This window comes from Bos mutus, chromosome 15 (assembly GCF_027580195.1).
Source record: "Bos mutus isolate GX-2022 chromosome 15, NWIPB_WYAK_1.1, whole genome shotgun sequence".
NCBI lineage: Eukaryota > Metazoa > Chordata > Mammalia > Artiodactyla > Bovidae > Bos > Bos mutus.
In genome coordinates, this window is record NC_091631.1 from 53,754,147 (window position 1) to 54,330,862 (window position 576,716).

The 576,716-nt window shown below is 42.5% G+C and overlaps 1 protein-coding gene across 4 annotated transcripts; it reads left to right on the forward strand.

Moving 5' to 3' along the window:
* The first annotated feature begins 40,927 nt into the window (after positions 1 to 40,927).
* On the forward strand, positions 40,928 to 394,371 carry CADM1 (cell adhesion molecule 1). Of its 4 annotated transcripts, XM_070384170.1 has the most exons (12): positions 40,928 to 41,091; positions 325,461 to 325,607; positions 327,197 to 327,349; positions 334,993 to 335,130; positions 337,577 to 337,735; positions 350,567 to 350,666; positions 353,823 to 353,995; positions 358,485 to 358,565; positions 369,179 to 369,211; positions 376,758 to 376,811; positions 389,182 to 389,313; positions 391,343 to 394,371. In XM_070384170.1, the coding sequence occupies exons 1-12, from the start codon at positions 40,959 to 40,961 to the stop codon at positions 391,459 to 391,461; spliced, it is 1,422 nt and encodes a 473-aa protein (XP_070240271.1). In that variant the 5' UTR covers positions 40,928 to 40,958; the 3' UTR covers positions 391,462 to 394,371. The 4 variants fall into 4 exon arrangements, with proteins under 4 accessions (XP_070240271.1, XP_070240272.1, XP_070240275.1 ...); XM_070384171.1 differs by lacking the exon at positions 376,758 to 376,811 and having other exon boundaries at positions 40,929 to 41,091; XM_070384172.1 differs by lacking the exons at positions 369,179 to 369,211; positions 376,758 to 376,811 and having other exon boundaries at positions 40,930 to 41,091.
* Positions 394,372 to 576,716: the final 182,345 nt, after the last annotated feature.

Genomic DNA, 576,716 nt, shown 5'->3' on the forward strand with positions numbered 1-576,716 from the left:
TGATCCATGACAACATTTTCCAAAGTCTTCTGGAATATTCCATGTTACATGGAAGTTTGATGGTTACATGGGAGTTTGATGGTTACATATTTTGAGAATCACTTTTTCTGGGTTCCCCTTTAGGAGATGCACAGAGTTTATTAGCATCTTAAAGGTGGTGACAAGTGCTGTAATAAAGGCCTTCCTAAATTATTTTGCCAGGAAATGGCTATTTGGTTTTTGTTTTGTTTTTTGTGTTGTTGTTCAGTCTCTAAGTCCTGTCTAACTCTTTGCCACTCCATGGACTGCAGCACACCAGGCTTCCCTGTCCTTCACCATCTCCTGGAGTTTGCTGGAACTCATGTCGATTGAGTTGGTGATGCCATCCAACCATCTCACCCTCTGTCTCCCCCTTCTCCTCCTGCCCTCAATCTTTCCCAGCATCAGGGTCTTTTCCAATGAGTTGATTCTTCACATCAAGTAGCCAAAGTATTAGAGTTTCAGCTTCAGCATCAGTCCTTCCAATGAATATTCAGGATTGATTTCCTTTAAGATTGACTGGCTTGATTTCCTTGCAGTACAAGGGACTTTCAAGAGTCTTCTCCAAGACCACAATTCAAAAGCATCACTTCTTCAGTGCTCAGCCATCTTTATGGTTCAGTTCTCACATCTGTACATGACTACTGGAAAAACCATAGTTTTTTGTGTGACATCTATTAACAACCAGAGTAGGCTTTGGGAAAGACAGATCTACCCTAAACTACACTAGGCATGAACTGTATCCTATATATCTTTGTCCTCCTCATCAAATAGCACAGGGCAGGGTGTAAAGCAAGTCCTCAGTGCATACTTATTGAATGAATGAAAAAGAACATACCAGAGAGCAACAGGATCACACACTCTCCAGATCACATTGTGGAGGAGGCATACAGACACCTGGTGCATTTCCAAAGGAGAGCTAACAGGGTGTTAATTTGGAACCTTGCTTATCCAACGGAGGCTTTGCCTGGAGAAGAAAAGATTGGTCAGAGCAAAGCCCTGGTAGTAGGAGGATGGGCTAGACTGAGCCTGGCTGGGATCTGCAAGTGAGAGAGACCCACCAGGAAACAGTGGAGCATCACAAGTGATGAGGAAAGTCCCAAGGTGAAACATGGGTTGGGAAGGGCACTTTAGATCTCCACGGTGCTGGTACTTCTGGGGAAGAGACCCCAGAGAGGTCATTTGGTCCAGTGATTCTCAACTCTGGTTGCACATATTAACCCCCTGCATCATATTTTTAAAAATACTGGTATCTGGGCATCTTCCTGAACCAAATTCATTAGAATCTCTGGGTGTTGGCCTTGCTCCTGGCAGAATTGGGACGAGGATGAGGCAAGCCAGACTCCTGTGGCACAAAATGTAAGGAAATATCATTCTTGGGGTCATACAAGTGAGAGGTGGGCCCCAAGAGTGATGCCCTATTATCCTAAGGGCCTGATTCACCTCATCCTAGTCCTTGTCATGGGAACTGGTACTCTGTAAAGTTTCCCTCAGCTGTTTCTAAGTCTTGGCTTCCCTGGTGGCTCAGATAGTAAAGAGTCCGCCTGCAATGCTGGAGACCTGGGTTCAATGTCTGGGTCAGGAAGATCCCCTGGAGAAGGGAATGGCTACCCACTCCAGTATTCTTGCCTGGAGAATCCCATGGACAGAGGAGCTTAGAGGGCTACAGTCCATGCTGCTGCTAAGTCGCTTCAGTCGTGTCCAACTCTGTGCGACCCCATAGACAGCAGCCCACCAGGCTCCCCCGTCCCTGGGATTCTCCAGGCAAGAATACTGGAGTGGGTTGCCATTTCCTTCTCCAATGCATGAAAGTGAAAAGTGAAAGTGAAGTCGCTCAGTCGTGTTCGAATCTTAGCGACCCCATGGACTGCAGCCTACCAGGCTCCTCCGTCCATGGGGGTTTTCCAGGCAAGAGTACTGGAGTGGGGTGCCATTGCCTTCTCCAGCTACAGTCCACAGGGTCGCAAATAGTTGGACATGACTGAGCAACTAACACATACATGCATAAAGTTTCCCTCAGCTGTTTCTAAGTCATGGCTAGTTTTTATAACACTGATATACTCAAATGCATTCTATGTATGGGCTAGAAATAGGGAATCAGAGGTCAAGTAGGAAGCTGATGTCAACAGCTGGCCCAGAAAGGATCAGCGGAGTCTGGCAGCAGGTAAGGGACAAAGGAGAAAAACTTGGCATCAAACACTGGGACTCAGCCACAGGGATGGGGTTTGATTCCGGTTCTAGGAAGGCTTTGTGAGGGAAGATCCAATCCAAGGTGGGGAGTCCCAGGCAGGGAGCTGAAGCAGGCATCTAGGCACGAGAGAATGAACATGGCTTTAGGCACAGGAGCTGGACCTCATCATGAGCAGACATGACCTAGTGATGGGGCTGCAAGGACAGTGCAGGAATTGGGACCTGCAGTTCAGGGACCCTCCGAGCTCCTTCCTGCAGTCCAGCCCCTGAACAGAGCTGAACTGGCAGGACAGGGCTCCCCAACAGAGTGGGAAATACAAATATTTGGATGGAAATCATATGGAAAAAGAATCAGATTTATTCCAGGGGGGTTTGAAAGGCCAGACTCAGACCAACAAGAGAAATGACGACTTTACCCCATGATGAGGCATTTCTACCAATTAGAGATTTCCAAAAATGGAGTCAAGCAGCGTGTGTGATTCAAGTGAAGGATTAGGGGTGTTTGAAGAAGGCGACTCCACTGTTTTGGCGGGGGTGGGGGTGGGGGTGGCGCTGCTTCATATTAAATGCTGCTGCTACCTTTCAATTCAAAGATTCCAAATCCCTGTTTTTAATTTTTTCTTACCCCAAGGAGCTCCACTTGGATTCTCGAAAATTCTCTATCCAGGTACACAAGCTTGTAAGGAAGACCACATGAGGTATTTGCATGCAATTAGATTATGAAAGACTGAAGTTTGAATACACTGTGCAGTCTATTCACAGATAATTTTCAGGTTAAAATTACATCACTGCTCCCCTTATAGTCATCATCCTTTGATTCTCGCTTCTGTTTCTCCTCCTGTACCTATTTACATGGACTCAGATCAAAGCTAATCAAATCAGCCAGCATTCCTGGAGTGTTTGCTGTGAGCCAGGCGATGCACTAGACGCAGAGAGAAGAGGGAGCCCCTGCAATCAGGTTGTTGTTGCTATTCAGTCGCTAAGTCTTGTCCAACTCTTTGGGACCCCATGGACTGCAGCACACCAGGCTTCCCTGTCCTTCACCATCTCCTGGAGTTTGCTCAAACTCATGTCCATTGAGTCAGTGATGCCATCCAACTATCTCATACTCTGTCATCCCCTTCTCCTCCTGCCTTCAATCTTTCCCAGCATCAGGGTCTTTTCCAATGAGTCAGTTCTTTGCATCAGGTGGTCAAAGTACTGAAGCTTCAGCTTCAGCATCAGTCCTTCCAATGAATATTCAGGGTTGATTTCCTTCAGGATTGACCAGTTCGATCTCCTTGCTGTCCAAGGGACTCTCAAGAGTCTTCTCCATCACCACAATTTGAAAGCATCATTTCTTCGGTGCTCAGTCTTCTTTATGGTCCAACTCTCACATCTGTACATGACTACTGCAGTCAGATTGAGGGGGAGGAAAGAAAGTCAGAATCTTAGGTGAACTTCCTGAGGCCATAAACCTTCACTTCAACCCCTAAGAGCCAAAGTCAAGACCATGACGCACCCTGGGAAAACCAGAGTGTACCCACGGAGCTTCTGCGACAGAATGCAAAAAGGAAGGTTCTTGGGCCAAAGAATCTGAGTGGTCAGCTACCGGGCAGAGAGTGTGAGTAATGCCGAGTCTGGAGGAAAGATGTGGCTGAGGACTGACCTGCCCCAGGACAATTGCCCATGCTGTTCCACTGAGCCTAAAACACTGTCATGCCCTCCTGTCTCCCACACCAGCACCCAGAGTCCCTTCACCTTGCTTCCTAAATCCCTTCCTCCTCAAAGCATTCTTGATCCGCCAGATAAAGTTGATCATCTCTCCATAATAGCTTCAAATTTCCCCATGTAATGTTTATCACAATCATACCCAGTAACCAGTTGTATCATTTTCTTCTCTCTAGATTATAAGCTCCTGGAGAGGAGAAATCTTGATTGAATAAATGAATGAATACCATGAATCAGGGGTGTGGGGAGGAGGAAGCAGAATCTGGAAGCAAGAGAAGCAGGCAAACTGAGGCACCAAAGCTGGAGTCTTGGCTGGAGCTAACAGGAAACCAGAAGGGCAAAGCCTGGGGTCAGACGCACATCACATAAAGAAGGAACAAGGGCTATCAGGCTAGGGCTGTTAGGACAAAGCCTGCAAATACCGGATTGCAATAGTATCCCTTGGAGGGAAAGTTTGGTGCTCCCTTCTTGGCATGGGGCAAGCTTTAGAGAGGAGGGCTCCCACTGGACACCCTTGCTTCCAGCCCAGGCCAGATAACCTTCCCATGGAAGAACTAACCATCCAATATAAATTAGGCTGCATGCGGGTTTATGGGACATCTGTCTTCACACCACAGGGATTTGAGATCCCTACTTAGCAAGGCTGCCATGTCTCGCTTACAGCTGCCCTAGCCTTCTGTTGACTTTTTTTTCCAACTAGAGCTAAAGGAACTGTGTCAGCTCCTCTCTCTGTATCTCGGATATCTGATGCCCTAAGTACCTCTTGATTACCCAACTGAGACCTCTGTGGGAACTTAAAAGATAGAAGAAGGATGGTGAGTCCCAAGGGAGAGGCAGAGTCATATCTGAGGACACAGCTGGGCATGGACTGATTAACTGCATTAGGACAGGGAAGACAGCAAGCGTGCTGAGATCTGGAATTAGGTGCATCTACTCAGGTGGGGCAAACACTGATGTGAGAGCAGAATGACCAGCCCAGTGCGGGGGACACAGAATGCACAGTTTGACAGATGCAGTAACAGGCCACATGCCAGTGGGAATAGGAAGCTAGCTGTGGGGCTTCCTTGGAAAATATTGGGGGCCACCTCCTGGGTGGATGGGCACAGCGATGCACCTGAGGAATAAATCAAATAAGGACAGCACTCAGGAGTCCCAAGAGGCGGGAAGCCATCTCCAGGGATGTCTGTTTGCAGGCACAAGGGCAAAAGGGCAAGATGCTGACCCCAAGAGGACTGGAGACCACAGCAGGACACTCAAGCAAGGAACGAATGTCCTCAGCCTCTGAGGCCCTGAGAACCAAGAAAATAACCAAGGCAGTGACTTGGGGACAGAGGTATATGTCAGACTATCCACTTGTCAGAATGAGTCACAAGATGTGGGAAAACAAGATAGTAGCCAGGGTGACAAGAGCAAATTGACATTGTTGAATGACAGCAGCTTGAATTCTCCCAGCCTGAAGTCAGAATTGCTCCTGGAACCTGGGCAGAGCTGAGGCTGCAGAAGTGGCAGCCAAGCGGATTCAACATTGGGAGAAGAGGGGCACCAAGTCTGGGTACCAGGTAAGGCCTGATGGGACACAAAGAATGCCAGTTCTGCCCCAACTCTTTCTGATAGCCTGACTTCTTGCTCATGGGTTCAGGAAAGATGAGGAGTGAGCTGATTTGGGCTTTGGAAGGTAGCTGCTTCCGGCCAGGAAGTAGGAGAGGGGGAAGTGAATGTGGGTTTGTCAGAGTGCCTAGATGTCCTGAGGGGCTGAGAGGGCCCTATCATCTGAGACATCTGTGATTCAGACCCAGAAGAGGATAAGTCCTCCATCTGTGGGAAGAATGTGACTTCCCCATCAAGACTGAGAAAGGACTTCTCATTTGCTGAAATCTTTTTATATGTGGTTTCTTATTTTTCTTTTCTGTGCATTTGCTCAGCTTCTCTTTTTCCCACTAGAAGATGGCAAGGGTTTGGACCTCCTTGATTTCTGTAACCTTGATGTCTATAATGCTGCTGCTGCTAAGTCGCTTCAGTAGTGTCTGACTCTGTGCAACCCAGTGGACGGCAGCCCACCAGGCTCCCCCATCCCTGGGATTCTCTAGGCAAGAACACTGGAGTGGGTTGCCATTGCCTTCTCCAGTGCATGAAAGTGAAAAGTCAAAGTGAAGTCGCTTAGTCGTGTCCGACTCTTCGTGACCCCATGGACTGCAGCCCACCAGGCTCCTCCGTCCATGGGATTTTCCAGGCAAGAATACTGGAGTGGGGTGTCATTGCCTTCTCCGGATGTCTATAATAGTTAGGCATAATAAGGATTTGCTGAAGGAAGGAAGGAAGGAAAGAAAGAAGAAACTTATAGTTCTGCAGTCATTATGTAGACTGCTTCTCAGGATTCATGAAGAAAACCTTCTGCCATGTTCATGTTTTCTGGAGTGCCTGGATGTACCTGGACCAGCCTAGCAGGTCTAGGAGTGCTGATCTCTGTAATGGAGCCACCTTCCTCCTCATATGAAGTGAGGGCAGCAAAGCCCAGATCCAGAATCAGGCTCCACATGCACGTGTCCAAGGCTGCCTCCTCCCTCTCAGGTATAAGCCATCTGGATGTGTTTGTGAGAATGTGGAGCAGCTGCAGAGAGAGACGTGCTGACCAGCTGGGAAGGACTGGCTTTTCATTACCCTCCATGGCCAGTCAGTGCGTGGCACGTGCCAGCGTGCAGAATTCTGAGTGACAGGTCCAAGAGCAGTTCATCGTTCATCCTGCCAGGTAACTCTGGGCTGGAGGGAAGGAGGGGCACCACTTGAAGTGAAATGCTTCAAGGAAAACAAAAACAAAAAAGCAAAACAATGACAAAACAGACGATCGGGGTTAGTGATGGCAATTCATTGATTTCCTTTGTATGCGTAAATTATAAATGGGGTGGGAAAGCCTGTCTATTCTCACAAATCTTGTTTCCTTTTCCTCCTAGGCAGATTTTCCCCAGTTCCTTAGAGAGAGGTACTACCATACGACTGAATTCCCAGCACTGAAATGTGGACAGAGAAGATGTTTTCCACTTACAGGTCTGACCCATAGACCTCTTCTCCTGTAATCCACTGTTTCCAATTCCTTTTTCCAGTTTCATGAAGAGGATTTTGAAGTTCTCCTTCCATAAGAGGGAAGGAGCCTTAGTCCCTTCATGATCACCTAGACTAGAAGCTTCACTGACATATAGTGTGAGTGAGGAATGAACTTCCATGGTTAAACTACTGAGATATGGGGGGTTATCTGTTACAGCAGCCAGCCCTACTTATCCCAACTAATACATAGATTGCCTTCACCAAATTCACTCCAAAAAGCCCCAAGAAGAGTCTTACTCTATGCCAGGCTGTCTAATTTCAGATAAGAAGAAGCACCACAGTGCATAAAATGCCCATTTCTCTCCCTGAAAAACATTCTCCCATTGGAAGTTTCCACAGATTCCACCACTCCCTCTCAAACTTAGAAGAGCCTCAATATCTCTTCTGGAATATTTTGGATTTCCTGTTCTGATGCCCAGTTGATGGGATTACAAATAAAATCTCTAAACAGAAATAAGCAACTAAAACAAGTCATTTAATTCTATGTTTTTGCTGCACATAAATGTTCACATGAATGTGACCGTGAAATTGTTCAGGAAAAACCATCTAGCGATGAAGTAACTAATGAGAGAAGACTCTTGAGAGTCCCTTGGACTGTTAAGGAGATCAAATCAGTCAATCTTAAAGGAGATCAAAGTTGAATATTCATTGGAAGGACTGATGCTGAAGCTAAAGCTCCAATATTTTGGCCACATGATTCATAGAGTTGACTCATGGGAAAAGACCCTGACACTGGAAAAGAGTAAAGGCAAAAGGTGAAGGGGGCAGCAGAATATGGCATCACCAACTTAACGCACATGAATTTGAGCAAACTCCAGGAGATGGTAAAGGATCAGGAACCTGGCATGCTACAGCCCATGGACTTAGCGACTAAGAGTTGGATTTAGCGACTGAACAACAGCAGACTAACAGGAGACATAATATAGAGTCAGTGAGTTCTAGATGTCAGCGGAAACTTGTCTAGCTACAGCTAAACTGAGCAGAGATTCGCTTCTGACCAACTCCCCTGCCCCTAAATAAGTCAGAGGCCATCATCTCTCCCCAGTGCTCCTCACATTAGCTCACAGAGCACACAAAGCACAGCGTTCAGCTGTGGTCTGTAAAAAGGTAATATTCTTGGGGTTTTAGGTAATTTCATAGAAAACTCATAGAATGATTATAGAAATGGCTCTGTACTGCATGGATCAACACAGTGGCTATTATAAACAGCAGTAGCTAGACCTACAGAAATACAGTGAATGCAGATTCTGTACTTGCAGAGAAAACTAAGAAGTTGCTGCCAGAGAGACTGAGAATTTTTTACAATTAGTATAAAAGGGAACAACCATTCAAAATTAGGTGGACTCTCTATAATAGCACAGAATATAGTCAAAGATCCAGAACAAAAGAAGACAAAAAAAAAAAAAAAAAATCAAACCAAAACAGGATTTGCTTGGCTAAAGATTTTTTTAAATTTCCTCCTGAAAAGGGAACTGGAGTTAGAACCACATTAAACATGACATCCTGCTTGAGGTATGTTTACAGTTAATTTGATCAGGTATCATTCAAGATGCATGCCTGAACCCGTAGACCCGGCTGAAAATTGCAATCAGGTTTCCTGTGTCCCACAGTGGGGTGTACAACCCCATAGCACTCTAAAAGAATGAGAATACTACCAGGTTTTATTCTGTTAGTATGCTGCACATATTATATAATTTCTTAAAAAAAATCTCTAGATTATCAAAGCTCTTACCCCACAAATAGCCTTTGTAGAATGCCCAGTTAAATGTCCCAGCCATAAATGTGACTTGGGCAGTAAGATTAGGAAGTGTTACCTAGATTCCAACAAAGCCATCTATCAATTCTCATTTTTCTTACCTTGTTCTCCTTTCTCTCCCCAAATAATCCCCATCTTTCAGACTCCCTCTCACTTTCCCATCTTCTTCTCCAGCCCAAGTCCTTGACTTTCCTTGTCTAGAGATTCTAGAAAGGATGACCCTGGACTCCTAGTCTATTTCACATTGAATGTCCCAGTGTACTTGACTAAATGGGAACATCTTTCTGCCACAAAGGACCGTGACCTTCTGCTGTAATTGACAACTATCCATGATGGCCCCTCCTGCCCGTTAAGGCCTCAGCAACTGCTGTGAGAACAACTCTGCATCAAAGGACCCAGGATGAATACCAGCGGCTCAGCTGGGCCCTCAGCAGACCTAAGGGAATTTGGCTGCTATCCTAAGAGACAGAAAGAGCTGGAGGGGCAGGAGAAAGCAGCAGGCAGAAGGTTGGGAGGTAGACTCGAGGGAAGGGGTCCTTGTGATAGAACCTTCCAGAAGAAGCAGGCTGTGATGAGCTGAGAGTAACTCTCCCTCTGGGTTGATAATGCAGAGGAAGCCCTATCCCTTCCTTCAGAAAGAGAACGATTTCAACAGGACTTCAAAGGATTCCTTCAACTAATTATTATGGAGATGTGTATTAATTGGGAGGCTGCAGCAGCTTCTTAATACTTCCTCTATTACTGGCTTGAAAAGGAACTCTGAGGAGAAAATCCAGTCCAAGGTGATTGGGGTGGTGGGTAGGGGAGGTTGGAAGGGACTGATGCTAACCCTCAGAGCATTAGTAGAACAAAACAAGATCTTAGCAGATTCAGCAATAAGATCAAAACTACAGCCAGTATGAAAAAATGGACTTGTCAACTTCAAAGTCCTACCATACCGCCAGCCTTCCGGACACCTCACAACTATGTATTCTAAGCAAAATAAGCCAGACACAAAAGGACAAATAGTGTGTGATTTCACTTACATAAAATATCTAAAATAGGCACATTCATAGAGACAGACATAGTTTAGAGGTTCCTGGGGGGCCTGTGGGTGATTGCTTAACGTTACAGAGCTTCTGTTTGGGTTGATGACTTTTTGGAAATGCACATGATGATTCTACATTGTGAGCATAATTAGTGTCACTGAATTGTATCCATGAAAATGGTTAAAATGACACGTCTTATGCTATCTCTATCTTACAATTAAAAAAATTAATAAGGTAATAGACTGAAGCATACCCATTGGATCCTATACTTTAAATAGATGAGTTCTATGGTATAGTGAATTACATATCAATAAAGCTATTTTTAAGAAAAGAAATCTACTAATGACCCTCAGCTGCAGGCAGATTCAAGCCTCTTCCAGCTTCTTCCTTCCTCATTCAATGAGAACTTTTTATCTGCCAGGTACTCTGCTACACATGGATGAACAGAACAGACACAGCGAGAATTGTTTAAGTAGCTTACATCTCCTTCTTCTAACTATCTGATGGTTTTAGTATTGAGTATCCTTTTACATTAATACTCAGGTTTAAATGGCACCCCACTCCAGTACTCTTGCCTGGAAAATCCCATGGACTGAGGAGCATGGCGGGCTACAGTCCATGGGGTCACAAAGAATCGGACACGATTGAGTGACTTCACTTTCACTTTACTTTCCTAATGTGAAAGTCGCTCAGTCACGTCTGACTCTTTGCGACCCCATGGACTACACAGTCCATGGAATTCTCCAGGTCAGAATACCGGAGTGGGTAGCCTTTCCCTTCTCCAGGGGATCTTTGCAACCCATGGATCGAACCCAGGTCTCCCGCATTGCAGGTAGATTATTTACCAGCTGAGCTACCCAACAGCATAATTATATACTCCCAGCTTTATTTCTGAGTTTCAGCTCACTGGCAGCCCCTTATTCTGGTACAGAGGTCTCTTCACCTCCACCCTGAGTTCCTATTCCACAACCTGACCAATCTCCAGTTGCCCTCAGTTCAGTTCAGTTCAGTCCCTCAGTCGTGTCCGACTCTTTGCGACCCCATGAATTGCAGCATGCCAGGCCTCCCTGTCCATCACCAACTCCTGGAGTCCACTCAAATTCATGGCCATCAAGTCAGTGATGCCATCCAGCCATCTCTTCCTCTGTCGTCCCTTTCTCCTCCTGCCCCCAATCCCTCCCAGCATCAGAGTCTTTTCCAATGAGTCAACTCTTCGCATGAGATGGCCAAAATTTTGGAGTTTCAGCTTTAGCATCATTCCTTCCAAAGAACACCCAGGACTGATCTCCTTTAGAATGGACTGGTTGGATCTCCTTGCAGTCCAAGGCACTCTTAAGAGTCTTCTCCAGCACCACAGTTCAAAAGGATCAATTCTTCGGTGCTCAGCTTTCTTCACAGTCCAACTCTCACATCCATACATGACCACTGGTAAAACCATAGCCTTGACTAGACAGACCTTTGTTGGCAAAGTATTATCTCTGTTTTTCAATATGCTATCTAGGTTGGTCATAACTTTCCTTTCAAGGAGTAAGCGTCTTTTAATTTCATGGCTGCAATCACATTCTGCAGTGATTTTGGAGCCCAAAAAAATAAAGTCTGACACTGTTTCCGCTGTTTCCCCATCTATCTGCCATGAAGTGATGGGACCAGATGCCATGATCTTTGTTTTCTGAATGTTGAGCTTTAAGCCAACTTTTTCACTCTCCTCTTTCACTTTCATCAAGAGGCTTTTTAGTTCCTCTTCACTTTCTGCCATAAGGGTGGTGTCATCTGCATATCTGAGGTTATTGAGATTTCTTCTGGCAATCTTGATTCCAGCTTGTGCTTCTTCCAGTCCAGCGTTTCTCATGATGTACTCTGCATAGAAGTTAAATAAGCAGGGTGACAATATACAGCCTTGACGTACTCCTTTTCCTATTTGGAACCAGTCTGTTGTTTCATGTCCAGTTCTAACTGTTGCTTCCTGACCTGCATATAGGTTTCTCAAGAGGCAGGTCAGGTGGTCTGGTGTTCCCATCTCTTTCAGAATTTTCCACAGTTTATTGTGATCCACACAGTCAAAGGCTTTGGCATAGTCAATAAAGCAGAAGTAGATGTTTTTCTGGAACTCTCTTGCTTTTTTGATGATCCAGTAATGGCACCCCACTCCAGTACTCTTGCCTGGAAAATCCCATGGATGGAGGAGCCTGGTGGGCTGCAGTCCTTGGGGTCGCTAGGAGTCGGACAGGACTGAGCAACTTCACTTTCAATTTTCACTTTCATGCATTGGAGAAGGCAATGGCAACCCACTCCAGTGTTCTTGCCTGGAGAATCCCAGGGACGGGGGAGCCTGGTGGGCTGCTGTCTATGGGGTCATACAGAGTTGGCCACTACTGAAGTGACTTAGCAGCAGCAGCAGCAGCAGTGGAGTTGCCCTAGAAGGCTATTAATAAGTCCCTTTCTAACCACCCAATTACAGTAGTTCTATCTTAAACTTCATCCGCTGTCTGGGTCCCCAGATCCTGTAGAGAAACCTTACTGATGCCCATCTGTCTGATTTTTAACACTCAACTCCAGTTCACCATCTTGTTTTTACCATATTCTTTTCCTTTGACAGGTAACTTTGCACCTTTCCCATGGACCCTCTGTTATTGACTCAGCATCTGCCATGCTATTAGAAGGTCTGTTTTTCAGTCTTTCTTGTAAACAAGTTATTCCCCCATCACATGTCCCAAAGAGTAGGTCTTGGTAGAATCTCATCCCTCTTGACCCACTCTGTGTACTGAACCATGGCCACAGAATCTCAAGATATGGCAATTGTGTCCAGTGCTATATCTGAAGCTTAGAGATTCCTTACAAACACACTGATGCATCTAGAGTGGTAGCTCCCAATCCTTGCTCAGATTAGAATCACCTGAGACTGTTCAAAAATGCTGATTCCAGGGAGCAGACAGTCTTCAAGACTTCATTTGCACTTTGTACTCTCCTGGGTCTCTCGCCTTCTAGCCTTCACAGAAGATTTTGGATTTGCCAGATTCCATAATCATATGAGCCAATCATATATATATATATATATATATATATATATATACACACACACACACACATACTGACTATACTGATTCAATCCTAAAGGGAATCAACTCTGAATACTCATTGGAAGGACCAATGCTGAAGCTGAAACTCCAACACTTTGGCCTGTTGATGTGAAGAGCTGACTTATTAGAAAAAACCCTGATGATGGGAAAGATTAAAGGCAGGAGGAGAAGGGGACAACAGTTGGATGAGATGGTTGGATGGCATCACCGATTCAATGGACATGAGTTTGAGCAAACTCTGGGAGATGGTAAAAGACAGGCAAGTCTGGTGTGCTGCAGTCCACAACAACAGCTAGACCTTATCCTCAGAAATGCTGACTTAAATGGTCTTGGATGGGGTCCGGGTATGGGAATGTTTTATAAGTGCCTCAGGGGACTTTAGGGTATCTCGGGTTAAAAGCTACAAATCTCAAAGGACCAGATGATATACAAATATATTTATTCACTTAACAAGTGCTTATTGAACATCTACTATGTACCAGGCCTAGAGTCTAAAGATACAGTGAACTAATCAGTAAAGTTTCCTATTCTTCTGGAATTTTCAGTGTTTGGTGGGGAATGAGGGGGGGAAAGTATAATTAAAAAATTTAAAATTAGAAAAAAGTATAGATAGAAATAAGGCTTCCCAGGTGACTCAGTGGTAAAGAATGCAGGAGACTTGGGTTTGATCCCTGGGTCAGGGAGATCCCCTGGAGAAGGAAATGGCAACCCACTCCAATATTTTCTTGCCTAGAAAATCCCATGGACAAAGGAGCCTGGCCAGCTATAGTCCATGGGGTCGCTAAAGAGTCAGACTTAGCGACTAATAACAACAATAGATAGAGATAGAGTAACTATACACTATATAAAGTGGATTTGAAAAATACATACACAAGTCTCAGGTACCCTAGATTTAGGTTATCAGAACATACTGGTGGATGACTGGCATTGGGGATGGAGGTATCTCAGTGGAGACCAACCAGGATCCCACTGACTTTGGATTTAAGTGTGAAGTAGGAACATCTTCCTTTAGAGAGTCAGAAACTCTTTCCCTGTGTCTTATTGTTGTTGGTCAGTCGCAAAGCTGTGTCTGATTCTTTGTGACCCCATGGACTGCAGCATGCCAGACTCCTCTGTCTTCTACTCTTCCTGAGTTTGCTCAAATTCGTGTTCCTGTGTCTTCCTGAGCTTTAAGCCATTCATAAAACAAGGGTGGTAGTTGGAAGACACAGCAGCTGTGTTTTCAAGGGAGAAAGAGCCAATGACAGAGCTCTCCTTGGTATAGGGCTTAAAAAAAAAAAAAATCAACGAAACAGGATAAACAGGTTTGATGGCAGCCTGTGGAAGGCAGAGGGGGACTGAGCCTTCCGCTTCCTTCATTCCACAACTGACACTTTCTTTTTCTTCCATTTCAAGCTGTTAAGAAGGAAACAATAAGGAAGGGGCAGGTTTCTTCAGCTGATTCTCCCTCCCCTGAACTCAGCAGGGCTTTGATTGGAGATCCCAGGAGAACCAGACTGGCTCAGACCATGCCAGCCCATCCAGACACCAGATCCTGTCAGTTTGAACTGGGATCCATGAGGTAAAATTACCCAAACAAGATAGCAGTTAGCTGGTGCGCAGACAACCATTGGAGCCAGTGTCTGATACGGCCGTTGTTGCTTTGAGGAAACCCCTGCTCTCGGGGAGCTTATAGTCTGGTGGGAAATTGAATAATAAAGTGCTAAACCAATAGAACATTGGATATTTGCAGCAAAATGGACAGAGGACAAAGTAGAGTTCCATTTTAGATGGTGTTTTCAAGGAAGCTTTCTCTAAGGAAGTGATATTTAAGAAAAGACCTGATTGAAATAATAGATCCAAATTCCCAATACATAGAAAGCCTCTCACCAACATATGATGCTTCCTTTTACCCATGCAAATAAGAAAATCTGCCCTCCTCCAACCAGCCCCAACCCCAAGTCTTCTCCCCACAAAGTGCATTCCAATGGTTTGGGGATATAAGCCTCCTAAGTCTGGGATCAGCTCCATGCATCCTTTAGTGAATATCTCCATCTGCCCATCATCTACAGTCTCTAATTCCTGCTCTGAGTTCAAATTTTCTTAGAGAGTTGTGACCTTCCAAACTGATGCTCTTAAGGCTTCAAGCCAGCTCTAACTCTTCTTCATAGATGGAGCTGGAAACCCCTTTCCAAGTGCTCAGACTCCTTACATGTCGTATGTTATCAGGGAAGGATGGTTCCCCCAGATTAACAGAGCTGATCACAGTCCTCAAGCCGTCAGCCTTGATGCTCATTGTCAGCCCTGTTGGCTAGAAACGAGGGAATGAGGGCACAGCGATACCTCCTCTGACAGCCTCCTTCTCCCAGAGTCCAGGCTGATGAGGCCACAGTCTCTTCTGTTCCCAAGGAATGACCTTGGGAAGTTTTCTATGTACTTAACTCCAGTCTCTTTTCTTCAGACATCCCGTCTTCTATTGCCTTTACCTGTCTCAGCAATGAGCTAGACAGGGAAGGGGCAGGTCTTGCCCAGCCCAGTGTGTGTGTGTACTCAGTTGCTCAGTCATGTCTGACTCTCTGTGACCCCATGGACTGCCGCCCGCCAGACTCCTCTGTCCATGGGATTTCCCAGGCAAGAATGCTAGAGTGGGTTGCCATGCCCTCCTCCAGGGCATCTTTCTGATCCAGGGATCAACCCCGCATCTCTTGCATCTCCTGCATTAGCAGGAGGTTTCTTTACCACTGGGAAGCCCTACCCAGCCCATATTCACCCCCAAACTTCTCACGATTCTTCTGTTGGTGAAGAATAGACCTGAGAAGAGGCTGGAGGAGAAGAGAAGTGTGGACTGAGGCCTTCCCAGCCTCTCTTCCTAAAGCGATGGAGTTCAGGGCTGGTGGGCATGTCACAGCCAGAAGGATGATGTAGACAAATTAGATAAAACTCAGGAAAGAGCAACACACACAAAAAAAAAAAAAAAAGATGATAAAGAGGCTGGAGGGATTGAATGATGAGGAGAGATTAAAGGAACTAAATATGGACAGACTGGCTAAACGCCGATTAAAAGCAGCGATCAGAACTGTCTGCGGGTATCTGAACACCAGCAGGGAAGAGGGGCCGTGCTGGCAGGTGTGGGGTCAGGCAGGGGGGAGGTGAGGTGGACTGAGAATAAATGAAGGGAAAGTGTAGCAGCAAACTGCTGGGTGGTGAGAGCCTCTATTAAGGGCAAAGGAGGGGGTGGGGAGCATAGCAGGGCACTGGACCTAGAAGAGGGGACCCTTAACACCTGGATGTCCCTTGGAGACTTCTAAATATACCCAATGATGTTAAGCCAACCCTAAGGGGATAGAGTGCATGCCCCAGGAGACCCTAGATGTGTCACGTGGACTGTGTCCTTATGCAACATCTAAAGCCATAAAGGTGAATTCCTGCCAGCCAGGGTTCAGGATGGTCAGCAACCAGGAAGGACAGGATCACTAGTTGGAGCACTGGGGCAGCATAAAGATCAGACTGTGTGACTGTCCAGTGGATACTGACCTCTTGTGCCCCCTTTTTGTTTTAAAAGTAAAATCCTGAACCAGAAATATTCCCCCTTCTGCAGAGAAAGAGGCAGCTGGTCAGCTTGACAGGCGGAAACTGCAGCTTTCTCATTAATGTGCAATCCTGAAACAGTGATGTATGGCTGGTGATAGATCATGTTGGGTTTCCGGAGAGCAGGGAAGGCTAAAGCCGGAGCCTAATTCATGATGCATGAACGCATTGATCTTCCTGGCTCTGAAAATACAGTGTAATGAACCCCCGCTAACACATCATTTTTATTCCACTGCACCTCGCTAATATCTAATGATTTCACCTTCTACTGTGATCAAACATAATTGTATGGGAGTTTCAACTTTGTTCTTTGATACGGGAACACCGCTGCCCAGCTCTGTTTTGCTCTTTACTAGTGGAGAGCCAGTCTGAAACTTACATGTGCGATGATTAAGATCCTACCATTGAGCTGCCCTGTGGGCTTTTCAGGGGCCCTGTGTGTATGTATGGTCATGTGCATGTGTAGGTAAGCACAAAAATGTGTTATATGTATGTTGAACCAAGAGCTAATTGAAGGGGGGAAAAATATTCGGAAGCAGGTGTATCTTCCTTGGAATGGCTATACTCTTTCCCACCATCCGGCTCTTGGGAAATAGCAATTACTTAGAATGGAGATTATCTTGTAAATGTTATTGTTTGTGGAATCCCATCTGCTGATTGAAATCACTATAATAATTTGGTTTGAAGTCCATGAAGCTTCCTGAGGGCCTGGTGCCAGCCTGTCCTTGACAGCAGCCCATCCTGCGTGCCTCTCATGTTTCTCGGATAGAGCTTTCAATTGCACGGCTCCATTCTTCATTCTAAAAAGCACTTTTTGGAAAAAATTAATAATAGTTTTATCACTCTAGCCATCTGGCCTGAAGGTAGTTGGTTTCTACCGGAGGAATAGACATTTATAGCCCTTCTGTGGATGAGTTGAGCTCTCCTTTGCCAGCGCTGTAGTTGGAGGCAGTGGCAGGAGGCCACTTCTGACCTTGGATAAATCACTTGACTAGTCACCTCTTCTGGATCCCAGTTTCTCCCAGAGAAAAGGTAATTCTGATGGTCTTTCCTTGTCTGAATGCAGGTGGCTGAACCAGATGATTTTTTTTTAATGTATCTTACAGCTCAAGGATTCATGGTTCTATGACATAGCACCTGTCCATCCTGAAACTCCTCTCTCCCTTGTGTCTGTAAAGTCAACATTCCTTGGGGATCCTGACGCTTCCCACAATCAGAGTTGGATGTGAATAAACTGTAACCTCATAATTTGAAGAGAGAGAGAGAGATCTGTGCTTCTGTTGTCTTTTTTTTTCTTAGTCTTGTTTTCAAAAAGAAGAATGACAAAACAAGAGTGAATTAAGCAGACTGGTTGCCCAATTATTTAGACTCTTTAAAGAATCTGTAGCAATATTAAGTTAATGCAAAACTCAGTTCTCAAGGTCAAATTCCAGCACAGCTTAATAGGTAAAACTTTGACCCCTGTCCAGGCCTTTAATTTTGGCCTCTGCTCTGTTCCATGAGGAGCTGCTAGAAGGTTAATACATAAAAAGCTGGTATTCCAGAGAAATACAGTCCAGAGCTTGAGACGTAGGTCAGGGTACAGTATCCGACTGCAATCAATATGCATTTAAATGTTTGGATCATCTAAACCTCCACTTGGCACAAAGGATCTCCAGAGAGACCTTTCTTAGGAGCAGAGAAATTACTATTCCAGAGGTGACTGTGGGTCTTCTCAGCCCATTTGTGTTTCAAGGGAGATGCTGGTGAAAGGGGCAAGGGAGGGCCATTTGGAATGAATTGGCTGGAAAGTAAATAGACCAGGGAGTAGGCAGCCTTGACTCTAATTCTGATCACCACTGCTGAGAACAGTTTGGCCCAACTCCTAATTACCATCTTTCACTCTCTGCCTCTGCAATGGGGTAATTATTGAGACGTGTTAACTAGGTATGTTGAAACCATTAGATAGAAGACAGACAGTATTGTTTATAAAAACTCACAGACCTTGACAGAGCTTGAAGAGAAAACACTTTGAACTTCCAGCCATCCGTTGTTCTAACTGTAGGAGAATGGAAAATGTCATCTATTCATTTTCATCCTTGCACTCCCGAATCCAGCTAACCCCTGACCAGAATTGGATTAGAATTCTTTATTTTAGTTTTCAATGGATCACAGACCAGGGCTGGATTAGAACTAGAATCTTTTTCTTATTACTTTGCAATTTCTTGAGAGACATAAGGAATCAAAAGTGGAAAAGAAGTAGATAGACCCCTTAGAAGCTTGGGATCATGACCAAGAATAGGGGACAGGGGTGCAGAATTAGCCTTGGGGTTGAAGGAGAGAGACCCTACGGGCTCCTGGTTTGGTGAGAAACAGAAAGAACAGACCTATAGCAAGATGAATATGTATTGCATTTATCATATATGGATGTCAATTTATATATTTCCTTAAAAGTTCAATGATATTATGAGGAAGATCTTTGGATGGGAGTGAAGCTTAATTACAGGCAATATCCTAGATCAGAACAATGTGGCTGGTGGGTGTTTTGGAGGAAGTTGAGAGAAATGAAAAGGAAAGATTGGCGGCAAAATCTTAAATTGTAAGGCAAGAGTTCAAATAGACAGAATCTCCTGGTGTTACTTACAGACCAAATCAGAACAAGCAACTGCAAAAGCTAGAAAATCTCCTTCCATGATCATTTGGAAATGTGACACCCTTTCCTGAGTGGCTTGGGTTTGCTCCTACTTAGACACTTGGTACTTGACCAGACAATCTTGTGAGGTGACTTTCAGGTGTAGAAGCAATTAGGTAAGCCTTGGTTCACCCCATGGATCAGCGCTTCACCTTTTCCCTTCCATTCATTATCTGGCCTTTTTATTTCACTCCATAAATATGTTTAAAAAAAAAAAACTCAAATGTGAACACAAAACTTGGAGAAGAGGGAAGGATGTCAAATATACGAGCATCAATCAGAAGACATGATGTCTTTGCTGAAGGATTTGACCCCAGTAATCTAATTTGCTTTAAATGTGAAATGATCCTTCATTCTCTTATTATAAGGCGCCATGTCGTTGGCTTTTAAAGATTACAATTTCTTTTCTTCCAATTGTAATAAATCCAATTGGCGCACCCTCTTGACTTGGAAGCCTGCACAACAGCATGCAAAGGGCCGAGTATCCCTGAGGTGGCTCTCAGGGGGGCGTGCTTGTCTCTTCTGCTGGAGAAAGATGATGCCAGACTACAAAGTGAAACTCTCTCCCTTCCCCTCTCTCTCCCCACCCCACAAACCTCAATATAATCTGTGAAAAGAATACTATGTCTAAATTATAGCTGATTCCTCATTATCCAGCAGTAAAAAGGTTAGGAGAGCCAGAAAGCCAGACTGACTGTAGCTTCACATTTTATCTTTCCGCCTGGGAACAGTTCAGTTTCTCAAATCCATTTGAAAACACTTCAGCTCATTCTATCCAATCTAGGGATTTTAACCTTTTTCTTCCTTTCTTTTCCTTAAAAAAAATTTTTTTTTTAAACTGGCAGTTTAGAATTATAACTGACCAGCCTATAGCCTGCATATCTGTCTATCTGTCTATTGATCAGTCCTGGGTCTAGTGTCTTATAACAGAACTTGACTTTTGGATAACATTTGGTATTGATTCAGAGGTAAATTGGATGGATGTTTGAAGGACTTGGTTGTACGATCAAGGGTTTTTTGAGTGATAAATCATCACAATAATTACAACACTTGGTATGAACTTAGTAACCATAAGGCCTCTGGCACTCAGATCTCATTTGCCATGCCATGCTAAGTCGCTTCAGTCGTGTCTGACTCGGTGGGACCCCATAGACGGCAGCCCCCCAGGCTCCCCTGTCCCTGGGATTCTCCAGGCAAGAACACTGGAGTGGGTTGCCATTTCCTTCTCCAATGCATGAACGTGAAAAGTGAAAGTGAAGTCGCTCAGTCGTGTCCGACCCTCAGTGACCCCATGGACTGCAGCCTTCCAGGCTCCTCCGTCCATGGGATTTTCCAGGCAAGAGTACTGGAGTGGGGTGCTATCACCTTCTCCGCAGATCTCGTTTACCAACCAGTAACTCTCCTTATACAGATGAGAAACTTGACCTCCAAACTACCACAATTTGTTACAGTATTTAATATGAAACAAAGGAAGCCAGGTGTTCTGATCAGACCTGAAGCTGGAGGGCAGAGGGCCGGGAAGGAATCCTGGTGCTCTCAGAAAACAGTAGCTCTAACCCAGACAACATGGTTCAGTCTACAGGTAGAACTGTTATTAACAATAAAGACGCAGCTCAATGACAGAGCTGTCTGTCATAAACATTGTTACCTGACATAGAAATATATAGACAGGAGAAGTGTGGGTGCCAAGATACTAGACCACAAAGATTATGACCAAAACAATATTAAATACTAACTAAAATCTAAAATGGTAACTAAAATAACAAAGGATGGATCAGAATACCTAAACTGTGCTGTCTCCCTGGATAGAGGGAAGGATGGGGGAGAGCACATTTAATGTTGTGGGGGGAGCAGGAGAAAGGAAGAGGAGAGACTGAACCCCCAGGATGATTCTGTGTTGGCTGCTCACCAGAATCATCAGAGGAGCTTTTGATAAATCAGTTTCCTTCCCGAAGACTCCAAGTCAGGAGGTTTGGGGTGGGGTTCAGGAGAAGCCCCTTCCACAGAGGCTCTGATGTGTTTAGAGCCACCTTGAAACCACTGCACTAGACCATACATGCTGTGGGGAGAACAAGTATCTGCTCACCGTTGGCCAAAACGTTTGTTTGGTTTCTGAATGCACTTTTTGGCCAGCCCAGTAATTTGTTCACGTTCACATCCTAAACTGGAAAAAGGAGTCAAATCTAAGGGATCGGGGAAGAGGGGCAGAGAGAGGGTCTGTAACATTGACCGTTTCAGAATTTCTATAAACAAAGGATGTACAATGACAATCTGAGTGGGGTTTGCAGACTAGCCCCAAAACTCTGTTGGCCATGCAAAGCACTGACTTTTACCTCTCTGTTTACTTGGGGAACTTGACAGGGGAATGAGTTATGGAAATTTTGGGAAAAAAATTCTCCCACTTCATCTTATCCAACTCCCCAGCAAGTCATTGGTTTGGAGGAAAGAACTTGACAGTTCCTAGCGCCTTCTCTTAATGTCTCAGGGAGACAGAAAAGATAGCTCAGGGTTCTCTTAACTTCCCTCATTTCTCTCTGTCTGCCAGCTAATGCCTGAAATTTATGTTAATGAAGAAAAAGTTTTGGTTCTCCTAATTAAATATGAAAGCCTTAAAATACAAATGTGATTATATATTGCAACTCATTCACACTAAAGTCAATCTACCGATAAGAGTAAATGACGGATAGCAGACACTTTCTTATTTTGAAAGGCAGAGGGAGGAAAGAGCAAGCCTGGCATTTGCTACCAAGGTGGAATAAAGGAATCTTCCACGTCGTCAACAGATTTGCCTAGGATGAGCCCTATTTACATTCACCTGGGAAGGGACAAATAGAAGCTGTGCTCAAAGGTATTTTTGTCATGGGCAGCTGTGAATATATGCAGCTTTTCTTCACATGATTTATGAAGGGTTTTTTGTTTGCTTTTAAAATGTGAAATAAAAGAGCTCCATTCCCCAAGGCTTCATTAACCGAGGTACCACCATCCCCAAAGCTGCCTATAGAATCTGCCACGTGCTGAAATCACCCAGACGGGAATCGGGGCTTGGAATTCAAGAAGCTCAGCTCTGCCCCCATCAGGTTAGGGTCCTTGAGCAATTGAGCATGTCCCTTATTCTTTTAGGATGAGAAAGATGGGACCTGTGTTCATGGAATAGTTATCAAACATCAATGTGGGAAGTATTTTCCCTGCTTTATCTCAATTAATCCCCATAACAATGTGACAAAGTACACACTCACATTTTTCAATTTTAGAAATGAGGAAATAAGTCTAACTGAGTTGTTCAAAGGAACTAGAAATGGGAAGACTGGGTTTGAGAACGTAAGTCTGTCTGACCCTAGAGTCCATTGCCTTAGATACACAATGTTATGATACTACTTCACAGGGAAGTTATGAGGATAAAAAGAAGTGATCTGAGCTAACATGTTTGGGCAGTCATATTAATACATACATGCTCACATATTGTGATACACATACATATATACATATACATGCTATACATTATTTACATATGTGTGTGTGCATGGGCTTCCTGGGTGGAACTGTGGTAAAGAACCTGCCTACCAATCAGGAGACATAAGAGACACAGGTTTGATCCCTGGGTCGGGAAGATCCCCTGAAAGAGGGCATAGCATTCTTCAGTATTCTTGCCTAGAGAATCTAGGAACAGAGGAACTTGGTGGGTTACAGTTCATAGGGTAACAGAGAGAAAGTGTGTGTGTGTGTATACATACATATTCATTTAACACTGTCCCATGCAGCCCAGGTTGGTTATGTTATTTTGTTCTAAGATAGGCATATAAATCCATTTCTTGACACCAGTGCTTTTCAAAATGTGGGATCCAGCTCAGCAGCATCTGGGAATCTGTCCGAGATGCAAATCCTAGAGCCCCCACCCCAGGCTACACAATCAGAAACTCTGGAGGTGGCACCCAGCAATCTGTGTTTAACAAGCCATCCGGGTGAATCGGATGTCTATTTCAGTCTTAGAGCCACTGAGTACCATTAAGTGAACATGGCGAGGGTCTGTTCTCAGCCAATGACTATAAAGACACCAGACTGCGATGTGCTTATCCACTGAGCTCTCTGCTGTCCTATAGAGGAAACAAAGGCTTGTCTTCTTGCCATTTATTTGTATTCTTGTTTTGAACCTAAATGACCAAGAAAAAATTGTGCATGTAATAGTACTGAATTTACCTTGGAAAAAAAGAGAATGACTATTTTGCTGAGTGTTAAAAACTTCATGGAGGATCGAGTTGTGTTAAAATAAATGATCCATGAAACAGAATTACAGATGGGTACATTTTTTTATATTACGGAGACCATGGTAATACATTACTGTATCCTGGGACAATTGACCAACATTTCTAGAAAGAGTGGCAGGAAGAAACTGGTTGAAGGCTTGTCATGACATCCGCAGATCTGGTGAGAAGCAAAGAGCTATTGTAGAGAACCATCTCCATAAAGATGATGGTGAAGAGAGTACATATGTGTCTGGGTGTGTATGTGTGCTGTTCAGGTCAGGTCAGTTCAGTCGCTCAGTCGTGTCCGACTCTCTGCGACCCCATGAACTGCAGCACACCAGTCCTCCCTGTCCATCACCAACTCCTGGAGTCCACCCAAACCCATGTCCATCGAGTCGGTGATGCCATCCAGCCATCTCATCCTCTGTGGTCCCCTTCTCCTCCTGCCCCCAATCCCTCCCAGCATCAGGGTCTTTTCAAATGAGTCAGCTCATCGCATCAGGTGGCCAAAGTATTGGAGTTTCAGCTTTAACATCAGTCCCTCCAACGAACACTCAGGACTGATTCCCTTTAGGATGGACTGGTTGGATCTCCTTGCAGTCCAGGGGACTCTTAAGAGTCTTCTCCAACACCACAGTTCAAAAGCATCAATTCTTTGGTGCTCAGCCTTCTTTATAGTCCAACTCTCACATCCATACATGACCACTGGAAAAACCATAGCCTTGACTAGACAGACCTTTGTTGGCAAAGTAATGTCTCTGCTTTTTAATATGCTGTCTAGGTTGGTCATAACTTTCCTTCCAAGGAGTAAGCGTCTTTTAATTTCATGGCTGTAATCACCATCTGTAGTGATTTTGGAGCCCAGAAAAATAAAGTCAGCCACTGTGTCCACTGTTTCCCCATCTATCTGCCATGAAGTGATGGGACCAGATGCCATGATCTTTGTTTTCTGAATGTTGAGCTTTAAGCCAACTTTTTCACTCTCCTCTTTCACTTTCATCAAGAGGCTCTTTAGTTCTTCTTCACTTTCTGCCATAAGGGTGGTGTCATCTGCATATCTGAGGTTATTGATACTTCTCCCAGCAATCTTGATTCCAGCTTGTGCTTCCTCCAGCCCAGCATTTCTTATGATGTACTCTGCATAGAAGTTAAATAAGCAGGGTGACAATATACAGCCTTGATGTACTCTTTTTTCCTATTTGGAACCAGTCTGTTGTTCCATGTCCAGTTCTAACTGTTGCTTCCTGACCTGCATATAGGTTTCTCAAGAGGCAGGTCAGGTGATCTGATATTGCCATCTCTTTCAGAATTTTCCACAGTTTATTGTGATCCACACAGTCAAAAGCTCTGGCATAGTCAATAAAGCAGAAATAGATGTTTTTCTGGAACTCTCTTATGTGGGCTGTACATCCATACTATTTACCATATATCTGACAATAAAGAATGAATTTCAGAATTCGACACACTAAAGTTCAAATTCCTAACTGGTTCCACCACTTACTAATGGTTATCTTAAGTAAACTACTTAGTATTATCAACCCACAGTTTCTTTATCTGTGGTTAGGGAAATGTGGATAAGAATAGTGTTTCACAATAAAACATAATATTAGATATGATAGATAAACCCTGGTGTGTATGTGGCAAGTGTTCAACACATTTTCATCATTCTTCTTAATAGATATAGTGAAAGTGAAAGTCACTCAGTCGTGCCCAACTCTTTGCAACCCCATGGGCTATCCAGTCCATGGAATTCTCCAGGCCAGAATACTGGACTGGGTAGCCTTTTCCTTCTCCAGGGGATCTTCCCAACCCAGGGATCGAACCCAGGCCTCTCTCATTGCAGGCGGATTCTATACTAGCTGAGCTAGTAGCAACATTAATATTGTTCCTAAAATTAGAAAGGTTTCTTGGAAAAGATGAAGTTTGAGTTGAATCTCCAAGGAAAAAGGGTGGTACTGAAGAGAAGCCAGTGACAGGGCCCCAGAAGTTTCTACCTGAGCTTGTTCATGGCTGATGCCGGTCTCCTTTGTGAGAACACTGGCTTTTCAATCATCATTTTCTCCTAATCTGTGGATTGCTAAGCATGGGCCGTTCTCCTCAGCCTTTCACAGAGTCTTTACTAGATTCACTGCAGGCTGTATCTCTCTTCCTTTCAAAAGTTTCCCCTCTTGCATTTGATTTTGCTCTTCTTCCACTCTTTGATCCCCTGCTTTGGTTGTTTCCAATTATCTTGTCAGTATGGTCCAACTGTCTCTTGTGGACTTTTTTTTTTTTTTTCAATTGCAATCTTTGGTATCTAGGTGTGTCTCCTTTAGTAGGAAGCTGTCCTCTGAAAGGTTTTTTTCTTTTTCCTACAAGAAAAGCTAGGTTGGATCCTATTCACAGCCCTTTACTCCTTCTTATAGCCCCTTCCACTCACAGCCACTGTGGCTCTCTTCTTTGGCACCAAGCTAAGCCTTCGGACAGTACAAACCTTAACACATGGTATTCTATACTGTAGGAGCTTGATGAATGCTTGTGGCTTGAATAGGCCATGTAGCAGTTTACAGTTTAATAGAAAAGAAAGAAGGAGACCTAGGGAGCTCAGCCCCCGAAACTGCAAAAGGATTGGGAAGGAGGGTGGTGGGGAGAAGTGGGGGTAAAGGCACAAAAGGAAAGAGATGAGGGGCTTTTCCTCTTTTTCCTGCCACCACGGGTAATGACTTCAAGAGTGGAATATCATCTGAGAAGACATGCTGGAGTCAGAAAACCCTCATCCAAAGCCGATCCCTGTTTAGGGCCTCACAGGCAGCGTACCAGTTGGGACTTGTTATCTGACAGCTCCCCGTGTGAATTACCCCAGGGAAGACGTGTTGCCACAGGGCACACCTCCCAGGCTGGGGAGGGAAGGCAACAGCCCTTCTATATTCTGCCAGTGGTTTCTGGGCAGCTGGCATCCCCTCCCACCATGCTGTGTATTTACCCAACTTCAAAGGCCAGGGCAGCCATCAAAGGGAGGAAGAAAACAGAGATGAAATTAACTCTCTCCCCCCATCTCAGCCTCCCTGCTCTATTAGAAATCCTCCTTTGCCAAAATGTTAACTAGCAACGCACACTGTCACCATCAGATACGTGAGATTTGCAGCAGCAGTGCAGGAGGAAATTTGGAGTTTGGGGCCAAGATACAACTCCTGCAGCCAGGTAAGGGTTAAGCCACAGCGCTTGTCCCAAAGGGGACTTTCAGCCCCAAATCATTGTCAGTTTCCACAGCAAGAAGACAAGGGTGTTTTGTTTTGTCAGGATCTGAGTGTATGTGTTGGGCTAGAATAGAACCTGTGAAGCAGACAAAGGGAAAGAAATCTACACATGTACGTGTTGAAGCTGGTTACGCTCCACCTCGGGCTGGGTTATCCTCCCCTGACACAAGCATGACTGCCAATCAACAGGAACGAAAAGCACCGAGAAAATATGAACTTATATGAAGAGCATGGGCTTGTGAACTCAGATAGATCTGTGCAAGTTGTTTAACCTTTCTGAGCTGCAATTTTCTCATCCACATAATAATACTACAACTCAGTTGTTGCAAGAATTAAATGAGATGTTTTATAGAGAGTAACAGACTCGTAGCGAACATTCAATAAACATTAGTGTCTGTATTAGTTTCTTGAGGCTGCTGCATCAAATCACCACAAACTTGGCAGCTTAGAAAAAGAGAAATGTATTTTTCTCACAGTTCTAGGGGCCAAAAGTCTGAAGTGTGTTGTTGTTGCTGTTAAGTCACTAAGTCGTGTCCAACTTTTTGCAACCCCATGGGCTGTGGCATACCAGGCTTCCCTGTCGTTCACTATCTCCCAAAGCTTGCTCAAATTCATGTCTGTTGAGCTGGTGATGCTATCCAACTGTCTAATCCTCTACTGCCTTCTTCTCCTTTTGCCCTTAATCTTTTCCAGCATCAGGGTCTTTTCCAGTGAGTCAGCCCTTTGCATCAGGTGGCCAAAGTATTGGAGCTCTAGCTTCAGCATCAGTTAGATACTGAAGTGAGTACCACTGCCAAAAGCAAGGTGCTGGCCAGGCTGCACAGTCTCCAGAAACTCCAGGGAAGAATCTGTTCCTTGCCTCTTCCAGCCTCTGGGTGCTACTATTATTTTTTTGCAGTGGTCTTCAACATTTTTGGCACTAGGGTCCAGTTTTGTGGAAGATAATTTTTTCACAGATCATGGCAAAAAAGATGTTTTCTGGATGATTCTCATAAGGAGTGTATAATCTAGATCCCTTGCATACACAGTACACAGTAAGCTTCCTGCTCCTACAAAAATCTAATGCCACTGCTGATCTGATAGAGGTGGAGCTCAGATGGTAATGAGAGCTGTGGGTAAAGTGAGCAGCTGTAAACACAAATGAAGCTTCATTGGCTCGCTGCTCACCTCCTGCTTGGCGGCCCGCTTCCTAACAATTGGGGACCCCTGATTTCTTGGTTTGAGACAGCATCACTCCAGTCTGCAAGATCAGCATCTTTCAATCTCCCTTCGCTCCTTCTATATACAGTGAGCTTCCCTGGTGGCTCAGACGGTAAAAGCATCTGCTTTCAATGTGAGAGACCCGGGTTCCGACCCTGGGTCGGGAAGATCCCCTGGGGAGGGAAATGGCAACCCACTCTAGTACTCTTGCCTGGAAAATTCCATGGATGGAGAAGTCTCGTAGGCTACAGTCCATGGGGCCACAGAGAGTTGGACAAGACTGAGTGACTTCAGTTTTCAGTTTCTGCTTCTTTTTGCATCTCCTCCTCTGTGTGGATGTTTCATCTCTTTCTGCCTCCCTTTTATAAAGATAACTGTAATTGCATTTAGGGCGTATGTGGATAATCTCCCCATCTCATGATCCTTACCTTAATCACATCTGCAAAGATCACTTTTCCATATGATATGAAAGTTGCTTGTGAAGGAACGTTCACAATTTCCAAGAATTAGGAGCTGGAAATTCTAGGGGGGCATTCATCAGCCTCCTACAATGTCGTTCAGGCTTTTGAATGGCAGGAAAGGAGTGAGAAAAGAGTAGAAAAGGAGAGGATGTCTTTTCCTGTGAAATGAAACTATATGTAAACTTAGCATCCTGTTCTGATTTTTTTTTTCTCAAGTTGGCCATTCAGAATAATAAGGTATCAATATGAGTAGATACGGGCTTCCCAGGTGGCGCTAGTGGTAAAGAACTTGCCTGACAAAGTGGGACATAAGAGACGCAGGTTCGATTCCTCAGCCGGGAAGATCCCCTGTAGGAGGGCATGGCAACCCACTCCAGTATTCTTGCTGGGAGAATCCCATGGACAGAGGAGACTGGAGGGCCACAGTCCATGGGGTTGCAAAGAGTCAAACACTTAGCATGCATGCATGCTCATGAGTAGATATATGATTTGAATGTACAATTATAGTAATGTTTTTTGAAATTTGATTGTATTTATGGTCAATTACATTATATAAAACTTTTCATTTTATTTATATAAGAGACATAAGCAGTTTCTTGAAGTAACTATATCTGTATGATAAGAAATCATTTAACTGGATTCTAATATATTTGCCTAGCTTTTCCCCTTTTACATATCAGATGTTTTTCATATACTGCCTGAAGCAGTTACTTAACTTTCCACAGATCTTGCCTCTTTAATTCAATTATAAATTCTTCAAGATAAGATATCATGTCTTGTACACTTCATATCGTTCTTAGTGCCAGAACTGGTATATTCATCAATAAATATTTGCTTGATTGATTAATTTTAAAATACCCAGGAAAGCAATTGTAAAGGAAGATGAAGGCAGAACCATTTAACTTTTGAGCTTCATGGAAAGAGATATTAGGAAAAAGTACCTTAACCCTTAAGGGAAATATTGATGCTTCTCTCTCTTAGTCCATGTGTCTCAGCTTTGATTAAAACGTGTACACCTCTGTCAAAATGAATTTCAAGCTAACCAAAGAAAAATACTTCTAAAGCATTTGAATACAGATTTTCTCTTATATCCGTATATCCAGTGATAAATCCAGTGAAGCAGTTTGACAATCTGAATCCCCTCAACAAAATTTCAAATAACATTCCATTCACCATTTTTTTTTTTTAGGATCAGAATGAGCCTATTTCAAATTTTTCTGCCAGAAGGGACCTTTGTGTGTTACGCTTATCAGTGGAGAGCTTTCAAAAGAGAGTGCATGACTCACGTAAGGCAAACAAGCACGTAGTCTGGCACATTGTATTCTAAAATATCGGTTTCTTCCTGTTGTCCTGCATTTTCACCCTAATAAACAAATTTAAAAGTCAACGTAATGAGCAACTAACCTTCAGAAAAATCATAACTCCTTCTAGAGTCAAAGGTTTAACTGAAATGCAAAGTGTCGAAAATGATGCGTTTTATCGCAACTGGGAGACCTAAAAAGACATCCTGTAAATACTCTGAAACAAAAAAGACTATTTAGTAATGACGAGGGTACTACGGTGGGATTCCCAGGTGGCGCAGTGGTAAAGAATCCACCTGCCAATGCAGGAGATGGAAGAGACGGGATTTTGATCCCTGGGTTGGGAAGATTCCCTGGGGTAGGAAATGGCAACCCATTCCAGTACTCTTGCCTGGAAATTCCATGGACAGAAGAGCCTGGTGCAGTACAGTCCATGGGGCCACAAAGAGCCAGACACCACTGAGCAACTGAACACACAGACACACACACACAGGGGCTATGGTGACCATCCTTCTAAGGTGACTTCTGGGTTGTTCTCCTGGTGTCCTTTCAGTGATTTTGAACTGGGGAGCTTTGTGGGAATACCAGGATCAAGAGTGCAAGCTCTCTTAGATAAAGAAGACGTGTACATATACAGTGGAATATTAGCCATAAAAAGAACAAAACTGTTATTTGCAGAGATGTGGATGGACCTACAGACTGTCATACAGAATGAAATAGTGAAGTAATTCAGAAAGAGAAAAAGCAAAACAAACGTGGCATCATATCACTTATATGTGGAATCTAGAAAAATGGTACGGATGAGATTATTTGCAAATCAGAAATAGAGACACAGATGTAGAGAACAAACGTATGGATACCAAGGCAAGAAGTGGGGAGTGGGATGAATTGGGTGATTGAGATTGACATACACACACTGCTATGTATAGAACAGATAACTGGTAAGAACCTACTATATGGCACAAGGAACTCTAATCAATGCTCTGTGGTGACCTAAATGGAAAGGAAATAAAAATAAAAGAGGGGATAAATGTATACATATGGCTGATTCAGTCTGCTATATAGGAGAAAATAACACAACATTGTAAAGCAACTATACTCCAATAAAAATTAATAAAAAAAGAATACTAAGCTCTCTTTAGTTGGGTCTTTCAAGGGAGAAAATAGGTTTTTCCTTTTCTTCATCTTATTTATTTGCAGTGCCTTTCAAAAGTAGAGGAGCAATCTTTTGAAAATGATGAGAATATAGAATTGACCATTGTAACCTGATTCAGCAAACCAGTTCCATATGGGGTGGTTTTTAGCCTGCCTCGGTTAGACAGAAATGGGCAGGTTGGAGTCTCCCCAGACCCCAGATAATTGAGTAGAGCTACAGCTGTGTACTAGATATTTATGCTTTAGCTGCAGCCCTCTTGCCCTCTGCAAAAACAGATCTCTTTTCTCAATTATTCAAGCCAAATAAATCAATGATACTGTTTTTTTTTTTTTAAAGAAGAAACACTAGAAATACTGTCCCCTCTGTTTCCATATGGAAAGCGAAGTCTAAACTTCAGTGATTTTAAAGACGATTGTGGCGAGGGGAGAGAACCCATCTGTATGGCTTGGCAAATTAATTTTGAACATTAGAAGATAAAAAGACTGAGTTCCTAGGAACTGGCATTAAAAGTCACCATCCCTAACAGTCTGAGGGATTCATGACAGGGGCTCTTTTATTTATTCCAAATACCTCTTTATCACTGGTTTCAAAAGAATATGGCTTTTTGCAAAGCACTTCCAATTGGGAAAAGTATCAGATAATGAAGAAGTGATGCTCCCATGATGACACGCCTTTAGGTCCTCAATAGGATTTCTTTTAAATCAAAAGACTTGTTTTATTAGCACTTACGATGCAGGAGGGGGGAAAGGAAGGAGAGGGCTTTTTCTTTTTTCTTTTTCATTTTCATAACAAAACACATATTGAGTAAAAGCCCCTGGATGAGCCACAATGCAAACCCAGAGGGTGGAAGACATAATTTTGTAAATTGTAAATCAGAAATTCTATTTGCAGTAGACACTGAACATATGTAATTTACCAGCATAACATTGTGATGCTGAATACAAGTGTGGTGGATGCTTTGTAAGTTTGAGAAGAGGGAACAGAACAATTTAAACATCAAGTATGAGACTCCTAGGTTCTCTGTGATTTCAGCCTCCGTGGAAGATCCTTTAGGAGAAGGAAAAATCCCACAGGCATTGCTTGGAGATGGAAGGCTGGACAAGTGACTGACTGAGAACCTCCTCTTTGGGCTTGTTTCACTCTCAAAACAGGAATGGAGTCAGATGGAGGGAGTTGGTGGTATCTGATATTAAGATGACCTTGCTTTACAAAGTGCATCTTTAGGAGACTAATATGCCAGAGACCTTATCAACTTGGAATTGCTAACCTTTCCTAAGTTTGAATTAACTTCATGAGATTTTTTTCATCCTTTGCATTAGCAAGCAAAACATAGTCCTCAGGCTGGCAGTATGAACTGAGAAGCCTGGTAATTGACTTTCCCTTGGAGTAGCTCTCTAAGAGAAGTATAGTCATCCCTCGGGATCCATGGGGGACTGGTTCCAGGACCCAGTTAGGTACCAAGATCCTTTGCATGAAACAGCGTAGTATTTGCATATAATCTCCTGCCTACTTTAAATCACTTCTGTGTATGTGTGTATGCTTAGTCGTGTCTGATTCTTTGACACCCTATGGACTGTGGCCTGCCAGGCTCCTCTGTCCATGGGATTCTGCCAGAAAAATCACTCTTAGATTCCTTATGATACCTAATAAAATGTGAATACTATGTAAATTGTTACTGGCACATGGCAAATTCAGGTTTTGTTTTTTGGAGCTTTGTGGAATTTTTTTTTCCTGAATATTTTTTATCCAAATTTGGTTGAATCTGCAACCCTCCGAATCTGTGAATACCAAGGGCAGACTGTAGGAGTTTCTAGGGGCCTGATCCTCAATTTCTCTTCTTTATCCTAGTGTGGTAAGCGGCAGCTCTATGCTTTCCCCAGCGGCAATGCTATTTTTGGGCCAAAGCTGACACAGACAAGAGGAACACTTTAGATGAAAGATAAATAACAATTATTAGAAATCATGAAGACTTTTTTTTTTTGGTAATTGAAGTCATGAACTGTACTAATTGCCTCTGAAACTATACGCTTTTCACTGCATTTTATTAACTGCAGCATATGAGAGCATGTCTATTCTGTCTATTGATATCTTGTAGATATATTGAGAGTTTTGCATAAATGTGTTATTCATCACAGACCAAGCCACATAAACAAAATATATAGAGAGATATTAGTACTGTAACGAAAGTTTTAGAGAAATAGCTTAGGAAGCGACAATGCTGTCAATGAACATGAAAGGTTGAAATTAAGCCTTACTTTTCTTCAAAACATGGTCTTTAAACAAACCGAACTTTAGTTCTTCACTTGGGGGACAGGTAAAAGGCAATATTCAAAGCACCACGTGGGGTTCCTGCTAGCTGATAGAAAGATATCTTTGGAGAGCTGAAATAACTTATAAAAAAGGGGGAAAAGTGCTACTTAAATCTGCAAAAGAGTAAGATGAGTATTCTCCTTCTGGAACCCTTTGGACAAGCCCCTACAGTTTCAAAAAGTTACATGGGACTTAGGCAGGCACCGGCTTTAATGTACGCTACATGGCTACATTACGTGTCGTCCTTTGGAAATTGTGGGTTTAGTTGTTTGATATAAGTCCGATGATGCTTTGGTTTAACTCGACAGTTTGAAGAATGAATAAACATGGGCACTTCGGTGCAAAACTCAAAATCTCAAAGTAACCCACTAGTCAGGCAGGGATAACCAGGAAGAAGAAGAATGTAATATAATATCGATTAAAAATGCAGTTGAAGGATTTACATGTCATTTGAGATTAGAAGGTCAAACATGAAAACCTGGACAGGGCCATCATAAGACCCCCAAGGATGGGTTTGTGAGATCATTTTCCTAAAAGCTTTTCCTGTTTGGGACTGCAAGATAAATGATCAAGACAATTTCTATTCAGAACTTGTCCTGTTTACAACTCACATTACAAAAGTTATATTACCATTGTCATCTTTTAGCAGCATGAGTGATACAATCTCATATTCATAATATGGCTATTTTATATTTGCAGCTTTATGAAAATCTATAGATATCAATATCTGTCTTTAATGGATCTTGCTGAAATCCTGCTGCCGGGGAAGTTACGCTGTACTGCTATGAAATTATCACAAAGCTAGATCTGACAATTATGATATCATATCAGGGTAATGTGACTTTTAAAAGTGTTGGGAAAAACTTTTACAGCCTCATGACCAATCATATTTTAGTTTGAAAATAAAAACTAAAGTTACATGTGATAATTAGTTGAGTTACCTCAGTTGCAAGGCTCCCTCTATCCCACCCAAGGCTGTCTGTCAGTGTCAATGAAATTGAATGTCAAATTGAGAAAACTCTAAAGCTGTTTCCTCCATATTAGAAAATCACTAGCAAATCACATCTTCCTCCTCTACTGGCAAGATAAGTAAAGTTAGCACATATCTCTCCCTTTGTTCTGTCAAACTTGAATCAAACTGTTTAGATGGAAGGTGAGATTGGTCACATACTGGACCTTAGCATTTCATCTCTGTTGTCAGCTCTTGATCATTCTTGTGAATGTACTTTTTACTTGTTTGTAGCAACAAATTAACATGGTTAATCACTGCCTCTTCCTTATTTAGCTCTCTTTTTATTTTTACTCCATTCCCACGTTTCTCTTTCTCAAGCTCCATCCACTCCTTAAATAACTGGTTTTCATCAGAGTGTACATCTAACTCATTTTTCAAATGTCCTTTGATATATTCTCCCTAGGTGACTTCCTCTTCCCCTTCTCCCCACCCCCTACTCAAGTCCATGGCTCAGCCTCTGCCTACATATCCTTGACTCCCAGCTCAGTCAATTTTCTGAGTTCTAGACCAGTGTTTCAGACTTATTGCCTGGCTAAATACTTCAAAGACACCTTGAAGCCAATTTGTCCCAAAGTGAAATAATCATCTTCTTTCTGCTGTCCTTCCCCTAAACAAAGAAGACGCGATCAAACGGACTCGTTCCATATCCTTGTACTTGTCTTGAGTACCAATATTTACTAAAATGCTGAAAATACAAATCAAGCTTCATTTTAAGGATTAAAACAAACAGACAAACAAAAAGCATGATACCACTAGCATGGGCTTCCCTGGTGGCTCAGTCGGTAAAGAATTTGCCTTCAGTGCAGGAGACTCGGGTTTGATCCTGGGTCAGGAGGATACCCTGGAGAAGGGAATGGCTATCCACTCCAGTATTCTTGCCTGGAGAATTCCTCGGGCAGAGGAGCCTGGTGGGCTATAGCCCATGGGGTCGCAAATAGTCGGATACAACTGAGTGAATAATACTAGCACTAGCATAATTTTTCCAGAATATAAATCTGACCATGAAATTCTCTTTATTCAGTGGTTTCCCATTACCTATCATCAACAATTAAAACTTCTTAGCATATCAGTCAAGGCATTCCCTGGTGCCTGTATATTTTCCTTGGCTTCTTCTCTTGGCATCTATCCTCTGGTAACCTATGATCCTAAACTTTCCTAAGAGATCCATATTTTCCCAAGATCTGGGGCCTTGTAAATGACCTCCTTAGTCACATCTTCTCCCTCTGTCCTTGTCCACTCTGTGGTGTCTTTTTCAATGTCCAGCACTCAGCTTATGAATATTCTGTGTGAATTTTCCCCTGATACACAGACATTCACACTTGCCTCTTGGGTATAGTTATGGTTCACATAGTTCTGTGCACATATGATAAAAACACTTATCATATATAAAAACTGTGCTATTCATCTGTCTCCCCAACTATCCTCTTAAGTTCCTTGACAGTAGTTTCTTATTCATCTTTGTATTTCCATAACTTAACTGTGACTGTTCCACTGAGGTGTGCTATATGTTTTTTCCCTTTTACTGAATATAAATTGGATCAGCCATGTTTACATATTCCTAGATATGATGGAACAAACTATGACATGAGTCTCTATGACAAATTACCCTTCCATGGCCATCGGGGCTGCTTCTTGACTTGGTGTTTGTGTAGTAGTTTCTGCAACCTACTCTGGAACCTCCTTTTCCTTCACACTGATATTCAACTCTTGATATTCAAGGGTTTATTGTTAACTTTATGATTCTAGAAGAATAAACTTGTGGGTAAAGTGTTTAACTTAAAGATTTGGTTCTAGGGGACTAATCTGCGGATTTAGTGGTTAAGAATCTGCTTTCCAACACAGGGGATGTGGGTTCCATCCCTGATTAGGAAACTAAGATCCCACATGCTGTGGGGCACCTAAGCCCATGATACTCCAATGAAGAGCCCATATGCCACAACAAAGATCCAGCACAGACAAAATAATAATAGTAGTAATGATAATAATATGTATTTACCTGGCTTTATTTTTCACAAAGATTCACAGACTCATGCTCCCAAAGATGAATTGCTTGGTCTTAATAATCTAAGTATAGGTGAGATGTCTACTAGGTAGACCAGGAGTCTCTCCAGTCCAATATCTAACATACAGCTAATTTAATTTATGGAAGACTTTCCACAAAAATCTGACATTTGTTATAATTTTAATACACCTTTTGACAATGGAAGCTGAGGCCTAGGGATTATTTTAGGCTGCTTGGGCTGCTATAACAAAATGCCATAAGCTGAGAGGCTTCAATAACAGACATTTCTTTCCTCACAGTTCTGGAGATTGGAAGTCTGAGATCAGGGTGCCAGTGTGGTTGGATTCTGGTGAGAGCCCTCTTCCTGGCTTGGGATGGCTGCCTTCCAGCTGTACTCAAATGACTTTTCCTCAGGCCTGCATGTTGGAGAGAGAACACCTTGATGTCTCTTCCTGGGGCATTAACCTCATCAGGGGTGCTCCACCATCATGACCTCATCTAAACCTAAATAACTCCCAAAGGTCCTGCCTCCAAATATCACCACATTAGGGGGTGGGGTTAGAGCTTCAACATATGAATTTGGGGGTGGGGGTACAAAAGCATTTAGTCTGTAAACTGATTAAACCACTTTAATGGGTACTCAAATAATCCTGGAGCAAGGCCAAAGCTGATGCCAAATATTGTTTTCTTTTCCCTAATAATTTGTGTTGTTTCAATACATGATTTCCAGTAGTCATGTATGGATGTAAGAGTTGGACCATGAAGAAGGCTGAGTATCAAAGAACTGATGCTTTTGAATTATGGTGCTGGAGAAGACTCTTGAGAGTCCCCTGGACAGCAAGATCAAACTAGTCAATCCTAAAGGAAATCAATCCTGAATACTCATTGGAAGGACTGATGCTGAAGGTAAAGCTCTAACACTTTGGCCACCTGATGTGAAGAGCCGATGACTCATTGGAAAAACCCCTGATGCTGGGAAAGACTGAAGGCAGGAAGAGAAGGTGGTGACAGAGGATAAGATGGTTGGATGGCATCACCAACTCAATGCACATAAGTTTGAGCAAAGTCCAGGAGATAGTGAAGGACAGGGAAGCCTGGTGTGCTGTAGTCCATGGGGTTGCAAAAAGTTGGACTCGACTCAGCGACTCAACAACAATACATAGACACTCAAATAATTAGCATTAAAAAAAAATGTCACTAGTTCTTATTGATTGTCTCTGATGTGTTCCCCAAACACGAATCTTGCTTTCATGTTTATTTTTCATTTATGTTTACCCTTGTTTCTCCACTGTTTTAGAGAAGGCAAATAATGGAGGGTCTCTCTCTCTTGCTCTGCCACGTTTTCTTATGTAAATAAGAAAAGAGCCAGGCTTTTGGTGCTTCTGGTAATTTTATTCTAATACAAGCAGCACCCAGATTGTAATTCTGATAACTATTTCAGCTCTTTCTTAAAAAATTAAATTCACAAAACAATTGATTATCAGTTATAAATAGCAAAAACACCATCTGGTTTTCAAAACTGGTTAAATTCACGTAGCTGGGGGAAAAATGTTGGAACTCGTTGCTGGCGAGGAGTTCTAGTCCACGAAGCAGAAAATGACGAGCTTTACTATGAGAAATCCAGAGTAGTCATAACTTGTATTTAGCGGCTGCAGGAATTTTGATACGTTCTTCACATGTTCCATATGTTAAATCGTTTGGCGAGATCTTCAGTGTGAAAGAGCTGAGGGTGGCAGAGGAGTGTGGCTAGTGGATAGGGTTGCAACAGCTTCATCCTAAATTTTCAGTTCTGGTTCTTTCCATGAAGACCTAGCACTCAAGATGTCCCATGACCTGGGAAATCTGATGTGCAAGTTCCTCAAACTTATGGCAAGGGTGTCATTTTCTGGTGGAAGTTTCTAAAGCTATTTGTACTCTTCTGGGGAGGTAAGTCATACAGCATTAGCATTTCCTACAGAAACGTCCCGTGTTGTTCATTGCCAACTGGAAATCTGCGTAGGTGTTCATTTGATGTGCCAAGAGAATGAAGGGATATGAAAACACTCCGCATCTTCCAATGTCCCCATTCTGTGTTCCTCGTGTGGGAGGGCTGGGGCCTGACTGGATTTTCTTGGAGTTACAGCCTCATGAGGAATGCTTTTCCTTAGGAGTATAATGCACTCCTGTTATTTATTTATTTATTTATTTTAAAAACCACGTTTCTGAGTTGCTGGCACATTTTCACCTTATGTTAAAAATGTAGCTTATTATTCATGCCTTGTAATGTGAAATTTATTCATTCATTTAACAAATATTTATTGATGCCCAGTATAATACAGTGGTTAATTGCATAAGCTTTGCCTGCACCTTACAAACTTTGACCTTGGGGCAATCACTTAATCTTTCTTCATTTAAAAAATACAAGATGGGGGAGAATACTATGCCATGAGGATTGTTCTAAGGATTAAATGAGACTACACATCCAAAATACTTAGAACTCTATAAGTGCAAAGTAGTAATAATAATAATAGTAAATATACATTTATACTGACTGATGCTGAAGCTGAAACTCCAATACTTTGGCTGACTGATACTGAAGCTGAAACTCCAACACTTTGGCCACTTCATGCGAAGAGTTGACTCATTGGAAAATACTCTGATGCTGGGAGGGATTGGGGGCAGGAGGAGAAGGGGACGACAGAGGATGAGATGGCTGGATGGCATCACCGACTCGATGGACATGAGTTTGACTGAACTCCGGGAGTTGGTGATGGACAGGGAGGCCTGGCATGCTGCGATTCATGGGGTCGCAAAGAGTCTGACACGACTGAGCGACTGAACTGAACTGAACTGAGGGGTCTAGGTTTACTGGGATATAGGACCTTGAAAACCTGAAACTAAGTTGCTCAGTTGTATCCGACTCTTTGCAACGCCATGGACTATAGCCTGCCAGGCTCCTCTGTCCATGGAATTCTCCAGGCAAGAATTCTGGAGTGGGTTGCCATTCTCTTCTCCAGGTCATCTTCCCCACCCAGGGATCAAACCCTGGTCTCCTGCATTGCAGGCAGATTCTTAACCATCTGAGCCAAGTCTTTCAGCATACATATGGTGTCAGTGTTTTTCTCCTGATCATGGTGGGACACTGCTTTGCATTTAATCTGATCCAGGTAGCTTTCCTTCCGGGGGTGATAAGAATAGGTCGGACTTTGCCGACTGGACATTATCCCAGTGACCATGTGGTGATGGTTTCCAGCCTCCTGTAGTGCTATCTGCCTGCTGGAGCTTTTTGACTTCTGGAGGACTGCCTGCAGTTCATGTATTAGGGCCTGTAATTACAGAGCAGAATATCCAGGGCTGTGAAGACAGGGCAGTCTTGAAATTAGTTTATGCATAATGGATAATAGGAGGCTGTTTTTAAGTGTAACTCATCTGGTGGGTTGGCAGATCTTGATTTCCTTTTTGATATGTAACATTTATTTATTTATTTATTATGTTTTTTTTAGCAAGATGAGGACAGAGGGCTCCTCTAGACTATAGCTCAAGACAGCAATTTACATTCAGTAATCTCTTGGTCATTTAGCCACAGATAATTTGTCATGGTTTGTTTTAGCTGTTGTGATATTGATATTTATTATGCAAATTGTATTTCCTACATCTTATTGTTCTGCATTCTATGAATACTTAAATTATTATAAACCTTTACACTTAATATGGCTCGTCCTTCAATTTGATGCTTGAGCAACAGAGGGTCAGAGCGCACACGATCTTCTAGAGAGGAAGAAAATAAGTAATTAAAAAGCAGACAAACAAGAGAGCCGGCTGCCTGGTTGAGAAGAAAGCAAAGGCAATTTCTGGGAGGGAGAGCGAGTCCGGAGAAGCGAGTCGCTTCAGCCTAGGGCTTCTTTCTCCCAGAGAAGTGGGAAGCTCAGAACACCTGTTGGTCCCCAGCCATCTGAGGCGCGAGTAGCGGCAAAGGGGCGGCAAGGGGAGTGGGTTCGAGTCCTGAAGGAAGACGATGGCAGACCCTCTCTTCACATCCCATGCCTCCGCCCTCCACCCCGAAATCTTCACAGAAAAGATTTTCTGTTGAGTGTGTGTAATCGTAAATATCTAATAACACATGTGCATCATGTAAATACACATCTGTGACATATATATTAAAGCCAGGTAGGAGGCCTTCAGCATGCTGGGGGGATCCTGAGTCAACCCTCCTCGATCTACCTTTCCCGAGAATCTACCGCAAAGACACCGACTCGAAAATCCGAGAGCCGGATTCCGGCTCCTTTCTCCCAACTATGCCCAAGTCTACCGCTAGGTTGTTGAGCGGGCTCTCCCGCTCCGCCGGACGTGCAAAGCACGCATGCACTTCTCCCAGATTGTTTTGTCAATCCGGGGACCTGCCTTCTCACTCTCAACTCTCGAACAGCCCCCGATTCCCAAAGATCTATTCCTTCGGTGCAAGGTGAGTGACGGAAATTTGCAACGTTTGGTTTCCTGGCCGGTTGCACCCGGTGTACCGGGCACGGGAGCCTCCAGGGAGATTCTCGTCGTCGGTCTCCTGGAGCGATGGCTGTAAACATTCCTAATAAAGGTGTACAGGAAGCTAGACCACGCCCCCGGAGCTGAAGCCCCTTACACGCCTGGGGCCCAGGAGAACACTTTTTCCTGGATCTGAGGGAAGCGAAAACGAGTTTTAACATAAACATATTTGCATACGCCCCTCCCCCTGGCCCCGCCCCTAGGTGGCGCGGGCGCGCCGCCGAACGCCAGCACCAGGGGGAGGGGTGGGGGAGGGGGCGAATCCTCCGAGAGCCGGGTTCGGCTCTCGGCGACGTGATTGGTCGGTCGGGACTCCGCCTCCAGAGCATGTCATTAGCATCTCATTAGCGGTTCGCTCGGGCTCCGGAGGAAGCCACCGCCGCCAGTCTGAGGCAGGTGCCCGACATGGCGAGTGCTGTGCTGCCGAGCGGACCCCAGTGTGCGGCGGCGGCGGCGGCGGCGGCGGCGGCGGCGCCTCCCGGGCTCCGGCTCCGGCTTCTGCTGTTGCTCCTTTCTGCCGCGGCACTGATCCCCACAGGTAGGTGTGGGCACCGGCCCGTTGGCCCCCTAAATCTCTTAAGGCGCTCCAGTGGCCGTAGCCATGGAGGGGGGAAACGTTTCCATGACAACCTTCCCCCACTTCCTAAATCCAAATCGGAGGGAATGTGAAGAGAAAACTCAAGGGCTGAGATGGAAAGGGTTGAGGGGGTCGGTAAATCCCTTCTTCCTTGCCCAGCTCTGTGCGAATTAGAGCCCTTGGGGATGGCTGCACCCACACCTTTTCTCCCCTGCTTGGTGCGGAGTGCAGTGAGAATGAGGGGCCCCGGGGGCTAGAGAATATAGGGGAAGGGGATGGATCGAAGGTACCCCCCCGCAAACCTTCCAGACCCTCCCAAACTCGCTGCCGTCCGCGTAACTTGCAGGTCTTTCCGCCTCCCAGGGCTGCCCATTCGCCCCCACCTTTCCAACGGGCCCCCCATTCCCCATCCCCGTAACCTCCCCATGGCTGACTAGCGGCCGCCTCCTGCGCGATTCCTCACTGGTCCACAGGACATCCCGACTCGTCTGGTCTGATCGCTCCCGCTTTCCCCGCGCTTTGCCTTTCCTCCCCTGTCCCCAACCGCTCGCCCCTCGTGTCTCCCTCCAGCCGGATCGCGGCCCCCCCGCCCCCTCTGCCCGGCTGCGGGCTTCCTTGGCCGGGCTCCAGGCAGGGAAAGTTCCCCCGGCCCGGCCCCATGGGCGGGGGGGGGGGCGGGGGGCGGTTGCTGTCGCCGCCTCTGCGGGCAGAAGCGGGAGTCCGCAACCCGCCTGCCCCACGGCGTCCTCCGCCGCTAGCAGGGACACCGGATTTCCAGCCCGCCTGTCATTTTCGGCAGCTCGGGGGTGGTGGAGGGAGCGTTCTCGGCCTCTGCGGCCAGTCGGGCACCCTGCGGGCCTCCCGGCGCCCTCTGTGTGCCGAGCCGTCTTGGGAATTTGCCCAGGGCGGCTCTGCACGCCCGGCTCCTTCCCTAAAGACGCCGAGCACTCGGCAAGGAGCACGCTGTGTGGCTGCCCGTGTGCGCGGCGCGTTGGCGCGGTCGGGAAAGAAGAGGGCAGTGTTTGCTTTTGCTAACAAAAGGGAGCCGGAGCTCTTCCCCAGCGGAGAGCCGAGCCGTGCTGCACCCTACCTCCCCTTCCCGCCACCGCCGCGCTCCGCGGCCGCGCGGCGTCCCCGCGCCCCTGGCCGCCCGCCGCGGGCCGGGAGCTAGAAGCCAGGACTCCCAGGCTCAGGGCCGTGGGGGCGGGGAGATGCTGGAGGGGCTGCAGCAGGGCTCGGCGCCTGCAAAGCCCCTCCTCAAAGCTCGGAAGCCGCAGGACCCGCGAGCAACAAGTGGCGGAGGACACCGAGAGCTCAGCCCCCACCTGCGGAACCCCCGACCCGGGCGGGCGCAGCTCTTGGGGCCACGGTGCGGCTCCCGGGGCGCTTCTCCACTTGGGCTGTGCCTTTTGTTTACACGCTAGAGGACACACAGTTACGTAAACACCGCAGGAGACACGCCGTAGGAAATGGGGAGATCTGCGGAGCGCCAGCTCTGGATTTGGGGGAATGCTGGGGTGCTTGCTCACCCCACTCCCCGGACAGGTCTGCAAGGGAACTCGGCTTGGGAAACCTATCGGGGATCCATTGGGGTGGAAATCTGGCGGCAGCTTCAGTTCCAGAGCTGAGGATTTTTTCGTCCCTGTCACTGTCTCCGGATGTTGTTTATGTGTTTTTCCACTGTGAATTCTTAATTTATGAGTTACGAGATAATTGGGTTCAGCCAATGCCGTTGTGGTTACAACTTCATTTCGGGTGATGTCTCTGACTGGATGGGTTCAATAAAATGTTTCTGAACGAGATCCCTCTGCTGCTGCATTGTAAAAAGCGCCAGTGCTGTTTAAACGTGAGCGTGAGTACAGGCTCAGTAACTGGCGCATAATAAAGGCAACAATAGACTTGTATTGGCTGCAAAAAAAAAAAAGGGCTGGGTGGGGGGAGCGCTGGCCAGGGATATTGCTTTTGGAGTAAAAATGGGAGCCGTGCAATGCCGCTTGGCAGCAGAACAGGATCAGATTATACCTCCTCTGTCCAGCCTGCTCATTGAAGGCTCGGAGTAGTAGCGGCAGTACTCTATTTGTAAGTATCTCGCGGTAAGAAGTTGCCTTCCCCAGCGAGGGCTGTATGCTGACTTGGAAAGGAGCGGTCTGGAGCTCAACCGTGCATGTCAAAGCTACAAGAAAATTCTGTTGCCAGTTACCATGGAAGCAGCTTCTTGCTCTTGTGTACATCCCTGTTTGTACGCTGGTTATCAGATTGTGTTCAAATTAGAAAGTAATTGGGTTTGATTTGTAGTGAGGGGACGAGACAACTTTCTTTAAATCTTTTTTCTTTGCTTTTAATGTGTATTTTGGTGCTCCATTTGAGAAGGGATTTTGGCCTAACCCCAGGTCCTAGACCCGGAAAGTAGATTTCAGGTGGGGACCCAGGGACTTCTCTTCCTTACTCTTCTTATTTTAAGCTTTCTCTGAAGTCTCCAGTTCCTACTCCAGGGTTAGAGAAACCTGTTGGCATTGCCTTTGAACTTCATTAGGCTTGTTTCATTCACAGCCTCACTAGGGTAGCCATCTAGGGCTATTGTGCAGTGGGGTCCAGGTTCTCTCTTCCCCTGTAACTGAACCCATCTATCCCCTGAGAAAATCTCCCATCCTTCTTGTGGTGTTTGGAAGAAATGGATGTTAATGGAATGCAGCTAAAATGGGATCATCAAAGCTCATTCAGTGTAAATCATGACCGTTAGGTTTGGGATGCTGGCATGCTGTTGTTTTTGACCCTCAGTGAACCCCTGGTTGGTCACCCTCCTTTTCCCTTTTTCAGCAGTAGAAAGGATGGCCAGTGGGTGGGGGTGGGTAGCCTGCTGGGGAGCCCAGGGGCTGAGTTTCTGCTTGTCGCAGCCTGTTGGGGCTTGTGTACGGGGGAAGGTTAGAGACTTTACAAAAGTGCCGCCCTGCAATTGTCGCCTTTCCCTGCATCAGATCCAGTAGCCACGGGAGGGACTCACACTTGTCTGTGATAGCTTTGATAAAATATCCCTCATTAATGCCACTTTATATTTACAGTGTGTCACTGGAGACGCACAAGGCTTCATTTAGTGACTTGTGTGACGAGACAAGCTTGCATTATTTGCCTGGGACATTTTGGTGGAACAAGAGACCCATTGAGCAATCTTTTGAAATGAACAAATACGGAAAAAGGGGGGAAGAAAAGAGCAGGCAGTGCTCCGGAACAAAGAGCTTTATTCATATGGATGTTGTACATGCTTTATCCAGTTTTCCCCAATGGCCCTCCTGGGAAAGGGGAGTGGGACAGGGAAGAGCCAAGGCAGGACACTGGCGCTTCCTCTCTGGTTTCCTGACTTCATATTCTTATCCGACTTGGGACTCGGCTCCCTGGACTCCCTGCCTGCTCTGCTCAGCTCGCTTGGTTCCCTCTAAAACCCCCAAAGGTAATGGTTTCCTGGGTCTAAAAGGGAGATTTTGAAATACTTTCTCCCAGCTCTGAATTTAAGCGGAAGAAAGTGGAAGCTACCTGTTGAGATGGATGGTTGTTGCTGGATATATTGGTTGAATGGAAAGAGATATCACTTTTCTATGACATGTGTCAGAAAGTGGTTGATAGTGACTGTCAAACGGGTAAGAGGTCTTGCAATTATAGTATTAGCCTTATTATTTATTTTTAAAAAAATGCTTTGAAAACTAAAATCCAAAATTTTCATGATCATGAAAGGTGCTTTTGGAGTTTTCAGTGCCTTTTGCCCACACCTGGTACGTTTTGGCCTTAAACATAAGTGAGGTTTTTTTTTTTTTTTTAATTATTCCTTGGCCTATATTGCTAAGTGATTTTCCGGCTTTAAAAACTTTATAATATTGCTGTGAATATAAACGCAATCTCTCAGTTTCTGTATGTGATATTTTGATGCTTAACTGGCCACTTAGAATTTACATTTTAAAAATGGTTTTGTGCCTGCGTGTTAACAAAAGGCCCATTTTTATTCAGGGGAATCTCTTAAATTGGGCCAAACGAATCAATGCTATGATTTGAATGGAAATTTACCAGCATATGAAGAAATTTTATGAGAAATAAATCCAAAGGATTCAAATATTGTATCTCTTTCTTGGGAAGAATAGTACTGACCATCACGCTGGGCATTTTTAACAGAAAATCCAGGACAGAAAGGAGAAATCACACAGCGACATCTGTTGCAGTATTGAAAATTTGCTGCTTTGAGTTGTAAGCAATTAGTCCCATATAAGGACCTGATGATATCAGTTAGCCTGTGTGTGCATGTGTTTGTGTGTACTCACACAAATATGTATACAGCCACATGCATATGTGTGTATATATGCACTTATACAGAAGTTCACCCAGTATTCATAGTCAGTCATATTTAAAATTATTTAATAGAAACTTGTAACATTTTATTGCAAGGTTCTTTTTCTTCATATCACCTGTTGAGGAATCACAGTGTCTTACAGTCATGGAATTTTGGAAAGGAATTAGAAATCATCGGTAAAATCTCATTATTTTGCAGTGTGGGAGCCAAAGCCCAAAGAAGGAAGGACGACTGAACTGAGGCTCAGTTAGCTATGCTTCCTGGACGAGGAGCTGGTCTCCTGATGTCCAGCCTGTGAACTGTCTCTCCCATCTCCCAGCGAGGATGTCCAGTAAGGGATTTGCATCGTGGGTTAGCCATCATCGTTGGTAGGAAGAGTTCGTATTCTGAAGGCCACAGGAATAATTGTTGTTCTCGGTAATAAACTAATGGATCAGAGGTGTAATCTCTGGGCAGAAAGGACCAGTTTTTGGTAAGGTTGTCTGTGGTGTTGACAAGTGAATTTGAAGCCTGTGGACTTTATCTAGCAGCCACCACGTGAATGTTGTTCAAAGCACCTGCAGAGGGGAGAGCTCTGGATTTGTATTGCGGTCCTAAGTCAGATGCGTGAAAACTAGGCTTCACAGAAGCTTCAGCTTTAGACTTTTAAGCCTCTGTTTTGTCATTTCAAGGAGTAATGTTAACAGTTGAACTGGTTCCGTGTAACTAAAGAATAAAGAAATGGCCCTTAAGAACAAAAAAGGCATCTTTGATTTTCTTACCAGGTACTTGTCCTTTGCATTAAGCCTGGGACAAAGCTGAGAATTTCTTAAAGACAAAAATTATGTTATTGTTGCAAGATGACCTTTTTTATGTTGATTGTATTTTCTTTTATTTTTTCAGTTTATTATGGAAAATTTCAATGATGCACAAAAGGAGAAAGAATGCCATATTAACCTTCTGTGCAAATCATATGGTTTGATAATTATTTATCCATGGTCCATCAACCTTCTGTATACCCCCTCCTTGTCCCAGGTAATTTTTAACAAATCCTGCGTATCCTACCAGTTCTTCCATAAATTACTTTAGAACGAATCTCTTTAAGATACGGCTCTTCTTGTACACCTGAAAGCACAGTATCATTAGCTGAATGTACATTTTCTCCACTGGTAGAATTGTCGCCCTAGTCTTGCTGCACCCCGGAAAGTGGAGTGAAGGTTTGATACAGTGGGTAGGAGCTGAGGCAGGCAGTAGAGAAGCCAGAGGGTGATTACGTGATTACCGCCTGCACTGAAGAGACCTTTTCGTGTGGTTTGGTTTATTTTGAGCAAGGTTTTGTTTGGATTGGATAAGATGAGTTTTATTGTTGTGTAAATATGGTTGTGTAAATATGCAGTAATTGTAGCTAATCCCTCAACTGTGGCAAGCTATGGAAATCACCCTTGGCTAGATTGGCCATTTCTAGACTTTCTCATAATGAATACTTTGCATTGGAAGACTTCTGTAGGAAAGGCTATTTTAGTTCGATGGCTGTGAGATACCCTCATTCAGTATATTTTTCTTTAAATGTCTCCGTGGTATAAATGCCTTGGTGTTTTGTGAATATATGGCTTAAAAGAAAAAAAAAATTTTTTTTTTGGATTAGCTAAGTGGTAATTTCAGCTTGTATTCTGTAACTGAAATGATCACAAAATGCCTTCTTTGGTGTGGGAAACCCATTTGGAGCTGTAAGTATTTGGGCTTTGTTTTTGTAGGAAGAGGGTACTGGGTGGTAGGAAGAGAAAATGTTAACTGTTTTTACTTCTCAGTATTTGTCCATTAATTTAAAATGTAAATTAAAAATTTCAGCTAGAAATGTTTGAATATTTCGGGGTTAATTTCAGAACTTTCTTGGTTTCTCGGAAAACAGGTTGGTTCCATTTTCCAAAGTTCTTGAAATGTGAGGGTGTGTGTGTGTGTCTTTTATTTAATTTAGTTTTAAAAATTATTTTTTATTGGAGTATTGTTGCTTTATAATGTGTTATTTTCTGCTTTACAGCAAAGCGAATCAGCTATACGTATATCTGCTCTTTTTTTTTGGATTTCCTTCCCATTTAAATCACCACAGAGCATTAAAGTAGAGTTCCCTGTGCTAACTAATGAGTAGATTTTCACTAGTTATCATACGCAGTGTGTGTGTGTCTTTTAAGAGCTTCTTACTTAAATGTTTTTAATGTAGACTATAAATCTGAAGCATTTGGGTTTTTGGTTTCCAGCCAAACAAGAATTACACATGAGATAGTTGGCGGGGGCGTGAGGGGGCGGCGGTTGGAGCAGTCTTGGCCAGGTAAAACCCACCTCCTGTACCCTTTTCTGAGTTGGCCTGGGCACCAGAAAAGCACAAAGGAATGCCTACATTCAGGGTTTGGGGAGCGCCACCAAAATCGAATAAAAAGCCTTTGTTTGGAAACCATCAATGAACGAAGGAACCCACTGGAATGTTTGTAATTACAAGTGGCACCTCCTTGTTTAAATTTCAGAAGCCACAGTTTCTTTTTCAGAGATTTAAATTGCAGGTTCTAGCCAGCAGCTGCTGTTGTGGTTAATGGGCACTTTCTCTTTGAAGATCTTCCAGTGCTGGTTCTCAAAAGCTTTGGAGCAGTTGGCCTTGAACTAGGGTTAGAAGAAAGGGAGATGGAGGTATTTATATCCATGCACAGCACAAGTGACATGTGGCCTTTATTATTACTCAAAAGAGGAACTTGACGGTAAGGTTTCAGGAAAGACAAGCAGGAAGGAAAATCTATTATGACTGACAGGTGTCTTGAATGGGGTGATTATCTTACGAGAGATGTGGGATGGTGAAAATTTTTCTTTTAGTAGATGTTTTACTGGAATACAGTCATTTGACCCAACATTTTGATCTAGATATTTCAGAAATGTTAAATAGGCTTGAAATGAAAGTGCTCTGATATATATTTAAATGCTACTCAGTGTTTGAAGTTGATATTCTAGTGACATGGACTTTTAAAAATGCTTAAAGTAAGTAGCTTGCTCTTGGCAGTCTTCCGTGGTAAGGTAGGCAGGCACTCTAAATCCTCTTGAGCCATCCCGCACTAGACGGTGACATCAAGTTAGAATTAAGTTATGAGGTCCCCCAAGGGGGCAGGGAGGAATCTGCCTAAAAACAAAAGGTTCCCAGGCCCCATCTTTTGTCTGTACCACATCTCCACTTGGCTAGCAATAGTCTAGAAGTTAACATGTCAGAAATTGAACCTTTCATCCTAGGTCTCAACTTTCCTCAGAGTCTCTATTACTGCCAATGAATGACACCATTGTCATCCTGGTCTCCAAGGCCCTGAAATTTGGAGTCTTTTTTTTCTCTTCCTTAGCTTTCACCCTTGGACAGAAACAATATGGGATAAAATGGGGCTGATTATTCCTCTACTATATTTTCGGGACGCCTCAACGTCCTCTCCAAACCATGTTTTACTAGCAGAAGCTCCCTACTGATTTCCCTACTCCCAGCCTCTGTGAGTCAGAATTTAAGTCCACCTTCCACAGCTGTGGGGTTCCCTGGTGGCTCAGTGGTTAAGAATCAGCCTGCCAATGCAGGAGGCTTGGGTTCAACCCCTGGGTCGGGAAGATCCCTGGAGAAGGAAATGGCAGTCTACTCCAGTATTCTTGCCTGGGAAATCGCATGGACAGAGGAGCCTGGCGGGCTACAGTCCACAGGATTGCAAAAGGGTTGTACACAACTTAGCGACTGAACAACAACAACCGCAGCTGTAATTTTTTCCTGGACGGGATCATGACACTGCTCTAGCAGAAAACCTAATCTCAAATTCTTGCTCCTCGCACCAGATTCAGAATCCACAGTTTTGTCTTTAGGTTGTTCCTTCCTCAATTGCTCTTTCACTCCTTCTCTAACTGCCCTCGTTTCTTATTACTTTTCAGCCCAACCCTGATGAGACTGGAAGACTGGTGATTCTCCAGTGAAACTGAGGAAGAAAGTGGTTCCACTGATCAGCCTTCAGCTGGTTGCCTTTGCATAAATCTGCGCTCTGTTCAGTTTTTCTCTTAACTCTTTTGGATTATAATTGTAGGACGGCTGAATCCCCTTGCCCACCTTGAGAATAAATCTCTTTTCTTTGCATCTTCCAGTTTAACTAATACATGCTTATCTAAAATGTATGCCGACACAGACGTTTCTTTTTCTGCTTTACAGGTATAGACATGACTCTTATTTCGTTCCAGTAAGCCACAGTGTGTAGATATTATCACCAATATTTTAATGAAAAATTTAAACCTTAGAATGCTGAAAATGTATTATGCCTGTTTGGCAGTGCGTGTTGGAATACTGACATTTACTATAGCTTGAAAACAGCATAATTGAATTAAAAAATTACAAGCTGGCTAAGTTAAGATTTTTGGGCAAAATGTTAAGCCTTGAGGAGTTGAAGACTTTGGAAGAGTCAGAGTTAGGGGGCTTCATCTGGAACTGCTGACTTGGCCCACATGAGATTAGCCTCTCTGAAGATTCCAAAAGACGCAGCCTTAGAGGAGCAACTAATGCTCATGCTGTTGGTGCTGTGTCAGTTATTAAGAAGTTCCTACCCCGGGGAGCCAGGAGGAAGTGCACTAAAACCCAGGTCTTTGCAGTCCCATGGACTATACAGTCCATGGAATTCTCCAGGCCAGATTACTGGAGTGGGTAGCAGTTCCTTTCTCCAGGGGATCTTCCCAAGCCAGGGATTGAGCCCAGGTCCCCCTCATTACAGGCAGATTCTTTACCAGCTGAGTCACCAGGGAAGCCCAAGAATACTGGAGTGGGTAGCCTACCCCTTCTCCAGGGGATCTTCCGGACTCAGAAATTGAACCAGGGTTTCCTGTATCGCAGGCGGATTCTTTACCAGCTGAGCTACCAGGGAAGCCCGGGTCTTTATTAGCTAACATTAGCGTTGACTTTGGGAGCAGCACTGCGTTTCTAAACACAGGCTTCTCCCTCTATCATGGCTGATCGCATTTTAGTTGATTACATCTGGGGTGAATTGTTACTGGCTTAAGAAAAAAAAGAAAGAAGATTTCCTGGAGAAGGAAATGGGAACCTACTCCAGTACTTTTTCCTGGAGAATCCCATGGATGGAGGAGCCTGGTGGGCTACAGTCCATGGGGTCGCAAAGAGTCGGACACGACTGAGCGACTTGCCTTTAAAAAAATGAAATCTTTGTTTCTCAGTCTAACTGCTAAACTTGTTATCTGAAGGATCTTTTCAAAGCTTTTATCTGATACGAATATCTGCCACGGTTCTTCTCTTATTTTTTTTTTTCCCTCGGCTGGTGTCCTGCCTCTGCAGAGTTCAGTTTTTGCTACTGGAAGGCTTTGTAGCACGAGAATTCAGTGATACGAACACTTGATTATCATGGAGTATTTGGGGACAGTCTTGGGGGAAAAGGTTGTATGTCAGATGTGGTATGTATTTGGCTGTTTGTTGATTATCAGCCTGGGATAAGCCGAGCCGTGCAGAGGTTACTACACACCATCAGCTTCTGAATAGAAGGGAACCTTGCTTCTTGCAGAAACACTTAAATAACGAAAGCTTCAAAGATAGGGAGGGAAAAAACAAGTTAATTCAGTCCTAAATTACTGCTCAAATGGTTTTATCTCTGAGGTTTGAATAGAGATTAGCTTAAATGACACTGAACTTCACTTTTCCTTGTGCATATCTTGTGCGCATCATTGTGAAGAGACCTTTCAGTTTTGTTAGTAATCACATGAATGTTAGTTGCTGTTTGTTTCCTTTTCCTGAAGCAAATCTCTCTATCTCTGGGCCAGGTTGGCAAGAAGAATACCCGGTTTAGGTTACAGAACAGTATAAACCTGGTGCTTTGCTTATGGGCTAAAAACAGCCTGTCTTACAGGGTGTTACAAATAAAATAAGATCGCAGATGTAAATGTTCTTGACAAGGAAGTATTTTATGTATATGGCTTTTATTAAAACAGCCATGGTTTACTGATGGGCATTATGTTTCTGGCTACTATTACTACTAATCACATTTGTAAATCCCTCACATATTTGAGACTATTGAAAAATTCTGTGCTGAAAGGATTAATTCAGGATGTAGTCAACTGTCTCTAAGGTGAAACTGAAGAATAAGGTGGCAGTAAGATTAAGATCCCACCCAGAGTTGAATGCTGTTTGGAAATAAATAGAATTATCCAGTCACCTTGGAGAAATAGACAGTGATTGTAATCTCAAGTTTTGGGGACTTTTAACACAGACGAGACTGTGATTTTACTTACTCCCTGTATTTTATATATTATATTTGAATCAAGAACTTGTATTTCTGTAGCTAACCCACAAGTCACTTGGTAGAAAAGTGAGAATTTAAAAATTATTGTGAAATCAAGTTTTTATACCAGGCATTGTCTTTGATGCAGTCATCGTGGGGTACGCTGACTCCCGACGGATATGGTTGCATTTTATTCTCAATTTTTATTTTGAAAACTGTCAAAACCACAGGAAAGTAGAAAGTATAAGGAATGCTTGTACACTCCTTGCTTAGTTCATCAACTGTCAACATTTTGCTCATTTGTTTTATCTCTAGCTCTCTAAATAATGTATCCACATATCTTTTTTTGTTTGTTTTTTTTTCTGAACCATGTGAAAGCAAGTTGCAGGCATAGTAACATGTCATCTTGAATACTTCAGCATGAGATTCCTGAGAATAGGAACATTTTCCTTCTCAACCTCATTACATTCAAGACATTTAATATTCACCGTTGTTATTTGTGCTTCCCTGATGGCTCAGACGGTAAAGAGTCAGCCTGCATTGCAGGAGACCCAGGTTCAATCCCTAGGTCAGGAAGATTTCCTAGAGAAGGAAATGACAACCCACTCCAGTATTCTGGCCCATGGACAGAGGAGCCTGACGGGCTACAGCCCATGTGGTCACAAAGAGTCAGACATAACTAAGCAACAAAGCACAGCACAAGCTAGCATTATTATTTAATGTCTAGTCCATGTTCAATCTTCCCCAGTTGTCCCATTAATATTCTTTATGTTTCTTTGTCCTTCATGATCCAGACTCCATCAGAGATCACATATTGGATATGGTATTCATGTCTCTTTTTCTTTTAATCTAGAACCATTTCTTGCCTTGCAATTTTTTTTTTTGGTTAAGATTCTTTGAAGGAGTGTGTGTGGGGGATGTCTTTCATGGCCTTGACATTTTGTTAAGTCCAGATCTGCTGTTTTGTAGAATGTCCCATGTTTCTATGGATTGTTTTCTTGTTTCCTCATAGTTTGGTTCAGACTGTAACCATAAGCAAGAACACTGCATGGCTGGTGTTGCCACTTTTTAACATCACATCAAAAGGGACATAATTGCAGTTTGTCCTGATTTTCGTGCTGACAGGTTTGATCCCTTGGCTAACTGTATGTTTAATCACTTGGTAGAAGTGGATTTACAGAATTTTCCACTTTTGTCCCTTTGTCATTAATAAGTAATTTGTGGGATAGTTTGAGATTGAAGATCCTGTTCTCAAACAGTTCGTCTGGTGGTTTTAGCAGCATTGATAAGCCTTGTCTTAATCAAGTATTGCACCAGTGTTTACAAAATTGTACTTTTTCTAATTGTCGTTCCCCTGCATTGGGTAGAGGCCTTCTTGAGTAAAGAAGAGCTTGCCTTACCCCCACTCTCTCTCTTTTTTTTTTTAAATCGGAACAGACTCATAAATAAAAAAATTAATGTGATAATATTTCTTTACCATCAAATTCGGCCAGAGAGAACCCCTTCATTCTGACTCTTGTATCCTTATGACTTATGTCTGTTGATTTTTAAGTTCTTTCTTATTTTAGGTCACAAGAAGATGTCCAAGCTCACCTTGTCTTTTCCCTGTTCCGGATCTGGAATCAGCTATTTACCCAAGAAGTCATGGGTCCTTTTAGTGAGTGTGTGAAAAAGTGAAACTGTAGCCAACCAAGCTCCTTTGTCCATGGAATTCTCCAGGCAAGAATACTGGATTGGGCAGCTGTTCCCTTCTCCAAGGGCTCTCCCCCATCCAGGGATTGAACCCGGGTCTCCTTCATTGCAAGCGAATGAGCCATGAGGGAAGCCCCTCCTTTTAGTGGAGAAATGGTATTTAGATACCAAAGAGTTGTTTTCATTGCAGTTGACTTGTTTCAGTGGACATTACATGTATATTTATTAGGAGATTACATGTATATTTATTATTATATGAATAAATTTACGTATCTATATGAAAACATTTTTAATTTATACTTATTAATTAAATGATGAGTTCATACTGATGTCTTCAATTCTAGTGTAAGACTAAGATTTTTTCTTCCTTTCTCTCATTCCTTATTTGTATTTTTCCCCGTGGCGTGAACCTTGGTTCCTAGTCGTATCAGTGTCTTAAAATTAATGCAAAAATAGTTTTGGAATTACTCCACAGAGAACAAGGTAAACAACAAAACTACCAAATGAAGCTGAAGATTTCTGCCATTCTTTTTCCTTTAAAATAGATTCTTTCCATCTTTGAAGGCTGGTGATCAGAGTAGTATGTTCACAAGTTCACAAATTAGTTCCTTCTACGTGTGTGTGCGTGTGCACGTGTATCACGCATGTGCGTGAGATCAATGAAATATGTACTTAGGAGCATTAGTTTCTGTTTCTGTTCAATTTTAGTGTTTTACCTATCCTTTTGATTTCGTTTTTTATGTTGAATATATAAATTATTACCGTGGCTTGAAAATCAAAACTGTATAAAGAAGTGTTGCTCCTTCCCCTGTACTTCCTGGCCCATTCCCACTCATCTTCCAATAGTAGCCAATTTCATTCTTTTCTCATGTATTTTTCCTTTTGAAAAAATAATAAGTAGTGCTGTTCTTTGTTTTCATACTTTTTCATGAACCATGTTAATGTCTGCCTATAATATCTTCTTATTTGACACATCCTGGCTTCTGTTATTAATTTGATGATTTACTCCCATTTGGCTTTATTTTACTTTGGAAACCATTTTTTTTTTTTTTTACTATATTTATATCTTTTCATTTCTTCCTTCTAGAGTATTAGTTCTTTTCGAGTAGTCAGAAGAATTCTGTATCTGTTTTTTTTTCAATTAATTCACCAAATTGCTTGTAAGAAAATAGGGACTGCCCCTTTTTATATAATACAATATGTGTCTTATGTTTGATAACTGTGTCTGCTTTGCTTCTCAGCAGTCATCATTTACCCTTCTCATCCAATAAACTGGCAAATCTATGCCTCAAGTCCCAGTACCCCTCTGTCCATGGGATTTCCCAGTAATTCTTCCTGCTGCTGCTGCTAAGTCGCTTCAGTGGTGTCCGACTCTTGTGTGACCCCGTAGACGGCAGCCCACCAGGCTCCCCTGTCCCTGAGATTCTCCAGGCAAGAACACTGGAGTGGGTTGCCATTTCCTTCTCCAATGCATGAAAGTGAAAAGTGAAAGTGAAGTCGTTCAGTCGTGTTCGACTCTTCGCGACCCCATGGACTGCAGCCTACCAGGCTCCTCCGTCAATGGAAGTTTCCAGGCAAGAGTACTGGAGTGGGGTGCCATTGCCTTCTCCAGTAATTCTTCCTACCTCATAGGAAACACTAAACACTAAACACTTTACTTCCTATGAAGTGTATAACCTGTTGCATCTAAACCTTTAGATCATGATCCAAAGCTGCCCACTGAACATCTCAATCTGATATTCCACATTTATCTCAAGTAATATTAATGACAAAAGAGCAACTACTATTTAGTAACTTTATTCATGAAATTTAATCCCTACTGTCACCCTGGAAGTAGTTAATCTCTCTTGCTTCATTTTACAGATGAGGAAGCTGAGAGGATAATAATAGGTTTCTTGTCCAAGAGGCACAGATAATAAGGGATAGAACCAGGTCTGTCTTCAAAACCCATCATTTTAAACATTCAACTACATTTTCCTAAAGCTCAAGATGTCTAAAACTGAACTTAGCGTTTTTACTCCCCAAACCTCCCGCTGTCCTATATTTTCTATCCTGATGGAGATTATCACTGTCTACCCAATGAGTTAAATGAAGCTGTGAGACATCTTAGAGTACTTCCTCCTTCGCTGCCCTTTCCCTCTCTGTTCGTAACTAAGTCTGGCTTATCTCTTGCATTCACTCTTGTCAGTTTCACCACCACTGTCTTAACTACCCATATCCTCATTCCACAGATGAGGAAAGTAGATTTAAATTGATCTAACAGTCCCTTAGGGGCTCCCAGATGGCTAGTGAGAAAGAATCTACCTGCCAGTGAAGGAGACACCGGTACGATCCCTGGGTTGGGAAGATCTCCTAGAGAAGGAAATGGCAACCCACTCCAGTATTCTTGCCTGGGAAATCCCGTGGACAGAAGAGCCTGGCGGGCTACAGTCCATAGAGTCTCAAAAAGAATCATGTATGAATTAGTGGCTAAACGACAACAATCCCTTAATTGTTCCGTTTACCTGCAGTCTAATCCTCTCTAATGCATCCTTTTCACTGCTTCTGGGAAGATCTTTCTAAAACACACATTAGATGGTCACTTTCTTGCATACAATCCTGAATGTTTTCTTGGCATGTTGCAGAGGGCCTTCTGCTCTCCTGCCTGGCCCTCGACGCCCTTCATCTCTTGTGTCTTCCTCTCAGGCACACCTCTTGCCAGCTGTGCACATGATGTTCTCCCTTTAGGATTTGCTTTAGGAGCTACACACTGTGCTCTTTACTTAACCAAAGCAAATGTGTCCTAGATACGCCATGCTCGCTCAGGCTTTTTATATGTCACCTCCTCCTCCTCAAGCACCCTTATCCAGACGGCTGATTCCTACATAACTTTCAAGATCAAGCTTCCAGTTTCTCAAGGAAACTTACAGGACCTCTCAGGTGGGTTAGGTGCCTTTTCTCTGTGGCCCTCTTCTCTACTTCCTTAAGGGCTTTCCCAGTCTTACCTTCTTTCTTCCTGTCAAGCATTCCTTTCCAAATCACCCCAGGTTCCATCTCTATACCAGTGTGTTTCATGCTTGTCCAACTTGTTTTCACCAGCACGCCCCTCCCTCTGGTCTTCCAGGTCACCAGGTTTCAATCCTGTGTATACATAAGACCCAGGTGCAGTGCTGCTTTTTCAAATCTTAATGTGCTTTCCAGCCTAAAAGCAATATTTTCATTCAACTTCTGTTACAATTTCTCTAGCCATCTGATGATATTAAACATCTTTTATATTATTATGCTTCCTAGGTAGTGCTAGTGGTAAAGAACATGCCTGCCAATTCAGGAGACTTAAGAGACGTGGGTTCCATCCCTGGGTTGGGAAGATCCCCTGGAGGAGGGTGTGGCAACCTGCTCCAGTATTCTTGCCTGGAGAATCCCATGGACAGAGGAGCCTGGCGGGTTACCGTCCAGTGGTTTGCAAAGATTTGGACGGTACTGAAGTGACTTAGCACACACGCACATTATTATATGTTGACATGTGTCCATAGATATGTGTTTCCTAGCCTTTCTATAGGAGGGACTATTTCTTATTCATAACAGCATAGAGTGAATGCCCTAGAAACAGTATGTGCTCAATAAACATTTGTTAAAGCTATGAATGAATAGAGGGCTCAAGACGGTAAAGAATCTGCCTGCCATGCTGGAGACTTGGGTTCAATCCCTGGGTCGGGAAGATCCCCTGGAGAAGTGAATGGCAACCTAATCCAGTATTAGGATTTGCCAGTATTTGCCTGGCAAATCTCACGGACAGAGGAGCCTGGCAGGCTATAGTCCATGGGGTCACAAAGAGTCAGACATGACTGAACAACTAACACTTTGAAAGCTATGAATGAATTGGAAATTAGGTATCCGTTAGCCATGAAGTCATATCTAGCCCTGCAGTATAAATGTGAACAGAGAATGTGGTGATAATAATTCAGTCTTAAAGACCAATGTAAAGATGCATCACTTCAAAGGTGGTTTATTTACCCACTGTTTTCCTCTTGTTGTTCAGTTGCTTAGTCTTGTCAGAGTCTTTGCAATGCCATAGATTGCAGCATGCCAGGCTTCCCTGTGGCTTCACTATCTCCTGGAGTTTGTGGTTTTCCTGTTATACAATCTGATTTCCAGTATGTATGCAGCCTGTCTTTTCTCATTTGTCATGAATACTGGTAGTTGGGGTTTAGAATCTGCACTAGGCCTTTGTGTATGAATTTAATGTAGTGTATGTCTAATGATCAGTTTTTAGAACTATAATTCTTGGTAGAAGTTGTTCTCTCATAATGGATGAAAGGCTGTCACAGTCTGATGTTTTCATAGCCTGAAGGACTGACTTCTGGTGTGTTTGTTCATCCTTAGTTGTTGGGTGGTCATTGGAGACAGTCAGATAGCCGCTCAAGTAAGAGAGCCTCTTTCCATTTATGAATCACTGTATAGTCCTGGTGTGGCTGGACTTCATGTCATAATGGCACATTAGAGTTGAAGCAACAAACCAGGAAACTGCTCTCTGAGGCCATCTACCTACCCCTCTGCCCCTCAGTTTTCGTGAGAGTCTTGTCTTAACAGGCACATTCTCAGGAGAGGCATGGTGCACATAGGGAAATTTAAACCTCAGGGTAACAGTTTTTCTTGTACCATAATAAAGATATATGTGGAGTCCATGACTTCAGGATCAAAAGATGGATCACAGTCATTGGATCAAACATGAGAAATGGCTTGTTGCTGTGTTTTTTAAAAAAATGAGATGGGTAAGGCAGTCTGTTTTGTAGCGATATTTCCATTATTTGTGTTACTGTATAGTTGATGCTAAATAAGACTGGCAAAATTAAATTTATAATAAAGTTAATTGCCTTCAACTGCTCTAGTTTTAGACAGAAAGATTTCATGTTGTTCTTCCATGGAAGATGGGAGAGATTTCACATACAGGCAGAGGGGGAGAGAGTTTCCTAACATAACCTTTTAATTTAGGAGAAGTTTGGAGTTTGTTCTTTACTGTGAATATAGAGGTGGAACCCACTCTAACCAGAGTTTATTGCTGTAATATTTTTTAAATGCATTTGTGACACTGATATATCTGTGACCTTGTCGAGGCGTTTTTGAAGGGGAGGGGGTGGCTAGCCTTTTTCTCACTGTCATAAGTGATGTCTGCTCAATAACTCTAACTTCCTGACAGTATTGGGAGGGGAGGAGGACCTATCGTAACTTGTTTTTATGGCCTATTTCTAAAGTGTTTCCTTCATATTCACATCCATCCATTTAGACTTGTCTTCTCCCTGCCTAGGGCTTGCATCGAGCCTCGTCTGTGTTTGGTGCTTTAAATGCTTTGAATTATGGAGAATCGTAGCATTTTATTGATACTTCCCTTGTAGCTGTCTAGCTCTGTATTGTCTTAGGTTACACAGCTTGCATTTCTTAGGCATTGTGCATGGATTATTGCAATTAGTTGAGGTTTTGAATGGAATGACACATCTTCCTTGATTTTGTGCCATTTGCCATTTTTCTTTTCGTAGTAGACATTTTTTCAGGGATTGCCTTCTTAAGAAATCCTTCAAGGTAGAGGCATTAAACCCTTCCTTCCCACTCTAAATCTTGGTAAATATATCTTTATCACTGTGACCTACTGTCAAGTTAATAATGATGTGATAGCGGTGTTCATGAAAAATTGTATCTTTGAAATACACATTTGTCAGTGTGTTAATGTATAGTGTATGATTGGTATTACCCAAGAAAAAGAAAAGATTAGTAAATCAGTTTCTTCTAGCTAATGTTTCAAGCACCCTATTTAAAAACAATTGCTTCTAGGTCCTGTTGGCAGGATTGCTTTTTTCGTTATTCTGGTCATTTGCATGAAAACCAGTTGATGATTCTTTAAATAACCACCACCTTCAGTCTTCTTTTCCTCTTGAAATGTTATTCCTCCAGGATTGTATTCCATTCATGCAATAGCATGAATATGGTCTGGAAAGTTAGAAGTTTAGGCTAACATAGTAACAGAACTTTTCTTCACCTTTATTTTTTTTAAACCAAAAATGATGTCTCATTTTCATATTAATTTAGCCATGATTACATCCCTTTATCCCTGTTTCATAAGATGAGTACTACAGTTATGCTTTAATAGAATATTTTTCAAGGTCTTAGTATTTTTTTTTTAAATGAGGTCATCACCTTGAAGATTTTGACCTGAACTTTTCATGAACTAAAGGAGCAAGAAAAGGATCGACTGAAAAAAAAGATGAGTATATAATCTACTTATAATGGAATAACTGATGAGAGTTAAATTCATTTTATAACATTTATCTGGTGCTAGTTCGCAGAGCACTCTACCGTTTCAGTAAGAGAAGCCCCACGTTTATATGTTGGATCTCTATAGGAGTCCCTTTGAGAAAGTGCTTCACTCTTTTAAAAAAGGTATGAAAACATCAAGATCTAAACAAAATGAGTCCTTCAGATTCAAAACAACAAGGCTGGAGAGAATGACACCCCAGATCCTGAGATTACAAGCAGGCCATAGACAGAAACAAGGACTGCTCATCCACCTCATTTTTCCTTTCCTCATATTCTCTTTGGGGGCCCCTGAAGGTATGACTGTGGCCACAGGAGAAGACTGGATAAGAAGCTGAGATTGCAGGTCACTCATCTCTGTCATAACTTCAGAGCGCTATAAGGAAGGGAGCTAACATGGAGTTGGGGTGTTTTTGTCTTTTCATTTAAATAAAGTCTTGGAAGCACAGGGAGGACTTCCACCCAGAAAGAGGTAAGGAGAGTACATTCCAGGTTGAGGGAGAACCCTGTGAATATAGGCTTACAGTTAGGAGAGCTAAAATGGCATGTGAGAGGTGGAATTAGCAAAAGATAGCTGGGGGCCAGATTGTGGAAAACCTTTGAATGCCAAATTTAGATTTAATTCTGGAGGTCACTGGGAACTATTGAAGGGATTTTGAACAGGGAAGTAATGTCAGATTGGTGCTTTAGGACTATGAATCTGGCAATGGTTTGTGATTAGATTAGAAATGAGAGATTGGTTAGGGGTATAATAGTTCAAGTATGACTTTATGAAAACTTGCATTAGGGCACTGGAGGAAAAATGGAGGTGGAATTGACTGGAGAATGGGACTTGAGGGGAAATGAAGACTAGAAATGAAGAGGCATGTTTTGATTTTGAACTTGATTGGCTTAGAAGAATGGCTCTTCCAATGAACAGAAATAAGAGTCTTATGGCAGGGTTTTGTAAGGGAAGACAATGAACTTGGTTGTGGACATGTTAAACTTGAGCTAGCATTAGAACATAGTAAAGATTCTAGAAAGTCATTTCAAATATGGTACTTGAGTTTAGGAGAGAAGTTGAGAGTGGAACGAAGAGGTAACAGATTTGAAAGTCACCTGTAAAGAGTCCATAGCTGAATTCTATATGATTTCTTTGAGAGACGTGTACCCAAATGCCCGATGTGTGCCTTTGCGTTAGGGGCTGGAGAGGAGTGTATGCGTGATCCTGAAGAGGATCATGGAGGTGAAACCTTGAGGAGGGCCTGTTTTTAGGCGAAAGGAAGAGGATAAGGAACTGTAATGAGCTAGTCAGGTTAATGCTGTGAAAGGAGAAGGGAGCTGTAGGCAGTGTTGATGAAAGTTTGTTAACGAAGTTGCTGAAGAGACTTGAAGGAGGCAGGATCTTCTTGGAAGTGAAGGAACTCTGGGGAGAGGGTGGCGTAAGAAGGAGAGTAGCTGAGATGTGGGAACACTGATTCCTGATCCAGATTTTTGGACTGGCGTGTACTCCAGTGAGGGCGGGGCTCAGTGTCGTGCAGCAGCCCACCACTCTGCCTTTACCATGGTATGGGGGGCTGTGAGAGCCTGCCCAGTCTGTCCATAGAACTCGAAGGGCTTAATTATGATTCTGGAGGTTGTGATGTTGAATAAAAAGCACGTTAATGAACCTCATGTTTGTCGTTGTATTTCACGTAACGAATGACAACTTTGGCAGGTTTAAGCAAGGAGGCAGAATAGACGGAAGCTGTTTTCCTGGTAGTGTGCTTCTTTAACAACCATCACCAGAGAACAAAACAAATCCTAGTGTAGCGCAGGGAGCACTTTCAGGATGGCAGGAAGAATCTAGGTCAGCAACTAGAATAGGCAACTCCTATTCTTTAGGTAGATGGATGTTTGCTACCCTGGCTTTCAACATGCTGCGTAAAGTCCAGAAAGACTGGACATGGTTCCTTAGCGCTTATTAGTCAGTAGGGGGTCACGAATTAAATTGATGTGTGGAAGCATTTTGATTTACAGTTGACTAGTGAGAGTGTAGCTCAGGCCTAATATGGCAGCCTGCTGAGTTGTCCTCTGCATTTCCTTAACTTTTCCGTAAAAGAGAAATCCTTGTGGAATTTTTGCATATTACCTTTAGGGCATGATAGGTCTCCTTCTATAGGAAGAAGGATCAGAAAGGATCTCTGCTGTAGCAACTTTAGCTTCTTTTTTCCAGCCATGTGTCTCCAGCGCTTTTCAGTAGAACTTTCTATGATGATGGAAGGATTCTTTAATCTGTGCTGCCCAGTGGCGTAGCCACTAGCCATCTGTGACCACTGAGCACTTGAAATGTAGTTCGTGTAACTGAGGAGCTGCATTTTTATAATTCTTTTTAATTTTAAGTAATTTACATTTAAATAGCCCCATATGGCTAGTGGCTCCCATATTGGACAGCATAGCTCTAGACCAAAAGTAAGAAGCCAAATTCTCATGCTTACTGTTACTGTACAGAGGTTGGGTGAGGGTATTAACATTCACGCCAAATTCAGTAGATTCATATTGAATCATGGATTTGGCTGCTGTGGGTCTCCAAATTGTGCATTTCCTCTACTCTTCTCTTGCTTTTCATACCTAAGAGCTTCTGGAATATCTCAATTGTCCTTTTTTCATCTGAAGAATTATCCCTTTTGGCCTTAGAGAGGTATAGCTTATCTGGTTCCCAGATTAATAGCTCTAGCTTTTTGTCCTTAGAAAGCAAAATCTTGAAGGTTACTGTTACACGACTGCACTGCCATATGCCAATTCACATTGTTATCTTTTCTTCTTTTTTTTGGATGATGCCAAAAGTGAGTGAAATGTGAAAAAAACATTATTCATTTTAAATAGTTTTGACTGCCAGGTTAATGTGGCTCTTAAGCAGAGCTTCATGAGATCTGGCCATAGTAACTGCTTTTAACTTGATTTAAAGTTCTTAAACATTCTGAATTGCTTCACCTAATCTTTTTATACTGAACGTACAATTTTCAGGCTCTTTTTATTTTCAAATCCATAACTGACAGCTGCTCAACACCTCATTCAAATAGTTTTAAGAGTTTTAGAGAAAAGTTGCGACAGCCTGGATTTACGGACATCAGTTGGATTGAGATATTGTGGATTTAAAGATGATAGAGAGGGAGAAAGAAAAATATGAAATAATTATTCCATGTTCACTGCTTGCCCAGTGACAGTGATTTGAAGTCTAATAACGAACCAAACTGAGAGATTAGCAGAAGGACATTGGAGTTAACTTTCAAAACTTAACATTAAAAATGAATATTCCATTTGGAAACAGAATTTTCACGTGTGGTCCCATTCATTTTATGACATTTTAAAGAATACTGATGCACAGAAATGCATATATACCAAAAACTCACCACAAATTTTTTCTTGAAATACATTCTACAGATTCTGAGACTCTAAACTCCTGAAAGGAGTGAACTCTTTAGGAGAATCTGTGATGTCTAGTGCACAGCTATATTTCTCAAGTGAAATTGACCATTTTATAGGAGAAACAGAATCATAAGTTTCCCACCTTTACTTCCCATGACAAATGGAACCTACTCCACGACTCAACTCAAGAAGGCTGTGTGCTATAGTGAGTATAGAGAAGCTTCAGAGTGTGATGTTTTTCTAAGAGTTAAAATTAATGTGACTTTAAATTTTGTCCTTAGCCTTTTAAGTAAATACTGCATGCATATCTGTGTGGGTTGTGGGTGTGGGTGTGGGTATGTGTATCCCCTACTATGTGCTGGACTCTGATATAACTACTAGATTTAGAAGGATAAATTATATAGGGCTTCTTTCTTTCAGAGACTTATATTTCAGATTCTCGCACAGGAGATAGTAAAACTAACAATGCTGTGTGCTTAGAACCGTAACAGACATAGTTTGGGAGTACTGCGTAAGTATGAAAGAGGAATTCTTAAACTCAGTTTGGAGACTTAGAGTCAGGAAGGAGTTTGAGAGGCCCTTGAGTTGGATCTTGAAGGAACAGTAAGAGAGAGCCATGTGGGTGGTATTAGGAATTTTTCCAGGTAGAGAGATGACATGTGGACAGATGTGGTGGCATAAAGATACGGGGTATTCTGGGAACTGCAGATGGTTTGGCGTGGTCTGGGTAAAAAGCCTTCGAGGGTACAGCAAAAAGTGAAGCTGGAGAAGGCACAGGGGAATCAGATCCTAAAGGGTCAACTTGGTGATAATGAGGAGTCAAGGCTTCATCCCAGGGAGGGTGTCAGTGGCGGTGCAGAGAATCTGATTGGCTACGCATGGAATGGATTGGGGTTTAGAAACCAGAGGTGGTAGAGCAGTTAGGGAAGAGGGCAGCTGGGATTATGAGGGCTTTAGCTAAGGTGTCTGCTGGGTAGTTTGGGAGGAATTGGTTTGAGGATATTTTGAAGAGCGTAGAATTTCACGACTGAACGAGGAGTGAGAAGAGGGGGAGTCTAGACGAATGATCAAGTGCTGGGGTGGCCACTTAGATGGGTGATAGATACACTACCCAAGATAGGAAGTTTAGAAGGTGGACAGGGTTGGGAGTTGAAGATGCTGTGCTTAGCTTTGGAGGCAGCTGTGGTGTGTCCAGGTGGAGACTTCTCCTGCACTTGTTTGGAGCCGTGGCTGTGATGAGCTCTCCTAAGATTGGATAAGGAGAGAAGAGGCCAGAACCTGAGGGAACATCAACAGTTAAAGGTGACAGAAGATGATGTACCAGGGGCAGGAAGGAAGAAGGAACTGTCAAGTTTTGAGGAAAACCAGCTAAGACTTTGAGGATCCAAGGGGGAAGGGAGTTCTAAGAAAGAAAGAGAAGCACTCTCAAATGCTACAAGGGGGTCAGATTGCGTAAAGGAGGCTGTTCATGGACACAGCACGTAAGTTTGTACAGGGAAGCTCAGTCTAACAATTTCAGCGCTGAGTGAGTGTGGAAACCAGGTGGCAGTAGGTGAGGCAAATGAGGAGTGCGGAACAGGAGTACAGAATAGGAGAATAGATATGTGTTTCAAGAGATGCAGCTGGTGAGGCTAGGGCGAGAGAGGAGGAAGGGGAAATAAGGAGATGTGGGGTTGAGGGAAACTTAAGTATATGTATATTATATGTATATATATTTTTTTAATTGGGAAGACTTGAGAAGGTTTATATAAAAACCAGAGGGTTAGAGAAGATGAAGTGGTAGTGATTACTGAAGGAAGGAGGGCCATGATGAAGGCCAGGATGGGATGGGGTGGGGCTTGATTTGGAGAGGAGGATGGAGAGAGAGCATTTGTCTTGGGATGGAGGTAATGAGAAAGCCTTGAGAAGAAGTGTGGGTATAGGCTGGATTGTATGTGAAGGAGCTGAGGACCCAAGAGTCGGAGGTTGTTCTCTTTGGGAAAGTTGGAGTCCATGTTGTGTAAGCCTGCTGACGTTGGATGTGACACTGACCAGGGTTCTTGGCCTTCCCCGAAACAATAGAAATTGGACTAGAGGCCGGGCAAGAAATTCAGGCAAGGCTTTACTGGGGCTCCTGAGGCTGCAGGAGGGAGCAAAATGGGTTCCCTTTGTTGCTCCTCAAAGTGGGGTGAGCTTGTTCCTAATATGGGGTGCCGGTAGGGGTATGTCCAGTGGTTAGGCCAGAGGGGCCCACTCCTTTGGTGATGTGGATGCGGGTGGCATGTGTAGTATCCTGTTTTTGCTCCAGTTCTTCAGTAGGAGTGGTTGGGTTTTTGGCCTTTTTGTTTCTCTTTGCCCAGAATTTGCCCTACCTGCACAGGTGTGCAGTCATTTTTAGACCCTTACAGTTTCATTGTATTCTGTTGCTCAAGGAGATGTTTGTCCAGGTGCAAGCACAGCAGCAAAGGGTTCCAGGTCCTAGGTTCTAGCCTGCCTCAGATGGAGCTGGAGGGAGACATGGGAAGGTTTGAAAGCCCCTCCCGGGGTGAGGTGGGGGCTGCTCAGAAGCTTATGGGGAACATCCAACTGTGGGTGGCAACCTCACATTGCAGTGACCTGGCCACAGTCCACCTGGCCTCTCCTAGGCAGCAGACTGAACACTCCTCTTTCCCAGATGGATACTTTGCTCCCAAGGAGTCCTTGATCCTACTTCTCTTTAGAGGGGTGGTGAATATCATGATCATTTAGAGCCAAAGGGACTTCAGAGGCCATACAGACTAGCCTTCCCATCTTATAAGTCAGGAAACTAAGGCTCAGAAAAATGAAGTAATTTGCTCAAGTCTAAGGCCAGGACTGAGCCCCAGGCTCTGACCTGCAGCATGGGGCTCTTTTCTGTACCCTTGCTGCCTCCTTGATAAGGATTATGAATAAATTCCATGCATTGTAAATGCCCTTAATATCGTGTTATGAGGGCTTCCTTGGTAGCTCAGTTGGTAAAGAATCCACCTGCAATGCAGGAGCCCCTAGTTTGATTCCTGGATTGGGAAGATCTTCTGGAGAAGGGATAGGTTACCCACTTGAGTATTCTTGGGCTTCCCTGGTGGCTCAGTTGGTAAAGAATCCGCCTGCAATGCGGGAGACCTGGGTTCGATCCTTGGGTCAGAAAGACCCCCTGGAGGAGGGTGTGGCAACCCACTCCAGTATTCTTGCCTGGAGGATCCCATGGACAGAGGAGTCTGGTGGGTTGCAGTCCATGGGATCGCAAAGAGTCGGACACAACTGAGCGACTGAGCACACATCACACACACATCCTATTATGAACACTGAATCCATTTTCTTTTTCTTCCAACTTTTTTCCCCCTCCTCTCTGCCAGGTTCAAGCAGTTATAACCATACTCTCAGCTGCTGAAAATAAGTAGGCTTATCTATTTTTTCCTAAGTGGAGCTGATGTTTGATTAGATGAGAATATTATTTGGGACTTGTAAAAAGGTAGAGCTTAAATGGTGAAATGTTTGAAATTTCTAGTCTTAGAAACTATCTAATTTGAAAGATAGATGGATTTATTCATTCATGCATATATTCATTCTAAGTTTCAATTATTCCATATTTCCAGAGTAAGTGCCTGCTAGATGCCAGGCATTGTGAGGATGTAGTAGCGTGAGTTCCCATATCTGTCCGAATGTCTGTTGAGAGTTCGCTCTCCTATTATACCCTCTCCATCTAGGATATCAAGTTTAATATCAGTAACTTGTGAATGCCTCCTTGGGATCTGCCACCTCCAGCCTTGGCCTAGGCAAGAACTAAGAAGCAGATAAGTAGCATGTCTTTTAGTTAAACACAGATTTGGCAGGAGTTATTTAGTGTGGAGCAGGGGACCTTTAATTAATTACCATTGTTTATAATACATTTTCTTCCTTTGTTTCCAAGAATAAGAATTATTCAGCAATATGATTGATAAATAAAACATAAAAAGGTCAGCTATGGTTGCCCTGGTAACTGTATTTCTCAGCAAGTATTTTGTTTGCCGTGAAATATGTCCTGGGTGATTTACTGGAAATCAGACTCTGAATGTCATGACTTTTTGCATTTGAGTTTCTTACGCGCTCATTTAGGAGTGACAGTTTTGTAGGATTTTTTGGGGGTTGGATTTTAAAGCTGTGTGTGTGCTGGGATCCTTGTGTATGTATATTTTTCTTTTTTTGGTAAACGAACAGGAAACTGATTACAGTGAATCTACTTGAGTCAAAAAGAACTACCAAGTCTATGTGGGACTTAGGAGGACTTGAATAATTTGGGGAGGGTACATGAAATTTCTTAAAACTGGAATATTTTTCTGTAAAATTATACAAAGTGTATTTTCTAATAAATGATCAGAAAAGTGTTAAAACATACCTTTTGATTTAATTCCTATGCAATTAATTTTGAGTAGAATAAATTATTCTTAAAAAAGTATTAAAGATGAAAATCAAAATCATTAAGCAATTAAAGCAATTGCTACCTTGAAGATTTTTGGTAGTATGAATTAAAGTTAAGTGGATAATTAAAAAAAAAAAGAACTTTAGCATATTCTGTGACCCCAAACAAAAACCTACTTCAAGGAATTCAGCTTACAGAAATAGTTTAAATACAAACACAGTAGGATGTAACTGCTACGTTGTTTTTAATGGCAAAAAAATTGGAAATAAAACCACAAATGTCCATCAGTAAGAGACTGGTTAAGTAAATTATGGTCTGTCCATATAATAGAATACTGTGCAGCCACTAAAAGGAGTGATGTTGATCTATGTCTACTGATAAGAAAAGATTTTCAAGATGTATATCAGTAGGTTGCAAAAAAGCACCTTGCAGAACACTACATATGTAGAATGATCCTATTTTTCTTAAAAACTTACATTTTGTGTATAATCTATAATGCATACTAGCTAATTAGTATATTCATTTAAAATTTGAAGAACAAACATAAAGCTGTTAAAAAAAGGTATGTCTGGAGAGTGGGATTATGAAGGACTTTTACTTTCTAAGTTATATTTGCATGTTGTTTGAAATTTCTATAATGAATATGGCATACCTTTGTAATTAAAAGATGCAAAGCCTGCTGTTTAAAAGGTCTAAAAAAAATCTGTTGAAATGGACACTGCATGTAAATATAGTAGGCTTTATATTTATGGTTTGTTTTTGTCTAGATACCTTGGACTTTGAAGAAGCATTATGTTTATGTCTCTCTACCCTTTACACTTGGACATGAAGTTGGCAAACTTTGGGAGATGGTGAGGGAAAGAGAGGCCTGGCATGCTGCAGTCCAGAGGTTGCAAAAAGTTGGACATGACTGGGCAACTGAACAACAACCCTTTATACTGACTGATATTTAACTCCTTCCTAGATATCTACCAGCTGTTATTTTCTCATGTTTCATTTACATTCCAGTGTACCTTTCTCCGTAGATTATCACTTTACAAGGCAGCCTTTTTTATTTCTATTATTTCGTTGCTATCATTTATGCTTTGATGTCTTGCTTTTTTTGTTAAAAGAATTTTTTTCATGGCCCAAATACTGGCATTCTTTTATTTTAAAGTTATATAAACTCTGTAAACCATGGAATTCAGGAATAGAATTTGTGGTCTTCAGGATTTCATCTGCTTGTGATTTGCTAGCTCCTGACTCTGCTGCACCAAATGTCTAGGTTTCTTTGTGTGTGTGTGTGTGTGTGTGTGTGTCTGTTTGTTTGATTCTAGTCTCTGCCTGGACCCCAACTGCATCAGCAGTCTGGAGAAGAGGTTGTGTAGTACAATCAGTTTGTGTTTTTTGGAGAGGAGTCATCAATGCAAATAGGATTAGGAAGAAACTATGCATGGGCCAGCCCTTTATTGCCATTTTCAACACATAAGCTCAGTGTGTTAGCACACAGAGTGGAGCAGAAAAGACCCTTGCTGTGAGTGAGGCTGTTGCAGTACAGTGATGATGTCTGTGAGGATAAAGCTGCACTCTGAGGAAGATCTTAGGTCACATTGCTGACACCGTGGGTATGTTTTACGGATCCGGTGACATAATACAAATTCAGCTTTACATTTTTTATTTTCTCCCCTTCTGCCTTGGGTACATAAAGCTAGATAGGTAATTCCTTAAAAAAAAAAAAAAATCCATTGGATTCTTGTCCTTGGGAAGAGTGTGAAAACATGCTTTTGAAAAAGTTTTAAAACAAGCGATTATTTTACCAAGGGTTAAGATTTAAGGCAGTGCTTTTTTAAAAAAAATTTAGACCACAACCCATGCAGTCACATGCACAATAAATTACTATGTTTAGTGTGTCTTGCTTTTTAAGTGTACTTTCGTGTTTTTCTTTTCCCTTTTCTGTCAGTCCTAACCTATCTCTGTATCTTGTCCACTGTAATCTCCCCATTCATTTTTTGTATCCTGTCTTACCCTGCTGTACCCTTCTCTCTTCTCCCCATCCATTTCTAGTCTATTTCATTTAAACAAATGCTGGGTGGGACCCATTCAATTTAAGGCCCACCATTTGAAAATCATTGATGGGAAGGATGATAAATTGCAGTAAATGAAATTGCCAAAGGGCTTGGATGTTGTATTTATTTCTTGAGTGTTGTCTGCCATTTCCTGTGGAAGTCAGTTATGGTTTGCTCATATGGCTTGATTGAGAGTGTAGTGGGATGCAAACATTAAGCCACCTCATTTTGAGATATGTAATTGTTGCTCTAAGCCATCTTTCTTCTGGGAAAGTTTTTAACCAGGACATCTTTATCATCCGGAGGCTCTTATCATGTAAATGTTGAGCAGTCCAAGTAGGTAATGATGCTAATAAAGTCTGCATTTTCTCAGTGTGGGTGATGCACTACAGAGTGTTTAACTCTAGGATCGGTTTCCCCTACCACCCAGCATGTTTCTGGTCTCCTCTTGCTGCCATCTACTAATCTGCATAGAGAATAGAAATCCATTGTCATGTTGGACTAAGCCTCTGGGCCTAAGCCTCAAAAGTGAGGTAAATATGCTTCTGAGGGGGGAGAAAAAAAAAGCAAACAAGCAAATCCCCAGTCCCCCCCCAGTATACTTGAAAGCCACATGGAGATGACCTTGGATTATCTGGCCTCAGTCTTCTTTTATTAGTGATAATTTAGTGTTGACTTTGCTCCTGAACAAGTCTATAGCTGAATTTTTAGTTTTTAGGTTATAGAATCAGAACGTATATTCTTGAGACACTGGATAGAGTACAGACACTCTGTATATCTTTTATTTACTGTAGAAGCCAGCTCTGTGTCAGAACATAATCGATCCTTGATAGTGTATTGATTTGATTTGAATGTGATTGCATATTAAATCCTGAGACTTGCTAATACTATAAGAATTTTAAAGTTTATGGAGTGCTTACTCTTAGTACATATTCATCTTGTTGTGTTCTCACAACTGCTCAAGGAGGTTCTTTTTCTAGTGATAACTTTGTTTAATTGATACTTGTGGGAATTTAAAAAATATTTACATAAACTAATTTTTTTTCTTTTTTTTTTTTTGAGAGTGCCAGGCCGGAATACTGGAGTGGGTAGCTGTTCCCTTCTCCAGAGGATCTTCCTAACCCAGGGATCGAACCCAGGTCTCCCACATTGCAGGTGGATTCTTTACCAGCTGAGCCACCAGGGAAGCCTGCTGTTCTGTAAATGTTGGCAAATGCACAGAATCGTTTCACTATGACTACCACAGTCAGGACTCTGCTCCCTCACTTACCCACACCCCCTTGTGCTGTCCCTTGGCAGTCAAGCCTTTCCCCCACCCTTTTAAAAGAATTTGTGGTTTAATTTGATTTTAAAAAGACATGTATAGTATTTTAATGAAATAATTTGTAAAATAAACCTTTCATTTTGAATGTAAGTCAATAAAATTTTGCAGTGGTGCAAAGTGAAAATATAAAGGAATCAGTAAAAATTCACATTTTTAAATTCAGAAGACATATCCGAAAAGACATTAAAAAATATTCATATACTTTACCTTTATTTTGTTCTTTATGCAGAGGGTTTACTAAATTTGCCAAGACTACCATGAAGAAAAAAATTTAAAAAAAACCCATTCTTTGACATCTTTTGAATTGATACTTGGAGTACTGTGATTAATCATGATGTATGCATATCTGCATCTCTTCTCAAGAGGGTAGAAAGTCTGCTTCCTTTAATGTTAAAGTTACTAATCTCAGCCCTTTAGTATACATTTAAAGAATGCACTTTAGTCCACCTAACTTTAATTCATTAAGCTCTGAAATAAGTAGCCACCGACCTGTTCTCCATTCCTATAGTTTTGTGTGTTTTCTAGCATGCCATCCAAGTGGAGGGCTTCCAAAGGGGCTCTGTGGTAAAGAACCACCTGCCAAGCAGGTGACGCCTGTTCTATCTCTGGGTCAGGAAGATCCCCTGCAGAAGGAAATGGCAACCCACTCCAGTATTCTTGCCTGGAGAATCTCATGGACAAGAGGAGCCTGGTGGGCTATAGTCCTTGGGGTCGCAGAGTTGGACGCAACTTAGTAATTAAACAGCAGCAGCAGCAACAGCATCTAAGTGGAATCATACTGGATGCAACCATTTGATTCAGTCTTCTTTCACTTAACCTTTTGCATCTGAAAGTCATCAGTGCTGTTTGTTATCAATCAGCAGTTCATTCCTTTATATTGCTGTTATATTCCATTGTATGGATGTACTGTGGGTTATCCATTCATCTATCGACAGACATTTAGGCTGTTTCCAGTTTTGGCAATCTCAGTAATGCAACTATAAATATTTGTGTACAGCTTTTTTTGTGGATATAAGTTTTCATTTCTCTTGGTTATATGCCTACAGGAGAGATGACCAGGCCGTATAGTAAGTATAACTTCTAATAGATTTAACTTTAATAAGAACTGCCCAAACTGATTTCCAGAGTGACTGTACCATTTTTCATTCCTACCAGAGTGCATAAAGATTTCATTTGCTGTGCATCCTCATCAGCACTTAACAATATCAGTGTGTGTGTGCGTGTGTGCGTGTGTGCATGCGTGTGCGTGTGCGTGTGTGTGTGTTAATTTTAGTCACTGTGATAGATATACAGTGGCATCCCATTATGGTTTTATTTTATCTTTCTCTAATGACTGCTGTTGTTGAGCATCTTTTCATGTGCTTATTTGCCATCTGTATTTCTTCTTTGGTGAAATGTTGTCTATTCAGATATTTTGTCCATTTTTAAAAAATTGTTTTGTTTTTTTTTTTTTTACTGTTGAATATTGAGAGTACTGGATATAAGCCCTTTGTCAGATGTGCGATTTGCATTTATTTTGTCACAGTTTGTAGCTTGTCTTTTTATTCTCTTAATAGTGTCTTTTTACTGAGTTTTTAGTTTTTATGAAGTCTAGTTTATCAGTTTTGTCTTTTATGGATTGTGCCTTTGATGAAGTAACTAAGAACTTACTGCTTAATCCAAGGTCATGAGGATTCTGTCCAGTTTACTTGTAAAAGTTTTATAGTTTTACATTTTATGTTTAGGTCTGTGATTCATTTTAAGTTTTTTTTGTATAATATAGTAAGTATGGATTGAAATTTATCTTTTTGCATATGAATGTTCACTTGTTTCTGAACCATTTGTTGAAAAGAGAATCCTTTCCTTTGAATTGTCTTTGTACGTTTGTCAAAAATCACTTGGCCATATTTGTGTGGTTCTATTTTTGGACCTTCTTTTGGTTTAATTGAGTAATATGAGTATCTTTTTGCCAGTTGTGGTAAATACTTTTTAAACTTCAGATTACTAATGAGGAAACTGAATTTCAGTAAAATTAAATGCCTTGCCAATGGTTGAACCAGTGCTCAGATTGGTTTGTCTGGCATCAAAACCCATGTTATATTGAGAAGTTGTTTTGCCATCTTAGTTATTTTGCTCCTGGTTTAAATTTTTGCTTCTAAGGAACTGTTTGTGCAGTATGCTTCTGAAAGGCTCAATGTGAGAAGTAGATTACACTGAATTATCTAAAATGTGAAATCAAAAGTTTTTTTCTGCTTACGAGGCTATTAATTACCAGACTATAATTAGTTATCAATACCTTTGACAAGGTATAACCTTCTTTCCTAAATCCAGGGTAACAGTATGTCATTTTCCTTTATTTTAAAGAGAGCAATAGAAATACATGTTTCTTGTATGGCAAGAAAAGAATGTTTAGGATTTGTGAATGTGAGAACACAGATGGGTGAGAGTGACTTAATCCAGATGGTTTATGCAAGGAACTTAGTAAGAGGTGAGAGTGATGCTAATGTGGCAGTGAATAATAAATTGGCATTTCAATATTGGCAAACTGGGGAATTTTGAAGAATGTCATATTTAGTTAACTTCTGATTTTTAAAAACCAAGCTGTACATTGATAGGTTAATACCTGGGAGTGTGTGCATATGTGCATGTGCATGCGTGCACACACACACACACACCTATAAATGTGTAGTTTTTGAGAATTATCTTTAATGACTTCAGTCTAGGCACTCTGTGATTTTTCTTGTTTTTAAAAACTGAGATGTAATTGTTACATAATGTATTAATTTCAGGTGTACAACATGATTTGATATTCATACACATTGCAAAATGGTCACCATAGTAAGTCTAGTTAATATCCATCACCAACATAGTTAGAGCAATTTTTCTCTTTTTTTTCTTGTGTTCAGTACTTTTTTAACATGGCACTCTGTTCTTAAATGGCTTCCCTTGTAGCTGAGCTGGTAAAGAATCCGCGTGCATTGTAGGAGACCTGAGTTAGATTCCTGGGTCAGGAAGATTCCCTGAAGAAAGAAATGGCAACTCACTCCAATATTCTTGCCTGGGAAAGCCCATGGACAGAGGAGCCCCGCGGGCTACAGTCCATGAAATCACAGAGGATTGGACACGACTGAGCTACTGACACTTTCGCTTCACTGTTCTTAAATATGCTCCTCCTTGTGAGAACCCATTTATTCACTTGCTTCCTAAGACTAATGACTCCAAAACCGGTATCTACATCCCTTTTTTAATCTTGCTTTTGCTCTCCAGCCTCTGATAGCTAATTGAGGAGAGGATACAACTGTTCGGATGACCTTTTGACACTGGAAACTTACACACAAAACTGAGTTTTATTCCCCCCCCCACCCCGGGCACAAATTAGCAACCATTCTCAGTTTTCCCTTTATTTTTTGTAAGATGGTCTTACTCTTTGAAACCTCAGAATCAGTTGGACCTCTCTCTTTCCAGCCCTGGTATGGTTAAGTCTGTAGCCATTTCCTGTTCATTGTTTCTGCACAGGTTGGTTTGGACCCGGCTCCTCTTACTTCTAACCGTTCCTTCTGGGGCCCCTTGCCTCTGTCTCCTCCCTTGATTCATGGCCGTCAGCTTACTTCAGTGCTTTACTAGCACCCCATGCAAGCACCCCATGCGTTCCAAGCCAGATGTCTCTCTCTCTCTCTCTTTTTTAGCCAATTTTCATGCTACTCATTCCACCCAGAACGCTTCCCTTCTGCAGATCGAAAACGAGGGCATAACTCAGCTACCCATTCATCTTTGAAACCCTCCGGTCCTCTCCAGTGGGCATGCTCCCTTCCTCCTCTGATCCTGGAAGCTCTGTCAGCGAGGTGCTTCAGCTAGCAGCAGCAGCAGCAGTGGCAGCACTGCCTGGAAACTTGTAAGAAATGCAAAACTCCAGCCTGAGAGGAACTTGATGCCGGGATGGGAAGGGCCTCGGCTAGCAATCTCCATTTCAAAAGCCACTCCTTGATGCTCACTCAATTGATAACTACAGCCCTCTCTATGCTCAGTCCAAAATGCTGCATCGTATCACCCTACTTGTTAGGTCACCTCCATTTCTTACCATCTGTCAGCTTTTTCATTTTGAATACCCTCTTCTCTCTTTTGCAACCACTTGTAGTTCCTCATGTAAAATATCAGGCTGAAAATTCTCTTCCATGAGGAAGGCTCGGCTTACCCTCTGAGTAATAGGTGTTCGGTTGTGCTGTTCTCATTTCTCCTTGAGCCTGCTCTTTTGCAATGGCTTTGGTTGATTGCTATAGGTGTGCTCCATTTTTTCAACAGGGAGGATGATGTGAGATGTTTCCTTAAACTGGCATAGAATATATTTGGCACATATTTGTGATACATCAATTTCTCTGGAATATTTGAGAAAATAATATGTTAAATATAAAATCAGTGAATACATATTATCATAAAAAAATGAAGGTGAAAAGTGTGTTGCTCAGTTGTGTCTGAATGTTTGTGACCCCATGGACTGTGGTCCGTCAGGCTTCTCTGTTCGTGGAATTCTCCAGGCAAGAATACTGGAGTGGGTTGCCATTTCCTTCTCCAGGGGATCTTCCTGACCCAGGGATCGAAACTGGGTCTTCTGCATTATAGGTGGATTCTTAACCGTCGTAGCCCCCAGGGAAGCCCTGTGTATTACCATATAGAATGCAAAACATAACGTGATTTTTCAAGGTAAGTGATATCTGTATTCAGGTAACATTTGGCTATGTCTTAAGCTGCTTAGAGTCATTAATTCCCTCTCCTATGATGCTTGAGGTATCCTGAATAAAAAGGCCAGGGCACTTTGGATGACGTGAGGTAAGGGGAAAGGCACTGCAGACAGTGGGCCTAGTCTTGGCTTCTGGGTCCTGCACTACTTACGGTAATTGACGTACATGTTTGGCTTTAGTTTCCTCATTTGAAAGATCAGGATAATGCAGCCCACTAAATGTGATTGTTGTATTGTGGGGATTAAGTGCGATTTCATAGGTAATGTCCCGTACAATCCCTGTCCTACATTAGGGGGTTTATAAATGGTACCTTTTATTACTAACTCCATTAGAACGGGGTATTTTTAAAGAAAACGTCAATCCACAGAAGCAGTTCTGTTCTCTGCATAGTAGGCACTTAGTAAATGTATTGGCTGGTATATATGGCACTTTGTGGTCCTGCTGTACGCAGGAATCCTGAGTGCACAGAGCTTTGAATTTTTAGTGCTTTATAATTGTTAATGAATAGTAAGAAATATTACTTCTTGACAAATCTATTGCATTTCTTAAAAATTTTCCATTCAACTTTAGTTTTAATGAATGATAGCTTACTTTCTAATAGTATCTGAAAGGCTTTTATGTTTTTTTCTAGTAGAATAAATTAAGCTAGCTAAATGGTTTTTTTTTTTTTTGACACAGTGCCCTACCACGAATGTTGTTTCATAGTCAATGGCTAGTTTAATCAGTGTTATTTGAAGACAGTTTCAAACTACGCTGGGTACTTGGTTCTTTATTTAGTTCTAATTCTTTTTCCTACCACATCTAATTAATGGAACTGTCCAGTGGTCTAACATGAAGAAGAAGAGAAGGTGGCATTATAAGAAGTTTGGCTGGCATCACTGACTCAGTGGACATGAATTTGAGCAAACTCGGTAGGATAGTGAAGGACAGGGAAGCCTGGCGTGCTGTAGTCCATGGGGTTGCAAAGAGTTGGACACGACTTAGCGACTGAAAAACAACAAATAAAATGACAACTAACATTTCAGACAAATGTTGTAGTTTACAAAGTACTTTAACATTCATTGTGTCATATCTCACCATCATTTGAAGTGGGCATGGTTGTTTTCTTATTTTGCTGGTTACAGAGATGATGTTCAGATTAATGACTCATCTAAGATCTCAGAACCAGAAATTAAAAGTCATATGGTTATGATTAGCAGTACCACTTCCTCATGAGGTTAGACATAGAGATGAAGTACAGTTTCATGCCATCCAAAAAGCACTGTCCCTCACAATTTATTTATGTGACACAGGAGTCAGACCACATGGGGTTCAAATCCTAGTGCTGCTGCCTCCTTTCTGTGTGACCTTAGGCAAGTCATTGAACCTCCCTGCACCTCAGTTTCCTCATTTGTCAAATAGGGAGGATACTTGTATCTACTGCATAGAACTGTTGTGTTAAAATTAATAAGTATAAAACTATTAGAACTATCCCTGGGACATAGTACATACTATATGAGTGTTAACTATTATTTTTAATATTATAGTGGAGAGGCTGAAGTGCCTTGCTTGAAAGGTAAGTGATTGTCCTTAGACATAACTAAAATTATAGAAGTGGAAATCAAGACTTCCTTCTGTAAGAGTTTATTTTGACAGAATTGTGTAATTTGTAAGCCAGCCCCTGTTATTGTAGAATATATACATTTTAGGCAGGTGTCATTTCCCATCTGAATTTTCATATAGAATTAGTTCATTTACTGCTGTGGGATAAATGAAAATTTGGAGTACCTGATTTTTGTTTCTAAAAACTCAACCCATATAAGAAATACAATAAGGTGCACCCCTGCCCCCATACCAGCAGACTCTTTTACCTTCTGAAAGAAACACACTCACACCACCCACATGGATGCCGTATACACACACACACACACACACACAGAGACACAGCCTAAGATAGAAATAAGGTACATTAGCCATTTCCATGATAACTAAGTTGTTAATTGGTTTCTTTAGAAATTGTAGTCTTTCTTTTAGGATTTTTGCAAGTGAAACAAATATCCTATTCATGGAGTTTTGTCTGTTCTTTTCTCCTGGATTTGGCAAATCACTTGTTCCAGGAGAGCCTTCATTATTGTAGAGACGCTCCAGATCTGGCTGTCTTCAAGCTTTTTTCTTCCCAGTCCTCCTGTCTCATCTCGTATAATGTAGTGCCAAGGAGTACAAGACTGACATTACAGTACTTACAGCCTTTCTTGTTGGCAATTTTCTATGTGGCTGGAATCTTTTTTCAGTGAACATGTATTTGTTTTATACAAGGTGGAAAACTCATTTAAATGTGAAAATTCTGGTAAATGTTGAAAGTAGAGAATTAACATTTGCAAAATTGCAAATTATTCTTAAAGTTTATACTTACCTTTCTTATAGATATTATATACAGGATGCTTTTGCATTAAATTAAGTCTCTTTGTATATAAAAGTCACAGGCTGAGTGTCGCACCTGGTTATGAAATGAAATACTTATAGAAATGTATTCACTTTTGATTTATTAATGGCTATAATCAAGATGAAAAGCTTTTCTTAATAATTAATGTCAAGAAGACAAGTGTAAACTTAAGGCAAGTTTATGACTTCTCTCCAGAGGATGTGACTGAGTTGACTGAGTTGATTAAAACAATTTTTTTTTTCAGTTCATTTGATTTTTTTTTCCCCTTTGGTTTGGAGGTCCTTACGCTTCAGCATTGACTTGCTGTAGAATTAGGAGCCAACCCTAGTGTGCCTATAAACTCGTTCACCTAAAGGATGAGAATGCTTTAGATTTCTTTCCTTCTTTAAAGAAATTGTATGCTTGCAATGGTGTTGGTCTGTGGTCCCTGCTCTGTATGGGTCCTCTCTTTTCCATGCTCAGCTCAGCATGTATATTTCTTAATGTCTTGAAATACCTAGCAAAACTCAAAATGGAAATGTCCTAGAAATCAAGCTGCTTGGGTGGCCCCACCAGCATTTCGGAAACCCTATGTGAAGCTGTTTGTGGGCACCTTTGGTGCTGGTTCTGGTGCTTCTGTCCATCACTGGGGGGATCATGGGTCTTCTAAGGAAAGAGTGAGCTTGCCCCACCCGCTCAAGACTTTCTACCTTCAATCGGTTGGGTGTGCATATTGGAGCATATTCCATCTTGTGACTGGCAGCCTTTGTGTTAGGCACCCACTCTGAAGTGTTCCATATCGTTTAGAAGGTCGAAGTAGTCATCAGTGACTGAAGCCTAATTTAGATTCTTAAATCGAAATCATTGTTGAAGAATACTACTCCTCCACTACAGACGTCTTCTGCATATCATGAGTGTGTTCATCAGAGAACAAGCTCTCACCCGGTCTCTCATAATATAAAAGCATTTTTTAATCCCTCTTAACAGGTGCTGCTGCAGTTTATTTATAACCAATGCATTAAAATGAAAAATAGTGAAAGGGTCCTAAGTGGAAGGCGGCTATTGAAATATTGCCGTATTTAAATTATAGAATTTTGTCAGGCTGATTTGTGGAAAGGACGAGTCAATGTTGGCTGGTAAGTGATGTACTCACTGGCTTCCTGTAAGTTTGGAAGGTGCTTTCTGCAGTGTATAAGAGAGTCGTGCAAAATCTGGGTCTTGCAATTGAATTGATTGCTCCCTTGCATATTTATAATCAGATTCCTATTTGGCCAGCTTTCATGCTCCTTGACATTTCTGATCTTTCCAAAGTATGACATGTGTTAGAACTCTCTTGGTCTTCTAGACTCACTGCAGCACAAAGACTGGAGATCCATCACTGAAAGAATTGTCAAGAGGGTCTCATTTAACCCCTGTCGTCCCAGTCCCAGTTTGGGCTCACACACGGGGAAGGTAAATGGATGCTTTAATGTTGTGCAGCACATTGAAGTTCTTGTTGATTTGTATTTCTACTGCATTTTCTCCTTCCTGAAACATCTCGCCGGAGACTGAAGTAGTTGGGCTGTATTAATGGATGTTTATGTTGTCCTGTGACAGCTGGTTTTGCTAATTTGTTTTTACAGGGCAGTTTATAGTAAATGAATGGCATGCTGAATATTTTACTGAGATTTCAGATTATCTAAAGAATATTTTCCGGTTTACTAATTGGTAGATAATGCTGAGTACATTGATGTTGACATGAGCAAATGGATTTAAAATGATTTGAAGTGAGCTTCATTAAAAGATGTTCTAATCACAGTCAGCAGGAAATGTCAAACCAGTTCTGCCTTCGTTCACTCTGGTGGGCCAGGACCCTTGTAAACTCAAGGTGCTACACGCCCTCACGGTCCTGGTTTTAGGGTGATCCAGGTTGAGAGAAGTGATAGAGGCTTTCTCATAGCATTTTGACTCTTAAAGTAAATAACATATCAATTATTAATTACCTGTATGGTTAAATGAACATTCTTTGAAAATCATGGTTTTACTGCTGGAGTCCCATAATGCATTATGGATTGGATACATGGAAATCATATTTGTTGCCCACTCTGACCTGCAAGGCAGTAAATTACTTGGTACCCATTCCAGCAGAAATGTATTCTAGAATTAATGCTAATGTGCTCATCAAAACATCAAGAAAAACCTAGGCAAATGCATTCTAAATTCCCAGGTTAAAACTTACAGCAGTGGTTCTACTTGTCATTCTTAGAAAGAGCAGCAGAGGCTTTTTGATCAAAACTGACCATTTGGGGAGAAAAGAATCGAAGGATATCAAATACAAGGAGTAAGTATATCAATGAAGAAGGCAGACTCTGGAATAAGACTTTTCAGAATTCAGATCTCACTTTCCCCATTCCAGTTGTGTGTATTTGTGCAAGTAACTTAAACTGTCTGTGACCTAGTTTTCTGATCTGTAGAATGGGGATAATATCTCCTTTGTGAGGTTATGGGAATATCTGTGTATCTGTGTCAGTATTTATATTTCTGTCTATAATATGCTTATCAAAGTACAAGGCACTTGGTAAGGGCTCCATCAATGTCAGTTACTGTAACCAAAGTAAATTTATTTCCTCTTTCAGATACCTATGGAAAGGCACTGGGCTTCAAATGCCAAGGCATTAACCAGTCATCTTATTTTTATTGACTAAGTTTTATGAAAACCTCTTCTGTCATTTGGAACGCAGCTGTCTAAAACAACTGAGAAGTTCCTGATGAGGATACGGTATTGGCTGTGATGAGACTATCCCCAGATTCATGGAGCAGGTTGTGGGGGAAGCTTGCTGCAGTCATCTTATTTTTCTTTTTGAATCCCATCGAAATGCCTCTTTTCCTTCCGTCACTGACACAGTGTGCTGAGGGAGTAGTGCTCCCAGGCGGAGATCAAGGGCTCTAATTATTTCCCAGTAAAAATAGTATGACGCAGGAATTTGCCTGATGCTAATGAAATCTAGCTATGTGGCAAGCACCTTGTTCTTTTCAGTTTCTTCATTAACATCAGATTTGCACTGCTAAACAGCTGTACAGTTGGGGTATCTTCTGAAGAGCAGTCGTGGGGTCAGCCTAGTTGCAACTTGGGAAGCTCTGTGCTCGGCAGTCAGGAGAGCCTCCTCGTAATCTCTTTACAGTATCAGACCAGATTAGGAGATTGATAAAGTTTGCTGATTTGTTGTTTAGTCACTCTCGCTCAGTTGTGTCCCACTCTGTTGAGATCCCTTGGATTGTAGCTCACCAGGCTCCTCTATCCATTGGATTTCCCAGGCAAGAACACTGGAGTGGGTGGCCATTTCCTTTTCCAGAGAATCTTCTTGACCCAGGGATTGAACCTAGGTCTCCTGCATTAGCAGGTGGGTGCTTTACCATTGAGCCTGTTCTGGACCATGCAAACAATATCCCTAAGTGGGCTATGGTTGTTGATTCTGAGCTTCTGACTGTGTTACATGTGAATTTGGGTTGTGTGCTTGAGTAAAAATTGTTCAGCTCATCCATCCAGGGTTCTGCAGGGTGGGGAGATGGTTTTTCCCTCCTCCTTGATGCCACTGTAAGTTTTAAAGCGGAGAGAGGGAAAAACAAAACAAAAATTCTCCCTTGAATGACCTCTCAGCTTTTCACTATTTCCTATAAACTATGCTGGAAATGTAATAATCCTGCTTTTGAGTGCAGGACACAGCCCCTGTTGACAACACCAAGTGTGAAAAATGGCCCACCAGACTGTAGATGTGGTTTGTGGGTTAGTACAGACTTCCCTCATCAATGGGGAAATGGGGCCTAAGTCAGGCTTAGAAAATGAGAAAAATGCTTAAGGGACGTGACTAATGTCTGCCTTGTGCACTCTGCTACATAAACCCATTATGTGCTTTAATTTAACGTTCTCTATAAAGATTCAGGACCTGTCAGGAGAAGGAAAGAAACAAGCAATCCATCTTCAGTGAATTGTGAATAGGTTTTTATAAAAATACACATTCACCTAAAACCTGCTTTTCCCTTCATTCAATTTTCTCCACGTCTGGTCCATTCCCTATCTCCCACGGCCACTCCCCAGGCTGCTTGTGAATTGTTTTGTTCAGTGAAATAAGACTAATGTGTTAAATATTTAATATTGCTAATTGATTCAATGTAAAGGGAAAGGGAAGAGAGGCAGAATGCCCCACGTCCCTGTCAGCGGACTTGAGCAAACAAGGCTGCGGAAAGTCTGAACTGAAGATGATTCATCTCCTAGGCTGTCGGCCTCTGGATAATATAGCATTTCTTGCAGGTGGTGATGGGGCTGAAATGGGGAAAAGATTAACTTCCACCTGGGAGCTGGAAAACCAAGTAACTGTTTTCTACAGAGAATTTGACTCTAATTCCGCTTTTTTTTTTTCCTCCCTCAGAGCCTTTTGTTTTCAGGCTTCAGATATAGATTGGGAGATGGCAGGTGATGTAGACTTCCAGCAGTGTCATCTTTTTTGCATGTTGGGAGCATTAAAACACTTACCTCTACTTCACTAAAGCAAGCTGAAATTTGCTGATGATTTTAATTGATGAGTGAGGAAGCAGAAACCCCAGTGGGTCAGAGAGAATTTTTCCATTATAAAAACATAACCTTTCAGAGAGTACCCAATGGCAGTGAAATGTCAGGTACCGGGATTTTACAAAGGCAAGGGAGGTAGGCCTGCATTAAGTTTCCTATAATATGATTCTGAAATATGAATGTACATATAGGCTTCATTCTTTCTTGAAGGTGTTTTGTTGGTTGCTGTGTATAGGTGGAAAGCAGTTGTGACAGTGATATCAGTTTTGGCTTTGAATTGATTTTTTTTTTTTTAAATCCAAGAAGTCTAATGGCACGGTAAGAAATTACTTAGAACCAGGAAATGCAAATGTTGACGCAAATGTTGGTCTTAGGAGTTAGTCCGAACTCTTCTATTTTTCTGGATGAGTGATGTTAGAAACTGAGGCAGGGATACACTTGTTTCTGTGGTTGTGGTCAGAAGTGTAGGTGCTGGAAAGAATCAGTTTGGTGGCATCAAGCATTGGGCTCCCGTATGGGGTCCATGAAATCCCTCAGGAGGTACATGCATGGCCTTCAGCAGGTCTCTTGAGTTGCCTAAATTACACGCCATGTTTGGTGTGCGTTTTTCTGAAAGGATCTATGTTTCAATAAATAAATATACTGAGGTTAAGCCACTCCTGCCAGCTGTCTTAAGTGCCTATTTTACAGGTTGACATGAGGTTTGTGTGTTGCGTTCTTTCCCTTACCAGTCACTGTCCTCCGGCCGAGCACACCTATGTCCGCCCCCGCCCCCTGCTATCCCCTTCCCTTCTTTCTCCTCCTTTATCCTTTACACCGCTGTTTCCCTTATTTGTGCACACTTTTAAAAAAGGATGATCTGGGTGCTTGCCAGATTGACTGACACACAAACTTCAGGGGTCTTTCTTAAACTATCCTTGCCTTCAAATCAAGGAAATTGACTTGTTTGATTACACCCCTTAGCTCACGGCTACTCAGATACTTTCCAGTGTAATGATGGTTTTCTGACTTCCCTTTCTCTCCTCCGTCCAACTCCTCCACATCAAAAAGAAATTACGTGTAGCATATTTAATGGGTTCATGGGGCTCTGCACCAGCGTTAGCTGTTTTCATTCTGTATGAGATGAGATGAGGCACTTGTCAGCAGGGGCCACTGATGATGTCGGACCCCCTAATGGAGCACAGGTCACCGTGGCCAGCAGACCTAAATTGGGTGGATCCGCAGAGGAGCTTCATGCTGCGGAGTGGGAGGACTTCTGGTAACCTGAGGTGCCTCGGGCTGTTCTGCAGGTGAGATGCCAGACTCCCTCTTTCCAATTTAACTGTTGCCTTCTCTGCTCTTCTCCCGCCATCCTTGTGTCCAGCCGAAGCACTCAGCCTTCTGAGCTGGGTCTCGGAGTTTAACTTCTGCCCCCTCCACGGTCCTGAAATGATACTTTAGAAGGTCAGCAAGCACCAGAGGTCCTTAGTTAGGCCTCATCTTCTTTGCCTGCCTGAAGTACTTGGCAGTGTTAACTTCCATTTCCTTTGAAAAATGCCACCGTCTCTGCTGCAGCACCGCCTTTTAGGTTGGCGCTTTTGGTGACACTTGTGTGGATCCTTTTTCTTCTCCCAGCTGCGTTTTTTTACCCAGTGTTTTGTCCTCAGTGGTTTTGTTTTCCAGAGGCCCTCTTTGGTGTTTTGGATCTCATTCTATATTCATTCACTCCCATACATTCAAGTGTGGCTTTTCTCCCCAGCCTGATTTTGTTATTTTAATCCCTGCACTGCATTTAATCCCTGCACTGACAATGCACTGCATTGTCAACTTCCTGCTGTTCTTGTCACCCTGGAACCCTGGGAGTCCCATTGCCCCTCAAACTCTGATTTCTAACAGTTTATCCACACCTGTTCCTTGTCTTGGATCACACAAAAATATACAAATACATCCACCAAAGACAAAACCCCCAGTTGGAAAGACTGTCCCTGCAACTCCCTCCAGAAGCAGGCACCTGCTACCCAGGTCATTGTGTGTTTCCCTTTTCCTTTCATCACTCACCACCCTTTGTCCAGGCAGCCCCAGGCCTAAGTCTGCAGACATCTTTGTCTTCCTTCTGCACTTAGTGTATGTTCAGGAACCAGGTTCTCTGGACCTTTCTAATAAAACCTTTCTCACCTCGCACTTCGCATTGCGATGGCTCACTGTCAGCTATTTATTCCCTTGTGGCTTTTGTCCTTACAGACCCCGTCCATCCCGTGGACTGTGGATGGGTTCATTTACCTGAAATCCTCTTCTGATCACTCCCTGGTTCCAAAGCTTCCTTGTTTTAAAAGCAGAATTCTTTAACCTGCTGGACTCACCAGATTCTTCCCTGTGCCAGTCCGTTTGAGACAGGCTGGGAGCTGGGACATGGGACCCTGTGCTGCACCGGGACACACCTCTCCTCGAGCTACAAGATACAAAGAAATTATATGGGACTAGAAATAACTGTGTGCACGTGCAGTTGGGGCAAATTCTGGACCAAAAAATATAAAGGAAAAAAAAAAACCCCAGCCAACTGCCATTTCTGAAGAGCCTGGAGCAAAAATACTGGGTGTGTGACCCCAAAGCAGGGTACTGTATATGCCCTTCTGCACTTAGCACCACAAAGGGACGGACAAACCACCTAAGCCACCCCTCCAGCTCCACCCCTGGGCTCACCCCTGCCCTCACCCATATTTTGGGGAACGAGCTTACCCCGCCTTGGGGAATGAGCAAGGGAACCTGTTGTTTGTTCTGCTTCCTGCTAAAGCAGGGTCCCCGGTAAAGCATTGCCTGAATTTCTTGTCTGGCCTCCAGTCAGTTTCTGTTGATTGGAGAAACCCAAGAACTGGTGGTTATCATGTTGGCCCAACTTGCCATCATCCATAGTTTGTAACTTCTCACCTTACAAAATTTTTTTTATCTTCTTTCATGTGCTTGCATTGAGATACTATTCATCTTTTTTCATCTTTTATATTTCTGTATGAAGATGGAGCCTTCCCTGATTGCCTTGGCTTTATCAGAACTACTATCCTCACTCTTTTATGAGATCTGTACTATTCAAGTTTGTTTAGAGTTATATGTGTTTTCATTTTATCATCCTCTTCTGTGCTAAGTCGCTTCAGTCGTGTCAGACTCTTGTGCGATTCTATGGACCGTAGCCCACCAGGCAAGAATACTGAAGTGGGTTGACATGCCCTCCTCTAGGGGAATCTTCTTGACCCAGGGATTAAACCCTGATCTGTTACGTCTCCTGCACTGGCGGGCAGGTTCTTTTCTATAAATTCTGACAGACTAGGAGATTTATCTATTTTATACACACACACACACACATGCTGCCTAATACAGTACTGTCTACATGTTAGGGAGTCCAATAAATATTTATTGAAAGAGTTAATGAACTCCCACACTGAAATTCTGCTTTATGTTGGCAGTCTAACCCAAAGTTACTGAAGACCTCTTCCTACTAAAGATTTCTTGACTCATTGTTTTTGGAGTCTTTCTACTTGGCCATACAAATTAGCATGGGTTCATAGACTCAGAAACTGAAGTAAATTAATCTATACTTGAAAGAAACCAGGCTATGACTGCAAAAGGATTTTAGTAAAAGAAAAATGGGGAACAGAGAACCAGTGACCAGTAGTTGATATAAGTGATATGATCTTTTTCTGTTTTCTGGCGCGTGGGTAGAATAAGGTGGCTTTTACATCCAGTGACCCAGACCAGAACCACATATGGTTAAAAGAGCTGAGACATGGGAGAATGAGATCCATGTAAGAAGGAAAATACAGAGGCCCTGACCATGTTAATCACTCAATAAATAACTTCATTATTATTACTATTGTTGCCACTGTATTTCACCATGTATTGTCATTTAAAAAAAATACTGCGTACAGTGCATTTAAAGATCTTCAGAGGGAATAATGAAAACCGAGTCATAAAAGGTTAATGCATGCTTCTTAGGCCCTTAGACATTTTTCTACAACATTTTGTTACTGGTGAGGGAGAATTTTTGTCAGATTTACCAGTAACACTATGTGTAACTAAGGTGTATTGTTTCGGGCTATTTGTAAATAGTATTTTGTGTGACACACTTCCAGCACCTGGAAAAGCCTGACCTTTGGGACTGATCCGAAGAGCTGTTTACAACTGTGGCAAGCCAGTACCCATGGCCAAAGGGAAAGGTTTGCACTGGGAGTCAACTTAAATGACAAGGGAGGGTGTGTGGCTTCCTTAACCCCCTGTGGACTGCTGTACTGCTGCATTTGTTGCCAGAAGATAAGATTGGGAAGCCTAGGAGAGCCTCAGCATTGATGAGAGCTCCTCTAGAAACAGAAATCTCTCGTGAGCCTACCTGCCAACTGGAGAGAAAAGGTGCCAGGTGTTCAGGGGCTGCTTTGCAGCTACCAAAGCCCCTCAGTACATGTCCAGCTCCAAAATTTAAATCCTATTTGTGGGAAATCAGTAGAGGGTTTAATAGAAGTTTAAACAAATTATACATATACACACAGAAATAGTCTGGCCTAAGTGTGGAGAGGCCGGGAAGTCCAAATGTTCTGGTGAAGTACTAGGAGGTAATTTATTTTTAAAATTTATTAAACCCACTGAAGCATAAGTGTTGAGGATAAGAGAAGCCATATGCACATATGGCCCAGAATAAAATTTTTCAGATTTCTAAGATGGTTGCAATCAATGACTAAGCCATTTTGAATGAACTTGGTGTGTGAAAGTCCTTCTGATTTGGCCTCTTCAGGTTCTCTAGTGGTGGAGAGACAACTAATGAGGCATTGATCTGGTTAGGGGGACTTGCAGGAGGGAAATGGGACCCTTCTCGTCATGACTCTGGGCTGCTCTGCTCTCTCTTTTAGGAATGGAAATGGGGTGGCATGGGGGAGGAGATCTCTGCATTTCTTTTCTGGAGAGCAAGGCAGGTCTGAATGAAATTTTATTCAAAGCTTTTGGTCTCTCGGAGGAAAATTGTGACATTGGATTTAGAAATTTTATGTTTTAAAAACATAAAACACTGTCAAGAGACTAGACATGGTTTTGGTCAAGTTTTAGAGTTAGGCCTTTGGTTGGATGCGGGAAGTAGGTGCAGTTAGTATATTTGTGATAGAGTGGAGTCTGCAGGAAGATCTAATCAGAGGAAGAATCTAGAGGATGCAGACCTGGGAGACGAATCACTGAGCGGGATACAGAAGGGCATTGTGTGGCAATAACACTTCTTTCCATTCATTATTGCAGTTATAATTATGGAACCCAACATATTTAATTGGCACGGTGTACTCTTCTCTACTGAATAGATTGCATTGTTCCTGTTGAAAAAACCCTTCTGCATCGGCGATCCGTGCACATGCTGCTCGTCTGCTCTGGAGAGGTTTCTTTGTTTCCATGATGTGTGATTAACTGAATTGTGGAGCCTTGCTAGGCATCATCCACGAAAATGAAGAGAAAAGGGGGTATCTGCCATGCTCTAACTTTGCTGATTAATTTGATTTGATTAATTTAAAAAAAAGTCTATTAGATCTTTGTAAGTATGTACGCCTTAACTTAGAAATATGTAAATGGAAGTATTGGTTGAGTTTGATATCGGGACTAGACTTTTATGGGGCTTTCCATGTGGCTAAGATGGTAAAGAATCTGCCTGCAGTGAAGGAGACCTGGGTTCGATTCCTGGGTTGGGAAGGTCCCTGGAGAAAGTAATGGCTACCCACTCCAGTAATCTTGCCTAGAGAATTCCATAGACAGAGGAGCCTGACAGGCTATAGTCCATGGGGTCACAAAGAGTCAGACATGACAGAGTGACTAACACTTTCTAGTCTTTTATCTGATTCCAGAGGCCCTGTTCAAGGAAATTCTGCCTGCTAACTTGTTATTGGTGTGTGCAGTGGGATTTCAAGTTGCAGAAGTAATGTGTAAATTCAAGAATCCTTCAAGAGATGTGTGGTGACTGAACCCCTATAAATGAGATGGTGCTAAATGTGAATGGAGAGAAAAGGGACCTTATATAGGACTTGTTGGTAAAGACTGGAGACTTTTCCCCCTAACTTGCGAGATGAAATGCAGGTACAGACTGGGGCAGGGCGTAACATAATTGTTATTGTTAGAGTTATTACAACTAATATTTACAAGCACACACTGTATCCCACCAGGCTCCTCTGTCCATGGAGTTTTCCAGTCATGAATACCGGAGTACCGGGTTGCCTGTTCCTACTCCAGAGGATCTTCCCTACTCAGGGATTGAACCCACCTCTCTTGTGTTTACTGCTTTGGCAGGTGGATTCTTTACCATTGTGACACCTGGGAGCCCTGCTGCCTGCAAAGCACCGTCCTAAAGCATTCTACCTTCATTGTTTCACTGAATTATCACAGCTATTCTGGTGTCTACTGTTGTCCCCATTTTACTGATGAGGAAACTGAGCCTTGGATAGATTATTTCATTTTCCTGTCTGAAGATCACAGAGTTAATGAAGAGAGGGGTTCTTGATTCCACTTGCTCTGCTATAGCACAGGCTGGCAAGGCATAGCTCATTGTTTTAAAGCCTTTATTGTTTTAGTCATGTTGTTCCTCACTACTTTTAAGTATTTCTACATCTGAGAGCGAATCAGAGCTTGATGTGGTTGAAGCGTCTCTGTGGAGATTTGGGAGGCATCTTAGCACCCCTGGAACATGAGGTCGTTGCTTCACCCAGAACTGTTTTTTGTGGGTGTGCCACAGGTAGTCCCGCTGCTCTGGATGCAAAAGGCCTCTAGTTCAATTTCTTGCTGGAATGGATTCTTCACAAATAAGGATAATCTTTCATTTGATGTTTACTCACATGAGTTCCTTCTGTATTCTGTACTGTCCACATCAGGCTTTGCAGTTTTTATATATTCTTGCCAGAATGCACTTATTCATTAGCTGTTTTTATTAGTGTTACGGTTGAGATGACATTTTCCATTCGAAACTCCAATTTTCTGTGGCTTTTAATTTTACAAAACAATTACCTATCAGACTGAAACTCCTTAGGCTGGTTTTCCTCTCAGAAAAGAGGTTTGGGGGGAGGTGTTAAAGTCTGTTCTACTTTTCTTGGCAGCCTAAGCATTTAGATTCATGTAAGTGCTCTTTAAATAAAGTTGCAATTGCTCAATTATTTAAATAAACGGGAGCTGAATTATTTAACGGTTTTCTGGCAAGACAGAAGACCCCTTTCTCTCCTACCCCTCACTCAGTATTTGCCGTCCCATTTTGTGTTGGCCAACGAAGAATGAAGTTTTCACTCGTGTTTTGCTTTTGCTTTATCTGTGAATCTAGGTGCATTTGGGGGAAATCTTACCCAGGCTTAAGCCCATGGATTTTAAAATTTCAGTTTGCAATTTTAGTTTATTGTCAAAATGCTTGCTTTTAAGTTATGTCTTATTATGTAACATGGTTAAAACGAATCAAATACAACTTGAATCAAATACAACTCCTTGGGCATCTGCAGTGTGAAAGGGGGAGTAGCAGAGTGGGAAGGATACAGTTTTGGAGTGTGAAAGACCTGGGTTTGGGGCCTAACCTTGGCGCTAGTGGAGCTTTATCACCTTTGCAGAGTTATTTAAACTGTCTGAGCGTCAGCTTCCTCTTCTGTTACCCATCTAATAGGGTTGAGGCGTGGGGGTTAAGGAACCGTATAGCAAAGTCTGATGGTATCTAGTGTTTAGTAGACACTCAATATGCAGTACCTATGAATTCTGTGCCAGGCACTCTGCCAACTTTTAGGAATTCTGAGGTGGTTAAGACAGAGAGATTCCTATCTTTACTGAGCTGGTGGTAGTCTGGCAGTGGCGAAGCAGAGGAAATTTCAAGCAGGACTAGTCTGAGCAGAGGTAGGTTTGGAACCATGAAAGTTGGTTATTCGGTGAACTGTTAATGTTCCAGTGTGTTTAATCTTAACATCAATATAATTGGAAATATTAAATTGATGTGGTGTTTTTGAGGTGTATAATACACACGACATATATTATTTCATTTGATCCTTGCAAAACCCCTGTTTGGCAGAAAGGGATTCAGTTCAGTTCAGTTCAGTCGCTCAGTTGTGTCCGACTCTTTGCGACCCCATGAATCGCAGCACGCCAGGCCTCCCTGTCCATCACCAACTCCCGGAGAAAGGGATTACCATCTCTATTTTATAAGGGATTTGAGTGATTTACCCACATTCATATAGGTAATGGAAGAGCCAGGATCAAAGTCTGGGTTTTTGCATTTCCTGTCCAGTGCTCTTTCCACTGTATCATTCGACTAGTGGTGTAGATCATCTATATACACAGATGCTAAGCCTTTAATGATAATTTAATGAGATTTTAAGGATGTTCTTTTTTTTTTTTTTTCTAAACTCAAATTTGTTTTTACTCAAGTTCATCTGACTTAAGATAAAATTATACAAAATCAAATTGAGGTTTTACGTTAGTCTCTGTATGTAGGTCACTTGCGACCTTGTAATTAAAAAGAAAATAAATAAATAAAGTTTAGTTTGGACTTCCCTGGTGGCTCAGATGGTAAAGCGTCTGCCTACAGTTCCGGAGACCTGGGTTCGATCCCTGAGTCAGGAAGATCCCCTGGAGAAGAAGTGGTAACCCTTTCCAGTACTCTTGCCTGGAAAATCCCATGGAGGAGGAGCCTGGTAGGCTACAGTCCATGGGGTCACAGAGAGTCAGACAACGACTGAGCGACTTCGCTTTCACTTTCCCTCTCACCAGAGTAATGCAGAGTCAAAATCTCACCCTTAAATTTTACTTAGAGTGTAGGTTCCTTTTTGTATTAATATGTTTTATGTTTTCTTACTGAATGGACATATCACTAGTTAGACATTCAGATTTGCTGAGTATACAATTAATAGCCTGTTCTGACTGTTCTTCTCCATTAACGACAAGAGTACATATTTTAGGGGAGATACTCCCTTTAAAGGCCCACTTTTGTTTCACTATACTTGATGCAAACCCATTGGATTTTTGTTGAAATTTTTAAGATTATAGCTCTTGTGCCATCATTGATTTTTTTTTTTTTTTTATTCTTCCAATTTTATTTTATTTTTAAACTTTACATAATTGTATTAGTTTTGCCAAATATCAAAATGAATCCGCCACAGGTATACATGTGTTCCCCATCCCGAACCCTCCTCCCTCCTCCCTCCCCATACCATCCCTCTGGGCCGTCCCAGTGCACCAGCCCCAAGCATCCAGCATCATGCATCGAACCTGGACTGGCAACTCGTTTCCTACATGATATTTTACATGTTTCATTGCCATTCTCCCAAATCTTCCCACCCTCTCCCTCTCCCACAGAGTCCATAAGACTGTTCTATACATCAGTGTCTCTTTTGCTGTCTCGTACACCGGGTTATTGTTACCATCTTTCTAAATTCCATATATATGCGTCATTGATTTTTAAAAGTAAATGCATGGACAAGAAACTAACCACCTCCACAACCCATCCCACCCCCAACCACTTGCATTCTCTTTGCTCTCCAGGAACTGTGCCACCACGCCAATTATAGGATGCTCAGTACGCAAGGGAGAAGTATGGCCCCACTTCTTAGAGAGTACTTACTTGAACCTGGGGTTGCTTTTGGATCCTGCCAGTTATTGGCATTCCCCAATGAGAATGCAGAACATGCCAGTGCTGTCAACTTGATCTTTGAATACGAAGTTGCTGTGAATGGATGGCAATGCTAATGTGCCAGCAATCTGTGAAATACTTTACCTTGTTGCGCACACAGCAAATTAACAGGTTCTTTCCTTTGCTGAGGAAGAGTTTGCAAGAACTGGCTGCTTCAGGGTTTGCAGGGAAGATAATTTACAGTTGTTCCTTTCAGTTAGCAAAGAGGTGGCTCAGGTATGTGGGTTGGCTGTGCTGGTCACAGAACTTGTGTGGCCTTCTTGGAATACTGAAAGATTTTCTTCAGGGACTTGACTTTGTTGGAACCTTTTCCACAGTTGAGAGAGTCATTGAATATTCCAGAGGCTTTGTTCACATTTTGAATTTTTTTTTTTTTTAGAAGAGGGAAATATTTAACATTCACGGGTATTAAACACTTGTCTTAGTACTTCGTTAGATTTGATCATCGTAATATGATTCCCATTTTATAGATAAGTAAAGTATAACTTAGAAAATTTATAACTTAAAGTTGCATAACTATTAAATGATAAAAGTGAGAGTTAAAAATTTTATTGAACTATATAGAAAAGGTACATATTATTCATGCATGTCTCAAAGTATTACAAAGTGAATTACTAGTGAAACTTGTAGTTCAGTCACTAAGTTCTGTCTGACTCTTTGCAACCCCACGAACTGCAGCATGCCAGGCTTCTCTGTCCATCACTATCTCCCTGAGTTTGCCCATACTCGTGTCCACTGAGTCAGTGATGCCATCCAGCCATCTCATCCTCTGTCGCCTCCTTCTCCTCTTGCCCTCAATCTTTCTCAGCATCAGGGTCTTTTCCAGTGAGTCGGCTCTTTGCATGAGGTGGCCAAAGTATTGGAGCTTCAGCTTCAGCATCAGTCCTTCCAATGAATTTTCAGGACTGATTTCCTTTAGGATTGACTTGTTTGATCTCCTTGTCTCAAGAGTCTTCTCCAGCACCACAGTTTGAAAGCGTCAGTTCTTCAGTGCTCGGCCTTCTTTATGGTCCAACTCTCACATCCATACATGGCTCCTGGGAAAACCATAGCTTTGACTATATGGACCTTTGTCAGCAAAGTGATGTCTCTGCTTTTTAAAACACTGTCTAGGTTTAGTATAGCTATTCTTTCAAGGAGCAAGTGTCTTTTAATTTCGTGGCTACAGTCACCATCCACATTGATTTTGGAGCCCCCCAAAATGAAATCTGACACTGTTTCCACATTTTCCCCATCTATTTGCCATGAAGTGATGGGATCGGATGTCACGATCTTAGTTTTTTGACTTTTGTTTTAAACTAGCTTTTTCACTCGCCTCTTTCACCTTCATCAAGAGGTTCTTTAGTTCCTCTTCACTTTCTGCCATTTAAGTGGTTTTCATCTGTATATTTAAGGTAGTTGATATTTCTCCTGGCAATCTTGCTTCTAGTGAACCTAGATTCTAGTGAAACCAGGAATTCTAAGACCATGATTTAGTTGTCTACTTTTGAAATTTATTTAGTTTTTTAAATTGAAGTATAGTTGATTTACAATATTGTATTTGTTTCAGATGTACATCAAAGTGAGTCAGTTAACATATATGTATTTACATATGTATTTATTCAGGTTATTTCCCACTGTGGATTATTATAAGATATTGAATGTAGTTCCTGACACATTTGGAACTCTTAGCACATTTTTATTTAGAGTACATATGGCGATTTTTCACCAGACACGTCCTCAGTGTCTTTTATCTGTATTTTTTACCTTTTTTTTTTTTTTTTTTCCTTTAATGTACTTCTGTTCTTAGAGGTACTCCTGCTCCCTTGCCATATAGGCCTTTTTTTCCCCCTCTAAATGCATTGAGGATTTGCAAAGAAATGATTATTGAACTTTTCAGTGGGGGTTTCTCATGAGTTTTTTTGGGTTTCATGTATGAGGCTTTTTGAGTTTATTTTGACTTTGCAATTATGAAAAAATGGAAGGGCCTAAAGCTAGGAGCTGGTGCAATCCAAGAAGGAGTTGCCATATTGATAAAAAGAACCTGGAAAAGAGAGCCCAGAAAGAATGACTGCCACTCCTTTGAGGCCTTTTCCTGTTTCTCTTGTTAGGGAAGTCCCTCTGCCATCTCTGGATGGAAGGAAGGTCTGAAACTTCTTCTCCAGTCCTTCCAAGGGATCAAGAGTTTTTATTTTATAAGCCTTCTGATTGTATATACTGACAAGAAAACTGGTAAAGGGGCAAGGAAATGGTTTCTTTCTAAAATATCAGAAGATGGGGTGCAAGACTTGTCCCTTAAGATAGAAGATAGACAGAAAAGCAACAGTAAACGACACACCCTTTAGGATGAAATTTGCCCAAAGAAATGGTCTGTGATCCTCTCTCATGGTATCCTGAAATGAGCTCTTGAAAAGACTCAGAGTCTTGGTTTCACAGAGAGGAGGTGGGGTCTTGACAGCAGGTGGGTGGATCCTGGCCTCCATTGGAAGGGCAGGCATGTACCTTACGTCCCATCTCCTGCTGGAATTTAATGGGCTTTTTGATTTGTCATTTTGCCAGGAGCTTTCAAGGAATTTGAAACGTGATATGATCCAGTGTCATTGCATTTTATGAGGTTACATTGAAACTCTTTTCCTTGACCCCCTGGCAAAACCAGCTTCTTAGGGTTTGAAGATATTTTTAAAACATAGCACAAAAGTGAATATGAAACCCTGAAAGAGAAATGTCTGCCTGGCAGATGGTGATTCTGCTCCAAGAGGAGCAGTTTACTTCCTCCTTGATTTACCTGGCAGGAGAGTATCTTTTGCAGGCTCTACTGAAGTTTTTCTTAAATTCCTGTACTTTGAATTGTGTCTCTGGGAGCCATTCATCTTTGTCACCTGCTTTACTTCTGCTATTTTTAGCCGGGTGCCAAAGACCTTACAGCTCTCTCAAGTGAAGGATAAAGAATTAAGATCTGTTGTAAACAAAGGCTCATCACAGTATTGTTTTTCTGCTGTTAGAGCTTCCTTCAGGTTTTCCTTTGAGTCAACTTTAATTGCCTAGAACCTAGAGGAGTTAGACTTTCTAGAAGAGAGGCCTTTGTCAATTTTGCTTCCAAATCCTTGGAGAAGTAAGGGCTTTTTTTTTTTTTTTTTTTTTTAAAGAATATTCTAGCAGCAGTGACTGCTACTGTTCCATCCCTGTTCTCATGTTACGTGTGCTTAGTCGCTCAATCGTTTCCAGCTCTTTGTGACCCCGTCAACTGTAGCCCGCCAGGCTCCTCTATTCATGGAATTCTCCAGGCAAGAATACTGGAGTGGGTTGCCATTCCCTTCTCCAAAGGATCTTCCCGACACAGGGATCAAACTTGGGTCTTTTGAATTGCAGGTGGATTCTTTCCCATCTGAGCCACCTAACGATAGATTATACACAGTCATTAAAAAAAAAAAAAGTGAGTGAAAGTGCCTTCCAGATCTAAGTGGCTATTTCTTATATGTTGATTGATTTTGGAATTCACCAGTATTTTTTTAGCTCAAGGCTAATCTTGGGACTAAGGAATTAATAGTGTTTCAACTTTTTTAGGCTGCTGTGTGTTGGGGGAAAACATTCATGAAGCCTTGCCTCTTTGATTTGGAATTGTGATCAGAATGTATGTTTTCGGTGTAATAATACTTTGCAACCACCTCTGGGATGAAAGTTAAAGACACTTGCCCTGTGATGAGTCTTTCATTTCATGTGACCAGTGTATTTACGTGACAACTAGACTAACTAGACAACTAACGTAATTTTTTCTAGGAAATTAGATTAGATAAAATTAATCTAACTAAACTAATATAATTTTCCTTGCAAATGTTAGGTGTTTACAGGTTTGGTTTTTCCCCTCTAAGGAAGTGAGTCTACCTCTGAATCATTTCTTTCATCTAAATGTTAATCACTCCCAACTTCCCCCCTTAAAAATTATTTTGGAGACTAAATTATAATAGGTAATTCCCAGTAGTGATATTTCTTTCCCATGTATTTCATACTTATATTTTTTCTTTTTTAAAAGACAAAGAACAAATATACAGTGAAATATTACATATACACGGAACCCCAAAATTGTATTTTACTCTATTATTCTTCCAAGTTGAGTTTTGTTCTGGTCTTATTTTTATCTCTCCATCTATGTTTGCAGGGCTGTCTGCTTCCCCCAAGTGTTAATGTAAATACATTTTATTTTGAGACAGATCAGTTCACTTCCCTCTGGAAATCCATTCCTATAATGTGGTAAACCTCAATATAACTCTCTGGTCCGAATGACATTTCATAACTGTTTACAAATCAAACACACTGTTGATATTAAATGACAACATTTAATGCCAGTGTCAACAATTCACTTAAGTCTCATTTCATTAAAATACTCCTGATCTGGAAAGGAGCCGCTTGTCTGAGCAGATAAAGCACTTGACTTTCACCTCTAGTTTCCAGGTGAAAGTGCAGTTGGTGAGCTGTAGTTCAGGTGGATTTCATAGCTTTTGGCCAAGGGGATTGATACCGAAATCTAGTTCACATAATCAGAGTAAACCTTGGGTCATTTGGACGAGAGAGAGCATCCAAAACAGAGATTTTGGCTTTATTCTGTGCGTAAATCAGTTTGTCTCTGCAGGTGATCCTCCCCAAATCTCTGATGTTAAGCAAGTTAAATAAGAAATTAACATAGTGAAGAAAGTTAACACATTTCCCTCCTTATTCTCCCTCCATTGCTTATCCTTCACAGTCAGCTTCAAGCCGTTCACACTTGCCTTAAAACTATTCTGAGAACCTTTCTGGTCTCTCCTGGCACTGGATACACTGCTGTCTCTACCCAGGACCCTCTTAGGAGACTGGCTTTTAGTGTTTTCCAGAGCATAATCCTAATTTGTGTACTGGTCTTTTATCCACATTTACCCCTCTGATAGTTTCCCTGTAGTTAGGAAAGAGGCCCAACTCAATTAGGAACTCCATCTAATGCCTACATTATCAAGGACAAGTGTTTCCCACACTTCCAAGGTCATGGTATCTCCACTTCAAGAGAAGCCTCTTTGTTGGGATGATGCGGGCCTTATGCCGAAGTCTATGAATAGTCTATAACTTGAAGTGGTCTATGAAGGACATTTGCATAAATAATAATAGTTGCTGCTGTTCTGTGAATAATCCTGTTTTTGTTTCATATAACTCATTGAAGTGTAGGGCTGGGCTGCAGATCACCATCTAATCCCTTTTTGTGTTGCATCTCCTGAGAGCCCTCAGCCAGTACAGGGTAATGGGGAGGGGAGGTGGCACACGCCTCGTGGCTGGGGGTAACTGACATCCTCCAAAGGCTGCAAGTAAAACTCTGAGATTGTGCTGAGTGTACACATACGGATGTAAACGCAGAAAGACCTTGAGATAAATTACAGCACTTTCCATAGTGGAACCACGGCCATGTGAAATAAGTGGGCTTCTCTCAGGTCTTGATAACTTAGGGAAGGCAGATAATTAATACAGTCACGATGACAGTGGGCCATAATTGGCTGCGTGTTACGAAGTTTAGACATATCCCTCCCTTCTCTCTCCGGGAGAAAGAAATTGCTCTAGCATATGTGTGTAGAAGACATAAAACTTGCTACAGTGGTATTTTTATTTCCAAATTATTCTTAAAGCGATTTAAAAGTCACCACAGAATGTGCTTTACAGAAGCAGTTTCATGGCTCCTTTAGGTTTTTGTGCAAATCCAGATAACTGAAATGTTAGCCCTGATTCATTATTGAAAAGGAAGGAGGAACACCAAAGCAGATGGTGAAGTCCAAGTACAGTATAAAGGACCTAGGGGTTGGGGCTTGGATCTCATCAGAGACTCTTCAGTTCTTTCAAAGAATCTCTGTTGTGATTGCTAATGTAAGGGGCATTTGAAAGATGATCCTTCTTTGAGAAATGTTTCTGAACTTTTAACTTGCCTGCTTAGAGTCCTGTTAATACTCACTGGCAATGATATCCATTTTCCATTCCATGAGATCAATTTGGAACTTGAGCATAATTTTATTTCTGCTTCACAGTTCTTAAAATCCTGTTTGGAAATGTCATTAGGAGGATAAGGGCTGTAATGAAAAATACGTTTTCTCATGTACCAAATCAAAGTGTATAGTTATGGAGCTGGCTATCTATACTGAACAACAGTTAACAAAATGAATCGGCGGCTTTCTACATTTGAAGTTGTATAGTGTAAAATTCAATGAAACATTCAATAACTGGAAAGATCACATCAGCATCAAGGATGCATTTAGCAGGTTTCCTCCTCCCTTATTACCAGAGTAGAGGCATAATTTAGGACCAAGAATAAAAGCTGTGAATGAAGTTGAGAATCGTGGGACGCCTGGAGGTAAAAAGTAAGTAGCAGTGACTGTGCCTGGAAAGCCAAACTTGGATGCAGGTGGAAAGAAATGGACCGAAAGATGGGCCTTTGGGGACTAGTATTTTATAAGAATGGTGCTCTTGTCACATCTTCTATTGAAGCCTTGAAGTCATATTTTGAAACTGGCATCGGTTAGACCCCTCCTTAGGGGAAAGGATCTTGTTTTCAGCAGTTTAGCTTGCCAGGTCAAACAGAGTGACTGTATCCGATTCTCACGTAGTATGGAAAAGCATAGGGTGGATGAAAGGAGCTTTCTTTCTATCCAAAAAAATTCTAACAGATTTTTAGTGTGAGAAGTTATTCCATAGATAAATGAATTGAATGACTGAATGAACAAATAAAAAAAAAATAAATGGCAAGGTTTGTTTTTTCCTAAACAGGTTTTGTTTGCTGTCAAGAGATCTGGCATGATCTTGTTTTCTCTGGTATAAAATGAAAAATCCAACAAGAATGCATACTTTTAAGGGGTGTGTTTGTGTTTGTATGTGTTTGTTTCACTATATTGTATAAGAGACTGTTGAACTCACTAGAATGCTTGGAACTATAAAGTTAGGCCGTTTTGAAATCTTACCCTGTTACACACTGGTGTAGAGAAATACATGTGTTCATATAAAACACCGTGAGCGTTAAGGGATGCCGCTGCTGGGAAGCTCACCTTGCATCTCAAGCAGTAGATGCAACTTTTAAGAATGCAGACGTGCAGCACTGACAGTCGAAAATTACAGGAAGCTCACATACTCTCACATTTTCTCCATCTGAGTTTTCAGTAGGGGCTGCTTCTGCTTCTGGCTCTTCTTGGGGATAACACAGTTTTACAGGACTGACCTCAGTGCAGAATGGACAGTAATTCAAAGCCCTGAGGGGGCTTAAGAAATGAAGGTAGCTTATTGGTTTTGGCAGGGGAAGGGTTGGCTGGTAAGACTGTTGAGCCCCTTAACTGGAAACACTGACAAGCTGAACAGAAAGCATGTGCACTATACCAGCGTGATCATTATTTTCATTGGCAAAATGTGTTGCTCACAGTTTTGGGTAGTCTGTCCGTTTTGTCAGTAATTTAATCTAGGTCGGAAAAGGCATGGGGTGGAATTGCTATTGTTGAGCACCCCTGCAGGCATCGCTGGCAGGGTCCATTCCAACTTTTAATGAGGAGCCTTGCTTTATGTTGGGGTCCTGCGGTGGCTCACAATATCTATTTTGGGGTGTTTTAATGTGGGGGTTAGCTCTTGAAATCGGACAAGGTGCCTGCCTAAAAGATGAGGTTCCCCCCACCCCCATCCAGTCTCTGCTCCTGTTAAATAGATAATTAAGTGAGACTTTTAGACACAAGTAAAAATACAGATGACATGGGATTGTGTCAAAGGTGAGATAGCTTTTCTTTCAGAGGAAGAATAATTCTGAGGATTAGAAATAAAGAATTTGAAGACAGAAACTTAATACATTTGAGATTTTCTATTTTTATAGTAATTTCATTTCAAAATATGTGCCAACAATATATGACACCTTGAATAATGTATTTTTACACTCCTTTACCCAAGAATTAAGCTGGTACATTTGCAAGATGAGGAAATACATGTTGGCTTTGTAATATTGCTGCTAAACCCACTGTTTCTTGCCCTGGATGTGGTGCTCTCAACCCCATCCTCTAACACAAATTCATCAGTTATTCTAGGACAGGTAATGTTCTATATTTTCTATGGTTTTTCAAAATATTGTAGTTTATTATTACCATGAATTGAGGCAAGAGGAAATAAAATGATTCCTGTTTAAATTTTTTAACATACTAATGAATTTGGTTCTTTAGGTCATTTTGGAAATATCCTTGGCATGAAAAACAAGGCATTTTCACACTTTGTCACATTGTCTTAGGTCAACCAAGGTAGTTGCAAAAAGCATTTTCTAAGCTGCATGCTGAATAAGGGTCAGTTAGTTGGAAGGCAGTGTTCTTTTTTATTCTGTTCATGTATTGGACAGAAACTTATGGGGCATTCTTTTTCTACTTATTCATTACTCCACTGACACCATGTAGGGATTTTTGTAGTAGAAATAAGTTCATGTTCTGGTCAGTAGAATGAAAAAGGGAAAGGAGTGTGTGCGTTTTAGGAATAGGGATGAGAGAAACTCCAACATATATGGTTGTTACAGGTCTAGTCACTGAGTCATGTCCAACTCTTGCAGCCCCATGGACTCTACTGCTAGGCTCCTCTGTTCATTGGATTCTCCAAGGCAAAAATACCGGAGTGGTTTGCCGTTCCCTTCTCCAGGGGATCTTCCTGACCCAGGGATCAAACCTGGGTCTCCTGCATTGCATGCAGACTCTTTACCAACTTGAGCCACCAGGGATGTGCTGTTTATTGAACATAAACTGTAAACATCAGGCACTAGTCTGTGAAACTGTATTAATCTGGGTCCAATTAAGAGAGAGAAAGCACACAGTTATTTCAAGAGGTAAAGACTCGTTCACTTGAACAGGGCATTGTATAATGAGGGATTTGCTAGTACGATTTAAAGAGAATTCTAGAGTATAGGAATAGCAGATAAGAGAGCAGCCACTGTGCTGAGGTTGGGATAGAGAACCCTAGGAAGAGCTCCAGCCTCCTACAGGCGGTACTGCAGTGGGCACAGCTGTGGCACGCTGTGGCAGGGAGGTTGCTGTGCTGCTATGGAACTTGCTGGAAATTTGTTCTCTAGGATGCTGGGGGAAACTGTTCAGTAGACCGTGTCTCTTAGGAGGCACTTTGATACAGGATTTGCCTAAAGAGCATGCTGGGGAAGCTGCAAGCCTCACCTAAAGAGCATGCTGGGGAAGCTGCAAGCCTCTCCTAAAGAGCCTGCTGGGGAAGCTGCAAGGCTCTGGATATGCTTGGTCAGTTAGCTCTGTTGGACCTGAGGAATCCGTGAGCACCTCATGAGCTGGATACCGAAACCTAGTTCCTTCCACAGTGTCCCTCCAGCGTCCTCTACTGACAAACCTAACAGTGTGTCAGTGGGTAAAGGAAGAACATTTAAAAGGCTCAGATCCGTCTTCTCAGAGCAGGCAAAAAAGGGTGAATTTGAAGTTGAGAGGCAATAAACCAATAAAGACTCTTGAGAGTCCTTTGGACCACAGGGTGATCTAACCAGTCAATCCTAAGGAAATAAACTATGAATATTCATTGGAAGGACTGATGCTGAAGCTGCAATACTTTGGCCACCTAAGGTGGAGAGCCAACTCATTGGAAGGGACCCTGATGCTGCGAAAGATTGAGGGCAAGAGAAGGGGGCAACAGAGGATGAGATGCTTAGGTAGAATCACTGACTCAATGGACTTGAATTTAAGCAAATCCAGGAGCTAGTGAAGGACAGGGAAGCCTGGTATGCTGCAGTCCATGGGGTTACAAAGAGTCAAACACAACTTAGCAACTGAACAACCACAAGCCAATAACCAGCAAGGACATCTATGCTTCTTCTCATTTAATCCTAAAGAGACTAGAACTAGCTATTGTTTATTCCTCTTCAACAGGAGAAGAAATTGATTTAAGCTCAAAGAGATTAAATGATGTATTTAGGGCCATATAGCTAATAAATGGCAGAACCACAACTTCAAACTCAGATTTATAACTTTTAAGGCCTATGTTCTTTCTACTGGCCTCTTTGAAGTGCAGATGTTTACAGTGGAAGCTGATAGTTGTACCAAATACCCTTATCTAGGTTAATATATCAGAGATTATATACTTAGTTCATCATATAGTTCAGGTCCCACTGGACCTACGGACAAGACGGATGATGTGGAGAATCATTAGAAGGAAATGGCAACCCACTCCGGTGTTCTTGCCTGGAGAATCCCAGGGACGGGGGAGCCTGGTGGGCTGCTGTCTATGGGGTCGCACAGAGTCGGACACGACTGAAGTGACTTAGCAGTAGCAGTGGCAGTAGCAGCAGATCATATTTTAGGTTTTAAAGTGATAGGTTGTACATATTTCAGTGGCGTCTGGAAGCCTCTTATTAAGCGTATTGTAGTCGAGTTCAGGCTCCATACCTGTTTGGCCAGTTGATAGCTCCCAGGGTCTCAACCTGGGCTCTCTGGAGGGTAGGGGAAGATGGTGGCAAATCTTGGTTTTTTATTTAAAATGTTACTTTTTATCACCCCAGCCTCTCTCCCCAAGACTGCCTTTCCAGGATACTCTGCTCTTGTTTGTTTGCTGGTTGAGGTTGAATTTGTAACCCTGTTCTTCTGGAACCTCTCTGGTCCTGTTAAGCTTCTTTCTTTCACCTCATTTGGGATAACAGATTTATACCTAAGATTTTTGTAAAAGAAGTGTTATTTTCATACTGTTACACTGTAATTTTTACAGCTGCTTTATCTTTTGACTTTAGGTGAATTACTTAACCTCTCTGGGGCTTAGTTCTTTTCTTTCATCCATTCTTAAGTCTGTAAAGAGGGTGGCCTTTCTAACGCTCCTCTCATCTTAAAAACACTCAGTGGCTATCTCTAGTTTAACATCTTTTGGCAGCAGTTCCAAACACGTGAGCTTTTGGTTGCCTGATCCTGTCCCTGGCAAGTAGTTAATGAATTACAAATAAATAGAAAACAGTGTGATGTACTGGTGAGAACGTGGCTTTGAAGTCAGATCCACCGGGGTAGAAATCTTAGTACTAAAACTTCACTGTTACAAGGCCTTGGCCAGTACTTTATTTTTCTGTATCCTAGACTATTACTTTGTCTCATAGCCACAGCAATGCCTTGCTCATTTTATTCATGTGAAGTAAGAGAAATGATATAATTAAAGCTCTTCATATAGCTACTGGCACATGGGAGGTATAAATTCCTTAAGGCCAGGGTCCCATATTGTTATCACAGTTCAGTCGCCCAGTCGTGGCCAACTCTTTGCAACCCCCAAACTGCAGCACGCTGCCAGGCTTCCCTGTCGTTCACCATCTCCCGGAGTTTGCTCACACTCATGTCCATTGAATCAATGATGTTATCCAACCATCTCATCCTCTGTCATCCCCTTCTCCTTCTGCCCTCAATCTTTCCCAGCATCAGGGTCTTTTCCAGTGAGTCAGCTCTTTGCATCAGGCGGCCAAAGTATTGGAGCTTCAACTTCAGTCAGCATTAGCCCTTCCCGTTGAGTGTTCAGGGTTGATTTCCTTTAGAATTGATTGGTTAGATCTCCTTGCAGTCCAAGGGACTCCTGGTCATCCTTGAATTGCTTATGTGCACTCAGTACCATCCTTACTTTGAACTAAGATGCTTAGATCCACTAGGAGAGTCCTTTCCAAGCTGAGTATCTTTGTCAGGTAAACACTTTTTGTAGGAATAATCTCCTTGGATTATTATTATTATATATAATATATATATTATATCTGTTTTATAAGCTTGATTGTACATATTATTGTATCTTTAAACAGTACATCTGTATAATTTTATTAAATTTCTTGTCAGTAGTTTTCAGTCTGATGACATGATTTTTTTAAAAAACCACTCTTATATGGCATAATAGTAACAATAATAACATTATTAAGGATTCACTATATGTTAGTCATTAGTCCAGGCAATTTACATGCACTAATCCTTTAATACTTACACCCTTCTTTTAATCTTCACCTTCTAGACAGGAAACTGAGGTACCCACAGGTTGAACAGCTTGCCTCAGATCATGCAGCTAGCATCAGGGGGAGCAGCCATCTGACTTCCGAGTCTCTGTTCTTCACTCTGATATTGAATTACCTAGTTCAGCTTGAGTTTTGAAACACTTCATCAGAGGTCACTGATGAAAATCCAATCAAATTCAAATCAGCCCAGTCTAGAAAGGGAAGGTGTATACTTCAAAGCAGCTTGACAAAATCTGTTTTTAAGCCTTTAAATATATTTCTGGGGGATTGCCTTCCTCTTTCCAAATACCTTCTGGGATCAGGATGAGCAAAAGCCCACGTGTACCTGTTATGTTTTAATATTAGAACTGTCTGACGCCAGAGTCTCTTGCAGTAGTTTTTGGTCTTTTTGCATCCCTCACACTTAGCCGCCCCTCTCCTCTCCACATCCCCGTCCCTGAAAACAGAACAGCAGTAACAGCCTCAAGCTCTGCGCACTTCCGTCTTCCCTGTGTGGGGTCTAGGGTTAGTTTCTCCCTGTAGCGTCCTAAATCTGTTTACTGACATTCTCTTTGCTGTGTGAGTAGTCTTTTAAATATGACGATGATAAAGAGGATTTGATTTCCTACTGATAATGTGAAATATTAGTAATTTAATTTCACAATATTGATGAAAAAAAAAAAAAAGGGACCAGTGGCTTATTCTCATATTACATTAATGAAGCCCCAAAAGTTGTCTTCTGGCTCCCGCCTCTAGACAGTTTGGAGATGGAGACCCAGGAACTCAGGAACCTGAATGAAGTATGTGTTCCGATGCCAACAAGCTTATTCTGTTTCTCCCTTTACTTTAGTACCAGCATGATTTGCACTGTTAGGGAAAAGATTGGCTTGGTAGACTTCAGGAACCACTGTAGTCAGTGTGGATAAATGAAAAAACACAAGTGATCAGCTTTCATCATGACAAATGGAAACTGTCATTTAATTTTTATCCCCAATTATACAGCTCCGGGACCAATTTTTCAGGTGGAATGTTGGAGCCATTAAAAAGAAATAAGTAAACTATGCCATATTCCATCATTTTTCTGGCAGCTAACCAATGATCTGTAGCCTTATTACATGTACGTTTTTATAGAGATATTTTTCTCTTAAGTTTGTAGAAAGCTTTATTAACTCTTTACTGATTTCTTCTGGAATGTGTTTTTCCAAATGAATTTTCTCTTTATCACTGAGTGTTGGTTGGGATTTACTTTTGATTTTGACTGGCAGCTATTTTCATCTTTTATGTTCTTCAATTGCTAGAATTGCATGGAGCAGTGTTTTTCTTAATTTCAGCTAGAGTTAGGCTAATTGTCCTAATGCTGGCTACAGACTGTGTTCATCTGGAGTTCAGAATTGATTAGAAATATAGTACATATATAAAACTCACCCACTCACCTCTCATCTTTTACTTTGACTTGAAAAAACGTGGGTACTCCCTTCTGTGCTCCTGTAGCATTTTGTCTTTTCTTCTATTGTAGCACTTCACATGTCATGTTATACTATTATATCTGATTTTCTGTTCCCAAGTATTCTGAAATTTCAGGGCTATGGGCAGCCTTACAATTTGGCTGTTTTATCCTTGCATCCACAAACACAGCAGAATGCCAGGTACATGTTAGACAGACAAAAAATATTTTTCTGGAAGCCTGATTCAATGCTTTCTATTTCTTCTTTGGGAGATATTTATAATTAAAAGTTCTTCAACAATATTGAGATCCAGCATCTTCTGAGGACATTAAAATCCTTTATAACCATGTATTTAATCATTTTTATTCCATCTAGAAAAATTTTGCACATTACAAGTAGTCTTTGAATTTTAAAGGTGAAAGAAATTGAGATTACAGGTTACTAATGATTAGCCAGCTATTAAAAACTCCAGCGATAGCACTATGTGTGAAATCTAAAATATGACACAAAGGAACCTATCTATGAGACAGAAACATGGACATAGAAATTAGACTGGTTGAGGGATGGGTGAGGGAAGGATTGGAAGTTTGGGATTAGCAGATGCATACTGGTATAAATGGTTAAAAGAAAAAGATCGTATTGTATAGCACGGGGAACGATGTTCAATATCCTGTGATAAACCATAATGGAAAAGAATATGAAGAAGAATGCATATATACGTATAACTGAGTCATTTTCTTATGTATCAGTAATTAACATGACATTGTAATTCCAACTATACTTAAAACTCTGGAGAGAGGCATCGCTGGGATTAGAACCATTGATTTCTGGCTTCCATAACAAAAGAATTTTGGAAAAAACTCCAAGTTACACTGCTTTGGGACTTTGTGCTCAGATTGTACACTCTACCATTACTTGTATTATCAAAAATACCAGTGATCTATTTTGATGCATAATTAATGTATAAAGTGGTGGTCACAGTGATGGTTTGAAAACCAGGTTGTTTGGCTTTTATAGAAGCTGGTTAATGGATGGGGCCTATTAACTATGTTTATCTACATGTGGATTTTTTTTTTTTTCTTGGTTCAAATCTTTTTCCCTTCATTCACCTAATTAGTAAATCCTGGGATTTACTAATCTTTGGCTCAGAGCTGGAGAATGTTTGTCTGCTTGATGTTAGCATCAAAACAGTTAAATTTAGTTTTCAATAGAAGAGGTCCTGGAATGTATTGTGAACAATACGCAGCATTTTCTTCAGCTCTGTGCCTTGGCATATGCTTGGAGGAGAAATGATACCCTCTTGTACCTACGTACAGATCTGTCATCTGGTACTCTTACCATTAGAATATGCGAGTAAGCTTATAAACATGCTGATGAGAGGACTCATGGCTTGGAAACTTGTTAAGTAAAAGGTGTTAGATCATGTATCTTGTCCTCAGGGGTTCTGGGCTAAATAGCTGCACTTATCCTTATTAATGCCTGCAGACTTCTGCTTCTGAAGATGCAAATGGCCTGTTGTAAGAGTTGCTATAGTACAAAGTTTCTTTTAGACAAGCTGTTTATTGGGAATATTAACAGCCTGATATTAGCTTGGCAAAGAGCAAAAAACTTAGCAGTTTGGGAAATAAATGTGCATGATTGCTGATCTGTCATAAATCATTGCTTGTGTTAGGTATCTATTTTTAAGGCTACATTAGGTCTTCTGATGGGAGGAAGAACTTTTGGATTTGGCTAATGTACCTGCACTGATGGAGAGAACGTAATATCCTGTCTGTTCTCTTGTGTTACAAATGAGAACTTTTCTTGCAGAGCTGGAGAAGACCTTAGAGACTGTACTCAGCATAAAGCTTAGAAGTGGCCTTTTCATAGAGTCACAGATGTAGAAAACAAGCTATGGTTACCTGGGGGAAGGAGGTGAGGGATAAATTGGGAGATTGGGATTGACATATACACACTATATATAAAATAACTAACAAGGACCTACTTACTGTATAGCATAGGGAGGTCTACTCAATGCATAGGCTGTAATGGCCTATCTGGGAAAAGAATCTAAAAGAGAATGGACATGTATATGTACAACTGATTCCCTTGTTGTTGTACAGCAGAAACTAACACAACATTGTGAATCAACTATACACCAATACAGTTTTTTTTTTTTTTTTAAAGTAGGCCTTTTCATGTTTGGATAGCCATATTAGAATGGTCTTACATATATTATGAAAGTGAAAGTGAAGTCGTTCAGTTGTGTCCGACTCTTTGCGACCCCATGGACTGTAGCCTACCACACTCCTCTGTCCATGGGATTTTCCAGGCAAGAGTACTGGTGTGGGTTGCCATTTTATCCCCTGTAACATCCACTCCTCTGTCCCTTTCCCTTTCCTAGAGTCTAATCCTTTCTTGTCAATTGTCCATTTAGTGTGACATCCTTGACTGTGCACAGTCTTAAATTCCCTTATATATCAGATTATTTTTTAGATTTTATTGTTTTTAAATTGAAGAATAGTTGATTTACAATGTTTTGTCCGTTTCTGATTTCGGAGAAGGCAATGGCACCCCACTCCAGTACTCTTGCCTGGAAAATCCCATGGATGGAGGAGCCTGGTAGGCTGCAGTCCATGGGGTCGCTAAGAGTCAGATACAACTGAGCAACTTCACTTTCACTTTTCAGGTTCATGCATTGGAGAAGGAAATGGCAACCCACCCCAGTGTTCTTGCCTGGAGAATCCCAGGGACGGGGGAGCCTGGTGGGCTGCCGTCTATGGGGTCGCACAGAGTCGGACACGACTGAAGTGACTTAGCATAGCATACTAAGTTTCTCTGTAAGTTCCATTTTTTATTTGAATGCTCAGACCTTCAAGGCGTTCTCTTCATTGTTGAGTTCCACCCTTCCTGGTGCATATCGCCGTCTATTCACGTAAGGGGAGAGACCCTCAACCAACACCTCCAGGGACAGGCCTGAGAAGGCAGGGACTTCACTGTTTTACAGTATTTTTTTTCCCCCAGGAAAAAGACACATTTCTATTCCCTATTTCTAAGAGTCGTGATTGCTAAAATTTTGAACTAAACTTAGATTGAAAGTGAAATGGCTCAGTTGTGTCTGACTTGCTGTGACCCCATGGACTAGCCAGCATACTGGAGTGGGTAGCCGTTACCTTCTTCAGGGAATCTTCCCAACCCAGGGATCGAACCCAGGTCTCCCACATTGCAGGTGGGTTCTTTACCAGCTGAGCCACAAGGGAAACCCATGAATGTTGGAGTGGGTAGCCTATACCTTCTTCAGGGGATCTTCTTGACCCAGAAATCAAACTGGGATTTCCTGCATTGCAGGTGGATTCTTTACCAACTGAGCCACCAGGGAAGCCCAAACTTAGATTATTGTCCTTGAAAAATGAAAGCCAAAGGGCCACTGAGTATCCAGTTTTCTCAGAAGCTCCGAAGGAAAACTTCAGGAAGCAGAGTTCATTGGCTCATTATTCAAACGGTGGTCTTATGGTCCCATTTGACCTAGCAGCTCACTCCATGGAGTAGTAGTCTTTGCCCCAAATTCACCTTTGCTGCCTTTATGGAGTTCATACACACATACTTGCCTATGAGGAGGAACAGTTCACGTCTCTCTGAAGTAGTAAAGCACCCTATTGCATTTAGTTGATTCCTTAGAGATTTTCCTGGGTGGAGTGTGTCATTTCTGTCTTTGTATTTGCTTTATGTTTCACTCCAGAATTCAGCACGTATTTGCTGAGCACCCATCGTGTGCCAGGCACCATGCTGGATATTGGGATACTGGTTAACAAGCAGATAGGATGCCTTTCCTCCAAGAGCTCAGAGTCTAGTAAGAATAAGGCCCTGAAATAGTTACCGCATATTATGTGTGATAAGTATAGGGAAAATCTCTGTCAGGGGATGAAATGTGTGCTGTTTGCAATATTGATGCAGTGATGATATATTCTGAACCAAAACCCCACAAAAGATTATGAGAAATGAAGAAGATTATGCCAAATAATTTTTTTTTCCTGCCAAAATCACATGTGGATGGAGATACTGAAAATATAGTTTGGACATTAAATTAAATGCATTTCTGGGACATTTCAATCACCCTGGTGGGCTCAGACGGTAAAAAATCTGCCTGCAATGCAGGAGACCTGGGTTCTATCCCTGGGTCAGTAAGATCCCCTGGAGAAGGGAATGGCTACCCACTCTGGTGTTCTTGCCTGGAGAATTCCATGGACAGACGAGTCTGGCGGGCTACAGTTCATTGGGCTGCAAAGAGTCAAACATGACTGAGCAACTAACACACAAACAAGTACTAAGGGGGTAGAATATTTGAAATCAGTGCTGCCTTGGCAAATTCAGGATAAATGTTTGCTGTTCTGATTTCTGCCACTTGTAGAGCTGTTAATACAGGGAACAGATTTAAAAAAATTTACAAGTGTATAATAAAAACATAACAGAGTTTATTAAAAATATGATTTACTTTAGAAATTCTGAACCGTATTCCAATGTTTTGATGGGAAAAAATAAACTAGAAAAAAGCGAGCAATTGTTCATGTTCTTCGTGCAGATATTATGAAAAGACCTTCTGTGCTACTGCAGTGTAATGGATTCCCTCTCTCAGAGCACCACTTGGCTGTGCTTTGTCATTAGAGTTGATCTGACAATTTCTCATAGATAACTTTGAAATGAGTTTGCATTCGTGACTTTGCATAAGAATTGTATGCCTTTAATATTGCTGAGGTCAGCATGTGGACATCTCTGCAAAACATTAATTAAAGAATTGGTTCTCCTAAGCTGCAGTCTGTCAGCAGAACACATCCTTTGAGGCCATGAAGAGAAACGTGCAGTGCTTCAGTGTTTGTTGTTGTTATTCAGTTGCTCAGTTGTGTCTGACTGTGACTCCATGGACTGCAGCATGCCAGGCTTTCCTGTCCTTCTCCATCTCCTGGATCTTGCTCAAACTCATGTCCATTGAGTCGGTGATGCCATCCAACCATCTCATCCTCTGTTGTCCCCTCCTCCTTCTGCTCTCAATCTTTCCCAGCATCAGGGTCTTTTCTAATGAATCGACTCTTCACATCAGGTGGCCAAAGTATTGGCGCTTCAGCTTCAGCATCACTCCTTCTAGTGAATATTCAGGATTGATCTCCTTTAGGATTGGCTGGTTTGATCTCCTTGCAGTTCAAGGGACTCAGTGTATTAATCCACAGCAATCAGTGAACCACAGACCACCAGGAGTGGTCTCTTGTCTCTAGTCTCTGGTGAAAGAACTAGAAGGGAAACATGTTTAAAGTCATGAATGGGTTCTAGACAATAGCATCTATCTGGTCTACTCTTACCTGCAGTCAAGTGAAAGTTAAAGTGAAGTCTTTCAGTCGTGTTCGACTCTTTGCGACCCCATGGACTGTAGCCTACCAGGCTCCTTCCTCCATGGGATTCTGCAGGCAAGAGTACTGGAGTGGGTTGCCATTTCCTTCTCTAGGGGATCTTCCCGATCCAGGGATTGAACCCAGGTCTCCCACATTCTAGGCAGACGCTTTAACCTCTGAGCCACCAGGGAAGCCCCTGCAGTCAAGGTTACACCTAAATCATCTAAGATGGATGGACTTGCTGGGTGGTGCTGGAGGTAAAGAACCCACCTGCCAATGCAGGAGACATAGGAGATACAGGTTTGATCCTTAGGTTGAGAAGATCCTCTGGAGGAAGGCATGGTAACCCACTACAGTATTCTTGCCTGGAGAATCCCATGGACAGGGGAGCCTGGCAGGCTACAATCCATAGGGTCACAAAGAGTCAGACATGATTGAAGCAACTTAGCACACACTAGGCTCCTTTTAAGATGCCATGGCACCAAATCTTTGAGTATATGGTCTTCCTTGTGCCCCTCATATCATCTCTCCCTCCACTCCAAGGTGGTAGTGGTTAACCTTTCATTATAAAATCGTTGCACTCAGAGCTCCTTGCTGAAGTACTGCTGGAGGGTTATAGGTTGCATGTTTGAAAAGTCCTTTGAGTTGGAGTAAGTTTTGTAACTGCTTTGCATGGCAGGAAGAAGCCTCTCTGATGACTCACTGAGCCTCTCTCGGAGTGGGTGCTCTGATGATAATGTGTCACCTTTAATACTGCTTGACAGGATTTAACCACACATGCAACAAATCAATGGAGTGGAGCGCAGATGCACTTGATCTATATTGTTTGTCTTCTTTTGACTGATGCAGACCAAAAAAAAAAAAAAACTTGATAGCTTCTTGGTTAATACAGCTTTGGTCTGAAAAGCAGGCTGTGATGTATTTGGGGGTGCATATGCCAAGGCCTGAAACAAAGAAGATATTTACTAGTCTGGACAATAAATAGGCAATATCCAGCTAAACAATGCTACAGGAGGAACCTGGTTCTTTGGCACACACAATGTTATGTCAGAGTTCTCTAATACATTATTACTGTCATTGACAAATATATAGCTCACTAAAAATCATAAATGATCATTTTAATGAAAGTTGCATCATTTGTGAGTGGTACTTGCCTATACTTATTTTTAGAGCTGTGAAAACAAATTAGAAACAAGGCTGATGGTTCTACTTTCTTCTTTTATTTATTTTTGCCTCTTCCAAACCTTCATGAACAGTTTTGACTGTCGGATTTGTTTCATTGTTTCCTTCCACTGCCTCTAGAACATCTGTTGGAAAATAATGCTTGTCCTGTCAGTTTCCAGAATCAGCAGCAAACCAAAGTGTGTGTTCAAGGTGGGTGCCAGCATTGCACTACCGCTGCCACCAGGCTACCGGAAGGATGGGCTTGATCCTATTGTGGTAAAAATCACTTTTAAAAACCATCTGGACACCTCGATTCAGGAATAGGACGTTCATCCCAAAATGGACCAAGCAGAACACCAGCAGAGATGTGATTTTGGGGCCGAAGGCACAAATACAGGATGATTATTGCCTGTTATTTAGTGTTTGATTCTTTGTTCTAAGACTAGGTGATACTGTTTTTGCTGGAAGCTCACAACAGATCAATAGTAATTTTGTTATGGGCCAGATGTCAAAACAGAAATGTGCTCTCAAATCCCACTGACTTGCTCTGACAACTAGTATGCTAAAATACGCTCGCTCAGCAATCAGGCATTTCACAATACTCCCCTAGTTCTGCTTTGTTTTTTGTTAAATTTTTTTATTCATGTGGAGCCTTAAAGCTAGGCATTGTTAGCAAAGATTCTCCTGTATTTGTTTTCCTTTCTCTAGTACACACTTCTTTTGATTGAGAGGAGAGAAACCTCCTCAAACTCTCCCTTTTTATCCACCCTGATAATGAGTTAGGTGCTGTCTATACTGTAACTTCTGGTGACAGGTATCATTTTCATGGCAATAAATAAAAAAATCTGCAGTAGGAAAGTGGTTCCGAAGGAAAGCCAGCCAGCAAGAAGCATGTGCTCTGTGTAGTTCCTCTCTCATCCGATTTTGAAGTTGTCATTTCAGTCTGATTTGGACTGGGGAGTTCAACATTTTGGGATGAGAGGAACTTCAGGGATATTACTAGCCTCTTGCTTTGGGGGCATTCCTCTTTTTTCCTCTCCTCTCTTTAGTGAAGTTGCTGACTCTCCACCAGCTTTTGGGTAGGATTAGGACAGCATTCTGTAGTCATGAACACTTCTTCTTGTGCTTATTTGTTATTATACTCAAGATGAATCAGGTGGCAACAACTGGCAAATTTGGGTACATGTTTTGTCAATGTAATTTAAAATGGTGTTAGTTTCTTAAGTCCGTTTGGTCTTGTCCTTATGTCTTATAAATCTGGGCCTAGCTTTTTTCTTCCCTTTCCCTCAAATCAGGAAAAGAAAAAGGGAAAGGCTTTCTTTTTCAGATCATGAAAGAACTGAACAAGCTGAGAATTATTTGTTCAATAATGTGATGGAGGGACTTCCCTGGTGGTCCAGTGGTTGAGATTATTCTCTGTGCTTCCGATGTGGAGGGTGTGGGTTTGATCCCTGGCTGGGGAACTGGATCCCACATGCTGCATGATGAGGCAAACAAATAAAGTGATAGAACTTTCCATTCTACCTTTGGGCGATTCTTGCATTTCTTACATTTTCTTGCATTTTCTGGGAGTAGAAATATCTCTAAGTGGGAAGAAATATTCCATCCAAGGATGTAAGTACTCTGAGAGCTGAATACTCCAGATTTTGTTGTCTGTTGTTGTTCAGTCACAGTCGTGTCCAACTCTTTGGGACCCCATGGACTGCAGCACACCAGGCTTCCTTGTCCTTCACTATCTCCCGGAGTTTGCTCAAACTCATGTCCATTGTTGTCTGTGAGTACATGTAATTCTTGGTGCTGCCCCACAGACTTCTCCAGCAGACATTTTACTCACAAGAAGGATTACTTGGATTCTATTGTTCTTTCATATTTATTGCCAGTGCTATCTAGAGCTCTGAAGCTGCTAGGAGTTAGGAGAACAAAGTTCAATTCAGACTCAGGCACCTTTTATAAGCTCTTTGGTTTATTGACTGACCACTGAAAGAGGACCTTTTAAAGCAAAAATTAAGTGTGCTGTTACTGCATTCCAGACTCTGTTAGAAGTAGAGGGGATGGCATGATCAGTAAGTCAGTCCCTCTCGTTTCAGAAACAAGCACGTCATACTTGGGACACTGCTGTCCTGCTGGGGTGTTGGGGACGGTGGGTTTGCTTTCATTTATCCTCATTCTCTTAGTTGTTTCTCCTGAAAACTAAGTGCATGAATTACTGAATTACAGGACAGAGCAGCTAAATGGTCCACTGAGAATTAAGTTCAAGACTTGGACTCATGGGCCAGAGCTTACCAATTACACTTATTGTCATTGTTATGACCTCAGATGTATATAAATCCAAAAGAGTCAAAGTATATGACAAAGGAACTTGAGACATAGAAGAGTCGAGAAGAGAATGCCAGGTGGGCTCCCCGCCCCAACAAAATTCAGTAAATAGGTGGGAGTTGTATTTGAGAAGCACACTTATTAACTGAGAGCAAAGCAGCAAAGACACTCAGTAGCTGACTCATGTTTCCAGGAATACGTTTGGAAAAAGCTGTAACAATATTTATTCACATTAAAGGATATAAAAGATTTCAGAATTGGAAAAAAAAGAAGATATGTGACCATCTTGACCCTTTGTGTCATATGATAGACATAAAATAAGCATTTTTTAAAAAATTGAAGTCTAGTTGATTTACAGTATTGTGTTAGTTCCAAGTGTATGGCAAAGTGATTCACTTATATGCATGCTAAGTCACTTCAGCCGTGTCCGTCTCCTTGCGACCCCATGGATGTAGCCCACCAGGCTCCTCTGTCCATGGGATTCTCTAGGCAAGAATACTGGAGTGCATTGCCATGCCCTCCTCCAGGGGATATTCCCTACCCAGGGATCGAACCCATGTCTTTCATGTCTCCTGCATTGAGAAGTGGATTCTTTACCACTAACGCCACCTGGGAAGCCTGAATCTATCTATCTATACACATAATCTATAGATAATGTATACATACATATACGTATATATACTTTTTCAAATTCTTTTCCATTATAAGGTATTACAAGATACCTTGTAATATAGAACAGGTATCGTTCCCTGTACTCTACAGTAGGTCCTTGTTTGTTGGTTTTGTATGAGATGTATGTGTGTGTATATGGTACTTTTTTCCTAATTTATTCTATTGAGTGAAGTGGGTTAGTGCATAAAACGAACAGCAGAAGATAGTTAACTTTTTCATATTCAGAGCCCCCATCACCGTGATATCTATTTTTAGCCCAAACCCTGTTGCCTAGTGTCTTTGTAGAGACACTGAAAGTGAAAGTGAAGTCGCTTAGTCGTGTCCGACTCTTTGCGACCAAGAAACACTGAAGCAGTACCATTTGTGGTTTCTCAGAGGGGTTTGTAGATTTCTTAAATGTTCACCATCGTGTACTAAGCTTTTTCTAAACCAGAAAATACTGGTTTATACCAGGAATTGGAAAATGCTTTCTGTAAATATATGAGGCCTTTTGGACCACAGATTTCTGTCACTGAGTTCACTCTGCTGTTGTAATATGAAAACAGCCATAGGAAATGCATATGAGTGTGGCTGTGTGCCAATAAAACTTTATTATGGATACTGGCAATCTGGATTTCATGCAATTTTCATGTGTCATGAGATGTTATTCCTCTTTTGATCTTGTCAACCGTTAAACAGCATAAAAATCACTCTTAGCTTTGTGTGGGTTTGGCCCGCAAATGGTAGTTTGCCAACCCCTACCCCAGACCGTCTACTGTTTATTTTTCCCAACCCATGCTATTAGGTAATCTGAAGCTTTATCATATTATAATGGAATGTGGTAGCAACTATGCGAGAAAGCGAAACAGTCATCACAGTCCTCAGAGAACTGATCCTCTAATCGGAACTCAGCTTTTCAGAAAATCTCATGCAAAGAGTGTTGTTTGTTCCATTTGATTTCAGGCCAGTGGCTTGAAGAGTAGGGAGGAGAGGTGAAAGCCAGCCAGTGACAGGGTCCTTGCCTCCCGCCCACACTGTGCTTTTGCTGTGCGCAGATGACCTCATTTAATCCTCATGAGATTTGCCTGAGGGAAGAACTATTTTCAACCCATTGTACAGATAAGGAAACAAGACATATAGAGCTAGGAAACTTGAAGATAGTAAATGGCAGAGCCTGGTTTCTAACCCAGGATCTCTGACGCAAGGGGGGTAGTTGGAGCAGGAAACAAAAATCACTTGGCTTATTTAGAGCACTTAGCTGGGGCCTGGCATATGGTCGGTCCTGGGTATGTATTAATATTATTGATTTGTCTGTTGCAAAGGAGAAGGGACGGGTGATGAAGGAAGGAATAATGAGGCTTTAGAGACTAAAGAATACGATACCTTTGTCAGAGATTCAGTTGAACCTTGCAGTCAGCCTGTATCTTGTCAAGCCAAAATATGCTTTTGGAAACCAAAGAGGAGTCATAAAAAATAAAAGTTCAGAGAAACTCATGTATTTAAAAATGTGGCAAATCATAGACGCAGAGAACCCAGTGTGAAGGTCCTTACTCCTGAGTTCATGAACTCCCATTTGATGGCTGGAGTGTCGTGTTTTAGAAAGCTAGAGGGAATTTTTTGACTCATTGCCAGTCATTTACTTAAACTTAAAAGATCTTTGCATTAAAATTACTTACTTGAAGTGCTGGCAGGCTGATAAATTCAGGGGGCTATTTTAAACATTGTCAATCTAAAATGTAATCCTATTAAAATAATGGAGTATTTTCTGAGTGGAGAATTCCCTCGTCTTCCTGTCCAAGGCTCGCAAGAGAACAACATAAAAGGCATCCCAGAATGTCCTTTGAACATCATTGAACCCACTGATGTGTTTGCACAGCTTGCTTCTCATCAGCAGAGAATTTCCTTGCTGTACCCCTTTAAAAGGCAAAGCCCCACCGTAGTGACAGGTTTATTCTAATCCTGGGATAGGGGGATTCTATTGCTATTTGGAATGATCCCTTGTAGGTTCTGGAAACCTTCTTGGTTTCTTCATTTATGCTCATTTCTCTGTGTGATCGAAGATCCTGTGGAACTTGAAACGTTAGCATTTTCTTCCTTCTGTTCGTTTCTGGGGCTCCTTTTCATCCAGCAGTGTGGGTTACCTTGAGATAAATTGGTTTATGGCATGCCATTTTCGGTAAAACTCTGCAAAAGAAATGGTCACATAACTCAGAAAGGTTTGCCCTTGGAGTGATTTAGTCATGCTGGATGATAGCTGAGGAGGCTTATTGACTCTGAGCTCCCTTTGGAACCAGATTCAGAAAGCTGTGCACTTCTGTGGCACCTGGGAGACACTCAGTTGAATAGAGCTACGGAGAAAAGCATTTCAGTTATTGGCATCTTTCCTAATGCATTTTGTATGTGTCTATACCGCAGGGAGAAATGTGTGGTTATTGTTGAAATATTATCTACATGGCTCTGCAGAAGAAGAAAAGGCCCCGTACAACAGTCAACACATTAAGTCTCGTGATGTTGTAATGCTTTGGGGGCTGTGCATCTCTCCCCACCAAACGCCGGTGCAGATATATGGCTTCATCGTTTGGATTCCCTCATTAGACATACAGAAGCCCTTAAAGGGACCTTGAACTTGACAAGTTGAACCTTGAACATGCCATAATTTGGAATGTCGTTTAAACATTAGTGTTTTTGTTGTCGTTCACCTGATTTTAACCAGGAAGCTAGGCTTTGATCATCTGAGTGTGCTGTACGAATCTAGGTAGGATGTCAAACTCTCAGAAGTGCACAGAAATTAATTTCTTTCTCCTTCTGCACAGATAGACTCCTGTTCAAATGAAAATGTGTGTGGACAGATTTTTGTTTGTCCTGTGTGAACTGGGCATGTTGGTCTAAAGGGAGCAGTTTTAAGTGGGTGGATGTGTCAGACCCTCCGGCTATCATAGCCACCTTATTTCCACAAATCTCTTCTCATATAACAACATTGCAGGAAGTTTGGATAATTGATTCTCCTGAGCAATACAAATATTGGGATGCTTAATCATTCCAAGAGATGGTCAGAGCTACTGCCTTTATATTTTTAAAAAAACATTTGTTTACTCTGCTCAGGCATTCATTAAGCACTTATTGATCAACAGTCTACCATGGGCCAGGCTCTAGGCTGGATGATGAGGAGGCCAAGGGGGAGAAAGGCATAATCTCTGACCTCATAGCTCACCAAGGAAGGCAGATCCCAGATGGATAATTGCAACGCATGAAACAATTAATTTAGGATGTTTTTATTTAATGAGTATGTGCTAGGTGCTGAGTGGAAGAAGCCAGTGGTAAGCAAAAGCAGATTTGGCCTCTGCCCTCATGCGCCTTGCAGTCAAGGAGCAATTATTAAATATACTTAATATAATTATTTATTAAGCGAACGTCACACAAATGTACAGTTATTAAGTGGTCCAAGTGTCATGGAGGAGAAACCTATAGCTCAATGAAATCATAAACTAAGAGAACTTGGTGTGGTCTGGATGGCCAGAGTGGGAACCACAGAAAAGTGATGATTGACCTGTGACTGAAGGGCTGGTGTGAGTTAACCAGGCCATAAATTGTCGGAAGTGCTTTCCAGAAGGAACCAAGTGCGTTAAAGGGATTGAAAGAAGGCCATTGTGGCTGGAGTCAGAGGGCAAGTGGAGAGATGGGCAGTGGTCAGGCCGCTCAGGGCCCTGTAGGCTCTGGGAAAAATTGGGGGCTTTATTCTAAGAAACATGGAAAGGCTTTGAGAGGGTTTAAGAAATTAGGAAGGGGTAACATGATCCTAGTCATTTCCTGAGAAAGAGCACTTGGGCTCCAGTGTGAAGGGGTATGAGTGGATGCTGATGGGGCCCCACAGCTTAGGAGGCTACTGTCTGGACAAGAGGTGGCAGTGGCTTGTGTTAGGGTGGTGGTGTAGGGGCAAGGAGAGAAGTGGGTGAAGCTGAGCAGTATTTAGGGGCCGTATCTGCAAGCTTGGTGATGGACTGAATATGGTCTTATGAGGGAGGTGGATGGTCCCAGGATGATAGAGTCAGGGTCGTTTAGTGACACTTTATTCTGACACTTAAATAATCTGGAATAATTCATATTTTACTGCTCCGAGATTATACTGGGAGTATTTCTAATAGAAGTTGTCAATCTGTTTTCCAGTTTTCTGGGACTTTTTTTGTATCTTTAAGAAAGGAAATCACAGTCCTTACCCCTCCTGTTCCTTTTAGTATAATTAAGGCTGTAGAAGTGCTCAGTTATGACTCCAGAAAGAAGTGCAAAAAGATGCAGACCCAAGCCAGAAGATAATATCAAAGTGAAATATTTCCACTAATGTCAGCAAAATGTAAAAATATCATCAGAAACAAACATGTGCTCCCTCCCACCTGTCCTGCCGATTTTAATTCAGAAAATTGAAATGATTTTTCTCATATCAAAAATGAGTGAAAATGCTAGGGAGTCTTTTTATTCTTTATAAACTGAAGTCAGAGTAATTTATTTTATCTGGACGAGAGTATTAAATTAGCTGTCAACTGTGCTACACAGGTGGATGGTAACTTTGGAATTGAAATGACCAAATCTCCAGTCTTGAGGCATTCATTTTAATCTCCGCTTTCCATTGAAATAGGCAAAACATGAAATGTTGAGATAATGGCACTAAAATTCCAAGTAATTGCTTTTGTTAGCTCAACTCATGTTTACTCATATTAATTACTGAAATTTGATAACCTCTTTGTTTTCTACTTAGCATGACTCTGAATGCAGGGACAGAGCCATCAATCAGGTAGGCGGTTCTCACTGAAGGCCGGACTCCTTTGCTTTGATGTTGGCAGCTTAAGGCTAATTCCTTCCGCTTGATAGGTTTATAATTCAAGAAGATGTGATTTAATGTTGATGGAATTTATTTTTGAAACACATTATAGGACGAAAGCCTTTCAAAGTAAAAAATGAACTTTTGAGGTAAATCTTAAGTAAACAAAGGCTGTCAGGTTCTCTCCACACCCAATTTTAGAGATCTCTATAGAACTGTGGACCTGTGCCATGCATGTCCACCCTTCAGCTGGAGGGGATGAGGTGGTGAAAAGAGAAAATGCAAGAGCTCTTGAGTCTTAGAAACAAGGTAGGCAATTAAAGACATCAACTTTTTCCTTCCTCTCCTCTTTGTAAATGTGTTTCACGTTGCCTTCTCTTCCTCATACCTTTTCATTTATGGTATTCCTTACAAGTTGTTTTTCCAAAGGTGAACCTGAAATATTAAAGTTTTTAATATTTCATTCAAATTCTAGGTTTGTAGAGTTTGGAGGGATCCTGAGTCCATTTGTTTTCAATCTGCTGATTCATACATTTCTTCAGCCTCTCATTTATTTCATTTATACATTCATGCCCTCTAGAAGCGTTGAGTTCCAGTCACTGCTCTACGCATGGAAACTAAGCAGGTAACAAGCTACACTAAGTCTTTGCCCTCATGGACACCTTTCTTTTGGACACTATTGTTATTAGACCCCGCCTGCCAATGCAGGAGACATAGAGACTCACTTTCAATCCCTGGGTCAGGAAGATCCCCTGGAGGAGGGCATGGCAACCCACTCCAGTATTCTTGCTGGAGAATCCCATGGGCAGAGGAGCCTGATGGGTTACAGTCCTTAGGGTCACAAAGAGTTGGACATGACCGAAGCAACTTAGCACACACACACACATTATTAGTACCACCTAAAATCACCTCGGACATGACTGAGCGACTGAACTGAACTGAACTGAAAATCACCTTATCCATTTTTTTCTTTTTTCTTTGGTAATGTCATGGCGTTGACAACTCAGTAGAGCTCACCAGAGAAACTTAATGCCTGCTGTTTGATGAAAATTGTCCCAAAATGGCATACACAATTCTATGCCTTTTAAAAAACATAGGAGATTGAATTTTGTTTTGTGTGAATAACCCAGGATCTTGTAGAATGCTAATCAACTTATTCGAGTCCATTCATATGGATTGGTTGTTTTGTCCATTCTGCACTCAGAGAGATGGCTAGGCTTTTCTTAGTTCTCAGTAATTTTTAAAAATGGTTTTTCTTATCTCTTCTTTTGCCCTCAGCTTTTTCTTTTTTTTTTAATTTGTTTTTATTTTGTTATAAGTTGGAAAACTGGATAACTAAGACTACCAGATGTATATGAAAAGTATGTTAATAGAGTAAATGGTGATGGCCCATCATCTTCCATTGAGTAAAATCTTGTCCATGACTTGCTTAGGGCTTAAGTAGGCCTGTGGCGTTGGTGTGACTTAGTGCCCGCCATGGAGCTCTGACACTCCCCTCTGATGCTCTGGGAAGCTGGACTTGGTGGATACCTGGCCTCATAGATGAGACACTGCTAAAAGTATCTTGCCTGAGACACATTCCAGTCCTTTGAGGTGATAACCTCTTAACCATAATGAAGTATAATGTTTTATAATTTTATCCTCTCTTGAGTTTCCATGTGTGGGTGGAGACAAACAGACAGACACACACACACAGAAGTAGCCTTTTCTCCACAGCCAAGCTTTCTTGAGTGAAGTCTTTAAAATGATATTTCTATATTTTGTCAGTTGGATGTCAAGAATTATAACAAAGCACAGGGTTGTGAAAATAAGAATCGAGGAGCTCATAGACAATTGCAGAGCTTCTAGACTGGATGCTAGATGACACGAATGCACAGCATATTGATTTGGGGACTAAGAGCTATCCATAGTTCAGATACGAGCTATGACAGATGGGGGTTCACTAACAACAAATCTGATGACTTCTAGGCACATTTCCAAACACAAGAAATTCACCACATGCAAGGACTCTTGCCATTCTTAATGGATTCACTTTTATATAAATGAGTCCCATTTATATATTTTCTTCCATGGCCAGTTATCCTGAAGGTGTTATAAGAATTAATATTTTATTATTTTTTTCCATTTAATGGATGTATTGCCATGCTGTAGTAAGGTAGTTATATTGATAAAGTTGGCTCTTTTCTAAAGGAGCCCATAAATATTTAGATGTTTAAAATAAATGTCTAGATATTTTAAACTTACATAAATTCACAATCCACCAAAACTAGATACAAATATTCTAGATATTTGTATCCTTGTCTTGAAATGCTTTTCAAAAGTAACACTTTTAGAGGAGGTAGAATCAGTTCATCTGCTAGTCCTTTGATAGAACTTGAAAGACTCAGATGTATTTCCTTTAGTTCTTGATGTTGTCCCCTTCAGTTACCTCCCAGTTTATTATAAATATATTTTTTCTTTAACTTCTAATTAGTCAAGAAATATATGAATATATTTCCCTTTAAAAGTATTTTAGAAAAGGCTGAAGTCCTCATTGATGGATGCCTAGTGGGGTCCGCTAACTTGTTTTCCTCTGTATTTGCTCATGTCTCTGTCTACCTACCTGTCTGTCTGTGTGTATCTGTGTCTGTCCGTCCAGATGGAGATGTAAATATATAGTTCGTGGGAATGCTGTGGGATGGCGTATGTGCTAGCATACCGCACACATCATTCTGCAGCTTAGTCCCTTCCGCGGCGGTGCCCAGAAGCCCGGCCGTGTTGTTGCATGCAGGTTTTGCTTGTTCCACTTAGCCGCTACCTTGTATCCCAAAGCACACATACACCTGTTATTCAGCCGTCCCCCTGTTGATAGGCACATGGGCTGTCTGCAGACTTTTCTTACGTCAGTGATGGTTCGTGTACGTGTCTCCTTGTGCACGTGCGCCGAGGATACCCGCCAACAGAGAGCGTTGCTGGACCGCAGAGTCTGCACATGGAGAACTTCATCTTCTTCGTCTGACTGTTGGTCATTTTAAGCTTTCTGTCAGTAACTAGGTGGGTTTGTTTTGAGTTAACAGAATAGACCAAGTGATGTTCTCATATGGAGCAGAAAGAAAGATGAATTTATTAATCCGTCCCAAGTTCCCCCACCCTCTGGATCTGTAGCATTCTTGGAATTTTGAAAAATTAAGTGGAGTTTGTTAATATACATGCCTTGGGAGACATGGCAGTGTTTTCCTGGCTCTTGCCTTATCCGTCCACTCTCTCTGTTTCATCTTAGTCTGTCCTCGTGAATAGTAGAGATCCAGCCCTGCCTTTCCACCTAAAATTATCCAGGTTTTAAAAAGAACTAAAATAGGTCAAACCGTCTAAGCTGTGGAAAGACCCAGAGGAAGCAAAGGAAGGGATGGTGAATGGAAGAAGAGCTTCCTGGGTGACACCCAGTGCGCTGCAGCAGACCCCCAGAGACCTTCCCCCCGAGGGAGTGGAGGCGCTTCTCCAGCCTGGTGCCCCTACTCCAGGTGTATCCAGGGGCGCCTGGAGGCAAAACCCTTTGAACTGCTTCTCTGACCACAGGGGTGCACCTAAGAGGGGGAAGGATTGCTCAGCAAGCCAAGACGTCAGGTAGGGACTGAAGCTGGCCTGGGACTCCCACTCCTCTCTGCCTCTGAAGAGAGCAGGCAGCTGTGCCTTCAGGGGCACTGAAAGGACAGGAAACAGGCTCTGGGTTCACAAGAGGCTGAGGCTCGGAATCTGGTGCCCTGTCTGCATCCTACTCTGGAGTGTGATTAATATCCTTCAATTTCATATCCTATGTGAGAGAGATCATTCAGCCCCATTGATTAGTTCCCTTCAATTCTATATCATCTGTGAGAGAGACATTTAGCCCCATTGACAATCTGAGGTGATAAAACATTTTTTGGCATCCCCTAATCATGTAGGATAAAATATTCCTGAAGCTCAAAAGAAAATTCATGTTTGGGAGATGCCTCGTGCCTCTTGCTAAGATTTATTTTCTTTTTAAAATGTCAGTGTCTGTTGCCTTTCCTGCAGGTACCCCTCCTGCCTCCCCGTTGCCCGAGTCCTTCAGTATCTCAGGTCGGGCTGCATCTGTTCCCGCAGAGCTTTTCCTTTCTCCAGCAGAAAGCTGGTTTGTTTGGCTGACAGATGGGGTTCCCGCTTTGGCCTGGATGCTCCTAGTTAAAGGGTTTCTGTTTGAAGCCCGCAGGTGAAGCCCAACTCCACACAGACCCCTGCTTACACAGTTCCCTTCATGGTCACGTAAAGCAGTAAGGAAGTTTTTAATTGACATTGTCTACTGTTAAGAGGGCAGAGTGTGGACATCTTTCGAGAGGGTTTACTTTCTCTGTGAAGTGTCAGGCTATCAATTCATTGGATGACGCAGTGGGTTTGCTCTGGGGAAGAGAGAAAGATGTTATTGTAGTGTATCTTTTAGAATCTCTGCACATAAAAAAATCCCCTCAGAAGCAACCATCCTCAAAACCTATGTCGCAATCAAAACCAAAGCTTTAAACTGTTTTGAGAGATAGATATGGTTAAAATAACAGTATTTAATGCCCAAAGCACATCAAATTTGGGCGAAGAGGATGCATAATGCTGGGAGATGTCTCGTTACGGTGTGGTTACCTAGCAACAAGTGGAAACTGTATGAAAATGCACTGCTTATCTGTTGTTGGAGTGGGTGCAATGAAACTTATTACGCTAGCCTGTTTTGCTTGGCGTATTATTAAAATCATAGCTAATGTGGAAAGAGCTGGAGCCTGTTCCCATTTGATATAGAAGCAGTGTTAAATGCAGCTACTGTAAAATGCCAAGACTTTGGTCAGGAGAGTAGACATGTGCAGCCTCCTTAAACACCCAATATTGAGATGTTAGGATTTGATTTATATTATCAAAGGTTTATTAATAATAAAAGCAGACAGAACCCTTAGGGTACTGAGGAAGTGGCTGGTGTTTAGATTTCTAAAGAAAAAAAAAATCCTGAGAGCCATTTATAGTTTCGTCTGTATCTGTAATAATAGCTTGGTACAGCTCTGCTTCTCCTCGCCAAATTGTATTTAACTGTCTGCTGAGCTTATCGATGCATCCTAACCACACAGCCTTCCTAAGTTTGTTTAAGTTACAAAACCAGGATGCACTGTCACCATTTTTAAAGCTTCTATTTTTATTTGATCACTTTAAAACAAGCTGCAAATCTTTCACAGTATATACCAGTATCTATTTCGGGCAATGGAAAAGCTTCTCGTCTTTGGGTTATCCTGGAGCTTTGCTGTCATTTGGGTTTCAGAGAAGTGTGTTTTGCCCCAGGCCTGTCCGACCGCTTTTTTGTGTATACTTCAGATGGCTTCGTACTGAAGTTTTATCTCACATTTATTTTTTAGTGTATGTGCTGCCGAAGCGAGCACGTCTCACGTTTATTAAAAAGAAAAAAAAAATCGAACTGGGAACACCTACTGAAATATCTTCTTCTGTGGGGAGCCTGTGATCCGAAGATGATATAGCACCAGTTACCCCACAGAGGAAGAAAAGTTCAAGTGCTTTCTGTGCTCGTCAGACACCTGTGATGACACAAGAAATCTGGCATCCAGGACTCAGCTCTGTTAGTCGTATTCTGACATGACTTCTGGGGGCTCTGGAAGGTGTTTATGTGTAGCAGATGGAGCTATTAGTTAGCTGTGCTATCTTGAAGAATTGCTTTCCCAGGTAATCAGCTCCGCTCATTTAGGAAGTCATTTCCCCACCTCAGCTTGTCAGCTCAAGAAATAGGAATGATGAATCGCGGTGACCGGACAGTGCGCTGGAGTAACTCTGTAAGGGATCCATCCCCTGATGTTTTGCAGTGCTCTGAGGCCCAGCAAACAAGATAGGAAGGGTGACCAGGATGCTTCCCGGAAGCATACCTGTCAGTGTATAGAGTTGCTGTGGCAACCTGAAGATTTGCAATTCATAGGAAGTGTAGAGCGAGGCAAAACCTTAAGTCATGGCTGTCATTACAGTGGAATGGGTGCCACCAACACCTGGCAACCTCTATTACTTCAACTTGTTTCTTTTCACGCTTGGAGGAGTAAAATGCGTAAAAGATTAATATGCATAGTAAACCTTTTGGTAAAATATGTATGTGTTCTGCATTTCAGATGAGTGAAAAACTTCAAGAGTTCCCTCTCCACTTAAATCAATATTAGTTAATAATGTTCAAAGTGAGCTTGTCGTCATACTCTTGGAGAGGAGAGGGGCCATGGTGCAAGGCTAGAGAACATACCACATTCTCTTTCTAATTAAAAAGAAGGGATCAATTGCTATGTGTGTAAAACTTTGTTGTCCCTCCTGGAAATGCTCATAATGTATTAATCTAAATTTTGTGTCTTCTCTGCCCCATGTCCCCTGCCTCATAGTGATGGGTATTTTAAGTTTATCCTGGTGCTAGTACAATCCATAAAGATGAGTGAAAAAGCATACCATTGAAGATTTTCTTTTGAGGAAAAAAAAAAACCAACCACTGATATTTCTAAGTATGGTCACATCATTTATGCATATTCTGCCATTTCATCACCTAATGGAATTTATAGAACTTCCAGCATCAAACTAATGTTAACAGTTGTCCTACATAGGGGTCCCTTGGATGTTGGAGGTGGGTTGCTACATAAATTAGAACATATTTAAGCTTTACCTTGTTGTCACTAAGGCTCAGCTTTTGTCTTTGCCATCTTAAAAATGCAGTGTTTAGAAAAAGCAATGCCTGCAGCATTTTCTAGGTCTATATTTTACTGTACTTAGTAACATGCTATCTTTTTTTTTTTTTTAAGGGTGGAGAAAAAATGTTTTCTGTAGAGAAAATGTTTCTTTTTTCCAAGTGTGTTTTAAAAACAGTTAAATTGAACTTTACTTGGAATTTTCTGGGATGCAAATCTTTTGAAAATCTTTTTCTGAATGCCGGAAAAATATATGGTTGCAATAATACCATCACAGTCAGTATCATGACAGGTGCATTAAGCCTGGAATTAAATCTAAAGGGCTGATGTGTTAAAAACACATTAAATATTTAATATTAGAGATCAGCTTATAGTTCTTCTCTCATCTTCTCCAAGGGCAAAGTTAACCATCGATGCCCTTCTAGGGAGCTGCACTTGTGAAAGTGCCTATCCAGTTTCAACCGGGATCCAGAAGTCTAGGTTTATGGTTAGGAGGGTGAGAAAACAAATAAGAGCTCTTCAGGCTCTGCACTAGGGGCTTGACCGCTCAGCCGCCATGCTGCCCCTGTTGAGATGGGGAAGCCTTTTGCCTGGTACGTTTCCACCCAGCAGTACACTGGGCGTTTCTTCAGACTAGCACTGTGCTGTAATTGGAGATCATCTTCTCGAAGATGGAGGCTTTTATTTTTGTGGCTTTCTGGGGAGTTGTAATGCCTGTCTGCTTTTCCTTTTAATCATATGTTTGAGAGCTGCAGCTTCAGGTCAAACGAGCATATCACACCTGATTTTTACAGAATTTTCAGTAACTTGAGTATTATGTTTAAATGGGAAACTATTCTGGATAGTCCCCTTTTAGGAAATGGTCTGCCGGAAGAGCAGCATTTTCCAGCATTTGGTGGATTTGAGAGAAGGCACCGACACCTATAATTTGTAACCCAGTTAAAATTGTTTAGCTTGTCTGGACACACTTGTGGACAAGGGGAGAGCTGCTTATTTAAAGTTTAGCTGTGTAATTTTTACTTGTATGCCCAGATGGCCTTTAATTTATTTTCAGGGGAATTGATAACAGTAGCAAGATGTTAAAGTTAATTGCCAGGTTCCAGTAAGGATTCCCATGAATGGACTGGAAGAATACCCTTAGGGCATACGTCTGTGTGCAGATATGTGACAAAGTGCTAGTTCTGAGTTCACATAATCTTCGTACAGAAATATTTAAGATGAGGATCTATCAAGTCTTATCTGTTGAGACGTGATCTCTTTAGTATCTGGCAGGACTTGTGCAACAAATTTTCTTTCTTTTAAGTGATCTCTGAAGCTGTCAAGTTCATTTGAGTGAACTGTGCTTGAGGGAAACATGTACCATTTTCTCTGGCAATGGCATGCTGCTGATGACATATTTTTAGAATTAGCTTTTTCTCTTCCCCCACCCTTCTAGAAACTGAACTTTTATTTAAGCTCCCTGCTGTTAACATTGGAAAGAAAGTTTCCCGTGCCAATGTTTGCCCAAATGGAAGGAAATGTTTGCATTTTGTATGCAGTGTTCATAAACTTGATGAGTCTAACAATTTGGCTCCGCTGATGAGCACGTCTGCTTTGAGTTCTGAAGGGCAGGCAGAAAGAGCGTGGAAAAGCAGTGTAGCTATGGGAAAAAGGTATGGCTGACGGTGGCTGAGAGCCTCCTCTCAGAGGCTGGAGGCCAGGAATTCAGGATTCACTTTTCCTAGTGCTTTGGAGGTCAGTACTTAGAAAAGAGATCTCTGGTTTTATCAGGTAGATGTGAGCAGTAGAATCCTTTCTTCCCTCATTCATTTGATCAAGGTTAGCTGAAACTCCAGATTTATTTGATTTCTCTGGGCAGGGTGCAGGGTGTTCTAGGAAAGCCTTTGACCCCGTCTTTCTAGGCATTTGGTTTTTGTTATGAAGATCTTATCAAACTTTGCCAGGGTGCATTATGATTTTTAAACTTTTGTTCTGGAAACTGGTGCCAACATATTAAGTATCTGTAACACGTTATAGGAACACTAAAAAAAAATGTTGTGGTTTGATTTCTCATAAAGTCAGATTTTTTTGTGTGTGGGATGCAGAATTCAAAGAACAAGAAATTTGAAAATTCAGAACCCTACGCAAATGAGTCATTTGCATAGAGATGTACCACTGGATGTTAAGGAGGGTGACTGGGTCAGGGAATTACCTGGTAAGTGTGTGGCGAATGACCCAGCCAAGGATTCAAGCAAGAATGATTTGCTCCAAGGACCTGTGTAAGACAATTTAGGAAGATACACTTTTCTTTGGCCCCCATCCTACAGTAGCGTTGAATCAGGTAAATGAAACTGTTTGGCTTTGCTTACCATCAGTAAGCCAAGAAGAACATGGCATGGGTCATTAAGATTTACAGCTGAAATGTAAATAATTCAGGGCCCACAAACAATAATTAAAAAAACCAACTGTGGTGCTGCTTAGAGTCAGGTCCTCTGGGCCTCCTTTGAGGGGGAACCTCTCTTATTTTGGCTGGAGACCTGTCCATCTGGGTACAGATGGCTGTAAGAGCTTTTTAATGACCTTTGCTAATGCCGGTGAATGTGTCTTTGGACACCATCATAACCAATGGATGAGGAGGGCGGAAACAGCAGGATGGTGGCAGCTGAGGAATTAAATGTCCTGAATTTGTTAGACATCTGCAGAAACATGCAATTTGTTGGGCAGGAAATTGTAAACAAAACAGACTGAGTCAATTATCAATACACCTGTGACACTCCAGGATGCCAGCTCTAGTGGTATAATGGCGACTTTCAAAGTCCATACCCCCTGGAGCAACCTGTTGGATATTTCAGACGAGTGCCAAGGCTACTGGATGCTTCCTTTGCCCAGGGGGCAGATCCTGGCTGACACTTCAACCAGCAGAGGAGGAGAGGATGCTCACCATCAGGAGGAGGTCAGCCTGAAATTCTCTGCTCCTGACTGTCTCCTTCCTATGGGGTGATCCTGTGGGCCTTTGCTTGCTACATTGTACCCATTGTCTCCATCCTAAGTTAGTGGTGCTCAAGCAGTGCTGTGTTTCAGAGATGTTTAAGGAGCTTAAAAACTATATATACCCATCTCGGGGCTTCTTTCTGGAGCATCTGATTCAGTAGTTCTGGTAGGGGACCCTGGGCGTGTGCATTTCTTCTTTAAGAGACCCCTAGGTAATTCTGACATTTGCACCAGTTGAGAAATATTCTCCTGAGTGTCTCCAAGGAAGCATGGAGAGTATAAGAGGCTTTGGACCAGGTCTTGGGAAGCCTCACACTGAATCCATTGATCAAGAAATCAACTCATTATGCAGAGAAATATCATCTGGGTCTTGGGCACAATTGATATGAAAGAAGCTAAGGACAGAAATGTGTTCCCGTGACTCATCTCTGTAGAAGAGCCACGGGACTGACTTTGGGCTTGGATGGAAGCCACTTCCTGATTCTAGCATCTGTTCCCAGCTCTGGATCTCCCCCATGTAAGGTCCATTCTGTTGTTGTGTTCACCCAGTTTAACTAATCAGATTACTGACTCTCAGGGGCTCATTTTCAGGTTCATGGTCAGAGATTTCTTAGTTCTCTAGAGGATTCAGTTAATTTCCTACTTTAAAAGACCAGATGGGGTATTGGCTTTATGAACCTGAAAACATAGCTTTCATTAACTGGGAGATTTTTGCAAACTGGGAATCCCTGGTGATAGTAATTTTTAATGATTATTAGGAGTAGTTGGGAGTTACAGAAAATTTTTAAAGTAATGTATGTATCTATTTATAGGGTTTTTTTTCTAAGTTTTTTTTTTTTTTTTTTTAATGTGGACCATTTTTGAAGTCTCTATTGAATTTGTTACAATATTGCTTCTGGTTTATTTTTTGTTTTTTTGGCCACAAGGCATGTGGGATCCCCAACCTGGGATGGAAGCCACACCCCCTGCATTGGAAGGTAAAGTCTTTACCACTGGGAGCTTCCCTTGTGGCTCAGCTGGTAAAGAATCCGCCTGCAATGCAGGAGACCTGGGTTCGATCCTTGAGTTGGGAAGATCCCTCTGGAGAAGGGAAGGGCTACCCACTCCAGTATTCTGGCCTGGAGAATTCCATGGACTATGTAGTCCATGGGGTCACAAAGAGTCGGACACAACTGAGTGACTTTTTTTTAACCACTAGACCACCAGAGAAGTCCCTATGGTGTGTTTCTTAAAGGCAGGGGATGGGCATCAGAGGGAGCAACCAGCCTTTTTTTTTTTTTTTTTTTAACCTTGGGATTGGGAAAAGAGGGCAAAGGGTAGAAATGTTTCAAATTTCTGGAGTGTTTAAGAGTGTTTCTAGGGGATTGTGAGAAAAGAGTGGTTAGGAGATCAGAGCAAAGGGGTAGCCTATGTTGGAAGAGGCAAATGATGGGAAATTCTTGAACTGGAGAAAAGATAAAGGTATGTGATCATGACATATAAGGGTGGAATGAAATGGGAAGGGGATTCTTAAGGATAAAAAACTTCAAAGGTGTCTGTCTAGAAAGTACAATACGCTGTCAGTAGCAGACCATAGCAAAATAAGAATCGCATTTTGCTTTGTGTTAATACATTTATATTTTCACCCCTGATTAATCTTGTCTCTTGCCTTCAAAAGAACCTTCACTGCACATTCATTTATAGGACCCAGTTAGTGGTGCGGTCTCCTTTTCTTCCTTCCGGTAATATTTGTATTCTAAATTATGATTTAATAGGTTCCTGAATTTTTTATCTTTAGTAGATTATGATGTTGTATAGTTTATGTGAAAGTGTATAGTTTATAGAAAGTGAAGAGGAACTAAAAAGCCTCTTGATGAAAGTGAAAGTGGAGAGTGAAAAAATTGGCTTAAAGCTCAACATTCAGAAAACTAAGATCATGGCATCCGGTCCTATCACTTCATGGGAAATAGATGGGGAAACAGTGGAAACAGTGTCAGACTTTATTTTTCTGGGCTCCAAAATCACTGCAGATGGTGACTGCAGGCATGAAATTAAAAGACGCTTACTCCTTGGAAGGAAAGTTACGACCAACCTAGATAGCATATTCAAAAGCAGAGACATTACTTTGCCAACAAAGGTCTGTCTAGTCAAGGCTATGGTTTTTCCAGTGGTCATGTATGGATGTGAGAGTTGGACTGTGAGGAAGGCTGAGCGTCGAAGAATTGATGCTTTTAAACTGTGGTGTTGGAGAAGACTCTTGAGAGTCCCTTGGACTGCAAGGAGATCCAACCAGTCCATTGTGAAGGAGATCAGCCCTGGGTGCTCTTTGGAAGGAATGATGCTAAAGCTGAAACTCCAGTACTTTGGCCACCTCATGTGAAGAGTTGACTCATTGGAAAAGACTCTGATGCTGGGAGGGATTGGGGGCAGGAGGAGAAGGGGACGACAGAGGATGAGATGGCTGGATGGCATCACAGACTCGATGAACGTGAGTCTGAGTGAACTCCGGGAGTTGGTGATGGACAGGGAGGCCTGGCGTGCTGTGATTCATGGGATCGCGAAGAGTTGGACATGACTGAGTGACTGATCTGATCTGATCTGATAGTTTACGTAAATATTTGTCTTCAGGTGCTTTAAGTACTTGCTCCTATAAAATCTCACACATTTGAATTGTTTTATTGCAGTCACTTTGTTTAAATTAAGCCCTAATCTCTTCAATCCTATTGTCAAGGCCTCACTCTTGGCTTGGGTTTAATGGAGATCAAATTTGGTTGGTTGCTTAATGTGGTATGTTTAATTTAATTTTTCAGGTAGTGATAAACAGTAGAGTTTGGGCTATAGGCTCTTTCACATTAATATGTATAAACTCTGATCTCAAATATGGAGCGATTTAAAGTGTTGCGCTGAATACAGTTTGCAGCAGCGCTTTTTTTTTTAAAGTATAATATAGAGTAATAGTTCTGGTTCAGATTCTGCTGAAGCAAACCCCCAATGGCTCATGCTTTCCTGAGGCTAATAGAAATTTTAGGGCAGCCTGGAAGGGTAGTAGTTTGATATTTATCTCTCAGTTCTCATGTACTCTAGGAATTTTCTAAATATAGCCATCTTGACTGTAAATAGATCACATGAAGCAGTAGAAGAGTGGATGTCCCTTCTTGTTAAGCTAATCGTATAAACCGCTTGAGTGGTCCACTTCCTTACACCCTTGGGCTGTGTTATTAAAGAATTTTCCTTTTTGTGTGTGCATTTTCAAAATATACAGAGCATCACCATAGAGCCACAAGTAACCTTTGTGTTCCAGAATGAGTCAGGCAAAGGTTTCTCTCTTAGTGTCTTTGTTAAATCTTTGTTGAAGAAAGACTTGTTTTTATGTGTGAAGGCTGAGAGAGGGGTGGAGGAGCAGGTTTTTTTCTTGTCAAGTTAAAGCCCTTTCCTACTCACCAATATTGCTTCTTTTGTTTTTATTGTGTTTAAAACTTGTTTGAGGTCTGTACTGAATTTGATGCAGTATAGTTTCTGTTTTCTGTTTTGTGTTTTTTGGATGCAAGTCATGTAGGATCCCCTGACCAGCCCCTGCATTGGAAGGCAAAGTCTTAACCACTGGACCACCAGGGAAGCCCCACTGGTATTGCTTCTTATCCACTGCTGAATAAGGTGTCAGAGAGTCAGCACTATAGACCTTGAGGTAGATAAGTAGAAACAGCATCTTTTCACTGCAGGTCTCCTTGGCTTTTAGTTGATATGTTAAAATCTGAGTTATTTCTGTCTGGGGTGATATAGTAATGAATTACTTCACAAATTTCCTCTAAACAGTGAACTGCCTTAGTCATGTATTGCATGATTCAATTAAAAATGTTTCGATTTACATTTAACTTTGCAGGAATTGACTGTCAAGGTGATATAACAGTTTAATGAGCTACAGGGGGAAATTGTGTAGTCTCCAGCCAGCCAGTTTTCAAGTGAGTTGAAATCTATTTTTCCCTGAATGGTGAAAGAAAGACATGTATTGGACCACATTTTCACCTAAACATTTCCCCTCTAATGTGTTTCTGTAACCGCACCTACACTTATATATTAAAATTACTTAAACGTCTGTTTATAGTTAATAAATGTCCATCTCAGACAACACTCAATTCATTGAAACTGCTTTTGCTATATTGTTTTACAGATTTTTCCCCCTTTCTCATCTCTATGTTAAATCGAATGCCCTGTGGCTGGTAAGATTGAGTCCAAACAGTAATTATTTGAATAGTTTAAAAGAGCCAGAAGAGCGTATAGAACATTTTCTAATTTTATTTCTTGACTAGCTGATCACATCTTGTTGCTTGCCTGAGTTTTTAGACTGAGTACAAAATCGGCCAGTTTGTGCTTGTGCGTCTGTAATCCTTGCAATTAACCAGCATGAAGGGGGTCAGTGGCTACAGTCTCAGATAGTAGACCCAGCAACTTAGCATGGTGATTGTGTGTTGAATCCGAGAATAAGCCATCTCGGTTTGTACAGGACAGACGACTAGGACACCAGAACAGTAGATGAATTTAAATAGTGTGGTGTGCTTTATCTGTGGTTGTTGGTTCTAACTGTCTCTGCTGCTTAAATACTGATAAGGAGAGTCTACAAGAATACTCGATGTGATTTGTGCTACTTGAGTTTACTGTTACCCAGCAGATTTATTCCTTCTTTCCATGTTTACAATCTGAGCAGTTCGCTTCATATCAGGGTTTAGTGATTCTGATGGGCCAAAATAGAAATATATTGTTTTGTATTTTTTCCACTCTGGAGAGATAATACAGGAAAGCAGGGAACGATTGGCCAAAGATGCACAGCTTTTGAATATGATTCCTGCTTTTCACAGAAATATGCCTTTGATTATCTCTTCATAAATGCATGATGTGAAGCTAAAATTTTCTGTCACTGTCTTCAGTGGAGTTGTATATTAATGACTTGACTTGGCATTATCAGTAGATGAGCTATGCCACTACAGTATTTACACTGTGTGCCAGATATGGCAGGTGGCATGGTAGATAATAATGAATTGGATGTCTTCACAAGCCCCTTATTGCTTTGTCACCATTTGCGTTTTGGGGACTCCTTTTACAGGGCCAGAAAGGGGGCAGGATGAACAAACATATAGTGAAGTGGATGTAAGGTCTTTCGATTTAAACCACTCTGATTTAATCTTTCTTTCGTGCAGCTTCTTTCAGGAAGTCTACCTTGATTATCCTAGTTGGAATCAAACTATTTCTTAGGCGTTCCACTATTTCCTGTTTTTACAGCTTTAATATCATATTACTTATTTGCCTCATGTGCTAAATTTTTAAAGCAAAACCTTTTTTTATGCGCTTTGAAAACTCACAACTCAAGCAGACTTTTAAGAACAGACATTTTGTTTTAGTTTTTGGTTACTTCCCTCAGCCTCTAAGGTATACAACTAAAAGCCAATCAATATGTAATATATGAATGATGAATGCTTGGTGAAATTGACTGTCAACTCATGGAGATGGCAGTTGAGTGTTTCAGAATAACCAGCATTTCACTAGCCATTCACAGATATGTGTGCTGTCTCATTGTCTCCCCAAATGAGCACCGTGAAGTAGGGAATATTCCATTTCTAAGTATGCAAACTGAGACAGGTTAAGAGATTGTCCCAAACTCACGGTGGCTATTGTGCAGTTCAGCAGGGATTAGAAACCAGTTTTTCAGACTCCAGACTCTTCCCATATTAGACTGCTTTGCTAGGAGGTATCCTAGTTCTCCGTCAAACCACTCTGAAGTTGTGAATCCCTTTTAAAATGCAGGTTGGGTACAGGAGATCCTCCTTACTTGAGGATAATTGATGCCTGGAAAAGGTCACTGAAGTGAAGTCACTTAAAGCAGGTACCAGAATTTCATAGTAAACAGAGTTAAAGAGATTTGATTGAACTTTATCGTGGACAGTGAAGGTAAAGTGAGGAATGTTATTTTATCTTATGTTTAACAACATTTAAAATATAATTGCAAGTCTGTAATTCTTAGAATGAGCAAAGGATCAAGTGTTAACTGTTTTTGCCTTGCAATTTTCCTGATAGATTGGATGACTGAATATCCTTCCTATCTCCAAGTGTTTAGCCTGTTTTTATCCTTTCCAACTTTCCAAAACCTCCTGGTTTTATTTGGTTTAACTTTGCCAGATGCTCTTTGACTGGTTAGAATCTTGCTTGTGATCCAAACAGTCTTTATCATCATTTTCATTGATTTCATGAAATTCTGGGTCTTTGATAAGAGCTACAGTTTTCTGTGGATCTTCCCGAACCAGGGAACATAATTGTAGCTCCTGGGCGCTGAATCCTGGAGCCAGTCCTGCCTCTGCCGTTTATTAACTGTGTGCTCGCGTTCAAGTCGTGCGGTCTCGTTGTGCCAGTCTCCCTGCTGACTGTGGAAATACTTAAACAGTCATCCTCCCAGACCTGTTTTGAGAACTAAGTAATATCTGCCAAGCATCTAGAATGGGGCCTGATGTGTAGTAAGCACTCGATAAATGTTAGCAGTTGTGATTCATTATTTTAGATTATTATGAATAATTTCGAGGTTTTTGCCCAAAGAGGATCCCTGAAGAAAACTGGTTTAAATTGGCCTGAGAATATTGGCCTACCTTTTGTTTTTGTTGTCCATAAAATAATATTGTTGAAAGAAAAAAGTATAATTTATAAATCATTATTGATTTGCTATATATTGAATGACATATGAGAGCTCATCGCACTTTTGAGCACATATTTTGAGATCTTCTAAATATTTAAATGTATAAATGTACCTTCTGTCAATTCCCCTCCATGGGTAAATAAAACCAAGCATTTCTTTAAGTTTTTACCAAGAAACCTTAACGTGACTAACTTAATGGCTGAAGGAAATAGTAGTTTTAAAATTTGTGTGTAAACACGGTGGGAGTTCAGTGAGAATTTATCTTTCAGTTGATTACTTTGGGTTTTAGGAGTGATGATGACAGATGAATAGTAATTGAGGTGTGAATAAAATTTTGGAAAAGATAAATGATATCATTTCTTGTGGAAAATATTACATTCTTCCATCAGGGTGTGTGGCCATTTATTAGCTATTTTTAACGGGTAAGAGCTCTTGCTGCTTGTAAAACATCTGTAGTTTTGAACTGGCTTGGAATATGTTAATGGTAAGTGATGTTGTGGAAGTAGATGCTGGTGGTCCTAAAGGACAGACTGAGTGCAAAACAAATTTCAGCAACAAGACTTTGCTTGTCTTTTTGCCGGAAGGATAATGACTCACAGGAGGGCTGCGTTACTGAAGTGCTCGCTGCCTCCCTGGTCCCCTACTTTAGTGTCAATTGGGAGACTCTATCTTTCTCCCTCATATAGACATGAAATTGTGAATCATTTTTGAAACGCAGATTCAATAGATCTTTTAAAAATACTGAACTTTGCTTCATAAAGCTGTTTATAAGAGCAGATTTAGAATTCATTTTGTAAATCGCTTCTGTTTCATATGCCTGTTTTATACTTTGTCACCTCAACTTGATTCGTCATAAACAAACAAACAAAAGGCATATATTACTAAAAGTGAAACTAGAATATTTCCAGACGTTACATGAAGAAAAAAATCTTGAAGTCTATCATGTTGGGTTTTGTAAACATTTTTGTTTTTAGTCTGGTAAGGAAGTGCTTCATAAAAATCAGACAACAATTAGAATGAAGAGACTTAATTATAGTCTTAAGTTATTATTTGCTTTCAAAGCATTTGTAGTGTTTTAATTGACTGTTCTGTTATTAAATTCTGGTTTTGTTTGGAGAAATGAAACTTCAGAAACACAAGAAGTACCACTTTGCCAGTGTTGTTGTTCAGTCGCTCGGTCGTGTCTGACTCTTTGCGACCCCATGGACTGCAGCACATCAGGCTTCCCTGTCCTTCACTGTCTCCCAGAAATGCCAACTTGCCCAAGAGGGTGTATGAAACGCCATGGGTGCACATACATATGATGGCTGAGTCCCTTCGTTGTTCACCTGAAACTATCACAGCGTTGTTAATTGGATATAACCTAATACAAAATAAGTTTTTTTTTTAAAATGCATTGACATGCAACAAATGACTGATGATTGCCTTTGGTTTTGTGAAAGTCTTCTAAACAGGATTTCCATCGTCTTCCACTTCCTTTGACCACACTTTTTAAACTGTTTAAGGGTGGAATTAAGTCAGAGGCTGTAAGAGGTCACCAGTGGGTAGACTTGTTTTGTTGTTTAAATATCAATTGCAGATTGGAGTCAGGCTCTCCTAATTCTTAGCCTATCTCACTTTTTATTAAAGCTTAAAAATGTAAGCACTTCCTATCATTCTATAACTATAGTAATGAAATTTTATCTGAAGTCAGGAACATTATCCAAATCTGATTTGATGTGTGTAGGACACTGCACATTCATTGAGTGATACAGATTGTGTTAAATGGGCCTGAAATAATGTTCAGGAAAGAGAATCACTTTCTATTCTTCTTGACACAAACAGTTTGTCACAGATATGCGTTCCTATCCCTATCTTGTTAGTATAGTCGTTATAGTTTTCATTGTAAATTTTATGCAAATAATTCTAGTTTTCCTTGATTAGGTTTACATGAATACATTGCAGTTGTGGGCTAGGTGTTATTAATATATGTGATTAAACTTGTAATTAATATGTGTAATTACATAGTGAGAGGTATACTGTGCTGGGCTCTATGCTGATTTACTGTATAAATGCTGCATGCACAAAGACATGGTTAGAACGTTATGCTCAGTGTTTACTCCCACAGTAAATCGGCAGTGGTTTGTCGTTGGGGCACATGCTCTTTCATTTGAATGCAGGAGAAGCACTTTTATGGGCTTGGGAGTGACTGGGTCATGATTGTCTTTTACTGTGGCTCTGTCAAATATTCTACCCAGGGAGCCCACGAAGAAAGGTTTGGCATGATGTTATGGTCCTTCCTGAGTGTGTGAACCCTGTGCTAGGCTTAGCCCAACTTGAGAATATACAGATTTTTTATTTTCGCAAATTTTATTTTACTCAAGTATAGTTGATTTGCAGTGTTGTGTTAATTCCTGCTGTGGAGCAACATGATTCAGTCTTATATACATATTTATATATATATGTATACATATATATAAACACATTCCTTTTCATATTCTTTTCCATTATGGTTTATCACAGGATGTTTATATAGTTCCCTATGCTGTACAGTAAGATCTTGTTGTTCACCCATTCTGTATATAATCGTTTGCATCTGCTAACCCCAAACTCCCAGTCCATCCCCCTCCACCCACCATCGCACTTGGCAGCCCCAGTTCTCTCTGTCTCTGAGTCTGTTTCTGTTGCATAGATGAAGTTCACTTGTGTCATATTTTAGGTTTCACATGTAAGTGATATCATATGGTATTTGTCTTTTTGTGACTTACTTTACTTAGTATGTTTATCTCTAGGTCCATCCATCCATACTTCTACGAGTGGCATTATTTTGCTCATTTTTTATATCTGAATAATATTCCACTGTATGTGTGTGCCACGTCTTCTTCGTCCATTCCTCTGTCGGTGGACATTTGGGTCGTTTCCATCTCTTGGCTATTGTAATAGTGCTGCTGTGAACAGAGGGGGCGTTATGGTTTCCATATTAGTTTGTCCTCCAGGAGTGGGATTGTTGGATCATATGTCAAGTCTATTTTTTAGTTTTTTGAGGAACCTCTGTGCTGTTTTCTGTAGTGGCTGCACCAATTTACATTCCCATCAGAAGTATAAGAGGGTTCCTTTTTCTCCATACCTACTCTATAATCTTTAATTTTAATTAATTGATGAAAAATTTTAACTCCATATTAAATTTCTTTTTTTTTTTTTGCAATCAGATGTGTTAGCAGAAAATCTTTTCATCAGTTATTTACTAAACCACTGAGGAACAGAAACTTTTATAGATCAGGATTACAGAGGGCTTTCTTAAAGAAGGATAAGAATCTGGCAGAGTCCGTATAGTAAGTAGGCCTGATTTATGATGTTTTGCCTCACAGGAATAAAAATATCAAGTTGCAGTGGGTAGAAACTATGGCCCACTGTCTGGGAGATCGGATGGATAGACAGATAGCATGAATTTTAAACCCTGTGAATTCAAATATTCATTGTCATCCAAGTACACGTAACTGTCTTTTAAATATGTTTGGTTACTTTGAGTAAGGGAGCTGAACTACCCCCTTTTTAAGCATCTTGAGAGTGCCTTTCTGTTTTAATTATACCCATCTGTGCCCATCATACTCTCACTCATGTCAGCATCATTGCACATTTTTTTGAAGCTCTGTAAACAGGCAGAAGGTACTCTGTTTCCTTTTCAGCATTTATTCTATTGCTCTTTCCCCATCCATCCCCTTCCCTCCCTTGACTGTGTATTTCATTTGTTTTTAAGAGAGGAATTCTGACTTAAACTATGCCAAGAGTAGAAGAATGGCAGAGACAGGATTAGAAAGGACTAACAGGGAATAGAATCTAGTGAGATTATTGAAATCTACTGGATGTGAGAAAGTAGCAAGGGGAGCCGGAGTTGTTTCTGGGACATCATATGTAATTATGCTGGCCAGAGGCATGGTCAGCTGGAAGCTAGCAATGTAGTTGATAAGAGGCAGAAAATAGCAATTGAAGGCATCCTTACAGTTGGTGTTCTTACTGAGCAAAGCAGTTCAGGTCATAGTTGATTGCAGTCTGCTCAAAACCTCGTGCGGAATGTTCTCAGTTTTGGTTAGAATGTGGGAGATGACCCAAGGGCCCAATAACTACCAGCATATAATTTTGATTTCAGTGCTTATGTAGATATGCTCTCCTGAAAAAACATGAGCATTAAAGGTTGACTTGGATCTGTAGTCGGCATGTCTCCAAGGGGGACCTGGGAACAGATGTGTTGTCTGCTCTGAATGCATCGGGATCCATCCGTGTTTTGCTTACAGACCCCCTTCTGTCTGGTGCACTCTGCCCTCTAAAAGCTTCCTCAATTGCTTTGTAAACAAGGCAGCTACTACAGCTGCAACTGTTGGATTTGGACTATTGCCAGCTTGAAATTTATCCCTGCCCTAATGCTATATATCTGGGAGCAGGCAAAGTGGATTTTTTTTAAGCATGTGGAAGCATTCCCTGAATAAGACTGTATTGAGGGTAAAGAGCCCAGATTCCTTAAACTGCACGCTTTCTCCATGGGCTTATGTTGACTTTACCTCTTGGCCACTAGGTCAGATTTCAGCACCAACCCCCTCCCTATTACTTACTCAGTTCTTGCTTCATTAAAAACTTATCATTCCAGTGCCCTTTATCTTGGTGGGCCCCATGGGTTGAAGAGGACTTTATTTAGCCCCTTGAGTGAGTGAAGATTCTTTTTTCAAGATTCCTTTCTTTAATATGCTAATATTTAACAATGAAAGAAGAGAAAGAGAAAACAAAACAAAATGAAAAGCCAAAAAACAAAAAAGGGATAAAGTAGAGAGTGCGATTTCTTAAGAAATCTTGTTTGGGGATTAGCTCTACCTGGCAGTTGCTTCAGTGACTACATGCTACAGGGATTTCAGGATTTCACATTTCCTTTGTATACGGAGAGGTGTAGCGACAGCGTCTCGTTTGAGTGCTGAAACGCCTGTATTCTTGCAAAAATTGAAGTTTAGTTTTGCTTTATTATATTCTTGGCTTGTTGATGAGTTTTCCATTTAAGCCTCTTTCTTTGTCCTCCCTTATCTAGCTTTTGAAGTCTTCTGCTCAGGTGGACTCCTTTATACCTTCTCACTAGATCAGGATTAAAAAAAAAGTGCACTGTTCATTTCTTCATATATTTCTTTATAACTGCCTGGGCTTCTTTTCTGACCTCTTTGAACTGATGTGTGACATTGGGCAGCTAGAGTTAGTATTTGCCAGTCTGTCTGCTTTTGGTTTGTCTCATATTACTGGATTAGAATTCAAATCTATTTCATTTTAGTAGCAGCAAAAAGCACAAAATCTTGAAGTTCCTGCCAATATCCTCTTCTTGGAACAATTTCAAAACGTAACTTTTCTGTTTGGAGTGAAGTATTTTCTGGCCAACATCTCCCCCTGCCCCCAGCTTCTGTGCAGTGAAATAATGCTGACTTCCTTTATTGCAGGACTTTGATTACTTAGAAAGCCCTTCCACATAAGAGTGATGTCTTCACTAATTTTCTTAGAGTAGATTTGGTTCTGCAAAAGTGCTAGGAGGAGGAGCTACATAGAACCTTTGCGATGCAATATAGCGTAGTAAAGGGAAGATTAAAGGAGATTTCCCGGGATTTTGATGGGCACGTACCTTTCCCATGTCATGTAATTTTAGATCACTGACCAGCACAGTTGTGAACTCCCCTGCTGCTTTTGGCTGCTCCTCATCTTAGGAGAGTCTGGCCTGCTTGGTGGGATAGAAATTCAGGCCTTCACTGATTTATTCCTTTTGGTTTCAGTCCCAGATCTTGAGCTGTGCAGTGATTTCAGCTGATCGGGGATGGCCAACTAGCTGTAGTATAAGGAAATGAGCTATTGTGTTGGGGAAAATATGTTGTTTGAGAAACTAAGATTGACACATTTTCTTTAGGCAGAGGGAAGTTAATACATTTGGATTGCTATTTTTTTTTAAGGGGAACATCATTGCTTCCTTCTTATTCCCAGTGTTCACATGAAAAAAAAAAAAGTGTGGCTTTTGTTTAAGCTGTTGCCAATACCAACATTTACCACCTCCTCCTTCTAGTTTTTTAAAGGACTCTCTTGACTGAAAATTTGCTTAGGACCAAAACTTGTCATTCAGTTTCTGGGCCCATGGGCAAATTATTCCCCCTCCTACCTTTAGAGCAAGGAGAACACTTTTTAGAAATTTGGTAGCTAAGGGGCTTATTTGCTATTTAAAATTGCTTATCCTTATTCAATATACAAGAACAAACTCCAGCTTTAGAAAACAGCTTGTTATTTCAAAGTGAATGTTGAAATAAAAGCCGTCCTCTTGGCGTGGGTTTTGGAAACATTCTTGACATCGACTATCAGATTTTTGGTGCATATCTAGCTGTTTGAGCAGCGTTTCAAATGCATGCTCTATCCTTTCTCCACTGAGATGCCGCTGGTCCAGCCTCCATACCAGTGCTTCACTTCTTTTCCGTTATGGTGGTGGTGGACTTGCAGTGAACTGTCTAGTGGTTCAACTTGAAAGACAGTAAGCCAGGGGTAGGAAACCATAGCCCTGAATTTTTTTTCCTGTGTGAAATTAATATGTGGGAGAAATGGACCTAGGTTCCCTGTCTCAAATTTAGTTAACGTTATTAACCCATAGAGCTCATAGTCTTAGAAAAGTGTAGTGAAAAGCTAAAGGGGATCTTATTAGCCTTCACCTAAAACTTTGTAGCACTTCTAAGGCTAGAATGTGTTGACCTTCTAGGTGTTGAATCAGTATAGTGAAAGTCAGCAACAATAGTGTATAACAGTGTGATATGGAAAACTACTTCTTTTGTATATATACTCTATGCTAGATTATTAAATTTTTATCATGCTTCCTCAACCATTGGGTATTTCACAATTATATATTACTTTTCAACATTCAAATTGTACAGTAGTGTATAACCTGACATTCATTATGGAAAATGCAATTTTATTTGGTTATTTAATCTCTACTAAAGGCATTGTAAATGAGCTGATTTTTTTAAAATCAAATTTCTTTAAAACATCTTAACATTCTGATTATATTCTGGGGTCTAACATACTCCAGAGGGATTTGGTTAAATTTTTTCTGAAGCAACTGAATAATATGAATAATGAGGGAGGAATTATTTGAGTACTTTTAAGGAAACAAAAAGCAGCTTTATTTTTAGAATATGGAGTCTAAAGATGCCCTGTATGTTTTTATTCCAATATAACCAATATAAAAATCAAGAAAAAGGAAATAACCTTAAAAAACTGCAAAACCCCATCATAGGTAAGCAAAATCCAATTGAAGAGTCATTGAATAATAAAGGCCCATAGACTCTTGAGAGTCCCTTGGACTGCAAGGAGATCCAACCAGTCCATTCTAAAAGAGATCAGCCCTGGGTGCTCTTTGGAAGGAATGATGCTAAAGCTGAAACTCCAGTACTTTGGCCACCTCATGCGAAGAGCTGACTCATTGGAAAAGACTCTGATGCTGGGAAGGACTGGGGGCAGGAGGAAAAGGGGACAACAGAGGATGAGATGGCTGGATGGCATCACTGACTTGATGGATGTGAGTTTGAGTGAACTCCAGGAGTTGGTGATGTACAGGGAGGCCTGGCGTGCTGTGATTCATGGGGTCACAAAGAATCGGACACGACTGAGTGACTGAACTAACTGATACGTTATTATGCATATTCTTTTTGAAATGATATATTTTGCATTTATTTAAAAAGCTTGTGGAAAGTAATATAGGAAATACTTATAGTACTTATATTAATACTTACAGTACTTATAGTAATATACTCACAGATGTACATCTAGCTTTGTCACATCTTAACACTTTCCCACGTGTGCAAAAAAAATCTCTTTTGCATTTGCCTTTCCCTCACCTCTTTCCAAGGGTTAAACTATAATGCTGAATTTAGTGTTTTTTACTCCGATATCTTTTTAAGTCATTTTCCTGAAAACATGTGTCCATGTATGCTGCTGCTGCTGCTAAGTCGCTTCAGTTGTGTCCGACTCTGTGCGACCCCATAGACGGCAGCCCACCGGGCTCCACCGTCCCTGGGATTCTCCAGGCAAGAATACTGGAGTGGGTTGCCATTTCCTTCTCCAACGCATGAAAGTGAAAAGTGAAAGTGAAGTCGCTCAGTCGTGTCTGACTCTTTACCACCCCATGGACTGCAGCCCACCAGGCTCCTCCGTCCATGGGGTTTTCCAGGCAAGAGTACTGGAGTGAGGTGCCATTGCCTTCTCCGGTGTCCATATATAGTATGCAGTAATTTTTGCATGTTTTTAATAAAGTGTTAAAAATAATATAAACATCATGCTGTCAGATTCTGAAAATTGTTTGTTACCTTTACCCTTTATATGTAAAATTTTTTCATTTTGATGCATGCGAAAGTGAAATTGTTAGTCCCTCAGTGTTCTTGCCTGGAGAATCCCAGGGACAGCGGAGCCTGGTGGGCTGCCGTCTATGGGGTTGCAGAATCAAGTCAGACACGACTAAAGCGACTTAGCAGCAGCAGCAGCAGCAGTTGTGTCTGACTCTTTACAGCCCCATGGACTGTAGTCCCCAGGCTCCTCTGTCCATGTACTTCTGCAGGCAGGAATACTGGAGTGGGTGCCACTTCCTTCTCCAGGGGATCTTCCTGACCCAGGGATCAAACCTGGGTCTCCTGCATTGCAGGCGAATTCTTTACCGCCTGAATCACCAGGGAAGCCTTCTGATGCATGTGGCCTAGTTTATTCATTCTCACTGCTGTATGATACGTCATTTTGTGAATATACCACTATTTATTTACCTTTTGATGACCTTCTAGCTTGTTTCCAGTTTTTGACTCTTATCCCCAGAAATAGGATGAACGTTCTTATATGGAGCACCCTGTACAAGTCTTCTACTTTTGAACACGTGTGGGAATTTCTCTAGGCTACTACCCAGAGTGGAGTTTCTTGGGACACCCCTCACTTTTCTAGATAAATCAATCAATATCTTTCCAATGTAATTGTGCTCACTGGTCCTCTCACAGGCACTGTGTGAGAGCTGCTGTTGCTCCCCTTCTTCTCCATCCCGGTAGTGCCAGATAACATTTTTTTTGACAATTTGATGGCAGTGAAAAGATATCTTCTCGGTTTAATTTGCATTTTTCTGCCTCGTGAGGTTGAGTATCATTTCATATTTATTGGTCGTTTGGGTTTTCTCTCCTGTCAGTTGCCTGATCAGATCTTTTCTGTTTTTCTATTGGATTGTTTTGTCTTTCTGTTTGATATGTAGAAATTCTTTATGTTCTGAATACTAATCCATTGTCGGTTATATGCATTTCAAGTGTGGCTTGCCTTTTTACTTTCTTCATGCTATTTTTTATTGTACAAAGTTTAATTTTAATGTAGGCAAACTCAAGGTCATGAGAATATCCTCTCTCTTTTTTCTAAGAATTTCAGCGTTGTTTTTTACTTTCAGTTTACTGATGAGAAATTTTTGTGTATGGCATGAAGTAAGGATCTAATTTTAATTTTTCCATGTGAATGTCTGATTGTCTCAGTGCCTTTTTTTGAGTTACTTTTTTTTTTTAAGAAGCTGTTTTTATTTTTTAAGTAAAAACATTAACATAAAAACAACTTCAGACTTGCAAAAAGTTTCAAAAATCATGCAACAAATACCATAGACCTTCATCCAGCTTCCCCAGTTATTAACATCTTATATAACCAAAGTGGGCTTAGGGGCATCAGCCACACTTTCCCACAAGTTATAGTTTTTATCATTGCCATTTTAGTATCTATTCTTGCTTGCAGTGGTTGCCAAATGTTTCTTTATTTCCATAATTCTTCATTTGTTTATTGGAATTATATTGGCACCATTTATTGAAGAGTCTGTTTTTTCTTTGCTGTCTTTCCTTTTACCTCCATACCGACTTAGAAATCTACATTTCTGCTGTAATCTGTCAAGTCCCGTACTTCAGGAGTTTGTTCCATTTTGCCTTCTCACCAGCAGTATACAAAGGTGCTGTTTCCCCTTTGTCTCACAAACAAAGTATGTTGTCAAACTTTTGGATTTTTGCCAATCTAACAGTGAAAAATGAATACATGTCTCTTATTATGAGTAACATTGAGCATCTGTTCATACGTTTTGGACCATTTTCACTTACTCTTCTGTATACTCCCTGTTTATATTGCTTATTTATTTTGGGGGCAGGGAGGATGTTGGTATTTTTCTTTTAGATTTTTTAAGGAGTCTTATATGTGACAGATATTATCCCTTTGTAAGTTGCCAATATTCTTTTCAAGTATATGATTTCTCTTGTGGCTAGTGGCATTTTTTTGCTATGCAAAATATTTTAATTTTAAATACATTTTTATGTAGACATATTTATATATTCAATTCAGTTGCTCAGTCATGTCCTACTCTTTGTGACCCCATAGACTGCAGCACACCAGGTTTCCCTGTCCATCACCGACTCCCAGAGCTCAAACTCATGTCTGTCCAGTTGGTGATGCCATCTAACCATCACATCCTCTGCTGTCCCCTTCTCCTGCCTTCAGTCTTTCCTAGCATCAGGGTCTTTTCTAATGATATCTTTTATTATATTTGTTTTATTTTTAGTTATATTTCATTGAGGTATAGTTGATTTATAGTATTAGTGCAGGTGTACAACATAGTGAGTCAATACTTTTTATAATCTTTTGTTATCTATGGAGCTTCCTTTTCTGACTCAGTTTATAATGGAGTTCATTCAAGTTTTCTTTCAATAATTGTGTGATTTTACTTTTAAGTTTAGATATGTGATTCATTTGGAATGTTCTCTGATATATGATGTGAGATACAGATGTAATTAATTTTATTCCAGTGACTATGCAGTTGTCCAAACACTATTAAAAAGTCCATTTTTTCCTCCATTGATTTGAGTTGGTATCTTATCATATACTAATTTTCCGTGTATACTTGAGTCAGTTTCTGAGCTTTTTGTTTTGTTCTATTGGTCTATTTTCTTATGGAACAAAACCACACTATTTTACTTATAGAAGCTTTCTCATATGTTGTTCCTTCTCCACCTCAACATACAGGACACACACACACACACACACACACACACAGCTTTTCTTTCTCAGATTTTCTTGATACTTCTTTGTTGGGTTTCTTTGCTTTTAACTTATTTAAATTTTGGACTTAATTGCCAACAGCTCTAGTTGATATCCAAGTAGTTTTTTTGCTATTACCAGAGACTTTCTTTGCCATCTTAGTACTGACCAATTTTTCAAATGTCGTTTATCTATTTGCTGGGTACAAGCTTTTGCACATATATTGCTAACATTTTTAAGAATTTAAAATTTATGTGGGTTCTGAAGCAATTGAAAGCATGTTTAAGCTTCAGAGGTATCCTGCATCCCAGTCTCACATCAGATATTAATAATAGGGTCAGTGGGTGCAGGAGGGCTGTGAATCCACTGAAGCTATATGAAGGAGATGTCTCTGTGTAATTTTATGGAGAGAGGATTCATCAGTCTTCTGACATCTCAAAAAATTAAGACTGTGACGGTAAATGGGATTATTTCTTTAATTTCTCTTATCTTTTGTTGATGGTGTATAGAAATGCAACAGATTTCTGTGTGTGTATTAATTTTGTATCCTGCAACTTTCCCAAACTCACTGATGAGCTCTAGTACCTTTCCGGTAGCATCTTTAGCATATGGTAGCATACTGTATGGATAGTATCATATCACTGTAATGACAGTTTTACTTCTCTTCCAGTTTGGATTCTATTTTTTCTCTGCTATGGCTGGGACTTCCAAAATGAGTCTGACATTAACAAATACACTGTATTAAATATAAAATATCTAACAAAGGCCTCCTGTATAACACAGAGAACTATGCTGTATATTTTGTAATAACCTATAAGGGGGGAAAATCTGAAAAAGGAAAAAAAAAAACATAAAACTGAATCATTTTGTTATATACATCTGAAACTAACACAGCATTATAAATCAACTCTACTTCAAAACTATTCGAAGTTAAGGTGAATGAATTTAAATACACAGTAATGAAGAATGAGAGCTGGCTTTTGAAGAACTGAGAGATATGAAGAACTAGCTCTTCTTTATGCTTACTGTGCTCAGGATCCATTAACTGTAAAATGAAAGTAAATTTTTACATTTCTGTCGATCTAGGTTCTAGGAGGTCAGTGTTCCCTATTAACAATAATGGTGTTTTCTCTCATCTTTCTTTTAGGTAAGTGGCTGTCTTCTGCTCGGATGCATCAACTTCAGAGTGGGTGGAGGTTTGAGGGCTCCGTCTGCTGTCTCAGTGCCGTGGTAGTAAGTTTTGGTTGACATGCTCCCATCTGCTGTGGGCAATGGGGTTGCCTTGACAAAAGAAACTACACAGTTTCCTTTAAATCCTTTTGCCTCTTACTTGTTGTACATGTTTGTTAAGAACTGTTTGTACATGTAGTCTCTCAAGATGACATAGAAAAATTAAAAGCCAGGGTTCCTGCTTTCAAGAAGCCTGGACTTCAGTCAGGATATAGCCGAAAGGATTTGAGTTTTGGAATGGTGTTGAGTTTGAACTTCACCCTTCCATTACTAGTTATTGGGTATCTTCGTCCTCGAGATCTTCATTTATGAACAACATAGAAAAATACCTGCTTCCTTAGACTGCTGGGAAGATTAGATCAGGGGATAGTTGTGTTTATCACACTATTCCAATATGTACACTTGTCCCTCATTTCTTCTTCTCAACTTTAGCTCTTTATCCAGAGTCTCAGAAAGAAACTGAAAGGTCTAGAATGCAAGAAAATAGAGATCAGCTGTCTTCCTCTTATCTGAAGTGTCTTTGGCTGAGAGTTAGGGAATCTTGCACACCGAGCACCAAAGGGTTTTGTGAAGGAGTTGCAAAGCAGCAAACATCTCCTTGAACTTTGTGTCACACTAGAAAAGCCTAGTTAAGAGCGGCTTAGGTGTTGATTCACAGTGGGCCTTAGTGGAGTCTCTGAGAATATGCTGGAACATTATGTTGGGAAAACATTCCTTTGTTTAATCCAAGATGGAATTCAAACAAATGACTACAGAATGTAAGCTGAGGTCTTTTGATCTCATGTGATTCTTTAAATTGTCACATTGTTGTGTTCAGAATTATCTAGCTATCTGCCTTTAGTAAACAGAAGACTGATATTCATCGAGAAGGGGAAGTATCTCTAAGTTTGGAAAGTAGAAGGGAACTGTGCCAGTTGGAAAGACACAAATCATAAAAGGTGGAGGGAACTGCACAGGTGAAGTGCATCTGAGTTGGTATGACTGATGCCTCTTACCAATGGCAAAAGGCCTAACTAGAAACGTCCCTCTCTAAGGAGAGGCTGGGGCCAAGGGAGACTACAGTTCATTGCACATTCAGAGATTAAAATATCTCCAAATTAGTTCCAGTGAATCATTTTAAATTATTTTAAAAGCTCTTTATATTTTAATCAGAGCCTATTCACGACCAGATAATTTGGATGGCACTTTCTAAAATTACTTTCCTCCGATGTGTTGTGCCGTTGCCTTAGAATGCAGAAAACCTCATGGAAGAGGAAGTAGGGACGTTCGAAAGTCCTAAGGAGCTGTCAATCTTCATTAACTGTTTACCTGTTTGAGAGATTAAAATTTGATTCTTGCCCTGTTTTAGAATGGATCATGTTAACATTGCTGCTTTTGTAGAGTAAGGCAATGAATCCACAGGATGCCAGAGATCTGGCAATGTGCCTGCTTCCCCACGTACTTGGGAAAGACTGGATACTATGACTTTGCCCTTTCATACTTGGGGGTGGACTTTGGTTTAGTGAAGTACTTACTTCTTTAGCAGTCTTTGGTCATCTCAAAATGTTTGTCCACCATTTTGGTTATCTTTGCTGCAATTAGTGCAACTGCAGGCCTTGCACTAAATGCATGGAACTCTTCCTTAGTCATCAAGGTGAATGTCCTGGAGTACAATTTTCTTTATTGTAACTTCAGAAGCAACAGAGGCGTATATGGATTTTACATTATCCTAGTTGGACTTTTATGTCTCATGCCTAGCAGTCCATTTCTGTACCTACCATCCCATATTTAATAATAGAGTTTTCATTGTGGGGAGAAGGCAGCATCATTTTTCTGGAAGCTGTTCATTTTGTGATGAAGGTAGAGGAGCCAGTTCTATTCAATATTTCCTTACTTTTAAGCCCAAAGTGTTGGTTTGAATGATCAGAATCCATCTTGAATGTTGTATCCATTAGTTCCCTTTTGCAAGGGAAGAATTAAAACAGGAGGAAAGAGCTGGACAGGATGAGTTTTCAGATCATAGCACTGAGTAGCAACTGCTAGTCAAGTGTTTTTTTTTTTTTTGGCAGTTTGCTAGAGTCTCATTTTAAAGCAATAACATACTCAGAGTTGTATTCAAACACTGAGATAAATGCATCAACCTAAATTCATGGTTTTGTTTTTTTCCATGTAGTTGCTAATTATTGAACATAACGAGACTTATTCATAATTTCTTTTCTCTTGCTTGATAGCCGTAATCCTGTATTTGTGCTGCTGTCATTCCCATGGTAACAGACTAATGTCTAAAGCATAAAATTATTAAATACAGAACAGTACATTAAAATAATGCTAGGGTTCTGACTTAACAGAGAAACTTTTACTCTGGGGCAAACTTCAAAAAAGAGAACACTTATACAAAAAGCAATTTACTTGGCCAGTAATGTTTAGTATTCCCACAGCTATTATGGAAGAGATTTGTTTGAATTATAGCCTCTTCCTTCCCAGCCCATCATCTCCTTTGGCTTTGCAGCCAAGTCTTAATCTGGTGTTTATGATGTCAGTCTGCTGCCATGGGACTTATTCTGTCACAGATGTATCGTGACTTCACTGCAGGATTGAGGCAGAAGAAAATTTAGGACAAAAGAGAACAACTCTAAATTTCTAGCATATCTGTTCTGCCAAGAAGTATTCCCTTCACCTTCATCTGCTGTTAAAAAAGAAAGTTAAACGGTGCTTTGTCGAAGGTTGGCCTGGCATAAATGGCGTTGAAATCACCAGAATGCCAAAAGCCAGCACGGAGGAAAATGTTTTGCAGCTTGACCTTAGGTCTTTGAAGAGTGGTCCAGATTTATGTGTTTAATTCTATGCTACAGTAATGAAGCAAACCATGTTTGTAGCACATAAATTGATGCAGCGATTCTCCTGGTTTTCTCTAAGAGAATTCCTTGTGTCTTAAATGGAGTGTGATTGCACGCACAAGGGCATGCTTCTTGCCTCCTGCCCTTTGCTTCCACCACCAATAACAACTATGTCTTTACTATTCACGGAGATCTGTGGAAGCACTGCCAAACTCAGAGTGTCTTTGAAGCCAAATTTTATAGTGCTCATAAGCATGTTAGCATTATGGTCCCTCTGGGGCCCCTTCATCATCTGGTATCTGGGACATTCTCCCATTTGGATAGCATAAAAATAATCTATACTCTTTCCTAGGGATGAAAGATTTCTGCAGATTGAAGCTAAGTACACAGGTGGTGCTCTGTACATGATGAACTCTTTGAATGTCATGAACCAGTAGTACAAACAGAACACATGTACCTTACTCATTTTTTTTATAGAGACGCAGGGGATAGAAGGAACAAGAGGTAAAGACAATGATATTTAATGAATAAGATCTTTCTGGACATCTTTAAGTATTATGAACATTCAGAAAATTAGCTGCAATGAATCCTTTTTTTAAATGGAATTAAGGCTTTGGGATTTTCTTCCCTCTCTCCTTCTGCATATTTATACTTAACAGAAGGTTTTAATGTCCTTTCCCTTATTAGAATAAAAACTAAGGTAGGAGGCTAAGCAAGTTGACGTGCTTCAAACATCTCTAATTGCTGCCAGTTTGTCTCTGGAAAGCTATGATAGTCACCTTGGAATCTACATCACCTCATTTTGAGTTTATAATAGGACACTCTCCCTTCTGCTCCTTCACCCAAATCAGCATCCTTCTCAAAGGAATGATGCTGTGCAGTATAAACTCATGTCAGCATAATATGCCGTGTACTCTGATAATGATTTTTTCCAGCATTTTGTTGAGCCAGCTTCAGTAACAGCAGTGAGTGTATGTGTAAATGATTTTCTTTAAAAGCAGGTATAGATTAATGCATTGGTTGAGTGATTTTTCTTTCTTTTCTTTTTAAATTCCCTGGAATAACAGCTATGGTAAATCTCAAAGGAGAGATAATTTATTTGGTTTCTGTACTCTGTGTCAGTGGTTCCTAAACCTGGGGAGCTTCAGAAACTCTGATGCCTAATTTCATTCTTCAAAGACTGTGGTCTACCTTACTATATATATAGTAATGTAGACAATCATGTAGACAAGTATATATATATACATAGAGACAAATATGTATCTATATGTAATAGACAACTACCAAGGACCCAGATAACCACCAGGGACCTATGGTAGTTGCACAAGCAACTATACTCAATATCTTGTAATCATATAAAAAGGAAAATAATCTGAAAAGGTATATCTCTATTCTTGTGAACAAGTGAAACAGTATCACTGTGTTGTACACCTGAAACTAATACAACATCATTTGTAAATAAACTATACTTCAATTAAAAAAAAAGAGGGGAGAAAAGAGCTAAAAGTAAGAGGAACAAAATGTTACAATTAATTCTGGATGTGTTGACGCATGTTTTTTTTAAAAAGGATTGTAGTTTATTTGGAAGTCAGACCTGGGCTTTGGAATTTTTAAGAGCTCTCTAGATGATTCTAACATCCAAATTTGGCAATCCTCAGTTTTATATGTAGTAATGGCCAGAAATTGAAATATCAAGGACAAGTTTTGAAGTATCACAGATGTATTACGATTTCTATAAATCTGCTTTGTCACTCCTTACTTTAGCTGAATGAATTTCCCTGATACTCTCTCACTTTCTCTTTCGTAAACACACACCATTAAAATAATCCAAAAGTTCTGACCCTTCTATTTTTGTCTTTTCTTCTGGAATGAGAACAGTGGGTGAGAAGTAATTACCTCTGATGTTTTCTTTGACATGCTACATTTGTCTGTTAAAAAAATTGACTCCAAAATTTTAGAACATTTTGAATTAAGACTGCAAAAGAAAATCAAAGCACGCAGCTAGAAGGGAAAAGAACAGAGTTCCTGTTTTAGAAACTTGATTAGCACTGGAAATTGAACTTGAGTTTTTGACATTGGGTTCCACACGATGCACCATCGTGCTCAGCCTGCATGCAAATTGTTTTCTTTAAGCTCTTTATAAATGATGAGATGGCATTAAAAGAATAGTTTAATCATGTTTTCGTTTTTCAATATGTAACGCTAGAGGAGAAGAGGAAAAGTAGATTTCTTCATTTCATAAAACAAAGTATTTTTGCAATAAAGTTCTAACTAAAACTTAACCTGGCACTTTTTTCATTTACCTTGGTTATTGCTTTTCACACGTCTCATGGTTCTTGTAAACATGCTTTTCTCCCTGTGGAGCTAGATTCAAAGCAAAGGTTATGAAGGAAAGTCTTGGTATTTGAGCATCTTGCTTCTGATGTTTAGCCTTAAGAAATAGATTTGAGCTTAAAAGAAAAGTAATACGTTTGCTTGAATTTTCTTACCTTTCTTCACATTCGCTTTTACTGCCTCTATGGATAGCTCTAAAACTTGGTTTAGATAGAGATCTGATGTAATTTCATGAAGCAGTGCTGTCAGATGACAGCAAAGCATGTTTATATTTGTTGACACAGTTCTGTAGATTTCCTTTCCAAAGAGCATGTGCAGATATTACGTTGGTAGGTCTCTATCTGTAGGCACAAACGTTTTGTGTTGAATGTTTAAATTTGTTTTAGAATTGTTTAAATGATTATTCTGCCTGTACAGATATTTAGGGGGAAAAAAGGCTTTCTTAAGAGTTTAGATAGTTTTTCTTCTGACCATCTGATAAAGATAGAGCTTTTTTTGTTTTGTTTTTATAAATTCAGCCTTTTTCTAGCAGATGATTTATAGCTGTGATCAGTGACTCTATATTTGGCTGATGTATCGAAAAGTCCATTTATTGTCAATAATTTGTTTATGGCAAAGGACACATGCCATAAATGTTTTGTATTTTTTCTTCTTTTTTTTTATTTTTTAAAGATTTGTTCCTCTTTCATAGCTACGTGAGTTAGGAAATAAAACGATTCCCTGTCAAATTTCACATTGAACTTTAAAAGAAAAATTCTAAGAATATGCTCTTGGAATGAAAGGACTTATAGAGGTTATTCAGGGCTGTGGTTTCTTAATTGCTGCTTTTTATTTAAAGGAGATTAAGGGTGTTCTCTTTCTTAAGAATGCTACTCCTGTGTTTTTGCAGATGCTCTTCTAACATTTACTTTTTTTTTTTTCCAAGACTTTTCAAGATTTTATTCTCCTTGCTAATATGGACAACTCATAAAAGCATATTTTGTCTCAACTCTTCTATGAAATCTTTCTTTCATTTAAATTTTCTTTCTATTATAAAGGTAGAACATGTTTAAAATAAATAAGAAAACCCATGAGCATATAGAGAATAAAATTCATCTATAGGCCTACCACTCAGATAAATACTCTAGATATTTCTGCCTTCCTTGCATTTCACCCTACATGGTTCAGAACAGATTGACTTGCTTTCATTTACAGTAAGTCCCTTACATATGAATCTTCCAAGTTGTGAACTTTCAAAGGTGTGAACGTGTGTTTGTATGTGCAGTTGTGTAAGTTAGTTCACGTGCCTGGTATACACCGTCACGTGCGTGCATCCTCCACAGGTTGTGCCTTTGTGTGCTGTACACACAAAGTACAGTGTCTTTATTTCAAGCCAAGGATATCCAGAAGCAAGCGTAAAAGCCCCTGTGATGCAACTGGTACTGCTAAGATGCACCAAGCAGTAATGATAGAAACAAAGGTGAAAATAATTCAGTGGAACTACAGGAGGAAGAAGTAACTGAAGAACTGAAGAGATTCATGACGCAGGAAGCTGGCAGGGGGATTTTTGTTATTTGAGGAGGCACTGTTAGCTTTCGAGGCACAGGACCTGCGTGTAGAATGGTACCTGAAGGTTGCAGCGGCTGCTCAGAATGCAGTCCAATGCTCCCGTGTCATTTATGATGAGAGAAAAAGAGCTACTACCCAGACATCACTGGATCGTTTTTTCAAGAGGGTAGATAGAGTTGAATACAGCAGAGAACCAGAACCTGGGCCATCAGTGTCAGGTGTGAGTGAAATTGCGGCTTCCCCTCCATCTCCGTTGCTGACTATCCATCTCTATCTCCCACCTCGTCTCCCTCCTCCAGTCAGGAGCTCTGTTCACTTGATGCTAGACCCTGTACATCAGCTGTTAGACTGTACTACTGTACTTTCCAAGGTATTGTACTGTAAGATTAAAAACGTTTTATTTTTGTGTTTGTTTTTTATGCATTATTTGTGTGTTAAGTATTAGAAACCTATTACAGTGCAGTAGTGCATAGCTGATTGTGTTAGTTGGGTACGTAACTTAGTCTAACTTTGTTGGACTTACAAATATGCTCTTGGAACAGAACTTGTTCATATGTAGGAAACTTACTGTATTTGACATTGTATTATTCACATTCTTGTCCTTTTGAAAGTTCTTTAAGCAGGGATTGAACTGGGGTCTCCTGCATTGCAGGCAGATTCTTTACCAGCTGAGCTACCAGGGAAGCCCTTTTTAAAGACTATATAATATTGAATTTAGTGGCTAGACCATAATTGACTGAGCCATTTCTCTATTGTTAATTACCTAGATTGTTTACAGAATTTTGCTATTGTAAATAATACGTTGATGAGCATCTTTGTATTTGATCTTTGTCTATATTTCAAAGTATTTCTTTACAATAAGTGTTCACAAAATGAAATTCCTGGGTTAGAGATATGGACCTATTTAGCTCTAAATTCTTATTTCCAAATTATTCTCTAGAATGGTTGTTTTAATTTTATGTCCACTGTCTAAGAAGGATCATCTTACTTCACTGTCATTGTGATAGGAATGTTTAGTTTTAAAAATCTTTGCTAATTACTCAGAGGAGAAAAAAAAATGTTTTGTTTTAGTGTTTGATATTAGTGAGTTTATTTTTCTTCAAATATTTTTAACTACTTGGTTAAAAATGGTTAAACCATTTTTTTTTTAAACAGCTGTTGTTTAGGGTCTTTACTCATTTCTGGATCAGTGTTTTAGAGAGAGGTCTTTAATCAATGTAAATAGGCTTTTTATAGTAAAGATAATAACCCTTTCCTGCTGCTAAGTTGCTTCAGTCATGTCTGACTCTTTGCAACCCAATGGATTTTAGCCTGCCAGGCTCCTCTGTCCTCTGGGGTTCTCCAGGCAAGAATACTGGAGTGGGTTGCCATTCTCTTCTCCAAGGGATCTTCCCAACCCAGGGATTGAATCCTTTATCTGTCCTATTATAACTCTATAAGGTTCCTTGCCTAATTCTTGCCTTTTCTACTTGAATAGGAAGAGCTTTAAGAAATCATTTAATTTGATGAATGATTCATTCATTTGTATGATATTTACTGAGTGTCTGTTATGTGCTGAGATAGATTAGTGGACTGAACAAATATTCCACCCTCTAGAACTCACAATCCAGGAGGGCAGAGGATGGGGGGAGTGAGAAATAAGCAATTAATGTAATAAATGAACAAATCTTACAGTGTTTTGAGTGTGGGAACAACTATGGAAAAAAGAGAGCGCGGAATGGGAGGGGAGTGGTTACAGTTTTAGATGGGTTGATCTGCATTGGGCATAATGAGAATATATGACAGCTGAGCAAGATGTGAATTTATTGTTTTTACTTCTATAGAACTGTATCCTTCCTGGTGTGATTGTACCTGTAGGCCAGGAACAATCCAGGTTTAATTGGGTTTAAGTCTCGGCTATGCAGGTTATCTCTTTTTTAGGATGGCTGACAGAAATCCGTCACCTTGGTCTAGAACCTTACACATTGCTGGAGGGTTTTTGAAGTAGGTCTTTTTGTCTGAATGCCTTCATCCTTGGACACTATGCTTTTGGGGCCCTACTAGCTGCAGCATCAGAGTGATGGCTTTGTGGCCTCTCTATGTATGGCTTCAAAGAAGTTTCATAAATGTGGAGCGTGGGGAGGCAAGTGGAAGTGGTAAAACTAGAGATTTATTCACCACTTGGAAAGAAAAAAATCTAATCTATCCCACAGTAAGTCCTAGTGTTAATGTTCTGTTTCAGAGGAAAACAGGAAGAACAGTGATGGCAGTGAGTTTTCCCTTCATGTGTTGAAATTGCAGGGGTTCCCCCCTCTTTTTTTTTTTTTTTTGGCCTTTTCTTCCTCCTTTTATTTCTACCCTCTTTTTGTGCTTAATTTTAGAATGTGATAATGTTGCTCCGTGTTATTTATTCTCTGGCTTAACCATTGCGGTTGCCTCTTGGAGCTGTGTTCCCAGGCTATTCATATTTGAGAATGGAACTGTGTTGTTCTGTCATGCATCACTCAAGTCTGAAAGGCCATTGTAACCATTTTGCTGATAAAGAACAGGAAATGCGAAGAAGAAACAGTGGTAAACCAGACAGCCCTGTAAGTTGTGCTGCCTTGAAAGGGAATATGGGATTGTAAAGGCGCTCTTTATTTCTGTTCATTCAAATCGATGAGTTCTTTAAATTGTATGTCTAATTGTCTTCATTTTTTATAGTTAAGTGCAGATAGGTTATAAGATTCTAGAAATTAATGCACATTGATTTCTTTCACAAGTTTGGAGACAATTGTTGATTCATAAAACATGACGGGAACTTTGGGTAATTGTCAATTGTCTGACTATTTTTCTTCTTTGCATTCCTATTGCTTTGCTATCGGCAGTCATTAAATTGATTCAATTGAAATCTGAATGAGAAATTAGTGTATTCTTATGAATGTACCTCACATAAATTTTAAATGAAGTGTTTGACTTTTTCATCCAAATCAGGTTGGCAAAAGAATGTTAATTATTTCATTGGCTGAGTTATGAGATTCAAAGTTCAAGATTGCTCATACCAGAGTATATTAAGAAATAAATATAATTAAATGCTTCCAAATATGTGTATCTTAAACAGGAACTGAGCTCTAATAATTGTTTAATCTAGAAGCTTCCTCTTTTGTTTACTGTAATTCTCTTAAAAAAAAAAAAAGCAACCCTTTTAATAACCTGACTTTTTGGCAATGACTGTGGGAGACTCTTGGGCTGTTAGAAAATGAATGGTGATGTGTTTCAGTTTTCCTTTCAGCCTTTCAGTTAACCAAACATTTACATCTCATCATCTTCATCTACTTTTTTCACTTTTTGGCCATGCTGTGTGGCTTGTGGGATATTAGATCCCTGACCAGGGATCTAACCCATACCCTCTGAAGTGGAAGCCCAGAATCTTAATGGCTGGACCTCCAGGAAGTCCCACCTGCTTCTGAAAAGCTCTGATGTTTTCTACCCACTCCTGTTCCTTCTTCCCTTACTATCCACCCCTTTTCCCTCCCTTCCCCCCGCAACATACACACATGGACACATCCCTCCTTTCTCTACCTTCCGCCACCCCCGATGACTACCTCAGAGAACCCTATATGCAGAGGCAAGTCCTCTGCACAGAATCATTGGGCTGGACCATTTCCCTGCGGAGCACCAAAGCTGTTGACTACGACTGAATTGAAGGATTTCAGCCACAGTGTATGCTCTCCAGCATCTGAGCAGGAGTGATGAGAAGTGTACTGTTGAGCTTAGCCAGGTACAGTGTAGTGGATGGAGGCCCCCATCACGTGCCAGCCCCTGTTGGTGCTCTGCTTCTCTTTTCCCCTTCTTTACGGGCAGGCGTGTGTGTGGGGGTTGCAGTGGTGTAAAGTGATCTCACCATCTTCCCATGGCTCAGAATAAGGAGAAAGGAGGCATCTGTGGCTCATGAATGTACAGATTCACCACCTTAAATAAATTCTACTAGAGACTGTCTCCTAGCATGACTCTATTCTATTTCCCATCTTTGAGACCAGAAGTAGGTCAAATTAAATTTGGATGGTTGAACATCCACCTTAAGTATACAGTAGGTATATGAGGAACTTAAACTTATTTCTGTTTACTTCTACTGTGTTATTTATTCTAAGAATAAACCTTATTTTTATCATAGCATTATGACACAAGCATTACATATTTGAAATATAAAGAAAGCAGAAGGGAAAAAAGTCATCCATAAACCATCTCTGGGAGAGAGAACCAGTGTTGGCATGTTCTTTTTTTTTTTTAATCTTTTCTCTAATTTTTTTTTTCTCTTTGCTTTACCTACATGAGATTATACTATATATCATCCTTAATCCTCCTGTTTTTCATTATATATTTCCAATTGTTATTATATACTTTTGTATGCAGATTTAAAGGCTGCATTGTGTTGAGTTTATGTAGCATAATTTTATTATCCCATTTTTTGTAAATACATTATGTCAGTTTTTTGCAGTTATAAATACTGTGACCAGCATCTTTGTGTGTAACACTTTCTTCACATTTAAGTGACCTTAACAGAAATAAAGTATGAGATTAGGAACACTACATTAGTCATTTTAAATTCTCTGGGTCATTTGGGGGAGGAGTTGGTTTTTTTTTAACTTTTTGGGGAAATAGTTTGAAACTTACTGAAAAGTTGCAGGAATAGTACCAAAAGACACCCATATTCCCTTTACACATATTTGTCTCTTGCTGTCCTTGAACTCTGTATACTTTATGGATTGTGTGTTTAAACACTTTTCTCTGTTTTCTTTCCCCATCTTTCTCTATTCAGTTTTTTCCTAAACCTTTTGAGAGTATGCTGCATAATCATGTCCCTTGGCTTCCAAATACTTAGGAGTGTATTTCCAAAGAAGGAGAATATTTTTGGTCTAGCAGCAGTATACTTACTAACTCCAGGAAACTTAATATTGATACGCTATAATCTTGTGTTCATATTTCAGATTGGTCAGTTGAGCTAATGATGTCCTTTCTGGCATTTTTCCTCCTATAGTACTAGGTCCATTCCAGGATCACACATTGCATTTAGTTGTTATATCTCATTTAATGGGGCTTTCTTTGTTATGACATTGACATGAAAAAATATATAGGACTCTTTTTTTAATAAAAATGTGCTCATTTGGGTTTGTCTAATGTTTCCTCATGGTAAAATTAAGACCATACATTCCCAGCTGAAATAATTAAGTGACATGTCCTTATTCGAGCATTACATCAAGAGGAACCCAGTGTTCTTCCCTTCATTGATATTAAATTTGATTATCTGCTCAAAGGATTATATGTTTTTTCCACTGTATAGATACTATACTTTCCCTTGATACTAATAAGCAATCTGTGGCAACATGCAAATATCTTATTCCTCTTCCAAAATTTCCCTTTAGATGTAACTTCTCTTGATGAGTCTTGCATGAACTAGTCTTTCCTATGATGATTTGGAATTAGAGCATCAGCATTTACCAGTTAGCAGTCTGCATTCTCTTTCAAAGAGAAATCCTTCCACCCACCCACCTACCCATCCATCATCCATCCATCCATTCTCTCTTCTGTTATTGCTGTTGACTCTTAGACTCTCTATTTTAATGGTTTATTACTTATTACTTTTCTTAAATATATTTATGCTCGAATTCTAGATTTAATCAATGAGAGTAATCAGATTGCATCACCTGTGTTCTGTGTTCTTTTGACATGCCTCCTTTTTTTTTTTTTTTTTTTTTTTTTGAGCACTAACTTTCTGATATAAGATGCTGTAGGCTCATCTTGTACCTTCTCTACCATAGCCCTATAGTCAGCCATGTCTGTGCAGGTTTCTGGGTCCGTTTTGAGGAAAGTGGTCTTAGAAACTGATGTTTCAGTGCTGGGTGTGCTCCTTACTAATGGAGCCTTTTTTTCTAGGCCATCTTTAGGAGTCAGTGAGGAGAAATACGTACATGCATGCTTGCACACATGTACATAGTTTAGAAATCATGCGTTTGAACTAGTATTGTTACTGAGCCCAAGCTTATCCTGCTTGCCCCACAACAGGCCAATAAATTGGGAGACGAGTTGTTATAACAAGGAATAACAATTTTAATTGGAAAGCTAGTGGATAGAGAGATGGCAGACTATCATCTCAAAAACCATCTCCCCATAGTCCCAATTCAGGCTTCTTTTATACAGAAAAGGGGGAGGGGCCCACTGTGGCACCAACCAATCACTGAGCAGGACCACTAACGGTCACTGGTTGACAGTTGCTCCCTCACAGTCTCTTGCTTGGGGGAGAGGCCCACTGAGTGCCAACCAAAGGCTGAGCAGGGCTGCTATAGCTCTTGCCTGCCCCACGCTTTACAGTACTTCTAAGTCCAGACCGTTTCCAAGGAGGATGCCTACCTCCATTCTATCAATATATTTGATTCTCCTTCTTCCACAATGAAAATCCTGGCTCCTAACACAGATACTCATTTACTCAGTTTTATAGTATGTCTAAAAATATTTTCAAAACTGCTTCACTCTTGCCACTACAGAAAACTACTAAAGACAAGCATTCAGGATGTGTCTGCTGTTTTCCCTCCATGCCTCCTCAGCATGGAGAATATAGTAAAATACTGAGGTCATACTTGTATCTTTTCTACTCTCCCTTCCTAGTGGTTATGTCATTAATTTGAGGGACATTTGTGTCGTTTGGTTCACTGTGCTTTCAGTTTTAGGTTTTTTTTAATTTATTTTTTGTTTATTTTAACATCAATTCAAGATTCCATTTATTTTTAAATGTATTTATTTTTAATTGGAGGATAATTGCTTTACAATGTTGTGTTGGTTTCTGCCATGTATCAACCTGAATCATCCACAGGTATACATATGTTCCTGCCCTCCTGAGCCTCCATCCCACCTCCCACCCCTTCCCTCCCCCTTGGTTATCACAGAGTGCCAGGTTGAGCTCTCTGTGTTATGCAGCAATTGCCCATTAGTTATCTGTTCTACATACGGTAATTATGTATTTCAATGCTACTTTCTCAATTTGTCCCACCCTCTTCTGCCCCTGCTCTGTCTGTAAGTCTGTTCTCTATGTCTGCATCTTTGTTCCTGCCTTGCAAATAGGTTCATCAGTAGCATTTTTCTAGATTCTAAATATATGCATTAATGCATGTTATTTTTCTCTTTCTGATTTACTTCACTCTGTATAACAGGCCATAGGTTTATCCACCTCACTAGAACTGACTCATTCATTCCTTTTTGTGGCTGAGTAATATCCTTTTGTGTATATGTACCACAACTTCTTTATCTATTCATCTGTTAACGGACATCTAGACATCTAGATTGCTTCCACGTCCTGGCTGTTGTAAATAGTGCTGCAATATGTAAAATATTATTAACATGTTTCCCAAATTCCACACTCTAATGGCAACCCACTCCAGTACTCTTGCCTGGAAAATCCCATGGACGGAGGAGCCTGGTAGGCTGCAGTCCATGGGGTTGCTAAGAGTCGGACATGACTGAGTGACTTCACTTTCAGTTTTCACTTTCATGCATTGGAGGAGGAAATGGCAAGTCACTCCAGTGTTCTTGCCTGGAGAATCCCAGGGACGGCAGGGCCTGGTGAGCTGCCGTCTATGGGGTCTCACAGAGTCGGACACAACTGAAGCGACTTAGCAGCAGCAGCAGCAGCAGCATACTGAGACATGTGTCACTGTAGGAAGTTGGTCATTTATTTTAAGGAAGTGCGGCTCATTCTCTTGAAGTTTAAAATCATCCTCTTATTTTATTATTCTAATTTTTTTTTCATAATCAAGGCTATTTCTTGGGAATTAAAGGGAACAAGAACCTATCGATTCTTGCACCACTCTTAAGTTTTTGGTAGAGAAGATAATCAGAAGCATTTGGTTAACAGTGGGGCCAGTACCTGGGCATTTGTGACATGCCCTTTCTTAGCCCATTTGTCTGTGTGTCTTGGGGACCAAGTTCCCTGATTCTATATACTATTGTTACCTGTTTGACTTTTTTCTTTGTCTGACTCCTTTATAAGCTTACCAATGATGCATTTTACTAATTTCCACCCTTCTAGTTTCAAAAAATACAACTTTTAGAGGTGGGCATATCAAATGTGTGCATTTTTTAGGCGTTAAGCTCCTTATTTAAATATCTTTTTTTTTCCAACAGCAAAGTTTAGAGTATGTTTAATGTGAAAAGACTGACATATACTCTAGTTCCACATGGAATATGAATATGTTCTCCCATTTTGGGTCAAGGTGAAAAGTATAGTTTTTCTTTATTAAATATTTGGAGTTTGTGAACTTAGCCACAAGATATTCTTTTATCTTCTTTTTGTTCAAAATTACAATTGGGGTTTGTGGATTGATAGACTCACAACAGTTAATCCTAAATGCCTAAATGAACTGCCAGATAGCTTCAGGTGAAGTAGTGTTCCAGGACAGGCTTGATTTGTAGAAATGAATTTCACAGTTGCTCCTTTAGGTCCGGCAGGTAATTTTGTTAGAGGTAACCTATGTAATCTTAATATTAGAATGTGTCCAATTTTGTCCTTTTCTTATATAGGAAAAATCCCAGTGCACAGAAAGCAATAAAGCAGCTTGTACAGCAAAGACACTTCAGAATTAGTGTCTGAGGGGCTGTCAGCCAGCTTTATTTGTATTTTTGATACAGTTGTGACGCTTGTAAGTCAAATAATTAGAAATGGATATGAAAGGAGGCTGTGTTTGTGCAGCCCATTAGCTATTCTGAGGAGCCTATTTGAATGTTGAAGTTATGGCTTTATATGTGAGGGTTTTCTGACAGATTGTGAAATTTTCTTAAGTTAGCCACCAGACTAAAATGTACCTAACTGAGGTGGGTGGCTTGTTTGTTTTTTTTTTTTTTCCTGCAATCTTTCAAATTTTCCTAGCTATAGCAGTTAAAAATTTGTCTTCATATTGATAGCCCTCATATATATTCCAAGACAAATTTAAAATAAAACCCATTATTTTGAATGCATGTCTAATAGAATAACTGAAGTGATCATCAAAAGTCTGTCCCCTGGTAATGGTGTGTTAATAACACTGGGCAACCAGAAGGAAGCATTTCTTTATAGCCTGTTTCAACTATGAGAAATGAGTAGATGGAAACCTGGACTGAAAAGTACTCACATATAGGAAAAGTGTTGACGTTTCTTTAGCATTTTACTCAGGAGCAGCAAATCTTGTTTCTACATTTCTATATTTTTTTAACATGTCATGTTGCTGAGCCTTTTTTTTTTTCACCTACATTTAATGTGTTTGTTTTTATCTTGTTCTTTTGAATATTTTAATTGCAGACTTATCTGTTTCTTTAAAAAATCCATTAAAAATAAATATATATTGTTAAGCTGTATGGTAAAAACTAAAATGAATATGAATATATGTTTTCTGTAAAGGTTTTCTGAAAGCAATAATGGGATCTCTTTAAGCTCTACTGTATAGGAAGGCGAGCGATCCATCAAAAGCACAGTCTTGGATTTGGGTCTTCTATTTAGATTAGGAATGTTAAGAAAGATGGATGGTAAATGTCTTTTAGCTGTATTGTCCCCCAAACATGAAATGAAATCTAAAGACTCTCAAAGAAGGTTTCAATTACACTAGCAAATGACTTGAACAAGGATTGGGTATGGGGAGGTCACGGGCCAGTGGGATGCCAGTTGTGGATTTATATTGTTTAAAATGAAAACATTATTTCCATTAACCCCTTTCCACTCACATCTCCACCGGAGTTATTTTCAGATGGTACTTTTGTAGGTGTTAGTCATACTTGATAGAAATACCTTATCGCTAGTGTGAATTGCACAGCCTGTCCATGGGTATATTTTTTTCCCCTGGCCAATTCACAATCCAAGGTTTCATTTGGCTAATCCTCTAGAGAGATACTGGCATCCTTATGTTCTCCAGACTTGATTTCAGAATGTAGCAGTAAGCCATCCAGTTGCAAAGAAGCATTTATAAATATTTTAATTAAAAACAAAAAATGGATTCACTATTGTGGTTTTCCAAGATAACAGCTAATCAACTGCCAAATTCACACCATGTATGTGAGTTGAGGGAGGGAAAATTCTCGTTTTCAGGGTGACTCACAATAGATTTGCCCTTAACTGTACTTGTGGGTTTTTAGTGTGGTTTTTGGCCTCTTATTACAAATGGAGAAAAGAGTTGGTAAGCAGAAGAGGAAGCATCCTTTTAATGAGTCGGCTATAGTGTGTGCTCAGGGCAGACACTTTAAAAGAGCACCATTAATTTGAATAAAACAGGAGAAGGTAGGTACTTTGTACATCCGTAAAGCACTGAAGGGGATAAATCCAATTATCTGTTCAATATTTAATGGCCATAAAGTTAAAAATTTTAAAGGCAGTACCTCGGAGACTGCTTAGTCAATTCCGTCCATATTATTTTTGACATTCAAAAGTCAAGGTAGACTGGCCACGTTGACAGCAGCACTCATCATGTTGGTCTGCCGATTTAGTGGCAATGACCCTGGGGTTTGTATTTCTCTACACAGTTGAAAATCAGTGGCTATTTTTTTTTTTTTTAGGCACTCATAGGGAATTTTTGTGGTCTCCTGAGTTGACATCTTTTTTTTTCCCCAGTTCCTTTCTGTTGGTTCTTGATACAAAAGATAATTAAAAATGATTGATGAAGAAAGCCAGAAAACAGAGGAACCAAAATAAAGATCAGCTGTTTGGACTAAAATATTGCTTTTAAAGAAAACTGGATTTTTAAAAATATATTTCAAAAATTCCTGTCTAAGAAATTCTTTTAGAAACTCTGTTCAATCCAAAGCCTATTTTTACAGATTTTTCTCACTGTGCGTATTTCCTAGCAAGTTGTGAAGAAAAATGATAATTTATTAATTCTGCCACCTCCATCCATTTCTCTTCTAAAGCTGTATTTAGCCAGCGATGCAGGTGGGCACTGCTCTGACTGTGGCTCAGAGGCAGCTGAATCATGAAGCTTCTAAGAAAATCAATGTGCTAGCGACATTTGGAATGAATGTCAATATGACAGTGATTTTGTGGTATGCTGAAGCTTTATTCTTCTTTCCTATTAGCTAATACAGGATTCTAATTAGCCATTAACTTGCTTTCACCTTGTATGGTCCAAACTATAGAGGCATAGCTTGTGTTTCAGAGAATGTCACTGCTAGCTATCTTTTTTACTGATTCTGTTTTATATATTACCTTTTGCACAGAATGTTCCCCTTTTGTATGTTTTGGCTATAGAACTCTGTGCTCCCTGGGCATTAAATCTCTTTCAGCATGGTTTCAGTTGTCTGTATGTAGCTTTTTATTTATTTTTTTATCAAAGAATATTTTAAACTAATACTGTGTATAGATGAATTTTGACGTGATGGAGGGTTACTATGAAAATGTTGTAGAGGAACCATGCAGGAAGACAACTTCAAGAGAGATTAAAGAGCAAAAGTTAATATATTGCATGAATTATATAAGAGGACATTTGTTTTGTTTTTAAGATAGGTACAAGTTTCAAGAAGGTGCTGTCTGTTTTGAGTGCTTTTAAGGAGTCTGTGACTTTCCTTGGGAATACATATGAAGTGCTTTTCTCTTATTTTGCTATTCATTTCCCTTGAAAAAGGACACTTAGTTTGTTTTACTAGATTTTCAAATGCAAATTCAGCTTATTCTTATAGCATGTAGAGTCTCTAAGGATGAGACTTGCTGAAATCTAAAACCATTTCACATTCTTGGATCTTACAGTTTTAAGTAGATTGCTCCTTGTTTTGTTCCAAGTGTCTTGAGTGATTTGGGTGTTAAACCAGCAGAAACTTTGTTTTTTTGGTTTCCCATAAAGAAAATAAAGGTGAGAAAGGAATGATTTCCTGGATAATTCAAAGAGAAGATTTAACATACAAATCCCTAACATGCTATACTATACAGGAACTTCCAAATCAGCTTATGTTACAACTCAGCATGACAATTGTTAAACTCATTTATTTTAAAAGAGCTTTTATATGTGATACATGTTAAAAGAGCCAAGAAGAGGGGGACTTTAACACCATTCTTCTGAATATGACTCTGAACTTGAAATATATGGCGCATTTCATTTGTTTGCTCATTTGTGATCCGCACAGTCCTTAGACTAAACTTTTCAATGACAGAAACCCTCTTGTGTGTGTGTATTCATATATATGTATATATATGTGTGTGTATTATGTATATATTTATATATTTAACATAGTATTCCTTTCCTGTATTTTTTGCCTTAACTTTATATTGCCAATATTATTATTTATGTACTATTTCCCTTTAAGTTGATTTATCTTTTTACTCACCCTTATCCAAATAAATATTTGCCATGAAATTACAGGGTTTTGGGGGGAGCTGTATTTTCGTACATGTTTAAATTAAAATCTCAAATACTAAAACTTTAGAAGTTTTAGATTCCATTTAAAATTATTTCATGATTCCCATTTGAGAAACTGTGTCCTAGCCTTAACACATTGAGCAAATATTTTTTTAGTGTAGGTGGGGAATCCAACCAGTCAATCCTAAAGGAAGTCAGTCCTGAATATTCATTGGAAGGACTGATGCTGAAGCTGAAGCTCCAATACTTTGGTCACCTGATACAAAGAACTGACTCATTGGAAAAGACCCAGATGCTGGGAAAGATTGAAGGCGGGAGGAGAAGGGGATGACAGAGGATGAGATGGTTCGATGGCATCACCGATGTGATTGACTTCAGTTTGAGTAAGCTCCAGGAGTTGGTGATGGACAGGGAAGCCTGTCGTGCTGCAGGCCATGGGGTCGCAAAGAGTTGGACATGACTGAGCGACTGAACTGAACTGAGGCGGGGAATTGATTTATGGTGTACTTACTGTGTCAAATACTGTTTTCAATAGTTTGATGTTTTCTCATTTAATCCTTTTAATAACCCCAATAAAGAAGATATTACCATTTTACAAATAAGAAACCCAAGGCTCCGAAAGTTTAAGTGACATTCCTAAGGTTAAGTAGCTGAATACAAATTAGAACTGAGATATGAACCCAAGGCCACTGGATTCCAAATTCTATGCTATTTTTGCTACATGTTGCTGACTCCCTGTTGGCTAATAAGATTAATGAGTTAACCTTATGCATGCATTAATATAATGGTTGGTTTTACCCATTGTTACTCCTTTGTGATTGAAATAGTTTCCTCTGAGTGGTATTTATAGTTTGTGATTTTCCTCTGGAATTGCATTTTACATGATCTTGAAAGTTGTTGTTATCACCTTCCTTTTAGGTCTTGTGTGAAAGGGAGCCTCTCAGCACTTCTGAGGAAATCTGCTCATTTTTTATTTTTTAAAAGTATCACTAATTAAGACTTGAAAACAAATATTAAGCTCCTTATTTAAGTGAATGTCATCTCTGTAGTTTTCATTTTATGTGGCTTCAATCATGTTATACTTTGAAGATGAAGCTTGGAGATGATCTGATCCAATTCACCAGCCATATTTAAAATGAGTGTTGAATCCCTCTTCAGCACACATGCATGATCCTTTGCTTGATTACCTCCAGTTATGGAGTCTCACTGTCTACTCTGTTAGTGAAAACTGATAGAGGGTTTAGGCGACCCTAAACCCAGTACTTTGGCCACCTCATGCGAAGAGTTGACTCATTGGAAAAGACTCTGATGCTGGGAGGGATTGGGGGCAGGAGGAGAAGGGGACGACAGAGGATGAGATGGCTGGATGGCATCACTGACTCGATGGACGTGAGTCTGGGTGAACTCTGCGAGTTGGTGATGGACAGGGAGGCCTGGCATGCTGTGATTCATGGGGTCGCAGAGAGTCGGACACGACTGAGCAACTGAACTGAACTGAAACTTAGTACTTAGCAAGACAAATTTCCTAATATTTAAGAGTTGTTAGCCTAATGCTTGCTTACTCAACTTATTTATTTTGGTGGTAGAAAATAGAAAAAGGTTTTAAAATTACTATTTGTCTTTTGATAAATTAAAAAAAAAACACTTTCTATTTCCCTTTAAATTATTTGGTTCCCATTTCAGATCATTATTAGAGTTTCCTTTACATTCAGCTGGATGGCATATCCAGAGATTGTTTAATGGGATCACTTACATTGATGATGGTTTAGTATTTTGAATATAGCACACAATAGCATTTCTAAGAGAATGATCAGGACTGGTATGTGAGGGATGTGAATTGCTTGAGTTGGACATCTCAGCTCGTGTAAGTGCACTTTTGTGGAACTTCTCTTCAGCTTCTGACCCAGAGGACTTTATATTTCTTTATTTTTTTTCCCAGATTGTATCCTTCTTGATTTTCCTGCGTGGCTTCCTTACTGTATTCATTTTATATTTTCTAAATTATGGGAAATGGGGAAATAGAGGAACTGCATATCTTGCTTTTTGATTATAGATTTTAGCTGCTCTGGTTTTGAGTGGGATGGAGGTACTGGGTCCTAGGAGTCAGTGTCTCATGAGAGTTGGAATTAGTGCATCTTCATAGCCAATGTCAAATAGGTTGTTTTCACGCCATTGATTTGGCCTACATCTGTTGATATTATTATATGGTTTATACTGTAGAGGGAGGAAGAAGCTGCTGTTTTATTATTCCCTCATAAAATTAATTGGTTCCTAAAACAAATATTATTAAAGATACTTTATTTTATAACATACCAAGATGACTGATACAGTTTCAGTATGGAGTTTTATGTTCTGTGTGTTTATGTCAATAAATACATAAAATCTAGAAAATGAAACGAGCCAGAATTTCGTTTTTAGTCTGAAAAGGTAAAGTGAATCAGAGGTGGTGACTACCTAGTTCCCCCAATGACTCAAACAAGCAGATGATTCAACATGCCCACCTAGAACACTGCTCATTTCAAGAAACTGGTTCACGGCTCCTTCCCTATTCCACGTAGAGAATTTTAGCTTTATTGAAGCCAAAAATCTAGTGCAGCTTTTTGTCAGAGGAATATTTTGAGCTTCCGTGTTTTGCCTGTTGTTTTTCCCCCCCCCCTACAAATGTGTGAAATGTTGGTATCACAAGAAAACCAAGCTATTTTTGGTCTTCTAAAATGTGATTCCATGGTCCCCATGCTGGACTGAATTCTTTTTAATGTGCTGTTTTCCTCAACCTAACCTTTCTATAGGGAGGAGTAATAAGTTTATTGTCAGTATTGTGGATATTTTAATTGAAGATAAACGAGTTTTCTTTTTAAATGTCTTCCATATTTTATATCTTCAGTTTTATTATCCTAATTTCAGTAGATTGGCAAAGCCAGATAAGCTTAACAACCCTGACCTGATTCAGCATTCATTACTACTGCTAAATCAAATAAGACCTGGTTAATAGAAACAGGGCTTGTGCAGCCATTTTTCAATTTAATTAGAATATTGTACATTGTATTGTACTTATATGTGTATACCAGAGACAGAATTTGATCATCAATTTGGAAACATTCATGCTGTACCCTGCAGCTAGAGAATTTTATCATTTATTGTAAACTCTCCTCTTTAAGGTTGGGGGAGTCTTTAAATTATTAAATAATCAAGATTGCTTGAAGGTATGAAGATGAGACTGTCTCACTTGATATGCCATCCAAGGCACGGAGTTCAGGTACCACTACATTATAGCCGAGGTTGGCAAACTTTTTCTGTCAAGGGCAAGCCAGTAAATGTGTTACACTCCTAGAGCCAATGAGCATGGATATGTCCCTGCAAAACTTTTATTTATGGACACTGAAATGTGGACTTCATGTAATTTTCTTGTTGTGATTTTAGCTTTATTCCTAAAAAAATTTTTTTAACAATTAAAACTGTAACAACTATTCTTAATGCACGGGCTCTACAAAAACAAGCCAGCAGGCCGGATTTGGTTCCTGAGCCTTAGTTATTGATGCCTGAGCTGTCGGGTCCTGTTTCTTATTCTATCTATCTACCTACCTATCTAGCTATTTATTAAACATGCAGATATATCCATCCTTTTTAAGATTATTTTCCCATTTAGGTTATTATAGAGTATTGAGCAGAGTCCCTTGTACTATACAATAGGTTCTTGTTTACAATACTTGTATTATACAATAGGTTCTATTTTAAATATAGGAGTGTGTACATATCAATCCCAAACTCCCAAGCTATCCTTCATACCACTCCTCCTCTCTGGTTCATTCACTAAGCCTATAAAGTCTGTTTCTGTTGTATCAACTTTTTTTTTTTAGATTCTGAATATGTGATAACGTTTGTCTTTCTCTGTCTGACTTCATTTAGTATGATAATCTCCAGGTCCGTCCTTGCAGCTGCAGATAACATTAGTGTGTTAGTTGCTCAGTCAAATCTGACTCTTTGCGACCCCATGGACATGTAGCCCGCCAGGCTCCTCTGTCCATGGGATTCTCCAGGCAAGAGTACTGGAGTGGGTTGCCATTCCCTTCTCCAGGGGATCTTTCCGACCCAGGCATTATTTTTATTTTATGTATTTGTATATTTACTGACTGATTTCGGTGATTTGCTCTGTATCTCTGCTCGTACACTTTCCACAATGCAGGAAATGGGGGCCGACTGACTTTTTCCTGTCATCCCATTATCTGCCAGTCTCCGCTTGATGGGGGAAAGGAGAATCCGGTGTTGAGCCATCAGAGTAATTTCTGTTATCAGTTGGTAGTTGCTGTTTAATTCTCGAGGTGCAGACAATGCAGCAGAATTGACTTATCTCATTTTCACATTCTGAGAGATGATATGTTAGTCCTGAGAATGCCGTCATTTTTCCAGGGTTCCTCACCCTGTGTGGTCATTAACAACAGCGGAGACCATAAATTGGTCCCAGATTTGAGTTGTAAGTTGTTGGCCCTGTAAGCTTGGTGGGCAGACTCTGCTGTCAGTATTTGTGTTGATGGATACTCTGAGCGCGGCTTCCCGACTGCAGCCTAACTGTTTAGTGCCCATGACAGTGGATTTTTAGGTTGTGTTGTAATAGGGTTCTTGTTCCGGAAATTTGCTATCAGACATATTCACCTCAAATTTTTACGAGGCAATGAATCATTGAAACTTAAGGTTGGCGTTGTCTTTTTAAAATGGTTTTCAAGAAGGACTGGATTAATTTATAAGATCCAGATTTTGAGAAATTATTTTCTCTTATAGTGAAAGTTCAATTTGCCAGTAAATCAGTGAAAACTCTGTCGTTTGACATTATGGATGCTTGTCTCTTTATAAATATAGAATTAGTCATTTAAGCTTGCCACTGGCATCTTTTGCAGAGTGGACATGCTCTTGTCTTTCTAAAAGATACCTCTGAAAAAAAAACAGAAGTGTTAGTCTCTCAGTTATGTCTGACTCTTTGCAACCCCATGAACTATTGACCGCTAGGCTCCTCTGTTCATGTAATTCTCCAGGCAAGAATACTGGAGTGGGTTGCTATTCCCTTCTCAGGGGATCTTCCTGACACAGGGATTGAACTCATCTCCTGCGTTTGCAGGCGAATTCTTTACCATCTGAGCCACCAGGGAAACTCCAAGATACCTTCTGCCGCTGCTGCTGCTAAGTCGCTTCAGTCGTGTCTGACTCTCTGCGACCCCATAGACAGCAGCCCACCAGGCTCCCCCGTTCCTGGGATTCTCCAGGCAAGAACACTGGAGTGGGTTGCCATTTCCTTCTCCAATGCATGAAAGTGAAAAGTGAAAGTGAAGTCGCTCAGTCATGTCCAACTCTTTGCGACCCCATGGACTGCAGCCTACCAGGCTCCTCCGTCCATGGAATTTTCCAGGCAAGAGTACTGGAGTGGGGTGCCATTGCCTTCTCGAAGATACCTTCTAGATTTACTCAAAAAAAAAGCAAGTCTACTAGTTTTTCTCTTGGTTGGTGGAACTTAAATATACCTTTCATTCCAGTTCAGTCGCTCAGTTGTGTCTGACTCTTTGCGACTCTGTGGACCACAGCATGCCAGGCTTCCCTGTCCATCACCAACTCCCAGAACTTGCTCAAACTCATGTCCATCAAATCAGTGATGCTATCCAACCATCTCATCCTCTGTTGTCTTTAAGTGTATGAATTATTACTACTGACATTTTTGAATGATGACTATTCAACTTTGGTAATTGCAACTAGCCTATTTCTAGAATTGTTTATTAAAACATTTATCTAGCTCTCTCTTTTGTAAGTTTAGCTAAGTCCTTCCTGATCAGAAGGACTGCAAAACTTGTATTTTTCCTGCAAAAACTTTTATTCCTTGTTTCACATCATCATGGAAGAAAAATCAACAAAAAGACGAGTGCTTGCTCTAACTCCTGGCATTTTATTTTGGTTCACTTTTCTTTTTCTGTGGTCTCTGTAAGGTGATTAAACATAGCTGACTTCTTCAGAAAAGTTCTACCATTTCCTTCCCCCATCCATAAGCAAATTATTTGCAAATGACTTGAAAGTAACTCCCAAGTATTGGAGAGCGTTCTTGGTAACCAGTGCTGGTAGTTTTTAGGTGGTACACAAAGTTCTCTAGGTCAGCTTGAAATCATAATGCTTGCAAGGAAAAAAAAAATTAAAATTGACTTCAAAGGACAACTCTGACACGGTCAATTAATAATTAAAACAGTTTTTTAATGAGCTATGCAATTACCTGTATGTCCCTGGAGATGATGGTTTATGGTATTATTGCAGTGCCCTTTCTTTAGTCATGGTGCATGACATTTGTAATTTAAAGCCGGCTAGACATTAAAGTGACAGAACTTTCATTAACCTTGTCTAAAGTTTGCTGATGACAAATGACTTATAAAACATGCTGTTGTCAAAATATACCACATATTTAAAAGTACCTTAAAAGTCCTGTGGGCTCTGAGAGGCTGTGGAGCCTCAGAGAGAGACCAGGGCCACCACTGTCCTCCGGAATTATCTGATGGATTCCCAGTGACTGGCATTATGTCTTCATACTCAGGTAAGTGGTACCTGCTTCAGTCAAGAGCTAATATACTTTTCATGGCTCTCTGGTTCAGGGGGTTTCCCAAGGGTTTTGCACCGCATAACCTGATTCTGTTGACTAGTGGTTTATGACTATGGAATAATTTCTTCTAAATCTGCCTTGCAGTTTTGTTTTTTCAGCCTAAAACCAGTGATTATGTTTTGATCCTAGCTTTTCTGATATCTTGCTTTTACATTTTTGGCCATCTACTTGTGCTGTGTCCTAGCCCCCCTTATTTTTGTGTATGTTTTTCCCCCCTCTGATTTGAAGTAAAGCATTCTCTCCTTTTTGCAGAGCCCATGATGTATAAACATATTTGTAATTTTCTTCATCAAATTTCTTTGAGAGGAATATTTTGAAACTACCAAGGGAGATATTGCAGAGGGGTATCCTTTTATAATTGCAACAGTAATAAATACAGGGTAATTAGCATTTAATGAGCAGGTGCTGTACGCCAGGCACTGAGCTAAGACTTCTGTCTCATTTAATTCTCATAGTAACTAGACGGGACGATATCACTCCATTTACAAATGTGGAAACAAAGGCACAAATAGATTAAGTACTTGGTTGATGTCTCAGAACTTGTAGATGAGTGAGGATTCCTGTCTAAGACTGAGTAACACCAAGAATCTTGCTTGTAGCCATTTAGCAACATGACTTTCAACTCACTTTGGCTTTTTCAAAATAGGTTATGTGTTTGTTGTGCTTTCATCTTTGTGCAGTACAATAGTTTTATTAGTTTTACCTTTGTATAATATACAGTAAATAAATGTAGACTGGTTAGTATACCAGCAAAAAAAAATTATAAGTCAAAGTTGAGTATTTATACTTTATCTACAAGAATAGTTAAAAAATATATAACCATCTTTTAACTCAATTCATGATAGGTATTTTTAGTGTATTCCTTGTATTTAATATGTCCTGATTCTATCTTATGGTTAGTTCCTATGAGATTAAAGGCTGCAATATAGCATTCACAACACACTGTCTTTTTTCCTTTTGATGAACATCCATAAATTTCTTAAACACTATGGAAATATTATGCATTATGGAATACTAAGTATCCCCATCTTATTGATTAATTATATTGATGGATAGTAACCTAGATTCTGCATGCTAGTCTTAACTAATTTTGGTTGATGTACAACAACAGAAAGTTGCACAAAGTATAAATGCTCAGTAATACCACAAAATAAGCACTGAGTAACTGTTAGTCAGCTCAAGAATTAGACTTTAGCCTATACTCCAGAAGTCTCCCTTCATGCCCTCTCAAAATTACTACTCTTTTCTTCTCCTCAAAGATAACTTTAATGCCATAGTTCGTAGTTTTCTTAGTTTTTTATTTTGACATTTTTAAACTTCTTACTATTGAAAAATGTCAAACATACAGAAGTAGAGGTAATAGTGTATTGAACCCCCTTATGTTCCCATCACTTAACTTCATCAGTTATTAACTCAAGGCCAACATTATTTCATTAATAATCTCACCCATTTCTATGCTTTCACACTGCCGAATCATTTTAATGTTGTCTCTTTTAACCTATAGCTTCTCCCTCATCCTTTTTTCCCCCTTGAAGTGTATTTGTTGAAGAAACTAGACTGTTTGATCTATAGCATTTCCTACAATCAGATTTTGGTTTTTATGTCCTCATGATGTTGTTTAGTGTATCTGTCTCTTGTTGTTTGGTTGCTGAGTTGTGTCTGACTCTTTGCAACCCCATGAACTACAGCACTGCAGCACAGCAGCCTTCCCTGTCCTTCAGCGTCTGCCAGAGTTTGCTCAAGCTCATGTCCATTCAGTCAGTGGTGCCATCCAACCACCTCTTCCTCTGTTGCCCACTTCTCCTCCCGCCCTCAGTCTTTCCTAGCATCAGGGTCTTTTCCAGTGAGTTGGCTCTTCACATCAAATGGCCAAAGTATTAGAGTTTCAACTTCAGCATATTTGTTCTTTCTTAATTTCCCATAAATCATTGTTGAAGTATATCTGATTTGGGTTTGGCTTTCTTTCTCTTTTGGTGGTGGGTGGGGTATATGAAGGGCAAGAATACTCCATAAATAGGCACATCATAAATGTACCTTTTGTGGATTGTATGATGTTGGTAACTATTTGAAGATCAGTGTTTAGATTCTTTCAATAGAACCTACAAGATAGTGGTAATCTTACTTTGTTATCCCTACTTCATAAGGAGAAACTTCCTTTTATTACCCTAAGGTGCTGCGTATGGGAAGGACAAATAAATCATTGATCATTTAATTTTCCAAATAATTAGTTGGTTCTCTGGTGTCCTTTAAAGATAATCATGGGGAGTTTGTTTTGTTTTAGTATTTTGAACTCATAGCTTGAAACATACTTTCATCTATTGCAATTATTATTCTGTTGATGCTCACATTATCCTGTTTTTGCCTCTTCATGTTGGTTCCTGAGACCTTTTAACACGACTCTAGATTCTTTGTTAATGTCACTTTTCCTGATATGATGATATACTCCAGGTTTGTTTTATAAGGTTTATTTTTGTTTTTCTTTCCCCCTCACACCTGGAATCAATTATTTCTTCTAGGGACTTGTTCCTTTTGGTGGGAAATATTATTTAGAAACTATAATCTGGTCACTAGGGGATGCTTATTGCTTCCAAGTAGATCATTGTGTTTAGATCTTTTTAGTGTACAGAGCTGGGGGAGGCATTGTTGTTATTGTCGTAAGGATAAAATGCATGATGACTTCATCTTGTCTCTTCTAGTTCAGGACTACACAGATTTTACTTAAAAATCACACATTTACTTAAATCACATATTTTTCCCCATCTACCAGCTCTGTGGCCATTTCTGATTTCTCCTTGAACAGTGCTGCAAGGCTGGAAGTGGCTTATGCATGCTGCCCTGTAAAGCGTGCATTTGTGTTTTTATTTATTTGTTTATACCTCAAATCCTGGTTCCTAATGAGATTAACATTAGGGGTTCTCAGTATCAGACACACACTGATGTAACCTCTGGTGGATAAAGTTTGGCATCTGCATTTTAAATTTCCATAGGTGATTCTAATACCAACATGTAAGAACTGCAGAACTATTTTATAAAATCCTTTTACGGTATAGATATTTAACTATGCCTCCAATTATCTTCTGAGACGTTCCCTTTTCTTGCCCCGCCCTTTTTCTTTTTTGATTGGCTGTATTTTTGATGAGTCACCTGTGTACCATCTGAAGTCTCTTTTCTTGTTTAACTCATTGCTCTATACATCTACTAGAAAAGACTACAGTTATTAGTATTGCACTCCCATAAAAGCTAGGCTGCTGTTATATTTGACCACTCGGAATGCTAAAATACAGGTGAACCTCACAACTAAGACTGTGCCTGAGGCCAGAGGGAGAATTCTCACTGCTTAGAGCAGAGTGCCTGGTACTGGAGTAGATTTGCTTAAGGGCAGTTCTTCATTTGATAAAATATCAGAGCAATTTATGTCCTTGTACCCTTGTTCCCTTCCTTTCCTCTTATGCAGAAATGTTAATTGACAATCAAAGGAGTAACAAGTGCATACCTGAATTCACAAGTCTTTGGGGGCCTATCTTTAATACTTCTGCAGATCCAGTCCTAGTTTGGGTTAAGCTTTCTTTCATCCATGCTCACCCGAGAGTGCTGGTGTTTTCCTTGTTCTTTTTTCTGCATTCAGAGTTCTGAAACTGACTGTCTGGTCATTTTATTACTCCTGTCTTAGAACATGCTCTAGTTTTCCAGGGGTCCCTCCAGTTTTGAATTAATATTAAAAACGGGGGAAAAAGAGTTAATCTGGAAATGACTGCTTCTTAAGATCAGATTTCAGTTTAAAAATCTAACCGCAATGTTGATCATCCTTTAGCTTCATTTAATATTAGTTTAGCTTTGTTTTGCATTTGTAAACATTCACATTTTATTAATGTTCTTGAGGGAGAGACAAAGTGGCCACTGTTACTCTCACTTTATGGTGCAGAATGAAACTTCAGAGCTTTGGGTGGAACAAATTTACTCATATCTTATATCCTGATATTCTTTCTATTGTAAAATGTGACTTGTAAAGAATCCAAAGTAGTTTCCAGTGTTATAGTGCAAGCAAGATGATTTTAGGAGACTTCAACAACCAATTAGAAGGAGAGAGTGAAAATAAGCCTAAGTGCGGGGGAGTGAATTTAATTTTAGGCTTTGGCACTAAATTGAGCTTTGGCTGTCTGATTGTTAGCCAAGACATAAAAGGAAGACTTTGGCTCCTATAGTACTTACGATTAAAGAAAGCAGATGAATTCACATGGAATCCAGACATTTTTCAGGCACTGAATTATGTAAGGAGAATATAAATTGAATATATGTTTCTCTATATATATTTTGTTTGTTACAATGAATTATACCTCCCCAGATGATTTTGTAAATGATATAAAAATAAATTCAAAAGAGCTACTTTCATACTTCTCTTAACCACTATTATGTGAATTCTTTGATAGAGTTTTATGTGTGAGGTATATTACACACTAGAAATACAGTGCTTATGGAAAGCATTTATGCTAGCTTTTAGTGTTGACATGAGAAGCCTTTTTCCATCTTTTTTATTTTTAACCTATTTGTGTCTTTATATGTAAAGTATTTTTCATGTAGTAAGTATATAGCTGAGGCTTGCTTTTTGAGAAGCATGCAGTCTGACAATCTCTGCCTTTTATTTTTCAATCTCTGCCTTTTAATTGAAGTATTTAGATCATTTACTGTTAATGTGATTATTGATATAGTTAGATTAATTCATTTTGCTATTTGTTTTTATTTGTCTCATCTGTACTTTCTTCTCCTTTTCTTCTTTTTCTGCCTTTTATGTTAAGTGAGTACTTATTATGATGCCAGTTATCTCCTCTGTTGGCTTATAGCTATAATTGCTTTTAGAAATATTTGTGGCTATTTCAGGGTTTATAGTATACATCTTTAACTTATTAAATCCATCTGCAAGTGATATAATAACCCTTCATGTACAAGAACCTTAAATCCTTCATGTACAAGGACCTTAAATCCTAGACTTCTAATTTTCTTTCCCAGCTTATATGCTATTTTGACCATACATTTTACTTTTATAACATATGCTAGAAACTTCACAGCACATTATTATTTTGTGTAAATAGTCTACTAGTTTGCTTTAAAATAAATATTTTAAAGTATCTTTTAAATAGTAATAGAACATTCCTATTCATTTATCCATTTATTATTTTTGGTATACTTTATTCCTCTTTGTAGAGTTATATCCAGGTGATAATAATCTTCCTTTTGCCTTATCAACTTTCCTTTACATTTCTTGTAATTCAGATCTACTGATGATTACTTGTTTCAACTTTTGTATTTCTAAAAACCTCTTGTTTTGTTTTCAGAAGAGCAATTGACTGGATATTTAATTCTAGGTTGACAGATTTCCTTTCTTTATATGCTTTAAGGATATTGTTCTACTGTCTTTTTGATTACATGATCCTAATGATAAATTTGATGTTATCTTTATCTTCCTTTTTATATAAATAGCATGTCGTTTTCTTTATCACTGATTTTGAGCAATTTTAGAGTGACATGATTGGGTGTAATTTTCATCTTGTTTCTGTGCTTGAAGCTCATTGAACTTATTATGTCTGTGGTTGTCCCACAGCTTAATGATTATTTTTGTTTTGTTTTATTTTGTTCTGATTTCTTCCTTTGTTTTTTCTTTATTTGTCTCTATTTCATTTTGGAAAGTTTCTATTGCTTTATTTTCAAAACTTTTTTTTTCTTCTGAATGTCTAATGAGCTGTTAATTCCAGTGTATTTTTCATTTCACCTCTTGAAGTCTATTTCTAGATGTTTTATTTGAGCTTGTATTTTATTTATTTATTGTGGCTACACTGTGTGCCTTGCAGGATCTTATTTTCCTGACCAGGGATTGAACCTGGGCCCCAGCATTGGAAGTGTAGAGTCCTAACCACTGGACAGCCAGGAAATTCCCTATTTGAGGTTTTTTTTTTTTTTTTAAATCTTTGTCTCTATTTTGAACTCACCTAGTGCAGTTATATTGTGTCTTTTGATATCTTTGCTAATTCTATTGTTTGTGTCAATCTGTGTCAGTTTTGGTTGATTTTTTTTTTTCTCTACATGGGTTTATTTTCCTGCTTCTTTGCATGCCTGCTAATCTTTGATTAGTTGCTAGACATTGTGATATTCCTGTTTGGTGCTGGATATTTTTGTGTGTACTCTTGAGCTTGGTTTTGGTATGGAGTTATGTTACTTGGAAATAGTTTGATCCTTTTGGTTCTGCTTTTAAGGTTTGTTAGGTGGAACTGGAGCAGTGTTTAGTCTATGACCAATTATTACCACTACTGAGGCAATACCTTTCTAGGGTTTTTATTCTGTCAGATGGGAAAGAGCACTATTCCCAGCTTGCTGTGTGTTGCCCACCATTCCCTCTAACATCTCAGATAGTTTTTTTTCTCCAGCTCCAGGTAGTTAATCACACTTATGCCCTGATTAGTGTTCTGCTGAGTACTTGAGAGGGACCCTCTACAGAGCTCTGGGGTTCCCTCGCTAGGCTGTTCTTTTCTCCTCAGTACTTGGTCCTGCACAGTCTAGCTGCCTTTGTCTCTCTGAACTTCACCTCAGTTTGCCTTCCCTAGGCTGTGTCCAGGAAACTCTTCTAGGAAGTAAGATTGGGACAGCAGTAAAGCTCACATCATTTGATTCCTGTCTCTCAGGAACCAGTGTCCTTTGTTTTCTCGTGTCCAGTGTCTTGAAAACCATTGTTTTTTCACTCACTTTGTTGTTGTTGTTTCAGGTAGGAGGGTCAGCCTGGTTCCTGTGACTCCATATTGGCAGGAAGCAGAAGTCTTAGTTAGTTTTAAATGTAGGTTAAGTAGCCAATACTTAATGCTGACTTCTTTAATAGCGGAGTTGTGATGGTACTGGGTATTTTACCGTGGGATTCTTCTAACTCTTCCTTCAGAGGTGGGTACGTAGGAATCAGGGAGACCAACTTTAAATCCAAATTAAGGGTGCAGCTGCGATAGTCAGCTTGAATTCTGAGACCTTTTCCTTTGGCTGTCTGGTGGGAATAGGCACTACTTCCAGCCTGTTGCTCACCGTTCCCTCTAACATTTCAGGTAGCTTCCCTGTAGCCCCAGATAGTTTGTTACACACGTGTGATAGTCAGCTTGAATTCTGAGACCCTTTCCTTTGGCTGCCTGGTGGGAATAGGCACATGCACAACCAGTGCTGTGGCTAGGTGCTTTCTTGCTGTGTGCTCACATGACCTCTTTATGCACAAAGAGGGAGAGGAAGCCCTTTGGTGTCTCTTCTTATAAAGGCAGGAATTCCACTGTGGGAACTCCACACTGATGACCCCCATCAAACCCTTGTTACCTCCTACAGATCCCATCTCTAAACATCATCATTTGGGGGTTGTGGTTAGGACTTCAGCATATGAATTTTATGGGAATACAAGCATTCAGTTCACAACAGCAGCCGTAAGGGAAGTATGAGTGTGAAAGTTGCTCAGTCATGGTCTGACTCTTTGCGACCCCATGGACTATCGAGTCCGTGGATTTCTCCAGGCCAGAATACTGGAGTGGGTAGCCTTTCCCTTCTCCAGGGGATCTTCCCAACCCAGAGATCGAACCCAGGTCTCCCACATTGCAGGTGGATTCTTTCCCAGCTGATCCACAAGGGAATCCAAGGGAAGTGTAGTGTTGTCCTATGAACCTGAATCTTTCTCTGTGTAACTTGAATATCATTAAGGCCCCCTGAACCACACATCTGCTCTGATCTCTCTTACTGCTCTAGCAGGCTCTGTGGCAAAATAAAGAACACTTACCCATCAAGGGACTAGAGCCTTACCTGTGCTTTTCTGGCAAGAGATTTTTTTGTTCTCATAATTCTCTTTAAAGTGTCAAGAACTCACTTCCACTGGATTAAAGAGAGCAAAATTATCTGCTTGAATCAGGAGCAACTTGTGGGAAGAGATCAGGGCTATGAAGCCTGTTGGGAGATCTGCATTTATAAGAAGATGGCTTCTGCAAGGATAAGTCATATCTTAACATCTTAGTCTTAAGTGACAGATTTGTTGCAAAGAAAATGGAAGTGGATGGAATCAGTGCTGTGTCTTTTTTCCTGTGGCAGCATTTCAGAATAATGTATTGTAGCTCGATTTTTGCTTGTGCTTCTCCCTTCAGTTAATATTAGAGTCAGAAGCCTGATCAGACATGGTGCTGTTTTTTTCTTTCTAATCAATGCTTGTGGACAGGTGAAATCTGTGAGGATATTAATAAAATAAAAAATCATCTGTGAGTGAGGTGGCTGAATTTTATTTCAGTTGTTAATGTTGTGAATGCAAATATACTTGTTTTGTTACAGAGATTCTGGGAAGCCAGTATGCCCTTAGCTTTGTTTGGAATTTTTTGTGGCATCAGAATTTTATATTTTAATTTACTCTTTAGCTTGTTAGCTGTCTTTCCTTTGCAAGTCTGAGAAGTCTGAGAGTTTTCTTTGCAGTTCTAACAATTAATTGAAAAATAAAATGATGACTATGTTTTGTTAGCTAATGCATCTTCTGCCAGCTTCTTCTAGCAAATGGGATTATAAAATCTTGCATGTCCAGTTTATATTTCTTTCTCTGAACAAATGATTAACCATGCCCATAGAATCCTAGATAGTTTAAAAATAACTGTCTCTCCAATGTTTTGAAGGTTTGCCGACGGGTTGCAAAGAAGGTACCATAAGAAATAATTTTGGATTGTGGAATTTGTTTTTCTTTCAGGGGCTGCTCTGCAATGAGACTGGGTTGTTCTGCTCCTTTCAGTGATTCCACATGCCCTTATTAAGAAAAAGAGGCCTCTCTTCTTAGGATTCATCTAAAAAATTATTATTGCAAGATAAAGCAAGAACAAGATCCCTCTCGCTCTGCTGAACAGTGAGGGGAGGAAGCTGTCGGAAGGACTGACACATTTCTTTGCCCTAGAGCTGCACTATCAAGCTGGATAGCCAGTAGCCACCTGTGGCTATTGAAATTTAAAACTAAAGTTCATTTCCTCAGTCGCATTAGCTCCTTGACAAGTGCTTGATAGCTACGTGTGGTTATTGGCCACCATGTTGGACAGTGTAGATAAGAACCTTTCTCTCGTGGCAGAAAGTCCTCTTGGATAGCACTGCACAAGAGGTTATTATACTAATTCATTTATCCCCAAATGTGGTTGTTGTAGTGCTGTTTTCAGTCTTAGAATCACAGTAACCAGAAGAGAGACAGGAAAACAAAACCCAAAAACATGCTACAAGGAAAATTACCATGGGCTATTGATGTGTTCTTGTCACTATATGTGCTGCTAACATTAGGATTCTTCCCCCCAAATATTATTCCTCCAAGAGAGAAGTCATTATATATATTCAAGTTTATTAAAAGTCTCTCATATTGTAGATCAGTCTCTCAATTACTTTGAACATCAAATCAGCCTTCATGAATGCTTGCTGAATATGCAGAGTCAGATTCAAAAAGAGAGATAGAAATTTAGTACAAGCTTAATGATTTAGGTATGACCTCTAGATGACATGTTGGATATTATTGTAAACAAGCCTTTTTCAATCCCTTAAAATTTTTTTATTGAAGAAAACTTGATTTACAATGTTGTGTTTATTTCTGCTGTACAGCACAGTGACTCAGTTATACACATATACATTCTTTTTTACGTTCTTTTCCATTATGGTTTATCACAGGATACTGAATATCATTTGCTGTGCTATACAGTAGGTCCTTGTTGTTTATCCGTTCTGTATGCACTAGTTTGCATTTGCTAGTCAAGCTCCATCTCCATCTTTCCTCCACTCCTCCTCCCCCTTGGCAACCACAAGTCTATTCTCTCTCTCTGTGAGTCTGTTTCATAGTTAAGTTCATTTGTATCACAGTTTAGATTTCACATATAAGTGACATGACATGGTATTTGTCTTTTTGACTTACTTCCTTAGCATGATAAACTATATGTCTATCCATGTTGCTGCAAAATGGCATTATTTCATTCTTTTTATGGCTGAGTAGTATTCCACCGGGCTTCCCTGGTGACTCCGATAGTAAAGAATCTGCCTGCAATGCAGGAGACCCAGGTTCAGTCCCTGGGTCAGAAAGATCGCCTGGAGAAGGGAATGGCTACCCACTCCAGTATTCTTGCCTAGAGAATTCCATAGACAGAGGAGCCTGCCGGGCTGTGCGGTTGCACTGAGTCAGACGTGACCGAGTAACTGACACTTTCACCGTGTGTCACCACGTCCTCTTTATCCACTCATTTGTCAATGGATATATAGGTTGTTTCCATGTCTTGGCTGTTGTGAGCAGTGCTGCTATGAACATAGGAGTATATGTATCTTTTTGAATTATAGTTTTGTCCAGATATATGACCAGGAGTGGGATGATGAGATCATATGGCAACTCTATTAAACAAGTCGTTTAAAGAACAGATAAAAGTATTGCAAATGTCTTTGCAGGAAGATCTCAATTGTGTGCCTGAAAGATGTGTGAGCAACTGTGCCACTGTTGAGTGACTTGGTGCTTGTGGCAGCTGTGTCATACGTGCGTTTTACAAGTGCTGTGTCTAAAACACCCTCTAAGGAGAAATGATTTGCTCAGGATGGTGTCCCTAAAAAAAAGTAGCTCTAGGGATGGTAAGACAATTTTGTTCCTGAGGAGTTCTTCATGAAATGTGAAAGGATAAAACAGCAAAGCACTTTCCTAAATATACTCTGCAATATTCCATGTGATTTTGAACATGTACATAAAACTAAAGGAGGAAATATACCTAGACATTTAGCCATCTCAATCTCAGACCTAAAAGGTATGCTATAGTCAAGTTAAAAACAAAATGAAACAAAACTTCATGTTTTGAGGGGATCATCTCATATGAAAAAAAAGGGAAATTTTCTTACCTTTAAGATTCACTTAAATTTGGACCTATTTAATGTCTACTTCTAGAGATCTCACTGAATTTTTTTTCTAAGAAACTCTTTTGTTCACAGAGGAGAATCGTCTCAAATTTATTAAACCAATGAAAATAAAATCAGAAGACAACTGAATAATCCTCTTAAAATGCTGTTAAAATTTATAAAATTGATGCATATATTAATGTGCTAAAAATGCACAAAATGTTAAAAACCTAGAGTAAAACAAAATGCTAACAGAGGTTGACTCTGAGTGGTGAGATTCCTGTGATCTCACTTTGCTCCTTTATTTTTTTGTCTCATTTTCTATGATGAATATGAATTCATCTTATAATAAAAAGAAAACTTAAATTATCACTTAAAAAAGAACATATTAAAGTGAGCTATTGATTTATGAGTCCATACTTTGTACGTTAGTTCAAGTAAGTGGGAAGGAGCTTCTTTGAATAAAGACTGGTTCCAGGTGGGCACTGCACACTTTTCTAAAAGAAAACATACTGTCCAGCCAGTTCCTATTGTTTGTTTTCATCTTTAACAGTACTCAGAATGTCATGCGAAAAGTAATTCTTGACAATTTTTATGTAAATCATTGAGACTTTTGGTTTCCTCAATATATATGAGGGCATGACCCATCCAAGGTCCAAAATATTCTACATTCCCACTGCCATGATGCTAGGATACTAGGGGGAAGGACTGACTGCATGTAGTTTCAAAGTGTTCAGCTCTTTTCAGACCATTTCACATTAATTCTTGGTGAAATAATGTAGAAAGATTACTTCTGAGGTGAAGGTAATTTAGAACTACTACTTTTTTTTTTGGCATGGACTTACACTATGACCTTGAGTAAGTCAAATTATATATTTCTCTTTTCCTCTGTATTATATTCTTCATTTGATTTCTTAAGGAAGCTTTTTTTTCTTTTTTGGTAAAATTATTTGACCTACTTGGAAGAAATGCATGTTCTAAGAAATTTGAACACATCTCTTCTTGGTATGCAATTTCTCTTCTTTTCTTCTCTAGTGCCACTTGTTACATCACACAAACTCAGTAACAAAAAGACTTACTGCTCTGCATGTTGTGAGGAGTAAAAGAAAAAGATTAGAAACTTGCCTCATTTCGAAGGAGACTTTTTTAAGGTATCCCAGGGGATGTGGACTCAAGGTCCTACAAGACTAACTGTCTTTACAGCCTTACAAGAATGCAGTACAGATGACCTGCATGTAAAATATGCTGCCTGTTGCTTTGGACATCACTTGACACTAAAAAGCTATGCATTTTGGATTTTTTGCATGTCAGAATCTTAGCCAGAGGAATTAAAAATAAATATTTAAGTAGGTTCCTGACTTTTCCTATCAAGGAGGCACGGAGACAGGCAATTTGCTTAGCAAGTCTTTTTGTTCGCCTGTTTTTGTGCCGCAGAGAAGTGTGATGTTTGCTTCTGATGATTCCAAATGCGCATGCATTATATGATCAGAGCAGAGTCTAGAGCATGCCAGCGCTATCTGTGGAAGGCTGTATGATAACATGTGACCCTAGTGACAGAAATCACTGGGCGCTGGCAAAAAAGGAGCCATTAATCTAGATGAAAATATTACCACACAGGTGTCGATTAATCCTGGCCCTTTCATGGCTGCAGCCCTTATGCAGAAAACCTATTCCATGCTCACACAAGTTGCCAGGTCACTAGATGGCTAAACCATGTTAACTGTGATGGTTGGGGGGGGTGGGGGAGGGGTGGAGGGCAGAGGCACTTGGGTAAAATCCCCCCATATTATCAAGATTGAATTTCTAAATGTTCTGATCCTGAAAATTGCTTCCTGGTTTAATCAAGATTAGCAGAGTGATCATTTTAGCATTTTGAGTTTGATACTTTGAAAATACAAATTTGTGTCCCCCCTCCAATTTTTTTTGCTGCATTAGGGACACCTGAGCTATCTATCATATGAAGTCATTAAGAAGTTACAGTAGAAGTTTTCTTGTCCAGTTTGGTTGATTCCAGTAGTTGACCAATCAAAAAAATTCTAACATATTTTTTAGATTCTGACCAATCTAAAAATTATCAATACATAACTTTCAGCTTTTTAACATTCATAGTTATATTTATGACGCACATAAATATTTTCATTTTGTATTTGCCAGTGTTTGATGTTAAGTCAAGAGTCAGACACAACTCAGCCACTAAACATCTACAGCAACTAAACAAAGCACTTTCTTTGCTGGGTGGACTTCCCTATGTCTTTCTTGTGTAAACCACACCCACAGTGCAGTCCCTCTGTTTTCCAATCCATATTTATCTGAATCAAGCACGTTGCTTAAAAATGCTGTGAAATACCTACATGCAGAATCCTTCTAGACTTTATTAAATTTCCCCTGAAACTTTTATCTAACCTCCATGTAGTCAGTGATAATTGTTAAATGACTCATCTGTATGAAATTCTTTCAAATATTCTGCTTAATTTTGGTAGAAACAGCAAATCACTCTCTTTTTACACTCATATTTCATTGATTTATATGGTATCATCTGTTCACATATGATTTAATTAGACTTTGAAATTACATTAACAAAGAGAACTAGAATAAAAAGGTTTGGGAGCAGACCCAGTGAATGCATGGTAACTGTGCAACTCAGCTGGTAGAGAATCCCACACGTATGACTCTGCAGAATACCCTGGCTTCGGTTAGGATGTTCTACAGGGAGATAGGGAGCATTGTTTAATCAATTATTAAGGTTTTCTATAAACACCTACAAAGAGCTACAGCTGAAAACCGATAAAAAAATTTAATTTTTACCCTTGTTTTCCTTTCTGTTTTTCAAATTAAAAGCCAGATATAGTGATGTAGAAATTAAGGAAACCATTATTAAATGAGATACATGTCAACATTGATATTATAAGTTCTGAATTGGTAATTTTACTACTTTGAGCATTTATTATATATAGTATATTAATTACCAGATTTGTGATGCTATTTTAAAAAATTTAAGAGTACAGAGTGATAGCTTGCCAAATGCATAATAGAGTATGAGAGGTGAAATAGCCAATGACTTAAGTAAAGGACTGATTGTGACATTCTGGAAGTGTCATGGATATTTATATACTCTGTCAGAAATATGATGTTGCCAGAGTGGATCTGATCCCTACCAAACAAGTTAAATAAATAACCTCCTCCTCCCCGTCCTCGTTTCCTCCTTCTTCTTCTCCTCTTGCCTTATAACTTACTCTGCTAGAGAAAATGCATGGGGCACTTTTAAAATGGTGGTATTTCTGGTCATAATACATGTGTGCTTCTACCAGGCCAAGTCCAGGTGTTTTCATTAGAAATGGAAGGAAGGAATTGATTTAAACAAATACCTCCTTAAAAAGGAGGAATGAAAGAAAGATATAAGAGAGTGTTGATTGGGAGGGTTTCATGTATAAAAGAGACTTAATGGTGGGTCTAAATGTAAATGTTAGGAACACTTTTGAAAGGAAAACTTGGCCTTAGAGTTTATAGAAGCACGTATTTCAGGAACTGAAATAGGTTTTGAAAATGAGAGACACTCGATGCCAGAATAAGAATGAACATAGCTTAGATTTCACTGAGAGGGATCACACGTGTATTGAAAATTACCAGAAGAAACAGTCCCAAGATCATTTGATTCAGGCCCCAGTGAAAGCCCTGGAATAATCCAAGAATCTTAGCCTTTCCTATTAAAGAGCAAAGTACATTCTTCAGCTTTTCCTAGTTGAACTGATGAACTGATCAGTGGACCTTGAATCTAAGGAAACAAATTTCTGTTTATCTTAAACCTCCCCTATTGTGTTTTTGCATGCATTCATCTTATTCTTTCCATTATTCTTAACTTAGTCATCCAGATTGCTGTTTAAAAAGGGAAATTACCTTAAAATGGACTTGGCAAATAAACAGATCTATCACTGTCTGGGGTTTCTGAATCTTTTTTAACATATTTCTTACAAGAAGAGAAGGAACTGTTTTCTTTAATACTGAAAAGCCATTACCTGGAGCACCCCTCATCAACCTTGGTCCACAAGTTCAGTGATTCGGTAGAATTTAGAGGGTTCTGACATTCAGAGAACAGCGGCCAACTGTCAAAAAGCGGTAGGAGATGGTAATAATGACCGCCATTTAAGGTCACTGGTGCTTGAATGCATGCGGTACTTTGGCACCAGTTATGCCATGTCCCGCTGATTGTGAAACTGGTGCCAGGTGTAGTGTTGCGGCCAAAGGAACTTTGTAGCGACAAGAGGCAAAGGAAGCTGAGCTCTCAGCTTGTACCATTGATCCTTATGGGAAGATTTATCTGGATTGGGCATGTCTGTATGATTTCTCTGTTGGCAGAGACTTGAAGAGATGATTGAATGAGATAAACATTAAATTCAGATCCTTTAGCAGATAATGGCAGCTTTCTCTGTGTTCCTTTCCCCTGGCACATAGTAGGTGCTTGATTATTGAATGAAAGATCAGTGGCACTGCACTTTCTGGATAAGACCCCTTGTGTCGATGTCTAATAAAATGAATTCCTGTATGGGATTTGCAAGAGTGATGATGGAACTATGGATAAGCAATAAGGTGTACTTCTTTTGAGGTTATAAGCATAAAAATACTCAATGACCTCATAGCTTTATTGATGCTTATTTGTGAAGAAGGATTAAATAGTATCTAGCCTCTTTTACTTTGCTTTTAATCATTCATTGTTAAATACAGGCTTAGGCCATCTGTCTCTGACAAGATCTGCCTAGATATGGAAGACTGTATTATAGAGATACTTTAAAAAAAAAAAAAAAAAAAAAAAGACAAACTCTAATAATCGGTTTATACTGTTATTCTCCAAGCATTTCCCTAGAACAATTTTCAGTAAATTTCCTACCAGCTAAACCACAAATTTATCTGTAATTAAAACTATTTTTGTTGACTAGGTCTCAGTACTCTTGAGGCCTGTGGGAATTGCCTTTTGCTCTTTTTTCTCTTGAAGTTAAGATAGTAAGAAAACCTTGTCAGGTTTAAAAGGTAAAACACAAAACTGTCAGTTTTCTGGTATTGAGGTATATTATTTTGAGAATCAACATTCCAAATGGCTAATCTAGTTAATTCTCAGTGGTACAAGATGGGGGCAAAGGGGGCTGACCATGTTTTGGCATCTGATTTCATTTTATTTTATACCAAGTGCTTCTTAGGCATTTCTGCCTCATCAGTATTCCATAGGGGTAGGCATCATTAACCTCAGTGAAGAGTTTATTACAAGCTATTGTTAGAACTTGTTTTTGAATAATATTACTCCGTCATGTAAATGAGACATACTGCACCAAGCTATACCCATACTGAACCAACAGAGTTTAAGCCTGTTTTGGACGTGGAAGGATCAGGTTTGAGTATGTGATTTGGGACAGTGTTGCTTGCTTGTGTGTGTGTGTGTGTGTGTGTGTGTGCAGGTGCGTGTGGGCATGGGTGCACATGTGCCCCAAGGCATGCACAATCTGAAGATACGGTATGGATTTTTCTTGGCATAAATTCAGTTCTTAGAATTGCTTTCTTCTCACTCAGATGCAAAATATGGTGAACTATAAGCAGTCATAAATAATGGCTGTATACACGATTCAGGGTCACCTTCAACAAGACACAGGTCACTCAAGACATTCAGAGACTCCAGTGCTGAATCTACTCTGGGACTCTTAAAATGTTTCCAATGAGTCCTGGCTAGTCATAGGTAGAATCTGAGTTATACAGTCTGATTTCCTTTATGAGCTGGAGGTTAACTACATCACTGACTGCTACTTCATTATAATCCTACTGATTTCTCTCTGGTAAGAGAATTACCAGCATACCCAGCTTTGCATGTGTGGAAGACTGTCGTAGCACCTGTTTAATGATATTTCAGAGACAAATAGTAGATATGGAGGGGGATTCAGTGTCTTATGCTATATGAATGGTGTTTTACTTGCTTGGGTGCTGTTTTATTTTTCATTTTTTAGTGAAGTCCCCCCAACCCCACCCCATGCCCCTCAGCCTTTTGTCATTTTAGCAGAATTTGAAATCCAAGAAGCAGAGCATTCCCAATTACATTTGGACACAGTCTTTTAGAGATTCTTAGTCAAAATGTAAATTATAGGTTAAAATATACCTTGAGTACTTTGAAGGCCAAGTCCATTTCTACTTGGTAAATATTAGTGATCGCCAGGAGGACCACAAATGTACCCAGGCAGCTTCATCTTACTGTCAAATGAAAATCTCAAAAAAATAAATTCTTGTTGAATCTTACGAGTAGGCTGCAGGGGCCCAGTAAGACTTTAAAGAAAGAATACCTTTTAGAAGGGGCTCAAGGTCACAGTCATCAGTCTTTCTTTGAAAACCTGTGAAGTGCCTCCCAGACACTTGTTTTCGCTTTCAGCGGTGTTTGGTCTAGGGGCTCTGCTGACAGCTCGACCACACACTTAGAGTTCCCTTTCTGTGCATCAGCACAACCCGAGACTGCCAGGCTGCTCTAGGCCTTTAGGATTCTGTCATGGAATGTAAGGAATTTGCAACAGGAAATGTATCTAGCTTTGAAATATTTTCGTCTGCTGCAGTCACTGAACCTGCACGGCTTTTGGGTGTCAGCATTTCATTCTAGGATTTCATCTGGAATGTGTGTGTGTGTGTGTGTGTGGTTTTCTCTCTCCAGTTACTCATTGGATGGAGTTCATGTGCAGTCCCCGTTACCATTCATAATCACGTAAGCAGTGTTAGCAGGTTTTGGCAAATGCTCCTGAATTTCATCTATGCCTAAGAATGGAAAAGTTTGATCAGCAAGATAATTTAATTTCACCGTATATTTTTGGTTAGGATGCAGCCACAAAGTCAGCAAAAAGCTCGTTGTTTTCAAGTAGCTCATTTGTATTGTAGTTGTGTTTATACAGTTTGGCTGCTTTGTGAGTCTTCAATTTCAAGTGCAACATCACTGTCAGCTTTTTCTATGGGCTTTAAGCAAAAAGTCAAAATAACAGGTGTATTATTTTGTTGCCAAAGAAAGGCTTATGTATGCCCTTCTCTGTGTGATTAATCTTCTTAGCCAGCTGACATAGCAGTGCTGGGCATGTAGTAGGTACCCAACGAACAACAATAGATCCAGCCGTTAATGTGATTGTAGTTCAAGCCTCTCAAAATAAGTTTGAGTGAAAGAGACCAAGGAACTGAAAGATCCCGGTACACTTTTTAGTGTATGACTTATTTTCGAGAGTTTCAAACTTAACCCTACTAGAAGAATTGTGTTTGGAACAGTACAAAGCCTGTGTGTGTGTGTGTGTGTGTGTGTGTGTGTGTATTTAAACTAAAGAAATTTGGAGCATTCAACAAAGTTTGAGTCAGGATCATTTTGTCTTGTGTGTATGTGTGCTCAGATGTGTTCAACTCTTTGCAACCCCATCAGACTCCTCTGTCCTTGGAATTTTCCTGGTGAGAATACTGGAGCCATTTCCTTCTCTGGGGGATTTTCTCACCCAGGGATTGAACCCAAATCTCTTCCATCTCTTGCACAGCATGTGGATTCTTTACCACTTCACCACCTGGAGTCCATGGGGTCACTAGGAGTCAGACAAGACTGAGCGACTTCACTTTCACTTTCCACTTTCATGCATTGGAGAAGGAAATGGCAACCACTCCAGTGTTCTTGCCTGGAGAATCCCAGGGACGGGGGAGCCTGGTGGGCTGCCGTCTATGGGGTCGCACAGAGTCGGACACGACTGAAGTGACTTGGCAGCAGCAGCAGTGTGTAAAAGAGCCTTATTCAGTGCTAGGCACAGGAAGCACTCAGTAAATTATTTATTGGCCATCTAGCTCAGGACTGAATACATGGGGGACGTGCAATTTTTTAGAATGACTGCAATGTAGGATCCACAGACTTCCCTGGTGGTCCAGTGGTTAAGACTCCACGCTTCAGCTGTAGGACATAGATTCAATCCCTGGTTGGGAAAGGTCTGCATCCCACCACAGTGGGGGCAGAAAAAAGACAGTCAATGAAAATGTAGGATTCATTGTAATCAAGAAAAGGACCCATATCTCTAAGGAGGCTTGCAGTATGACTATGTCTTACCTTTACTTTGGGCTGATCTTCTATGGAGGTACTTATCATGTACCAACCATTGTACTTAGTTCTTAAAATGTATCGTCTCACCTTGGTATATGACACTAGTTAGAACTATAAGAAATTTCATGTTGAAAGATAATTTTTAATCCAGATTTTATATCCTGACATTACCTAGTTGTCTATTGGAAGCCCATGCCTTTGAGCAGTGTACTTGAGCACTCAGCTAGAAAATAGTCAGTCTTCATAGGAATAACATTTTAGATCCTAGAACACTGATGGAATAGTTTCTCAAAAATCCCCACCATTTTATGATAAACCATACAGATTGTCTCTTATTTTGTAATATTTTTTTAAATGGTAATGCATCTATGTATACAGAGCTATTCTGAGAGTCTGCTTTGATGATTGATTCAAGATTACTCATCTTAGTTTTGCCTACTTGATGTGAGAAACAAAAAACATTTCTCCTTCTGCTCTGACAGTAAAAAGAGTGGTCCGTGTGAAATTCTCAAAGGGGATGTGAAACACTGAATAATGGGGAGAAAGTATTCAGCATGTTGTATTTGGGAGGCAACCCTTTTGAAAAGTGGTTAATTCTAGATTGATTTGTACTCTTCGGGGTTTAAAGGGGTGAATTTAGTGGGAGAGATGAGATTTGAAGCAAAAGGTACAGTTTTGTGTGTGGTGGAGTAGATGAAATGACCCTCTTGTCTAGTGTGTTTTAAAATTACTGATGAAATATGAATGAGAATTTCCCAGGTGGCTCAGTGGGTAAGGAATCCAAGCAGAAGATGTGGGTTTGATCTCTGGGAGGGGAAGATCCCCTGCAGAAGGAAATGCAACCCACTCCAGTATTCTTGCCTAGGAAATCCCATGGACAGAAGAGCCTGGTGGGCTACAGTCCATGGGGTAGCGAAAGAGACACGGCTTAGCGAATAAACAACGTCATGAATGAATCTCAATGTAATTGCTCTGAGTGAAATAAGCCAGGTAAAAAGAGTACGTATTCTATGATTCTTGTTATGTAGAATTCTAGAAAAATGCAAAAGAAACTACAGTGAGAAAAAAAAAATGGATTAATGACTGAGAGGTGATGGGGAGGTGGCGGTCCCAGAAGGAGGGATTCCGAGTGTGTACAAGGACATTCAGGGGCCGGCGTCAATTCATTATCTGGATAGTGGTGATGGTTTCACAGCTGTGCTGTGTATGTTACTCCATGTACATTACATATATGGAGTCAACTGTGTGTCAGTTACACCTTAATAAAGTTGCTAGGGAAAATGCATTCTTATGGCTATTACTTATAATCCACTAATTTCTTCAGTATCTTTCTCTTATACCAGACTGTAAGCTCCAGGAAGGTAGGCTTTTGCTATTTTGTTTCTGTGTCCTCAGTGTTTCCTGTGAGTGGAACCTACTAAGGACTCATCTCAGTGTGGTGAGTGCCTGAAGGGACATGGCACTCATGTCCCGTGACACACAGCCAGCCCTCATGCACAGATCACTGGCTATGTGCCAGGTACTTCGCTAAGATATTTTATTAAGCTTCTCAACGTACTTTTTGAGATAGACAATCTTTTGGGCCCCATTTAACAGAAAGGATAACAGTGCTCGGAATAGTTAGGTAACATGCTGGATGGACATCACTGGCTTGAGGGTGGAGGGGCAGCTAAGGGCAAGCTGTCTGAGTTAGTCTGTGATAACCTTTGCCCTTGAACTCTGTGGCATTTCTTTATGGCTTATGTGGATTTTTATGAAGCTATGACAGGGAAATTTGCAAGAATGTAAGACTCAGTTCCTGGCACTTCACCTTCCACACAATAGGCACTCAGTAAACATTTAAAAATGAATGAATGAACCTGGTGCTGAAAGGTCTTCTTCCAGGAAAACCCTTTTCCTTTTGTTTATTTTCCCAGTATTAACAGAGCAAAGTTGACATGTTACATGTCGCTCTGTTTGTACTACGTGAAACCTGAATGAGGTGCGGGGCCAGGCAAGCAGAGGAAAGCCCTTCCAGGTGGGCTTTTGCCCACACCTCCAGTGGGGGGCTCCTGAGCAGGTCCTCTCTCCCTTGTTGTGTTGTGAGTTTGTGCCAGGAGGGGAGAAGAAAGCGTACATTAAATTTCCTTCACAGTTGTGTTATTTGTAAGGGTCTTCTAAAAGCCAGTGGATTTTTGTAAGCTAACATTAGAATTCCAAAAAGGGATTACAAAAATGTTTGCATTGTACTATTATAACATGGTTGGAATACATTCTTTTCCCCTTTTGGTTATAATACCCATCCTGTTTGAATTGTAGAATACAAAGAATGGATACATTGCTGAAAATACATACTTTTTTTTCTTTTTTAGGTAATTATGTTTTTTTTTTTTAAGCCTGTTATAACATCCATTTATCTCCGGTTTGTGTGTATGTGTCTTTAATGGTAGTACATTAAAGTTACAAAAGCTGCCTACATTTTTTGAGTTTGAAAGGAGTAGTTCCTGAACAGTGGTGTCATTTCTTATATACTACTAGGTAGGTGGTCACTTTGGGATTTTATGTGGACTGCTATTTTTTCTTTAAGTGCTACTTAAAAAAAAAAACAAAAAAACTATGCTTTATAGCTCCATTTTTTAAAAAAAGTATAATGTACCATTCATTAGATGCATCATTCATTGACATTTTCTTATTTGTCCATCTATTCATTCAGAAATTATTTATCAAGGCCACATTCCTTGCCAGGGTCTGTGTTAAGTATGGCTAATATATGGTACATTCATAAATGCCTTCTGCTTTCATGGAGGGAATTTGTCCTTTCTGCCTGTAGTTTTGCTTTTGGAGATATTAGAAGCATCAGAATTGTTAATCCTTTTATATTGACTTGTCAGCTCTGCCAAAATCACAGGTTATTTAGGTCAAGTTGCTTGGCCTTACTGCCCTCATTTCTTATTTTATAAAATGGGCATAGTAACTGCTTCTCCCATGTGAGTTATATAACGAATAACGTACTTCAGGAAGAGAGTTGTAAAAATTCACAAGGTATAAGAGAATAATTTAGTGATTAACCCAATTTCTGAGTTTGTGCATGTGACTGTATGTGTGTGTGTGTGTGCAAGCATGAGATCTGAAGCTGAATTAAGTCGGTTTAGTTTTTGATTTCTAGGTAGTTTGCCTAGAAATGGTTTCTCTTGAGATGACCTTTGAATTAATTATTTCCTTATCTTTCTGTTCTGGATGGAAAATGCTGAAAGTTTGGGGGTTTGATAATTTCAATTAGTGTCATTTCTCCAAATTATACTTCTCCAAGATGCATAGAAGTGTTTTTGTTCAAGTAGAAGGGAAATTAGCACGGACACGATTCCTTTTAACTGACATAGGTGGATACATTAGAGATGTTTAGGGAATCCTTTCTGCAGTGTATCGGCGGTGAATAAAATGAATGCATAATATGTTATAATTAAGTTAATGATCACTAATTTGTAGAGAGTCCTTCGTTTTAATGATATCGAGAAACACTCTGGAGACTCTGAGGTGTTTATCCTTAATTTCAGTATTTTTGAAAAATTCTAGTTACCATAGTGCTATAGTTTCCAGGGAAATTTTTTATGCACATAAACTTGCTTTTTCTCATGACCTCCCTGTTGCTATTTAGGGTTTAGTTTATCTTAAATTGTAATTATCTGGCCACTTGCAAATCCCTTAAAGGCCGAGATTATGTCACATTAAAGTTTGTGTCTCCAGGACTTTGATCAAGGCCCTTTATACAGTCAGCTTTAGAAACTGTTGGCTCACTTAACTGAAAGGTCCATCAGAAAATGCTCAGAAACCTCAGTAGTATTTCTTGTTCCTCCCCCTTGTCCTGCTTTGAGCAGTTGATTCCCAAGACTTGAGAATCAGGATTGCGTAGGTACTTAAGAGTCCTTGGTTCGAGACTGCAGACAGATCTAAGCTTGCTTATCTCCTATCAGCTGTGAGACCTTGGGTAAGTTACACATTCTCAGGGCCTTCATTTTTTTAATTTGAAAGCATGAATCATCATGCTTAGTTTGTAGACTTGTGAAGGCTAAGAAAAATAATGATCAGCATAATGGTTGCACATAGTGGGTCCTCAGCAAATGATAGTTTCCTTTTATATAACAGTTAACCCTCTTCAATAATTTAAAAAATCTTTCTTCACACCAGAGTATAATAGCCTCGTAAGTGTTTTCCTTGATGTTTTCAGTCTCTTCTGCTTTCAGGTCAGGTTAGGTGTAGCTGCCAGATTAAATATTTATTAATTATTGACTATATGATATGCACTAGGCTTTTTCTGTCCAGTTCATGATTCTAAATAAACAAAGCTTCACTGCTTTGACCTAGAGACTAAAATTTACTTAGGTTGGTAGTCAGTCTGAACCAAATCTAGTTATCCAGCCTCATCTTCTTTTTGCCTTCACTCTACAATCCTTACAAATTGAACCCTCAGTTCTTTCTAGTTGTTAGGGATTGGGATGAGATATCCAGGGACCCAGGTAGGTTCAGACCCTGTCCTGTCAATCAGCTCATCCACTTACTACCCTCTCTTTCCAGAGCAAGAAGGTACAGGATGGGAATCTTAAGTACTAGTATCCGAGACTGCAGTGCAGAGCTCTGATAGAAGCTAGATAGGATCGGTGGTTTAGGCTTGAACGCAAGGGATGCCTTCAACCCCTCTGTCTGTTCCAAGTCTTAATCTTGGAATCTTACTGCTTTTTGGCAACCACACTAAAGACAAACTGAGACTGAGAAGAGAGAAGGAACAGCTAGAGCTCTGAAGTCAAAGTGAGTACAAATAGGACAGCCAGTCTGCCTCAAGAGATGGAGCCTTTTCTACCTCTGCTTACTACATGAAGCCACGAAGCAAGAGGTTAAAGGGAGTATTCAAAACAGGTGCCGAACCTTTAACACCCAGTGCCTATCCACTTGGAACCTCAGTGCTGTAGACTCTGTGCTCTCATTATAGGTGGAAAAAATCCTGCTTTCTTGGAGATGAGCTGGATGGTATCTAGAAAGGCAGTGGGTAAAAATGGATGGTATGGAAAAAAATGGGATACATGTTTTATTCTCTTGACTCCTGTTATATGACATGAGCTGATAATTGATAATGTTTGTGATATTCCCTTTGCTTAAAATTTACTGTAGCTCACGTGCCCCTTAGAATGTCTTTCCGATTTATTCTTTATTCCTTTTCCTGTCAGCCCAGAGCAGTCTACAAGTTCTTTGTATCCATTATGGCAAATATAACTTCCATCTGTCCTTATCATTTTTCTTATATTTTATTTAGTTCAATAAGTGTCTCTTCATGCCTACTGCCTGAGAACTATTGTGCTCAATTCTGGAGATATACAATGTAGGGTTCCTTGAAAAAATTAAGGTCTACAAACATATAAACAGAATTTTGCAAGATGTTTATTAATTCCCCAAAAGATTCAAGTGAGTGATGAGGCTAGAAAGATCATCCCTGGCTAAGTTACTATGTCCAGGAGGTACCATACTAAGGAGCTTGGATTTTATAAGAGTGAGAACTCACTGAAGGATTTTAACCGGAAGTGTACCCAGGTCAGATCTACATTTTAGGAAATTCATTCTAAGAGTTTTGTGAAAGATGGATTTTAAAGGGGCAATACTAGAGGAAGGAAGCCCAGGACAGAGACCATCACAAAGATCCAAATGAAATGAGGCATTTACTGGATATATACTGTGTCAAATTTTGGACCAAAAAAAAAATGTGTATGTAGTATGTGAGTATAGCTTCTGTACATCTTTGCTTCTGATAAGAAGAGCCAACTCATTGAAAAAGACCCTGACACTGGGAAAGATTGAAGGCAAAAGGTGAAGAGGGCGGCAGAGGATGAGATGTTTGGATGGTATCACCGACCCAATGGACATGAATCTGAGCAAACCCTGGGAGATAATGAAGGAAGCCTGGTATGCTACAGTCCATAGGGTCACAAAGAGTCGGACACGACTTAGTGACTGAACAGCAATAACAATGTGCTTTTGTAATATTTTGTGTTTATCCTTGTCATAGCCTATAGTAGTTGCCCGGTAATATTTTTGAATGAATTAGATGAAAGATTCCTGGAAGATTGTTTGAGAAATACTACTTAGAATGAAAATAATTTCTGTTGACTCCATCACCCCCCACCAACAAACAGATATGCTTGTAGGAAATATAGATAATATGACACAAATTATCAAAGACTCTATGTATGTCAGAATACTTTTATCACTTCTATGGCAAAATGAGTAGTTATTGAACTTTGACTTGTGAACTCAGAGGCAGAAAATTGCTAAGAGATGATTTCACAAAGGGTGACATCTACAGCATCTTATATTTCATTAGCTGAACATTGTCTATGTCATAGAATGAAACTGAAGTGTAAGTAGCAGCATGTGGCTATTTACACTTAGACTTAAGTAAAAATGAAAACTTCAGTTCCCCAGTTGCTCTTGTGACACCCAAAGGCTCAGTAGCTACACATGGCTAGTGGTTTTTGTATTGGACAGTGCAGATGTCGACATTCCCATCATCACAGAAAGTTCTATTGAACCAGTGCTGTTACAAATAGTGTAACACGCTCTGGCGCTAACCGTCTGGCCTTGCAGTCTGGCTGTGCCAGGCACTAGTTGAACGAAACTTAGTTCTGTCTCAACTCAGCCGAAAGATGGGCATACTAATTCCAATTTCACAGGCAGTTGTTGTTGGTCAGTCGCTAAGTCGTGTCCTACTCAATGCGACCCCGTGGACTGCACCACACCAGGCTTCCCTGTCCTTCAACGTCTATCTCAGTTTGCTCAAAGTCATGTCCATTGAGTCAGTGACGCCATCCTACCATCTCATCCTCTGTTGCCCCCTTTTCCTCCTGCTTTCAATCTTTCCTTCCAATGAATATTCAGAGTTGATTGAGTGGTTTGATCTCCTTGCTGTCGACAGGCAACTGAGTGGGTGAAACTAGTTAATTCGTATAAGATACTTCAAACAGTGCCCAGCACCAAACAAATGCTATGTGTTTCCCGTCACCACCACCACCACCACCACCACCACCACCACCACCACCACCATCATCATCATTTTCTCTCTTCTTATTAAGAAAAACATGCTCCTTGAATATGGAAGAGAAATGAGTTTACTTTGCTCACTGTCTAGTTTTTTGTTTTTTGCTTTTTTTTCTTTTTCTCTCCTGGAGATGTGCTCTTATCTGGCTTCTGGGGGGAAAAAAAGTAATCCATCTATTTCAGCCAGCACTCTACATAGCCTGTGTCAATTTAGAGGTGCTAGAGGCTGTTTTGGAAGACTATTCCGTATAAATTGTTCGTGCATTCGTTCATTCAACAAGTGTGCAAGGATTGCTTCTTGCACGCAGGGCGCTACATTTGCATGAGCTTGGACGCAGTGGCATCATTCAATGCTGAAAAGCCCTGTGCCGAAGGGATATCTACCCTTTGTACGAAGCTGAGATAGACTTTCCTTTAAGGTCTGTTGTGAGACTCTCGGCTGAGATGCTGCACTGAATTCCCTTCTGTAGACTTATACTATTTGGGAATTTTTGTTATGGTAACTTGGGGCCCTGTAAATTTTTTTTTTTATGAGTTTTTTTTTCCCCCCTGGATTCTTTAGGCAGAATCCTTTTCACCACTGCACATGTACAATTTGTTACGGGTGTTATTGGGAATTTCCGTTGTTAAACATTCTGTGACTTTGGGGAATATTAATAAGCCTCTTAAAGCACTTGTTCAATTAGATTCACTGACCTGCTGTCCAGAGGCTGAGGCATCATTAACTGAGGCAGCTTTCTATGGTTTAAGTGCTGGTGGGGAAACCGTTGCTTTTCTCCTCACCTTTGTCTTGCCTGTTTTACTGACTGTCTCCCGGGAGCGGTGGAAGAGCAGGGCACCCTATTCTGGAGCTCCAGAGGGGCGTTCATGCCCTGGAGAGGGAGAGCCAGGCAGGTGTTATATTACTGATGTGCCTATTTTTGATTTAAAAAATGTTTGCTAAATCCAGAGGTTTGAGAGATTAATAATTTGTTTTACTTATGTGGAGACTTGTGTCTTTCTGCCTCAGGCATCAGAATCAGAGTACTACATTCTATTTGCATACAATTTAAAGTACTTTCTTTTAGGTCTTAGAGGAGTGAGTTTGGAGACTTAAATTGTTCACTGGCTTCAGTCTTACTGATGCTGGGCCTTCAGATCAACTTGCCTAGAATAGAAAAGCTATTTTTTCTTTAAGGACATTAAATACTGTCCTTCGGGACTCCCAAGTGGCCATGAAATACTTGGGCTTATGTTGGTACCTCATGCTTCAGCCACCTATCTGTTGTGAAATTCTTTTGTTGTCAGATTTGTAGTTTCCTTTTCAGATAATAGAGCATCTGATTTAGAGCATGAAGATACACCTTCCTATGACAGAAAGATATTGAGGATGAGGGAGAAAAGCCAAATACCAGACCTCAGACAAGCTGGCAGGAAATTGCAAACATGGTGGAATTTCCAGTGCTTTCCATTTTTTGAAGTCATGGATATTTTAAAAAGTACTCGCTTTTACTTTTGTTTGTTTCTTTGCTTGGAACCACGTCTGCCAACCTTTCTAAAATGTCATGATGTAATTATTTTAACAGGCACTGTATGCTCCTTTATTTGGGGGATATTAACCTTTCTAAACAAAAGGAATGTTAATATACACTGGAGACACAACTAATGGGATTTCATTTTTCTTGTTAGGCAAGAAGCTTGATTTTTTTTTTTTTAAACTTCTCGTAAAAGAATGCAGCAAGTGAAATAATTGCCTTAAGCTAATCCATGATAGCGATTTTAAACGTGACTTTCCAGATCACTTTTATATGGCTTAGAAAGAATAATGTGATTTTCTTGTTTTTGTTTGCTTTAGCTAAACAGTGTGGAAGGGTGATATAAATTCAATGAATTCAAAACAAAGAAAATGCTAATTGCTAATGTGCTGAGTTCTTTTAAGGCATGAAATATAGTGTTTAATTCATAAGCATTGTTTAATTTTGTATAGATTTAGTTAATTTTTTGAAAGTTAGTATAGGGCAAACTCAGAATAAATTAGCTAGCTAGCCATTTTTGTTATCACTGTGTATCCCTGTTTGATGTTTAAATACATATGGCCTGAATATGTTGTCCTTTTAAATAGAAAGATAGTGGTCATAGGCTCTGAGACAGGAAGGCAGAGTGCTTTTAAGATTTTGCAGGGTCCTTCTCTCTGTGGTTCTTCCGTTCCTCCCTTCCATCTTCCTTCTTCCCTCCCTTTGGTGACTGGGATCCACTGAACCATTTTCATGCACTTCCTGAATCACCTTTTGACCAACAGCATGCGACTGTGATTGGATGGCTAGCACTAAAGATGGTAAGGCAGTGAAACAGATGAAAACAAATTGGTCCACGTGGGTGTCACGCCCATGATGTTGACCTTGTAATTAAGGACTCTGTCACCGAACTGCCCAACCTCACAGTTCTGTGGACATGTACCGTCTGAGTGAGAAATGCATCATTAATCCCTCTGCTGATGGGAGGACCTAGACCAGTGGGATGGGGACGAGAGGGAGGAGAATGTTGTTGGACTGAACTATGATCTTCTCTGCCAAGCCCTGGAACAGCTTTCCCTTTAAGCCACAAAGATGACAAGTTTTTGCTATTTTGGATTAGTGAGAAGGTCTGAAATGGTTTCCCTTTCCTTCCAGGCAAAAATACCAACAGAATCCGCCTTTGGAACCAAAGTGCTAATTTCATTTGGTGACTTTCAGACTTGAAATATGGGCTTGAGCAGGGATTGTGCATTAGTCAGCTGAGGCAGTGGAGGTTATTTTTACAATGCTAATTATTATTTCATGACAGTGATTTACTTTATGTTGTCTGCCATTTATACCCGCAAACTAGCCATTGTTTTGAGAACAGAATTGGTTGGGCTGTCAGGCTCTTTTTCCAAGACAAATCTTACTGTTTTATGGGTGTAGATACTTTCTTGCCATAAAAAGGAGAGCTTTCTTGCATATGAAATGCAATCTGGATAAATATTCAAAACTAATAGGTTTATATTTTAGTCTTGATTTGGAAAGTATATTTTTGTGACACCATAATCGTCCACCTTTGTCTGCATTAAACTTCATCTTTCCTGGGATGTTTTACGAGAATGTAGCTAAATTTTTGTTCCTCACATTGAACTTAGGAAGGAGTGCCACACATAGTTAATAAATAAATACAAAATGAAATTTAATATAACTTCTTGATGCATAGAAGAAAATGAGTGGAAGACAGAGTTGATTGCATGTCTGGAAGCATATCTGCCTGATTTATGCTCTAATTTTAGTACTGAGTTTCCTTTGTAATAGTAAAATGTCACATTAGCATGTCCCTTTTAATAATCTAAGATGCTACCAGTGATAGCGAATCCACGCGCTGAGGCTCGCTGAGAGTTTCTCAAACTTCGTAGCCCTGTGACCCTTCCCGATGTAGTTAAATTGCCCAGACAACCCTCCTGTCATATATTTTTAATTGTAAAGCCCTTGAAATTAATCATGTTTTATTTCTTTTTAAGTAAGCACCTCAAGTGCAGTGGTGAGCCGTTTTGCTCAGGACGCTTATCCACTCTTAAAGAAAATTAAAGGTTGGAAAGGGCCCGGAGCCTCAGTGGCAGCCAAGCCATCCATCCAGGCTGGGGCACAAACAGCACAGAGGAGAACTGCGGTGAACACTTGTCTCCCCAGTCCCTTGCCTGCACACTTAGTGAAAATTGGCCTCAGCGAAGAGAACAAAGTAAAAGCGTTTTGAATTATTACTGCAAACCTTCAAGTGGTCATAATCCAAGATTCAAGTACCTCAGTTGAAGGCTCAGGTTTTCTACAATGTGTATGGTAACTGAGTGCCTTTCATTTAAACTACACTGAGCTAATCTTTTAGAGAATTGGAATCTGCCTCTGAACTAATTATGATTTACAGAAATTGATAATTTGTCTTCTCCGTGTGTCTGCAGGAAGGAATTACTATTCAATTTGATTAACAAATGACAGATTTCAGCCTGGTAATTTGCCATCTTTATTAGCAAACTTAGAAAACTTCTAATAGTGATCTTTTTACTCACAGCAACTTTGTTCTGGTAAAGTTTATCTAGAAATTTCAGAGGTGTTATGAACCCACCTCACCTTTAACAAATAATTCTGGGTGTGATTTCTCTTTTCAGTCCTCAAGCACAGCCTAACCACTCAAACTGAATTCCCGTGAAACTTGAAACTTAATAAAATGTAATTAACTTCCAGAAATGAATGCTCCCTTCTTTTGAATACGTTTCTGAAGAACTCCCTCAAAATACATAATGTTGTATAAAAGGAAGCAGAGCATTATATTAATTTTATTTTTCATGCCCCACTTTGTCGGATGTCTTTCTTTCTTTTAAAACGGGTTGTAGTTGTGTGTGATGGACAAAACTGTTGTTGAAAGCTCAGCCATAATATGCAGTTGACATTGTGAATGATTCTGAAACCTACTTTGGAGGTACATAACTGAGATGTGAAACTATTGTAGCATGGCAAAGAAAGGGAGTTCAGCTTGCTTCACGTGGGTAATACGGTACAGTGTCTAAAAGTATATTAGTGTACATATGCTGTTACAGTTGAAGAAAATAATACACTGCCCTGAGCGGCCTAGTAAAACTGTCAGTGTGCTTACAAATGCCCTTTCCTATTTTCATGTCAGAAGAATCTTATCTTCCTGCATGTCAAAAAGGGAAGTTGAACTGTTAGCCTTTTCAAGACCCAAAGGTAAAGTTTAATTTTATAATGACATGAAATAACTGTTCTATTATCTGAGTAATAGTTCACCAGAAAAGTCTGAAACGGCCTCCTTTCTCAAGGATGCAGCTTGTGTGTGATGCTAATATTAAAATGGACCTGCCAAATTGAGTGATGGGAGGTGCTAATAACTCCAAGTGGGGAGACGCAAACAACATATTGCACACACCTGCTCTCTGCTTTATGTCAGTCTCGTTAGGTTATTGAATGGGTGAGTGTAATGGTGAAGGAGGGGAGTGAGACATATGCTGGGAAGAAGCTCTGAGAGGGGCTGATGCGCTGCAACATTACGAGTAAGCTAGGTGTCTTTTGCTTAGAAGTTTGGATTGTTAATAGCAGTCTATCATGGATAGATGTATTGGCAGTGAGTATAGTTTTACTTATTCATACCCCTGGCTCAGGTTGGTGTTGCATTGAAAATGTATACTTCTATGACTTCCCTGGTGGCTCAGACGATAAAGTATCTGCCTACAATGCGGGAAACCCAGGTTCGATCCGTGGGTCGGGAAGATCCTCTGGAGAAGGAAATGGCAACCCACTCCAGTACTCTTGCCTGGAAAATCCCATGGACAGAGGAGCGAGGTAGGCTACAGTCCATGGGGTCTCTAAGAGTCAGACACGACTGAGCGACTTCACTTTCACTTTTCACTTTCGTGCATTGGAGAAGGAAATGGCAACCCACTCCAGTGTTCTTGCCTGGAGAATCCCAGGGACGGGGGAGCCTGGTGGGCTGCTGTCTATGGGGTCGCACAGAGTCAGACATGACTGAAGTGACTTAGCATAGCATAGCATAGCATAGCATAGGTATTTTCCCCTGACGAGGTAGGGGATATATAGGGCTGTACATAATCTAATCAGATAGAAGGAATTACTTTGAAGAGTTTGCTAGCAGTTGTTTCTAGTAATGGTCATTAACCCAAACCTGAACAATTTTTTTAGAATTCGTTACAATATTGCTTCTGTTTTATGTTTTGGTTTTTTAGCTGCAAGACAAGAAGGATCTTAGTTCCCCGACCAGGGATCACACCCACATTCCCTGCATTGGAAGGCAAACTCTTAACCACTAGATGCCAGGAACACCCCAAACCAGAGCAATTTAATGACAAACAAAATATAAAAGTCCTCATGAAACATGATGGATTCTGGAGGACTCCAGAGGGGAGTCCATCTCCCCATCTGGCCCAATCTAGGCCTCTCCCTGGCAGCTTCTATTCATCCCAAAGAAGCCAGGGAAAAGTGGAGTTCCGAAAAGAATGCTGGTCAGCTCATTATTCACCCCAACAGAAATGAATCTTTGTGGAATGTCTTTTGACAGTGGGTTCCTAAAATTATTTAGAGTTGATTTTTGTGGTGTATTGTAAAATTTACCCATCTTGCTTATTCTCACATTGGCATTCATGTACAGTCCCCAAACCCAAAACTTCTGAAGACAAGTCCTGCCACATGCACGCTCATGCTCAGTCGTGTCTGACTCTTTGCAACCCCGTGGACTGTAGCCCACCAGGTTTCTCTGTCCATGGGATTTCCCCGGCAAGAATACTGGAGTAAGTTGCTGTCTCCTTCTGCGAGGGATCTTCCTGACTCGGGGGTCAAACCTGAGTCTCCCAAGTCACCTGCATTGCAGAAGGACTCTTTACCACCTGGGAAACCCAGTGCATCAGTGTGGGGCTAATAAGGCTATCTGGGATAATGCTAAACTGCACGTGGATACTGGAGAGGGGACTGTGTTTTCTGTGTCCCTGTCTAGCTTGCAAACTGAGGATTTCTAGGAAGAGGAACTTTTTAGAATAATACGATTCATATGAGCAAAAGGATTCATCAGAGGTGATGTCTGCTTTCAGTGGTGATAACCAACAGATACTGTACTGAATGTGGGATAAAAAGAAAGGACATCCACAAAATCTAATGAAGAAAATTTCAGATTATATTTTCAGAGAAATCAGTTAGACGCATATACATTTTCTTTGTAAATTTAGAATTCCAAATATAAATAAATAAAATGGAAGTGCAACCAAAAATAACTGAGTAAAGAAATACTTGAGCATCTGGGAGATAAAGCAAGAGGGTCCCTTGTTCTTAGCTTCTGGTAGGGTGAGGAGCACCGTGGTGAAAGAAACTCTGACAAATGGCATCCCTGCCCCTGGCCCTGTCAACAAGAAGCGCTTCTTGGAAAGAATATTAAAAAAACAGGATGTAAATAAACATCAGCAACTTAAGTGCTCGCCAGCTCAGTTGTTAGGAATGGAGGTAAAGCTAAAGATTGAAGACAGCTTGACAAAATCCTACACACCATCCAGCTGGGCTTTACACATTATGAGATGTGGTAGGACAGAATGAGGGTGTTTAAAAAAATTATTGCTCTTATGTTGCTGCGGGGCGTTGGGCTGAGTTGGGAATATGCCAGGGGAACTTGTGCTGCTTGTGTAGATAAACTTGCAGGACTTCAGCTTTCAACTCCATCCAATCCTTCCTGTCAGATTCTCTTAACCTTGTCCTGTCCCTTGCTGAGCACTGACATTTTCAGAGCAGAAGAAAATCATGTTAAATTTATGTATGGGGAGGGGGGGTGTCTGTGTGTTTTGCTAGACTCTGGTCTTAAGTGTTTGGGCTCTTTTGATTAGTTCCGTCCTGGGTTTGTTTTGTCGTCTGAGAAGAGCTTATAAATAAGTGCTGGTTAGGAATTTAATTTGGATTCTCATGTTCTCTGGCCAGCATGGCTGCGGTTGGTTCTTTGTGGTGGGTTACAGAAGAGCCTCAGCCCCTTCTGAGCAGCCAGAGGGCCCCCCGAGTAGCATGCTGCTGCTGGACCATTACGTCTGTTTCAGCCCAGGCAGTGATGTTTTTGTCATTTGAACTTACTGGTTTTTTTGCCCAAGATTTCATTTGATGGAAGAGTTTAGAAACTGAGAAATATTTGAAAAGGCCTGATATTGGGGACTTATGAGAGACAGGCCTAGAAAGGAAGATTGGGCCAAATTGTAGAGGCTCCTGAACATCTGACAGAGGTGAACACGTTTTTATTTTCCCTGCAGACAGATAATGGGGAGCCACTGAGGACGACTGGGCTGGAGAGAGATGATGCAAGGATCAACTGGAGAGTCTGGTTAGAGGACTATTGCGGTAGTGCAGTCGTGCCATGATAAATGGCTCGTAGAAAAGAGACAGGACTCGTCATGGTTAACAGTATGGAGACCAGGGATGAGAACTGGGTTTCATCTTATATCCCAGCTCCAGCCAATGGCTATGGCTCCTTGGAGTGCTACGATAGTATGGATCGTAGAGCCGTGTCTGGGCTCAGTCGAGGGAGTTCTGTGATCTGTTAGTGATGTCTGTCATGGGTGAAAGATTAGGGGATGGTACACGTATTGTGTGCATATGTTGCCCATGCTAAATATAACCCACAATCCAATAGAAGAAAGATTAGGAATTAGTGACAGCCTGAAGTAGAGAATCAGGATGTTGGAGTAATAAACTGTGCCTGGACCTGACTTAGAAAAATGCCAATTAAAGGAGAAACATCCAGTAAATAGAGCTACAATATTAAAGTTTGGGACAGAAATCAGTGCCAGAGACTTAGACTGGAGATAGTTTGTAGAGATGTGAAATTTATTTTGCTCTTACAGTTTGATTGGGGGTGGGGAGCAGAAGGCTAGGGATAAATTAGTAGAGACAACTCAAGTTGTTATGTCCATATTGGTGCTGAACTCTGCATGTGGATACTTTTACATCTCCAGTCATATTGCAAGCATATCAAGAATAATCTTATAATTAATGCTGGTGTAGTAAACATTTGGAAGTAGATGTTTAGGGTACTTTATCTGGACAACATATAAATTTTGTTAAAACTCCATTGAAGTTTTTTTTTTTTTTAAGCTGTTACCTAACTGTATATTAATTGGGCAATTTAAGTGTTGACTTGAACAAAAGTTATCTTCTCTACTATCATGAGATTATATAGAATATTGATGCCAAGAAGAAACTCTATCTGAACTCTTACTATAGAAGAAAAAACAAGGGCTCAGAGAGGTTAAGATTTTGACTAATGCCACCAAGATAATAGGCGGTAGCTTGGATCTGAAACCCGGGTCTTCTGATTCTCCTTCCATGTGCTTTTTCTCTTATTCCATGCTAGCTTTTCTAGAATGTATATGATACAGAAATAAACCTTACGTGTGAAAATAAAGGATAAATGATGTGTATATTCTGATGGAATAATTTGGAGAAATGGAGATACTGGCAGTCCCTGCCTTTTTGCCCTTTACATTTTGCTTCTTCATTCATACATTCATAAATATTTATATTTAAGCCAGTCTTTGAGTAGGTAGGTTCTAGTCATTTGCTCTTTTAAATAGGAAAAGAGAGCTAGACTGTCTGGGATTAAACACAGGGCTCACCGTTTCTTGTCTACGTGATCTCTGATCCGTTTCTTAACCTTCGTGTCCCAGTTCCCTTATCTGTAGGATGGGGACAGTAATGCTGCTGACCTTAGAGGGTTCTTATGAGCGTTAAATGAGGATGGATGTGTGAAGTATTTAGGACAATCTTTGGTGCTTGGCAAGCTCTATATAATTCCCAGGTGGTGGTAGTGGTATAGAACCCTTCTGCCAGTGCAGGAGATACGGGAGACATGGTTCTGTTCCTGGGTCGGGCAGATCCCCTGGGAGAGAGCATGGCAACCCACTGTAGTAATCTTGCCTGGAGAATCCCGTGGACAGAGAAGCCTGGGGCTACAGTGCTTGGGGTCACAAAGAGTTGGACATGACTGAAACTACTTGACATGCACCCACACATGTAGTAAGAATATAGACTTTGGAGTCAGACCTTTTGGGTTCAAATTCTAGCTCCATCTTATACCAGTTGTTTGACCTTGGACAGTTACCTTAAACTTCTCTGAGCTTATATAATAATATTTTTCTTATAGGGCAGCTATGAGAATTAAGTGAGGTAATATAGATAAAGTGCTTTCACAGTGCTTGACTTAAAATAAGGACACAATACATGGTAACTGTTTTTATTATTGCCATGATAATCATTATAGTTATGAATAATGTTGTAATGAACCTCTGCACACATAAGCCTTTGTATTCTTTGTGAATGTTTCCTTAGGGTAAATTCTTAGAAGTAGAATTGCTGTGCTCCTCTTGACTTTTTAAAATGTCCTTAACAAACCTTCATGTGTTTTCACAAATGGTAAATTTCTATTGAGCATGTAGTGTGTGCAATTTACTGATCTAGGCATAGTAAGTTATTAAAGAATAAACATTTACTTATTATAATGACCTTATAATCTAACGTGGGCTTCGCAGATGGTGCTCGGGATAAAGAATCTGCCTGCCAATGCAGGAGATGCAAGAGACATGGATTTGATCCCTGGGTTGGGACGATCCCCTGGATGAGGGCATGGCAACTCACTCCAGTATTCTTCCCTGGCAAAATAGCACAGACAGAGGAGCCTGGTGGGCTACAGTCCATAGGGTTGCAAAGAGTTGGACACGACTGAGCATGCACGCGCACACACACACACACACGTGCACACACTCGTACACACACTCGTGACAGTTAAGAGATTAAACTAGCTGTGATAAAATGTGCAACATAACACTTGTCATTGAACAGGAAGAAGTTTCTATGGAGGAACATCAATTGGAGAGACTACTTTTTGCCTGGAGAAAATTAAGAAAGGCTTCATGAAAGAGATGACAGAATTGAATATTGGTGGCACTTAGTCTTTTGATAGATGGAGAGCAGAAAGGTTACTCTTGACAGAGCAAGACTTGCCATATGGCTGTTTCTGTCATTGAGGCCCTGGGGTTTAAACACATATACTAGCCATTGCCTTGGAGACTTGAAAACTGGTAAGAAGCATATCTTCTCCACTCACTCACTGTTCCTCCACTTAGATTCTCTTTATCTTCTCTGCATCTCCTTCAGAACACAGGCAGTTATTGGGTTTCCTAGTTTCTCTTAGAAACGTGATACTACATCATATGTTGCAAGTGTGCTAAGTCACTTCAGCCCTGTCTGGCTCTTGGCGACCCTATGGACTGTAGCCCACCAGGCTGCTCTGTCCATGGGATTCTCCAGGCAAGAATACTGGAGTGGGTTGCCATGCCCTCCTGCAGGCGATCTTCCCAATCTAGGGATTGAACCCATGTCTCTTATGTCTCCTGCTTTGACAGGCAGGTTCTTCCCCACCAGCATCATCTGGGAAGCCCATGCCATGTGTCACTCAAGTCTTATTCAGGCTGGACTACACATGTGACTCTTGAGTTCCTCAAACTGAAATTCATTTCTAGGTTCTCTATGATTTTTGCCTCTGATTTCTCTGAAGAAAAGTGAATCTCTTGTTATAGTGTTATGCTGAGACTTTGCAAGTGGAAGTATTTTAATGTAGTCAAAATTCTTAAGTTAAAGCTTTGCAGTTGTTATTTTTTTCAGTGACAGTTGTGAAAAATGGCTGGCATAATTTATTTTTGCTTTGTAGATGGGTCTAACTGGGGATCTTCTATATCAGGTGTGCGTTTTTTTATGAATTCATAAAATTTCAGATTAGATGCTAAAGCTTTTGTGTTGACAAGCAAGAAGTAAATTGTTTTCTGATCCAGTGTGTATAATCATGTGCAGCCCATTGCACCATATTTGTATGGGTAATTTTGCATTGCTGTGAGACTTGAGCTACATGTATAAGAGCTGACAGTCATTTCAGCATGCGTTAGACTTAAATTCCAGAAGGTAAAGGAGAAGTTCTGCTACTTAATTTCTGTTCAAAACAGTGAAAAAAGGATCCTCATAAAATTCTCTGCCACATACTGGTAAATCCACAGTCTAACCGAATCCACCAATAACCAATGTTGTGAGCTGCTTGTTTCCTTAAAGCTTTCATGTGACAAATTTATAGTTTTATATGTTATTTCTAGGCCAACAGTTAGATTAATGTTTTATCTACTGAGCAAAACACACTGCTTCTTTGTAAACTTTCTTATCTTACTTAAACTGAAACTGCAAAACAAAGAATTTTCTAGTTCTCACATTCCTCCATGGAGAGCTTTGTTTATACAGAGGTTATCTAGTGGCTTATTTTCTGTTCTACTTAAGTCTAAATTTTCAGCAGGTGGAATAAATATCCTATTTAAGGGTTTCAAATCTTGTTAATTGAACTAGTTAGTAGTCATTACTGATTGTTTACTCACTTTTATTTATTTTTGCTTTGTTATAGCCCAGCAGGAGGCTATTTAAATTGATCAGAATATAAGCCCGTTCAGCTCACTAAAATATACCCAGTGCCTGGCCACAGAAAATACTCAAGAAATGTTGAATGAGTAAACAGATTACATTTCTGACTTAGGAGGATGTAAACCTAGAAAAGTAGTTTAGAATATGCAGACCTGTCCATCAGTCTGAGAGCTAGTAACTTTGGGCATTTCCTTTTTCTATTTGAGTGAGTATGAATTTAATTTTTTTTCAGGTAGGATATGTCACCAGTTCTTAACTACGTACGGGAGCTCCTCTTCATGTTATTTTCGAAATATATTTCCTTTTAGGACTTCATACCAGTATTTTCTTCCATCTGCATGGATTGAAAGTTTATTTTGTTTTGTAACTCTTAGACTATGGGAAATCTGATTTTAAATACATCTCATTATCTCACATGGATTATGCTCTGACTTTTTTTTTTCTTTCTGCAGCTCCACCCTAAAATTCTAGTACATTTTGGCTACTGCATAAGCCTCATTATTTAAAACTCTTTTCAGTATAGCCAATTCTAGCTGTTTGTCAGAGAGTTCCTAGAAAGACACATCATAAAAGAAATTGTCCTAAAGGGTTTTGTATCTCCTCACAGGAACAATAGAGCTTGCATTTGCAGCCAAAGATACAACTAAGATAATTGTAGTTGTGACCCAAATGCCATAAAAGCAAAAATGCAGCCATAAAGCTACATGTTACTTTCGCTTTCTTTTTATTTAATAAACCACTTAGGTATGTTAGATAGGAATCTCTTTAAGTAGTCACTATTCTCAAAACTTGCCTAGAAAATCCCATGGACGGAGGAGGCTGGTAGGCTGCAGTCCATGGGGTCGCGAAGAGTCGGACACGACTGAGAGACTTCACTTTCACCTTTCACTTTCATGCATTGGAGAAAGAAATGGCAACCCACTCCAGTGTTCTTGCCTGGAGAATCCCAGGGACGGGGGAGCGTGGTGGGCTGCCATCTCTGGGGTCCCACAGAGTCAGACTGAAGCGACTTAGCAGCATTCTCAAAACAACCTTTCAGTCATTGAGGGAGAAAGACATGATCAGAGTGGACTCGGAAATAACCATGTATGAAGTCAGCCAGGGTTCAGTATGCACGCTGGGCAATTTGGAATCCTATCCTTATAATTCAGATGCTGTCATTAGGGTAGTGAAGCTCACATGTCAAATAAATTTATTTTGTAAAATAAACTTACTTTAAATTTGATCCCAGGTAATTTGGTGATCTTATTGGCAAAACAGACAAAATTTAGAATACCTAGAGAGATCAATACGTTTTTCCTCTACCTCTTTTCAGCTAAAACATTATGAATCTCAGCTGGGCTTATGAAATGGAGATTGAAGAGGGTTCATGCCTAAACTCTCTGGTAAAAGCTTTGATGCTCTTATTCTATGTTGTAGATTGAAAGGAAATTTGTTCTCTTATTTGATGGTTAAGAGATTTGGCAAAACTAAAGTTCCCCAACTGGTAATTAATTTTGGAGCTAATACTCTCTTCGGCATTCCCTATATTCTGATATTAGGTATCTATTTGTATGGTCATTAATCATTGAATGGAGAACTTAAAAATGAAAACTAAATTCTGAACTAAGTAAAATGAGTGAAGAGGCAAAAGATAAGGGCAGCTTCTATACAGCAGATGTGACCAAAGCTCCATGAAACTTAGATGTGTTTGCTTTTTAAATTACATCATTAAATGGTAAAAAAGATGGAACAAACCTCTTTAATACCAAGGTATCGGATCTCATAAAATGTAGAGGACTTGCAGTCTTCTTCCCCTTCCTTAACAGCTCTATGCCAGGAAGGACTGAGGAATCTGGATATTTGGAGAGAACACAGAGTGAGATGTAATTGCCCAGTATTTAAGGAGAGTTGAGCCGTGGCAGAGACCAGAGTAGGGATGCTGTGACCAATTATGGCAGCAGGCAGAGACAGTGCTTCCTGCACAGTGTGGCTTCTGTGTGTGGGCATCTGCCATGGGTCACCAGGAGCCTTCAGAGGGCTTAAGTGATTATCATACTTGAAAGCCATGTTGGGTTCACGGATTTCTAATATTCTTCAAAAGACAGCAACGTCAAGGTTATGGGGAGAGTGCACTGGTGTGTGCTCTAGATATTAGTAGTCCTTTAAATCTTTCTCCAAATGATAATTTCTCTAAAATTTGAGACAAAAACCCTAGGTAATTTAGTACTGGACAAATATTTTGACCATTTAAGAGAATTTATTGCATCCCAGCTCTACTACTTAATAGCTGTGTAACCTTAGGCACTTGTATATTTTTTTGAGTGTGACTTAGTTTTCTCATCTATAAAATCCAATTACAAATTCTCAGAGTTTTGTGAGTATTAAGTGAGTGAACATGTCAGGTGCTTAGAATAGTGTCCGGCTAAGAGTAGTACTAGAATATGTTAGCCGTGATGGTGGTGACGATAAGAATGAGGATGATGGTATTCTCTTCCTCCTTCTTCCTCTAGTATATATAGAAGTGTGGAAGTGTTAGTTGCTCAGTCATATCCAACTCTTTGTGACCCCATGGACTGTAGCCCCCCAGGCTCCTCTGTCCATGGAATTCACCAGGCAAGAATACTGGAGTGGGTAGCCATTCTCTTCTCCAGGGGATCTCCTGACCCAGGGATCAAACCCAGGTCTCCTGCCTTGCAGACAGATTCTTTACCATCTGAGCCACCAGGGAAACTCATAGAGCTGTGAGCTTTCTCCTAATTCAGTCATTCCCTGCTTTAGGAGAACCAAGCTTCCAGACTAGTATTTTATATCCCAAAATAATTATAGTCCACTTAGGACCAGTCAGTATGTCACCAGCTTTGTGCTTATTCCCAACTAATCTCTTGGAGGCAAGTCTTACAAATTCAGTCTTAGTTCGGTAATGGTAGTTGCTTTTCTCTGGTTATCTTGGAAGTGATTTATTACTAGAAGTACCAGTGTGACCCTCTTAAAACATGTTTATCTAATACAAGTTCCTTAAGAAATGGATTTTTAATAAATCTTTATCACAACTCCATAGAGTATTAATTCAACAACATTTGCAGGCCTCTAGTTTATATATACTGTTGTGATAGAAGTTGTAGGAAATACAAAGAGGGCAAAAACAATTACAGCTTCACTGCAGAGATACAGCAAGTGCATATGGAAGGTTAAGTAGCATTAAGAAAGATAAAGACAGACTTCCCTGGTGGTCTGGCGGTTAAGAATCCACCTTGCAAGGCAGGGGATGCGAGTTTGATCCCTGGTCCGGCAACTATGATCCCACATGCCATGAAGTTGCTACTAAGCCCGTGTGCCACAGCTAGAGAGTCTGTGTGCCTCAGCAAAAGTTTCTGCACGATGCAACGAGGATCCTGCATGCCAAGACTAAGACCCGATGCAGCCAAATAAATAAAAAAAAAGAAAAGATACAGAGTGAGGGGGTAGATAGTAAGGAGACAGAATACCTACATCCTGTCTTGGGGAAGACTTCACAGAGGTATAAAAGGCAGGATTTCAACAGGCAAAATCAAGGGGTGCAGACTGAATGGTAGAGGAAGACTGTGGTGTGACTGAAGACATCACGAGCCACCTAGTTTTAACTGGAAAAGAGAGTTTATATCGAGGAATAATTGAATAGCAAGTTGGTAAGCTGTGTAAATATACAGTATGTGGAATGAAATTTGTGTTGATTATGAGACAATGTCTATAGAACATCAAATTAACACATGTATTTAGCACTGATTCCACCAACTACATCTCCATAGGAAGCTAGCTCACTGGAGAGCATCAGGGATCTATTCACAGGTACCCATGAGAGCTGCTGGCCCAGGAACCCCTGAACAGAGGCAGGAACTAATAGGTTCATCTTTGGAGTCAGTCACGCTTAGATAGGCTGGGTTTATTTATTTATTTTTGTTAATTATTTATTTTTAATTGGAAGATAATTGCTTTACAGTATTGTGCTGGCTTCTGCCATATATCAACGTGAATCAGCCATAGCTATACATATGTCCCCTCCCTCTTGAACCTCCTTCCCGCCTCCTACCCCACCCCACCCCTCTAGGTTGTCAGCGAGCATCACAGAGCATCGGATTTGAGCTCCTGGCATCATACAGCAGACTTCCGCTAGCTATCTGTTTTTGCATGATGTACATGTTTCAGTGCTCCTGTCTCAACTGCTCCCACCCTCCCCGGCTCCTCCGTCCACCCTCCACAAGTCTCTTCTCTGTGTCTGCATCTCCACTGCTACCCTGCAGATAGGCTCATGGGCACCGTCTTTATAGATTCCATATATATGCGTTGATACGCAATACTTGTTTTTCTCTTTCTGACTTATTTCACTCTGTATAATAGCTCTAGGTTCATCCACCTCATTAGAATTGACACAAATGTGTTCCTTTTTATGGCTGAGTAATATTCCATTGTGTATATAAACCACAGCTGCTTCATCTATTCATCTGTCAGAAGACATCTAGGTTGCTTCCATGTTCTTAGACTGGTTTTAAATTCAGCCTGGCTACTAGCCACTTGCATTAGAAAACAGTTAATTCTCTGAACCTCAATTGCCTCATCTGTAAAATGGTGGTAATATTAAAGGAAAGTGGCAACTCTGAAATGTAAAGATTAAATGAGGTGGATAATATATGTAAACCTCTTACAAATTCAAACATATATGGTGAGTACTTAATTAAGGGTACCTTCTAATAACAGCAACACAGTATGTTTCCACCAGAGAGAATAACTGTGATTCATTTTTCCCCCCCATATTGAGATGCCATGTAAAGTGTTAACTATTTAGTGTTCCACTTCTTAAGAAAAAGTTGGAACGACACTCCTGGTATACACTTACTTTTTAGCCTTACTGCTGTGAAATGATAAATGCTTCCAGTTACGGCTATGAGATACAGTAATGCTTTTAAAAGAACTAAGTTGTGAACAAACACTTCAGGAAAGGACTTAAATTTGATATTTTACTAAGTTCATGTTTTGGTCCCAATTAAAATATTTTAACTTTTTAAGAAGAGTAGGCATCAAAAGAGCAGGTGTGATGGAAGAGTTAAGGATAAAATTAAATACGAGTTTCCCTTTACCAAGTGTTTTTGTAATAGAGAGATTTTTCTGTACTGTGAATTCTTCCTTCTTATTTCTCCCTAGATTTGTCACTCAGTTTGTTTTTAAATATCATCATAAGTCCACTTTAATTTTCTATGCAGTGTAATAAAATGAAAAGAATACAGACTGAACAAAACCCTAAGTTAAATTTCCTCTGAGCCGTTTTTAAGCTTTTTTAAAGATTTCATAAACTTGAGTCTCACCTTCTATAAAATGAGGATGGTCAAGATACTTAACCTACGTATTTCACAAAGTATTTAGGATGGACTAGAATAATATATTTGAATATATATATATTATATATGTAATAGGAGGCTTCCCAGGTGGCACTAGTGGTAAAGAATGCACCTGCCAATGCAGGAGATGCAGATTCGATCCCTGGGTTTGGAACATCCCCTGGAGGAGGGCATGGCAACTCACTCCAGTGTTCTTGCCTGGAGAATCCCATGGATAGAGGAGCCTGGCGGGCTACAGTCCACGGGGTCACACACAGTCAGACACGACTAAATGGACTTAGCACATGACATAGCACATATTGAATCTATGTTTTATATCTTTTATAAACTCAAGTGTGGTTTTCAAAATGTGACCCATGGATACCTGGGAATCTCTGAGATCCTTTTGGGGATCCATAAGATAGAAACTATTCTTACAGTGCAAAGATATCATTTGTCCTTTTTGACTTGTTGATATTTACACTGATGGCACAAAAGCTGTGGTGGGTAAAATTACTGGCACCTTAACCAGAATGAAGTCAGTGGCAACCAAAGTACCCTAGAAGTCATTATATTCTTCACCTCTATACATTCCACTCTGAGTAAAAAAGAATGTCCTGGTGAAGCAATAGAACTTCTTATCAAATCCTGACCTTGAGTATACATCTTTTTAATAGTCCATGTGATGAAAGGGCAGGTACAGATGAAGTACTTCTGCCTCTGTCAGTATGATGCTCGTCTAAGGAAGAATATTCCTGAGATTGAGTTACAAGCTGAACTAGCTGAATGTTTCACGGAGCGCCGTTTTACTCAAAGGAACAATTAACAAACCACGGGTATTCAAAATTGGGTGTCACACATGGTATTTCCTTGAAAGTCAAGTGAACCTGTCATTTTAAGGGAAACAACGGCCAGTGTTTGTTGTCTGTAGTAAAATTCAAGCTTTCGAATGAAAACAAGAATTTTAGAAAACTTGAATCTGACTGTGAATTTGACAGCTTTCCAGTACTTAAAGACTTTTCTGATAAGCTTGGTGGTGATAAATGTATGTAATTTTTTAAAATAATAATGAAATATGTCAACGTTTGGAAGATCCATGTAACTTAGTGAACTAGTATTTCTCAAAGGGCCAATGCATGATGCCAAGAAAACCTAAGCATGGGTAGAAGATCCATTCAAAATGCGAGATAGACCAATGGATTTTAATGTAGCAGCACAGGAAAGTTCTTACGATAGGGTTTCTGATTCTACATTCTAACTGAGCGTTAAGCAACTACCCCTTGTTGAGTTTTGGCATAGTATCAAAGAAGAATATTCAGAATTATCTGAAAAGACTATTAAAATATTTTCCCTTTTCATCTACATATCTGCATGAGGTTGAGTTTTCTTCATTTACTTCAATCAAAACAGATTGAATTCAATCACAACAGATTGAATAAAGAGGCAGATGTAAGAATCCAGGTCTCTTATGCTAGGCATACATTAAAGAGATTTGCAAAAATCTCTCCATATTCTTTTTGCTTTGGACAATATAGTTATTTTCACACACAAAAAATATATTATTTATGTTAGCATGTAATGGATTTATTGGTATTTAAGGCAATGGCTACCCACTCCAGTACTCTTGCCTGGAAAATCCCATGGACGGAGGAGCCTGGTAGGCTGCAGTCCATGGGGTCGAGAAGAGTTGGACACGACTGAGTGACTTCACTTTCACTTTTCACTCTCATGCATTGGAGAAGGAAATGGCAACCCACTCCAGTGTTCTTGCCTGGAGAATCTCAGGGACGGGGGAGCCTGGTGGGCTGCCGTCTATGGGGTCATATAGAGTCGGACACGACTGAAGTGACTTAGCAGTAGCAGTAGCAGTAATTTCATTAATAGAAATAGGTAAACTTTTGGTTTTAAATAATGTGGTAAAATTGATAGATATAACCCACATAAGGGCTTCCCAGGTGGCTCAGCAGTAATTCTCCTGCGATGCAGAAGACGCAGGAGACATCATGGGTTCGATCCCTGGGTTGAGAAGATCCCCTGGAGAAGGGCATGGCAGCCCACTCCAGTATTCTTGCCTTGGAGAATTCCATGGACAGAGGAGCCTGGCAGGCTGCAGTCCATAGGGTCGCACCAAGTCAGCCACGACTGAAACAGCTGAGCACACACCTACATAAACAGGACTCTTTGGGGTCCTCAATGATTTTGAAGAGTTTTGAAGGGCCCTGACATCCTGAAGTTTGAGAACCCCATTTCTAAAGAGAAATTAAGACTTAATGATTTTTACCATTTACTAATGCATGATATCGCCATCTCGTGACAAAATAGGGAAATGCAGGCTTTTAAAAGCACTCGGCAGTAAGGCTCTTTTAACGTTTTTGAATGACTGCTTCTTGGAAATTAATCAAGAGAAAAATAAAAAAAAAACCAAGAGTTCATATTTTGCTGGGACATGTCTGGAGATATATGTGCCCAAAATATTAATTTTCAGAAGTCAAGCAAAGAACAGGTAATTAAATGGTTATCCAGTGTTCTTGCCTGGAGAATCCCAGGGATGGGGAGCCTGGTGGGCTGCCGTCCATGGGGTCACACAGAGTCGGACACGACTGAAGTGACTTAGCAGCAGCAGCAGCAGCAACATTGGTTTTAGGCCAGTCTTAAATAAGAACATACTTAGTTTCTGTATTCAGTAGGTATATTTCATAGTGTATAGGAGCTGCCTCATATATGGTGTTATAGGCTATGAAACATGTTATCTACTGTTTGAAATTTACTGATTGGGCGGTATTTCATTTTGGTGGCATCGTCATCTGTGATTGATTTAAGATTAAGTCCTTGGTCAATAACACAACTTTGATGACCACAGTCTTCTGAAGGAGGATGTGACCAATTTTTTGTGATGAGGAATTTAGGCCCACACTTGTGAAATTTGGAGTTGCTGCCGTTGGATACGTCCTGGCAGCTCCAGGTGATGAGTCCTGGACAGACATGCAGTGTAGGCATTGTTCCTTGCCTTCTGGTTTCTGAGGACTAAAATATACCGTGGAAATATGCACAGACATGCTGCAGGACATACAGACAGATAGAGTCAAAACCACATTGCGGAAGATGCAGCTGCAAGAAACCGGCTCATGAATAATGAACATTTATGCTATGGAATAGCTTCAGTGTGCCTGTTTTTGCATCGATGAGCTATGTGAAATGGAAGGAACCTCGCTTCATTTTCATTTAGTTAGAGGAAGGCCCACTGGCCACTTTTTTTTTGGACTCAATTCAGCTGATTGTTTTCAAAATAACCTGTTCTTTTCAAACAGTTGTGTGTTTAGGGACAGCTGCACTCCGATGAAATGACTGTGAGCCCTACCCTCTAACTACTGTACTAATTTTCTGCCTCTATTCACTATGTACGCACTGACCCTGCTGATGAATATTTTAGACATCTGCGTGAATAATCAGACTGCCCACAGGAGAGCCACTTGCTTGTTTATGAGGCTGGAAATGCCATCGAGATGCTGCTGACTCTAATTCTGGGTACCAACGTGAAGATAATAAATACCTAAGTAAATTCTTAATCGGGATTGTCTTTGAACATCCACAGATGCCCTGAAACTGGATGCCAAGTTGTACATGCAGGTAGATGGTGATATTTATGTTTTGGAGAAAACCCCAGAGCTTCTATCAGACTCATCCAAGGGATTGTGACCCCATAGAAGGCTAAGAACCACTGGATAATGTTTTATAGCCTTGAAAGTGCTTCTACATACATTTTTATTTGATTCTCCCAACGGTTCTGAGGGAGACGTGGCAGGAATTCTCTCTCTTTTTCTCTCTCTCCCCTTAAAGGAGAACATGACTGGGAGCTTCGGTAGATTTGAGTTTCCTCCTGTAGGCGTGGGGAGCCATTGGAAGTTTTAAGTGTGAAAATGATCTGATCAGATCATTGTTTAGAGAGAATGCCCTGTTGAGGGTGTAGAGGATGTTTCTGAAGAGTGAAAAGCTGGCTAGAAGGTCATTTAGAAGATCAGGTGAGAAAAGATGATTGACCCTAAGTTTGTGGTAGTCAGATTTGAAAACATGATAAATTTTCAAAGTCATTGAAATCCTTGGGATTTATTTACCCATTGGTTTTGTAGGGAGACCTGAGTTCGATCCCTGAATTGGGAAGATCCCCTGGAGAAGGAAATGGCTACATGTCAGTATTCTGGCCTGGAGAATCCAAACATGACTGAGTGACTTTCGCTTACTGGTTTTGTAGGGATGGGGAGTGTAAGGGGGAGGCAAAAGTTTTTGAGGATGACTTTCTGTCTTGATGAAGTAAACACAAGCAGGGTTGATAAGGGGAGAGCAGGAGGGTTATAAACTTAGTTTTAATCATGCTGATTTGAAGAACTGATGGACAGCCAGAGAGAAAGATGAGCGATCAATTTCGAGTGCTGGGCTGGGACTGGTGAGGTGAGGTTGACACTGCTTTGAGTGTGTAGGCGAAGCAGGGAAAGGTGCCAGGGACAGAACTGTGAGAAGATACCGGCCAGTGACATTCCAGGGAAGCCCCCGGGAAATCCAAGAGGACCATAATTTCATTTTTTCCCTCTAGTCCCGAGTAGAGACATAGGAATTAAAGATTCTTCTTGACTCTCTTTATTTACTACCAGATTACTTTTAAAAAAATTAATTAATTTATTTTAATTGGAGGCTAATTACTTTACAATATTGTAGTGGTTTTTGCCATACATCAACTTGAATCAGCCATGGGTGTACACATGTTCCCCTTCCTGAACCCCCCTCCCACCTCCCTCCCCATCCCATCCCTCTGGGTCATCCCAGTGCACCAGACCTGAGCACCCTGTCTTATGCATCAAACCTGGACCAGTGACCCGCTTCACATATAGTAATATACACGTTTCAACGATACCCTCTCAAATCATCCCACCCTCGCCTTCTCCCACAGAGTCCAAAAGAGTGTTCTTTACATCTGTGTCTCTTTTGCTATCTTGCATATAGGGTCATCGTTACCATCTTTATTAATTCCATATATATGCGTTAGTAAAATTTCCATAAATCTGATATCCCTGTAATCTGCCTTCACGTCAGTGGAGACATCAAGCCAAGGCTGTGTTGACAGGACTCCCAGGTGGCTCAGTGGGTAAAGTACCTGCCTGCAATGCAGGAGATGCCAAAGATACGGGTTTGATCCCTGGGTTGGGAAGATCCTCTGGAGGAGGAAATGGCAGCCCGCTCCAGTATTCTTGCCTGGAGAACCCCATGGACAGAGGAGCCTGGTGGGCTACAGTCCATAGGTCTCAAAGAGTCGGACACGACGGAAGCGACTGAGCACACATGCATATTCTTAGATGTGGATATTGACACTGCATCGACTATATGTAATATCATACCAATCCAATTTTAAACACCTCCCCACTCTCCATCAGCCCCTCACCTTCCCAGTAGCAGTTCCAGAACCACAATCGCTTCAAGAGAGTCTCAGTTTCTTCAGTGATTTTTAAGGCAGGCTCCTCACTAAGTGTGTATAGCATTCCTTTTGATGATTCTGCTGATACCCAGATCTCATAGTTCTCCTGCCTCCGCTGAAGTGACCTTCATCTGCAGTCCACTTCAGGTGTGCACACACACGCCACACCTAATAGACCAGCTCCACTTTCAATATTTCAAACTCCATTAGGCTCCTCTTGGAAAAAGCCTCCTTACTTCCATCTGCCCACACCCCGCCCCCACTTTTGCTCCTGAGTTTGCAGTTTTCTCTCCTCCTCCCTGTCCCTGCCCTCATCCTTTCTTCTTTGTTTTTAGGTGGTGGGGTGGACGTGGGGCAAGAGAAGGCGGGTTACTCCCTTCAGCTGTGTCCAGCTCAGAAATAATCAGATGGTTGGCACGATTGTGCTGTGTATCCTCTCACACAGTGTGCTTTGAGAATTTCCAGCTCAGATTCCTTCCTATCACCTGCTTTTTTTTGGTTTGTTTTTCCCCTCCTACTCTCTGGCAATGGGGCATTGTTAGAAAACCTCACGAAAACTGGGGCAATTGGATCAATAAATGTATGGTGAATAAAGGAATCTATCAACATCCCCCCCTTGCTTGCAACACATGCACACACACTCAGGGAGAAGGGAACGATAGAGCTGTGCTGAAGAAAATAGATCTGTATTTCATTTTAGTTCATTTGATCATTGTGTGTGTGTGCGTAAATATATTGTATGTGTCAACTGATATCTCAAAAATTTAGGGTCTTTGTTTTTGTTAGAAAATCAGCCTTTGTATCCTCATGTTTTTCCTCAACAGGTATAGATGGGATAAAAATCTAGGTGAAAATCTCCCCCAGATACTTACCCTTTTCCAGTTAGGAATGGGACTTTGCAGATGCTTTTTCTTATTTCTGAAGTCTGAGCGATACTTATTTATTTTATTTTTGTCAGTCGGCTCCATGGTTCATGAATTCTTTATTATAGCAGGAGTCATCAATTGGATGGAGAATCACTGAAATTGTAAGTTTAGGACATTAGTTGGAATAACCCGAACTATGTGCTTACCTACTGGGCCCTTAATTTAATTTAAAATTAAGTGAGTCTTATGATGGCGAGCTTCACAGATACGCCCGCAGGGCTGTAGGCAGGAATTGTGTGTCTGAGTGTGGGGCATGCTCTTCTGTTTGGTTGGGTGGGCCAGGAAATCTTTGCTCCACAGCACTCATTGTTTCAGTGCAGAAATAAGGACCATGTTGTTAGTAAGTTTCTTTTGAGATTGAACCACTGACTTCCAAGAATATGGCAGAGTGAGTGGAAGTGCTGTGAATAACGTCTTCCTTATTTCCTTTCAAATTCCCATGAAATTGTCTGAAAACGAAACAAAAAAACGTCCCCCAAAGTGACCACAGTGAGAATCAAGCATGGAGCCCATTCTAGTTTCCGGGAGGAATTTTGCTTCTTCCTTGTGGTTGAAAACAGAGGAAGAGATGCCCCTTCTTCAGTGACCCCCATCCTGGCCTGACCCCCACTGCCCCCGCAACCCGCACTCCCGTCCTTTTCTGCCTCTCTACCTGTACCGGCCTGTTTTCCCTTTTGCTCATCTCCAGCGCCGCTCATTGCTTTAGCTGAGCTGGTGAACATCAGCTACCTGCTCCTTCTACTTAGCTTTTCCGTGGGGTTTAGGGAAGGGAATGCAGATTGACTTCACTGCAGGTGGCCTCTGGGCCCATCCAGTTTCTGGCTTGTCTGTGACCTTCGGTCCTCCGGCATTGGCACCCGCCACACCTTCCACCCGTCACCCTTTGTCTCCCTTCGTGGAGTGTGCATTTTGTTCATCTCCCGGGTTGGTAAGCTCCATAAGGGCTGGGAGGGAAGCTGGAGAGGCGGTGGATCCTTTCTTGTTGAACCCCCTGCAGCTTGCTCAGCTCTTAGTACGAGGTGATCATTGAAGAGATTGTCAGATGCGTTAACGAAACTCAGTCATTGGTAAGGGCTTTAAAGCAGTCCTCACATAGGGTAAGCATTGAAGACCAAGGTCAACAAACCAAGCTTAATGATGTAAAAACAGAAGCAGTGCACATATTATAGATGACTAATTAAAACAAAAAGCAATAAAGCTCTAAAGCAAAGAGGTTGTAGGAATCTGCAGCAAAATCTTTCAGAAACAGATTTGCTTTATGAAACAAGAATCTGTCAGAAAAGCTCTTCTGTGTAAATTCAATGAGATTCATAAAGAGGTTGCATCTAGTAAATTAGAATTTTTAGAAAGGGTATAATGAAACGAAAACTATAATAGGTAGAATAAATCTTCGTTTTAAATATTAGAAGGAGACTTCATTTGGAAAACGCAGCCAGCACAGGGAGCTCAGCTTGGTGCTCTGCGATGACCTGGAGGGGTGGGTTGGAGAGGGGGGAGGAATGCTTAAGAGGGAGGGGATATGTGTATACTTACAGCCGATTCTTGTTGTTGTACAGCAGAAACTAACACAACATTGTAAAGCACTATCCTCCAATTAAAAAAAGAAAAACACAGTCAGTGATGGAGAATAAAGTTCATGAAACCACCCAGAATGCAACAGAGAAGCCAGAAAGATACAGCTCCATCCTAGAAATGGCAGGGGTATTGAGAAAGTGCAATGCCAATGTATCAACTATGATAATTATTGGAGGGACATTTTTCAGATCTACCTTGATCTTAGGTATTGATCCTACATTCCAGGTGGAGTTTCTAATTTCAGATCAACACAAGAATATTCTGATGACTTTTTCTTTTTTAAGTGGAAAGCTAGTAGACAGTAAGGGAAATAACAGTGCTAAATTATGAGTCTTCCATTAAAAGATTAGTGTGATCTTTTGAGGTTATGTTGAGAGTAGAGACATAACGTTTTCAGTTCAGTTCAGTCGCTAAGTCGTGTCTGACTCTTTGCGATCTCATGGACTGCAGCATGGCAGGTCTCCCTGTCCATCACCAGCTCCCAGAGCTTGCTCAAACTCATGTCCATTGAGTCGGTGATGCCATCCAACCATCTCATCCTCTGTTGTCCCTTTCTCCTCCTGCCTTCAGTCTTTCCCAGCATTAGGATCTTTTCAAATGAGTCAGTTCTTCGCATCAGGTGGCCAAAGTATTGGAGTTTCAGATTCAACATCAGTCCTTCCAATGAATATTCAGGACTGATTTCCTTTAGGATTAACTGGTTTGATCTTCTTGTAGTCCAAGGAACTCTCAAGAGTCTTCTCCAACACCACAGTTCAAAAGCATCAATTCTTCGGTGCTCAACTTTCTTTATGGCCCAACTCTGACATCCATACATGACCACTGGAAAAACCATAGCTTTGACTAGACGGAAGTTTGTCGGCAAAGTAATGTCTCTGCTTTTTAATATGCTGTCTAGGTTGGTCATAACTTTTCTTCCAGGGAGCAAGCATCTTTTAATTTCATGGCTTCAGTCACCATCTGGAGTGATTTTGGAGCCCAAGAAAATAAAGTCTCACTGTTTCCATTGTTTCCCCATCTATTTGCCATGAAGTGATGGGACCGTATGCCATGATCTTAGTTTTTTGAATGTGAAGACCACATAATGTTTTAAGACTTATTAAAAGTTTTTATAATTAAGTAAAAAAACAGGATGCCTATAAAACTCAGTACAGAAAATAGAATCAAATGAACACGATAATCCCATCTAGGGATAGAAAAACAGAATAGTTATAGAAAACCAGAATAGTTTTATATTTCTTTCTTTTATTTATTAGCAGACTCACTTTTATATCTCATTTTCAAAGAGAGATCGAATTTTGAAATATAAATATAATATGCATATATACTTTTAGATAATACATGAATAATTAATTTGACACTTAAAAGTTTTAAATATTCTTTTCATACAACTTGTGTGATCAAGGCAGACAACAGAATTTAGTGCCTAAACCTTCATCTTTTCATTTCAAAAGTATGTGATCCAACTACTATGGTATTAGTTAAAGAAATGCACAAAGACGTATATAAACTAACTAACTATATTCTTGGAAAATGTAATTTCATCTACAAACAACAACTTTATAAGTAATTGCTCTGTTACTCTTGCATTGTAAGAGAGAGAAAAATTTTTTTTTACTCTGAAATCTGGACGAAACATCTGTCCTGAGGTAAGACATGGAGGAGATATGGAGATTAGCATGCAGTGATGAACATGTTGGTAAGTGCTGGGGAAGGCAGAAATCAGAATTTAAATAAGTCTTAATTTTTAGGCTCTCAAAAGGTTAATTGAGATTGTTCTGGATGTCATCATATCAGAAAGATTTGGCCAATCTGGTAGGAAATCAGAGGTCAACAGAAATGATTAAGCAACTAGAAAAATCAGGCTCAAAAAGAAGATCTTAGTCTGTAATTTGGAAAAAGAATTTGAATCTCTCTAAGCCTAGAGAAACAGAAGGATAATTTAGAATGATTTGGAGAGCTGTAGAGCTGATAGCATAAAATTGATTTAGAAAAAATACTTATTGAGTGTAAGACAGTTCTTAATAGACAAATTAAAGAACCATATAGCATCCAAGGAAAGTAGTAAAGATGATTTGATAAAATCTGGTATCCCAAAGGAAGACAACAGCTAACATTTATTGAGCCCTTGCTGTGTGTCTGGTATCCTATATGCATGACTTCATTTAACCTTCTCAGTAATCTATAAACTAGATATTAATTGCCTCCTTTGTTAAATGTTCATGTTGGGGCTTGGTCACATGGCTGGTAGGAAATAGCACCTATTTTTCAGCTCCTGTCACATAGCCAAATCCCAATTACCATACACTTCTTCCTTCCAAGCTAGGCAGTTGGGTATATTGTTGATATATGGAACAGATACAATTTGCAGAAACTTGACAGAGTTGGGTATATTTTAAAAAATGGATTGAAGTATAGCTGATTTACAATGTTGTATTTATGCTGACTGCAAAATGACTAAGTTATATACATATATATATTCTTTTTCATATTCTTTTCCATTACGGTTTATCATGGGGTGTTGACTCTAGTTCCCTGTGCTATAGCGTAGGGCCTCGCTGTGTATCCATCCTGTATGTAATACTTTGCCTCTGCTAATCCCAGACTCCTGATCTTGCTCTCCCCCTTGGCAGCTGCAGGTCTGTTCACTATGTCTGTGAGTCTGTCTGTTTCATAAATATGTTCATTTGTGCCATACTTTAGATTCGTGTATCAGTGATATCATATGATACTTGTCTTTCTCTGTCTGACTTACTTCTCTTAGTATTGGGTTGACCAAAAAGTTCATTTGGAGCTTTTTGGAACTTCTAGGAAAACTCAAATGAACTTTTTGGCCAACCCAGTGTGATAATCTCTGGGTCCACCCACGTTGCCACAAATGGCATTATTTCATTCTTTTTGATGACTGAGTGGTATTCCCCCGGATACTTGGAACATCCTCTTTATCCGTTCATCTGTCGATGGGCATTTAGGTTGTTTGCAGGTCTTGGCTATTGTAAACGGTGCTGCTGTCAGTATGTATCTTTTCAAATTATAGTTTTATCTGGGTATATGCTCAGCAGTGGGAGTGCTGGATCATATGGCACAGAGTTGGGTATATGGAAGAGGTATATTGTGCAGAGATTTGAGAGAGTAAACCAGCTGCTCTTCCATATGCTAAATAGGTGATCTCAGCAATCCACTTATAATTGAGTAAAAAATAATAGTAATAATAATATCTTCTGTGGTCCCATCAAAGTTGCATTTTTGTTCAGTCTTCTGGATGAATGAATCCTTACAGAAAAAAAAGATCTGTATACTAGAAGACTTACTTAATGCAAATGTAAAAGAAATAGACATTAAACTTTAGGACTCAACAGAGTAAGCGTATCCAGCATGTGTCAGCCCTTCAGGAGGTTTTATATGACAGAAAATTGGCTGCATAGTAACATATAGGGGATTGGAGAGCTAGACCCGGGTGGGGAATTCTGCTCTACCTTTCATTTGCTCATGACCTCAAATAAGTCATCTGACCTCTCCAAGGAAAGCAGTAGCTTAGCTTATGGCATAGGAAATTTCATATTGTGATGTATATGTAAAGATAGCATGAATATATGCTGCTGCTGCTAAGTTGCTTCAGTCGTGTCCGACTCTGTGCGACCCCATAGACGGCAGCCCACCAGGCTTCCCGTCCCTGGGATTCTCCAGGCAGGAACACTGGAGTGGGCTGCCATTTCCTTCTCCAATGCATGAAAGTGTAAAGTGAAAGTGAAGTCGCTCAGTCGTGTCCGACTGTAGTGACCCCATGGACTGCAGCCTACCAGGCTCCTCTGTCCATGGGATTTTCTAGGCAAAAGTACTGGAGTGGGGTGCCATTGCCTTCTCCAATGACTATATGCAAATAAGGTAATTTATAGGGCTTCTGTGGTGGCTTAGTGGTAAAGAATCCACCAGCAATGCAGGAGATGCAGAGTTCCATCCCTGGGTCAGGAAGATCCCCTGGAGGAGGGTGTGGCAACCCACTCCAGTATTCTTGCCTGGAGAATCCTATGGACAGAGGAGTCTGGCGGGCTACAGTCCATAGGGTTGCAAAGAGTTGGGCGTGACTGAAGCGACTGAACACAGCCCAGCACAGGGTAGTTTACATGTGAAGACGGCATGTAGATAAGGTACCATGTATACCTCAAAACCATGCACATATACATGTAGGTAAAATGCTCAGTGTCCAGCACATAACAGCTGTTCAGTTCTTAGCAGTTGGTGGTGTTAGTGTGCATTGTTCAAATGTAGTCCTCAGGGAAATACTTTAGAAAATACAGCCAAGCGGTGCTGTAAGGTGGTAAGTTTTCAAAGATTAAAAATTAAAAAGATTTTGGTTTCCTGCAATGCTCTCACCTGATGTAAAATTTCACCCTCGGTGTAGCTTCTTCACAATTTGGCAATTAACAGAACACTGTGGTGCTTTCAAGGCAGTAGTTTGTTCACCGAAAACGTAGCTTATGACAAATTCACTGGTTGCTAGGCTCTAATATGCTAGCAGGCAGAAGCATGCTTTTAATATTCATCATCTTTAAGTGCTACCAACTGACATTCAGCACTAAATGTGCAGATATGGGTGCCGAGCAAAACAGAGCGAGGAAGAGGACGTACTGATTTGTATTCTAGATGGAAATCTTAAATTAGTTTCCAAGATTTTTAAATGGATTTTTAAATGCTGGGCACATAGGAGATTGAGTTCATATTAATATTTATAAGGTTGAGAAGATATTTAGTGAAATATTTGTATAATTTAATTTTGGTCATAATCAAGTAGGAAACAGTAACCAGGACAAGTCTGGGGACTATTTTGTGCCTCAGTATTTGGAATAGCCTGAAAAACCTCGGACAACAGAAACACACTTCAAAAGCCCTTCTTTCTTAGAATCCAGAAGTCGGAGGTTATTTGTGTATAAATTCCTTAGCTTGGACTGTTTTATGTTAATTTCATTTACGTTAATTAATTTAGAAATCAGTCTTGGTAATGATTTTTTAAAAGTATTTATTGACAATTCTGCAGAAGTCTGTAATCTCGCTGCTTTTATATTCTTCATTATACAGAACAGCTCCTACGTTGGTTCACAGAAAACCTGCTTCCTGTAGTTTTGCTTAGGGCTAATTGAGTTTAATGTAGTTTTGTGTGCAGAAGGTATTGACTTGTGCATAGTATTTAATTTGTGTAAATATGTGTGTATGTAATGTTTTGCCCCTCTGAGTTTTATTTTAAATGTAACCCTTGAAACCGGGATAATAGAAATTCTTAGCTTAGGCCTGCTAGCAACTGCAGGTGCCAACGGTTTAAACTGCTGTAGAAATACAATTATGAGCAGCCAAGAGCAAATCTTGTTTTAAGGTCCATGTGTAATGAATGCCTGTTAGTATCATAGAATACAATTAAAAAGAGGTTTACCTCTCCTGAGCTGTGATTGGTTCTTTCTGATGGAAGTGTAGAGTCCCATGAGTAGCATGTGTATTCAGCTCCCGGTGATTTAGACACCAGTGAGCCTGGCATGCTGCAGGCTTGGATAAATTCAGGGCAGTTATAGTCAAGCAGAGATGGCAAAAGACTGAAAGATTAATGAGGGAGCTTAAAACAAAGCTCCAAAAATGAGAGCAGTGCACTGCTTGGTCTTATGTAATTGTGCCGAATAGAAGTCAGCCTTGGCTGCTGTTTAAAATTTTTAGGAGGTTGGCAGGAAATGTTTGTTTGTTATAAAAATTGGATCTAGAGGAAGGGTAGTGAAAACCTGGGACAAAATATCTAACTCTAGCAGCAAGAACTTGCTAGCTTCGGTCCTCAGAGACACGCCCTTCTCTTCATCCTCCTTTTATCCCAACTTGACCAAACCTCCTATCCCATCCCCACTCAACCCCCAGCTCATCACTACTGCTTGTTTGAGGTGCCATTGAGATCTGACCCGTGGCTGCCTCCCAGAATAGGGCCACCAGGAGATGCATGTCTGAAGTGTATTTTTGGAAGTTGACGCTCTTTCACCTCAAGGCATGAAAGACTTGGAGCTTCTAAGGGCATGAGAACCCTCGGAGAAGGTAATCCAGAGGGTTGATTTACCTTATTGTTGATTACCTGCGGCTATGGTGGGGACCAGAAACAGTTTTTTGTTGTTCTTCTTTCCCGTTGGTGGTTGTAAGTAGCAGTTTTGTAACATTTCTTCCTGTAGATTTTAACTTCCGGGATCCAAATTGCTTTAAAATGCTATTTTCCCTTTGAAAACCCTTTTAATAGATGCTGTAAGGAACCTTCCATTTATCTGATGGACACAGCTGAGCTGTGTGCAGTGAAGATGGTCACACTGTTAATGTGAAGCTAGGCACTTCACATTAGAGGGGAAAAAAGAAGTGCATAAATAACGTGATGTGGGTGAATCACTTCTGAAATTTAAAGCTTGCCGATACAAGTGAAGAAAAGCTGCCCTGAAAGAGAAATTGTCAACTAACAAGCAAATCCTTCAGCGCTTCCCTCTAGACACACACCCGCCCTTTAACTTGGCTCTCTGCGTTTCCTCTTCAAGGAGTTTGGCGCCACCTACCGGCAGCAGGAAGCACAGAAATCAGTGCAGCCACTCTCCGTAGCACCTGGGGTTCTCCCATTGGTCATTCCTCATCTTTAGTTTTTATAAATTTGATCACTTGCTCATCATATAGTATTTATCAAGCTGCTTCTTGACCATGGAATGAAGCTAAGCTCAGTGGAAAAAAAGGTTACATCTGTGCTAGCAGTTTAGCAGGAGATTGCTCACCCTTAATTGCTTTTTAAGGTCTCTGTTTCTGCTGTCATGCACCATATCCACTGACACTCCAACAGGAGAGAACAGAGATGGATTAGGAGCCTGGAGTATATCGTCTGACTGCTGACTCCTTTACAATTTTGCTTTTTTTTTTTCCCCATTTCTTATAGAGAACGTGGCATCCAAATCATCATGCTTATTGTTGATGCCGTTCATTTGTTTTTTTTTTTTTTAATTTGTCTTATTTGGAGAGAAATGTTACGAAGCTTAAAAAACCTACACAGAGAAGAAGTTGAAGGTGCATGAGTCAGTTCAGAGATGTCTAAAGGGAGACACGTGATCAATTTTACAGGCACAATGCGGAGCATAGTTTCATTCATCAGTATCTCATAACTATATCACTGAATCAACTACTCCATTGTTTTCAACGAGAATGATTTGGTTTGAAAGGAGTTAAGAACAATGTTGGGCTTTTCTCTGTTGTGTGAAGAGACTGCGGTTCTTTCTTTTCCCACACCTTCTCCTGAGCACTGTCTTGCAGGGCTTTTTACATGGCTCTCCCCTCTCCTACCCTGGGACAGCACTTCACAAATAACAGACCAAATCCACTGTGGCCCAAATTGGATTAATCCCATTTATTTTCCTTTTTCATATCCCTTTCTTTAAAAGAGCAACAAAATCCATTACCATATAACTGGTCCTTCTTGAGTGGATCTGCTTTTTGGTTTGCTCCTCTCCTCCCGCTCCTGATCCTTCCTCTTCTGGGCTAGTGACACCATAATTCATCCACTTTCCTAGGAAATGACTCTCTGTTGTTGCTGTCATCCTTGTTTAGTCATTAAGTCATGTCTGACTCTTTTGTGACCCCATAGACTGTAACCCTTCAGGCTCTTCTGTCCATGGGATCTTCAAGGCAAGAATAATGGAGTGGGTTGTGATTTCCTTCTCCAGGGGATCATCCTGACCCAGGGATCGAGCCCAGGTCTCCTGCATTGACAGGTAGATTCTTTACCCATGAGCCACCCGGGAAACCCCAGGAAATAACTCTTAGTTATCTACAAAATCTCTCCACACTACTGTCCAGAGCTGTTGTTTTACCTCTCTAACATTTCTTGGATTTCTTTGTTCTGAAGCTGAATTTGTCCTTCATTTTCTTCACCATCATTTCCTCTTGCCTAGTCACTCAGTTGTGTCCGACTGTTTACAACCCCATAGACTGCAGCCTGCGAGGCTCCTCAGTCCATGGGATTCTCCAGGCAAGAATACTAGAGTGGGCTGCCATTTCCTTCTTCTCATTTCCTCTTACTGAATTTTAATTCAGCCACTTCCAAGGCACTTATCTTCTTTAGAAATTCTTATTAGTTGACTTATACTAGATTTGGAAAATGAGCCATTGGCTAGAAAGAACATACTAGTCAAGTGAAATTTCACTCACCCATTCTTACTCCCCAACCCACATTAAATTATGCTACAGAATTTTAAGACATTTTTTTTTAATTTGGACGTATATGTTAGTGTTTTCATTTAAACATCAAAAGGAACTTTAGGGTAAGAAGATATATTCGTGCTTTGATGGAAAATGTCACACATTGGTGCTGGAATATCACAAATATAATGCTTCATATATTTCTACCGAATGGTTGATTAAAAGTTGCACAAAATATATAACACATCTCTCGAAAGAAGATATATAGTTGGCCAATAAACACAGAAGCTCAACATTATTAGTCACTAGAGAAATGCAAATCAAAACCAAAATGAGATACTATTTCACATCCACAAGGATGACTAAACTAAAAAAAGACAGCCAATAATAAGTGTTGGCAAGGATGTGGGGAAATTGGAATTTTCATGCTTTGCTAGTGATAATGTAAAATAGCTAATTTGGGAAACAGCTTGGCAGTTCCTCAAAAAGTTAAACATAGAGTTACCATATGACCCAGCAATTACACTCCTAACTGCATACCCTAGAGAACTAAAACATATGTCCACACAAAAACAAGTACATGAATGTTTATAGCAGTATTATTTATAATAACCAAAAAGGTGGGAAGCACCCAAATGTCCAGCAGCCAATGAATGAATAAACAGAATGTATGCACACACAAACACACTGGAATATTATTGAGCAGCAAGAGGGAACACGGTTCTGACACATGCTGTAACATGGCTGAACCTTGGAAACATCATGCAGAGTGAAAAAAGCCCAAAGGTCACTTATTAAGTGATTCCATTTATATAAAATGTATAGAATAAAAAGTCTATAGAGACAGAACATAGATCAGTGGTCTGCTACGGGCTGGAGGAAAAGAACAGAAGTCACTGCTACTGAGAGTAAAATTAGTTTTGAAATGAAGATAATCTTCTGAAATTAAGAGGGATAGTTGCACAATTCTGTGAATATACGAACAACAATTGAATTGTATACTTTGAATAAATTGTATGCTTATGAATTGTATTTAATTAAAGCTTATATAATACACACATAAAGACGTGTGTACATACTTATGAGCATATATGTATACACACATATATCTCATTAATAGCTGTGCATGCTTAGAGTCTGCATCTGATTCATCCTTGTATCTTCTAAAGTACTAAACAATGCCTTGCAAAAGGAAGCCTTAGATAAATGGTTGAAAAATGAATGAATGAATGAGTTAATGAAATAACAAAATTATGAGTAGTCTTATAATGTGCACTAGCAAACTCCAGGAGACAGTGAAGGACAGAGGAGCCTGGCATGCTGCAGTCAATAGGATTGCAGAGAGCCGGACATGACTGAGTGACTGAACAGCAACAACAACTTATAATATGTGGAAGAATTTTTTTGGCAAGTACTACAGGAAAGAGGTAAAGACAACGGCCAAGAATGGAACCTTCTGGTCACTCAGGCTGACAGTCCAGCTGTCCTGTCATTGATCTGCGACCAGGACTGATAGAATCATGTGATACCTTGATGTCAGCTAGTTGGTGTCTTCCTTTTTTCCTTTGAGTGATAGCTTGACAAAATATACTGTAGCAACTGTATGTTATGCGGATGATGCACGATGCTCAGACTCTGTTGTGACCTTTATTTTTATGAGCTGTGAGAATTAAGAACCTACCAGTTTTAGTTTAATTAAGCAGTAAGACGGAGCAGATGGTGTGTTTGTGGGTGATGACTGCATTCCTCTGGTTCCCTCAAGCAGGGCTCTAACCCCATGGGATGCGTTGCCTAGAGTGTCACACCACTGATGCAAAATGACTTGGAAGACAAACAAGTGGCATTAACATAGTTAGAAAATCTTAGGGAACATTTTGCAACAAGATCTGACCACCGCAGAAAGTTCTGCTAGTTAGCAGCGACTGGAACTAGAGTGTTCCGAAGAGGAATCCGTGACGTGACATGGTTGTAGTAGTTTACTGCCTATCTTTATTCTCCAATATTTGCAAGTGGAGCATTGGAAGACTTTTATTACCCTGCTATTCTTTTATGTAATCTGGGTCAAACGTTAAGAATGCATTGGAATACGATGTACATGTTTTAAAGTGCTCAGAGAAGAATAGGTAAATGGGGAAGCGTTGAATTTATGGCAGGTTGTTTTATTATGTTTGCTTTTAGTCACTAGGAGAGCCCAGAGAGTGTCCCACAATATGCATTTTTTTCTCCCCAAATACTGTGTGCTTACTGCTAGCATATTCACTCCAGAGGATGTTTAAAAACATACATAAGCAGGGAGAATATGGGATTAATCCAGTTCTTCTCACTGATCATGCAGCTCTTTGGGGAGAAAACTGAAATGTTAAGTTGAATTACTTTCTCTTTATTGTTAAGAGAGAATATCTTTCTGGTTCAGATTCGTTTCCCTTTACTGTCTTTGAAAAATGGAATTACTTGAAAGCTGGTATAAAACTTGTAATTACACAATGTTTTAGATCCTAAGATAATATACCTCGATTTTCCTCATTAATAAAATATATGAAATCATCAAAATGAAATACAATCACTTACTGGCTATAATGTTGTTAAAAGTATGAATATGTGGATATTCTAAAATATAGCTATCATTGCTTTAGGTAGAAGAAAGCATTTGTCTTGTTTCTTAGCTACAAAGACTGGGATTCTAGTTAAATCATGAACTTCAAAAGTAATATTTTAACAAAGAGGATATAATTTCTCTTTGGGAAAACCCATGTTTATACTGATTTTTCTTTTTAATTATAAAGAAAGGATTTCTTTTGCTTTTTAAGGTTGTTGTCACCACAAAAGCCAAAACTACATCATCCTTCCAGATAATCTTCTAGAAGCCCTTTTAAAATTAATAAAATGAAGCATTTCTTTTCTGGATTCCCACCAACTCCAGCATATTCTGGCATTGAAGTTATGAAATTGAAGGTGTACACACTAATCTTGCAATTTTTCTTGTAGGAATACAAGATTTTTAACCTTTTAGTTAAAATTCACCAGTGTGTAATACAGGGAAATATCTATAAACACCTAACTGCATAGGAAATCCAATGTAATAACTTATTTTAGCCTGTAAATTATTAATGATTTTGATATGAGAAATTACAAATTATTTTGTTATGGAAACATACTTCATTGCAAAATCAGTAGTATTTCATTTCTTTACAGAACTGGATTTTTATTTATCCAACTAAAATTTAGAAAAGAGACTAGATCATTTCCCGTTTACTTGGTATGTAAGTATCTTGCCAGTTCTTTTGTAGTTCTGCTTAGTATATATATTCTTGTTGTTCAGTTGCTCAGTCATGTCCAACTCTTTGCAACCCAAAGGACTGCAGCATGCCAGGCTTCCCTGTTCTTCACTATCTCCTGGAGTTTGCCCAAACTCATATCCATTGAATCAGTGATGCCATCCAACCATCTCATCCTCTGTTGTCTTCTTCTCCTCTTGACTCCTCTTCCCAGCATCAGGGTCTTTTCCAGTGAGTCAACTCTTTGCATCAAGTGGAGCTTCAGCTTTAACATCAGTCCTTCCAATGAATATTCAGGGTTGATTTTCTATAGGATTGACTGGTTTGATCTCCTTGTTACCCAAGGGACTCTCAAGAAATGCTTCATTTAATTAATTTTAAAAGGTTTCCTCGAAGATTATCTGGAAGGATATAGTTTTTTGGCTTTTGTGGTGACAACACCCTTTAAATGCAAAGGAAATCCTTTCATTTTTTTTTTGTAATATTCTACAGGACTCCAAAAGAAGACCTTACCAGGAAGATAAAATCATGCCTGATAATTTTAGGAACGTTAGAATTATTTATTTTCATTCTCTAAAATCAGTAATATGTTAATTCTCTAGCATCCAGATTGTTTATCTAACGATAATACTTCCCTTTTATGATGATGCTGAATAGTTTGCATTATTTTTGTATTAGAGGAAGTAATGAAGTCTATCAAGATGTGCATATACCAGTAATTGACAATCTGCACATATCGCTTGATTCTCTCCTGAGTGGTCTGACTGTTTTGTTGAGAGCATTGGACTTAGAATTAGACTTGCCTTCAGATCCTGGCTGTGCTACTATATCGTTTAGGAATTCCTTTTGGCTCTGCAGTAGACCCCCCCAAATGATGGCTTAAATACTAGGTTATTTTGTCACCTAACGATAGTCTGGAAGTGGGCAGTTCAGGGCCCCCACTCAGTCTGCAGGAACTCAGCCTCCTCCTTTCTACTTCATAGTCCCCAGGTGGTACCTTCTAGTCCAGGATGACTGCGGGGACTGCAGGTAGAGCTGCTGCCCCTTAGGCAGAAGGAAAGACAATGAAGAATACTCCAGGCAGAACCGACTTCTTTTCCCATCCCACACAACCCTTTGCACTGACAGTCCCTGACCGACCCCTGAGGGAGGTAGGAAATGCTATCTTCACCGCAGCCAGCCAAAGAAGAAGGCTTCTGTTAACCGAGCACTTAAGGGAAGAATCAGAGAAGGCAATGGCACCCCACTGCAGTACTCTTGCCTGGAAAATCCCATGGACAGAGGAGCCTGGTAGGCTGCAGTCCATGGGGTCGCTAAGAGCTGGACACGACTGAGCGACTTCACTTTCGCTTTTCATTTTCATTCATTGGAGAAGGAAATGGCAACCCATTCCAGTGTTCTTGCCTGGAGAATCCCGGGGACGGGGGAGCCTGGTGGGCTGCCGTCTATGGGGTCGCAGAGAGTCGGACACTACTGAACCGACTTAGCAGCAGCAGCAGCAGCGGCAGCAGGGAAGAATAGATATTTGCTAAGCAACTAACATCCTCTGCCATAGTGACCTTGAGTAATTGAGCCCCAGCTTCCTTGTCCTTAAAAATGGTTGTGAAAATAGAATCTAATTCATAGACCCTAATATTTCAAGTATCAAGTGAGTTCATACATCTAATGCCTTTAACACAATGCCTGACATATAATAAATAAGCCATAAGTGTTATTATTCTTTCTAGCTATTTCCTTAATATCTCTAGGTTAATATCACATAGATATTGCAAACTTGAAATGTTCAAATGTATTGCAGATGCTTATTGCCTTCCCTTGCTCACCATCTATCTAGTCTTACAAGCTAGAAACCACAGAACAGTCTCTGAATAGCTCTCTGTTCCCATTTGTACTCAGCAGTCACCAAGTATAATTCTGCCTGCAAAATTGTTCATGGATTTCTCCACCCTGTCCCTCCGTGTCCATTACCACTATCGGAATTCAAGCTGTCTTCATCCCTCGCTTTCCACAGGTCTTCACTATCTACCAGGTAACATCCAAACTCCTGAGGACAGTAGTCGAAGTCTTCGTATAATCCCTGTAATCTGACTGCAATACTGGCATTGCCTTGATTCAACCGCTCCCTCTGAGTTTTTCCAGATCACACCTTTCTTGTTCTCTGGCTCCACTGAAAACTCCCTCTTATCCAGATGGGGCATTGTGACTCTCATTTCATCTCCAGGATAGCTGTTGAAGAATTCTCAAGTTGAAACATGAAGAAACTAAGCACAGATGCATTTCAGTCAGTAATTTTGAATATCTAGATTTGCTTTCTGGCAACTACTTTGGGATTTTGTTTATGAGGCCAGCAGATAGATAGGTACACCGGCATGGCACTCCTTATCATAACAAGGTACCTAAGTGTGTAAGGATAAAAGAACAAAGGGCTCTTGAGTGAAAGGAGTGCATTTGGGGGGAGGGGAGTTGATGTCTCTCAAATGGATAGGTTAGCATGTTCAGCAATTTTCAAAGTATTGGTTTAGATCTTGAAACTCATTATTTTTACTTTGCTAGACAATAGCATTAGTTTAGGTACTTAATGTGAATGCTATGGATGCATTTTGCTTTCAAATTGAAATGAAGTAGAGAAGGTTAGCTCTATTGAGGTTGTGTGTGTCTCTGTGTGTGGAGTGCCTAAAGGGATGTATAATGTAATTTCAAAGCCCTCTGATGCAATATTTGGAAAACTAAGTTTGTAGTACAATTAAAACATATCTTTGGTCATAGATTACTTGGCCTTTTGCCATTCTCGTAGGCAATGTCCTACTTAAATAGCCTGGATTGGCTGAGAAAAATAATTGCTGCTATGAAATAATTTTGCAATTACCGCTGTAATTAAGGGCAGTTTGTTAATGAAAGTGCTTGGTGAATAATGACTGCAGGGCACTCCATCTTGCAGCTTCATGCCAGATGATTGGTTCATGTGGTGGAGGCAGTTAGGGAATTAGTGACACAGCTGTCATGGTTACGGGATGGATGTAAATATCCTTTGCAGTTGATGATGAAGAACCGTCATTAGCCTCCTGCCCCTTGGGAACTGGTCAGATGAACAAAAATAAACTTAACACATGATGGTAAAAGCCATTCCTTCTGTCTCCTTTTCTTCAGTTTGAACAATTAACATTCTAATAGAAGCTGCAGAGAGAGTGTAGATGAACCCTCTCCACTTTTCCAGGCATGTTAGTGTGATAAATGTTCCTCCTGGTAGGGCATTGGTTGTTCACAGTTTATAACCGCTCTTATTAGCTTATGGGCCAGTTAAAAACTGCTCTTTAGAGACCCACAGGCCCCATTTAAATTTTTCTTGTTCATCTCCAGGTGTTGTAGATTCAGTTCGGCACTTTGAAGAGTGCCCGTGGATGGATTTTTGCACGTTGTTTGTGTGGCTGCAGGGCCAATGAAAGATCAATTTTCTGTAGTTGGGTTTATTTGCTTGTGTAAAATTTATGTTGTTATGAAGATGACCTGGATGCTTGTCTGATCTTGCTTTGTAGTTTAAAAAGTCCTTGTTGAAGGTTGAGGATCCTTTTTTTTTTTTTTTTCCTCCTTAAAATAAGACACCCTAGGTGTCTAAGTGTGCTTCCTATTTATATTCATTCCACTTCCTTGGTGTTTTGATGTTGTTTTTCATTGTAAATTTGCTTAAGCAATCTTTTGTAGAGTAATTTCATAACATGCACACACGGTGGTTTTACATTGAGATGCTCGTGATCTGCAACTCATTAACTTTTGCTGACTGGAAAGTCAGTATTACGCTGTGCATTTTCTCTTGCTTTATCTTGCTATCTAGTCAGTTTTATTCCTTGTAAGAGATGTTCATTGAACACTTCCAAGTAACTTAAGCACAACTCCTCTTGATGCCCAGGGTACTAAATCTTCTTTTTGGGGCCCTAAGGAGGGATCCCTGGAGTTTGTGTCATTACATCAGAGTCAATCACCTACCCTTAAACAGGGGACATCAACAGGTTTCTGGGTTTGAGTTCACAATGACTGTTCATGGTGACACTGTGCGTAAGAAGGATGGGTTTCTTGCTCCTTGTGTTGGGGGGTTTCTTGCACTTGCCGAATGCTCTCTTTGACGCCTGGGTCTCCTCTTGGCTTTAGCAAGAGGTGTTGGATGGAAGGGATGAGAATTCTCTCTCTCTCTCTCTCTCTCTCTCACACACACACACACACACACATACTGTGGCTCAAACCTCTGCCTCTTCATTTTGCCTTCATTGGCTGTCACAGAGAATGAAAAATGTCAGCAAGTTCAGGTATGAACAGAGCCCTGTTCTGATGTTGAAATGCTGGCTACTGAGTCATCTGACTCTCTACTTCAGATGAACTCCTTACTCCTTTTCTCATCATTTGTCGATAAGTGACTCTAGAGATTCTTGTAGCCAACTTCATTGTGATCAGATATTCTCAGATACAGGTTAGCTTGCTGGTCCCAAATGGTGAGTGCCTAAAAGTCAAATAACTTGAAAAACCTCACATTTTGAACATTTAAAAACAGATTTGTGTGTTTATATATATATATATATATATATATATACATATACATATATGTGTGTGTGCATGCACACACACACACACATGTATATCTCAGTCCAATAAATGACAACTCCTGAAGGGTATTCTGAGGCATGGTCACAGCTGGCAAAGTGATTTGGGTTCTGGTGGAATGTGACTTTGCAGGCACTATCTTCACAGTGCAGGGGGAGCTGGCAGCAGGCTTTGCCTTAAATCAACAGCGGAAAGCAGGCAGAGAGGACATGTGCTAGAAAACACCTTCCAGGCCTCAGGAAAACTGCGCTTCTGCTTTTAGCTAGAGTATGGGCTTTTGTGGTAGGTCAGTTCAGTTCAGTTCACTTCAGTAGCTCAGTCCTGTCTGACTCTTTGCAACCCCGTTGACTGCAGCATGCCAGGCTTCCCTGTCCATCACCAACTCCCGGAGCTTACTCAAAACTCATGTCCATTGAGTCGGTGATGCCATCTAACCATCTCATCCTCTGTTGTCCCCTTCTCCTCCTGCCCTCAATCTTTCCCAGCATCAGGGTCTTTTCTAGTAAGTCAGTTCTTCGCATCAGGTGGCCAAAGTATTGGTGTTTCAGCTTCAGTATCAGTCCTTCCAGTGAACACCCAGGACTGATCTCCTTTAGGATGGACTGGTTGGATCTCCTTGCAGTCCAAGGGACTCTCAAGAATCTTCTCCAGCACCACAGTTCAAAAGCATGAATCTTCAGCACTCAGCTTTCTTTATAGTCCAACTCTCACATCCATATAGGACAAGATAACTGCAATAGAAAAGGAAAAAACGATTGTGTCTTTAATTGGTGTGGCTTGAGGTGGGGGTACTGGGGAACGTCCTCCTCCTCCAGGAGAGATGTGACACGCTGCAGTGTTTAGATACTCAGTGTGTGTTCCCATTTTTGTTTGGTTTGATGACGTTTTGATTTTTTTTTTCTGGCTAAACATATGAGACATGAGTTTAATTGAATTTCCAAGCCAACTCTGCAGGCGCCCTCATAAAGTATATTTAAAGATGCTTTACAGAGTTTTAAGAGAGGCAGCCATGCGAATTTAAGAATCTGTAGGGGGCAGGAGGACAGGTTCTGAGTTTGGATCAGTAGTTGAAATTCCCAAGCAAAACCAAGTCTGTTCTCCTGCAGTTTTCTGGGCTAGTTTGGACAAGAATCGGAGTCTGCCTTTTTCACATATCAGCTCTGTCAAATTTACCTCATTTCTCCAGGACAAGTCAAAAATTTCCATTGGTCACCACGGTGATAACGGATCGTGTCCCATTCTGTCCTATCACCATCCTTTCTATGAAAGCAACACTAATTATAAAAATTGAACATAAATTTGTACTGTTTAATAGGTTTGGGTTTAATTTTGCTTCAGTGGGAAGGCTTTCGATTAAAAGAATCTTTTTTTCCTCTCCTCCTCCCCCCTTTTTCTTTTGGTAGAACAGTTAGTTAAAGGCGTAGGAAATTGATTTTAGTGTCACAGAGGACATTTCTGACAGGAATGTACGTTGAAATGATTCAAAGCATCTGTTTCTCTTGCATGTGCCCAGCGCAGCTGAGAGCTGTACCTAAATTAAACTGTTGAACGTGTCAGCTCTGAATCGGATCACAATTTACATCCAGTGGCTTGGTTGGAATTTCTAGCATTTCATGAACTTCCTCCCCTAATTTACGAAACGAGTTCTCACTCAAAGTGACCATTTGTTCTAGATGCCAATATGTCATGGTCAGAATCGATTGAGCTTTAGAGTTATTTGTTTTCGTACGGTCACTTTGCCTATGAAACGAAATGCTGTCTTCAGTCTGTATTTCTCCTGGCAGGGTTGGTGGATGATGGTTTGGTGGGTGTTTTTGTTACTATTCATCTTCCCCCTGGTGCTGTGTCTATCATGCAATCTGGCACCAGGAATTCTGCTGGTTGGTGATAGTTCCTGAGCACAGGAATTGCATGTACTCTGTTGGCAGCTGTATCCAGGGCACCCAGCGTAATATCTGGGAGGCACTAAATGAATGAAGAATGAGCGTTTTGTACATGATCACATGGTCGTCTTAGACTCTTGACTCCGAGGGCCCGCTTGTCTACCCTTGTGTTTCTTAGGAATTAGGAAGGCTCACTTGTATCAATTATAGTGAGGTATGTCCTTTGAAGTTGAAGGACAGGGGCAATTATTGTGTGTATGTGAACTTTTTACATTCACAGAAGAAATAATTTACTGGGAATGAGAAGGAAAAGTGACTCTGTTGATGCATAATAGGGACCGGAGCTCGTTAATTTAATTACTTAGTGGTCCCTGACAATGCTTTTCTCCCCTGTGATCACCCTCTTACCCTTATGCAGTATTTACCCGTGGACTTGGATTAGAGAATGCCGAGCAGAGTGGCTTCCACCCCTGCCCTTCCCTGTGCTCTTGGGTCCACACCCAACTGAGGCTCACAGTGCTGTTTGTACAGGGGTGTCCTGAGGCGCTAGTGCTGCATGGACTCACTCTGTTGACCTTGACGATTAGCAGGTTGCTCCTGACAAGTCGGTTGAGAGCATTATTCATAATTTTGTCATGGATACTCTTGCATCTCCAATAGCAATTCTCTGAGAACCTATTAGTGAAGTTAGAAAGCTGCAAATTTTGCAGTGAGTTGGATATTTAGAAATTAAGTTTCCTTTGCTTAATAGTTTGGGGTGGATGCTCTGGTTCTATGGATAGTCTAGCTCTACCCAGCCATTCAGTGACCAAGGCTAACAGTGGCTCTGCCGCCTTCTACAAGGAGATTCTGGAGTCATTCCAGTCACACCCTTTTAGCCTCTTGTAAGAGAGAAAGGGAAACGGGAGGGGAGCAGTCTGTTCTTTGGACACACATCCTTTCTGCTCACTCCGGCAGGACATAGTCACCCGACCAGCCTAGCTGCGGGGACGGCTGGGAAATGCAGAGTAACAGCCACTCTTGTGCCAGGCTGCCTGGATGAAGGTGAGAGTGGGTGAGTGACAGACAGCAGGCTCTGGGCCACAGGCTTGCTTGGTCTTGCAAAATTCCATCGTTTACCATAGACTTTACATTGTCTGATTACTCCCCCCTTTCGTTTCTTGGGGTCAGGCTGTTTATGAAGATGATGATGTACATCCTGGTCGAGCAGCTATCTTATGTCCTTCTGGTTAATATCAGTGCACGTATGTATTTTTTTTAACACTTTGAAAGCAACGTCAATCCTCTGACCAGCTTGTCTGCCCCTTGTATCACATTGGAATGCTTGTGTGATTTCCCTCCACTTTTTTGTCTTTGGGAAGCATGGTAGTATAGAGACGTTTTGGTAGATTTGTAATCCGTTTTTCTTCATCTGGGAAGATATTGTACATACCGTCGGTATGTTCATCGTTATTCAGGAAAACTTGGACAGCATCAATACTGTTGTCTGCAAATATTATTGTCTAGTATATACAGATGGTCACTGCCTAATGTAAAATTAGGTTTCTATTCAGGATCTTTGTTCAGAAACAGTTCTTGAGTTGACATGAGAAATTGTTGCCAGTATTATCAGTTTTGACTTTTCTAGTATATTTTCTCCAAGGATCGACAACAGACTTTCGCCTACTTTGATTAGATTTTAGAGACAATGTCTGATTCTCTGCTCACACCGTTCAGAGAAATTATACTCCAAGCCATCTCCTGATGCTTTAGGATGGAATATGTCAAGATCTTTAAGGCATTTAAACCTGTGTTGAGATTGGCTTAGTATCCTTTGCTACTTTACCACAAACGAGGGGTTGTCAGTTCTTGCTGTGCAAGAAATGTTATTTTTAAAGAGAGGATTTAAATGATAGTCATCTGACTTTTTAAGTCTTAGCTCAACTAGACAGTTTTGGTTTTATGCAGACACAAATCACCTTGAGTTTTGTTTTATTTTTGGTGAGAGAAGACCAAGAAATAAGTTAGGTATATTCTAAGCCATGGTCTGTAGATGTTCTTTATTTGATGTAGGGGATAGTTTCATTTTAAATACACAATATTTTGATACATCTTGTTGTTCCACTATAGATAGTGCATAAAGTAGGAGTTGCTGTTTGTGAAGTGCTTTCTGAGTATGATTCATTATAAGGTCACAGTTCTGTGATTTCAGCTATATTGAAGCTACTATTAATGAATGAGTACATATCTGCAGTGTATTCATATAGCCTCCTACCCTCCAGTGATCAAACCATGAGATGCTTCAGTGTAGAAGAGCTTGCTAAAGGTGATGGGCAGAAAGTACACTCTTCCAGTGCTGATATTAATCTATCTTCGGTGTCTTGTGAATGGGCTTAATGTCTAGGATATGGACATTATTAAAATAGGACTTATCCAAAAATAAAGTTCTTGAAATGTAAATAAAGTAGCATTGGAGCAAGAAACAGATCATTTTTCCCCCCTGATATTTAACCAGTTGCCACCTTGCCTTGCTCACTTATTGCAGCATCTCGTGTGACTGTCACTGCTCTGTCACATCATTCTGTAACTCTGTGTTTATATTTCCGTCTTCCGTACCAGACTGTGAGCTTCTTGGAAGGAGGCAACATGTTCATTTCAAGTTTGCATGGCACATCTACTCAATAAATGGGTGACGAATGAACTAAAGGAGGGATAAGTATCTTCAAGCAGGAAAATCTTGTCCTTATGTCAGTTGTTGGAAACTAATCTAAAGACCCTCAGAGTTTGGGGAAAAAAATGTTATATACGTTTTCTGGACACTGAGAATCTTTCGTTGTCCATCTCTGCTCATCTGCCCATCTGATTACTTAATCTTTTCTTTAAAAATTAAGAAAAAATACACACCAGGTAGATTGGTCTAAAATGATGGATCTGATGTTTTTAGTCTCCTCGTTGTAAAAGCAGAAGCTTTTGGGGAGGGGGGATTTTCTCCTGTGACAAGTGTCTGACCCACCCCCTGCCCTGCAAGCTTGATGCCCACCCTGAGCCTATTTACTCCCCTGTGAAACTGACAACCTCACCAGGCTCTGTGTGAACCGAAGGAGACACTTTAGTCCAGGGGCTCACAGGTACTAAGCTTCCAGCATGCATTAGTTATAAAGATAACGAGGATAATTATGATTTGTTCTTTTCCTCAGAAGTCTTCCTTGTTTAAATATTTACAAGGTCTATGACTTATTTGTGGTTGTTTTCCTTTATTATGCTCTTAAACAGAACTGTTTCCCTAGAAATCAAGTGGCATCCTGCATACCTAGGAGCAGGGCTTAGGGAAAGTTAGGTGAAGCTGGTTCTCTTCGTTCACGAAAAGCAGGATGTAATAAGATCACCTTTCTCCCCGCTTTATAGAGGTGTCAGATCATGCGTCGGATGAACTATGTAAAGTGGCAGTTGTTTGTTTTTTCAACATATACTGCCTGAATGGAATAGAATCTCTTCCTGTCAGATGGTTCTGTAAGCTTGCTCAAAGCCCAGTGAAAAGATAAGGTGCCACAGACTTTTGTGTTACCGACAAATATTACTCTGTTTTTCCTTCGTTTTAAAGAACAGATTTCTAGGTCGACAGTTGTGTTAAGGAATTTTCTATTCTGTTAAGGCTCTAGTGCTGCGGTGCAGTGCCTCCTCGCTTATCTGGAGGTCTTGATATCAGATGACCTCGGCTATCTGGAACACAGCGGCTGGGCCCTGAGTAAACCAGAAAAGCCTCTTGAACTGCCTGCCATAAAAAATGTCACAAAGTCTTTTGTATTAAAATGTATGCAAATCACTCAAAGAAAGCACCCCAGGGTTTCACCAACACCAAATTATTTCTGAATTTTACAATCCTATAGAACTTGTACAAAATCTTATCTATCTTGTTATTTTTTTTCCTCCAGTGTCCATACATTGGAGTCAGAAGATGGGAGATTTGAGAGGTACAGGATAGGGGGATGTTGCTAGATTCTAGTAGCCTCAAGTAGAAGGAGAAGTTCACTGATAATGCTGGGCCAGATGCCTATGTGACCTAAACCAGCTGTGAGAGTGAAATTCTTTTTATTTTGCTCATTTAAAATGATAGGTATTATATAAACTTGTAGAACATTGTCCTCAATATAGTTTAAATAAGAAAGAAACTGATTTTATGGAACACTTCATGACGATTCCAGATGAATCAAGAATTCTCCTTTCTCTGTGGCATTTTCTGCTATTAATAGCATGGCATTCCTGAGGCATAAATCTTGGTTTTTTATTTTCGAGTTAAGTTTCCTCTTTTGCTTTTCCCCATTGTTCATATATGATTCTCCTCAACCTTAGTTTTCCCCTTAAAGGATTTAAAACAGGTATTTTTAAAACAGGTAAGATAGCTATAGAGAAACTTAAGGTGTCTCGAATATTTGAATTTGTCAAAGTTTGATTTTTTTAGTGTTAAGCATCCCATCCTGCATTAACACTCTCACCCCAAATACAGAACAATAACCAAAACCCACAAAAAAGCACTGTATTAATGTCTACTTCCCCTCCGTAACTACAATTAGAAACTTGAGGCAAGGGATTATTCTACAGAGCATCACCAGAATCTAGCACCATGCCACACACAGAGACAGTGCTCAGTAATCCTTGCAGCAACAATTGTTTGAGATAGAAACTGTTTTTATCCCCATTTACAGATGAAGATTTGGAAGTTCAGAGAGACAGAGTGGTTTGCCTCGCGTCACACAGCCAGAGGGTACAGCCACAGCAAGCATGGGCAGTAGTCCCTGTTGCCAAGGCTGTATTATATTAGCTGCTATGCTCACTGCTCAACTTCAAGAGAAGCTTAGTGTTCCTGGACTTGCCATTTCAATTCTTCATAACTTAGAAGAACTGAGTTCCTGTTTCTTAATTGACAAAAAGAAAAAAAAAAGACTGATTGAAATCCATTATTAAACTTCTCTGGTTGATTGAATTGGCATAGCTGCCTAGCTCAGAAAATGAACTATTTTGAGACCTCTGAGATTTCATGCTTAAACCAACCCCCCACCCCTGCCCCACTCAACTACTCTTTTCTTTTCTTTTCTTTACTTTGGCAGAATTCTTGGGTTATACACTGAAAAGCCCATGAGTTAAAGCTAATCTGTGTGTTTAAAATTATACATTGACACTCCTTTTGGCTTTCCTTTTTGAAACTTTTTTTTAGAGGGTTGACAACTTGAAAAGAAATGGCATGTTCCTTCAACCTCAAGAACATTTTATTTAAATTTAGTCACTGGTTTGGGGAAAGAATAAACAGAACCTTCACTTAAATGTTCCCATGTCTTAGAAGAATGAATGGGTAGTGATATGATTCATAGCTGGAATAAGAATAAAGAAGATAAAAAGAAAAATGAAACCCCAAATTATTGGTTTCAGCAGAGCATTTCTGATTTAATTCAAAACTGTGAATACCGTTTATGCCCTGCTTAAAGGTTTCCTGCCAGGTTGTGGAAGCAAATCCCTACCTTTTGTGTAAAATGTAGCATAATTCAGTGCTCATTGTCTATATAGATAATTTAAAGTGAAAAGAGGTAAATCACCATCCATAAATATATTCAGCACAGTGCCTCAATAAATATTTGTTGATTGACTAAATAGAAGAATGAATGAACAAATTTCATTCAAAAAGTAAAAATTGATATATTAGCATTTAGGCTATGTGTAACAGTTATAATTTACAAAAGTTAGTGATAAAAACTAGAAAAAAGTCTTTTGTGTCATTGATACCTATACCTTGCTACAAGAAAACCCAAGTATGAAAAATGGAATATGTTGCTTTTTTTTTTTTAAATATGTTGCTTTGTTAAAGAATTCACTCTTAAGATTCTAATATTTTCCAAAGAGACCTCAAAGGTCAGCTTTGTACTAAGTGGAAGTTCTCTCTCCTGGACTTTTAAACGCTTTCTAATATATTTAGTGATTGAAAACTCAGATTTAGAATAAATAATGGTTACAGGTTCTATATATCTAAATACATTTACTGCTGTCTATGACTTACTCTTCTTAAGTCTGAACTTCAACCATGGGTTGCCCCAAAATTACTTCTAGAAAACAGAGTTGGATTTATTTATTTAGCTGATGGTAGAATGTTTTGCTCCAGAGTGTGGAAGTTTTCTGTTGTGATGTTTAAAACTTTCTCCAGTTAAGGACAAAAATCTTGTTGTAGGTTAAAAAAAATACATAATATACTTTGTGTTTTTTACAGTTGTCATTTTAGAAAGTCACATAGTGATATTTCATTGAGGCTGTCATTGAGCAAAACCTTTTTTTTTACTTCCCTTTATGCTTTTTATTTTAGATTATTCGAATAGTCTCAGCAGTAGCAGATCTTTATCCTTTGGGGAAAATTAATATATTTGGAAGCAGCCCAAAGTCACTTGAAATCATGCCTTGAGGTGGGCATTGTAGCTGTGGCTTTTTTCAGAATAAATGGCCAGGGGTAGCCCTGAGACGCTAGGATACAAGTGTGTCATGTTGACTCTCGTGGACGAGAAGATAAAAGAGTAGTTCAGCTTTGTGGGGGTCATGGCAGCATAAACTGGGTACGCAGATGGCCTTTCCAGGCATAAAATAAAGCCAATAACACTGAGGAAACCAGAAGGGAAAGAGACACGTGTACCCCAATGTTCATCGCAGCACTGTTTATAATAGCCAAGACATGGAAGCAACCTAGATGTCCATCAGCAGATGAATGGATAAGAAAGCTGTGGTACATATACACAATGGAGTATTACTCAGCCATTAAAAAGAATACATTTGAATCAGTTCTAATGAGGTGGATGAAACTGGAGCCTATTATACAGAGTGAAGTAAGCCAGAAGGAAAAACATAAATACAGTATTCTAACGCATATATATGGAATTTAGAAAGATGGTAACAATAACCCTGTGTACGAGACAGCAAAAGAGACACTGATGTATAGAACAGTCTTATGGACTCTGTGGGAGAGGGAGAGGGTGGGAAGATTTGGGAGAATGACATTGTAACATGTAAAATATCATGTAAGAAACAAGTTGCCAGTCCAGGTTCCCGATACTGGATGCTTGGGGCTAGTGCACTGGGAACCCAGAGGGATGGTATGGGGGAGGAGGAGGAGGAGGGTTCAGGATGGGGGAACACATGTATACCTGTGGTGGGTTCATTTTGATGTTTGCAAAACTAATACAATTATGTAAAGTTTAAAAATAAAATAAAATTAAAAAAAAAAAATAAAGCCAATAATAGTAATACAATTTTAAGGACAATATGCATTTAAATTTTTAAATCTATAAAGTCCAGTGATTTTTCTTGAATGTTTTAACCTCATTAATTAAAGCCTCACCCTATAAAGCCTTGAACAGTGGTGTGCAGCACTAGGGCGAGAAGAACCTAGGTCCTTAGGACCTGTCGTTTCATCGCTCAGTCATGTCTGACTGTTTGTGACCCCATGGACTATAGCCTGCTAGGTTCCTCTGTCCATGGGATTTTCCAGGCAAGAATGTTGCAGTGGGTTCCCATTTCTTTCTCCAGGGGATCTCCCGGCCCGGGGATCAGACCCATGTCTCCTGCATTGGCAGGCAGATTCTTTACCACCGAACCACCTGGGAAGCCCACTTAGGACCTGGTTGGTCTGAAAGACGTGAAGGTGAACGTAAGGTTCAATATCAGCCTTGGCATTAGATGACACTAGTAATTGGGCCACAGCATATATTGTTTTTCTGGCTTAAGTAGTTGAAAATCCATTTTAAAATCTCCTTCTGACCTTGTTTTTTGGTGTTTATATTTTTTGCCTTCTCATCTCATTGGAAACAGTAAGTGCTCTTTGGTCCTCTTCCTACTGATGGAAGGTAAGGCTTTTTTCAGAACATATTTCTGAATTTCACATTTGCAGAATATGGCCACCAAGGGCATTTTACCTTTCCAAGTTGCTTCTTGAAAAGGAAAACTATGTCGTCAAAAAATTATTTAGGCTCTCGTGATCATACATGCTTACATCTGCTTGAAGTTTTTATCAAGAAAGCAAGACCAACAAATACTTTCAATGGGTTGGGGAGAATCCATAACAAATATCTCTACAATGTGGGAAATTAAATCTGCCCTTAAGTATGGAAATCCAGATCAACAGATATGAAAACATTTAAAATATATGTTATATATATCTTGTAACAAGCAAGTGACAGGTCTGAAATACTTTCTTTGTTTTACTGCAACGGCATGATGCTAACTCTGACATTCTGACTCTGCACCCCTTGCTTGCTCACCCGATCGATTATTCATGGGCAAGTTAAATCTTTCTCATTTTGAAAAGTGAAGCATGAGTAATTAAATGATGCATCCATAAGTTGGAAATCAGGTTTTTACTGAAGCCCAATAATGAATAAAAAGTGCATTAGCCAAATTAAAACTCTTGCCTGTCTATATATTGGCTATTGATGTGACTGTGAATTTCATTACTGTAGAGTGGAATCATGTTCATCAAAGAGCTTCCCAGAACTTTCCCTTGTATTAAAGTTCTGGTTTACTTCGAAATTGGTTAGGGGGCGCTAATTCTGTGACAGTTCATCTTGCTCACCAATTTATGTAAGACAGTTCTAAGTATCAGTGACTCGGAATTGTAAAAAAAAAAAGGTTACAGGCATTTTCTCTTGAGCTGTATTCCGTACACAAATAAACGTTTCCTCAGATTTTGGTCTATATTGATGGTCTATATGTGGGAATCTTTTAAACGGTGCATTGCTAAAGTGAATGGATGACTAGTAGTCTTAGTAGGTGACGTGTGTGTGTCTGTGTGTGTGCTGTGTGTGCATATCTGTGTATTTCTCCCACAAATATACCTTAAATAAAATTTTGAAGTTACATAATACTTATTATTTAAAGTGATTTGATGCTTAGAAAAATGTGTTGAAACTGAATATACTAGAAATAGGATATTACACCACCTGAAAGTTTGCATTGCATATTCTTCAGTTTCATTTGAAACAGAATTGTTTCAGAACTAAACATCCTAAAATGAATAATGAATAGTGTTTCTCTCTTTAACACGAGTCACAGATAAAACATTGAGTGCACTCTTGGCGCTTCACCCCTTTGAATGCTTTAGCCCATCCCCCCAAATTTGAAATCAAGATGCCAGTTACCTGTTGGCTCCAAAAATACAGCAGTGAGGGAGATAGTGATGGTGGAAGGAACTAGGTTTTAATAGAACTTTAAAGAATCCCTCTTTCACTGTGGCCAGCCAATGCTCTATTTATCCTTTATCTCATTGTGCTGTGACTCTCCAAGCTAGAGGGGAGAGAAAAGCTTGTGAATCAAAGTGTGGATAAGAAGCAGAGACCAAAAGGACAAAAAAGCAAAAACTGACTAGAGGAAGCAGAGGACTGCCAACACAGAAAGGGAGGGGCATTTCAAAGACAGGATTGGGTGGACGCATGTTGAAACCAGAAAGAGAAGAAAGTTCTTTTGGATAATGCAAACTGGGTTGAGCTCTGTGTACACAATCAGCGACTTGTCTGAGCTGGAAGAAGCCCATGAATGGGAGACTAGATAAATCTTGCGGCCTTCTGGGAGTTGGATGGCAGGTGAGGCGAGAATCTAATTTTTTTCTGTCTTTGACATCATCTCCATTAAGCACCTGTCACACAGTGACTTGAGGGCTCCAAGTGACTTGGATTCTAGCGTAACCCTCAGAAGTTGGTTTCACACTTGGTTGAGTGAGTCTTCATTTCACTGTCTGAGCTTCTGCGCCTGCCCCCTAAGGTTCTGTTTCTTCCCTGGTGAGACGATCTTCGCCATCTTGGACTGCTGTACCCATGATCAAGAGTAGTCATTCCTTCACTCTCCATCTATCATCAGAGATGGCAGGTTGATAGGTTTTCCCCCTGTCTGCATAATTATTGTGCAAAACTTTGGACACAAGGCAGTAATTGCATATTACCAGGTAACTTAACTAGTCCAAAAACAAGGACAAAAATTGGCTCTATATACGTGAGGACTTAATAAAGTGAAGCTTGTCATTTGTTTTGTTTTCCTTATGTGAGTTGTGAATTGAAATATATTTGTTTGTTACCCATTTTATCAATATTTATGTGTGTGTGTAATAGGGCTTTATTGTAGGCAGTTTTTAATTCTTTGTATGTCTGTATACCTGTTTGAAGTATGCTATCCAATAAGATTATTTGTTTGATAATTCCAAGATGAAATGCATAGGCAGTGGATGTGTCATTTTTAGCACAATGTCTCTATTTAAGTTTCCTTTGAAGCTAGGAAGTTTGGGCATAAGCTGTTTATTATGCCATAGTTGTATCTCTTCCTAAAGAAAACCACCATTGAATTAACTTTTGCATAGTGTATTTCTATCAAAGCATTTGATCCTTGTTTCTGCAAGATAATCCTAAGAACTTTTTATTTTGAGAATAGAAAACCATGATGGATTTAATTCATAAAGGGAAGCTGCTGCAAGGAATGTAAATGTAAGCGCTTGATAAGGTAGGATTTCCTAGTTGCTATGGCAACCTTTGGGTCATGAGCCTGAGAAAATATAAAGTAAGTCCTGAAGCTGTGAAGATGATTATAAAATTTAACTGTCATTCTTCATTTAGAGTTGATGGCAAACATTATTTACTTAAGTTTATCTCAAGGCAAGTAAGGATCCGTTTTTAAAAATCTGAGACTCAGATCACAAAGGAATCCATGTTGCACATGTCTAACATTATAAAGCACATGCAGCATTTTATTATTCTAACCAGACTATTTGTACTTAATATCCCTGTAGATTTGGTCACCTTCCTATGGAAGCCAACAGTTTTCGTCTCTTGAATTCTTAATGAAGACTGTAGAAGGCAGCTGTATACATTGAGTAATTTTGCAGAAATGTGTGTGTGTTCCATGCCAAAAAGAAGGCCTAGGGGATTGTGTGGAAAGAAGGCCTTTGTGCCTTCTTTTCAGGTTCAAATATAAATAAACTGTTTAGGGTGGACCAATGCCAGGAAGGGATGTTAATACAGTTGTATATTTTCAAAATATATCACAACCTGGAGAGTAAAGAGGTGGGTTACAATCTCTTTCATTAATGCTTCCCTGCTCCCTTCCAGGACATGGTGGTGGTGAAATGCATTTTTTTCTACTATGGAAGAATGACTACAAGGCATCAGATCTCTAAATTGAAATATGATGCTTAACCATGTAGTATGACAAAGTATCTGCTTTTCTTTCTTTATCTTTTACAGAATGCTGTTAATTTGTACTAATGACCTATGAGACCCATTGCAAATTACCCAGTCTTGCAAATTAGTGAGTATGTGAACAAATACTATAAAACTATCAGATACAGCATCAAACAAATGTAGTTTATTGCAGGAAGAAAAATAGACTTGCATATTGAGAGGGAACATATTTTTACAACCAGATAAGTGCTTTCCTGTCATCTGCTTGCCCTTCGGGGAGCGTCAACACATTATATGGTCTGTGGCAGCCAATGGCTTACTGGCTCTTGAGCAAGAAACATCATTTTTTTTTTTTTTTTAAATGCAGGCATTAGAAAATCTCAGTGATTACATGTATACTGGAATCTGGTGTTGAAATTTTTTCCCATATCCTTTGCCTCCTTAAAAAAAAAAGGTTCCTCTTTCCAACTTTGTATGCTGAACCTTTACACCAAAAAGAGCAGAATTTAATGTTATTAAGAACAGAGTGTATACTTGGCTGGCTTTTCTGTACCGCACCCATCTGAGTCTGAACCTGCAGGATGATTCGTCCCCTCCCTTTTGGAGGATGAGGGAGAACCCAGCCCACACACCCAGCAGCATATACTCCGCTCATCAAAGCACTTTTCTCAGCTGGTTTGTTTTCATGTCTAGCAGCAGAAATAGCTGCTCTTTTTCTTCCCTTTTTTTCCCTTTTCTTCTGGCATCTTGTAATTGCGACTGGTAATGTGTCTTCTTCCTAACCTGGGAGCAGCACAGAGACAACTGCACTCTCCCACTCACACACAGCCCGGCTTCCAGCTGGAGCCCAGTGGCAGTTGGTTCAGCTCCGTTTCCCTTTCCATTCCATCCCCTTTCATCGGTGAGCCTTACCTGGGTCTACCAGTTGCCTCCTTTATTTTTCTCCCCCTTGTTATTCATATTCTTCTGACTTGCTAATAACAATCACAGCAACACCCTCAGCAGCAAAGGCCCCATTGGTAATGGGCACTTTTAAGTGCCAAGTGTATGCCAGGAACTGTGAACAGTTCTGTGCTGTTTATTTGTGTTTATTGAATGCTTTACCCAAGGTTGTGTATGTGTGTGTATATACATACATACAGACACACACACATATTATATGTTTAAATTTTCATTTTAAATTATCATACGATAAGATTTCCATTTTTTTCCTTTTTTGTGTCCAGTTCTGTAAGTTTTAATAAATGTTCATGCATTCAAGCTTCAGAACATTTCTGTCACCCCAAAGTTTATCATGTTACATGATAAACATTTTGAATGTGTTTTATCCTCATGATGTTATGGGGTAGTACCATTATATCTCTTCTTAATTTTTTTTTTTATGAGGAAAACAAGCATCAGAGAAATGAAGCAACTGAGTCAAGGTTGTACACCTAATAAAGAATAAAGCCAGGATTGGAACCCAAACCTGGAACTTGAGACCCAGGTTGTCTAAAGTCTAGAACTGCAGCTCTCAGGCACTGTTTCCTATTACCAATTACAAAAAGCAGCTTGGGGTCATATTCTAAGGTCTTCATATGAGTTTTAAATGATGTTGCATCTTGTAAAGGATCATGGATATTTTTATGTGACGCACTCTCCAAAGACCCTAGTAGACTAGGGCTTCATGTGTTTATTTTTTATCTTTATTTTTTTATTGGCGTATAATTGCTTTACAATGTTGTGCTAGTTGCTGCTATACAACTAAGTGAATCAGCCACATGTGTACATATATCCCCTCCCTCTGGGACCTCCTTCCTTTGTTTTGACTTCAGGTAAGACTGGTAAGAGGCTTCCCTGGTGGCTCAGAGGTTAAAGCGTCTGCCTCCAACGTGGGAGACCCAGGTTCGATCCCTTGGGAAGATCCCCTGGAGAAGGAAATGGCAACCCACTCCAGTGTTCTTGCCTGGAGAATCCCATGGATGGAGGAGCCTGGTAGGCCACAATCCACGGGGTCACGTAAGAGGACTGAATTGAACATCTTCTTGGTTCACCTAGAAACCATGAATGCTTTCTAGACCAGACCAAACTGCCCAACACCCGTGTCTCATTCCTGTCATGCTGCCCTTCCCCCAAGGCTGCGTCACCCAAGCTACACAGAAACCAGAGCTGGGCTTTTCCATTAGCCACGGTCAGCTCACACTGTCCTATCTCTCTTTTCAAAAATAAAACCTTTTTCTGTAGCTGTGGGCTCTTCTGTGAGGGTGAGTCAGCTTTAGGAATAATAACTAGAATCTTTCATCCACGCTTTCACTCTGATGTGCTGATGCCCGAATCATCCTAAATATCAATACAGAATTTTGCTTCAGATTAGGGATTCTTCTGTCATCATTCAGTATAAATCCCCTGAAGTGCAAAAGAAACTATGAGCAATAAAGGAAGTAGTAAAGTTGTATTTGGAGAAAAATTAGGGGGCAAAATGCTTTGTTCAGGGATAGGCGAGTGCTTCGTAGATGGTCAGAGAAGCTCCCTTTTCAAAACTTTCCTAGTGTAGAGTGCCATCTTAAATTGAGCTTGAGGAGGATAAACGTGATTATGACCAGAGCATACGTGCACACTAAACAGTATTTACCTCTTTAGGGTGGCCACAATTGCTGGTAATCATGGAGAAACCACATATTCTCATTTTCTTGTTTCCTTCTAGTTTTAGTTTTAATACAATCATAATAGATCTAGGCTAAGATACATTGCAAATAAAAAATATGAGCATCCCCTTTACAAGTTCAGGAATATTCCTCCCGAAATTTTGTTTCGAGTTCTTCTTCAGGACAGAACTTGGTTAGTACTTCCTTTGTGTGATATACATATATGTGATTAAGAAATAAGATCCACCTCATATTAGTAAGAAAAAAAGGAAAGATGCCTGATATTAACATGAAATCTTTTTTTTAGATTCCTTGATCCCTTAATGTGATCCTTCTCAAAGCAGCATCGTAGACCTTCCCTCCTGTTGGAATAGACAGATGACAAGGTCTGTTTTTAAAGTGAGGATGTGAGTATTAAAAGTCTAAAACCAGAAAAAGAGTTTCTTCTGTTTGTAAAACTATTCATGATGAAGAGGGTAGGAATTATTGCCATAATTTAGCTGAAGGAGCCCCCTGAAAATTCTTATCTTGCACTAACTTGTCCCTAGTAATGTTATTCACGATTATCATTGAGCAGCTAATAGTACTGTGCGTTTTATGGGTCTATTTAGGCAAGTATGGGTTATTTTTCATTATTTTACTATTTTACTTCCCTATTTGTAGCCTCATTTAGGCTGGATCAGCTGAAAAGTCTGTTGCATTTGCTTTTTATAATGCATTTAGACTAGCTAATCTGAAATCACACTTTTCAATCAGAAAGGAATATTGAATGTCTTTATGGAAAGATTACTACAAACTAAGTTTGCTTTCCTTTTTTTCTGATTTAGATTCCTTGAGTGCTCTTAGCTAATGTTTGAACATTGAATCCAACAGTATGTTTCTCCCATTTTTAAACATTGCAAATTCAGGATAGGGGCCTCTGCTTCTGTCTTCAAATGAATGAGAATACCATTTTAAGGGAAAATGGCTGCTAAAGTGTCAGTGCTCTATATCACCTCTATCAAAGAGACTGATTACAATGTTGATGGTGATTTTCAAGGCCATCTCCAACTTGCTCCTGCTTCTTAAGAATGTATAATGCCGTCCAACCTTAAGACAAATAGGTCAGACTGCAAAACTCTGCAGGAATGGAAGAATGAATTTCAAAATAATAAAGCAGTCCAACTTTGAGATTCTATATGCTGTATAAATATCTCTTAACTGAGAGGAAATACCTGTTAAACGGCTTTTGCACGATGATGCATATTGGTGTCTAGGCTGCCGTCTCACTCATTTTTAGCTCTTGTTTCTAAAAAGTTACTGATGTTTAATCTTTAATGATGGTTGAAGGGGGGAAAAAGTCCATATTCAGTGTTCGCCAATTTTTTCTGCTAATGAACTCTGGAAAAAATAAATTATTCTCCTGTAGGGCAAGAAAACATATTTTTGAGACTATCCCAGCTGCAGATAAAGTAAGTGGCCATTTCTGGACCTGTCAAAGATAAAAATAAATGCAGTGTTCAACTGTATTAAATACCGTACTTGAGCATAAGCGAGAGTGCATTTGTCTTATTTCATTTGTCTTCCCAGCCTGTGCCCACTTAGCACTGCAATAGCAGTGAACTTCATGGGCATTCAGGCCTACTCTTTCATGTTTCCCTCCAGTTCTAAATTGAAAATATTCTTTTTTGAAAAGAACTATGACAAAAGCAATTTGAGTTACTGATATCTTGAAAGAGAACCTAATTTAAGATTACCTTTGTGGTTGGTCATTGTTGCCTACAGTAGGCAGATGTCATGGTGATCTTCTTAGCATTAGTATTCCGAGAGAGTCTGACCTGACAGCGTTCAGGTAACATCACAGATTGGGCCATCATATTGAGATTTCAAGTGGTTGTGCAAAGGGCTGCTCGTGGAAATCTACTCAGTACAGTGACTGAAGAAGAGAGTCATGCTTTTCTGTTGGCTCGTGCTCTGTGACATACTTTTATATTTAGCAAAAGCTGTGTGATATTGAGTGGCTGATTAAAGTGTGTTGGGAATGGGCTTGGAAACCGTAAAGTGGAGAGAAGGAAAGGGGAAAACATCGAGGTGCCTTAGCTGATTTTCCATCCTGTACATGAAGATGTTGTTTCTCTCCATTTTCTCATCAAAGAGCCCCACTCCCACCCCACCCCGTGCTGGTATAATGAAATCAGACCTCTCAGAGCCGTGCCCTTACAGTTGTCACAGGATCAGTGATTCATGAACATATGGAGCTAAAGTCTTTTACAAGATAAAGTGATGACTCTAGAAGGAGAGATTGTTGTTAAAGAGGCCATCTGTCTTTGAAAGTATGATTTACTGGGGCATTCACCTCTGCCCCAAGCCATAAAAATAGTCCTAGTGACTGGATCTCTCTCTCTGTCTCTGCCTTCTTCCCTTTCTCCTTGCCCTCCTCAACCTAACCTTACAGCCAGAAGTCAACAGATTCTGTGAGAAATGATGCTGTCGTGAGTCATATAGCTTCTTCTAAAGAGTGGGATGCAATATACCGGCACCTTACTTACATCCCTAAAATCCCTCCCAGAGAGATAGCAAGTGTTACAGTTGTCTCTGTGTGTCAGAGGAGGAGCCCAAGACAAGGAGATGAATTGGGACGCCTAACACAGAAGGGTGTCGGTAACAGCGCTGAAGTGCTGAGAGTCATGCTCAAGTCTCTTCCGTGTGGATTACTCACAGCCACTATGATTCCCCAAAGAATCCCTAATTACCACCTACATCCCTGTCAGTTGGTGTGTGATCAGGGAGTCTGCTCTCATTTTAAACTATGCAGAAATGAAATGAGAAGCCAGCATTACTTCTAAGGGACCATGCAGTGCATGAAAAGTGAAAGTGAAATTGCTCAGTCGTATTTGACTCTTTGCGACCCCATGAACAGTAGCTTGCACCAGGCTCCTCTGTCCATGGGATTTTCTAGGCAAGAGTACTGGAGTGGGTTGCTATTTCCTTCCCCAGGGAATCTTCCCTGACCCAGGGATCGAACCCAGGTCTCCCGCATTGTACACAGACGCTTTACCGTCTGAGCCACAAGGGACGTGCATACCAGAGCCAAATAGGAATGATATTAAGCGCTGCCATTTTGACTGGCCCCCATTAGCGCAGCTCTCCTTTCTTCTAAATAATCAAGAAGTAGTCCTTCTTAAGCCTCCATATCCTGCCTACTGGCTCACAGTTTACCTTCATTTTCCAAATTTGCCATCCTGTAGTTTGCTTGGCTTTTAAATCCACTTTGGCACTTACAGTTTGTGTCGTGTTCTTGGCCCTTGGGAATGTTTCAGATCACATAGGATACACTATTGAATATATATTAGTTTCTTGATCTCAGCAGAGTAATGGATGCTGAAATATTTCAGAAAGATGTATTTTGTAAAGATTCACGAACTGCATACTCTGCCTGTGTCAGAAGCACAACATGTATGATTTTATTTGTGGCTTAATCAACAGGAAAAAATGCCAAGCGGCTTTGACTAGCTGGCGGTGGATCTGTTTGTGTTTGCCTTATTTTCTCTATAAGACGCCTGGTGGAGATGAGAGCCGGCAGAAACACCGAGTAGGTATCCAGGGCTTCATTACCGCAGTATCGCTAATGATCAAAGAAGCCTTTTTACACTGTCTTGTTCCTGATGATGCAGCTGAGCATCTGTCTACCTGTCTGTCCACCTTTTAATTGCATCATCCCCGTCTCTCTGATCCTCAACGGCTCTGTCAATGCAGCTCAGCTTTCTACCATTTCTGATCATAGTTAACACAAAATTTTCTGCAAAGCAAACCAGTAAAACCGAAAACTTTCTAATAAATGTGAACCAAACCATCTTAGGAGAAGTTAATTTTCTATTGCAGATCCAGTGAGGCCCTTGTGCTAATTTATCCTTCAAAGCCAAATAGTGTATAGCAAGGAGGGGAGTGTGGTTTAGGAGTACTTGAAGCATTATGTTTATTGGATACAAAAGGAGCTCATTCTCAGATGCAGCAATCTACTAGATACTGATTCGTTTAAAATAATGACAGTAGAAAGGCAGGAATTTAATTCACTCGATTTGTTCATTTGTTAAACACTTATTAAGACAAGCCCATTATGTGTAGGACTGTGTGCCTCATTCATAAGTGAGATACTGCACCCATTCTAAAAAGAGATGAGCTATGTATAGATTAATTATAAGAGAAATGTTATATGTTGATTTTGATAGAAAAGTACTCATAAAGTGGTCTGAAATTCAGTGGAGAAAGAACTCACTTCTAGTTGAGTGGGTCAAAAACAGCTTCATAAAAGAAGAAACCCTGAAGTTTGACATTGACAAATGGGGAAGATTGTAACATGTAAGATTACAATTAGTTGAAGATACTCTAAGTAGAGGGACCAGCATGAGATAAAGCATGGAAGCAGAAAATCCCAGCTCATGTTGGGAGGATGGTGTGTTACAGGCTAGTTTATCTGAAACCTGGGGTAACTAATCAGGGGAAATAATGCAGGAAAGGGGGATTACAGAGGATCCTTTAAAGATTTCAGTATTATGTTAGCAGCTCTGGATTTTCCTCAGTAGAAACCAAGAAGTTGTTGAAGACATTTAAGAAGGGGAAATAGTGGAAGTACCTGTGACTTGCAGAAGGGACCAACTGAAGGCTGAAGGATCATGGTGGTCCGGCCAGGGAGTAGTGAGAGCTTTAACCAGGGCCAACGCAGTGAAGGACAGATATGACCTCCAGGGTGTAGAATGCGCAAATTCAGGGCAATGTGAGGGGTCAGTTGACTTGAGAGGATGCCCTTAATGGGGGCCAGGAAGAGGGCCAGCTCTATGGATGGATGTGATGGTCTTTGTTGTTGAATTACTGAGCACTCATTGACCCAGGTGGAAATGTCCCAGACCCTGTTGTCATTATGGACATGGGAGTGGATGAAGTTCGTTAGGCTGATGGGGAGGGATTTGAGAGTCTTCTATATGCAATTAATAATTGAATTGATAGGAAATTTTTGATAAAATTTGCCTATGGAAACTATTTATTAAGTAATAAACATTGTGTCTCATTGAGCTGATAAATGCTATGCAAGAGTTAGGAGCTTTATCACAAATACGTTTTGAAAATTGGACAATTATCTGAGATTCCTCTCTTTATATTGCTTATCAGGATCCTTGGGAATAAATGTTGGTACATTTAGTAGACAGGAAGAGGAGGTGAGTTGAGGAGGAAGGAACAAAAACCAGAAAAGTTGGCAGGAAGGGGACTCCCGAATTTGAGGGGAGGGGGAGTCTTGAGATGGGAGTGGGTCAGTGCAGGGTTAAATACTGGACGATATTAAGGTGGATGAGAACAGTCTGTTGGATGTAGTATTCTGGAAGGATGTTGTTTCAAGAGGGTAGGTTCTGTGTTTTGTTTGCAGTTGTAAGAACTGGCAGCAACTATGGAGAACAGAATGGAGGTTCCTTCAAAAACTCAAAATAGAGTTACTATATGATCCAGCAATCCCACTCCTGGGCATATATCAGGAAAAGGTGAAAACCCTTCATTTGAAAAGATACGTGTACTCCAGTGTTCATATCAACACTATTTACTATCGCCAAGACATGAAAGCAACCTAGGTGTCCACCAACAGATGAAGGGATAAAGATGTGGTACATATGTATGATGGAATACTACTTAACCATGAAAAAGGATGAAATAATGTCATTTGCAGCACCATGGATGAACGCAGAGATTATCATACTAAGTGAAGTAAGTTAGAGAAAGAAATAATCATATGATATCACTTACATGTGGAATCTAAAAAATGAGACAAATGAACTTGTTTGTGAACCATAAACAGACTCACAGACATAGAAAGCAAACATACAGTTACCAAAGGGGGAAGGGAGGAGGGATAAATTAGCAGTTTGGGATTAACATATACACACTGCTGTATATAAAATAGATAACAAGGACTTACTGTATAGCATGGGAAACTATACTTGGTACCTTATAATAACCTAAAATGGAAAGGAATATGAAAAAGAATACATGTGTATCTATATATATATATATTTAAGTATATACATATATATGTGTGTGTGTATATTTGTATGCAAATATATGCATGTGTGCTCAGTGACTTCAGTTGTGTCCAATTCTTTATGACCTATGAACTGTTGCCTGCCAGGCTCCTCTGTCCATGGGATTCTCCAGGCAAGAACACTGGAGTGGGTTGCCATGCCCTCCTCCAGGGGATCTTCCCAACCCAGGAATCAAACCCATATCTCCTGCATCTCCTGCATTGCAGGCGGGTTCTTTACCCACTAGGCCACCTGGGAAGCCCATATACATATAAATGTGTATTTTGTGTGTGTGTGTGTGTGTAAAAAACGGAGTCACTTTGCTGTATTCCCTGAAACTAAGGCAATGTCGTAAATCAACTGTACATCAATTTTAAAGAAAAATGTAGAAACTGAGGAAGGAGTGTTTGGTGAGGAAGTAGAAGCCATGAGTATAGACACTAATGGAGAGCAGGCTAGATTTTTGTGGGGTACAAGCCTCAGCCTCCTCTCCTTGCGGATGTCTATGACTCGAGATTCTCCATGAGGAGTCTTCAGGGGCCCATGGTAGGGGCCTGCTAGAGGCAGCATCTGAAGAGGCAGACTGGCTCTGATTACGTTTCCTTGCCAGTAACCATATGAGCCCTGTCCTGGTTGGTACCTGTTCTGCCAAGATGCATCTCTCCACCTGGTGCTCTAAACTGTACCACGGCAGCCCGTGGGAAGCCACATCTCAGAACTTGGCTCTCTTCTTTGTGCTTGTGAAATAACTTAAGATGTGTTGTCTTGATTTTCTTATTTACTTCTCTTAATTATAGAGCCCGATCCAAAAGGTTGTTTATGGGGTATAACCAGCCTAATGGTTTAGAAGAAAAAAGATTTGCTTTCTGTTCTGTTCGTAGGCCTGAAATGAGGATTTAAATTAGATAATGTTGATTACTAATCGAAATTAGAAAAAAATCCAGGGCTGTTTTTAAACTTAAGCAGCATAATAATATCAGAACTAATTACAGCCGATAATAATAAATAGTATTAAATGATGATCAGACAAAAAGTACTGTTTATTTCATCAGCAATATTAACTGCAGAGCAGTACAGTATAGCATTTATTTGTTTGCTTCAAAGTAATGCTTTTGAGTTAGAGGAGACTGTCATGTAGAAACTTTAGGTACAAGTTAGCTTTTGTTGTTCATGTAGTAGAATAAAGGATAAGAACCCCTGAGATCTTTAATGGGTTTTGTGGGATCTCTGTAGAACAGAAGAGTTATACTTAATCTTTTAGCTATTAAAAAAAAGCATTGAAAATTTTGATTTTTCTGCTTATTTCCCTTTTTTCATGTGTTTTCTTCACAGTAGTTTAAATGACAGCTAACCGTGCTGCAGCATTTGGTAAATGTCATGTACCCTACTTTTCTAAAAGCAGTGAAGTAGTGTAAACATGTGGCTTCCTTTTTCAGAAGATCTATCCAGTAATTATCCTGAAGGCTATTACAATATGCAAATAGCAAGGGGCGTCCTTGTCTCCTAAATTAGAATATCAATATTGATTCAACATGTGCAAAAAGAAAACAATATTTTTGACCAAATGTTAATCCCGTCTCAGGATAGTGAAATCTGGATGTCCAGATTTGATCAGGGTTTGAGTTCTAACTGCCCCAGCGAGTGATCGTCTGGAAAGTATTAGCCGAGCTGCCACCTCTCGTGTCATTTTCCTCATCCACGAAACAGTTGTTTGCTGTCTGTCCTGCCCAATACAGGTTCCTGGAAGGATCAAATGTGATGACATTCCTAGTACTCCGTAATATACCAGACAAGTGTAGATTGTTACTATTTCAGAAGAAACTTTGTCATCTATGAATTCTTAATTATCACTCATTTAAAATGTATAAAGCATCTGATTTGTTCTGGCTTCCACAAAGAATTTACATTGGCCTTGGATAAGGCTGTGATGGATTTCCACTCTCTCATGTTAGAGAAACTGAGGCACATAGAAATAAAATCGACTGCTTTTTTCTGTTTCGTTTGAATAGTTTTCTTTTGCCTATTGTTAATGAACTTAATACACTTAGTAGAAATCAAATTCAGCTTGCCTGAAATTGCTGCATGAAGCTACAACAAAGAACTTCTTCTGAAAGTTAAACGATAGTCTTACAAATGCCTGCCATTTTAACGTAAACAGGACAGCTTGCATTCTGTTCAGTTCTCCCATCTGGCTGTGCATATATGTATTTGGAATCCCTGAACTTCAGACTTGAACAAGGTTGGCAGTGACTGTTCAGAAATGAGTGTTTTTGCCATCACACGAGGTCACTGACCCCTCCAGCTGTCGTTTCAGTGGGCGGTAAGAAACCAAGACAAGCCCCCAGTCATCATGACTCTCAGGCTTGAAATTCTCCCAGTGTGTTTTCCATAGGTTCCCAACATACAGATTACTTGCTAATGTCACTCAGACACCCATATTCTCAGAAGTGCCAAAGAAAGACTCTTCTGTAATCTCTCAGAATTATTTTCCTGGCTGAATTTGTTGGGCCAAATTTAAAAGAGCAACATGTAGTTAGATACCCATTTTTATTTATTTTTTTAAATTCACTTAACTGCTCCAGATCACAGATTTTATAAGATTTCTCTGACTCTGTAGCAGTCAACTCTGTTTATTATTATTACTGTTCCTTAATGTTGCTTTTCAGGGTCAAATGATTGTGAGATTTGGCTGGCCATTTTGGCAAAGTAATGCTAATTCGTAGGTCCTTTCAGTGGAATATTCTGGAAGGGTGTAATGATAATATCAAAACCGCATTTAATTCGTGAAGAGGAAGGAAGGGTAGCACATGAGAGACAGAAATCTGCTGTTCTCTTTGTAAGTGAAAGGTCATGCTACTGAGCGCTGCAGGGTGGATTGGTGAGAAATGAGCTCCCGTTTGCTAGGAATTAGAATGAGTCTATCTGATTTTCCTTCACTTGTGACCTTTAAAGATGCAGCTTTTAGATTGATAAGCAGGTGGATGCTTTTAGTAACCCAATGCAGAATTTGTTTCATATAAAAAGACTATCTTTCAGACACTGAAGATACTGCTTCCACAAAGGGTTTTTTTTTTTTTTTTTTCCTTTTTTTTTTCCCTCCAAAGCCTCTGGAGAAAGAAATTCAATGATTATATCTTATCTGTCACACAAAAAGAAAATTCAGAATTACTGTATGTTCAATTAGAACATTTTTTCCCCCTCAAAGCATTAATCATTTTCTGGAACACACATCCTCATGCTAAGCATCTCCAGGAAGGTTTGACAGTGGGCAGTCGTCAGGGCTCTCCCCTCCAGATCTTCCATCCGGCTCCACTCTGCACAACCTCCTCCAGGCCGATAAAAGAGCTTCCCGGGTTGCTATAGTAATCCTTTCATGTTGGGCCCTGCGCTATCTTGAAGGCAATCAGAGGAGAACAAGGAGTGGGGAGCAATGCAGAGTTAATGTCAGGCGGCCGGAGGGGAGCTGCAGTATTATATCTGGAGATGTTTTGGTTTGCTGAAGACCAGATGGTGGTCAGTACAAACCTTCAATCCACCCTGGGCCCAATTTGATGTTTGGATATTTAAAGCAGATTTTTTTATGATGTAGGTAGACTCTAAACCTGCCCCCCTTTGTATTTAAAAAGGTTGAAATAGCTTACTTCCTATGGCCAACCAGCTCAAATTTCTCATCCTCTCTACTTGTTTTCAGTTCTTAATTACATCATTCATCTTATTTGTTCTAATTTCCTCTTTTTCCTTCCCTTATCCCCTCAGCCATCAACAGTTCCAGCCCATCAGCATCTGTTTTATTTTGTCAAATGCTGGTGGTTTATTGGGCTTCTGTGCTGTTTCTGCTCGTCGTTTGATATTCCTCCCTGATAATAAATTCTTCATAAAGCACCCCTGATCAGATACATTGGATCTTCTTTCTTTTCCTGTGTACAGGTTTTAATTTCCTACTCAAAATCACAAATGAGGTTAAAAAAATGCATGCCCTCCTGCTCTGTGTATCCAACTTTTGAAATGTTTAGAGAGCAGGGAACCTAGTGACTTGTGTCCTGCCAGCCTCCTTGCAGCAGCCAATAATAGCGAGGTTGGTCAGCAGTTAGAGTCAGCTTTCATATAAGAAAATTTTCTTTCATTTAAAGATATTGTTTAAAAAGACAAACACAGTTGTGTGTTGTAGAGTCCGTGTAGAAAAATGGCCCCATTGGAGTAGAAAACGTCACTGTGTCCGCAGTCAGCACAGCAGGGCCTCTGCAGACGCAGTCCTCACCTCATCCTTCTGCTCGTTCACGGTGCACGGGTGCACACGTGATTCCTTAGACACCCGCTGAGAACCTCCCCGACATGGGCTGTGAGCACAAAGAACAAGGCTCTGGTCCTCGTGGAACTTGCATCCCAATCAATCTGGACCTGTCTGAAGGAGAGGACATCATGATAGAAAGTTCTAGAACTGTGCTGTGCCTCACAGAAGCCACTCAGTCCCATATGGGTATTTGAATTTAAGTCGAGCAAAACGAATACAATTAAAATTCAGTTCGTAATGCACTCTAGCCACACTCCAAGTACCTCAGGCGTCCGGGGGCTACACTGTTGGACGGTACAGGTGGAGAACAGGATAACTTCCAGTTATCACGGGAAGTTCTACCATCCGGGCTGCTCTGGAACATCCCCATTTCTTATAGCTACGTGATGATCAAAGAGGCAAATATGTAAATAAATAACACTCGTAATCTTTGACCTCCAGAAATGTTTAAGCTTCTTTGGGTTTCTCAATTCTTCTTGAAGAGTCATCCTGAAACACCATTTGTAAGCAAAATCAACATGGGGCTCATCGTAATCTGGGGGCAGGGTGAGGTGGACCGCCCGGGACCAGGAGGGGAGGAGGCCCAAGAGAGCTGAAGCTGCCTGTGAGCTGTCTGAATCACCCCTCCTGGTGGAGTGAGCAAGGTTAAAATGGGAAGGCTGAGCCCTATCCAACTTTTCATCCGTCTCTTCCACAAACTTTTCTTAAGCATTGAGAGGCCATTGCAGTGAAGGAAGTAAAACCCTTGTATCTAGTGGAAGGAGGCAGGTGTTAAACAGTGACAGGACACAATGGTGGCTGCCATGGTGCAGGAGCGCATGAAAGTCTCTTAGGGCCTTGACCCCGCCTTCCGGGCACGTGGGAAGAGGGCGAGAAGCCGGGGGAGGCCCCTCGGGGAGGGTGTTGGTCTGTGCGTCCCTGGGGTTTGTGTTCAGTGTGCCCTTCTTCAGCATAAGCTAGTTTAAAACTCTAGGCTCTGTAGAGACAGGGCTTGGTGATTGTGAATTATAATAAAATAAGCCATCATAAAATTCTTCAAGTAGCAAAGTTCAGTAGTTCATTTGAAATATTTGCTGTAAAATGTAACTTTGCTGCTGGTGTTCTGGACAGGGAGTATTATTTTATTTTGTTCTAGGTGTGAGTTCCTAGCAGATGAGCCATTTTTCTCTCTGTTGCCATCTCTTACTCTTGGCCATGCTGGCCTCCTTGCTGTTTCTGGAACACACGAAGGCCATTCTCCCCGTAGGGCCCTTGCTTTATTGCTCCGTTTGCCTGGAACTAAAACACGCTTCCTCTCAGATATCCATTTTACTATCTCCCACCCGTCCTCCAGATTCTGCGCAAGTGTTCCTTCATCTCACAGGCCTTGCCTATATAACGGCCTCTCTATTAATAATATACGAGGAGGGATATGAGGCCTACGTAAATATTAGCCTCCCACCCATGGTACTGCCCACCGCCCCTTAACCTGATCGTCACCTGGAGTATTATGTGTTACTATCTCTTCATGGTCTGACTCCCATCTTGAGAACATGAGCATCACGAAGACAGCGCTCAGATTTGTTCAGTATCATATGCTCAGCACTCACTAGAGCACCTGGCATAGAGTAGGTCTCAATAAATACATGGTGAGTGAATAAATTCTATCTTGATATTTATTATCAATTCCAACTTTCTTAAACTATCCTTTCGATTGTTGTTTATAGCTTCTGAAAAGATAGCTGATATTTCCCTTTTATGATTCAGTGATTCCTTATAACCAGATCAGAGTCTGCTCCCATTTTTTCCCTTTTATAATTCCGTGATTCCCTATAACCAGATCAGAGTCTGCTCCCATTTTCACTGCACCAAGTAACCATTTGGCAAAGCTGATGGCCTGTACTGCCCCGTCAGACACCAAGGTGGACTCTAGGATGGCGCCTTCAAGTACAGTTTGCTGCGTTTGAACAATGGCACGTGACTGGAGTGCTGGCAATGTGTGGCCAGATCATGGAACTGTCACAGGACCACCCTGTGGCTCTGATTTTAAGCCAGACGGTCCGGGCTTGCCTCTTTCCCCTCCCCCCCTTTCTTCCTCCCATCATACTTTTCAACAGAATAATGACGCTAATAGTAAAACAATCCCTATCGAGTCTCGTGTTCAAGTCACATCCCGGAGAACCTTGTTATTGGTGTTGTAGATTATCGATGTAGAAACATTAGAAGAAAAACTTTGGTGCAAGACATACATGGCCGTTTTCTTTCATGGTGTCTTCCTTAAGTGAGAGACCACAGTTTGCTCTTGCCTCTCTTTAGATACTTGGGCCTAAATCTAAACAGAGAAAAGGAGAGGCTATATCTCAGACCGGCAACTGTTAGGATGAGGAGTCGGGAGAGCACTACTTCTCTTTTATTGATTTTGTGAAATTGTTTGAAGAATAATTCCGCATTTTGAGGTACAAAAATAACAGCTTCGAGCCGCTTTTCAATTAGGTGAATGTACTTTCACTGAAAGTTCTGTTGTTCTTGAGATGCACTTTCCTTCTGTTCTTTCAGAGCCTCTTTAATCAGTCGCATTGTGTCAGGAGGTGCAGCCACCTTCCTGACACCCCCTGCTTCTCCCCTTCCCTCTCTCTTTTGTGAGGCTGAGTTGCCAGGAAAACTGATTGGCAAAATTGTTCCTTAATTGGAGGGAAAGGTAGTTCTTTAAAGACAGGCGCTATCCAGAGCATAACAAATCGAACTACCAGAGTGTATGTTTTACCCGAGTCAGGTTTTGTTTCAACTAGAAATCACGAGCATCCATGGACTGGGTTTAAAGCAGGCATTTATCTGAACGTTAAAATATTACCGAGGTTTAATTTTTTTAGATTATTATTTAGAGCATGGTAATGAGAATCTTGTTTCATTATTGTGTCCATGGTCAGGTCACTGCATTTAAATTTCCCTTAAAATGCAGACAGTAATGAGTTTTGTATATAAGCTGAATGCCCTGAGCCTTAACAAAATGACTAATAGGTGTTTCCATGGCCTGAGAAAAAGAAAACCCCCTTTGATGTCCTTTTTTGTTTATTTGTTTGTGTGTCTATGTGTATGGAAAAAGATATTATAATGTAGTATTATATTACCCCTCGCTGAATATTTCAGTGAGTGATGCGTGTTTGCTCAGCATACAAAATGAACCTCAATGGGCATAGGCCTAGTAACAATTTTAAGTTCTCTGATTTTTAGAATAAAAAGAATTAGTTATACACCTCTAAAATATCACTCCCTTCAGAAGAAAAACAGAAAAGCTAAAAACTCATTATGCTTATTATTCTTTATACTTTTACAGTTTACCCATGTCTTTGACTTTAGAGGGTCCATGATGCTTTCTGAGAAATTACTGCAGGATCTAAGAGAGGTGATGGATGTGTTACTCACCTTGATTGTAGTATGTGTACATGTGTCTCAGTGCTTCTTGAGGATTGCTCATTTATATGTATACAATGACAATGGCTAATTTATATGGATATAATGCTAATTTATACGTCTACAGTGGCAATGTATACTGCATTAAACTATCGTGTTGTACACCTTTAAAGAAAATTATGTTGTATAACCTAAATATATGGGGGTTCCCCGATGGCTCAGCCATAAAGAATCCACCTGCAATGCAGGAGATAGAAGAGTCGCAGGTTTGATCCCTGGCCTGGGAAGATCCTGTTGGAGGAAATGTCAACCCACTCTAGTATTATTACCTGGAAAATCCCATGGACAGAGGAGCCTGGCAGGCTACAGTCCATAGGGTCCCAAAGAGTTGGACATGACCAAGTGACCAAGCATACATACAGCCTAAATATATGCAATATATATCCATCAGTTATGCTCCAATAAAGGAAATCAAACCTGAATTTTCACTGGAAGGACTGATGCTGAAGCTGAAGCTCCAATACTTCCAAGCCACCTGATGCGAAGATCTGACTCTTGGGAAAAGACCCTGATGCTGGGAAAGATGGAGAGCAGGAGGAGAAGCAGGCAACAGAGGATAAGATGGTTGGATGGCATCACCAAGTCAATGGACATGAGTTTGAGCAAGCTCCGGGAGATAGTGGAGGACAGGGAAGCCTGACATGCCACAGTCCAGTCCATGGAGTGCCATAGTCCATGGAGTCACAAAGAGTCAGACACCACTTAGTGACTCAACAACAAAAGCTGGGTGGAAAAATTATTTCCTCTCACAACAGCCACGTCTATGATAATTTTATAGATGAAAAATGCTGAGGCTCAGAAGAGTTAACATCACCAGGTAAAAGCAAATACTGAGTGTCAAGGTTTCAGTTTTTGAAACCTTTTTGGCTGGGCTCAGAGGACTCATGGTCTCCAAGAGCCAAGTTCTGTCCTGCAGGATGGGACCTGCGGTGGCTTCATCAGAGGCCATGAGTTCTGGTCCCAGCCATCATCACCTGTGGGCTCTCATACAAATGACTTAATTCCTCTGTTTCTTCATCTATCAGAATGAGGCTACTGATACCCACTTTGTCTTTGTTCTAGGATTAAATGAAGTAAGTGAAAACATTTAATAATCATTAAGCAAAAGTTCATTTTTTTCTTATATTTCTATCCCAAGTCTAATGTTTCCCCTGGTAACCCCACTTTGCATCACAGATACCACACGTATAAACCTCCATCTAAGTTTCCAGGCTTCAACACTTACGAGCTGGTGACCTTGAACAAGTTGTGCCTCAGTGTCCTAATCTGTACAATGGGGATAAGAGCACTACTTCATTGGGTTTTTGCTGAGGATATACGAGTTAATGCAACTGACGTACTTTGAATAGCTCCTATCAGAGTACGTGCTCAAGACGTTACTGAATATGATGAGCGATAATATTTCTCTCCTTTATAAATTGAATTCACAAATATTTTTACTGTGCATCTATTAAAACATTTTAGTCAGTTCTGATGTGTCTGAGCTTATTTTAAGCCTGAGTCTTTGGACTGTATAAATCACAGGGTTGGCAATTTGGTTTCTGATTCCTTGGCATTGACTGATCAACATTTGGTTCATTGGTGAGCATTTAAGAACCACCAGTGAGAGCGTAAGAAATTAGCAATCCTTCATACTGTCAGGAAGCATTGAGATTGAGCTGTCAGAGGCCGAGGGTGAACGCTTCATTGGATTGAGTCACTGAACCAGTTGGATTCTTTGTCTTCCATGGCATTCTTGGATAGAGTCCATTTAACTAGGAAGTAAAGACTTTGGTCAGTTCATTTAATAGGAAAGAAGTCAGAAAACCCTGTGTTAACCATTTGGGCATGTTGGAAATAGGAGAATGTTACTGAGCTTAGGAGAATACTAAGGCATGAAGGAATATGTAACCTTTGACTTTAACATACAACCTAAATTGTACCTTTAAGGCATTAGAAAAAATTTGTTCCTTGTCTTTCTTTTGTAATTCATCAAAGTGACTGTTTATTGGATGCTGGGGTAGAGTGGTGGTGAGGAGAAAATGGGAAAGAAGAAACTGAGCCATTGGCATTGTGACTGGTGACAGATTCCAAACTTACGGGAATGTGCTTTATTCTTTCTTGATGACTATCTTCCCCTGTGTTTTTCCTTAAAAAAAAAAAAAAAAAAAAAACCCACAACCTTGTCTGACTGACTATAACCTTTAAATAATTGGTAAACTGAAGCACTGAAACTGACATTAAAATCTAATGAACAGACTAGAAGGAGGGAGCTTTATTCTAGTAAAGGGCCGGCCAGCCTGTTATCCCCCATTTCCTTCTGAGTGGGAATGATTTCTTCTGGCAACAGGCAACATCGGCAGTAGTAGTATTAAAATATTGCAATCTATTTCTGTTAATAATAATACAATAATACATCATCTCTAGGCCTTGAGATGAGTGACCCATTTTAGGAGCAGAAAGTCTTCACACTGAAAGTGCTTCTCTGTCTAGCCCTAGTCTATATGCCTTGCCTTTTCTTCCCCAGGCACACGTGCGCTCACGCACGCGCACACACAGAGCCCGTGCTCAAGAGCCTCTGCCCTGGTTCCTGAATGTCCCCCTGCCCTGAATGCCTCCTTCAGCCTCAGTAATTCTGTCATCTCTAGGAGCTAGTCCAAGGCCAAATCCCCTTAAGAGCTTCTCCGTATTCTTCCTCCCTAGATTGTGTTCAGTCCAATTCTAGATGTATTTCTTGACTGTGAGAGGCCCTGGAGTTCCCACACTGAGCAAAGTGGGCCTAGCCTCTGCTCTCAGAGACCTCAGGGCAGGGGAGAGGTGGGTGAGGTCAGGCTTTGCACCAGCATGGCAGGTGCTGAGACACGGGGTACAGGGTGCTGGGGGAACTCAGACGGGGCGCCTTGTCCAGACCTTGCCCAGTCTTCCCACAGATCTCACCTTGCGCTGAACATCTAGAGTAGCTCTAGAACTTCCGGGGAACTGGCATTTAATTTGATGCTGTCTTGCATCGCTCTCTTTCTTGTGTGCTATCTCCCCAGCTGAATGGTAACTCCTTTGAGGGTAATGGCCTTATTTTAATTTTTATGAAGATTTTTAACACTAGCGGATGGACAATACACAGTAAACACGGATTTACTTAGCACCTCTTCGCTCGCCTCCTTCTCTTCTGACTTGCCCAGGAATGCTTCCCTTGGCTGCATTCCTGCATGAGCCCATATTTTGAAAATGGTTGTTTTCTGACCCTTGTTTGCTTCTGGCCAGTGAGCTCCAGCAGGTTGGTTCCCAGGCAGACATGTGAATTTTTTCTGCTACTACATCCATCTGTCCTCATGAAAGAGAAAAAGTAAAAGTGTTAGACGCTCAGCCATGTCCAACTCTTGCAACCCCATGGACTGCAGCCCTCCAGGTGTCTCTGTCCGTGGAATTCCCCAGGCAAGAATACTGGAGTAGTAGCCATTCCCTTCTCCATGGAATCTTTCCAACCCAGGGATCGAACCCACGTCTCCTGCTTTGCAGGCAGACTCTGTACTGGGGCCCATCAATTTAATTATACTTCAGGCTCTCCAGGCACAGATCTACCATGCCCTCTTTTGCATAGCCTCTAAAATGGTGTCCTCTTTCTGGGACTGTTTTCCTAATGAGGGTAGAGTATAATTTAAGGGCTTAATTTTAGAAAACTATATGAAGCAGTACACCCATAAAATGTTATGATTCACGACCACTTGTTTTGTTCTCATAATGCAACCTAAACTAAAAAGCCATTCCTCAAAGCTATAAAAACTGTTCATGGTTGTCTTTAGTATATCACGTGGAGTATAATTCAGCCCACAGAGAAGGCAAAAGATGGATTCATGGGGCCGTTTGCCTTGGTCTACAGCAAAGGCCAGTAATTTCTAAGCTCTGTGGAAGACCCTATTTTGCTGTAAACTCTGAGCTCTTTCTTAATCCCACTTAGTTTCCCTTTCCATTTTAATATCAATGTGTCCTCATTTATAGACCTTCTCTTTCCCCTATAAATTATTGCCAGGACCCTGACTGTGCCCTCATCCATGGCCCTTCTAATATCTGCTGTCTTCAGCTGTTGAGGTTGGTATGTGACGATGCATTGGCTAGAAACCCAGAGTGCAGCCTCATGGAGAATCACTTGGGTCATTTATCAGCTCTGACAATCCCTGGGAGAACCTGTGGTCCTCCCCTCACACTTCTCCAACATTTTCCTGGAAATGAATGAAAGAACACTGTCCATAGTAGAACCTCAGTGTTGACTGTTAACCCAGGTTGCTAACCCTAGTGTCCTCAGTAAAACTTAAGATAACTCTTGTATTGTGATTCGTATCTGAACCCCGAGGATAGATCCTGTGTCTGACCTTTTATGTTTCTTCATGATCACGTTATCTAGGTCATCACACTTAAGAAAGTACGTATGTGATAATATTCTGGAAGTTAAGGGTTTAGGCCACAAAGTAGATGAACCTGGGCTGGAATCCTGGTGTACACATTTATTTGGCTGTGTACCTTCGACAGGTTACTTAACCTCGCTGTTTCTCACGTGCAAAATGAGGTTAATCGCTGAACCTGTCCCATGAGATTTCTGTGAAGAAAGCATGACATAATCCACATAAAAATCACAGTAGTGCTTGGCATACAATAATCACCAATACTTGTTTATTGGCACTTATTTTAGGCATAGCTATTAGAAGGAGAGGAACTCAGAAGGGACTTACCAAATTCAGATAAACTCGGGAGTTTCAGTGAAACTCCAAGAGGGATGACTTGTATGTCTTTGATCCATGCTGTTCTTGATGAAGCCAGTTCAGAACATGGTGTAGATAGAAGTCCACCTGAAAAATGAACTCGTTATTTAACTCCATGATTAAATGTCGACGGCATGGTGTTTTGTGTCTTTCTTCAGTTAGCCATTAAATGAAGTAATGTGACTTTTACTCCTTGCACATCAGTTGTTTAGCTGAAAAGGAAACTTTTTTTTTGTCCTAGGAACTAAGCTTTTCTTTCATTGTAGTTATAGACAGCTCATGTATTTCCACTTAAGGTGTACTTTGTACTGCATATTTGCCCTGAATCTGAAGATCCATCTTTTTTTAGCAGACTCATTTCAGACTCTCATAGAACTAAGTGATTTCCTTGAAGAACAAGTTTTACTATTTGGTCGATGAGACTGGCAGTGGCTATTCAGAATCATAAGGTGGAGAGCAATGAATTTTTAAACCTCAGCAACTTTGAAATAATTTTATGCATTAGTAATAATAGGATAGTGTCTAAAAAATATTGAAGAATTGTTTTGAAAATGTCCCCCTTTTTAAAAAGCCCATTCCCCCTGCCAAAGGTAAAATTAACATTTATCTTGATATTCTCTTTAAGCTCGAGTCTTGAGGGGGACAACTTTCCCAGAGCCAATCTCTTGATTTGATGAAATTAATACTCCCATTGTTTATTATTTATTTTCATTGAGGGTTCTGTGGCCTTCCCTGTATTTCAAAAGAGCCCACCTTCTATGCTGTAGAGAAGTTTGGTAGCTCAGAATGGTTTGACATAACTGTGGTCAAGGGTCTTCCATGAGCCATGGCTTTAGGAGGGCTCAGGCAGAAAGACACAGCCCTGTTCTTTTTCAGTCCTTTTCCATGAGGGAAGTAGATTCTGCTCAGTACTTGGGTGGGTTTCCCAGTCTACTGGGAGTCCAATCCATTAATAGCCAGCATTAGGTCATGGCCAGAGGGCCATGGTCCCCGCAGTTGTCATTAGTGAGTTCTTACTTCTGTTCCATTGAGAAGCTGAAATTGACAAAGTGTCTGCAGAGCTGCCTGGCTCTTTGCTGCCTGTTTCTGAGCAGGACGCATTAAGGATGAGTCACTTGTCATGGTGGAATTGCTCATCATTAATCACAGGGGGACCACATTCCTAGGTAAATCGGTAACCTTGTTGATAAAGCCACATCTTGGTAGAAAATGTACCTTTTTGACACCCTCCTGTCTGCCGGCCTGGTCTGCAGTGCTGCCGCACACCCCGAGCCGGCTGCCTCGTTCCATCCTGATGATGGTGATGCACTGTGGATCTGTGAAGATCTGAGTCATCGCTGCTGGGCGAGGCCCGCTTTGATTTGTATACAATATGAATAACTGTCTGTGTATTAGGCATGCCGTAATTTTTTCATCTTCTCCGCCTACAGGAACTATATTACCATATCAGGGTAAAGTTCATTCTGTCGGACTGATAATTAATCCCCTGTTCTTTTTCTCTTTTCTGCTTTCTTGTCTGGTGGCTACATTATATATAAATTCTAGCATTTTTCATCACTATGCCAAATAAAGCAATTTGGGAGATGCAAGCAATAAAAAGCTTATTTTTATAACCCCTCTAGAAAGAAAACTGCACAGATTCCATTTTAGTGAAAAAAGGCATTCCATTATGTGGCCGCATTTATATGTACTGCTCAGACCACGTGCTGGACACATAGGACAGCCAGCTGCGACTGGGACAAGTGTCTGGTCTTCTGAGAGTGACCCAGAAGAGATGGTGAATCTGTTTGAGATATTTCTACTACCAGTGCATTTTCTGCACATACCCGACTGTCTGTTCTCTTTCTCTTGTTTATAGTTTTTAAAACAGAAATAAGATAGTCTGTAGAAGGTATTAACTTGAGATTCACATTCTTAACTGCATAGCAGATGTCTTACTAATTGAGGCTTGTATTTAACTGGGTTAAATGCAGTGGTTTGATGTTAGCATACAGTGTGGTGAAGTCCATTGTACTTTGATGGGAAGGGCTCAGCTTTGTACCACCCTGCAGTGTGCAAGTCTCATATCGTCCTAGGATGCTGGTTTTGCTGTAATTTCATTTGGGGACCAGGGAACATTGCAGCATGGCGAGCTGGGTAGGAACTAAATATTTCAGATGGAGGAAGGAATATTGTTCTAATTAAACTGAATCTAGAGCCTGTGGCAAAGTATGTGCTTAATATATTGGGGTATGTGTGAAAAATTACATGTATTTTCATAAACTGGTTTTTTTCCCTCTCTCATCCTTGCTGAAGGGCTTTTGTTTTGAATATTGTTTGCACAGAAGAATTATTTTGTTACTGACACGGGACAGCATAATAAAATCTGGAGAGTCGTAACAGTTACCCTGGCCCTGAAATGTTTCTCTTCTTTGGATGAATAGGGAATATGAGTTCAGACTTCTTCTTTAAGGTGGAAAACAAAAGAGTGTTATTTTTTCTCCATTATCTAATGCAGAGGGCTTCCCCGATAGCTCAGTTGGTAAAGAATCTGCCTATAATGCAGGAGATCCCTGTTTGATACCTGGGTCAGGGAAGATCCCCTGGTGAAGGGATAGGCTACCCACTCCAGTATTCTTGGGCTTCCCTTGTGGCTCAGCTGGTAAAGAATCTGCCTGCAATGAGGGAGAGCTGAGTTTGATCCCTGGGTTGGGAAGATCCCTTGGAGAAGGGAAAGGCTACCCACTCCAGTATTCTGGCCTGGAGAATTGCCATAGAAGAATTATTTCATTATTGTTACCAGACAGCATAATAAAATCTAGAAACTCGTGACAGTTACCCTAGCTCCGAAATGTTTCTCTTCTTTGAATGAATAGGGAATATGAGTTCAGGCTTCTCCTCTAAGGTGGAAAACAAAAGAGCATTATTTTTTTATGCATTATCTGATACAGAATCCCATGTACAGATTGGTGGGCTCTAACATGTTTTCATTTAGAAAAGAAAAGCAACTTTAGGATGAAGTAGATCTTGAATATTCAAGAAAAGGTCAAAGCTGAACACAGGATTTTCGTCTTCTTAGCCTGACACTTTTCTGTTAAATGTCCTTTGTGAAATATTTTGACTTAAGGGGTCAAAAATGTTAAGTTTGGCCAATTTCACTTGAGAGCCCATTGATAGGCATTGATCACACCCAAATGCCATTCTTGTAACCTTGAAACATCTCTCTGATGATACTGTAATTAGAAATAAGTGCTAGTGCATCTAATTTTCTGATTTGTGGGTTGTTATAGGGTCTGTTGCCGAAGGGCGCAGTGGGAGGCGAGCTTGGAAGGGGTGACATTTTTAGTGACTGTCTTGTCTGATCCTGTTTGCCTGCTCTCCGGTGACCTCTGAGGGCCTGATTCAACTGTGAAGTTGATATACCTGACGCCCAAGTCTGCATCTTTCTTCGTCCTGTGAAAATGTAGAGCTGCACATCACTCATCTGTTCCCCACTGCCCGTGTCCCCCCAGGCCTCCCGTCTTCACGGAGGAGTCCTCGCCCTTCAGACTCACTCTTGGCATTTACCTCCACCGTCACCATGCTTCTCCCACACTATGGTTCAGAGATGGACCAGGTTGTATAGCTTCTCCTTTGTGATTCTAGGATCTGATCTTTCCTATTTACGACTGCTGCTCCTCCCACCCTTGTTCAGGCCAGCCTCGGCCTGCCTGGTGGTGCTCTAGTAACTTCTCAGCAAAGTCTCTCGTGTCCGTGGTCCCCTGCTTACTATGCTTATCACACACACACAACGTTCTGTCCATCTTACCTCTGTAGAATCCCTCTTCTTGAGTATGGTGTGGTTATTATACCTCTTACTCCATTCCATCCACACTCATAAGCTTAACTACCTCCTCTCCCTCTGCAGCATCCAAAGGTTACAGTCTCTATTTTGTCCCAAATGTTCAGACCCCTCCGTAGTAACCTCCAAGTAAGGCCTTGCTTCGCCCATCTTAAGGCCTTCTCTCCTCTAAAATATTCACAGGATCTTTATCACACCCTATCTTTTATCCTAATTCTCTGAAGACCCATCTTGTCTATCCCACTAAATCTTGAGTGCCTGGAGAGCAAATTCTTTTTCTTTAGTTTACTTATATCTATCACGTGTCATAGCTACCATGTAATCAACAGATCAATAATAAATACAGCTGACATTCACTGAGCATTAACTATGTGCTGATTACAGTACTATTCAAAGTGCTTTACATACTTTTTTTTCTTATTTTAGTTCATGAAAAGGTATTATTATTGTTATTTCCTTTTATAACAGTGCACATGGAATTCAAAGAGGCAGACAAGATCACTTCTGTGCAACATAGTCAGGCAAGGCTTCGTGATAATCCATAGGGTACAGTAGGGAAGTTTATTGTGCAGATGGGCAGCCATGAAACAGGGGCCTGATAACATGATCAGAGAGGAGGCAAGAGTTGCAGAGTAGGTGGAGAAATACATGGGACTGTAAGTATGGTGTCAGGGGTGGAAGAAGGCGCCGATGGAAATACCGCACCTTGGCAAACAGCTGGGAAAGGAATCCCACAGAGCTCCGTGCCCACAGCACTCACTCAGGACTTAGCACAACGGGTTTTGTATTCTTCTGCTCCTTTTTGCTTGTGTATCCTGTCTCTACCCCTAGCCCTGAGGTCCTGCAGGAAGGGAAACATAGCTGATTCATTTTTGTAGTTTTAGCATTCATTCATTCTGTAGTACATGCACAATCAGTGTCGTCTAATGATGTCCGTGGTGCAAAAAATTAAACTATCATAACAGGCAGCCTTCCCTTTGTTAATAGAAGCCTCCTTCCTGTGAAGCAGGCAGAAGAGTGTGGAAACCCTGTTTGGAGGAGGGACTTTACAGAGTGCAGAAGGGCTTCTCAGTTTTCCCTTTTCACCAGTTTGACCGCACTCGTAGTGCTGTAACCTCTGTTATCAGAAGGGATGGATTGGGGTGATTATAACTAGCACTCCTGCTAGTTAAGTTCTGGTTTCATCTTGACATCCAGTGGAATGGTCACCATGATTTCAGCGGACTGTTTTGTCGTTGATATTAATGATGGTGTCCTGCAATTCTGTGCTACTAAATTGAAGAAGAAAGCGTACCTTACTCTTCTAGCCCGCATTTCAGAGAGCTGTGCGCCCTGTGTATTTCGTGAGGCTGTGCTTTCATCAAGTCTCTGTAGCACCATTAGAGCAGGTGACTGAACGCCTGCTTTCAGGGTACCCATGCCACATAATGGTACTAATAGGTAAGAGAAAACAAAGCAAAAACTCGTCACAGCACAAGAGAGTTCTGGGGCCGACTTTGTGGTAGGCATGGTATTGCCGGTCAGCAATATGTTCTTGTCTACTCAGGCTGACTATTGGCTGCCAGCTGTGAGATGCTCCTGTGCTGACAAGCCTCCCCGACTCTGTACTCTGCCCTCAGGCTCGCAATTTACTGGATGCAATCTTGTTGAGAAAATGTGGTCTTTATTAGTGTTCGGCACAGATCGACTTTTCTGTGCCCGCTTCCGCAGGACTGGTAAGATGCTTCAGTGTGGGGAGGAGACAGGACAGGTGACAGTAAGGGCACAGGAGAACGGGAGTTTTCCGGTGCTCGGAACCGGACTCCCAGCTTCACACAGAGACGGCCTGAGCACACCGTGTAGAGGCGGCTCATTGGCACCCACGGGGCTTTTGGGGGCATTCTGATCAATGACTAATCACAAGGAAATGTACTTGTCAATAAAACTGGAGTAACTTAGTTTCTAGATACCTGAACAGTAAATTTACCGTACATGTGAGTGACAGCTTTTGCCCTCTAGATATATATATATAATGAGAACACAAAACTAATGTGTGTGTTGATAACCCTCCAAGTGATACGGCAGACACATATATATCTTCATATATAATGTTCTGTTTTTCATTGTGAGGATGTATCCGCCTACTCTCAGATGCACGTCCCGATTGGTCTCCACCTAGTTTTGTCTGCTGCCTTGGCTCTGTTATGTTGGTCTAATGTATTCTACAGAGAGAGTTGTGAGTGGCGTGCTGCACCTCCTCTTTCTTCTCCCATATGCTGCCTCTTTAACAAATGTCCACACATGTGACTTTCTTCCCTCCTAATCCTGATGGTGCCTGTTGTTTCAAACAGTTCCTCGATTTATAGGTGTGACTGGGTAGCTTCTTAAGCACAGATACAAATGCTTTGCGAATAGAAGTTAAATGCCAGAAAATCTCTAAGAAATAAAAATCATAGTCATTTAAAATAGTCCTTCTATAAAGAACTGTAGAAATGTGAAATTAATAAATACTAGCATAAGCATTAAATATTCACTGCCTACTACTTCTGAAATGGTACAACAGCATCATTTTTTAATGATGGGTCATGATAAAACACATCAATTTTAAATAACCTGTTTTCTCCTTCCCTCTTTCCAAAGCTATGAGTTGGCAAGCTTGAAATTAAATACAAGTAATGGTAATAACTAAGCTTCTGCTAACCTTAGTCATGGAATAGACACTTTCCTGTGTTTTCTAGATGGTCTGTGGCTATTTGAAAAGACTAGAAAATTGAAAATTGCTGCTAATGGGATCAGCTTGAATTTGAAGAAAAAATACATTTCTCTTCTTGGAAAACAAGAAATGTAGAACCTTAACTAGCAAATGCACCATTATCCTCTAATGCATTCTTATTTGTCTCCTTATTAAGGCTTACTGAGTCCTCTTACAATAGTTAAAATGAATCTTTAACTATAATACATTTCTATTCCTTCCCCTCCAACCCCCGCTAAAATCCCTTTAAAAATACCTTTATTTTTAGTTATGCTTCACTTATTATTTAATAAGGGACTTACAAAATACAAGAGGAGCAAATAATAATATTTTGAATTTTTATGTTTCTTTGCTATCAAAGAACTGTAGATACCTTTTATCTTCAATCTTATTTGCCACGCAAATTTAATTGACAGATTTTTCTCTCTATCTTGTAGATGGGAAGCACTAAAGCATCTGTCTCCTAAGGTCATGTTATGAAGTGATTAAACAGCTTGTAAGTCCCAGGACAGGGAAACACAGGGTGCCGTGGGGCCTGCCCTCTAGGGACCCTAGCCTGTCTGGGGAGGATGGAGTCTGGTCATGTCTCATGAAGAGAATGGTGTCTGAGCCAAAGTCTGCAAAATGAGCAAAAGGCTGAGAAGGAAGTAGGGAGAGAGCACGTTGCTTTTGGAACACACAGAAATAGCCGAGTCCCTGCAACCATGGCGAAGCTGAAGGGGCATTGTGATGCTGTAAGAGGACCTGATTCTGAGCAATGAGGCAGCACAGGAAAGGCTTACTTGTGGAGTGAAAGGAGCTGGGTTTTCCCAAGTGTTTTTTGATGATTCTCCATCTCCAGCTGGCTGAGAGAATGGACCCTTTAGAGTGGTTGAAATGAGTAACCTTTATATATATATATTATTATTTTTTTAATATATATATATAATATATATATGGCTTTGCTGGGTCTTAGATGAAGCATGTGAACTCTTGCACATGTGGGATCTAGTTCCCTGATGAGGGACCAAACCCAGGCCCCCTACATTGAGAGTACAGAATCTCAGCCACTGGACCACCAGGGCGAGTCCCCAAATGGGTAATCTTGATTGATGGGGAAGAAAGACCTCACATGCCTCTGCTGAAAGGGGCCGTGGTGGGGATGGAAGGGGTCCTGAATCAAGCTCCTGGGAAGGGGGTTTGAAGAGGAACCAGTCCCTGCGAGAGGAGTCAGGACAGGGACAGAAGGAGAAGCGCTCGTGGTGCCGCAAGTCCAGGCTGGGGAGAGGACACGGGGTCTGCACTCCTGCCGCAGCTGCTGGGCCCCTGGGAAGTGGACTGCCACCCCACCCTTGGAATCCCTGAAGCCGTCAGCTGGTGAGGAAAGATAAAATGAAGTTATTAACAGTGTGAGGACTGTACACATCAACATCTCTTCAGAGGGATCTGCTCACTTCCTTTCTGTACCACTCCAAGAGCTAGTTATTGTTCCCCCAGCTTTTGTTGCTCTGTTGTCATCCACCACCCAGCCACCCCCCAGTTTTCAGGCACTGAGCTATAAAGGACAGAAACATTGCCAGTAGCATTATTACCCTGGCCCATTGTCAAGATTTCATATTAACAAGTTTGTGTGAAATGGAAATGGGGACAAGGGGAGAAGGAGACTCTTTTAAGCCCAGCCATTTTGTTTTTCAAGGGACAAATCTCCCTGGGTGATAACTACCAGATTGATGGGGAGAGTGAAATGGCACTCAGAAAGGAGAACTGTTAACCCAGTGTGCGAGCCGAGCTGGTGCCCGTGCTTAAGCACCTGGGCTGTTGCGTGATTCAGAGCAAGAAATAGGAAACGAGCCCCCGCCGTCTACAGAGAACTTGGCAGGAATAGTCCCTGGGTTTCTGTCTGAACACAACTCCATTAAGAGATTACTAACTAAGAAGCACTAAGGTTCGTGGTTGAATAACCGATTGAAATCAAACCCGCAAGCTCACTGAGATGAACTCACACGTTCCTCTACCTGCAGAAGTTGGCTGGGGTTGCATACATCCGATGGCAATGTTTAGGAGCGTGGGGCAGGGGGAATGATCTTCCAGGGAGGAAAATAGACCTTGAAACCCCACTGAAATGTACTGTGATCAGGAGACTGTTCTGGAGAGAACAGAATTTCTATTAAATGGGTATGAAGATCACCACTTCAGTACGTCAGCTGTATGTTTTTCAGTGACACTTCTTTGTCATATACTTTCAAAGATGGCATTAAATTTGTCACTAGCTCTAGCCATCTCCTTCTTTCTCCAGGCGATGTTTTGATAAATGTTGATGAGTTTATAACTGTAAAACCAAATGACATTTATAGCGTGATACATGCTTTACCCATTGCATAATTACATCTAATGGCTTCACATGTAGAAAGGCATTTACCATTTACTTCTGTGTAAAATGACAATCTAAAGCCTCAGGCCTGAATTTTTTTTTTTTAACACAAAGATAAAGACTTAATTAAAAACCCAACACAATTTATTTTTGTATCTGGCATTTAAGGTACCTAGTTCTTTGGTTAAATCTGTGATAATCAGGATGCTTCTAGTAACAAAGATCAGTGGGTTTTGTGTTTTTCTCCTCTCTCTTTGAAACATGGGTGAACTCATTGAATTATCAAGCTGATATCTGCTATGACTTCTTGTTTCTCATTTCTAGTTAAAAGAGCTATTTTGAAATTTAGCACAGAATTGAATAATGTGTTCAGTTAATGAGGAACATTTAAGAGGAGTTTCTAAAATTAATGTGATAGCAAAATGATAAACCAGCGTGGAGGTATAGACAGACAGCGATGATGTTTCAAGCCTGCTGGTTGTGGTCAGGCCAAGGTTTGTGGGCTTTTACTTTTTGATTTGATATTTTCTGTATTCTGACATCTAGGCCTTCCCTGGTGGCTAGTAAAGCAGTAAAGAATCGGCCTGAAATGCAGGTGACATGGGTTCCATCCCTGGGTCAGGAAGATCCCCTGGAGGAGGAAATGGCAACCCATTCCAGTATTCTTGCCTGGGAAGTCCCGTGGACATAGGCGCCTGGAGGGCTACAGTCTGTGGGGTCGCAAAGAGCCGGATGCAGCTGAGCAGCTGAGCACACATGCACGTGTGCTGACATCTAGCCTGGAGAGAGCTGTTTGGACCTTTTAGAGCAGAGGTCTCCAACCCCTGGGCCACAGACCACTATAGAACTGTGGCTATTAGGAACAGGGCCACACAGGAGGAGGTGAGTGGCAGAGGAGTGAGCAAAGCTCCGTCTGTATTTACAGCCACTCCCCATCGCTCCCATTACCTGTCAGATCAGCAGCAGCATTAGATTCTCATAGCAGCCTGAGCCCTACTGTCAACTGTGCATGTGAAGGATCTAGGCTGTGGGCTCTTTAGGAGAATCTAATGTCTGATGATCTGATTCTGCATTATGGTGAACTGTATAAATTATTTCGTTATATATCATAAAGTAATAATACCGGAAATAAAGTGCACGGTAAGTGTAATGTGCGTAAATCATCCTGAAACCATCCCCCGACCCGTGGTTTGTGGAAAAGTTGTCTTGCACAAAACCAGCCCCTGGTGCCCAAAAGTCTGGGGACCACTTACGGTCAAAAAGGAGGTGACTTACTACAACAAAACAGTTTCCTTCTCTGGCCTTCATGTCAGACCGGAAATACAGCTTCCAGTATCTGGCCAGGATATCTACTGTGTGTTCACAAGGGGACAGCTGAGCACTTTTCAAGGAAACAGGCTAGTATAGTAGTGGTTTATCTTTCCAGTGCTGTCGTGACCCTACTGCCCCAAAATGAAGGCCTCTGACCTGCTTAGCAATGAGCAGAAGTTAAAGTTGTCTTCTCTGTATGCTTTTCCATTGTATAAACTTTGTGATGGTTTTTTCTTTCTCCCAGAAATAAAGCTCAGTCAGAATAGGTGGCTTCTAAAGTGTTTGGTCATAGGAATATTCTTGTTTTGAGTCTCTTCTGAAAAACAGTTACTGAATGATTCCTGAATATTGTCGAATCTGTCCCCCTGAAACAGTTCATGTCGGATCCTGTTGAAAGCTTAAACTCCGTGGAATTCTGAAGGGGTTAAGATTTTCTTCTTTTGAGGTTACGTTCATCACAATCTAGTTAATAAATTTCATTTATTGAGTTGGCCAAAAAATTCATTTTTGTTTTTCCATGGCTTACAGGGAAAACCCAAAGGAACTTTTTTGGACAATCCAGTAGTTCTTAGTGACTTTTAAATTAATTGCTTGGTTTTGTTTTTTGCATGTTAAAATAGGAGCACCAGCTATTTATGTACACCTGACTAAACCTGAAACCCTAGTGAACTGTTTGACAGGAGACAAAAATTCTGTTTATAGCGCTTGAGCTCAAATAAACCGATTTCTGAGCTGAGATAGAACAGTTGAAGACATGTTGCAGCTGACTATAATCCCTTGGCTAGGAGGCTTAATAGAAATGAGAAATGCACTGACTACAATTAAAATGCAGGTGTGAGACTATTGTCTCAGGTCAGGATTTTAATAACACATCTCTGAACTGCTTTCCTTTGCCTTTAACAAAATCATAGGGCAATAGTCTTTGCAATTTCCAAAAAAAAACTATAATAGAAGATGTAATGTTAAACCAACATTTAAGACCTTCCAGAGAGCCTTCAGAAGTTATTGGAAAAAGGAACAGAATAATTTTTTGTGGAAGAGTGGTTAGGAAGAACCATTTTCATGCCTTTAGTCTGGGACAGGTGGTATAGATTAATGTTGAATACATATAAAATCTATTGAGACTAATTAAAGATGCATATCCACATGGAATACCACATCTCAGTGGATCTTTGGCAGCCAATTCAACCAGCACATAGAGTGTTTATGCCAAGCATTTTTCTAATTTAGCCAAGAATGGTATTAGTGAAACTTCTGAAAACTGCCTTGAAAATCCTTAGTCTTTGTATTGTAGAGTCTTCTCTTTTAAGAGTCTCCATCTCCAAGAAGTACTTCTTTGAATAGAAATAATTTATAACTCGTGTTCACCTATAATGGGTACAAATATACAGCAGTGTAGAGTAAGTAGTTGACTGTAGCTAGCCCTAGATCTTATATGTAGAAGAGCTTCAATTTAATAATTTGGCAATAGCTATAATTATATATCTTGGCCCTTTACTTCCTGGGAAGGCATCCATTTCTAACCTGGTGCTTAGCCCAGTAAAGATGAAGCTGTGTTAAGGACCTGTCTCTGGTGTGTAATCCAGGACAGGGAATTAACACATCAGTCCCTAAGCCTCTGTCCCTCATCTCGGTTGGCTTAATACCCTTTGGTGACTTGGTCGTTTCTCACAAATGCTAATGGACAGTTCACTTTGACACGGTAGAAAAACACAGGCTGTCAGTCGTATTCAGATGTTTTTTGTACCTGCTAATGAATAAACTCCCCATGGTTCACAGGTAGCTGAAGGAAGCCACGACTTGAGGTGTGTCCCCAAAATGATTTATTAACTGCCTTAAACCAAGAAAATGGATTTTAGAGAGAGTGGGAGTGTTTTGTGTGTGTGTGTGTGTGTGTGTATGTTCAGTTCTAGGATCAGAGTAAGGAGGATTCTATCTTAAATAAAGGAACTTAATCATCTTAGATTGTACTCCATATTGAAGTTTTTATTGGGAGTAGAGGTGAGAGTCGGAAGGATATACAGACAGATAAGAGTGCCTGTTTATCAGTTCATAAAAGAGTTATCGATATTTGTCCACAGAGCTTTCTTTTAAATAAACATTGAATTGGAGCTGTACGGGGCCATCACCTACCCAGTCAGTAATGGGCTTTAAAGAGGCTACCCTTTCCAGTCCTTTTAAGGTTTAAGCCAATAAAGCAAATCCTGTAGATGCAGCGAGAATAAGGGGGAAACGTTCTGGAAGAAAAGGGAAGGGGGCTGCCGAGAACTTACGGAGAAGAGATTAATATTTATAGACATCAGCGCTGGTCTCTTACCAACATTTATAACGCCAACAGTGGCAGATTGAGGGCTGAATCAACATTTCCCCCCCTCTGTAAAATAATAAATACAGTAAAGTAGCTCTCAGAACTGCCTTTATCATAGGGATAAATCAGGACAGTTTGTGTTGCAAGAGAGACTTAAAACTTATAAATATGTTGCCCTTTAGGCTACTATTCATCAAAGTGTCTGATATGAAATCTAGACTAAAGGCTTTTGTTATTGTGTGTCTGCTTATTCTCTTCTAGAAGTATAAATTGGAAAGAGCACTGTCATTTTGGTCACACTGGCCTGCTGTGCTGCTTAAATGCATGTCCCTTTTGGGATGTATTTGAGAAGGAAATTGTGGGAGCTGACTATTGCACAGTTTTACACAAATCCTTCGTCACCTAAACCTTCCTCGCAGAAGGCATAATTTCCAGCAGGAAAAATACAGCACATAACTGCCTGACAAATGGCCTATTTTGGTGCAGTCAACTCTTTCTAAGATACTCGAGCAGAGAAGTTATTCCTTAAAAGCCTCATAAAATCCAGAGGGACCCAGCTTCCCTTCCGGGGGCCCCTATCCAGCTGTGTCAGCGAGTGTGCGCACTTCCACCGCGCAGAGGGCAAGCGGGCCGGGCAGGTGACAGATGCTTTCAGTCACATGACTCGATGGGTATTATTGTGTGTGAAATTCACACTACTTTGCAATTCTGAACCTGCATTTCTTGGCTTCTGTGGTTGGGAGGCAGAGTGGAGGCTCTAGCTCTGCTCCCTGCTCCCCCCAGCGCCTGTAGATGTTGCATCGCATATGGCGTGTGGAATCACCTGCCGTTCGGAGGCCCCCACAGAGTATGTACTAAGCAGTTTTCCTTTTTGAATGTGCAATACTGCTCCTGGTTTTCAAGAATAACTAATTGGGAGCACCAACCTCACTGTGCCCTTGAATGGTTTGCAGTTTAGGAGACCTGAGTAACGGAAATGGAGGGTCGACAAAGGAGGCATTGAAGCGGGCTGCAGTCTGATGGCTTGCCCACTTGGCCGGAGGAGGCTGCTGGTACAGAGTTGCTCTGGGAAGGAGCGCCAGGCGCTCAGGTCTGTGGGTTGTTTCTGACAGTGGCTAGGGGGAATTTAGGGAGCTGGGCCGTTCTCATTGACCACTCGGGGTCCCTGTCCTGCCATCCAGGAGCACAGCGTGGGCACCAGGTTAGTTTGGATTTGCTTGCGTGCCAGCATGTTGAAGGTGCTTAGTCGGCCTGCTGACGTCACACCATGATGCTCAGTCATGTGTGGGGATATTCTGTTTTCCTTCTCTCTCTCTCGTGTGTGTGTGTGTGTGTGTGTGTGTGTGTTCGTGCCTCATAGCTTGCAGAATCTTAGTTCCCCGACCAGGGATTGAACCCAGGCCATGGCAGTGAAAACGCAGAGTTCTAACCATTGGACCACCATGGAATTCCCACAAGGAACAAGTTATTCTTGGAACACCAGTCTAGGAGCCAAGAGAGAGACTTCAGATCAGGGCATCCAAACATACCGGTCCCCATGTGATGCCCAAGGATTTTCACCCCCTTCTGGTCAGTGCAGCTAACCAGAACAGGGCAGTGATGTGATGTCAGCTTCACCTGTGTGAGGGACTAAAAGGAGGCCAGCTCAGGGGCCACCTTGGCAGTTTGACTTGCCAAGTCAAATTTCTCGTCCTCCGAACAAGTCAGAATGCCCAACCTTATCACCGGTAACTGACTCTAAAGAGGGGCTCAGGACCGGGAGAGCACAGGTTTTCTCTTTATCGGATGCCTTTAAAACCGCTTCACAGCACATCCCTGTGATTGCTAACACCATTATGAAGATTGACAGTTTCATCAAGAAAGCAAAGAAGAAAACGTGCAGACAATAAACAGACGCAGTGCTGGGCCCGGCTCTGGGTCCTCTCATTACTGCTTGCAGGGCCCTGAGCCGGGGGGCCAGCGATCCTTTGTTCCTCCCACATCTGGGGCTTTTTTACTGAGCACAGAGCCAGAGGTTTTTGGTGGCCCCTTTCCTGGCCTTCCCTGGTGCCTCAGATGATAAAGAATCTACTTGCAATGCAGGAGACCCGGGTTCGATCCCTGCATCGGGAAGATCCCCTGGAGAAGGGAATGGCAACCCACTCCACTGTTTTTGCCTGGGAAATCCCTTGGACTGAGGAGCCTAGCAGGCTACAGTCCATGAGGGTTGCAAAGAGCCAGACACAACTGAGTGACTAACACTTCCCTGGCACCAATAGGTACTCTAAGAGTGACTGGGGAGAGGAAGGGAAACTGGTTTTGTTGTGATGGTGAGAGGTTTTTTCTTTTTTCTTTGCATGAAAAGGATGGTCTCAGAATGAAAGTGAAAGTGAAGTCTCTCAGTCGTGTCCGACTCTTTGCGACCCCATGGACTGCAGCCTACCAGGCTCCTCCATCATTTTTTCAGCATCTTTTCCACCTCCCAAGCTGAACTACATATCCTCAGGTCTGCGAATATTTTAGGACAGTGGCCAAATCAAATGGACCCAAAGCTCAAATGTAAAAATCAAGATTGTCTTTATGGGGAAGAAAGTTTTCTTTTTTGCATAAATCAGAAAAACACCTACTATGCAGAGTTTGCTTGTTGACTTCAGCAGATGCAATGGACTGGTAGTGTTCATTCAGATTTTAAAATTTTATCGGAATCTTGGTTCAAGTAATTTGGAATCTACATGTAATGTTAACTAGACTGGATACCTTCTATGTTTCCACAAGTATACATAGGCTCTTCCCACCCTTTTCAACCAATATCCATTAGTTATTGAACTTTGTAAACTGGCTTTGAAGCATGACAGCAGTGTTTTATTGCACCAGTTTTATAAACTTTTACAGTGCAATACATGTTAGTTTCCAGAGGCAAACCAAAGGTTAATTCCTCAAGTTTCTAGCTGTTTGCTTTAGCAGCATTTGATGAAGACTCTTTTATATACATTTGTAATAGATGAAAAACCAGATTGCAAATGCTTTGTGTTTTTTGAAGCAAACCATGTACCAGGTTAACACATTCAGAAAACGAAGATCATGGCATCTGGTGCCATCACTTCATGGGAAATAGATGGGGAAACAGTGGAAACAGTGTCAGACTTTATTTTTTTGGGCTCCAAAATCACTGCAGATGGTGACTGCAGCCATGAAATTAAAAGACACTTACTCCTTGGAAGAAAAGTTATGACCAACCTAGATAGCATGTTCAAAAGCAGAGACATTACTTTGCCAACAAAGGTCCGTCTAGTCAAGGCTATGGTTTTTCCTGTGGTCATGTATGGATGTGAGAGTTGGACTGTGAAGAAGGCTGAGTGCCCAAGAATTGATGCTTTTGAACTGTGGTGTTGGAGAAGACTCTTGAGAGTCCCTTGGACTGCAAGGAGATCCAACCAGTCCATTCTGAAGGAGATCAGCCCTGGGATTTCTTTGGAGGGAGTGATGCTGAAGCTGAAACTCCAGTACTTTGGCCACCTCATGCGAAGAGTTGACTCATTGGAAAAGACTCTGATGCTGGGAGGGATTGGGGGCAGGAGGAGAAGGGGACAACAGAGGATGAGATGGCTGGATGGCATCACTGACTCGATGGACGTGGGTCTGGGTGAACTCTGGGAGTTGATGATGGACAGGGAGGCCTGGCGTGCTGCGATTCACGGGGTTGCAAAGAGTTGGACACGACTGAGCGACTGAACTGAACTGAACTGAACTGATGTACCAGGTTTTTGGTCCAAACGGTATAGGATAAATTAAGTTGCATTCTATTAACCCATATGAGTATATTTCTGTAAGCATAGTTATGTTGCAATAAAGTTTTAGAAAGCAAAAAAGAAAGAAAGAAAGGACACGGAGCATCTCTATATTGTGAGTAGATATCCACAGCTGAGAATCCTAGGCACCAGCCTCCTACCCTCAGCTAGCTGCCCCCTAAATGTGTGGGCTGTCGCCTGCAAGGCCAGCGGTGTGAGCGATTCAGAGCAAAGCCATCAACACCACCGGCAAAACAATTCTTAGTAAAGACTCACTGCAAGATGATTCCGTGAAACCCTCGGCAGAAGGGAGCTGCTATGTGACATCACCACTCCTCCGAGTTTGATATGTGTTAACGATATAGTCTAAAAGTAAATAACCCTTCTGCTCAGAAGACCAACCTTAGTTACTGAGTCTTGTTCCCCTGAGGTTTAAATTCAGCCCCGTGACTGTATCATAAACACAGTTCTGACCTCCAGGGGGCGGGGTGGAGGGGGGTGCTGTTCTTAAATCTTCCTTCTTTTGAAAGTGTTCTTCTCAAAGGTTACACTTTCCACCCAATTCGATTGCCTTTCAGTCACCATATTCTTTAAAGGAATCAAAGGGGTTAATTGGTTTCTTCAGGGAGGAGACTTCTGCGGAAGAAAGCAATTTTAGGTTCGTTTGTGTAGTAGCTGGGGAAATGCGCTGAAAGGGGTGGCACGTGTTTCTGTTGGGCCGATAACCTACATACAGCTTTAGCAATGTGTGATTTCCAGCGTGGGCTAAAATAAGAAGTGCTTGTTTGATTTATCTCCCACAATGGTATGGCATTCTCTTCTTAAGTGGCATTTCATTCGCAAGCCAGGCACTGTAAATTTGAACTGAATATGTAGGTAAATATCCTTCAAGGAGATAGCAGACTGTCTGGCCTCGCCTGAGAACACACTGCTCAAAATGCAGCTCTCAGCTCTTGGGAAAAGGCTGCACACCTGAAACGTGTTAGCTTCCAAAAGGGGGCAAGGTGGACCAGCCAGCCCAACCAGCTAACGGTTAGTCTGAGCTGTAATTAGAGAGTCACCTACAAACAAAATCATACTTGAGTGATGTCACCTAATGTGCCCTCAAGTCCTTCAACTTACGTTCAGTCCATTGGAGCTCTGCTTTAACTTTCTTGTTTGGGCACATCGCCTTAGTGGAGGCAGCTCGATCCATTCTAGCTTTTGCTGTAGCATCTTTGCATGGCAGGAACAAAGACAGTGACGGTGTTTTATCAAGTCCTAACAAGATCGCCTCTGTGCATAATTGTTAAACTAAAGGGCTGTCGATCCACTGATGTGGAACAGGCAAGAAGCTTCAAGAATGGAGAAAACCCATAATCGCAGAGTAACTTGTACTCTGATTTATTATTTATCACATCATGGTTAAAACAATTTCCTGCAGTTTTGTGTATTTTTAATATTATTTTGACATTGAATTTTCAATGTCTGATGCAAAGGCAGGTTTCAGAAACTTTTTAAACATTTATGTATTCAGGTAGTTAAGGGGGAAAATCCCTTTTTTATTAAGCTACAAAATGCATGTTTATCAAAATTCATCTCAGATTCCATTTAGAAATAAAGTTATCTCAGGTTTGAAAGAGCTTAGTGAACTACAAAGGATGACAGATATTACTGACAGAACAAAGTTATGAATGATGAAAGAACCCAGGAAAATGTTTATACTCATGTGGCTATAAATTAGCGAGTAGTAGAAGGAAAGAGTGCTGTTCTTTGGTTTGCACAGAGCAGGTATTAAGTTGGTAAATATGGAAAATAACACACCATGTATGTCGTGGTTTGCTTCATGACGAGGTACCCAACCTCCTCTGTGGTCCAGTTGTGCGTGGCTGGAGGTATGAGCCCACCACCCCCACTGGCTGATGGATGCTTCTCTCATCTCTCCTAACAGGAGGCCACGGGCAGAGTAGGGTAGCACAGTAAGCCTTGTTCAGAGATCCCGGCTGAGAACCAGAATAACTAGGAGTTGTGAATGTTAGGTATGGCTCAGAAAAGATGCATCTTGTGGTTATGAACAGCATCTGTCAAAGACACTCTAAAGGACAGTTGCCTGATATTAAGGCACGGCTGATAATGCTGTTTATCTTAATGTAAGTACCTGTTTCACTGGAGTGACTGGTGCACCCAGACACTCTGCACATCCTTGGTTGATGCCCACGGTGCACCGGATGTTGGCAGGTAGAGGCCACCCATCTACACTTGTACATCTCATCTGTCACCACAGTGCTGCTCAAACTTCAGGAGTCATCAGACTCACCTGGAAGTTTATTGAAACAGATGGCCGGGCCTCACACTGAGAGTTACTGACTCAGTAGATCTTGATGGGAGCCTGAGAATTTGATTTTTAACAGGTTTTCCTTATACTGTGAGACTGTGGTCCAGGAACCATAGTTTAAGGATGGTCTCCTGCTAGTTGAGTTATATGCTCACTAAGAAGCAACCTCACTGATTCTCAAAGCACTTGAAAGAAAAGGCTTGGGTTTTACATAAGAGGTTGGTCAGTAAAAGTACAGCTCTATGGTTATTTTTAATTTATTTATTTTAATTGGAGGCTAATTACTTTTAAATTAAAATATTTACAACGTGTATTATTTTCTGTGCTTTCTCATGATGCCATGTTTTTGACCAATGAACTGATGGCCCCCAAAACATCTGATAAAATGTTCTGTACTGTAGGAGGAGCGTCTGTGTTTAGCCACAGGAAGGGATTGTCAGTGGCGGAGAGGAGGAAGTCTTTGCCACAATATTATGAGGGATCAGTGAGCTGGGGCCTTTAAGAACATAAGACATATATGCAGAAAAGCATTTTCTTTTTGGAGGGAAACAGGGCAGTGGCTGCTTTTAGGAGGGATAAAACTGCAGGAACTTAAAAACACAACAACAGTAGGCATGCAGCAGCCACAGGGCCCAGATTTTGGCATAAGACACAGAGGCCGGGGACGATTAAAACCAGGCATTCTTCTCATTTGCAGCAACATGGCTGGACCCAGAGAGGATCATACTAAGTGAAGCAAGTCAGAAAGAGAAGACGGATATCCTACGGCATCATTTCTATGTGCAATCTTAAGATACAATATGACACAAATGAGTTATCTAGAAAACAGAAACAGACCCGCAGACATAGAGAAAAGACTTGCTATTGCCAAGGGGGAGTGGGGTGCGGGAGGGATGAATTGGGAGTTTGGGATTAGTGGAGGCAAACTGTTACATATAAGAAGGATAAACAACAAGGTCCTACTGTGTAGCACAGGGAACTATATTTAATATCCTGTGATAAACCATCATGGAAAAGAATCTTTAAAAAATGCATAAATCCGTATAACTGAATCACTTTGCTATACAGCAGAAATTAACACAACATTGTAAATCAACTATACTTTCAGAAAATAAATTTTTTTTAAAAAGAGCCAGGCATCCTTCTAGGTGCTGGAGAAGGAACCAAGGACAAACCATACAAGTTCCTCCCCTCACAGAGGTTAGACTCACTTTTATTGGATTCCTAAAAACAAGTGGACGGATGTTAGCATTCCTTGATTTTAAGAATTATCAGACCATTGTGCTGCAGATAAACCCGAGGCAGTCTAACCTACTTCATTTCAAGTGCAAATACAAGTCTACTTCATGCCATAAGTTTTCTTCATTCTGACCAGCTTTTCATTACTAATGGATGTAATGGTTTTGCATATATCCATTTCCTTCCTAAGAGATAGAGAAGTGCAACCATCTGCTTACTTCATGGCATTCCTATTTGGTAACTGAAGTCACCCCACTTACAGCTTATCCTCGTGTTTTAGGAAATGAGGATCTTAAGAGAAATCATCATTATTATCGTACAGTCCCAGTGTTTATTGAACCCTTGTATTGTCAGGCCCTGGGCACAGTCATCCCTTCATTTAACACCAGTTTGTTATCTATATCTTTGGGTCTACTACTGTTTTCTATGTAAATTCATTTCTGTTATTTATTTTTTTTTAAATTCCACATATAGCGATATCATTACGATATTTCTTTCAAAAGTTCCATTTCTGTAGGTGACAAAATTGAGGCTTAGGTGAAATTACTTCCTCAAGGTCACAGAGCTTCATGTGGAAACAGGATTTGATCCTGGATCCATCTGACTTCACCGTTTCCACCACAGACATCCTTGGACAGGAGCTTTCATTGTGTTTATGGAAAAACTAGGTCTCTTAAACCAGTGTTTTGTACACAGTGCTTTTCTGTGGTTTTGAGATAGGGTGCACCTGTCCTTGGTCACTGCAGTAGGTACTGGGGATGGAAGTGACTATTTTAGAACTGAATGTGCCACCTATTAGCCCATAGAAGGGAGCCGGTTTTTTAATGTTTGTTTTTTCTAATTGTGTGTGTTAAGTAAAGTGATTGGACAAACAGTCCTCTCCTGCCTGCTAATCTGCTATAAATCAACCTTCAGATGTTAATAAAACAAGTCAAGACAGACAAAGGAAGCTCCATTTGTATTTTAAACTCCCAATTCATCGGGGTCTCCTCCTTTAGATCTTCTGCAAAAGTGTCCTTGGTCTTAATGTAGCTGGAAGATAAAACACAGATAAAAGAACCATTGTCTCAGAAGAACATTAATAAAAAATGAATGTTGATTCTAAGTGAGTAATATTTAAACATACAGAGTGGAGGCTGCAGTCTGCAGGGAGCATCTGAGTCTCTCAGAATTTGACTCTCTATCTCATCTTCCTCCTCTTATTAGTGTGTTCTTACCTCCCAGCTGCCTTATAAGAATGTAAACGGTCCTTTTCATTGGAATTAGAAAAGGTTTCTGTAAATATAGTATTAAGCCAGATTCCCAAATCTTTTGTTATTATTGTTCTTATTTTGAAGCAATGATGCACTTTTCCTCTCTTTATCTTTTTCTAAAATCTGTTTCAAAAATGATGTTCGATTGGCTTTTTTTTTTCCCCCACTGTTTGCCTGTTTTCACTGGTTCCCGCTAACTTAGTTTTAAGCTCTCCCTAATTTTGTTGGGCCAGCTGTAATAGAAAGAGCACCCCCTGGCCAAGATGGAACAATTTGCTCAATAATATTAATCATGATAGTATTGGATTAAAATCAAAGAATAAACATCCATTTGAGTCCATACTAATATAAATAAATATCTGAATAAATAAATGGTTAGGAAGAAAGGGAAAACTCTAATATGGAAGAAAAATTCAATTAAAGGAGTGGGAGAAACAGAAAATTACCACTTGAACACCATAGTAGTGATTGCTACAGGTGAGATCCATCCATGAATGCTAAAATTAATGAGCAAAAGTTGATGGAGAAACAGGAGAGTTGCATGGCCTCAAAGTATCTCCCCCAAATATTTATTAATTATTCTAGTGATTTCAACGTGTATATATATATCCACAAATTCTTTAGATTTCTGCCTCTAGGAGGTGGACCCAGAGGTTCTGTCCTCTCATGGACAGAAATTTAGTGACTCTAATTCTACCAGAGAGGGACAAATAGTTATTTTCCAAGGTGAAACCTGGCATACATCAGCATAACCAAGTGGCCAAGGTTAAATCACCAGTAGGAACTGATATCATGTCTAGGCTGACATGATGTGAGGAGGGCTTCCCCCGTGGCAAGTGGTAAAGACCTGTCTGCCAGTGCAGGAGATGCAAGAGATGTGGGCTTGATTCCTGGGTTGGGAAGATCCCCTGGAGGAGGGAATGGCAACCTGTTCCAGTATTCTTGCCTGGAAAATCCCACAGACAGAGGAGCCTGGTGGGCCACAGTCTGTGGGATCACAAAGAGTCGGACATGACTGAGCATGCACGCATGCAAAATGTTGTGAGAAGGGCACATGACCTCTGTGGTATTCTTGCCCCAGATCCATGACCTCAATCAATTTATGTGAAAACATCAATGAAACCTAAGTGGAGGGACGTGTTACAAAATAGCTGACCAGTACTCTTTAAACTGTCCAGGTGATATGCAGTGGCATTTACAATGTTAATTTCACAGTTTTGATCATTGTGCCCTGTTTAAATAAGATGTTCACATTAGGAGAAAGGAGGTTATAAGAACTCTACTATTTTTACAACTTTTCTATAAGCCTTAAAGCATTTCCAAAGAAAATATTAAGAATATGACACCTCAAGGGCATAGAAAATTTAAGGTTGAAAAAAAAAAAGGTCAGTTGAATTCTCTTTTATTCACTTATTTATTTTTTCATTCATTCAGCAAATATTTGCTGCCAGACACTGTATGGAATCCTGAGGATATGGTGGTGGTATAGAAGATACACACGTGCTCTTCCTTTGCAGAGCTTGGGACAGTGCTTCAGTTCAGCTCAGTTGCTCAGTTGTGTCCTACTCTTTGCGACCCCATGGACTGCAGCACGCCAGGCTTCCCTGTCCATCACCAACTCCCGGAGTTTACTCAAACTCATGTCCCTTGAGTCAGTGATGCCATCCAACCATCTCACCCTCTGTCATCCCCTTCTCCTGCCCTCAGTCTTTTCCAGCATCAGGGTCTTTTCCAGTGAGTCAGTTCTTGGCATCAGGTGGCCAAAGTATGGGAGTGTCAGCTTTAGCATCAGTCCTTCCAATGAATATTCAGGACTGGTCTCCTTTTGGCTGGACTGCTTGGATCTCCTTGCAGTCCAAGGGACTCTCAAGAGCCTTCTCCAACACCACAGTTCAAAAGCATCAATTCTTCAGTGCTCAGCTTTCTTTATAGTCCAACTCTCACATCCATACATGACCACTGGAAAAACCATAGCCTTGACTAAATGAACAGTGCTTGGGTCAGAGGAAATATTTGGTCATCCCTTGTTTCTGTTAGTATCACAGTTCCGTGGGGCATGTAGGGCTTTAAACAGGTGCTGAAATAGGACAAGTGGTGTGCTTATGGGAGCACGTAAAAGTGGCACTTAACCCAGCTGTGAAAGACTAGAAGGGTTCCCTGGTCACCCCTTGCAATATGAGTAAATTCATTGTTTAGTCTTTCAGTTAAAGGGTTTTCAGTGTTTTCTATAGGAACAACATACTTATGACCTAAATTTAGAAGTTGATTTCATCCTCTTAATTTCTGAATGCCTTTAAAATAAGAGTAGTATCATAATTGTTTTTGTGTTCCTCAGATCCAGAGGAATGCGACATGGTTTTTTGTTTGTTTGTTTTTTAGTTAATTTACTTGTCTGCTTCGAGTCTTGGAGGCGGCGTGTGGGACCTGTGTTGCGTTATGCGGCATCTTTCATTGCGGTGCACGAGCTCTCTGTGATGCGTGATCTCAGTAGTTGTGACTGCCTGGGCTGAGCTGCTCTGCAGCATGTGAGATCTTAGTTCTGCAACCAGCCATTGAACCCATTTTCAGGGTGGGTTCTTAACCACCAGAGAAGTCCCACTACATAGTCTTTGTATGAGACTGAAGCATCTTCAAATCCCTGTGGGTTAGAATCATTATTATTATTACAACTCAAAATATGCAATAATAAGCTATATGTAAAAATATGTAATATAAGCTATATAGACACCGCTGTGATTTTTAAAAAATTGAGTAGTAAAACTACATTGGAGTCCATGAAATTTTTGATGTTAAAAAGATGTTCTTGATATACACTGAAATCAGAACAAATATATTTGCAAAAGGATTATCTTTGTAGCAGTTGTTAGAATCATAAAATTTAGAAGCAATCTAAATTTATAACAAGAGCAGGATATCAAAATTACTTTTCTGGTATACTTTTATGATGTATCATAATTTACTAATTAAGAATTTTATACATACACAGGCAGGCACATACACAGATTCACATGTACACCCCATTTATGTAAAGAACTACACTAAAATATTAATAATAATTACTTCAGAACTGTGGGATTTTTTGTTTATACTTTATTTTACTCAGAATATGCATGATTTTTATAATTAGAATAAATTTTTGAGAAGAATATTAGTTCTTAAAAGTGGTCATGTAGGGGTCTCAGGACTCCTAATGCAGGGGTTTAATAACAAACGCCTTCAGTAAGATGGGCCTTCCCTGGTGGCTCAGATGGTAAAGAATCTGCCTGCAGTGTGGGAGACCTGGGTTTGGTCCCTGGGTCAGGAAGATCTCCAGGAGAAGGGAATGGCTACCCACTCCAGTATTTTTGCCTGGAGAATTCCATGGATAGTGGAGCCTGATGGGCTATAGTCCATGGAGTCGCAAAGAGTTGTGCACGACTGATCAACTAACCACACAAGAGGAGAATCCTTCCCAGAAAATTCTTAGGAAAGTTAGCCTCAGTTGTCTTGTGTGGCATGAATAATAAGCTCATATTAGCTTCATTTTTGTGTACCTTTTCTCAGTATGTTTTTAAATATGTTTTTGATAGTTTCATGCAAGGAAAAAAAAAATTGCTTCGGCAGTACTTCGGTAATTGCTTCAGTCCTGAGGTACACTCTCAGGATGCTTAGCCCACCTCATGGGTCCTGTCTCATGGCTTGTAAGTCTCAAGCATTGAAAAGTATTTGGCCTGTGCAACAAGTGAGTGAATTTTACATTGCAAATTCCTAAAAGGTGCCGATCAGTTCAGTTCAGTTCAGTCGCTCAGTCATGTCCGAGTCTTTGCGACCCCATGAATCGCAGCACGCCAGGCCTCCCTGTCCATCACCAACTCGCGGAGTTCACTCAGATTCACATCCATCGAGTCAGTGATGCCATCCAGCCATCTCATCCTCTGTCGTCCCCTCCTCCTCCTGCCCCCAATCCCTCCCAGCATCAGAGTCTTTTCCAGTGAGTCAGTTCTTCGCATGAGGTGGCCAAAGTACTGCAGTTTCAGCTTTAGCATCATTCCTTCCAAAGAAATCCCAGGGCTGATCTCCTTCAGAATGGACTGATAGTATCATTAAAAGCATTTGGAAATCTTTTCTGAAAATCGATTATAAGCTGGTAAATAAGCATGATGCCTCATCTTTCGGTGTCAGTCATTCTCATGTGGCCATTTCACCTGTTGTCAGCAACTGTGGCCATCATTATTCCAAAAGCCTAGGTCTGACCTAGGCCACTCGAGCCATCAGGCACAAAGACAGAGGTCCACTGGCCACACTGGGACCTTCCTGATAACAATATGCTTAGGTTTCAAACCAAGGAAGGGACCAGTTCTTAAAATGCTGAGCCCTGCCTGCCCGGACTTATTCTATGTCCCTAGATCATTAGAGGCTGTTTTAAGACCAAGCCAGACAGGCCTTACCAAGCACATGCAAACAAGAGGTTGTAGAAGAGCTGCCATCTTGAAAATGGAGTAGATGATGGAGAAGCAAGTCAGTTGATAAAGGCACCAGGTCTTGAGACACCAAGGTGAAAAGTGGAGGAGAGATGTGCAGACAGGCAAGGATGCAGAAGAGTCCAAGAGCTCTTTGGATGACATGATTTCTGACACGATCGTAGTCTTTTGAGGAAACTTTACTTTACCTCCATTTGGGCTGTACTCAGACTTGAAGGTGTAGACTTTTAAGAGGCACATGGGGACGCTTCAGTTCAGTTCAGTTCAGTCGCTCAGTCGTGTCCAAGTCTTTGTGACCCCATGAACCACAGCATGCCAGGCCTCCCTGTCCATCACCATCTCCCGGAGTCCACCCAAACCCATGTCCATTGAGTCAGTGATGCCATCCAACCATCTCATCCTCTGCCGTCCCCTTCTCCTCCTGCCCTGAATCTTTCCCAGCATCAGGGTCTTTTCAAATGCTCTTCACATCAGGTGGCCAAAGTATTGGAGTTTCAGCTTCAACATCAGTCCTTCCAATGAACACCCAGGACTGATCTTCTTTAGGATGGACTGGTTGGATCTCCTTGCAGTCCAAGGGACTCTCAAGAGTCTTCTCCAACACCACAGTTCAAAAGCATCAGTTCTTTGGCACTCAGCTTTCTTTATAGTCCAACTCTCACATCTATACATGACCACTGGAAAAACCATAGCCTTGACTAGACGGACCTTTGTTGGCAAAGTAATGTCTCTGCTTTTTAATATGCTGTCTAGGTTAGTTATAACTTTCCTTCCAAAGAGTAAGCATCTTTTAATTTCGTGGCTGCAATCACCATCTGCAGTGATTTTGGAGCCCAGGAAAATAAAGTCAGCCACTGTTTCCCCATCTATTTGCCATGAAATGATGGGACCAGATGCCATGATCTTCGTTTTCTGAATGTTGAGCTTTAAGCCAACTTTTTCACTCTCCTCTTTCACTTTCATCAAGAGGCTTTTTAGTTCCTCTTCACTATCTGCCATAAGGGTGGTGTCATCTGCATATCTGAGGTTATTGATATTTCTCCCGGCAATCTTGATTCCAGCTTGTGTTTCATCCAGCCCAGCATTTCTCATAATGTACTCTGCATAGAAGTTAAATAAGCAGAGTGACAATATATAGCCTTGATGTACTGCTCTTCCTATTTGGAACCAGTCTGTTCCATGTCCAGTTCTAACTGTTGCTTCCTGACCTGCATACAGGTTTCTCAAGAGGCAGGTCAGGTGGCCTGGTATTCCCATCTCTTTAGGAATTTTCCACAGTTTGTTGTGATCCATATGATCAAAGACTTTGGCATAGTCAATAAAGCAGAAATAGATGTTTTTCTGGAACTCTCTTGCTTTTTCAATGATCCAGCGGATGTTGGCAATTTGATCTCTGGTTCCTCTGCCTTTTCTAAAACCAGCTTGAACATCTGGAAGTTCATGGTCCATGTATTGCTGAAGCCTGGCTTGGAGAATTTTAAACATCACTTTACTAGCGTATGAGACGAGTGCCTTTGTGCGGTACTTTGAGCATTCTTTGGCATTGCTTTTCTTTGGGATTGGAGTGAAAACTGACCTTTTCCAGTCCTGTGGCCACTGCTGAATTTTCCAAATTTGCTGACATATTGAGTGCAGTACTTTCACAGCATCATCTTTTAAGATTTGAAATAGCTCAACTGTAATTTCATCACCTCCACTAGCTTTGTTCGTAGTGATGCTTCCTAAAGCCCACTTGACTTCACGTTCCAGGATTTCTGGCTCTAGGTGAGTGATCACACCATCGTGATTATCTGGGTTATGAAGATCTTTTTTGTATAGTTCTTCTGTGTATTCTTGTCATCTCTTCCTAATATCTTCTGCTTCTGTTAGGTCCATACCATTTCTGTCCTTTATTAAGCCCATCTTTGCATGAAATGTTCCCTTGGTATCTCTAATTTTCTTAAAGAGATCTCTAGTCTTTCCCATTCTATTGTTTTCCTCTATTTCTTTGCATTGATCGCCGAGGAAGGCTCAGCGGGACCCTAGGCGTGCTTTTTTCTGTAGATGAAGCAACTTTTCCCTTTGGAAAAAAAAATCAAGTTAGAAAGTTGACTTGCCCTCATTAAAACAAACAAAAAAAAGTTTTTCTAGGGTATCTATAACTACCATTTGGTTTTCTTAATGTAAATTGAGTTACAAGCATTTAAAAAATGAAAATATTGTGCTTTTTATCTTCATTTTTGCCTAAACTAAGACTCTTCCATTGAAAGATGGATGGAGAAAACAGCAGGTATGTAAACCTACCGTATCTCCTTAGATTTATTTAGCCTTTGCCTTCAAAGAGCTCAAATGATCTTATCGATCTTGGCCGCATGTTATAATAAAAGTAGATTTTTAACCTCTTTTGACCTTAGCTCCCATGACAAAGGGTCCCCAGAGGTCGTGTGGACCCAGGGCCTAGTTCCGAGCCCCACTATATTATGTGGCCCAAATCTTCAACAGATAGTTGAGCTCCAAAGCAGGTTCTCGGTTAGGTAGGGACACCATGGTGACACCGTGCCTCTGGAATTCTCCCTTTGACCTATTCACAGGCCTTTCATTGAGCCTTGTTTACCATGGTTTTCTTGTGGTTTGTGACAGATAAGAACTGTATTGATTCCTAGCATCTGCTGGCAGTAACCTTTGAAAGGGCAGGCGATGCATCACCACAGAATTTTGTCTATCAATATCGGAGTAATAGAAAGACAGGGATGACATCTAATCACAGCACTGCTGGCAGATCATAAATCTGCACTGATATGGTATTATAGTAATGGGTGGTAGAAAAGGGACACGGATTAACATTCGGATAAAGTCAGGGGGACGTTTAGAGAGAAAGGACAAGACTTGGCCATGAGTAAACTCCTAATGGGAATGGTCACCCTCACGGACACCTGGAGAAGTTAAGTATCTTGATGTAGACAGCTATGAAGTATCAGAGCTCTTCTCAGAGCCTCAGTTTCCTCATCTGTAAAATGGACGCAGTGAAGGATTCAGTAAGATGATGCATGCCAGTTCTCAAACTATGGTCCCTAGGGTAGCAGCATCACATCGCCTGGGCATTTACCAGGAATGCCAATCCTTGGGCCCCGACCTGCCAAATTTAAAACCCCAGAGTGGGGCCCACGATTCTCACGCATGCCAGAACATGTTCAGAACCATTAGGTGTGGCAGAAGGATCAACATAGTGCCTGGCACGGAGCTATGGTTCAGAGAAGCAGCATTTAGTTGACGTTTATTATTATTATTTAGCCTTACCATTTATATTAATAATGTATTCTGCTTACAAACTCTACAGTCATCATACTTTTGTTGACTCACAGATGAATTAGGAAAATGAAATATTTTCTGACATATCAACATTGGGGACATGTAAGCAGTGCCATAGAACTGGATGTCTAATCCCAGCAGTCTGAATTACAAGGCTAAAGGACACCAGCATCCTAAAGGTTAATGTTCTAGTGTGTGCTTTGGACATATTAGTGCTTTTGACATGTCAGGAAGCTTCCAGCCTGGATAGTGAATGGTGCAACAATTTAATAACATAAATGGAGTCTGTCTGATACTGCAAAGAAACGTCCTTCCTTAGGGCCCAGAATATATAGTCCCTTCTGTGGCTACACTCACAGTATTTTTAATCATTTCATGTTTTTATTATACCCCAAGTACAAGGTGTTACAAAGAGTCCCTGGTGCTGGCAGTCACTCAAAAATTGACAAATCTAAAAAGTGAATAGAACAGCAAGTAGCCCACTAGAGGTTTTCTTTTTTCTTTTTCTGTATTTTTTTTTTAAAAGGAACACCTTATAATGTCGGAAGAGTTGATTTTTGCATCTTATACATGAAAAGTAGTAGTAATAAACTTCCACAATTGTTGGTCTTTTCTCTGCAGAAATTATGGCTGTGCACAACTGTGGAGTTTTAACTGTTTTCCACCAAAGTCCGTAATTCACACACTAAATGTGACAAGCGTGACTGGCCGTAAACCTAACGAATTTTTTAAGAGACTGAAATTCAGAACAGCATTCTCTCTGAAACTGCACTTTGGTAACCCCACAGAAAACCCTTCAGAGATCTGCTCCCACTGCAAGAAAGGCATCTGGGTGTGCCAGCAGTCAGAATCCTGAACGCTTTCATGTAGCACACAAGTTAGGGGGATGAAGTGAGAACCGATTGCAATCACCCTGTATTAAGCGACCAGAAGAACAGAAACTCAGTGGTGGCAATGACTATTGTGCTGGTCCATCCTCTCTTCCCTCCCATTAAAAAAATTATAAAAGTTTGCTAAGAAACTTACATAGTGGTCAAAATTCTTATTTTTATGTTTTAGGCATTTTATTTTAACTTTTTATTTTGTATTGTGGCATAACTCGTTAACAATGTTGTGACAGTTTAAGGTGAACCGCAAAAAGACCCAGCCATACGTATATATGTATCCATTCTCCCCCAAACTCCTTTCCCATCCAGGCTGCCGTATAACATTGAGCAGAGTTCCATGTGCTATACAGTAGGTCTTTATCGGCTATCCATTTTAAACATAGCAGTGAATAAACTTATGGTTGCTGGGGTGGGGAAAGGTGTAGTTGGGGAGTTTGGGATGGATATGGTCAAAATTCTAAGTATATAAAGTTTCAGAGTGATAGGAGAGAACCTTTCCAAGCTGAGGTTCTTAGGCTTTAGGTGAAGGCTTTGTTCTTTGCTTTCAAGGTAAGTGTCATTTCTTCCAGTGAGCAGCTGCTAAGGATGCTGTTAGCCTGCATCCGGAAAGCAAGGCACATTCGCTCCAGCAGCCGGTCCAGGTTGATCCATGGATGTTCATTAAGAGGCTGTGGAAAAGTGAATCTCCTGTTTACCTTTTCTTCCCCTGAGCATTCTACGAGGCTCTTTCTGTGCCCGCTTTTTTCTGCCTCCAGCTTAAGACCCTTATTATTTCCCTTAAATGTCTGTTTATGTCATTACCTGTATTTTTGCAGCAAATTTTATCTCCTGGACAGAGATTGAAAAGGCCTGCTCTAATGGGATAGTGTAGCTGTTTTTCCCCCCTCCCTTCAGATCATATAATTGAATCTCATCACTTTCGTAACAAACCTAGGCAGCCTCTTTTCAGTTTCCATTTTGGACTGCTTGTTTTATTTTCCTGTTTGTTGTTTTGTCTTCACTGGCTCAATGCACACGAGCACAAAACACAGTAACAATAAAACTGAAGAAGCAAAAATTAACCAGGGTGCAGCTTGCAACGTGACAAACCCACTGAGTGTGAGAACACCGACTGGGAAAAGTCAGGGGTTTTTTGCAACTGAATGCAGAATAATCTATTTGCTTTGGTTGCAGTCAGCCAGCTGCTTTGAGAGAGGATGTTTCATTTATGTAGTGGTTGTTCTGTGAAACTTGAGAAGAACCCGAGGTTCCAGTTCCTGTTGACTTTATGAGCACCCATGTCAATTTATCACCGTGATGCAAACTTGAATTTTTAAGTCAGTGTTTATATACAGAGAAGTCGCTGAAGCTGTGTTTATCCCTGGAGGTGGGCCTCACTTGGCCATGGAGATTCACGTTCTTCTTCATCCCATGACTCACTGATTACTAGTTTCCTTGAAAACTATTGTCCAGGAACAACACACTTCTTTCTGTGATCTTCCTTGTTTAAGCCATCAGTCTCAATGTTTATGATCATGACAGAATACTGTACTCTAGGCCAGAGCTCCTCCAATTGTAATGTCCGTATGAATGATCCAGGTCTCTAGTTAAATTACAAAGTCTGACTCAGTCGGTCTGATATGATTTAAGAGTCTGTATTTTCAGTCATCTCACAGGGATTTTCAGAACTGCTGGTCGACCACACTGAATAGCAAGGCTCTATTGGGGATGAGGGCTTCCCAGGTGGCACCAGTGATAAAGAACCCACCTGCTACCACAAGAGACATAATGAGATATGGGTTTGATCCCTGGGTCAGGAAGAGCCCCTGGAGGAGGGCATGGTAACCAACTCCAGGATTCTTGCTTGGAGAATCCTGTGGACAGAGGAACCCCCAAGGGCTACAGTCCATAGAGGCACACAGAGTCGGACATGACTGACACAACTCAGCACACACGCATACACACGTTGGAGATGAGGGTTGGGGTGGGGGTGGGACAACCAGGTTTCTTGATTCTCTTTCTGGTACAAGTGAGGCTACAAAAACCCCTCTCAGTGGTGAACATTGGTGATCAGTGATGAGAACGGGTGTGTAATCTGCCTTCCAACTCCTGATCTTTTCTTAGAAGGTCACTAAACACTAGCTGGAGTTAAGCAGAGATGACTGAGGAGTATTTAGGGCCCCCTTGAAGAAGCTGAAAGCCCACTGATGTGCCTCACCTGGAAGGGCTTCCCATCCCTCCTAATCTCTCCCTCCTCCCACCCTGAGCTCTGCCATCCCCTTCCGGATTCCCTTACTTGGCTCTTATCAGCTGCAAAGTACTCAGTGACTGAAGTCTCTTAACTGATCTTCTTGGCTCCAGCCTTTTCCCACTTCCTGTCTTCCCTCCCTCTCTGCACAGACGTTATCTTTCAAAACACAGGTGTGATCATATCACTCCCTGGATTAAAATCACTTAATGGCTCCCTATTAATTACAAGATAAAGTGCAAATTCCTTAGCCTGGCATACAGTGTCCTTCAATATCTGGACCTAATGACCTTTCTAGAAAGCGCCCCTTCCTGTGCCTCTTCAGAGCATATCACACTCTTCCCTTTGTTCTAAACATGCCACGATCCTTCTTTCCAAGGTCTCCTCTTCATCCTCTCTGGAATATGCACCCCCGTCCCGATAGGGTCATTACCGCCTCCTTCAAGTTCCCATAGTTCATTAGCATCCTGTGATTCACAGTTTTCACCACACTGTGCTGTCCTTGTACATACCTATGTCTTTCTCAGAATGTCAGGAACTTCTGGAAGCAGGGCTGGTTGCTTTGTTGACCACTGGAGGCACATTATTAAGGCCTTTTTCTTTTCAAGAGCCTTATGAACATGGTCAAGCCATGGAAAAGAAAATGATTAGCTTCAGAATACAACAGATGATTGGAATTAATCATTTCAAAAGCAAAATTATGAAAATTCTTGATATTTTTAATTCTTACTCACAATTTTATTTAATGTGAGATATGGGTACAGGGCTTCCCAGGTGGCTCAGTAGTAAAGAACCCATCTGTCAATATAGGAGATGCAAGAGACTCAGGTTCGATCCCTGGATCGGGAAGATCACCTGGAGTAGGAAATGGTAACCTGCTCCATTATTCTTGCTTGGAAAAGTCCATAAAGAGAGGAGCCTGGCAGGCTACAATCAATGCGGTCACAAAGAGTTGGATACCACTGAGCACATTTAATTACGATGATGTGATCACTCACCTAGAGCCAGACACCTGGAATGTGAAGTCAAGTGGGCTTTAGGAAGCATCACTACAAACAAAGCTAGTGGAGGTGATGGAATTCCAGTTGAGCTATTTCAAATCCTGAAAGATGATGCTGTGAAAGTGCTGCACTCCATATGCCAGCAAATTTGGAAAACTCAGCAGTGGCCATAGGACTGGAAAAGGTCAGTTTTCATTCCAATCCCAAAGAAAGGCAATGCCAAAGAATGCTCAAACTACTGCACAATTGCACTCATCTCTCACGCTAGCAAAATAATGATCAAAATTCTCCAAGCCAGGCTTCAACAGTATGTGAACCATGAACTTCCAGATGTTCAAGCTGGTTTTAGAAAAGGCAGAGGAACCAGAGATCAAATTGCCAACATTCACTGGATCATGGAACAAGCAAGAGAGTTCCAGAAAAACACCTATTTCTGCTTTATTGACTATGCCAAAGCCTTTGACGGTGTGGATCACAATAAACTGTGGAAAATTCTGAAAGAGATGGGAATACCAGGCCACCTGATCTGCCTCTTGAGAAATCTGTATGCAGGTCAGGAAGGAACAGTTAGAACTGGACATGGAACAACAGACTGGTTCCAAATAGGAAACGGAGTACGTCAAGGCTGTATATTGTCACCCTGCTTATTTAACTTCTATGCAGAGTACATCATGAGAAACGCTGGACTGGATGAAACACAAGCTGGAATCAAGATTGCTGGGAGAAATATCAATCACCTCAGATATGCAGATGATGCCACCCTTATGGCAGTAAGTGAAGAGGAACTAAAAAGCCTCTTGATGAAAGTGAAAGAGGAGAGTGAAAAAGTTGGCTTAAAGTTCAGCATTCAGAAAACGAAGATCATGGCATCCGGTCCCATCACTTCATGGGAAATAGATGGGGAAACAGTGGAAACAGTGAAAGACTTTATTTTTATGGGCTCCAAAATCACTGCAGACAGTGATTGCAGCCATGAAATTAAAAGATGCTTACTCCTTGGAAGGAAAGTTATGACCAACCTAGATAGCATATTCAAAAGCAGAGACGTTACTTTGCCAACAAAGGTCCGTCTAGTCAAGGCTATGGTTTTTCCAGTGGTCATGTATGGATTTGAGAGTTGGACTATAAAGAAAGCTGTGCACTGAAGAATTGATGCTTTTGAATTGTGGTGTTAGAGGAGACTCTTGAGAGTCCCTTGGACTGCAAGGAGATCCAACCAGACCATTCTAAAGGAGATCAGTCCTGGGTGTGCATTGGAAGGTCTGATGTTGAAGCTGAAACTCCAATACTTTGGCCACCTGATGCGAAGAGCTGACTCATTTGAGAAGACCCTGATGCTGGGAAAGATTGAGGGCAGGAGGAGAAGGGGACGACAAAGGATGAGATGGTTGGGTGGCATCACTGATTCAATGGACATGAGTTTGGGTAGGCTTCGGGAGATGGTGTTGGACAGGGAGGCCTGGTGTGCTGCAGCTTATGGGGTCACAAAGAGTCGAACATGACTGAGCGACTGAACTAAACTTAACTGAACACATGCACGCACACGTGCGAACGCGCGCGCGCGCACACACACACACACACAGGTGCAACTTATTGTTTGATGTTAAGAGACTTGTCTCCACAAATGAGAGTGCCTCAGCATAAAGGTCTTAAAAGCCCTTCATTAGTAACTCCATTCAACAAGCATTGATTGAATACTTGCTCTATAAACTGACCCTGTATTATGCTTTGAGAATACAAAGATATAGATAGTATAACTATTCTCAAGGAGCTAAAATAATAATTTTTAGACCCATTTTATATGTGTAAAACCTGAGGCTGCGAGAGCTTAAGTAACTTTTTCAAGTCTTAGCTAATAACTGGCAGTGCTAGCAGTTGCATCTAGATCAGGATTTTTAAGAAAAGGAAACCAGCCTTTAAAGAATGATCAAAGAACTGTTCAGGGTCATAAGCACCAAGGCTGACAATTACAATGCACTGTGAGCCAGAAGTCTAGGAACTTGGGGAGGTATCAGAGCTTCACAGGGAAAGCGAATGACTTCCAGTGGAATCGTGCAGCATCCTCCGTGGTCAGTTTACCTGCCTTTAGACGCAGCTTAGATGGATTGGATCAAATAGCACGAATATTAGAAATTACTGTCAGGAACAAAGTAGTGTCAGTTACCAATTTTTATTGCTTTGCCTCCTGCATTCAAACTATATTTTCCCCTAAGAATGTCTATTAGTGTCAAAGTATAATTATCAAACTAAGCCAACTATTATTGTTAATTAAATTTTGTCTTCACACTTTTCTTTCTTCCAGTGTTAAATGAAAGGGGAAAGCGACACCCCACTTCATGCCACAGTACGAAGATTAGGTTTCTAGAGACCTCAGACATCCCAGATTAGTAAGCAGGAAATGTCTTAGCACCAGTAGCTTTCTCAAAACTCTTGCACTAGTAATCAAGGACGGAATTATCTTCCAGAAGTGACAGGCAGCCTTGGGAGGGAGCAGCAAGGACATACACAAGCCTAACAGGATGCGACTGTGTCCAGAAGGGCCACGTGGTCCTATGTATGTCATTAACTCATGGCATCTTCTCTAGACAGAAGCATAGGACAAAGGAAGTGGCAAGTCAGCAAGCTTTGTGAAAATTGTTTTTGTTTCGTTTCATTTCGTTTTAATTTTGGCCTTCAGAGAAAGATTCAATGATATGGAAAGCTCACATTTGTGGAACAGCATATTTGGTAGCTAGGTATCTGAGGTGTTGATGGTTGAAGTTTTCCAGCAAGGATGTCATGTATTACATGACTAACCTAATGCAACCTTAGAGCAGGGAGAGTGTTCATTGAACTCACTATGGCCATATAATTAAAGGAGAGAAACCAGAAGATAAATCATAGATTGAACCTAATTTCAAATGTCCAGTCCTCTGCCAACATCTGCTATTTACCTTATACTTTTCTTACTGAGAATGGTTTTAGTTTGCAATTTAACATCAGTGATGGAGATGTTTTAATTTACTCTGTGCTTCTTAAAGTTAGCCTTAGAATGAAAAGAATAATAGCTAAAGCTCTGAAATTGAAAAAATAATTCCAGCACATTATGGAAGCTCCTAAGAAGCCATATAGACAGAGACTGCATGGAGATAGTGATGATGCTAATGAAGAAGTTGGAGAAGGGGAAGATTGTATCCTTTAGTTAGCATTCATAGAGCTTGAAAAATAATTTTACACACATATTCTGACTCGATTCTCATAATCCTCTGGGAGGAGAGACACCATTTACCCTTTGTAAAATGTGAAAACAAATTCGGAGTTTTTCCCAGTTTCATCACCAGTAAGCTCAGAACTACAGCACTTATTCCTGTTTTTCAAGTCATATGGTCTCATTTTCCTTAGACACCCTCTTAACAAGTAAAAATAAGGCACAAGTGATGTCCTTATCACATAGCTCTAATTTCAATGATGATTAATCAGCAGCCCACATTCAGATGATACTAATCAAGTTATTTTCATAATAACACCACTTCGGATAGCTGCAGTGCACGTCTGACTGACATTGGCTTTGCACTGGGGACTTGGTACAAGTCAGGAAAGTAGAATCTGGAATCTCCTTTGACCGCTGTCCATATGCAATCTCTTCATCAAACCCTGGCTAAAGAAGCACCTTCTAACCTGTATGTTTCTTCCCAGACTCACTGGGACCAGCAACTCAAGAGCCCAGAGGTTTAAAAAATAAATAAATAAAAAGCCACTCGCCTTAGTAATAATAAGGGCCTTAGTCACAGAACCCAACTTTCCAGCTAAGAAATTGTCATTTCATAAAGTAGTCCAAAGCTGCTTGAATTCCTGATAGGAGATGTGAGTGAGTTGAATGTTGCCACATTATCCAGCATGATGATTATCACGGCTTTACAGGTGTTTCTTGAACAAACCATATTACACTCACTCGGCATACTCTCTAGAATAAGAATGTGAAACATCCGTCCCCTCCCATTTCCCCATTTTCTGTTTCTGTAGTCATGTCAGTTGAAGCTGACATTCACTCTGAGTCCATATCTGATGTGTTCCAACTGATATCCTTACTTGCTTGTCCTGTTGGCGCTGAGCTTTAAATTTGGAAGGTTTTCAATGGCTCTTGTTGGAAGGAAAAAATGAACCAGGAGATGCAGAGAGAGACTGCTATTACAGCCAAATTTCAGTCACATGGATTGTCAAGACTAATGAATGCCCTTGAAGCGGATACTGTAAATGCCTGAAGTTGGAGCTGAACTGCCTTATGAGTCAGAATCATTCGGCAGAACAGACTCCCTCTCTCTAAATACCAACGGCCCAGTAGTTAGACTCCGGTTATAGGGCTAATTCAATCGCTGGAGCATATTGTAACATGCTGATTGCTGATAGGCTTCAAATTCCTTCTATGCTGAAAATATTATTTTAGTTTTATTCCTAAATCATATAAATGAGATACAGTAGATTCTTTCATTAGTTCCCCACCACTCTTTTAGCATCATAAATTAAAGCCTCATTAACATACTGTAATTGTGAATAATACCAGAGTTAAGTAGAGGGAGGTTTAGATATTGGTTCCAACCACTTACTTGATCTCTCTAAATCTCAGTTTCCTCATCTGTATAATGGGGATAATGATAAGATATTGAACCACATAGGACTGTTGTGAGAATTAAATAAGATAACATAAAATGGTAATATAAGATAATATGAAAAAACAATGCCTGGGACATAGAAAACATTTTAAAAGTATATTAGCTATTGTTGTCATGCACACAATTAAAATAATGCCCCCTGCAGAAATAATGGGTGTTTTCATGATATTAAAAAATTAAAATAATAATGAACCTTATAGAAAAGAAATAATTTGTCTCTCTTGCCTCCACACATGGAGAAAAGTAGTCACTTCCCTTTTCCTTTCTGTGTAGTACTTATTGTTATACGTGATTGTGTTGTGATTTTAAGTATCTTACACTAATTGTTAGTCTTTTAATACCCTGAAGGCAAATGTAAAGAAAAAAAAAATAGCTTTTATTAAGTTGAAGCAAGTGATCTGGTTCAATAATGGTATCTCTTATCAATGGGAAAGGTGATATTAAATTAGCTGCTTAAAAGCCGGATATAAAAAATTAAGGGAGCTACAGGTGCCGTCTCCATTGAGGTTCTAAGGAAATTCAGTATAAAGCACTTTCTAGAGGGACAGTTACTTAACAGCAAGTATTGCAAACAATCTCCATCTCTAATATGCTTAGAACACAAGGAAATTGAGAAGTAGCAGTTAAGAAGTGAGCATAGTAGAGTTGGCTGTGTCCGTAGCTTTGAAATCCTAAATTTCTTTTCATATGGTTAGAAAAAAGGCAACATTATACTTTCTTACAGAGTGAGGGTTCATCAGAGACTGCTTCAGCGTGTATAGTATAGTGTATAGTTCATCAGAGACTGCTTCAGCGTGTATATTGGCTTGGCTACCAATATCTCTTCTGGGGTATGGAAGAAGTCCCAGTTCCCTTAAATCTTTAGAGGAATAATAGAGCCTAATATGTGTATTGTTGTTTGTGGTTTTCAAATATTTTAATATGTATTTTGCATTTTCATCATGTAAACCTTTTGTTTTAGTTATGAATAGCTTGTGATTTGAGAAATGCAGATAGTTCTATATGTGAATTAAAATCATCCATTCCCATTACTTCAGCTGTCAACTAACTTTGGGATCAGTGACCACCCCACTGGATGCTGTGAAGGTCTGTGCTCCGTTAGTTACCAGCTTCTTCTTCCTACAGAGATCATCCCTTTTAGAATGTGATTTTCTTTCCCAGTAGTCCATGCTCATGGACAGCAGGATTGTACAACTAGTTTTCACTCTCAAAGTAACCATTTAATACACCCCAGGGAATAGAGTATTGAATTATCGGTTCATTAGCAAAGTGGTTTTTGCAGAAGATCAACAGTTGGGCTTCAGCACTGTTTCATCTGAAAGAGACAACGTATTTTGAAATGCTGGAACACTCCCCAGCTTTGAATTGCTACTGAAGCAGCCCAATATAAAACTGCTCTTTTATTCTTCTTTTGCCATAAACGAGCATCACAGAATCAAATCCATTGAGAAGAAATTCCTTGCTTTGCCAACACAATTAGTTTTGTAAGAAGCCTCTGTCTTCAGATTGTTCTCCTCCAAAATCCAAGTTGGATGGCTGTGGTTATTTTTTAATTAATATTTTTTTAAGAGCCCCTTTTCTCCCAAGAGCCTCTAAGCAGATTTAGCAGGCTTAAAATGACTCTTCCACAAGGTGATTTCAATGCCATCTTACAAGCAAAGAAAACAGTGACTTTCCTACTTTATTGGCTCAATTTTTCCCCCTCTCTTTTAATTCTCCAAAATCCTGTCCACTGGAGGGAGTTTTTTTCTTCAGGGTGAGGATATCTTCTCTCCAAAAAAGATGCTATCTTTTTGATGAACAAAAAGACCATGAAACCCACCCAGCCATGAAAAGGAGTAAGAGGAGAAAAAACATTTCTGTGTGAGGAGCAAAAGGATTCAGTGATTATTATTATCTTGCATGGTTTATTCTTTATTCTCTTTCTTTGATTGCCTTTCACTTCTTGGATAAGTGGATTTTAATGGAAAAGCTAATTCAGATCTTCACGTTTTGTGGATGGGTATCACTCCCCACAAACATTGTATAGAGGGCATTGCACCTCTCCACTTTATGGAATCAGGCAGCTCAGATCATAAGCATCGTAATTGCTTGGCCCCCTTAGTGCTGTGGGCTCTGATTAAAAAGTCCTATTGAGCTCAGAGTCTTTTAAGAGGAAGGCAGCTAATGTGACGGTTAAAATTGAAATAGCATAGGCGAAGATGCTGTAACTACTTTCTTTTGTCACAGTCTTCCTGGAAAAGAGTTTTCGCACATCTAATCAATGTTTCCTTTCACAAAAGAGATTCTCATCCTATATGTAAATATCAGTTGGACAGTGCTTGACCGCAGTTCTTCAGCTTTAATGCTGAAAACCAATAGACCCAAAGGTAAAAAACAGCTTGATGCTTATTAGCCTTTAAAGTTAAGATTCGGGTCACCTTGGGTTTGGCATGGTATAAGGGCTCATTCTCTTGGCAGAGAAAAGCAGAAACAGCTCTTCTTACAAATGAAATAGCGCAAGATTAAAGGATTTCATGGGGACAAGAGAATCTTGACATCATCCTGTACAATAACATTTGTCCTGTTTTCAATCCCAGCCACTTTCCAGTTTGTAAGTTGATGGTGGAATTATAAAAATGTATTCGTTAGGTAGACTTTTTGGCCTTGGAACCATCAAAATCTTGGGTTTGGAAATTTGAAGGCAAAATCTGGCCTTGCTGTTTCAGAGCTACCCCTTCTAAAAAGGATATTATGCCAAGACATGAGATTTGCAGAACCAGACCTTTGTGTAGTTGATGTGGCCGAATGTGCTGTGGGAAGTCACCACTATGAGCGTTAATATTCTTAGCTGTCCCTCCTTCGTGTGCATTTTGGAGTTAAAGGTGAAATTCCATCTTTAACCCCCTTGTGGTTGCCTGAACAGTGATTAATGAACTCGATATGATTCCTTGCAGACTTTTCAAAGGGTGGATGAAGGATGGAATTTCAGCCTCTTTTTTGAAAAAAACAAAACAAAACAAAAAACCACAGGGCTTTTGCATCATACAGCTTTTAAAATTAATGTCCTTTCTTGAATGCCAAGAAAACAAAGGGAATTTCTCAGAAGTATATGCAGCTTGACACAATAGGCCTTAATTGGTGTCAAGGAGATGTTGGGATGAATGAGGAAATGCCCATTTAGCTGATAAGACTTAAAAGTGGAGCCTTGTTATGAGCTGTCATCTCAACGTGTATTTAAACTATAGCAAAACTGAAACATATTTGCCATATAGATCATAATGACTCCAAAGGAGCCATTATACTCTATTATGTAATTACATAATCAAAGCATGCATAGTAATCAGCTTTTGGAATTCAATGCTAATCAAACATACCTATAGTATGTGTTTAAGCTAAAATAGAGAGCGTTAATTTGCCATTAGTCAACTAAACAAGAATGTGTATACAGAATATTCATGAATAGCTTAATGTTGTGTCAGATGATATTTTTTGTTTTGTATTCAGGGGAAATCAACAATTTTAATTGAAGAAAAAACCAGCACTGAAGGAAGATTACTCTTTAACTTGCTGTTCAAAAATTTGCCTCACCTTTTACTGATTATAAGAGGAGATTAGATTAAATTCAATGTTTTTTTCCCTCCATAAGCGCCAGTGATATAACAGTTACTACATTACATGAGATTCTTAGGCGATCCTGACTATCTCCATGCCATAGGATAAAGTGTTATGAATACTACACTTGAAACAAGCCTTTAATAAACATATAAACAAACCTTGAACATGTATTACTTTTGTAATTAGAAACAAATCAATAAATGTTATTTAGAAATAGCCAAGAATAGAAATACCTTGATGAGCCATTAGGAACTGTGGCCTCACACTTGCCACATGATCTCCTCCCTGGGTCTCAGTGTCTTCATCTGTAAATGAGAGAATTGATCGGCAGATTCCTTTTAGTTGGCTTGCTTTGATTCCACAAGGGTTCCATGAGAAAGAAGATGACATAAAGGAAATGTTTTGGTCCATGCCACATACTATTGCCCACTCAGTTATTTATTGAATTGGTTTAGTTTAACTTTTAAGTTTATGAACTGTATGGTTCGCATTCATAATTATTTTGACCATTGAGTAGACAGTCCTTGGAGCAGACAACCAACAGATTCTACTTTACTGTTTGGGATGGCAAAACATGGGTGAGGATCAAAAAGGTTAAAAGTAGCTTTGTAAACAGCAGACAGATTGAATGCTTTTGATTTTAAATAAATATTCACGTATTCACAAATGTTGAAGTATTGCCTCTCTTTGAAATAAAGAGTTGTATTTATGTTGAAGTGTGCGCACCCTTCACCTTAATCCATGGTTGATGGGCCCATCTTTTTCGACACTGGTTCTCACTGCCTTTTATTTGCACGCTGGGTGACCGAAAATGTTACTGTAATATTGAAAGGGGACTAAATTCTTTGATCAAAAGCTTTCATGGCTTGAACTTCATATAATTTATTTTCAAATTACTTTTACTGTAATTCTTATTAATTCAAATAGGTTTCTGATTTGATATAAAACTCTGTAAATTCAAGGAACAGTTTAATGAAATGAAAGATAGGGTTGAGTCTTTTAAAGGAAATGTACAAAACATGCTGACAATAATTGCTTAGATAGAAATCACATCTTAATGGCTTTGTTAATGATTTGTAGTGAACACTGTGTTTACGTTGACTTGGGGGAACATAAGCAGTTAGAAAGATTTTTCCCTCTGGATTTCAGCAGAATCTTCTCTTTTTTTCTCTCTCTCTTCCTGAAACGTACTCAGTTCGAGTGCAAGCTCTCAGAAAAGTTAGCAGGAATCGCAGTGCCTGTACGGGTGATGGTTGTATTTGGGTTGGGGTAAAGGCATTTGTCTTTCAAGTTGAGTACGTAACTGACATGGTTGTAAAAATGGGATCCAACAGAAATGAGAATGGGGGAGAAAACATGTGAAGTTTCAAGACACAGAGCTCACATACCACAGGAAAGAAGGGCTCCAAAATCATGCATGTTTTTTTGACTCCGGAGAATCTGAACTCAGATGCCTCTTAAAGGGAAAGAATTGATAATCCCAAACCTTGAATTGGTGTGAAATTTCAAGAACTTTGGTGGCTTTTTAAAATTGGTAACTACCATGATCATTAGTAAGATGGTTTTTTTGTTTGGTTGGTTTTTTTGGGGCAGCCTGTACTGATGGTTCACTTTTGTCTATTCAGACAACCTGACTGTGCTGATTTAATGTTAGGTTCAGTCTTCCATACAGCAGAGGGTAAAAAAAAAAAGGTTTCCCTAATATGATTTTGCTACTAAAGGAATAGGTCAAGGGACTTTATTTGCTCTTTCTGTGGGCAAACTGTTCGCAGTGAAGAGTCATTGGTGCTTCTTGAAGTCAGTAAGAGTTTACATAGCTGCCATAGTATAAGCTGAATCCTATTCTAACTGTGACTTGCCCTTTTATTACAGACTTGACTGGAGAGACTCCCCCGGTGTAAATGAAGTGCTTTATTTATTAACAGCCAGGCGGCGGAGGCCAGAGCGCTCGGTGCTGGCAAATGCCGGCCATGCCGTGGTAATAAAAGCATTCTCCAGGGGCAAAGTGTGCCGAGTGCTGAAAGCAGGAAGCAGTAGTAAACAAGGTGTTTTACATTCAGGACAGATTCTCTCTCATCTTGAAGTGTGTAATTGTGTTCTGGATAAATTATGGAAATAAAAAAAAAAATCAGAAGTTGCTCATAGGGAAATCACCCTCTTTAAAAACAAGTAAATTTTCCAAGGCAGAGACAGTAGAACCTTGGCAACAGACCCTGGGGTTGGCTGGTTGAAAAGTACAAGCTGTTTGGGCGGGAGGAACCGACAGAACTGGATTCTAACACCAGCTCGGCCACTTTGCTGGGTTACATTAGACAGCTTATTTCAGCTTCTTCGTGTCTCAGGTCCTTAAAGTGCGGATGTTGAAAACTCCAAGAGTTTGAGAAGAAAAAACATTCAAAGCCACTAAGAAAGCGCCTAGCATCAGATCAACACACGTTTCCTTCCCCCACGCCCCTGTGCCTGAGAATGCCGCTTCCTCTTTCAGCTCCTTGTTTGAGGATTTGCGTCATCCCCCAGTCCAGGCAGTTCCCTTGTTGGTCCGATAGATTCCAGCCCAGGCTAGCGTTCTCTGAGATGCCATTTACATAGTGTTTGTAACTAAATGAGGTTTCAGGAAGGAATCCAGGAATTGATGATTGAATTAATAGGGGATTTATGTGTCCACCGCATCCACTCCAGCCCGAACCACCTCAGCTGAAACGGTCTTTAGTGATCATCAGAATAAATTTTAGCTTTTTTTCTGCTTTAGATAAGATGCTTTTTCATTCTTGTCATGAATATCTTGGCAACTTCTAGAGTTCTATGGGAGACTTGCTTGTGAGTGAATGGGCCTCTCTAATGCTGAAGTTTTGTTTTTAGAATTTGTGGGGCAAGTAGGCATGTTATAGGGAATTCAGTTGCTGGTATAAATTAAAACCTAGTTTGGTTCTGTCTCTTAAACCTCACCCACATATACCAGTTAGCAGTCAAAAATGTCTGTATGTGTCAGACATTGTTCCACACTTAAAATAAATTACCTTGCTGCTAACAGCCTTATTTAATGGCTACGGTTATATCGTACCTGCTTGAAGCCTCCTTGATTTCTTTTGCCCAGAACATGTGCTATTTTCTACCTTGACAGTATATCTGCTAATTGAGTTTTAGAAAATCAGAAAGGTTTTTTAAATGGATTATTTAAGAAAGGCACTGGAGTTGCCTGTTTGTATCCTTCTGCTACACATCAAATTGTGTTTTGTAACAACCTAATTGTCATGATATCTATGTCAAGGGGAAATTTATCGAGTCACAGTACACCCTTCTGTTTGGAAGAAATATTTGAGGATGTGAGCAGAAATTATTTTTACATAAAGGCTTCAGGCGGTTAAGAGGCCTGACATACATATCGTATTTTCATCACTGTCATTCACTTCCTTTGCCTCCAATAAATAGGTCATTATTATTCCATTGCAGCCATCTTCTGATGCTCCAAATATGGAGCTCTGTTTCATATAACTACTGTCCAACTGACCCGTATAATTTATTGGTGATTTTTACAGACTGATACCCTTGGGCCACCACCATCCATCAAGGCACTTTGATATCTTTCAGCACTTCTAACTTTTTAGCCTTAGTATTGTAACCATGTTAACATAGCTAGGAACTGTCATTTCCTGAGACAGTGGACTTTAGGTTGGCCTTAGCAATTTCATAAAAAAAATACAGTAATGACGATGATACCACCATGGATTTGCAGAGCATATTATGTGCCAGAGCACACCAGGGCAAACATTTGCAGATGGCAAACATTTTACCTGAATGATTTATTCAGTAATGACATATTAAAGGGATCTGATCTTATATTACTTAATTGTAAGTAATAAATAAGAATGCTGAGACTTTTTAAGAAATGAACAAAGAAACGTAAACTTCTCTGGTTCTGTTGTAATACTTATCTTGCTTAAAATACAAAATCACGGTGAACTCCTCTGCTCCCAACTCCTTTGCAGATGTTTCATAACCTTACTATGAATACAGACCAAATATACTAGGGTTCTGAGTAAAGACTAAAATTAAGAGTGGATAGTTATTTCCACAGAAACCATCCCATTAGAGCATAATTGAATTGCAGTTGGCTTCAAGTCCTAGTATCTGCAATGGTGTGTGTGTGTGTGCTCGGTCGTATCTGACTCTTTGCAACCCCATGGACGGTAGCCCACCAGGCTCCTCTGTCCATGGAATTTTCCAGGCAAGAATACTGGAGTGGGCCATTTCCTACTCCAGAGGATCTTCCCAACCCAGGGATCGAAGGCATCTCCTGCATTGGCAGGTGGATTCTTTACCACTGAGCCACCTGGAAAAGCCTCCTGCAGGATGTAGTCAGGATCTATAAGGCCAAAGGGATTAAGGCCTTTTGCTGGATAACCTTTCCATGTGTTCCTTTTATAAGCTGAAGATTCTTATTTGGTGCTTATAAACTTCCTTGAAGTAGAAGAAATCTCCACAATCCGGCGGACCAGTTTGGTATTCTGATCTCCTCAAGGCAAGTCCCATGACTTGCTACTGTATAGCATTGGAATCATGCAGTTTAATGTTTCCTTAATTTTTGTACTAAATTGGGTTACCAGAGGAAATAGGGTATGGTCCTTTCTGTACAGACCTTCTCAAGGGCCAGCGAAACCACCATGAAAAGCACGCTTGATTGGCAGGAATTCCCTGTCTCTTGTTCTGTTCTCAGATCTGGGAATAAGCTGCTCCCTCCAGCTGGGTTCTAAATTCTGTGATTGTCACAGTAATCCACCGAGAGGAAAATAAACGTCTCTCCTTTTCCTCTGATCACTCTTCCTCTTTGTTGTTATTCTCTCACACTCTTCAGCCCACTAAGCTTTCACTGCTGAATCAAGCTGGGGAAAATTTACCTTTTTACTCGTTACAAGCCCTATGGGCCTCGTTCTCACACTCAGGTTAATTCCCTGGATCAGAGGCCTCAAGGTTGGGTTTCATTTTGGTTTGCTCCTCAAGCATCAGGAATTTTTGTTTATCTGTGGCTCTAATAATTTTTTTTCCCTTATCCCTCTAGTTTCCTCTTTTCTAATCCTCTCCCAGAGGCTGGTCTGTTTCTAGTTGGATTTGGCTTAAAGCCATCTGAGACACCCTTTCTCATACTTCCCCACTGTGTCCTGCCAAAAAAGGATCCTTCAGCAGAAATATGATAGCAGGTGGAAATCCTCCATTTACTCTAATTGCACCTCTATTTATGCGGTCTCACTTCTTTTTTAGAATAGTATTTATCTTTGACCTTTGTTTCTTAATGTGACAAAGTTTTTTTTAGAGAGTGAATAAGCCACCCTGAGTTGATATATAATTACCTAGAGAGCTCCTTGAGTGCAGGGATCATGATTTCATTCTTGTATTCACACTACTCCCAACACGTATAGTTGCTTAGTTGGGATCTGACATCTAGAGAAGTGATGATGGTGATGATAACAGCTCCCATTTATTCAGTTTTATGAGACGCCAGACACAGGGCCAAATGCTTTACATTTATTATCTTTCTTAATCCTCCCAGCAGCCCTGTGAGATAGCTTTTCATTGCTGTCCCCATTTTGCAGATGAGACACTGTCTCAGGGACTTGAAATGGTTTACCTAAGATCTTACAGCTGAAAAGCAATCTCTCCCGTCCCCTTCCTGATAGGCCATCATACGTATTGCCTGTACTCTACCTTTTGTTCTGTAAGTGGGGATTAGAGGTCAGTTTTCACCAATACTGCAGCTTCTTACAGGCTAGGATGATGTCATGTACTTCTGTATCCCCTGCTATGCCAGGTGTAGAGTTGGACATTCAACATTATTTCATCTTTTGCTTTTGAAGTCTCCTCTCCTCCTACCTGTGCTGTGGGTCATTTAGGACATTTCTGAGGAGCCCTGGCTGCTTCACTTGTCTTAGAAGCAACAAACTAGAACAGATCTGGAGATAATCCAGATATCAGTGGACTGAAAGCATAGACTTTTGCAGATTTTCTGGGGTTTCCCAGGTGGTAAAGAAGCCACCTGCCAATGCAGGTTACCCAAAAGACACGGGTTCGATCTGTGAGTTGGGAAGATCTCCTGGAGTAGGAAATGGCAACCCACTCCAGTACTGTTGCCTGGAAAACACCATGACAGAGGAACCTTGCAGGCCAGAGACCATGGGGTTGCAAAGAGTTGCACAGGACTTAGCCACTAAACAACAACAAAGAGATTTTCTAACTGGCTAGAAGAATGTAGTCTATAGAGAGGGCGTGTTTCAGGGTTGCCTGGGGCTTTGGGTGAGTCATGAAGAACAGGATAACAAACTGAAGTGTAAGCCTTCCTAGGATTTTATTGAAATTCCAGTCATAGTCAGTTCTCCACCCCTACACAATGAATAACAGAGCTGCCTATATTCCAAGAATCTTGACATCCACTAACAAGGTGAGATTGTTTACCGAACCCTCCCTCCTACTTTTATTAAGTGGCCCCTTGAGTTTTCTGTGAGGTGACCAAATAGCTAAAGGATGTGAGGAGGTTGAGTACAGTCATTCCTTCATATCCACGGGGAATTGGTTCCAGGTTCCCCATAGACACCAAAATCTCAAGATGCTCAAGTCCTTTGAAATGTTTACTTTAAGTCATCTCTTGGTGACTTACAATACCCAGTGCAATGTAAATGTTATGTCACTTCAATTCAGTTCAGTCGCTCAGTCGTGTCCAACTCTGTGCGATCCCATGAATCGCAGCACACCAGGCCTCCCTGTCCATCACCAACTCCCGGAGTTCACTCAGACTCACGTCCATCGAGTCAGTGATGCCATCCAGCCATCTCATCCTCTGTCGTCCCCTTCTCCTCCTGCCTCCAGTCCCTCCCAGCATCAGAGTCTTTTCCAATGAGTCAACTCTTCACATGAGGTGGCCAAATATTGGAGTTTCAGCTTTAGCATCAGTCCTTCCAAAGAACACCCAGGGCTGATCTCCTTTAGAATGGACTGGTTGGATCTCCATGCAGTCCAAGGGACTCTCAAGAGTCTTCTCCAACACCACAGTTCAAAAGCATCAATTCTTTGGCGCTCAGCCTTCTTCACAGTCCAACTCTCACATCCATACATGACCACAGGAAAAACCATAGCCTTGACTAGACGGACCTTTGTTGACAAAGTAATGTCTCTGCTTTTGAATATGCTATCTAGGTTGATCATAACTTTCCTTCCAAGGAGTAAGTGTCTTTTAATTTCATGGCTGCAATCACCATCTGCAGTGATTTTGGAGCCCCCCAAAATAAAGTCTGACACTGTTTCCCCATCTATTTGCCATGAAGTGATGGGACCGGACGCCATGATCTTCATTTTCTGAATGTTGAGTGTTAAGCCAACTTTTTCACTCTCCTCTTTCACTTTCATCAAGAGGCTTTTTAGTTCCTCTTCACTTTCTGCCACAAGGGTGGTGTCATCTGCATATCTGAGGTGATTGATATTTCTCCCAGCAATCTTGATTCCAGCTTGTGTTTCATCCAGTCCAGCGTTTCTCATGATGTACTCTGCATAGAAGTTAAATAAGCAGGGTGACAATATACAGCCTTGACGTACTCCTCTTCCTATTTGGAATCAGTCTGTTGTTCCATGTCCAGTTCTAACTGTTGCTTCCTGACCTGCATACAGGTTTCTCAAGAGGCAGGGTAGGTGGTCTGGTATTCCCATCTCTTTCAGAATTTTCCACAGTTTATTGTGATCCACACAGTCAAAGGCTTTGGCATAGTCAATAAAGCAGAAATAGATGTTTTTCTGGAACTCTCTTGCTTGTTCCACGATCCAGTGAATGTTGGCAATTTGATCTCTGGTTCCTCTGCCTTTTCTAAAACCAGCTTGAACAACCGGAAGTTCACGGTTCATGTATTGCTGAAGCCTGGCTTGGAGAATTTTGAGTATTACTTTACTAGCGTGTGAGATGAGTGCAATTGTGCAGTAGTTTGAGCATTCTTTGGCATTGCCTTTCTTTGGGATTGGAATGAAAACTTATCTTTGTAAACAGTGGTAAATACATGTAAGTACTATATAAATAGTTGCTGGCGTGTTTCAAAATCAAGTTTTGCTTTGGAGAACTTTCTGGAATTTTTTGTTTTCTTTAGTATTTTCTATCTGTGCTTGGTTGATTTACAGATGCCCAACTCTCAGATAAGGAAGGCTGGTATCTGTGTATTTCCCTTACTCCCTTTGTGAGAGGTGCCGTCCCTCATGACAGCGAATACTCTGCTTTCCTTACCTTTCCAGCATACACACCGCAAGTAAAGACACCAGAGGCTGGAGTATGGGCATCATAGCTTCTGGGAGCACACTGATTCCAGGCTTCGTTGCCTTTTGCCCCTAGATCTAGCTCAGCTTAATGCACTCTTTTTGTGGACTATGGAGAAAGGTGTACAAGCCTTGGCAAATGTTGCTGCTTATGTCTATCTTCTTTTTTGGTCATGTGGCTTGCAGGATCTTGGTTCCCTGACCGGGGATTGAACCCTAGCCCTTGACAATGAAAGCATGAAGTCCTAACCACTGGACCACCAGGAAATTCCCATTGTGTCTATTTTCTAATTTGCTTCTTGTTTCTAATTTTAACTGATCCTATTAACTAAGTTTTAATTGATGGAATTTTTTTTTCTCCTCTTTTCAAAGGTGATGGACAGAATTTGTTTACGAAAGACGTGACAGTGATTGAAGGAGAAGTTGCCACCATCAGCTGCCAAGTCAATAAGAGTGACGACTCTGTTATTCAACTACTGAATCCCAACAGACAGACCATTTATTTCAGGGACTTCCGGCGTAAGTTTCCATCTCTATAGCATTAGATGACAATTTTTTTTCCCTACATGTTGTCTTGATAAAGAGATTGCCAAGGCCTTTTTTTTTTTTTTCTTTTAATTTAATGTTAGATGCTTAAAGTTTAATCAATTCTTCAGAGGGAAGAAGAGACATGCAATCATAATCTTCCTACTTAATAGAAAGCTTGAATGGTCCTTTTTAAAAGTAAGGCAGTCTTCCTTTGCAATAGGAATTGATTGTAGTAATTCAAGGTGAATTGCAATTGAGTCCCAAATACTTAGCTGACACAAACAACTCAAATAGGGTTAGGCAAGGAAAATATAGCATTCTCAAAGGTAATCTGTTTGGTCTGAAGATTGAAGTTTTCAAGGTAATCTGTGCCCATAAAGACAAAACCAAATCTCCTGTCATCTTAGCCTGTGGAAGATGGAGGTGCCCATGTGCTGAAATCCTTCCAAATGTAAGACCACAAAAGCCAATAATGGAAACTTAATTGTATACTATAGCAGTGGTCATATGGGTGCCAGGGCTTGGCAAGAGCAAGAGTTAGGTCTTTCGAAAGATTGCTGTTGAGAGCACTGCTGCCTACAAAGCGGGTTCAGACATGTCGCTTCCTACCTGCTTTTCTCCATTATCCCCGACACCTCAAAACATTCATGGCCTGTGGAAAGAGTCGACAAACCTAAGGAACATTAAGGGGATGAAGGAGGGTAAGAGGAGAGAAGCCAGCTTCTCATTCTGAGAATGAATTTTTATCATTAGTATATACTGATCTAACCTTTATCAAATTAATAAAAGGATTTTAAATGGATATTAGAAATCAGTAAAAAGCCCACATATGTTATTTTTGTGATGACTCTGAATTCCTACTTTATACCTAATCGGTTTCATACCATGAAGCTGAATACAGATAGAAACAGGGTCAGAGCTCAGGGCCCCCTGAGCCCCAGGTCACAGACGTTTGGCAGCTCCACCTCAAATCACATCAAACGCAAAGATGCATCCCGGTTAAATTGGATTGTTTTGCTATAAAGTTTTTTGTTTTTTTTTTTTAATGATTTTCATTTTGCTTTTGAAATTACTAATGATTTAAAAAAATTTTTCTCTCATAACATTAGAACCTCTATTTCTTTTAAAGCCTTAGATTTTTAGAGACAATTTAAAAGCTTGTGGGTTCTACTCCCTGAAATTTCAGTGCCCAAAGGGGCCTCCTGGCCTGCCCTTTCTTCCTGTTTTCATTCTGCCTATCTCTGATAGAAGATTTGAAACAATTTATGAATCAGTGCTCAAAACTGACAGCAAGAGGTGTGTGTGCGAGAGTGTGTGTGTGTGTGTGTGTGTACAGAAACACACAGCCACGTATGTGAGTTTCCTTTTCCAGCAGGGACGTTTGTCTACATGCAGATAATGCAGAAGCCCTAAATAAGAACTCAAGAAGGACAAAGTAGTACCCACCAGGTGCAGAACGACTTAATCCGTGTGTCTACTCTGTAGCTGGCTTTCTAGTCCCCTGGCTTTTTCCTCCCCTCCGGAAGGCAAATAGACAGTCGTCTTTCTCACATTCACTAACTCTGTGTTTTGTTTCCCAGCTCTGAAGGACAGCAGGTTCCAGCTGCTGAATTTTTCGAGCAGTGAACTGAAAGTGTCGCTGACAAATGTCTCCATTTCTGATGAAGGAAGATACTTCTGCCAGCTCTACACTGACCCCCCGCAGGAAAGTTACACCACAATCACAGTCCTGGGTAAGGAATGCATCAGGGCTTGTCCTCGGAGATGAGAGGGGTAGCACTTACTGCCAGGTGGCTTCCAGCAGCTAGGAAAAGGTTAATGGTAAATTTTACTGTTTTAGGAAGACTCACCGCCCATCTTGCTGAATTTTAAAAATAGCCTATTTTACCAAACACTCTAAGGAATGGCAATCAGCAGGCTTTATAGATTCCACCTGCTCTTGGGTTTCAACCCTCAAGCTTCAGAAGCAAAGATCAAGAGAATTTAGAGCCCTCAAATGAATCACTCACCACATGCAATGTCATTGCTTCTAACTTCCAGGATTTTTTTTCCTTCTGTGCAGAAGAGGGGGTGATGGGCTCCTACATCTGCACCCTGTGGCAGAGCTCTGTGATGAAATCCGCTTAATGATTTTTCCTTCTGAGTTACATCTCGTTTAATATTGTTGATCTCCTTTTCTTCGGCTTGACTTATTGCCTTGTTTATTGCTCATACTCAAGATGATGCTGTAAAAATCATACCCCATGAACACATACTTTGCCACAAATTGCAACCATTGGACAGAAAAGAATGAAGAGCTTCTAGGGAGAGAAGGCTGATAATAAGCAAGGACTGTGGACTGGCTGTCGGGTACACTTCTTCCTCTAACAAGTTGAGTGTCTTCATTCAATGGCCCCAAACCTTTTTGGCACCAGGGACTGATTTCGGAGAAGACAATTTTTCCATGAACTGAGGGTGGAGGGGGATGGTTTGGGGATGATTCAAGCACATCGCATTTATCGTGCACTTTATTTCTGATCTAATGCTGCCACTGATCTGACAGGATGTACCAGTCCACGGCCCTGAGACTGGGGACCCCATCTTCATGTATGATCACTAGGTTGTGACTTTCAGCAGAATCCCGGCAGCCAGGTTTCCATGTGTGTGTTTTGACAGAATGAGCAGATATTCCTGTGGTAAAGGTGGTCTGAATTAGTCACCTTTTAGACAAATATATGCTCCAGTACATAACACCAGCTGTTTTTGAAACTGAGTTTTCAAGGACGTACATATAACAAGAGGCAAGATCTCTGATTTACACCTTTGGGAAGATGATGAATCAAAGTCTATTTGAGGCAGCAGACTGCAGCTTTTCAGTGTAATGATATGAAGATTAAAGGGGAAAGATAAATATGAAGGACGTTTTTGCTTAGTGTGTGTGAACATGTATGTATTTATGGATGTATGTATTAAGCTGCTGCCTCATTGCTTTATTTAAACACAGCTGTAATAGGGAACATTTTTTTAATTCATTGAACTAAAACGTATCCCTAATGCTTACATATATGTTATTGATAAGAGGAACACTGATTTTAGAAAGTCGTGTTTTATGTCCAGCCATTCTGCTTCCTCCGTGGTCTGTGTTTGATGGTATATATATATTTATCTCTAATTGCACCTTTGATCCCTTTTAGACAGACAGAAATAGTAAGTGTGGAAGGTTTGGCTGGGATGACTATTTTGGTATTTGGCAGATGCACCAAAAGTTTTCAGTAGATGTCTTTGTTTGCTTATTGGAGAAAGTCAGTTCAGTTCAGTTCAGTAGCTCAGTCGTGTCCAACTCTTTGCGACCCCATGAATCGCAGCACGCCAGGCCTCCCTGTCCATCACCAACTCCTGGAGTTCACTCAGACTCACGTCCATCGAGTCAGTGATGCCATCCAGCCATCTCATCCTCTGTCGTCCCCTTCTCCTCCTGCCCCCAATCCCTCCCAGCATCAGAGTCTTTTCCAATGAGTCAACTCTTCACATGAGGTGGCCAAAGTATTGGAGTTTCAGCTTTAGCATCAGTCCTTCCAAAGAACACCCAGGGCTGATCTCCTTTAGAATGGACTGGTTGGATCTCCATGCAGTCCAAGGGACTCTCAAGAGTCTTCTCCAACACCACAGTTCAAAAGCATCAATTCTTCAGCACTCAGCTTTCTTCACAGTCCAACTCTCACATCCATACATGACCACTGGAAAAACCATAGCCTTGACTAGATGGACCTTTGTTGGCAAAGTAATGTCTCTGCTTTTGAATATGCTCTCTAGGTTGATCATAACTTTTCTTCCAAGGAGTAAGCATCTTTTAATTTCATGGCTGCAGTCACCATCTGCAGTGATTTTGGAGTAGGTCATTAGCTGCCTAACCTTCAAATTGACTATATTCCCTTTGACCCACCATTGTCTATGGCATGCCCACAGTAGAAAGCTAGATGAAATATACTTAAGGCATTTTGAATTTTCAGAATGTTTTGTTTCATATACCTTTAAGTATGAATGTCTTTATTTCAAAGAAAGAGATAACAATAGATATTAGCCATCTTGCCCAGGACAAAGCACATGATGAGAATCAAGAATTTTAGAGTTTGAAACAGACCTTACTCTTCTGGCTCATAGCTCTGGGTCTTCTCGTCTAGGTTGTTTTCAATAAAATCCTGAATGTTGCTGTTTCAAGATTTTCCCTCTGAAGGTAACATATTTTGTTTGCAGGAGTGTATCTGGTCTTGGCAAGCAGTTCCTGCCTGTCAGTTTTCAGTACTTGGTACATTTGTTCCCAGACCCACTGGATCGGTCCAGTTGGACTGAATACACCCAGCACTAGACTTTTGAGAGGCATTATGTCTGTAATTACTATTACCACTCCATTACTATTGCCTGGAAAATCCCATTGACTGAGAATGGGCTACAGTCCATGGAGTCGCAAAGAGTCGGACACGACTGAGTGACTTCACTTCACTTCACTTCATGTCTGTAATCCTTTTGGAGGTCTGCTTATCCTAGAAGTAATACATTTCTTGCTTGTATTGTTTAGAAGCATTAACTTAAAGGTACTTGAAGGCAATACTGGTAGACGCTCCTTTTGCACACATAATGCGTTCGTTTAATATTCCTTCCACTGAATTTATTCTAGGATTCCTTGATGGAGTCAAATTGTTATCATCAGTGCTTGAGTCTTTCATATTCCAAAATCTGACAATTTCCACTGATACTCATGTATTCAAAGCTTCCTTCTAAGGTTTAGCATTTTCAGATATTATAATGAATGAAGAATGATCTATTAGCATCATCTTCATTTCTATCTGTGGTTCTCTGAAAAGGACCCCATTTGTACTTACACAGCTGTCAAACTTCTTGATCGGTTGAAGATGCTCATTTTAGTACACGCATCTTTATTAGTCGCTTAAAGCTTTCAGCATAATTATAAGACATAGAGATGGGGATTTGTTAGTTACTATTATGTTTATTATCTTACCCCTGTAAAAACTTAAAACTCTTCTATGATATTTTACATGCATTTTGGTGCCTTTTAGGATATTCATCCACTCCCTCCACTTGTGATGAGTTTGTTCCTGTCTCCAGATCATAGTATTATTGCTTAGTCATGTCTGACTCTTGGAATTCCATGGACTGTAACCCACCAGGCTCCTCTGTCAGTGGGATTTCCCAGGCAAGAATACTGGAGCCACCAATTCCTTCTCCAGGGTGTCCTTCTGACTCAGGGATTGAACCCGTGTCTCCTGTTTGGCAGGCGGATTCTTTACTGCTGAGCCACCTGAGAATCCAAAGGCATCGTTGTGTAGGACTCTCTTCATACTACTATTCATAAGAGGAGATGAACAAGAGAGAGAATATACTGCTTTATGATTAATATAGTTACTGATAATAATCACTAATATTATTACAGTCCTGTCCTTCTAAGATTAGTGTTCACTCTTAAGATTCCAGGAACAGGAGAATCTAATTATTTTAAAGGGTCTTAGAGTGAGATTCCACATACTGATCAGCTTTAAGGCTCCTCTTTGTTGTAATTAATGTGGCTCATCTTGATATTGCTGATTTTTTTTTATGTTGTAGGTGTAATGTTTATAATTAGCACTCATAGATTTGAGGTTAGCTAAGAAGAACCTCGGCATTTCTCTGCTATTTTCTAGTATTTCCCTCTCTGTGACTTTTATTTGTATTTCCACCTCTATGCATCTCCTTACATATATCTTTGGTTATTTTCATTAATGGCTGCAGTTTTTACTAAATGTGTCTGTTTAGTGTACCATGTATAAGTGTATTCTCTGGTTAGTAGCAGTTTTAATTCCTTTTTCCTTATAAATGGATTTTTATACTTTACTAACCTCTTTCATATTTGAATAGACATTATGAAGTTAAAGGGAAAATGGGAGAATGAATAGACCAAAATAAACTTTAAGATTTTCTTGTCCAAACCCCCTTTTTCCCTCAAAAGATACACTTAAATCACCTCATATTTTCTAACGCTTTCTTGCTTTAAAAAAATCTGAAAGAAGTCAACTTCATAACTGATATCAATGAACCATTCTGACTCACATTATTGGATTTTATTTTGTATTTGTATACCAAACAACCCCTACTATACTTAACTGTTTATTCTTCTAAACTAAGTAAAAATCAGAAATACTGCTCACAATCTTGAGAAAACTGTTTATGGACTTGAAAACACTCATTCAGCCGTTTCTCAGGACGCTCTTCTCAACAATAAACAAGTCCTTTATTTTTCTACACTGGTCATATTTTCCAATACTTTTGAAGTTTTCCACATGTTTACCTCACCTGTCAAGGAAAAGGTGATGTCAACTTTGCAGAAGCAGCTAGCATTGGTACAGGAATTACCAGGAAGGGTTAGGGAACTGTAGATTGTACCTGCTGCAGTAGAGGAAGTAATACCAAACAATGGTATTCTCAGTATCTCAGATAAGGTATCTCAGATAAGGATGCTGCCAGTCACATTCTCAGCCCCTAAACAAAATCTAAGAGACATTGGTAAATTTTCCTCTGGCCTAATTTATATGTTTTTGTTGTAATTTAGTCACTAAGTCATGTCTGATTCCTTGTGTGTCCCCATGAACTGCAGCCTGCCGGGCTCCTCTTGTCCATGGGATTTCTCAGGCAAGAATACTGGAGTGGGTTGTCATTTCCTCCTCCAGGGGATCCTCCTGACTCAGGGACTGAACCCATGTCTCCTGCACTGGCAGGCAGATTCTCTACCACTGAGCCACCAGGGAAGCCCTGATTTATACCTGCCCATCGCCACGTCCTTGCTTTGAGTCCCTGGACGTTACTGGTAATGGGAAAGAACACACACTCATCCTTGTGCCGATCTCCAGCTGATGGAGAGAATTAAGTCCTGCTTTCACTAAGAAACACCGCTGAAGGTGAATTGTCAGTGGCGGTTAGAAGGAGCCTGTGAGGAGGAGCCTTTGGGATCACGAAAAAGAAGATGACGGGAAGATACCCAGGAACACAGAGAAGACAGATAGCTGACCAACACTGTGTTTGAACATTAATGCCCTCAAGACCCGATGGTTGATACTTGCTGGAACCTTTCAACAACTCCTGGATCTGTTCCCCTCGGGAAGATTACCAGAATGACTGTCTAGGTGTTTCCCCCAAAGTTATCCATGCACACTGGAATTGTTTTCATCCCTCTATTTTATTTCTGCCTGGACCTTGAAAAGAACTAATACTGTTTGACTTTCATCCCTACATTTGTTGAGAAGACATTTGTAACTCTTTTACTCCTTACTTAGTCCCTTTTTGTCTAAGCCTCTTATTCTGTTCCTCACAGCTCACTGAGACCTTATTTTCTTTAATCTCAGACAATCTTTTTGTCTGACATTTGCTCTAACAATAACATTTTTTTCAATATTCCCATTATACTTCACTCAGAATTTAGTAGTATTTGTTGGCCCTACACATCTAGTCTCTCGATACATCTCTTGTGTACTCCATATCAACCATCTAGGTATGTGTAATGAAAATCTATAACCTACCTGATTGTCTTCTAGGAAGAGTAAAGTGCATTGAGGAAATAACTAGCTGAGGCCACCCCATTCACCTTCTGTCTCTTAGAATACTGGCAGACATGCAGCTCCAAATTGGATCTTTGACTGTGTCTCTTTATGCTTATTTTTTCTTAAAATGTAAACTAGGGTAGTTCTTTGCCATGTTTAACTACTCATTGGGGCAATGTCACTTTAGCAACACATCCAGTTGAGCAACCGTGTTAGTTTCCTGTTACAAAGGGAAACAAAGGAGAGGCTTGCTTTTGCTCTGACGGTTATACTCCCCCCCCCCATCTATCTTGCTGGGAAACATATACAACAAATCATTTTCCTTTTCCTTTTCCATCATTCACTATAGGAATTTTCAACTGCTTCAATTCAGTGTAAAATTCTTCCTGTGGGTAGAATTTTCACATTGGACTAGAACAGTTGGAAATCCCAAATACATGGTTTAATCCCATAATTTATTGAAGCTGTATCAGAGATTTATTATTCAACTTGATCATCAGGATGGCATGTTTATACATATTTAATTTCTTGTTTCTCTTCGGAGTTGAGAAACTTATTAATCATAAGTCTTAGAACCATCTTAGCTTATTCATGGTGGTCAGGGCACAGATTCTTAGATTCAATCCGCTGAATACAGTATTCTCACTGATTTTTATTTCTAGAAGCTCAGTTGTAAGGTAAGGTTGCACCGTATGTGAAGCTTCCCTGTCACCTCACTTTCAGAAAAGAAAACATGCTTTCTTCATCATTACCATCATCCTGCATACTTCATTCAGCCTTTTAAGCCCCAATATTTTGTTCTAATCATTTTATTACATATATGTTTAATAGGCTTAGAGAAGGGTGGTTTTCATTCTGAAGATGAAATTTACTTACAAACTCAATAATCCTTTTCACCTTTGGTTTCCTAAAATCTGGAGCTTTGGCTTTCAGCATATGGAAAATCATTGCAAATTAACTGGCATTTCCTATATTACTGCATCTTCATAGCTAACAGATTTTATTACTACACCACCCATCAGAGGTCATGATCATATTCTGGATTTTATGAATAATTTTAATTGAATGTAACTGGTTATGAAGCACATCTATGGATGTCTATGGTGAATGATTCTTTTAAGGGACTCCTTGTTTTAGATCTTTGCTGGTTGACTGCAGAATCTTTCATATGAAGGGTGAAATCTAAGGGTTGAATTCAAGGAGAAATATTCTTTTCAGAGACTTTCAGATAAAGAGGATGTCAGTAGTGTGATTTCCTCTTATTTTTTTAATCTGCTTCCCCTGGTCAATTTTCTAATGACTGATTGATAACTAACCAAGTGTCTATAGAGGCTTCCCTGGTAGCTTAGATGGTTTGGAGACCTGGTTTGATTCCTGAGTCAGGAAGATGCCCTGGAGAAGGGAATGGCTACTCACTCCAGTATTCTTGCCTGGAGAAGTCCATGGACAGGGGAGCCTGGGGGGCTACAGTCCATGGGGTCACAAAGAGTCAGACACGACTGAGTGACTACCACTTTCACTAGTGCCTATATTGTTATAGCTTGGTCACGCATAACTTAGGAGTGGAAGACTCGTTGTTTTATCAAATAACTTTAGACACAAATTGTAACTTAAGCGATTTTACATAACTTTATTTGATGATGACTTTGTCTTTCTTCTGTTCCCTGCAGTGGCAGTTCGTTTTAAATTCCCAGCAAGAATGTCTATTATTTATCTCTTTTTCTTAAGAGCAATGGTCCTAATTTCTAATGAACAGAAGAATATGCCCAGAAATAGATTCTGTGTTTAAAAAGGATATGTTTAATTTGTAGTCCCACCACGTAATCTGATGATCGACATCCAGAAAGACACTGCGGTGGAAGGTGAGGAGATTGAAGTCAACTGCACCGCCATGGCCAGCAAGCCAGCCACGACCATCCGGTGGTTCAAAGGGAGCAAGGAGCTCAAAGGTAAGACATGGATTGCCCAGGACCGAGGAAGCCAGTTCCCACTTGGTCCCAGAAGGAGTACATCTTTGTGGACTTAAAAGCAAACACAAAACACACCCCAAAACAAAAATCTATGTACGGTTGGTCATCAGTTACTAAGTGTGTCTGAGGCCAGAGTGTAACGGCATTTTATTGTTCTATTCATATCCTTATTCTGTTGTTTTGAGGGTTCATGGTGATATGATGCTTGGTGATAATAAGCATCTACGTTGCTAGATGCTTACTGAAAGGCTTAGAGAGAACCAGACCCATAAACTATTGGTTGGCCATAGAGTTCATTTGAGGTTTTCCATGAATGAGATGTTATGGGAAAATCCAAACAAGCTTTCTGGCCAACCCAACAGCACTCTCTAGACCAGTTAGAATCACTGAGTTACCCTCTGAAATCAGACTGGCCCTGACTGTACCCTTAGTTCTCCTTGCTTTTACCCTATGACCCAGAGTAGATCAGGACCCCAAACTTGTGTTGTACATTGGGGGAAAAACAATGCATAGCACTTTTGGCCATAGCGAATACCAAGTCATTGTAGTATCTGTTGGCTGTTTTGACAACCTCCTTTCCTGCAACGGTGGTTGTGCTAAGTGGATGAAGAATTTATCTTAACTGTAAACTTGGAGGCACCACCGTTCTTATGAAATCTGTAATTCACTTGCCCATGTCAGCATCCGGTTCTTTTGCAAGGTTCTGGTTTTGTGCTGGCAACAGAGGCGGCTCCATTAACCCTGCTTCTGTTGTCTCTCCCTCGGCACTGGGCCATCCAGATCTGCTTCCTGGATCCTTGGATACCTGCCCTCTTAGGCACTGCATTGGCTGAAGGATACAGCTAGTCCCCTCTTGATCCTTTTTTTTTTGGTCAGTTATCCTAAGTTTCTCATGCATGTCTGCATTCTGATTCCTTTCTTTGCAAAAGATTGTCTTGCAAGTAGTACCCAGAACAGAGGACTCAGGGGCTGAACACCCCTGCCTGGTCATTTGACAGGAATGCTTGCTGTGTGCCTCAGTTTCCTCTACAGTGGAGATATTAATGTTTACATACCTTGTGTTATTCTTATAAAGATGAAATGAGTGAATATTTGTAAAACACAGAGCTGATGTCTAAGCTGAGGTAAAGTGCTCTCTATGTGCTTGTTAAATAAATAAAGAGTACCAGGAAGAAAAGAAGTCCTTTTAGAAAGGGGATATAAAAATCTATATCTAGAAACAGAAAAATCTATATATAACGGCTTAAGTTTCAAAAAGCTTGCTCTGTTTTAATCTCCTGTTTCCTAGGTATGGTTTTTGGAAGGAAGGCGTTTCTCATTTCCCCTCTGCTTTTCTGTCTAAGTGAACTGAGCCATTAAATGTGTACCGATAAGTACAAAACATTAAAAGAAAGTTAATGGTGCGCCATGTCCCAGGGAGTGCTGAGTTCAGGAAAAGGGCCTCCTTGGCCTATTCATCCCATCCGGAAGCCTCCTCCCTCCTTTTTTGGGTGTTCTTGGACGTGGCCCCCTTCTGGCCTGAAGCCTGTATCTCACTTTGCTCTGCCCACTGCCACTGCACTTGTGTTCTTCCAAAAGTCTCCGAGTTTAAACATTTCAATTACAGTTTCAATTATGCCAATCCATCTAGCTACTTTCCCTCTTAATTGTTGCTGATGGGGGTGGGTGAAGGGGGTTGTTTATATCTCTACTCCAATTGAATTATTTAAGGATGTGGATGATGTCCTGGAATTTTTAAACTGCACGACAGCCTAGTAGCTATGCTAAGTTCAGATGGTTGTCAGGGAAAAGAAGTGCTTCTCTTTCCCTCCTCCCAAATGCCTTGAGCAGTCAGATGTCAAAATGGGTCAACTTGCAGCTGCCTTTTCGTGGGAGATTTTTAAGATAGAAGCAGCATGTATTTAAATAAAAACAGTAAATAGTAGGCTTCCCTGGTGGCCCAGGAGATAAGAATCCACCTTGCAATGCAAGGGACTCTGGTTGAATCCCTGGTCAAGCCCTGGAAAGATCCCACATGCTGTGGGGCAGCTGAGCCCACGCACCACGACTGCTGAGTCAGCACTCTAGAGCCTGTGCTCCACGACGAGAAGCCCACACATCACATCGCGAGAGCAGCCCCTGCTCACCACAACTGGAGAAAGCGGGGGCACGTAAATGAAGACGCAGCACAGCCAAAAATAGAAATAATAGTCAATAGTATGTGGAGGTGATTTTATCTTAAATACTTCCCCATGAGGCTGAAAAGTAGGAAATTATCTTTTTATCAGTTATGTACCCCCAGATTACCCTTATCCCAAGTGACTTCCATTATGTGTGTTTGTTAAAATAGTGGGCCCACGGAGGGAGGGGGGGATATTTAAGAAAAGAGTGAAATTGACTCAGCCCTGGTTTCCTGGTATGTTTCCTGTCTACCCCCGCCCCCCAGGCAAGTCAGAGGTGGAGGAGTGGTCAGACATGTACACTGTGACAAGTCAGCTGATGCTGAAGGTGCACAAGGAGGATGACGGGGTTCCAGTCATCTGTCAGGTGGAGCACCCTGCTGTCACCGGAAACCTGCAGACCCAGCGGTACCTGGAAGTACAGTGTGAGTAGCTGTCCCAGTCCTCTGGCTGCGGTGACAAGCAGCCACAGGCTGGTGGCTCATAAACAACAGAAATGTATTGCTCCCAGTTCTGGAGGCTGGGGAGTCTAAGGTCAAGTTAACACCATGATCTCGTCCCAGTGAGATCCCTCTTCCTGGTTCCTGGCTTGTGCCTTCTGGCTATGTCCTTGCATGGTGGCAGGGCTAGAGATCTCCCTGGAACCACCTTCATAAGGGCACTAGTCCCACTCGTGAGGGTCCCACCCTCCTGACCTAATCACCTCCCCAAGGCTCTACCATCACACTGGGGATCAGGATTTCAACATACAAAATTTGGTGGGACACAAATACTAAAACCATAGCATTACCCAAGTATTTTATTCTGAGGATATAGAGTAGCAGTTTAAAAAAAAAAAAAAAAAACACACTTCAGAAGCCACTTATTAAATACATATGTTTTTATATAGTTTAGATAGAATTTTTATCTTGTTGTCTTCATAGAAAAATAATCAAAGGATTATTTTACTGAAACACTGCCATATTACAGAATGCCAATGAGGATTTTGAAAATGCTACATTTAACCCAAATGTAAAACTTGAAAATATTTCCAATCTGCTCTAGCGCATGACTTAATTAATTAAATTTTGTGAATATTGACTGTAATCATTTCTATGCCAACTTCAAAATCTAGGGTAATTTCCACCCCCTGGCTTTATTAACCCTATCATAAGTGCTGGATTTTTTTATAGAAGGGATTTTATTCCCAATGAACATCAGCATCTTGTTTTAAATTGCACATTCTCTTCCATTTTAGCTTAAATTATACTGACGAGTTTAAAACTGGAACTCTTTGGGATGGGTGCCACAGTTTTGATGGCTTCATCAATAAAAGCTGGATCATGATAAGTGAGGTCTCTCCTCTCTGAGCCCTGTCTCCTCATCTTCTCCTCTGGACTCTCCTACTTGTGGATAAGAATAAGGTGTTTTCTGCACACAGTTCTTCTTGCACTGAGGTTGTGGCTAAGTAGTCAACTTCTCAACTTTTTATCAAAAGGCTTCTGTAACTTGACCTCTACAGATCCAGGTGCTCTTTGAGTGTGCTTAGTGAAATGTTACAAGAGTTTGATTGGATGACAGTGACAGAGCATTGAATAAAGGAAAAGCGTTACTCTCTATGATTATTTTATTAATCTTCTAGGCCTGCCATAACAGATTACCTCAAATTCAGTGGCTTAATAAACGACATTTATTCCCTCACCGTTCCAGAGGACAGAAGTCTGAAATAAAGGTGTTGGCAGGGCAGACTCCCTCCAAAGGCTCTAGGAAAGGATCTTTCCTTTCCTTCTGTAGCTTCTGGTGACTCCAGGTGTTCCTTGGCTTGTGGCCACATCACTCCAGTCTCTGTCTGCATATTGACCTAGCCATCTTCTCTTCTCTATGTGTCTCTTATAAGGACACTTATTGGACTTAGGGCCCACCCAGATAACCCAGAATAGTCTCAATTCAATATCCTTAGTTTAATTACATCTGCAAAGATCGCACTTCCAAATAAGGTCACAGCCACAGGTTCCAGACATTAGGAAGTGGGCCTATATTTGAGGGGCCATCATTCACACCCCCTACAATTTTTATCATTTATTTAAGTTGCAAAACAGGGAATGGGGAAAATTATAAAAAGTTGCTTCTACCAGGCTATCCCACTGCAAGCTACCCTATGAGCCTGGCTCAATTTAACATTACATAATGCAGGTTTTTCTTGTTAACTCATTTCATCTACTTCATTATGTACCTTCATTATGGGCATCATGCTTATAATTTTTATATCACTAAAACTATTGTGGTGTAATGTCCCTATAATGGGAAAACAGAAACGATCAGATATTACCTAAATTGGCAGATAGTAGATTTCTTGTGACTTGGTTAATATGTAATTCATTTAAGCAAACTTAACATCCATTAACTTTCCTTGTAGGGGCCCATTAGCTTTAATAATGCATTAGCTCTTTTGTGAGACTTGAGTAGCTATTCACCCAGTTCCCACCCCTAAACTCTTACTTTCCCAGGGCGTCTTCTAAATAGAATATAGCCCCACCCACCTAAAAAGTTATACTCTCTCCCGAATGCAAAATATTTCAAGCACTACACCTCCTACCCCTTGGAAGACTTGCTAATGATCTTTATAAAGCCTTTTCTTTTGAAGATTCAAGTGAGATTGGTCCTTCTAAGAAAAGGAATAAAGCTGCATATCTGAATCCATTTGACTTCAATCTTACAAAGTCTTGCTAGCCCTTAACTGCAGGAAAGTGACTGTAATGCCTTCCTCAAATCGAAGACACGTCTTTGGATCCTTTTTAGCTCTAACATGGCACCTTTTTATGGGAGCCTGCATTCTTTTACTCGGCATAAGCCATGTACACATCTTATCCTTGATATTCTGCTTCTTGGAATGTATGTGAGGGAAAATGTCATGTCTTTTTGTGTAAAAGAGGGTTAAGAATTACAAAGTGTTACGTTAATCTGAATGGAATTCATAGTCTGGTTTGGCACCTTAAATAAGATGCTCTGTTCTCAAGAAGGTCACCTGGCCGTTCTTTACCTGCTGTCCTAGAGCACTACTGAAAAATCTGCCCAGTCAGCCAGAAATTCCTTAAGTAGCATCTTCAGACATGATCAGAATTCTGTACTTCATTACCTACCAGCTTTACTCTGCTTGAACACCAGCAGCTATGGATAACAAGAAGCCTCATGGTTCAGATACCTAAAGCATTCAGTCACTGTGTGCTAGAACTTTCTCATACCTTGGCCAGTGGTGTTGGGGGTTCAACTCCATTCCTCTCATGGTCGCCCCCACTCTACAGACAAGCCACACCATATCTGGATGGCTTGAGAAAAGAAGAGATACTTGAATGCATAAGATTCAGTAGCCAGTCTTCTTGGGTGGTGAATTAGTCCAGATACTCTGTGAGGAGTAACATTAGACCGTTATTTTTTTTAATTGGAGTTCATGGATTTCCCAGATGGCTCAGTGGTAAAGAATCTGCCTATCAAGCAGGAGACTCTGATTTGATCCCTGGGTCAGGAAGGTCCTCTGGAGAAGGAAATGGCAACCCTGGTATTCTTGCCTGGGAAATCCCATGGACAGAGGAGCCTGGCAGGATATAGTCCAGGGGGTAGCAAAAGAGTCAGACACAACTGAACGAAAACAACAACAGCAGTTGTTCATTTACAAGGTTGTATTAGTTTCAGGCGTATACCAAAGTGAATCAGTCATACATACGTACATACATATCTCTCTCTACTCTGTTTTAGGTTCTTTTCCCATATAGGCCATTACAGAGTATTGAGTAGAGTTCCTGTGCAATATATTAGGTCTTTATTAGTTCTCTATTTCACTGCAGCACTATTTACAATAGACCATTATTTTTTTAATTGGCCCAAACCCTGGCATCAGCAGTTCTTAACCTTTTGTGGATCATTGACCCCTTTAAAAATTAAATCCTTTTCCAGCTATAGAGCTGGAAATGATGAACATTCACCACGTTTTGCTTCCAGTATAAGGAATCTATTTATCCTATACAATTTTACTAAGTTTAGTTATTCGAGGGCCAATTTCATCACAAGCTTTAGCAAATCCACAGGTCATCTGTGTCCTTATCTCATGTAGAATTTTTCATTTTATTACTTTAACCTAACCAAGACCTGTGCAAAAACACCTATAAAATTATGAGTTTTACTTGCTAGGTGTATTCTATCTAGTAAACAGTAAAATAAGCATACAACTATTATTTTTGAATTTCCTTCCCTTTGCCACATAAAAAGATTTCTTATACCATCGGTGATAAACATTAGTTTATCACCAGGACATCCTGAGCTGGTCCATGGACCTCAGACTAAGAATTACTCTACCCTGGGTAAATGAGACTACCTTCAAGGCAAATATGACCTGATAGGATTGGTATTAAAGATACTGAGTTCAACCGTGGCCTTTTTGCTGCAAGAAATTTTATGGAAGCCTCTCTGTGCCTCTTCTAAGATGGATAGATATTAATCAGGATAAGAACAGTGTAAAATGACACATAATGGCTTTGAATACTGTATAAATTATGTCCTTTTAGAAAATACTATTTCTAAAAAGGAAATGAAATAATGAAAACCTACACTGTATGCCATTGAATGTCTTACTTTTTAAATAACAGGGGCAAGGAGGAGGGATAAAATGAAGGGAAGGGTTGCCCACCCCCTGGACACAGAGTGCCACCATGTTGCCTGGAAGACAAGGCTTGAGCTCCAACTTGGAAATCCTTTGCTCTTGTGGATTTAAGACCTAATTAATTGAACACAGAATTTTGCAGTGTTTGTTTGTTAGGACACTTATTTGTGGTACCAGGAGAATTTTGTTGTGCCCAATTACGTGAAAAATCAGCCAGATGTGTATGCTGTCATACTTTTAATAATCCTTACGTTTTTGGTGAGCACAGCTATTAATTGTGTAGTATGCATTGAAGTGATTAACATCGATGTAATTTATCATCTGGAGATTTCTGAACATAAATAAATGAGTTGTTTTGTTCAGCAAGGTGTTGACCTCTCAGAATTAGTGAATTAAAGTCCCCCCTCCCTTTTTTTATTATAAATATGAAAAGCACCACAATCAGCCAAGTGTTCAGTTATTTGATTTTCTGGGGCATTAGCCACTCTTGTTTGTGACATTTCCCTGTTGGGTGCTCGTTTGCAAGCTCATTAATAAGGTTTTCTCATAGGACCGTTGCCGGGAAGGAAGAACGTACAGTAGGGCTCTTAGTTTTCCAGCTTTCATTCTGAGACTCAGCAAGGATACGGCAGCAGCACGCAGTTAAATGTTTAAAACAGAAAATAATTATGCTCGCGAGCTGGAATTCAAAGCTCTCTTTCCTTAGATGTCAGGCAGAGAACAGTTTTGCTCTTTAATGTTCTGAAATGTATGACCCTAAACTCTTTCTGTGCGGTGTTTTTTTTTCTTTCTCTCCCGTGTCTGTGTGTATAGCGTTGCTGAAATTTACAACAGGGTTGATTATAGCAGAACGTGGTAGAATTGTAGCGCGGTTAGTGGAGCCTCAGATCTGAGCCAACACTCTTGTCAAATAAAAGCCTGTTTAAAGGAGAACAGTTCACTGTCTGAGCGTTAAAAGAAAACTGTCTAAATAGCATCAAGGTGGCAACACAAAGAGACATAAGCTGGGAATTCAAAGAGAAGCTGTGACCCTCAGTGTGGAATTCACATTGCTGTGCAAGGGGGGGAGCCTTACTCTGGACCGAGGTGAATCCGAAGCTCTGGAATCACTGTTGTGTGTCTTTTGCTTTCTCCCATCGTAGCCTTGCTCTTTAAAATGTTTTGCAGAAACCCTCATCTAAGTGAGGGGTTTGTGTGTGCACGTATCTGAAAAAAAAATTTAAGAGATGAGTTTTGAAAGGGCAAGTGAAGACAAAGCCTCTAAAAATGGGTGTTTTGAACGCCTTCCCTGCTCTGATTATCATCTGCCGGTTAATCGTGTTCATGGGCATCATTTTCAAAATGAGTTTTATTGACTTGATATAGCCAGGTATTTTGTAAATCCATATTCTTGTTCATCCAGGGTCCACCAAAGGCTAGATTTTTTTTTTCTTTCCCTCCCTCAATTAGGGGAAAATCAGGCATTGAGGAGATGATCAAAACCTGTTCTTTATCTGGGCCAAAATAAATGTTTCTCTTGTATTGATGAGCCCTCCAGTGAAGGAGGGAGAAAAGCCTGGAAATAGGAAAATCTTTCCTTTTTGGAGTGGAGGATAAGACACTGTTTGCCACGGCAGCTCCCGTGTCCCATCCTCTCCCCCATCAATTCTATTCCCCAGTTGTATTCTTCAAAGCATAATAGCTGGCGTTTTCAGATTTGGCCTGTTCCTCTGATCTTTCTCTCTCTCTCTCTTTTTTAATAGAATATATATTCTTCCTCCCACTGTCCCCTTCTTTTATTTTTTTTTAAAGTGATGAATTGAGTTTCAGGAAAGTTATTTCAGTATTTACTATTCCTTCTGAAAATTAATGAAGGCATGGGGGACCCCCTGATTGAAACTAATGTTTTAAACTGTTGTTTTTTGTGTTAACACAGAGTAGAGGCAGGTCCAGTTTTCCGATGCTATTAACTCTTTGGCGTGTTAGCAAGGCGTTTTGCAGTGCCCAAAGGGGCGAGAGGCTTGAGTCACCGATACTGAAAAATCAAAGAGAAAACATTGGGCCAAATCCATTGTGAGCAAGACTTGAATGACATGACTCCCAGGGAAGAAAGCCTTTGCCGTCACCCCTGCCTCCTGCAGGCACACCCTGCAGAAAGAGGCTTGTCTCCCCACATCTCACCCAATGTCTGACCTGATGTATTTAGGAAAGATGAGTCTCTGAGGCTGTGAACGTTGAATACCGTGTAGTGAAACTCGTCTTCTAATGTGCACTCTCAATGGTTTTAACTCAAGGTCAGATTTTGAGTCTGTGGAAGTTTAAATGGTTGTAGAGTTAACATCTCAAAATCTAAAAAGAATGCTCCAAAGGGGATCATAGGGGATAAGGGGTGGGAGAGATAAATTAGGACATTGGGATTAATATATGCATGCTAGTATATATGGTCTAGATAAACAACAAGGACCTACTGTGTAGCACAAGGAACTATATTCAGTATTTTGTAATAATCTATAATGGAAAAGAATCTGAAAAAGAATATATATATATATATATAAATGTGTGTATATATAAAACTGAACCACTTTGGTGTACACTTGAAACTAACACAACACTGTAAATTAACTATACTTCAATTAAAAAAAAAGTTTTAAAAAATATTGAACAACCAAAGAAAACTTCCTATACTTAAGGTGATTAACAAAAAAGTAAATAAAAAGAATGGCTCAACACCATTGTTTATGATTTCCCTTAAGATACCACCTTGGAATAATACCCAAAATGCTAAAGAAATGTGTAATGAAATGAAAGTATGTAAATCAGAACACATGGGTTGAACCTCAAATTTGGGGAGCTAGATTGTTTTGCAATAAGAGCTGTTAAAAGTGACTAAAAAGGAGGCCATTAGACCAATCTAATTAGGTGATTCTAATACCTTGGTAACTTACGTAAGCAAACCAAAACCTAAACCAAACTCAATGCACTCCAGGACTATAAAACCCAGCCAGTCACAGGTAGCTAACCAGGCTTCCCAAATAAGGCAACTGCTTGCTGCTGCTGCTGCTAAGTCGCTTCAGTCGTGTCCAACTCTGTGCGACCCCATAGACGGCAGCCCACCAGGCGCCCCTGTCCCTGGGATTCTCCAGGCAAGAACACTGGAGTGGGTTGCCATCTCCTTCTCCAATGCATGAAAGTGAAAAGTGAAAGTGAAGATGCTCACTTGTGTCCGACTCTTCGAGACCCCATAGACTGCAGCCTACCAGGCTCCCCCGTCCCTGGGATTCTCCAGGCAAGAGTACTGGAGTGGGGTGCCATTGCCTTCTCTGAAGGCAACTGCTTAGCTCTAGCCAATCAAATAATTCCCTTGCTTTTCTTCCATGTCATCTTTATAGAAACCTTTCCCCCAGCTCCTTTTGAATTATTTTCAGTTGGACTGCCCTGTTGAACTGGATGTCTGCTCAAAGAAACACTTGAAAATTTTAATGTGACTTGTCTGTCTTAGAACAGGGCTAAGGTGAATTCATGGTCTCCTAGTTTTCGTTTAACCAGTAGCAGAGCTAGACTTCCATTCCCCAACATCTCCCAACTTTTTCATTCATTCATCTGCTTGGTGAATACATACTAAATGCCTACCATGTTCCAGTCACTGACATTATTCTAGGCACCAGGGATACAAAAAACGAAAACCTTTCTTGTCACAGAGCTTACATTCTTGTGCGGACACTCTTGCTATGAGGGTTTTCTCACCCAGTGTTCACTTTCAAATTTTGAAGATTTCTCATAGATCTGGAAGAGTGCTGTGTGGGTGAGTGTGCACCCCACTTCAAAGGCACTGGGAGCAACTCTCTGCCACAACATCACAGAATAAAATTTGATTTTGTTGAGTAAACAGTCATTTCAGTATCCACAAAGCTACTTACAAGTTGCAACAAGAGGAAATTGTATTTTACTGTGTGATGTGGCACATGCTCTTCGGTCCCACATCCGTCCTCCAAGGCCTGACTCATCCCACTCATCATAGCTCAGCCCTCTTCGAAGAAGTGCCGTTTAAGTGCTCCGATTCATACAGCAGATGTAACAGCAGGAGGGCCTTCACCTTGCAAACAAACAAAATAAACGGCAGTGAAAATTATTCATGAATGTATGATGACAATGGAAAGCAAGCCTTTTGCAAGATGTTCTCTTTAACTCCTCGGAGAGCTTGCTGTGACTCTGTTCTCTGACTAGTCCCAACCTCCTTGTGTCACTAGACATCGCCCTCCTTCAGAGCAAAACCGGCCTTGCCCAACAGTTTAGGCAGCCGTGTTATAGGGGTCAGTTCTTACCTCTAAGCCCTCACCAAATCTCAGGTTCATCTTGGCATCCCCATGCTCCTCTGAACTGCAGTAATCCTCCATGATTGACAAAGACCCTCAGGTAAAGCTTCCCCACCTGAATGCACAGGCACAGACCCACACTGCCTCCCGCCAGTCTGATTCATCTGGGCCCCCACCCTGCCCTTGTCTTTGCCCAAAAAATGAACACTTGGTCCAGAGGCCTCCAGTCTCACTCTAACAGGTGTTTCAGAATGTTGGAGGAAATCTCAGTCACACGAAGAGCCTGGAGAAGCACACTGGGGCTCGTGTTTCTAGATCTGCTTTGCAGTCAGCGCATCAGCAAATATGTGAGGTCCACATCCTCTGACTTAAATTCTCAGGCAGGGAAAGTGTCAGGAGCCCCTGGGCTAACAGGTCTTCTCCCACCGTGCTGTCTTATTTCAGCAATGCTCCTTTCTGGTACCTGGGAAGGATAATATCCCAGGCAAAAGGAAACCACAGTGTTCTCTTTTTAAAAATAAGAAATTGTAAAGACCTGATACATTAGCGCAGTAATCTAGAGAGAAGGAGACTGTGACTTTTCATTTACATGGGAAAGTGAAATACAGGTTCCAGAGTCGTGAGTTTCATCTTCTGAAAAGATCATAGAATACGGTGCAAGGTCAAACTGGCATGAAATCAATTGTAATCTGCCAGCAAGCCATTCTAACCTCTTTAAGAGTTTCCTTTTATATATATATATCCCCCCCTTTATAGAGAGCAAAGTCCATTTAAGGAAAGTCTCATCAAATCAGAATGTCTTTCTAATATTGTTTTTTTAATTGGCTGCTACTGTAGTGTGACCTAAAGTCTCCTGGTATTTAACCCTCTGTGCGACTTTGACTAATGGCCAAATTTTATCTGCTATAGCAGTCTTGCTAAATGTGTCTTTTATAGGGGTTTTTAAAAATTACAGTGTATTATGAAAACCTCAGATCCCTCGACCTAATTGATTGTCTGTTGGTGATGCCATCTCTGTAACTGTAATGTTCCACAAGTGCATAGACCTAACTATTTTTCTTATTTTTATACAGCAGTTCCATTTTATAATGACATTAAGCCATTCTGAGCGATACATTTCTGGACAGTTATTGCACTTGGGCAGAAAGTGTCATCTGGCTTTTAGCCTTGTGCCTTCCAACACCAACTGAGGCGGAAAATGATCACCCAGAAAATGTACCAGGCCTTACTTAGCTCATTACTTAAAAATAAATCTTGGAGTCTGGTTCTGTTTCAAAAAAGATTTGGTGGGTTATAACATTTGATTTATGAACATAATTAAAGCATAAATGATGAGCTCTGGACTATTCCATCAGCCATCTGGATTGTTCAGTATTTTGACACACTCAGATTGTAGTCAGGATCTTCCTGGGGAAATCTAACAGCCCTGGGTTCTAGAGGTGCCAGCAGAGCCCCAGGGTTTCTATTCCACCTGTTGAGAAGACTCAGGTTCCTCTTTCAGGACAAAGGAGTGGAGATCAAATTTGTTTTCTAAGTTTCCTTCACCCGGAGATGGATCTTGGCACATAAACCCTCTGTTTGGTTTCTAGGTTGGGCGTAAATATAGCTCAGCTGCCCACGGTCGAATAATATGCCTGTAAATACTACGTGTGTCAACAGAGGAGGGCATTTTTCTGTATAATACAAGTGAGATTAATGTTCACCTTTCTAGCCAGCTATTAAGGTAACTGTGGCAGCTGTACCTATAAGTAGATGGTAGATGTTTCTCCAGAAACCTAAAGAGTAAATTGGGAAAATCAGTTATCAAAATTGAAAGTGTATTTTCTAAGGGTTAGTATATGATTTTTTTTTATGTAAATCCCAGGTACAGCAAGACCTTAGCATGTTCTTCCTAATTTATGTGAGCCATTGACAACTGGTAAATAGCCATTAGAAGCATAAAAGGCATTTAACTAAAACAAACTCAGTAGTACTGAAAAGGCAGGGTGGATAGATTTTCAACACTGTCTTTATTATTAATGGAAGTTGAGCATGTAAAACCCTTAGTGCACTGTGCTGAGAAATATGCTCTGTCTGTTTGCTTGTAAATTACACAAAGCAGAAAAAGGACCAAAAAAAGCCTTCCACGTAGGCCAGCAAACACTCTGCTTCTCCTTAATTAATGGACCGAAGTCATCGGGGCGTGGAAAATGTAGACCTTGCTTGGATCAGAGATTAACCTATAAGCAAGTATTACATTTCAGCCCAAATTTGAGGCTTTGAATTTAGCTTTCCTCAGAACAGTTCCTGGGTAAGGATGACAGAGGTTTCCTAACCAGAAACTCCAGAAGTGCTGCTGGTTTTGAGTATGAATTGTAAGGGAGCCAGGATTTTATTGTCTGTGTTTTCAATGGCATAACCTTCTTCCCCTTTTTTCTTTGATATCTTGTGGAGTTTTTAAAAATAAATTTTACCACCCAGTTCTGTGTGCACATGTATTATACCACCCCAAATAACAGACCCCCATATGTCACCCACCGGTTGCATATAGCCTACAGTATTATTTGTAACTTTCAAAGGAGGGTGTCCAGGAGCTCTTGACCAGCAGTCAGTGTTCATTCAGGGCCATCCTGTTTATGAGGATTTCTGCCTTTCCTTAATGACTAGCATCCCCACCCAGTTATCAGTATCTGGAGACCTCTATGCCATTTTCCTTTGCCAACAAGTCCAAGAATAGAATGGTGTTGCTTGCAGGAGTCAGCTGGAGCTTTCAGTCCTGTTAACTTATGTTCTCTGGCAAGTGACTTAGCTCCTCGGAAAGCGTTACCAGTTCAGCACGCAGTGCGCACCGATGCACAGGAAGCCGCTCTCAAAAGGTTTTCAATGCCACATGGTTTTCAAGAGTCAGAAAGATCCAGTGCTAGGAACACGACTGTAAAAATGCATCTGCAACGCCGCCATCCCTAGAGAGGACCTCATGTGGCTTGTTTGGCTGTGTGCAGGTTGAGACGGTTGAACCCCACCGTATTTCTCATTGCGCCCTCATTCCACAGGGCGAATGATAATGAGCGAACCACTGCTTATAAAAGGCCAAGGGGCTGTTGTTTGAATGATGTGATTGTCCAAGAAAGTAAAGTTATGGAAATTGGCTTGACCTTTCAGCCAACTGATGTCTTGCCCTCTCACATGTATTGCCTCTTCGGTACATTTCCAAAAATATACATTTATGGAGCCACAGAATTAAATGAGAAAACTGATTTAGGGATCACTAGCTTGTTAGTTCAGTATAGGGGGACAAAAACCCTCCCAAACCCATTCAGGTTTTATTTGTAAATACATTTGTGTGTGTATCCAAATTAATTCTGACCCCTCCCCTTCCTTCCCTAGTACCTGTACCTCCTAGCATTCCTCGCTCATTTCCACACCCCCACAAACTCACAGTTTCTAAATAGGTAGTGGAAGTAAGAATACCTGTTCATCGTGAAACTTTGACATCATGAAAGTTCTCTCCCTTAGGAGAGTGTCACTTCAGAATACCTAAGTACTTGACTGCATTAGGAAGCTCTACTCGATACACTTGGCTTTAATTATGGATTGCCATTGGGAAATGTGGTTTGAATTCCTATAAACATACATTTCTTGGGACTGTCTCATTATGTTATCTCTATGACCTTGGACGCCCTACATCATTCTCTAGGTACCTACCAGTGTTCTCATCCCTAAAAGGGCATTTTCCACCACCAGGGGTGGGTCCTCCCTTAGTAGACCCTCAGTAACTGTCAGTCATCTTACGTCTGATGTGTTTACCTTGAGATGTCATAGAGTTTCTTTAGGGGCCAGCAAAACCTCCCAGTTCTTTATTCTTGGAGCCACTCGAATGGAATTCAGAAGTTTTGCCTTTCCTATTTGAAAACAAGAGGCAAACTTATTAATATGCAGTGTCACAACATATTGTCACATAGTAATATATGATCTATGATAAAATGTATCAATTCTGAGCACCACAAATATCTGTGGCTTCACCTCAGCATGAAGGCAAATGAGTTTCCTTTAGCTTGAGTGAGTCTGGAGATAAACTTCAATGTAACAAAATGTGTTTCACAGGAAATGTTTGATGTGGCACAGTTGGCTTATGAATCTCTTATCTCTTTGTGGTTCACTCCTTAGAGTTATTAGGCAATTTAATTTGAGCAAATGCCGGGATTACTCACTAATTAGAAGGATGTTACTGAAAGCATGAGGATGGGGAGTGTGTGAGTGCTGGTAGAATGGGGTCTGTGACAGCATGCAAGTCTGGTTCTGCCTGATGATATCATTTGCTAAACATTATACTTTGTGTTGTTGTCATACAGATAAGCCTCAAGTGCATATTCAGATGACTTACCCTCTACAAGGCCTAACCCGGGAAGGGGACGCGCTTGAGTTAACATGTGAAGCCATCGGGAAGCCCCAGTAAGTTCTGAAGGCCAAGGTTGGCAGAGGGTCATGAGCAGTAAATGTCATAACACGGACATGTGCCTTCACAACTCCTCGGCCTGTCACCTGTCTCCTGCTGTAAAGGATGCAAGATCTTTCTCAGGAAATAAAAGAATATTCAGTGAATAGTGGAATAAATATCTGTGGTTCTTAAGGGTGAGGATGGGGAGAAAAATGAAATGCCAGCTAAGATTGAAATCTCAGCTAATTCTATTTTATTATCATCAGCATGATTGTCAGAACTATTTTCTCTTACCCACATAAAATAATCCTAATAAATTTTTAGTGTGCCCACAATCTAATGATATATCTGCTACCTTCTGTGCTAATGTCTTAAGCTGCTGGAAAGATGGTTTTCAGACTTAAATTAAGCTGCTGTGTTTAGGGCCAGCTGTAGGCAAATGTGCCTTACTTTTCATTTTGCTTCTTCCCTCAAGGAAAAGTGACTCCTAGAAATATTTTTGTTAGTAAGGAGTGGTTTGGGAATTTTTCTCAAGGAATGTGTATATATATATATATATATATATATATATATATAATTGCAGAAGGGAGAAGAACTGACTTTTACTCTTATTTTATTGAAAAGTATAAAAGAATAAAAAGCTACTTCATTTGCCCCTGCTAAATAAATGAGTGAAAGTGAATTAGAGAAACCACATATATTACCACTGATACAGCAAAAGCCATGTGGTGGTACCACTTTAGCTCTTGGTTTCATTTGGTGAGGAAGAGGTGTCTTTTCATCTTTCTAAGACAGAAAAAGATGGTTTTTACCTGGGAATAAACAAACTGAGGGCAAAGACGCTGTGTGGACTCACCGTGTGGAGCCACAGGTCAGTGAGGGGATCCAGAGCACTCAGGTTTTTTTTTCATCCCCAACAAAAAACAGCATTGAGCTCCCTCTGCTGTCCCCACGCTGTGGTTATCTCCCCCTCTCAGAGTTTTGCTAACCAGCATCTTTATCACAGTTTTCATACAAGGACCTCCGCGCATCTTCACATCTTCATAAAGCTTCCCCCAAGTCTTTGGAAAGAATTCTTCCTGTGACAGCTGAGCGATGAACTCTGAGAGAACAGAGAGCCAGAGGGGGCCTGTGGGCCCTCTTCCCACGTCAACCCTGCCTATTTAATGCATACCTCTCCAGGGCCGAGAATTTGCTTCTCTCTGTACTCACCGTTTGGAGCTGTAAAAATGACCTTTAGGAAGGAGGTGGTCTTCCTTTTGCTTTCCTTTTCCTCAGGTGTTCGAAGTTATTTGGTTTTAAGTGCTTCCAGCTTTACCAGAGCAGTCGTCTTCTCCTTTGAGCACTGCAAAAGCTTCAGCTGTTTCTTTGTGTAAACTGTTTGAATTAGGTCCCCATTAGCAGCTTACCTCCCCTCCAAAACCATCCAGTGGCGGAAAAAAATAAATTCTCCCCGGCCTCTTGCCGCACATAGTACCAGCCACATTAACCACATTTACAGACTATGGCTTGCTAACCTATATTTTGTTTCTGTATTTTTTTTTTCCTCTGAAGAAGGTACTGTGTTCAATTGAATGTGCCACGGGGACAGTAAATTACATGTTTCCTTCGGGACATTGATGCCGGAGAGGGTATTTGTTTGTTCCTCTCCAATCGGCCTGGGTGCACGGTTTTCTGAGCAAGCACGCGTTACTCGCTGCTGGCCCTCCTAGCATATTACCTATTTATTTTCTCAAGAAATTGCATACAATAAAAATGGTAATTTAACTTGCCATTAAATGTTGTGAATGTTCTCAGCGCTTACCCCCACTGATGGTTTCAGCTGTCAAGCAGCGGGCAGTAGGTCTGATTGCCAGGCAAACCCATTCGCCATTGCCTGCGAGGAAGACATATGCAAGGCTCATTTTTAAATAATTTACTGGGTGGCGATGACAAACCCACATGTAATTAAAGAAAAATCATGACTTTGCATCCCCCTGGAAAACCGGAATGCTGCTTGGCAGGGCCCACTTGAGTGTCCGTTCATTACAAAGCACGGGTCTTTGGTCCTGATGCTGCTCCTGGAGGTGGTGCGTGAAATGAAAGGAAGCTGCTTCCGTGCTCGGATCCCTGTGACCCTGCCTGGAAAATGGCAGCTTTCAGACCCGGTCCTAGATGTGGCCTCGATTGCATAGGGGTTGCCTTGAAGGGTCATAAATTCAGTGAGTTTGAAAGAGACTCTGTGTGTGTGTGCAACTGGGGCTCTGGAGTACCTTGTGAAATTTGCTTTTCCTGATGGATATAAATGTGGTCTCTAATCATGAAAACAAACTTGCCTGTGATGAGCCAGTACTGGAGGCCCCCAGGGGTCCACATGGAGGTGTCATCACTCCACAGCCATTGATCTGGGAGCCTGTCCCCGGCCCCTGCAGGTGAACACACTGGGCAAGGGGAGCAGCACTGGGGGCCTTGGAGGGCCACGGAGTGCACGCACTTTGCCAAGGAACATGTAGATCGGTGGAATTTGGCCCAGGAGGGTGTGGTGGCATCTTGGGTTGGTGGAGGGTAGGTTAAGGGTAGGGAATAAGGGGACAGGAAGTGACTGCATCTTTCCAGAATGAGAAGAGGTGATTTTTTTTTTCTTTTTCAAACAGCAGAGGCCAAAGAAAGCACTATTCAGAGGTAAAAGTCCATTCCTTTCTGCGAAACAAGAAATCCACTTACGTATCACAACTTCCTAAGCCAAGTATCTCTGTGTGTTAGTAACCATGAGATTAATGCATGTATCACTAGCCCAGGATTTGATTTTTTCCCCCTAATTAATGAGATGATTAGCAATGGGTGAGCTCTGTCCTATCTGAATTGGTGTGAAACCACACAGCAGGGCATAAAAATAGGGCACATGGTTTATTTGCTGGTTTGTTGAAGATGGATTGGAAATAATGAGACTCCTGCTTGCGGCCTGTTGAAAGTTTTACAACATCTGATAATATTTTTAAGAGAATTATATTCCAAACAGATTTGTGGAGCCTTCACAGCTGTAATTCTGTGAACTTAAAATTATCTCCAGTAGGTCCTCTTTAATTGTGTCACCCTGCATGGGATTCATTTACTGCGTGGCTGAGAAGTTTGATGCAGACATCTTGGTGGGAAGTCATAATGCAACCTGTCTCTCTCCCTTCCTTCTGCAGGCCTGTGATGGTGACTTGGGTGAGAGTCGATGATGAAATGCCTCAACATGCCGTGCTGTCGGGGCCCAACCTGTTCATCAATAACCTAAACAAAACAGATAATGGTACATACCGCTGTGAGGCTTCCAACATAGTGGGGAAAGCTCATTCGGATTATATGCTGTATGTATACGGTACGTGAGAAGATGAAGCCCTCTTCCATTTGACTCATTTACTGTATAGCTGCTGCTTGTAATTCACTCCTAAAGCTTTTGGTCAAGTTGCAAGCCAAAACGCCAGCTTGTTTCCTTCAAGAACTAAAGAAGCCTGGCCCGAGGTGGACCCCGGTGCCTCCACTGGGAGGACAGCGCCTTTTCTTTTCCTTCTCTAACCGTGGGGTTTCCCACTCGATCACAGACTCTGGTCATGCTGAGTAGGAAAGCTGTGTCCTCAGGCACAAGCTATGGAGATTATGTTAGAAATAATGACTGCGAAATTCAGCCTTACCAATTAATGGCTCTTCAGCTCAGAAAGTCTATTCCCAGTGGTATTTTCTGATGATACCTGGGCTAGCCTTTCTCCTGCTTTGATGAGCAGAACTATCCTATTTTCAGCATGAAGCTATTACATCCCAGATGTCGCAAGCCAGTAAATACTTGGAAAAAAAATAGAAGGTCCCTGGTAGCTCCGTTAACCACTATAGCGACTGCCTTAGACACAAATGTTTTTTGTTTTGTTTTTTTCTTATTTGTCTGTTTTCTTAATATCTTTTTGCAGGATTATTAAAGCACGTGATCAGGAATTTCACTCTCTAGTCAACAAATATGTATTGTGCATCTACTTGTACCAGCCATTTTAAACTTATTTCCCATTTACAGCTTACGGTCAATTTTGTGTCTAGTGAATATTCTCTATTTAGCTGAGGAGTGCACTGCTTGTCTAGTCTTATGATGACAAATTGAGTCTCTCCTGTCCAATTGAATCTCTCAGTTAGTTTTACACCAGGAAGAATAGTCATGAGCTGACTTGACACAGAATGAATAACCATACACATGACAATTTCAGTGTCGTGTGAATATATGAACAGGAATGTGCATTTCTCTCAAGTGAGCCATGTAAATAATCCAAGAATAAGTGTATGTGATATATACACACACAAATCTACATATGGGAAATCTACTCCGTAACATCTTAGAACCTGACCACTTTCCCTGTGAAGAAAATAGAACAATCTTTCTGATGAACTAGAAAAATCATTTAATGAAATGATTTACCCCATGTTTACATGGATATTAAAATATTATCCTTAACTATACCGGAGGTTTTTTTTCCCTTAGCATAAAGCAGAATTAAAAGCTCACATCTAATCACTTTATATGTAGACTTTTGAGGTGTGTTTTCTTTACACACAACCCATGTGGCCTGTTGTCCACACATTATAGCATTAATTCTCCCCAGTAGTTAAGGAGATCAGAGTGGAAGGAATGGCTCTCCATGTAGGTGCAAAGAGGTCCTGTGTGCCCCCATTTTCAGCCACCCCCCTTTTTACTTCTATGAACCGCCCCCCCCACCCGCCCCTTAACATCAGGGTTTGAGCCTCATGCAAGGCCCCAACCTTGCTGTTATACAGGTTTACAGACTCTCTTTCAACTCTTTAAAAACGGCAGATGTTAAAAAAGCAGATACAAATTTTCACCAGTCTATTATATGCTTCCTTGATTCAGAAGACTAAGTTATGTGGAAAAACAACTTTGATTTATTGTACCCACCATTCCAACATTTCAAGATGAGAAACATTTTGTGGATTTGATGGACAGGTAGTTTTGAATAATTTTGGATCCCAGCTTCTGGCTTAGCGTTTATTGAGGGCTCTCTCACTTCCTTCCACGTGCTAAGATGACAGTCTGACGTGCATGATCACCTCTAATCTCCATAGTAACAGGATGACCAGGTAATGGCATCATCCTCCCGTTTTACAGATGATAAAATGAAGCTACGAAGGGTCACATAAGTTGCCCCAGCACAAGCTTACTAAGTGTGTTTTAGAGTCACTATACTTGGACTCCAAAGTCTGTAGTGAAATGTGTGTCTTTCTTTGTAGTTCCTCTTTTTCCCTCTGCTTCCTGGTAGGACAAGATTGCTCTCTGGGAATGAACTATCTGGGCCAGAGTGCATTATTTAAAAGACAAGAAACACAGACGCATCCATTTAGGCAAGGGCATCTGTACCCACCTGTCTCCCCAGCCCAGCATGGGGCGCTTTGCCTGGTCTAGGCAATTTGCTAGGTCCTCAGTGTGCTACCTCCCTCTGTAACCTATGCTGGCAGTAACACTTGGATGCAGGCTAGAATGCACACTCCACTTGTTGCTGCTCTAGTGATAAAATATTCTAGCAATTTGAGAAGATGGTAAGTAGGTTTTCTTTTCAAAGCCAATTGATTGCACTACTACAGTAACTTTCAAAGTTCTTTACAAACTCAGAGTTAACATGCCTTTAAAATGTTTAATTCTCTGGAAGTAACTTCTTTACTTGGAGAATCTATCTAGTTAGTGCCTCAGCCCCAATTGGTTTTGTTCTTTTAGCCTCTATGTGTCAAATAGCTTATTAGCTCCACTCTGTATTTTCTTAAATAGTGACCTCACATTGCTCTTAACACTAGAAGTGATCTAAGCATTATACCTGGTAACAGAATCTAATTCATTTAGGTCACTTGAGCCACATGTGAAGGACAAATTACCCCAGTAGTGGTAAAAATAATTGAAAGTGTGTGATTTTCACAAACTGAAAGGGACTGGTGACCTTTTTTTCTGAAATCTCTGCCCTCGTTAGTCTCTGTACCTCTCCGTGTCCGTAATCGTAGTTTCAAATCACCTCCAGGTGCACTTTGATTGTGTGGTGGACATCACATATTTTGTGCCAATGCATTTAGAAATAGGAACAGAAATAGCTTTATAGTATATCAGGGGAGGTCTCCCAGCTACAGATGTTCCTTTTGAGTGATAAATATCGTCACTGAATCAGAACAAAGAAGACATGTCTCTGGGTGCAGCTGAGCTGGGGCGTGGGCAGAGCAGGATGTCTTGAGGGACCCGTGCCCTCGCTCACCTTGCGTCCCCACCTCACCTGCATCTGCCACAGGGCGTGCATGCATCCTGTGGTCCACCGGGTCACAAAATGCTTCCCTGCCTGTGGCCTCCATAAGCAAGTATCCACAAAGCTCGACTGCACGTACTGTCTGTTCTTCTAAAAAGGCCGTTTGAAATTATTAATTTAATCATTTCTGCTTCTTGGAGGAGAATGAATTTTTTTTTTAACGGGTCCTTTTGGCGCTTGTGTGAGGCTGCTTTCACTAGTAGTTTGCTGGCACCCTCAGCTTAAATCAACAGAGTCTCTCCTAGAACAGACCCGTCTGCTGTTGGTTCTTCCCTGTCAAATTTGTGCATTTGTGTATGTGTGAGAGAAGTTTGTGAGAAAAATGAAAACCTCGGATTATTGATCAATGGTAGAATCTTTTAAGCAGACCATCTAACCAAACACCAAGGTAATGTTTTTGTAAACTTCCAGGAAGTTGTGCCAACAATAAAGGTACATTATGTAATTAAAGTTCGGATGTATTAATTAGACAGTCGGGGAGCTCCCTTGGAGATGAAAGGACACCAGATGTGTCAAGGAGAAAAAGTTGACGGGCTTTAGATAAAATTTAAAATCAAAAGCCTTCAAGTCATCTAATGCTCTATTATAGCAGAATGATTGCTTTAGTTCAAAGTCTTGCTGACAATTTAACACATTCAGTTTGATCATTTGGGTCGAAAATTTTTTTCTCTTTCATATTTGCCTTCCCTTTTTTCCCCTCCAAATAATTTTTGAGATTATAGAAGAATATACAGTATATCAAACACCTGACAGAGAATTCCCTATCAGATTTCCTGGTTTCGAGGGTCAAGTCTTGTTTATATTTAGCTCTCTTGTTTACAAGATGGAAATGTTCTTCAGTGTTTATCACTGTCGCCCACGTAGGTCAGGCTTAAGCAAAGGCGACGAACTCATTAATATTTATAAGTTGTAAAATTTATTGACTTTTAAGAAATAAAATCTCAGTAAAATCTCACATGCCTGGAACTTGATATTTAGTGGTGACATTCTCTCTTCTTTGTATTTATTACAAGTATAGAAGTAGTTTTACTTCCTGCTGGGATGTGTTGATGGAGAATAATGAAGTTAACAGTCAGAGAGCAAGAGGCAGGCGAGCACTGTTCCTTGGCCGATAGGAGCCCTTTAGATAGAGCAGCGCCATCTCCTCCTTTCTCCCACCGGTAAAAGTATAAAAGAAATTGCAAACACTGTACCCTCTCGGGGCCTGAGTCGGTCTAACCCCACCCTTTGAAGTCGGATGGGAGGGTGTCGTATGTTTTTATTTTTTCCTCCCTTTCCTACTCCTCGTCTTCTCATCCCTAGTTCACTTCATTAGTACAAATTTTCTTTTCTTCTTTTCTTAGCTCTTCCGGATAAGGCTTTGGGATATGATTAGAAGACATAAATCTTTGTGGGGGGATGGGGATTTTGAGTTTTAAAGAGGAAAGTCATCAAACAAACACCTCAGTGTCTTCATGCCTTTGTTTTGTCATTACTGGTCATTGTTGTGTTCAGCATTGTGGGTTTGATTTTCCTTTTTTTTTTATCCAGATCCCCCCACAACTATCCCTCCTCCCACAACAACCTCCACCACCACCACCACCACCACCACCATCCTCACCATCATCACAGGTACGGTACCTTCATTGCCATTGAAAATGTCCTGAATGTATATTGTCTTTCTGGTATGTATAAAAAAAAGAAGCCTTAAAAGGTCTCTTTGGATCCTTGGAATTGAAGTATTCCTTCATTTGGTAATTTGAAAGACATTACATACTATGTTCTCAAGTTGAATCTTAAGGACCTCAGAAAAATCTTTAACATCCAAGCAATTTAACAGTAGGATCAGCTATTTTGCAGAATTCTCTTGTAAGCATCACCATGCAAAGCAAAATGCTAGGGAAAATGGCAGCCTAGCTCTTAGAGGCTGGATAGCTTGTGTTTAGCCACGGTTGGCAAAATGGTAAGTATCCTGGCTTTGGATCCTCTCCTCGTCTTAATTTCATCTTAATCCACGTGAAAGAAAATACCCACCCTTTACCATGCCCGTGTGGGCCATGTTCCTAAATGCATCATCCTTTTTGTCCCAGAGAGTACCTGCTGAGACTGTGTCGCCTGGGGACCCACCGTCCTTTCCCCACTGGGCACTCCTGTACCCTTCACTGCCCTCCGTTAAACACTGGAGGAGTGCAAGAGGCAGCCACAGCAGTTATCACTCTGTGGTTTAGCTCTTTGGACTCTCTGAAACTTATTCAAAAAGTTACACTGTCTCCTATTTCTGACCATCACTGAGAGGGGAGGTGTGCCTTCCAGTCCCTTTTTCCTGGTCCTCAGCAGCTCTCAATGCTTGATGTTGCTTGTCTGGGAGGCTTGGAGTTTTCTCTGCCAACCAGAGTGGGAAAGGTTATAGCCTTACCATGTCAGCTAGTTTTGCAAGATTTCCTTACATAAGGCTGCACCTACCTGCTGTCGACAGGTACCTGCCCCAGAAACACGGAAAAGTAATTATTCTATGAGACCCAAAAAAAAAAAAAAAAAATCTCTTTAAAAATTAACTTTTGCACTCCATCTCTGAACCATGTGCTCTGGTGTACAATCCTATCACTGGACTTCTTTAAAATCGCTGAATAGTATCCTCATCTTTAGCCTCCTTACCACCCTAGATATGACAAACATCCTTCACATTAACTTTCTGGAGATGTTTTCAGTTTTCACAGGACTCGGTGAGATAGACAAAATGAAAATTCTAAGTGGTTAGTGAAAGAGGAGGCCTCATCAGTTTATGAAATATAACAGTAGATGGTCTAATTTCAGTTTTCTTCACCTTTCTTAAGTATTACAGTGGAACAGAGAACTTTGAAATAAGCCGCTAGTGAGGATGGTTCTGAATGGTGTCTGTGAAAACCTCAGTGTGTGCCCTTAATTGAAAAGCTTCTGAAAATCCATCAATTGGTGTTTGTGTCTCGCTCTAAACTCAGCTCCAGCCAGGCTGCTTCCTAAATTCTTATCTGTGTGTATTTCCCTTTTTAGCTTTCTGTTAGTTTCTTCTGCTTCTTAAGTAAACTCAGTTTATCAGTAGAGCAAATAGATTCCTCCCACTTTCTGTATCGTTAATAAGGACAGCAAAGACACTCCTTCCTGACTCTGATTTCTAGAGCAACCATGCTAACGTCTCTCCATGCGATGGACCAGGTGTTTGCCTTTCATGATTTCTTACCTCTCATCCCAGTAGTGAGCCAATCAAGCTTGAGCTCCTGTTCCCAGGTTTTCATGAATTTTCCTATGAATGATCCTTTGAATGTCATTGTAAATTACACCAGCCCACTCGCCACTGCCCTGCCTGTGTGAATCCACTGGGAAAACCCATCGATGGTCTTTTTTCTTTACAGAAGTTGCCCAGGTATGAGCCCACCTTGATTACCTCTCCTTGTAGAAGGTTCCATCTAGGTAACCAGTCAAGTTTACAGCATAAGCGCCACATTTCTCCTTAGTGTGGAGCCAGTACTTTTCATTTGTGGGTGGCCTCTCACTAGCTTAGCCTATTTTTATTTGTTTTAAAGACCCTTCTTAACAGCCCCTCACCTCCTCCCCTCTCGCCGTCAATTTCAGCAACTCGGCAGAGGCGCTTCAATCACACTCCTAATCCTTCAGTCCAGACTGAAGCTCATCGCCCGTCCTGAAACAGCTACAACTCGCTGTTATCACAGTTCCAACCACAGAGACTCCATTTAAGAGGAAATTTTAAAAACAAGCAATGCTATGTTTCTGGCCACATCACAGGTACCTTTATAGGGACTTCTCTGCTCCTCCTTCTCATCTCCTGGCCTCTCAGCTCAAGGTCACGAAAGATGATCTCATAGATGCACTTTTGGCCTCTTGATGTTCCTAGCTGAACCCTCTCTACACACAAAATGCACTTGTGGTGATGAATGCCCTGATTTCTCAGTGGCACACCCAAGAGTCGTTAAAGTAAAATTGCCTCTAAAACAACACTGGAGAATCCGTTGCCTTAATGGATGTGATCTCACAGGCTTGCTATGTCTTAACAAGCAGTGTTATATATATTTATCTTACCCAGAAAGTGTACTTGTGGAATTTAACATTTGCTCCTTTCTTCAAACAGATTAAAGGTTACAGAGCCGAATGATTCCATGTCCCATTTTAAAGGTCCAGGCCATCCCCTAGATTTAGATTGGTTCCTAAAAAATCTTCCAGACTGAATCTTGACAAATGGAGAGCTAAATTAATTTCTACTCCTCTTCTTTCTTGTACTATTTGGTACATTACAGCTAACCATTAGCCTTAAAAGCTTCAACAGCTAAATCTAGTGACAGTAACATAAAGCGTTGGCTTTAAAAAAAAAAAAAGGAAGAGGAAGCCAACAGGCATCTTATTTCTTTTCTCCCAGGCAAATGCAATGACTGAAACACATTCCCTAGGTCAGAGTTTCATTACAACCAAATTGTACAAATGCAGTCGAAAAAATGTTTTTAAACTCGAAAGGTCATAGATGATTTCTGATGTCTCTGAAAGGAAGTGTTCCAGCATTGTCTTTTATCTTCCACAACCGGAATAATCGAATTGTTCCCCTTGTTAGGGAGGCAGGCCTTCATGAGTTCTCAGTCACCTGACTCCCTCAAAACATGTTAGCACTTCATTCTGGAAGTCCTGGTAAAAGAGGAATTGTGAGCCCAACCTGGGGCTTCCCACATGGCTTGGTGGTAAAAAACCCACCTGCCAATACAAGAGAAACAAGTTCGATCCTTGGGTCAGGAAGATCCCCTAGAGAAGGAAATGGCAACCCACCCCAGTATTCTTGCCATGGGCAATCCCATGGACAGAGGAGCCTGGTAAGCTACAGTCCATGGGATCGCGAAAGAGACAGATATGACTTAGCTATTCAGCAACGACAGCCTAACTTGCTGCTCCCCACCCAGAATCATAGGTGGGTGGAGGAGCAGGGCATCCCTGCCTCACATGCATTCTGCATGGGGAAGCTCTCCCGACTTACATGCAAAGGCCACATCTAAAGGTAGCCTCATCTTTGGAAGATCTTTGCAGGCTCTAGAGTCCTGAAAGGATGACTTGATGTCAGTTAGCCATATGAGCATTGTTGTGGCTTTGTAACTATTCACCCACCGTTAGAATCTTTTTCTGAATAAGAAGCCATTTGAGGGATGAAGTTGGGATGGGAGCCACATAGAGCCTCCTGTGATGTCCCATAAGATTCTCTGGTGTCTCTGTTCTCTTTCGTGTATATTGATCTTCTAACCACATATTTCTGTTTTGACTATTGCTACTGGCAGGCCCCCACTTACTTTTTTTTTTTTCTTTTTACATCAAGTCTGTGTGGTTTCATTCATGGAAGATACACGCTATAATATGAAAGTGCAAACTGCATAATTTAAATTGTCCCTGGCATCCTCTTCTAAAATACAGAGACAGCCAACCATTACCCATGCTAACAGTCCTCCATGGAGATTCCTTTCAGAAACCAGAGTCAAAGAAAAATCTATCGCCATAGAGGCGGGAGCATTGTTTTGTTTTGTTTTGAGCTTTCTTTGAAATTGGCTGATTTTGTATATCAAACGTACATAAAAATACCTGTTTTGTGTTTGGGTATAGTTCCGCCCCTGTCTGCCAGTTGGGTCAGTCACCTTAGGGAAATATTCTGTGTTTCCTTCCATAGTTAATGTGGATATTGTATTGGATCTGCTTGGTTGTGCCCTGGGTTAGATGCTTGATGAGAAAAGTACCATAGAAAATAGTCAGCACTCAGTTTTAAACACCCTTAGCAGCCTAAATATAAAATTCAGGCTGGGAGGAGTTCAACCTGTAGGTCACACTTCTACATGCAACTGTCATAAATTAAAAAATTAAAATCACCTTAGAATAAGAAATGAATAGCTATAGGGCCAAAATCTGAAACACATTTAAAAATCCTTCATAAGAATGAAGTAGGTCATTTCTAAATGAGTTTTTCTCTTTTTGAAAGTACATATCCAATTAAATATTTTGTATTTCTTGGAAAAGAAAACAGCACGGATTTTCTTATTGGCATCTGAGCACCCAGTATTCAGTATACCTTGGAGAAAGTATGTCCCCCAGGCTCGCACTATTATTTTGGCTTTCATAGTCTCCTGTTCGTAAGCTTTTCTGTGTGTATTGTGGGTCAGATCACATAAATAAAGGAGGTGAGAGCAGCCTTTATCCTTCGGGGATATTTGTAGAAGATGCCAAACTGGGGAAACTCAACACCCTGGCACATGTTTTTAGCTTCCTAAATGCAAAGGAAAGAAGTACACCTGTCTTAAGACTGACTACAGAGCTTTGCTCCACATTGAGCTGTGTGTTCTCCAGAATCCTACCTTCATGATTCCCTACACTCTGCTGTTGACATTTGCGTGATGTCAAGGGTAATGCTCATAAGGCATTCAGTCACCAAATATCAAGGACCCATAATATGTATAGCGGTGTGCTAACACCCATGGAGACAGTAAATTCCTGGAACCCCTTGAAATATATATAGCTGAGGGAATAGATTATACCCACTGGAACTCAATAGCAAGAGATACTGTGCGCTTAGGGCTGATGCAGAAGATTGACGAGATCATCACAGAAGTAGAATTCGGTCTGTGCCATCAGGGAATGGATAGAAAGTGGATACGAAAGGATGGCATTTTGGAAATTAAGCATGAAGACCTAACTTTACGTCAAGCATCTATCTTCAGCGTGTGTGCATGTCTCGTGTGTGTTTATATCCTGGGTATATACTAAACCATTGTTGCTAGGAGATACTCATCTCTCATCCTAGAATGTTTACTAAATTGCCTTTTTTCTTGAGTTTGTATCTACTCCATTAAGACTTTTTCATTCATCATTTACTGAATACTTATCAAATGTTATTGATATATGTGCCAGTATGTCTGGTGACAAGACTATTACTAGGGCACTAGCCGACACTCAGGAGCCATCTTTGTTGCAATGAGCTCCCTTTTTAGGTTTTTGCCCCCTAAGTGCATTGACCATTGTTTTTCCATACTGTCTCAAGTGTGCCCATTTTTATATTACTGCTGCTGATAAGCTTATTACAGATACCATCAATAGCCAACTGGTTTTGACCCATATTGACTTACGAGAGAATGGAAGAAATTAGTGGTGAAGGGCACCAGATTCTGTATTTTTTTTTTTTAAAAGGGGATGAGGGATAGGAAGTGAGAATTTTTCTAATGCTTCTAATCATCATTCCTGTCATCATCCATACTCTTATGTTCCTTGTTGAAAAAGAATCCAAGAGAGAAGGAGGTGACATGTTTTCATACTGCAGACTGATGCACAACAGTGCAAAAAAAAAATCATCTCACTTTAAATACAGGTTACTTAGAATTAGAAAGTTGGAGTTATCTCACTGTTGGGAAATGTAGGACTTGGCAGGAAGGACCCAGCCCTGGGAGTATCTACCCGGAGAGGAGTATCAGCTGCTACTTCTGGAGCTGCTCCCCACTGTCCACCCTCAGCCTCCTATGTCCCTCTCTTCTCCTGTCACCGTGCCTCACCCCTGTCTGCCACTCCTCCCACCCAGCACTGACATACACCGTGGGAGAGGAATTGTTCTCCTTGTTAAGTGAAACCACGGTACAGATTCCTATTGTTTTCAGAACATCTGGTTTGCCAATGCAAAGATCTCAGGGGCATAGCAGCACGTGTGAACAATTCTGAAGAAGGTTTTCACAAAACTTGAAATTAACCAAAGGAAAAACCAAACCTAGTCCCCTTCTTTCAGATCCTTGGTGCACAGTCTCTCCCCTCAGAGGAGAGGCGACGAGAAGACGGAAGGGAGCTTCTCACGGGTCAGTCTCTCCCCTCAGAGGAGAGGCGACGTGAAGATGGAAGGGAGCTTCTCATGAGTCTCATACTCGGGACTGTTAGCTTCATTCCTATCTGCTTCGCCCATCCCTGAGAAATGGGAGTTTAATTAAAACTTAACATAGATGGGAAGAAAATTAACTGGGAAATGGGTAGAAAATAAATTTCAAAGTTTAATTTTTCAGCATATATGTTTGCTTTCAATAGATTTCAAGTATGTCAAAAAGAAAGAAAAGGGGAAAAAAAAGTATAATATATATTGGCTAGTGCGGCACAACTGTGAGAATAAAATTGTCAGGGGAATTCCTCGCCTGCCCCGGCATCTAGATTTAAAGCAGTTCCATAACACAAACCGAAGGGGAATTCAATTAAGAAAACCCATTGGCTCCTTATTGACTTTAGTTAAGAAAATAAACCAAGGGAAAGTGTTTTAAAATATGTCTGACTGCTTAGCATGCTTTCATCTAACCTTATGACAATCAAAATGGCAGAATTTAAATTCTTTACAATTAAGCTCTGCTTTCGAGCAGATTGGGTTCTCTGGGTTATTACCCTGTGCATTTTTTAATGCATACCCTACACCCACCCCTCCCTGCACCCCCCAAAAAGTCAGCCTTGCAGTGAATCTGGGTATTGTAAAGCAGGAGCACCACAGAGCAATTGGAGAAGAAAAAGTATTTAAGGTTGTAAATTTAATTTTGTTCTTGGATTTTCATTTTCATTTATGGCACCCGTTGTGTTTGAGACCACAGACTAATTTATGGATTAGTTTTAAACCCCCAGTCTGTCACACTCAATGAACAATTCTAAGTTGGAGAGAATCCATATGAAAGGATTAGAATGTGCCACAGTGGAGCTTACACATGACTGTTTCAACTAAATAGTGTCCAGCTGCCTCACACACATTTTTTGGTGGGTTTTGTTTTGGGGATTTTTTTTTTTTTTTTTTTGCTTCTTGGTTAAACAGCTAGAGTCTCTAATCTGACATATCGTCCGAGCCTTTTGATTTTGAAAATATACTGTCACGTGAAATATAGGTGATGTTTAATTTATTCAAGGTAGAGTTCCATAAACTGTTTGTATGGCTGGGAGACTGAAAGTCGATATTTAGTGAAATGTTCATCTTTCAAACAGCAGTCCAGGCCCTGCCCTTGGTTACCTTGTTTAATTATACTCATAAAACAGCTAGGGAGTGACTATTAAGACCATACACACTTACTGGCTTTGCAAGAACGTGGGATTGTCTTTTCTTGACCATATAAAATAAATGTACGATAAATTTCTCCCTCATTGTAATTAAAATTAAAATAGAGACAATAGCTCAACAAGGCCTTTTTAATTTCATAGCCCTGTACCCCCATTAAGTCCACCTCAACTTTCTGTGACCTATTTTTCTCCTAGGCTTAGTGCAAAGATTATTTTTTAAAGACAGCCACAGAATGAAGTTTGAAGAAAGCCTCTGTTAGGGCAATTAGGCACTCTCATTTTTCAAGTTAATTACAGCCTATGTTATCTTCTACTGGAAAGTTACTGTTTGCGTCTTGCCTGTATGCTTAGAATGTTGTAAAACAATATAGTGACCCCACAAGTTGATTCACAGGGGTGGGCTAGCACATCTCTCCAGCCTTCTGATTACAATACCTTAATAAATCCTACTGCACAGAGCCACACTCACTTCAGAGCCAGGGTGTCTGTGGTTTCTGCGTGAAGTCGTAATGCAATTATGAAGGAGAATTAGATTCTGTCACAGTGCTGTCCTGTGGAGAGCACAAAGTCACTTCTAAAGGGTTTTTTTTTTTTTTTCATTCTTTACTTGAAATAGCCTCTGTTCAGATACCACACCAGATGCTCTTAGAGAAATGGAATCAGCAACTCCCGCAGTATACCCTCCATCTCGGTCTCAACTTTGTAGCCAGCCTGTGTGTCTGCTGCGGTCTCTGCTCCGTTGCTGATCCGTGGTTTCTGCCACTCCCAGCTGCAGTAACTGTGTTGTTTACTTGAACACGTGCTTGCTTTTAACTGTTTTAGAACTGTGTGTTTTCCTTCTCAACTTCCCTTTCTCTTCCCTGTTGGGTGCAATTGATGGATTTTGCATCCCCAGACCAGGGAGGCAAGCGGCACTGTGAACTTCTTTTGTTTATCCTCTGGTACCCACAGAGTAGTGTACACCCAGCTTCTGTTCATTTGATCTTGTCATAAAGCCAACATGATGTTGTGATGTAGGAAGACAGTCACTTGTCTTCCTACAAGTCATCTGTTAATGCTAAGACGTCATTTTTGAGGACCCTTAGGTTTTACCCCAATCCCTTTCTTTCATTTTATAGTAATGATTTAACTGGTGAAAATAAAGCATATTAGAATGCTGCTACAAAAATAATGAACCAAAATGTTTATTGCTTTTTTAAAAAAAATTTTGGAAGAGAACCAGTGTCTAGCCATAAAATGTGTAAACTTGCATTTAAGAGTTTCTATGCAAATGTGCATTTGATTTTGCCCCTCCTTTAAAAGCACCGCAAACTAACATTGATTTGGATGTTTCAAGTAAGGAGATGTGTCGTGAGCATCTGATGTAGAGATGTTTCAACTGTACAATTTTCAGGATTGTTTTTTAACTGCTATTTTATGCATACAGACTTGTCAGTAAGTATTGCGTTCTGATGTGGTTTATGTTTTTCTTTCCTTCATCTGATCTTCAGAAACTCAGCTATAAGTTATATTAAGCTGCAATGGCCTCTCAGACTTGTAGTTAATTCTGACTCCTTAGAAGGGCTCTAATTTTTTGATGGTTTAGGATTCTGAGGAGGGCATGCCAATGAAGGGGAACACCAGTGTGAATTCATGTGTCATATTTATAAATCAGAAGCACCAGGCTCCTTGGACCAAAAACAAAGTCATATTTGGCATTATGGTGCATTTAAACATTGCCTGTGTCAAGTCCGAAAGAGTCTTTTGGAGTCTCTTAAACTCATGAAAATAATTACCAGCTGCATGATTTAAAAAAAAAAAAAAAGTACAGATAACTACTCAACAGTGTTAACCCCAAATCCCACTTCCCCTCAACATGACCAGCCTGTGTGTGGGTGTCACCACTGGTCTGGCCAGAAGGGAACCATGGAGGGAGACCCCTTGAGAGGTGGAACTGAACGTTAAAACCCGGGCAGACGGGTTGACGGTGGAATGAAGTTGGCTAGAAGAGTGGTGTTAACATGACTTTGGAAAAAGAATGTCACCATGCATTTTGTTAGATATTTATCCCACTTCCCCTGTAGCCAAAATGAGAAAGGAAATTTCTGGAGCCCCTTGGGGAATTTTCCATGAAGAGGAGCCAATACAGCAGGCCTGATTTGGAAGCCTGAAAGGTTTTGAAGGAGAAAGCTTGAACAGCATTAGAAATAGAAGAAGAAAGAGACAGACCACGGTCTCTCCCGCAGCAAGTGCGTCTGGCAGTGAAAAAGCATCACGTGCCATCTCCTGATTCACCCTGGAGGCAGGACTCCTGGCAGCTCACAGCAGTGAAAGTGGTTCTGGATCATGGGTCTGGACGACTGGATGCTTTCACTTTGGGAATGTCACGTGATGAGAAGTGGCGTTTCACAAGTTATGTGGACCTGGTTGTTTCCATACCAGACTTATGCTCTTAAGAGTGTAACACAGTAAGATCTGCAGAGTGAAGGCTGGGTGAGTGGTGAGTGTCTCTGTGTGTGTATGTGTGTGTGTGTGTATAAAGACCAGTCCGAAAACCTCTAACATGTTCATCCCCATGGCCTCCAAGTTAACTGAACTTTCCAGCTGAACTCTGCTGAAATAACACACTGGATGAAAAACTTGAACCCCTGTATTCATCTGCAGGCATCTACCTATGAGTCGTAAAAGGATCGTAAACATGGAATCGACTCAGTGACGCCTGATTGGGAGTTGTAAAGCCCAAGTGCCCGGGTGGGTTGGGTTAAAACAAAGGCAATGTTTGAATGTATGAATCTGTTGTTTGGCCAGCCTCTCAACTGAGCATTTGTGTCGCAGTCCTGAGCCTTGATACGTTCAGAGCCATCCACCAGTCACTGAGTTTGCACTGGTGTTTCTCATCACTTTGCATGTTCTCCTGACTCTTGACTAGCAAATAGATGTGTCCTGGCAAGCCCCCAAAACCAAAGAATTTACTGTTATCCTCACTGGCTCGCAGCTTTGAGCTGAAGGCATGTCTTAAAACAGTGCAACTCACTTCAAATGCTTTTGGCTTTTCATTTATTATTGCTTGTCACGCGATGTTCTTTGAAAGCTTGCTCATATATTATCTGTTCCATTTTTTTCCATTTTCCCTTTTTTTGCATGCCGTTCCTCCTGTTTCTTCCCTTCCTCCAATCCTCTGTTCCCGTCTGTAGACACCACGGCGACGACAGAACCAGCAGTTCACGGTTGGTACCACATTACTGTTTATCTACTTTCTCAGCACTGCTGAGCGGCAAGGCAAGCCTGGGAAAAAGAGCAATGTAGTCTTCAAGGGAAACTGTGTTCCGAGTAGACTGATCTCATAAATGTACTCTAATTTGTGAGGCTTGAAAGGATGTCGAGTCTTGTCATTTCTGTTGAAAGTTCAGCGGCCAATGGTTGCAGTCTGAGATGAGGCCACCTCCACGCTGGCTAGCTGGGTTAGAGGAAGTTTTAGCTGCATGTAGCCCTTATTTCTACAATGCCACCAGACCCTGAAACATAAGGGACTCCAGAAAAAGAACTAATATTTGCCTTAAAATCACAGCATCTGAATTAAAGGCCCAGTTGCTTTCTTCATTTATAGGCTAGAGAGTCCCAGGTACATCTTGAAGAGGAGTCATTTGTAGGACAGATCAGGGCAAAAGATTCCTGTTTCAATTCATGACATAGGAATGAGGAAGAACTTTGTTCTTTAATTATACTCCCAATTGTATTTACCTCCATGACCACTTGCGCTTAATCTCCATGTGTGCATATAAGTTTATACATTTGGCAGAAAACATCTCCAGACTAAGAAAGATACCATACATACATTTCAACAGCATTAACTGAGACTTGAAAAAGATATTTGTGGGGAGGTATCTTGTAGACAGAATACTAAAAGAACAAACTCATTATGATTTCAGCCAAAAGTGGATTAAAATCGAGTAAGTGAAGCTCAGGAGCAGGTATCAGGGAATCCTTTCCCCAATTTCTCCTCTGACTTCCTAGGTTGGAAGCGGTCTATTCACTTTTCTATGTCTCTCCTGTTCAAAAATGAGAATCGTGTTTCATCTGTATATTGCTTTATTACTTAGCTCAAATCTCACCCTGCTGATATTGTGCTTTGGAGAAAGATATGTTAGTCAAAAGTAGGCTGAATTTTAATAACTGAATCCAAGGGAATTATTTGGTAAAGGGCCTACTTAAATCACTTTGCATACTGTGGCAGAGTTGAAATCCATCATTTAAATGACAAAAAGTGATCAGCCAAGCCTATGTTGTTCATTCAACTTTTAGAGAAACAGCTCTTCCAAGCACGACTGACCTTCTTAAATAGACCTACATTTAGACCTTACCGGTTAGACCTTACACGGCAAAACCTGTGTAAGCGGGCCTTGAAGGTCAGGGCTCGGCACTTGGCAGACCACCTCCATACCTGGACCTTCTGATTAGAAATTCTAAGAAAGCAGAACAAAGGTGGGTATGGGGTAATACCCTTTCAGGCCCTAATCCACCTCTCCCCACCCTTTTCTGTTATTGGCATATAGGCAAAAGTTCATAAAATTAGTTAAAGGGCCAGAAACACCAACAATCATGAGAAATCAATTAGGTATAAAACTTCCACTTTCCAAGGTAATGCCCCATAGTGCCTGCTACATCTTAGGCATCGCACTCCATTAAGCTTGGTTATTTGTAGGTTTCATCATTAATTGAGCACTTCCTGACTTGTATCGATTATTCTCAGAGCTTTAAGGCTATTTTAATGTAGTTCAAGAGATTTTATTCTATTCTTTTTAGGATGTTTTAAGTTCTGAGCTTTCAATAATTAACTCCAGGGTCAAATGTAACCATAAGATTCCTGAAGTCTGTGAGTTCTTTTGAAGAAATATTGATCATTCATCTCCTAAGACTCTAGAGTTCTGTTTTCTAGGTCCCTTTAATAAAATTTGTGTACTTATATGACTCAAATAGTTTTAGGTCCTGGAGTTGGGTGGGATAATCAAGGTAAAAAATATGTCCCTTGACCTGAAAAATGAGAAATTAACTTTGAGGCCAGTCCTGATTTTAGGATACTAATAGGATCAAAAAAATATCACCTTCACTTTTTCTTTCTCCATATGATCATATATTTCTCTATGGAGAAAGAGAAAGTGAAGGTGATCTCTTTTGAGGGTATAATAAAGAGACACTTGGAATAGAACTCACATTCCTGTGACAGGAAACAAGAGATGCCTGTGTACCGTGAGAAGCAAGCACTTTCTTACTAGTTCAGGGATAGTGTTCAAGCCAGCAATATCTCAGGCAGTATGCTGTTGACCAGCAGTGCATGAGAAGCATACCTTGAGCCAAGAAATTCGGGGAGAAAAAAAGGAAATAAGAAGAATATGTGTGTATATATATCTATATATATGTACATATATGATTCCTTAACAGCAAGAGGAGAGACGTGAAAATCCAGGTTGATTCCTATAAAACGCATTTATAAATACATGCCCCAACTTATCTAAAACCCTCATAGCATCCTCACAAAGGGATCCTACCACTTTTAAACAGCATACTCTCCAGCCCACAGCAGAAAGCTTAAATGAAAGCCAAAGTAGTATCTAGAATTTGACTTGACAGAGGGGAAAAAAGTCTTCCAGGTCAGTTGCCAGGATAGAAAAGGTAATAGAATGTGATGAAGTTACAAAGCAAGGGACCAGATTTCCAAGGAGATGAGGATATAGAGCTGGTTTTATTGAAGTGATTTATCGGTAAGCCCATGTGACTAAGATTCACTCGAGACTTATCTTGAGGTGTTCGTGTTGGGGATCTGGGCCTAGAAAAATGTGGTTTGATAACTTGGCAACTTAAATGACAAGACATATTAGATCAGCCAGTTGTGACCATTGTACTGGTCCTAAAGTTTTCATAGTGGATTTCCTTCCATATTTCTCCTTTCTAAAAAAAAAAAAATTTTTTTACAAAATACTTTCCCTTTGAAGACTCATTAAAATGTTTTATTCAAGCTTGTGTTGCTAGAGTACGTATGAAGTATATCAGTTGTTGATGTATGTTGACCTTTTGTTCTTACCAATATCTGATTGAAATAAGCATGTATTGGAAGGTTAGAAGTGCATGGGCATGATTCAAAAGCAAATGGATTTTCTCCAAAAAGAAACCAAACAACAATCGGCCACAGTGTTGCTTTAAGGATCTAATTGATAGTAAAGATAAATGTGAGTGTAAGAATGGGATTCCTAGCCTAGGGTGACTGAAGGGATCTTCTTTGAAGAAGGATCTTGAGCATTTGTGTTTTTGGAGCTCATCCTTAAGGCCTGGACAGGAAGAATCCTGTGTCATGTGTGCATGTTGAGCATTGCCAAAAAAAAAAAAAAAAAAACACTCTGCCAAATCCTGGTACCGTATGGTCTGAAATTGATGGCAGAAATGCATGAGTGACGTGAGCACGGACGGTGTCGTCGTTCCTCTGGCCCTTGCCGTGCGGGTGTGTGTGATGGTCTCTGTCTGTGTGTCTCCCGTGGGCGCTGCTCCCTAAGTGCCTTGTTGTGTGCGCCCTGTGTGCCCCTCCCCCCCACCCGCCTCCCTCGTGTGAGGCTCTGGGTGACAGCATGCCCACGGTCTGGAATAGCGCTTGTGCTTTTGCTGCACTGCGGTCAGCTGGCTTCCTCTGGGTGTGGGGTTCTCTCTCTGTCTTTCTCTTTCTCTCTCTACCCCCCTGCTGTTTTTTTTTTGTTTTTTCAAGGCTACCTGTCCTTTTGCTTTCCACCTCTTAATACATGAGAGGCTGATGGTCTCATGATTTATAACCCCAAAGGAGGTAACTAGTTTTTTAATTCAGTTTGCAAGTGTAGCGAGACTCACACCGGGAACCCCTCTGACATAATTTTTCATTTTCAGTTTTGGTTCCAAAATGTTTGCCCTGTGCCAGATCCATGCTCTTCTCCTAGACCACTGCCCTTAGGTAACTGCCCCACAAATCTCTCTTTCTCTGACTTATTTTATAAGTAGCGCAAGCCGTGATGGAAGTCTAAAATCACATGAAATTTCTTATCTTTCTGTTCAATTGTGGGGAAATTCTGAAGCCCGTTTTAAGGAGCAATAGCCAGCAGTGCGCATTATTACAACCTCTATGTCCGCCACCTGTGTATGCACCCCTCTGCACATCTCTCTGTTTGAGTGCACAACAATGGCATTCGAAGGCTGTCATTCAGTCAAGGGACTCTGCAGACATGTGTGTTCTACTCAAGAACCAAGCTAACGATTTACGAATGGCTGCAGGACCTGAAGATTGTGTTTCAGCCTTGCTATGCAGTTTGCAAACAATATGCTACTGTTTAACGGCGTGAACCAAATTTCTGCTAATGGGATGAAGGGGAAAACTCTCCAGAAAAGCTGACAAAGCAGGAAGAACAGGATGACTGACTGAGCTTTTAGAATAAAACAACCGGGGGCGTCTGAACTCTTAATGGCTGGTGATGGAAGTAACAGATTCCATAATATGGCCAAGTGATCAGATGTGTGCTGCTTAGGTAAGAGAGAGACCATCGCCTACTTTTTCATAATGGGAATAATACTAGGGCCAGTGGGAAGTTGTTTGTTTCCTAGAGGTTTTATTTGATCATTCTGTTTTGGAAGTTTCAGGAAAAAAAAAGGGGGAAACCCTGATGAGCTCAACCCCAAACATTCAGATTTCACTTGACTTTGAATTTATTTAAATATCTCTAGGATTTCTTGCTGTTTCTAATTTTTGAAGTTTTCCTTAACCTGGTTTAAAATTGCCATGCCATTCATACCAGTTTTAGAAGCCAGTGATTTCTGCTGGAAAGGAGGAGTAGCTATCCCAATAGCAGAAGCACTGTCTGCAGAAAAGCATGGGATAGGCAGCCCATAATCGCATCACAAAGAAGTGAGATTCCTGTCTGTGGAAGAGATGAGTCTCATGCATTAAATCATCATGTTTGCACCTCAGGATTTTATTAATTGCTCAAAAGAAAATTCCATGTGGACCAAAAGTAAACTTTCATTTGTTTAACGAAGTTTAGAGAAATGTGTTGAATACATTTTAATTGAAGTGACGAGGAAAGGTTTCAACAAGTGATAAGAGCAAAACTCAGAAGTAATTTCCCACTTATTGTTAAATGGCGGAGTTTCCTTTTGAAGACTATTCTCTGCCTCATAAAATGCATCTTTGTCTTTTTCTTTGAGAAAATGAGAGCTGTATAATTTTTATCATGAAAGAAAACTACCTAAGCCAAAGCAATTTTAGGAGGTAAATTTTGCTTGTCTTTACGTGTACACTCAGTGCTTCAGTAAACTCTTCCTAATTATATTTATTCTGAAATTAGCCAGCTATGGAGGAGCACTATAGTTTCATAAAATGAGCAATAGTCGTGCAAAAATAAATTTAACACCAGTAACCTAAATGGCTTCCCACTTTCAGATGTAATATGAGCAGTAGATTCCAGATGATTTGGTATATTTTAAAGTTTATGCCATTAAAAATGACAGTTTCATCTTTAATGAGGTGTGTATAAACTGTCTGTCACTTTTTAATGGGAAACTTTGCATATCAATGATATTTCATAAACATATTTGTCTTTATTTTGTAAAATTAGCTTTCTAATGCCCTCCCCAGGGAAACAAGCCTTCAGCAGTGGAGCTGCCTACTTGAAACATCCTCGTTTAATATGGTTCAGTGGGTGCCAGGCACGTATGTAGAATGCTTTGATATTCATTGGGCCACGTAAAAGTGAGGGATTAGCCTCCTGAGAACTGCAAATTCATAATTAACTACAAAGAAGTTCTTTATGTTGCCCATTTATAACAATTATTCAAATAATTGTGTTCATCCGTCTTTATACAATGAATAAAGCCAATTAGAAATGGGAACACTTTCAACCAATCAGATTTCAGAACCAGTGCATAACATCCCTACTCAGTTGCCTCTGTAATTTATTGCATTACTCATTGCTTTCCCATGGTTGCCTAAATGCATAGTTTGGGAACATCCATGAATTTTGAATCCTCCCATGTTTAATTGGCACATGTCCTTGAATATTGGCACCCAAGGGTCATGATAGAAATTCTTCAGGAGCTCATGTGACTCTTTCACAGCACCAACCTAACTATCAATTTTCATTTGGCTTCTTTATAAAGGGGCTTCCCTGATAGCTCAGTTGGTAAAGAATCCGCCTGCATGCAGTAGACCCTGGTTTGATTCCTGGGTCTGGAAGATCTGCTGGAGAAGGGATAGGCTACCCACTCCAGTATTCTTGGGCTTCCCTTGTGGCTCAGCTGGTAAAAGAATCTGCCTGCATGCAGTAGACCCTGGTTCGATCCCTGGATTGGGAAGATCCCCTGGATCTACAGCAACCCACTCCAGTATTCTGGCCTGGAGAATTGCATGGACTATATAGTCCATGGGGTCGCAAGGAGTCAGACATGACTGAGCTATCAATATTCATTTGGTTTCTTTATAAAACAACTTACAAAATCCAAGCTTTTACTGTCCATTTCTACATAAGTGTTTCTGTTGATTTGGGACCTTTTGAATCATGTGATCAGTTTGACATTGCTTATTTCTAGAGCATTTGTTTTAGTTGCTATTATGCTCTTGCTGGCAGTTCACTGAGCATTACTCCCAAATCATTAATTCAGCAAATACTTACTGAGTGTATTTTGTGCTTGACCATAAGAAAAGAGAAAGATGGGGGAAAAAAAAAAAAAGCACGCCCCTCATTCCAGTTTAACAGGTCCACAGGTATCTTCAAAAGTGACAAATCTCATTGGAGAAATATTAGCCAATTATTGTGCAGACAAGGGGACCTGGAGCAGGTCTGCTCAAACCAGACATGACTTTGAGCTAAACAGGGAGAAACAAGTAAAGGCCCCCTTGATTGCCTAATATTTTGTGGTGCTTTTAACTTCATTAAAGGGAGTAGCCGGCAAATACAGCAAGAGGAAAGGGAGGCCGTCTACTCGCTAAGCCCCCCGTGGTTTATCTGTTTCTACCTTCACCTCTTTCCCTTCCAAACACAGCTAGCTGAGAGCTGTCCTAGCTGGCCAGCATTGGTGCTAACTCAGATACAGGCATTTCAGGCTCCAGTTGATTATCTCCTGACCTAACTGCTTTTTCAGCTTTGAGGGTTACTTTTTTTTTGTTCCAGGAATACCACTGGTTTTTTAAATCTCTTTTTGAAAAATATTTTGCAAATCAGATTTTCTGATGAAAGCATAACCTGCAATCTGCAGTTAGCAGATGCCGCACCATTTTGAAATAAATGATCCAAGATCATCATCAACTGATAATGAACTGTGTTTGTCAGTCTTGGCCAGGAATTTCAATTTATAGTAAAATGTGAACTAAAACTTACATACATCAGTATGTAACATCTAAATATATTTGTATTTAAGAGCTCTATCAGAGCATCGACAGCGAACAATCAGGCTTTATTTTTTTTCTTTCTGCATGCTGTTATGAATGAGTGATTTGAAACATTCACCTTCATGTTTCATGTGCTTTGAAAGTGGAGACTGAGGAATCTTTCTGCCTCGATTGCGTATCCATAACAAAATGAAATGATTGGAGAAATGTACTTATGGATTAATACATTTAAGCTCTCCAAAAGAGAGAGAGATGGCAAGAGATTTGGCTCATGTTTTTTTTTTTTTTTAATTTTTTAAGAAATTCATCCTCAGTTTTTAAGTGTTTTGTTTATGTCCCTTGAGGAATGAAAAGAAAAACGATTTGTTTTTACTTGTAAGGCCTTACTCAGTTGCCCAATTCCGCAGAAGAACTGGACAGTGAGGACCTCTCAGGTAAGGGCTAGTTATTAGGTAAAAGGCTCTGCAGTGTCCAACCTGTGGGCCCTCCGTCCATTTCCACAACATGGCCATTTGGATCACTGAGCAGTTAATTCAAAACTGTGGGTTTTGAGACTAAAGAAAGAACAGATTTTTATTAACACTTTCTTCCTCCCCACCCACCTCTCTTCCCTGTGTATTTCTCTGATTGTATATTGCATGTATATTTCAGATTGGGGCTGACTCTGTAAAGCAGTAGAGGTCAAATCATCTTTGGGATTGCGCTAAAGCCACTGTGTTCAGTGGCTTAAAATAGTTTTTATGTTCTAAGTATATAATGGTTCATGAAAATTTGTTGCATTTCAAAGCTTTTTAAGGATGTTGGATTATGAGACAAGATCTTTATTTAAAAAAAAAAAAAAGCTCATATTGATCATCCCCTTCTGTGGAATATACTAGAAAAGCCAGGTCATAGTTAATCTTAGGAGGGGGCAGGGAGGGGAAGAGAGGAAGGGAGGGGGGTAATTGTTTTGTCACACACCATGATGTAAACTAATTATCCACCTCAGACCTTTTTCACAGCACACTGAGCTCTTGCAAAAGTAGGTTTCATGCTTGATTCTAGGATTTAGGTGTTACTAATCCAGAAGAAGAAGCATATCCTAAAAAGGAGGGGAAGGAGATTTAAAATGGTCAGAGCTAAACAATTATATGATCTCCCATGATGTCCTGGTACTTCACTGCCAACCAGCTACAGCTTCTGAAACATTTTGATCAGTTGCTTCTTAATAAGTCTGTAAGGAAGGGCCCTTCCTCATTAGGAGAAACCAAGGCATAGGACTGTAGATGCTGACTCTAGCCATTTGGAAACAAGGGTTCCATGTTGCCCTTCTTGGAGAGATTTCACTGCAGCTCCCTGGAATAGTTGGTTGTTGAGGTGTGGCTTTAACTACAGGTCTTACTTATCCAGTGAGAGAATGAGATAATACCACGGTCTTTCACAGTCAATGGATATATTGCCTCCTCTGTGCTGTGAAGCCTCAAGGATGCCTTTATTTTTCTGCTATGTAGCGTGTCCCAGTTTGAACTTGAACTGTTGGATTTTCCCACAGAGTGGAAGGTCTAGGAGGCCATATCAGTTTCGTTCACTGCTGTACACCTGTTGTCAGGGTGTAGACTATGTAAGCTCTCAACTGATGCTTGTTGGGTGAATAAATAAATTCCAAATCCCAAGGAATTTAGATAGATAAATAAATAGAAGATTAGAAAGATAGCTGGCCATCAAAGCAGTGTTTTATTTTTGCCTCCCATTTGTGATGGATTTAGAGAAGTTGCAAAAACGTTAGCCTGATCTTTTTTTTTTTTGAAGTGAGAGTAGATGAGTCCTCTCCCTACTTAGAATATCATGCTGAGTGTAAGTAGTCCACTCATTTCTGATCCTGACCCTAAATAAAACAGCCCTGTGACACAGTGGCAATTGGATCGTCTCAAGGATCCTAAGAAGGGACTGAGTTCTCCTTGGCCCTGATCCCTCTTGGCATATCAGCCAGACAAGGATCACTCAGATACGCAGAAGTCATTTTTCTCCTCCTTAGGAAAATGGGACTAAAGCAGCCATTACCCCTTCCTCCAGCATCATCAATTAAAGACTACTCTGGGTCTCTCAGCTCTGCACCAAGTCAGATGCAGCCTTGCCGCAGCTCTATCAATCACCCCTGAGTCGGGAGCAATAAACCAACAACTGTTTGTGTTCATAATAATTCGGTTAAATTAATAATTACGTTGTTCCCCCCTCCCTATCCAGGAACACTGCAGTCACACATTGCACGGAAGCCATAAGTCAAGTAGAACCCTGATGATCCATCAGGCAGGGGCTGGGCTGCCTTTGCATCTGGTTTGATGAACTAATCAAAAACTGATTAGCACCTTTGTTCAAAGGGGATGCTGATTAATCAATTACTATTGATTGTGAGCATGGCTTCACTCGGCAGCAAAGAGACGTCTGAAAAAAAAAAAAAAACCACCCAATAAAAATTGAGCAGCTGTCATAGTGTTTAAATTTATTAAAACAAAATACATTATTTTTTATGAAGCTGTCTTGAAATGGGTCACTGAAGGGGAGCATATTGATTGAGAAAGGATGAACTTCTCAAATTTCTGTAGCCTGGAGACTGAATTCAATTATAAGACAAGACAAACAGGTTAACACCCGTCTTAAACAGTCCATCAATAAATTAGAGGAGGTGTTGCACATTTAATGCTAAACTGTGGTAATGAATAATATTACCATCCATTCCCTACTCCATCTGGGTAGAAATTTCATTCTTTTCTTGCTATGGATAAATGGTACATCCTGCTTTTTCCTTCAGAATAACGCTGGTCTGTGTTCTGCTCGCCCCTGCCCCCCTCCTCCCCCATTCACCACTGCCACCTCGGCTAATGACAGTTTCATAAGCACCATATGGTGCCCCAGCCTCACCCAGCAAAGCACGTTGCCCAGCTGATCCTCCTCTTTAATCTGCATTAAAAAATTATGCTTGTGTGTAGTTCAGTGATTTAATTATTGGTGGGCCTGGGGAGCTTCTCCAGTTCTACTTTGAACCCTTTCATTGACTTTTTGGGTGTTAACTTTATTGATGATGGATCCACAAGAGTTTTAAATTGTTTTATCAATTACATCTGCTGTTTCCCTGTGACAGCTGGTGGTTATTGCCACCCATGTGGAATAGAATGGCTTCAAGCCTATTTATCCTTCTATTTTATTTTAAAACTTTTTAAAAAATGTCTCCAACTGCCTTGCTCCCTTCAGCAATGGAAGGGCCTTTGGGGACTGTTTAGTGGAGTACGGTGGTAAATATACAGCGTGCCAGAGAATAGCCCTCCAGCACAATCAGAGCAATCCATCAGGCTTCTGCTTTTGAAGCAAAGGCACCAACAAGAACTTTCAGAGCTCTCATTCTTCCCAAAGACATGTTTTCAGTTCCGGCCCTAATACAAGAAAGTGATCTGGAAGAAAAAACTTCTCCCTCACAATCCATAGGAAAGTGTGGATGGAAGGCAAATTCTAAGTGGCCCTGATAATTCATGTTAGTTGTTAAGGAAGGATCTAGGTGAGCTAGCTCTAGTCCCTTAAATGGATTACAGAGAAAACACAGGCTTAAACTATGGTCATGGTTTAGTTAATGGAGCTTCCCTGGTGACTCAGACGGAAAGAATCCACCTGCAGTGCAGGAAACCTGGGTTTGATCCCTGGGTCGGGAAGATTCCCTGGAGAAGGAAATGGCAACCCACTCCAGTATTCTTGCCCGGAGAACTCCATGGACAGAAGAGCCTGGCAGGCTACAGTCCTTGGGGTCGCAAGGAGTTGGACACAACTGAGCAACTAACACTTCCTTTAATGGAAGCCCTGAAAGGCCTTCAGATCCAGATTGTCAGTTCTGGGGTGGAATATACAGCCATCTGTCTGGTGGGTGTCCTCAAAGTCTGACTTAACTTGCTTAAAATATGTGTAAGGAACTGTCAGTAGACCTAGTATTTGGGGGGACTCTTTCCTTACTGGCTCCCACATAAAGTATGGCCTAGATTTGCAAACAGGCAATTGCATTTTTTGTTGTTGTTGTTAGACTAGTAATAATAATGATGATAAAAACATCAAAACCCAGCTGGACTATGTAGACAAATTTAAGATATGGCCCCTAAATTTCAAGTGAGGTTTTCTTTAGCTTGTATTTGTATAGTGCTTGAGCACTTAGCTCATGCACACACGTAGTCCCAGTGATCTGCATCCGTTCAGCAGTTGTTTGAGCTCCTATGTGCTAGGCCCTGCTCTGGGCACCAGGGATGCAGCAGTGAACAAAACCAACCAGGGGCTGGAGCTGCCCCAGATTTCACACGCCAGGACCCTGCCCTTACACAGTTACGCTCTTGTCCAGGAGACAGGCTCAAAGCACAGTGAAATGTCAGAAAAATACAGCTGGGTAAAATGAAAGCAAATAACTTTCCTGGGAAGAGGTGGAGGGCACCAGTGCGCACCAGGGGAGGCCAGTGGGACAGGAAGACCAAGAGACAAGCGTGAGCCAGTGTGGGAGGCTCGTCCCGAAAATCCTGTGAGATCATTGAGGAAGGGCTGTTTACAAATGAAGACGCTGGGGCTCCTGAGATTAAATGATTTACTCAAGAGACAGAATCAGAATTTAAACATAGAATTTCCTGCCTTTTTAGGATACAGAGACTTTGGTTTAAAAAGTGACTATCCTTCCCCTGTGAAATCCACACTTCCCTTTGTTCTGGGATCTTGAGAATCCTTTCCTCTTGGGCCCTTTTTGATTCAGTCTGTGCTTGGAAAGAAAGAGGCAGGGGAAGTTGGTTTCTCCAGAGCCCATCAGGCATATTGCTGACAACCAGGAAAGATGTCTTCCAGCATTGAATCAAGCTCTTTCCCATCCAGTGTCGACCTTAAACTGCTAAGTTGCTTTCAGTACCATTATCCCATTGATCTCCTAAATTGTGGGATGGATTGCCCCCTGAGCCGGTCCTAAATGCCATGGGAAGGTGTTGGGTTGCAGAGGATTAAAACATGTAGATTCCCTTATTTCAAAATCCCATTTAATATAAGGCAGTAGACTGGCAAATCATACTGGGTCCGTGCCAGCTCGCCCATGACGTGAGTTTGAATTTCGTGATGTTGCTGATCTTCCCATAATCCAACATGCTACTGTGTCCCCCATGGGGAGGAAGGAGACCATCAAATAGGAACTTTTCCTTCCAAATTGATAAGTTGGCGGGCTCCAACACAAAATGTGAATTCCAGTTCTACAGGTTGGACACTGCTTTGGGGTGACTTCACCATATTCATTAATCCATCCTCACACCCCCAAATGCCTGAGGTCCACTGACGCATCTTTCTCTAGAGAGAGATTCGAGTGGGAAATGTATGTTTGGAAATACTTCACAAGTTTGCCCTCTTTATCAGATGTCTGCTCCTTTAAGGGAAACTCCAGTCTCATCGTCAGTGCCTTCCTGTTGCTTAAAATGGAAAGGGCGAGCACACTTCTAAGCCCTCATCATGAGATGAGTAGAGAGGACTCAGGAGTGTGCCTTGTAGTCTCTCTGGTGATGCTTAATGCCTTGGGAGCATCTGCATCCTGTTGCATCAAGTCATTTCCACTGTTGGTTAAATTAACAAAATCAAGTCACTTGAGAAGGGAGAGAAATCAGCATTTGGGGAAAAAAAAAAATCTTGTTCTCATGCTTAGCTGACAACAAGAGCTTAATATCCTGATGCTTAAATGGTACACCTGAGTTGGGACTTGGACGGGGTGGCCTTCGGCAGGCCCACAGCCTTGACCACCACCCCGGACCACCAGTCACACTGTGTGCCGTTCTGCATAAACGAAAAGAAGGGGCTTGGTGATTTCACCTCAGCTAATGTCTCTGGGGCATCTTAGCCTCTGAGAACAGCACTGTGTGCAGTACAGCCCTTACTCCAAAGTGCTGTAGTATTTGCCTGGAATCAGTGATTAGAACTGGAATAAAGCCTGCCTTGGGCTTTATGACAGTGGATTTCAATTTGACAGACACCTGTTGAGTGGCTGTGACATGCCAAGCCCCAGCCCAGAGAGGCCCCTTCATATTCAGCAACACACTGGCTCCTCAAAACAGTCCTCTGAATTGTATGTCTCTGCTCAGTGGCTGAGAGTGGCTCACTGACCTGCCTGAAGTCACACAGAAAAGCAGCAAAGCCCAGCTTCTAGCCTGGTCTAGAAGGCTGTGGGCAAGTCCAGTGCACTTTCCAGCAGGCCACACAGAAGGTGAGCTCCTACCTCTTCTGGCATCTGCTGTTCGGGCCTCTTTCTGGAGGAAAAAATAGTAACTGCCTAAGAGCACGGTCCTGATCATTATACAACCAGAGCCCGTGAGCAGTGCTTCTGATGTCAGTGAATGCCTACGGAGCTCTGGGCGGCAGGATGATGGTGATGATGATGACTGCAGTTTTTCTTTAAGTAGCTTAACATACTTCTTTTGAAATGTTAGCATAGCTGGAGCTACATTGCTAGAATGAGATGCAGCTGAGGGATAGTCTTAGATGCCTGGGATGCTGTTTGAGAACCTTCATGATTTTCTTGCCTTACATTTATTCCTTCCCTTCCACTCTCTCAGAAGACAGAAAAGAAAGGTTATGCTGCATGGAGGCCGGTGTGCTCCAATATGTATTAACATCTTAATGGGAAAGCTGTGCATGTACTGTGTACATTTACTACTCTCTGACAAGAGGGAATTAAATGTCAGAAGGATTTGTAGCATCTATAATTGAATTGGTGCTGAGAAAAGCAAATCTTAAAGAAGAATAACATATTAGGATTAGCAAATAATGTGGCATTTTGTCAGCGCATGCCATTCAGTTTGTTCCCCTTCAGTAATAAAGTTGTGCTTTTTAAAATGCACACTTATTTTTGTTGTCGTGATGGGAGCTACAGTAGGTGATGAGAATGAGAAGCTGCAGTTCTCAGATGGTGCCAGGTTTGGGGACTGGTTTTATCTTTGAGGTCAGATTCTGGTTTCGTCCCAGACATGAAAAATCCACTGTCAAGCTTTTTCTTTCTTTCTGGTAAAAAGCAGCAAATGACGTCATAGTCATTAAGCATCCTCTTGAGATCGAGTAATCCCTGTAGCCCAGGGGGCAGCATTTCCGCTATGAACACTGCTTCTCGAAGTTTCTAATTAAACTCACTTGTCCAATCAGACCTCAGCCCAGGAAAAAAGAATAGAACGAAAGCAAGTGACAGACAGAACTGTTGGGAAAAGTCAACAGTTTCCCTTTTCCCGAAGGTCAACAGGCAACGGTCATTCATAGAGAAATGGCAGAAGGTTAAATATAGGATAGTCCAATAAGCACAGGTAGGAAGACCCATCTCCTTAGAACCTCCCCCATGTCTTCGGTATTCATTTTAAAGATGAGACCTCGGGTAGTTTATAACCTTTGTTAAAAAATAGTATGTGCATTTAAGGGGAGTATTAGCTCTCCCCAAGTTTTTGAGTATGCCTTCTAGCCAAGGCCAAGGGAGGGGAGAAATATGAAGGAAGCTAAGGTAGGGTGGTCGTCCGTGTGTTTGAACTGTATGACTATATCACACTTCGGCTCCTCCAAGGTGACAATCTTAGTGTCCTGTCCGTGTGGCCTGGGCCGAAGGTAGCCCAGCTACAGCTGCAGTGGGCACTTGGCTCAGCGACCCCCCTGCCAAGATCCCTGTCTGCCAGGAGCTTGTCTAGGACATCCTGGCCATTTCGTGGCTATCCATGGATCTCTGCCTCTGGCAGAGGAGGCTTCTAGGCTTTTCACAGATCCATGATTAAGGCATTCACACAGCAGTTGATGTCAGGCGTCCCGTGCCAGGTGGTAAAGTAGCCATAGAAACCGGGATCTGTTAAAGTACCCCGTTTTAACACAGGCAGTGTGACTGCCAGAGCCCGGCGCTCAGGAGACCCTGGCAAGACATTTGGGGAATAAGAGCAAGTAGAGAAAGTGGAGGCCCCCAGAGAGAGAAGAAGGAGACCGAAGTTCCCTAGCAGTCACTTTCTTGTCGGGCCCTAGGGAACGAGTGCCTTTAGAATTTACCCCCTGCACACTGCCCATGAGAAAAGGATCAAGCCAGGTCGCCCGGCCCAAAGTAAAGAAAACTGAGCAGGTCCTGGCATCATTTTTGGGACAGTCTTTGAAATTTTTTGTCCTTGCAGTTTCTAAGATGCTGATGGGAACCCCTGGTAGTTGAAACTGTGACCGGGTAGTTGAAACAAGCAGTGGTAGCCAACTTAGTATTCTGTAAGCTGCTCATAAACCCTCACCTGGAGTCAAGTTGTCCCAGCTTTTGGCCCAAAGAAGAGCTAACTCACGAATACTAAACAGTCCATGATTGATCTGTCCTTAAAGAGTCTCATGTCATGCTGAGCACCTGCAGGGCCTGCAGCACGGGACGATGCGGGAAGGATTGTGCCCCATCTCTGAGTTGACACTTCCCAGCAGCTACATAGTGCCCCTGAAAATCCGGCTCATGGAAGGATGGGGCCTGAGTTACCTGAAGTCCCGTGAGAAGTGATGGATGAGGAACTCTCAGCAGAAGTGAACACTTACACCTGTACTGAGAGGGACAATCATGTCTCTTAAAGATAGGAAAACACCCCCTTCTAAACCAAGAGCTGCCCACTGCCTGAGGATCAGTGCTTTAATGCACTTTAATGCTTTACTACTGCTTTAATGCCCACATACTTTTTTTAATAAGTAATTTTTAAATTTTTAATTGGAGGATAATTGCTTTACAATGTTGTGTTGGTTTCTGCAGTACAACAATGTGGATCAGCCGTAAATATACATATATTTCCCTCCCTCTTGAGCCTTCCTCTCACCCACTCCCCACCCCTCTAGATCATCACAGCACTGGGTTGAGCTCCCTGTGCTATACAGCAATTTCCCAGCAGCTAGCTAGATTATACATTAGGTAATGTAGAAGCTAGGGCTTCCTTGGTGGCTCAGCGATAAAGAATCCCCCTGCCAATGCATGGGACATACGTTCAATCCCTGGGTCAGGAAGATCCCCTGGAGAAGGAAATAGCAACCCCCTCCAGTGTTCTTGCCTGGGAAATCCCATGGACAGAGGAGCCTGACAGGCTACAGTCTGTGGGGTCACAAAGAGTCAGATACGACTTAGCGACTGAACAACAACAGTGTAGAAGTGAGGGCGGCTGTAGAATCTGTCAGTTTCCTTCTCTGCCTGATTCGAAAAGCGAGCCTAAAATCTGGAGAGGATGTTCCCCAGGGAAGCTGATGGGACTCTAGGGAAAGGCTCTGAACCCCGCAAGGAGAAGGATGTGTGGGCAATGGTGAAAGGCAGGGGCATTTCCACAGTTTTCTCTGTGAGGTAATTGCTTAATGAACAGTTGTGAGCAGGACAAGGAAGGTCACTTGGCCAGTGGACCTTGTGGGAACCTATGCTGTATTGGTTGGCGACACTGTTCTGGGCTCCAGTTTGCACTCTACTCCTGTAGCCTGGCTCCTGTCTGTATAGCATCCTGTGTAACTGCTTAGGGCTGTGAGTGAGGCACCAGCCCACTGCATCCAGGGGTAGGGAACCAGCCTTCACCTGGGCCCCCTACCCAAAAAGTGAAAGTCGCTCAGTCACGTTTGACTGTTTGAGATCCCATGAATTATAACCTGCTAGGCTCCTGTGTCCATGGAATTCTCCAGGCCAGAATACTGGAGTGGGTAGCCTGTCCCTTCTCCAGTGAATCCTCCTGACCCAGGAATGGAAGCAGGGTCTCCTGTATTGCAGGCAGATTCTTTACTAACTGAGTTACCTAACCTTGGACCAATCAACGACACTAGAAAAACTCCCCACTCAGCCCACACGTGGACACACAGAAAGGAATGAGACAAGTCTGGAGACAGCGCCACTCTTCATAGAGGATGCCAGGCCACACCAGACGCTGGAGGACGGCCAGGACTGTATCAGGGCCTCCCGCAGTAAACTCCGGGGCAGGCCAGGGATGGAAAGAGGTGGGGCAGAGCTGCAGCCCACTCTGTTCCCTGTACATTCAACACCACTTACCTTCTGTGTCCGTCCACAATAATTGAAGGCAGGAGAGATGTCTCAGTGATTAAGTGGTGGTAGTAAACTTTCTGATCAAAGTGAGTATCGGAAGATAGCTGGAGAGATTACCCATATAAATAAGTATCTATAAAATATGTATGTCCCTGAGGATGGGAAAGATAACTAGAACCCAGGTATTTAATGTGGGCACAGGACAAGGAGAAATGAGCCTCTTCATCTCTGAGTTCCTGGAAAGCAAAGGTCAAATGAATGATTTTGGGCTAGATAAATTAATCCCATAGCTGTGTACCCTATGATGTTGGTTGGTTGGTTTCTCTTATCAGAGCTTCCCCCTCCTTCTTCATCTCTCTTCCCTCCCTCCCCACTTCTCTCTCTCTGGCTTTCTTTCCCTAGGCTTCTAGGATGGTCCTGCGCCTCGGCATGGAGGAGGCAGTCTTGGAACAGAAAGCACAAGAGTGCTTCCCTCAGTGGGTTAAGTCTAGAAGGGGCAGCTTCTCTCTGCTCCATCTTCCTGGGACCAGACCTCTCTTCACCTCTCACCTCTCGAACCCAGCTTTCCCCGCTGCTCAGTAGCTGGAATCACTTTGTTTTTCTTACCCCATTCTAAGACACAGGCAGTTAGTTGAAAGAGCCTCATATTTCAATAGGTCTGAAGCTTGTGGCCATTGGAGAGGAGTTAATTCTCATTCCCACAAGAGCCCCTGTTTTGACAGCTCCCTAAGGGAAGCACAGCTTTCTGGCTTATCCATGACTTTGGTCTCCCTGTGAGCAATTTTGAACCTGTGCAGTTGGGGTGAGAGTCTCTGGTGTGTAAAGCATTACCCTCCAGCAGGTACCATGTGTCGTGGTATGTCCTCCTGGGAGCGCGCCCCCTTCAACAAGCCCTGTTGTCTTAAAAGAAGAAAAGAAAAAAAGTTTCCGTAGCTGAGTTCTGCCTTGTTGAAATGACTTTCAAGACACGGAGGCTGCCGCCTCTGCAGTAGGCAGCACTTTGGGATACAAGGGGAGACTCCTCTCTGCCACATTTCAAGGCGAACTTATTAGACGTGTGGCTGGAGGGGCCCGTGCGTCACAGATCTGGCTAATTGGCTGCAGTGCACTCTGCCTCCAACCCATCTCCATTCTCCAATTAAATTCCCATCATCCTGTTGTCCTGGGCGACCCGCTGCTGCCTCCGATTCCATCCACATTTCTGTTTGGGTTTGGAGTGGGGATATTTTTTTTCTTTTTTTTTTGGTCGTCCTTCCAATGGTAACTTAATGAAACACTTTAAATACTCCATTTTTTAATTTAAACTCTTTTAATTAAAACACTTTTCATGGAACCCTCAGTCACGAGTTATTTCCCCACATCCTTCAGTACTTAATCTCAGAGCAGAATTGGAAATATCGATAGAAAGTGTAAATCATGCCCTCCTGCTGAAAGCGTTGTATCAGGTTTCGGCTCAAAAGAGCACCATTACCTTTAGCTGTCACGGATCTGTACACTTGATCGATAAACTTCAAATATTATTAGAGGTGGAGGCTTCAGAGATTTGCTCTGTTCTTTGGAGAGAGACAGAGATAAATCTTTCTTAAAAATTGACTCGAATTTGCACTCTCCGTCTTCCTGGTGAAATGCATTTCTCTTAGGCGTCCAGCAACTGCTACGGGGACAGATTTATAGGCCATGTGCTTCTTGTACTGAAAGATTTAAATGGTAAATCCTTCACATATGACTTCACAAATCATGTAAAGTTAAAAGATTTTTACCGTTTCTGTTGCTGCTGTGCTTAAATTGTAAGGTACAGCTAGTAAATCATTTTAATGGAGGTGTCGTACTTGACTCAATAAAAAAAAAGACAATGGTTTAGCTTCCACTCGAAAATGTTAATGTATTAATCAACGGGAGAATAATTGTTTTTTACTACATTATAAATCTCGGGTGCCATTAGAATTTCAGCAAGGGGTGATGTAGCCACATTCCTAAATTAAAATTGTTTACACTGCCATACATCCATTCTGCATGGCCATAGCTCATTCGGGGTTCATTTTGGAGTTGTTCCCCAGCCAAACATGTCGTTCCTCAGTCGAAAGAAGACATCCCTAAGGGAGTGATGCTTATAAAGGAAAATTAATTGCATCGTGGAGTGTTAAATAAATAAAAGAAAAACCGTCTGTGGCAATGGACAATTATTCCTTGCTGTCTTTTTTTGAAATAGGTTTTTAGGTTTTTAAACAGAGGCTTACTCCCTCATACATCCTAAATGTAGCAGGCATGTCACTTGTCTCTAGTCCCCTAATCCTTGTTTTATCTCTAGGCAGCTGGGGCTTTTGAGCTCCTTGCTTTTCCCATGCAAATGCCTAGTGGGGAATAAGTTGCAGGGCATCTCTAGAAAGATGCTCCAGCCACCCTTCCACAGCTCCTGTTACTGCCTGAAGGTACCTTTCCGAACTCCCTTAAATAGTTAGGTCAGCCTCCTGCATAGGATCTGCAGCTGGTTGCAGAGAGGGTGAACGCCAAGACCAGGCCAGGATTGGACAGACTCTATTTCTTCTCTCTCTGCTCCCTAAGCGTGTTCACACGTGTTAGCATCCAATGCCGCTTAGAATGAAATTGCCTGGAGGGGAGAACAGGTCAATTCAGCACTGGACAGGCCCCCTCGGTGGCACTCGATCCATCTCGACTATCCTGACTCCTCCATTAAGAAAGAAGGTGACCTCTGATCCTGGAGGCAGTGTCTCCAGGGTTTCTGGTGTCTCCTAATAGACTCTACATCCCTATTCCTCTTCTGATCTCAACAGATTCTCGAGCAGGTGAAGAAGGCGCGATCAGGGCGGTGGATCACGCCGTGATTGGCGGCGTCGTGGCTGTGGTGGTGTTTGCCATGCTGTGTTTGCTCATCATTCTGGGGCGCTATTTTGCCAGACATAAAGGTAAGCCAGGGGGCCTCCTGTAAGCTTGGGCAGCCAGGAGGCCTCGTGTCACCATGGCCGCTGCCTTTGTGGGACTTGGCAAGCTTGTCCTTGAATAGGCAGTTTGGTTTCTGGGGCCACACAGCCTCTTTGATTCTTGGAACTGGGAAAGAAAAAAACAAAAATCTTAGCAGCCGCTGATTAGGAAGGACTCTGAGAGTTGATGAGTAGCACTCCTTGATTTGGATTTTTTTTTAAATAAAAAGCTTTATAGGTTTATTATTCTACAATCCATCATCAGGGATAGAGTAAAAAGTCTAAGGGGCTGATGTGTGAGGTGTGGCATGAACCCCAAAATGATAAACAGGGAAAAAGCACCCCCGTGACCTGCTTTGCGGGAAACATGTGGGCTAGCCCTGTGCCCCGGCCCCCAACGCTGGGTAAGCTGGTCACAGCGGCTGGAATACTTCCTTGGTTTGATATGCCTTAAAAGCCACATAAATATGTATTTTTAAAATTATCAGTGCAATTGATTTAAATTGCCATTAATCATCACACTTATCAACCGTGCAGTCTGGATGGGCAATCATCTTTGCGAGCGCTCCTCTCTACCCCACGCTGCTCTGAGCCTCTTCTCCCTCTCGGTAATTTATTCTTCCTTTTCTTTTTTGGCCCTGGTCTTTCTCGGGTATTTTTCTCAAGCACTGTGCAGTGGGCTTCCGGGCCTTTCCTGTAGTATAAACTCGAGGTGCTGGCAGACTGCCGGATGGTAGACCTTGGGTTCAGGGTGGGTCCCCTGAGCACAGCAGTGGAGGTCCAAGGTGCTTGACAATCACCTTTAGAATCCAAAGTGCCCATCTCGAATGTAAAACAGTTCGGGGCCCTCCGTACTGGGGGTCCTTCTGCCCACACCCAGGGCTCTGTATACACTCTGCCCACTCCCAAGAGGCAGTCTGTTTGGCAGAGAACTCCCAGCCTCTTGGTGTTAAGCTTGATAGAGCCAGGAAGGTCAGGCGAGAAAGCAGGGCTGAAGTCTGCACAATACTGCGAGTTGCTGGGAGGAGGGTGTACTCTACAGAGAAAAGAAGGACGTGGGAGGGCCATCCGAACACCTGCCTTCTCGGATCTGTCACTCTGAAAACGTGAAAGTTCAACAGCCTTTTCTTACTTAAGAATCTTTGCGAGTACAATACCTAACGGGAGGAGGGGGATTTGATTATGATGGGCAGTGCCAGCTCTACCTGTATTTCATACAGAGGTGCAACCCTTGTCTTTCTCCATGTAAACCGTTGGGACTTGCTGATAAAGAGTATCACCAACTCCGTTAATGTTCTGTCTATTGTCATTATAAAGTGGCTGTGCCAATTAGCAAATCCATGAATCTGGGTCCCAGCTAGAGTGACATCAGAAACAAGAATCACTTGTTTCTTAAGGCAGATCCCATGCCTTGCTTCCAGCTAATACAACATCAAATTGTTTCTCGATCTGGAACCCCACTCTGCAATGGGAGGCAGAAGAAAAATCAAACCTACTTGTGCAGGTTCAAGCACATGCTCACTAATGGACAGGCGCAGTGCTTCCTGAAGACAGGAGGCAAGGGTTCAAATAAACCATGTGAGATGACGGTAGGAAATCAGCAGGGCCCTAATTCATTTATTGGCTAATTGCTCTTCCTTGCTTTGGTCTTTAACCATGTGCGTGCACATATCTGGCCATTGGTCCTGGGCGTTTACTGTCAGCAGCTCTCCAGCTTCCTGCATTTTTAGCTCCCACTCACGTCTTCTTCTGCTGGCATCCTCTGGTCATAATCACGGCTCTAATGTCTCATTTGCTGAATTATATCGCAGCGGTTCAGTTGGAGTGGTGCCTTTGGAGCCCCCGGATCCCCACTTGTCTCACCCACCTCGCTCTCTTCTTCCAATTGTTTTTTCCCCTCTGCTGCCTGCACACCACTTCGGCTGATGATGGCCATAAAGCAAGTTGCCATCTCTGTACCACTTTACACAGCGGCCATCAGACAGTCACGGTGCTTTACCCCTTCATCTTTCAGGTACATACTTCACTCATGAAGCCAAAGGAGCCGATGACGCAGCAGACGCAGACACAGCTATAATCAATGCAGAAGGAGGACAGAACAACTCTGAAGAAAAGAAAGAGTACTTCATCTAGATCAGCCCTTTTGTTTCAATGAGGTGTCCAACTGGCCCTATTTAGATGATAAAGAGACAGTGATATTGGAACTTGCGAGAAATTCGTGTGTTTTTTTATGAATGGGTGGAAAGGTGTGAGACTGGGAAGGCTTGGGATTTGCTGTGTTAAAAAAAAAAAAAACGAAAAGAAATGTTCTTTGAAAAGTACACTCTGCTGTTTGACACCTCTTTTTCTGATTGTTTGGTTTTTCAATTTTTATTTCTTCCTACCAAGTCAAACTTGGACGCTTGGATTTAGTTTGGATAGATTGCAGAAAATTCTGTGCCTTGTTTTTCGTTTGTTGGTTGTGTTCCTTTTTTTCTTTTCCCTCCCTCCTTTGTGTGAATTTATTTTTCCCAAAAAAGTTTTGGATTTTTTTTTTCCCCAAAAATAATCTCCCGTTTTGGAATTTGCCTGCTGGGATTCCTTAGAACCTTTTGACCCTCCTTATTTTATTATTGTTGTTCCTTTCCTTTGTTTATTTTTGAAGCTTTCTGTTCAAAATTCAGTTTCATAAAAGGAGAACCAGCACAGTTTAGATTTCATAGTTCAGAATTTAGTGTATCCATAATGCATTCTTCTCTGTTGTCGTAAAGATTTGGGTGAACAAACCATGAGAACTCTTTGCTGCTGCCCATGTTTCAAATACTTTAGAGCAGTGAAGACTAGAAACTTAGACTGTGATTCAGAAACTGTTCTGTTTGCTGTGGAACCACATTACTGTACAGGGTTATCTGCAAGTGAGGTGTGTCACAATGAGATTGAAACTGTCTTTAATTCTGTATCTGTAGACGGCTCAGTATAGATAATACCCCACGCTGTCCAGAAAGGTTTGGGGCAGAAAGGGCTCCTCCTTTTTCAGTGCCCTAAACAGACCTGACAGGTGAGGTCTGTTCCTTTTATATAAGTGGACGAATTTGAGTTGCCACAGGAAGGGAAGTAGGGAGGGGGGAAAGATAGTTCTGCTCCGGTTATTTCTGTTCCAAATGATTCCATCCACCTTTCCCAATCGGCCTTACTTCTCACTAATTTGTAGGAAAAAGCAAGTCCATGTGGTGTCTGAATGACTGAATGGGACAGGTTTTTTTTTTCTTTCTTTTTTTTTTTTTTCTTTGTGCTTAGTTAGGAAGGCAGTGGGATGTGGCCTGCATGTACTGTATATTACAGATATTTGTCATGCTGGGATTTCCAACTCGAATCCGTGTGAAACTTTCATTCCTTACGATTTGGCTTGACAAAGGCAGGAGGCACAAAAGAAGGGTCGGTATTGTTCTCAGGCCGGCCCGCCGTCCATCTCAGTTCTCGAAAGGTCAGAGCAGAGGTGGAAAAACAGCATGTAGGGGTTTTTCAGTTACTTAATCAAAACTCAGATGTGAGTGTTTTTATCTTTTTACCTTTCATACACTAGCCTTGGCCTCTTTCCTCAGCCTTAAGAACCATCTGCCAAAAAATTACTGATCCTCGCATGATGGCAGCCATAGTGCATAGCTACTAAAATAAGTTACCTTGAACATATCTTAGATGGGGAGCCTTGGGAAAAGGAAGAGGAGTCCAGTTACCATTGACATTTTTTTAAAGAAATGGGATTTTCATTGAAACGTCTAGGAAATCTAGAAGTAGTCCTAACGGATGAAAACTAAACTCTTACCATGTGCTTTGGTAAGGCTCCAGACTCCAGAATACAGTCCCTATGGAAAGATGGCATCAAAAAAAAAAAAAAAAAAAAAAAGATAGATCTATATATATATAAATATATATTATATAACATTTTCAGTGAGTAATTTTGGATTTTGCAAGGTGCATTTTTACTATTGTTACATTATGTGGAAAACTTAACGCTGATTTATTTAAGGGGAAAAAGTGTCAACTCTTTGTTATTTGAAAGCGTGTTTATTTTTCTTGTCTTTATTTTAACCTTTGATAGAACCATTGCAATATGGGGGCCTTTTGGGAACGGACTGGTATGTAAAAGAAAATCCATATCGAGCAGCATTTTGTTTTCCCCCTCTCCTATCCCTAGGCACTTAACCAAGACAAAAAGCCACAATGAACATCCCTTTTTCAACGAATTTTATAATGTGCAGCTCTATTCCGAGCCCTTAGCGCCCATTCCGACCATAGTATAATCGTATCAAAGGGTGAGAACCATTTAGCATGTCTTTGAAAGGTTTTTTTCAGCTGTTCTTTTTAGGAAAAAAAAAACAAAAACAACAACAAAAAAAAAAAAAAAAAAAAAAAACCCCACCATTGCTCATCGAATTGGCATCTCACCTCTGGGGACCGCCCGTCTTTCTGTTCCGACGCGTGTACAGTAGTGCAGTGCCCCGACGTGACTCTATGGCTTACAGTGTCGACATGTCTCAGGTTCACGTGTTTTGATTGGTGTTTTCCGTCTCAGGTAGATTGCAAAGTGTAGGCCCCACGCATTGGAAAAATAATAATAATAATAAAACAAAGCAAAAACAGGAAATTATGGATTTTAGTTGTATATTGGTTTATGTATTTTTTTCTTAAGTATACAGTGCACTGTTTGAAATGTATTGTTGAGTATTACTTTGTACAGGTTGATCACTTTTTTTAGAGTGAAGAAAGAACAAACTTGTTTTTTTGTGTTTTTTAAAGGAATATAAAATAATGAAGGATGTATAATTGATGCCAAATAAGCTTGTTCTTTAGTCACACCGACGTCTGACTTTTCCCTTTAGGCCAGTTCTGTTTTTAAGGTGTACATGAACGATGTGACGGTGTAAGAAATTCCATATCCATATGTTCCATTCGCATTTTGTATTGGTTCATGTATACCATTTTTACAAAAAAAAAAGAAAAAAAAAAGAAGTACTATAAAATATCTGTCTTCTTAATAAAAAAAAAATTAATGTTACAAAGTGATCCTTTCATCTCATTATGGACTTCTTACGGACGCCTCAGCCTGGGAGAAGTTGGGCCCCTGGTCCAACGTCCACCTTAGGACTGCGCGCAGGGCCGGAAACACGGGCAGCAGATGCTCGGAGGTGCTGGTGGCCGGGCTTCTTGGAAGCGCCTTCTCTTCCTCTGCTCATCCTTCCTGTTCTTGTTCTCTCCTCCCCTCTTAGCGGCCAGGTGGGCCAGGTGTCTGGCATCACGCGGGGACCCAGTGATTTGTGCAGGCGCGCCGGCTGCAGTGGCAGGCCAGCGGGAAACGGCCCCTCCAGTGGATCCGTCTCCTGCCCCCACTCCCCTGTTTCCACCCACCACCCCACCCACTCCCCTGTGTTGGCTGCTCCACCTGTCTCTTCCTTTGGGATTTCGTGTCTTCACAATCATCCTTCCTTCTTCATTTCAAGTACTCTCTCCTTTAACAAAAAGACAAGATCTGCAGAGGACGAGCCTGGCTGCCTGCGGGAGATCGTTCTCAGTTACTGTCTAGGCTGCCGGAGCTTCCGGGCCGGGTGGACCGCCTGATTCGGTCTGTCACCTTCCCCCTTGCCTTGCAGGCCCGGGCGAGCAGTGACCGCACTGTACAGTGACCGATCTCGCAAATGCTCAAATCACACGTGAGCGGCCCCAGACCGCCCTTTCCCACCGCTCACCCAGCTGTGGCTGAGTCCGTCCCCTTTTTCTCTCTTCAGGCAGGTGACGGGGAGAGCTCGGCAGTGGGAGAAAAGGTAAGCTCCAGAAAATCCAAATGAGGCTGTGGGCCTCATTTCAGTCTCTCCCATCCCGGCCTGGCCTCTCACCTGTCTCTGTAAAAATCAGCAAATCAGACACGTGGTTATGGAGCTCCTGCTGCATGTTCAGCCTTGTGAGAAACACGGGGAACTGTAAGGTCATCCCTGGAGACTAACCGGGGCATCAGTGACACCCACAGGAAAACATGAAACAGTCCCCAGCCATGGGGGAGGTATCCCAAATATAAGGAGCCCAGAGAGTGCCAGGGGAATTTCTTGGAGAAGGGAACTCAGAGGAGGCTGGAGACTCAAGACAGCATCCTGGAGGAGCTGGGACTCCAGCTGAACCTTTAAGGAAAGTTTAGTGGAAAGAGAAGTGTGTCCAAAGTACAGACAGCATTAAGCCCAGCCATGCTGATGTGCATGGGAAGAATAAAGCAAAATCAAGGAAGGCATGGAGGGTGGGATCAGTCTTGTGGGTGTTCTCAAAGTCCAGACAGGAGTTAAGATTCCAGAGGCCTCTCCCAACCTCTGCCCCAGGGTAGGGAGCAGTGGGGAGTACTATCATCAGATTCTGTAAAAAGACCTGTAGTGAGGAAGCCTAGAGATGAAGGGAGACTGGAGAGATCTAAGAGACTGCCTTGGTCCCTATCCCCACCCCATCATTTGTTAGCTGTGAAGCCTTGGGCGAGTTCCCCCCACCTACCTGGCCTTGTTTTCCTGCTCTGTAAGGGAGGGGTCACCATGTTAAGAGAGAGAAGTCAGATTGGCTGGAAGTGCTTAGCAAATAATATGCCAGATGTGGACTAAGCACCCATTACATGTTAGTCATAATACAGGATAGACGCAAATGGTGGTTAAAGATAGAAGGTTACCCAAGGCTACCAAGATGCAGTTAAGACTCAAGTGGAGGGAGCTATCTGGGCTCCTATGCATCTGGATACCCCGTGCCCTTGTGAAGCTGGTCTTAGAACGTCCAAGGATCCCCTTGTCCTCACCACTCACTAGCGTAGTTATTCCAGGCCACATGGCATATGGGATGTTTAGAGTCCCACACCCACTCCCCTTGTCTGTCACATGAGACTCCAGATGCAGCTGTGACCTGCAGAGAAGGGGGACCCAAGAAAGACCTTAACTGAACTGAGGCAAATGTGAGGTGGTGATTGAGTTCCACAGGGTATGCAAAGAAGGTGCCCGAAGCAACCCATGTCAGCAGGAGCTTGATAGGCAGCCTGGTCCTTCCTTTGGTGTAGGAGTGAAACGGTCCTCAGTTCCTCCAGAGTTTTCACAAATGTTTTGGCCAGCTTGCGTTCTCCAAATACATCAACTGGAACCCCAAGATGCTATGTGGGTGTTAATTGCAATCTTTCACTGTCCTCTGTCTACATGCAATGTAATTCTTGCACTGCTGTGGACTGAACTCCATGGGAAAATGTTCCTTTGATTCTGCCATCCAGAGCCTTTAAACAACCAGGCAGTCACCATGCTACAGGTGGAAGGACCCTGCTAAAGCAAAGGCATTTTGGTTTTATTATAAAATCATGCCTACCTAAAACCTTTTTTACACTCACATCCTTTTCTCAGGATACTAAGTACATGGCCCTTAGTCATGAAGAACTGGCAGCCAAATTCGGGGTGAAATTTGTGGCCACAGCCACACATATATAGTTGGGAAATATTTCGAGAATGAAGCACTTAGACGTCCTGACACAGTACAAGAGAAGGGAAAGCGACTCGGCCGTGGTCCGAAAGAACCTGTGGGCCGATAAATTGAAGTCAGTCGTAGGCACGTAGTGGGCGCTCAGCAAGCAGTAGATCATGACAGGGAGACAGCCAGGCATCCGACTGCCCGAATCTCACTTTCCACTTAGTCTGAACAGGTCACCAATTCTGCATTTCGATCATGACATTCATAAGTCCATCCTCCATATAGCAGCTTTCAGATTGGACTTGCAGTAATGAGCCAGCTGGCCCTATTCAACCCATCATTCTCAAGGACCTACTGGAACAGCACATCCGTCCTTCCCAGTGAGGGATGACATTTTTGGGAACAGCTAAGCAAACCCTCACCCTTGCCCACATATATTGTAAGGAGCCTTTAGAATGAGGTATGCCATGTTGGAAAAATACACACCATAATCTCTGCCTTGTGCTCATCTCAAAACTGCGACATATGCCTCCAGTAAGAGCCACAGTATTCAATATCCCCATGCCAACCCCCCAACCCCTCCACCTACCCCTGCACCAAACCCCCCAACACACACCACGGGCTGGCAAGAGGTTGATAGGCACAAGAATAATGTGAGCACCCCAAAACTGAGACTTGAAATCAAGAATCATTTTAAAGTCTTTCAACCCTCAGTTTCCAGGTAAAATCTGTTTTTTGTGTGTTTTTATTTTTCCTTCCAAAGTGGACGTAGAATGTCTACTGCCCCTGGTGGTCAGTTTAGGAAATGCAACTGGAACCTTGCGTATTGAAATACGGAATTAATTCCAGCAAGGAACTTAAAATCTACTGATTTTTCTCTTCACGCACGTACACACCCACCCTCAATTCCCATTTTACTCCCTCCTAATCCTTGGAGGTGTTGAGCTGTGGGTGGTGATTCCGGGGAAAATGAAGACTGTCACTGAGGGTGAAATCAACGCAGGACTTCAGCTGCCCTCTAGACGCGCACTGCTCACAATCATATTTCAGACATGATCGTCTTAAATCTTCCTTAAGTGCTATCTTCTCAGGTTAATTAATCACCAGGCTTAAACTTGCTGTTACCAGCAGGAAGTCCATCCTGAAGTCAGCAATGTTACGATTGCATCTTCTAATACTGTTTATCCTGCATTAGTGTTTACTTAGGGGGAAAATTGATCCGTAATTGATATTTCAGTCTTCCAGAGCTGGTGTTGGAAGAGCCTAATGCAAGCCTTTAATAGCAAGCAAATATTTAAATCCCTTAATGGTTACTGAATATTGAAATGTGTGACTTTATTACTCTTTTTGGTTTGTTTTCTCTGTAGTTGTGTATTTCATCGTTTAAACTTGCAACGGATGCTGGCAGGCTCCAGTCTAGCTAATCCACAAAAGCTGTTTGCCCAGACACAGCAGCCCTGATTAAAAAGTATTGCTATGGAAGGAAGCCTTCTGCACTAATCAGTCTCTGTTAGCTAGTGATGAAATTACTATCCATCTCTCTCTCTCTCTCTCTTTCTCTCCCTCTCTCTAGGCCTGTTTTCTCTAACCTCCTCTCCCAGAATAAAGTGATGGGGGCAGCTATAGTGTTGCAATTAGGAGCATGAATCTTTTATCGTTTGGACAAGGAAGGGAAAATGCCATTACTGTCAACTGAAATGTCCTACTTGGGTTTTTTTGCTCCTACTTCCCTGCCAAAGCCCATTGCTGCTGCTGAAAGTGTGTAACATTCACAGCTGTTCTTGATGGCTTGATTCTTAACACAGCCAGAAATGTAGCCCGGGAGATGCTTAAGACAGTTTATGGAAAATAATAGATTTCCTTGCAGAGACACCAATGCATCAAGAAGGGTTCTGAGTCACGCTAGACCCAGCCAAGATCACCAATTTTCTCCCTCTCTGGCTTCAGTAACAGTGGCTATTGCTTAAAAAAAAAAAAAAAAAAAATCAGGCCCTCTCGAATCCTCTGTTTTCCTGGTTGGTTTCTATCAGCACCCACAAGTCTCTGGCTACGGTGGCCTCTGTCTCACCACTCACCTCCAGCAGCCGTGAAATCTGACCAGAAGCAAAGCCTGCAGACGCGGAAAGGGAAGGACGCTGCAGAGCAGAGAAGAACTCCCGGGGGAGCCAGCCGCTCAGAGCTGAGTCTAGGTGCACCCGCAGAGCTCCAGAAACAGAGGTGGCCATGTTGAAGGTCACGGCTACCATCCTAGTGCAAAGGTGGGGGTCCTTCCCTGCATGGCACCCCCACGTGGCCATCAGGAATGCCAAGAAGTGGCATAGGTAGTTCTGCGAATTTCAGCCATCCAGCCCCGTCACCACGCTGCCTCCCAGAGCCAGTCCTTAGTTAGGAACCTCTGGGAGGAAAAGCCCTTCCTTGGGCTGGTCAAGAGGGAGTAGCTTCTCCTACGCAAACATTTGGAAGGCTGCAAGGAGGAAACAGCAAACAGTGCATCACAAGCTTGCAGCTTTCAGACTGTTCCTGCAAATGCATGTCCAAAGCCATGTGTCTCTTCGCCCCAGAGTGCCTCCCCAGTCGTGCCTGCAGGAAAGGTAGAGGCCATTGGCCAGATTTCCCCCACCCTTCCGCCCGAGGTGCAGCCACAAACACCCCCAGCCGGGTTGCCGCCTCTCTCCCACTGTTTTCATTCTCAGCTTCTCCTAAATGGAAACCATTAATCATACTAAATTGTGCAATGATTCCGTGATAGGGAGAATGCTGATGGCAAAAATCATTCTCCTTTGTTGTGCCAAGCAGGCAAGAGGCAGAAGGATTAGCTCGTTGCCCTGCCTGGCTCCTCGCAAATGCTGACCGTGTGTTTGCCCACGCAGCTGCCTCTGTGCACACAGCTTATTTTAGCGCTGGTTCTAAGGCATCCAACTGTTGACAGAATATGAGGCGCCCAGCCACTTCTTCCTTATTCTGAGGACCACTAGTAAATTTGTGACTGTGGGCGCTCCCAGAAGTCTTTCCGATCTCAACAGCCCTGGATCCGGGGGGTGGCATGCTGTGGGTCTTGTGGCAGGCCCAAGGTGGCCTCAGACAGGATGAGCTGATGGGGTGAACTGCGCCCCCCATGCTCCTGCCAGCTGGGTTTCGGGAAGAAGCCAGGTGTGGGTACCAAGGAGGTTTTTTTTTTTGCCTTTCAGAATTTGATGCCTGCTTCGCTTTCGACAAGCCTCTTTGTAAGCCACCCCTTCTGAATTAGAATCATTTTCCAAAAGCTCTTAAGCTATGATTAATGCCAGGGCTGTTTTTTAACAATCATCCTGCCAGTCTTAAGCTGTAGTCATTTTCAATAATTTGGAGTGCTCAAAGGCAAGCCAGGAGTTTGTTGACAACAAAACCCATAAGAGCACAGCCAGGCAGCCACAAAAGATGGAAAAGCCAAGGGGCCATTTGGGCTTAGCTGGCTTTCTGCTCCCAGAGTTTCACCACTAAAAGTTTGATTGAACGCTCGCAATGCATTAAGGATCCAACTGTGAACATGGCTCGGTGAGAGGGCTGCCAGCCTGGCTTTTGTGCGAACAAATGAGCAGTGTGTTTGGAGGGCTCTTGGTTTATTTATGGACACGTGTGGTTCATTCACGCCATCCCCAAACCAGAGAACCCTCATTTGTCTTCCCTTTGCCAACATCAAAAACCAGGGAAAGAAATGTGGTTGCTTTGCTCTGGGGCTGCATACTTGCTGTGAATGCTGAGCAAGTCCTGGGCCAGGACTGGGGAATCCGGTCCCGGCCTCTTCCCCAGCCGTGTGTATTAAACTAGCGTTCTCTTTTTACTCTTGGCAATTTCATGCTAGCAGATCCATCTGTTTGAAAGCCCACACCGAATCCGTGTCTCAAAATGTCCATGATCACAGATCTACTTAGACTCAGCTTCTGATGGCACTTATTTCTAGCCCATTACTTCCTGCGGTAGCAAAGGGTCAGCTCTGGGTGATGGAGTTTAAGCCAATGAATTTTGGTGCGATTGATAGATGTCTGTGTCTCAATTCAACATGCTGTTACGTAGGTTCCGTTGCTAGTCTGGGAGAATACAGACTTCTAGATATAGTTTGGAGCTTTCATGAGCTAACATCCAATAAACTCCCTTTGCAATTATGAATCACAGCTGGAGCCCCAGTCCAGCGTTCAGCAGTCTTAGAGGTGCCCATCAAGTTCCTTCTTCATCCCTGCACATTTCTTCTGAGGCCAAATGGAAAGATCTCTAGTATTTGGTCTCTGGGCCATGTTTCTGTCTTGGCCAAGAATCCCCATAGACAAACTCATAATCTACTAGTGACTCTGCATCCCTACTTGCCACACCTCTTAAAGAGTTTTGCTGGGTTTTCCTGACCACTTTCCAAGGGCCCTACTGGGGCACGGCACCAGCCTGAGGATCATCAGGTTTGGAGCAAATGAAAAGTCTCTCCTCCAAACCTGTTCCTTCTCTTACATCCCCTTTCTCAACGAATAACCAGAAACCTGGGAGTCATCCTTGAGTCCTCTCTTGCACTCATCTCCCACTTCCAACTGGTTACCAACCCCGCCCACTGTCCCCTAAATACGTCTCCGAGTGACCCACCTCACCATCTCCACGGCACTGGCTGGCTCCAGGCCCTTTCCTTCAATGGCAGGAATGCAATGGCCTCTTCCCTGGATCTCCAGTGCCTCAGCCCAAATCAGCCCTAACTAGAGTGCATGTGGTCCCTCCGCTGCTTGGAAACCATTCTTGGCTGACCTTAGACAGCAGAATAAGTCCAAGTGCTCGTGATCTGCTTTCGGTTTAGCGTGACCCTTTTCAGTCCGACCCGTGACCCTCCATCTCCTCTCATACCCACTTTCCTCCTGGCCCCCCTACCCCCCACACCACACCTGACTTCCCATCCAGTTCCATCTCGTTCCTGGTCACACCTCGGTGCCTTTGAACCTTCCAGGAGCATCTGCCTGCCTTAGGTGACTTCTCTGTGCTTCCCCAACCTCTCATGCTTACTTCAATTTGTGTCCTTATCACATATCTGAACTGTTTACCTTTCTGTCTCCCTCAATAAAACAGTAAATTCCTTGAGAGTAGAGGCTGTATCTGATCTGACTGGGTATCTCAGAAGCCAAGCACAGTATCTGGCCCTGTGTTCAATAAATTATTGAATAATCAGAGAGAGATTTTTTTTTTCTCATCCGTGGTTGGATTGGTCTTTCATCTATTCTTCTTTTTCTTCCTGGAACTATCCTGGTAAAGCCTGCTTTCTTTCTTTTTTCTAACCAACAATTCTGTAGTTTTGAGGGCTCCCTCTGTCTGCTTTGTGAAATTTGTCCCCATGTGGTTTCGAGTCTGTTTCTTGCTGTCCTAATCAACATTGTTTCCCCACCCCCCCATCTCTCCCTTCTCTAGCCCTCTGGGCTGTTTTAAGGTCAATACATATAGTGCCTATGTCTTATAAACATTTCAAGGGCCTGGAAAGAAAAAAATATGAGCTCTAAAAGGCAGAGAAGCAAAGTGTAAAATCAAAATTATTAAGTGTTTAATTAAATATCTACAAAGCCATAACATTATCAGCCAGCAAACTTCAACCAAACTCAACTGGTAAATAATCATGAATAAATTGTATTCAGTGTGGGATTGTAATATATTTGGATTGTAATATATTTGTGGGACAAAGCCTCCTTACAAAGAGGTCCTAGGGCCTGCAAATGTTTTAAAACGGGCCCACCTCTCTATTTTTATTTTTTCTTTTCCACTTTCTTCTTTTCCTCTCTCTCTTTCACCCTCTCCCATGCTCTGTCTCCCCTCCTCCTCTGAATCTCCCCTGCCAACCCTGGGTACACAGACCAGGCTCTGGAGGGAACCGACCAGAGAAAGGTGAGACCTGCCAGGTGGGCTGAGAACAACTGTTGTGTGAGCCATCAGGCCCTCCTGGAAGGCTGACACCTTGAAGAATCTGATGAATACACTCAGGAGCTCAGGTGGAAAGCCAGGCTGCCCCAAACAAGCATAGAACCCTCTACATTTTCACTAGCAACTGCTTTTCCTGGTTTTAGCCCAACAGCAGTCTGTAAAGACCTCTGACCTGCACACCCAGCTTCCATTCTGTACAGCAAATTGTCAGCATGGACAACTTAGGCATTGGAGGGCACGTGACTTCTCTGGTCTGCTGCTGTCTCCCGACTTTGGGGGCTTGTTTTGGTATGTGTGGGAAGGCGCAGACTAGTGGTGTTGAGCTCTGACTGTGGGAGCCAGTATTCATGCCTGCTCTTTCCAGCTGTCCCTCCAATTCAGCCCATGACCTTGGGCGAATCGCTTCCTCTGTGGGCCCTGCTCTCAGTTATAAAGAGCCTTCACCCCAAACTGTTTCCAGTTATTTGTTTGTGAAGTACTTTGACATCTCAGATCCAAAGCACGGCAAAAAAAAAAATACTGCTGTCGTTACAGTGCATTTAAAATCCCCGGTAAAATGTGTTATCGGTTCTTGAGTTGAAAATGAAAATGCCGTAATAATTGATGACTGATTCTACTGTTGCTTTATGGTATTCTCGCCATGCTGAAACCATCCCCCTTTTGGCCGTTTTTCTTTAAAAATAAATAAAGGTTCCTTTGCGAAGAATGGATTTCATTTAGTAAATAATTTTGACTTGTGTAATTACTTCTGTGACTTTTCTTAACAACTTGGCTTAGCCGAAAAAAAAAAGCCTCACCCTCCCGCCTTCGGTCCCCCGTGCTCCATAAAGTAATTGTGCAATTAGGAAGAAGTGGCTGGGGCATCATGTTTCTCTATATTTTAAGTTGGGAGTCTGACTTTGACTCCCCGCTTGCTGGAGTGGGTGAGCCAGCCGGTTATTAAAAAAACAATTATGCTGTTAAAAAATCAGGAGCTTCACAAGTGAAGAGCATCGATTGGAGAGAGCTGGTCAGTTATCACCAGAAGGTCCTGACAACACACTAATAGGTTTTTCTGAAGATCCAATCAAATTTTCTAGGCAGAGGCTTGAGGTGTTCCACATGGGATAATGCTTGTCCTGGCCAGTATTGATTTCACTGTGGCTCTCCCCTCTCTCTGGCTTGCACTCTTCAGCTGCTGCTACCTTTTGCTTTTTTTTTTTTTTTTTTTTGTAATAAAGACTTGAGCTTTGTATTTCGTGTTAACAGTTTGATGGGGGAGGGGGCCCCTAGAAAGCCTTGTCTGCCCTTGACTGCGCCTCTCTGCACTATCTCCTTTGTTATCCATCCTTAAAGTCACACACAGCATCGCTGCTTCCGGCTCTGCTTCTCCCTGACCTTGCGGATTGTATTCTCCCCGCAGCTCCCAGCGCAGACACCCAGCCCTCTTAGAAGAGATTCAGTTAGAAAGCCTGTGGGGAAGGAGGGATGAAGCAGGTTAAAGTTACAGAGGTTTCCAGTCCCCCCTCTGGGAAGTGAATTCCCTGGGCAGGGAGAGGGTGTCAGGTCCACAAGTGTGTGCGCATGCTCAGGCTCCCAGACACAGTGGCATAGATCATTCCCTTGACCAGAGTGTCAGACCGAGCAGGTATGTGTGGACAGAGATTCAGCCCAGCTCTGCTAGTGCAGCTCGGGAATGTGATGTCCAGTTGCACCTCCTTGGAGGAAGACGCGCCTTTTCCCCACTCCACACAAAGATGCCGTGTGACCTCTTGGTGGCCTGGAGAGACGCAGTGGAAACGTAGAGCTGCCAGAATGCAGAGGGGCCCAGTTATACAGGCTCTGCTCCATCTGAGTCCTCGCCACTCCCCTTGGACAGTCCTGGATGGAAAAGTTAGCAACACCAAACCCTTCTTGCAGCCATTCCACCATCCTGAGCATCCCTAGCATGCTCAGGAACCTCAGGGAGGCTTCTGGGATTCAAGGAGTCGGCAGGTACTTCGCCCACCCAGCCTCTTCGGTGACTTCCTCCCACCCAGCATCTCCTCGCTTGCACGGCCCCTTGTGCTCCCCTGCCCAGTCTTTCAAGGAAGATGGGCTTTGTTCTCGGCAGACCTGGGTTTGGATCCAAAACTCTTCTCTTAATAAAAGCTGACTTTGGGCTGGCCTCCAAGTCTGTTTCTTGCTCCTTAAAATGCCCACCTACCGCCAGGCTATGGGTACCACATAGGTAAATGCCATGCTGTGACAAAGATGGTAGTCACAGGTTATTGTCAAACCTCTAGGTTCCCTCCTGGGGCTTCCCAAACCCTGCCTGGAGCCCCTCAAGAGACTCAGGCCAATTAGCACCTGGTTATAGGCTGACACATTTTCTTCTCATGGTTTCGAACGTTTGTATTGTCTCCACGGCAGGCTATTAGTGCCTTTCGCAGCAGTGGGGTCACACCCGACTCTGGTCCTGGAGTCACTGACTACTCCACAGCTCCGTGACTTCCCTGGGCACCGGCTGTTACGCAGGTTTCCATTTGTACCACTGCCCACCTAGGAAGAGACTCATATGGGCCTGTGGCTCTGGTTGAGTTCATCCAATCACAGATTGCTGAATGTCAGATCTACAGAACGCCTCAGAGCTCCTGGGCTGAACCCCCTCGCTTTAGACACCAGGGTAGCAGGCAGCCTCACAGACAAGGACCCAATAGCAGCTCCCCAGAGGTTGTGCTGTTCACCCCCCTCCCCCAGCCAGGACTCCTGAGCCAAGCTCAGGAGAGAAGGGCACCTTGCCGCCCACCACCAGGCAGCACACCACCGGCTAGTGGCTCTCAGATGCTGGGAACCGAAGCAGAGCGTCACCTGGGGCTCATTAGAAAATGCAGATTTTCAGGCCCCGCCCATCTCTATGGTATTGACAAACCAGGAATGGGGTCCAGCCATCTGCATGTCGGGGCAGGGGTGGGAGGGTCCTCCAGGCAATTCTGATGCCTGCTCTAATCTGAGACCCTCTGGTTACCATAGAAGAAAGGGCGCTATCGGAAAACCCGAGTTGAATCCAGGTCCTACTTACTAGGGAGCATCAGAGTCCTCGCTGGGAAAGCAGACGAGCTGCAGGGCCCACCTGGCCAGGCTTTCCCGACACCAGCCCAGGTGACACGTCCGACACACAGTAGGCATTTAGGAAACATTCGCTGAATTTGAATTGCCACTTTGGCTGGGTGAGTGGTTGAATGGCTGACTGCGAGACTGATTGGAGGACATGCAACTTTCATCACTTTCATCAGGAAAAACAAATCTATTAAGTGCCTAAATGCATGATACACTGTTTTCTCCATTCTAAGGGGAAAAAACATGCCATAAACCTGGGAAGACATGGTAGAGTGCACAGGCCAAAGGCTTGGAACCCGGGAGGATCATTGGTCCAAAGCTCTTCCACTGCGGGCTCGCTGGGAGACCCCTGAGCCACACTCATGGACACCTTCATTCATTCAGCAGACACTTGGGGTCAGGGGCTCCTACTACATGCCAAGCAATGTGCTCAGCATGGAGAACACACAAGAGAACTAGCTGGATGGGGTCCTTGCAGCAGATCAAATATTCCTCTTGCTCCCCTGTATACTGGAGCTTTGGTAGCTCAGGTGGTTTAAAGAATCTGCCTGCAATGCAGGAGACCTGGGTTCAATCCCTGGGTCGGGAAAATCCCCCAGAGAAGCAAATGGCCTCTATATACATCCTATTCCCCTACCAGCTTGACAGACAAGGTGACGTGGAGCAGAAGGGACACCCAACATCTGGGGCTGAGCCCACGCAGTCCCTGCTCACACGTGATTCTCCAGTCTCTCCCTTCCCCTGCTGTAGCCTCCAGGGATCCTCGGTGTGCCAGATGGTGCAGCCGCAAGTGTTAAAGTGTTAAGTGTTAAAGCCTCCTGGATCCCTTGAGTGACCAGCTGGAGCAGAAGCCCTTGCTGACCCGCATGGGGCATACAGCAGCAGAGAGAAATGTGAGATTTGGGACTTTTGCTTCCACAGCTTAGCCCAGCTTCTCCTGACTAATACAGGCTGTGCCCTATGAGTCTTGCACTCTAATAAGACAGAAAACACACACACACACACAGAGTTGAGTGTTTAGTCACAGTTGTAAGAGACACTATGAAGGAGACACAGCGGTTGCTAACAAAGCATACATTAGTGGGGCCAAGAAGACTTCCTGGAGAAGTGCAGGTTAATACCCGAGGGATGGGGCTTTCCTGGTGGTCCAGGGGTTAAGAGTCTGCCTTGCAATGCAGGGGACACCAGTTCGATCCCTGGTCTGGGAAGATCCCACGTGCCGTGGGGCAGCTGGGCCCACGCACTGCCACTACTGAGTCTGGGCTCTAGAGCCCGAGAGCCACAAATACTGAAGCCTGCATAGCCTAGAGCCTGTGCCAGCCAGCACAATGAGAAGCCCGCACACCACAACTGGAGAAAAGCCCACACACAGCAACAACGACCCAGTGCGGCCAAAAATGTGAAAGTCACTCAGTCGTGCCCGACTCTTTGCAACCCTATGGACTAAACAGTCCATGGAATTCTCCAGGCCAGAATACTGGAGTGGGTAGCCTTTCCTTCCTCCAGGGGATCTTCCCAACTCAGGGATCGAACCCAGGTCTCCTGCATTGCAGAGAATTCTTTACCAGCTGAGCCACAAGTGAAGCCCCCAAATAAGTAAATAAATAAATAAATAATAAAAAAAAAATCTAAGGGATGAATAGGAATTATTTCGGCAAAGCAGGAAGGGGAGGTCAAGACCAGGCAGAAAAAATAGGGTGTGCAAAGGCCCTGGAGCAGGGGGGTTTGTGATGTGGATAAAGAACAATTTGGTGAGGTGATAGGATCAGGCGTGAGTAGAGGATAAACACGCAGGTGGATGAGAACAAGATTATGGAGGATATTATAGGCTGTTCAGGATGTGGGGCTTTACTCTAAAACAAAGGGTAAACTGAAAGTTTTGAACAGGGAAGCAACAAGAAATCTGCTTCTTAAAAATTCTTTGAGCCTCACCATCCTCATCTGTGCAATGGGCATAAAAATATATATGCTTCAAAGACCTGTGAGGATGGAATGAAATAAGCTCTGGGAAATGTGCTACCAGGTGGATCCAGTCTTTTATCTTTGGTTCCCTCCTGCCTGGAGTTTACTTCTTGCACAAGCCTTCTGCATGCTCTTTGCAGGGGATGCTGAGATCTGAGGAAGAGATTCAAAATATCTTTGCAAAAAAAATCATAGCTAATGTTTATTGAGCACTTACTGTATGCCAGATACTGTCCTAAATATTAACTCATCACCATCCTCTGGGATAGGTGTTATTATTATCACACCCTTTTTATAGACGGAGAAACCTAGACGCAGAGTGCTTAAACTATGTGCTCGGGATCACAACTGGTCAACAGCAGAGCAAGATTTAAATCCAGACACTCTGAGCCAGATTATTACTCCTGTTTAGTCTCTAAATCGTATCCGACTATTTTGTGACCCCAAGGATTATAGCCTTCCTCTGTCCATGGGATTTCCCGGGCAAGAATACTGCAGCAGGTTGCCATTTGCTTCTACAAGAGATTTTCTGACCCAGGAATTGAACCTGTGTCTCTTGTGCCTCCTGCATCGGCAGGTGGATTCTTTACCAGAGAGCTACCTGGGAAGCCTGGTCAATAGCAAAGTAGGATTTAAATCCAGACACTCTGAGGACAGATTCTCACTCTTAATTATGACATTTCACTGCCTCTTTGAAAGACACAGGACACAAAGTGATCACAAGGAGCAGCTCGGGCCAAACCCAAAGGGGTGAGAGGAAGAGACAGATTCACCCTTAATGCTGAGCAGCAACCTGTGAGAACCATGGGTGCGCACTCCCTGTCTGTCCTGCAAGGCAGAGGGAAAACTTCAGATGACCCAGGGTGTCACCCAGACCCCACACCCTGAGCTCTTCTCAGCATCAGCTCCATCACCTTCACACACCTCTTCTGGAGCAGATTCCTGCCGGCAAAGCCCCACTGCACACAGGTCCCTGCTGGGTGAGACCCTGGGAGCCACAGGAGGTGTTAGTGGGGGCAGTGGGCCTGGCACAGCCTGGGGGAAGGTGCCTGCGGCACTTGGCATGGGAGGAGCCCTCCAGGAGGGCCCGCCAGGCTGGGCTCTGAGGCTGGCCGGCAGGATGGCCACCTCACGCCCACCGCTCTCTGCAGTCGACCAGAAAGTCAGAAAATGTGCTCGGCGACCAGCAAAGCAGATGGCTGAGAATATCATGTGTATACAATATTTATGAAATGTGAGCCGAGCAGAGCTGTGGCTGAGACTCCCGTCCCAGGCAGAGTAATTCAGCCCTGTGTGATGAACAAGATTGTAATTGGGGTAGTTCCAATTTACTAACCATTTGCAAAAGATTACATACCTCTCACATATTATCCTCTCCTAATCTTACTTTAATGAACACTACTCTATCTGGATGTATAATTTCAGGGCGGGGGGGAAAAACAATTTCTAGCCTAGAAGGCAAAGCTGTAGCTAATACATTAACATCCAAATTAGAGAGAGGGAGAGTAATTGTGAGATCTATAGCTGAAGTCATTTAAAGCCTCCCTCCCCTTCCTCACAGTAACAGGGAGATGTACAGAGGAAGCGATTCCTGGGACAACCAGCCACATGGATATGGGGGTTGAGGACCTTCCCTTCATGATGGCAGCCTCACCTTAAACCTCTTTCTTCACCTAAAGAGGGCAGCCCCCCAGGAATGTGCTCCTCAGCTGGTCTTCACTGCTGGACATGGGCCATCCTTGGATTTGGAGGGAAGCAAGTCAGACTAGCAGAAGAATTTCCAGGGAGTAATGACTGTTGTAAACATGCCTTCCCTCAAAGCCCAAAGCTACCAGGGAGCCTTGAGTTAATTAATCCAACTCAACCTCAGTTTCATCATCTGTAAAATGGGAATGGAATGGAATGATGACGCTACTTAATTCATTCCTTCACCCAACAATCTTTACTGAGACCTACAATGTGCCCATCACTCTTCTAGGAGCTGGGGAGACAGAAGATAAGAAAAAAAATGAAGTTCCTGCTCTCATGAGGCTTACATTTTCTTGGGGAAAGAAACAGAAACAAATATCCAGTATATTAGATCAGGGATCCCCAACCCCCAGGGACCACAGAACAGTATAGGTTCATGGTCTGTTAGGACCCCCGCTGGATGGCAGGTGAGTGGCAGACCAGTGAGCGAAGCCTCATCTGGATTTACAGCCCCCATCACCCGCCGCCTAAGCTCTGCCTACGGTCAGATCAGCTGTGACAAAATAAATGTAATGCACTTGAATCATCCAGAAACCATCCACCCGCCCCTACCCCGTGGAAAAATTACCCTCCACAAAACCGGTCCCTGGTGCCTAAAAGGCTGAGGACCACCGTATTAGATGCTAGGACGAGGACAGACCCCTGCCTCTAGGGGGACTCGTGATGGGCTTGTACTTCTTCAGAACCAGGGGTGCCACACCTGACTTCCCAGCCTTTGGCACCAGAAAAGGTCTTCGAGCCAGCACGCTGCCTGTAGGGTGCCCGGCACTGCCGTGCGTCCCCGGCCTTCCAGCGGCTCCCTTTACAAAGAGAAGTTTGCATTAGAAGTTTGAGTGGCATCCCAGATTGGGGGGAGGCAGTGCTGTTCAGCTCCACTGCAGAGAGCAGAGGAGCCCCTGCCTAGAGTTCTGCCCTGGCTGATGGAGGTAGGACACCCCCTTCCGCCGGCCCAGTGGTTCACGGTGAGAGCTTGTGAAAAGTGCCAGGGTGCAGAAGGAGGTCAGGGAACACAGGCAGCAGGAGACAACCTTGCAATCCCAGAAACATCCCCCCGGAGTGCCTTCTCTGGTTGCCACTAGCAAGGCAGGGCAGGGCCTCGGAGGAGAGGCACTCAGCTGTGCTCGCCCTGTTCTTCATGATCCACCAAGTCCCCAAGAGGGGACGAAGAACAGCCCAGGCCCCTCTCTCAGGGCTGGAAGCCCTGCCACGTACCTGCTGTGTGCTGGGAGGGGAGGGTTTCCCACCGCCCTTTTTGGCTGCAGCTCTGCGTCCCTGGTCAGAACCAGCCCGGACAGCATGATGCCCTGAGGCCCCAGCCTCTCCCGATCCCTGACCCTGGGAAGGTCAGGGAAGAGAGAGGGCCAAAACTCAGGGACCCCTCTGTTCTGAGTCCCATCCAATCACCTCCTGCCTCGTCTCCCACCCCTGTTCTCTTTTCCACTCTCATGATTGCCTCTCAGAACCATTGGCCAGGGCTCTGTTGGAAGATCTGGTCCATCAGACCTGCCTACTTGCAGAAGCACACACAAACTCGCTCTTGCCCACACTCCGGCCCTTTGCTTGTTCTCCAGCTGCCTCAGGACACAGGTCCGGGGGCTAGGGCTCCAGCTCTCCACCCTTCTCCACGCCCCCAGTCACCTCTGGTCACCAGTGTCTCCAGGGTCACCCAGAGGGAGTTTGGACTTGATGAGAAAATGCTGCCTCTGTTTTCCCCAGCAAGAACCATTGCATTAAAAAGCGACAAGGGTGGGCAGAGCCCCCTTCTGGACCCCAGGCCCTGCCTGCTAATCTCACAGGCTCCCTCACCCCTCCATAGCTGACCCTGGTGTGTCTGGCCCTGCCAGTGTGAACATACTAAGGACCAAAGGGGAGAAGGGAATCTTAGCTAAATAAACACAAGAAGGAAGTGAGGGAGTGAGGGGAGGAGGGGAGGAGGGGAAGATGGAGTGGGGGATGTTGTGCTCCCAGCGCAGTGTACACTAAGCGGCTGCACGTGTGACTGAGTTTGTGGTCCCACCGCTGTCTTCTCCGAGGTGGTTCTTGGTATAGGATGACCAACTTTGCAGATTTGCCTGGGAATAAGGAGGTTTCTTTTTGTCCTTCATTGGAAAAGTCCCTGATGCTGGGAAAGACTGAGGGCAGAAGGAGAAGATGTCAGAGGATGAGAGGGCTGGATGGCATCACTGATGCAATGGACATGAACTTGGGCAAACTCTGGGACGTGGTGAGGGACAGGGAGGCCTGGCGTACTGCCATCCATGGGGTGGCAGAGAGTCAGACACGACTGGGGGACTGAACAACAACAACAAAGGAGGTTCCTGAGACGGGGGGCTTTTTCAGTGCTCAAACCAGGACCAGTTAGTTGGCGGTCCTTGTCCACCTGGTTCCATCTCCTTGTAGCCTGTGTTTCAGAGCAAAGCCCTTGTCTAAACAAGGGTGGGTTCTCACATCCCACATGGAGCCTGGGGACAGGCTCCAGGGTCTTGGGTGAGTGGGGAGGGATCATCTTAAAAAGGAAAATAAAAAATGACCTCATCCTTCTTTCTCCTGCTCCTGCATTTGTACCATTTTTTCTCCGATTCTCTCACAGTAGTGGTTTTGTATGGTGGTAGTCACTGGGGTCACAGCAATATCCCAGTTAACTGTACACAGTGCTGACAACCTGGCAGCCAAGTTCCAGTTAACTGTCTCTTTACTCCTTGATACAGGTATTATTATTGTTTACAGGTGAAGAAACAGGATAAAGGAGTTTACATGTGCCTAAGCACACATAGCCTGCAGTTAGTTAGTGGGTGGAGATTTATTCAGTGTAGTCTGACTCTAGTTGCCCTGCCTCTTGGCCCCGACCTGACAGCCCCACTGAGCACTAGGGCATTCCAGCCTTGTGTTCTTAGAGGGTTAGGAGAAGCAGGTTAGTTGGGTTTTTTTCCTCTGGGAGCCTGAGTGGCAGGACCTGGGCATGGGTCCTTGCAGCCACTGAGGCGCTCAGAGCCCCCAGGGTTATGAGTGGGTCTCTGGAGCTGCCTAGGAGCCCAGCTACCCTCCCATTCTTCCAGGGCTGATGGTCCCGCCTCTGTCTTCCAGAACTTAATGACCTGTTCCTCCGCTCGGTCAGGAAGCACGTGGAAGCAATTCCGCAAGCCCGAAAAAGAAGCAAAAGGAATATTTGATCACAGGTGGCTGCTGTCAGCCCATAGTCTCTGAAGTCCTGGGCTGGGTGCTTCCCGCCCTCTGGGAGTCCACCCGGTTCCCCGCCCCGCCCCTTCAAGGCCACAGCCCTCAACCAGGAATCTACAGCCACCTCGGTAAAGGGAGTAGGCAGGATGCGCCTCTCAGGTGTCACCCCTGTTTGCCATGAAATGTGGTTTCTTCATCTGAGTGGTGAGCAGTTGTGAGCGGTGGTGAGCGGGTCCTACCCGAGGCTGCATAGAAACTCCTGCTGAGCCCTCGCTGCCCACCTTCCCCGCTGCCTCTTTCCAGCAAGAGAGGATGCGGGCCTCCGGGGGAGAGAGAGAGACTTTTGAAACCAATCAGACTCGGCTTCAGATTCAGCTCCCATGTACAGCCAGCAGTGACCCTGGCAAAGCCGCCAAATTCTGCATGCTTGTTTGAGGGATAAAACATCCACCTGCTAGGTCTGAATGGAGGGGTAATGAAACAGTATTCCCAGAGTGTCTGGATGTGCGCCCAGCGCATCGAGGAACTTCATAGATTGAATTATGGTGAGTCAGGAAGCTCCGAAGGCAGTGGGTCCATCCACCGTCGCCTCTCGGAAGAGGCACGTGCCGAGTCTAGCCCGCACTGCGATTCTTGAAAATGCTACCCAGTAGGAAGTTTTGAAACTTTCTGTTGGGTCCGGTTTCATGTTTTAACAATGCCCCTCTGGTGAGAATTCTTCTTTTAGGTCTAGCCTGAGTCCATCGGGCTGCAACTCAAGTTAATTTTCTTTTGTCTCCTTTTCAGAAGAGAATGACAATCACCTCATCTCCTGATTTTTCTTCAGGAGTATAGAGACGTTTTCCTTCCTGCTGCGAAGCGCAGAACAGTGACGTTCACGGGGTCCTACGCCTGCTTCTGAAGTGCAGACTATTGGTCCGGAGAGGCACTTGCCCCACCCAGATTCATGAAGGCGCACCCGCGGCAGGGGCAGGGAGCAGAATCCAGGTCCTCAGACTCCTTGAGTCTAGCTCCTGAGATCCCGTCTCCTGTAATCCTATGCACTCTGCCTTCTCTGCATTCTCTCCATTATAGAACAGTCTTTGCTCCTTTTCTTGGATTAAAAGAGGGGTGGCGGTGAACCCAAGGGGCGGGGGGAGTGGGTAGAAAAGAACTTTCCATGAAGCCTAAACGTGTTCCCCATTCAAGGAAGAGACATGAGATCCCCAAGTGCAGTTGGGTCAGGGCCTGAACGCTGGGACCCGAGAGCTCGCCAAAGATGCGGGTCTGGAGGACCCAGCATTACCGCCCCGCACATCCCCGCCCAGCGCATCCGTCCGCAGCCCGGCCCGCGCCGCTCCTCATCTGTAGGCGCCGCCTGCGCTTCGCAGCCACTTGCTGTCCCATAATCAGCACCATTATCTCTGGATAATTTTCCCTTCTCTCGGCAATTCGGCCTGTGAAAGGAGCCCGAGGAAGGACCGGTGTTTCTGAAACTAGGAGAAGGGGGGACGTGGCCTTGATTGCAAATGAAAAATTAAGCCCGCGTGTCTCGCATTCACGCCGGCATGATTGCGCGTCCTCCGCACGCCCACCCCCGGCTGCCTGAAGGGTAGCGATGCTCTGTCTACCTATTCTTTGGCTCGCCTCGCGTTTAGCAAATCTATAATGCCTTTAATCTCTGAAAGCCACAGCGCTTTGGCTCTAAATACCTAATCTGCTGTCGAGAGCTCCTGCAATTCGCTCTCGGCTGTCCTGTCGTTGAACCCGAGGCTTTTGTTTGTCCCACCGGTGGGGCGTCACTCTGGGGTGGAGCGCGCCGAATTTGCCTTTGATCCCCCCTCAAGAGGGGGAGGGAAAAAACACAGGAGGGGCGGCTCGTGGGCTGAGGCCCCCAGCGCACCCTACAAGCGAGCTGCCCAGGGAGGCAGGAGCATCCCTCTCCCACGCAAAACCTGGCCGGCGCTGCCAAGATGACAAGGAACCAGCTCCTTCCTTCAGGAACTGAGCCGCTATTGCGAGGAAACAAACCGATACAAGAATAACTACCACACAATGGAATCAATGTCTTAATAGAGGTGTGTGCCAGATGGTGGTGGGAGCAGGGGAGGAAGTGACTCCTGTTCTCTCCGAAAGCTGATGAAAGCTTCTGCAGCCGCAGGGTGAGCAGAAGTTCATGGAGTGAGCAGGCTGAGAACCCGGCGCTACTGGTTGGGGACAGCGGGGCCAGGAGGGTGACCTGTCCCGGAGACGGCCACGAGTGGGGTGCCAGTGAAGCTGTGAACAGGAAGTGCTGGAGTGGCGGTCACTGGGGAGGCAAGGAGGGCCCCCACTTCTCAGATTAGGACTTGTTCTGACAATGGAAAAGCAATGGAGGGGCTTCATGCAAGATTATGCATACATACACAGGTAGAGATAGGGCCCTAGGTATGTAGCTATATTGTGTCTGCGTGATCACTCAGTTGTGTCAGACTCTTTGCCACTTCATGGACTGTAGCCTGCCAGGCTCCTCTGTCCATGGGATTCTCCAGGCAAGAATACTGGAGTGGGTTGCCATTTCTATTGGAGTGGGCCGATTCATTTGGGTTTTCCTGCAAGATTCAATAGAAAAATCCAAACATTTTGGTCAGCCCAATAGATATATAGATACACATACATACAAATGTATATACATCTTTATTTTAAAGTATATATTTATTTTCATATTTATAACACTATTGTATGATTTAATTTATATATCATATTAGTATGCTGCTGCTGCTGCCACTAAGTCACTTCAGTCGTGTCTGACTCTGTGTGACCCCATAGACGGCAGCCCACCAGGCTCCCCCGTCCCTGGGATTCTCCAGGCAAAAACACTGGAGTGGGTTGCCATTTCCTTCTCCAATGCATGAAAGTGAAAAGTGAAAGTGAAGTCACTCAGTCGTGTCCGACCCTCAGCGACCCCATGGACTGCAGCCTACCAGGCTCCTCTGTCCATGGGATTTTCCAGGCAGGAGTACTGGAGTGGAGTGCCATTGCCTTCTCCATGTTAATATGCTAGAGCTGCTATAACAAAGTATTACAGACAGGGAGGGCCAAGGAGGGGCAGCAGGGAAGTTAAACAACAGAAATAGATTTTTCTCACAGTTCTAGAGGCTGGAAGTCCAAGGTCAAGGTGTCTGCAGGGTCGGTTTCTTCTGAGGCCTCTCTTCTTAGTTTGTAGATGGCAGCCTTCTCCCTGTCCTTACACAGTCTTCTCTCGGTGTGTCTGTGTCCTAATCCCCTCTTTCCCTAATGACATCAGCCATGCTGGACTAAGGCCCACCCCTATGAGCTCTTCCATGACAGAGTGAGTGAGTAAAAGTCGCTCAGTCGTGTGCAACTCTTTGCAACCCCATGGACCACAGCCTGCGAGGCTCCTCTGTCCATGGAATTCTCTAGGCCAGAATTCTGGAGTGGGTAGCTGTTCCCTTCTCCAGGGGATCTTCCCAACCCAGGGATTGAACCCAGGTCTCCCGCATTGCAGGCAGATTGTTTACTGTTTGAGCTACCATGATGAGCTCTTTAAAAAAAAAAAAAAAAAAATATATATATATATATATAGGAGTATAGCTGATTTGCCATGTTGTGTGAGTTTCTGTTGTACAGCAAAGTGAATCAACTGCATGTACACAGATATCCCCTCTCTCTTGGATTTCCCTCCCTTTGGGTCACCGCAGAACATTGAGTGGAGTTCCCTGTGCTATACAGTAGGTTCTTATTAGTTATTTGTTTTATACTGGGCTGCATGCATGCTAAGTTGCTTCAGTCATGTCCAACTCTTTTTGACACCATGGACCATAACTTACCAGGCTCTTCTGTCCATGGGATTCTCCATGGATACTGGAGTGGGTTGTCATGCCCTCCTTTAGGGGGTCTTCCAGACCCAGGGATGGAATCTGCATCTCTTACATCTCCTTCATTGCAGGTGGGTTCTTTACCACTAACACCACCTGGGAAACTCTAGTGGTGTGTATATGTCAATCCCAATCTGCTGATTTATCCCCCCCACCCTTTCCCCATAATAGCCTCTTTAAAGGCCCTAAATCCAAATACAGTTACATTCTGAGGTACTGGGGCTTGGGACTTCACTATGTGAATGGGGGTGAGGCACAATGGATTTACACTGACTGATAAATTCATGAATTGTAATGCTTCTTCCAGCAGTGCTCCCCAGTCCTTAGCCTTTCCCAGCAGTGGCCTGGTGGCAGGGAGGGCACTGTCACACATACACTGCTCCCCCTCCGCACCCCAGGCAGCAATGACGGGTGTCACCATCTGCTTCTCACAACCAACTCTTGGGCTTTTGAACAGTTCATCCCAGTTGTTCTACTGCTCCCGGAAGCAGCCTCTCTTATCCGGTAAAACCCAGGTACCCCTCAGTTCAGAGGATTGGGGATCCCCAGAAATGCCAGGCAGATTGTGGTCTTTCTTTGAATGGAGATTCCACTCTGAAAGTGGCTCACCTCCCACCAGGATAGAGGCTGAAGCCAGATAATTGGGCTTCTTGACTCTAGTAACTGCTTATTCTCGGTCAATTAGGACTCTTCTGTTGTAAGTGGCAGAGCACAAGACTCCAATAGGCTTAAAATCAGAAAAAGATTTTATTGGCATGTGTGCGGGCATGTTAAGTCGCTTCAGTCTTGTCCGACTCTGCAACCCTCTGAACTGTAGCCCTCCAGGCTCCTCTTTCTGTCCATGGGATTCTCCAGGCAAGAATATGGGAGTGGGGTTCCATGCCCTCTTCTAGGAGAATCTTCCCAACCCAGGGGTTGAGCCCATGTCTCCTGAGGCTCCTGGATTGCCGGTGGATTCTTTACTGCTGAGCAACTGGAGAAGCCCTTTATTGACTTTTCTAACTGCAAATTCCAGTGGGTAGATAACCTAGATTTTCAAGAGAGGCTGGCTTCAGGTGTGTATGGCATTTCCACCCAGGAGCTCTGCTTTCTCTTTTTAAAAAGTTTATATTGAATTTGTTACAATATTCCTTCCCTTTTATGTTTTGGTCTTTTGGCCTCCAGGGATGTGGGATCCTAGCTCCATGACTGGGGATCGAACCCACACACCCTGCATTGGAAGGCAAAGCCTTAACCACTGGAAAGTGAAAGTGAAGTCGCTCAGTCGTGTCCGACTCTTTGCGTACCCATGGACTGCAGCCCACCAGGCTCCTCCATCCATGGGATTTTCCAGGCTAGAGTACTGGAGTGGGTTGACATTTCCTTCTCCAGGAGATCTTCCCAACCCAGGAATCAAACCCGGGTCTCCCACATTGCCCGCAGATGCTTTGCCATCCGAGGTACCAGGGAAGCCCACTGGACTACCAGGGAAACCCCTCTGCTCTCTGTTTTTATCTCAGCTTCTTTCTCAGGCAGGATTTAGGTGGTGGCAAGATGACTGGCCCCCGCTCTAAGTCCATGTCCTGCCAGGCCAAGTCCAGTGGCACACACACACAGAAAAGAGTTCTCAATAGGTTCATTTTAAAAAATTGTATTTGAATGTCTTCTGTCTCATTGGATCTGCCGTCTCCAAAGTCATCACTCTGGCCAGGGAAACAACTGACTATTCCAGGGTACCCAGCACACCCACCGCATGGAGCCAACTACATCCAAGGCATGGGTACAAGTGATTCCACAGAGAGAAAGTAGAGTTCTTTTCCCCCAGAGAAAGCCTACTGAATGGCTGCTGGTGTGTAAATGCAAAAAGCATCCACTATAGAATCTGAAAGAAGAGCTTCTGGAACAAAAGCTTAGCAAACTGTCATGTGTGAGACTGTCCTGCTTGGACGGTAGCACTGAATGTAATCATACTACAAGTTTCCTGCTTCTTACCTAAACTAATTTCATTTCTGTGAAGTGGAAATTTGTGTTTTTTATTAAAAAATATTCTTTTCATATGCAGTTTAAAAAAGTATAGCACCGTGGTTAAGCAAGACCTGAAACTCTCAAGCCCCATTGGGCCCACTTGACAGTCATCTGATATTGAGTCAGTGACTTAACCTCTCTGCACCTGTTTTCCACCTACTCACCAGGGTTAATAAAAGCTGCTTCTCATTATGAGCCTTCAGTGAAAGCATGGGCACAAAGTACTTAGCACGTAGAGCTGGTAGATGTGAGCTGTTATTTTTTAAGCCATTTCAAGATATCACAGACTCACTGCATTGGCCCTGAAACGATGTTTCGTCTACAATTTCCAGGTGTGGAAGCCGAACAAAAGGGGGTAAGTGCTACTGCAAGGTCACACAGTTCACTAGGCACAGAGGTGGTTTGGAATCCAGGATCCCTAGTTCCCAGCAGAGCCAGATGCATCGTGTTTCAGCCAGACTCCTGCAGCCGTCCAGGATGATAACCCCAGGCCCGGGACATGAAGTCCCCAAACCCAGTCTCTTTGAGCATCTGCCTGGGAGGTGAGCTGCATCTTTGCCTTTGTAGTCTCCTCTATGGTGAGGGCAAGCTCTTGTGCCCGAGCTCTGGAGGCATGATGGTGTGTGTGTGTGTGTGTGTGTGTGTGTGTACTTGCACAGGTGTGCTCTGGCCCCACCACTGAGACTTGGCTCCCTGAGGAAACAGCTGTAATCATGAAGCACAGGGCAGCCACCAGCCTGACCCTGAACCTGTGTCGTCTCCACAGCCCAGGAGTCATCACTTTGCCAGAATGGCCCCATGCACCCCATGGTTTCAGGCCCCAAAGAGACAAGCAGAGAATCTTGTTAAGGGCTACAGATCCTGACAAGAGTCTGCTGTCCTCTGAACCAGGCAAGAGATGAATGTTCCTGTGATTCTTGTCTTCTCACAAGAAAACATAAGATCTTACTCTGGTTATTTACTGGGTAGATGCCAACCTCCAACCCTGATACACCCAGGGCCCTGGGCCTGCAGAGTGCTGGTGCCCTGAGCCCAGCTCACCAAATGTCTACACATGTCTTCGGAGAAGACACGGCAAGTAAAGACAGGACCCCTCTGCCTCATCCTGACCAGGCGTGTGCCTGGGCCAGTCTTTTCTGAACCTGTTTCTTGACCCGTGAAATGGAGATAAGCAAGCTGTCTCAGAGTTGCCATCTGATGTAACGAAATACCGTGGACTGGGTGGCTTCTAAAGCACACAAATTTATTTCTCACAGTTCTGGAGACTGGAAGCCTCCAGATTAAGAAGCCTCCAGATTCTGTGTGGGGAGGGCCCATTTCCAGGTTCATGATGTTCAGTTGCTATGTCCGACTCTTTGTAACCCCATGGACTGCAGCACACCAGACTCCTCTGTCCTTCGCTGTCTCCCAGAGTTTGCTGAAATTCATGTGTATTGAGATGGTGATGCTATCTAACCATCTCATCCTCTGCCGTCCCCTTATTCTTTTGCCTTCAATCTTTCCCAGCATCAGGGTCTTTTCCAATGAGTTGGCTCTTTGCATCAGATGGCCAAGTACTGGAGCTTCAGCTTTACCATCAGGACTTCCCATGAGTATTCAGGGTTGATTTCCTTTAGGATTGACTGGATTGATCTCTTTGCAGTCCAAGGGACTCTCAAGAGCCTTCTCCAGCACCACAATTTGAAAGCATCAATTCTTCAGTGCTCAGCCTTCTTTTTGGTGCAACACTCACATTATACAAGACTACTGGAAAAACCATAGCTTTGACTATACAGAACTTTGTTGGCAAAGTGATGTCTCTGCTTTTTAATATGCTTTCTAGGTTTGTCATAGCTTTCCTTCCAAGGAGCCAGTGTCTTTTAATTTCATGACCTCAGTCACTATCCACAGTGATTTTGGAGCCCAAGAAAATAAAATCTGTCACTGCTTCCACTTTTTTTCCATAAGCATCACTATGAACAAAGCTAGTGGAGGTGATGGAATTCCAGTTGAGCTATTTCAAATCCTGAAAGATGATGCTGAGAAAGTGCTGCACTCAATATGCCAGCAAATTTGGAAAACTCAGCAGTCGCCATAGGACTGGAAAAGGTCAGTTTTCATTCCAATCGCAAAGAAAGGCAATGCCAAAGAATGCTCAAACTACCACACAATTGTACTCATCTCACATGCTAGTAAAGTAATGCTCAAAATTCTCCAAGCCAGGCTTCAGCAATATGTGAACCATGAACTTCCAGATGTTCAAGCTGGTTTTAGAAAAGACAGAGGAACCAGAGATCAAATTGCCAACATCCACTGGATCATGGAAAAAGCAAGAGAGTTCCAGAAAAACATCTATTTCTGCTTTATTGACTATGTCAAAGCCTTTGACTGTGTGGATCACAATAAACTGTGGAAAATTCTGAAAGACATGGGAATACTGACCTGCCTCCTGAGAAACCTATATGCAGGTCAGGAAGCAACAGTTTGAACTGGACATGGAACAACAGACTGATTCCAAATAGGAAAAGGAGTACGTCAAGGCTGTATATCGTCACCCTGCTTATTTAACTTCTATGCAGAGTACATCATGAGCAACACTGGGCTGGAAGAAGCACAAGCTGGAATCAGGATTGCCAGGAGAAATATCAATAACCTCAGATATGCAGATGACACCACCCTTATGGCAGAAAGTGAAGAGGAACTAAAAAGCCTCTTGATGAAAGTGAAAGAGGTGAGTGAAAAGGTTGGCTTAAAGCTCAACATTCAGAAAACTAAGATCATGGCATCCAGTCCCATCACTTCATGGGAAATAGATGGGGAAACAGTGGAAACAGTGTCAGACTTTATTTTGGGGGGCTCCCAAATCACTGCAGATGGTGACCGCAGCCATGAAATTAAAAGATGCTTACTCCTTGGAAGAAAAGTTATGACCAACCTAGATAGCATATTGAAAAGCAGAGACATTACTTTGCCAACAAAGGTCCATCTAGTCAAGGCTATGGTTTTTCCTGTGGTCATGTATGGATGTGAGAGTTGGACTATGAAGAAGGCTGAGCACTGAAGAATTGATGCTTTTGAACTGTGGTGTTGGAGAAGACTCTTGAGAATCCCTTGGACTGCAAGGAGATCCAACCAGTCCATTCTGAAGGAGATCAACTCTGGGTATTCTTTGGAAGGAATGATGCTAAAGCTGAAACTCCAATACTTTGGCCACCTCATGCGAAGAGTTGACTCATTGGAAAAGACTCTGATGCTGGGAGGGATTAGGGGCAGGAGGAATAGGGGACGACAGAGGATGAGATGGCTGGATGGCATCACCAACTCAATGGACATGAGTTTGAGTGAACTCTGGGAGTTGGTGATGGACAGGGAGGCCTGGCGTGCTGCGATTCATAGGGTCGCAGAGAGTCGGACATGACTGAGTGACTGAACTGAACTGAACTGATAGGTCTGGATGCCATGGTCTTAGTTTTTTGAATGTTGAGTTTTAAGCCAGTTTTTTCACTCTCTTCTTTCACCCTCATCAAGAGGCTCTTTAGTTCCTCTTCACTTTCTGCCATTAGAGTGGTAGTATCTGCATATCTGAGGTTGTTGATGTTTCTCCCAGCAATCTTGATTCCAGCTTGTGATTCCTCCAGCCTGGCATTTCCCATGATGTACTCTGTATATAAGTTAAATAAGCAGAGTGACAATGTAAGGCCCTGTCATACTCCTTTCCCAGGTTCATAGATGAAGTCTTTCGGCTATGTCCTCACATGGCAGGATGGATGTGGGAGCTTCTGGGGCTTCTTTTATTAGGGTACTAGTCCCATTTCTGAGGACTAATCAGTTTCTCAGGATTTCTCAGGATCTAATCAGTTCCCAAAGCCCCCTCCTCTGCTATCATCACATCTGGGGTTGGGAGCTCAAAAGATGAATTTGGGGAGGGGCACAAACCTACAGTCTGTAGCAGATGCCATAAAGAGGAAATGAAATGATGCATGTGAAAACTACTTTGTAAGCCATAAAGTGCTATATGGGGCTATGGCTGGGATTAAGTCTTAAAAATCAATGCCAGGAAAGTGACTGGACATAGTCCAGAGGGAGACAATCACCATCTTGGGCAGGTGATCAAACTGGGCTCAGGAGTAGCAGTGAAACATGTCAGGGAGGCCAGGGTGCCCAGAGCCAAGGGAGACAAGCTTGAGCCAGTGTCCTGCTCCATCCATTGTGGGTGATCCCTTCCCCCTGATACGCACATGATGATCTACATACATACACATACACGCGTGCACGTGTGCACACACAAACACACAACCTTTGCCCAGCAATGGCAGCTTCAGCTAGAAGCCACTGGGGAAAGAATGGAGAAGGCTAATCAAAGTGTCACAGTATCACCACCTTGACCAAGTGTTACCCCACAGAAGGAGGCACTGGGGCAGACCCCCTAAATGAGGGGCTCTTAGGGAGAGAAGGCCTCCAAATCCTGTCATATGGTCCCCCTGCTTCTCAAACCTGCTTGCATGTCACAAACATTTCGGGAGCTTTGAAAAAAAAAAACACACATATCCACAGGTCCTACTCAGGCTCCTCTAAATCAAGATATCTGAAGGTGGATCCTACTGCTGCTGCTGCTGCTAAGTTGATTCAGTTGTATCGAACTCTGTGCAACCCCATAGACAGCAGCCCACCAGGCGCCCCCATCCCTGGGATTCTCCAGGCAAGAACACTGGAGTGGGTTGCCATTTCCTTCTCCAATGCATGAAAGTCAAAAGTGAAAGTAAAGTCTCTCAGTCGTGTCCGACTCTTAGCGACCCCATGGACTGCAGCCTACCAGGCTCCTCCACCCATGGGGTTTTCCAGGCAAGAGTAGTGGAGTGGGTGCCATTGCCTTCTCCAGAAGGTGGATCCTAGGACTCTATAATTCTATTGTTGCTGTTTAGTCGCTAAGTCATGCCCGACTCTTTGCAACCCCATAAATTGTAGCCCACTAGGCTCCTGTGTCCATGGGATTTCCCAGGCAAGCATCCTGGAGTGGGTTGCCATTTCCTTCTCCAGGCAATCTTCCTGCTATAATTCTGTAAATGGTCCCAAATGATTCTGCTACAGAGCAAGCTGGAAATCCCTAATAGAGTGACCATCGACTCATAAAGACAGCATCATAAGCAGCCCCTCTTTCTCTTGAGTGTCCCAGCCCTTAGCAACAATCCGTCCCTCCTAGGCCCCTGTGTCAATTGCTTCTGAAAACAGAAATGAGCCTTCTTCAAAGATTTATGTGACTCCTGGCAGACTGAGCTGCCAAGTCCCTGGAAAGGCTGGCTTTGGGGCCGGGGGTGGGGGGCGGCGGTGGCAGCTCCCCCCCACCGCTGGACAGCTGGATGGGCAGGGTTTCTGGAGTGGGCGTGCCCGCTGGGGCTGGGGCTCCTGCCTGCAGATGCCCATGTTTACCCAGGGCGAGCTGGAAGGACCTGGTTGCTGAGCCTGGTTCTCGGGAATTTGGACAGCTGTCCCTGGACAGCCACCAAGACCCTGCCTTCCAGACCGAGACGCAGAGTGGAGCACGTGGACTCTGTGCGGATGCTACAGGTAAGTGGCTTGGTCTTCCTGGTGTTTTCTGCCAGACCCATCTGTCACCCTACATTATTGTCATCTTCCATTTAGGTCCCTGCACCGTGATTCTTTTTTAAATAAATAAATAAAGGCAAGAGAAGCAGTCTGTGGCAGGGCTCCAAGCTTCTCTTAATTGCAAATTCCCTTAAGTACCACTTCCCTGGGGCTGCAGGCCCTGTCTGCTAGTCAGGACTGCTTCAGCCCGGCTGATTTTTAATAGGCATGCGGTAATTTTCAGCCTCTTCTAACTTTCCCTTTTGTTCACCCGCAAATCCTGGCGTGCCCTCATCCTGTGCGGGGGAATCTCAAATTATTGGAAGGAAGCTGCCTCTTTCTTTCATCTTTATATTTAAAAGAAAGAAGGAGAAATGGTGGATGATAGAAGAGAGGAGGGAAAGAGAGAGGGAGAGGGTAGGGGAAGGAGTGACTGAAATGGAAGTGATTGAAACTGGTTCTTAGGTGGGGCTTATAGAGGAACAATGGGACTGTGGGGGTTGAGCAGATATTGAAATGACGATGGACTCACTGCCCTGAGGCTTTCACCCACTCCTCTTGCTCTTGTCCGTCCCTTGAAACCTCATGGGCCTACAAAGAGTTCACACTCTTGGTCTTTTTTTCCTTTTTAAAATTTTTCATATGAAAAATAGCCAACATAGCATAGGATATTAATTCCAGGCCTAGACACTAAAGGGTTAACCTGGCACAACAGGGGCCTTTCAAGACCATGCTGAGCCTTAAGGCATTTGTTCTGCTTGGTTGGTGCCCTTGCCTTAGAGGATGCTAAACATTTTGAATGTCACCTTGGGCCAAATCATGGGGGAAAAAATGGGGGCAGTTTTGCTTTTTCTCTTAGGGGAGATGGAGAGAAGAAAGGGGAAATACAAACTAAAAAACGGAAGTGGCAATCAGTAGGCAGCATCCTAATGGGGCAGGTCAAGTATGCATTGTGTGACTCGGCTTCAGCCTTTGCAAAATGGGCCTGAGCATATCTGTAGCCGTAGCTCTTGTAAACAATGCAAGTCTGTCATCAAAGGTCCCGGCCCTCCGTGAGAGCCCCAAGGCCTTGCTCTGGGAGAGTCCGGCTTGGAGCGGGTCTGTCTCCCAGGGAAGCAGGGCTGGCCCCAGGAGGCTCCTGCTGCTGACTTCTTGCAGCCAGGAGAGGTGATGTCTGTGCAGAAGATGCAGAAAGCCCCAGGAGAGTCAATATCAGAAACTGTTGGACTGATGCGAAATACACTTGCTAAATTGCCCGGGTGCCCTAGGAAACAGTCACACAGTTATATGGAGGGAGTGAAGGCCAGGAGATGGGAATTGTTCTGGACACTTCATTCTTCCCTGACTCAATAGACCTCCTCTCCTGTGATTGCCAGGCAAGTAAACCTGGCCAGCCTGAGCCCTGCAAGGTCACTAGGGACCCAAAAGCAGGCTCGTTACTCTGTGAAGGCAGTGGCAGCTCTAAGGGGCAGGCCTGAGCAGGAAGTAAGGGAGCTGAGGAGCCCAAAGCTTTGGGCCCTGAGTTCCACCACCTGGGAACCGCTCAGGACAGTTAGAGCCCTGGAGGCTGCCTGGGCTCTTTCCATTGCTTGAAAAGGAGGGTGAGGAGAGCTGGTCCTCACTCCCATCCCCCCATATCAACCCATTTAGGCTCAGTTTCTATGGCTCAAACCAAGTGGGAAATGCCACCTAAAACTCAGTGGCATCATACCTCCTCATTCCCTTAGGGCTGTCTATACATCACCTCTGTTAGAGAATGGCATTTGGAGCCGGACACAATTGGGACTTCTGCTTGGAGACTGCGTACTCTGGACCTCACTGAGTCCTCGCTGCCTACTCTGTAAAAATGGGGTCACTGGTTGCCACAGCCAGGTTGTGGGGGATCACTGAACTGGAGGAAGAATCTGCACAGCGCCCAGGCTAGAGTGAGCACTCAGGCAGTGAGCCGCCCCCTTCCTCATGGTCATCCACTCCTGCAGCCTCGGCCTCCTTTCTGTAAAGTGTGGGTGCTGATATCCGTCTCCCAGGGCTGTCGGGAGGAGGAAGTGGGCATGGGTGCAAAAGGCCTGGCACTGTAGGCACCAGACAGATTGAGGCTGCCTCTCTCCTTTTATTCCATCTCCCTGCTTGTTCCCTTCCAACTTAGAAGCAAAACAAACGTATTCATTCACCTATTTTTGGCGGCATCGGGTCTTCGTTGTGGCACGTGCGATCTTTGTTGTGGCATGCGGGATCTTTCATTGTGGCGTGCTGGCTTCTCTCCAGTTGTAGCGTGTGGGTTTAGTTGCTTTGCTGCATCTGGGATCTTAGTTCCCCAACCAGGAATCAAACCCATGTCCCCGGCATGTGAAGGCAGCTTCTTAACCACTGGACCATGAGGGAAGTCCCTCCCTTCCAGCTTTGATCCTAGAGGATCCCAGCTTTCCTCTCTAGAGATGGAATTCTGGTTATCTGGGGTTTCAGGATGCGCAATCAATCTGTACGCATTTCTGACCAGAAACAGCATTCTGCCCCAGGCTCAAGGAACACTGGCTCCATCTGCTGTCATCTGGCTTCTCTCCCGGTTCCCCGTTCTGTCTCAGCAATGCCTGACCTTGCTCTTCCCCAGTACCTCTCTCCTCTGGGGCCCAGAGCCCCATCCCCGCCAGTAATCCTGGCTCTTGGCTGCCCCACGCCCAAGGCAGATGGTGTTGAGTAATGGGGCTTCTCCCTCGGTTGGATGGGCCAGCGGAGGCAGAGCTGACTTCAGCATCATGCTGGCATGCGGCTTTTTGGAGCTTAGCACTTTCTCTTCCTTGCTTGCGATCTGGGTGGGGAAGGGGGGGAAGCGGGGATGACGGTTTTGGAATCTTTCCTGCAGCAGGGGTATTTGTGGGCAGATTGCTTTCTGAGCCTCCAACTTCCCTGCCACTGAACTTCCCCCGAAGACATCTCTCTTTGTTTGCCTGTATTTCACTCTGTCGGTGTCTAAAAGGCTTCTTCCATGTGCTTTTATATATTCATTTGAAATGACTCCTCCAATATTTAATCTTTATCAGAACCGGGAAGCCTGGTATTTATTTTGCAGGTCAGTTGCTCATCCATTTTCCTTGAGGCCTCTGGCAGGAGGCTGGAGAGCCCGATGCCCCCGGGGGGTGCTGCCATCAACATTAGTCCTGGTGACAGGAGGACAAATCAAAGCCCTGCAGGCTACTGGGGAGAAGATAAATCTGGCAAAAGGCTAATGAGTAAACTTGGCTGCGGCAAGAAAGGGCCTCCAAGATTATGGGGTGCGGGGGAGGGGGCGGCGGTCATCTTCCAGGAGGCTGGAGTGAGCAGGCATGTGGTTGACATGGGTTGGGTTTTTCCAGTGAGGCACTGGGCACCGGAGTTTAAACTTCTGGGCAGTGGCAAAAGGCAGTGAGCAAGGATGTCACTTCTCAAAGCATCTGACTTTTATCTCCCGTGGGAGAGAAGCCCAGGAATGTACTTACACTGCAGCATGAGGAATTTGGGTTAGATACATGAAAGGACTTTTAGAGGATAAGCCTTGACCAGATACTTATAAAAAGTTCCAAAATAGCTTTCTTTTGTAGTTCCAGGGAGGTGGTGCTAGTGATAAAGAATCCACCTGCCAGTGCAGAAGACTTAAGAATGGGGGTTTGATCGCTGGGTCAGAAAGATCCCCTGGAGGAGGGCATAGCAACCCACTCCAGTATTCTTGCCTGGAGAATCCCATGGACAGAGGAGCCCGATGGGTTACTGTTCATAGGGTTGTAAAGAGTCAGACACGACTGAAGCGACTTAGCACGCACATAGGTCCAGGGATGGGTTAGAATGCACACTCATATGTCTAAACAGGGGAACGGTCATCTATTTCATCTCCAGATATGTATGGAACACCTATCTTGTATGGGCACAGTGCTAAGTTCTTAGACTATAAAGGTAGTGACTAATTGCAAGAAACTTACAGAGGGGTACCTGACAACCTGGATGGCAATTTTCTTTTAAATCTACTTAATTTCATTTGATTAGAAGTGGATGGGAAAAGGCAATGGCACCCCACTCCAGTACTCTTGCCTGGAAAATCCCATGGATGGAGGAGCCTGGTAGGCTGCAGTCCATGGGGTCGCTAAGAGTCAGACACAACTGAGCGACTTCCCTTTCACTTTTTCACTTTCATGCATCGGAGCAGGAAAGGGCAACCCACTCCAGTGTTCTTGCCTGGAGAATCCCAGGGGCAGGAGAGCCTGGTGGGCTGACGTCTATGGGGTCACACAGAGTCGGACATGACTGAAGTAACTTGGCAGCAGCAGAAGTGGTTGCTTAGAGCCTTGTGTTAAGGAAAATTTTAACTCTTCATCTAGGTTTAGGAAGAAAGCATGTAAAAATCATTTAGCAATGTCTGCACTGGTACAGCATGGTCAGTGGTGTATGTTGGCCCTGCCAAGGGAAAGGGGCATATCTAACTCAGCAAAGATGCTTCAAGAAGCTTCCAGGTGCCCAGTCCTATGCTAGGAACTTGGGGGGAGGGGTGAGTGTAAGGCAGACTCCCACGGAGTTGGGAAAATACAGGAAATAGAGATGAAACACTGTTAATCAGCACTGTCTAAAGTCCTCAAAGAGGGGAGCTGGAGGAGCTCATGGAAAAGGGAAGTAGAGGGGGACTGGAATTCTTGGGAAGGCTTCTTGGAGCAGCGAGGGAGAAGGAGGAACTCAGCAGAGGACGCAGGGAAGCCCACCTGGAACATCAACATTCCGCCATCAAAAGCTGTTCTGGAAGAGCAGATGAGAAAGGAGGGACCGAGGAGGACAGGAAAGCCCAAGTGAGCCGGCGTGTTCTTCTTTTCTTTTAACTTTCTCTGCCCTCTTCTCTCAGAAGCCTCCCTGTCTGGGAGCAGCCCGCCTGGGCTGGTGCATTTCAAAGCGCTACCTGGGTGGAGGGAGCTGTTCCTGGGGAAGCGGTGCTGACCCTGCTCTCGCAGGCATGTGATGAATATTTTATAGCCCAGATGTAATCCTGGCCACAATTTTCTCTCCTTTCCCTTGCCAGCACCCCTCTCCTCAAGGTCCTCCACCTCCACCCCAGCTCCAGTCCCCAGCCGCTCCCAAGTCAGGAAAATCAGTCAAAACATTTATCAGGAATCGGTATGAACCAGCCAAGCGCTGTGAAGAGCTAATCTGTGCAGAGCTAATAAGAATGAACAAAGTCACCACAGACTTCGCCATGGGCATCGCTGATAAGGATTTGTCAGAAGAATTGCAGGTAAAGATCAGAACAGCCCCGGGAAGTGGAATGCAAATGCCTCCCTTCCCAGGGCTCTGCCAGCGCCCCCTCTGCGCTGCTCGTGGACTGGAGGCTCCAGAGCAGTCAGAAATTCACCGGGGAGTGGGGCAGGCAGGGAAGACAGCCAGATAGGGGTCCTGCAGAAAAGTGGTGCATAATCAGCTGGACTGGTGGGAGCATGTATGTGGACGGGGGGGAGAACAGAGAGTGGGAAGGGGAAGGAAGAGTTCCTTTCCTCCACTCCTTAGCAGAGGGACCATGGTGTGCAGGCTAATGATGGGGGATTAAACGCAGAAAGTAAGCTGAAACTTTAATGCTTTGGCTACCTGATGCGAAGAACTGACTCATTTGAAAAGATCCCGATTCTGGGAAAGATTGAAGACGGGAGGAGAAGGGGACGACAGAGGATGAGATGGTTAGATGGCATCACCGACTTGATGGATGTGAGTTTGAGTAACTCCAGGAGCTGGTGATAGACAGGGAGGCCTGGAGTGCTGCAGTCCATGGGGTTGCAGAGTCAGACATGACTGAGCGACTGAACTGAACTGAAGATCCTAAACAACTGGGAAGGTGCTGAAGACTGGAAGAGGGTTTTAGAATTGCCCACCTGAAAACAGTGACAGCCAAAGCAAGGTCCATGAGTCAGACAGATATGGCTGGGAATTCCACTTCTGAGTTTCTCGCTGCTGAGACCTTGAGACTGTTTCACTTCCCTGAGCCTCAGTATTCTCATCCATCTATACAACTAGTATTACCTCCTTCATAGGACTGCATGTGAGAATTAGACAAGGTAACATTCCCATGGGCACAGCACCATGAGTGGCACAGAAAAAGGCTCAAAAAATGTTAGCTGTTGTCCTGTAATCAGCTTTACGGGCAGTTTTGCCTAAAGACAACTTATAACCTAATGGTATCATCCGGGCGTAGACAAACTTTTTCTGTAAAGGCTAAATAATATACATTTTAGACTTTCAGGCCATATGATCTCAATTGCAATTATTGAACTCTCTTATTAGAGCACCATTGCAGTCACAGACAAAACTAGCATGGCTATGATCCAATTAAGCTTTATCTTCAGGAATAGCTTTACTAGAAGGCTTCCCAGGTGGCTCAATAGGTAAAGAATCCACCTGCAATGCCGGAGACACAGGAGATACTGGTTCAGTCCCTCAGCTGGGAACATCCCCTGGAGGAGGGCATGGCAACCCAATGCAGTATTCTTGCCTGGAGTATCCCATGGACGGAGGAGCCTGGTGGGCTACAGTCCATGGAGTTGCAAAAGAGTGAGACATGACTGAAGCGACTGAGCACACATACATAAGAACCAGGAAGCCAGATGGATAGGTTCTGGGGGCTATCATGTCTCTAGTGTAATTGGTCTGCAAACTCTTTTTTGAATATCTTTAAAACAAATATTTACTTATTGCGGCATGTGGGATCTAGTTCCCTGACCAGGGATAGAACCCAAGACCCCTGTATTGGGAGCTCAGAGTCTTAGCCACTGGATGACCAGCGAGGTGCCAATCTGAATATCTCATGGGGACTTCAAAGGGAGACCAAGGGCCAAGGAGCCTTTGAGCCAACAGGCTCCCTGCAGAGGCTGGAGGTAGCTGGAGGGGTAAGAACCTGCAATTTTCAGGCTGTGGATAGGGCATGGGTGGAGGGCAAATTCTAATCAATCTCTGAGCGGATTTCCCTATAAATGAGACATTACTGTCCTGACTGCATTATGTTTCTCCTCTATGCATCTTCACTGTAAAGTTTATTGTGGGGCTGATGCATTTTTACTGCGTCTCCTAAAAGTAGACACATTTTCATCTTTTTCTTGAAATACATATCGTTAAATCTCTCTACCAATTCCTTCTGGCTTATTGGACTTGGGAGCAAGCTGTGAAGAATGATTTGTTTTCAGGCCACAGAGCCACCCCCAAGACAGGCCTCTGTCACACCCATGTAGCCACAGGGGAGAGTCAAAGTAGGCAGAGAGAGAGGCTTTGGTGTGGGTGTAAATGAGGTTTTGGAATAACATTGGTTTCCCGTTCCCTCACATGTTTTAAAATCTGATAGTTTTCTCAAGTGCTGAACTTGCCACTCTCCCAGTGCAATAATATCGTCTTGCATTTGTGTGGGGCTTTACAGCTTAGAAAATACTTTCAATATATATATTACCTCTCCGTCCTCACCACCACTCTGTGAAGAAGCCAGCAGATCCATAAAAATTGTTCCTGTATCACAGAGGGATAAACAAGACTCAGAGTGTCTGATCTAGGACATTTGGACACCCGTGCAAGATCAGAAGAGGTAGGGAGGGGGTGTGGGAGGTAAATAGTGACCCCCAAAGATATTGGGTCTTAATTGTGGAAGCCGTGAATGTGTCCTTATTTGGAAAAAGTGATTAAGGATTCTGAGATGGGGGACATTATCCTGAATTTTCCCCTGTGGAAAATGCCCTGGAGAAGGACTCCTGCCCCGGGAGGGTCAGGCTTACGGAGATGATGCTGAGCTTAGCCAATCAGTTGATATGAAATGAGCCCTTGGTGAGGTGCTCAGAACTTCACAGAGAATGGGAAGCAGTGGTCCATAGCCTCAAGATGCTCACGGGCTGGCTCAGGAAGAAAGAGACACAGGCTTGAAACAATTAGCCAAGGGAACAGGACAGTGCTTGATGAAGTGCCTGCCTATGACACAGGCACCTTAATTCCTGAGTTCATCAAGCTTCTAGCACAGCTTGGAAAATGCCCTGGCTTCTCCATGGAGGGTCCAGGAAGAGGACTGAGCACTGCATGGACAGCATGTTCCCCCAAGAGCCTCTGAGACCCTTTGCTTTAGGCATATGATTAGTGCAAAGCAACACGCTCTACAGTCCAGGCACTTTCCTCCTGTTTGAGGATGGAAGTGACCATGTCCAGGCAGAGTCAGTGACCTAGTGCCGGATGTCCAGGCTCTACCCAGTGGAGGGGATGGTGAGGGTGACATTAGATGTGATCTCAAGGAGGAGGTAGGGGCAATAAAGAGAAGAGTGAAAATAAATTAAAACAGAATTGGTTTCTTGTGTCTAATGGAGTTTTTCTTTCTCTGTGTCTTTTTGTTTTTTTTCTGAAACAGCATTTGGAATATGTAATAAGATACTGTCTGAAGCCACTCCAAGGAGTTGGAACTAAACTAAAAAAAAAAAAAAAATGGAGTGGGAGGGGGCTCAGCTTCCTGTGAACTTCCCCCAAACTCCCAGGGTCCCAGGGAAGTCTCAGCTCTCCTAGGACCATCCTGATGTCCAATCCTGGACAGCCCAGTTGGGAGCGCTCTACCCTCAGACCCGGGCTTTCCCGGTGGCTCAGTGGTAAAGAATCCACCTGCTAATGCAGCAAACGTGGGTTTGATCCCTGGGTTTGGAAGATCCCCTGGAGAAGGAAACGGTAACCCCATTCCAGTATTCCTGCCCATGAAATCTCAGGACAGAGGAGCCTGGTGGGCTACAGTCCATGGGGTTCCAAAGAGTCAGACGGACTAAACAACAAACTACAAACCCTCTGGCCCACCTCTGGGAAAGTGGGCAAAACCCCAAATGTAAATATCCTAATTGGCATCTCATTAGTACAAGCTGAAAAGCCCATTGTTATGGAAGAGAAATCTCCCAATCCCCCACCAATTAATCTTTGGCTACTGGAGGCTCGTGCTCACCATATCAATAGGGGCCTGGGGCTCTGGAACGAGCTGGGAAAGGGGAAACACTGACAGGCAGGATCTCTGAGCTGGAGAAACCCATCCTCCTGGGGTCCAGGCTCTGGCCACCCTCCCTGGGGAGTGTCCCCGCTGCAAGTGCAAGGAAGATGCCTGCTGCTGGGTCATCCCACGGGCAATGCAGAGGGGGGCACCGTGGAAGACAGGATGGGTGGTAGACAGCTATGATGCACACCTGTGGTTTCTTTTTTTGCAGTGGTGGGGGGCGGTCAGAGGCATCTGAGTACTTTGCTGGTAGGATGGGGAGTCCCCACATTCTGAGTCTTCCTGGGACACAGATCATGCTCTTCTCTAAAAAAAGGGACAATTCTAGCTATTGTTTTCTAAGCAGGGTGGGCACGTGTCCTCGGGTGGGCCAATATGGTCCTCCCACCTTAGACTGATCCGCCCAGCGTCAAAGACAGAGAACAAGGGAGATCCGGGTGACGGAGGTTCATGAAGCTGGTGGTGATGCTGGTGCCCTCCGAGGAGGGCCAGGCATCCCTTTAGTTTCTAGTTCTGTGGCTGCACGGTCACCCATTTCCAAGCCTGGTTTTCCTGATGACCTTCCGGAAAACTGGGAACCCCTGGACATCTTATCCCATGGACGGAGGAGCCTGGTAGGCTACAGTCCATGGGGCTGCGAAGAGTCGGACACGACTGAGCGACTTCACTTTCACTTTTCACTTTCATGCACTGGAGAGGGAAATGGCAACCCACTCCAGTGTTCTTGCCTGGAGAATCCCAGGGACAGGAGCCTAGTGGGCTGCCGTCTATGGGGTCGCACAGAGTTGAACGTGACTGACGTGACTTAGCAGCAGTAGCAGGACATCTTTTAAATAAATTCATTTTCTGCTAAATCTGCCAGAGTTGGTTCTCTTGCTTGGAGCTAACACATCTGACTACAATCATGCATTTCAGTGGACAGAACAGGAGGTCAGGAGAGAAATTCAGATTTCTGGAGAACGTAGCATGGACTGGGCTCCGGAATTGTTCCATCTGATTCTTACAAAGCTCTTTGAAATACCTAATGAATCATTTCCTACACTTTCTAGTTGAAGAAGCCGTGGGCTCTACAGTAAGTGGTAGAGACCCTTTGAGAGCTAGGTTGCGGCCTTTCTCCTCTGGGTCTTGCTCCATGCCACGCCCCTCCAGGTCCTTTTGCCCCCACCCCCACCATGGCCCAACCAAAGGGAGTAGGTGTCACGCTTTTGGACGGCCCCCTCTTTCTGGATCATCCCCATTCATGTTTTAGGAGTTGATGTACACTTTTCCTGGGAAGTTCCCCCAAGATCCCACACCCAGGTCAGAGTTGATGCCCCTCCTCCGTGCTCCAGCGGCGCCTGAGCCGGTCCTGTCCTAGCACCGCTCCTCTGCTCCCTGATGTTGTCTGCTCATCTTTAGGGACTGTACGTTCCTTAAGCCCAAGAAGGATGCCTTTGACTCACTGCTCTCCTAATGTTAGCATCTAGCACAATACCTCACACTTTTTGAGGGGCTCAATAAATGCTTTTCAAATTAAATTAATAAATCATCCAAATCTGGGCAATACAAATAAAACCGAGTAGTTACATTTTTTCACTGCAAGAAGCACCGTCTGACCCAAAAGAGGGAAACCTCCTTTGTGTTTTCACGGTAGAACTCAGAGGCAGAGATGGGCTGGTTATGTAGAGACCTTTGTTCTAATGAGGATGATTCAAGGATGAATTCAGGGCTGGGTTCTTATATAGACAAGCCTCCTTTGGGCCTTGGGGCTGGTTGTTAGCGAGGATTTGCTGGGGGGCTGAGGCAGTGATGGTAGCTGTGCCTGTTCCTGTCTGCACACTGCCTCGTTGTGAGTTCATACCGTTCCTCTGGGTGATGGTGGATGCCTGTGATACACTTCGCATCTCCAGTTTTCCACTCATAGCTCCTGAGAACAGCCCAGCCCATGAACTTTTTCTGGAACATGAATTTTAAGATACCAGGGCAAAGGAAAGCAGCTCGAGGGATGGTGAGAGTGGTTGGTGGCTGGGGGCGGTGGGGGGAGGTTGTCATTCAGCATGGCTCCCGCTCCCTCACTGGGCTGTACTGACATTCTGGCTACAAGAGACACTTTGCCTGTAGGTGGTGCTGCCTCTGACAGTCGGTTCTGAGAGGCCACATCTACATGTCTGCATTCAGAAAAACTTTTGATCAGGTGAGCACTTCATAAACAGGACTCAAAAGACCGTCCCAGGCCACCTGTTCTGCATCCACAGGTGGCCTTGGGAGGCAGCTCTTGTCTGAGAGAACTTCCCTCCGTTTCATTATAAAACTCCGCTTTCTGTGGCCCAAGGTCTCCACCTGCCTGGAGCTCAGCTGAATGAGTGGGGGGAGAAGACTGTCCTTGGATTGTTCTCATCACTAAGTAATTTCCAGGCAGCTAGGTGGGAGTCTCGGAACCATGCGAAGTGTTGTCTGGAGAAATCTTGCCCAGATATAACATTGAGACAACATTTAAAACCTCATTTAAGTGAACACAAAGAGAGGGCTCCTGGGTAAAAGAGACTTAATTAATCTCGTTTCTGTGTAGATACTTTTAATTAAATGTAACTCCACATTCCTTCCAAATAGATTGGAAGGGCCGGGCAGTCCTGTCACATGGTGGGGCTGAGTTGAGGGAGGCCAGCAGGTGGGTTCAGGTAATCAGAGGCACTGGGAAGTGCGCTGCCAGCCCAGGGCTAGAAAGCTGGGATGCACCCCGCCTCCTCCTCTCTCCTTCTCCGAAGCCAGATGTCCCTCCAAGTATTGGCTTTGCCTTCCCGCCAACCCTTGAACGCCTCCTCTCTCTTCATCCCTCCAAGCTCAGCTTTAGTGCAGACCCTTGACATCCGTCTCCCAGTGATGGCAACCATCTCCTCATTTCTTCGTCTTCCCAGACTCCGTCTCTTTTAGTCCATTCTTTAAAAAAAATTATTGATTTATTCATTTTTGGCTGTGCTGGGTCTTCTCTGCTGCACTAGTCCCCAGCTGCGGTGTGCAGGCTTCTCACTGTGGAGGCTTCTCTTGTTTTGGAGCAGGGCTCCGGGCCACACGGGCTCGTTTCGGAGCAGGGCTCCGGGCCACACGGGCTCGTTTCGGAGCAGGGCTCCGGGCCACACGGGCTTTAGCAGTTGTGGTCCCCAGGCTCCAAAGCACAGATTCAGTTATTGTGGTTCATGGGCTTAGTTGCTCCACAGCACATGGGATCCTCCCCGACCAAGGATCAAACCTATGTCTCCTGCACTGACAGGCAGATTCTGTACCACTGATCCACCAGGGAACCCCTCTTTTAGTCCATTCTCATTCATCCAGCTAAATGACTGTTTCCTACATCTATAACTCTACTTCTGTTTTGCAGATAAGTCATTTGTACCCTTTTTTTAGATTCTACGTATAAGTGATATCATATGATATTTGTCTTTCTCTTTCTGACAATTCACTCAGTGTAACAACCTCTAGGTCCATTTATGTTGGTGCAAATGGCATTATTTCCTTCATTTTTATAGCTGAGTAATATTCCATTGTATATAAATGACTCTTCTTAAGTTCTTACTTTCACTTAACTATTACACCCCTAGTCAATAGCTCAAAATAACTTCCAGTGTTCAGATTAAATGTAAGATTTTCCTCTTGGAGTGGCCAGAGAAGGGTATCTTGGAAGTTTGGTCAAGTTGAGGAGTGGCTATAGTGTCTGGAGAAGAAAACAAGATGAGGTGACTCCAAGAAGAAGTTTCCTGGCGTGGAACCAACCAGAGTCAGGCAGACCATGCAACAGGTCCGCTTGAGGAGTCTAGCTACAGCGGGTTTTAGATCTGAGGCAGCAGGAACCGAGACATCTAAAAGAGAGGCAGAAATCCAACTGTAGGTGATACTTAGAGGAACTTTTTGATCCTTGAGAAGTTAACCACAGGGAATTTTTATAGGGTAATTGCTGCCTTGGCCAGAGAGGAGAGACCAGTTTGGTATGGAGAGAGGGTTACACTATAGCTGTGGCAAAGACTGGTTGTTCCCCAATACCCGTTTCTCCTTCTAATCCTGGCATGGTTCAACCACCATTTCTGTTTGTTTGCTTGTTTTTACCTTGTCTCAACTCACCTGCAGATAAGTGGGGTCAATGAAATGTGGGTGGAAGCGATGCATGCCACTTCCAGATCCAGCCCTGAAAGTCACTTCTGAGGCCTTCTACATGATGTCTTTTGCTCAGCATCTGGCTGAATGAAGTGGATCCATGAGAGGACTCCAAGGCTCTAGAGAATGACAAAGACATTAGATAGATTGATCCTGAGTATCTGAAGCAGAACACCCAACTGTACCACCATGTTGGATTGTGACGTGATCTCACTCATGCACTATGTCAAGCCGCTGAGATTTGGGGATTGTTTGAGGCAGCAGTTAATCTGTCCTGACTGATACATTAGGTATCCTACATTAGGTATACATTAGGAACACACAGAAGAAAATGAAGCAGGTGGACTGAACCACCTTTAGCCTCTACAGCGAGGGCTTGTGAAGGTTGCTTCATAAGGATAGAGCCGACGCTCAGCCTTATCAGCTTCTGTGGGCCCTTCTTCTCTGTTCCTCTATAAACTTGAGGTGGCCCCTGATGACTAGCAGAGGAGGAGGAGAGTTAGAGTTAACTGTGCTAGGCAGCTTTCTGCTGTGATGCTACTGCAAAGCTTCCCGTTTGCAACAAGCGGCATTCACAGGCCTCACACACAGATTTGTTTGTAGATAGGGCGGCAGCCCTGCTTCAGGCTGAGGACTGTGTTCAGATCTGCTCCATGTGTTTCCAGTTCTGGGATCGCAGCCTCGTGGCAGATGGCGGAGGCACAAGCCACCGAGCTAAACCACGCAGGCAGGCTTCAGCTCCCACTCATAGTGCCTCCACTCGCATCCCATTCATCAAAGCAAGTCACAAGCCCAGAGTCAATCGGGTGGAGATGTTTACCCTGCAGACTGTGAGACTCGGCAGAGTCTGAAGGGAAGAAGGATTGTAGAGAATTAATAAGGCATTGTGTGTGTGTGCGTGCTCAGTCATGTCTGATTCTTTATGACCCCCACTTACTGAAGCCCACCAGGCTCCTCTGTCCATGGAATTTTCCAGGCAAGAATATTGGAGTCGATTTCTATGCCCTCCTCCAGGGGATCTTCCTGACCCAGGGATCGAACCAACATCTCTTAAGTCTTCTGCAATTGGGAGGTGGGTTCTTTATCATAGTGCCACCTGGGGTACGTGTGTCTGAACCACTTTCCTGTACTCCTGAAACTAACACAACATTTCAACTATACTTCAATTAAAAACAGTCTCAGTTTCTCGTCCTGCTGTGAGTGACTGTGCACCTTTGGCAAGTCACTTCTCTCTGGGCCTCAGTGTAACTACTGGGACATGAGAGAGGTGGGCAGGGTGATTTCTAACGTGCTTTCAAGCTCGTATTGTTGAAGACTCTACGACACCGTTCTCTGTGATCCTAAGCCCTGACCTCTGAGATCCTGTTGTCTTCAAGCCAGAGGTGTGTGCTCTGCCCCAGCAGAGAGTCTGGGAGGGGGTGCTTTCTGCAGAGCCCTCCCCACCCAGGGACAGTGGGGAGGAAAGAGGAGCTTGAAAGCAGACTCAAGTATATTTCTCTGTGCACTTCTAAAAGCCCTTAGATCAGGCTGCTCAGGGCCTGATAATTTTTCCATTAAGAGGAAATAATTTTCTGGGTCTGTTTTGGTTGTATTTATCTGCAGTTGACAGCATCAGCCGCCGCAGCCGTGACACGCCGCCCGTCCCCCAGACCAGGCATGTGCTTGTGGGGGAAGCAGAGGGTAGAGGTCTCCACATCTCCCATCCTGGATGAAGGGACCAGACAGCTACCGCCCGACCCTGGTATCCATCTCATCTGACCCAGTCATGACCTCAGGTACCTCCCACTCCATTTTCTTTCCTAAAAAGAGAAACGTACACAATAGCCCAACCGAAAACCCACCGCTGTGCCGTCTCCACACCAGGCCCCCCGCCTCCTGCCTATCGCTTCTTCTAAGCTGGCTTGACAATAACCATTCATCACAAAAAAGAAAACAAAGTACGGAGAAACAAAAACCAATCTAAGGCCGCAAATTGACGTCAAACTTTGAAAAATGGACTGTGAGATGGTGGTGCAGTGAGCTCCTTCTGCTTTTCAGAGCAGATGGGCCTGGGCAGCGCCTGTCACAAGCTGACATGGCCCCAAGTTCAGCTCGGAGGTGATTACAGTCCAGGGAGCAGATCTGACTTTCAGAGGTGACATTGGGCGGAGGAGGGGAGGAAGAGTCCTCGGGGAATCATGGGCAAAGGAAAGTCACCTCTGGTGCTGGGAGGATGCTCCTCCTGAGTGAGGGTCTTAAATGGGCCAAGCCTGGAAGATGGTAATTCTGGCTCCATGCCATCCTACTGGACTCTGTTCCCTGTGGAGCTGGGATATGAACGCCATCCTCGCAGATCTAGCTTTAGGAGAGGGAAGGAAGAATTCACAAATCTGGGTTCCTCACACTTGTACATGTAAAGGCCTTTACCAAGTTTAGGGCACTTTCAGAGTCTTGATTTCACTCCAGGCAAGCTGGGGGAATAAGCAGAGTAGCTTGTCCTGTTCCAGAGCTGAGATAATAAGTTGCAAAGACACTCCATAACTCACCCAGAGTCACAGGGTTGGACTTGAACCTAGGTCTTTCTGTCTCCAGAGCCAAGGACGCGTTGAACTGGTAGCAGTGTGAGGCATCATCACAGATGCCTAGGTTTTTCAGAAGGGGAATCTCAAGACCAAAGAGGAGAGCTGATTTAGTTAAGGTTCCAAATTTCTCAGGGTCCAGAGTGTGGGTTTCTTGAGCCCCAAACTAGTTTAAAGGGCCATGCCTTGAGACAGGGAGCTCAGGGCCAGTGCATTGGGACAACCCTGAGGGATGGGATGGGGAGAGAGGTGGGAAGGGGATTCAGGATGGGGGACATATGTACACCCATGGCTGATTCATGTCAGTGTATGGCAAAAACCACCATAATATTGTAAAGTAATTAGCCTCCAATTAAAAAAAAAAAAAAAAGCCATGCCTGCAAAACCCCGGGAAGCAACTAGGGCAGTGATTGGTGGTGGCCAGATGGGATGTTTTGTTCCTTGGCTTCCTATTTGGGGATGTGGTACCTTTTGTTGCTTAGACCAGACCTGAGGCAGCCAAAGGATAACAGAGAGATGGAAGGGACGGCCATTTGTTGTTGTTCAGTCGCTAAGTTGTGTCCGACCTTTTTGTGACCCCATGGACTGCAGCACGCCAGGCTCTGATGTCCTTCACTATCTTCTGAAGTTTGCTCAAATTCATATCCATTGAGTCAGTGATGCCATCCAACCATCTCATCCTCTTTCTCCCCCTTCTCCTTCTGCCCTCAATCTTTCCTAGCATCAGGGTCTTCTCCAATGAGTCAGCTCTTGGCATCACGGTACCATAGTATTAGAACTTAGCTTTAGCAACAGTCCTTCTAAAGAATATTCAGGGTTGATTTCCTTTAGGATTGACTGGTTTGATCTCCTTGCTGTCCAAGGGACTCTCAAGAGTCATATCTTTTTGTATTTTCATACTGTTCCTAGGGTTCTCCAGGTAAGAATACTGGCGTGGGTTGCTGTTTCCTCCTCCAGTGGACCACACTTTTTCAGAACTGTTCATTATGACCCATCTGTCTTGAGTCTGCATGGCATGACATGGCTCATAGCTTCATTAAGTTATGCAAGCCCCTTCACCACAATAAGGCTGTGACCCATGAAGTGTGGATGGCCATTGGCCCCCAGCTAACCATGTGTGAAGAAGGGTTATTCTGTTTCCCCAAGGAAACCACTCTTCCCTCCCTTCTCCTCTTGGAACCATTTACCTGCTCTCTAGGCTGTTCACCGGTGCCCTTACGTGCTAAGTCACTTCAGTTGTGTCTGACTCTTCATGACCCTATGGACTGTACTCCACCAGGTTCCTCTATCCATGGGATTCTCCAGGCAAGGATACTGGAGTGGGTTGCCATGCCCTCCTCCAGGGGATCTTCCCAACTCAGGGATTGAACCCATGTCTCTTACACTTCCTGTGTTGGCAGGTTCAGGTTCTTTACCACTAGAGCCACCTGGAAAGCAAGGAGCAGCAAATACTGCGGGCATCTCCCACCCCCTCTCCGCCTGCAGGCAAACTTCCTTCTCTTCTGATCCATTTCTTCAAGGCTTGCCCTCTGTAAGAGGATCCAGCTAATCTGACAGGCTTAGTGAAGGTGGACTGCCTGGGTTCAAATCCGGGCTCCACCATGCATTAGCCCCATATCCCTGGGCAAGTTAATTAACCTAGCTTAGCTGCAGTTTCCTTATCTGAGAAATGAGACTAATCATACTTACTTCATAGGGTTATTGGGAGTTTAAATGAATTTATGTAAAGAACTTAGCACCATGCCTGAAGCATAATAAACATCCGATAAATGTTGGTTATTTTTAGTTTTTAAAGCTATTCATGTTCCTATCTGGGTGGAGGCTAATGATTCACTCATTCCGAAGTTAAAATAGATGTGTTTTTCCAGAGATCTAATTGAGGAAAGGCCTTACCAGAAAGAGATGGAGATTTTAGTCCCAAGACACTCCCCTGGGACAGAACCACTTTGAGTGGTGATGTCTCCCACATGGAGAATTCCATGGACTATGTAGGTTGCAAAGAGTCAGACACAACTGAGCAACTTTCACTTTCACTTTCAAAGGGCTTCCCTGATAGCTCAGTTGGTAAATAATCCATCTGCAGTGCAGGAGACCCTGATTCGATTCCTGGGTTGGGAAGATCCACTGGAGAAGAATACCCACTCTGGTATTCTTGGGCCCCTCTTATGGCTCAGCTGGTAAAGAATCCACCTGCAATGTGGGAGACCTGGGTTTGAGCCCTGGGTTGGGAAGATCCCCTGGAAAAGGGAAAGGCTACCCACTCCAGTATTCTGGCCTGGAGAATTCCATGGACTGTATAGTCCATGGGGCACAAAGAGTTGGACATGACTAAGTGCCTTTCATTTTCAGCTAACCTCAGAGGACATCATAGGCTCCAGGGATGGATCACCAGCTGAAGTTTGGATCTGTCTGCCAAGGTCCTGATTTGAAGTAGAACTCTTCAGCTGAAACATGGAGCAGGGGGCTTTAGAACTACAGCTAGGTGATGAAGGGGACGCAAGTGGGTGAGTGAAATGGGACAGGGCAATAGGTCCCCAGGGGCTGGGTACCGTCTCAGCAGAGCCAGGTAGGACACACATGGGATTTGCATCCAATCACCCAGATTCCAGGATTGCCTCTTACCCTCCATCTATTAATGATACATATTTGGAGAAGGTATTTCATTTCTCTAAACTTCTATTTTCTCTTTGGGACAAGGCTGAAATAGATATTGTAGATAAAAAAGCACTTTGTAAATGACATACTAAGGTATTATTTTTTGCTTTGCATAGCTTTTGATTGAAGTAAAGTAATTTTAGATTCAGTAAATACTCAACTAGTGCTTCCCTGGTGGCTCAGTGGCAAAGAATCCGCCTGCCAATACAGGAGACACAAGAGATGAAGTTTCACTCCCTGGGTTGGGAAGATCCCCTGGAGAAGGGCACTGCAACCCACTCCAGTATTCTTGCCTGGAGAATCCCATGGAGAGAGGAATCTGGAGGGCTGCAGTCCGTGAGGTCACAAAAGAGTCATGTATGACTGAGCAACTAAATAAAAACAAAATATACTCAAATACTTATGAACTCTGTGGGGCAGAGCAGGGATCCCTGAACGGACACTCAAGTGGTGTAGAGGGGAGGGGAGAGGTTATTGAGGAAACAGGCATCTCATAGGTGGCGGAGGGCAGGGGCTGCAGCACTGCAGGCTGCACGGGCACTGAAAGTGAGGGTGAGTCTGAGCTCACAGTGGCCTTGGGCACTGCTTCTCTGTCTCCCTCGGCAGCCTGGTGTTCCCTTCTCAGCATCTGGCCTTTCTCTGTGCACCTGCTCTGTTCCTCCATTCAGTCACCTTACACTACTTACTCATCATTCCTTCTCACTTCCTATTTCACCCGACTTGTGCCCATGGCCTCCTCAGCCCTGTCTTTGCACAGGCTTTCTGCTATACCACTCACTACCACCAATGGCGGTTTTCCTCTGACAGTCTTTGCTCAAACCCCAGGAAGAACCTGATCTTTCTCATTCCCCTATACCATGGATCACTAGCCTAAGGATTAGTTTCTCTTAGGTTCCATGCCCACTTCTTATGGACTCATCTCAGGCTGGAAGAGTGGGGTCATGTGCTACTTACGTGATGGGGGTTTAAGGTGCGGGAAGTTCCCTTAGAATGGACTATAGAGGGGTTAGGAAGTGATCAGCCATTGTCAGACATGTAGGGAAGTTATAATGTCTCAATATCAAACTCTCCAAATTCTCATCTGTTGATGATGTAGATTATTATGTAGATTAAATGAGTCAGTTAGTAAAGTGCCCAAGGTAAATCAGGTCCCTCCTCCCTATCCCCATGGCCACTTGCTTTTTTTTTTTTTTTTTTCATTTTATTGGAGTATAGTTGATTTATAACTTTGAGTTAGTTTCAGGTGTACAGCAAAGTGATTCAGTCCTACATATACATATATTCATTCTGTTTTTAGATTCTTTTCCCATATAGGTTATCACAGAATATTGAATAGAGTTCCCTGTGCTATACAGTAGGTCCTCGTTGATTTTCTATCTTACATACAATAGTGTGTGAATGATAATCCCAAGCTCTTGATTTATCCCTCTCCCCCACATTTCTCCTTTATTAACCATAAGGTTGTTCACAGTATATGTAAGTCTGTTTCAGTTTCATAAATAAGTTCGTTTGCATCATTTAAAAAAATTAGATTCCACATATGAGTGGTATTGTATATTTGTCTTTTTCTGTCTGACTTATTTCACTTAGTATAATATCTAGCACCATTTATGTTGCTTCAAACAGCATTCTTTCATTCTTTTTTATGGTAAATGGTGTTCCATGGTATGTACCACATCTTCTCTGTTGATGGACATGTAGGTGGTTTCTCTGTCTTGACTATTACAAATAGTGCCCATAGTCACTTTCTTAATTCAGGCCTTTCCCATCTCTCACCTGGAATAATCCAATAGTCCTCCAACTGGACTCTTGACTTCCAATTTTGTGCCTCCCCTCATTGGCTCAAATCCATTTTAAACAGAACTGCTATATTGAGCTTTCTAAAATGTGAAGAGCTATGATATCAAGGACTGGTGAGGATGAGATGAAACAGGCATCCTTTATTTTTCTGATGGGACTGTATATTGCTACAATTTTAGGAAAAGTAAATTAGCGATTCTATAAAAATTTAAAATACTATAATCTTTGATTCTGCATTCCCACTTTTGCTAATCTATCCTATGGGAATAAAAGCACCTATATGTACTACTACATGGGTAAGACTATTTATTGAAGCACCATTGTGGTGTCAACATAATTATAAATGATCTAAATGTCCAACAGTAAATGGTTGAATAAATTTACTACATCCATGCACTGGAGAATTAAATAGACATTTTTTAAAAAATGAGCTAGTTCTCTATCTATTGACTAGAAGATGTGTTGCTATAAGCAGGTTTCTTAGTAAAGGATATGATATAGTTTAAAAAAAAATCAGTGCAAAAAATGGCATTATATGTATACATGCTCATATTTGCTTGATGAACACAGAGACAAGTGTGGAAAAATTGCTGCGTGTAGGGCAACGGTTCTCAACTTTTTCATGTATCAGAGTCACCTGAAGGGCTGGTCGTCCTTGCATTTATTTACTCCCTTTTTTTGAGGTGTAATTGACACATAGTGTTATATTAGTTTCAAATGTACAACACAGTGATTTGATATTTGTATATATTATGAAATGCTCACAATAGATCTAGTCACCACAGATAGGTACAAGTTTTTTTCTTATAATGAGAACTTTTACGATTTACTTTCTTAGCAACTTTCCAGTGTTTGAGACAGTAGTGTTAATTGCAATCAGATTGCGTTTCTAACAAGCTCCTGGATGATGGAATGCTATTCTTTCGGGGAACAAACTTTGAGAATCACTGGTGTAGAGGGGTAATAGAAATGAAGTGAAAGAAAATATGAAAGTTTTCTTCACATAGCATTTTTTTCTTTCACCAGTTTCGTACACTTAGGTAACTGTTACCAGTTTTTTTTAAATTTATTTATTTTTAATTGGATAATTGCTTTACAGTATTGTGTTGATTTCTGCCATACATCGACATGAATCAGCCATAGGTATACACGTCCCATCCCTCTTGAACCTTCCTCCCACCTCCTACCCCTCTAGGTTGTCACAGAGCGCTGGGTTTGAGCTCCCTGGGTGATACAGCAAATTCCCACTGGTTATCCATTTTACATATGGTAGCGTATTCGTTTCAATGCAGTTCTCTCACTTTGTCCCTTTGTCCCACCCTCTTCTTCCCCCCTGTGTCTGCAAGTCTGTTCTCTTCGTCTGCGTCTCTGTTGCTCCCCTACAAAGAGGCTCATCAGTGCCATGTTATCAGTTTTGAAGAGAAATACAGTAAAAGAGAAACAGAGGGGAAAGATACTTAAAAAAAAAAAAAAAGAAAGGAAATCTACTTAGTTTTGTCACTTCTTTTCCTAACCTCCTTTAGTGGCTCCCAGTGCACACAGGATGGAATCCAAGCTCATCAGTGTGGCACCAAGGCCTCTCGGGGCGGGCCCCTGCCTTTGACCTCATCATCCTCATTGGCTTGGCTCATCTACTCTGTCCAATCAGAGCGGCCGACCACTCCCTAATGTGCTCACTGTATTCGGCAGCCTGGTCCTCCTCTATAACTGCTCCTGCGAGCCCCTCGAAGGCAGGGATGACTTGCTTGTCTTTGGATTCCCAGCAGAAAGAGCGCTTCTCTAGGGATATGGTAGATGCTTGATAAATTTTGTTGACTGGAAGGGTGAATGAATGAAGGGTAGACTTCCCCCCACACCCCCAAAGAAAGCTGCTGAATCCGAGCCTCTTACTGAGTTAGTCCTGCACTGACAAGCATTTCCTCCCAGGGGGTGGGCGGTTTCTATGGTTCCCACGTGTCTCTTTGTCAGGGAGAGGCAGACAAACTCAAACGCCAGGAAGAACGGGCAGGTGTGGGTTGAGCAGTCTGTGCTCCAGATTCACCTGCTTCTCCTCGAAGCTCTTCAGCCCCTCCTCAACCTTCCTGAACCCACTCAGTCTAAGTGGGTAATGGCCCAGGAAGGATGGAGGGCAGGGGGAGGTCCCAGCATGGGATTTCACAGAGGATCGCAGCACAACGCTGATTTCTCTTTGGCGCCAGAGTGTGTGCTTTTGAGTGAATGGGCGCCTGTGGATGTGGGTGTGTGGGCATGCGTGTGCTCATCTATAAGGAATGAAAAAGCCTCACATTTGTGTGGTACTTTACAGTTTATAAAGTGTTTCACATCCATTATCCCATTAAGTCCCCATGAAACCCTGTGACTTACGCAGAGTGCGTCTTATCACTTCCATTTTTCTGATGAAGAAAATAAGACTTAGAGCATTTAAGTGACCTGTTCGGATGTATGGTTTGAGGATGCCCACCAGGGTAGAGAATAAGGGCATCACCTGGTTCTGTTCCAGGGACCCTGTCCTTCCACCTGGCACTCTTAGCAGTGACTGAGATGAGGGGAGGGCTAAGCAGGACTCTCAGTCCTCTTTCATGGGACCCAGTCATCACTCCTGCTGATGGTGCGGCTCCAGTATCCACTTTGCCCAGCTTGTCACTTATCAGATGTTTGTTGAATAACATGGTGACAAAAGAAACATGTATTTAGTCTTTGATGTTTTTTCCTGACACACAGCTCCTAAGTCCCTCCGAGTTTGTATGCTTATGAATGACTGGGGACTGGGGACCCATAGGTAGCTTCAGGATGGGAACTGGATGCCAGAAGGATGCCACGGTGTGATTAGAAAGTGGGAACTTTCAGCCCCACCCCCTGACCTCTGGGGAGGTCAGGAGGAGCTGGAGCTGGAGTTAATCACTGATCATGCCTATGTGATGAAGCCTCCATCAGCGCTCCTAAAGAGGGACTGAGAGCTTTTGGACTGGTGAACACGTCCGCATGCTGGGAGGATGAAGGACTCCCACTCCATGGGGACAGGAGGTCCTGGGCTCAGAACTCTTCTCACCTCCTCCTCTCTGCCTGTTCATCTGACTCTTCATCTGTATTCTTTGTTCTATATGTTCTTAGCACGCTTAGTCATTCAGTCGTGTCCAATTCTTTTGATACCTCATGGACCATAACTGTCCAGGCTCCTTTCTGAATGGGATTTTTAGGCAAGAATACTGGAGTGGGTCGAATTTCCTTCTCCAGGGGAACTTTCCGACCCAGGGATCGAACCTGCATCACCTGTCTCCTTCTTTGCAGGTGGATTCTTTACCTGCTGAGCCAATCCTTTATAATAAAGGTGGATGTAAGGGTTAGAGTTTTGTGAGCCATTACCAAAAAGTATGGAACCTGAGGAGAGAGTCATGGGAATGCCTGGTTTCTAGGTTGTTGTTCAGGTGACGACCTGGACTTGCAGCTGGCATCTGAAGAGGAGGGAGGAGTTTGGGGCTGAACCTTTAACCTGTGGGGTCTGGACTAACTCAGGTAGTTAGTGTCCTAACTGCATTGAATGGACGGGCACCCAGTTAGCATCTGAAGAGTCGGAAAATCAGTTGATGTGGGGAAAATGTCTACATGTTGGTGTCAGAAGTATCCTGTGGGTAGAAAAGAACAGTGTGTTTCTTTTTAAAATATCTACTCTATGCCCAGTCACCTTGGGGGGCCCAGAGCTGCCTGTAAGAACAGTTGCATTATAAAGGACAAGAGTGCACCCTTTGGAGTTAGGTCAGCTTGGGTTCAGACGGCATCTCTGCCCCTCTTAACTGATGTGGACTTTAACCTCTTAACCTATTTAACCTCTCTACACCTCTATCATTGCACCTTTGAGGTGGAATCAATCTCACCTACCTTAAATAAGGACATATATAGAATGTCTGGTGCAGACTAGACTCTCAACAACAGCGTAGTAACAGTAATAATTATTCCAGGTACTGCAGTCAGCCAGGGCCTCACCGAAGAGGGGCCTCTCTCACTGGGTCTGAACGAGCCTCAGAGACCTCAGAAGCTTATTCAGATATTAGGAGATGGGCACCAAGGTGTCTGGGTGGACTCCTCCAGCCTGTTTTTCTTCGGGGGTTAGTCCCAGGTCTATGGACCAGGACTCCCTAGGACTGTGAGCACGTGGAGAGTAGGAGGAGCCTCTGAGAAGAGGGTGGGCCTCCCAGGGGCCCTGGGACAGCTGGTGGGAGGAGAACAGGGGATGAGCTTAGAGCAGAATGACACAGACAGCAGACGGTGCAGGACTCAGTCTGCACCTGTTGTCAAGAAGAGGGTGAGTGGGTGTCAGCTGCCCCCATCAAGGCTGGAAGGTAGGACTCATCCTAAATGTACCACCTTCACATCCACTCTACAGTCTTTCTTACTCTGTCACTTCTTTCAGCATCTGCGCTATTATCTGCTATGATTTGAGTGTTTGTGTCCCCCTCAAAGTTCACATGTTGCATCCTAACCCCCAGTGAAGTGAAAGCCACTGTCGTGTCTGCCTCTGCAAGACCCCATGGACTATACAGTCTGTGGAATTCTCCAGGCCAGAATACTGGAGTGGGTAGCCTTTCCCTTCTCCAGGGGATCATCCCAACCCAGAAATCAAACCCAGAGAGGATGGTAATTAGGAGGTGGGTCTTCGGGAGGTGGTTAGGTCACGAATAGAATTAGAACCCTTAGAAAAGGAGCCTGAGAAAGCTCCCTCCCCCTCCTACTGTGTGAGAATGCAGCAAAAGGCACGGGCTATGAACCAGGAGGAGGGCCCTCACTGATTCTGAATCTTCGAGGGCCTCCGTTCTGAACTTCCCAGTCTCTAGCACTTTGAGAAATTAATTTCTGTTGTTTATATACCACCCAGTCTATGGTATTTTATCATAGCTGCCAAATGGACTCAGACACTATCATCTATCTTTTTCTCTTTCAGTCTCTGCTTCTTTAGAAGGGGTGATGGAAAAGAAAAGGTTCGGGAGCCAGATAACCTGGTTGGACCCTGCCTTCCTTACTTTCTAGCTGTGTGATCTTAGGCTAGCCCCTTAGCTTCTCTGAGCCTCATTTTCCTCTTCGGTGAGATGTGCATAAAGGTACTAGTACCAGACACCTAAAATTTATTGTTGGGACTAAGTGGAATAATTCCCGAGTCTAGCACATGGAGGCCATGTGACGGATGCCCTTGAGCCCCTCCCCCTGTTGATCATGACTATCCCCTCTCTCGCCTTCACCAGATAGCCGTGTGTCCATCCACCATGGAAAGCAGAAGTGAACATGCATTTTTATCTTTTATGAACATATAGTATAGTGGTAGTGTAAGTCACTCAGTCGTGTCCGACTGTTTGTGACCCCATGGACTATACAGTTCATGGCATTCTCCAGGCCAGAATACTGGGGTGGATTGCCATTTCCTTTTCCAAGGGATCTTCCCAACCCAGGATCCAGCCCAGGTCTCCCGAATTGCAGGCAGATTCTTTACCAGCTGAGCCACAGGGGAAGTCCAAGAACACTGGAGTGGGTAGCCTGTCCCTTCTCCAGGGGATCTTCCTGACCCAGGGATCGAACCCAGGTCTCCCATATTGCAGGAGGATTCTTTACCAGCTGAGCCACAGGGAAGCCCAAAGGGAACCAAATATTGATAGGGGTGGAATGTCCCCTCAGGCGGGTCTTGCTGTGGTGGCGGGATGAGGCTACATTGGGGAGAGTGGGTAGGGGGGTCAGGATGGCAGGAGGGGAGACACCCCCGGCAGCGTGTCAGCTCTCTGCTGTCTACCTTCAACGCCCAGCCAAGAGACCCTTCTAGAACCTTCAGAATCATCTTCAGCTCCTTTCTGCCCCCTCACTCAGATTTAATTTGTTATTCTTTCTACAAATATTTTTTTGAGAGCCTACTGTTGGCTTGACACTCGTTTACATCCTTCACTTTGACTTCAAACACATCCCTCCTATGATTTTGCCTGAAGGCGAACCATCATTTTTTGAACGCCTCATGTGAGCCAGAACCACCCTGTTGGGCAGCTGATAATATTCTCTCAGTTAATCCTCAGCCCATCCACAAAGGAGGTATTATCGAGATACTCATTTTACAGACAGGGCTCCTGGGGATCAGCAAGACTCCAGGACCTGCCCAGCAGCACATGATGAGCTAGCGTGGGAGCCAGACGTGAGTGCTTATTGGGCTGAGTTAAGATCAGATTGTCAGAGCTATTCCCCTACACACTGCCTGCCTTGGTCTGCTTTCTGGGCACTGCTCTTTGTGAGATCCATGGGCCCACTCATGCTCCCTCCAAACCTCCCCCAGGGTCTCATTCCTTCAGGATCTGTTGACTGAGAGTCAAGTCCTGGCAGCTCCACAGTGTTGCTCGGTGGCAGCAGGGGGACTCTGGCCTCTCTGAGTCCCTTCACCAGATGGGGTCTCTCGCTTTTACCAGAGAGCAGTGTGTCTGTCCACCATGGGAAGCGGAAGTGAACATGCATCTTTATCTTTTATGAACAGGTAGTGTAGTGGTAGAGAAAGTCACTCAGTCATGTCCAACTATTTGCAACCCCATGGATTATACAGTCCATGGAATTCTCCAGGCCAGAATACTGGGGTGGGTAACCTTTCCCTTCTCCAGGGGATCTTCCCAATCCAGCCCCTCATTGTTGAGACGAAGGTTTTGTGCCTCGGAAGGGCTGGAGGTCTTCCCTGGGACTCATCGGGTCCTCGCTGTCTGGGTGAGGATGGAGAGGTCGCGTTCACTGAGCACTTCTCCTGGGCTTTATAAACACCACACACTCAACTGACCCCACAGACCCCGAGGGTGGTCCCTCTATCTCCTCACCTCTGTGAGGAGGAAACTGAGCTGGAAGGGGGTGTTCATGGTCACCAGAGAGCAAAAGTCTAAAAACATGATGCAAAGGAACTTATTTACAAAAACGGAAATAGACTCATGGACGTGGAAAACAAATTTATGGTTACCAAAGGGGAACGGGGAAGAGGGATAAATTAGAAGTTTGGAATGAACAGATACACACTGCTATGTAAAAAATAGAGAAACAAGGAGCTACTGTACAGCACCGGGAACTATACCCAATATTGTAATAACTTATAATGGAAAAGAATCTGAAGAATAATATGTGTGTGTGTGTGTAACTGAGTCACTTTGCTGTATACCTGGCAAATTGTAAACATCTATACTTAAAAAAAATAATATATCAAAAAAAAAGAAATAGAATATTAAACTTTTAATGAGTTTATTGGTGTTTTATGAAAAAGTCTTTAGGAAATGTTGCAGGATAATAGGTTCTGGTGTCATTTGCATAAAAAGTTCAGGATCTAGATATGTTATTATTGAACTTTTGTTAAGAAATAGAATCCTTCTACCCACATTTAAGGCTCAGTGGAAAAGAATCCAGGTGGCTCGGTGGTAAAGTGGCTTGCCTGCCAATGCAGGAGACTTGAATTTGATCCCTGGGTTGGAAGATCCCCTGGAGAAGGGAATGGCTACCCACTCCAGTATTCTTGCCTGGGAAATCCCATGGACAGAGAAGCCTGGAGGGCTACAGTCCATGGGGTCGGCAGAGAGTTGGACATGACTGAGCAGCTGAGCATGCACACATACACTCCTATTTAAATGGAACTGTAGTTTTCCAATTTGGATAAGCATCAATAAAATTTAAAGTTGAGGTAGGATTAGAATCCCTTTCTGAGTGAGGGCATCAAGTCTCTTGGGAACCAGAAATGACTTGACTTATGATGGTGATGGGTGCCAAGATCCCTAAGTCTGGTCTACACACAGTTGTAGGAAGTGGCTCCCTGAGTTTCTCCAGCGATCTCAGAGTTGCCCTAACAGTCCTGCTCTTCCTAGCTGGCTGCCCATTGAATGGCTTTGCCTCCCCATCCAGTTTCTTTTTTTGCTCTCCCTTTCCCACCTGTCCCCCAGCTCCTTCCCAGGGGTAGAGATAAAGCCTCTCCTGACCAAACTTTAGTCAGGCTACTCTGAGCCCTCTCTTTTTCTAAGCCTCACTGGGGCTTCCGAGTCTGTCCCTTGCAGGGTTCAGTTTTAGCAAGGCTGCTGCTAAGCCAACTTCCAGAAAATCCCCCTAAACAAATCTCTGATCTGTTTTAAAATAAGATTTATTTGTTTAATTGGCTGTGCTGGGTCTTAATTGTGGCATGGAGGATCTTCAGTTGCAGTATGTGGGATCTTAGTTCCTCCACCAGGGCTTGAAGCCAGGCCCCCTGTTGGGAGCTCAGAGTCTTAGCCACTGGACTATCAGGAAAGTCCTTTGATTTCTGATCTTGCTGGCCTACCTTCAGCAAGAGTCCCTACTCTGGGCAATTCCCTGCTGGTGCAGTGGTTAGGACTCGGTTCCATCTCTGGTAGGGAAATTGAGATCCCAAAAGCCACAGGGTGTGGCCCTGAGCCTGGAAGTCTCCTTTTAGTAGCTTTCCATGCACTGACCCCCTCACTGTGCTCCTTAGCTATAAACCCCCACTTGTCCTTGCCATATTCCAGGTTGAGTCCCAGTCTCTCTCTCCTATCAGGATTGTTGTCGTTCAGTCACTAAATTGTCTCTGACTCTTTGCAGCCCCATGAACTGTGCACACCAGACTTCCCTGTCTTTGACCATCTCCCAGAGTTTGCTCAAACTCATGTCCATTGAGTCGGTGATGCCATCCAATCATCTCATCCTCTGTCATCCCCTTCTCCTCTTGCCTTTAATGTTTCCCAGCATGAGCGTCTTTTCCAATGAGTTAGCTCTTAGCATCAAGTAACCAAAGGATTGGAGCTTCAGCATCAGTCCTTCCAATGAATATTCAGGGTTGATTTCCTTTAGGACTGACTGGCTCAGGATAGTCCTGAATAAAGTCTTTTCTTTAATGAGTGTCAGAAAAAATGTTTTTCTTTAACACTGCCCCCACATCCTGAGCCTGGGCAAAGACAGAGACAAGCAAAAGCGAGTGAGTCACGCTCACACCTTCCCACCCCCGTCTGTCTCTGGTCCCGCTTGGCACCAGAGACAGGGAGCTGTGAGTGGGAGCTGCTGCAGGCATTGGGGTGGGGCCTGGAGCCTTAGGACCCTAGAAAGGAGCCAGGCAGGGCAAGAACAAGCTGCTGGCTTGAAGAGCAGGCTGCCTGGGGGTGATGTCTCCCTGGTAACTGGAGCTGCCAGCCTGTGGAATGAGTCTGGGTTTTACCACGCACTCCAGTGTATTGTACAAGCATCATCATGCCTCTGCTGTGTTGACTTTTTAAATCAAAGGAAATGTGATGCTGGGTCCCACCCTACCATGTTGGCAGAGACACTTCCCCATCCTTCTTTCCCTTGGACTAGGGTCAGGCACAGAGGGAGCTGTGGGGAGCCTTCCACCATCGGTCCCCACACGTCCACTGATGCAGCCATTTCCAGGCCCGCGTGGACTGGGAGGGCAGGTGATCTTGTTGCTTTCACATCAGATCTGGGGACAAGCAGGGACACCTATGGAGGCCTGCAGCTACGCCACGGAAGCCTTCCCTGGAAGACCCTCTCCCCTGCTGGCCTTGGAAATTCCTCAGCACCCTCTGATGCCCCCAGCCCTCTTTCTTCCCTCTCCCGGGAAGGCCTGGCAAAATCCATCCAGGAAACCAAGGGTGGAAGTTGTCTTCCTGCATCTTCTGCTTTCAGGAAATGCCTGGCTACCTTCAGAATGAAACACAGTTGAGCATCTCACTAAGTCACGCTGCCCAGACCACTCATCACTGGGATGAGATGAAGGTCTGTGACCCTTTGCCGGGCTGGGAGGAGACGCAGGCAGGTTGCAAGGAGCAGGCACCCGAGTAGAGTGTAGAGTTTTTAAAAGAAGGACTCCCAGTATTTTCCCCTTCACGTCTCCTGAACCTCCAACTGTGAAGATCTCCTGAAAGAGGGATGGGCTGATCTATCTTCCCCTAAAAGCTTGGTGGAATTTAATGAGGCATTGTATTTATCAGATGTGAAATGGGGAACAGGTTCATAGGGAAGGGTGAAAAATAATAAAAAGTACTACTGAAAATACCTTCTGGGGCTGAGCCAAGGTCTGGGTCCATCTGCTTGTCTTGTGATCTAGGTGTGTGCTGGGGGCCACCCTGAAGGGGACTGAGTCCTTCAACGACCTCTAGGCCGAGTCCCTTTTGCTGTGTGTGTGTGTGTGTGTGTGTGTGTGTGTGTGTGTGTGCTTGGGTGGCTGGGGGCTGAGGGACCAGAGGGAGTGGCTGTGTGCCCACCCACCTTGAAGCCATGCTGCTAATGAATGAGGCATTACAATGCCAGTCCCCAGGGCCCCAGTTCCACTCACATCTCCATTAATACACTCCTGGTGTTCACTGTGATTGGCATCGCCACAATAAACAGTAAATGAGTGAATAATAATTGGCTATCTATTTGAAAGTGTTACTGAGGTTGCCATGGCAATCACACCTTTTATTAAGCTTTATTAAGCTGCAGCTGCAGGGAGTGAGGTGGTGGGAGTCCAGGTTCCCTGGGCCCCACAGAGGGGCTGACCTGCTGGGTGACCTTTCCCAGGAGCTCTGGAGGTACAGGGGCCAGAGAGGGGCATGTTTTTTTTTTTTTTAAACAATTCACCTGCTCTGGGGCCTTTAGGAGGAGTCATTGAATTCTCAATTAGAAAGGACAAGGTTTCTTTCCTGCTTCTGTTCTTTCCCCAAATACTTCAGTGGTGGGAATGGGGACAATGTTATTTTATTTTTACCCTTAGCACTCCCCTCCCCACCTAAACAATGGTAAAAATGAAAATCAGTAACACTTTGGAAAATAAAATTCATTTTAGGGGCAAAGATTATGTTCATTTTGTTTTAGAATGATGACTACAGTCTTTCAGCGAAGGTGCTATTATCCTGTCTTTGTTATTCCTCTGCCTCCCCACCTTCTACCAGTGAATTCTAAATCCCTCCATGCAAGGAAAAGATTTTAATGTGAAGCTACCTGGACTATCAGATCATTATAATTCTTGTCCACCAGGATCAAGCAGTGTAGTATCATTCTCACAGACAAGAGTAAAAGAAACATTTCTGCATCCAGGGGCAATACCATCACTCACACACACACACACACACACACACACACAGGAGATTCAGGAATTTCTTTCTTTGCTTGTGGGTCTGCTCTTGCTGTATTTTGATCTCAGCGTCAGTGGATGTGTTCCTAGGCATTGAGGATTGAAAGTGAAGGACCACGGAGAGAGATAGGAACATCCCTTCATTTCTGTGGATTTTAAAACAAGTAGCTTATTGTCACACCTGCTCAGAACTGTCTGCCTTCTGCAGCCAGAGAAGAGTCAGGCTTAGAAATGTTCACAATTAAGTCAAGAGAAACATTAACTTGTAACATTTTTTACCTCTCAAAGTTATGTGTTATATTATCTGTTGTTCATTTCAAAATACTTTGGTGTTGTATAGAGTATTGTTGAGCAGAGTTGTTAAATTTAGCAAATAAGAATATGGAACGCAGTGTTCAATGTGAATTTCACATAAATACCAAATAATTTCTTAGCAGAAGTATGTCCCAAATATTATGTATATTTCATCTGGCCAAGCCTGACTGTGAGATATGCTTTTGATCTAAATTCTAGGGGCCAGTTAGTTAACACGGAAAGAATTCTAATCAGGAATACAGACTTCAGGGCTGGTTAGTTAACATTTGAAAGACTCCAAGCAGAAACCACACTCTCTGGGCAGCTACTTTCAGTTATTTTTATCTCCTATCAACACTAGAGGCCTTGCTCATTAGCATAATGGATGTTAGAAATGGTTCTCTTTGGTGAAACAAGTAGGCTTTGACGTGTGCAAACTATCAGACAGGAGCTCTCCCCACCCTGCGTGGGAAAGGTCTATCAGTTTACCAAGGCCAATGGTAACGTGTGCTCTTTGGAATGGTGTGCTAAGATTTAAAATAAGTTTTATTTAAAGCCACTTACAGGTTTTGAAAGCCTAATTCCTAACCATCACTAGAGTTTGGCCAAACATTCATGCAGGGTGTTGTCTGTCACATGGCCTCACAGGTCAGAAGACGGACTTCACTGAATTTGTTGGATAGGCTCTTTGAGGTCAGCTTGCTAATAAATCTGTCTGCAAGGGAGAAGCCAGCCTAAAAGTTCTTTTTGTTGTAACATACTATCTGCAAATGAGAGCACGGCCCTCAGCTATCTACAAAAAGAACCAAATTGGTTTAGGTTGGTTTGTCATGGAAGAGAAGCTTACAGTAACCAAGGCAAAGCTTTCTCTCTCAAGAAGTGTGTGAATGGGAAGGAAGTTGCGGGGGGTGGGGGGGGGGCTGGTCTGGAGGCAGCAGAATGTGCTGAAAAGACTAGTTGAGAAAATAAAATAAATTCCTTGGGGGCAAAAATCGTGTTCAGGACATATTCTTTTAAGTTACTACTTTAATGGTTTCAAAATATTCAGTGGCATTAAGCACATTCATAATGTTATGCCAACCATCACCAATGTCCATACGCAGAACTTTTTCATCGTCCCAAACTGAAACCTTGCACCCATTAAACAACTTCCTACTCCTCCCACCCCACCAGCCCCTGCAACCACCATCTTCTGCTTTCGGTTTCTAGGAATCTGTCTATTCTAGATAGCTCATATAATTGGAAACCTGCAATATTTGTAATAACCTGTAATAAAACCTTTCCTGCTGACTTATTCACTGAACATGATGTTTTCAGGTTTCATCCATGTTATAGCAAGTATTAGAATTTTAAGGCTGAATGATATCCCATTGTATGTACAGACCACATTTTGTCAATCCAGTCGTCCACTGAGGACATTTTATCAGGAATCTTTTCCAAGGGTGAGTAAGCCAGGGCCTTGGGGTTAGAAGACAGATCTAAGCTCTGCCATTCCTGTGTGACCTTGGGCAAGTCACTCAGCTTTTCTGATTTCCATTTTCCTTATCTTTAGATGCATAGCCTTTTCTTTTTCTGCTTAGACTTCTGTTGTGAAAATCAAATAAGGTAATGTATGTAAAGGAGCTTTATAAAGTAAAGCACCGTGTCATGTATTGTTTGGCTTCTTGTCTTTCTGGGCACTAGGGAACGCCAGAAAACAAACCCTTTTTCTCATTTTAATCTAATGCTAGTGATTTCTTCTGTTCTCCAGCTTTTGCCTATTTCTGAAACACCATTGAATACAAATATCTCGAGGCTTAGTATCTTGTAGCTCAACTTATTACAAAACTTTGAAATATTTAAAGATAAATTCAATTAGTAAAAGTGTAATTACTGCCTGAATAAACTATACTTTAAATTTTAATATGCCAAAGAGGATCATTTATGAGCAGAACAAGCTTTATGTTATACATTTTTAATGCTCCTAAACTAACACAGTGACATGCAATATATAAAAGAGACCAAAAAAATTTTCTCATTCATTTCCACATTCCCCTCAAATCTCCACCCTGCACTCAGCCAGAGCAAACAAACCCATTTTATTCAATAGCCTCAACAGTTCCAGACATTTTGCATGTTTAACTATTTCCATCTTTTTTTTCCTGGGGTAACTAGTCCAACTTGGTTAACTAGAAGAAAGGAGCTAGGAGGGATGAGAACTTCAAGCTTGAATAAGAAAAGAGAAAAAGACATTTACAAAGAAGTTGCATTTTAAAAAATTATTTATTTATTTATTTTTGGCTGTGCTGGGTCTTTGTTGCTGTGTGGGCTTTTCTCTAGCTGTGGTGAGCCGGGGGCTACTCTCGAGCTGCAGTGTACACAGGCTTCTAATTGCAGTGGCTTCTCTCGTTGTGGCTCCTGGGCTCTAAATCACAGGCTCAATAGTTGTGGCACACCGGGTTGGTTGTCTCATGGCATGTGGGATCTTTCAAGATCAGGGATCAAAGCCGTGTCTCCTGCACGGGCAGGTGGATTCTTTACCACTGAGGCTGCTAGGCTGCAGCGGCACGGTTGAATTTGTCTCTGCTGGCAGGTGGGGCCCCACTGGGCCTGTCTCAGCCTTGGTCCTGGAGAGGGATTCCCAGAAGCCTCCATCCAAGAGCACAGGGGCTCGGCTCTGTGGGATGGAGCAGGTGGAGTGGGTGGAAGCAAGTAGGGTGGGGTCGACTGTGGTCTCCAAAGATGCCAAGAAAGTCTGCAGCAGGCTCTGTCTCCTGGCCAGTACCCAGGCCTCGGGCACTTGCTGATGCCTTGAATTTGGGCCAGAAGGAGAGGGAAAGGAAAAACGAAGCAAGAAAAGATGAAGTGCATGTTCTCAAAGGCTTGCCCTCGCCCATCCACACCATCTAATCATCAGCTGGGCCTCCTGCTCACGAGAGATGTGTGAGCCTCAAGCTGGCCAAGTTCTCTCACCTGCAGCTTCCCAGACACTTGGAGGGCCAGTAATTGCCCAGTAATTACCCCGTTTATTGCCTCATTACGGGTGACCACCTCTTGGCAGGCATTTCCCTGGGAAGGTCTCCTCCCAGCTCAGGCTTCTCAGCACTGGCAAGGGAGCAGGCAGGGCTGCTAGGTTCTGGTGTGCAGCCGTGCCGAATTGCACCCCCACAGTCACCCTCACGCTACCGCAGCTTGCCCTGCTCCTGGGCCTGCACCAAGCCCTCCGCCTCCGCTTTCACTAATGATTACCTAGGTTGGGTAGGACGTACGAGGACCACTTCCTCCCATTTAACAGTAGCCCATCTCCTGATTCCTGACTCCATCACAATGGCCATGGCTCCATCAGGAGTCTCTTTAGCATCTGATCATATCCCTAGATCTTTCCTGATTCAAAGGCTTGGGTCAAAGGGCCTGTCTGGGGTCCTTTAGGTTCTAGACACCTTGACACCTCCTGGTTCTGACAACTTCTCTCTCTTACCCTGGGCTCTGGAGCAGCCACTCTGAATACATCTCCCACTCTAGTGAATGGTCTGGTTGGTGATGGTGCAGGTTGGGGAGTGGGCAGGGAGGATGGGGGAATTGGTTATGCCAATGTTTGTATCCTCCAAGCAAGGAACATGTAAAATGAACTTGGAGAAAACAAGTTGGCATGCTTCTTTTAAAAAAGGAATACAAATGAGCAGTTTTGGGGGTGTGTGGGGTGGTTATTGGCATGGATTCATGGCCAATAGCTCTAGAGGGACCTAGATCTTGTCCAGCTCCTTATTTTACAAAGGAAAGAATGAGCCCTGGAACAAAGTGGCGGCACACCCACAGCCGATCATCACCAGAATCCCGGTCCCTTCACTCCCAGGCCAGAATCTTACCTTCTGTGTGCAGGCATCTTATCTGGAACATTCCACCCTATTGTATTTTGATGCTGTTTCTGCCCCACCTGCCATAACAAGCCTCAGCTGCCTCATCCTGAGATCATCTTGTCTGTTTAACTGTGGCTTTTGAAGAATCCTGGATCCTTCTTTGACTACCAGCCTGGACCTCACATCATGGCTGAAATAGGGTTTGGGGGGAAATGCTTCCATAATACCTCACCTTCAGCTTTTTCTCTCTATTGAGTCCAGGGTACCAAAGGTTCCCATCCCGTCACAGATCCCCTGGACTGGTGGGACAGCCTGTAGGGCGTCCTGTCCTTTCACCTCCCCGAGCATATCCCTGGGGCCAGGACTGCTCTTGCCAGCAGAGTCAAGGCCTAAAGAGGGCCAGGGAAGAGGTGCAGGAGCCTGTTTGCACACACCCTGTTCTCAAGGGCAGGGTGGGACCAGGGGCCTGATCTTATGTCTGCAACTTCATCTCTGCAGAAGCCCTTGTTGCTAAGTTACCACAGCCCCTTCCATGCAGCCATTCAAGCTGAGGAAAGGGAGAGGCACAGAAGGGCCCAGGGTCCTATGTGAGTAGGAGGAGGACTCTATCTCATCCATCCATCCATCCATCAAATATTCAGTGAACACTTCCTGCATGCCAGGCTCCAGGCCAGGTAGTGAGGAATCAGGAATGAGTCTCCAGTCATAGCTGGCAGCTCCCTCCATTCTTTGTAAATTAAGCTGCAGCACTCCAGCTCCCCAGGGAAACATCAGCATGGAACTCTTCACATTCACTGCTGTGAGCCAGCCAGTGTTCTAAGATCTTAACACATATCTACTCCTTTGATCCTTGTGACTGTCCCTGATGTGGTGATCCCGTGATTATCCCCATCTTACTGAAGAAACCGAGGCACAGAGATGGAGCCAACAATTTACTAACAACTAGTGAATGGCAGAGCCATGATTAAATCCATATATGGATTTAATATATGCCTTAGTATATGTTTCCCAAATATGTCCTTTTAACCAAAAAACTCTACTGTTGAGATTTGTCTTTATCCAGAGCAATGGGAATGCAGCAGAGGGTTTTAAGCGAGATGCTGACATGATCAGGAGGTTTTTCAAAAGTCAGGCTGACTCTTGCTGGAAAGGGAATTGGATCAGGGCAACAGTGGATAAAGATGAATCTGTGGGGAGGCTTTGGCAGGAATCCCCCTGAGAAATGATGGGGGATTAAACCATAGTGAAGGGAGTGGGGTTGTGAAGAATTGGACCAATTTAAAAAATCATGTAAATGTTTATGGACTTGGTTTAAATTTCTTATTTTGTAGAGCCTGTTTTCAATTGGGCTTTTTTCCTTCCCCTTGATACTTTGGGTAAAATCTTTAATTTTACGATGACCTTTGGTTTTGGAAAAAACAAGTCCAATCGAGTTGAAAATTCAAATCCCAAATCAGACTCACACTTCATCTGTTCCACTTCCCTCAGTCCTAACCAGGCTTTGGAATTGGAGCAGAAATGATATATGGCCTCGTCTTTTGTGCTCTCCCTGCTTCAATACCTCCTTTGGAGTGGAGGAAGTGAGCTTGGTCTGGCAAGGGGTAGGTACTTCCTCCTCCTCCCTCTTCTGCATCTATTCTTTATTCTATCAGGGTTAAGACTGGGGAGGAGAGGGAGCCTCTGTGAGACCAGAAGATACCTTTCTGAGAATAGTCCTTGACCCACAGGAAGTACTTTATAAATATGTCCAGAATGAGTGAATGAATGAAAATGAATTAAAAATGAATGAATGAATGAATGAATTTATAATCTTGTTGTAATGCAGTGATATCTGCTCTAAAATAGAAGCTCATAAAGGGCAGGTCTTTTGTGTGTGTGTGTGTGTGTGTGCACATGCACACACACATGCTCTGAGAGAGACAGACAGACAGACAGAAGCATACTTTTATTTGTGCTTTGTAGGGGACTGAGCGACTTCACTTTCACTTTTCACTTTCATGCATTGGAGAAGGAAATGGCAACCCACTCCAGTATTCCTGCCTGGAGAATCCCAGGGACAGAGGAGCCTAGTGGGCTGCCGTCTATGGGGTCGCACAGAGTCGGACACGACTGAAGCGACTTAGCAGCAGTAGCAGCAGCAGGGTAAGGAATACACCTGCCAATACAGGAGACACAAGAGACCTGAGTTCTATTCCTGGGTTGGGAAGATCCCCTAGAGAAGGAAATGGCAACCCACTCCAGTTTTCCTGGCTGGAGAATTCCATGGACAGAGGAGCCTGGAAGGCTACATACAGTCCCTGGGGTCCCAAAGAGTGGGACATGACTGAGTGACTGAGCATACACCCACCCACACACACACACACACACACACATCCAACACAATGGCGGACCCTGGTGGTAATTTTGGGCAGTGATGATTCTGGCATTCAGTGCTCCATGATCCAACCTATCTCTCCAAATTTAACTCCCTTGCACAATTTTCCTGCCTCAGTAAAACTCATTGTGTGCTCAATCAGTTGTACCTGACTCTTTGTGACCCCATGGAGTGTAGCCCACCTGGATCCACTCTCCATAGGATTTTACAGACAAGAATACTGGAGCGGGTTGCCATTTCCTCCTCCAGGGGATCTTCCCAACCCAGGGACTAAACTTGAGTCTCTTGCATCTCCTGCATTAGCCGACAAGTTTACCACTTGAGCCACCTGGGAAGCCTCAGTAAAACACATTGCTTCTTGGTATATTTGGTATCATTTTTTAATGTTGCCTGTATGTGGGGGCTGAAATGAGGCATCTCCCAAGCATCTGTAGATAAGAGAACTAGGATTGTCTGCTGAGAATTAAACTTTAAGATCTGTACAGAGCAGAGATATGCAAAGTCACCTTCAGGAGAGAGAATGGTTCCCTGGGCAGTAAGACTTGACAGTAACCTGATTGAATGTATTAACACACCTACGGGAAGCATGTGTTAATCAGAAGTGACACTGCTCAACCTAATGCATAAAGAAAAGACAGTCACCAGGCCAATGACCATACAAAGGGGACAGAGTTTGGGCCAAGAGCCCTATTATGGTGACTCCAGCAGGCGTCATGACCATTATATTTCAAGTATTTCCATCTCATTGGCCGGACCCTCCATGTTGGAGAAATGGGCACATCAGTTTGTCTTAGGGTGATGCCATTGTATATTAAATTTATCTTAACTCCCTTTTGTTTCGTTATTTACACAATGCTTCATGCACGTACTATAGAGGAAGAACTCAACAAATACCAGCTGTTATTATTATTCTGATTATGAGCTGACTTTCTTCATATGGAGAGGCTGTACTAGTCAAATAAACAGAACTACTCTGTCTCAAGACAATATGATTCTAATATGCTAAGCTCACCTCTGAGATATGCCTCTTTTCTTAGTGAGCTGAGAAAATCGAGTGCTCCAGCCTGCAAGACTGACAATCAAACCCTGGATGGGAGCAACTCATAAAGGACACGGGTGCCCCCCTGAGCAGCCCTGTGGAGACTCTCAACTTGGAGCAAGACCAGTTGGTACCCTATTCCTGCCCACAAGCTTTTTTCTTGTATCTAAAGCCTGTCCTTCTGGAAGGCTCAGCTTAGCCATGCACATTGGTAAGGCTAACAACCTGTGTTTCCTCATATAAGTTCCATTGTACCTGCTCTCTGCACCCGGAGCATGGCGGAGGTTGGGGGACATGAACTACAGGGGTTACACTTATGAGCTTATGAGTCATGGGCTCTAGAGTTGGACGAGCTGTGTAATGTTGGGCAAGCTAATTGAACTCTCTGTGCTTCAGTTTTCTTCTCTGGGAAATGGGTATAATAATAGTGTCGACCTTATAAGGGCATTGCAAAGCTTCATGAGCTAATGCATGTGAAATCCATGGTGTCACGCCTATTACATTGTAAGTGCTCAATAAATGTTCAGTTCAGTTCAGTTCAGTCGCTCAGTTGTGTCCAACTCTTTGCTACCCCATGAATCGCAGCATGCCAGGCCTCCCTGTCCATCACCAACTCCCGGAGTTCACTCAAACTCACGTCCATTGAGTTGGTGATGCCATCCAGCCATCTCATCCTCTGTCGTCCCCTTCTCCTCTTGCCCCCAATCCCTCCCAGCATCAGAGTCTTTTCCAATGAGTCAACTCTTCGCATGAGGTAGCCAAAGTACTGGAGTTTCAGCTTCAGTATCATTCCTTCCAAAGAACACCCAGGAATGATCTCCTTTAAAATGGACTGGTTGGATCTCCTTGCAGTCCAAGGGACTCTCAAGAGTCTTCTCCAACACCACAGTTCAAAAGCATCGATTCTTCAGTGCTCAGCTTTCTTCACAGTCCAACTCTCACATCCATACATGACCACTGGAAATTAGGCATTGTTATGAGTGGCTACGTGGTAAATGCTCAATAAATGTTAAGCATCATTGTGAGTTACAATTTATATGGAAACACAAAAGATCATGAAGAGCCAAAGCAATCTTGAGAAAGAAAAAAAAGAGCTTGAGGAATCAGGCTCCCTGACTTCAGATTGTACTACAAAGCTATAGTAATCAAGACGGTATGGTACTGGCACAAAAGCAGAAATACAGATCAATGGTAAAGGATAGAAAGCCCAGAGATAAACCCACACAGGTGGCAAGAATATGCAATGGAGAAAAGACAGTTAAGTTCAGTCACTCAGTTGTGTCTGACTCTTTGCAACCCCATGAACTGCAGCACACCAGGCCTCCCTGTCCATCACCAACTCCCGGAGTCCACCTAAACCCATGTCCATTGAGTCGGTGATGCCATTCAACCATCTCATCCTCTGTTGTCCCCTTCTCCTCCTGCCCTCAATCTTTCCCAGCATCAGGGTCTTTTCTAATGAGTCAGCTCTTCACATCAGGTGGCCAAAGTATTGGAGTTTCAGCTTCAACATCAGTCCTTCTAATGAACACCCAGGACTGATCTCCTTTAGGATGGACTGGTTGGATCTCCTTGCAACCTACAAGGAGATCCAACCAGATCCCCCCAAATACATTGTAGGGAACAATGTATTTGTAGTTTCCCTACTTGGCATGGACCTTGAACATGGTTGGTTTTAGATATGTATGTAATTGTGTGGTGATGACAAGAGTCTTTTACACCGTGATAGAATGATGCAGCTAACCTTTCTGAGGGGGTTAGAGTTCAGGCACTTGTGATAGTTCCTTGATTCCCATGAACTTTGACATTGGCTACTGGGAAACGGTACATGCTGTCCGGTGACATGGGTCAAGGACTTGTGCACTGGTGTGTCTTTGCACAAGTTGCTCCTCCCTCTGAGATGCCTACTCTTCCTCTTCCTTTAAGGTCCAATCCTGTGTTGCTTTCTTGGCTCTTTCTGACTCTCTGCCTCCATTTCACATCCCCTTACCTCTAACTGTTCCTTCCTCAAGCTTTTTATGCACGAATCGAATGGCGTGAATCATTCATTCATTCATAATACATGTACATACATATATACATAGATACATGTATATCTTGACTCTACATATATATCTACGCCTCTATATCTGTAGTAGTGAACAGAGACTATCCCTCATTCATAATTTAGTCTTCAGCGTCTAGCAGCTGTTCTATTGATGTTATACGTGAGGATAGAATGGCTTAAATGCTTGGTGGTACATGTGCCTTAAGCTCCTTTTCTTGTACTGAGGTTTTCCTAATCCATCTGTATTCTTGCTCTAGGTCCCTGCTGTGACCATTAGACCACTTGGGAATAAGTGTGTGGCTTTGGAGCCAAGAAAGATCGAAATAACTTGGACCCTTCATACAGAGCCTGGCCAAGACACATGGCCGCTCCTATTATTGTGAGCATGTTCAGGCTGGTGAGGACCCACAGAGCCTGGGACAGCAAGAGCAGAGGTGGTTTGGGCCCGTTGTCACTGGAGATTGCCTCTGGGGGAAGAAGCTTCTTGTCCTTATTTTCCAGAAAACCAAGAGAAGCCATGGGGTCTGTTTTTGTTTTTCCCTTTGGTGCTGGCTGGGAGGGAGGGGCGCATGGCCTTGATCTCCTAGACCCTCAGGACTGCAGACATTATGAGTGATCAGGGAGGAGGTGGAGGTTTTGGGCCTGTAGGGACAACCATGCATTCAAGAATCTTAAGAAAAGGATCATTACCAATAAACAAACACAGGCACTGTTCTAAAGTAGAATTTGTGTTTCTCTCTCTCAAGGGCCCCAGGAAATCAGCAAGCAGCCCACGTAGCTGAGAACAGCCAGGCAACCCCTCCTGACCTGAGATTACTGCTAATGATAAGAGCTGGAAGCACAGCTCCATGCACGTGAGGAAGGGCCGCTCGACCCCCTGAGGTTAGTGATGTGCTTCATCTTTTGGGATTTTTCCACAATAGATGTATTTTTAGCAAGAAAAGACTTAAAATCCCAGCAACTCAGTACAACCTCTTTTGCTTAAAGCACATTCCTCTTCAGGAGAGAGTTGACCAAAGGAGGTAATGTCAGTTTGGCAGAAGTCACCCGAGAGTCCTGACCCTAGCAGGTAAGTCTCTGGGGACCCCTCTGAAAGAAGAGGAGTGTTCTGTTCTCATGAGTCCTTCAACCATTCATTGTGTCTTTTTTTCCTTCCAGTTTTATTGAGATGTAATTGACACACAACACTGTGTAAGTTGAAGGAGGACAATGTAATGACTTGACATGCATATATTGCAAAATAATTATACTTGACATCTATCACCTCATATAGTTACACATTTTTTCCCTTGTGATCAGAACTTTTAGAACCTATTCGCTTAGCATCTTTCAACTATACCATAAAACAGCATTAATTATAGTCGTCATGTTACGCATTACATCCCGAGTACTTACTTATAACTGGAGGTTTACAGCTTTTGAACACCTTTACCCAGTTCATCTGCCCCCTCTGGCAGCCACTAAGCTGATCTCTTTTTCTATGAGTTTGCTTTTTTAGATTTCACATGTAAGTGAGTTTATACAGTATTTGTCTTTCTCTGATTTGTTTCACTTAACACGTGCTTAGTTGCTCAGTCATGTCCAACTCGTTGCGACCCCATGGACTGTCACCTTCCGGGTTCCTTTGTCTGTGGGATTTTTCAGGCAAGAAAACTGGAGTGGATTGCCATTTCCTCTTCCAGGGGATCTTCCTGACTCAGAGATCAAGCCTGTGTCTGTTTCCTGCATTGTAGATGGGTTCTTTACCCACTGAGCATCGGAGAAGCCCTTTGCTTAGCATAATGCCTTCAAGATCCATCCATATCATTGCCCCTTTTCTGAACTGAGAGAGTCTAGGTCTTTATTTCCACAGAGTTCCTGTGTACAGTCCCAGAAGTTGTGTCTCCTGGAGAAAGTACTGCGTAGTCAGGAAGTCTGGGAAACACTGCCCACCCTACTCCCCTTGGTTCGCTCCAGCCACACTGGCTCCTTAGTTCTTTATCATATATGCCAGCACACACCTGTCTCAGGACCGTCGCACTTGCTGTTCCTTCTGGTTGGTGTGTCCTCCTTCCAGATAGCTACATGGCCAACTCCTTCTTCATCTTCAATCTTTTACTGAAAATTACCTTTGCAGTGGGATCTTCACATGTAAAAGACACTTTGATATCCTCTTTCAATGCTTTATCTTTTTCTTAGCACTCAGCATGAACTTCAGTGAATCAGGTCACTTTCTGCTCTATTTCAGTTATGATTGCTAAGTTCCATCTTGAGTGTCACCATGACAGGAAGTAGATATGTAAATTGTTCTTTGGCTTTTAAAGCCTCATTATTTCATTGGACCAAGTAAGTCCATGGCTACGTCTAACTTCAAAAGGGAGAGGAAAATGCATCGCTAACCTGAGCCTAAGAGGAGAGCTGTTAATAGATCCAGTGATGACCATGCCTATTTAATAGTCCTCAGTGGCTTTCCATGGCGCATGGTATCAAGTCCAAATTCCTTTGCAGAACTAAAAACTTCTGCATTATCTGGCTCTTATTTACCTCTCTTAGATTCATATCTCAGCTTAGAGGTCATTTCTTCCAGGAAGCCCTCCCTGATCCTTCTGACTGGTTGAAGATCTCTTCATCCCATGTGCTTCCATAAACCTGGAAGCTCTTAGCACATCACTAACTTACTTGACTGTATCTCCTACAAGAAGTTTTTCTGGCGATCCATCAAAGTCAGTCCACTTGTTCCTGTCTAGGATTTTAAAAACTGAAACTACTAGAACACAAAATAGTGTATGATACAGAGAAGGTGATGGCACCCCACTCCAGTACTCTTGCCCGGAGCATCCCATGGATGGAGGAGCCTGGTGGGCTGCAGTCCATGGGGTCCTGAAGAGTCGGACATGACTGAAGCGACTTAGCAGCAGCAGCAAGGATTAGTAAAGGTCTGTGAAGCTTGTTTTAGCACATGGGTGTGTGGATTGGTCCTGTGTATAGGTTGACGTGTAAAATGTACCTTTTAATCTGTTTTGTGGTTGTTTGAAGAGACAGTCCTACTAGATCTGTGAAATCCACGTGGCCTGGGACTAGTCAGTTTCATTTATCCTGGACCACCAGCGCCTATCACAGTGCCTCGCACAAGGGGCTTTCAAAAAATTAGCTTATGAATGAATTCTCAGTGATCTGAGCTACCGGTGACTTTAATTAGAAGCAGCCTGGGTGGCTGGAGCTGGTTTCAGTCTCATTTCCTTTGATGAGGAGATGCAGGCTGAGACCAATGCCGAGACTGCCCCTGCTTCCTAAACCAGGTTGAGTGAACCTGGGCAGCTCTCTACCATCTCAGCAGGCCTCTGGGCCTGGGCTTGGAAGCTGGAAGAGCCATTTCTTTTCATCAAGGCCCTCCTGGCCTTCTTAAATCCAGTACCATCCTTATGCATAGGGGTAGTAAGACATTTTTTGTTATTGTTGTTGTTTAGTCACTAAGTCACGTCCGACTCATTTTGATCCCATGGACCATAGCCTCCCAGGCTCCTCTGTCCATGGGATTTCACAGGCAAGAATATTGGAGTGAGTTGCCATTTCCTTCTCCAGGGGATCTTTCCAACCCAGGGATCAAACCCTGTCTCCTGCACTGACAGGCAGATTCTTTACCACTGAGCTACCAGGGAAGCCCAAACCAATTATATTCCAGTTTAAAAAAAAAATTTTTTTTTAAAGCTTGTATTCTGCCTGAAATTTGTCAAGGTCAGAAGAAAAGCAAGTTCAAATCCCATTTTACTATTTACTGGTTGCATAACTTTTGGCAAGGTACCTCTCTGAACCTCAGTTTCTTCCTCTATAAAATAGAGGCAATATTATCTTCCTTCCAGAGTTAATGTGAGGATTAAAGATAATGTTTTTTATCTGTGTCTGACAATGTAGGCATTCAATAAACCATGGCTATTTATTATCATTATTATCATTCTGACTTTCTAAAGGATTTGAAATCCCGCTAGTAGTAACTCACTTCTTTGAGTTAAGGCATTGTTTATGGTAAAAATGCTCTGGTTTCCCTGAGAAGGGTAAAGATCTGAAATCATCTACATCTTCAATATTGTTTTGTATCTTTAGAGTATGACTAACTACATCTTTCATAGTGCGGGGTCAGCTAAGATCTGACTTTGATAGGTGAGGAGAGGAGAAGTAGAATGAGAGATAAGAAGCCTGGAGTTTAGAGGGTGCCGGCTAGAGGATGTAGCCTATCCCCTCTCCAGTGGATCTTCCCAACCAGGAATTGAACCAGGGTCTCCTGAATTGCAGACAGATTCTTTACCAATGGAGCTATCAGGGAATCCCCAGAGAATGTGAGGGTGTGGAGAATAAGATGGTTAATCCTTCACATTGGTCACATCTGCTGTATGGGGCTAGTGGAGTGATACTATGTCTCTGTCTAAGCTCCCTGTCTAATGTCCATTCCGCTTACAAGGTTGGTGACGTGGTTCCAGGGATGAGTGAGATATAAAAATGTGTGCTTCTTGTTCAAAAGCTTTTTCCTTTCTCTGGGCATGTCATGCTGTTTTTATTTGCTGTATAGCATGTGCTCACTTGGGCATGGCTTCCCTGGTGGCTCAGCAGTAAGAAACCCGCCTGCCAATGCAGGAGATGCAAGTTGGATCCCTGAGTTGGGAAGATCCCCTGGAGAAGGAAATGTCAACCTACTGTAGTATTCTTGCCTGGAAAAATCCCATGAACAGAGGAGTATGGCAGGCTACAGTCCATGGAGTTGAAAAAAGTTGGACATGACTTAGCGACTAAACAGCGACAGCACTTGAACACATGATGTTAATATTTGCAATAAATACAGACTTTCACAGACACACAGGGCCCTGGCCTGTAACTCGGTACATGGGGCAGGCTCTCTGGACCCTTCCATACCTGCACCCTTGAGGGACCTGGCTGTTGAGAACTGGTCTTGGAGGGGCAGGAGGTGGGGTAGTTGGGACCACATGTGAGCTGTTTCTCCAGGTCTTAGTACATGCTCCATGGTCCAGTCGGAATTTCTTATAAAATGCAAATTCATCTATAAAATTATTAAGAATTTCAGGGTGACAACTACAGAGCATGAAAACCCAAGCCAGGGGCACCCTTCAGAGCCTAGGTCCCTGGAAAGCCATGTGGAGCCAGCCCCGCTTTTAACTCTGCTGAGTGCTGCTTCCATGATCCCACTGTTGCTGGCCCAGCCTTAGTCCTCCTCAGACTTCCTCTTGTTATTTATTTATTTATTTGGCCATGCCATGTGGCATGCAGGATCTTAGTTCACAGACCAGGGATCAAACTCATGTCCCTGGAGTGGAAGCGCGGTAGAGTCCTAGCGATCGGACCCACAGGGAATTCCCCCAGAACTTCCATCTTCATCCCAGCCACTCCTGGGTGCTGGGCAGAATCCCTAGGGGCTGACCTATCGCTGCCCCCTGCCTCTGCCCAATCCTGCCTAAGGGGTCGCTGTCTATACCTGTGCAGCCTCCCTGTGGGTGTTCAGCTGGGAACTGGGGCCAAAGGTGAGCAGAATGTTTTCCTGCCTGGTGTACCTCCATCTCCCGCTCCCAGCGCTTTTCAAGAGGTCTCCCAACATGAGAAAGTATTTCTGCATGTTATCCATCACCCTACCCTTTCGCAGGAAAATGACTGTAACCTTTCTTTCCTGGCAGCAGGGGAACCCTCCTCCTGCTTTGGCTGGAAGCGATCTGGAGGTTTTGATTGCCAGCCAGGGTCCGGGAATGTCTGCAGACCCAGTGGGCCTGGCTGCTGCAGTTCTTCTTGTTTTCTTTTTCCACCTGGAAAAGGTCTTGGACCGGGGACGGAGCAGGTTAGGTAATAAGAGTGGGTGCATGGAAGTCTCGGACAGAGGGTCTTCCACTGTCAGAAGGAAGCACGGATCGAAGACCCCAGGGGCAAGAGTGTTTGGGGTCTGTAATTCTCCAAGTTGGGTTCAAGTCTCGCTCGGCTTGGACGTTTTCACACTGTGTGATATTGAGTGCTTTCTTTATCTGCAGAATGTGTATCAAACTCACTCCGGCTTCGCACCATTGATATGAGGAGTGAATGAGCTAATGTGCAGAGGGTGTTTCTCCAGAAGCTATAACAGTATTTACTGGCTTCACGGGAGGTAATACAGAAAAAGAATATAATTCATGACTGCAGTCCTGGTTTGGGGTATTCCAGCATTATGGGTACTATACTATTTTTAAGTACAAAAGTACTGGTATTTTTGCTGGTGTGAAATACTGTTATTTTTATAATAGTAAAATCATAGGATTTAACTATTATAATTTATATAATCTTATGCTATTACATACTAGTATAATGTTTATATAATATAAATAAAATTTAAAAGAGATTATTATTATATTCTAATAAATACTGAGTACTATTATTTCAAAAGTTTGAAAAATATGAAATTGGAATTGTTCACATCCTGAGACATCTGGGAGGGATTTGCTGCATTAAAACTCCTAATCAAAGAAGTATTATTGAGAGCATTTGACTATATCCTTCCTCACTTAAAAAATCTTCCAGAGCATCTTATTTTCATTTGTATTCCCATTTCCTAGTATTACAAGTGAAGTTGGGCATTCTTGCTTGTGGTTATTAATGATTTGTATTTTCTCCATAGTCAGTTTGGATCTTCATCAACTGTCAGAGGTTCCTGAAGGAATTTTCTTAGCATTGGAGAGTGACGGATGATTTTGGAAAAGCAGGAGCTGGAGGAGGAGGCGAAGAGGTTTGGGGAAGAAGAGGGGGAGAGGATCCCCTCTTTTCTTCTTGAACCTGACCGCCTCCCTACTCCTGAGCTGAGTTCCCTCTGCTTCCCTTCCCTTTAATCCACCAGGTTCAGTGATCCTCTTAGGGCGTGGGACAAAGGACCCTCAGCCCTGAAACTGGTTCTTTTTCAGCTGGAACAGCATCTGAGAATAAACTTGGAAGAACTGTGATTCAGTCTCTCACTGTATAAAGTTCTAGTATTCAATATGAAGAAAACTGTGCTATTTGGCTTTGATATTTCGATCGCTAGGATAAAATACGGAAATTTGGTGTCAGACAACTCTACTATTTCTGTGACCTTAGCAAATCACATCACCTTTCTGAGCCTCAGTTTCTTTATCTTTAAAATGGGAGTCAAAGCAGATGGACTTGTTGCCAGAAGCAAATGTGCTCATCCCCAAAGTGCTTTGTGCAGGATCTGGTGCATGGTAGGAGCTCAGTGAAGAAGTCTTCTTCTTACTAAAGTAGGTTCCTTACATACAACCAAGTTCCATTCCAAGAGCATGTTCCTAAGTCCAACAAAGTTAACCTTCAGTTCAGTCGCTCAGTCGTGTCCGACTCTTTGCGACCCCATGAATCGAAGCATGCCAGGCCTCCCTGTCCATCACCAACTCCTGGAGTTCACCCAAACTCATGTCCATCGACAAAGTTAACCTAGTACCCAACTAACACAATCAGCTATGTAGTACTGTACTCTAAGAGATTTATAATACTTTTCATACAAAGGGCACATTAAAAACAAACACAAAAATAGAGATAACATTTTTAATCTTATAGTGCAGTACCTTGAACTGAACAGCAGTACAGTACAGGGGCTGGCATCAAGTGAACAGGCAAGAAGAGTTACTGACTGGAGGAGGAAGTGGAGGTGGGAGATGGTAGAGCTGGTGGATCGTCAGCAACAGGAGATGGAGGGTGAGCTGCAGTGTCACTCAGGCCTGGCATCGATGGCACAGGTTCTGGTTCCTTGCTGGATTCAATTCTATTTACCTTCTTGAGAAGATAATCCGGTGACATCTGGGTAGTACTGTACGAACTACATCACTGCTGCTTTTATACTTGCTTCTGGACATCCTGGCCTTGAAATAAAATACTGTACTACTCTACTGTATACAGTATGGTACAGTAAAGTGCACAAAAGCACAACCACTTACAGAGGGTGCACACATGTGGCAATGCACACCAGACACGTGAACTCACTTACATGATTAGAAATGTGAATGCACATTCACATCTTTGAAGGTCTGCAACTTCAAGGATCATATGTAGGGGACTTACTGTGTTAAGAGATTTCCCTATCTCACCTGGGCTTCCCAGGTAGCGCTAATAGTAAAGAACCTGCCTGCCAATGCAGGAGACATAAGAGATCGGGGTTCGATCCCTAGGTTGGGAAGATCTCCTGGAGGAGGGCATGGCAACCCACTTCAGTATTCTTGACTGGAGAATCCCATGGACAGAGGAGCCTGGAGGGCTACAGTCCATGGGGTAACAGAGAGTTGGACATAACTAAAGTGACTTAACAGGCACGCACACATTCCACCCTAGTTCTGAGAACCATCTAACTAGATGAATCCCACTCCTCTCCCCCCTTTCACCTCCCAGACAGTGCTTAATCGCTGGGTCTAACATCTCAATTACACAATGTTTGTGGCAATGTCTATGGCAGTGAATTGAATTCTCTGATTAACTGAGTGTTACTGAGAAAACTCCTTTTGTCTTCACCAGGGCAGCCACACATCTTTGTAAAACAGAGTATAATCTATTTTCCCACCTTAGCAAGTAGTGCTAGCAACAAAATAGGCTATCTGTCTCTTCGATGACCCACTGCCCCTCTCCAAACACTGCACAGAGCTACATAGAAAGAGTAGAAGATTCTGAGCTGAGCATATCCTGCCCTGGAAGATGAATTCCAGAATAAAGCCTACACCACTTGTTAACTTGCCAGCTTTCTCTGTCTTGAGAAAACTCAGAATCAAAGGTATATGAATGTATGGTGAGGTGAGTGAGAAGAGCAGTGGGCAAGCTGAATTCATAAACAAGTGAAGGATTTCCGGTTCACAGTGGTTGGTTTTGTATTTTGCAGAATTTCCTTTAGTGTAGAAAAGACTTTGAGAAGTCCTCCATCTAGGCCAACCTCTGGGAAGTGCAGTTTGCTGGGAACAGAGGGCTCAGGGTTGAGGTTGCTGCTGCTGCTGCTGCTGCTGCTACTGCTGCTAAGTTGCTTCAGTTGTGTCCGACTCTCTGCGACCCCATAGATGGCAGCCCACCAGGCTCCGCCATCTCTGGGATTTTCCAAGCAAGAACACTGGAGTGGGTTGCCATTTCCTTCTCCAATGCATGAAAGTGAAAAGTGAAAGTGAAGTCGCTCAGTTGTGTCCGACTCTTAGCGACCTCATGAACTGCAGCCTACCAGGCTCCTCCGCCCATGGGATTTTCCAGGCAAGAGTACTGGAGTGGGGTGTCATGGCCTTCTCCGCAGGGTTGGGGTTAGGGTGACATAAAGGAACCTAGGCGTGGGCTCCAGATCCTCTGCCACGACCAACGTGCTCTGTACAGTGGACAGGCCATGATGCTGTGTCGGGGCAGATGGCCCACCAACACTCCTAACCCCAGAGCCTTTCAGTAGCAGACTTTGTGGGGTACCTGCAGCACCAGGAACTGACTGTCCCCAGATGACTAATTCCAGTCCCATAATGTCCAAGTGGTGCCTTCAAGGTCCTGGACTAGGTCTTATTCTTACATGTGTTATTTCACTTTCACAATCCCAGAAGCATTGTGAAGCGGTCCATTCTACAGATGGGGAAACTGAGGCTTAGGGAAGGTGACTTTCTGAGGGGCACATAGCTAATGAGTGGTACGTGCAAAATTTGAACCCACATCTTTGAGACTCCTCAATCCATCCCCTTAAAGAAACCAGAAGTCTCCCCAACTTCTGATTTACACAATGGTGTTTGTTGGTTACATCAGAATCACCAGGGAGCTCTACAGTTCTTATTGCTGGGCTCACCTTAGCAATTCAGATTAAGCAGTTTTGGAATGCAGAGAAGGCAACGGCAACCCATTCCAATACTCTTGGTTGGAAAATTCTTTGGAGGGAGGAGCCTGGTAGGCTGCAGTCCATGGGGTCGCTAAGAGTCGGACATGACTGAGTGACTTCACTTTCACTTTTCACTTCCATGCATTGGAGAAGGAAATGGCAACCCACTCCAGTGTTCTTGCCTGGAGAATCCCAGGGACGGGGGAGCCTGGTGGGCTGCCGTCTATGGGGTCGCACAGAGTCGGACACGACTGAAGTGACTTAGCAGCAGCAGCAGCAGCAGTTTTGGAATGGGGTCTCTAGCTTTTTTTTTTTTTTTCCCCTAGCTGTGCTTTTAACAAGTTCCTTGAGTCTACCCATCCCTGGAAGAGGAGATAACCCATAATGCTAACGTACCTTCAGCTGTCTCCAGCTGACCGTGATGGACATGGTCTCTAGTTGTCAGTCCATGCTCCTACCTAGACCAAAATCCCAATGTAAAAGTTAGTTTTTAGCTTTGAGATCTGTTCCTTGCCTCTGTGCTTCCCTCTTCCAGTTTCTTCTTTGGGAAGAGCGTCTGTGAAAGTTTATGTTCACATCCATTTGGCGAGGCTACAGTACCCAGTGATTTAATCAAATGCTAATCTAGGTGCTGCTCTGAAGGTAACTTGTAGATGGGGGTCAACATCAGCAATCAGTTACCTTTAAGTAAAAGATTACTTTCAATAGTGTGGGTGAGCCTTATCCAATCAGTTGAAGGCATTACTAGCAAAAAGTGAGAGTTGTCCAAAAAAGAGGAAATTCTCCCTGCAGATTATAGCATTAACTGCTGCCTGAGAGTCCAGTCTGCCAACCTGCCCTATGGATTTTGAAATTACCAGCCCCTTCAATTGGTTGGATGAACAACTTGAAATAAATTTCTTAATGAAATTTGATGCTTAATGAGTGATGCTATTGGCTTTGTTTCTCTGGAAAGCCCTGACTGAAACAGCATCTTTTCTGACCTCTTCATTAATTGTCCCCTCCTTCCCTTTCTCCCTCCCTCTCCTCTCTTTCCCTTCTTCCTTCCTCCTTTCCTTCCTTCCTTCTCTTTTTCCTTCTCTCCCTTCCTGCCTTTCTTCCTTCCATCCTTCTCCCCTCCTAGCTTTCTCTCTATGATTCAACAATGCCTGTTGTATGTCAGACCCTGCTCTGAGCAAAGAGCATGCAATCAGTGAAAAAGATGTCTATCCTTCCCTCAAGGAGCTCAAAAACCACTAATCATACATAAAATCGATAAGAGATTTGCAATTTATATCAATGCATCACTTTTGCTTATACTCTCTCCTATAAATCTGGACCTAACCCCTTGAGATAAAAAGTACAGGCATTATTCTCCTGTTAGACATAGGCAAGTGTAGACACCTCGTGATTTGTCCTGACAGACGGTGCAAGAGGGAAGCTAGATCTCCGGGCCCCGCCCACTTTCCCACTGCCGCTCTTTCCCTGCACTATGCTCCTCCCCACTTTTCCTGGTTGGCTCTCACCGCGCCATCCTCAGCACGCCACCGGTTTATACTTGTTTATGTTTCTCTTCTAACACATTATATCATATCTGCATCTCAGTTATTTGTTTACATAAATGTTTCCTCTCTGTATTGTAAGCTTCTCAGGGGCAAGTTACAATGCTTCATTCAACAAACGTTTATTCAGCACTTACAATGATATGGGCACATTTTGCCTCTGTAGTAAGTCAGAGTGCTGACTCTGAACCCAGGCTGTGGATGACATGGTCTCCTCGATGTGTGACCTTGGGTAAGTGCCTTAACCTTGCGGGGACTTCCTCCCTCATTTGTAAAATGGGAGGAGAACAGCATTTACCCCTGAGGGTTACCATCAGGGAGAAATGCTCTCATTTATATTAGGTGATGAGAACTGTGTCAGGCACTCAAGAATATTAGCTATTGATAATTGTAACTACTGTCCTCAGCATCTCAGCAAAGAGTAAATATTTGCTAACAGAATGACTGAATGAATAAATGAATAAATGTAGGATTCACATAACCTCAGAATCATCCATGTAATGTCTGCTAAAAAGTGCCTGAGATAGCAGTAAAGGAAAAATACATGTTGAACTGTGTGTGTGTTAGTTGCTCAGTCATGTCTGACTCTCTGCGGCCCCATGGACTATAGCCTGCCAGCTTCCTCTGTCCATGGAATTCTCCAGGCAAGAATACTAGAGTGGGTAGCCATTCCCTTCTCCAGGGAACCTTCCCTACCCAGGGATTGGACCCTGGTCTCACACATGGCAGGCAGATTCTTTACCGTCTGAGTCACCAGGGAACAGACTTGGGTTCAAATCCCAGCTCTGCTTCCAACTAGACATATGCATTGGGCAAGTCATGAACTTCTTCATGCTTCTGATTGCTAATTTGCAAAGAAAGTGTATCACAGTGGATGGTCTAAAAGGCTGACCTCAGTCCTCATGTCTGCCTGCCTTTGGTGTCAGAGGGACATGGGGGACCAGGCCTACAGAAGCCTGCAGGACAGAGCACCCCAACCCAGATCTGAAGGATGGACGTTTACAGGTCTGGACTTGCTGGCTTTGGTTATTAGCAGCGAGGATCCTGATACCAGCTTTATAAAGTCAGCATTTGCTGAGTGGTCTATTGTGATCGGCTCAAAATAGCCTTCCGCCTCTGTGCGGGTATCAGGACTTCTAATACCCAGTAACTTCGTACTCAAAACATCAGCCAGCTATTGTGTAACTCCAATGACAGCAGGTTCTTGCTACAAATCCTGAAAGCTGTCTCTTGGATACCCTTAACGTATTCATAACATTGGTATTTATGTATTTATCTCTGAAAACCATAACCTTGGAAAAAAGCATTTAGGGGAAAGAAGGCTGTAGTGATTAAAGAAAGCTCTGTTCATTTGAACAACATTAAATACAACTGGCATAATGACAACTGTGAGATCTGATAGAATATAGAGAAGGCTGCAAATAAAGGGCTTGTATTTTTTCCCTGATGTAACATAATGGTCACATTTTTCTTTCACAATGGTTTTGCCGAGATAAAGAACAAATTATACTGATTTGATTGCTACTTAGAAATACTTAAAATTGAAAAAGACAGCAGGTGGGCCTGGTTAGAAAGGATGGTTATTTTAGCATAACAGATGCATGCATAAAACATCGCCTAGCCAATTTTTTAATCATAAGACCCCCCAAACTTTTTCTCTACTACTTTGCCTTGGGATGTAAGCAAGTGGGGGAGATGAGGAGGTGCTGCCAGAGGGCACTGTCTGGGTCCAAAGAGCCAGCCAGCCCTGGAGCAGCCTCTGGGAGGAGGATGTTCTGCGGGGTTGGTGATCCGCAGGCCTGGTAGATTACAGATGGGGAGGCGGGGCTGACCCCATAGGCAGTAGGAAGCCCGAGTCAAGGGCTAAGTACACAGACATTTAGATCCCAGGAAACTTTTACAAATCTTCCTTTAAGATCTCTGAACAAGGAGTGTGTTTGGCTTCCCAATGTTTCATTCATTACTGGGTGCCCTATTCCTTGACCGTCTTCTGGCTTCAGTGTCACTCAAGTTCCTAGAAGGCAGAAGCCAGAGATCTTATCCATCCTCTTTGGCTCCTGGTTTTTCCACTTCCAAGAAACACTAATTGGCAACTATGAAATGAAGACGTGCCTGGTGCCACACCAAATCATGCCTTGTGGACCTTGCTCTGGCTTCTGGGCTATACCCCCATCTTCTCTGTTGGAAGGTGCCTGAGACATCGACTTGCTCACTATTTGTTAAAAATGAAAGCGTGACTTCATTCCAGGTGAGTGAGTCCTGGAGTTTGGACTATAGAACAACACAGGTTTTCAAATGACTTGTGTACGACAGAGTTTCATAGCATGGCTTTGTCTTGCTTAACACAAAGCCTCTGATCTTTGCTCCAGCTTTCCTCACAAGCAGGCAGGCAATCTCTTTCAGATCTAGAGGACAGAGGAAGCTGGAGCGTTTCTGGCAGGAGCTGGGCAAAACCCCAGGTTCAGGATGAAACTAGCTCCCCCCCAAGCACCCTGCTTCTCCTTGCTTATTGCTTTGTTCTTCTTGGTTTGCCAGTGTTGGAAATCCATCCAATTTGCTTCTTTCTCTGAGCATTTGGCCTCAGTCAATTTCTACAAAGTGCTCACGAAGGTCAAACCCTCTCCTGTTTCTTCTTTACACTTTTTTAAAAAAATAGTTTTTATTGTCGAATAGTTATAGATCTGCGGGAAAAAATGGACGAGAATTCAATGAGTTCCCACATGCTCCATCCCAGTTTCTCCCACTGATAATATCTTACATTAGGATGATACATTTGTCATAACTAACAAGCAAGTGGATGCCTTATTATTAACGAGAGTTGGCGTTATATTCAGATTTTGTTATTTTTTCACCCATGTCCTTTTTCTGTTCCAGGATTCCTTTCAATACACAACATGACCTTTAGCTGTCTGTCTCCTTAGGCTCTTCTCAGCTGTAACAGTTTCTCAGATTCTCCTCAGTTTTGATGACCTTGATAGTTTTGAAGAGTACTGGCCAGCTCTTTTGTAGAAAGAATGTGCCTCTGTTAGGATTTCTCTTATGCTTTGGTGGCTCAGGCAGTAAATAATCTGCCTGCAATACAGGAGACCCAGTTTCAATTCCTGGTTTAGGAAGATCCCCTGGAGTAGGGCATGGCAACCCACTCCAATATTCTTGCCTGGAGAATTCCATGGACAGAGGAGCCTGGCAGGCTGTATAGTCCACGGGGTCACAAAGAGTTGGATGCGACAGAATGACTAACACTTTCACTTTTCACGTTCCTCATGGTTAGATTGGCATTATGGGGAGGAAGACCACAGAGGTAACGGAGCCTTCTCATCAAGTATATCACGGGCATATACTATCACCACTGAGGCTGACCTTGGTCCCTTGGCTGAGGTTGTGTTTGTCAGGTTTCTGCCTGTGAAGTTCCTCTTTCTTCCCATACAACACTCTTTGGAAGGAAGTCGCTGTTTGCAACACACATGTAAGGAGTGAGGAGTTCTGCTCACTCCCTCATGATGGAAAGCATCTACGTAGATTATTTGGAATTCTTTCCCTCAGGAGATTTGTCTCTCCTTCCCCATTTATTTATTTATTCAATCATTTCTTTATACCAGTATGGACTCATGGATATTTATTTTATATATTTATTTTGGGTTATAATAGCGTGTTATATTATTTATTGGGTTGCTCAATTTTTTTTTCTAGTTTTAGCCAATGGAAGCCTATTCAGGTTGGCTCCTGTATCCCTCTGATCTGCTCATCCTTTTATTTTTTTGTGCTTTTCCTTATTTTCTGATACTATATTAGATGCTCTGGGCTCATCTTTCCAGCACCAGCCTTAGAATCGACCATTTCTCCATGGAACTTTCATTCCTTTTACTGGGGAGTGGGATTAAAAATCAAGGTCTAGGTGCTGGGTGTTCCTTAGATCTTTTGAAAGCTCAGACCCCCTCTTTGTCTTACACAAATCTTCTCTTTTTCGCATTTCCAATTAAGCACCTCCAATCTATCACAGTGGTCTGTCATCAACTTAAAGTTGCCTCACAATCCACTATTTTCCCAAGTCCCTGGTATAACTAAACATACGCACAATGAGCCTGCTGTACAGCTGATGAAGGAGTGGGCCACATCACGGTGAAGCTGTTTTTAGATACAGCAGTAGTCATCACAGACTGCTCTGTCCCTCCATCTCCGTATTGCAAGTCTCTTCAATGAAGACCATAACTTTCCATGCTGAAAGGTGAATATAGACTCCAAGAGGACAAGAGCAAGAGGGTTGTTCCATACAAAACAGGTCACTGAGGAAGAGAAAAGAATTTCTTTCTTTGAAAGAACCAAAGACTGACCCATGTGGGCTGAGTGAAGGGCAGCCATGCTTTCCTAAAATACAGCCCAGGGCAGCCTCTGAGCTGGACCCACCTGCTGTCATTTGGGGAACTTTTTGGCTGATCAGACTTCATACTTGCCCTGCTCATGCCTTGATTTATGCCTTTTCTGTTTAGTCTTCTCCAACACTGATCATGCTCAGACACACAGGTAGAATACAAAAACTCTAACATAATCTTGTGATATTGGGGGTAGATGGACCCTTGAGAATTATCTGGGTCAATTTCACACTCAGTGCCCAAGTCTGCTTTTCAATGTCGCCTTCAAATGATTGCCCAGCCTTGGTTTGAAATTCCTCCTGTATTAGGGAAATCATTACTTTTCCAGGAAATCTACAATGTTGAAACACTTATAATTGCCCCCAAATATGTTTCTAGGTAATTTTCTCATATTGGTACTACTTCTATCTTTCCTCAAAGAACCACTCAGAATAAGCTACAACTCCTTCTTCACTTATATATCTGAAAGTGGTTTTCTTTCTTTAAAAGAAAAAAACCCTACTTCTATACTGTGTATATTTTCCTGTGTCTTTAAATATTCTTAGAAAATATGATTCTTAAAGCTTCCTATTATTCCATTGTAGTTAGGTACTATAATTTATTTAACTATTCTCTTATTGTTAATATTCAGATGGTTTCCAGTTTTGGGTTGTTATATATAACATGCAGTGAACATCACATAAATCTTTGTCTGTATTTCAATTATTTCCTTGGGTAGATTATTAGAAGTGGTATTACTGAGTCAAAGGGTGATGTTTAGCTTGTATTTTATTAGAGAGTAGAGTTATTATTATGTGAAGAGATCTGGGTATCACTCTGTGCTGTGAATCTAGAATGCTAAGATGAAATTTTTGAGTGGTTTGTGGAAGATGCGGACCCTCGCTAAAATATCGTAGATCACTCTGTCTTTGAAGAAGTAGCTTTGGTGACCAGAAGTGTATCTTGTCCTGTGTTGATATGAAAGTACATGGCTGATGCTTTAGCAAAAGTTTCAAGTCATGTTTTTTGGATGAGGGCAAATAAATCTGCAGGTGAGACCCTTAGCAAGTTGAAAGCAGCACAGGCAGATGGAGTCATGTCAGCATCACTTTTGGGAAGGCACCCACATTCTGGAGACCAAAATCAAGCTGTCCATAGTGATACATGGAGCAGCTGTCCCATGGCCCAGTTGAAATATTGAAAAGGTCAGAGATTTTGCACATTCAGAAAAAAGGATAGGTGAAGAGTTCAAATTAGATAAAGGGATAAATTCTTCCTGAAAGGAAATCTGAACTGGAGAGAAGTTTTATACTTCTACTATACAGTTGGAATGATGAAGAGAAACAATAAAGTCTTGGCATTTATTTCTGACTTTTGTTTTAAGAAGACAGATGAAACAATACATGTTGAGATATAAAAAGTTAACTTGGGATGCTGTGTGGTATTGAAGAAGAGTATCAACATTAGCCAACATCCATTGAATCATAGAAAAAGCAAGAGAGTTCCAGAAAAACATCTGCTTCTGCTTCATTGACTACACAAAGTCTTTGACTGTGTGGATCACAACAAGCTGTGAGAAATTCTTAAAGAGATGGGAATACCAGACCACCTTACCTGCCTCCTGAGAAACCTGTATGCAGGTCAAGAAGCAACAGTTAGAGCCAGACATGGAACAATGGACTGGTTACAAATTGGGAAAGGAGTATGTAAAGGTTGTATATTGTCATTCTGCTTATTTAAGTTATATGCAGAGTACATCATGTGAAATGCTGGGCTGGATGAAGCACAAGCTGAAATCAAGATTGGGAGAAATAGCAATAACCTCAGATACGCAGATGACACCACCGTTATGGCAGAAAGCAAAGAGGAACTAAAGAGTCTCTTGATGAAAGTGAAAGAGGAGAGTGAAAAAACTGGCTTAAAACTTAACATTCAAAAAACTAAGATCATGGCATCTGGTTCCATCACTTCATTGCAAATAGATGGGGAAAAAAAATCACTGCAGATGGTGACTGAAGCCATGAAATTAAAAGACGCTTGCTCCTTGAAAGAAAAGCTATGACAAACCTAAAAAGCATATTAAAAAGCAGAGACATTACTTTGCCAACAAAGGTCTGTCTAGTCAAAGCTATGGTTTTTCCAGTAGTTATGTATGGATGTGAGAGTTGGACCATAAAGAAGTCTGAACGCCGAAGGATTGATGCTTTTGAACTGTGGTGCTGGAGAAGACTCTTGAGAGTCCCTTGGACTGCAAGGAGAACCAACCAGTCCATCCTAAAGAAAATCAATCCTGAATATTCATTAGAAGGCCTGATGCTGAAGCTGAAGTTCTAATACTTTGATCATCTGATGCAAAGAGGTGACTCATTAGAAAAGACCCTGATGCCAGGCAAGATTGAAGGCAGGAGGAGAAGTGGATGACAGAGGATGGGATGGTTGGACAGCATCACTGGATTCAATGGACATGAGTTTGAGTAAGCTCCAGGAGATGGTGAAGGACAGGGAAGCCTGGCATGCTGCAGTCCATGGGGTTGCAAAGAGTTGGACACCACTGAGTGACTGAACAACATCAACATTAGCACCAGAGGGAACTAGAATTAACTCTGGCCTTTCCCACAACTAGCCGAGTAACCATGGATAAGTTAATTTCCCTCTTGAGCCTTGGGTTCCTCATCTAGAATATGGAAATTAGGATTCTTACTTCATAGGCCTGCTGGGAAGGTTACATAAAATTACATGCAAATAATAGTTTAGTAGCTTCCGAGAGAAGGTGCCTGGTTAGTGTTCTCTGTTGCTACCATTTCTGCTGTGAGCTGAAGCTACGAGCCCACGCATACCGTGGAGAGTTTCAGTATCATTCAGACTACAGAAAGTGTGAACCAAGACCAAAAGTGAAGACAATGTTGATTTATCTCACTGATGTGGCCCTTTGACCACATTGCCAATTTGCTATCTTCCTCTAGCTCTTAAAGGAGCCATGCACAGATTCTGAAAGTTTTAGAAGATGGGTTATTAGAGTTGCTATTGAACCATTAGTCCTGGGAATGGGGTGGGCGCTGAGGAAGGGGTGATACTCTCCTGTTGGAGGTGAGGACTGTTCAGGGACCAAAAGAGAAAACAGAAATGACCTTCTCTTGAAGAGAGGTACCAGACCCCAAAATAAGATGAAGTAGGGCTGCCTGATCAAAAGTCACAGTTGTGACAACTGCAGATGTCGAGAGGCTAGACAGTAGGCAGCCTGGGCTCTTTACCTTTAAAACGGCCATTGTCTGGACCATCTCATTCCCCTGCAACTGACCTCAGCTCCACTTTCCCTGTGGGGCCTGCCTCTCACTATCTGAGGAGCTCCTGACATCAGACCCACTATTAGATTCTGGTCTTTTCCTTGAGCTCAGCCTTGGTTTCTGCTCTGTTGACTTACCTCTCTCTATTCACAAACATGTGCAGGCCTCTGGCCTGCTTCACCTTTTATCCAATCCTGATCCGGACAACTGTCATCCTAAGACTCTCCCCCCATGCCCAAGCTTGGCTGCACTGTGTCCCCTGCTTCTTTCCGAGCCAGTGCTTGTTCATAGTCTTTCATGTGGCTCCTGCTTTCATATTATATGCTCCCCTTTCATGAACTTGACACCACATCCCTCTGGAACCATGCTGAGAGATAACACAAGGGTCACTGCTAAGGGCAACAATGAATCATCCCTCTTCTTCAGCGATCTTACAGTGTCCGTGGACTGAACTCCATCTGTCCACTGGGAGAAGTCAATGGAGGTCACTGCCCAAGACATTAAGGTTCAGTCTTTTGTCTGCCTTCTGGATGGCTCCAGAGTTTCATATTTCTGATGAGATCTGTTGAAGATTTAGGGAAGGAAAGACCCTAGTGATTCAAGCCAGCACGCCTGGATTCCTCTAGAAACAGCAGAAAACCCCTTTAGGAGCTGTTTGTTATTTATTAGATTGATGACAGTCCATTCCAGGAGAGATGGTCGCCAAAGATGCTGGAGCAATGGTAGCCCAGCAAAGACAAGAGCAAGAAACAGGAAATGGAATCAGCATACCTAAGCCCAGGCAGGCAGAACCAGCTCCTCACTTGCCAGCTGTACAACCTGGCAAGTCATCAAACCTCCTGAGCCTTCGCTGCTTCATCTGCAAAATGAGGATGAAAGGAAGACCTTTCTGATGGTGTTGGTTTGAAGATCAAATAAAATAATAAATGTGAAAGCATATTGTGAAATGTCAGGTGCTTTTTAATGTTAGTTATTAATAGTAATATGTATTTTTATTAGCCTATGATTCCGCAGGATGCTCTAGCAACAAAGAACAGAAAAAAAAAAAAAAGGACCCAGACTGGCTTAACAACAGGGAAATTTATTATCTCCTATAACAGGAGATTCAAAGGTAGATCAAGCTTCAGGGTGTGTGGGCTCAAGGTCTCAGTGGTGTCTTCAGCACCTAGGTTCTTTTTGTCTCTCTCTTCTGCCATCCCGGATGTCAGCTTGATCTGTAGCCTGTTCTAAAATGGCTTAGCAGATACAGGCATCACCTACAGAGACAATGCTATTCTGAGAAAGGAGAGAGACTCTCTCTCCCTGTGACTCTCTCTTGGGAGAGAGGGGAAGTTTATCCCAAGCCCTCCAGCACCTTCCTCTCATATTTCTATAAAAATTGGTTCATAGATCCATTCCTACAACAATCAAAGGCAGGGAACCCTTGGGCCAGTCAGATTCATGGGTGTGCAGGCGGGATGGTGTGGGACATGGGGGCTCTAGCAGGAAGAACACTGGAGTGATGAATGCTGGGTAGATACCATAGCATCTAGTACCGATAATTATCATTATTCTCATTAGACTGTATGCTCTGAAGGTAGGGACTGTTTCTGTGTGGCCTTATATATCCCCAGTGCCTCTTATAGCAGTGGTCCCCAACCTTTCTGGTATGAGGGACTGGTTTTGATGAAGACAATTTTTCCATGGACTGGGGCGGGGGACGGTTTGGGGATGATTCTCATAAGAAGCGTGCAACCTAGTCCCTCACATGCGCAGTTCACAATAGGGTTCGCCATGATTGATGCTGAGAACCTAATGCCGCCACTGATCTGACGGGAGGTAGGGCTCAGGTGGTAATGCAAGCAATGGGGAGCAACTGTAAATACAGATGACAGTTTGCTCACTCGCCAGCCACTCACCTCCTGCTCTGCAGCCCTGTTCTGTGACCTGGGGATTGGGGACCCCAGTCTGACAGTACCTGGGACGTTGTAGATGCTGCTAAAATATTTGTTGAATGAAATAGATGGCAGGAAAAGCGAGATAGGATGGGACACCAGCACTTGGGTGGACGTGCTCACTATGTAACAGACACTGCTTGCTGAGTGTCGGGGCTGTGTTCTCACTTACTCTCATGCTTCCTGCATGGGATACAACATCTTCTACATCCTACATGCTCCACAAAAATGTGAGTGGATTGCACTTATTTTATGGAAGACGTTATTATTTAATAATGATCACAGATGCTTCCAGAGTGCTGCTTCTATTCCAGATGTTGGGATAAGGAAGCACTTTATATGTATTTGCTCCTGTGAGTTAGGTACTACAACAATTCCCACTTTACAGCTGGAACAACTGAGACACGGAAGCCTTGCTTTGAGTATGTAGGTGGTTCATAGGTGGTGAACCAGCTCAGGGGGACTCAGGGTACCTGCTCTTAACAGAGTACGCAGCAAAGCTACTCCTTCAAGCTGCTTCTGATAGACCCCATAGCTCACTTAGTGGATGGAGGAGACCATGGTAGGGGAGGAAAATTCCTGGGTGGGTCAGGAGCCCCCTGTGATCCTTCTTCTGATCACAGAGTCAGGTCACTCCCATGTCCACCTCCCTCCCCTGGGAGCATTGTTTTTCTGGAGAAGACCACCATACATCACTGTTTATCAGTGAGCAAGCACCCCAGCAAGGCCATTCCTCCCATTTGTCAGGAAGGGGGACTATTTATGGGGCTGCTACTCTGCAGAGCTAGGAAGGAGTCAGGCTGCATTAGTGGGGGCATTGCTGCTGCCACCAGCCAGGCCAAGCTGGGTTGACTTGTCCATTCATTGGCAGGACTGGCTGCTTCCTGGAGGCAACTCCCTCTCAGAAGGAGCTTCCTGTACACTGGAAAATAATGGAGGAAAACTGGCCTCTTGTGAGCTTCTGGTTCCATGTCCCTGTCTTGGTCACAAAAAGTATATCTATGAAACCATAATAATAATCACTTACTGAACATTTATTATGCACCAGACACTATTCTACTCTTGAAGCACTTTGCATGTATTAAATCACTTATTCCTCAAAGCAAGAACCTCCTTTTGTGTCCACTATGCAGATGAGGAAACTGAGGCACAGAGTAGTTGAGACACTGGGAAGTGGCCAGGTTGGGTTCCAAACTCATTGCCAATGCTTCCCAAGCCCTTGCTGCATGCCAGACCCCTCCTCAGGGCCTTACGTGCTCCTTCTGGTTGATTCTGCCCAGCAGCTACGATAGAAACTATTCCTGATCAAGGGAACCAAGGTGAGGGGTTAGGTAACTTGCCCAAGGTCACAAAGTAGCAAGATGAGCTGGGATGCCAATCCAGGCAGTCTGCTTAGGTCCGCAACTGGCTGACACTAAGCTTCCAATTCTCTTTTGCAAGAAATAAGGGCAGTTTATCATCAGAAACAGTTCAGTCCAGCTTGTTTCTTGTATTAACTCCCTGCCGTCCTTCCAGTTCTTTCCTTTGGGAAGCTCTTCCTCAGGCCCAGGAATCCCACACGTGATCTAAGACTAGATGCTGGTTGGCCCTGGATCCTCTAAGCCCGAGTTGTAGAGATCCTCAGGTTCCTGTGACTAGAAGGGGCTCCCTGAGGTCACTGTGCTGTCTTCCGGCCCAGGCAGGGCTGCTCCAACTCAGTCTTTCTGTTCTGTGATGCCTTTGTCCTGATTTTTCGAGTGGGGAGTGAATATCCCCGATGTGAAGATACAGAGGTCTGGCCTGAACCTGCACTCAGAGGGCCCTTGCTCTGACAGTGACCTAAGCCCCTGGAAGGCCAAGGTGACAAAGAGATACTGTCTGGAGAACCAGCCAAAGTAACCCACAGCACCCTGCCAGCCCCGCCCCTGCACAACAGCTTGAAAACAATTTGTCCGGCCTGTGAGTAATGTCTAGTCACTAAATGCTAATTAATTTGCTGTTGCATTTGAGTTAATTTATGGGGTGTTCTCTTCACCAAGTAAATTTTAATTAAGAAGAGTAAAACAAATGACAAAGTAATTTCCCCCAAAAACTAATTTTCACGTAAACACAAGCCATTGTTTTCCTTTGTATCAATGATGAAAGTTAAAATGAAGCCTCCATAGCCGCCCACCCCCCTACCCCACCTCTCTGGCTTTTAAGGATGAAGTTTGAACTTAAGCCAGGTGCTGGGTGGAGGGCAAATTAGCAGTTAGGCAGGGCCAAATGAACTGGGCAGAGAGCCTGGGAGAAACTGGGTAACAGGCCTCCGAGAAATGCACTGGTGTTAACTCCCTGGTGTTGATGGTGTAGAATTTTCATCTAACACTGCACCTTTTAGGAGCTGAGACGGGAAAAAGCTTATTGTACGTGCTTCTTGTAGAAACACTAAATGAGGAAGCAGGAGGTGAAGGCATTTTTATTATTTTTTTTAATTCATCAAATTGCATAACCAAATAGTGGTGCTTCCCAGGTGGTGCTAGTGGTAGAGAACCCTCCTGCCAGTGCAGGAGAGGTAAAAGAATCCATTTGATCCCTGGGTTGGGGATCCCCTGGAGGGAGGGTATGGCAACCCACTCCAATATTCTTGCCAGGAGCATCCCATGGACAGAGGGGCCTGGCAGGCTGCATAAAAGAGTCAGACATCACCCAAGCGACTTAGCATGCATGCACATATAATCAAATAAGTAAAGGAGAGAAGAAGTCGGAAAGCATCTACTTGCAAACTTGCCCAGGCACCGCCCTGGGAAACTTTACAGAGCTTCTCTCAGATCGCCTAACAGTTTCAGAAGAGGGTGTTTCCTATCAGCTGCCATATTAGAGGCGAGGAAACTGAAGGCTTTAAGGCCACATGACCAGTGGGTCAGATTTAAAACCTGCTTTGCGGCCTCCAAGCTTTCCACATCATCCTGCTGTCTCTTTGATTACATGTGTCACAAAGTGATTTTTGAAATCAATTTGCAAGGCTGCGCTGGGCTGCTGCCCAGAGCGTGATGCTGCTGCCGTTCTATGTCTGGCTCGATGGAGACTTGGGAATTGGGGTGATGACGGTGGGGGTCTGTGGCTGGTGGAGCAGATCTGGTCGAGGGGGATACCCATCCCAGAGGAGCCTCGGAGCTCAGAGGACCATGGCGGAGTGCAGGGTGGAGGTAGGGGCAGACTGAGCGGACCTCGGAGCGGGGTTTCTCTCATGCTGTCCCCTGCCCTCCCCACCCCTCCAACTCTCCCTGTAGCCTCTGGTTCCTGAATCAATACCGAACCTTCTCACTGGAAAGAGTGAAAGCATGAAATCCAGTCTCAGGGCGGGTGGGCAGAGGTGAGGGCTGCCAGCCTGGGGAGGAGAGTCCCTGCCGTGGTCACCGGAGGAACACGCTAACTTTAGGGTCTCTGGCTTTCGAGAATCCTGCTTGTCCTGCCGCAGTCACCGGGGGCTCCTATGAAAGTATGGATTTGTCTGGGTTTCTCTGTTTAATCCCAAATCTGTCAGGCCTTGTTAAATTTGATGGGGCCTGAAAGGTCTGGTGTTAAGCAAATACTCGGTGACCAGAGTCTTTGATGAGAATCAAACTGCAGCTTAATCCTGAGGTAATGGCTTTGCCCGTAATCCCAGGAGGCTGGGGATAAGTGAGGGGGAGGCAGAATCCAGGAGGCCGCCTGGAGCTGAGCGTGGAGTGAACGGGGACGGAAGAAGGAGGGAGGAGAGGTCAGCCGCCCCTGCAGCTGGGAGTCCCCAGTGAACCCAGCGTCCCATCCCTTGGAGTTGGAGGACGTCCAAACAGCCACCTAGGGGACGCCTCCCCCTAGAATGAGGGTGAGGCAGAGAGAGCCCCCTGTTTATGCAGATGGCTTTGGACAAAGATAAAAACTGAAAGGAAACCAGGAGAAAAAGGGATTAAACTACTTCAAGATCCTCAAGTGGGCAGGCCCTGAGGATTCCCCTGCCTGGTCTGGGCAGAGTTGTCCAAGTAGAGGGGTTGCCTGAGGGACCCCCGCCTCCTCCTTGCAGGAGGCCAGGCTCTGCAGGCAGCAGATTGGGGGAGAGCAAGGACCCCCATCACTACCAGACTGGGATGCAGGGGCCCAAGTGGCAGCACTTCAAGTCCTCTTGCTGGCCAGGGTGCTGGATGCCCTGAGCTGGGCACAGCGGGATGGGGGACTGGGAGACATGGTTGGGGACAATCAGGAGGCAAGTGCCAGGCGGTGGCCACATTCTGCCACCTTCTGTACAAACCAGAGTTGATCACACTGCCTCCAGCTGCTCTGAAGAGGGCCGCTGTGCTGCTCAAGGTACCTGATTAAACATTCATGGGGAAAAAATAAATAAAATAAACATTCTGCAAAGAGATGCTTAAGCAATCAGGCGCTTCAGGGGGTGGGTTCCCACAGCTCTGTAACCACAAGCCCTGGGGGTAATCGGCATTTAATGTCTCCAGCAGCTCCTGGGTTCCACACCCAGGGGCTGTTGCCTTGGCGTCCCTCCCCAGAGGCCCCGGCCCTCCCGGGGAGGCTGGGAATCTCAGAGCCGTTTACCTCAGCTGTTTCTCTTTCTCTCCTTCTCACTTTGCTTTATTGCGTTAAATACCACCTGTGCGGGAGGGAGGGAGGAACCAGCTCTCCCAGGGAAGGAGGTGGGGATGGAGAGTCGCCCTGAGGGATAAGTCAGACTCTCCTGCAAGGTGTGAGCTTCCTGAAGCCTGTGTGGCCTCTGAGATGGTGGGTCAGGCTGCCCAGTCCTTCCTTTTGTCACTGAGGAAGTGCTTATGGAACTATGAGAAGGTGTGTGTGCGTGCGTGCGTGCGTGTGTGTGTGTGTGTCTTGCTTTCTCAGAACTGGCAAGTTCCCAGAGGGGTATTAATAAGAAAGCAGACAATGAGGCTGGGTGAGAGTAGGCACTTAACAAGTGACAGATGCTGTTCCAGATGCTTTAGTGCACTGTTTGATTTAACTTTCATAACCGCTCAGTGAGGAAGATGCTGTCGGCCCATTTAACAGATGTAAACAGGCCCCGAGAAGTCACTGGCTCAAGTTATACAGAGCAGGGATTTGAACCCAGATACCTAGACTTAAGGCTCACGCTTTACCACAGCTGCTCTAGATAACTAACAATATCAAACGTGCTTTGGCGGGGGAGGCCTTCCAGAGAGGGTGAGTCCTCTGGTGTCCTCAGAGTCTTAGCTGAGTCCTCCAAAGCACTGGATTTGTTCAATAGCAAGGTGGTTGGTGGGGGGCGGGGGAGCGGGGAGTGGGGAGCACACTCCCAGAGAAATGCACACAATTTGAATCGCAGGCACCCTCTAGTGTCCAGGTGAGACTGTCCCAGGACTCGCTTCTTCTCCTAAGCGCACTGCCTGCAGAAATAAACATGTAGTAATAGCATCTGAGGTCGGGGGTGGGTGGCAGCCAGGGGCTCCTCTGGGTGCTGCGGGCTACTTGGGCGTCTCAGGAGGAGGAACGCTGACACCCAGGCAACTGAACGCGTGTTGGACTAATACGCTGGTTAAAGGAGTGAAGTGAGTGTAGGGGCTCATCTTCTGGCGCTTTCCATCCTTCTGGCAGCAAAAACAAGCTCTACAGACCAGAAGAGTTTTCTTGGCATATTAAAGTAATTCACTGTGCATCTGTAGTCAAGTACACACCCACACCCTCTTATTCATATGGTGTCTCTTTTAATTGGCTTTCTCCATAGCTAATTACTTGTCAGGTAAAGGGTTACTCATTGCACAGAGGACATCTGTCCATTAAGACATGGGCAAGGCCAGGGCCACAACTTTGTGGGGAAGCCATCATTCGGAGTGCAGGCCATAGGGCCACGTGGGGTCTTGAAGTGGACTCCAGAAAGGGGTAACCTTGGAGATAATCAGGACATAATGGAGGGAGGGGGCCAAAAGGCCAAAGATCTGTGTTCAATTCCTCATCCTTCCATCCAGCCAGCCTTCCTGAGTCTGTCACTTTGCCAGGAGCTGGATTCACCACCATTCAGGATGGCATCAGTGTGATATGTCCCAAGATGGGACTTGTGGGATCCGAAGGTCCCAAACACCCAGCTTCTGAGGAGAAGCTGGACTTCTTGTCATCCCTGAATGCTCCTTGGCACTCCATGCAGGGCACTGGAAATGAACTGCTCTGGTGGAGACCGTGGGTATAGATGCTTACAGCTCAGAGTCCCATCTCTTGATTTTGCAGAGAAAGGAAAAGGAGGCCAGAGAGGGCAACTAAACTACTTGATGGCACACAGCAAAGTCCGGACCTGCACTCAGCTCTCTAGACCCTGAGTGCATGGTTGTTTTCACACTGCTTTTCCAGTTACGGGGGCTGGATGCACCCTTGATGACAGACAGGAGACAGTTGTTCAGCAGCTGACCTAGGAAGGGGTGCATTTTATTCTGGACGGTGCTCTCCCCAGCTCTCTTCTTTTGCATTAAGAAAACAATTATTGCATATTTTAATGCATATATATGGAATCTAGAAAAATAGTACAGATGAACCTATTTGCAGGGCAGGAATAGAGACACAGACATAGAAAACAGACTTGTGGACACAGTAGGGAAAGGAGAGTTCAGTTCAGCCGCTCAGTCATGTCTGACTCTTTGCGACCCCACGGACTGCAGCACACCGGGCCTCCCTGTCCATCACCAATTCTCAGAGTTTACCCAAACTCATGTTCACTGAGTCAGTGATGCCATCCAATCATCTCATCCTCTGTCATCCCCTTCTCCTCCCGCCTTCAATCTTTCCCAGCATCAGAGTCTTTTCAAATGAGTCAGCTCTTTGCATCAGGTGGCCAAAGTATTGGAGTTTCAGCTTCAACATCAGTCCTTCCAATGAATATTCAGGACTGATTTCCTTTAGGATAGACTGGTTGGATCTCCTTGAAGTCCAGGGGACTCTCAAGAGTCTTCCCCAACACCACAGTTCAAAAGCATCAATTCTTCCTTTATTTTCAGTGAGAGAGGGTGGGACCAATTGAGAGAGTAGCACTGAAACATCTGCATATGTACATTAGACAGCTAACGGGGAGCTGCTGTATAACACAGGGAGTTCAACCCAGTGCTCCGTGATGACCTAGAGGGGTGGGATGAAGAGGGAGTGGGGAGGGAGGTTCGAGAGTCAGGGGATGTATGTATACTGAGAGTTTATTCATGTTGTTGAATGGTAGAAACCGATATAACGTAAAGCAATTATCCTGCAATTAAAAATAAATAAATTTTTAAAAAAGAAATGCTTTCTTTAGGAAGTGGGAATCTCGGGGCGAGGTAAGGTTGCTGTGGACTTCACTTTCTGTATCTGTCCGGCAGAGTCCATTGAGAGAGACAGGCCTCTCAGAGGTGAGTGATGAGCGTTGCCCTGCTGTCAGTGAGGATGGGGGCTGAGCCACTGATCGATGGCTTCTGCAGGTGACATCCTGGTGAGGCGGCGAGCAGAGGCTGGGGCTTGAAGTCGCATAGAGTGGATGCTCTCTGTCTGGCCTGCACATGCACACACGCGTTAGAGGAGGGACACAGCCCTAGGGACAGTGGCCGTGGTCTGCTGCTTCTCTGGGAGGAGTGCTATTACATGTTTTGCTAAGGATTTCCCGGCCTCCTCAGGCATTTGGTACCAGCTCCCGTCCCGGGAGATTTGTGCCCAGGCTGAACCCCCTCCATCTCCTGGGGTGAGTTTAGTAACAGACCTCAGAGGTGCTTTCAGTGGTGCTTCTTGGGGTTTAGTGGAAAGTTCATGAATGAATTAAAATGCTAGGTTTGCCTTTTACTAGTCATAAGAACTTAATATCTCTGAGCCTCAGATTTCCCATCTGTATGAGACTGTTGTGGGTGATCCCATGATACAGACCATAACAAGGTATTAAATGGTGGTCCCCCTATTCCTAAACTAGTTCCAGATTAGCCTGGAGCCCTCCCAATAAAGGGTCCTTATGAGCATTTGCAAAGAAAAAAAGGCAAGAGGCTGAAAAATATGTGTTAACTCTAAATCATCATTCATAAGTCTGTAGTATTTACTAGACAAAAAGGATGATTTCCATAGGCAATGGATCTTTGCTAAGGGCAAACTCTTATCTGTGTAACACAGCTTTTATGTTAGATTCTGAGGAAGCAGCTATTTTCACTTTTGGATGAAGAATGGAAGCAACCAGAATCCTTGACTTCTGCCCCGTCCAGACAGGGCCTTTTGTTACTGCTGCTTAGTCATTTCAGTTGTGTCCGACTCTTTGAGACCCAGTGGACTATAGCCCTCCAGGCTCCTCTGTCCATGGGATTTCTCAGGCAAGAATATTGGAGTGGGTTGCCGTTTCCTTCTCCAGGAGATCTTCCCAACCCAGGGATCGAATTCAAGTCTCCTGCATTGGCAGGTGGATTCTTTATCACTGAGCCACCTGGGAAGCCCCTTTGGGGACATTAGAGATGCCCTTAACACAAATTTGACATAAAGGATGCCATGGTTTCACCAGCTGTGAAACCCTGTGAGAGTTACCTGAACTGTCTGTGCCTCAAGTTCTAACAGGGACAATACAATCCCTATAACCTGGACCAGAACTAACTGGGTTAGTACACGGGAGCCACTGGAACTCAGTGGGTGCTCACAAAATGTTAGCAGCTATTATTGTTACTTGGCTTTGGTATCAGAACTCAGTGTCAGGTCCCAGCCCTGCCACTAATTGGATGTGGTGAATTGGGTTGTTGTTCTGTCTCCCTAAGCCTCAGTTTCTCATCCGCTGAATGGTCATACTCATGGGACTGTCTTACGGGCTGGTAGGAGGATTAGATGAGATCTGATGGACCCGAAGTATATGGAACAGTGTCTAGAACATGGCAAACACTCAGCAAAATTGCTATTTTGTGTAATATTATGCAGGGATCCCTGCACTGCCCGCTAGGACCCTCTCCGTGGCCCACTGCCTCCTGGTATTCACTCCCAGACACACTGGTACATGCCTGGGAGAGTGGGATCAGTGAAGTCTTCAAAACCTGGAGGTCGCCCATTCTTTTTTAAAAATATATCTTACTGAAATATAGTTGGTTAATAATTTCTCCTGTGCATCAAAGTGATTCAGTTATACACGTATATATACATATATATATAAATATATTTTTTTTCATTTTCTTTCACACTGTGGCTTATCACAGGATAGTGAATATAGCTCTCTGTGCTATCCAGTAGGACCTTGTCTATCCTTTCTATATGTAATAGTTTGCATTTGCTAACCCCAAACTCCCAGCCCATCTCTCCCCCACCTCCCCAGACCTATTCTGATTTGCAAGCCTGCTTTAAGTAACACAATTGCCTTACAGGTATGGAGCGCTTCCTATTGTTTCAAACATATTTTTCAAAGATAGAAATGAATCACATTCAAATAATTCCCTGTCTTGAACCTCTGTTGGTCCTCACAAAAATTCTAGAAGATAGGGTGTATATTATTAATCTTTTCTTTTTCTTTAATAGATAAGGATCCCTGGAGAAGGAAATGGTAACCTGCTCCAGTATTCTTGCCTGGGAAATCCCATGGACAGAGGAGCCTGGCGGGCTACAGTCCATGGAGTAGCAGAGTCAGACACGACTTAGGGGCTAAACAACAACAATGTGGGTGAGGAAACGGAGGCTCGGAGAGGTTAGATGCTTTATCTGAAGCATTCAACAAGTTAACTACATGCTCTGCTCCCAAATGCATGGTTCTGCAAGAATAATAAGCACTTATGGATTGTTTTACAGTTAAGAAAGACTTCCTCATGTGCTATCACATCTCATTGTCACAGTGATGCTGCTGGAGTAGGTCTTTTTAATATGCCTGATGCACAGACCCAGAAAGGTCTGCTCACCATCACCCAGCAAGCAAACGATGAAGGCGAGGTTTAAATTCATGTTTTCTGGTTTCTTTTGTGTGTTCTTTCTACTTGCCATTTTCAGTTCAAAATCCAGCTTAGCTAAAGGCAGAAAAGGGCAAAAAACAAAAACAAACCCCAAAACACCCAAACGGGACACCAGCTGAAGAGAGGCAGCCGCTCCCCCAACACAGGCGGGCCACCCAGGGATTTCCGACAACAACGTGGATCAAGGTATCCAACAGAAAGCATGGAACTCTCCCAGCCAGCCTTCCACCGAAAGGTGTAATTAGGGAGCTGACAGGCTGCACGCGCAGTGCTGCTAATGGGTCCACCTGTGAGAGGGACCTGGCGAGCGCTGGTAATTTGGACAGAGTGCTGCACTCAAAGGAGACCCAGGCTTCAGGTGCCCTGCCTGACCCCTCCACCCCCACCCGGGGCCAGAAGCATCCCCAGGACACAGGAGGAAGGGGCTCGGCCTAGACCCCATGGGTGACACAGAAATATTTGCCGTGGTGCTTGCTGCACATTATGCTAAAGTGTGTCAGATTTCAGAGGCAGTCTGGGCGGGAACCATGGAAACAGGTTAGGGAAGAGAAGAAGCTGATTGCTGTTGTTGTGTTTGTGAGGGAAGGATGAGCTGGAGGGAGCCGCCCTCCCTCCTCCACATCCTTGGCTGTGGCTCCCGGTCCTGACCCCCCACCCGCCGCCCACCCGTCCCCGGGGCCCTTGGTAAGGAGCCTCCCTCCAAAGCACACAGCTGCATCAGGGAAAAGAGGGCCAAGGACGGGCTGTGTTGATCTGTGAGTCTGCTCCCCTGACTCTCACGCAGACCCCCCAGCCCCATTGGAACAACCGGTTCCCAGGCACTGAATCCCCACTAGGTGCCACACACAATGGGGGATGCTTCCCCTATGGTATCTCCAACCCTCCCAGCAACTCTCAAGTTGGCAGCCTTACCCTCATCCCATGGCTTCCCAGGTGGCACTGGTGGTAAAGAACCCGCCTGCCAGTGCAGAAGACGTGAGAGATGCAGGTTCTGTCCCTGGGTTAGGAAGACCCCCTGGAGTAGGGCATGGCAACCCACTCCAGTATTCTTGCCTAGAGAATCCCATGGACAGAGGAGCCTGGTGGCTACAGTCCATGGGGTCACAAAGAGTCGGACATGAGTGAAGAGACTTAGCACGAACGATTCACAGCAGGATGGAGATGGGATCCTTTCGCTTTCTGCCAGTGGGGCTTTTCTGTGGACCCAGATGCAGGCACCAACGCCCCATCCTGCAGGGCTCTGTCTCTAGGAAGCCTCACCAGCTTCCCTCTTTTCCTGCGCTTTAGCGATGCCATCACCATGGTTCCCAGACTCTTGAGCAGAGAATCCATTTTCTCTTCTAGTGAAGAGCAGGGAGACAGCTCTGGATAAAAAAGTTCTTGAAGAGCAGCTCAGGTCACATGGAAGTGTGGATACAGGGTAGACAGGCGGACAGTGCAGCCTGCACCACAGAGCCTGAGAGGAGTGGGGGCATCCAGCTGTGGTCCGCTCCCAGGTCAGAGAGCTGTCTGTGAGAGGAACCAGAACCCATCCTGGGAGAACAGCGCCCAGTTCTGAGATGGCACGACAGGGGTTTTCAGCACCCCAAAGCTTCTGGCCCCTGAGAGCCTGGAGCTTTGCTTTCAAGTGACTGAGATCAGAGACTCACACCCAAGGGTGTTGGTTCCATGCAGAGTGGGGTGGGGCAGGGAGTGGGGAGGATATTCCGAGGACAGGGAGGGAGGGACAGACACATTTGGACAGGGCTTTCTGATTGGCTGGGGAGGATGCACCCTGGCTTCCACGAGACATCGGATGGAGGACCAGGGCTTTCTAGGGGAGGAACACTTTTTACTCTTCTCCTCTGGGAGCAAGGTTGAAAAAGTCCACAAATAACTTCTTTTTTTTTTTGTAAATTCAAGTAGAAAAAAGTACTTCAAGACAGGACAGAGAAGATGCCAGTACAGGTGTTATGGATATCTAACTGTGTGTGGAGTACTGTATCTGCTTCTTTCTGTTCTGGAAGAGACATCCCTGTTCTAAGCAAAGCCCTCATCTGTGTGTGTGTGTGTGCTTTTAAATTGTATTGGTAACTATTATTAGTGAAAAAATAGAGAAATTCTCTAAAGACAAAAAGTTCAACAATAAAATGAATAATTTTAAGGAACTGAGTGGGAAGAGACAAATGGGAACCATGAATTAAATTCTATTCTCTCAAATATCATGTACCTCAAAAAGCAAAGGCCATGCAATAGCTTAGGATTAATAACAAATTCAGAAATGAAGATTTCTGGTTCTTGTTGACACAGCAGTACAATCTTTGATAACTTTCAATCCCAAGAACTGAGAAGACAGCAAACATGGTTAATATCTTCCAACATAAGAATCTATAGAAATGACATGTTAATAACCTGTTGTTGTTGAGTAGCTAAACTGTGTCTGACTCTTTTGCATCTCCATAGACTGTAGCCCGCCAGGCTCCTCTGTCCATGGGATTTCTCAGGCAAGAATACTGGAGTGGGTTGCCACGCCCTTCTCCAAGGGAATCTTCCTGACCCAGGGATTGAACCTGTGTTTCCTGCATTGGCAGGTGGATTCTTTACCACTGAGCTACCTGGGAAGCCCAATAACTTTTACTGATTATTTAATGAATGGTTGACTTTCCATCCTGGTGTTTTAGGGCCCCATAGACTACCAGCCTGAACATTTCAGTTCTAATCCCCTCTCATTCTTTAACCTGGTGACTTTGTTTTTATTTTCTTATTTTTTATTGACGTATAGTTGACTTACAATATTATATTAATTTCTGCTGTATAGCAAAGTGATTCAGTTATACATATATATACACATTCTTTTTAATATTCTTTTCCATTATGGTTTATCATAAGATACAGAATATAGTTCTCTGTGCTATACAGTAGGACCTTGTTTATCCATTCCTTGTGTAAAAACTTACATCTGCTGACCTCAGCCTCCCCTTTCATCTGTGTTTATGATCTCTTTCCTCAGGAAACCAGGCCCAGGGTTATCACCCCACCTTGGACCACCTTGTAAATTCTGCTTCTACTTGCCACTGCTGCTGCTTCTCAATCTTTAGAAAGTCTTTTCCTTCTAAGACTCTCCCTAAATCCTGCATCCCCTTTTCCTTTTGGTACTATCTCTTGTCTTTCACCATACCTTTTCTTGAAAGAGTGATCAACATTTGTTCAGTTCAGTTCAGTTCAGTTCAGTCGCTCAGTCGTGTCCGACTCTTTGCAACCCCGTGAATTGCAGCACGCCAGGCCTCCCTGTCTATCGCCAACTCCCAGAGTTCACTCAGACTCACGTCCATCGAGTCAGTGATGCCATCCAGCCATCTCATCCTCTGTCGTCCCCTTCTCCTCCTGCCCCCAATTCCTCCCAGCATCAGAGTCTTTTCCGATGAGTTAACTCTTTGCATGAGGTGGCCAAAGTGCTGGAGTTTCAGCTTTAGCATCAGTCCTTCCAAAAAAATCCCAGGGCTGATCTCCTTCAGAATGGACTGGTTGGATCTCCCCCAATTTTTATTCCATTTTCTCTCTGGTCCATGAAAATGAATTTCTGCTCCCACTGTTCATGTCTGCTTCAGTTGGCCAACATCGATTGAGCATCTACTGTGTGCTCCCCAACCTCCACACCCAGGTACTGGCAATACAGCCAAGCAGTCCCTGCCTATAGGACCTTCCTCCCACTTAGTAGGGCAGACAGACATTAACACAGATGACACAGACAAATAGCAGATGACCACAGTGATAAGTATTAAGAAGGCATGGGATGTGGGGCTGCAAGAGCAAATAACAGGTAAATATGACCTACTAGGTGCTTCCCAGGTGGCTCAGTGGTAAAGAATCCACTTGCCAATGCTGGAGACGTGGGTTCAATCCCTCAGTAGGATAGATCCCCTGGAGTGGGAAATGGCAACACACTCCAGTACTCTTGCCTGTGGGAAATCCCATGGACAGAGGAGCCTGGTGGGCTTCAGTCCATGGGGCTGCAAAAGAGTCGGACACGACTTGTTGTTTAGTGACTAAACAGCAACAATAACGACACAACCCTAGAAGGCCAGGGACAGTGTCCAGTGGCCAGTTCAGTTCAGTTCAGTTGCTCAGTCGTGTCTGACTCTTTGCAACCCCATGAATCGCAGCACGCCAGGCCTCCCTGTCCATCACCAACTCCCAGAGTTCACTCAGACTCACGTCCATCGAGTCAGTGATGCCATCCAGCCATCTCATCCTCTGTCGTCCCCTTCTCCTCCTGTCCCCAATCCCTCCCAGCATCAGAGTCTTTTCCAATGAGTCAACACTTCGCATGAGGTGGCCAAAGTACTGGAGTTTCAGCTTTAGCATCATTCCTTCCAAAGAAATCCCAGGGCTGATCTCCTTCAGAATGGACTGGTTGGGTCTCCTTGCAGTCCAAGGGACTCTCAAGACTCTTCTCCAACACCACAGTTCAAAAGCATCAATTCTTTGGCACTCAGCCTTCTTCACAGTCCAACTCTCACATCCATACATGACCACTGGAAAAACCATAGCCTTGACTAGACGGACCTTTGTTGGCAAAGTAATGTCTCTGCTTTTCAATATGCTATCTAGGTTGGTCATAACTTTTCTTCCAAGGAGTAAGTGTCTTTTAATTTCATGGCTGCAGTCACCATCTGCAGTGATTTTGGAGCCCAAAAAGATAAAGTCTGACACTGTTTCCACTGTTTCCCCATCTATTCCCCATGAAGTGATGGGACCGGATACGATGATCTTCATTTTCTGAATGTTGGGCTTTGTGGCCAACTGATTACCAAATCTGATAGACGCATTACAGGTGAGATGACTGTGAGCTTGCCCTTGAGAGAGATGTCAAGGCGTGCTCAGAGGGCAGGGGAAGAGCCGTGACAGAATGGTACACCTGAAGCTGAGGTGGGGAGAGGCATTATTGGGTTCTTTCTGCCCAGATCACCTTCCTTCCCTCCTGTGATTGACCACCACCATCTGTTCTCTTTTTTGGTGGGAGGAGGCTGGGTATAGTTGCTTTACAATGTTGCATTAGTTTCTACTGTACAATGAAGTGAATCAGCTCTGTGTTTACATATATCCCCTCCACCTTGGACCTCCCTCCCGCGCTCCCCCGTACCACCCCTCTAGGTCACCACGAGCTGAGCTCCCTGGGCTCTATAGCCGCTTCCCACTAGCTGTGTCTTTACACATGTGTCACTCTTAATCTCCCAACTCATTCCACCTCTTCTTCCCCCACCCTGGCCCTGTGTCCGCAAGTCCTTTCTCTACATCTGTGTCTCTATTCCTGTCCTGCAAATAGGTTCATCTGTACCATTTTTCTAGATCCCGCATATATGCGTTCTTATACAATATTTGTTTTTCTCTTCCTGACTTACTTTGCTCTGTATGATCACCATCTATTCTTTATTTGAGAAAATAAAATTAGACCTTTTTTGGTGAAACCTTTCCCAGTCCTTCCACCCTTATTCTACCTGAACTACTCTACACTCTGTGCTAAATAGTGCTTGTGCCTAAGCTAACTCTCATCATATCAGGCTGGGGTGTATTTTTCACGTCCATATGCCTTCTCTTCTCAGGAATGAGGGGTGCAGGGAACTGGGTGGGATGTGGTTTGAGTCATCTTCTTATGCTCTTGCACTACCTCAGGCACAATCCAGCCGTGGCTTGTAGATGAGAGGGTGGAATGGGTAAGTGCAAGAATGGGTGGATGGATGGATGGATGGATGAGGGAATGCCTAGGAAGTCCTGGGCAGATGCATGAAGAGGCAACCAGGTGTCATGGAAGGAACAGTGGGGTAAGGACTCAGAAGACTTGGGTTTGGGGTCTGGCTGAGTCACTAAGAGTTGTGTCATGGTTTGCAATTTTCTTTGTGCTCACTTTTCCAATGAGTGAAGTGAGAAAATCCAATGATTTGATTTTGAAGGCTCTTTTGCATTCTGAATTTCTGCTTGTTCTCTACCTCATCAAGGGAGATAAGACCATCCCTTGAGTGGACTTCCCTGGTGGCTCAGATGGTAAAGCATCTGCCTACAATGCGGGAGACCTGGGTTCAATCCCTGGGTTGGGAAGATCCTCTGGAGAAGGAAATGGCAACCCACTCGAGTACTTTTGCCGGAAAATCCCATGGAAGGAGGAGTGTGGTAGCTTACAGTCCATGGAGTTGCAAAGAGTCAGACACGACTGAGCAACTTCACTTTCTTCTTTCTGGGTGGAAACAGTGTTTTCTGTCAGATCAACAAGTATTTACTGGTGGCCCAGTGTGAAGCCAGCAACTGTTTGATGGTGTACAGTTTTATAAAGATAAGAAAAGGCTGTCCTTCTTGCCTTTGGTGAAATTACTATTTAGTTGGGAGAGAGAAGTTTGGGTAACTGCCCAGGTCAGGAATGTTGAAAAGGAACCACTGCTGACCCTGGTCTGTTTTGCTCTCAGAAGCCAAGATAAATGGCTTCCTGACCCTTTACCCAGAGTTACTCTATTTTCTTAGGAAAGGATTTGGCTTCTTCCATCTCAATGCTTTTGTATAGAAGATTCTGCTCTGTTTGGGAGATGTTTCTAACCTCCAAGGACCTGCCCTGGTTGCTTAGACTATAATCTAAACTGACAACAGATTTTTTTTTTTTTTTTTTTTTTTTAAGTCATATCATTTTCATCCTCTCTATTCAGCTTCTTTGTTCATCGCTTCGTCCCCCAGCTTCATCATCCCCCTTCCTAAGTTGATAGTGAGTCTTATTAAGTGGTGCTGTGTCATAAACCATTGAGTTATGTCAGCTGGAAATGGAACATGATTAAGTATATAAAGGAGCCCCAGCCTTGCCTGCCACAACATTATACAACAGAAGCCTTGGCAATGTGTGAGCATCTTTTTTTCTCACTCGCCTTCCTGGCAAGGGGGGAGACCTGCCTGTCATGGCGTGGGTGCTGCTGGGTCCTTGGCTCAAACTGGCTAAGTGTGGAGGAGGAAGAGGGTGTAGGGAGGGTCGTGGAGCGTGGCAGCAGAGGAGTGAAGCTTTGGGGGTAAAATAAAATCAGAAATAGGCATACCAGGTTAGCTACGCTGGTATCCTAAAAGTTTTCTCACAGAGGTTGACTATAGTTCAGATGGACCCATGGCTGCAGCACTTCTTTGTTTATCCTTTTTACCCCCAAAACATGTCATCAAGCCTGGAGAAGTAGAAGGAATTTGGAGAGTGTGCTCTTAAGAGAGCCCTGGGGTCAGACAGAGATGCCAAAGGTGAATGGATGCCCAGCATCCTAGGTCAGCACACTTTCCCCCTCTCCTGTGTGGATACCACAGGAGCACATGCTGCTTTCTCCTCTGTCCCCTCTGGAAGTGTACCAGTGCCTTCAAGGCTTTCATGGCTGATCATACCATGCCTGCCTTATCTGCACCAGCTGTCCCTGTCAGTAGGAAGGTGCTAAAGAGTCAGGAGAGACATGACCAAAGCCTTGTCAGAGGTCCAGGCAGGATGTCTGTCGCTGCAAAGTCTGAGCATCTCAAGTGTAAGGCAGGGTCCAGGAAGTGAGACCTCTTGGTGGTCCAGCTGCCCTTGAGCTGGTGGAATGTGGCAGAAATTGCTAAGGAGTCAGTGCATGGTCCTTGGAGACTTTCTGGACAAATCTATAGACAGACATAGGGGAGCCTAGGGTATCTCCCTAAGGCATGAAGCTGAATGCCCTGTGACTCATTTGCTCATTTGTTTCTGTTAAGGGCCTTTTCTGTCTGATTATCTTGAACTCACCTGACAGAACAAGTGTCAACGCTGTGTCAGTGTTGTGGGGAATGTGGGAGCCTCTGACCGCATCACCCCTCTTCTGGTGTTCCCCTTGGCCTCACACACTCCACTCTGCATCTGGACTTTTAAGGGGCCTTACTTTTGAGTTCAGTATACTTCAGTATACCTCCTCTGTGTCTTATGATTGCCTTCCTTTATAAGTGAAGCTGAAGGACTGATGCTGAAGCTGACGCTCCAATACTTTGGCCACCTAATGCCAAGTGGGGACTCATTGGAAAACACCTTGATGCTGGGAAAGATTGAGAACAGGAGAAGGGGACGACAGAGGATGAGATGGTTGGATGGCATCACTGAATTCAGTGGACATGAGTTTGAGCAAGCTCTGGGAGATGGTGAAGGACAGGGAAGCCTGGCGTGCTGCAGTCCATGGGGTCACAAAGAGTCGGACATGACTCAGTGACTCAACAACAGAACAGCAACAAATGAAACTGAGGCCCAGAGAGGGCAGTTGACATGAAGACCTAGGTGTTTCCCAACTTCTTGTTCTCTTTCATCTCACAGCAATCTCTGCTTTGATTTGGAGCTAGGGACTTTGGACCCACAGCACAGGGTGCCTGGGGGCCCATGATTCTGGGAATCATGGCTGTCCTCCAGGACAGATGATGGTCCTGCATCTCTGTGACCTTAAGCGGAGGTTGTGGCACCTGTGAAGCCCCAAATTCCTCCTGAGTCCTAGACGCTTATTTCCAAAATGCCTGCTGGATGTCTCCACTGCAGATTCATTCTCCAAGTCTCCCTTTCCTTTATTGCTCACATTCAATCAACACCAAGTGCTATAGATTCTACTGTCTAAAATCCTCTTAAATCAATCACCATCTGATCATCTCTGCAGCCACAGCCTTTGCTCAGACCCTCGTGGTTTCTTTCCAGGGTTATTGCCTCTTCTCCTCCCACCTTTTCTCTCTGCCTTCATCCCACCCCCTTCAATCTACTGCATCGCCTCCAGAGCTGTCTTTCTCAAACACACCTCATCATGTCACTGCCCTGCTGCAAGATTCTGAGTGGCTCTCCATCATCCTTACTGGGGTGTCTGTCAAGGGCCTTAACAACTGGGCTTCAGTCTGTCTTTCTTGACTCATCTTCTTCCCCTCTCCCTTTCCCATCCTGCACTCTAGCCACCCTGGACTACTCCCCATCCCCTGACATGCCATTTCTATTCACATCGAGGTGCCTTTTGTATATCTCTGTCCTCCACCTCCTCCCCTGCCTCCCTCCGTCCATCTCCCCTACCTGCCTGACACACTACCCTTGAGACTAGGTCGATTGCCTCCCTTCACTCTGAACCCTCTGTGGACCAACCTGGGCGTTCAGGCGCCTTTCTCTGTGCTCTGGTAGCATCTTGTTCACATTGATTTGTAATTATTTGTTCATGTATAGTTCTTTCTCACTAAATAAAGGGCTTCTTGGGTACAGGAACTCAACTCCTAGCATGATACTTGGCATAGACTATAGGTGCTTAGCCAACAGTATTGAATAAACACAAGAAGTTTGCAGGATTCAAGTGGAGGGTGTGTGGGGGTGGGTCCATGGGGAGCTGAGAGGAGCCTGGAAGAGGCGGATTTGCCTCCTTGCAATGCTCCTGTTGGTTACCTGTCATTGATTTTCATACCTCTCTTAAAGTACTTACTCCAGTTTTCTTTTTATGTATGTACATGCGCAAGTCAGATCAAGTCCTTTGACTGTGTGTACTTCTATTTCTGCTTCGCATAGCTTCATCAGTGTAAACAATGGGCGATTTAAGCCTGTGTAGAGCAGCCCGGTCCTTCCTCCCGGGTGCCTTCTTTCTCACAAACTTCTGACACTCCTAATCCCAGTTCCATTTCACAGAGGTCTGTTCATTGTCCAGTGTGTTGGGATTTTGGGTATGAGTCAGTCTAGGCTTGAAAAAATGATCAGAGAGGGCAGAAGCTGTCAGTTTCCTCATCGGCCCATCAGCTGTGGGAGGCTGCTGTGTTCTGGTTGCTGCAACAGCCGAGAGAAAAATCCATGTGTGGTTCATGAAAGCAGGAGGTCGCCTCTGCTGCCCTTGGGAATATGGCATTTAGCTAGCTTTTATTTGGCTTGCAATGTTTTGTCCAATTCTAATACACGGCTTTATGTGTTTAGCTTGTGTACAAAGTTTACTCTCATAAATGGCTTATATTCTGTCTAGAGGGACTGTGAGGCCTGGGCTAGAGTCTGTGAGCAGCGTGTAATATCATTCTTGTGTTTTATTAACCATAATAACCAGAAGTCTCTAGCCACTAATATATCTGCATAGAGTTTTTTTTTTTTTTTTTTTGAAATTTCCAATTATTTCAGCATTCAATACAAACTGGACAGAAAATTCATTTCAATGCAGTTGGGCTCTTGATTCTTTCTAAGCTGAGAAGTCATCTGCAATGTGACTGTAAGTCCAAGGACAGCGCGAGGCTGTCCTTGTGGACTATTCCCTGCCCCAAGACTGCTCTTGGGAGGAACAGATTTAGAAGAGTTACTTTCCCATTTACCTGCCACTTCTTTGTGAAACTAACACCCTCAGTATCCCACTTTGGCCCTATGAAAGTTGCCAGAAAATATCTGAGATTAACACTCCCTCCTGCCCCTTGTCCCCTGACCCCCAAATATGTATCTGTTAGGTTAAGGGGTTACTGGTTCTTTAAATTAAAAAAAAAAGTTTTTTCTGTCTGTCCCTTTAATAGGTGATAAAATTGATTGAATCTCTGGCTGTAGATGACTTCAGAATATTAGTTGGGATGATATTGATTTTTTTTCTCTTTATAAAGCTTTCTATAAAGTAAGCACCTGACGACTTTAAGTTACAAACTTTGAGTTAAATTATGAACCTTTTAGCTTTGCATTAGAAGTGGTATCTGGAACCTGATTTGCTAGATCAAACCACATTAGTTGTGTTATGTTATTTTCTAAAAACACATTTCAGAGAAATAACTCCAATCTGTGTTGCATTTTATAGAGCAAAATAATTGAATGGCGGCTGTTTGTAATTTTAGCAATCTCTTAACCTTAATCATATTTAATGGCTTTTCTCTTCAGGCTAACAGGAGAGAGAGAAAAAGGTTCCAGCTCCGTTATATAACGGCGTGACAGTAATGCAGGCCGGTCCTTGGCAGCACTGTAAATTCCTCCTCTCTGAATTGTTGGTTTGGGACACTCATTCAGCAGGGAATTACTTTCTCATCTATGAAATAAATGAGATGTTAAACTAGTTTTCTGCTTCCTGTGGTACAAATGTATCAGTGTGCCACCTCGTGCAGTGAGAAAACAAATGCCCGGGGCCTCGGACGAGGGCAGCCAGAAGCTCGAGAGGGCTCGGGGCTCTGGGATCCGTGAGAGAGAGAGCAGCCTGGGGAAGGGAGATGGGATGAAATGAGATGTAAAGGAGAGAGGGGCAGCGCTCCGAAGGTTTTCTAGAGATGCCAAGCCTGGGATGCAGCCGAGCGAGGCAAGCATCTCAGCGATGTAGATGGGGGTGGGGGGGGGGGTTGCCTCCATCCCTGGGGGGCTCAGTGCTGCCAGCTGCTTCACCTGGAGAGAAAGATTTATTGGTTGCAGGTGATACTCCTTGGAATTTCTTCTTTCAAGCATAAAACACATTTCTACTCAGGATCTCATTGTCTTTAACAATCTGCATAGGATGTTGGACAAAATCAGGAAGGATCCTTTTTCACTTTAGAGATGGGGAAGCTGAGAACCTGGAAAGCTGTGTGGGGGTGGGGTGTGATAAAGACCATTGAGTAAAGGGTGAAGGTGGGATTAAAACTCCTATCTCCCAAGGGAGTGTAACCTGGGGCTCCAAGATCCCCCATTACAGATGTGAGTCAGCCCCTGCTCCTGCAAAGCCCGGGGCGTCTAGCCCTGCAGCCTGGGTGCACAAAATGCTGTCCTCTGTCCTGGCCCAGGTCTTCCTTCTCACAGTGCTCGCCTCGGTTCCAGGCTTGGAAGGCTTGGTGGGATTTTATTCACTAACAAGGTGCGCTTCCTAATGACGTGCCCTCTCCTGCATCTATTTGCTCATCCTGTCAGGTCGTGCAATTTCTCTTTAGAAACAAGGCTAGCTCTCTTGGCCAGGCCCCTGAAAACCTGCTCAGATACCTTGTCAGCCTCCTTTCAGAAGGAGAAAGTAGAAGACTGAGCTGTGTTTCCTGGGCATCCCATCAGCCACAGGTTGGGAGGCATCCTGAAATGGTAACAAGAGGTATTTTTTATTGAGCATCTATTAAGTGCCTTAAATGATGCCAGGCACTCTAAGTGCATTACCTTAGTAGATCCTTATAATAGATCTGTGAGTAGTTATTATGTAATCATTTTATAGGTGAAGACACTGAGACCCAGAGAGTATGACTAGCTAACCACAAAGTATTCTAAAATAAATCATATAGTTGGAATTCAAACCCACTTCAGTATGCTTAAACACCATGTCCTTTGAGAAAATTTTCTCCACCTTGCAGATGAGCTGGGATACTGGTCAGAGCCCTTTTTGCTACTCCTTAGTTACGCAATTATTTGTGTAGTAATGTCTGAATTTTCCTGTAGACCATAAGCTCCAGGAGCGCAAGAATGATGTCTTTCTGGTCCATACCTTTGACAAGTCTTCATTAAATGCTGAATGAACAGATACACTGCACTGCCTATTCTAAGCCCCTGTGGCTCCCAGCCCTGGCTGTAATATAAAGGGTTTTGGTGGAGGGAAAGATCCACTTCTTTGTCTGGTGGTAAGTGTGCCCCCACCTCATTCCAAATCAAGGCCCAAGGGTTTTCAGAAGCCTGTCGTGGACCAGGGAGGCATCTGGTACCTCATTCTCAGGCTTAGATTAGCTCAAAACCGGCTCTGCTGAGAACTGCTTTCAGAATGCCAAGGCTTTGCGTGTCGTTACTAATTAGAAAATTGCCTTTGGAATTGAAATATGTTTCACAGATGAATTTACTGAACTCCTTGCCGAGGTGTGATTCTCTCATGCTTGTTGTGAGACAATCCCACTCTGAGGCGGCATATGGAGATATCAACATTTCTGCAAATTACAAGATCATCAATGTTCAAAAATACTCCCAACATCTCGGGGGCCTGCTGTAGTGGGGCTGACCACCGGGAAGGCCTGGGGTCTGGATCTTTCCCTGGGGGGGGATCCTATCAATTGGTTTAGTGCCCTCTGCTGGGAGCTCTCCGCTTCTGGCCTAGGGCTCCAAGAGAGACCTTCTAGAAATAAATCTAGAAGCATGGTCTGTGGTGCACTCAGATGCGAAGCAAGAGCGGAGTTGAAAATGCACTGGTGTTTATTTTAAACTGCACCATTCTTCCGTTTAGCTGGGATAATATTTCTGGCATATCAGAGAATAATCCGTTAATGTGCATCATGTACTTGATATTTTGGGGTACCTTTAAAAATTCCTAGTAAATGGCAAATGTAAGTAGATGGGCCAAGAGGTCTCACTAACCTGTGATCAGAAAGACTGAGAACCTTGGCATGTGGCACAGAGCTGGGGAAGGTATCAGTTCAAAAAATCTTTGTGGACGATGAGTTCCCATCTGTAAGGAAAACATAGGTGCAGCAGAGACCATACAGCATATCATCATTACTATTACAATCGCCACATTTTATATATCATCTTAGTTCATCTTCCCAACAGCTGCCTATCTAGAGGCAAGAAAACCACCTCTGACAAGCCAAGTAATTACCCCAGATTTCATAGCTTGTATGGGCTTCCCTGATGGCTCAGTGATAAAGAATCCACCTGCAATGCAGGAGACAGGGAGACATGAGTTCAATTCCTGGGTTGGGAAGATCCCCTGGAAGAGGAAAATGCAACCCACTCCAGGATTCTTGCTTGGAGAATCCCATGGACAGAGGAGCCTGGCAGGCTATAGTTCAAAGGGTTACAAAGAGTCAGACACAGCTGAGACACTGACCACAGCACACAGCTTGTATGTGGTTGAACTGGGGTCTTTCCAGGGGGTGGACCTCAGGGAACAGCCTGCAGGGACATAGCATGATCAGGAGGTCAGGGGGAGTGTGGTGCATTGAAGCAGGGGTGTTTCACAGCTTCTGGGTCTGTTGACCACACTCAGTTCTTTCTGGGTCTTTCCATCCACTCCTAGCACACTTCCTGGCATGCTCCCCTCAACAAATGCTTGCATGAATGAATGAATATACATGGGAACAAAGTGGGTTAACATGAGGCCTCCCCATGGGCAAGTAAGAGTCAGCCTAGGTGCTGTGAAAGATAGACAAAGCTTGCTGCCCCCTGGAAATTTGGGGGGTGAGGGGAGAAATTTAATCAGGATTCAGAGGCTTGTTATGACAACTCTTGGAGTAATAGAGGAACTCCATACTGAGACTGGTAAGAGATCCCTCACTTTCCTTCCTTCCACCACCGCATCTCAGAATACCCGGGGGCCTGGGGTCACACATGGCATTAACTGAGCTTCCCAGGTGGCACAGTGGTAAATAATACGCCTGCCAACACAGGATATGCAAGAGATGTGGGTTCAATCCCTGGGTCGGGAAGATCCCCTGGAGAAGGAAATGGCAACCCACTCCAGTATGCTTGCCTGGAGAATTCCACGGAGAGAGGAGCCTTGTGGGCTACAGTTCATGTGGTTGCAAAGAGTCAGACACAACTGAGCGATTGAGCACAGCAGTAAGCTGCTAAGTCACTTCAGTCGTGTCCGACTCTGTGTGACCCCATAGACGGCAGCCCACCAGGCCCCGCCGTCCCTGGGATTCTCCAGGCAAGAACACTGGAGTGGGTTGCCATTTCCTCCTCCAATGCATGAAAGTGCAAAGTGAAAGTGCAAAGTGAAAGTGAAGTCGCTCAGTCGTGTTGACCCTCAGTGACCCCATGGACTGCAGCCTTCCAGGCTCCTCCATCCATTGGATTCTCCAGGCAAGAGTATTGGAGTGGGGTGCCCTTGCCTTCTCCAGCACAGCAGTATAGCATGACCTTAACCAAGGACACGGGCAGGGAGGTGGAGCTAGTGTCACCTGGCTCCTTTAAAGATAACCCCCACCAAGGCACTCTCTTGGCTTCAGGAGCCAAGTCCAGAAGGCAGGTGCCATTCACTTCCTTGTGGTCCCTGCACAGGGAGGGTGTTCTCAGCACCATAAGCTCATCCACACCCCAAACCCAGCTCTTCTTGGGCCTGGCCCTCTCTCTTAGCGCCCACTCAGCCTGCTGGGCATGGCAGGATGTCAGAGGGTTTGCCAAAGAGATATCAGCTGTTTCTCTAGCTCTCTTCATTGGCAATGCCTCCTAAAGCATTCAGATTGCATTTGTCTCGTCATCTGGGAATGCTGCTTGTGTGTGTGTGTGTTTCCCTGCGCCCACGTGTGTCCAGAGCTCCCATCTGACATCAAAAGGGAGATAATAAAGAAACCAATCATCTCCCTCCTCCCCATCAAAAGTACAAATAACTTCGTTATCTGGTGAGCATACTGGCTTCCTTTCCCCTTTCCCCTACCTAACTAACGAGCTCTTTGGAGCTGCCTCACCATGATCCTAATTGTTTTTAAATGTCTTCTCCCCACTCCATACTGAGAGCATCAGTCTGCATGCGGGTAACTGAGAACCACACTGCCGTTTCGGAGGACACAATTTTGCAGTGATTAAAAACATGCTTAAGGGAGACACGAGCCCTCTGCTTCTAAGACGTGGCCGGCAAGAGTGAGCACCCGGCTTCTGGTCTCTGTTTTGACCGCTGAGCCCAGGCCCTTCCTTGGAGGCGGGAGGAATATGCCTGCTTGTTGCTTAGGGTCACTCTCGCAGGGCCTTGCTGTAAGCCCCTCCAGGGCAGGAAGAATCTTCTGTCCGGTTCTTGATGACCTAGTGTGACAACTTTGGGGTCAGTACTCAATGCTCAGGGCCTGCCTGACAGCCCCAGGTCAAGCAGTTTATTTATACATAAAGCAGGGAGGGCCTGTGCTTGTGAAACTGGGCAGGAAGCAGATGGAAGCTCTGGGATGAATGACTAATTTTAGTGTCTCCTTTAGATTCTCTGAGTTCCTGGAACCTCGGGCAGGGGAAGAAGTGGTTCTCCGTGTGTTTTCTGTAAGCAGATGCTTATTTGTTTGTTTTTAATATCTTTTAAAAAAACTTTTTATTTTATATTGGACTAGAAATCCCATGGACAGAGGAGCCTGGAGGGCTACAGTCCATGAGGTTGCAAAGAGTGGGACACGACTGAGCAATTGAACAACAATAGCCTATTAATAAAGTCGTGATAGTTTTCAGGTACACAGCAGAGTAAGCAACGCAGCCATACACACACGTACACATGTATCCATTCTCCCCCACACTCCCCTCCCAGCCAGCCTGCCACACAACACTGAGCAGAGCCTCCTGTTGTAAGCAGATGTTTTACGTTGCTGTTCTCATCAGGGAGCTGGCGTCTGTAGGATGGAAGAACAGGGAAAGTGTGGAGTTGGGTGGGGACGGATTGGGAATCACGACTGGGCCCGTATCTGTGGTCCAACTTGAAAGCACATTTTCATCTGTGTGAGTTTTAATAACTGTTTGCCAGGATGGCTAGGGGAGAAATAAAGGCTCTTCCGGGAGAAAGAGGAGTGGGAGGACAGAAGCATTATAAAGTTCTTGAAGGCTTATTAGGTAGATGATGCTGTAACAAGATTAGAACCGGCAGAGACAGGCTGGGCATTTCTCACAGGAGTGAGATTTAGGATGGTGGGCGTGATTGTAAATCCTTGAACCAACAAACATCTTCATTTGTGCACATTCTATGAATAATCCCAGGGGCCTGGCCTGAGGCTGGGACTGGCTGAGGGCTGGACATGAAAAACTCCAGTCAGAGGGTCTAATGCTTCTGGCTAGAAAGAGCTAAAACAGCCTCTGGGGTGACAGAGTCTGCTGGAGGAGCAGACAGTGCCTGGCATATCCTGTCGCTCCCACCAAGAGCGAGGCCCCTGACATGCTGCGGGGCCTGCACGCTGACCCCAACATCAGCTCCCACCCCACCAAGCTGCTCCTGGCTCCAGCTGCTGCAGCATCTGCTGAGGCCAGGCGAACAGAAAGCATGATCTGCTTGGGGGAGTTCTCTCCTCGCTGGACTCTAGGCTCAGAAAATTCCTTCCAGCTATCCTGTACACCCTCCCAGCTTGCCTGTTTGTGTGTGTGTGTGTGTGTGTGTGTGTTTGTGTGTGTTGTTTGCACAAGAGTTCAGAAAAACATAGATAAGTTCTTACAAATACATTTAGCCCACCATACCCTAACTTCTCGGACTTTCCAGGTGGTGAAGAACCCACTTGCCAATGTAGGAAACATAATAAGACGTGGGTTCAGTCTCTGGGTCAGGAAGATTCCCTGGAGGAGGGCTTGGCAACCCACTCCAGTCATCTTGCCCGGAGAATTCCATGGACAGAGGAAGCTGGCAGGCTACAGTCCATGGGGTTGCAAAGAGTCAGACACGCATTCACCATAACTTCCCATGGAATTCAGTTACGTGCCAGCTTCCAACCAAACTTGAAATTTAGTACTAGTTTAAACTTAAGCTGCAAGAAAACAGTGCATCATTCCCAGGTCTCAGTAAAAAACCAACCAACCAACCGGTAAGTAAATAAATAAGAACTAAAACCCGCAAAAAATCGAACTCTGAAGTTGATCCATTGCTGGAAGGAATTCTACTCTGATCCCCCCTCTGTCTGTACAGGGAGGTGAAGCTAATGCAGAGAGATGCAAATCCAGCCCGACCCCTAAGCTGTTTTCCTTTAACCAGCTCATTATGCATTAACCTGTAAGACAATATGTTTTAAAGAGAACCACATTCATCACCTCGGAAAAGTCATATTAACATAATTTCTGGGAAAGAACAATGGGGGAGAAATGTTAGTCATTGTTGATGGAACAGGTAAGTTTCAGTAGCATGATCTGTTGAATATTCATACGATATTGTTTTTGACATTTAAGAACTCAATTATCCGATGACTAATCAGTCTTTTACAGTATGTTATTTTTGTGACTAGAACTGAAATACTGATAAGCCCCAAGAGAGCGCAGTGTTCAGATGGATTTATTAGTAGTTTTCAACCCTGGCTTTCTCTGGCATGCATGTCCAGGGGAATTTAGTACCTGTGACAGTGAGGGGGGCCCAGGGCCTGGCTGGAGTCAGCCAGTGTATGGAGACCAGATGCTGTGTGGATTGATTTTGCTCCGGTGATTTTCGCTGTTAGTGAGGGGCAGCCAGGATTGTGACATGCCCTGAAGCTCTGGGCTCAGAATCCGCTCAGTTTCTCCAGCTTTCACTTTCCCTGTAGGTCAGGGGTGAGGCTGCCTGTCCAGTCTTCAACCAAATCCTTACCCATGGTTTACCTGTGAACACTGAACTGGCTGTTTAGTAAGGCAGTTTGATGCTGTGACAGTTGAATGAAGCCTATTTTTGGAAAATGTCATTGCATATCTTTCTCCAGTACCATGGTGTCCCTGGGGTCTATGGGGTCTCAAAGGATCAGACATGATTTAGCCACTGAGCAACAATAGAACCAAGGTTCTTCTGTGGATTAAAGATGACTGCAAATTCTTTTCTACCTTCCCTTTGAGAAGTGTGGTCTAATTTTTATCCTCTTGAATCTGGGTTGGTCTTTGTGACTTTCTTGATCAGTAGAAGGCAGGGGAAATGATTTCCTGGAACTTCCAAAACAAGGTGGGAAGAAACCTTGTGGGGTTTTGGACATTTGTTCTTGGAACCTGGCCACCGTGTTGTGAGGAAGCCAAAGTCATTCCGGTGGAGAGGTCCATGTGGGCTGCAATCCTGACCCCTGGATGACAGTCCTAGTTTGGCTCCCAGGTGACAGCATCTTATAAAGGAATTCTCTCACCCCTATCAAGCTATTCCTGCTGTAGCCACATGGATCAGAGACCAGCCATTTCCACCAACCCCTGCCCCAACTACAAGCTTTTGAGCAAAATCAATCCTTGTTTTTGTTTTAACTCGCCGTGTTTTGGGGTGGCTTGTTATGTACCCGTAGATGACCAGGACTGTCCCCAACCACTGAATAACAATTGTTCATTGAATCTGGAATCAGAAAACCAGGTTCCAAGGCTAGCTGTGCTCCTAGGTAGCTATTTGAACAAGTAGTTCTTTTCTTGAGGCAGCCTGGAACAATGGAAAGAACTTATGCTTCAGGGCCAAAGAAATCCAAGTTCAAATCCTTGTTCTGGCGCTTACTCGTATGACTTAGGGCATTCCCTTTTGCCTTTTCCAGTCTCTGTTTTCTTGTGTTAGGTGGGGGCAGTAAGTCTCACTTGCAGTGTTAATGCTAAGAATTGGTGCATGGTAATGTGTGTGGTAGCCCGCTGTGTGTCCTCACCTATAAAGTGAAGGTGCTGAAGTCTGGGGAGACAGCAGGGAATTTTGGGGTGTTCTCACACTCTAGAGATGGGCCAAGTGGGCTCCCAACTGAGGCTGCTACTCCCCCATAGGGCACCATTGTCTGAAAGAGATAAAGGCAGATGCAGCCTGATAGATGATGGTATGGGAAGCAGATAGTGCCCTAGTGAAACTGCAAACAGGGGTCCTTTCGCTCAGGTGGTTGTAGACACAGGCCAGGGGCTCATCAGGGTGAGCAGAGCCCAGCCTGGATTTTGGCCCCTCAGATGCGTGCCTTTGGCCACTGGACATCCTGCACAACTGTGTGAGCCAGCTGGGTCTGCCCAGACCAGGCTTTCCTTGTAACTTAGTAACTGACTTCAGAGGAGTATTTTAAACTCTTAGTTTCCATATCTGTGGGATGGGTGAAGCGATGCTTGTCTGTCCTAGAGAGCTGCTGTGAGAAGGAAGCCAGCAAACGTGAAATGCCAACAGAATGCCTGGCATAAAGGAGGCACATAGTAAGTGGTGGTTTCCTTCTTCTTCCCACACAAAATAATATTGGAGACTTTTCTTTAAACCTACCCCCAGGAGGGGGTAAACGAAGAGGGAGGAGTTGGCCTTGTCCCTCATTCTATGGAAAGGCAAGGGGAAAGTGGAAAGAGGGGTCGCAGTTGTCTGGAATGATCTGCTCCATGGTTTTGGAAAACTCTGCCTTTGAATGTCTATAGGTCTGCTGCTGCTGCTGCTGCGTCACTTCAGTCGTGTCTGACTCTGTGCGACCCCATAGACGACAGCCCACCAGGCTCCCCAGTCCCTGGGATTCTCCAGGCAAGAACACTGGAGTGGGTTGCCATTTCCTTCTCCAATGCATGAAAGTGAAAAGTGAAGTGAAGGCGCTCAGTCCTGTCTGACTCTTAGCAACCCCATGGACTGCAGCCTACCAGGCTCCTCCATCCATGGGATTTTCCAGACAAGAGTACTGGAGTGGGTTGCCATTGCCTTCTCTGCTACAGGTCTAGATGCTGTTAGTTAATCTTGTACCTCAGTGGAGCCAGTTATTGTCAATCATCGGCTCCATTTCCACAGTCAGGACTGGGTGCTGGCTGCCTGAGCCAGATCACAGATTCACACACAGGTAGAGTCAGATGGTCAGAGGTGAATACCCTCTTCAGGACCTCCACATTTGCTTTGCATTTCCTGTTGTTCTGCCCTAGACTTATGCAATTCTCTGCTGACTTGGCTCCTCTCCCTACCCCAGATCAAGAGATCCTTTTTTTTTTTTTTTAATATTTATTTGTCTGCACCCGGTCTTAAGGTGCAGCACATAGGACCTTTGATCTTCATTGCAGTGCAGTATGAGGGGTCTTTTTTAGTCCCCTAAAAAAGCATGAGAACTCTGAGTCTTGGCATTCAGGATCTAGTTCCCTGATCAGGGATCAGTCCGGGGCTCCACCCCTGCATTGGGAGCTCGGAGTCTTAGCCACTGGACCACCAGGAAACTCCCCCTGCCTAAGTCTTTTCATCATCATACCCCAGCATACAGCACAATGCGTGGCACACCGTGGGGCCTGGTGAACATTTTCTTTCATGATTGAATGAGCACAGGGACAAAGGAACTGGCATTTATTAGGCAACACAAATACGAAAGGAATGTTATCTAAGTTATCCATCGACTATCAGTGACATCTCTGTGTGTGGGAAAGAGGAGAAAGGAATAACAATTGCTAAACTTGATCTCTGCTCCAGGAATTCTACGAGGGACTTTAAGTACATAATTTAATCTTTTTAAACAAATTTATGAGTGCAATTATAGCCATGTTAGAGACAGAGACAAGGAATCTCAGATTAAAAATTAATCAACTTACCAGATCTACATAACTTTAAGGTGGTAGAGTTGAGACTTACATCTAGAGCTTTCTGCCTGTAAAGTCCTGAACTTTCCACTGTACCTAACACCTTCTTTCTCGGGAAAGTCAGAGACTGGCTGTTCCAGGGACAGGAAAACAAGAACCTGTGTTCAAAGGCTGGGAGAAACCAGGAGATTAAAGAAAGGAACAGGTAGGACATCCCATCAGTAAAAATCTCAATATTGAGACCTCTTCAGTACAAGGTAGTATTCTAGTATCACAGTTATGAGGAATATGATCCTAAATGCATGGAACAAAAATTTGCCTTTGTTCAGTTTATCGTCTGTGGAGTGGTACCAGGCAAGAGCCAAGCTGAATGTTAGATCCAGGGTGTCTACTTAAACTCCCCGTTGACAATGTACAGAGGTTCCGAGGGAAGATCTGGAAGTGGCAGTCTACAGGCATGCAGGAGAGTTAGGGTCCTGGCTCAGACTGGAGAACACCACCATAGCTGCATTATCAGGTAGGAAACTGGCCTCGGGAACTGCTCCACATGGAAGAAACAATAACCCATGACTTGTCATCTAGAGACAGCTGATGCAAGATAGGGAGAGATCAACTCAGAGTTGGACCACAAAAAAATGCTGAGTGCTGAAGAATTGATGCCTTCGAACTGTGATTCTGGAGAAGACTCTTGAGAGTCCCTTGGACAGCAAGGAGATCAAACCAGTCAATTCTAAAGGAAATCAATCCTGAGTATTCATTGGAAGGACTGATGCTGAAGGTCCAATACTTTGGTCACCTGATGCCCAGAGCTAACTCAGTGGAAAAGACCCTGATGCTGGGAAGGATTGAGGGCAGGAGGAGAAGTGGGTGACAGAGGATGAGGTGGTTGGATGGCATCAGCAGCTCAATGGACATGAGTTTGAGCAAGCTCCAGGAGATAGTGAAGGACCAGGAAGCCTGATGTGCTGCAGTTCATGGGGTCTCAAAGAGTCAAACTCTACTTAGCAACAAAACACCACCACCACCAATGTGGGTCAGTCTTCCCTTGTTTACAGTTCAGATTGATCTTCTGAGACTGGGGCAGAATGGAGCTTGCAGATAGATTTATGCAGAATTAAAGGAGTTAGGTAAATTACTTCATTCAGAAGCTTCCAGAACCTGAGACCCCTCCCCTGCTTAAAGCAGCTATCACACCACTTAACAGCTGCAGTCATCACACCACTTACCATCCCTGACTTGAGGGACCATTTTGGGAGGTGACCAGTAGATTCTCTGTGGGATCAGGTTGAAGATCTTTGCTTTAGAATCTAGAACAAGCAAGCCATCTAGAAGTATAATCAGTTCTTGATTATCTGTATGAATTTAAGCTATCTTCCCTGTCTCTCCTGGGCACAGGTAACCTAAAATAATGGAAAATCTAAAAAAAACCATTTACCTTTGGCCTTGGGGTGCATTATATGATTTTTTCCAGCAGGTTTACTTTCATAATGATGTTTGACTTAGGATGTTATTAAAATTCGTTAGCTTTCCCTGAGCCTACATCTGCTGGGGAGTGGGTGGAAGGAAATAGAGAGCCGTGGCTCAGGGATGCTGGGAGGAACTGGTTCCTGACCCTAGATTTGTAGCAGATAATCCCAGTAGCTGGCTGTGCCCCATTCAGAGGTATGGGGTCATTTCGCTATGTGTCTTGGTGAGGTCAAGATTTGATCCCTCAGATTCAGATTCAACAAGGTTTATTGATGTGTCGGGCACTGTGATAAGCACTTTAACACCTTTATTTCATTTAATCTGCCCAATGGCCTGGTAATGTAGGTATTATTATTCCCAAATTACTGAAGAGGAAATTGGACCTATGCTTCAGAGTTACATAGCTTGCAAATCACAGAGCCAAGATCTGACCCCAGGTTTTCTTGTTAAAAACTCCACTGCTCTTTCCCCATCTGGCTCAAATGTGCAACACCACCCATCCAACCAGTGTTTAGCGAACACGGAGATGTGTCACCCGAGATATGGAGATGAATAAGGCTTCGCTTCAGGATGCTGGGTGAGGCACCAAAGCTTTCCTCCCTTTTAAAAATCAGATGAAAGTAAGATAAATGCCATGAATTAATCAGAGAATTTTAAACAAGTCCCTCGGTGGCTTATATCTGGAGGTTATGTACCTGCTCCGGGGAAGGGAGGTGGGAAATGGGGTAGGTGGCTGACAAATTCAGGTGTGTCCTTGTGTCTTGTCACCAACATTCAAGCAGGTGCAGTTCTTGTTGCCTCCCTCCCCCAGATAATTCAGACTGGCCCTGTGTCCATTTTTTATTTATTGGTCCCAGAATAGGCAATTTCTCTGCCTCCATCAAGGTAACCGAGAAGACAGATAGGAGCGGCTGGACCATGCTCTCTGGCCTCCTCATAATGGACAAACCGCTTTTCATTTTGCTCTGGAATCTCTCCCACCAGCCCTGCTGACTTCATTATCGGCCTTCCAGCCCTCAGCGTGGGGGAGGGGCCGCCGTTCTCCAGCCCAAGACTGGGCTGATCTCTCTCCAGGGCACTTTCTACTTTTCTATAGAGAAACAAGTGGTAGTTCGGGGCCTCTCTGTTGAAGCCACTCTGTCTTGGATAAAATTTCCTGGGGCTGTGGAAGTCAACAGCGACAGTAGCATTTACAGTAACTGCCAAGCTTAATAGCATCTTGTGATGAAGTTTTACTGTAAACAGCAGACCGGGCAGAGGGCAGCTTGTGGGGCCTGGCTCATCCTGACAGTGCTGAGTCCCTACTCAGAATCGACACTTCTCGTGGGCTTCTTTACCAGCTCTTACCTTGTTCCCTGTGCCTGAGCCCTGGGGATTAATACCAGTGTCACCTGCTGATTTGATTGTGCTTCTCACCGCTTTTCTTTCTTTCTTTTGTTTGTTTTTCAGAGGAGCTGGGGAAGAGGGGTGGGAAAGAGGGAGGCCAAGCTGATCTTGGCCATGGAGGATGCATTCTAGAGTGTTCTTCCAAGCAGGCCCTGCTTTCCTCTGCTCTGGGTCTCCCAGTTTTCTGATAGCCAGGGAGGGAAAGCCAAATGGCCACTGGAGACAAAGCCAGTCCAGATCGCAATCCTGAGATTTCAAGGGCACCCAGGACATCCACTCCCACCAGTGGCTCCACTTTTTGGACCACTCCACTACCCGTAAGCCACGGAAATGTCTATGAAGACTGTTCAGCTGGACCTGGGTTGGCATGGTGCCACAGCTACTGGGGTGGGCAGAAGGATTACCAGGAAAGAAGGAAAGGGCTGGGCTGTAAATAGTAGCCACCCAGGAAGGCTCTCAGGGCCACTGGCTGCTGGGCAGTGTTTTCCCAGAGCCCTGCTAGAGTGGGGGCATGAAGAGGGCAGGCCTGTCATTCAATCCCCAGCCCCGTGGCTTATGTTTGGAGGGTGACTGTGCCCTGTGGGTTCCCTGCATGCTTTCCAACAGCCCCTGCCCCCACCTCATGTATCTCACATCGCTGGAGGGAAAGAAGCAAGGGTATGCCCTCCCTGGGGGCACGGGACCACGTTCCGCCAGGGGTAGGGGTGGGAAGGTGCAAGAGGGACTCACTCTGCTTTCTTGCCTCCCTCCCACTGACTACTGTTTGTGTTGCTGGAAGCTGGGTGGTGCAGGAAAGCTGGGGAAGGGGGCATATCCATGTGTGCAAGAGGCTGTGGAAGCAAGCAGCAGACCACCAGACCTCCATGGGACGTACCTGTGCGTCTGCAGCAGGAACGAGAACCAGAGTATAGGGTGGAATCTCAAAAAGATACTGTTGTGCATCACTTGTAGCATCAGGGCCAAATGATGATGATGATGAGAGTGGTGGTGATAATGATGGTGGTAATGATAATGGTGATGGTGATGATGGTGATGATGGTGATGGTGATGATGGTGATGGTGATGATGGTGATGATGGTGATGATGGTGATGGAGGCAATCTTGAATTTCTGAGGCATTTTTCTTCCCTAGCTCTTCCTTATCTTTGCTTCTTTTCAATTTCTCTCCAAACCTGGGAGATGGGAAGCCTCTCTCATCATCATTTATGAGTGGAGAAGCTAGTAGGACCAAGGTCAAACTATATGTCAGAGGCAGCAAGATGTCAATAAGCATGGCAGATATTTTATTGAGCTCCTACTCTGTGCTGCTATTTATTTTTATTTTTGCTACAACTCTATGGTAATGGAACAATTATTATCCCATTTGACAGATGAAGTTCCTTGGGCATAGAATAGAATATTAACCTCCTGCGGGCCCAGTTTATTGATTCAAAGCACATGGCCTTAACCATTAGGCAGTTCCATCCTGCAATCAGTATGTAGTATTTGTCCCCCATACCAATCTGCGGTGGTTTCTAGAGTCAAAACGGCTTCTCCTCCTCTCCAGTAAGTCATCAAGCAGAGAGACAAGACAGGTATTTTAGTCGGCTCAGGCTGCCTTACAGAATACCACAGACTGGGAGGCCTCAACAGTAGATATTTATTCCAAGTCTGTAGGCTGCAAACACAAGGTCAAGGTGCCGGCAGAGCTAGTTTCCTGTGAGGACTGTCCTTGACTTTCAGTCGACTACCTTATCACCGTGTTCTCACCTGGCCTTTCCTTCAGGCATACGCACTCCTGGTATCTCTTCTTATAAAAATACCAGTTATATTGGAGTAAAGCCCTGTCTTTATGACCTGTCTTAACCTTAATTACCTCCCTAAAGGTCCTATGTTTATAAGGTCACATTGGAGTTAGGGCTCCATTGATAATTGAGGAGGGGGGAATGCAAAATTCAGTCCATGATAGTAGAGAGTGAAGAGTTGGACTCCCAGGAGTAGTTGAAAATGCAAAGGCAAAAGAAGGGAGGACCCCAAAACAGAGGTAGAACGAACAAGTCTCCCTCTCCAAAGCGAGCCCCATTTACCCCAGGGCTTGCCTGGACCCCTGCCAGGGACAGGGAGCTTGTGAGGGGAGCAGGGGTCCCTAAGCCCCTGTCATGTGTCCAGAGCTTTCTGTTTGAGAAGAGGAGTGACATAGACCTGGAAGGGGAAGCAAGACAAAGCTATGTGCCACCTCCCCCGGAATGCCTGGTGGCCCTCGGGTCAGGGGCACAGCAGTGGGGGCAGCTTGTGTCCCCGCCTGGTGTCTTTGCCCATGCAAGTTCTCTCAGGTTGTAGCAGGTGGGGCAGTGGGGTGCTGGTGGGTCTTGTTAGAAAAGCCTCCAGCAGGGTTCTACCCCTTGACCTGTTTGCTACCGGAGCCCTTTCTTGAAGGTTCTGGGGCACCTTTGTGCAATAGAGAGGACCAGACTCCAGTGACTATCTGAGGACCCAGAAGGGACAGGAGTGATCTTGTCCCCAAGAAGCCGCCCCGCCTGAGCCCCAGCTCCAGAGCCCGGCTTTCTGCAGACCCTCCAGACTCTACATTCTCCTCCCTTCTCCCTTCAGCTCTCTGCCTTGCTCAGATTCTTCCCAGGAGCTAGAGACATGAAGCCCAGACAAAGGTGGCTTTTCTTTGGGGTGACTGCCTGGGCCAGGAAAGAGGTCAAAGCTACCCATGGAAGCCAGGGTTGGCGCTCACCTTTTTGAATTTCAAATATGCTTGTTTTCACCTGAAGCCAAGGGAGGCAAGTTTGTTCCTGCTTTTGCATTTACCATGGTGACAATCCTTCCCAGGGACAATTACTTACCCCAGCCTGCGTGGCTGCAGGAAAAGATGTCTGAAGAGAGAGCTGTGACGGCCAGACTCGGAAAAGTCCCTGTTGGTTGGTTTTAATCTACAGTGGAAAACCTCCACATTCTTCTGCTATCCGGGGCTGTGACAGGTATTAATAACCCTATTAGCTGCAATCCTGTCCGGCGCTATTTACACGGGCTGCGTCCACATCACGGCAGCCACTCTGTGGCAAGGGACCGTGCACGTTCAAAGCTAACGAGATTCTGGCTCCTGTTTTTCTCCTCTGAGCCCAGGGTGTTGACAAATAAGGTTTCCGGAAGGAGGTTCCCCATCCCCACGTGCCAACGCTGCCTGTGGCCTGGCTCCAGAGAGCTCTCTGCAGCACTAAGGTGATTCTGGAACTTCGGGGAAGGGTCCATGCCTGTTCTCCTGCTGCTTCCCCTGCCTGAAGCCCCAGGCCCCCTTCTCTGCATCTGCAAAGCCCTTCCATCCTTCAAGATCAGTTTCAAAGTCACCTCTTCCTTGAAAGCTCCCCAAAGACCCTCAGTTAAAAGTAAACTTCTCCCCAGAATGCCAACGGCCTTCATCTGGAGCTCATGGATAAGCTAATGCTTTCTTCTGGGTCGTCTTGCCTCTCCTCCCAGCTAATGAGAGGAACTGTGGGGGCATTCTGCCTACCGGGCATCTGAAACCTGTTTTGCTCTTAGGACGTGGTTGACCTTGGCCTCTGGGGCACAGAAGCTGGCCAGGGCAGTGGGGAGTCAACCTGGGGCAGCCCAGAGCCTGCTCAGCACGGGGACAGTGTTTCTGAATGAATCGTTCCTGCTGCTCGCCACTTACAAAGTCAAACTGATAAACAAACATCCGTGGAAGGGAGAGTTGTCTTTAATTAGAATGCCAGCAGTCTGAAAAGATGGTGGACTCAGTGTCCCATGAACACCAGCTCCAAAGAATCTGTTCGAGGAGGAAAGTTTTAAAGGAAAGGAGGGAAGTAATGTCAGTGAATCACGGAGCTAGTGCTTCAGAGTGGTCACCATCCCCCACTGCCTGCAGGGTGGTGGACTCCTCATGACCTTTCTCAAGATGTTATCTTGTTCACCCCGTTTGGTCACTTGGTTTGTGAGATTACCGAAGGGGAAGCTCGGGAGGAGATCTGCTGCTGCTGCTAAGTCGCTTCAGTCGTGTCCTACTCTGTGCGACCCCATAGACGGCAGCCCACCAGGCTCCGCCGTCCCTGGGATTCTCCAGGCAAGAACACTGGAGTGGGTTGCTATTTCCTTCTCCCAGGGGGGAGATCTGCTCATCTGCTAATTACTTATCTTCCTTCCTATTTCTTTGATCCACAGAAACAACCAAGTTAGGCAAGGAATTGTGAGATTAAAAGATTTGAAAGGTGTGCTCAGGTTGAAAATGAGTAGAGCATGGGGGTGCCTGGTTAAAAGTTAGATACAATACCGCTTTAGTAAGTGACGAGGAAAGAGGCATCCTGCTGATGGCGGTTTCCTGCAAAAAGCGGCTTAAAACAGCCCTGCCAGGCTGTGGGATGGTGAGTGCGGGGGAGCCATCAGCCACACCTTTCATCCAGCTGTGCAGAGGCAGGAAAAGAAAGCAAAGCCTGGGGAGGGACACAGAAATATTATCAAAGTAAGCTTGGGTCTTCTCACCGGTGCTCAGTAAAGCCAATCTTCTGACATCAGGTTGTGGCGAAGCGAAGTGCAGTGTTTATTGAAGGGCAGCCAGTTCTCAAAACACCGGAATTCTCTGATGGGTTTCACGGAAGTATTTTAAAGACCAGGTGAGGGAGGGGCGTCACTGAGGGGATCAGCTCATCCACAATTCTCTGATTGGCTGATGGTGAGGTAATAGGGCAATGTCAATCCTCAGGCGCCAGTTGGTCTGGGGGCTTCCAGCTCAAGGTCATCAAGTAGTTCATTTCTTCCATCTAGTTGAGGTTTTTAGCCTCTGTGAAACAACTTAGGAAATGTGCATCAGGGAGGAGCTACGGAAGAGGTTTTAGGGGAGGAGTCTGTCCCAGGAAGGCTCCGTAGACTCCTGCTTAGTTACAGAAAGAGCTTTAGAAGGGCAGGTAGGAGGAGAGCCTAGAGTATTAGTAAGTATGAGATCGAGAAGGCTGAGTTTGGATTTCAAGTGGTTATGAGGATGCCAAGAAAACCTAGGAGGGCTTTGTAGACTGGGACAATGGGGAAGAAGATGGGGAATGGTAAGCACGGAGTTTTACAGGGACTACCACTCACCTAAACAGATCCTTTGTGTGAGCTAGAAAACAGCCTTTGGCTAAGGTGACACAGCTTCAGCGCAAGACAGCACAGCTGAGTGCAGGCTGGATTTTTGCCCCTTCTTAGCTTCGTCAGCTGGACCTCTGTATCAGCTACTTATTGCCACAAAATGGCATGTAACAGAGCACACCAAGAGACAGCAGTCTTGTCATGAATCCAGCGCCTAATCAGGGGTTGGCTGAGTTCAGCTGGATGGTTCTGCTCTTCTGAGAGGTTCACTTGCACGGCTGCTGTGGCCAGGGGTGGGCGTTCAGGCAGGGCTCCGCTGGGCAGTTCTCCCCTGTTAGATGCATGCCTCATCACCCTCCCGGGACTAACAGACTAGATTGTGCCTAGTATTCAAATACAGAGAGCAGACCCAAGTGCTTCAAAGCCATTGGCCCCTATGTTGGCTAACATTCCACCAGCCAGAGCAAGTCCCACGGCCAAATCCAAAGACAAGGCGTAGGGAGCTATAACTGGACCCTTTGGTGAGAGGAACTAGGGAGTCACAGAGTGAAGGGGTAGCATTAATACATGCAGGCGCTGAGTACTGGACACAGTGCACCTCGCCAGACACTGCAGTCCTGCCTGGCCCAGAGCTTCTTTCTCAGCCCTTCTCTCTAGGCCCAGCCTGAATTTTCACCCGTTCAGTATTGACCTCAAAGCAGTTACCTTTACCACTTGGGATGTGATGCAAACTCCTGTCATACTGCTGGTGACTTTTGTCTCTTCACACCAGTATCCTGCTTTCTCTCATGGCAAATCATCCTCTGACCACTTTTTTAAATGATTTTTTTATTGGAGTATAGTTGATGTTACAATGTTGCGTTAGTTTCTGCTGTACAGTAAAGTGAGTCCGCTATATATATATATGCACTCTTTTTTTAGATTCTATTCCATTATAGGTCATTACAGAGTACTGAGCAGATTTCCCTGTGCTATACAGTAGGTCCTTCTTAGTTATCTGTTTTATGTACCCAGTAGTGTTTATGTCAATTCCAATTTCCCAATTTATCCCTCCACTACTCTTTCCCCTTGGTAACCATAAATTTGTTTTCTACATCTGTGACTCTGTTTTGTAAATAGGTTCATTCGTACTGTTTTCTTAGATTTCACATGTAAGTGATACCATAAGAAACAGCATCTGTCTTCTCTGTCTGACTTACTTCACTCAGTATGGCAGTCTGTGGATCCATCCATGTCACCACAAATGGCATTATTTCATTCTTCTTTCTGGCTGAGGGATAATCCGATGTACCACTTCCCTATCCACTCCTCCTCGATGGACTCTCCTGCCCCCATTAGGAAGCATCGCCACCTCTCTATCACCCCTCTATCCCTACATGCGTTCTTCCTACCTGGCAAGGATACCAGCAAATGCTGTGGTCCACAGGTATGTTGAGGAGGAGTCAGGAACCAGAAAAGGGGAAAATCATAAGGAACTGGGAGAAGGAAGTCTTTTCTAGAATCCACAGATTTGTTGATCTAGTCCATGCCACCAGTCTGATGACGGCAGCTATTTGAACTGACTTACAAAGGTCACCTTGGATCCATCTCCAAAATTCCTCTTGGCTGTATGTCTCAGGGGTTCAGACCATGATGTCTGGAGGTTCTCCCCAGTATCTAACTCCGAGGCCCACTTTGAAGTCTGTTCTGATTTTGCTCAGCATTATTGGTGTGTTTTTTGGCCAGGTGCTTTTTTTTGATGTTTAAACCAGCCAATTTTCTTTTTATCCTGAAGAAGACATGCACTTGCTGTGTGTGTATGTGCGTGATATCCCCATTAAGGAAAGAAATGGAGCCCCATTCTTCTTGCAAATGCTTCTATTGTGAAGCAAAGTATCCAAACATTTAATCCTTGACGCCTGGACCCCACTTGAAGCAGACCCTTATTTTGTGCACTTACCTTCTCTCAATACACACAATTCCTTCTTGATGGAAACACTTGTGCGTTTTCTCAGTGGACACTTGGGGAATCAGGCCCTTCACGCTGCTTTTTGGGTTATTACACTGTCACATTTTACCACTTTGCAGAAAGAACGTATTAAGCAAAATAGAGTTCTCAGGAGCAGGGATTGCTATTGTTAGAGAAACAATACTTGGGAAATAATTCCCCCCAATTTTGTCTTCATCTTTTCTCTGCTGTGCAAAGAGAGGAACAATTTATTAACAGGAGGCAGAAAATGTTACTACTGCTTATGGGCAATGGAGGTTTATGGGGTCCACAATATATGTCCTTTCAGTGGCTTAGAAGGCAAGAGATTTTAAGAGCTGGGGGAAAAAAAATGAATTCCCAGTGGGAGCGGGTTGCTAAGGAAAAGAGCCTCATTTGAATTTCACAAAGGTTTTGGAAATCGTGGCAGTGGTGCCCTCCTGTTTGTATTGGGGACCCTGATGGTTTCAAGGGCTGTTGGCAGTAGGGGAAGGGATTTGGGAAGAGGCAGCCTTGTGACTCTGTGCGCATAAGCCAAGCCGATAAGCGATGTTTATAGCACAGCTTAGAGTCCAACACTTTGGCCACCTGATGCGAAGAACTGACTCATTTGAAAAGACCCTGATGCTGGGAAAGATTGAAGGTGGGAGGAGAAGGGGCCAGCAGAGGATGAGATGGCTGGATGGCATCACCGACTCAATAGACATGGGCTTGAGTGAACTCTGGGAGTTGGTGATGGACAGGGAGGCCTGGCATGCTGCAGTCCATGGGGTCGCAAAGAGTCGGACACGATTGAGGGACTGAACTGGACTCCATTGTCTTCACTGGTGCCTTCATCTTGGATAGTTTGGTTGGGACTTATTTCCAAATTCAAGCTTGACCTTAGACTTAATGCTAGATTGTGGTTTTCCTGTTTTGACAGTGACCACTGTCCCCTGAACACGGATGGTACTCACACCTGAGGCTCACCATGCTTTCAGCTGCGCTCGCTCACACTCAGCCTAACGAACTCTGAGCTGAGCCTCCCCTTCTCAGCTGTGGCTCACGTGGCCATTTTTGGCAGGATTTGTGCCCAGCCCCATTCTGGGGGATGATCTCTGCTTGTTCAACATGTATAGTGGAGGTGACTTCCCAAGGGGCCCAGTGAGTCAATGACATGCATCTCAGACTATAAAAACCCACTGGGCTAAAAGTCACCTAGGCCACAGGTATGAGGCAATACAGATTCCTAAGGGCTTCCAGGTGGCACAGTGGTAAAGAATCTGCCTGCCAATGCAGGAACCACAGGAGATGCGAATTCAATCCCAGGATCGGGAAGATCCCCTGGAGAAGGGCATGGCCACCCACTTCGGTATTCTTGCCTGGAGAATCCCGTGGACAGAGGATCCAGGTGGGCTACAGTCCCTGGGAGTTGCAAAAGAGTCGGACATGACTGAGCGTGCACACACCACACCCGCAGATTCCTAAAGCTGCATAGGGTTTTCTAAGATCTACACTGCCTTGAATCAGCACTGGAATCATCTTGTTAAAGTAAACCAGCCCCATGGAAGGCATTTTCATGTTAACTTTGGTCAAACTGGAGATCCTGGGCTAGCAGAGTTCAGGAAAATGTGCACCTGGGTTCTGCCTGGAGCTTGAGGCTCAAAATACAGCCTTGCACAAACGCAGCCACCAGCTGGCATGTAGGCAGGAACCTTACTCAGCTCCATAGGAGGGGCCCGTGTGACTCTATTAATGAAGCAAAAGATATTGAATCCAATTGTTGATGGATCATCACACGCCGGGAAAACTCTCAGCTGCATTGACTGGGCAAGCAGGGGGTATCGTTTTGAACTTCTGGAGTTAATGAACTATGGCCTGAAATTTACAACCTGGTCATGTTATGGATTTAACTCCAGAGTACAACTCTGAGGAGCTGGCACACTCCTCCAGCCTCTGTGCAGGCCAGAGGCCTTCCAGGATCTGGCTTCTGCATTCTCCCATGTCTCTATAGCCCATTACAGGGAGCCCAAGAGCCCCCTTGGTGCTTGTGGGTGAGAGACACTACTTCCCAACATTGTTGGAATGATTGTAGCACAGGATAGACGTGGAGAAAGATGGACTGAAGCTGGTTTCTGTTGCCTCGAAAGGATTTATAAAGCCAGTTAGTACCCTAGTGGCTCAGCAGTAAAGAAACCACCTACAATGCAGGAGACATGGGTTCAATCCCTGGGTTGGAAAGATCCCCTGGAGAAAAGAAATGGCAATCCACTTGTCTGGAGAATCCCAGTCCATGGGGTCACAAAAGAATCAGACAAGATTAGGCAGCTAAACAACAACAAACCTGTATAGGGCAGGTGAGGACTGGCTCTTCTTCCAAGCCCCTTCTTTAGAACAGCACTTTCCCCGCATCGGGACGTATTCATTTATTAACAGGTTCAGTCCACAAAGAGATTGTGAGTCCTAAGAGGGAAAAGACAATGAGAGTTTATTGAGGTTACCCACCAGTCTTGTTTGGAAGCCAGTTATGTACCCATATACCCAGACTGCACCTATTCCTAAAAAAAGAAATTCTCTTCTAATATATAACTAGAAAGAGAGAGAGAGGGAGAGAATTTCTATATGTAAAAACAGTACATAAGTAGTGATCAATAAATGTATTGAATATATAATTAGTAAATTATAACCATGCTTCCCTTGAAAATAACGTGAAAAGTCACAGTGAAGCCCTGGCTTCAAATCTGTGTGAAGTGAGAAGAGTTCTATTTTGACAGCTTTCCTTTTCCATTTGTTTCCATTTGCTTTCACTGTTTATTGTTAAAAATAGTCGATAGTTGCTGCTTCCTCTTTCTAACCTGCCATTTCTCCTTGGCTTAGTCTGGTCTTGGATTCTTTCCTACCTTGTTACTAACTTTGCTCTTTTGAAAGGAACCAGACCCAGGGGTGGTACCTGGGTCCCTATCTGTTCCCTTGTAAATGTTCCCAAGTCTCATTAATGTTCAATACAGTTCTCACCCCCTGCTTCTTACAGTTTTCTGTTGCCTATTTTTTATGACTTTTTATTTTAAACTATCTCAAGTCTCATCCAGGCTTGATGGCCATTTCTTGGCCGCCTTTGTTTCTTCTTCTTCTACTTCTCTCATGACTGTAGCTGTCAAAGAAATGAAAATTCAGATCTTAATTTCTCTTTATGTTCTAGTTTCTTTTCTCTCTTTCTCAGTTTTAAACTTCATGTCATTTCTTTAAAAAAAAGACTACTAAGTCTGTGGATGACCCTCTGTATGACCCTCTCCCAGGGTCTAACTCTATTTATCTGACATTTATTGAGCACCTAAGAAGTGCCAGGACTTTTCTGTGGTACTGGTAACAGAGTGATGAACAAGACACCAACACTGAAAACAGTATGGAAGTTTCTAAAAAAATAGAGAAATAGATAGTTCCCTAATAGGTACCTCTCTAAGAGGTATGTAATAAAGATATACCTCTAATAGGTAGTTCTGAAGATAGAACTACCATATGACTCAGCAATTCTATTCCTCAGTGGTGGTTTAGTCGCTAAGTTGTGTCTGACTCTTTGTGACCTCATGGACTGTAGCCCGCCAGGCTCCTCTGTTCATGGGATTCTCCAGGCAAGAATACTGGAGTGGGTTGCCATTTCCTTCTCCAGTATTCCTCAGTATATATCCAAAAAAACTATAAACACTAATTCAAAAACCATACTCGACACACTGCCTCTTATATGAAAATTTGCATTCTAGTGAAAGAGACATGTAATAAACCAAATGACATAGTAGCTAACACCCCACTCCAGTACTCTTGCCTGGAAAATCCCATGGATGGAGAAGCCTGGTGGGCTACAGTCCATGGGGTCACTAAGAGTCGGACATGACTGAGCAACTTCACTTTCACTTTTCACTTTCCTGCATTGGAGAAGGAAATGGCAACCCACTTCAGTGTTCTTGCCTGGAGAATCCCAGGGATGGGGGAGCCTGGTGGGCTGCCGTCTATGGGATCACACAGAGTCGGACACGACTGATGTGACTTAGCAGCAGCAGCAGAGTGCTTACTTTATGTCAGGCGTTGTTCTAGATGCTTTATATGTGTTAACTCATTTAATCATCCTATCAACCAACCTAATCATCCAAACAACCTATTTTTAAAGATGAAGAGATGAAAACATAGGGAGGTTAAGTAACTTGCCAAAGATCACACAGCTTAAAATGGATGGAGTTGTGACTCAACCCAGGTAATTTGGCTCGAGACGTTGTGAAATTGATCAGTAAGCTCTATCTTGTCTCCCTATAGAATGTTATGTGGTGTTAAGTGCTACTCAAAGCAAACAAGCAAGACAGAAGGGTAGGGTGTGTATGTGTGTTTGTGTGTGTGTGTGTGTGTGGTTAGGTTGAGGGGCTGTGATTTTAAGCAGAGCGGTCAAGGAAGAGCCTATGAGGTAATATTTAAGGTCTAAAGGTGGTTTGGGAGAGCCTTGAGCGATCTGGGGAGGAGGGAAGAGAGAAAGGCTTAACGTGAGGACAAGCCCCACTGTCTTCAGGAAGGGCAGGAGGTGAGTGGCAGGGAAGGAGTGAGGGTCAGAGGGTACCCATAGGGCAGGTCATTCAGGGCCTGGTAGGTCACGGTAAAGGTAGTAGAAGCCAGAGCTTTACTATGAATGGAATGAGAGGCTGAGTCATATTTTGGTAGGATTACTCTGGGTGCTGCTTTGGAAGTGGACAGGGCTGGGGACTGGGGAAGATGGAACCTGCTAGGAAGCTATTGCAATAATCCATGTATTGTTGAGTTGGGTGGCAGGAACAAAGAGGTGAGAAATGGTTGACTTCTGGGTCTATTCTGAAGGTAGAACCAAAGGATTTCCTGATGGATTAGACGTGGGGTGCTTTTCTCAAAGCAGAGTTAAAGATGATTTCAGTTTTTTGCCTCAAGTGGAAGAGTAGGGTTACCATTTGCCTGAAAAGAGGAAGATTGTAGGAAGAAAATATTTGGGATGGTAATATAAAGAGTTCAGTTTGGGACACATTTGAGGTGTCTATGAGATACAGTAGTGCAGGTAACAAGTAGTTAGATACACAAGCCTGCCATTCAAGAAGAGTCTTGGCTTAGAGATATGAATTATTTTCAACACACGTGCTCATAAATGTTCTATGGATACCTAGAAGGACATTCTGGTTCTTCCTCCTCCTTCTCCTCATCTTCCTTAACCTGCGAGTGTTTGTTACATGCCAGGCTCTTTCTCAAGCTTTTCATAAACTCCTCACAACAACCCTATGATATAGGGACTATTGTATTCTCCATTTTGCAGATGAGGAAACTGAGGCCCACCAACTCCAGACTGCTATCAGACTTCTAAAAAGAAAGTGAAGTGACTTACAATAAAATACAAGGGTAAAAAATTCATAAGGCTCTTCATATAAGAATATAAGAATAACATATATTTAAGGTCAAATAATAAAGGGGGGTATAATTGCACCAGAATATTTAGACTAAATATAACAAGTCTTCTAAAGAAAAAAAACAGCCTTGAGCTTCTTGGCAGCAGAAATAAAAAGGGAAACAGCATGAGCATCAGTTCATCAGGAGGGGTGAATTTTTCTTAAGTACTGAGTTATTTAGTTTTTAAAATAACTTCTCCTGGGGGAGTAAAGTATATTCTTGGAGGGATTCTTAGGAGGCAAAATAACTTATAGAAAAGATTGAAATTGGTTAGATTAAATTCTTTTTTTTTTTCTGTTCACCATGTTCATAGTAATCATTTATTAAGCAATTATAGATGTGAGACACTGAAAGAAATAATAATAAATAATAATAATGCTGTGAGAAATACAAAGATGCATCAAACATGGTCTTGGCCTTCAAGTATCTTTTTATCTAATTAAAGATGAAACATAGACACCAAAAATGAATAAACGGTAACACATAATAAATGGATGAGGACAAGCTGTCATGGAAAGAATTTTATTGTGATGCCTATGGGACCTGAATTGTAAAGCTAGGCTTCAATTCAGGCATCACTGCTTGGTAGCATAGAAAGTTACTTCCCTTCTCTGCTAATTTTTACACCTAAAATATAGAGATGATGGTAATAGAACTTGCTTCAAAGTGCCTTTGTGGGGATCCAATGTGTTAACAATACTTGTAAAGTATGCAGTATGGTACAAGGCACATAGGAAGCACCACAGAAATATCTTCATTATTAGGAGAGTACTTACATCATTCAGAGGAGAGATTCAGTCTTTATAATTGGTGGATATTACCAATGTCTCCACCTCTATCACCAAAATGATCATCACTCACCTTTCCCAGCTGTGTCTTCTGGTAGCAACTTCTGGAAGGTGATGGGGTGCAGAAGGGATCTTGTTAAATGCAGCTTAGTTAAGAGAAGCATCTATTAGACCTGAATCATTTTTCAAGGACTTGAGGACATCTGAAGTTAACCAGATCCCAATAGAGAGACATTTAGCTATTCCTTCCAAACCTGGTCCACATCCACCCTTTTCATGTCTAGACTGCAGGCAATGGGGAGAGTCCCGGTGAGGGTAACTGTGTGCGCAGTACCTGGACAGAGCTCCAGAGTCCCAGCACCTCCAGGGCTTGGGTTCTTGAGCCTTAACCTTTAGAGGGTCCCTGTCATTCTATCATGGACAGCTTTAGCCTCTGAGTTCGGTGAGCCCAAGAGCCATGTACACATCACCTGAAAAGCAGAGCCATGGTCACGTTGAACCAGTTATTCTATTCAGGTTCAGACTGGATCCTTCAAGAGGCGAAGATGGGGAATGCTGTAGCATGAGGTGAGAATGAGCAGGGGACCAGGGAGGAAAGCCAGGTAAGGGGGCAGGGAGTGAGGCCCATTGGGTCCACAATAGCAAATTTCTGGAGTTCCTGAATATTATTGAGAGAGTCATTTTTTTTTTTTTCCTTTGCCATCAAATGAATTTGAAAATTGTATTAAGAGTGGCTGGAAATGGTGCCTCTGTCACTTTGGGAGTTAGCTTGTGAGGTCCCTCTGGAGTGGGGCTGGGCTCCTGCCAAGTGACGCTTGTTTTCTCCCAGGCTCCCAGTGCTCACAGCCCCCGGCCATGTCCCAGTGCTGGACGTCGCACTCAGGAATGTCCTGATCAGCTTGAACTCTCTGGAGCAGAAATTCTGTCTGCGGCTCACTGGAGACAGCTGCTCAGGCAGGTCTAGGAAATGGGAAACCTACGGGTGGCAGCGACAGATGGAGGTGCTTTTCTGAACAGAGGACCTTCTGGAGTCTAGAATTGCAGCTGCAAACAACTAGGGCTCACACAGCCTTGCAAATAAGTGCTGCGGACATAGCAGGCCTCCAAAGAGCGAGGTCACCCTAACCATAGGAACCATGAAAGACAGCCAAGAAAGGGCAAGTGAAGTTTTTCATCATTTTTTTTTTCCTGGAAAAATCTCCTTTTTCCTTCCTGATCCTTCTTAGGTGGGTGTAACATGCTTGAGGTTGATCAGTGCCAGCTCGATAGGCTTTACAAGGGACAGCTTGGGGAAGATGATCCTACCTTACTGCTCACTTGTACAGAAAGTCTTAGCTTAAGTTACCTGAAGCAGGTGGGGCTGGAGCTGGGGATTGGAGCTCAGTGGACAGACCAGGACTGGGTATTCTGTGCTCTGGAGTAAAACAGGTGGCAGGATGGGGAGGGAAAAACATGTGAAACAGAAGAGACAGGTATCAGAATTAGTGAGAAAAAATTCCAGCAAGGACCCCAAAGATCAAGGTAAGAATCAAAACATAGAATGGAGCTGCAAGTCAGGAGCCAGCTGGAGGCAGCACCTGGACAGAGTGCACATCATGATGGCGTGAAGAACAAAGGAGGTACCCGAGGCCGAGTTCACTCCCGAAAAGTCAGAAGGTGGATGCGATTGGCTGAAAGGCACGGTGATGGGCAATTGTTGACAGTGATAAATTGCCCGATTGAAATGTACATGCAGTGCCTTGAATGGGTCCCATCTGGCTACTAAGAATCAAGGCTGTGGAAGCCCGGCCAGCTCCCAGCAGCCCCCTCCCACCCTCCTTCTGCGCAGAGAGTCAATACCCGTTTTAATTTTATTCATGGGGCTGCACTTGTTCCACGCTGCCTCTCCTCCATGAATACTAATGGAGCTCCAGATTGTTTTAAGTGAAGATCTGAGCAAGACACCTCCTTTCATCTTGTCAAGAGCTGTCATTTCCGACAGAGGTTTTTTTGAGTTTCCTTTCTACCAAATTCAATGCAAACTCCTCTCTACACAGAACTGCGTGTGTATTGCTGGCATTGGGCAATCGCAAAGCCATCCACACAGAACAGAAATCCTCCTTGGCCTTTGGCCCCCTCTGTGGTCACTGTCAATGGAGAACCCTCCTGCAGGAGGAGTGACAGAATGAAGAAGAAAGCTGGCAAGGAGGTAGTTCAGAGGGCATCTCTTAGAAGGTGGTGGAAGCTGGGGTTCTCCTTCCTTTGCAAGGTTGTTTTGATCATTTTAAATGTCATTTCCATGATTTTCATAGCCATGAGGTTTTTAAGGCTTAGAAGAATGGCTTCATGACCCTTTGAACTTCTTCCTTAATTCCCATCTTTTCTTGTTCCAGTTCATTCTGCATACAAATGCTATACATGCAGAGTTGATAGGCAAAAGCAATTTAAATCATGACTGCCCTACTCAAAAGTTTTCAGTGGCTCTGATAGCATCTCAGGTAACCTTCTCTGACTAACCCTCTAAGGCTCTCTTCTCCCTCCCTGACCATTTCAACCTCTCCCATCCACTGCTTCTTCCTGCCCTTATCTTGCTCCGCTGTGGGGGCTGAAGGCCAGCTTCTGACGTGCTCAGACTGGCATGGTTCCTAAAGCAAGGAGGGACTGGCATGCAGTTAATGGATTTCCTATTCCACCAGTGAGAAGAGTCTGGACTCATCCTTTGGCCCGAAGTCCACCTGGGCTATCAGCAGACCAGCGCCTTTCTTCTTCCCCAACCCCAGCCATCATTGTCCTCAACCCCGAATGGTCCTGAAAGACAACAGTCTAAAGTAAACATAAGCTTTTCTAATTGACACAGAGTGTCTAGCTCAAAACTTTGCTTCTAACGTATGGGAGGTGGCACCCCACTCCAGTACTCTTGCCTGGAAAATCCCATGGACGGAGGAGCCTGGTAGGCTGCAGTCCATGGGGTCGCTGAGAGTCGGACACGACTGAGCGACTTCACTTTCACTTTTCACTTTCATGCATTGGAGGAGGAAATGGCAACCCACTCCAGTGTTCTTGCCTGGAGAATCCCAGGGACGGTGGGGCCTGGTGGGCTGCGGTCTGTGGGGTCGCACAGAGTCGGACACGACTGAAGCGACTTAGCAGCAGCAGCAGCAGGGTATATATCCAAAAACCAGGGACAAATGGGGCAGTCCTGGCACTCAGTCTCCGTCATCTTGGGCCAGTTATTTTAACCCAAGTCTCATGCCCTTTTCTATAAAATTAGGATGATCGCAACATCCTAATTCATAAGTTTGTGATAATTAGCTGAGATAACAGATAGGGAGACTCAGCATGAGACAGTATATAGTTCAACAAATGTTCACTATTATGACACTAGTTCTCAATTAGGGTTGATTGAGTCCATACATGAAATTAGCAAGGCTTAATGCAGGCCTAGATGGATAACAATTTGTTGTGATTTGACAGTTCCTTTTCCTCCTCTGTCTCCCCACCTCAAACAAAAATCAGGCAAAACCCGCAAATCATCTTGTTCTCTTTTCTGACCTACCATTTTGTAAGAAGTGTTCTTTTAGGCAAAGGTACCACCTCTCGGGCCTCCTGCTGTCCTGCCGGATGGCCCTGACCTATCCAGTAGGAGCCATTGTCCCCTTGCTCATTGGTGAGGGTGGGGAGGGAGGTGTAACATCTGCCAAGGCCCAGCTCTCCAGGGGCGAGCCAGCTGCCCCTGCAGCAGAGGCAATGTTCTGCTGTAATGGCCCACGACATTATGGCTCCCGGGGGCCTCTGGTAGGGGAGCAGGCCAGGGCCGAGTGGGCTGAGAACACTCAAGGGCAGCGCTGGGCGGCTGCCGGCCAGAGTAGCCCATCTGTGAGGCTGGCCAGAGGGCAGGAAGCAGACGTCAGACAGCTTATTCCTAGGAAAGCACTTTTTCCTTGCTTTAGAAAAAACCCAACCCACAGAGTGAGGCAAACCTAAGTTCTGGAGATTGGGATAGGGTGGGGAGGGAGGTTGCTTTGCTGTTGCATTTGCCTGGGAGGAAATGATTTTGGTTTCCATCTAAAATACAGCCTGAGTACCAGGGTCTCTGCAGAAGTACTGTGCCTCTATAGAAGTTTCCTGTTTCTGTTCAGGATTTAAAGTCCTCTTCCAGGTGCTAGTCCCTGGAGAACTCCAGTTCTCATTTTCTAATATCCACTGAACATTCTTCCTTCTTTCCCTCTTCTGTCTCCTATTTCAACTTACAGTTAGATAAGAGGCTGCCCTAGATTAACTGTTAGCTTGATACTTCTTCAAAATGTCATTCTTTTTGCCCACATCTATTGTATCTTTTTGTTTGATTTCTCATGAGTGCGTTCTCATTGAGATGAAAAACAATATTGAAGTAAATGGAGCAAAACATGAGTCATCCACCTCCTCCCCATCCACCTTCCTCCCACGCCCACATCTCACTCCCTTCTCTAACAGGAAAGTAACTGCTGTCCGTGGTTGGCACGCACGCCTGCTCTTGATCCATGTACATCTATATGTCTATACATGCCCATGTGATTTGCTTGGCTTGTGTTTAACAGTTTTCATTTTTTTAATCAAAGTCTCCTATGTATATAGTTGAGAGAAACAGTTGTTCCTCCAGGCTTATTATGAAAAACTGAAATCCTCCCCCACACCAACCCCTCCATTTCCCTCTTTCTGGAAACAATCTCTAGTCTCTTAGCCGATTCTTTGGGTATTTATCTCCAGATCACCAAATACATTTCTTATATTACTGCTTCCTGAGCTTTCCGTTTTAAGCATAGTTCCCTTATGGAATATGAAGGTTTGGTTGCCTTCCTCCCTGGTCTCCCCATGACATGCTCCCACGGATGCTCTGAGCTTGCGTTATTATGACTATTATAGGTCTTATGGTACTCTGTGCCAACTTTTCCTCTTCTGTCAGATGTGTTTTTCCCTGGAGTTAATAATTGTCTTGCCTGTTTGTTTTTCCCTGTTATTGTCAAATACTTCAATGTCAAGTACTTCCTCAGTGGCATACATTTCTTTTTGATATATTCCACTATCTTAGTCATTGAGTCAGTTTCATCTTCATATCTCCTGGGAGTCTTGTGAGATGCTTCAGTGTGGACTGGTTAGCCTTCTGCCTTTTGCAGAGTTGGTGGGCTTTTCTTTCCTCACCAGCCTGGAAAGGCCCTTTGAATCTATCTTACATATGATCCGTGGGTTCTGAACTCTATGTCTTGCCATGATGTAGCCCTTGTATAGGGGTGCACGTGTTCCAGTTGCTTCTTGAAAGAAAACACACAGAATTAAGCCATTCATTCACACACAAATTCAATTTCACTGAGCACTTATTAAGAATTCTACAAAAAAAATATGTTTTAAGGGTTGAGCACTATTCTAGGTATTGAGACTCATCAGTGAGTAATATTCTACGATTCTTGCCTTTGAGGACCTTATATTCTAGCAGACTAGAGGCTAATGGCAAAAGCAAACATAATGAATATGTCAATTATTAACATATGAAGTGGTAAGTGCAAAGGAGAAAGAAAAAGTAGAGAAGAGTAGAGAGAATCAGTTCTGCTCCTAATATCTGTGGAACCTGAAGGAAGAGACCAGATGAGAGCCTTTAACTAGCATCACACTTGATTTATGTTTTGTCTAGACCTAGATATAGACCTGGAAAATCCCATGGATGGAGGAACCTGGTGGGCTGTAGTCCATGGGGTCGCTAAGAGTCGGACGACTGAGTGACTTCACTTTCACTTTTCACTTTCATGCACTGGAGAAGGCAATGGCAACCCACTCCAGTGTTCTTGCCTGGAGAATCCCAGGGACGGGGGAGCCTGGTGGGCTGCCGTCTCTGGGGTCGCACAGAGTCGGACACGACTGAAGTGACTTAGCAGCAGCAGCGGATATAGACCAATTTAAGAGCAGTATGCTTCATTTCATTTTGCAAAATGTTCTTCAGCTGTCAGATGCAACTACTGTGGGTATCTCTTGAGTTTGTGAGTACCTTAGAACCACAAAATTGAAATTCAAATAAAGTAACAGACTCTTGTGCTAGAAAATGCTGCTTTCTTATGTAAGAATCAACTGCATTCATGGTATCTGAGAGAAAAGATTTGACAAGTTAATTAATTTGTTTCTTGTTTCAGTGTGTCTGCAACTCAAATCCTCCCTCAACTCCAAAGCAGTGTTCCTCTTTGATGCTGGCAGTGGCCCTGTCCACAGAACTTCATGTATTCAGATTCCTTTTATGTCAAGGACAGCAAGAAAGAGATGGAGAAATGCATTTTTCTGGGGCCTGAATGGTATTCATCTTGACCATGGGCATTTACAGTCAGATAGAGTGCTGGGCCACCTTGGAGAGCCAGATTCCAACTGACAGAGGTGTGCATATAGTCTTTAATAATTGCGTGTGTGCGTGTGTGTGTGCATGTGTGCGTGTTTTGTGTGTGTGTGTGTGTGTGTGTGTGTATTTGTGATGCCAAAGGCCCTACAAAACCTGCACCCAGGTCAGAGACCCTCTTGTTTGGATCTTAGAGGAGTATTGGGATCAGGGGCACTAAGAGTTAGAGGTACTCAGGGTAGCCTTGTTGAGAAGCTGACAAAGACTTAAAGGAGGTGCAGCAATTAACCATAAAGGTATTAGGGGGAAGAGTGTTTCACATAGAGAGGATAACAGGTAGCAAGGCCTTAAGGCATGTCTGTGAGTGTATTTAGTGCACATATACATTTAATTGACAGTTTGTGTATAAATTTCTAGAAAGGAATTTTTTAGGAATTTTAAAGAAATTACATCATTGCATTTACCTTCTGAGAAGAGGGCAGAAGAGGATGAGATGGTTGGATGGCATCACAGACTCAGTAGACATGAATTTGAGCAGACTCCGGGAGATAATGAAGGAAAAGGAAGCCTGGCATGCTGCAGTCCATGGGATCACAAAAAGTAGGGCATGACTTAGTGACTGAACAACAACAATGATGCCATTCTGATTCTTTGTCCTTTATAAATGACCCGTTTTTTTCTCTATGGAAGTTTTTCCGTTTCCTCCTCATCATGCTTTTAGCATAAATCTACTTCCATCCTTTGTGCTGTGCACTCAGTGAGCAATCATTTATTCAATACTTCATTCCCCAAATGTTGGTTGAGTGCTCCCTAAGCTCTATGCACTGTTCTCTATGCTGGTGACACAAAAGAGAACAAAACAGAGAAAACTCCTAGCCCCCAGGGAGCTTCCATTCTACCAAAAGGGAAAGATCATAAAAACAGTAAAACAGCTGGTATGCTACATCATGGAAAATGCTACGGAGATATGTCCAAATTTTCTTCCGACTAAGAGACAGGAAAGAACTCTGTCTTAAGTATGGGATTGTAGTACGCCCTAAAAGTGAGCCCACTAGGCAAATGGTGCTAGGCACAGGCAACCAAGAAAAGGAACCCCCTCGTGAAGGCTCACCTCCCACAGCTCCCAAGTTGCCTGGTGCTCCTTCCTCGTACCCAAACGTGCCCCATATCCGGGAGCACCTTCTCCACAAAAGCCAGCTCGAGTATGTCCCTTAGTTGAAACTGGAGGAGAATTCGGACCAACCGGGGTCCATAAGCCTTTCTCCCTCTTAGAACTAAGGCAGATCAAACAAGACCTGGGAAGTTATACAGATGACCCAGGCAAATATATAGATACATTCCAACATATTACCTTGGCCTTTGACTTGACGTGGAAAGACATTATGGTCATATTTAGTCAAACTTTATCTGATCCTGAACATACCAGGGTCTTAAAGGAAGCCCAGAAGTATGCAACAGGGCTCCACATGTCCAGTGATAGATACCCAGTAGGGGAAACTGCAGTCCCCTCCTCCGATCCTAATTGGAATTATAATGACCCTGAGCACATCTGGGAAAGAGATCATTTTCTAATCTGTGTGAAGGCAGGACTGAAAGCAGCCCAACAAAAAGTAATTAGCTGTGCCCGGGCCTCAGCAATAACTCAGGAGCCCAATGAGAACCCCATGCCTTTCTGGAGAGGCTAAAAGAGGCACTCCAAAAGTTTACCAACCTGGACTTAGACTCTTACGAGGGACGGGTGATTTTAAAGGACAAATTCCTGTCCCAATGTGCATCAGATATCAGAATTAAGTTACAGCAACTACAACAGCAGGGCCCTGCTGCCTCTTTAGATGAGATGGTCCAGACAGCCACCAATATCTTTTATAACAGAGAACAGGAGAGGGAGGCCAAGGCCCAGGAAAAGGAGAGAAAGAAAGAGACAAGGCATGCCCAGATGCTGGCCGCCCTCCAGAGAAGCCCTATGGCAAACCCCGAGTCCTTGAGGTACAAGGCACGAGACAGATGCCTGATCTGTAGACAGGTGGGGCATTGGGCCAAAGAGTGTCCAAACCGTGACAAGTCTCCTAGAACGGCTTGCCACAAATGCCATCAACTGGGACATTGGGCGGCACTCTGCCCTCGGGACCCAAGAGCCTCAAGGTCAAGCGCCAAGCCTACCCTCACGATGGTTCAAGAGGACTGAAGCGGCCCGCTCCAGCCAGCCCGCCTGTCACAGATAACCATCATGGGGCTGGAGCCAAGGGTGTAACTGGATGTGGCAGGTAGGTCCGAGAATTTCTTGGTTGACACAGGGGCTACCTACTCTGTCTTGATCTCCAGAGCCTTCTCCTCCCACACCTGTACCATTTTGGGTGCTACAGGAAAAGCAACTACTGAAAGATTCACCCGAGCACTTCTTTGTTGCTGGGATGGACAAATATTTTCCCACCAGTTTCTGGTGGTCCCTGAGTGTCCTACCCCCTTATTGGAAAGAGATATACTCACTAAACTGGGGACCACCCTTGTGATGGGAAGTTTTTCAGCCCCTAGAGCTCTACAGCTCCTGGTTACTACTGAAGAACCCACTACACCTTCAATAGAGAGGGCCCAAAAACTATGGGAAGACAAGATTAACCCCCAGGTGTGGGACCAGGGGATTCCTGGACAAGCCTACCAAGCCGAACCTGTCATCATTGTCCTCCGAGATCCCACTCGGTTTCCTAACCAGAAACAATATCCTCTCAAAAGAAAGGCTCAGGAGGGACTACAGCCTTTAATAAATAAATTCCTTGCTTGTGGGCTACTGGTCCCTACCAGTTCACCATGTAACACCCCAATCCTCTCAGTAAAGAAAAAAGACAGAACCTGGTGAATGGTTCAAGATCTCCGGATCATAAATAAAGCTGTAGTTCCCCTCCGTCCCACAGTACCCAATCCCTATGTAATCTTGGGAGAAATCCCACCCAGTGCCAAATGGTTTACAGTCTTGGACCTCAAAGATGCATTTTTTTTTTTTTTTTTGCATATCACTGGCTAAAGAATCCCAATACCTTTTTGCCTTTGAGTGGCAGGCCCCAGGAGAAAAACACCAACAGATGACTTGGACAGTATTACCTCAGGGGTTCAGAGATAGCCCCCACCTGTTTGGATAGGCCCTTGGCCGAGATCTCCTAGATCTAGACCTGGGACCTAATGGGAAAATACTACAATACGTAGATGACCTACTAATCTGCTCTCCGGATGAAAAAAGTGCCCAACAACATGCAATTCAGGTTCTAAACTTCTTGGCAGAAAGGGGATATAAAGTCTCCCATGCTAAGGCACAGATGGTCGAGACAAAGGTCATTTACCTGGGAGGTCACATTACACACGGGTCCAGGAGGCTGTCCTCTGATCGGGTACAAGGAATCCTCCAGTTGCCCTCCCACACGACTCGAAAACAATTGCGAGCTTTCCTGGGGCTAACTGGTTATTGTAGAATCTGGATACCCAACTATGGTCTAATTGCCCACCCTTATATGAAAGCTTAAAGGGACGAAATGATTCAATCCCACTGATGTGGGGAACTCCTCAAAAGGAGGCAGAGGCTACACTAAAACAGGCCTTAACTCAGGCACCTGCCTTGAGGTTGCCAGACCCAGAAAAAGCATTCCAACTTTATGTCCATGAAAGAGAGGGAATAGGCTTGGGAGTGTTAACTCAAAGGTTGGGATCTGAGCCCCAGCCTGTAGCTTACTTATCCAAGAGGCTCGATCCAACTTCCTGAGGTTGGCCTCCCTGCCTTCGAAATCTTGCAGCTATTGCAATCATGATAGAAGATGCTTTAAAACTCTCCTTTGGGGGCAAACTAACTGTTTTTACCAGCCAAAGTAAAACAACTCCTAAATGGGAGAGGCCGTTTATGGATGTCTGATCAAAGAATCCTCAGATATCAAGTAATGCTGATGGAAAATCCAGGCCTCACTATATCCCCTTGTGAGGTTCTTAACCCAGCCACCCTCCTCCCTACCCCCGAGGGCTCTCTCCCCTTTCACTCTTGTCTAGAAACCTTGGACCACTGGACAAAACCCCGAGAGGGATTGTCAGAAGATCCTCTGACCAATCCTGAGGAAATCTGGTACACTGATGGGAGCAGCTTTGTCTTGGATGGAAAAAGAAGAGCAGGTATGCAGTAGTCTCCAATTTTGAGACCATAGGGCTAAGCCTCTGCCACCAGGTACTTCAGCCCAATTAGCTGAGCTCATAGCCCTGACTCGAGCTTTAGAGCTGGGAAAAGGAAAAAGAATAGCCATTTACACTGACTCCAAGTATGCCTTTCTGGTGCTACATGCACATGTGGCTGTTTGGAAAGAAAGGGGCCACTTGACCACCCGAGGGTCCCCAATCAAATATGGTGATCAGATTCTTCGACTCTTGGAGGCAGTCCATCTGCCCACTGAGGTTTCAGTCTCCCACTGCAAAAGACACCAAAAAGGGAGCAGGGAAGTGACACGAGGGAAACAAGCAGCTGATCAGGCAGCTAGGAGAGCAGCATTACAGAACCATGACCTAATAGGGATTGCCACCTTAGTTCCACAGACTAATTTGCCAGAAACTCCTTCATATACTGAAGGTGAGACTCTTAAAGCTAAGAGCGAGGGCTTTCAAGAAGATCATATGGGGTGGTTCCAAAAGGAGGGACTCCTTTTTCTGCCTGGGAACCTCCAACGGAAGCTGGTTAACTCCTTACATGCCACTACTCATTTAGGAGAAAAGGCCCTCCAAAGATTACTAGAAAGGTCCTTCAGAGGAACAGGCCTCCAAACAACTATAAGACAGGTGGTCTCCTCTTGTCCCACTTGCCAATTAAACAACCCCCAAGGAGCTCGAAGACCCCAGCTGGCCCAGCCCATCCTAGGAGAGGCCTACCCAGGAGAGGACTGGCAGATGGACTTCACCCAGATGCCAGTTTCTCAAGGGTATAAATACCTATTAGTCATGATAGATACATTCACAGGATGGTTTGAAGGCTTTCCCACCCGGACTGAGAAGGCTAAGGAGGTGGTAAAAAAAACTGCTCCATGAAATCATTCCAAGATTTGGTCTGCCCAGGTCATTACAAAGTGACAATGGGACATCATTTACTTCTAAGGTCACCCAAAGAGTCTCAAAAGCATTGGACATTACTTATTATCTCCATTGTGCCTGGAGGCCTCAATCTTCAGGAAAAGTAGAAACAGCCAATCAATTCTTAAAATCAGCAATAAAAAAGATAACCCAGGAGACCTCCCTGGGATGGAAGGAGGCTTTACCAATAGCTCTCCTCTGCACCCGCATTGCCCCTAAGGAACAGGTTGATCTTAGTCCTTATGAGATGCTATATGGGAGACCTTTTGTTTATGTCAATGACCTCTTCCTAGATCCAGAGGTTCAGACCCTCCAGTCTTATACCATGGCCATTGGGCAATTCCAACAGGATATACGCTTGTGGGGTATGAACCAGGACCCAAAAGATTCTAAAGAGTCACCACTATATGCTCCAGGAAATCAAGTCCTAATAAAAGTCTGGAAAGATGGGTCCCCAAAGGCTCAACTCCAGCCCACATGGAAGGGCCCCTACCCTGTAATACTTTCTACCCCCACAGCAGTAAAGGTACCAGGACATGACTCCTGGATTCACTACTCACGAGTCAAGCCATGGAAGAAAACAGAAGAGGACACTCAATACACCTGTGAGCCCCTGGGAGATCTCAGATACCTATTCAGAACTACCAATGAGTGTCATTCTAATGAACACCCCTAAAACCTGGTTTCTGGGGATAAGATTTCTCAGGATAACTCTAAGGAGCCAACACAGCTTGACAGAGACTGTACTCCAAGACAGACAGGAGATAGATCTTCTGATTCCTGAACAAAGAGGGACTTGAGCTATCCTGGCAATGTGAATTTAAAATTGACCAATGTCTCTACTAGTCCTTGTTATGCTATATTGATGATGCTTATGATTATTCCATGTACTATCAATTGTCTAACCTGTTTTGTCTCTGCCCAGGTCAACCAGCTACAACATGCAGTGCCAGTTCAACAAAGATATTAAAACTACAGCTGACCACGGCAAATATCACACACCCTTGGACACCGCTATAAGGACTCTGAGGCTTGAGACTAGCAAGAGGGGGGAGGCCCAATACCCCTTGCTGCCCCAGTTCAGCAGGAAGTAGCCAGAAAGACCTCGACGCCCCTATTCCCAAAGAATTGGGCCTCCCATCTCTTGAGGGGGGAATGTTAGGTAGGTAGAATAGGGAGAAGGAGTCCAAAATGGCAGTGCTAAAAGACAAGGAAGGTCCGAGGACCAGAGTGAAAACTTCAGGCAGAACAAACAGCACTCCTGGCTAAGCCCAATTTGCATAGGGCAGGCCCAGGTGGAAGAAAAAACATATAAAAGGAGGAGCCAAAGCGCTTTCTCTTGGACTCTCTCTCCCGCGTGCGTGCGCTCTTTTCTTTCTCTCTCTCTCTCTCTCTCTCCCTCTCTCCCTCTCTCCCTCTCCCTCTCTCCCTCTCCCTCCTCCCTCTTGCTATCTTCTAAATAAAATGGAGCTGTAACACTGAAAAAAAAAAAATGCTATGGAGAACAATAACATGGGGAAGATGGGAAAGGAATTCTGAGGGGTAGGGAAATTGATTCAGTTGATTACAATTGAATGATAAGAAATTGAAGACCATTTCTTTTTTCTGAGCAACAGCAAAGAGGAAGGTGTCATTAGAAGAGTCAGGCAAGATTTGAGGAGTCACAGATCTGGCTGCTACTGCTACTGCTGCTAAGTCACTTCAGTCGTGTCCGACTCTGTGCGACCCCACAGACAGCAGTCCATCAGGCTCCCCCGTCCCTGGGATTCTCCAGGCAAGAACACCGGAGTGGGTTGCCATTTCCTTCTCCAATGCATGAACGTGAAAAGTGAAAGTGAAGTCACTCTGTCATGTCCAACTCTTTGCGACCCCATGCACTGCAGCCTACCAGGCTCCTCCATCCATGGGATTTTCCAGGCAAGAGTACTGGAGTGGGATGCCATTGCCTTCTCTGGAGTGGGTGGTAAAACCTAGAAAGTTGGCCATTGGATTGAGCAACTTGAAAGTCATGGCTGTTCTTGAGAAAAATCAGTTTCAGTAGAGCTGTGGAGCCAAAGCTCTGATTGGGTGCACCCAAGGGAAGATAAGCAAGGAGAAATCAGAGCTTGTTAAATCAGCTCTTTCAAATAGTTTAACTGTAAATAGAGAGAAATGAGATGGTGACTGTAGAGGAGGTGGAGCTAAGCTTATTTATTTTTTTAAGTTGAGAGAAATACTAGGAGATTTGAATGCTAATTGGAAATTCAAAACCTTAAATTCTGGAAATTTTTCTTCAATTACTCTTAATGATTTCCTGCCCTCTGTCATCTTTGAAACTCCATTTTCTGAATGCTGGATTAATTCTCCAGTTTTCTTATATTTTTCCCTTCCTATTTTCTATTTGCCTTTGTGTTCTGATTTCTGGTTCCCCAACCGCCCCCCCCCCCCAATTGTATCTTTTACTTCTATTGAGTTTAAAATTTTTGTATGTTCCTTTCTTTTAGCATTCTATTCTTGTCTCATGGATACAATACATTTGCTATTTTTCTGAGGAGCTTAAGGATAGTTCTTTAAATTAAGGTTTGTAGTCTTGAATGGGTTGTTTCCTTAGTCATCCCCTTCCTTGTCCGTCTGTTCTTTTGATCTCCTCTTTTCACATTAAGTATTTTCTCAGATGTTCATGATCTTTGGTTGCTTATATCTAGGCCTGGATCACTTTGCTTACATGGTGGAACTTGTCAACTATAATTCTTCTGTTAGTGTGATCTGTTGGATGATAGCACAGGGGAACCCCTGTGTCACTATATTTAAATGTCTTTGGGGCCTGTTCGTATTAGCATAGACTTCAAATTCCCTGTTTGGTGGTTAAATACTTGGCTTCCAGCTTATGGGAAGGTGACTGGAAAAAGAAAGTTGGAGGCTAGTTCTCAATAGTCTGATACAAATTTTTAACTGCTCTGTTTTCAGTGTGGTACTTTTACCCTCAGCATGACTGTTTTATGGTTTCCAGAGAATAAACATCCAGTTTACAGGGAAGGGACAGACTCATGGCTTCTATTAATAAGAGTTGCAAAAGAGATTCAACTTTTTAAAATAGACATGTAGCCATTCCTCCTCTTTTTAAGCCATACTCACTCCCTACTTCCCAAAATACCTGGTGTTGCTCATTTTTGAGCCTCTTTTATGGGTTCTACAGCACAAGTGGAGTTGCTTGGTGGCTTCCTCCATCACAAAGATTTGGGGTGCAATGACTTCTCAACTGCTGAGTCAAGCATTACCTGTCCATCCATTTTTTAGCTTTCAGAATTTTGTTATTGTAGTTTCCTCTCTAGGTTAAGACCTCAACAGGCTCATTTGAAAAACTGAAATAAAATAAATCTGGAATCTGGAGAAGAGCAGAGGTAAATGCATATATTAAATCCTCTGTATTGAACTAAAAGCCTCAAATGATAGTTTTTACATTTTTCGATGTTTTATTAGTGGAGATAAGAGAAAATTGAATTTTCTTTATTAAAATTGTATACTTTTTCTTAATACTCAAAATCATGCAACATTTTATTATTTTCTTAATATTTTTGTAATTTTGCCATCATACCTAGCTGTAGTTCTACTACTCAGTTATTTACAGTAGAGGCAATTTACATGGTTATAGTTGTAAATCATGCATACAATATATTTATATTTCCTGTTTTTACTCATTTACAACTATACAAACTATTTCTAACTTTTCTATATTTTCTTAGGATTTTGTTTTGAAAAATTTCCAATCTAGGGAAAATTGCAAGAACGTCAATATATACTCACATTACACTTCTCAGTTGCTAATATTTTGCCATCTTTGTACTTGCTTTCTCCCTCTCACTCTTGCTTTGTTTAGCTCTCTCTGCGTCTTTCACTATATGCACATATATTCTTATTTCTCAATCATTGGCAAGTACGTTGCAGACAACTTGACATTTCATTGCTAAACTATCAGCACGATTCTTCTAAGAATAAGACTGTTTTCGTATATGACCACAACACCATTATTATACCCAAAAGATTTTATGTTAATACAAGAATACTATTTGATATATAGCACATTTTCAACTTACTCTAATTGATCTGGACAATTCCATTGGAGCTGTTGCTCCTTCCCCAATACCAAATCCAATCAGGGATCAGGTTCTGAATGTGGTTATCCTTTGTCCTCAGTCTTTTTTTATCTAGAACACTCCCCCACCTCTGTGTGTGTATATGTGTATTTTGACATTAACAATTTAAAGAATTTAAGCTAGTTTTTTGGTAGAGTGTCTCAATCTGGATTTGTATGATTATTTCCTCATGCTGAGACTTGCATTGAGTGTGTGTATATATATATATATATATATTTAGTTTAGTATATATATACATTTTCAATCTATATATTTAGCAAGAATATATGTGTGTGTATGTGTGTGTGTGTGTGTGTATATATATGCACTGTCATCGTCGTTCAGCCACTCAGTCATGTCCAACTTTTGTGACCCCGTGGACTGCAGCATGCCAGGCTTCCCTATCCATCCCATCTCTCAGAGCTTGCTCAAACTCATGTCCATTAAGTTGGTGATGCCATCCAACCATCTTATCCTCTGTCTTCCCCTTCTCCTCCTGCCCTCAATCTTTCCCAGCATCAGGGTCTTTTCTAATGAGTTGGCTCTTTGCATCAGGTGGCCAAAGTCCTGGAGCTTCAGCTTCAGCATCAGTCCTTCCAATGAATATTCAGGACTGATTTCCTTTAGGATTGACTGGTTGGATCTCCTTGCAGTCCAAGGGGCTCCCAAGAGTCTTCTCCAACACCACAGTTCAAAAGCATCATTTCTTTGGCACTCAGCTTTCTTTATGGTCCAATTCTCACATCCATACATGACTACTGGAAAAGCTGTAGCTTTGACTAGATGGACCTTTGTTGGCAAAGTAATGTCTCTGATTTTTAATATGCTTTTTAGGTTTGTCATAATTTTTCTTTCAAGGAGCAAGCATATTTTAATTTCATGGCTGAAGGTACCATCTGCAGTGATTTTGGAGCACAAGAAAATAAAGTCTGTCACTGTTTCCGTGATAGATATATATTGAATATATATGTGCATATATATTTAATATATATTTAAAAAAATACTGCATGATTGATGTTTTGTACTTTGCATGCATCACATAAGGAGGCATATAACATCAGATAGTTTTACTATTGGTGTTTCTAAATTTGATCATTTGGGTAAGGTGGTGTGTTCCAGATCTTTTTTATTTTAGAGGTAGTTCATTAGCTTTATACATAAGAAGTAAAACTGAGGTGTGAGGGTGGAGGTTGAGGAGTAAGTGAGACTTTGAAGTCTTGTAAATATGCTGTGCCCCAATAACCTTTAACTCAGTGGTTTTAGCATCCACTGACAATCCTTGTGAGAAGCAATTATTATATCAATGACTGCAAAATCCTGATTTTTCTAATTCTCATCCTTTCTGTCTTTCTTAGATGGCATGCTTCCATAAAGAACTTTATTCTTCACCTTCTTCACCTTTTCTATCTCTTTTTTGAGTATCACTCTGAATTTATGGATTTTTAAATTCAGTGTATTAAGGCCTATTACCTTCACTAGTAATTTTGATGTTCAAATTATCCAACATTTTTCTAATCAGAGCTCTTTCAAGCCTGCTCCTATGTCCTTTGTATATATCCTCTTAAGTCTTTGTCTCCCTTGCTTTCTAGCACAAAGAGTGTTCTAAGTTCACTATGTAACTTTTACACCTCAGATCTGGAATTGGTCATTTCTTTGAGAAGAAGTAGTTTCTTTTAGTGAGGACTGGTATTTAAAAGTCAAGTTCTGGGCATGAAGTTTTATTATATGCCACCTTCTGTGTAAGAAAGGAGAATATTTTGTGTACTTATATGTGTCTTTGCTTATTTTGCAAAAAGAAACTAAATAAGGATGAATCAGAAACAAAAGGAAATGATCACTTATGGGAAGTGGGTGGGAATGGAGTAGAGAACTAGGCATGGAAATGAAACTTCTCTGAGGATATCATTTAATATGCCGAGTGTCATTTCTTTAGGCCCTTTCAGTGGACAGAACAAAATTGTAAGTTTATATTGATATCTACAGTGGATATGAAACATCACCCCCTTTCCCTTATTCCATATGTGATTCTCTTGTCCACAGTAAGAACCTCATTCCCCAAAACATAGCTATATTTATTCATTTGTATATTCACTATGCACAATAAAGAGTTTCAAACTTACTATACCAACACCACCTCTAATAGCAAACTTATGAAATAATGTTCAGGTATTTTTGCTTCTTTAAAAATCTTACAATATATTCCACAAGGTGTATACAACCAAAGTACTATGTTCCAGAGCTATTTCAAAAATTCTTTTTTCTGTACATGGTCATGTTACTGCTAAATAGTGCTATACTATGACAGGATAAATCACAATTTTTTAATCCAATCTTTTGTGGGCACACAATTAGGTTGTTTCCAACGTTTTGTTAGATTTATCCATTCCTGTTTGCATTCACTTTGAGTATCCAGTTTTTTCATCTTTTTTTTTTTTTTGGATGTTATTTTACTTTTGAATGCAAAAGTGTTACATGGCTCAATAGTCAAAATCATGCAGAAGTTGCATTTAGCAAAGGCTTAATTCCGTCCCTTTCTCACTCACCCAGGAAGATAACAACTTTTATTTATTTCTAATTCATTTTTCTTGTCTTTCTTTTTGCAAAAATCAGCCCTTTTTGTTACAAAAAATAATATCCTAGTATCTGTATCTATTTGTATACCTATAGTTTATTTAACTTATATGCAGAGTACATCATGAGAATCACTGGGCTGGAAGAAGCACAAGCTGGAATCAAGATTGTCAGGAGAAATATCAATAACCTCAGATATGCAGATGACACCACCCTTATGGCAGAAAGTGAAGAGGAACTAAAAAGCCTCTTGATGAAAGTGAAAGAGGAGAGTGAAAAGGTTGGCTTAAAGCTCAACATTCAGAAAATGAAGATCATGGCATCTGGTCCCATCACTTTATGGCAAATAGATGGGGAAACCGTGGAAACAGTGTCAGACTTTATTTTTTGGGGCTCCAAAATCACTGCAGATGGTGACTTCAGCCATGAAATTAAAAGATGCTTACTTCTTGGAATGAAAGTTATGACCAACCTAGATAGCATATTCAAAAGCAGGGATGTTACTTTGCCAACAAAGGTCCATCTAGTCAAGGCTATGGTTTTTCCAGTGGCCATGTATGGATGTAAGAGTTGGACTGTGAAGAAAGCTGAGCGCCGAAGAATTGATGCTTTTGAACTGTGGTGTTGGAGAAGACTCTTGAGAGTCCCTTGGACTGCAAGGAGGTCCAACCAATCCATCCTAAAGGAGATCAGTCCTGGGTGTTTATTGGAAGGACTGATGCTGAGGCTGAAACTCCAATACTTTGGCCACCTCATGCGAAGAGTTAACTCATTGGAAAAGACCCTGATGCTGGGAGGGATTGGGGATAGGAGGAGAAGGGGACGACAGAGGATGAGATGGCTGGATGGCATCATCGACTTGATGGACATGAGTTTGGGTAAACTCCCGGAGTTGCTGATGGACAGGGAGGCCTGGAGTGCTGCAATTCATGGGGTCGCAAAGAGTCGGACACGACTGAGCGACTGAACTGAACTGATGCTATGAATAATATATAATATAATTATATAAAGATATAAATTATTTAAATATATATGTTTGTGCTTTTTAAATAAAATCTAAATTATTTTTTAATTAAAAGTATAACAACATATTCCAGAACTCTCTCCATATCAGCTCATGGAGATTTTCCCTTTTTTTCTTACTGCTATGTAGGACTGCACCATCAAGGGATAAATCATAGTTTATTTATCCAGTCTTTTAGATCGACATTTTGGTTGCTTCCAATATTTTGCTGCTACATATAGTGCTTCAGTGAGTGGCCATGTTCATATGTTGTTTTGTATTTGTGGAGGTGTATGTCTTCTGTTCCTTTCTCTGTTTCTTCTCCTGGCATTCTCATCATGCATATGTTATACTTTAGTAATTGTCTCCCCATAGTTCTGGGCTTATTCTGTTTTTTTTTTTTTTTTTCCTTTTTAATACTTTATCTTTCCATTTGGGAAGTTTCTGGTGGAATATATTCAAGATCACTGATTCTCTCCTTAGCTGTGTCCAGTCTACTGAGGAGCCCATCAAAGGCATTCTTCATTTCTTTTACTGTGTTGTTGATTTCTAGCATTTCCTTTTGATTCTTTCTTAAGAGTTTCCATCTCTCCGCTTACGCGGCCCATCTGTTCTTACATGTGGTCCACTTTTTCCTTTAGAGCTCTTAACGTATTAATCATAGTTATTTTAGCTTCCTGGTTGATTAATTCCAAAATCTGCCATATCTGAGTCTGGTTCTGATGCTTGCTCTGTCTCTTCAGAGGGTGTGCTTTGCTTTTTAGCAAGCTTTTCCCTTTTCTCATTCTTTTCTATTGTTGTTGAAAGTTGGGCATCCTCTATTAAGTAAAAGGAACTGATATAAACAGTCCATTAGTATGAGGTTTTATGTTTATCAGGCTAAAGGTCAGGCTGTGTTTACTATTTGCTGTGGCTGTGGGTGTCAAAGGCTAAAGCTTCCCCTGGTGTCCTACTTTATCTCCTCCGTTGTCTTTGGGTTTCCCTAGAGACTTCTTCTTAAACAATATCAGAGACTTTCTGTTCTTCCGTTTTATTCCCCTGATGTTATATGGTAGCCCTATTGATGGAGTGGTGAAGAGGTGGAAGGGAAAGAGGGAAATTTTTCTATAATCCTATGATAAGGTCTCAGTCTTTTAGTGAGTTGTTGCCCAAGGCTGGGACCTTCATAAGTGTTTCTCAGTTTATTCTCTTTTCCCTACATTTAGGTAGAACATGAAGGACAGAGGAGGCTGAATTTGGGCACTTCCCTTACTTCCTGTCAATTCAGTACAGTTCAGCTCAGTCATGTCTAACTCTTTGCAACCCCATGGACTGCAGCACGCCAAGCTTCCACGTCCATCACCAATTCCCAGAGCTTGCTCAAACTCATGTCCATCAAGTTGATGATGCCATCCAACCATCTCATCCTCTGTGGTCCACTTCTCCTCCTGCCTTCAATCTTTCTCAGCATCAGGGTCTTTTCAAATGAGTCAGTTCCTTGCATCAGGTGGCCAAAGTTATTGGAGCTTCAGCCTCAGCATCCGTCCTTCCAATGAATATTCAGGACTGATTTCCTTTAAGATTGATTGGTTTGATTTCCTTGCAGTCCAAGGGACTTTCAAGCATCTTCTCCAACATCACAGTTCAAAAGCATCAATTCTTTGGCTCTCAGCTTTCTTTATGGTTCAACTCTCATATCCATACATGACTACTGGAAAAACCATAGCTTTGATTAGATGGACATTGTTGGCAAAGTAATGTCTCTGCTTTTTTAATATGCTGTTTAGGTTTGTCACAGCTTTTCTTCCAAAGAGCAAACATCTTTTAATTTCATGGCTGCAGTCACCATCTGCAGTGATTTGGGAGCCCAAAAAATTAAAGTCTGTCACTGTTTCCACTGTTTCCCCATCTATTTGCCATGAAGTGATGTGACTGAGTGCCATGATCTTAGTTTTTTGAATGTGGAGTTTTAAGCCAGCTTTTTCACTCTCCTCTTTCATTTTCATCAAGAGGCTCTTTAGTTCTTCTTCACTTTATGCCATAAGGGTGGTGTCATCTGCATATCTGAGGTTATTGATATTTCTCCTAACAATCTTGATTCCTGCTTGTGCTCATCCAGCCCAGCATTTCGCATGATGTACTCTGCATATAGGATAAATAAGCAGAGTGACAATATACAGCCTTGACTTACTCCTTTCCCAATTTGGAACCAGTCTGTTGTTCTATGTCCAGTTCTAACTGTTGCCTCCTGACCTGCATACAGATTTCTCAGGAGGCAGGTGAGGTGGTTTGGCACTCCCAACTCTTAAAGAATTTTCCATGGTTTTTGTGATCCACACAGTCAAAGGCTTTGGCATAGTCAAAAAGCAGAAAGTGAAGTTGTTCAGTCATGTCCAACTCTTTGCGACCCCATGGACTGTAGGCTACCAGGCTCCTCCGTCCATGGGATTTTCCAGGCAAGAATACTGGAGTGGGCTGCCATTTCCTTCTCTAGGAGATCTTCACAACCCAGGGATTGAACCCAGGTCTCCTGCATTATAGGCAGACTCTTTACTGTCTGAGCCACCAGGAAATATTCATTGACTTTATTTAGTCAATAAAGCAGAAGTAGATATTTTTCTGGAACTCTCTTGCTATTTTGATGATCCAGTGGATGTTGACAATTTGATCTCTGGTTCCTCTGCCTTTTCTAAATCCAACTTGAACAGCTGGAAGTTCTCTGTTCTCATACTGTTGAAGCCTGGCTTGGAGAATTTTGAGATTACTTTGCTAGCATGTGAGATGAGTGTAGTTGTGCAGTAGTCTGAACATTCTTTGGCATTGTCTTTCTTTGGGATTGGAATGAAAACTGACCTTTTCCAGTCCTGTGGTCACTGCTGAGTTTTCCAGAATTACTGGTATATTGAGTGCATCACTTTAACAGCATCAACTTTTAGGACTGGAAATAGCTTGCCTGGAATTCCATCACCTCCACTAGCTTTGTTCGTAGTGATGATTCCTAAGGCCCACTTGACTTCACACTCCAGGCTTTCTGGCTGTAGATAACCACCATCTTGTTTATCCAGGTCATTAAGATCTTTTTGTATAATTTTTCTGTGTATTCTTGCCACCTTTTCTTAATATGTTCTGCTTCTCTTAGGTCCATATGGTTACTGTCCTTTATTATGCCCATCTTTGCATGAAATGTTCCCTTGGTATCTCTAATTTCCTTGAAGAGATCTCTAGTCTTTCCCATCCTATTGTTTTCCTCTATTTCTTTGTATTGATCACTGAGGAAGTCTTTTTTATCTCTCCTTGCTGTTCTTTGGAACTGTGCATTTAGACAGGTATATCCTTTCTTTTCTCCTTTGCCTTTCACCTCTCTTCTTTTCTCAAATATTTGTAAGGTCTCCTTGGACAATCATTTTTCCTTTTTTCCATTTCTTTTTCTTGGGATGGTCTTGATCAGTGCCTCTTGCACAGTATCATGAAACTCTGTCCATATTTCTTCAGGCATTCTATCAGATGTAATCTCTTGAATCTATTTGTCACTTCTGCTGTATAATTGTAAAGGATTTGATTTAAGTCATACCTGAATGGTCTAATGTTTTTCCCTACTTTCTTCAATTTAAGTCTGAATTTGGCAATAAGGAGCTTCAGATGTAATCCCTTGAATCTGTTTGTCACTTCCACTGTATAATTGTAAAGGATTTGATTTAAGTCAGACCTGAATGGTCTAGTGGTTTTCCCTACTTTCTTCAATTTAAGTCTGAATTTGGCAATAAGTGGCTCATGATCTGAGCCACAGTCAGCTCCTGGTCTTGTTTTTGCTGACTGTATAGAGCTTCTCCAACTTTGGCTGCAAAGAATATAATCAATCTGATTTCAGTGTTGACCATCTGGTGATGTCCATGTGTAGAGTCTTCTCTTGTGTTGTTGGAAGAGAGTGTTTGCTATGATCAGTGTGTTCTCTTGGCAAAAGTCTGTTAGCCTTTGCCATGCTTCATTTTGTACTCGAAGGCCAAATTTGCCTGTTACTCCATGTATCTCTTGACTTCCTATTTTTGCATTGCAGTCCTCTGTGATGAAAAGGACATCTTTTTGGTGTTAGTTCTAGAAGGTCTTGTAGGTAATCATAGAACCATTCAGCTTCTTCAGCATTAGTGGTTGGGACATAGACTTGGATTACTGTAATATTGAACTATTTTCCTTGGAAATAAACAGAGATCATTCTTTGTCATTTTTGAGATTGCACCCAGGTACTGCATTTTGGACTCTTGTTGACTATGAGGGATACTCCATTTTTTCTATTGGATTTCTTATATAATGGTCATCTGAATTAAATCCACCCATTCCAGTCCATTTTAGTTTCACCGATTCCTAAAATGTCAATGTTCATTCTTGCCAACTCCTTTTTTAACCACTTCCTATTTACCTTGATTTATGGACCTAACATTCCAGTATCCTATACAATATTGTTCTTTACAGCATCAGACTTTACTTCCATCACCAGTCACATCCACAACAGGGCATTGTTTTTGCTTTGGCTCTGTTTCTTCATTCTTTCTGGAGTTATTTCTCCATTCTTCTCCAGTAGCATATTGGGCACCTAGTGGGAGTTCATCTTTCAGTATGATATCTTTTTGCTTTTTCATACTGTTCATGGGGTTCTAAAGGCAAGACTACTGAAGTGGTTTGTCATTCCCTTCTCCAGTGCACCATGTTTTATTGGGACTCTCCACCATGACCTATCTATCTAGGGTGGCCCTATATGGCATGACTCATAATTTCACTGAGTTAGACAAGGCTGTGGTCCATGTGATCAGTTTGGTTAGTTTTCTGTGACTGTGGTTTTCATTCTTTCTTCCCTCTGATGAATAAGGATAAGAGGCTGATGGAAGCTTCCTGATAGGAGAGACTGTGGGGGAATCTGGGTCTTGTTCTGATGGGTGGGGCCATGCTCAGTAAATCTTTAATCCAATTTTCTGTTGATTCATGGGACTGTGTTCCCTCCCTGTTGTTTGTCCTGAGGCCCATGCCTCCACTGGAAACTCCTAGACACTCACAAGCAAGTCTGGCTCAGTCTCTTGTGGGGACGCTGTTCCTTTCTCCTGGCTCCTGGTGCACCCGGGGTTTTGTTTGTGTCCTCTAAGAGTCTGTTTCCCCAGTCCTGTGGAAATTCTGTAATTAAATCCCACTGGCCTAAAAAGTCAAATTCCCTGGGGTTCTTAGTCCCTTTGCTGGATCCCCAGATTGGGAAATCCAATTGTGGGTCCTTGAAATTTCTTAACAGTATGAGGATTTCTTTGGTATAATTGTTCTGCAGTTTGTGGGTTGTCTGCTTGGCAGGTCTATGATGGGGCTAATGGTGACCTCCTCCACAAGGGCTTATTTCACATGCTGTGTGTCCCAAGTCTGCTGCAGCCAGAGCCCCTGTCCCCTTAGCAGGCCACTGCTGACCCATGCCTCTGCAAAAGACACTCAAAAACACTCAAAGACAGGTCTGGCTCAGTCCCTGTGGGACCTCTGGGTCCTGGTGTGCACAAGGTTTTATTTGAGCCCTCCAAGTGTCTCTAAGAAGGTATGGGGTTTGATTCTAAATGCGATTTCACCCCTCCTACTGTCTTATTGGGGCTTCTCCTTTTCCCTTGTATATGGGTTATCTTCTTTTGGTGGTATCCAACACTCTCTTGTCGATGGTTGTTCAGCAGCGTGTTGCAATTTTGGAGTTCTCACAGGAGAAGATGAGCGCACATCCTTCTACTCCCAGCTTCTAAATTACTTTACTATAGAATTCCCTTCCCCAGGGGATCTTACCATCCTGTGGATTGACCCCAGATCTCCTGCATTGTAGGTGGATTCTTTACCCTCTGAGCCACCAGGGAAGCTCCTGTCAATTAGGCTCCAAGAAAATATTTTTCCTTGAGGGCAGGGCTTTGTTAAGGAAAAAGAAAAACAACTGGGTGTATTTTAAATGGTTAATTTCCCCCTCCCTTCCTGGAAATACAAGCGGATTATACTCCACTTCTTTACACTCAGAACTAATGAGCCTCTTGGAGATAAAACTCAGGAAAGTTTAGCCAACCTTATGGATGGCCTCTAAGACTTTTTTCTCAAACTAGTGCACATTCAGTCCCCAGCAATTAGTGATGTTTGTTTTCCTACTGATTTCCTACCAGTTGCTAGCTCCAGCACTGGTTTCTGCTCCCTGTAGGCTATGGTTCTCTGTGTTTTCCTGTTCAGTTCTCAGGGCAGTTGTTTCTCCTTTGACCCCAGTTCTTTGATGGACCTAAGAAAATTTGTTTATTTTCAGTTTGTTCAGCATTTTTTCTTATTGTGGGGATGAAAGTGATATTTTCAAGCTTCTTACACGTCAGAGTGGGAACCAAAAGTTCATATAAATTCTGGAGGTGTATTTTCCTCCGAAGTTTACTGAGATCTAATTGACAGATAACATCATATTAAGGTGTACAGCATAATGATTTGAGAGATGAAACATTTTCAAAACAATGACCACAATAAGTTAAGCTAACATCCATCACCTAAATAGTGAATCTTAAGTTTTATCTTAAGGATAAAATCTTAGAAATAGTATTACAGAGTCAAAGGGTTAAGAAATATGCAATTCTTTTTGATACTGTGAATTCCTCAATCACTGCTGCTGCTGCTGCTAAGTCGCTTCAGTTGTGTCCGACTCTGTGCAACCCAGTGGATGGCAGCCCACCAGACTCCCCCGTCCCTGGGATTCTCCAGGCCAGAACACTGGAGTGGGTTGCCATTTCCTTCTCCAATGCACGAAAGTGAAAAGTCAAAGTGAAGTTGCTCAGTTGTGTCCGACTCTTTGCAACCCCATGGACTGCAACCTACCAGGCTCCTCTGTTCATGGGATTTTCCAGGCAAGAGTACTGGAGTGGGGTGCCATTGCCTTCTCCGCCTCAATCACTAGGTTATACTATTTTGCAATTCCACCAGCTATATGTGAGATTGTTGGTTTCCCAACAGCTTTGCTAACAGAATGTTGTCAAGGTTTTGAATTCTTGGAAATCTGGTGGTGAGAAAAGGTGTCTTGATATAGTTTTATTTGTTTTTTTTTTTAATTTGAGTGAATCTGACCAATTTTTCATGTTTAAAGGATATTTGTATATCTTTTCCTGTGAACTATCTGTCCATGCCTTTCACTTCATATCTAATCTTTTTTTTTTTTTTTTAAAGAAGACTTTTGGTATTTTTTGCTTGAAATTAAATAATATTTTACATATTGGGGAGATTAACTTTTTACATATGATATATTTTGCAGTTGTTTTTACTAGTTTAAAATTTGTTTATTGATTTTTCTTTCTCATTTTGCTCAGGCAAAAACTCTTTGATGTAGTAGGTGAATTTATTTTATCTGGATTCTGAGTTTTAGTTTAGGGAGTCTTTCTCCACATTTAGGTTATAAAGGAGTTCACCCTTATTTTCTATTAGTTCTTAAAGAGGTTAAATTTAGAACTTTGATTCATTTAGAGTTCATTTTATACATGCTTTGAGGAATAAATACTAGATGTTCTGTTATCATTTATTAAAAAATAATTTTTATCCCAGTCATTTGAATGAAATCTTTTTCATGTACTAATTTTCTAGATGAACTTGGGTCTATTTCTTTTTTTGAAATATAACTTTTATTTATTTTTAAATTTATTTTATTTAGGGTCTATTTCTTGATGTGCTATTTATTTCTCTTGGTCTGTTTGCTATGCAATCCATTTCCACAATGTTTTCATTACTGTGACTTTATAGTATGTTTCAGTTTCTGGCATGGCTGGCTTCCTCTTGCTGCTTTTTTCAGTTATTCACATATATATGAAGTGAATAAGTTGGACGCAAGTTGTCTAATTCCAAAAAATAAAAATTTAATGATATTTTTATTGGGATCATTTTAAATGTATGTTAATATGGTGGAATTAGTATTTCTACTACTGTTGAGTCATTAAGTCTTTATTAGTTTTCTTATGAAAAATTGCTATAAAAATGATCACAAACTCAGTAGCTTAAAACAACACAAATATATCATCTTGTGATTCTACGTTTCAAAATTCCTAAGTCAGTCTCACTGTGCTAAAACCAAAATGTCACAAGACTGTTACTTCTGGAGATTTAGGAGAGAATCTGTTTCTTTGCCTTTCCATCTTCCTTGGCTTGTGGTCTTCCTCCATCTTCAAAGCCAGCGGTATAGCAGCTTTAGATCCCATTTCCACTCTTCATTTGTGGTCATATTACCTTCTCTGACTCTGATCCTCTGGCCTCTATCTTCAATTCAGTTCAGTGGCTCAGTCGTGTCCAACTCTTTGCAACCCCATGGACTGAAGCACGCCAGGTCTCCCTGTCCATCACCAACTCCCGGAGTTTACTCAAACAAATGTCTGTTGAGTCAGTGATGCCATCCAACCATCTCATCCTCTGTCGTCCCTTTCTCCTCCTGCCTTCAATCTTTCTCAGCATCAGAGTCTATTCCACTGAGTCAGCTCTTCACATCAGGTGGCCAAAGTATTGGATTTTCAGCTTCAACATCAGTCCTTCCAATGAATATTCAGGACTGATTTCCTTTAGTATGGACTGGTTGGAATCTACTTGCAGTCCAAGGGACTCTCGAGGGTCTTCTCCAGCACCACAGTTCAAAAGCATCAATTCTTCAGTGCTCAGTTTTCTTTATAGTCCAACTCTCACATCCATCCATGACTACTGGAAAAACCATAGGCTTGACAAAACGGACCTTTGTTGGCAAAGTAATGTCTCTGCTTTTGAATATGCTATCTAGGTTGGTCATAACTTTTCTTCCAAGGAGCAAGCGTCTTTTAATTATGGCTGCAGTCACCATCTGCAGTGATTTTGACCCAAAAAATTAAAGTCTGTCACTGTTCTCACTGTTTCCTCATCTATTTGCCATGAAGTGATGGAACCAGATGCCATGATCTTAGTGTTCTGAATGTTGACTTTTAAGCCAACTTTTTTACTCTCCTCTTTCACTTTCATCAAGAGGCTCTTTAGTTCTTCTTCGCTTTCTGCCATGAGGGTGGTGTCATCTGCATATCTGAGGTTATTGATATCTCTCCCAGAAAACTTGATTCCAGCTTGTGCTTCATCCAGCCCAGCGTTTCTCATGATATACTCTGCATAGAAGTTAAATAAGCAGGGTGACAATATACAGCCTTGACATATTCCTTTCCCAATTTGGAAGCAATCTGTTTTTCCATGTCCGGTTCTAACTGTTGCTTCCTGACCCGCATACAGATTTCTCAAGAAGCAGGTGACGTGGTCTGGCATTCCCATCTCTTTAGGAATTTTCCACAGTTTGTTGTGATCCACACAGTCAAAGGCTTTGGCATAGTCAATAAAGCAGAAGTAGATGTTTTTCTGGAACTCTCTTGCATTCTCAGTGATCCAATGGATTTTGGCTATTTGATCTCTGCCTTTTCTAAATCCAGCTTGAACAGCTGGAAGTTCTATGTTCTCATACTGTTGAAGCCTGGCTTGGAGAATTTTGAGCATTACTTTGCTAGCATGTGAGATGTGTGCAATTGTGTTTGAGCATTCTTTGGTATTGCCTTTCTTTGGGATTGGAATGAAAACTGACCTTTTCCAGTCCTGTGGCTGCTGAGTTTTCCAAATTTGCTGGCATATTGAATGCAGCACTTTCACAGCAACGTCTTTTAGGATTTGAAATAGCTCAACTGGAATTTCATCACCTCCTCTAGCTTTGTTCATCATGATGCTACCTAAGGCCCACTTGATTTCACATTCCAGGATGTCTGGCTCTAGGTAAGTGATCACACCATTGTGATTATCTAGGTCATGAAGATCTTTTTGTACAGTTCTTCTGTGTATTCTTGCCACCTCTTCTTAATATCTTCTGCTTCTGTTAGGTCCATACCATTTCTGTCCTTCATTGTGCCCATCTTTGCATGAAATGTTCCCTTGGTATCTCTAATTTTCTTGAGGAGATCTCTAGTCTTTCCCATTCTGTTGTTTTCCTCTCTTGCTTTGCATTAATCACTGAGGAAGTCTTTCTTATTTCTCCTTGCTATTCTTTGGAACTCTGCATTCAAATGGGTATATCTTTCCTTTTCTCCTTTGCCTTTCACTTCTCTTCTTTTCACAGCTATTTGTAAGGCCTCCTCAGACAACCATTTTGCCTTTTTGCATTTCTTTTTCTTGGGGATGGTCTTGATCCTTGCCTCCTCTACAATGTCATAAACCTCTGTCCATAGTTCTTCAGGCACTCTGTCTATCAGATCTAATTCCTTGAATATATTTGTCACTTCCACTGTATAATCATAAGTGATTTGATTTAGCTCATACCTAAGTGGTCTAGTGGTTTTCCCTACTTTCTTCAATTTAAGTCTGAATTTGGCAATAAGGAGTTCATGATCTGAGCCAGTTAGCTCCCTGTCTTCTTTTAACTGACTGTATAAAACTTCTCCATTTTCAGTTGCAAAGAATATAATCAATCTGATTTTAGTATTGACCATCTGGTGATGTCCATGTGTAGAGTCTTCTCTTGTGTTGTTGGAAGAGGGTGTTTCCTATGATCAGTGTTCTCTTGGCAAAAGTCTGTTAGCCTTTATTCTGCTACATTCTGTTCTCCAAGGCCAAATTTGCCTGTTTCTCCAGGTATTTCTTGATTTCCTACTTTTGCATTGCAGTCCCCTATAATGAAAAGGATATCTTTTTTCAAAGTGGTCAAACAGGAGATGGCAAGAATGAACATGGACGTTTTAGGAAGTAGTGAACTAAAATGGACTGGAATGAGTGAATTTAAGTCAGATGACCATTTTATCTATTATTGTGGCAAGAATCCCTTGGAAGAAATGGAGTAGCCATCATAGTCAACAAAAGAGTCCAAAATGCAGTACTTGGATGCAATCTCAAAAATGACAGAATGATCTCTGTTCGTTTCCAAGGCAAACCATTCAATATCACAGTAATCCAAGTCTATACCCTGACCAGTAATGTTGAAGAAGCTGACGTTGAATGGTTCTATGGAGACCTACAAGACCTTCTAGAACTAACACCCAAAAAAAGATGTCCTTTTCATTAAAGTGCCTCTATCTTAGAGGGGCTCTTATGATTACGTTGGACCCACCCAGATATGCCAGGATAATCTCCCTATCTCTATATCTTTGGTGTGATCACATCTATGAAGTTCCTTTTTCCACATCAAGTAACCTATCACCTGCTCTGGGAATTTGGACATGAACATCTTCAGGAGGTAACTATTCTATCCACCACACTATCCAAGAAAAGTGACATCTCCACTGTTTAAGTCTATTTTTGTGATTTCAGGACTCTTTTCAAATTTTCTTTATACACATTTTGCACATTTTATGTTAAACCTAATTCCTGGCTTCTTCCATTGCTTTTGTGAGTTGATTATGCTCCTTTATTATACATTTGAATTGATTGTATACATGAACACTGTTGATTTGTGTGCTATTTTAATGTCTTGATATCTTAGTGAAGTATGTTATTTTTTGTGTTGATTGTCCTTTGACATACACTTTCAGGTGATTAACACACAAAAAGAGACAGATATTTTCAGTTCTTGTTCTTCATTCATTTCTAGTTCTAATTCTTCAACTCTAAAGGTTTTCACACACCTGATTGTATTACCTAATGTCTTTAATTCATAGGGGGCAATCTTGCCTTGATGCTGACATTCAAGGCAATACCTCTGGTAGTTCCACACTAAGAATCTAGTCTCAGGACTGAGAAAAGCATTTGTAAATTTTGTTAAGAAAAGATTCATCAACCCTTACCAGGATTGTGCTTGGAATTTTACTAAAGGCATTTGTAAGATTTTTAGATAAAATCATACTCATTTTCTATTTGCCTCTATTAATATGTTAAATTATACAGATTTCTTAATATTGATCTATTCTTGCCTTACTAGAATAAATTCTATTTGGTCATGATATATTCTCTCTTTTTATTTTTAATGTATTCCTTAATTCTGTTTGCTAATATGTTATTTAGGTTTTTCCACATCAGTATTTGTTTGACATTGGTTTATAATTTTGTGGGAGTACTGTCTTTACCAGATTTTGGTAGAAATGTTATATTTGCTTTATAAAAAGAATTTGGATGTTATCTTAGTTCTGTAAGCCTGATATTAAAAAAATTCTATAGACTGGATGGCTTATAAACAACAGAATTTTTTTCTTACAGTTCTGGTGTTGGCAGATTTGGTATCTGGGGAAGGCCTGCTTCCTGATTGATAGATAGCCATCCTCTCGTTGTGTTCTAACATGGCAGAAAAGGGCTACAAGGGAGCTCTCTGTTGTCTCTTTTATGAGGGCACTAATCCCATTTGATAAGGCTCTGCCCCTATGACCTTATCACCTAACAGTAGTCCCATCCCCTAACACCTTCACTTAGGAATTAGAATTTCAAGAGGTGAATTTTGGGAAGACACATTCAGTCTGAGCCAATGATTTTTTTCTTATGCTCTGAAACAATTTAAGTGGCATTCAGATTTTTTGATCTTTGAAAGCTTGGTAGAGTTCATCTGTAAAATCTTTTTTTTTTAATTTTTATGGACATTAGTTCAGGTAGGCTTTCTATTTTCACTGAGGCCAAATTTGGTACATTGCCTTGTCCTGTGAGTTTATCCTCTTTACTTAACTTTTCAGTTTATTTGCCACTCTCAGTTTTACTTCCTCTGTTTCTATGGTTAGTTCCACATTTTAATCATTAGTTTTTATATTTGTGCTTTATTCCTTTTTATTGATTAGATTAGGTAGCGGTTTGTCCATTACATTGATTTTTTTTTCAAGCAAGAAGTATTTTTGTTTATTTATTGCTTTCTCTGCTTTCTACCTCAAAAATTTCTGGTTTTATCATTACTAGTTTCTTCTTTCTGCATTATTTTTGTTTAATTTATTGTTCTTTTTCTTGCCATTTGAGTCTGGGCATTTCATTTATTTATTTTCAGTCTTGATTTTAAAAATAACGTTTAATTGAATTCAGAAATATACAGATATATTTTACATGACTGAATTTTAGAAGTGGACAAATCCTGGTAACTACTATGTAGATCAATATGTAAGCTACTACTTGCACCCTAGAAGCATTCAGAGTATTGTTTGGTAGCCAATATCTCTCCAATTCTGCTTCTGCTGCTGCTGCTAAGTCGCTTCAGTCGTGTCCGACTCTGTGTGACCCCTTAGATGGCAGCCCATCAGGCTCCACCGTCCCTGGGATTCTCCAGGCAAGAACACTGGAGTGGGTTGCCATTTCCTTCTCCAATGCATGGAAGTGAAAAGTGAAAGTGAAGTCGCTCAGTCGTGTCCGACTCTTAGCGACCCCATGGACTGCAGTCTCCCAGGCTCCTACATCCATGGGATTTTCCAGGCAAGAGTACTGGAGTGGGGTGCCATTGCCTTCTCCAATTCTGCTTCTAGTTCTATAAATTAGTGTTGTTTACTTTAGAACTTCACATAAATGAACTGATACCGTTTGTAGTCTTTTATGTCTGGCCTTTTGGCTCAAAATGAGTTGTTTGTTTGTTTTTTTTAATTTTTGGCTGTGCTGGGCCTTCATTGTTGTATGGACTTTTCTCTCATTGTAGCAGATGGGGGCTGTTCTCTCGTTGTGCTGCGTGGGCTTCTCATCGCAGTGGCTTCTCTTGTGGAGCACAGGCTCTGCGGCACGTGGGCTTCTATAGTTGCAGCACATGGGCTCAGTAGTTGGAGTTCTTGAGCTCTAGAGCACAGGCTCCGCAGTTTTGGTGCACTGGCTTAGTTGCTCCATGGCATATGTGATTTTCCCAGACCAGGGATCAAACCCATGTCATTGGCAGGCAGATCCTTTACCACTTAGCCCCCTTTGTGCCCAAAATTTATGTCTCAGTGAGGACTACTTTTAGCTATGTGTTGTGACTGTAATATGTTCCCTTTTGTGACTATGCTACCCTTTGCTTAGGTGTTCTACAGTTGATAGATATTTGTATTGCTTCCAGTTTCAGTCTAAGTAAAGCTACTATAAATATGCTTGTTCATGCCAATATGTGCACATATGATACATTTCTGTCGGGTACATACATTCCAAGAGCCTAATTGCCAGGTCAGGTTTAGTAGACACTGCTTACACAGCTTTTCAAAGTAGTTGTACCAATTTACACACCAATCTTCAGGGTACACAATTTTAATTTACTCCTCAGTCTCTTCAACATTTTGTACCACTCATTTTCAAATTTTAGTCATTCTGAAGCATTTATATAGGTCGTTTACTATGGTTGTACCTCTCTTCATATGTATATTGGTCATTTGTTGTTTTTTTTTTTCCAAAATACTTGTTAATACTTTCGTCCATTAAAAAAATAGATTGGTATGTCTTCTCACTGATTCAACATTTTTCTCTATGTGACATTTTTTCTTTGTTTTGTAATTCCTTTGGTATTTAGAAAGTTTCACTTTATTTGTTCAACAAGTTACCTTTATACCAATAAATTATAATGCCAGCAGTTCCCTTTTTTCTTTCATGGGCTACTACTGCTGAGTTTATAATATTTAAATACTCTGTCTCCTACTTCATGTTTATATGTCAATCAATGAGTTTATTCTGTTTCCCTCATTTTCTTTTCCCTTTCTCTCCATTTTCATTATTTGTTTTTTCTTCTTGTTCGGAATCTATAACATATACACACTATTCTTCCACTCCTGTCTTCATCGTTGTTTTAGCTTTGTGTGTGTGCGCGTGTGTGTTAGTTGCTCAGTCATGTCTGACTCTTTGCAATCCCATGAGCTGTACCCTGCCAGGCTCCTCTGTCCATGGGATTTTCCAGGCAAGAATACTGGAGTGGGTTGTCATGCCCTTCTCCAGGGGATCTTCCCCACCCAGGGGTCAAACTTGGGTCTCCTGTATTGCAGGCAGACTCTTTACTGTCTGAGCCACCAGGGAAGCCTGTGTTTTAGCTTTAGTTCTATACTTAAATATATTCAATGTTCACCATCAGTCATTTTGCTCAACTCTCCAGTCATCTATTTGTTGGATGAAGATTGTCTTTGAGGAGACTTCACACAAGGCTAATAAAAAGTATAACATTCTTTGTTCCTTGTAGGCTTAAAATAGTTTTTCTAATATCATTAATAGTGTGTATCTCAGAGTTCATTGATATAGGTCAGTTTTCCCAAGTACATGTTCACAGACATTATTTCTTCAAATATTTGTTTCTCTTTCCTTTCCTTCTTATAGTCCCTTTACACATATTAGACTATTGACATTGCTCCACTGATCTTGAATGCTCCTCTTTGCTTTTTCCCTCTACTTTTTTTTTGTGTGTGTGCGTGTTTATATTTCAGTTTGCATAATTTCTTTTTTTTAAATATAAATTTATTTATTTTAATTGGAGGCTAATTACTTTACAATATTGTATTGGTTTTGCCATACATCAACATGAATCTGCCATGGGTATACACATGTTCCCCATCCTGAACCCCTCTCCCTCCAAGTACCATCCCTCTGGGTCGTCCCAGTGCACCAGCCCCAAGCATCAGGTTCGATGCAGTTTGTATAATTTCTTTTAATTTGTCTTCTAGTTCACAATCCCTTCCTTGTTTGTGTTTATTCTTCTGTTAAGCCCATCTAATGATCTCTTTTTTTAATTAATATTATTTATCATTTCTCTTGCTTTTACTTTAGTCTATTTTATAGTTCCCATGCTTCTACTGAAAATGTACCATCTTTTCATCCATCTTATCCACCTTTTACACTAGATTTACTAGCATTTTTATCAGAGTTATTTTAAAATCCCTCTCTGTCCTCTGGGTCATCTCTCTCTCTGCTTCCATGACCACTATTTACTCTCTTAACCAAGGGTATCATTTTTCTTTTTTTTTTCTTTTTGTGAGTTTAAAAAAAAATTTCTGGACATTTTGCATGAAAACAAAGCAGAAACTTGACAAATAATGTTTGACTTCAGGGAAAGGCATACCCCGTTTTATGTCAGACCACCAGATCTGCAGTTGAACTGGATCGGGTCTTCGTTGTGGTTTTGGTTTGATTCAATTCATCACTGACTTCAAATATTTTGAGGATGAAATTAGGACATATTCTTCAATAGTCCCTGAGCTCTAAGAACTAATAAAAGCTTTCTGAACTGTGCAAAATCTCTCCTTGGTTTACAAACCAACTGCCTGTCTTTTGGGTCTCCGAAGTATTCTCTTTCCTCCTGAGTTTAACCCTCGTTTTTCTGAGCCTGGGGATATCTTTATCAGTCCTGCTGTTTCACTCCTGGGTCTTCTTAGGCAGAGTCCCAACCTTTTGCAAAGACCTAGAATGAATAAAGGGGTTTCTTTCAGAAATTCTGCCTCTTGCCTAGTCTGTGGTAGTTGAAAGTCTTAACTGCCTGAGGGTCTTTTTTTTTTTTTTTTTTTTTGCTTTTCTTTGTTCCAGTCTCCCTTAGGTTACAGTCTGGAGTACCTAAAATGCTGGTTGTTTCAACCCTTCTCCTTCCCTTCAGCCTGAGAATGGGAGGGAGATTAAAGAGGGAGGGCACATATGTTCACCTATGGCTGATTCATGTTGATGTTTGGCAGAAACCAACACAATTCTGTAAAGCAATTATCCTTTAATAAAAAAAAAAAAAAAAAAAAGCCTGAGTGCTTAGAATGTTTTTGTTGCATTTCTCTCAGCCCTTTTATTTTCTTCTTCCCCATGATTTCAAATGGCGAATGCCTTACATTTAGTGGTGGTCTCATCTGTCTTACGGTGGATCTCTCTCAACTGCCTTTGGCCCTTCTTTCTGGCGTACCATCTGCAAGTGCTTTGTGAAGACCTGTACAATTAGCAGTGGGAGGGCCTTGCTCTGTGGCTCTTAAGGATTCCAATCTCTCATGCTTGTGCACACATGGCCTTAACAAGTTCTTTAGTCTTTCCTTCTGAGTTCTCCTTACCCCACCATGATGGATTTCTTTGCCTCCTGAAGTTTCACCAGGGATGAGAACAGCAGCAAACCTCTTCTTTTCTTTAAGGGATTCCTAGTATTCTGGAATTTACTTTATTTGGGTTTCTTTGTGTTCTCCTCTTGTGGACTTTTTAAATCTATGGTTTCATATATCACCTGGGCTGTTTTGGTGGTTGGGCTGAAAGGGAGACTCTTGCAAAGTTCTATATCCAAACAAGAAGTAGAATCAAAACCTTTTTTCTATTTTTTGGTCTCTAGTTAAAAAAATTATTTTCAACTATTCAAGCCAAAAAACTTCTTAGGAGACATATTAAAATGTTTTAAATTTAGACAAAACATAGATTCTAGGATGTAGACATAAACACATCTATTCTAATCTAAATTTTAAATGATCTAAAACCAAATTTAAAATGATTTTAAAGAATAAAACAATGAATAACCCCACTCCCGCACCCAACCACCTCCATCACATGTAAGAAAGAATAAAACAGAGAGTTGGAGATGATCCATTAATGAGAGACAGAACTCAACACACTTCTGGAAGATGCAAAACCCAGGCCCCCACCCCGCCAAAAGTCACACTGAAAAGCAGTAGAAGTGAGAAGACGAAGCTGAAACAATCCGCCCAAGTGACTATTGTTTAGAAGGGAGGATGTCTGCCCTTCAGTGTCCCAGAGTCTTAGGACTGAGTTTTGCCAAGTAGCAGATATGGCAGCTGGAGGCAGAGTTGAGGTGTACGTATGGAATAATTTACACGTCCGGTCTCTTCCTTCCTTCATCTTCACCTACTCAAAGAGAAGACTGCAGCAGGCCCTTCATCTCAGGCCAAGAGAAAAAAGTTATGAGGTTCTTTTCTAAAGAACACTAGGAGAAGGCCTAGGGCAACTGCTGTGTATGGGTGTTGATACTCTAGAGCTAAGCTCTCCGCATTATATATTGATGCTCTCAAAGATAAGGTCCAATCAATACCTTTAGGTTGAAGGTCATCAGCTCAATATTCCCAGCCCAGATGCTTTCAGTCTTCATCTTGCCACATTTTAAATATGAATGAGAAACTAAGTGTGGTGATCTATTGCTGCCTGACAAACCACTCCAGAATTCAGTGGCTTATTTTTTATTTCTCCTGCTTCTCTACATTGTCTGGGCTCACATAGGCAGTTCTCCCCTGAAGTTTTTCATATCATTGAAATCAAGTGACACATGGGACTGGAGTCAACTGATGCTCCTATTGGGCTGAGTGTCCAAGAGATGGCTTCCTGCTTACGTGCCTAGTGATTTGCTTCTCCATGGCTTTCCTCTCTGTGTGTTTATGGTTTGGCCTTCTACAGCATGGCAGTCTCAGGGTAACCACATATATTCCCTGGAGGCTTGTTTCCAAGAGAAAGAAAGCGGAAGATGCTGAACCAGTTAAGGGTGTACTCAGAACTGTCACAGAGCACTTGAGCCTTACTCTATTGGTCAAAGCTATCACAAAGTGTTCCCAGATCCAGATTCAGATCCAGATTGATGGGAGGAGTGGATTATGTTGTAGAAAAGCATGTAAGGTGCAGGATATTATTGCAGCCATCTTTGGAAAACACAATCTACCATGTTAATTACTACAAGCCCTTGAGAAAAACCTGCAACTGAAGGAAAATGAAAAGAAGCAGAAAATTAAAGATCTTGGAGAAAATAAAGATTCTTGAAAGGTAGAAAAGTCTCTATGAAATAAAACAAAATGATCAAAGCTTCAAAACTTATAAGTGTTGCTCAAAGTCAAGGCAATATTACATCCATAGAAAAAGGAATTGAGTGTTATGAGACAGGAGGGTCAGAAAATAGGAAAGAACTTTTGAAATACAAAAAGCATGTGCTGAAATTAAAAGAAAAAAATGTTGACCTAGGCTGCATTTGCTTGAATGCTTTGAAAAAGAAACAGACAACCACATCTAAGAGAAAAAGGGCTTTCTATATTTCTTCTCAATGAATTTGTCTATTCTTGTGAGAGAGGAACACATGTACATTTCAGCATATATGACAGGAGTTTGGTGTGAAAAACCTGAGTTGTGTTGTTGTTTAGTTGCTAAGTTATGTCCAACTCTTCATAATGCCATGCACTGTAGGCTGCCAGGCTGCTCTGTCCATGAGATTTTCTAGGCAAGAATCACGGAGTGGGTTGCTATTTCCTTCTCCAGGGATCCTGACCCAGGGATTAAATGCATGTCTCCCGCTTGGCAGGCAGATTCTTTACCACTGAGCCACCTGGGGAGCCCCAAATGACCCTGTATTTCCAACTAATTCAACTTATGTTTTAAGAGCCCTTATTGATTGGAGTTCCAGGCAACTGGTCGCTTGGTTGGCCAGCTCTTAGTTCATGCCACTCCCATTCCTTCCATTCCTAGAGCCAGTTAAATTAGGGAAATCCCCTCAATGGTCTCTTGTATTCTCTCCCCACATCTATTTCCCTACGAATCTTGGCTAACATAAACATCACAGCTAACAGCTCTGAGCGGCATTAAGTCAGAGGATGGCTGTGCACAGCCTTTGAAATCTCAGCACTGAGTGAAGGCCAGTTTAACACATTGATCTTGCTGGCAACAGAGAGGGCAGCTTTGGCTGAGTATGAAATATGAAATGTACACTTTGGGAGACACATGATAGAAACATCACCCCATTCTACCTTTTGACATTTTCTCAGATACTACTCAGCCACCTAAGGGGAATGCTATTAGTTTCCTGAAGCTGTTGTCACAATCTAGGGCACATTTGGTGCAGGATACAGGAAGCTTGGGGCTGGTGCACTGGGATGACCCAGAGGGATGGTATGGGGAGGGAGGTGGGAGGGGGGTTCGGGATGGGGAACACGTGTACACCCGTGGCGGATGCATGTTGATGTATGGCAAAACCAATACAATATTGTAAAGTAAAAAAAAATAGACAAAAAACAACAGAAATCGGGGACTTCCCTGGTGGTCCAGTGGTTAAGACTTTGCTTTCTAATGCAGGGGGTACAGGTTCCATCCCTGGTTGGGGAGCTAAGACCCCACATGCCAAGGGCTAAAAAACTAAAACCTAAAGCAGAAGCAATATTGTAAGAAATTCAATAAAGACTTAAAAAAATGGTCCACATTAAAAAAAAATCTTAAGAAAAAATAAAACAACAGAAACTATCCTCTCACAGTTCTGGAGGTCAGGAGACAGAGAGCAAGTGTTGACAGAGCCTCGCTACCCTGGAGGGTCTAGGGGAGAATCCACTCTTGACTTTTCCAGTGTCTGCTGTCAGCTTTCTTTAGCTTGTGGCTGCATCACACGTATCTCTACCTTCATCTTCACATCACCTCTCCTCTGTCTTCTCTTCTCGTGTCAGCATCCCACCTCCTTCTGCTTTTCTCTTATAAGGACACCATCACTGGATTCAGGACCTACTTGGACCATCCTGGATCGTTTCCTCATGTCAAGATCTTTAATTACATCTACAAAGTACCCTTTTGAAAAAGATAGCATTTGACTTTTTAACCTATAAGATGACTTTCACAAGTTCCAGTGATTAGGACATGGACATATCTTTTTCGAGTTACTTAGGTAACTTATTACAGAAAAGTTCTTGAAGCCTGGGGGCTGAAATATTCACACCAATTCCTTACACAGTTCTTGCTGACCAAGTCCTGCTGGGCTAATTTGATTGTAACTACCTGGGCTTCCTACGTGCAATCTTGTACCTACATGTCTGAGCTCATCTTAGAATTTGGAGTACCAGGGAGGGAAAGCCAGTAAGGGATTTAATTGCCCCAGATCAGGCCAGAGGGCAAAATTTTGACATCACAAAATGGGCATTCCTCTCCAAACAACTATGTCCCTTTCTCATTATGCCATTACAAGATCACTAAAGTTTGACTCCCAAGGCACTCCTTAGCAGGCTGACTCTGAGACGAGAATTACTCCACTTAGCAAAGAGGATTAATGTTTCCTAACAAAAGGTAATTTATTCAATTGTATGCAAAAGACGTGGTAGGAATGGCATGTATAAAGCATGCTTATTTTTGTCTATTGTATCATACACTTAATTCCTATAAAAATACCAGTGGCTCTACTGAGTACCTTTCGGAAAACCTGACCACTTCCAGAATGAATTGGATTGTGTTAATTAAATACACTTGACTTTGATGAAACCGAAACCTGATAGGCTTTCAAGGAAATGAGGCTTAGCAAGCTTTAGTGAATTTTAATAGATAGTGGATAGGATTAAATACAAGATCAGGCAGCTCTGGTTTTTATCATTGGAATGGTGAGAAGACACTAGTCACCCCTGCCCATCTGGAGTTTACCTTTTAAGGGCTCATATGGCTAGGCAGAGAGTATGTCTATGGCACCTTAAAAGTTCTGTCCATTATCCTAGACAAGAAAGGTTGGTTCTACCATATTTAGAATGATAGCTAATATTAAAGATCAAAGAATCAGATTTTTAATTGTCTTAGTGCAAAGGTAACAAAATGAGATGAAACTGAACAGGGAAAACTATAAAGTTTTTAATTTAAAAGTGTATTGCACAACTGTAGGATTGGAAATAACTGGCTTTGCAGTAATTCATGTGAACACTGGACTTTCAAAAAGATCATAATCTCAATTTCAGTTCAGTTCAGTTCAGCTCAGTCGTGTCCGAATCTTTGTGACCCCATGAATCGCAGCACGCCAGGCTTCCCTGTCCATCACCAACTCCCGGAGTTCACTCAGACTCACGTCCATCGAGTCAGTGATGCCATCCAGCCATCTCATCCTCTGTCGTCCCCTTCTCCTCCTGCCCCCAATCCCTCCCAGCATCAGAGTCTTTTCCAATGAGTCAACTCTTCACAAGAGGTGGCCAAAGTACTGGAGTTTCAGCTTTAGCATCATTCCTTCCAAAGAAATCCCAGGGCTGATCTCCTTCAGAATGGACTGGGTGGATCTCCTTGCAGTCCAAGGGACTCTCAAGAGTCTTCTCCAACACCACAGTTCAAAAGCATCAATTCTTCGGCACTCAGCCTTCTTCATAGTCCAACTCTCACATCCATACATGACCACAGGAAAACCCATAGCCTTGACTAGACGGACCTTTGTTGGCAAAGTAATGTCTCTGCTTTTGAATATGCTATCTAGGTTGGTCATAACTTTCCTTCCAAGGAGTAAGCATCTTTTAATGCAATTGCCTAAAATATCAACCTGGTCTTATTTTATATTAACAGAAGAACTTGTACCCAGAGTGTGGTTCAGTCACTGATAAGACCAAGTTGGGGGCACCTTACTTACCAGGTTTACATATTTCAGGATGATCATGGGCAACAAGAAAATAGCCAAAATGGAGTAACCAGCATAGGGAAGGACCTGGAAACCATGGTATATTAGGTATTCAGTTCAGTTCAGTTGCTCAGTTGTGTCTGACTCTTTGCGACCACATGAATCACAGCACGCCAGGCCTCCCTGTCCATCACCAACTCCCAGAGTTCATCCAAATTCATGTGCATCGAGTCAGTGATGCTGTCCAGCCATCTCATCCTCTGTCGTTCCCCTTTTCCTCCTGCTCCAATCCCTCCCAGCATCAGGGTTTTTTTTCCAGTGAGTCAACTCTTTGCATGAGGTGGCCAAAGTATTGGAGTTTCAGCCTCAGCATCAGTCCTTCCAATGAACACCCAGGACTTGGTCTCCTTTAGGATGGACTGGTTGGATCTCCTTGCAGTCCAAGGGACTCTCAAGAGTCTTCTCCAACACCACAGATCAAAAGCATCAGTATTCTTGCCTTGAGAACCCCATGAACAGGATGAAAAGGCAAAATGATAGGATGCTGAAAGAGGAACTCCCCAGGTCTATAGGTGCCCAATATGCTACAGGAGATCAGTGGAGAAATAACTCCAGAAAGAATGAAGGGATGGAGCCAAAGCAAAAACGATACTCAGTTGTGGATGTGACTGGTGATAGAAGCAAGGTCCGATGCTGTAAAGAGCAATATTGCATAAGAACCTGGAATGTTAGGTCCATGAATCAAGGCAAATTGGAAGTGGTCAAATAGGATATGGTGAAAGTGAATGTCAACATTCTAGGAATCAGCAAACTAAAATGGACTGGAATATTAGGTATTAGGACTAGCTGAAAGAATTAGAGTATTTTTTTTGAAAAAAATTACATAACTTAGGAAAAACACAATACTAATTTTCAAATATCTAAAGAAATTGTCATGGGGAACAAAGATTAAGTGTATTCTCTCCTCTAGGTCATCATAGAGTGCCAGGCTGGGCTCCTTGTGTTATATAGCAATTTCTCACGAGTATATATTTTGTACATGGTGATATACACATGTCGATGCTACTGACTCCGTTGAGGGAAGGGGAGGGAGGCTCAAGAGGGAGGTGATGTGTGTGTAATTATGGCTGAATCACTTTGTTGTATGACATAAGCCAACACAACATTGTAAAGTAATTATCCTCAAATTAAAGAATAAATTTTTTAAAAAAAGAAAAAAATGATTCCCTCTTACTCCAGAAATTAGCTATAAGAAATTACAGTTTGTTCCTTGTATCTTCTTTGATGCAATTTTAAAAAGCCAGGTTGAATTAGGTTAGGCCAAAGGGGAATTTGTTCTCATATAATATTGACATCAAGAAAGCCCAAACCTAGTAACTTAAACCCCTGAAGGACATTTTCACTCCATTTATCATTTCTGCTTCTTTCTGTGTTATCTTTTCTTTCTAATCATTAAAGCATTTTCCTTGAGGATATGCTACGTGCTAAGTCACTTCAGTCGTGTTCAACTCTCTGTGACCTCAATGGACTGTAGACCGCAAGGCTCCTCTGCCTGGGATTCTCCAGGCAAGAGTACTGGAGTGAGTTGCCATTTCCTCCTCCAGGGGATTTTCCTGACAGGGATCGAACCCACATCTCTTAGTCTCCTGCATTGTCAGGTGGGTTCTTTATCAGTAGGGCCACCTGTGAAGCCCTCCTTGAGGATGTGGCAACTTGCGATGTCTAAGCTCCCATCATGCTAGGTTTACCACCATAGAAGAAAGAAGTTCTTCTTGCAGTTCTAATGTGAAATAAAATTCCAAGGAAGAGCTCTGATTATCTTGGCTTAGACCACGTGTGCACCTCCTAAAGAGTCTCTCTGGTCTAAGGCTGGCACAGCGGCTTGGCTGGACCCAGAGTCCACTGTCTATGGGCTCATGTAAGCAGATGGCTACTCTCACTCAGGCCCCAGGTCATAGAAGGAGAGGGATGCAATTGACCAGAAGAGAAAAGGGAGTGCTGGGAGAGTAATCATTCTCCATTGCTTAGAGGAATTGATCTGGGTAAGATATAGGAAGACTACAGCCCATGAGGTCACAGGGTTGGATATGACTTAGTGACAGAACAACAATTTGAAGAATTAGAAGCTTCCAGGTATTTAGCCCAGGGCAATCCTAAAGTAACCATTCGTGATTCTACAAAGAGTCTAGCAACAGAGCACCAGAGATCCCAAGGGAAGATGCCCAGCATCATCTATTTAGTTGCCCCTTTGTCCCACCACCTTTTTTTTTTTTATTAATTTTTAATGAAATAGAGTTGTTTTACAATGTTGTATTTGTTTTTACTGTACAACAAAATGAATCAGCCATACATATACATACATTCCCTCCCTTTTGGACTTCCTTCCCATTCAGGTCACCATAGTGCATTAAGTAGAGTTCCCTATGCTGTATAATATGTTCTCATTAGTTATCCATTTTACACATAATATCAACAGTGTATATGTCACACCATCTTGATCATCCTCTTAAATGTCAACAGTTACAATCCAGAGCCTCTAGACTGTGATTCTGCCTCATGGGTCTGGTAACATTCACAGATTACCTTGTTGAATAGCTTTTCAGGTGAGACCTATTCGTGAGCTCTTGTCCTCATCCCTCCTTAAATTCCCACCCCCCACCCCCCCTGCCGCAACCCTCCAACTCTTTAGTTTAGTGAATGAGCCTTGGGTAGTTTCT

What these genes read in the sequence shown, in the direction of transcription:
- CADM1 (XM_070384170.1), top strand. Translation starts at nt 40,959, where the DNA reads ATGGCGAGTGCTGTGCTGCCGAGCGGACCCCAGTGTGCGGCGGCGGCG. An exon ending in TTATTTCAGGGACTTCCGGC is followed by an intron (nt 325,608 to 327,196) that starts GTAAGTTTCCAT and finishes TTTGTTTCCCAG; the next exon opens with CTCTGAAGGACAGCAGGTTC. An exon ending in GGACAGTGAGGACCTCTCAG is followed by an intron (nt 376,812 to 389,181) that starts GTAAGGGCTAGT and finishes TGATCTCAACAG; the next exon opens with ATTCTCGAGCAGGTGAAGAA.